Source organism: Phacochoerus africanus, chromosome 11 (genome assembly GCF_016906955.1).
Source record: "Phacochoerus africanus isolate WHEZ1 chromosome 11, ROS_Pafr_v1, whole genome shotgun sequence".
Taxonomy (NCBI): Eukaryota; Metazoa; Chordata; class Mammalia; order Artiodactyla; family Suidae; genus Phacochoerus; species Phacochoerus africanus.
The window spans coordinates 117,432,924-117,920,510 of record NC_062554.1 but is presented as its reverse complement, the minus strand read 5'-3'; the positions used below and the strand labels follow the sequence as shown (position 1 = coordinate 117,920,510).

At 40.2% G+C, this 487,587-nt stretch overlaps 1 protein-coding gene and 1 pseudogene across 2 annotated transcripts; one reads left to right on the top strand and one right to left on the bottom strand.

Annotated features, from left to right (window-relative positions):
• Nucleotides 1-3,524: 3,524 nt before the first annotated feature.
• Nucleotides 3,525-277,200, bottom strand: PAPPA2 (pappalysin 2). Of its 2 annotated transcripts, XM_047753714.1 has the most exons (23): nucleotides 276,975-277,200; nucleotides 273,521-275,341; nucleotides 235,339-236,410; nucleotides 175,486-175,631; nucleotides 159,909-160,202; nucleotides 158,104-158,296; nucleotides 154,127-154,248; nucleotides 150,592-151,081; nucleotides 147,457-147,585; nucleotides 143,466-143,557; nucleotides 139,506-139,699; nucleotides 137,241-137,387; nucleotides 111,063-111,198; nucleotides 110,646-110,862; nucleotides 91,176-91,347; nucleotides 87,618-87,795; nucleotides 85,935-86,148; nucleotides 64,332-64,500; nucleotides 62,269-62,404; nucleotides 60,212-60,321; nucleotides 46,673-46,744; nucleotides 8,948-9,046; nucleotides 3,525-6,787 (listed from the first exon to the last, which is right to left on the bottom strand). In XM_047753714.1, exons 2-23 carry the CDS (start codon nucleotides 274,434-274,436, stop codon nucleotides 6,713-6,715), a joined length of 5,373 nt encoding a protein of 1,790 aa, XP_047609670.1. In that variant the 5' UTR covers nucleotides 274,437-275,341; nucleotides 276,975-277,200; the 3' UTR covers nucleotides 3,525-6,712. The 2 variants fall into 2 exon arrangements, with proteins under 2 accessions (XP_047609670.1, XP_047609671.1); XM_047753715.1 differs by lacking the exon at nucleotides 276,975-277,200 and having other exon boundaries at nucleotides 273,521-275,423.
• A 181,128-nt stretch (nucleotides 277,201-458,328) lies between these two features.
• Nucleotides 458,329-459,215, top strand: LOC125112182 (40S ribosomal protein S4-like; annotated as a pseudogene).
• The last annotated feature ends 28,372 nt before the right edge of the window (nucleotides 459,216-487,587 follow it).

The following is a 487,587-nucleotide window of genomic DNA, read 5'->3' as shown; positions in this document are numbered from 1 at the left end:
TCTGAGCTGTATCTGTGACCTACGTCATAGCTTATGGCAATGCCAGATCCTTCACCCACTAAGCAAGGCCAGGGATTGAGCTCACATCCTCATGGAGACTATGTCGGGTTCTTAACCTGCTGAGCCACAACAGGAACCCCTACCTCAGTCTTTGGAGGCTAGTTCAAGCCTGAGAACCTACACAACAAAGTACTGTGCTTTCTGGATGTGGTTTCCCTGGAGAGGGAGAGGGAGTGTTCGATTAGAGCATGGAGCATCAATGCAAGACCCGAGAGCCAGACCCCCAGGCCCCAAATCCCAGCTCACCACTTACTAGCTGTGCCACCTCCTGGTACCTCTCTGAATACGTCTCATGTCTCATTTGTGTTGTTTTACTGTTCCTCAGTCACTGTCTGATTTCTCAGAGTTAAGGTCCCTGCAGCAGGCCACCTAGCAAAGTAGAGAAGCCAAGAGCAAGGTTGAGTTAATAAGCATTATTTCCCAGGCCATCTTAGGAAGCTGTAGGAACTCTCTTACAGGTCATTCTAAAGGGTATTGGGTCACTCCCAACAAACCTTGGAAATCACACAGGTCCTAACACAACTCGGCTTTCCTCTTCAGAAAGCACTCTGGACTGCTCACATGGAGGTGGAGGCGTGGTGTGGGAATGTTCCTGAAGCTCCATAGCCTTTTGGAAGATTTAAATACGTGACTTCTCTGCATCCAAACTTTTTTTTTTTTTTTTTAAAGCAGAGGTCTTCAGATGGCTGCTACCTCCTGGAGAGGAAAGGCATACTGACACAATGCGAAGGGTGGTCATTAAAAAGTCAGCACTCTCCCTGTATTTATTTACTTTTTGCATTTGAATAAGTGACTTTTATGTGGACAAAGACAGGGAAAAGGAAGCTTGTCTATATTAAATTATCCCAAGAAGAAAATTTGATTTGAAGAACATTAGCAAATTGTAGTTGCTCTGGATTATCTTTTCAAGGCTTAGGGATGTTTTTATTTTACTAATTTGGAAGGTTAAGCAGATTTGACGTGTAGATTCTTTAAGAATGGCCTCGGCCATTGGCACACCAGTCCTTACCAACAGGTGGCAGTGTAACCTGAGAATCTAGTGGCACGATAAAGGAGGAAAAAAAAACTAATGAAAAGAGGGCTCATCAGCAAATCACACTCTTGAAAATAACCATTATTCTCTAATGAATCTTACTTTGTTCCAGACCCAAATACCCAGGGCAAATATAGAAGGTTTTATGGGTATAGACATGTATTAGGAGCCCAACCATTGGGAAAAGTAAAATGTTAGGGGCCCAGAACCAGTGGTCTTAAAAAGAGATGACCCAAAGCCAGCTCCAGAGATACCCTGGCATTATGTATAAGTGCAAAACCTTATCACCCTCATCCCCATCCTGAGCCCCTCGTCATCTGGTTGGCCTGAATCTAAGAGCAGTGAGTCTCCCAGCTGACGGGTGACTCATCCTGTCATTTAAGTTTGTCAGTCAATGGAAACCAGAGCTCCAAAGTCTCTCTCCAGGACTCTCCCTGGGGAAGCTATTAGGGAGCAGGCAGCCTCGCCAGATGTCTCAGTCCAGCCGGCTCCCTGGCATGTGCAGGGGCATCTGCTTATGCTCAGGGCCTGGCATGAGCAGAGGGCCCTGGAAGGATGCTCCAGAAGGTTTGCTCTCAGTTTTCCACTCACCAGCTACTAAGAAAGCCACTGGGAAACCAATGAGCACCTTGAAATATAAACAAAGAGAAAGACATTTAACTTTCCCATTTCAACTGGGTCTGGGTTCACTCTGGGTCTAGTACACTGAGCTACAGGTAGCACAAACCACGTCATGTTTGGGGACAGAAAACCTGGATTCCCATCCCAACCTGCACTTAGTTATATGAACTTAAATTTTTCCATGGACTCTCCAAGACACAGTTTCTTCATTTGTAAAATGGAAGAAGAACAAAAAAAAAAAGTCGTTCTGCTTAACCCATGAGTTGCAATGAAGCACATGAAGGTACTTTACAAATCATAAAGAAAATGTCAGGTAATAATTTTATTCTCTAATGTTTATTTCTAGTCACATCTCTGTCTCTCAAATTCCAAGTTCACATTTTTTTTGTCTTTTTAGGGCCCCACCCGTGACATATGGAGGTTCCCAGGCTAGGGGGCAAATCACAGCTGTAGCCACTGGCCTACACCACAGCCACAGCAACGCCAGATCCAAGCCATGTCTGCAACCTATACCACAGCTCATGGCAATGCCAGATCCTTATCCCACTGAGCAAGGCCAGGGATTGATCCTGCGTCTTCATGGATACTAGTCATATTCATTTCTGCTGAGCCACGATGGGAACTCCCAGAGCTCACATTTCTATTAATTCCACAGGCCTTCCCAAACGGCTCACAGATGTACTGAGATGACCACCTAGACCAGCAGGTGGTACCTGGCCAGGCCGGAGACCAGTTGCAGAAGCCTCCTCCAGTGTGCTGAACACTGCTTTATATGAAACTTCCAACTAGTTATCTAGCTGGCTTTTAAATTGATCTTATCATAAAGCAAAGTGATGCTTTTTCTTCAACAATTTACTCCTCTTGGCTTCCCTTTTCTGTCGGTGATGATAAGTTTTGTGGGTGTAAAAATAGTGCAGAGGCATTGTCTTTGACATCTCTCTCTACCTCCACCCTTTCCCTGTTCCCATCCTATGAACCATCATTTTTCTTTTCCTTTTTATATCTTGGTGTCTGATGGGACCAGGCTTGAACCTAGTTTCAGGCCCATGACCTCAGAGGACTTTCTTTACACTTGGTGTCCACATCTGTGAAACGAGACTATGGAAGCTGTAGATCTGTTTTTGAGGATTAAATAAGACTGTCTATGCCAAACGTCGGGCATGTGTCAGCTGCCTTCTACTTTCCAGCCAAGTTGGGTGCTCCAGGGAGATTCACTCTCACCTGGCCCTTTTCCTATTCCTACCTCCATAATGTCAATCCCATTCTCCACTTTGCAGGGATGCTTCTCTCCCTCTTTCCCGTTTCTGCTTATTAAGCTCATAAGCAGCCTTCACGGACCATCTTTCAAATAATGCCTCCTTTTGGCATCCAGGAGTAATGTCTATTTCCTCTGAACTGTGATTCTTGCATTTTCTTTTCTTTTTTTCTTTTTCTTCTTCTTCTTTTTTTTTTGCCATATCCCGAGGCATGGGGAAATCAAACATGTGCCACAACACTGACCCAAGCCATAGCAGTGACAACACCAGATCCTTTACCATTAAGCCACCAGGGAACTCCTCTTGCATTTTACTTCTACGACTCATGAGACACTTGACATCATTCTGCTTTTGAATATGTCATCTCTTCCCATGAACTTTCACGTTTATCTTCTTTATGCGCACCATTTACTTAAAAGTTTTTAAGTGACTGAAAGGACTCACCAATCAATTAATCAATGATGGATGTCTGGACCGGGCACGAGCAAATGAAAAGCAACTTGGAAGTGATGGAATGATTTAAACGAAGAATAAGACACTGAAGACACTTCCCATTCTGTGTGCTGATTTTTTAATGAACATCTTATAATCTTACAAAATAACTGGCTGTAGCTGTTTTACGTTACAATACAGTAGATCCGCTCCTTTCACTACGTTCCTAATCAAACCATCCCCTTGGGGTGCAAACGGTCACACTCAATAGGGATCTCAGAGGAGAGGAAGTGCCAAATCCAATGCCTTGTAGTGGAGGGAAGGAAAGGAGAGAATCAAGAACAGCTCTTCACTTCAGGTGCAAGTTTGCCAGCTGATCCTTCTCCTCCCTCCAATCTAGTCTCTCTGGTCGGAGCTGTTATGCTAATCACCAGAGTCCTGCAGCCCCAGGCAATGTGGACACCAGAGCTCCTACTTACTAGGAAAAAGAGGAAGCAGAGAAGTGATTTTGGAACAAAGAACTGATGGTAGAGCCTCTGTGGCCTTGTCGGTGGGAAGAGCCGCAGAACACAGACCACCCCATGGAGCCAGTGGAGCTGATATCCACTGGGGATCTGTGACCATGGCATCTCAGACCTTCAACTTTAGCAGGGACCTGAGGAGCGCAAAGCACAGGCTCCAGGAACAAAGGTTGGGGGAACCTGCTGTCTCTGAATGGCCAGAGCCGACTCGGGCTGGGCAGCCTTCTGCCTGAAGGGCTTTCCACACACCACCACTCACTTTCCCAGGGCAGTGATGGAGTGCAGATGTCGCCCACAGATAATAAAATATTTTTAAATGGAGTACAAAAGAGAAATGTCCTGTGATTCCTATAGAGGGACAGGCCAGACTTGCACTGTGAAGCGCAGTCTCTGAGTTCCTGGGGGAGGGGCCGTGCTGGAGCCTCCCTGAGCCCCGCAGGGCCCAGGGTAACAGCTCTGCTGCCTCAGTCTCAGACAGCACAGGGTTCCCTGCACAGAGCTTGCCGGCTTCGAGAACTTTGGATAATGTTTTAAGATGGAGCATCTAAACTTTTCTATTGTCCCTTCCATGTTGTGACCTATCAGAATCCCCCAAATAAATATTCTCTTCTTGGGGGGCACTGAATGCCAACCCAGATAAGCACCAGCAGGCATCCAGGCAATACTTGCTGTTAGGGCTGTAAATACAGAGGACAGGTATATTTTCGATGGGCAGACGCTGCTCTTGCCTTTCCCCAGTGACTCTGCCACTCTCACTTCACATCCCCGCAGGTAAATATGTGCCTTCTCCTTTTAACTTCATTCCAGAATGTTGTTCTTTCCTACATAAAATCCGGTTCAAGATAGTGGGGGTGGGGGGTTGGTATTTCCCCTCTCTATTTGCACAGCCCTTGCTTCAGGGTGGATGGGAAGAGTAGAATACTGCAGTCAGAGCCAAAGTGCAGGAAGGAGATCCAGAGAGCCCAAGGCTGCTCTTGAACTTGTGCCTGTCCTTTCTTCCCTTCCACTGGAGAAGGGGCTTGGAGGGAGGCAAACCTCCCAGCCCTTCCTGAGATGATAAACTGGGGTGTTGAACAAGAAACTAGCTCCTTACCCTCCCTCTCCAAGGCCTCATCCATAAATCATTACCAAAAAACAACTGCAAGAGACCACATGCAGGGAGCATCAGCCTGGATGTAAACAGAGAGGCAGGTAACCCTGGTCATTTCATGTACAGTCCACCGATTGAGCAAGAAAGGGTAACGAGGACAAAATGGACCCCAAATCGTTGAAATGCTTCTCTCTCCCCACAGAGTGTCACCCTTGCTCCATGTATTTTTGCAGCTTGCTCCAAAGGAACTCTCTGGGACACAGATTTGACACATCGCACTTGAAGAGAATTTAACTCCCATTCTGCCTTGTGCAAAGGATCCCCTTTGGTCTGCTTGGGAGACTTGGAACAAGGTTGAGTTTCCTTGACTCATTTCATCCTCCCTGGCCCTGCGCTCTGATTAACCCTGACTTCTCCCCTGTCTACTGCCTCCCTTGGCTCCTCCATCCCTGCCTGTTCTTCCATCTCCTCCCACCTTTTCCCGATGTCATTTCCATGACAGTTTTTTTTTTTTTTCCCCAGAAAATCAACAATAGGTCATGTGGCTGTGAATGACGGCCAGGCTTGGGGACTTAGAAGGAGTGAGACCACAGGCCAAGAATGAGGAATGCGTGACTTCCTGTAATCCTGGTGATCAGAGAAAGAGCCCTCATACAAACTTGTTGACTGAGTGGCTGGCTGAGAGCCACACTTGGAACAGGCACACGTGGAAGTGTAGAAAATCCTGGGTCTCACCAAGTGCAGCTAGGAGTTCGGAGAAGTGAATAGAATATATTCTTTTTGAATGGATCCTAGTCTAGCTTCCCTGGACCCATCACCAATGCATACCCCCTACCCACTTTTCTGTGCCTCTTAGTATTATCATTCTGAGACCCCATCTTCTCCAACTGGGAGCTCCCAGCTCATAAAAAGATGATTAGCTGACATATTATCATCAAAAACTGCATCTGATTGCTCTCCTTCCTTCTCCAGTTCCCTCTCAACCTGCCAGTCCCTAGGACTAGAATGATGGTAGAATAACTTGTCTCTCGGTCCTCAAACCCTCAGCATTCATTTTGGATGTGAACTTCACAGCAGCATGTGTGGAACCATGAATAATTTTTAGCTTAGTAGACGGCAAAAAATATAATATATATAATATATTTATATAATTATGTTTAAATACTTATAAAGAATTAATCACTAACCTCGATATTCCTAAGGGAGACTACACAAAGAAAGGGAGAGAGCCAGTTTAGATTAGAAGAGCCCTGAAAGGTGGCAATCCATGTGAAACCAGTATTAACAGAGTGTCCCTGGCAGCTCCTCTTCTAGTATTTTGGTACTAGTTTACAAGTTGGGTAGGGCTGAATAGTTGACAGGGTGCAGAGTGGGAAGCAGGGCAAGAATTCACGATGGGGTTGGCGAGAATATAAATGGGAGGAGGGTCCTTGTATATCTATCGTATTTTTCTTTCCACTTTAAATCAACTGCCTCTTTGAAGAAACTTTTGCCTACGATTCTTCCTTACTTGGACTACTTGATGCAAGAGTTGGCACCTATAAACATCCTCTTGAGTTTCTTATAAGATTCTCCATGTTCTTCATCCGTCCCTCCCTTCATGACCTTTCTTCTTCATTCACCTTTTGTTTCCTTTTGTGGAGGGCTCTCTCTTTCTCACTGCCTCCAGGGCAGTGGAAGGAGGGGCTCATTCCCACAGTCACTGATTTTCTTCAGCCTTGGGGTCTCGGCAGGTGCATTCATCCAGATCACAGTCAGCAGCAAATGGAATGACCTTAGGGAAATCAAAGAGACGTTGAAATAACCCATCGTCACACCAAGTGTCACGCTTTCAACCAGCTTTTGCTTTTCTCACTTGGTCCCAGAGGGAGCGTGGGGTTATGTGTTCATATCACAGAACTGAAATTAACACTCAGCTCTTTCATTTACCTTGTCTCCTTAGGCAAGGTAAACCTTGCTTCACTTTCTTTATATACAAAGTTTGGAGAACAACCGCAGCGACTCCAGAGGGTGTTAGTGTGGTTTAAATAAGATGATGGGTATGAAACACACATTTCCAGGCACTTCTCACACCTGTTACTACTACTTCTAGTATTACTACTCATGTCTGAAACTACTGCTTTAATGTTTTTGTCGCTCTTCGCATATTCACAAAATCCATGCAGAGTAGGAAAGATGAATGTTAGTATCTTTTCTTACAGGGAAGGTCAAGAGAGGTAAGTGACTTAGGTCCAGGTCATCTTACACTGAATCTGGAAAACCAAGGCTCTATACCCCAGCTCTATGTCTCCTACTCTTTGGTGTCTGGGGGCCATAGGATCATCCCTGTCATTTTCATAAACTTGAGGGTTTTCCCTTCTTGAACCCAGGATATACTTTGGCTTGGTAAGACAATGCATCTCTCTACCCCTTGTTTATGGCTGGACTGCCTTCATGCTATGTAACTAGCCTTCCTCCAGGCCAGGGAGGGTCCGGCGAAAGTTGCTCTCTTCTTGCCTGCACAACTACCAACAGATAAACATACATTTTGAGTGTCCATACTTAGCTTCAGAGAGATCTGGGCATTCAGGAGACATGATGTAAAAGTGGCAAAGAGTCTACCCTTTGGGTCTGGATGAGCAAATGACACAAAAATACATTGGCATATCATTTAAGAGTCTAAGTACACTGAAGAGATGGGCTTGGTGATTGGGCAAGTAGGCTGGACAATGGGTGGTGATGTTTGAGGGAATTTTCTAGCATATGTTCACATATAAATTAAGTGTGATTGAGGAGTCAACAGTAGGGGGAATGAAATGTTTTCTCAATCCAGATGCATGTGTATGTTGGCCACAGGCACAGAAATCCATTAAGACAAATCCTAGATTTGCTGAGTGTGAGATGGTGATGGGGAGAGAATTGATTGCTTTCTTCCAAAGCAGTTATGACTTCCTGGGTAGAAATGGGATCCTTGACTAGTTACTTTCTACAAGATAAGACCAGGAACTAGTTGGCATGATTTCTGACTTGCAATCCAAGCTCTTGATCTCTCTCTCATAGTTTAGGATTTACTGGTTTTCGCAGCAAAAGAGAGCCAAACTGAACAATGATACAATGAGCCCCTGAGCTCTCCGCACTAAATAAGTGGGTTCATGTCAGTGGTGAGAAGAATGCCTGGCACAGAGTGAGCCATCAGTAAGTACGGGCCATCAGGAGCCAGAGTAGTCAGGTCTGTGTAGCGGTAATCACATAGGTATGACTTCACTGTGGAGATACATTCAAGGAGGGAACTCGTCTCTTGCATATTTCTGATTCACCAAATTGGCCAACTAGCATCAAATATCTTTGGACCCCTTGGATTTTCATCCACATTGTTCCAAACTTTCAGTCTATTCAATTTTATAGGCTGAGTGTATCTTCTGATATAAGAGATCCCAGAGCAACAGGATAAAAGGCAGAAGGAAAAGGACCACTATTCAGGATACAGGCCAGGGAGTGCTCTAGGTAGCTTGTGGTGGCTGCTCACCATACACGTGCAATACACTGGTAATACACTTGCTAGGATTATTTATTTAGCTATGAAGATTAATAATAACTGGATATCACTTCATGTAATCCTGCCTCCCCACGGGGTGGAAGCATCATTTCTTGCCTACCGAAACACTTCCTGGACAATGATAAGCAGAAGTGAGTCTGTGAGTAGCAGAAGCATGACTTTTCCGAAGCAGTTGCAGGACTGATGAGAGAACGGATGTTTTCTAACAGCCTGTCCTAAAATTACTATCCTCAATCCCGTCACCAGAGAAGCTTCAATGTGTGTTTATTATAATGACCTCCTCTTGACCGTTGAAGAAAAACCAGTGTTGCTGCCCCAGCAAGGAGAGCTAACCCAACTAGCCGCCTCGCTTCCTGGAGCTGATGCCCTGCCCTCCCACTCCCAGGTGCCCTCACTTACCTTCTTGGAGGAGAGTGTGGAAGAGCAGCAGTCTCCCCCATCGTAGTGGCAGTAGGCCCGGTTGTTGATGGTATCACACCAACCATCTGCTTGGAAAGGCTGCAAGGAGGTGGGAAGTCAGCGTCTAAGGGCACCTTCACTCTGTTCCACCCTCCACATAACCCACGGAGCTCAAGAGACAATATTATGGGAGAGCACCCCAGGCGCATGGTTAAAATTGGCCTAACACTCTCAAGAAGTTGACAAGTCTCAAGATGGGACTATTGGACCTAAGGAATTGTCAAAGTGCACCCAGAGCACCTGCTTCCGGCCTACAGTGGGGTCCAGAGAGGTTCAATCAATTCCTTGATCAACTATTTGACCTTCTTGTGCTAATAGGTCTTTATATCATGTGGGTTACAAGATACTTTCACACATGTTAACGTACTGATCATTGGGAAAAGCCAGTTTGACTTTCTCTTGTTTTATTTTTTATTTTTATTTTTATTTTTAGTCTTTTTAGGGCCACACCCGTGGCGTATGGAAGTTCTCAGGCTAGGGATTGATCTGGAGCCGCAGCTGCTGGCCTACACCACAGCCACAGCAACGTGGGATCCAAGCCAAGTCTGCAACCTACGCCACAGCTCCCAGCAATGCTGGATCTTCAATCCACTGAGCAAGGCCCAGGGATCTAACACGCATCCTCATGGATACAGCTGGGTTCTTTACTGGGCTGAGCCACAATGGGAACTCTAGGTTTGACTTTAAAAGTCCCATTTTATCAGTGAGGAAACAGAGATAAATAGAGATGACAAAAATTGCCCCCAGTCACACAGCTGGGGTCAGGCAGAGTTTGGGATTAGAAGTCATTTGGCTTGACTTTTTGCTGCTTCTCATGGATTAAGGACCATCATTTCTACCCTTTCTCCTGGAAACTGTACTTAGAAACCCAATAGTCATAGGTTGCAACAGAGCCTCAAATGATGTCTGCCCAGAGTGTCCCTAGGGTTTGGGACACCAGTGCAGGAGCACAAATCGTCCCCCATGTATAGCTATTTCACGCACAGCAGCTAGACACAGCGTTAGAGTAGAGAAAGCTAAACGGTTTCCATCTACTCCTGTTACAGCTGCAAGTTGACAGGAACCAAAATGGGAAAGGGGCCCAGGCCAAACCAGAGTTAATGGAGTGTTTCACCCCAAAAGGGACTGTGTGATAAGAACAGCAACAAGCGGTTAAAAAATAGCTCAGCAGCCCAATGCCTTGTTTCTCTAGAAGCACTCTCAGAGGGAAACAGTGTCCCACAGCATCCCGGAAGGCATGCCAGCCCAGCCAGCCCACCTACTCAGTCACATCAGCTGCCCCCATCCTGAGTGGATGCCCAATTGCAAAGCCTCAGGAAACATCTCGTGGTCAAACTCTTTGGCCACAAAGAGCAGACTCCTAAGTCCTGAGGCTACCTTCCAGTTCAGATGTGCAAATCACTTTCTCTCCCCCCACCCACCTTAAATGTCAACAAGAAAGACTGTTCCCTATTTCACTGTGCTTTGATGAGATAGATCCCTAAACTAAAAAAAAAAAAAAAAAAAGCCATTAAATAATTTTCAGCAATTGCGTTACATCAGAACGCGCTCATCCAAGTTATTGCTTCAACGTTTTGATTTATTCTGTGGGGTCCTGAGGTCATTTGAACATCATTCCAGATGTATACCAGTTTGCCAACCCCTGAGAAGCTGCTACTTGTGGGGTGGAACTCAACAGCTGTCGCACAGCTGCACAGCAATGTCAGTTGAGAGCAGGAAGTGAAAATGAATTCTGTTCTCAACGCAGGCCTCACTGGGATAAAAGACAAATATTTTGTGATGAGCATTTGTCTCTAACACTGGAGCCAGTTACTCTGGCTCTGAAGAACTTGGAGTAACTATATAATCAGGAATTGCATCTACAACCGCAGCCAAACAATAGGATCAAAGTACAAAACTAGCTGCATCCCTCACACCTATAGACGGTCTTGGGTCCTCCCGGGAGGACCAAATACATTTACTGAGATATCCCCCCGCCCCCAGAGTTTTCTTTTTCAAGTGTTTGGAGTATATTTTCCTCAGCTAACACTGCATCTGTTACTCTTCCTCCAACCCTTACTGACTCATTGGCAAAACTTAATTGCTTCCTTTTTTTTTTCTTTTTCATGTAAGTGTCTATAAAAATCCAAAGAGCACCCAAAATACTTCTCCTACATATACAAGTATGTTCTTCAGCATGGGGGATTAAAGGAGCACTAAAGCAAATTTTCCTTTTCATAAGAACAACTTAGATATTTGAAAGGATGAAAGAAAGATCCTGGGGAATCTTTCTTTCTAACATCTTCCCCAAGGGTGGCTTCTCATCTCAAGAGCATTAGGGAAGCTATGTTGAAAAGAGCAGAAATGGTCTAGGTGACCCTTTCTAGGTCCCAGTGGACTTCGGTCGCCTTGGACTTCGGTCGCTATAGCCTGGATATGATTTCTAGAAGCTGCTTCTTTTCTGCTCTTAAAGGGTCATCTGAGAAGAGATGAGAACTTACAAAAAGGAATAGAAATACAGAGAAAAGGTTGGAAAGACCCAAGCATTTAATTTACTATATACCTATTAGAATTAATTTGCTCCTCCCCTAACCTGCCAAAAACAACTACTCCACCCTAAACAAACAGAGTCTCCAATGGCAACATGTGCCTGGGAAGCTTGACAGCTTGAGTCCGAAGTTACAATGGAAAAAATAGGAAAAGAAAAATGACTAATTGATCCAAAGTTTTTATAAAGTATCTGAAGACTGGATGTGGACTGGGAGAAGCAAGTCTCAATAACTGAAAGGTGCCAGACTTGGGACATCCCTCCTCCCGACAGGAAAGTTCCCCAAGGGAAAGTCAAGGCTTGGTTTCTCTGCACAATGTGCCCATGGGTGAAGTCTTCACTACCCATCCATACGCGCCCCTCATCTTCCTATAACATCAGAAAACACAACGTCTTACATAAGTGACTTTTTCAAATACCTAAAGGTGATTTCTTTAATTTTATTTTATTTTTTGTCTTTTTAGGGCTACACTCTGCTGTATACAGAGGTTCCCAGGCTAGGAGTCCAATTGGAGCTGTAGCCGATGGCCTGCACCACAGCCACAGCAACATGGGATCCGAGCTGCATCTGTGACCTACACCACAGCTCATGGCAACGCTGGATCCTTAACCCACTGAGCAAGGCCAGGGATCGGACCCACGTCCTCATGGGTACTAGTCAGGTTCATTCACCACTGAGCCATGATCGGAACTCCTAAAGCTGATTAAAGAGCCACTTTTCTCATTTTCACTTAAACCATTTTGACAAAAGAAAAAGCCTTTATAAAATTTCTGTCTCCCTGCCTTTCCCTGACTTACGGACTACAAAGCCATTAACATGAATACTTTTCATTTTTGCTTGCAAGGAGGCTCTTTGCATTGGGCTATTTACCCCTTTACTAAATGAGCCTGCTTCAGCGCACGCGCATGCGCGCGAGCACACACACACACACACACACACACACACACACACACACACACACACACACACCCATGGGTCAAGCTTTGCAGAGTTATTTCTAAAATGAATACTTAAATCTGAGAGAGAAGCTGGGGTGTTCTTATGATGTATGAGTTTGATGATACTTATTTCAGATGTTATAGGAAGCCTTTTCTTGCCAGCTGGCTGTGTTCCAGGCAGATGAGGGGGCCATATAAACGGCTGTGCACAAGTGATGAAATACAAAGAGGAAAGGCTGTTGGTCTATCCTATCCATTCAACTTTGAACACGTCTCAGAAGCAAAGGTAATTCCTTCTTTGTGTTATAGTATCTGGTGATGTTTTCTGTTTAAGTTGTTCTGGGGAGCTGGGTATGGGGATGGTAGCCCTGTCTGTTGTCTTTGGATGTGGTCATTCATTCAATCGCTCAATCTATATTCCACACCTAAATGTGCCAGGTACTGTTGTGGGGATACAGAGAGAAATAAAACATGGCTCTGGTCCTCAAGAGAAGCCCCTGTAAGCAGTTAAAGCCTCTGATGATACATGCCAGCAAAGACATGAGGATGAGAGAGAAGTACCTGATTCAGATTTGGGGTGGGTTGGGCACTGCATAAGCTTTCAAGGGCTGGTTCTGCTACAGTCAACCACTGTGGAAAAAAATTTATCATTGGATGATTCAGAGGGGCAGAGGGGCTGGAGAAAACTCTGCAAAGTGGAGGAAGAGGGCCAAACAGAGAGGCAGGTGGTCCCAGACTGCTTATCACAGCGCCTACTGTCAAGAAGAGTTCTGTAAACTTTGATCGGCTGATGAAACCTCTATTATGCGGATTCGATTAAGAACATTTTTTCTTATACAGCTTGCAACAGAACCCACAACCACACTGAGGTTTTAGAAAGGTTAGTTTGAGCCTTCGGACCTTCTGCTCTGCTAATCTAAGACTGAGATCTCAGCCGAAAGTGATTATATCCCTCTAGGAGGCAAAGCATGGGACAGAATCCTGATTTGTCACCTGGAGGAGTGTTTTATACCAGAAGACACTAATCTCATTTTCGCATGATGCTAGCACTATTTTCTTTCTCCTGCTATCATTTCCCATCAAATCTTTTTAGTTATGTGAATGACAAATCAGACCCACACCCATTTCTTCGTATTGATTAGGCTGCATCAGGCCAAAAGAAGCCCTTTTCCAAGACAGCTGTGGTGCCACACCCAGTGAAGTCCTTGCAGAAGATGGAAGCTCTCTGGCTCTCCAGTGAATGGTGACCTCCAGCCTGATTCTTTTATCCCTTGGATCTGCCTACAATGTCCATAATTCCTGAGCTTCACTGCAAGCCTCTCTTAGACTCTCAGGGCAAAACTGGGAAGGCCTTTGAGGCCCCTCAGGGACTCTTGATGACCAGAATGCTACTTTAAAGCACCATAGATACATAAAATTATAAGGCTGGAAGGATCCTTGAAGACTATTTAGTATAAAACTTTCATTTTACAAGTGATGAAATGGCCCCTTGAAAAGGTGAATTATCTTATTTGCAAGGCTCGTTAATGGCGATCCTGGGAACAGAGCCTAGATTTCTTGATTCTTGATTTGATATTCTTTCTACTGTACCATGCTACCACTATCTGATAATTTCACTATCTTTTAATTTGGGGGGAGAGCAAGGTAACTTAAATTCCTTTGGCACCTCTATAAAAAGGGCACAGGTGCAGGAACATTAATAACGAAGTGAACCCAGCGATTCAATATAGAAACAAGGAAAGGATCATACATATAATCCCAAATCCCCAGGGCCCCCCAGAACTTCACTTCTGTTTTTCTCAGTGACAGATTAAAAGTTTACCCAAATAAGCTACCTGGTACTATAGCTCCTTCTGATTTGGGGGCCAGGTCGGGCCCAACTCCCGAGGGCTGATTTTGCCAGGAGGAAGCAGCACTGTGCTCCCATCCCGTCATCAGATGCCTACAACCCAGAAATATTTATTTCTGGGCCCTAGAATGCTAAAGCCAGGCATTTTTCTGCTCAGTGCAGTTATCTGAGGAAAAGAGGAAATGGAGTTGCTCCATTCCTCCCAGGCTCACCCCGTAGGGTAGGAGGGTGCCAATGAGCTCACATATGTGGGTTTGCAACAATCTTCTTGGAAAATGTAAAATTAAAATCGACAGATACCCTGAGATGGAGTGTTCGGGAAGAATTTCTTAGATGCAACTTCCTCAACTGGCTTCCTAGATCCAGAGAGGTCCCCCTATGTACTAGTGCATATTTTATCCATAGACGCATCGTAGGACTGAATATTCAGAACGCACTGTCAAGGGCTCAGAGTCTCCTCGTCTTTGTAGTCCCAGCTACTATTCAGTGCCTGAACTGAACTGTGTGTTCTCAACAAATGAACAAATATGACACTAGCAGCTATAACTACATTTTCTTAACAGACGTTCTGATCAGAACCCCCCCTTTTCCCCCCCATGATTCCTCTCTTATTACCAGGTGCAGAGTATTGGTGTATATTTTTCTCTGAGTGAGACAAGATAGTAGAATATACCATTTTAAAGTTCTCCCCCATAAACAATCTAAAAAGGTTGAATAAATGTATCCATATCATCTGAGCTCTATAAATTAGATAATAAGAGATGAATGGAAATTGCCAGGGGCCCCAAAAACAAAAAAGCTGAAAACCAGCCCAGAAAGAAGGGAGTGAAACCCTGGTTTTCCTAGAAATGTTTGCAAATACTATCTATGACCAAGTGGCTGGGTTTGAACAGCTAATCAGGAATAGGGGCCTAGGTTTCCGGCCTTTGCAAAGTGGGAGGTCGGTATTTTAGTAACTATTTGCGAGGTCTCGATGTGCAATGATATAGTCATAGGGCGATGCTTTACAGGTAGCTTGGCTCACTCAGATTTTCTCCTGCCTTCTAGCTCTGAAATCTCCATGATTCCATCCAGGCCTCGGCAAAGTCACTAGTCACTAAGATATTAAACACCTGTTAGGTTACCAGCGATTGAATTGAAACTGTGAAGAGCACCTACCTATCTACTTTCACCCCCCCCCCCTTTTTTTTTCCTGCACTCATGGCATTCAAAAGTTCCTGGGCCAGGGATCAAACCTGAGCCATAGCAGTGACAATGCTGAGTCCTTAACCAGGGAACTACAAGAGTACCTTCTTGAAGGCCAAGAGTCTATGCTTCAAACTGTAAGTAGGCAAAGACATAATTGAGAGGAAGGTGATGAAGATACACATCCTGTTAGATGGGCAGAGAGAAACATCCCCATTTGGTGGCCCCTAGAGAAAATCGGTACTCAGGTCTACTCTTGCAGTCTATTGTGCTTTGCTGGTTCACGTGAGGCCACACAGCTTTCATGTATGGACCCCAGATCCTCGAGAAAAAAAAAAAAAAAGAGAGAGAGAGAGAGCACGCAAGTGTGAACCTTTACAGGGTCAGAAAGAGAAGCCTGATTATCATCAGCTTATATCTATTTGAAACCAAAATCAAAGCACAGTCTTAGAGGAGGAATAACCAAGTAGTGTGAAAATGAATCTTTTCCGAGAGCAACAGAGATTTAAAGTAAAACAAAATCAGGTCAAATGAATTCTTTCACCTGTAATATTTTTATCTGCCGCAAGGTGCCTAGAGCTCAATAGCTCCTACCGAGGAAGTCACTCAAGGCCGTGTAGTGGGGTGATTCAGAGCTTGGGTTTGGCAAGAGATAAATCTATGGCTAAACCCCAGCTCTGCTCCTTACAACTGCTAGAGCTTGAACGAGTTACTGCCCTGTAAGCTGTAGGATCCTTGTTCACAAATGGAATCACACCTGCCTCACAGGGTCGCTGTCAGGAAAAAAAAAATGAGTGGATGGAGGTAGAAGACTTAGCACAGTACCTGGCCCCCTGCCAGGACTCACTGAGGTTTCACAAAGGTGACAGGATATACCACTGCTTTTGCCCGTGTGGGTTAGTGTCTGAGTTTCCTCCACAGGGACTCTGGTCAAAGAGATGTCCAGATTCTGCTCCCCACACTTGAGAGTCAAAGCTGCGGCCTCTCATTCCTGAGAGCCTCCTGCTCCCTTCACTTTCACCACAAATGCCCCCATCTGAGTCACACAGGAGAGTCAGGTGATGGGGAAAGTGGGTCCGGGGACTTAGACAAACAGAGTGGGAATGGTCTGCCTGGCTTCTGGAAACGAGGGCCTCCTCAAAACCTTGGTGGTGGTGACTGGGGTGTCTTAGCCTCTGAAAAACCTCAAACCATCACAGACACCTCTTCCCTGACGGGCACAGCAGGAAAACAGGAAGGTGAGAAGACTCTCTGTGACTTGCTTTTCGGCCAAACATAACCTCCTAGCAGCTCCTTCCATTTAGTTGCAAAGAAAGACCCAGACGGCCCACCTCACTTACAAACACACACAGCCAGCTCCCCCACGTGGCCTCTCCTCTTGGCCCAGCATGGCCCTGGTACTTCTTACCTCTCACTCACTGGGTGCGGGGAGGAGCAAGGGCCCGATGGTAAAGACCGGGCGGCAGCGTGTTCAGGGCATGTCTGTGCCAGCAAACTCTGGGTTTTGCTGAGCTAGCACTCCGCTTCTCATGAGAGAGACAGGAAAAGAGAACACCTCCCCCCACGGTCCTTGTCACACTCTCTCAGGGGTTTAACAAAGTGACAAAACCCTCCTGCAAATTTTCGGTCTGTCCGTCTGTTAAGAAACTTACAGTCACCACACGATCCACTGCTGCTGAGGGGACCCAGCTGTGGTGAGACCTCTGTGGGTCCTTATCTCCCCCATGTTTTATCAGATCTGCATGAGACTGTGACAGCACCCTGTTCTCCACTCCCTGACACCGCCCCCCCCCCCCCCCCCCCCACCGGGCAACTCCTTCCTCAAACCTCCGTAATTACTCACAAGGTCACTGCCTGGCCCTGACATCAAACCCCAACTCCATGTCTTTTTTTTTTTTGCCTTTTCTAGGGCTACTCCTGTGGCATATGGATGTTCCCAGGCTAGGGGTCAAATCGGAGCTGTAGCCACTGGCCTAAGCCAAAGCCACAGGATCCAAGCTGCGTCTGTGACCTACACCACAGCTCACGGCAACACTGAATCCTTAACCCACTGAGCAAGGCCAGGGATCGAACCCACAACCTCATGGTTCCTAGTCAGATTCGTTAACCACTGAGCCACAACGGGAACTCCATCAACTCGATGTCTTAACCTGCCCCCCAAAAACCATCTCTCTCCTCCTCCACAGGTCTCAATCCTGTCTCTTATTATGCTTTTCCTTTTCTCTGGAGCAGCTGATCCTGCAAGTTAGCTAGTCCAGGTCTGATGCTGGTGATTTCCAGACCTTTGCTGCTGGATTTCATAGCAGTGCCACTCCCCTCCTGCCCAAACCTGCAGCAGTGCTTCTCAAGATGATGTCAGATGAGGCGGCAGCAGTCCTCCAGGTGGCCTGGTGGCTGGACTCTGGAGTAGTATTGGTACTTGTGACATAGCAGAGTTTGGGCTGGGGCTCCCAGCAGGAGCTGATGACCACACATCATCAGCCCTCCTTACTGTCTCCATAGTGAGGCTGTGGACCCACTAAGACTCACTATTTTGTTCGTCTTGATTTCCTAGTAGGAGGGGCATGGTTATGCAGGTGGCCTGCAAGCTCTCCTGACAGTCTCACTATGAGGTATTTGGTTTTCTTCTTCTTTTTTTTTTTTTGTCTTTTTGCCTTTTCCAGGGCTGCTCCCTCGGCATATGGAGATTCCCAGGCTAGGGGTCCAGTCGGAGCCATAGCCACCGGCCTACACCAGAGCCATAGCAACGTAGGATCCGAGCCGCGTCTGCAACCTACACCACAGCTCACGGCAACGCCAGATCCCCAACCCACTGAGCAAGGGCAGGGATCGAACCCTCAACCTCATGGTCCCTAGTCAGATTGGTTAACCACTGTGCCATGACGGGTATTCCTTGTTTTCTTCTTTAAGAGAGGAAAAAATGAACAATTCTTCATTTGGGGGAATTTCCTGCCTGGGCTCCAGCTAATTGGAGCCAGCCTACTGTGGTTCAAGGTCAGAGGTAGAAATGTTGAACACAGGTCTGAACTCTGCAATGGCCATGGGGGCAGGGACACTTCCAGTTTGTCCCCCTTTTCCACCGCTGTTTCCTTCCATTAGTAATAAGATCCTGGGGTCAACACCATGCCTAACGCACCAGAGGAGATGCTTCATGAATATCTGCTGAGTGAGATGCAGGGAGAATCAACTTTATAAACTAAGAAGGCAGAGTATTTTTTGCTTTCTACTCCTCTAGTCTTTCCTCCAAGATAAGATACCTTCCCCCTATCTCATTTCCTAGCCTCCCCAGATATCTGCTCTTCCTATCAATTACTCCCTTTTAAAACATCCCTCTTAAAACATAGCTTGGCATGGCGTTCCAGGTAGAGGTTCACTCACAGTAGCTTCTGGTGGACCAAAACTGAAAGATTCAGAAGAATGACATTGAGAGCAGAATTTCAGGCCACGCAGGTGGGATCCTCTGCCTGGCCCCAGGCACGTCTGTAGGTGGAGCCTCATTCCCTTCCCCCTCCCCCAGACTATGCCAGCGACACTGCCAGCACCACACCCCAGAGAGATGGGGACGTCAAGCCATACAGGCTCTGTTCAAGGGCTCACAAAGCTCCGGAAGGCGAAGGAGGTGAAAGGATGAGGAAGCCGGCAGGAGTCAGAGGTAGAGGATCTGCCACTGGGACTCAGGGATGGGAAAGCCCAGGCACCCTGGAAGAAGGCCCAGGTGGATGGTTGGGGTCCTGCTCTGACCTGGAGCCTGCACCTCCCCCTGGTCCCTGGCTCCTCCAGCCTGCAGTTCATGGGAGGTTGAAGCAGGTCCGAGGTGCTGATGGAAGTGTTCTACCGCAGCCCCCGACACGCGTGCTCGCCCCCAGGCACCCCCGCCACACACACGCTCTCAGGCCAGGCAGCTTTCTTGGCTCCCCAGGCCTGCCCATGGACGACGACGGGGAATGCAGACTGTGGGAGGAAATGACAATATTCATTGTTTGGATTAAATATTTTTCTTGGCCCTCCTGTTGTTTGGTGAGTATCTTTTTTTTTTTTTTTCTATTTCCCATTCTCTCTCATTCCTTCCCTCCTCTCTCCCTCCTTCCCTCCACCTCTCCCTCTTTCACACTGAGAGAAATTTCAAGGAGAAAGCAGAGACTCCTAGGGTGGAAGAGCTGTGGAAGGAAATCAAAGGCTTTTGTCACACCCAGCTCTTCATGAGGATGTTCCACTCTAGGGTAAATCTAAATCTACTTTGCTTTGAATTTTCATTACGTCTTCATGGGGTCCAACAACAGCTCTTGTTTTATCTCTCATTCTCTCCTTCTTTCAAATACATGTAATATGTGTGTTTATATAGGTACACACATATATACATGTGTACACATAAATATTATGCATAAATGATATATATACTGTTCATATATAAACGTGGATCTAATTACTAATATATAATATTTGTAATACAGAGATGTAACATTAAAATATGCACTTATATTTTATATACAAACACGCAACATACATATACAATTTCCCTGGAAGCTCCAGGTATAAGCTGTGACTACGACCTATATTACAGAAACAAGATACTATTTTTATTTTAGATATGGCATTTTCAGTGTATCAGGTACGATTGTAAGTTGTACTCATAATCTTTTTTTTTTTTTTTGCTTTTTAGGGCCACACCTACAGCATATGGAGGTTCCCAGGCTAGGTTTCCAACCTACCTCTAATCAATGCTACAGCTGCTGGCCGATGTCAGAGACACAGCAATGCCAGATCCGAGCCGTGTCTGTGACCTACACCACGGCTCGGGGCAATGCCAGATCCTTAACCCACTGAGCGAGGGCAGGGATCAAACCTGCCACCTCATGGTTCCTGATTGGATTCTTTTCCGCTGCACCATGATGGGAATGCCTGTACTCATAATCTTATCGAACGCTCCCAACAACCCACTTTACAGATGAAAAAACCCAACGATCAGTGCTGTTAAGGAACCTGTCTCTAGAAAAGATGCAGAACCACTGTCTGATGCTCAGGCCTGTGCTATAACCACCCTGACATGCTCACACTGTCCCCAGCATTATTCATCATACGATAATGATGATTGCTCATCATATAACAATGATGCGCCTCACTTTGCTTCTCAGAACTGCACACCTGGTCCAATCTCTACCATAACGATGGGTGTGAAGTAGCCACTTTCTGTCTGATGGAAAGTCACTGTCACAGAAGTTCATGAGAAATAGCTCATCTGGGATGCTTAACTTCAAAACATATACCACAAACCAGGCATGGAGCTAGTTGCTGAAATCCTGGGATATCTATTCAATATGTGCTCCTACGTACAAGATTTGGTGGCATCAGCACTGAATAAGGCAGAACCTGAACAGCATCTGCAACAATAGGGAAGAAAATCACAGGCCAATGGAGGATTAAATTCCACAGTAACTAATGGGACCAATAAGAGGTATAGAAGTTCAGAATTGGAAAGGGGTTGGGGCATTTCAGAAAGGCTTAATGAGGCAAATGGGATTAGACTTAATTTTTGAGAATGGGTAGGTTTTGAGCAGAGAAATATGGAGAAAAACCCCAGCAGGAGGGCAAATATAAGCCAAGATTTCAAATGGCAAAAAGAAAGATATATCTGTAGTTTTCTTCCTCAACTATTAATGACCTAAGTTTGGAATTAAGTCAAAATCTCCATCTAGAGGGATATAGTCCCAACAGGGAGCAATGAAAGTTTGGGAATTTTTGTTTGTTTTTGAGCAGCAGAAGAACATGGTAAAAGTTGTGCTTCAAAGGTTAGATCTGGGGACAGTGTGGGGAGTGGTCAGGAGAGAACTGGAGGGATCAAGAGGAGGTAGAAGTTGACCTCAGCAGATACAAACCGAGAAGAACAGAAGTGGCTGGTCATAACGTGGAACAGTAAAGAGCAGAAGGGAGGGTTCTTCCAAATTGTCAGGACTTGCTTACAAATGGTCATATTTGAGAAGACCGATGGAGAAGAAGACTTGTTGCTGATGATTTATCTCCTCAAATCATGCTGAGCTTTTCTCAAAAATTATCACATTGATAAAACAGCTAGAAAGAATTCTCACAAAATCAAAGGACGGAGTCATGGGAAATACAACCTGTTCGATCGGAAAACCCTCGTCATACCTCACAGTGAGAAGCTCTACATATTTTCTTTTCTTCCTTCTAAACACAACCCTAGAGTTCGGTCCTGCTCGAGGTCTGCTAGGTCTTCCCCACAATTTAGACATGGCCATTTTTATCACCCCCAGTAATATCCAGGCCCAGCCAAGTTGAGGAATGGCAGGAGGGAAGTGGCATGCTTATTTGAGAATATTTTCTTGCCAGTAGTCTAGTTTCTTTTAGCCCTGGTCTCATGTTTAGTTCCTGTGTCTACCAGCAGCTCAGTTTGTGTAGCTGATTGCTGCAGTTCCCATCCTCAACCTGACATGCCATCCTGGGCCATCAGCTTGGCTGTTCTGTATTCCATTAATTGGTCCAGCCATCCAGCCTCACTTTCACCCATATGGAACCTATTCTCTGTGCAAGTGTCTTGTTTACATTTTCTTTATCTACGGGACGCTTGTCTGTGTATCTTATTCATTCATCTGCTGATCGGCTGCATCTGTTTCTCAAAATATCCAGTCTCACTTCCTTGGTCTCTGATCCTTCCTAAACAGGGTTTCTGGGCCGCCTCCTCTTCCTCCTCTTCCTGTGGATTAAAGCCTGCAAAGCCCAGGGAGGGGTCTTAACAAGCAGTCCCAACAAACTCTCCGCTGAGTTTTCTAACAGTCCTGTATTTCTACTTTGTGTGCTCTTTATTTGCGTGTTTGATCTTAAACTTCCTACCAGTTTAAGAACAGGATAAGGACTCTGGAATCAGCTGCCTGGGTTCATTTACTAGTTCATTGGCTAGCTCTGAGGTTTTGAAAAGGTAAATCATCCTTAGCCTCTCGGTTTTCTCATCAGTAAAACAGGAGTGATAATGTAATAAGTCCACATATTATGTACCTGTTATACAATAAACACCCAATAATGTTATTAAGCATACCATGGAACCAGGAGTTGTTTATTCTGTTTGCTTCCTTAGTGTAACAAGCCCAGGTACTGTGGGTATCGACGTTTCCTTGTTAACGTAGAAAGTAGTTCTCCCAGAGTTGGCTACCAGATAACCTGGTCAAATTTCTTCTCTTTTAACTATGACCAGTAATCCCAGGGAATCCTACCATTAACCCTGCCCAGCTATGGGGACAGAATGACTATACCTATATAACACAGCTTTAAGGCGGGCAAATGCATAAGCAAAGTTGCTGGAAATAGTAGTCATCTCTCTTAGGTCCTATTGCTGATAGTTGCGGGATAGCAGCAACACTGTGTCATCATTTGTCTTCGGTCCCCTGGTCTCCTATTTCCATCATCCTCATCTCTATCCTTGACTCTGCTCCCTCCAACAACTCCTATAACCAGTGTCTCCATCCCTACCGTAGTATCTGCACATTCTCCTAACCCTCTGGAAAGCAGATGACATACTAAGGGGTCAATGACAAATATGTATCTGTGACTAGATACAATATAAAATATTAAGGCAAAAGATGACTTTAATTGTGTGGGAAGATGGGGACTTTGGGAGCCACATGGCGAAGACAAGGATTTGGGGGAGAAATAGGAGCATACATAGAACCCCCCAATTATATAGTGGAGGTGGCCACCTATTAAACAAAAATTGGAAACCCACTTCTATGTATGAGGATATTTTCTGCTTGGCTGAAGTAAGCATGAGCAGAACACCTACTGTTATGATCTGAATATTGTTCCTTCAAAAAGCCTCCCAATATGATGGTGTTTGGAGGTGGGGCCTTTGGGAGATAATTAGGCTTAGATGATTTCATGAGGATATGGCCCTCAAAAGGGATTAATGCCCTAATAATAAGAGATATCAGAGCTTTTCCTTTCTCTCTGCCGTGTGAGGACACAGTGAGAAGGTGGCCATCTGCATACAAGGAAGAGAGCCCTCACCAGGAAACTGAATCAGCCAGCACCTAGATCTAAGACTTCCCAACCTCCAGAGCTGTAAAAAAAATAAATGTCTGTTGTTTAAACCATCCAGTCTACATATTTTGTAATAGTCTGAGTAGACTAACAATCAAGACGTACTGAGTGAATTTATTAATTTAGCTGTTTTTACTGATCTATTTTTATAGATTCCAAGATGCTTTGTCTGAAAAAAAAAAAAGAGAGAGAGAGAATGTAAGGGCGGTAAAGAGAGGACAGGCAGAAGCAGATCTTGGAGGGAGGGAGCCCAAAGAAGTAAAAAGATCATTGGCTTCTGCTATTCAGTAGCCATGCAGTTCCATATGCCCTTGGGCTGGGCACATAGCACATGAAACCAAGACAGGTGAGCACAGCCAACAACCTGGGAAGGCTGCAGGCACCCCAACTCAGTGACAGTGTCATCAGGGTCATAAGTGGTTCCAAGGTCAGAGACCATTCCGAGAAATCTAACGGCACTACAGACATGCACCACCAAGTTTAATATTTCTCGCATTAGAAAGACTTCAATTGAATCTAATCTCATTTTTAATTAGTCCTCACATCGCCTGGTGAGGCAGATTAATATGATTATCCATATTCCACTGATGGGGAAAATGAGACAAAGGGCCATGCCTCAAGGTCACTTGGGGAATGAGCAATAGAGGTGAAAATTAAACTTAAGCATTTTAAACTTCCAAGCTAGCACACAAGGGAGAGGACAGTGGGGAACTGATTTCATCTCCATGTGTTCCGGATCTTTCACATCTGGGTAATGCACATTCAATTTACTACTTCATTTCTCTAATTAAAAAATTAAGTACTCATTCTAGTTCTGAACCCCAATATTCTATCTTCAACACACAAGGAATTTATGAAGTGTTCTATGCCAGGAACAGCCAAAGAAGACAATAAAATGAGTATTACTTAGATGAAGTGAATATGTATTGACTGTTTATGGAATGTTCAATACTATATTGTTGGGGATGAATATAAACAGAAGAATTAAACATGCCTCCTGTCCTCTGGAACCTGATCTAACTGAACATTCAAAATAGGTACTCCAACACCAACACAAATAGCACATGTCTCCAATCACATAGGCAGGGACCAGGGCTTTTCTTTGTTCCCCAAAGTAGAAGTTTGAGCATTATGTGTTGAAACTGTTGGCTGAGCTTAGCTCAGATCAAACTGAGATACTAGTGTGAGAGGCAAGGTCACAGTATCATTATACCTCCCCTCCTTCCAATCCAGTTAATTTCATCTCCAACTTCTCTCTCATCATTCCTCAGACCCAAAACTGAAATAGTCACCATTCTATTGCAGAAATAGTCTTGTACCCAACCTATTTACTCTCTTCTCTTTCTACATCCTCAGTTCAATGATGTGGCTGCTACACTGAGGTGAGAGAGGATAAGATTCTGACTTCCATGGTTCAAAGTTGCCACCATGACTTTCTTCCTAAAATATAAATCCTGTTGACTTTTCTGTGTGTCAGAGATGTTTAATGCTCACCTCATATCTGTGGACTTCCCTGCATTTCCCTGACTCATTTGCAGTGGGCTTGAGGCCATGTGACCACCATTCTGGTAAATGGGAAGCAGATGTGATGTATTACTTCTCATCCAACGGACTCAAGAGGGGTTGGCCTCTTTCTATACCTCCTCTCGGACCTTTTGGAGGAAACCACGAAGACCACATTCGGGGAGGACAGAGAAGATGGAAGAGAAGAACAGTTGCTCTAGAGAGTTACATCAGACATCACGTGAGTGAGAAATAAATATTTTGTCATGTTAAATGCCTGAGATTTCAGGGTTAATTTGTGACCACAGCCTATCCTGATTAATTCATATTCTATTTATAGACTGTCAGCGGATCAACACTGTCTACAGGATAAAGTCCACACTCCTTAGCTTAGTACACAAAAGCCTGAGTGACTTACCATGAGCTTAGCTCTTTAACCCCAAATCATTCCACACTTCTTATTCCCAATATCAACTTCGCTGAGCAGACTAATAATATTTTCTGTGATATGCCACTGGTATTTTAAGGTTGTCTGTCATATGACACAATTGTAGCAACATTAAAATAATTCAGAGACTGGTATTAGAAGTGGGGTGCTGCCATAACAAAAATCTAAAATTTGCAGCTTTGGTTCAAGAATGGTGCATCAAGAAGCAAAGGAACTGTTGTAGGAAGCTGAAAAAAATAAAGTAGCTCATCATGTAAAAAATCATTAAATGTTTCCTATAGTTGTGAGGAAAGTTATAATGTTAATAGTTATAACTTGTAGGTCAGAAAATCTGCTTAATAGCTTATTGGCTTCTGGTAAAGAGGATTTAAAGAAGAATATTGCTAGTGTTCGTTAGCGGTTATTACCTTCATATGATAAGGTACTGCAAGAAGAGATGAGCTCAGAAAAGGTTGATGCTTTGTCTGCAGAACTGACAGGTAGTAAGAGAGTACTAAAAAATACCAAGACTTGTATTAATAAACAAAGCTTTTACTTATCTCCAACAAACAAAGGATAAAACTGAGTAATTCTGTGTGTTAAAAGACCATCAAAGACTGAAGTTAAGGCCTATCCTCAAGCACAGACCAAATCAAGGGATGGGCCTTGATTTGTTATGTCTTATACTATTTGTTAGGACTTTTAACTGGATGCAAGTGGTACCTAGCAGATCCTTACAGCTCAATAAAGCAACTCAGAAAAGAGACTAAGGACTTTATCCCAAAGAAGTCTCTTAAGCTCAGAACACCTGTAATCAAATCTATGTAGAGAGGTACACGTTGAAAAGACTTGTGAGAATAGCTCTTAAAATATGGATTTGACTGAAATTAAATATATGCAAAACCAAAAAAGTTTGTGACCATTCAATTTCCAAAAGTAACATCAGCTAACATCAACGTGTGTTACCGCTAGGGAACATAGATTTTTGGATCCCCTCTATTCTACCAGAAGAAAGCAGCTTAGAAAGCTACTTAGCTTCCAAAAGGAGGATGTCCTCCAACACTCTCTACTTGTGACCCAAGAGGAAAATAGAAAAGGAAGGACTTCCAAGAGAGCAGAGCCAAGAGCCATAAAGAAAAATGGACTTGGGAACTATATCCAGAGAGCAATCAAAAGTTATTAAACAAGAAGCACTCCGTATTCTTAGAGTACAGAATTTTTGCTACTGTTCTCAGAGGAATTTCAGAATTGTTGAGGACCAGTACTGGTTATGTGCCTTTCATTACTCTCTTTGAAAGGAGATGTTTATAGCAGTTGCCTTGTTTCTACTCTACTTTGCCCATCAGGTATGTGGAAGGCAGACAACTTGTGATTTTTGTACATCAGACTCCAGACTAAGACATGCCACATTATAACCTGATGTCTAAGAAATGATGGTTTAGATTTTACGCCTAATTCTATGACTGGATAAGACATTTAAGAGTGTCTTATAGTAAGGTGGAGCAAGTTTGAATATAACAAATGTTTGTGACTGACTGGCAGATATTATTATAAGTTCACAATTCCTTTTACTCTCTCTTCCCTTGCCAGGAGTTCACTACTGGCAGGGTAAAATTCTCCTTCCTCATTTTAATTGTATCCATGTGAATTGCCTTGGCTAATGGAACATAGGTGTATGTAACATATGCTACATATGACCAGAGGATGTGAAGGTCCTAGCATGACTTTGCTAGCTTTTTTGTAACTGTACTGTCCACCATGAGAAAACCATATGCCAGGTAGCTGCTGACCCTAAAACCCTTAAGCCTGGGCCCCTGAGTGAGAGGCAGGTGAAATATACCTTAACTCAACCCCAAATCTAAGGCAGAACCACTGTAGTCAACCTGCAGATGCATGAGGGAGAAACACATCTTTCTGTAAGATCTTTTCCACATGCTTGGGGCAAGTTATTTGCTTTCTTCTCTGTGCTCCCATGTGACTTTGTTCAGATCTTTGTATTATTACTCACTGGGTAGCCATTTGATCTTTTACCTCTGTTGCATACACTGTGTTGGAAATTCCTTATTTTTTTGTAATCTTGACACATTGTCAGCACTCAGACTATATTATTTTAAATGATGAAATGAATAAAGGGACCTGAAGGTGTGATCAAAGTTTAGTAAACCCTGGTTTAAGCTAGAAAAGAGGCTATGACATTTCTGCAGATGCTAGCCATTGGGGGGAGCAGCAAGCTTTTAGATTGAGAAATGTTATGAGGTTCATACCAAAAAAAAAAAAAGTTGGATGAATTTGTTTTTTCATGTGTTGGAATTTGGAGCCCTAGATTCTGTAGCTAAGCCTGGAGAGGTGGGAAGATGCTTCCCATGCATGAAGTATTGTACATTCCTGGGTTAGAACATGTTTTCTTTGGGGGTTGTTGTGGTTTCTTTCTTTTTCTCTTTTCTTTCCTTTTTATTTTTTTCCAGCTTTGGAAGCATCTAATGTTTGCAATAACAATAACAACAACAAAAATATGAGGCTGGCCCAGTATGAATCAGGAGACAATTTGTATATGCAGTGGGTGGAGGGGGTGGGAAAAGGGCGTAGGGGTGGAGGGAGGGGAGAAGAAAGGAAAAACACAGTTGCCAGGAGCTTAACAGAAGAAAAGGCCATGCACGACATGTGGCTGGCACAGGGGGTAGCAACATCTGTTCTCGATAAGGACCCCCAGTGTGTGCTGCTGTGTGTGCACGTGTGTGTGCATGTGCATGTGTAAGGAAACACCCAGGCTCTGTGCTTCAGGAAGGCTGCTCGTGGCTCTGGGCTCACAAGTCTGAAATGCTGCCCTCAGTGGCGGCCTCTCACTGTGAGTTAGATCTGTAGCCAACTTATTCTTGCAAAGTATGTTGCAGGCTAGAATGGGCTGTGGAAAACAAGCCCGAGAAAAGCCACAAGGGCCTCCTGACCCATTTGAATCTTTCTCCTGCCAAGTCCTCATTACTGATCTTAAATAGGAAGGAAAACAATGTATAAGCCTGAAGAAGCTATGAAGAATCTACTAGGGAGAGAAAGGCTTACTTAGGATCACGGAACAGGGGTATTAAGACAAGGAAGAGACAATGAGTCTGTTTTCAAAATAGGTGTATGGGGTTTTTTTTAATTTTTTTTTTGCCTTTTTGTTTGGTAGGCATTCAAAGGCTCATTTTCTCTCTTATTCTTGTTACTCTGCTCAATGAAACAGAGGAAAAATAAGGTGAAGTCTTTGTATTCTCCAAGGGCATCCTCTTAAGGGGAGAGTCGGAAGGAAGTTGACCCCAAGCTGCAGGGCTAGAGCTGGGAAGCTGCCAGCAAGACTCAGATCAGAGCTTTTGTTAACCCCTTAAACAATGTTCTGATGGCCAGCTTGGGTGCTTACTCTTGGAAAGGTATATCCAAAGAAACACGAAAACTAAAGCTGTAGGCTTGAAAGCAATCAGACCAAGCTGGAAGGAGGTAAACAGAGGCTTTGCTTCTTCTTCTTCTTGATTCCTGCTGCAGTTTTATGCATGCACTTCCTGGTAGACATTTGACTCCCTTGTCTGGGACCTCCAGTGGGCAGCATGTAGCTGTGTCACTGGGCATTGTTGCCATGCCTCAGCCTGGCATTGCTTCAGAAGATTTTCTCACACAGAGATGATAATGATGATGATAATCCTGTACACATGTGTAGCATTTTAGTGTCAATCAGTGCTTTCATAAACATTATCTCCTTTGAGAGCCAAAAGAACATTAGAAGTCAACCAAGGGAGACAGTATTTTCCCAGAGGAGTTAAATCACTTTGATTGAAGTCACACCACTAAGGAGAAGAAAGGCAACATGTGGAGCCAAGCTTTCTCTCCCCAGTGCACAAATAACTTCCAAAGAGCTGAAGGGAATCTAAACCTCACCACTCATCCCAAGTCCTAGGATAGGGCCATGCTAACTGTAGATGCCACTCAACAAAAAGAACATCCTGCAAAAAAGACTCTTAAAGGAGTAATAAAACTCAAGGTCTCTTGGCAACCTTTTCACCCTTCACAAATTGGCAAAATTTTCCCTTCCCCATGGTAATCAAGGGGCTTTTTTTTTTTTAACAAGGTTGAAAATGTCAATAAATACATATTTATCAACAGTCACCTTAAATGTCAATGGACTGAATGCTCCAAGCTGCGTTTTAAGATACTTGCCCTGCTGCCAATCTTCTTCCCATTCTGTGGCTGCCCTTAACGTGCTACCTCATTGCTTCACTCAGCACATAGTTATTGAAAAAATGGTACAAAAGAACTTATTCACAAAACGGAAACTGACTCAAAGATTTCAAAACAAAATTTATGGTTACCAAAGGGGAAACGTTGGGGGGAGGGATAAATTAGGTTAGGATTAACATATACACATTATGATATATAAAATAGATATGTAACAGGGATCTACTGCGCAGAACAGGGAAATCTGCTCAGTACTGTGTAATAACCTACATGGGAAAAGACGCTGAAAAATAATCCATATATCAATATGTATATGTATAACTGATTCACTTTGCTATACACCTGAAATTAACACAACACGGTAAAACAACAATACTCCAGTAAATTTTTCTTTAAAAAATATATTTACTGAACATTTACCATGAGCCAGTTACTGCACCACTGTACTAAGGGATTCAGGTTTATCAGTAAATACAATGAACAAAAAGTCCTACCCCGTAGAGCTTATAACTCATTGGGGGAAAACAGACATTAAGTATAACAAGTAAATAATTATTTAGTGAATTAGAAAGTAACGGTCCTATAAAAATAATAGGGCAATGTAAGGGAGTGCTATAGGTTGGGGGATGGGCAGAGAATGAGAGAGGCAGGCGGGTAGTAGTTTTCAATAAAATGGTCAGAGAAGGGACATTTGGATGGCTATGTAGCCACTGTAAGGGCTTTGGCCTTTAGTCTAAGTGAACTGAGGAATCCTTGCAGGGTTTTAGCAGAGGAGTGCTTGGATTTAGCTTACATTTTAGCAGGACCCTTTGGCTGCTGGGTTGAGAACGCAGATGAGGCAGGGGTAGGAATGAGACTAGCCCAGAGGCCATTGCAGGAATAGGCTGCATATGATGGCAGCTCAAGCCAGGGTGGTAGCAGTTGAGATGGAGGAGAATGATTGGACTGTCGATGGATTATCAAGGTAGAGCTAGAAGGATTACTTGATGAACTGGATGGAGGATGAGAGAGAGAAGAATTAAGATGACACCAAGGATCGTGTCCTAAGCCATGGGAAGGATGAAGTTGCCATCCACTGAGATAGGAAGGTCTGCACAGAGAAATGAGAAACCATTGCATATGAAATCCCGAAATTCTTGAGTTCTGTTTGATACTCTAATAACTTAGTCATTGTTACTGCCTTCCCATCTGACGCACAGCCAACGGTATCTGTAACCCCTTCTCCTCCCTCTTTACCTGGGATGTGCAGACTCTCAACCAGATGACTACCCACAGATAATAACTATAGTCAAGTCTTATTCATATCAAAGTCTTTCCATAAACACTGTTAGTTACTGTTCATTTTACTCTTTGTATTGGCTGACTTTTGGAAACAGTATATTTTTTTTATTTGCTGCATCCACTTTATTATCTATGTCTCAACCTGTTGCCCTCTGTCCAACTCCACTGTTACTACAGTGTCTGGGATTACAGGGAGTGCTTAAATTATAAACCCAGTTGTCTCTTGCCGATACTCAACTTGTCTATCCACCCTGTAGCATTTAACACTATTTACCATCTCTTTCCCCTTCAGCCTTTCCTCTTCCATGGTTTTCCTATGACCATTCTCTCCTGTATATCTTTCTACTTTTCTAATCATGCTCTCCGTCTCCTCGACAAGCTTCACTTCCTCTGTTCTTCCCTCATATCACCTCCCTCTTCCCAGTTCTTTTTTCTTCACTTCTCCCCATTCATATTCCTGGCAAGATCTTATCCCCTCACCTACTTTTTTATTTTTATTTTTTTTTTGTCTTTTTAGCCACACCCAAGGCATATGGAAGTTCCCAGGCCAGGGGTCGAATTGGAGCTACAGCTGCCGGCCTACACCCACAGTCACAACAATGCAGGATCTGAGCCACATCTGCGACCTCCATCACGGATCATGGCAATGCTGGATCCTTAACCCACTGAGCAAGGCCAGGGATCAAACCCCCAACCTCGTGGATGCTAGTTGGGTTTGTTAACTGCTGAGCCATGGTGGGAACGCCTCCCCTCACCTACTTTTAATCATCCCCATATTCCTCATTTCTCAATGTAAGCCACCAACTGAGACTGTGCTACTTAGCTCTAGACCTTTTAATTCCCATCCCAGTAAACTTACTCAATATAAAGCCAAGCCTATTATCTTCTATGAGCCTGCTTCTTTTTCTTTAAAGAGGTGAAAGGCATTCACTATTCATCCAAGCACCAGGGAATCAGATTTAGATCTTCATCTTCCCCTTTGGATGGGATTCTAGAATTGATTTTATATCTTAAAAGAAAAGCCTTCAGTGGTTACGTCTTTCCATCCATACCTGGTGGGGCCAAGTCTAGGCTCTCAGCATCTCTCTCCTGAGATGCAGACGCTATGTCCTAACCATTCTGCTTCTCATCTATTTCTTCTCCAAAGGCTTCATCTTCAACAATGTATCCCAGCTGATCTTGTAGCATACTGGTGATGCTTCCCAATGCCTTCAGAATAAAGTTTATAGTCCAAGTACAACCGCAGCCAAAATGCTTCCTCATCTAGGCTCTGCCTCTCTAGTCTCATCTGTAGTCTCCACACGGTTCTCCAAACATCCCCTGTGTTTCAAATCCCTGTACCTTGTGCTCATCCCATCCTCTTTGCTCAGAGGGCTTTCCTCTTTAATGCCAACTAGTGGAACCATCCTATCCTTCAAGGTCCCATAGCAGTGTCGCTTTGCTCTGAAATCTGCCCCAAACTGTGTATCCCACACCCAGCTCCCACCTGCTTTGTAAGCAAACACAATCACTTTCTTTTCTCTGCTTCCCCAGCACTTCGTACGTGCTCCTTTCCCAAGTCAGAGTGGATTCCCAGGAGGCAGGAGCTCTGTCTTGTTTCCCTTTGTAACCCTAGAGTCCTATCTATACATGGACAATGAATGTATGTTTTGTGAATAAGTGCTTCTTTATCTAAAACCCATACTTTCAGGAGGTAAGCACCTTGAAGAGATTTCTGTTTGGTTCTAGGTTAAAATTAGAAATTAGAAGACAATAGAGGGGGAAAAAATACCAAAATAAGAAACACCGTCTCTGTCATTTTATGCCTCTGTTTTCTTCCATATAGGCATAAACTCTTTTTTTTTTTTGTCTTTTCTAGGGCCACTCCATGGCATATGGAGGTTCCCAGGCTAGGGGTCTAATCAGAGCTGTAGCCGCCAGCCTACACCAGAGCCACAGCAATGTGGGATCTGAGCCTCATCTGCGACCCACACCACAGCTCAAGGCAATGCCAGACTCTTAACCCGCTGAGCAAGGCCAGAGATTGAACCCACACACCTCATGGTTCCTAGTCAGATTCGTTAACCACTGAGCCACGACAGGAACTCCCGACATAAACTCTCTTGAAGGGAGTAGTTAGTAGTGAAAGTATAATGATCACAGCACATCTACTACACCCCAGGCTTGGTGCTGGTAACACATGTGAATTGAATTTGTTTTATATCTGCTTTCTCTAGAAGGGAAAAGGGACAAAAGGAATAAAGAAGGTGTGAAATCAGAAGAGAAAAGAGAATGGGAAAGACAATATCAGCCACTGGAGAATTCAATAACATTTGGGAAAGTGGAAAATGCATGGATAAGTAGTAGCTGACTGAACAGATTTGAGAAAACAGCAAGGTAAATGCCTGAAATGCACAACATCCCCAAAAGACTCAAGAACTAGGACTGGCTACCTCTGCAGGCAGATCTGTCTGTGTGAGGCTGTGTCAGAGAGCTCAAACAGCACCTTCTCTATTAGGGAGTCAGTAAATCATGCCCTAAATGAAAAGAATCAAGATTGGCAGTAGAATTACTATTAAACAGATATGCTTACATAGATATATGCAGATATAGATATTTATTGGTATAATTTCCAAATGAAAGAAAAGATGTGAAAAGGAGAAGCAATAAAGAGGAAAGAATTATCTCTGCCAAGAGAGGCTGAGGTTAGCTAGAGAGGGGCAGGCACTGCCAATCTTCTAAATGAATTCAGAGGTGCTACCTGGGTTTTTAAACTAGGGACATGGATTACTTTTATAGAATTAAAATTAAATTTAAAATACTACATGAAAATATGGCTAATAAGGGCAGAGCTGAGATTTATACCCATTAATCAGTTATTGAAATGTGTATTCTTTCCACTATGTATGCGATGTGCTGAAGCTTGCAAATAATTACAATCAATTTGAGACTGCCATCCTTTTCTTAGTCACCATTTCACTTTAGGGTTAGTGAGAACACACAAATGCACCCACTCACATACACATAAACACATACATGCATATAGGTGTACAAATAGATTTCATATACTTTAAGAAATAAAGTGGAGTTCCTGTCGTGGCGCAGTGGTTAACGAATCCGACTAGGAACCATGAGGTTGCAGGTTCGGTCCCTGCCCTTGCTCAGTGGGTTAATGATCCGGCGTTGCCGTGAGCTGTGGTGTAGGTTGCAGACGCGGCTTGGATCCGGCGTTGCTGTGGCTCTGGCGTAGGCCAGTGGCTACAGCTCCAATTCGACCCCTAGCCTGGGAACCTCCATATGCCGCGGGAGTGGCCCAAGAAATAGCAAAAAAGACAAAAAAACAAAACAAAACAAAACAAAAAAAATAAAGTGTAAGAGACTTAGATTATCTTGCTGGCACTCAGGCACAATAATCAACAAGTATTTTATAAAATAATTTCACTTAAAGGACTATTTTATTTCAGTAGGATTAATTAGAAATGACTCAAATTCTATGAACTTTATAAAAAAGCCTGCCAATATGACTATTTAATAAAGGCAAAGGAAAATGGCCATGAAGATAAGAGGGAAACTGATCAGTGCTTTATAGAAATCTAAGAGCAGTTTCATTGATGGTATTTGAGTCAGGCTTAGACTGCACTTAAAACACATTTTAGGAGCTCAGAAACCTTCATGGAAAAAGGTCCTATGAGAAGAAAAGAGGGGTAGAGTTATTTATAGACACAATCTGGTTATATTTGCTCACTGCTAATTCTTATAATCTCAGCATAATCATTAGGAAGCACCTGGACAGGTTGAAAAACAGAATGTAGCAGTTTCCATAATGTCATCTTTACCGGCGAGTAATATTTCAATTGTCTGCCAGCCTGGGCCAGAAACAAGAATCAAAAGAACCTAACAATACAGAAAAGAACGGAGTACATCAGAAAAAGGGTGTGGTGGGAGGAGAAAAATGGAAAACCCAGGTCATAAAGAGAATTAGCAGAGTGAGAAAATGACCCACCCAGGGAGGCCCAAGAAGACAGAAAAAGCAAAATGCGGCCTGTTAGAAATCCCATCAGGATGTCCCACCATGGTTCCCAGGGAGCCTTAGACAAGCATAAATTTTCATGAATGTTGTTAATCTAGATGAGGTTTTACAATTTGCATGGTTTTGTTGTTTCACTTTTTTAAAAAGCTGGGGGAGAAAAAAAAACAAAACACAATGGTTTCAGCTTTCAAAATGAAAACCTAGTCCTAATTAACATTTGGAGTCTGATTTTCAGAGATTCCAGCTGGAGGATCTAAAGTAGAGGCCTGAACCGAATGGGACTCTGGACAAGCCTAAAGACTTGCCCAGATTTCCAGCCTGGTGCAGAGACTGCATAAAACTGGCGGTGAAACTCACAAACAAATCTCGAGGGGCTTGGAATTTGGCAGCCAGTAAGCCTGGAAGACAGCTCCAACGTAAGCTAATTTTCATTTTTTTCTCTGGATTTTAGCATGTCTAACACATATTTAGACTTAGATTTGTGAGGACCCACACTCTCCCTACCAGAAGTGGAGTAGCTGTCCTCATTATTGGCTGCTAGGCCATTATTATTTCCACCCTAATTAACTCCCTTTTCACCCATAGATACTAAAGATCTTGGCAAGAATGTCAAAGAAAAGTAAGCCCATATGATCTGTCCTCTGAGAAGCAAAGAAAGGAGTGATTATTATATCTGATGTGTAAACAGCTAAAATGTGGCAAAGAGAAGTTTAATTATTGGCTCTTCTATAAAGAACAAAATATAAATAAGAAGGAAATGAGAAGTTAAACAACTTCATAATCACACAGTGCCCAAAGTGATAGAGTTGGGACAGAACTTTTGGGTTTCTGTATATAGATATCATTAAAAAGATTCATTTTGCTCTTTTTAATAAGGAACATATAAAGACATGATCAGGTGAGAGGGTTTTTTTTTGTTTTGTTTTGTTTTAAGATCAAAGATCAGTAGTAGTTCCTTCTGGTCACACTTCAAAGTTCAAGTCTTGAACATTTATTAAAAGTAATTTGTGATTATCTAGTGATGAAAAAGGCATTTCTAAAGCATAGTAATCAAGATAAATCTTATAGATAGAAATGAGGAAAGTTTCAGAAAAGAATGACTGAAGAGGTTTCACCAGGAAGCTGAGTGAAATTATATATATTTATATGTGACATCTTGTCCTAAAAAACAGGGGATGAAACACTAACAAAAACAAAAGCCTTACTCCAAAAGGGACCCATATCACTTGGAGGCCCATAATAATCACCATTCCTCTTGTACCATCACATGCAGTCCAACCTGAGATGCTCTCCCACCCCCACCGCTGATCATCACATTCAGATCTGTGTGCAGGGATTCTTCATCCCAGCATAAAGCGCATCTCCGAGAACGGGACATTTTACTCTGACTCAAGCTCTTCTCCACCTCTTTTGGGCTCAAGTCTGGGCGAGAAGAAAAAGTGCAATAAAATCTCAATCTTTGAACCCACATCATCATGGATACTAGTCAGGTTCATTACCACTGAACCACTATGGGAACTCCCTTTTTTTCAACTGAAAAAATTTATTTGAAAAATATATGGCAGAAAAGCAATTAACTTTATTCTTCTCCTTCTTCTTCCTCTTCTCTTCCATCTTCTTTTCTTTTTATGGCTGCATCTTTGGTGTATTGAAGTTCCCAGGCTAAGGGTTGAATTGTAGCTGCACAGCCGCAGCAACACTGGATCTGAGCTGCATCTGTGACCTATGCCACAGCTTGCAGCAATGCTGGATCCTTAACCCATTAAGCAAGGCCAGGGATCAAACCCACATCCTCATGAACACTATGTTAAGTTCTTAACCTGCTGAGTCACAACAGGAACTCCATGATTAACCTTCTTAATATAAAATAACTATCCATTAATAAAAAGTCAAATTTTAAACATATTTCACAATGTCCAACCTTATTCATAATTAAAGAAACAGTTAAATTATATATTATTTTCACCCATCAGGTTGACAAAGTTAATAGCAGTAATAATTATAAAAAAATTATCAGAGTTCCCATCATGGCTAGTATCTAGCTAGTGTCCATGGGGACACAGGTTCAATCCCTGGCCTTGCTCAGTGGTTTGGGGATCCGGCATTGCTGTGAGCTGTGGTGTAGGTTGAAGATGCGGCTTAGATCCTGCATTGTTGTGACTGTAGTGTAGACCAGCAACTGTAGTTCCAATTTGACCCCTAGCCTTGGAAAGTTCATATGCCATGGGTGCGACACAAAGAAAAAAAATTGTCATGGAGGAGTTCCCATTGTGGTTCAGTGGGTTGGGAACCTTACTAGTATCCATGAGGATGTTGGCCCTACTCCGTGAGTTAAGGATCTGGCACTGTTAGCCGTGGCATAGATCACAGATGTGGCTTGGATCCCACATTGCTGTGACTGTGGTGAAGGTCAGGAGCTGCAGCTCTGATTTGACCCCTGGTCTGGGAACTTCCATATGCCACAGGTGTGGGCCTAAAAATAAAAATAAATCCTACTTTCTAGGTACTGTTATGGAGGAAAAATAACTTTCAATAGGGGAGGAATCCTTTTGTTATGTGGTTTGGCTTTGCTAGAGTAGTAGAGGTAGTACAAAGAGCTTGGGCTTTGGAATCGGACAGCCCTGTACAAACCCTAAACCTGAGTGTGCACCACATTTGATGCATTTGTGGACAAATCAGCTAACCTCTTTGAGTCTTAATTTCCTTATCTAGAAGGTTAGAGAATAATAGTAACTTTGTAAGGGTTCAGTGCCACTTTTGCATGAGGATTATTTTGAGTTAAAGGCAATTGAGACCCTGTTCAAGAGAAATTATTGCCTCTCCCTGAACTACCTAGAAGAATTTAAATTGGGGATTTTTCCCAGAAAAGAGTTATTACTGGAGATAAATTTTATAAAGGTGGACCCAACTATAGGCACAGCAAATATCTGATTACCAAACTTCAGACTCCTATCCCATTCCTTAGTTGAGATGGCATATATACCTCATTTTACTGTTCTATCTTGAACTTGTCATGTATTTGGGGTCTCTACTGTCATGTACATGGGTTTCCTGTACAAAATTAAATTTTATTTTCTTCCATTAAAAAAAAAAAAAATCTCAATCTTCACAGGACGTTCCCAATGTGGCACAGCGGTAATGAACCCAACTAGTATCCACGAGGACACGGATTGGATCTTGGCTTTGCTCAGTGGGTTAAAGGATCCCATGTTGCCGTGGCTGTGGTGCAGGCCTGTGGCTACAGCCCCCATCCGACCCCTTGCCTGGGAACCTTCATATGCAGAGGGTGTGGCTCTAGAAAGACAAAAACAAAAGCGAAGCAAAACAAAAACCTCGATTTTCATGCCATTGTTTCCATCTCATGAATTTCATTTCAGCCCCTGCATCCTAAAGGTACAGCACTGCACCCAGGCAGTGCCCACGAGTGATCAAGAAGCACAAGCCCCAGACACTGCCAACAGAGCTACCATCTGGAATATAAATAATAAGAGAAAAGCAGAAAAGAGTCATAGACGGCACAGAAGAAAGACTCCAAGGAATGGGGAAGCAGATGGAATGAATTAGTGATGGAAGCACTGTTGTTATCAACCACTAAATATGTGAGAACAATACACTGCCCACCTACATTTAAGTAAATGCAGTCACTCTGCTGAAACTAAGTTTGTCCCTAAGGCCTCCTCACCCCTGTCTTTCCACTTCCATTTCCCTCCTCTACCAATTCCTATCCAGTTAGAACTGCTATAGTAATGGCACTTAAGAGCAGCTCTGCTGGTTGCTTTAAGACAAGACACATACATTTACATTTAAATGCTGGATTTAGAGGGAAAGAGTATGGAACCTTCATCCGTGTCTGAAACATCAGAAGATATTTAACCAGGTCAGAAAGAGGATAATATATATCCCTTTAAAATGTTCCAAAGACTATGCCTTTAAAAAAGAACTTCCCTTATAATCTTGTATAAAATCTAACACTTTTGGAATATTCCCACACAGATTGACATTTAAATAGTTCATTTTTTTTATTTTTTTGTCTTTTTTTTTTTTTTTTTTTTTGCTGTTTCTTGGGCTGCTCCCACGGCATATGGAGGTTCCCAGGCTAGGGGGTCCAATCAGAGCTGCAGCCACCGGCCTACGCCAGAGCCACAGCAACACGGGATCTGAGCCGCGTCTACAACCTACACCACAGCTCACGGCAACACCAGATCCTTAACCCACTGACCGAACCCGCAACCTCATGGTTCCTAGTCAGATTCGTTAACCACTGCGCCACGACGGGAACTCCCTTAAATAGTTCATTTTTTTTAAAGCCCATTACCATTATTTTCTATTCCATTGTTTTCAGGGGATTGTGACTGGTAACTCTTCTCTACATAAAATGTTTACTACAGGAAAGTATTTACTACATTAACTTCTACCCTTCTCTTTTAGGCTTAAAAATCCCCAAAATGCTTTTTACTTTTCACCAAAGGTATTATTATCAAGGTGATTTTTTTTTTTTTTTTTTTTTTGGCCACACTTGAGGCATAAGGAAGTTCCAGGACCAGGGATCAAACCTGTGCTACAGCAGTGACAAAGCTGGATCCTTACCCTGCTGAGCCACCAAGGAACCCCTATTATCAAGCTTTTGATATTTTTGTTACCTTCAGCATGTTCTGTGTTTTCTACTGGCTGTGGAAGCTAGACCCAAAGAGAAACAGGGATCAAATCAATGGTGAGAATACCGATCAGCAAGGAAATACTTGGGCTTTGTCCGTTGGTCCCACTTACACTAGTTGGCAGGTAGCTTGTTGGTTTAAGAAGTCAGGCTACTGTTTACTCAGGATGAACCATCATTTTTAAAAAGTAACAATAATTTTAAAGCAATTCAGTCTTTTTGGCTTATAAGAATTTCAGTTTTACCATTGTCTGCCAGATATTTTTACTTCTAACCTTGATCTTTCCTAATGCTGTTCTATTTCAGGTGATTTCTTCATTTAAGAACTATTGGTAGATGGAAGCTTTTCTTCCAATATGTGACCTGGGTGCTGCTGTATACAGTTATCTGTGCATTAATTCATCCCTGCCCAGCATCTCTCAAAGTGCACTGGGGTATTTCTTAAAAAAGCAAATTCTTAGACTCCACACAAGACTTGGTGTGTAAAAACTGGGAAGGAGGGGGAGAACCTAAAAAATAAGCATCCTTGGTAATTTTTAAGCATGCTTTGGAAAACAAAAACAAAACCAAGAAACTACCAGCCAAGTCTCTTGCCCCTTGTAAAGACAAGGTGTGGCCAGAACAAGTCTGGAGTTTTCCACTGGGCAGGGCCACTCCAGTTCAGCATAATCTACAGCATAATCTGCCTTGTGTAGTGATCCAACACATGGGCAATTCCTTAGCTGCCTTCTTAAATTAGGAGGACCTCGTTAGGACTAGAATGAGGCATCTGCTAAATTTAAGAAGTGATTTGTCCTTTATCTATTTGACCAAACATTCTGTCACAAAACATGACATTAATAAAGGAAAGCATGTTCCTTACAAATACAGGACGTAGAGAAAATTGTCCCAGAACTCTTAAAAGTAGAAAAACCAAGCTTGCAGGTATATGGCTTTTATTTTTCAACCCCCTTTTCTTTTCAAATGGTATATACTACATGGCTTTTCTCCCAGTCTTCTGGAAGCTCCTTACTCTTTCAAGAACATCCAAATGATTAGATAAGGACAGCCTGCCACTGTCTTATGAGAACAAAGAGTGGGAAAAAGCATTAATTTTTCTTTGAGTAACAGAAGTCACTCAGTCCTACTGATAAATGAGGTTCAATTAATGATTATTGAACATTCATACAATGGGTACTTACACATTCTTATCATGTCCTGACCCTCATATCTAACTCATCTTAGTCTGAGTTCTCTCTTCTCAGCAAGAACCAGTAGCAAAACCAAAAGCAGAGCTGGCCTTGGACTGATGCCAAGGTAGGACAGTGCCAACAGATTCCAAAATACAACCCATCCAGTGAATGAGAAATCAAGGCAAACCAAGAAGGCCACAGACCTCAATAAGGGTTCTTTAAGAAAAGGACGTAGGGGTATAATCAAGATCAAAATCTATGTAGGAGGTAAAACCCCCCAGAAACAAAGGAGGTTTGCAGTTATTACTGAAAAAAATCAACATGACCCACATGTTCCTAAGGTATGACCTTTTCAAAGGTCCTACACTAGGCCTCCCTGATGCATCTCCCTAGTTTTCTGAACCTGGTATTTGACCAGCAAGTTTAAAAGATAAATTGTATCCAACTAATTTTAAAGCTGAGGAGACACATTCATAGAAGTTAAGTGACTTGCCCAAGGGAAGGAACTGAAGTTCAAGCCTCCCTCCAGACCCTGACAGCCTTCCTTCTGCTTCACCGGGCTGCCCTTGTTGCTTCTCTTGCAAGACTTCCTGATTCTGTGCATGACACTGTTGTCATTCTCTACTCCTCCTGCTACTCCTTCCCCACTTTTATGTCTGCTGTGCTACTCTTCAGAAGACTGACCCAATAGTTCTCAATTTAAGACTCTCAAAGGAGTTCCCGTCGTGGTGCAGTGGTTAGCGAATCCGATGAGGTTGCGGGTTCGGTCCCTGCCCTTGCTCAGTGGGTTAACGATCCGGCGTTGCCGTGAGCTGTGGTGTAGGTTGCAGACACGGCTCGGATCCCACGTTGCTGTGGCTCTGGCGTAGGCTGGTGGCTACAGTTCCGATTCGACCCCTAGCCTGGGAACCTCCATATGCCACGGGAGCGGCCCAAGAAATAGCAAATAAAGACAAAAAAAAAAAAAGACTCTCAAAGCCAAAGGTCTATCTACATCTCTCTTTCTCCCTTCCTTTAGAGAGGTATGTCACTGAAGAATTAGGCCTGTGTTTTGCAAAGGAATAAAACATGTAAGTGAGATTATAGGTATTTATAGGGATGTGTGTAAGAATTGATAGGAGAATGCCAGCATGTCCAGAGAGACTTGAAATTCCCCCCAAAATATTTAAGTTTTCTAAATTGTGTTAGAAGCCAAAAGATCATCAATTAACCATGTCAACCTGCAGGATACAATAAATACTCATAAAGATATTCACTGGGTATAAGCAGAGTGTTTCTTTCTTTTTTTTTTTTTTTTTGTCTTTTTAGGGCTGCACCTGTGGCATATGGAGGTTCCCAGTCTAGAGATCCAATAGGAGCTGTAGCTACTGGCCCATGCCACAGCCATAGCAATGAGGGATCCAAGCCACCTCTGTGACTTGCACCACAGCTCATGGCAACACCAGATCCTTAACCCACTGGGCGAGGCCAGGGATCGAACCCACATCCTCATGGATGCTAGTCAGGTTCATTAACTGCTGAGCCATGACGGGAACTCCCGACCATTTCTTGATTCTTAATACATACGTATTATTTCAATAAGACCCTGTCCTTATATGGTGATGTATATTGTTCCTTAAGCAATATCACTACAAATGTTACATTATTTTGCAATTTATATAACACCTTAACATCAGTTATTTTACTTGATTCTCATAGGAGTTTTGAGAGAAAGTCACCCAGTTACTATACATCATGAACAAGAGAAGACTCAGAATTTGAACCTAATTCTGACATTATTCTGTCATCCTCTGCAGTTCTTTCAAAAAAGAAAGAGTACCACTCTACAAGAACCTGCAAAAGGTTGAAGAGAGAACATCAGAAATTGTGATCCAAACTGGGGCAGCTGGGAAGCATGATGAACTTGCAAGAGATGCGTGCTCACAGAATAGGCAGAGCCAAAATATAGGTCAATGGGCACTCAGTTTTAATTATTGTGCAGGAAGGAAATTAGTCATTTCTACCCAGAACAAGGCTGGAAATGTGGTCTTTATTTCCAGCTGCATTACCTAGAGAACAAGATGTTCTTAGTTTAAGTGAAACCTAGGACTGCAGACTTTCTTAGAATTAATAAATATGTCTTTACAAAAGAGGAAGGAAGGAAGGGGCAGGGAGGGAGGGAGGAAAGAAGGAAGGAAAGAGGGAAGGAAGGGAAAAAAGAGAGATTAGCACATACGATCTGATAGTATCATGCTTTCATAGATGGAGTGAACACTCCAGTTATTACCTCACAAAATGAGGAAACCCCCTTTTCTCTCCATTTTTCTCTCTCCATACTGGAAAAAGAATGCTTTGATTGCACAAGCATTTGGCAGAATAAGTCTTTATTTTCTACACAGTTATCCTAGACTATTTGTGTGCTTATCTATAATTTTAACGGGCACAGGTCTGGAATTAGAGAGAACAATTGGGAAACAAATGCAGTAGACCAGGTGAGAGATGTTGAGGCCCAGGAGGGGGCAACAGTAGAAATGAGCAGAGCTCCTCATAAGGTGAGTGATCTGGGGACTGACTTAGTGACCAACTGGAATCAGCACCTGTTTCCAAGTGATTGGCAAGTTATGGATCTCAGTGAGTCTCCAGGGAATGGCCTGTTCCATTTTCTCCTAGTGTTCTTTCCCCTCGCCCATCTTCAGGGTTTGCATTTGACCATGTTGAGGCCCACAGCAGCTCTGTTCCTGCCTTCTGCTGCACTTATCCAGTAAGCAGTCACAAAGGGGCTAATAGTGTGTTAAGAGAGGCCACCACACTCTAAGCATCCAGTATAGACCATGGACCAGGCATGATGCTTAACTACTCTATGTCCACGATCACATTAATCCCTCATCACAACTCCTTAAAAGGACTGTGTTGTCCCACTTCTCCATACAGATTAAGATAGTAAGGCTCACAGCACTCAGCTGACCTAGGATTTGAATCTACATTTGTTTGACTTCAAAACTTTCCACCAATCAAATTACCACCAGGTCAAGAAGGCTAAACACAAGAAACACCTAGAAAGATAGAATTTAACACATAAACATGTCTGGATCATAGACAGTGGATATTCATGTGCCCTTGAGACAATAGGAACATGAGTGATTGTGGGAGGGTGGCATTATTTACAGAAGGTTTTTTAAGAGGAAACCTCCAGAGCTATCTCTTAAAGAAAGTGAGAGGCATAGACTAATGGAAAGGTGAAGGCTAAATCTCTGTGACCAAGGGAATAGGACACCATCAGAGGTGCAGAAGTGACACATGTGAGGGGATGGATTCATTGCCTTGGGAGTATTGAGAGAAATAAAGAATGAGTACTTCGCTCTCATGAGGCTGAATGTCCCAAGGGGATATCTTAGAATTAAATTTGGTACTGGAAAGCAAAATACAAAAATCCTTCTTAGACCCTGGGACACAAAAGATCTCATATGACTTCAGATTTCTATGCTGCATGTTTTAAAATTTCCTCTCACCCACCTAGCCCTCTTCAGTTGATCTTGCCTCGGGGTCTGTGTTTTCACTCTATCTGTCTCTGACACTCTTCAGTTTCCCCTAATATGTTTAGCTGACTTTTTCCAGTAAAGAATTAAGTGTCTGCCAAGCTGCCCCTAGAACATGCCAGCTTCAGCCTCTCTTGTCCTTTCTTTCCTGTTCTCACCCTCCCTCTATGCATTTCTTATTACTTATTCTTTCAGAATTGTTTCTCCTTCTCCTCATGTGCCCCCCCCAAACCAATCCCCTTCCTACATTATTGCCTCTTCTTTGCTCCTTCCTTCTACCCTTTAAGTGTTTTCCTCTCTTTCTAGCCTTTGCTGGGAAACCAGAAGCTAAATTGTGTCCTGTCAAATCTTGTCCTATCCAGAGAGCCTCAGGAAATATTATAGAATAATCAGAATGTGAATAATGTAAGCTACAATTATTCCTAGACAAAGAAAGCTTCAAATTAGAGATCCGTAGTCTAATGGATCTTCTTGTCTGCTCCCATAGTGGCCAGAGTGGTGGCTGGCAAACTTAAAGGGTCTTCAGATTCACCCGGGGCCCTTATTAAAACATAGATTGCTGGTCCCCACACCCAGAGTCTCTGATTCAGTAAGTCTGGGATGGGGCCTGAGAACATGATGCCAATTGCTCTGGTCCAGGGGCCACGTGTTGAGAACCCCCAAAGTGGGAGGATCAGCAGCTGTGTGGTCGTCAAGCCTCAGCCATGCATGATCACAGTTGGGCAAGGGGTCATAAGAGAGAATGCAGTTTTGTTCCTTGTCACATCAACATAGGGGTTGATAGAAGCCTAGGGAGCTCTGGATAAGGGATCCAGAGGATGTGCTGGGGTGCAGCATTGAGGGAAGACAAATGGGGAAAGCTCTGTGTTGTAACCTTCTGGGAAACACCAAAGCCGGCTCCAAGCCCTGTCATCTACCCTCCCTCCGGCGATCATGCGTGGAAGCAGCAGAAGGGAATTCTCAGGATCCCTTTGATCTCTTCCCAGTCCTCAAGTCCTCTGTCTGTTTATCTCCCTCCTTCCCTGGCCTCCTCCTCCCCTTGTTACCCCCTGCCCAGTGGATGAGTCACTCCCCTTCCGCCCCACCCTACTGCCATCTGTTTTTCTAATGATGGCAGAAGATGAGCTATTTTGTTGGCCCAACCATAACAAGGCACACTCCTTGCTAGCATTTTTCCTGATGCACTCTCAGAATGCTGTTTTATTGGTATCATTTCCCCACCCAGTTTTCCCTTTGTCTCAGATCCCACCCTTTCCCCCTCTTTGGCCTCGTGTAGATCGCAGTTTCCCAGAATTAGAGATGCAGAAGAATCCAGGAACTAAAGGCATGTGGGTTGGGCATGTGTGTATGTGGAGGGGGAAGGGCAGTTAAACAGCTCTCTCTAGTGCACAAGACACAGCCAGAATGATCGGAGCATTGTGACGAAGTGGCTCAATTACTTGAATGTGTGTGTGTGTGTGTGTGTGTGTGTGTCTGTGTGAGAGAGCCCCCATGACAGAGCCTCCCTCGGCAAAGCTCTCCCTCATTCTTGATTCTTTCTTACAAAAACTCCTGTTAATCTAGTTAAGGCATTCACAGCTCCCTAAGTCTCCCCTTGGTAGGGGAATCTCCTGTGTGAGGAAGTAAATAGGATGCCTTGAGATAGTAAAGCTCTAATTTGGGTTAATCAAGAGTGGACTACAGGTCCTCCTCAAAGGTCAAGATGCCTACATGACCCAGTAGGTGAGAAGCCATAGGGACTGGTGAGGATGGTGCTGAACTGGAGGGCGTCTGCTCTTCACTCAGATCCAGCTAATTGTTGCCGCAGTTGCCAGATTTTCTTGTTTTTCAAGAGAAAAATCTTTGCACAAAGAGTCGTCTATTTATTTTTATTTGGGGCATGTGTGTGTGGGGGGGGGGTGTAATGTTACATATAGGCATATGAATTCTATGTGAAAATCCCAATTTTTTAAAGCATTGGCAACTAAAACAAAATTGTTTTCAGACACCGCTCTGGCCAAACCCCTGTCTGTGGGCCATCCATATGCAAAACTCTGATCTAACTAAGCTCAAGAGAGGCCCAGTTAGAGAATCCTGAAACCATAAATAAATCTGACTTGCTTTTAACTTATTATTTTTTTTTTAAACAAGTCATTTAACATGGAACCCTGGAGATTTTTACTTTAAAAGAAAAGCAGGCAAAATCAGACATTCTAATATTGTAATTTAGGAATTATGGAACTAAATTTAAGAGATGAAACAAAGGGGGTAGGAGCAGGGAAGGAGTAAGCTCCTGAAGCAGAAGGACTCAGGTCTCTGTAAACTGAGCAGATCAGAGAACTCTGGTTTGGATTTGGGGAAGGGGAGAAGGCTTACCTCACAGGACTGGATGCAGTTGACCAGGAGGGGGTCTGGGTGCCACTGACGCCGCCCAGTGCACACGATGCTCTGAAGGACAAGATGAAAAGAAAACAAAAACAGAGTCGCCTGGTCAGTGAGAGAAGGGCCAAATCCTGAGCTTACCCCACCAGCCCAACCCTTTTCCTGCAGAGGGAGCCCCGCTGGGCCCCATGAAGAGGTCCAAGACTGGCCTCTGCTCTTTCCAGGGAGCTGCTAATCCTGCCAGATGGAGCCAAGGTAGGAACTCTTAGCAGAGGGAACTTTTCATCCTTTTCAAAATCTTCACCCTCCCCAGGGTATCAAACTTTACATAGTGTCTTTGTGGTTAAAAAAAAGCATCCTCAATACTATAATGAGTTTAATTTGGCTGGAGGAATAATATTGGTTCTGCGTGTTCTGAAACTTTAAATAAATATTACAGGAAACTGTGAGATGGCTATGTCGATCAGGAAGTACCATGGGGTTTTAGAGGATGAGAAAGAGAGCTCCCTAAGAAGAGTCTTGAATGGAAAATAGGTCTCAAGGACCCTAGATCACAAGATGTGAGGGCCCAAGCAAGGAGTGTGGGCCAAACTCTCTCCACAACTCTTGTTAGTACTATTTAACTTCTCCCTGTGGGAAGTCAAAGAGGGTCCATGCACTGGACAGACAGGGTTAGCATGAAACCCCCAGGACTCAGAATGGCACCGACATCAAGCTGGTGGGAGTATGAACAGGTGTTTGCGTTAAAACACTGGTAACTCTCTGATTTCCAGGATCCACTTCCCGATGTGCCTTTAAACAAATATTCTTTGTTGAAGAATAATTCATTTTCATGGAGGTTTTTTTTTTTATTTTAACTTTTCTATTTTAAGATTTCAAAAGATACACTCCAGGAAAAGAGAAAGTCCTATAAGAGGTTCCAAAGAGAAAAGGAGATTCTGTCCAGAACCTGCTACCAACACACCCATTTGTGGACTTTGATATCCACATTTTATATTCAGTACAATGGAAATTCAGGACAATCAGAAGAGTAATAACATATTGTGAATATGAGTTTTACATAAAATAGAACCTCTGGTAATTGAAAATTATATATTCTAGAATGCTAAGACTATGCAATAATCAGATTGGAGACACTTGCATATGCTAACATGTAGGTATAGGAATATACGCCTCATGGTCAGTTATGAAAATGGAAATCTGCAGTATTTCTAGAGTTGTGCTACTACAAACTAAAAGTCCTCCTTCACATCTTCCCTAAAGGAGAAATAAATACTTTAAACCTCCCAAATTTTGATATTCGAAATTTTATACTGTAATAATGTATGTGGTTTTGCTTTGCTTAAGACTTTGCTAAAGTTATTATTGCACTAAAAAAAGGGATTATCAAATATATACAGTCATCCCTTGGTATCCACAAGGGATTGGTTCCAGGATCCCACGGATGACAAAATCCAAGGATGCTCAAGTCCCTTATATAAAATGACATAATTTACATATAACCTTCAGGCACATCCTCCTGTATACTTTAAATCATCTCTATATTACTTGTAATACTAATGCAATTACTTATAATACTTGATGCAAAATAAGTACTATGCAAATAATTGTAAATACAATGTAAATGCTATATAAATAGTTGCCTGAAAGCAGCAAATTCAAGCTTTGCTTTTTGGAACTTTCTGGATTTTTTCCCAAATATTTTTGACCCACAGTTAGTTGAATCTGAGGCTGCAGAACCCACTGATATGAAGGCCAACTGTATAGGATTATACAAATATATAAGGTAGACACAGTGGGGTGTCCAGCCAACTGAAAAAGTGAGCTATTCTCCTGCACTCAGAGCCACTTAAGCAGAACTATTTGCACATGAATGATGGCTCAGCTACCTGGAAATGATTCTTGTTTATGTTCTAAACAGGTTCCACTAGAACTCTATTTACCAGTGGTCATGACTTTCATTATTAAAAAAATTCAATGTTTCATACTTTATTGCTGTCACCAGGTAATGATAATGTCAAAATGCAACAACTTGAACCCTTGAAATGCAAATACATGGCAAATGTATTCCTTCCCATGCACTGGATCCACTAAGAACTTCTAGTCCCTGCTCTAGTCAGTCACTCATTCAATTCAGACCAAACATGTCACTCACTATGGGCCGGATTCCCCAGAAGCAAGAGGGATCTGAAAAGCCACCAGTCTCATCACTGCCCTCAAGTTCTCCAAGTCTATTGGGGGGGGGGAGTGGAAAGTACATCATTTCCTACACATGAAGGGATCTTAGTCTCAGCACCCTCACATGAGGACCCCAACCAGAGCTTGCCAGAACACTCTGAACTGACTGTAACAGTTTCTCTTATGCCCTTCATCCCTTCCATCCTATCTACCGCCTCTATACATGCAGGAGTGTTGGTCTTCTAATAGTTGAGAAATTTTAAAAATACATTGCAAAAGGAAAAAAAAGTTAAGGAAAAGAGTCTGTCTTTACCTTCAATTCATTTTCTCCAATGCTCTTTCATTATTTCCAATTTATTTTTTTACACCTTTGTATTTTTATGTAATTTTACTATTATGTAATACACGTTCACAATATAAAATGTAAAAGGCATAAAAAGATACACAATCTACTTCCTATTCCTGTTCTCCAACTACCCAATTTCCTTCTATTTTTAGTTCTTTTTTTATATTGATAGCCTATGTATATATATACATATGTGAAATTGTTTATTTCCTCACACAAATTATAAAATACTATTTCATTTAGTGCTTTCATTTATTGTTCTTTGTTAGATGGTCATACTTTTTCACTTAATGTTTCTTGGTGTTTTATTCATTTTATGGTATGTGAGGCCCTGTAGTCTACTGATTGCATATTATTCCATTGCAAGGATATACCCTAATTTACTTAACCACACCCATATTAATGGATATTTAGGATATTTTCAGCCTTTTGCTCTAACAAACAAAGTTTATGTATAAATCATTTCATACACAAACTGTATCTGTAGGATAAATTCATGATAATGGAGTTGACAATGCCCATCTCAATGATTTTTTAATATTCTACAATTCAGTCTTAAGACTAATTCAGATTGGCGACCTCCTTAATCTCTGTAAAAACTGCAAAAGTTTCGGGTACCCGTGTCATACGTCTTCCTACATTGCAAAATGCTTGAGAATAGGGCCTCTCTCCCACTCATACATCTTATCTCAGTGACTTAGTGAGAGACAACCTTTAACAAGTATTTGTCAACCACTAAATAAGATGTTGTAGCTCTAGGACTCTCTTCCATCCTCTGGCCCATGAAAGTCACTCATCTCCTAGGAAAAAAGACTGCATATACAGAATTAATTGAATAAAAACTTATTGATCAAAATTGGAGGAAAATTTCAAATGTCTTTCAGGTCTTATATTTTGTTTTTTTACTTTTTATTTTTATTTTTTTGGTTTTTCGTCCTTTTACGGCCTCACCCGTGGCATATGGAGGATCCCATGGTAGGGGTCTAATCGGAGCTGTTGCTGCCGGCCTATGCCACAGCCAAAGCCATGCCAGATCCAAGCCATGTCTGTGACCTACACAACAGCTCATGGAAACACCAGATCCTCAACCCATGGAGTGAGGCCAGGGATCGACCACTCAACCTCATCGTTCCTAGTTGGATTCGTTTCTGCTGTGTCACAACAGGAACTCCAGGTCCTACATTTTATAAGCTCATGTGTGGTGGTGAGGTAACAGAGAGAAGTGAAATGGGAAGAAAACTAGTGAGAAGGAGGTATAGAAGGGCTTGGTCCTGCTGAGGTGTGCTGAATTGATTAAACAAGGAGGCCATTACACTGAGTGGCTTTAAAGCCATGGTGGCCTGTGGAAACAAACCAAAATCTAAGCCTGTCAATGCCATAAGCTTATAAATTGAAACCAAAGGACAACCAATCATGAACCACCAACTATGCTTTAAACTATAACTAATCAATAATTTCCTTATTTTGCTCCTACCTTTTCTCAGTAATAAAGTCCCTCCCCAGTTTCTGTTATGGAGCACTCTTAACCACTTCTGGTTTGGTGCTGCCCAATTCAAATCTATTTTTGCTCAAAAGAAAAAAAAAGTGCAAAAAACGCTTTTATAGGAGTTCCCATTGTGGCTCAGCGGGTTAAGGACCCAATGTTGTCTCTGTGAGGATGTGGCTTTAATCCCTGGCCTTGCTCAGTGGGTTAAGGATCTGGTGTTGCTGCAGGCTGTGGTGCAGGTCTCAGATAAGGCTCAAATCTGGCATTGCTGTAGCTGTGGTGTAGGCCTCAGCTGCAGCTCCAATCCAACCCCTGGCCCAGGAACTTCCAAATGCTGCAGGTGCAGTCATAAAATGGAAAAAATAAATAAATAAATAAAAATAAACCAAAAAAACAAGACCTCTTATGTGTTTCACTTATTGTTTAACAGTTTAATATGATTTTCTTATTTTCTGGAGTATTTTTGACACATTATAATCCTACATATTAATTTGAAAAGCTATAGCAAATAACCGAAAGAACAATCTTATAGCCTCTGTGCAGCTTGATCAAATCTTAACATCTTTCTGTATCTGTTTCCAGAGTTTAAGTCACTAGAGATTCAATTAATGTCCCTTCCATATGTCCTTCCAACAACATTCTCCTTCTTTCCTCCCTATTGGTAACAACTCTTTCTGAATTTTTAGATGATTATTTCTATAAGATTATAACTATCATTGTTATACTATTAGAAAGCCACTTCTCAGATGACTCAGCTGTGGACAATTAAATGCCAAGGAGTTGTTTTGAAGTTTTCAAAAGGAAAATTCATGAGAAAATTAGTTTAACGATCTCCTCTTGGTTGGGCCATTTTACACTAAAACAAACAAACAAACAAAAAGTAAGGGGAAAGGAGAAGAAAGAAAGGGAAAACAAGAGAGAGCCAAAGAAAAAGGAGAAGAGACGGCGAAGGAGAGGGAGGGAGGGAGGAAGAGAGGTAGAGAGAGATGGAGGAAGGGAAGGAAAACCAGTTAAGGGTTATTAGGATGGTTGTAGGGCTGTATGAAGGCTGTTGCCTGCTTAAATGACTTGTTTAAAGTCACAAGACCGATGCTTAGCCAACATTAAGGTCTAACACAATATTGCTCAACTGTTTTTTATCAGGAATAGTTACTTGACAGAATGGGCTACTAATCACATCAGATCACAAACTTATGCTGCTGCCCAGGTTTGTGACAATTTCCTTATTACTACCTATGTGTGCATTCCTAAATAAAATACAGAACTGTTTTGCATATTTATCTGGACCATAGCATATTACCCTGCAGTTTAGTTTTCAGCTCCACTTTCCCCCACCCTCCAAGACCCTCTTGCCTCCTCTTCCCTTGAGAAGATGAAATTGATGCCTGAGACTTATTCAAACAGAGAGGGAACAATTCCATGCTTAAAACTTATGAAAAAGAAGATCTTTTCATGACTCATGTCTGAGGAATTTGTTGTCCCACAATGTGTGGCAAGTGTTGCTGGAGCTGTTACACTCAATTGTACCCATCAAGAGGACACTCAAGGTGAGGGGAGGGCAAAGGTTAGGGGACAAGGAGATGGACAGGAGGGTGAGACCAGTTAATAAGAGACTAGGGCTCCTGGAAGACATTATCTTCTTTTTTTTTGCCCTGCTTTTCTTTTCTTCTTAAAACATTTTGGTTTTATTTAAGGAATTATTAATCCTTTGGGGACTGACTTAGGAAAACAAAGTCAGAAATTATAAGATTTGTTTTGACTGAGCAATTCTGTTGAGCTGGGGAGTTTGGAGAGGGATTCCACGCAGTGCTGAGAATCCTTGCAAACCTAACACGTGTGGCCACAGGAAAACTTCCTTAATTTGGGCCTCACTAATTCCTAATTATGATACACTAAAAAAGAAAAGTATTGTTATATCTAGGAAAATGAACTTAGGAAGCAAACTAATAGGGTATATTGAGGTCCCCAGGCTAGGGGTCAAATCAGAGCTACAGCTGCTCACCTACACTACAGCCACAGCAACGCGGGATCCAAGTTGCATCTGTGACCTACACAACAGCTCATGGCAGTGCCAGATGCTTGACTCACTGAGCAAGGTCAAGGATTGAACCTGGATCCTCATGGATACTAGTTGGATTCATTTCCACTGTACCACAATGGGAACTCCAGAAAGAAATATTTTCAAATACAATTTAGAAGAACTCATTTATGTGCAAACAATTGCCCTATTATGTGCAAAAAAAAAAAAAAATCTCTCCATGAAATCTGGTTCTCAAAGGTCCACTTCTTTATAATGAAAGCCAAAACATCGATTTTCCTATTTAAAATTTTTTTTCTTTTTCATTTTTCTTTTTAGGGCCACACCTGCAGCATATGGAAGTTTCTGGGCTAGGGTCAAATCAGAACTGCAGCTGTGGCCTATGCCACAACTATAGCAACACCAGATCTAAGCCTTATCTGTGACCTATGCCACAGCTTGTGGCAATGCTGGATCCTTAACCCACTGAGCAAGGTCAGGGATCGAACCCACATCCTCACAGATACTATGTCAGGTCCTTAACCTACTGAGCCACAACAAGAACTCCCAATTTTCACATTTTAAATAGGAAAGTCGCAAGATATGATAAAACATTCTCTAGACACAGTGGTTAAGGACAATAATAAAAAATCAACCTTAGGCTTTTTGGTTTGCCATGAGAAATGGCTCTGTGGAGGTGGGAACCATTATCTTCTTCAAGCCCTTTGGTTTCATGCAGCAACCTTGTTCTGGGCAAGGGGTGAAATGAGTCACACATGGAGGAGGTCTGGGGATGAAGGTGACACGTGCCTATCCTCAAGACCCTTATAGTTTGGTGCTAGAATCACAGAAAAGAAGAAGAAGAGGAGGAAAACAAAGAGGAAAGGAAGGGATGAGACAAGCCCAAAGTGCCCATTGTGGAACCCGCAGGGAATTCTTCCCACACTATAAGATTGGGTGCCCTAGAACACAGGGTACCCAGCTACTGCCCCAGAGGTGTAGGAGGACAGTCTGCCAGAAGCACCTGTTTCTGCATATGAGCAGTGGTACTGAATGGGCCGTTGGCTGACTCCTGCCAGTCCCAGCTGCCAGATGCCATTGCTTAGTCACCTTGAGTAGCTGGGATTTGTTTGACAGCCAAGAAGGCCTTTGTGTTTGGCGTCTCCTCTTCCTGTCAGGGTATTTCTCTGCTGATGCCATCCGCAGAGAAAGGTCTAAGTCCCTGGGTGCAGGAGGTGAAGAAGATGCCATTATTGCAACAAAGGCCCAGAAAGTCCACCTGGGAATTTCAAACCCTTACTGCATATTTCTCACAGCCAGCATACCCTTGAAATATTTAGAAAAAATAGGTTCATCCTTACTGTCTTCTCAGGCTCATAACCAAATATGTTGGAAACTGTTTCTGTAGTCAGCAGTGTTCCAATAGGAAACACTGAATGGCCATTAATTGTCTTTCCAGCCCCATTTGTAAAAGGGACAGAAAAAGACAAACAAATGACTTACACCTGCCTATCTACACACACACACACACACACACACACACACACACACACACATATTACAAAGTATAAAACTTATAGAACAGTATTTTTCTCTCTTATAGGTAGCGGTGCTATCTTTTCAGTTTCCAAACTTAAAATTTGTACTAGGTGAATTGGAACACTATAAGGCTTACCCCTTGGAGCCCCTGTCTGCTCACAAGCAATGGTGAGGGTAGTACTATCTCTCTTGAAGGGGTGCTTTAAAAACTCACAAGAACCCCTAGAGACAGGCAAATAAACTTCATAGGAACTTAAAAAGTATACTTGATTGTACTTTAAAAACAAACTCTTTTCACAATAAGGAAAAGGTGTCTTACAGGGAAATATTTCTCTAAATTATTTTTGCTAGACTTCACAAGAAGGGATCAGAAATGCGGGAATAAGGAGGTTCTCATGGTTGAGGGAAGTAACTTCTTTTCTATTTGAGGGGCACCCTAACCCAAACATACACCAGGAAACAAAACAAAAGACTACACTGAACAGGGAGATTCAGGGGAAATCACATTGAACTTGAAGTCAGAAGTTGGTTGCACTTCTCTCTTCATTTCTTGAAAGCTGTGCAACCTTGGACAGATCATCTGACAACATCTATTTTTGTCAGTAAAGTAAGAATAATATAATCCTCCCTTCCTAATTTTTTGGTTTATAAGATTCCAATGAAAACATAAATATAGAAAAAAATATATATCATACATATGCAACTTTGAAGGCAATAAAGTGTTATCCAAATATAAGATATCTTTTTTATTACAAAGGATGAAGTCATTGGAAGCAGACTAGAGAAAATGATGCAATTTAATCCACTGCTCTGTAGTCTTGCCAGACACAAAGGTATTTGAAGTATGGGAGATAGCAGGGATTTACATGAAATAGGACATCATCATTTACTAAACAAATGAGCCAGGCTCCAAATAGGTGTGCTTGGACTTAAAATAGTTACGTTGCCAATATTTTATTTTATAATTGCAGGGTTTCTCAAAGCACTACAGTGGAATTAATGGGGTGTTTGTTAAAAGAAAAATGCGGCAAGGCATTGCTAGGCTCTCCAAAGAGGGGAACCCTGTGTCCATTCCCTTTACAAACTGCCCAAGTGATTCTTAAGGACATCACACCTTAAGATTGAGGGCAATAGAGAATATCCTTCAAGATAAATCAATGTAAGTCACGAGGCTTTTACTCAAAGAAGACTTTCATGTCGTACAACTGCTTTGGTTTATAAGGCATTTCTCCTTCTTTATGAGGACAAGCTTACAATTTTCCCACCCTCCAGAGCCAATGAGTGCCACAAAGTGCCAGACATTATGGCATCACTTATGGCTGGTGCATAACCTCAACTCAGAACCTGGGAACACAAAGGCAATACCCTTGTCATCATTTTGCTTCCATTGACTTCTTTCCCTTGCTTCTCTCTTATGATGAAGTTCCTTTTTTTTTTTTTTTTGTCTTTTTGCCTTTTCTTAAGCCGCTTCTGCTGCATATGGAAGTTCCCAGGCTAGGGGTCGAATCGGAGCTGTAGCCACCGGCCTCTGCCAGAGCCACGGCAACATGGGATTCGAGCCACGTCTGTGACCCACACCACAGCTCACGGTAACACCAGATCGTTAACCCACTGAGCAAGGCCAGGGATCAAACCCGCAACCCCATGTTCCTAGTCGGATTGGTTAACCACTGCGCCGTGACGGGAACTCCTTATAATGAAGTTTCAATTCCCTAAAAGCAAAGCAGCCCCTGTAAGCTTTGTTTGTAAGCAATCCTTAATTTCATGACATCTACCAAAGAGTTGCAAGAACACAGATAATAGCATGTTTAGCAACTCTATAACGAATGTTAACTACTGGATTAACCCTTGGTTTTCTTTTGGTATTAAGAATATTGATTTGGGGGTGCAGGAACTATTACTTAAGTTTTCAGTTTTTTAATTTCTGACCTTTGGGCTTTTTTTTCAGGAAAAAATTCGTCTCATAAGGGAAGTTCATTTTGTGAGTTACCTCACTTCTTCCCCTATATTGCTAGAAGCAGCTAATTTAATTGCGTCACTTTCTTTTCACACAGAAATATGACACAAGTCTCAAGAATGCCACTAAAGTAATAGAACCCCTCACCATATTGCAAACGGGGACCCTCCACTACAAAATTTAGTTGTACCCCCCAATCATAAAGAGCATGGCATATTATTACAGATAAGAAGAGGAAGGCAGAGGTGAAGAGAGGCAACCTGTTTCCATCAGGAATGACAACTGATCAAGGTTACCACACATCAAGCACAAAGTTAAGTTCTATCCTTATGTTTCTCATCTGATAATCACACTAACCTTATGAGTTAAGTATTATTCCTACTTTACTTCCAAGGAAATTGAGGCACAGAAGAGTAAAACAACCTAAGTTTATGCAGCTTGTGAATAACAGAGATCATGAATAAAAACACAGGTTTTAAAAAAAATGCCTTCTTTATTCCAACATCTACAGTGTTTCTGAGACAGTATTATCCCAAAACTATGCCTGGATAACCTTCTTTCCAAAACCATGGATTTATTGACTACCATAGTAATGAAAAATGCAATGATACAGACGATAATGTTTGGTATTTTGCTTAAGAAGAAAATAAATTCTGTCTTTTCTGTCTTGGGAGGGCAACTTGAAATTGACAAGGATAGACTGATACACACTATTAAGAAGCCTTTGAAATGTGCCAGTTTGTAGAGAAAATACACATTGACTCCCCAAGTAGAAAATGATGCTACATCAATTTCTTTGCTTATTCAACTAATGTTCATTAAGATACCTACAAAGTGCCCAGCACTGAAAAAGGAACTAAGAATATAAACATGAACAAAATGCTATGGGAACGAGGTAAATAAATGATAATGACTCCTCCAAAGTACAGATGAGAAAGAGGAGGTTTTAATAAAATAGAGAACATTGTTTTCCAGTTTGGAAATAGTCAAGTCTCTGCAATTGGTAACCCTGCTGTCTTCATGAAGAAACGTGAACTGCTCTTCTCTGAATGTCCCAAGCCAAAAAGCAGAGGTGGGAGAACCCCAGTCACTGGAAGGTCTGCACTCTGGCCTCACAAACCTACCTCCATGACTGTACCCACTGGATGCCCTGCTGGGTAGATGGTGAAGAGAATGTAGAAGAGTTCCTGAACCAGTTAATTTCTCAAGTGGTGAAAATGGATTGTACACATCCTTTCCTCCTTTAGCGGCTTATAGAGAAGAAGCCTTTCATCATAGGAAGTTGTCTTTAAGGGACTGATGGAAGGGGTCTTGACCCTCTGGGTCTCCGAGAACACGGGGCAGAAGGTCTTCCTCCAGGGTACCATAATTCCAGCTATGCCTTCACAACGCACAATGGGAAGTGGGACAGAAAGTCTGGAAAGGCCAGGGGATGGGAGAACCAGACAAGGTGTTTTCCTGGCTTTCTTCTTCCCATTCCCACCCGGTCTTCAGGGCGCGCTCACACCTGTGGTGGGCCCCCTCCTGCATAGTGTTTTCATTGGGTTCAATGTCCTAAGAGGTGCTTGCCATGCCCTACAGGATCCTGCCTACCTGCCTCTCCCTTACCTCATCTGTCTAGCTCCCATCTCCCCTCTCCCTCACCTCCACACACACCCTGCGTTCAGCCACATAGAACTTCTTACCATTCTTTACCTTCTAGAATGTTCCTCCCAATCATAGTTTAAGGCCCAGAAGAAATGCTTCCTGGCCCATTGATCTTTCCCCAATTCCCCAAAGATTCCAAGCAGAAGAACTAGCTCCTTCTTCTCCAGTGTTCCCACAGCACTTCTACCATAACCAAGACATTTCCCGTGTTGCATTATTACAAATGTTCATTTTGTAGCCAGATTATAAATCTTGTAAACAGAGGGACTCTCACTTCTTTCATCTCCATTTTCCCAGCACTTAGCCCAGTTCTAGGCACATAGTAAGCCCCAATGAGTGTTGAGTGACTGACTGACTGAATCAATAGGGTCATGCTACTCCCCAGTGCTCACTGCTGAATCATACTTATTTTTTCCTTATTGTCCCACTGTTACACACATCCCTGCAGGTAATACAGAACAATCAGCTGTGAGTAAAAAAGGAGAAATCGGAGAATGATTCCTAACTGAAATGTGGTACATCTCTAGAGTCCATCTCTCTTTTTTTTTTGTCTTTTATTTTTTGCCATTTCTTGGGCTGCTCCCACGGCATATGGAGGTTCCCAGGCTAGGGGTCGAATCGGAGCTGTAGCACCGGCCTACGCCAGAGCCACAGCAACGCCGGATCCAAGCCACATCTGCAACCTACACCACAGCTCACGACAACGCCAGATCGTTAACCCACTGAGCAAGGGCAGGGACCGAACCTGCAACCTCATGGTTCCTAGTCGGATTTGTTAACCACTGCGCCACGACGGGAACTCCGAGTCCATCTCTTGATGACTCTGTGAGAACAGCCTTCCACAGTTTTGTTTATTAGACAGTCTAATAGAGCCACCAAACTCTAAGGCTTTATGACATCCCCACCTTCCTTATTCTAAGAAGAAATAACTTACCACAAGAGCGTCCCCATTTACATCTTGTATAGCCTTTTCTTTATCTTTTTTCATTTATTCATTCTACAAATATTTATTGAGCACTTACTACATACAGGGCAGTGTTCCAGGATCTGGGGATATGGTAGTGAACAAAAGAGACAATAGTCTCTCATTAATGTTCTTATTCTGGTGGCAGAAAGAGGTAATATATAAGATAAAAAAGTAAAATATATAATAGGCATCATCATGATAAGTCCTAAGGAGGGAAGGGAGACAAAATTTTAGGGGAATTAAACTTTGAGACAGAGTAGTCAAAGGAGGCCTCCCTGATGAGGGAAATTTTGATCGAAGCAGAGGAACAAGACCTGAAGATACTTGGGAGAAGAGTATTCTAGGTGAGGGAACCACAGGGCAAAGGCCCTAAGGTGGGAACAGGCCTGGCATGTTCAATAATCAGCCAAGGGCCCCTGTGGCAAAATTAGAGGGAGCCAAGCAGGGCATGTGGGAGAGGAAGTCAAGAAGGCAACGGTGACCATTGGAGAAAAGGAGGCCATGGAAATGAGACCCCAAGGAAGGACCAAACGCATGGATGCTGAACTCAGTAAGAGTAATGCCAGAGGAACTAGGTAAAGTGATTATAAGTCAGGAGCTACAGTGTTCAAGAAATTGGGGGAGGGAGTGATTGGAGGGTCAGAAGATGTCAACTGCATGGATGATGGTGAGTGGTTTATTCTGTTGGTATTAGATTCAAATGTTGGTGATTTCAGGGAGGAGGCAGGGAGAAGGGCTTGGATGTGGCACCAGGGTCAGGAGGGGTGTGAGAAAGTAGGGACCAGTGGGCCCTGCAGGGAGGCAGAGTCCTCAGGGTTTTAAGTGAGGATGGAAACAAATGGAAAGCCGAGAGAAGAGGTTGTAGATGTAATGGATCTGACTCAAGATTGACTTTGAATATTACAGGGCTCTGGGAGAGGCTTTCAGGGTTTAGACAGAGTGGGAAATGGAGGCAGGAAAGGTAACTTTTAAAACTTAACTTCCTTTAGTCATTCTCTCCCTGTTTTCACTTTTATTTGCAGCTTTTCTAATTTATCTTTCCCTCTCCAACCTTCTTTTATCTTTATTCATTTATTTGGCTTATCCTGTTTTCCTGCCCTACTTTTTTTTTTTATTTGTAGCAATTTTCTCTTTCAATTTTCTTCCTGTATCATCATTCTCTATGTCTCCAAATCTTCCTTCTGTATTATTGTTTAAACTTTCCTTTGGATATGCGTTATTTTTTTTTCTACAGCTTTTCTCTTTTTTCTTCTTGATTTTCAATCCTTCTCTCTAGAAACCAACCCTGTGGTTACTTGCTTGAAAGCCTCTGAAATTACCCCAAGGAACATGCTGTCGGTTGAGAATGGCTGAATAGTCTTACATCCTTAGCACATAAAAATGACCTGTTCCTCACCTGGACTTTGACAGGTTCCATCCAGTGCTCCAGAGCGTCAGCAGTGACATTCTCAGGAAGAATTACGGGATCACTGGGGGGGATTATACATGATGGGGAACACACAGCACCTGAAGGAACAGAAATTTACAACTTGAATGTCCCGCAACTTGGTCTTCATCCTGGAGTCATTAGCTTCGGTTTTTCACAATCAGTTTCTGCACGGGTCATCTCATTAACATGGTCCTCAGCAGGGCTGACACTCATCTACTGTGAATACCTGTAGGAATACTCCTACACTAATGAGTAAGAGCCACTGCCTCACGTTAACTCCTTGCACCAAGTGCCCTGCCTCTTTCTCTTCCAACATACGCTCTCCAACATAGAATCTCTGGATCTCTGTCTGACCCAGCAAAGAAAAGTTTAACTCCTAGTCTTGCAGGTCTCCAGGACCCCACTCCAGGATGCTGGCCAGCCAAAGCCTATCCCAATTGGTTGATGCCTTTTAAGTAATTTTTATATCATTTCTGTTTATATGATTCCTGAAAGCTTATAACTGCAGCATCTACTACCTATGAACTTTACTAGCTGGGGAAAAAAATGGCCCAAATCCGAGGACAGATTTATGCGGTCTGCTGCACTGAAGATCATGACACTGGTAGCCAAGAAACCTCTGTGATTAAAAAAGAAAGCAAGAAGGAGTTCCCGCTGTGTAACAACTGGATCCCTGGTGTCTCTGCAGCACCGGGACAGAGGTCACAACTGTGGCTCCGATCATCCCGATTATCCCTGGCCCGGGAACTCCACATACTGTGGGGCGGCCAAAAAAAGTCAAAAGGGGGAGTCAAAAGTGGAGATTTTGGTCACATGTTGGCCTTTTGAAGGAAAATCTTGCTTAATTTCCATGAATGTGGCATATCTGTGTCTTCTAAAATTCTATTCAAGAAGGCACACGCTCAGGGTTTCTTATTTCCTCATCTAAAGATTGGATGACTTGAAGTCTTTGTGTGGAATCTAAATAACATTAGGCCATGGCAAGATCTTCAAGGACAAGTATAACAAAGAAATTTAATTTAAAAAAAAAGATTTGATGATCTCCAAGTTTATTTCAGCTCTTACCATCTCTGTTCCTGTTTTCCAACAACTTGTATAATAACTCAAAGAGTTACATGATTCTTAAAGATCCCATATATGGGAGTGTATGATATATTAAGATAGAAATTAGAGGGTGGGGAAATAAGTATTTTCTCCATGAGACACCATGGAAGAGGCATAGTCTAAGCCTCCTGCTACTCCTTGCCCAACTACGAGATTCCTCAGTGCAAAGAGCAACTCAAAGACGGTAAAGAACATTCTCCAAAATGAACAAGCTTTTGCATTAACTCAAATTTTGCCTATTGGCATTTACAAGTTAGAATCACTTATGAAATTACTCCTTGCTGGTGATCAATTATGAATGTGTCATAAAACTTAGGGTTTATCTCACAAGGTTTTCCCACAAACAGCATCTAGCATTTCTCTTCTCTGTGATGCCTAAGTCTAGCCAGAGCAAATTTGAGTCAACTTCACTTTAAATCAGCTCCAGCCACAGAGACCATTTAACTTCAGTGACTTCATTAAGAAGCTGCCCCTGGGTTCTGCAGCCTGATTTCCCTGTACAGAAAGAATGGCAAGCAAATGCCACCTTGAATTGTTCTTTTCGGGAACTCTTTCCTCCCATGACAAGAGTAGGGAGCATGGAGGAGGTACCCAGCACATGGGTTGTGTGTGGTTACATGTTTCCACCTTTCCTTTTGGAACTACAACTCGTGCCACCAGTCAACCCACTTTCAGTCAGCAGCAAAATGGGTAGCACAACCAGACGCCAGACACGCAGCTCAGCAGCGGCACCACCACTACACACGTGTGGAGGAGACAAAAAATAAATTTGTCATAAACTTCATTTTGACTGAAGCAGCCTCAGCTGCTTGCATTTCCATCCACTCCTCGGGGAGAACAATGGATGTGATTCGAGATCCAGCCAAGCCTAGTAAAAGGATGACCTGGTAGCAGAATTCAGCGTCCCTTCTGAAACATACCAATCCCATATCCCTGTTCACACTTGTACTCCACGAAATTCAGCTCCGAGGTGGGTGGGGGGCATTCCCCTTGTAGGTTCTCACATAACTTGAACTCCTCAGTCCATAGTCCCTCCTTTGTGCAGAGGATGGGATGCTAGAATATCAAAAGTCAAAAACATGTACATTATAGTTTTGCAAACTACTTTTATTTTACTCTACTATTTTAGCATGGTTGATTTACAATGTTGTGTTAGTTTCAGGTGTAGAGCATAGTGATATATATGTGTGTGTGTATACATATATGAATATGAATATTTTTTCAGATTCTTCTCCCTTATAGGTTATTATAAGATATTGAGTATGGTTCCCTGTGCTATTCAGTATGTCCTTCCTGGTTATATACTTTATATGTAGTGTAGTGTGTTTATGTTAATCTCAAATTCCTACTTTATCCCTATCCTCCCTTTCCCCTTTGGTAACCACTAACTTCTCTTAAAGTGGGGTCAAAAGAACCTGAACTAAAAGACACTATTAAGATAATAAACCATATTGTTACTGACCGCCTCCCCCCTCCCAAGAAAAAGTCTAGACAAGCTTTTGTTGTTTCGATGCGAGGGAATCATGAACAATTTTTAAATTAATAAAATTCATTAATAATGTGTTTTCCAGAGTTCCCGTTGTGGCTCAGGGGTAACGAACCCAACTAGTCTTCATGAGGATGTGGGTTCAATTCCTGGCCCTGCTCAGTGGGTTAAGGATCTGACACTGCCATGAGCTGTGGTGTAGGTCACAGACCCGGCTCAGATCTGGTGTTGCTGTGGCTGTGGTGTAGGCTGGCAGCTATAGCTCTGATTCGACCCCTGGCCTGGGAACTTCCATATGCCACAGGAGCAACCCTAAAAAAAAAAAATAGTGCATTTTCCCTCTGACATAAAGATACAGTGAGCTATTAGCTGTGGCCCATGTATTCTGAGCTAGTTTCTGGAAATTCTTTCCTAGGTGGTGTTGTTTTGCATTGATCTAGTCATCCTATCCCACAAATGCTGCTTATGGCAAATACCAGCTTTTTGTTTGTTTTGTTTTGTTTTTTTCAAGATTATTTAGCCAGTGAAGCTAACTCCTAATTTTTTTGAAGCTGCCTTTCTCCTTTCAGCTTGAATGGATGCATCATGGTTGCTTTTGATCTCACCAAAGTCCTATTCCCTTTCTACACATGTGTGCTGGTTTGTGTAACTCTTGGCTTGTCATCTCCCGGAATCACAAAGTATACTATATGCAGAACACAGAGAATAGCATTAACTCACCAAACCCAAGAAAGTAAGATTTTAGAATGATAGCTAACTCTCCCTTCATCTAGCCAATTCCTTGAGTCCTTAAACGATCAGTGCAAACAGATGTGTTTGATTTCCCAGGGGTCTCATTTCAAGGAGTGTTATTTTCACATCTGTCCTGCTTATCTTGGAGTACTGGACACTGAGATAAAGGTATGTGCCAGGAGAGCAGTCAAGGCCATTGATCTTTGCCTAGGAAGTCTGCTTAACTTCCTGTCTCATGTATGTGTGTGGTACTTGAGAAGATTCTAAAATAAAATGGATTTTAGTCACATAACCATGATAAGACTGTGGTTGGTTTTTGAGATCTCTTGTGCCAAAATCCTAGGGAAAAAGGTAGTCCAACAGTGCTTTCAGCTTTGCCTTTGCTGAGGAATTCGTGTTCCTGATCAGGACTCTGCTCTATTAAAAAATATAATAAGCGTTTCTAGCCAAAGCAGGTCGGAGGAAATCACATTGCCAAATCAGAATCCTAGCATTTTTGTAATTTACCCAGGGACTCAACCCATAAGGTTGTTCTTCTTACCCAAGATCAAGGTCTGAAATAAGGAGAGATTATTCCAAAAAAAAAAAACAACATGGTATCTTCTGAATTCCCTATCAAATAATCTCAACACCCTTGGTTAGTATCCCGACTTAGTAAGGCCCTGCCTGTTGGGATTCATTTAGATCATTTCTGCTCAATGTTCTTGGATTGGTCCTCAAGAGCAGAGCACAACCTGATCTGAAATAAAGTTAAGTCATCCTTACCCTTTTACTTTCCTGGTTACAGTTGAGCACGCACTGGCTGTCGAGCTCAAAGCCATTGGTACATTCATACATGCCTTCAAAGACAGGAGAAGGGGGCTCACACACCACTGGGAGGCAGCTGCCTTGCTCCCAGATTCCACCCTCCAGGCACTGGATCTTCAGGAACTTGCTGAGGAGACGTAAAACAAAATAGCCCATCAGCATCCCTCAAGAAGGTTTTGGGGGAAAACTGGACCCTCAGTGGCATGGGAAGAGGATTAGCAAACAGAGGCAGTCGATTCTTGTTAACCAAAGGTCCTACTCCTCCAATCTAATCTCTGTCATGGAAGTGAAAATAGTACTGTGCACTCAATAGCAGTGATAGCCTTAGCTGTTGCAGACTAATATTTGATATATTACTCTCCAGAGAGCCTGATCACTATCAGTGTAGCATCTACATCTTTTCAGTTAGGCTTTCTTTAAGCTCTCCATCTTGGAGCAGTCTGACACTTAAGTGCACTAGGAAGTACGAGGTAGGATGGAGTACAGAAAAGATTATCACACACTCAAGGGGACTATCCAGAAGTCATCTGAGGATCATCAGTGTTAATATGGTCATGTAATTAATGAAGCTGCCAATATCAGTTAGTTCTCCAGAGAGGGGAGAAGATATAGCAGTATCAGCTTTCTTAAAACAGAGGCTCTTACTCTGAACTTCAGAAGGGCAAGGGGCTTGCTGGAAATTAATACATTGATTTTGTTTCCTTAAAAGGCCATTTTTTTTTCTTGGAAAGGTGTTCATAACTTGCTTTCATCAGATTCTCAAAGTAGACCTGACTCAATACTGTCCTGGAAGAAGTCCCCTCCCTTCTCATGCGCAGATATGGCCTCCAACCAGAGAGACTGCATTCGAGGTAGACGGTGGTCAACAGAATTAGGTCTTGCTACTACGAACTTTATTCCATTTCTCTTCTAACTTGCTGCCAAACTGAAGATGCTTTCCATTTTGCTCTTTTAATGCATCCACTTCTGATTCAGAATATTAATGGTTACAGATAAGCTTGTGATTCTAAAATAGAAATAATCCTTTGGCCATAGAGTCAACCATATGGTGGCCTTAAATTATTGTTTTCTAGTAGCATAATATCTTTTTTTTTCTTTTTTTGTTTGCCCCCACTGCATATGGAAGCTTCTGGGTCAAGGTTCGAATCCGACCTGGAGCTGTGACCTATGCCACAGCTGCAGCGACACAGGATTCTTAAACCACTGCACTGGGCCAGGGATCGAACTGGTACCTCCATTGAGACAAGCTGTATCATTAAACCACTGAGCCACAGAGGGAATGCCCAATGGTACCTTTTTTAAATTGAAACATACCCACCATCCACACACTTTTCATGGACTCCTGCACTTTCATACAATGCCTCCTGCATGCTTCCCTAGGATTCTAACATTACACTAGTAAAACGTTCATCACATTATTTTACAAATGTGTAGAAGTCTTCATTTTCCACTAGGTTGGAAGCTGCCTAAAGGCAAGGATCGTGTCTAATTCTTGTTTGTTTGTTTGTTTGTTTGGTCTTTTTAGGGCCTGCAGCATATGGAGGTTCCCAGGCTAGGGGTCGAATCAGAGCTGTTGCTGCTGGCCTACACCAGAGCCACAGCAATGCCATATCCAAGCCATGTCTGCAACCTACACCACAGCTCATAGCAATGCCGGATCCTTAACCCACTGAGCAAGGCCAGGGATTGAACCCGCAACCTCATGGTTCCTAGTTGGATTCGTTTCCGCTGAGCCACAATAGGAACTCCTAATTCTTGTTTTTAATTCCCAGTAACTAAAAAAAAAAAACTGTTTTATATTAGCCATTAATTGAATATATAGCAAATTAAACAAAATTCAGTGTGTTAGGCACACTGCAGAGCACTTTATATATTTTAACAAACTGAAACATCAGAATATCCCTAATGAAGTAGTATTATCATTCTTATTTTATAAAGAAACATGCAGAGATGTTAAGTAATTTGACCAAGATCCTACAGTGCAGAATGCAATTTATTTCAAATAATTTAAATAAATTTTAATAATTTAACATATTTTAACAACATCCACTCAGGTGTTCATGAAGGAGTCTTTACTTTAATATTAAATAGTTATTTAGAGTCATGCCCTTATTCCCAGTAATATTTTAGAAAAGAATTCTGATTTTATGACTGGAATTCTTTAACATCATAGTTTATGTGGTCATATATCTACTATCTGTTAATAATAAATGCTATTTTTGAGGTATATTTCAGGTGTTTGGCAAGACACCTACATACATTATTTCATTGAATCCCCCAAACAGCAGTTGAAGGTAAATATTATTATCCACATTTCAGAGAAGGAAACTGAGCCTGAGAGATTTAAAGCTAGCTCAAAGATCCACAGTAAAAGCTGCAGACAGGACTTGGTCCCAGATCAGTCTGCTGCCAAAGCCTGTGGTCTTTCCTGGGTCAAGTTCAACAATATGTTTCATACTTTGCAATCCACTTTGAATATCAGTAATATCTCTATTCTATTGAACAGCCCTTTATCCTAATGTCACATTTTAAAGTGTGGTTAAAAAAAAAAAAGATGATTCATTTGAAATGTTTGCATTGAGTAATAAATTTCACATAGAAATTGCACAAATCCTATTATACAGTTCAAGTGTACACCTGGATAATTATCATTCGGTAAAGATGCAGAGAATTTTCACCCCCCCCCACCAAATACCCCTTCCCACTAAACCCCCCCTCCCACACCCCTGCAATGCACACTATTCTGACTTTCATCAGCATATTCGTTTTGCCCATTCGCGAACTTTACATAAATGAAATCAAATCACACCCTATGTACTCTTTAGTATATGGCTTCTTTCCCCAAAGGAAGATGACATTTAAAATATCTTCCCAAATCCACTTTCAAGGAAGGGTTGCAGTTCTTTAACTATAATGAAGCTTCCTTTTGTCCTGCTCCTAGGCTGGATATTTTACTCCCTTTTCACACTACAGAGTTTATATCCTCCCAGGGACTCTCTCCTTTCTACCACCTCCCACGGATGAAATCCTTCCCCTACCTCTGCTGAACTGACATCCCCCAGCTGGAGAGAGCAGGCAATACCACTGACACCAGGGGAGAGGCAAGGCTGTAAACCTTGCATGTCAGCATGGTTATAAAGGAAAACCCTTGCTTGGCCAGGACGATAATATTTTGACTTCATGTGGTATTTTTCTCTGAACTGGTTGGAACATTTCAACCATGGAAGCAGTCTTCCTTTCCCTTGCCCAGAGTGGAGAACTATTCAAGAATGCCGATTTCATGTATTTCCTTGCCAGTTTAATAACCTTAGGAGTGAGGGTATACAGATCAAACTTGGCTAGGGAAGAGAGAGGTGGGTGTTGGGGGTGATACCCAAAGTTCAGGCTGGCCCTGTGCTGCACAGCACCAGTCACATCAGTGATAAGGGAGGGAGAAGGCTGTAAGGTAGCCAGGGAAGCAGCAGAGTTTACACTGGTTCCCCTGGGGCCCAGAGAAGACCCTCCAGGTAAGAGTGGGGAGGGGTTGAGAGAGAGTCCTGATTCCCTAGGAAATCCCATCTCCAATCCTGCAGGGGTTCTGATACCCTCTCAACCTCATGGATTCTCCCTTATACAGGGGCTGGCTTCTACATGTCACTTGAACAGATGACACACTTGGGGTCCCACCTTTGGACTTCTCACAAAGCACTTGATTGGTCAGTTCTTCATGACCCAATCACCAGGGCTGTCTCACTGGTTCCATGTCGATGCCAATCTACACCCATTTTTGGAATGAATCTTGGGATCTCACGGTGTCGAGCTTGGACCTTGAGTGCCATGGGCTGGTCTTGGCTATTTTGTTAAAAAAGGGACTGTGATTGCAGTAGGAATTCTGGGTGTCCTGTACTCCTTCCAGCTATAGGAAATTTGGTTTCCAGGTGGGACTCTTGAAGCAGACTGAAGCCTAGAGTAATGACAGGACTTCCACCTCTGGTGATACCAAAATGGCCACTATATTTCTTCTAGTTTGGTGATCTCAAGGAGTAACCTCTGATCCTTATAAAATTATTAATAAATAACTGGTTTATTCACAATGGTCCAAATCCTGTGCATGAAGTGTATAAATCAAAAAACTAAGAGACATTTTTTTAGGTCAAATAGTGAATATGTTTGTATTTCAAATAATGATGGTATTGGATATTGAGTGAAGCACCCAGGCAGGTCCTCACCAGGACAGAGATTCCAAGACCTTTTAGAGAATCCAGTACAAATACCTTTTACTTGAAATATTCTACTATCAGTTCCCTGTATGTTCTTCATCCCAATAGAGTAAGGGAGGCTAAAATGTCTCATATTACAGGCAGCAAACTGCACATTAATAACTATGAGATGACTTGCTCAATGCCACACAACAAGCAAGTCATTGGCGAAAGCAAGAATAGAATTCATAGTTTTGAAATTATAACACCCTGACTATTAGAACAATGATTTTTCTAATGACATTTCTAGACTAACCCAATCAGAATCATGTAAGAACTGTATTAAAAAAGCCCAAATAAACAGATTGCCTAAATTGCCACAAACTGGCCTCACACTCTATATTTTTAAATTTGTCAGCAGTCTTAATGTGTAGCCAGGTTGGCAAACTACTAAAATCTATGCTACTGTCCCATGCTAGTAAAAATAAGCCATAGGTGTAGAAATCAGAGAGCAAAACCACCCATCTACCAACATTGGCCAAAAGGCTAGATTCTTAGCAAAGACCAAACATGACAGCTGCAGCCAGACAACATACTCTGTAAACGGTGCCATGAAGGGCTGGGGGTAAGGGAAGGTTTGTATTTATTTTCCCTCTAACTACTCCAGACAAATCACCACAATTTCCAAGTTAGAAGATGCTTTTTCCAATTTCCAGAACTTGTGGTATCCACCTAGTGCCGAAAATCCAGCTGTGCTCTTTCTGCTTCTTACATCATTGCCAGAAATAAAGATCTTATAATCAAAACTTGGCTGAAAGTTTGATTGATGCTGCTTGAGGCACACATGAGCCTACCCCATCTTCTATCACCACTGCAGGATTTTCAAAAGTAATATTTATTTTCCATTGGAGAAAATAAAAGTATGATTGTCAAGTCCAAGGGAATTATCATGTCTTTACTGATCAAGGGCATCTGGTGTCTCCAAGGAGTAGTTCCTCATGAATAATAATAATAATAACAACAACAACAACAACAACAACAGAAAAACAAAATATTGAGCACTTAAGTGTGAGTCATTGTGCAGAAGCATATATAGCTACATCATTTTATCCTCAAACCCATCCTGTGTGATAAGGTCTATTGCTGAGTTCTTGATGCCCTTATCTCCACAATGCTCTTTTGTAGTCATCCCCAACAAATGATACCACCATCTATCCTGTTGCCCACATAAGAAACTTAGGAGATATCCTTGATCTACTTTATCTCAACCGTAACTTTTCTCCAAGCTCCCATCTGATCTTGCTCAATCCATCAGCAAGTCCTCTTAGTTTTACCTCCCAAATATCTCTGGAATCTGTTTCCATACCTCTTGCAATCTCCACTGCCAGGAGCACTTTCCCACGTTCTCATATCTCACCTCCTAACTAGAGACTTCACTTTTCCTCTGGACCCCTGCCTACTCAGTTGGCAAACACCAGTCAGAAGGGTAGTTTATAAAAACAAGTAAATAAATTAGAACATGTCATTTTTCTGCTGAGGATATTTTAATTGCCTCCTGGTACATGAAAAAATAAAATTCCAATCTTCTCACTTTTCACTCACAAGGTCCCCTGCATGATCTGGCCCCACTTTCTATGACTTCATCCTATGTCCCATTCACCTTATTTAACATGCTTTGCCCGCACTTAAGACTCCCAAGCACAACTCAAGCATTTTCCTACCAAACCAAGTTGGTACCATTCTTTCTGCTTGTGGTGCTTTTCTTTTTGTTCTTCTCCTGGCTGATTCTTCTTCCTATCTAAGAATAATTTTTGCCACCCAAGAGCATCCTTATTTTACACCGCTCATGTTTTTAGTTTTTAGTCAAAGCACCTGTAATTATTTTTGTTGCTTGTTTCCCTCCCTGGGATGTGAGCTTGATGAGGGTAAGATCTTATTTACTATCCTCAGTGCTCAGCATAACATCTGGTACAGAATAGGTGCCAGTGGACATGGGTTCAATGACTGTAGAAATGTTCTTTTATAGATGAAGTAGGTAGGTTTAGAAAGCAAAATAACTTGCCTGAAGTTATCTAACTAGTTAATGGCAGAGCAGGGATCAGTACAGGCAGACCTCTTTTCATCATGCTTTACTTTACTGCACTTCGCAGATACTGAAAATTTTTACAAATTGAAGGTTTGTGACAATCCTGTGTTGTCAGATGACAGTTAACATTTTTTTAGCAATAAAGAATATTCTTTTCTTCTTGGCTGCCCCTCAGCATAGGGAGTTCTCTGTCCAGGGATGGAACCTGCATCCTGGTGCTACAGAGATGCCACCAATCCCATTACGCCACAGCGGGAACTCCATAAAGAAATTTTAAGTTATGTTCACTGCTTTTTTTTTTTTTTAAAGACATATTGCTATTCCACACACTTAACAGACTATAATATAGTGTAAACATAAATTTATACACACTAGAAAACTAAAAAAACAAATCATGTGATGCTTTATTGTGATACTGCAGTGGTCGGGACAAGAACCCCCAATATTTCTGAGGTATGCCAGTACCATGCTCTATTAGATGCCAATCCCTATGTCAAAGCACTAGTGCTACTAGAAATGGAGCTGCAGATAAATTACCTCCGTTTACTTTGCACCTGTGTACTGAGTATCTCAAAGTCCTATCACATAGACTATCCTTAAAAAGAAAATATAAGGGCAAGAAGGAACTGCATTATTATTTTCATTATATAGGTTAGGAAACTGAAGCATTAATTGATTGTTTTGCATGATACATGGTCAGGTTTTGAATTGCGATTAGAAAGCCTCTTCACTAGAATATATTAGCCCCTTCCTGCTTACAGTGTGGTTCCCAGAGAAATCACTTGGGGGCTTGTTAGAAATGTAGATGTCTCAGGCTCCACCCAGACAGACTCAGTCTGAATCCGCATTTTAACAAGATCCCCAAGTGATTCCTACGCACGCATATGAAAGTTTGGGAAGTTGTATTCTAGACCATTTTAAAAGACACAGTCCTCTACCCCACCCCAGACAGAACCATCAGCACTTCCAAACTCCAGGCCAGCTTTCCTCTTAACAAACTGCAGACCTGGTTTCTCAAGCCAATATCCTAAATAGACAGCAGCAGACTCCAGGCATAGCTAGTCTCCCAGCGAGATTATAGTTATTCTGCATTTTCTAATGCCAGGCCTCCCAACGTGCTGCCCCAGTCCACTCTACTGGAAGAGAAATAGTTATCAGCAGGACCATCCCACCAGACATATCGACTTTGACTTTTCATTCTTCCCTGACTCAAAAAAAAAAAAAAAATCCTTGTCACTTACAAAGCTCCCCTTCCACGTAAAACAGAACCTCTCTGTCAGAAAGAACAACCTGCTAATCCCTAAAAGCAAGTGGTCAATTTCTCCTAAGCCCCACCCATCACGTTTATCTTTGGACTTCCTGCTGCTAACTCTTAGGTCTCCAAATTGAGACCTAAGATGCAATCATGCTCTACCCCTGGGTCTGAACACCTACCTCAAGTTTGGGCCCCTTCTTCATCTCTCATTGCCACCATCTTAATTGTCCAACCCTCAGCCTCCCTCACTTCAAGTTCAAGAGTCCTCACTTAACCTTTTTTTCTACGAGTCTCTTGGCCTCTCTCACACATTCTTTACACAGCTGACAGGGCTATCTTCCTATCTGCTCATACTACCCCCAGAGCTGAAAACACCCTGAGGTCTCTCCAATGCATGCAACTTAAACCCAAACATGTACAATAGCTATCAATAGAATTCTACTGAATTCTACATCTATTCCCTTCAGTGTGTGTTTGAGGAACTGGTGATTACCCTGAAGTGCAGGGGTGAAGTGGGTCTAATGCCTGGAAACATTAAATAGGAATCTCCTGCTTTTATCATCTTTCATCATTCAGTTATAGGCATATGTCAAAGAGACTGTGGATTTTACTTCCAGACCACTGCAATAAAGTGAGTATCATAATAAAGTGAGTCACACAGATTTGTTGGTTTCCCAGTGCATATAAAGTTATGTTTATAGTATACTGCAGTCTATTAAGTGTGCAATAGCTTTGTGTCTAAAAAAAGTACGAATCTTAATTTAAAAATACTTTACTGCTAAAAATGATAACCATCACCTAAGCCTTCAGTGAGTCATAATCTTTTGCTGGTGGAAGTTTAAAAATATTGCAAGAATTACCAAAATATGATACAGAGACATGAAATGAGCAAATACTGCTACGAAAATGGCGCCAATAAACCTGCTCAAGGCAGTGTTGGCACCAACCTTCAATTTGTAAAAAATGCAGTATCTGCAAAGCATAATAAAGCAAAGAGCAATAAAATGAGGTATGCCTGTATTTGTCCATTCACATGTGCAAATGTGCAACAATTATCCATTAAGCACTTAGTACGTGCCCATTTATTACACTAGGTCCTGCAGGGTAGAAACAAATATTGATACTATAATAAAGCCAGATGGCTGTCCTTCAGGAGCCCAAAGAGAGCCATGAAGGAAGGACATAAGGAAAGGAAGACTTTGTTGGGTTCATTGGGTGGAGAAGGAAAAGGGTCTGCCAGGATAAAGGAACAGTGCATGAAAGAACGGTATGAGGGAATGCTGGAATGCCCGCTGTGGCTCAGTGGGTTAAGGATGCTAAGTTGTCTCTGTGAGGAGGCAGGTTCAATCCCTGGCCTCACTCAGTGGGTTAAGGATCCAGCGTTGCCACAAGTTGCGATGTAGGTTGCTCCCGTCTGGTGTTGCACTGACTGGGGCATAGGCTGCAGCTGCAGCTCCAATTCAACCCCTGGCCCAGGGAACTTCCAAGTGCTGCAGGTGTGGTCATAAAAAGAAAGAAAGAAGAAAAGAAAGAAAGAAATGGCAGTGTGAAAAGCAGTGTGTGTTTGAAGTGTTGGTCTAAAATGGAAATGGAAAAAAATAGGCATCTAGGTGGCCTCAGTGGGGAAGAGGCCAGACAGGAGAGTAGCCTGGGTGAAACCAGCTGGGACAAAATTCTGGCAGACAAGGGCCACAAATTATATGAATTCCATGTTATAGGTGAGGTTCTCTCATTTGTGAGGAATCTGTTCTCCATAAAGTTACTTGTTGAAGGATTCTTCCAGGTATTATACCCCTGATTCTGGTCAGCCCAAGTCACTGACAGGCCTGATGGGAAGTGGTCACGGACGTCCCCACCCTCGCCTGGGAGTCAAGAATTCATCACTGCACATTATCGATGCTCTTCCAGAAAGCAAAGTGGCTCCTGGTCCAGAAGCCACAGCAGTGATAAGACCTGAATCCCCTAATGAGTATCAGAACTTCTGGCCAGCTGTGACCTACATAAGGACGTTGGAGTGTACTTGGGTGAACCCAGCACCTGCCTCATCCCTCTGATGTGGGCGGGGATGAAAAGCCTGACTAACCTTCTCCCTGACTGAAGAGGAAGAGTCAGAGGTCACTGTGGCCTTTGGCAGGCTTTTCATGGAGGCACCAGGGAATTCCCAGCCGGAAGATGGTGTGCAGAGTGTTGAAGGGCAGATGACTTGGAATCTGGAGACTAAAGCTCCAACTCCAGCTGTGGCTCTTCGCACATCTCTGACTTGTAATAAATTACCTAACCTTTCTTCTCTCAGTTTTCCCATCCGAAAAATGGGGAGAATAATAACTTCCTCACAGGGTCATTAGGAGATTTTTCAAGTTAGTGTATATAAAGCATGTTGTACAAGCGACTGGCAATAAGCAGCAGAAATTCTTTGTTCTGATAACCGAAGGATCTACCCAGCCACACTTCGCTCTCTCTCTTGCTTTCTTGCTTTCTGCCCCTGTGTGTGTGTGTGTGTGTGTGTGTGTGTGTGTGTGTGTGTGTGAGTCATGTGAGTGTGGAATGTTACCATACTACTCAGTTCTTCCACCCTACTTATTTCTTCAGATTTCTGCCCACCCAGAAGCCTTCAGGAGACAGTTCATAAATCAGCAGGGCCTGACCTGACCCTCTTACTAAAGAGTGAGGGCAAACTCACCATCAAAATATTCAACCACTGTGGAAAGAAGGTCTTAGCAGGAGACTGAGACAGAGGAATGGGGTAGGAAAGGGCTTCAGGGAGAGAAATTCTGGGTGGAAGAAAGTTCTATGGCTTATATATAAGAACCCAGCACTTATTCCTCCTAGATTTTAAAAATTATTTTAATAGAGAAATCAGTGGTCAATATAATATTGGAAGAGAAAGGACAGTTTTACAGTAAGATGCTCCCTAGCCTGGGATTGAAGGTCACAGGGAAATTTATAAGTTCAGCAAATGCTGTGTTCAAAGGGAAGGCTGCATGCCAGTTGCCAGAGGTCTGTGAGGCCTGCAGCAGTGAGCTGGCCTGTACCCAGGTGTGTATGTGAGTGTCCAGGCTTGGAGCAGAGGTTCAGTCACTTTCGTGCCAAAAGAGGCTGTAATAAATTAGCCTAAAGCTCACATTATCCTACAATGGCAAGAGAATTGAGGATTCCAAAGATAAACTTTGAATGTATTTCCTATAAACACTAATTATAAAGCCAGACAATGTCTTAATGGAAAGAAAACAAATTTCTGGTTCTCACAGATGCATGAATGTACATTAAGATTATAACATGTCCCTTAACTGGCAAGTCACAGATAGCTTGCGAGTCTCTGTATACATAGGTTAGCATCTAGTCATGTACGTATTTGCACAATGTTATCATACAGAGCTTAAAAATCAGTAGATTATTTTACTGGATTCTTAAAATGACAAATCAGGATACTTAAGGAGTTTTAGCATTTGCCTCGACTGCACATTTATTTCATTTCATCAGCTAAGTCTGTATTTTCCTTCCTACGGCAGGATAAAATAAGGTGGACCTCAGAGAATCAAGCTGTGGCTCAGAAAGACCAAAAGAGTCTAAAAATGTAGGTAATGTCTCCAGGCCATGACCTTCCCTTCTCCTCTGAGACCAGCCTGACTGTATTTGCACCCGCCCCCCCTACGCCAATTAAGTATCTCCAGCTCCATCTTGCTGACTATTTCATTTCCATTTCTCCCGTCCCCCACCCTTTTCCTTTCCATGGTCCATTTGAAGTCACTGTAGCATTTGGATAACTCACTGAGTTGACAGTGTGATGAGATGAAACATTCAAAGAGGGTTCTGATTGGCAGAAGGAATGGCTGATTATATTTTTTAAATTGAATGAACTGTCTGTTTTGATGTGTATGTTTTCTTTATCAGACTGGACTTGTACTTCCCACTTGAAATGCCAATTTTGGTCTTTCTGGTCTCTATGTTGTTTTTCTAGGGCATAGGCACCAACCACAGAATGGGAGACAATGACAACAGCCACTGATAAAAAAGTAGTTGAGTATATTCTTTGCTAAAGAAGATTACCTGTTAAACATACCAAAAACAACAGTCATTTTACCTAAAGTTTGTTTGTTTGTTTCTTTGGGCTGTTCCATAGCACATGGAGTTCCCAGGCCAGGGATCGGATCTGAGCTTCAGTTGTGACCTAAGCCACAGCTGTAGCAGTGCCAGATCCTTAATATTCTGTGCCCAGTTGGGAATTGAACCTGTGTCCCAGTACTCCCAAGACACCACTGATTCTGTTGTGCCACAGCGGGAACTCCAACCTGAAGCTTAATATGACTAAGAATTTTGCTCAGGAGTTCCTCTCATGGCTCAGCAGGTTAAGAACCTGACTAGTATCCATGAAGATATGGGTTTGATCCCTGGCCTCGCTCCATGGGTTAAAGGATCTGACATTGCTGTGGCTGTGGCATAGTGTGGCAGCTGCAGCTCCAATTCAACACCTAACCTGGGAACTTCCATAGGGTGTGGCCCTAAAAAGAAGAAAGAAAAAAGAAAAGAATTATGCTCAGTTCTTTACATCTATTGTTTCATTTAATCCTTACAAAAATCTGTAAGTACCCCTCTTTCTTATCATCTGTTTGGTAAATAAAAATAATTAGTGTCTTGCCCAGGGTCTAGGGGCTAATAGCAGCGCTGGGAATTCAAATTGAGATGTCACTAACCCCAGCACCTGCAAAATTAACCATGAAGCCAAGAGATAAATCTTGGACAAAGGAAACCTTCCTAGAAAACTGACTAAATTTTCTTCTTTAGAAGTTTGAGAGAAGTGCTTAATTTTTAAACTCGATTCTAGAAATCTTTAAAAATGTATCCAATATTCTGTCTTCAAGGAAAATCGTGATTTAATCTCCTTGGGTGTAAATGGAGAACAAGTCACCAAAACCCTATCAAGAGGAAGAAAAAAAAAAAACACAAAAAGCCTTGGCTATTCATTTAGATCAGAAGTTTTCCAAGTATTACCTTACATTGAGCCCACTAAGATCATGTCTGTGTTTATAATATATTGCTCCTTATTTTCCTGGTGGGAATACATTTTATGTATCACTTCTCTCGGTGGTGTTATACCAAAATGGAAACTCTCCTCATCAATTCCATTGAGAAAAAAAAATATATATATAGACTTTTAGAGCTAGAAGTCACTCAAGATTTTCCTTTACTTCGCAGAGGTGGAAAAAGAGGCACAGAGGAAGGTAGTAATTTCCTCAAGATTGGAAAGTCTTGTTAGCCAAGAGCATGGGCTTTGGAATTAGAATGATTTTAATACCATGTATCAGCTGCGTGATCATGGGAAAGCTACTTAAACACAATGCTCTGAATCTCGGTTTCCTCATCTATAAGAGGGGATCATAATATACTGAAACGTATTATGATTATTATATTATACCAAGTTATGTATTACTATATCATAATATATCACATAACATTATACTATTATCTTATTACATAATAAAATTTACTGGTGTCGTAAAAAATAAATGGGGGACTTATGCAAAGTACTTAATACAGTGTAACACATAGTGATGAATCGCTATCATCAGCAGCAGCAGCTCAACAGAGAGTCCAGACCTTAGGATTTTTAACGCTTCGCAACACTAAACAATCTTTCTATGTGTGCAGAGATGGGTCAAGTATACATGTCTAACTCCAAGGGCTTCCTTGCTCCCCAAATCAGATTAGATCAACCCCATGGAAGGTTTTACCAGACAAACATTTGTTAAACAATAAATAGTCACAATGTAAGGCCTATTTATTCAATCTGAACCTACATTTGCGTTTACAGAATTTAAATAGATTTGGGTTCACTGCAAAAGCTGAAGGATGACAGTTTACAATTACTCTTCAGAAGATCTGATAACTATAGCACCTTTTAGATGGCATCTTGATGAATGACTGACTTGCAGAGGGAGCGGCTAAGGAAAGTTAGAAGGTTGGAATAGTTTAGAAGTTAAATTAATTATGGGCCCTAATGAGGTTAACCTAACCTTCACACATAAAGATAACGCCTAATGAGAAAAAGGTAACTATGGGAGTGAAAGATGAGGGAGACTATAATATGGTCTTTTTAATAAAATAAAAGTCAAATACATTTATTTTAGCTTCCTGGGAAGTCAGGTTAATGAAACAATGGAATGATTAATGATGTGTATGTGGAGGTAGATTGCATGGGAGAAAAAAGACAAGCAGGGTATGTGTATATTTTAAAATGCAAATGTAGAAGAACTCTGAAACTATCTAAACCTTACAATTTCTTTGGAGTTACTATTGTCTGTATTTTTCTTTATTAACTCGAAAAATAAATAAACCTCAAAGAGACATGTAAAACTCTGGCATGCCAAAGTGGTGCTACAGTAATTTTGAGAAAAGTAAACGTTATTCTGGATATTTTTAGGAAAGTCAAAATCCCATGACTGATTGTTCTTACATGAAGAAAAAGGTTCATGCTTCTAAACTGCTTCTTGATTTTGGGTTGTACATTAGAGTGACCTGGGAGCTTTGCAAAGGACTAATGCCTGGTTCCCACTTCCAGACATTCTGGTGTAGTTGGTTTGGGGTGTGAGCTGGGCAGGAAGATACTTGAACTCTCCCCAGGTGATGCTAAGGTAGAGCCAGGTATGAGAACCATTGTTCTGGGGAGCTTCTTGAGAGGTCTCATCCTTTTTCTATTACCACCAACTTGTATAGAGTTTGCCCATCAAGTTTAAATGTCAGTTGAATAAATGAACTTAAAACTGTCTCTAGAGAATGATGATTACTTCTATGCTGCTGAGACAATTAGTAGAAGAAAAATGGACACACTATTTTAAACTTTTTTTTTTTTTTTTTTTTTGCTATTTCTTGGGCCGCTCCCGCGGCATATGGAGGTTCCCAGGCTAGGGGTCAAATCGGAGCCGTAGCCACCGGCCTACGCCAGAGCCACAGCAACGCGGGATCCGAGCCGCGTCTGCAACCTACACCACAGCTCACGGCAACGCCGGATCGTTAACCCACTGAGCAAGGGCAGGGACCAAACCCGCAACCTCATGGTTCCTAGTCGGATTCGTTAACCACTGCACCAGACGGGAACTCCTGGACACACTATTTTAAAAGTTTTCTTCCACTCTAAAGCACTTGAAATAGAACTTTGCACCCCCCCCCATTAAAAAAAAACCCCTTCTTTCCTTCACCATTTTTAGCATCAAATTTTCATCAAAACCCTACCATGATTTTTCTAAGAAATGTGGTCATTTTATCCACTCATAAAGTATTTATTGAGTACCTACTAATAAATGTAGATGCCACTGGGCACATGAGGCTAAACAAATATCCATGGTCTATTGGACAGGTCACTGCACCATTTCTATGCCATGAAATAAAGGATTTTGTCAGGGAAGTTTCCTGTGTGATGGGAAACCATGGGAGGGACCCTTCCAACAGATCGGGAAAATCTCAGAGATTTCAGAGATAAAAATCACACCTATTCTAAAAATAGGGAAGTAGGAGTTAGCCAAGCAAAAGGTCACTTTGGGGAGAGCTCTGAACAGAAGGAGGAGCGTGTTTGAAGGCCCAGAGGCACGGTACATAAAGTAAAAGAAATTCAGAGCACCAGAGCATGCACTGCAGAAGGTACTGTGTTTAACAGTGGGAGGGAAGTGATCTCTTAAGAAGATAATGAGCGATAAGATGGGGAGGTTAAGGCAGGCCCAGCTAGAGCACACAAGACCTTGAACACATTTTAAGTTGAAGCTTTTTAATTTTCTTAAATGACAATAGCAGGAAGGCTGCTCATTTGGTATTTTTTTCCTTTTCTTTTAAAGGCCGTACCTGCAGCATATACAAGTTCCTGGGCTAGAGATCAAATTGGAGCTTCGGCTGAAGACCCTGCCATAGCCTGTGACATGCCAGATCCTTAATCCACTGAGCAAGGCCAGGGATCGAACCCATATCCTCACAGAGACTACATCATCCTTAATCCTCTGAGCCACAATGGGAACTCTTGTCACTTAGTTTTATGTAGGGGGTAATATAACTGGATTTGAGTTTTGTGAAGATCATTTTTGCTGCAAAGTAGTGAATGTATTGAAGAGGGAAAGATTGAAGTCAGAAAAATCAGTTCAGAAGTGAAGACGCATAATGATCTGTCATGGAGAAGTAGCAGCAGGAACACAGATAAAGGGCCATATCTAAGAGTCAGTAAGATGATGACACTTGATGGAAGATAATGACTGATTTGACTGAGGGTGAAGGACACTGACCTGCTCAACCAAAGGGAACACAGAAGGATGTGCAGATTTGAAAAAGTTTACACTAAGCTGTTTTATATGGGATGAGTTTGAAATGCAAAATCGCATATCCAAGTGGTTGTCCTAATGGACCTTATGGCCCTTAAGGGAAGAGACTAGATTGCAGGTATCGTCTTGGGAATCATCAGCATGTGGGAGGTAGTCAAGGCTATGGGGTAAAGGAGCTTCAGCCCAGACAAATATGCAGAATAAAAAAGTGAGCTCAGAGAAACAACTTTGAAGAAATGAGCAGAGGAGAAAAGGCTATGCAAGGAAACTGAGAAGAGACAGAGAAAAGGGAGTGAGTTAGAGAAGAATCATCCAGGAAGAAGTCTCAAGGAGGGTCTAGCCAACTCCGCTGCACTCAAGCATCAGCCTCCATCTTTGATATTTGACTCTGACAGCTTTCAAGCCTTGCCCTCCATCTCCCATGTCTTAGCAAGACTGTAAGAAAGACTGGGTGCTTCTTCTTTTGGCCTCAGTAGAAAGTTCAAACCATGCCAGGTCCTGTTCACATGCACAAACCCTCACCCAAGCCCCACTCCCTGACCACTACAGAACTCCCAATCAGTCTATTTTCACAGATTGCTCAAGCCATTTGAAGACTAACTTGGGATTCTCCCCTTCTCTTCCCAAGAAGCTTCACTGAGTACTAAACCTTTTCATTCTCTCTTGGTCTATGTGTGGCATCATTACTTTCAACATTCAAACCAATTTTGGGTGCCAGGATCCATCCTATCTCAGTGCGACCACAATGTAAGCCAAATAGTCTCACATAACATAAGGTAAAGAAGAGTCCCTGCACTTGACAGCAGAGAGGTCCATGGCAGGCTCAGCTTTAGTGGAAAGACGGGAATGAAAAGCTGAGTGTCAAAGTGTGAAGGCGAAAGAAGACGGCAAGATGGAGACAGTGAATACAAATGACTCTTCGAACAAATTTCATTGGAAAAGGGAGGCAGAAGATGTGGTAGCTGGAGAAGGACACGGGGTCAAGAAAAGTTGACTAGTATCCATGAGGACACAAGTTCAACCCCTGGCCTTGCTCAGTGGGTTAAGGATCTGGTGTTGTGGTGAGTTGTGGTGTAGGTCTCAGATGAGACTTGGATCCTGTGTTGCTGTGGCTGTGGTGCCAGCAGCTACAGCTCTGATTCAACCCCTAGCCTGGGAATTTCCATATGCCATGAGTGAGGCCTAAACAAACAAACAAACAAACAAAAGAGAGACTTAAGACAATTAAAGAGTGAGAGGAAGAGAGCCTTCAGATGTAGGAAAGAGGAAGGATCATAGAGTGAGAGAAATTCCCAAGAAGGGCTATGGGATCAAGAGCAAAGATGGAAAAGTTCATAATGTATTTGAGACAGCAAGAAGCAGGGGGATATATCTGGAGGTGTTCAGTTAGCTTGCACATCTGCAGGCAGACCTTTGTACTTTAGGGAGCAAGGTGACCTGCTATAAGTTGGGGAAGATGTATTAGGATTGGGGGAGAAGAGGTCGAAATGGCCTTTGAGAGCAGAGACAGTGCTCATCTTCAAAACAGAAGTATCTGGCACAGGATGGAAGGGTCATGCACCTTTCTTACTACCTTCTTGGAGTGCTGATCTCTCCTTGGTTTGCCTATTTACAAAGTTCTGCCTAGTTTTCCTTTTATCATGCTCTGTGCCCACAAAATGGCTAAGATCTCCTATCTACAGCTCACTTTATTATTATTATTATTATTTTGCTTTTTAGGGCTGCACGTGTAGCATATGGCAGTTCCCAGGCTAGGGGTCAAATCAGAACTGCAGCTGCTGACCTATGTCACAGCCATAGCAACTCGCAGTCTGAGCCACCTCTGCGACCTATACCACAGCTCTCAGCAACACCGGATCCTTAACCCACTGAGCAAGGCCAGGGATTGAACCCACATCCTCATGGATACTAGTTAGGTTTGTAACACATTGAGTCACAATAGGAACGCCTCATTATTTTGTTTTTAAACTGTTTATCCACTTATATCATTATAAAGTCTAGAAAATTAAGCAAATATGAATTAGCAGAAAAAGAAAGTTCTCTTCCCTATAAACCTACTGCCTAGAGATTACATTGCTAATATCATAATCATAGCTAGCTATTGAAAAAGAATGGCAAAAATATGCCTTTAATATGGAAAATAGGGATTGTGTCATTTATAACAATATTTTCTTGCTTTTATCCACTTATATTGTGAATGTTTTCCCGTGTCATTAATATTCTTCCAAACACTTTTAATGATGACAGGATATTTCATGATATGGCTATATTTAACGAGTATTTATTTTATCTTACTGAGTTTCTGTCATCCACAATCTTCATGTACTTTCCTTTTCAATTTCCCTCTGGGAAATCCATAAGCTTTGGGTGATGTTGACTCTACCCATGACTTCAAGGTCAAAGTCCTTGACACAAGCCAAAGCAATTGCATTTCCCTGTCCTCAAAGACTAGATTCAGTGTAAGCAGTGCCTCCTTCAAATCCCAGGGAGAAAGGGCAAGGGATCCAGGGGCCAGGAAAAAACACCTGCCTGAAGTCCCTGGCTTCTTCTAAGCCCATCGCAAGGAGAAATAATGCACAGGAAAGAGGAGGCACAGAGGCTGTGTGCTCCAGGAGGCCAGAGCCGAGGTTTTATGCAACATGTGACTTTGCTCCTAACCCAGAGGCTGACATGGAGCTAGCAAGTGAGGAAGTGGCGGCTGCAGCTGTGCCTTCTCTGCCAGCCCCAAGTGGAATGCGACAAAGCTTCAACAGGTTAGCTGGAAGAGCAAAGTCAGATCCAGCACTTATCTTTTTTTTCTCTTGAAATAATATTCAACAGACTTGAGAAGAAGCAGGAAGGGAATGTACTTGGCTGATATTCTGGTGGTTGTTTCCTTCTTTTAAAAAGAAATGAACAAAAAGTAATATTGAGGGCATGAATTGAACTTCATAGTTTACAGAACACTTTCAGTACATTACCTACTTTGGGCCTCAAAACAAAACTGTTGGAGAGAAATCATTACTACCTCTGATGTTAAGGATGCAACAATTGAGACACGTGGATATTGAGTATATTGGTCAGGGTCATGCAAAGAACAAATGATGGATTTGACCAACCAGGGGGCTTTTTCCCTCCTTGGAGAGCTGCAGAAAATTAGCATGTGCCCACTCTGTCTGCGTTGATCTCCCTGCCAGGTTTTCTCAATTTCCTTTCCCCTTGCCTACATGTCCTAAAAAGAATTTTAGGGCCTCATTTGTACAACTCTGGGCTCTTTTACCCAAGCTAGAAACAAAGCTAACATAGTTCATTGGGTAAACACAAGCAGCAAAGTGACAGTGATTTACTCCTGACTTGCAAACTTCTGATTACCAATCCACTGCTGGCTATGTAAACAGGTGTAAACTAAGATTAAAACCAGTTTACACAGTGCAGTAAATAATTTAATCTCTCCTCAGCATGGTGCTTGCAAATGTAAATGTTTAAGCCCAAACCTATGCTGACGTTGTGATGCAAGCTTCCAGTTTCTCAACCAGAAAAGCCATGCCAGCGAGTGGCCCTTGTGTGCCCCTGCTGGGGTGGAGAAGCTGGCAGAGTCAGAGATGGGGATCCCACAGAAAGCCCATCATCGGGGGAGGGGGAAAAGCTTCTTTTTCCCATTGTTCCTAACGAAAAGCTCAGCCATGGACTGAGGGAGCTAGGAATAATCCCTCCACCCTGAATTCCTCCTGGTCCTGAGATTTTTCTCTCTCCCTCTATTATTAATTGCACTGTTTTGTAGACACCTAGGTTGGCAGCAGGTGTATGAAAAGGAAGGTGAGAAGAGAAGGAAAAAAAGCAAGAAAGCAGCAGCCTTCAGGCTGGGTATAATGCCATTCTCACTGGAAGATGATCCGGGCACTCGCTGCCTGTCAGGGCGTGCTAATGCAAATTGGTCTAGATCCTTTGACCACCACATACAGATGTGTTTTCGCTTGTCAAAAACTGTTGACTATACCTGCTAGAGTCACTGAACCAGAAAGCTGCATCCCATGAATTTTTCATCAGTGTTATTCATGTTCTAATTAGCCTGACTTCTGCCTCAGGCTGAGATGCTGAGGAGAGGACCTCCCTCTCCCCCTCCCAAATACGTTCTTGGGCTTTCTCTGGAGTGGAAGGCTCTGGGAGAAGCCAGACTCAATCCTGAGACGTCTGGACATTGACTAGAAAAGGGCAAATTTGAACCAGAGAGTAAGCTTCCCAATTTGCTTCTGCTCCCTTAGGGAATTCTAGCTTCTCCTGTAATCACCGGTAATGCCATGGCTGGGATTTTGTCAGCTCCAAATATATATAAAGACAAACTATGGTCAGATTTTTTTGAACTAACTCCTGAATAAGAAATGAACTTGATTTTCTTCTTTACTGACATAATCTATGGTAGGGAAATAATAGTTACTATTTACCAAGTACAAGGAGTTTCTTCTTCTGAAAGCTTTTTGCTTGTTTTATTTGCTCAGAAAAAGTTTCTCTTTCTGAAACCATTTACTGAGTGTTTAGCACAAGCCAGGCACTGCTCTGAATACGTATCACCTCAACTCAGCACTCTGGTGAGGACATTATCCCCAATGTACAAAGGAGACGCAACCCAAAAAGTTAAGGAACTTGCCTGAAGTTACTCAGCTAATAAAATGGGAGACAACTGAGATTTGAACCTTAGCATGACTTTCTTCAAAATTCTTCCTCTTAAATGGAAGCTTTTGTTCTTTCTGATCCACCATGATTTCAAAAGAAAAGCCCTCTTGGTTTGTGGGTCTAGGAGTGTATACACAAAGTCCAAGAAGGAGAAAGTAGAGAGACTATAATTACAACATTAATACCTAATATGTATTGAGTTTTATGTTTTAAAAATAAATTTACTGGCTGATATTTTATACATATTAATTTATATAGTTCCTACATTATTATTACTTCTACTATTATTATCATCTTCCTTTTACAGATAAGAAAGACTGAGGCAGAGAAAGAAAACTTCTCAGCATCATGTAGCTGGGAAGTACTTGCGTTGGGGACCATTCCAGGCAGTTTCTCCCACAGTCACAATCACAAGCCTTCAACTGTCCTAATGAGGATGCTCTAGCAGAGAGCTGGACTCAGGCAATGTGAATGCCACTTGGGAAACGTCTAACACTTACTTTCAAGGTAAAGTAATGATTTGGGCAGAGAGTCTCTTTAAAAGCACCTAGATGGAGTTCCCATCATGGCGCAGTGGCTAACGAATCCGACTAGGAACCGTGAGGTTGCGGGTTCAGTCCCTGACCTTGCTCAATGGGTTAACGATCCGGTGTTGCCGTGAGCTGTGGTATAGGTCACAGACACGGCTCGGATCCTGCGTTGCTGTGGCTCTGGCGTAGGCTGGTGGCTACAGCTCCGATTCGACCCCTAGCCTGGGAACCTCCATATGTCTCGGGAGCAGCCCAAGAAATAGCAAAAAGACAAAATAAATAAATAAATAAAATAAAAGCAACTAGATGAGACTCTAGAATCTCTTGTGGGAAAGAATATCTTTACAGAAAGCATATCTGGTCAACTGGCCTGTCATGATTGGGAATACACCTGTGCAGGTGAAGAGGGAATATACAGAAAAACACAACACCACAATAAGCCATGGACAGCCCAGAAGATCTTAATATTGTTTCCAAATCAGAGGTCAAGGATTTGCAAATGAGGGAAGAGGAGCAAGGTAGAAGGGTTCGGAGAAATGCAAAGACCAGGTACAATCCAACTTACTTCCTGACTTGATTGTCCGCACCTCCCACCACGTAGTAGCCTGGTTTGCATTCATATCTGCAGATGGAGCCCACATCGTGGTGGCCCTGGAGACAGTGAGGCAGGAGCAAGTTGGCATTCGGGATAACAGGGGGAGCATCACACTCCAACTTGCAGTAGGCTTCAGGGAGAGACCAGAGCCCATCTTCCAAACAGGTCAGCCACGGGCTCAGTCCTGACTCCAAGAAAAAGAAGCACAGGATGCTCAGAACAGAGAGTCCAGAAATAAAATACTAGCAGAAAGAAGAGAAATCTGTCAACATACCATCAGTCACATTATTCCTTGTTGAGAAGCTTCTCTGAAACCTCAGTTCAAATATTTATCTTTTATCTTTTTATCCCCAGAGCAACTACTGTGATATCTTATACAGCATAGAGGACAGAAAGCTATTTCTTGACATGGATGAAAGAAGGGCTACCAACCAAATCATTACCTCGCTTCCTAACTACAAGAAATAAAAATAGAGCAGTGACAGTATCATGGAAAGCTTTATAATAATAATATATGACACTTTTATAGTGCTTATTATATGCCAGGCTTTGCTCTAAGCATTTTACATATATTCACTGGTGTAAACTTCAAACCACAAACAACCCCATGAAATAGATACCATCATTATCCCCTGTTTTGCAGATGAGGAAATTGAGTTTCAGTAATTTGCTCCAACTAGTAAGGGCAGAGGCAGGGTTTGAACTCAGGCAGTTTGAATGCAAAGTTCTGTACTTAAACACCACACCATATGCCTCAGTGTCATTCATGGTTTCTCCAAGTGCCATCTGTGGGTCCCCAGAGTAGCATCACTAACCCGCCTCAGACATACTAAATCAGAATCTATCAGTATGAGGCTCAGAAAATCACATTTGTAACAAGACTCCTCCATCAGTGTTAGGCATACCTAAGTCCAAGAGGTAAAGAGCAAGATGTGGGTTTAGATAAAGTTCTACCCCATCGTCATCTCTTCCTAGTGGTACATCCAGGTACAGCTCAGATAACTGTGCTCTCAGCTCCCAGATAGAACCAAAAGCCAAAGATAGAACTTAAGTCATAGGATGGTTGTAAATACCAGATTTAAAAATGGTCATGATAGGAGTTCCTGCTGTGGCACAGTGGGTTACGAACCTGACTGCAGTGGCTTGGGTTGCTGTGGTGGCACGGGTTTGATCTCCAGCCCGACACAGTGGGTTAAGGATTTGACATTGCTGTAGCTGTGGCTTGGATTCAATCCCTAGCCCAGGAACTTCCATATGCCGTGAGTGTGGCCAAACATACATAAATACATACATACATACATACACACATAAATACATAAACAAAATAAAAATGGGCATGATAAATGGTGTCGATTATTAATATTATTAGAAAACAGTTAGTTGGCTTGACTCCAGAGGACATCAAACCCAATAAAAACAGGAAACAGAAACAGTTTCTTTCATTAATGAGAATTTAAGCCAGGGGATCCTTCCAGGTCACTGGGACAAAGAATGATGTTGCACTTTGGGATTTTGCTCGTGTTATCAGAAGACAGTGGAATGGCAGAGCCAAATGTGAAAGGCATCAGGGTGATGAAAAGACCCACAAAGCACACTTAAAGAGAGAGAACCTGAAGACAACTGGCATACAGCTCCTGCTTGGCCAAACAATACCTTGAAGCTTGGCTGGTGGGACACAGGAAATGGAGCAGCGTTTCAGAAAGTCTGTTCCCTCTGAGCAGGAGAAGTTTGCGTAGTTCACCAAAGATGGGTCAGGGATGCCACAGTCGAGGGGCATACAGCTCACAGCCTGGTCCCAGTGCCCAGAGGAACATGTGAGCAGAATTTCCTTCTAGAAACAGAGAATTTTCTGCTGTCAAAGTCACATAGAAAGACTAATCAAAATAGTTTCCAGGCTTTAGAAAAGTCCTGATGTTTACTTGCGCAAACATTCACAACAGCAAAATTATTTTTTTCTCTCTTTGTGCCTTATTGTCTGAACGTACAATCCCAAAATACCCAGGTACAATGCTGATGAAAGGTACCTCTTAGTATAAGAGAATCATTAAATGAAGACATTCCTCCAGCCAAAATCCTGGCTGTCCTCCATGTGCTTCTCCAATTCTCCCTCCATCCTGCTCTGTGCCCTGGGACACTGGCCCCTACAGACTTCACGCCTCTGACCTGTGCTTGGTTTAGCACCCAGGGTAACACTGGCAGGAGATTAGAAAGAGAGGCAAGGGAGGTCAGGGTGCTGATTCTTGCTCCTCCCTCCCTAGGGGTGGCTATAGGTTGGCTTCACTCTTGGCAGCACTCTCCACAAGGTTCCTGTGCTCTCTACCCATGGGTTCTGCTAACTTCTCCCTATAGTTGACTCTTCAGGCCTAGAGGTGACATCACCTCTTCACCCTGGGATTCTGTGTCAACGCCTTGTAATTTCCCTATATCCTTCTACCACCTTTATACATAGTCCTTTTTTGTAGTCTTTCAAATTGTCCACCTTGGAGCATGTTTTCTGCTTCCTGCTGGGACCCTTACTGAGAAGCTAAGGGATAAGGCTATTAAACATAATTACTTCCTCTGAGAATAGTGCCTGTTCTCTAAGAACAGCTGAGAATTAATGCTATGAGGCAACTAACTAAGGTTGCGGTTAAATTTGAGAGACTGTAGCTCCTTCCCTGGGCCTAATGGTTTCTGTAGGGGAGCCCTAGAGTTCATCACCACAAAACAAATGAGGAGGCATTTTTTGAGCACCTAGAAGGGCCAGGTTCTTGCCTGGATAAACAAGACCTAATGATCTATCAGAAGAGCAAGTCACAGGTTGAAACACTGGATCAGAAAACATCTAAAGAGGGGAAAAATGGAAAGAAGGATAAAGAGAGAGAGGAAGGGAGGAAAGGAAGTTAAGGAAAATGTAGGAGACACATCTTTGTTATATCCTACTCCCTTCTACAATGATTGGCAGAACATAATACAAACAATGCAAATGATAAAATGAAAGAAAGAGAAAACATGGATCCAGAAGAAAGAAAATATAAATGTGTAAAAAAATATAGCAATATCATGTATGCATGCTTGTTTTGTGGTGGTGAGGCAGCACTTACAAGGCTGGAGGAGGAATTGCCTCTTTTGGGGAAGGAGAGAGAGTGGGGAGGGTGGGTTCACAGAGTAGGTAACTCAGGAGCCGGCCTTTGAAAGATGAGCAGGACTTCTCAGCAGCAGAGGGGAAGCAGGGAGAAGAAAGTGTTCAGGGTGAGGGCAACAGGAAGAGCAGATATTGAGAGGCCTGGATGCTCATGGCTTGTTTAGGGAAAAAGCACAGCTGTCATTCTAGCCAATGGGTTAGCAAAGGTGGAAGGGAGAGAGGGGAGATTCTGCAGCTCAGCCAGCCAATCCACAAGGAGACCACAGTGGCACTAAAGTCAAAGGAAAAATGACTGGTGAAAGCACCTGTCACCTCTGACACCCACTCCTGGCTAGCTGCTCCTCCCTGCTTCCCAGTGTTTCACTGTTGCCTGCCAGAAGAACCCAAGTCAAAGCCAGACATGTTTTTTTTCTGTTTAGTTTCAGTTCTTAGGTCAACAAGAAGCAAATATCCCCCACTGCCTTGTTATCACGAGTGGGGATCATACAATTTCTTTCTTGGGGCCAGCCTCAGGTGACAGGAGTGGTCAGGTGGAGAGCTGAGTTTGCTGACTCTACCATATGGTTGGCAAAGGGTGAGCCCCACCTTCCTTCTCCTGACTCTGACCCTTGCACACTCAACACAGCCTGGAAGTCTGGCTCAGACCACAATGATCACTTAAAGAATGACTCTCAAACTGTGCGTATTTTGCCTGTTTTTTCTCCTGGCTTCATTAAGTATTGGCCATTTTGTCTTGAATTTGCTCCTAATTTTAATGCATAGCAAACACTGACTCTTCTGGCTCCTTCTTTACCTGTCACACAAATGTACTCAGTTCCTACATTTTTCTTGTCCTTTTTCATTCCTTCCATATCTTTTCTGGTGCAAATTAATCTGGGTTAAGGACAGGTGATAAGAGCTCTGCCTTTCCGACCAGATCATCATAGCAGAGAAGTTGGTGTTTTCAAGGTATGTTCAACCTGTCCCTCTGTGTAGAACCTAAACTATCTGAAACCAAAGATTGCATCTTTAAATTCTGACTATGTCTAAGCAAGTGAAATTCTTCCATAGATCCACAACCTGCTAAGCAGTCAACTGGTACAAAAACTGAAAATAACCCCAAACTTCCACACCATTGGTACCTGACTACCAGTTGTGCTTCCACTCTGCCCTCAGCATTTCTCATCTTCCTCGTCTTCTCAAACGCCATCACCTTTTGCCTAATGCATCCTGTCTCTATCTCACATTGAGCCCTTGTTTTCTAATGGTTGCTCTCAAGTTTCAAATTCCTCTGTAGAGTATTGAAAGCTCTCTAAAGGAAAGATAGGAAACACAATTCTCAGTCGGGAATACATTATCATGCTCATAGTAATGGCAACTTCACAGAGCTAGGTGCCTGTCATTGCGCTAGGAGCCTATAAATTGCTTCCGGTCAGTCATCAAAATAAACCAATGACCTAAATACTCTAATTGTTTTTAAAAGTGTGGAAACAAAATTAAGGAGGTTAGGTTCTTTCGTCGTTTGTTTTACCTAAAACAGTGGCGTTAAAACTGCATTCCAAGTCTGTCTCCCAAGCCATGCTCTTCACTAATACATTCTATTACCTCCAGATCACATTTAAATTCTGGAAGTGGGGCCATGGTAGCTTGCAGAAATTTGGAAATTTCAGTCAAACCAGAATCATGATAAAATCCCCCCCTCAGTAACAGAGAGAAGAAAATCAGACTTTTTCCTCTAGGATTCTTGTAAGGAGGGCTGAGGGGTCAGAAGAATAAGCTGACTGCAAACTATCTTGCCTGCAAATTGTAGACATGTCTAAATTGTAGCATTCTCGAAGGCACAAGTGGGGATCACAATGCCTAACAGGAAGACAAAAGCAAGGGAGAAGAACAGAATAAGTGTCCCTATCTACCGCCCACCCTAGTTAACGGAAATTGCACCTATTCCTATATACCTTGCATTTCCATAAAGCCATGCTTCTCTCTGTTCATTTTTCCTTTCCAAACATTTAAAAACACCTGCATTTCCCCCATGAGCCAGGGGGAGAACATGCATACGTGTCCCTTCCCAGGAACTTGGTGCTCGTGACTGTGGGTTTCTGACTCACCTGTATGGGCCTGAGGTAATGCCCACTTCTGGTCTGAAGGGCAAATCCCCTTTGACAGGTGATAGCACACTTCATGTGACCGGGGCCACCAGAGGTACAATTCACCACATCCGCGTGATCAAGCAGCAATGGCACACAGCTGCCCTGCTCCCCACAGGGCCGATGGACACAGCTGGGGGTGACAGAAACACAAGTATCTTAGACTGACTCAGAACTGACAGGCAGCAGTAAAGACTTTGCCTCTCCCTCTGTAAAGTACCTCTAAACCAAAGGGAACAACGTTTCTCCAAAACCTACACTAACTTCATCACTTCCTTCTATGTGACCTGGAACATCACAACATAAAATGAATAAAAACAATGTCAGCTACCAAGTGATAATGAACCGGCTTTCTGTGGATCTTCCAGGAAGACAAAATGATGATGGGACAGGTGGGGAGTGAGACCCAAGAGCTCTCAGTGGCACCAGAAATGAACAGATCAGAGGGTGATCCTCGAAATATTTTACAACCAATACTTCTGGGTCCCAAACAATCAGAACAGATGCAGGACAAAGGTCAGGAGTAAATCCTGGAGGCCCTGGCATTAGCCTTTCTATTGTTTGTTTATCAATTGGTTGCAGGGGGCTCTGTAGGAAGGGTCTGGTGCTTGAGATGGCAGATGCAGCAACATTTACTTACTGACTGGCATGGAAATATTTTTGATAACTGGTAATGCACCACTGAACATCAGCACTGGCTAATCGGAAACTGAGCCCATGACAGAAAGAGGAAACTCACACATATCACTTCCCTGCCACGTGCCTGACATTGTGCTAGATGCTGCCAGGACGGCACCCCAGCAGAAAACTGCTGCCAGATCTCTAGAGCTCGTCAACCAGGGACAGGAGCAATAATTAAACTCCCCAGCGTTCAGGGACACTCTGCTGGGAACGTGACAGCAGCACGGATGGGAGAGAACAAAAAGAGTGTTGCTCCCTTATCAAGGCTGAGCCACTGAGATGAAAATTTCAAGCATTGCCTCCATGTTGTGTGAATTTGAATTCTGGATTCGCCACTTAGTACCTGTGTGATTTGGTTGAGATATTCATTCCCCAGTGTTTCATCGCCTTCCCCAAGAGATGGGGATAATGATGGTACAGATCCCATAGGGCTGTTATCATTCGTGGGTTAATTCTCTCTACTGTTCTACTGCAAATGGCTCAAGTCCTACCTTCGTGCCATGTTTTCTATGAGCCACCCATATGTTTTGGTTTTCCCACTTCTGGGAAAGCTTTTTGAGTTTTCTAAAAAGCTTCCCTTCTTCAAAAAGCTCCTGCAGATATCTTCGTTTGAACCTCCCAGGGAAATTAAAAAAACAAAACCAAAAACTCTCTTAACACTTCTTTTACTCTGTCTTGTAGTATAGTCATGAATGCATTTCCCTGTTCTTTAGTTAATTAATTTATCCATTCTTTAAACCACAAGGTGATGGGCATTTGAGTGTCTCCTAAATGCTGCTGAATCTCCCAACTAGATTATGACCTTCTTGACAAAAAACACTGACTCTTACTCGCTTTTGGGTTCACCATACACCTCATTGTAGGAGATACAACAAATATTTGTTGGATTAAATTTGTAGATATCATACACATCAAGGTCAGTCAGTGGCTATCAAAATGGTAAATTTGTTCATTTTATAGTGACAGATGGGAATATGAAATACAAAAATATTATCAAACAATGATCCAATCATCTTGTTCTTTTCATTCATTCATTAACATTCACTGAGCACTCAGCATTGACAAGGAACTGGTTGCTATACCGGGGATGAAACAAGTACGCCCTTATGGGAGCCATCGTCTAGTGGGGGAAAAGAACAACACATTTTTGTGTAGCTTCATGCTCATGATGTTGTTGCCAGTGGTACAAAATATTAGTCCAAATGACTTCTGTGAGTCTTGCCATCATTAATTTGTTCTGTCTGCCATTAAACTGTGTTAGCAGCGAATGATTTTATCAAGGAGCTGGGCAATAGTATAAGAAAGTGGAAAATAAAATGCCACTGATTTTCACATACTGTCTTGAAATAAGGAGAATTTGTTTCAAAAGCATTAGTCCAAAAAGTGTGGATTTGATTTGGATATGCTAAAGTTGCTGCCCCTTTTCTTTCATCCAGGGGATTTAGGTTTTATGTCAGTGACATTCTCACTTCTTTCATCTAGGCTTATTAGGTATAGGAGGGAGGGACTGGAGTTGAGTGGCATGAAGGAGACATTTTTACTCCTTTGAGCCCTCATTATTCTCTGCGATGGTATAGTATCCTTCAGACTCACTCCACAGAGCCTGATGAAGGGAGGAATATATGAGTTGGGGGGAACATGTTAATTGTCAGCACGTAATATCCAAATCCAGTGCTGCTAATTATGTATGCAATCCAGGAAGTAAACCTTTGTCTCGGAGTCTTTATTAAGTCTAGCAGGATAAAGAATCTGAAACCTGACCATCCTTCATGGGATGAGATCAGAACACCTCATTAGTGATGTCAAAGAACTTTAAGTTCCATAGATGCTACATGCCCTTGATGTGCACAAAACATAGTATTTCTTCAGCATGTTAAGCAGAGATAACTGGAAAACAGAGAGTCATTAACAGTTCTGGTTCATGTCAGCTCACTGCCAAGAAATTAATGTGAAATAGCATGTACTATTTTCCAGTGACTCCATCCAATTCAGCCTTGACATCACTGAGGACAAGTATGTACAGAGGTAAGACACAAAACATATTCTGTGAATGAGCTTCCTTCCATCAAGAGGGTGTTCCATTAACTACTGTTGCTATGACTACTGGTGTGAGAAGTCCATCTAGCATTGGCAGCAAGGGAGGAAGAGTGAGACGGGGGATCATGGAAGAGGGGGAAAGTGGCATGAAAAAGACGAAGACGAAAGAAAAAAAGCGCATCAAACCCAGACCTGTTTATGAAGTGAGAAATGGTTTTAGGGCAGCTGCTGCAAATTCTTTCACTAGCTTATATTTCTATTTGCTTCCTTTTTAAGGAATTTGTTTTATTAGGATGGTGTTTGTCAGGTCGTTAGCTTCTGATGGCATCTGGTATCAATTGTAGACTCCTCTCTGTTGCACCCCAACCCAAACCCCCTTTTGTGCTTCTCTTCCACTACAAATACTGCTTCTTTGAGTGAAGTTGTTGTGTTCTCTTTTCCCATGCTCCTGGTACATTCTTCTTTCTGCCTACTGCTACATTAAGCCCCAGTATCATAATGATAATGCTGACAGTAAAAATAGTCTTAAAAGTTTTCAAAAGCTTTCTTCTTATGGTCTTTGGGGAAATGTTAATGAAAGTGGCAGTGGTGAAGCCTTACAATGCCCCAGAGAGATGGGAGGTTAGCTATTTATCTTGGTTTAACATACAAAGAAACTAAAGCTGTTTAGAGACCAGCTAGAGGCCACGTAGCGAGTTAGAAGAAAATCCTTGGGCTGGATCTTGGAGTCGTCACTCCTGGGGCCAGCCTAGACCACCAGACCATCTCCCTGGAGATGAGGCCACTCTCCTGTTGCTTTATTCTGAGTTCAAGAGCTGGCATCATTTGCCAGGATGAGCCAAGAACCTCCTCAGTAGGGTAGTCAGGGAGGAAAAGATAGAATATGAAAACAGTGGGTCTTGAGTTTTGAGCTGTTTTCTTTTAAAATGATAGTGAATCAAATTGGCAATGTTTGTCCAGCTGCCACTGTCTGTGAGATGCCCTTTTAAGTGTGCTTCTTCCCTGGGTAACCACTCTTCCCCATCCCACCTACTTTTGCCAGATCTTCTCCCACACCCTATTGCAATGTGTTCTCAGGTAAGGATATGATGGGCCCAGGCAGGTGTGATTTACAGGTATGTCCATTTTAACGGAAGACAAAGTTTGAAGACAAAGGAATGTTTTTCATGATGGAACTTTAAGTCAGTAGGGCCTTAGAAGTCACACTTTGTAGATGGCCACCACACCCATCATTCTAGCTTTAGTCTTTGTCTTTCTATTTCCCAATAAGCCTCTACTCTCTTCTAGTCCTCACTCATTATGTTTGAGGGTTTAAAAAAATGCTTTCAATGGAGAAATTCCTTTTCAAAATGTATGTTATCCCTGGGCTATCCTCTCGCATGTAACCTGCTCCTGGGTACCTAGGCACACACGTAGCATTGTCCTACTAAAATGTGTGTGTTTCCTTTTGGTTTGGGCCTCTCTGAATGATGTCTGGACTTGGGAAACCTCTTTTGGCAGAGTTCCATAAAAGAATGGCCCTCATGTGCCATGAGGTAGACTTTCTCAACCAAAGTTGTATATTTGACTCACATAGGCAGATTTTTAAAAATATAGATATCCAGGCTCTGCCCCCCTGGAGATTTTGACTCCGAAGGCTTGTAGTAGGATCCTCACAGCTGTGATACTAGTTTAAGTTTCAAAGTTTTTGATGCTCACCAGGAGTGAAACCCAGAACCATAAAGATCTGGGGATGCGTAACCTGAAAGCTATGTCAACAAATTCCATAGGCCAAGACTGTAGAATAACAAAGCTGATTCCAGAGGGAGAAACTGGTCCCACTGCTTGAGTATTACGCTTTAATGTTTTCAGCACAAATTATCACTTTGGAGCCATAAGACAGATCAAAAGTATAAAACATTTCCCCCATCCTAAAGAAGCTTTCAATACAGCTGAAGAGAGAAAATAATTAAATCATGTGTTACTGATTATAAATCCATGGCTAGTCCAGAAAAAGATTTATCATTGGATATGATTTGACCTCAATGAATTAATAGGATTTGGAAAGGCAAAAGAAATATGCCAGAAAGTTACATCCAATACTTTCCAGACAGAATACAGACCAAGGCAGCACTTTAAACCTAGACAAAAATCACCATTTCCTCTCTCAACACTAAAAAATGAAGAAAATTCAGTCCATATGGATCTCTTAAATTCTGACTTACCAACTTAAAAAACCTATGTGGAAAAGAGTCAACACCAATATCTGATGATGGATTTAGAGGCAAGTCCCCCAATTCTTCCCCTGCCTTTCAGTGGTAGGTGAAGAACAGGGTAAGGCTGACACCAGAAAGAAGACATCATTCTCATCAGAGAGAACAGACAGACTCACTAACAAACCAGCCATGAACTGTCCTCCAGGACATGCCAAATCAGGTATACTTGAAAATTTTCCATTGCTTGAGGCCACTAGAGGGAAGTTGGCCTCCATTCCAGCCAAGGCCCAGACTAGAGAAGCTGGGTAGCTCCTGAGGAATGGGTGAAGTGCTAGCTGTTCTATCCACAGCTTCCTCACATCTTTGATCTGGGCCACCCTGGAGGAATCTCAGGCGGCTACAACATTATTCTAGAGTCAATCAGAATCAAGAGTGAAACCTTATTTCTCCCATGTGAGGGCCGATGGAATATTATGCACTAAAGACACCACTGCTTGAAAGTGACTGCTGGAGGCTGAGGAGGACCTTTAAACATGGTCTTGGAGGAACCACAGCTTGTTAAAGTGAGAATGGACTTTAGAGATAATTTAACCCTAATTTAACCCTAATTCCTCATTTTAGAGATGAGGAAACTGAGCCCAAAGAAATGATGGGATATCCCAGAACTTCCTACCACATTAAAACTACAATATAATAACATATTTATAAAGAAACACTTAAGATTTGACTCAAACTCAAAATCAGGATGATATCAGCTTGTGAACTTTTCTAAAGTCAATGTCCCACCCTCCCTCAGGCATCCAACTCTAGGTTAGTTTAGGAGAAACTTTCTGGCATCCATACCACACTTTTTGAGAAATAACACGATATGATGGAGAAAGTAGTAGATCAAGGCCAATGTGACTTGGGTTCAGGTCTTAGTTTGTCCCTGCTTACCTCTAGGACATTGGCTAGGTCTCTTAACCACTCTGGCCTTTTGTCTGCACATTTGTAAAATGATGGAGTTGAACTAAGTTCTCTCCAAGATCCTGTCCAGCTTTAATATGGTATTTAATCTCCTAGATGAGGTGATGGTGGTATTAGGGTGGGAATACAGAAAACCCACGAATGAGCAGGATGTGGTAGGGAACCCAAGAATGAGTTTCTCACAGACCTTGCCTAGTATAAGTTTTTGCTTAATGTCTCAACCTTTAAGTTGTTTAAAGAAAATACTGCAATTCATTTATCAAGAAGTACCACTATTGACCAAACAGCAGTCCTAGTGGTTTCTGTAGAAACAGCTCTTTTAAGGTTAAGTAGTACAAGAGGATTGGATTTCTCTTCATCCCCCACTGTGTTTTATTGATTCTTATTGAAATAAGAGGGTACAGGCTAAGAAGGAATGTATGCTCTGGATTTGGCAGTAGAGGGAAGCAGTATGTACAGAATGTAGAGTGGATTGGAAGAGAAGCCTCCTTCGTCTTCCCACAACCAATAGCAAAACCAAATAATAATATCCATCCTTAGAGAGCTTTGCTGCTTCTCCAAACAAATGTGAAAAAATAAGGCCTCCACTCTGGCTCCTCATTTTGCCTCCTCCTGGATCCACCTTTGCTTTGGAGAAACCAGATTAAATATTAAGTACATTTCCATCAGCTTTCTTGGGCAGAACAAAGATGGTACATTGAGGGGCTTTACTGAAGGATCATATGACTGAGAAGGAAAAATTATTCAATTTCTCCTCTAAAGAGTCTCATCTGATAGAAACAGAGAAATCTCAGTAATAATTCTGATTCTTCCATCCCACGACAAAGAAATGAATTATTACACTAAGCAGACTTCTTCCTTCCCATATCCTAGGAAAGTGGGGATTTTCTCTGTCCCTCTATTGAAGTCTCTGTCCCAAAGTTAGCACCTCAAAACATCGCTGTCAAGAGATGCCCATTTCTTCCTAGAACGTGACCTATTCATAAGTTCAGGACTGGACTCTGGTGGCTCCAGTACTTGTAATTTGCTTCGCTCATTTCTATTTCTGGGCACAGTTTTGACCACACTTGACTGTAACACTAGACGTCCCATCCAAATGCCCCCTCTCCTTCTAAAGAAAAACAGATTTACATCACACAGCCAAAAGCACTCCCTTTCAAAAGTCCTGTCTCACCGAGTTTCAGAACCCATGATTTTAATGTAGATTATAAAATACGTGGAATACCAAAGAAAGAGTCAAAACAATTTCTGGCTAATCAGTGGAAAATGTGTGCCCCAGCACAACACCAGGGAAACATAACCGCTCATCAGAAACAGTAACAACAATAAAAAGAATAAATATTATATAAGCATATAATATATAACATATAAACTATAAAAATTTTTCCATTTTGCAAAGGCAGTAACTATCCCCATCTTTTTAGTGAGGAAGAATCACTGGATTCCCCAAATGACTGCACTGCTGACTCCCTTCTACCCCTCTATTCATCCCTGGGCACCAATTAAGCTATTCATTCAGGAGAGACACTTCTCCAGGCATATTCACAGGCTAAGCCTGGGGAAAGGTGAAACATGGAGTTACATGAGGGAACAACATAGTCTGTGAATGAAGTTTAACAGGCGTGAGCTTCCATCTGTGCCATTTCTAGAACAGTACCTACAAGGCAGGAAGAAAGGGTAGCATGGTATCTCCACGGCTATACACAAACTTATGTGTACACTGAAGTCTTGAGGATTTGCAAGCCAACACCCTGAATGAGTCCCAAGTTCACACATAGAAGTAGAACATAAAAGACATGTCAGGCCCTTTTGGGACTCACTCCCCCTTGGCTTTTTTTCCTATAAAGTTCTGGTCTCCCCATCAGAAGCTTCACATTGTTTCCATCATCTTGCAATTCCAGGATTTATCAGTCTTTGGTTTACTTCCAATCTGGAATATTACTCCCTTCTGTCCTTTTGCTCTTCCTAGCACTCCCAAGCCTGGCAACATCAACAGCTCATTTGCTTATGGAGAAATGAAGGCTCAGAGAAGGGAAGGGACTACCCTAAAATCATGTGGTGAGACTGGTGATACAGCCAAATGCAAGAGGCAGGGGTCTGGATGATGGGCTTGCTGTGATTCTAACCACCAGTCTTTCTCTGCCTCCATGATAACAACGACACAGAACCAGATGTGGCCTGAGAGTCATTCTGACCAGAACTTATGGTCAAATCCACCAACAGTGTCTGTCTACTCGGCAGGCTGGCAAAACGACAGAATCTTGGAAATATTGGTTTGTTTTTATTGTCTGTGCTTTCTCCAACAGCTGCCATTAATACAGACCATAAGCACAGGGCCAGCCCTGAGCAAAACTGAGAAGCAGGTGATACTTTAAACTCATTTCTCTTTTTGCTACCACCTGTTCTGATTTTCATACTCCCCAAAACTTCTAGACATCTATAGGAGGTTGCATTTCAGCAAGTTCCTGGTCTACTTTTGAACTGGCAAGGCTTATAAGAGAATATTTCTGGTGTAAACAGTTGATAGTAACCTAAAACATTTATCCTTTTATTAAAGAGTCATTGACTATTTTAAAGAGACCACTGGAGATTATTAAGATGTGACCAAATAATTCCTAATTGTGGGATTTCAGACACTGCAATAAGACATTAGGAGTTACTGTTTTCAAGTCAGTGTTTTGAAACAAGCCTTAGCATAGACTCCAACCCAAGTCTTCCTAAGCTGTCTATGCCTGTTCCTAGCACTGAAAGCTATAACCTGCAAGCTGTCACCCAATTGGTTCCAAGAATGTACCCCACTAGGAACCATCCCAGACAAGGTAATATTTTAATACAGGCCATTTCCAGAATAGTCTATCCATGTTCCAATAAACCCCTAAACAAGACCATGACCATGACCTTTCCATTTTCCCTCTATAACCCCTTGAGAATAAATAGTTGAAAAGACTAATAGCTCCCTGTGCTTCCCAGAGCAGATCTGTCATTTACCAGGCTATCCGTCACCAGCCAGGAGAACCAGAATCCTCACCAGCAGATTCTTCTCCTTCCCTCTTATTTTATGGACAAGTCATTCTGGGAAAAGGAAGTTGAGCAAGAAACTCAGGGAACAACTCAACAGCTATAATTCTCTTCTTGCTTAAGAAACAAAAACAGATTCAATGTTAATTTGCTACACTGCTCTGGGGAAGAAGATAATCAAATGAGTAGAAATGCAATACATATTTCATTTCTATAGTGCTTTTCCCAGCAGCCCAAGAGAACACTTCCCATCACCCTGGAACACGAAAAGGAAACCCTCTGCTAAACATAAACAATGGGGAGCCAACGGATAAATAGATGCTTTAACATGTAGCCCCTAGCAAAAAAAAAAAAGGAAGAAGCCCTTCACTTTATGAGGCTGAGGAAAGGGAGGTGGTTGGAATATTTTACATAGGACTGAGCAGGGAAAGGAGAGGACAGGCAGGGTACAGGGGCCCAATCCAGGCAGAGAAGGAAGGAGAAGGGTTATAAATCTGAGCTCCAAATAATTGAAGCACAATAGGAATTGGTAAAGCAGAAGCAGTGAGGGTTCCAGGGAATAACAAAGCATGAAGCAGAAGGATGGATAATAGAGACAGAATGATACTATTACCAAGACCAGGCTCACAAACTGATTAGAGCAAGGATGGAATGCCAAGGGGCTGAGCCGTGCCCTGGCTGCACGTCCCTGGACCCAGGCTCAGAGGTCTTATAATCTAGCCTCAGCTCTACTTGCAATCTATAGTATAACCAAGAAGAAACATTTCCACACCTGGGTCCCAACGTCTTCCAAATGGAAAATACAGCCATTTCCTCCCAGAAATTTTCTGGGATTATTAAAGTCAGAGAAGTGAATTCTGAGGACAAGGTGTGTTCCTTTCTACCACATCCCTCCACCACCAACCAACATCCCGTGTGCACACTGAATCCTCCATGGACCATAGAAGGTGACCCAGAAATCTCTCTACTTGACTTACTAATAACTGCTCCGTCTTTTCAGTCAGAAGATTCACCTTTTCAAGCTTAGCTTTCTAAGGCTAAAGACATCTTTTGTGTCACAGCACAGGGATGTCACTGAAAGGAGGATCTCAAGAGGTGAGGCTGCTTGGCGGAGTCAGCTTGTGATAGTATTAACCTTGCGTGCTACCAACTTTCATAAAAAGCAAACAGAAAATTATGGGTTATTTGGTGGTAGCTGGTTGTTGTTTTTTTCCTCCCTGGATTACACATTTTTTTTTTTCAGTTCTTGCTTTAAGAAACAGAACCTGAAGAACAGAGGCTCCATAGAGACAATGAAGGCGACTAAACTATTATACACGTACATAAATTTTCCAGTCTCTGTGCAACCCAAGGTACTCCAAACCAAACTAGCCATGCTTTAATCTTTGATTACTTATTTTTAAAATCACTTGATTCTTTTATTTTTATTTTTTTCATTTTTTCAAAAAAGTTTTGTGGAAGTATGGTTGATTTACAATGTTGTGATAATTTCTGCTGTACCACCAAGTGATTTAGTTATACATATACACACATCCGTTCCTTTTCAGATTCTTTCTTGACACAAGCATGGCAGTATGTTAATTATGTGTACGTGCATTTTTACGTTAAGTATTCAAGAGCTGGTGGCTGAATTCTAACTGATGTCCATAGTATTAGCCTAATACTAAATGTTTTTAATGCAAAAAATATTCTACCTAAGAATTGCCTGGAATACAGAATCCTACAAGAGCACAATCCTTCATTACTTTTTCTTAATTCAGACTCTATGTGTTCATGCTTATTTTGCTTTAAGTAAATAGGAAAATGCAGATTTAAACAGAAAAGAAAAAAGGAAAGAAAGCGAAGAGGAGAAAATCTGGGCATGATGCTACGCTTTATAAAAATATTTATTTTTTACTTAAAAATAATACCCTTTTGAACGGCACAATCATTTTAAAAGTTTAATCATTTTAAAATTTACTTATATAATTCAATGCACATTAACTTCTTCCAAAACATTGCCTTGTATAAACTGAAATATACACACACCCACACACACACATTTACACTTATATAACCATATTTTACTAGACCACACTTGCTAAAACAATTAACTCTCAATTGTCCAACATATAAAAAGAGTCAGAACCCATATCATTTAAACAGCAACCACAATCTTTAAAATATTACATACTGTTATATTTTTCTAGGTAATCAAACTGATATTACTGATTAAATTTTACTTCAATGGAGTTCCCATCATGGCTCAGTGGTTAATGAATCTGACTAGGAACCATGAGGTTGTGGGTTCGATCCCTGGCCTCGCTCAGTGGGTAAAGGATTCAGCGTTGCCGTGAGCTGTGGTGTAGGTTACAGATGTGGCTCAGATCTGGCATTGCTGTGGCTCTGGCGTAGGCCAGTGGCTACAGCTCCGATTCAACCCCTAGCCTGGGAATCTCCATATGCCGCGGGAGCAGACCAAGAAATGGCAAAAAAAAAAAAAAATTACTACAATGAATACTATAACAATTTTCAGTTTAGCCATGGAGAAGGTGGCTCTGAAGGTAACTCAGGTTTAGGAATAAGAGAAAATGAATTTGGGAATAAAATATGGATATGGATCATTCATAAAACAAATGTGGCATAATCTAGATAATGGAGAGTTGAGAGGTTATTCCTTGGTAGAAGGCAGTTTAGATAATCTGCCTACCAAGAAATGGAGAATTTCTGTAAGAAGAGCTTGCTCTTGGAATCAATGTTTTTCCCTCATGCTTTTTTCCTGCATGCAAACTCCTCATATGTCACTTGTAACCCAAGTGATCTAGTAAGTTGAAATTACATAAATACAGTGTGGGGCTCTCTCAGGACATGAGACACATGCAGTGAGGTCCTTATAACTCCACGGTCTATGCACACAGTCAGCTAGTCGAGGTTAATGTATTGTGGTGGACATGATTCCAGCTTCTTAGAATCTAGAACATTGTGTAATTCCCTCAAATTGAGCGCAGGTGGAACCAGTGACTTCTAACCAACCAAATATGGCAAAGATGACAATGTCACTTCTGACTATCTTAACGAAGATTAAAAGACACTCTTGCTGAAAGACTCTCTCTTTACTGGTTTTGCAAAAACAAGCTGCCAAGTGTGAACTGCCCAATAGAGAGGGCTATAGGGCAAGGAACTGAGGACAGCATCTATGCAACATTCAGCAGGAAAGTGAGGCCCTCAGTCTGGCAGCCTTTTGCAACCAAATACCAAAATTCATGTGAACTTGAAAATGGACTTTCCCCACTTGAGCCTTCAAATGACCAGACCCAGCTGACACCTCTTTATAGCCTTAAAGAAGAATCATTTAATCCTGGCCTAGAGTCTTGAATCTTAGAAAATGTGAGGCTGTAAATGTGTGTTGGTTTAAGCTGCTAAGTATGCAGTAGTATTGCTGTATGGTAATAGAAAACTACTATGCATATAAACCAGGTTTAAATCATAGTTCTCCTTTCTGGCTTACCTGCACATCAGATCTCCAAGAGAGTGGTTATTTTTTTCATTGATTTTTCTTTCCTCTCAAGAATAAGATTCTTTTTGTCTGGGTTAGGACCCCACAAGAGCTGAGACAAAATTTCTCTTTTTCTAATGACCTCAAATTCCCTGGATTCTGTCCATAAAATTGCCCAATCTAGATAATTCATTTCCTGAACTTGTTCCAAAGTATCTTTACAATTCCACCATTTATCACTTACTCTATTAAATATCACCAGCTTACCTGCATTACTTGAAGCCCACATTTACTTTTCTTGGCTTCACAGTTTCCTCAAAATAAACATGCTATTTGCATAAACATTATCTAAAATATAGGTGCACTTTAATTATTCTAGGGCCAGTTAAACTCTTGTTACCTTACTCCAAATACAGTGTGAGGGAGTGTGGCAGGATTTCTTAGATAGTAATAGGCAAGAAAATATTTCTCAAGCAATGTTTCATTCATTTAATGGAACCTTTTTTTTACTAAAAACAAATTACTGGGATTCTAGTCTTAGTTTTGCTAATTTAAAATGAGGTGAATTTGTACACACTGAGTATTAGTTTCCTAAACTGAAACATGATTCCTGGCATATTATAAGCACAGAATAGTTTTTGAATAATGAATAGTCTATCTCTTTCTGTATACACACACATACCACATAGAATAATTAATTTTACAAATCAGTCTATGTTATATTTTTCAGAAGGCTTTTTTTCTATGTGAAGTAAAATATAGCAATGGATATACAATGTGTACACATACTCCCCACATCTCCCTTAACATATTCACTGTTTTAGACCTAAACTATTATGTAACTCAACTCCTGATTACCCATAATGATAAAAAAAGGGATCAAAGCATGACTATAGTGAGTGAGAAAGAGTGAGAGTGAGAATAAGAGAGAGAGAAGAAATAACCCAGATTTCCACACGGACATTCATTTTAAAAGATTAATATCTTATTCAGTTTTATATTAGAATACTTGGCTTTGATAGGCTATAGTTTAAGGTAAACCTCAGAACCCACTACAATTTTATATTTATGAGTATCTATTGCTGTTTTCCATCTCAATCAGAATGTGTATTTATACTGAATAAAATGAAGAGGGATTTATACTTTAAGTTTGCCTTGGACTTAAAATAAGTTCAAAGCATTAAAAAGAGAAAATATGCATTTCTAGCTAGGTCATTCCACTTAGAAGCTGTATTAAAAATTGGTCTTAGTATTAAAGCCAGGAACATAAAGAAAATCTTAATTGGAAACATAAATGGCAGATAGAAAAGTGGTTGCTTCTTGGTTATTTGACATTTTCTGCCAATTATCAACTATTTCTTCTCAGTCCCAAATCCCCACCTTTCACTGCCCTACTTTGTGATACCAGAGATGGACCATGCAAAATATTGCTCTTTTGCCAGTTATAGTATGATGTCATGTTTTCTCAATAGACATAACTGCAGAGACATTGTAGGAGGAAGGGGTGTCTCTTCTGGATTCACATGTGCTCTTCTCTCCTTGCTTCTGCAGCACTGGAATGTCCAACACAGCTTCAGTCCAGTGGTGTTCACCCCCCGAGTGAGTTTCAGTGACACCCTGCAGGTCCCAGTCATTCTACTAGCACCCTAGCTGGCTTCCCAGTAAGCTTCAAAAGGACCTGAGTGAATGGCTCCCCTGAAAGTTTCATTGCTACCTCGGTGGGTGCCTTCTCATCAAGTTTCATCAGTGCCCAGCAGGCGACCTCCCAGAAAGTTTCAGCAGCACCCCAAAGGCAGTTTTACAGAAAGTCCCAAAAGCACCTCAACAGAGAGCTTCCTACTGAGCTTGAATCAGCACCCCAGTGAGGGGTTTCCTGATTGCCAGTCTCAGCCTGTGAAACCTCAGCAAACTTCTCTGTCAGCCTGATTACCACTGTGTCACCCTCTCCAATGAGATCGAGATCACAGCCTTTGGCTGGGGAGCCTCTTCCAAATTTCTTCCTTTGGACACTCTTCCCTCATCCCTAAAAGTAACAGTTGCTCCCTTTTCCCACCATTCTCCTGTTAGGGTTCTCTTTATCCTTAGTAGTTAATACTCTGTTACTAGTTACTTATATTTATCTTTCCCTATTCTAATTACTGTGTCCTGACTGAACCCTGACTGTCATTGGGGTGCTGCTGAAACTTTCTGGGAGGTTGCCTGCTGGGCACTGACTGACACAGAATGGAACTGGAAAGGGTAGCAGGAGAGAATCACAAAGACAGAATGTGGGGATCAGTTTGGTTGCACCTTTGGGCTTGAGTACAATGCTGAGCAACTTGTCAACAGGATGCTAACAATCAAGGACCTGCAGTGGGATCACAACTAACAAGCTATCACCTTTGGCTATTGCAGTGAAGAGCCAACTGAAAACAAGGTCTGAGGAACTTAATAAAATCCTGTTTTAATAATACAAATTAGGATGAGGAGGGTGGATTTAGAGATGAGAAGCAACAAGTTGATAGATAACTGTCACACCTTGTAAAAGGATAAAGATGGGAAACGGTGTGGAAACTGCCTTAGGCTGTGCTCCCACCTGGTGCTGGAATGCGCTACAAACTCCACATGTCTCATTCTCAGGTAATTTCACAGGATTACTCTGAGGTTATTTTTCCCTGCTTCCCACTTAAACATCAACAGTACAGAAAAATATGAAAGCCCTTATCAACACCAAAAACAAAGATGGATAGCTGGACTCTGTGAGGTTTCTCTCCTGATTTCAAAATATATTGGAGTTGAATTGAGAAACATCACTGGGAAGCCAAAGCATGCTTTTTTTTCAGTTTGTTTTCTGAAAATAAAGTAAATAAAGAATAGAGCCATATTTTGAAAGAGAGCGAAACGGTTCATTCTTTCTTCATTCCCTGGCCCCTATAAAGACCAGAAACTGGGCACCACTTTGCAGAGATCACAGATCTGTTCTCTGTCCATCAGTCCTCATCAGTACCCTTTCTTTACTCCTTTCAAGATTTCTGCACGGGAAATACAAGGGTTTCTCCTGGGGTAGGAGTGAGGAGGGATGATGGAGAACAGAAAAGTCTATTGAGTCCTGGGAGATAAATGTCCCAAAGGTAAAAAATGCTACAGAGTCCTAAAAAATACTAGGGGCTTAAGGACCATGAGATAACTTTTTAGAATAAAAGTCTGGAGTAGTTTTATGAAGTGATATCCTACTGTCTTTATAAACAGTGCAGTGAAGCAATGTGCCCTGGGCTTGTTGGCAGTGAAGATAGAGAAAGGTTAAAAATAAAAGAAAGGCAAATATTTATCAAACAAATACAAACAAAGGGAAAGGAAGGATGGGAATTTTAATTCCAGACAAAGCATAATACAAAGCCAAACGCATTTAAAGGGGCAAAAGGGTTGGCAAGAGGTATGATCCTAATAAAGATAAAATAGTCGCAAGCACTTAGATACCTAATTATGTAATATGAAATTATAAAAAGCCAGAGCCGTTGGAAATACAAGGAGAAATTGAAAGAAACACAATTGTTTGGAAGTTTACTCTGCATTCTCAACCTTTTATAGAGCAGGTAGATATAAAAATCAACAGGAAGCAGAGTATGAATGCTGAAAAGGAGTAAGTAATCACCAGAAGTTTCAACCATTGCCATCAGCCTATGCCTTGGAAAAGGAGACAATGTTCTTCATCTTCTGAAGATTCAGCATCTGATGGATATACAACCAGTCAGAGAAGTTGCACCCAATGTACCCAATGTTTCACTGTGTTCACGGGACGAAAAGAACAAAGAAAAACCACATGCCCATCAGCAACTCTTACCTAAGTTCTTCTAGACTTTACCTTATGAATTTCCAAAGTAGTTGAGTCCTGATTATATGCCAACGAATCTACTCATGAAAGCAAATTAACCTATTAGTGCCTGGATTATATATTGGGCACATTTAAAATCCCACTGTATTAATTAAAAAAAAAAAAAGGCTCCCACTTCGCAAAGCCATCAACATAATCCTGGATCTGCCTGATACTCCAACTCGGGCGACACTGTGACAGCTTATGCAGGACCTCCCCCCAAGGTGGCTAGAGCAGGAACTCGCCAGAGAGTAAGAATGAATTAAGCTCTTATTGGGCACTGGTGACCAACACCAGGAACTCCAAACTTAGTTTTCAATATTAAGGGGTTCATTATCAGTAGTCTAAGCCCAATGGGTCATAAGCTGGGTAGCCATCACAACAGAATGGAAAAGAAGATGAAGAGAGAGATCAAAGCCAAAGCGTCAAGGTAAGGATCATGGATGTCACCGGAGATCCAGACTTGGGTTCACTGGCCTTTGGCTGACATTCTGTGGGCCAGTCAGACTGATTCAAAGATGCAATGCTGTAGGAGAACAGGCCATTGGTCATTAACAGTTAAATACAAAATGGGTAACACATCCACTACTGCCAGGTGTCTGTCAGCTCTCCCTTGCCCATTTTAGTATTAATGGAATTCAGGTCATAAGGGGTAAGAGGAGGTAGCCAGAAATCCCTCTCACTATGCCCAGAATTTGAGGGCTTCATATTAGGGTCTATCTACATTTACAACTGAGATCAATACAAAGATATAAAAAGACTTGAGAATACATGTGAATTCACATTTTTAATCTGTTCACAAAGAAAATATATGGGCTCTATTCGGTTCTTTCATATCAAAATTTACTATACTGCACTGATTTGCTGGCTGAGAAGAAAAAGCCAATTTGCATGGCTCCTGTCAGTCACATGTGGTTTGGAAATTCTTAGGCATTCCAGATACACTTTGTGTAAACTGGAGAATCATATCCTATTTCTACTGGTTTGCATGCATGCATATAAAACTTGTTTTTCCCGCAATGCCAAGTGAAAAGAAGTGAAGAACTAGCAGCAGTGATCATAATTAATCAACTTCTTTGTCAAAACTTCACAGCTGTAATGGTGAGGGGAATTCTTATCCCTCAGGTCTAGAGAGTCTGTGACTTCTTTTTTGGTTTGTTTGTTCACTTCTGTCCCATGGAGGATTTAGAAATAAGTCTTTGTCATTTAATGCACAGTTTCTGACATCTCCTATGTGTCAAGGCCTCAGCGAGGTCCTGAGAGATACCAAATAGAATTCCTACTACAGGGAGCTCAGAGTGGTAAAGAACAAGAAGTACATAAATAGTTACCACCTAATGTGATAGTGTGAGTTGTGTACAATGTCCTATGGAAACAGAGAGGGAGTTTTCCAAAACTTCATAGAGGAAGGTGAATCTTGATGGTCAGGTTGAAGGGAAGACGTATTGGACAGAATTCAAGAAAGGAGGAACAGTATGTGCAAAGACATGGAGCTCATCAAGAACACATGTTTTGGGGACCTGAAAGAAGTTCTGTGTGGCTCAAGGCCAAAGGTAGAGCCAGTAGAGAAAATAATTGGAAAACACATGAGAAAGAGGCAATCATTCTAGTAAATAATGTTATTTTAATAGTCTACATTTTTGCATTAATATTTGAAGACGTCTGCTCCCTAAGGAGACTTAAGTCATAGATGAACTAGCTAACGTTGCAATGCCCAGTACCCTGACTCTAGCCCTTCTTAGCACTTCTAACAGTGCCTGGCACAGAGTTAGTAGTCAATTAACATAAACTACTATTACTGCAGGTGGTTGATGACCCCTAATAATTTGTGCCCTGATGCAAATGCCCTCCTTTTGAGTATGGGGTGGACTGACTCATTTCCAATAAATAGAATATGAAAGAAGTATAGCATATTGGTTGTCAATTCCAACATTACCGGCTTCCCTTTAGGGCAGATTCTCATGTTCATACAATCTCTGGCTCCCCTTCTTTCTTGGATTATTAGCTGCCATGTCATAAGGACACTCAGGCAGCTTATGGAGAAGCCATGTGGCAAGGAATTGAGCCCTGCCTGCTTGAGTGTGCTCACTGCCAGCACCTATGTGAGTTTGGAGGCAGATCTTCTCAGTCTTGCCAACAGCCACATGAGTGAGCTTGGAAGTGAGTTCTCCAGCTCTACTCAAGCCTTGAGGTTACTGCAGCCTTGGACAACCACTGATGGCAACCTCTTATGAGACTCTAAGCCAGCAGCACCCCGCTGAATTACACCTAAATTCCTCACCAACAGAGACTGTGACAAGCCATTAGATTTTGGTATAATCTAGCGGCTTTTCTACACAGCAAAAGGTAGCTAATATACTATATAAGTACATCTATCCCTATTCCCTACTCAAGGCCGGGTTTCTGGGGTACCTAAGTTCGGCATGGTGGTATCAGAGTCCCTTCTTGAGGACTGAGCACTGCCTGGAAACCCAGCTTTTGTAACTAGGCTACCAAATGCCTGACACCCCACTCCTTGAGGGAAAAAATCCTGTTTCTTATAGTCTCTTTCAATTGATTAGACCATTCGTAGAATGAGTCTAGCCCAAGTACATCACAGATGATTGCATCTGACTTGCTCCTTGCCCCGTCAGGGCCAAGCTTGGACACACCAACTCTGTGAAGTACGGTTCCTTACTAGCTGTGGCTGAGAATCCAGGAAAGCTCTATCTAGAAGATGACAATCGCAGATGTCCACAGAAAGGCATGTATAGCTAATGTAGTCCTGATTTCCATATGTGAGTCTAATTGATCATATGACATGCCTCAGAAACTAATTGTTAAACTTGCCATATACACTGTCCAGGTTAGAACAAGTGGAAAAATATACATAACTTAGGAAACATTGAGTTTTTGGCAGAGAATTTTTGGCAGTTTATATAACAATGTTGACTTGAAGGCAGTGTTTTTTAATATGTAAAAAAGATTTTAAGACCTTGCAAAGATAAATATTTACATAAAAATTATTCTCAGCTGGGAAAGAAGAGCAAAATATAAAATGCAAGTATGCCTTCTACAAATTGTTCTTTGCGTGCTTCTTATGTCTCTCTAGTAGTTCTTAGATCCATTTTTAGTTAGTGAACGAGCACCCACTACCTACCCAATGGCATGTATGAAAATGGTAGTTCAGTACAACAAAAAGAAAGTAGAAAAACAAGGGGACTTTGTACCTTTGTCCCTGATGATTTTGCCCCTCATGGTCTGGAATGCAGTTATTGGGAGCTGCAGGACTTCTGTGGGAGGATGTCCTTAGAGCCACTGCTGAGATGCCCACCAATGGGGATGAGAAATTCAGCAGCACTGAGGTGGCATGGTGGAAGAGGACATTCGAGTGATGGGTTACATTGATAACCAGTGGGTTATGCTGGCATGACAGTTCATAGGTTCCTGAAGAGAAACAAGGAGATGGATAATAATTTAAGCCATTCATGAGCTCCAAGTTTCCATATCTAGTGTTCATTTTAACTTCTCAATAGCTATATGATATAGGCAAGCTTCCAAACAATATCAGAGACAGGCATTCAGCTGATTCCTGGGTCTATCAGATGGTCTGCTAGTGGTCCTAAAAGGGTAACTGTCAGACTCACCAAGAGAGTGGTTGTTTCCACTGACATCGGTCAGGTGGAGGGTCACTGTTGGCCGCTGATGTTCCCCAGGTACCAGACCATCAGATGTCAAGAAAATGAAAACTGCTGTGGCCACTCCTGGTCTACTGAAACAAACCTAGGCATAAGCATATGTATGTATGAGTCATTAGTTCCACTGGGCTATCAAGGCATGTCTCATACTATTTTTATACTTGTCAAAGGGTTTGCCACTTATAAAGTAAGAGCTCCCTTCTCCTTTACAACTGGGAAAAATATGGAGTAATCTCAGAAAGATAGTCAAGGACATGTCAAATGTCAAAATTAGCTGGAAAGAAGAAAACTTTCAGCTACTGGGCTCCATATCCTTTTCTGAAACTTTTAACCTCTACCACTTTTTACTTGAATCTTTGTTTAAATTTCTCAAAAAGATAACTCAAAGAGATAGACCATCACTGGAGACAGTGAACCACTGTACATAGCCAACCAGTATCTCTCTAGCTCCGAAGTAAAAGAAGTGGTCAAGATGATCACCAAGCTAACACTTTATGCTGGACCAGCATAATTAATTATCTTTCTCTATCTCCATGTCTTCCCTCCTATTTTTTTTCTATCAGAACCTCTCACTTTGCATTTAAACTATGACATAGGAGAGAGGCTATTGCAGAGTCTATTGCTTCTGAGATTAGAAGCTGCCAAACTGTTTATTCTTATGCAATTCTTCTAGTGCCCCAAGTACATAGACCCTATCCATGGATGGAAAATAAGACAACAATGAGGTGCAGGAAAATTCAGTTCTAAGAAAGATTTCTAGATGGCTAGACTAATTAACAATGAAACCGTCACAGTAAACTATGGAAGTTTTGTTCTCGGAAATAATTTAATATAAAAGAAAGCATCTCAGAGATTGGGAGATGATCTGGAGAGCTTATTTCCCACATTGAAATGACTTGATATAGAATTCTACTTCTGTTTTAGTTCCAATAGCTCAACATCACTCTTAATTTATATTGAGAATTATCTCCAACTTTTTCAGTTGCTGCATAATTAGAATCTGGTGCTGGACCGTACAACATTCTGTATGTAATTTTTTTAGCTTTCTATTAGGTTCTGAAGGGCACAAATCCCCAAGAAAACTGTCCTCAGTGTCAGAATAGGTTACAACATCTAATGGCAGAGGGCATTTCTTAAAATGGGGAGCAAGAGAGTAAAACATGTTTTCCATTTTAATGAGAATTCTTCCTTGTCTGCAGACTGATTTTTCCTGAGTTTTGGTGGTGTGTTTATAGAGTGTCCATTTGCACTGCTGGATTAATTAGGGTGATTTTATGATTTTTCAGTGGTCAATGTAGCACAACTCTCCCTTCTTCCTCTTTTCCTTTGAGGGAAAGATCAGGCACACTTTTTTTCCCCAGTGTCTCCCCCCCCCTTTTCATTTCCCCTCTTTGAAGTAATAAATATTTCTTTATAACTTAAGAAACTTCCAGACCCATAGGTTATGGTTTGCAATATGAGGTCCTTTGTCCCTGGCTGGATAAGGACTAGACAAGAAATACACCATAAGGTAACCAGGAGCCTAACCCTCAACTCCAGCCCCAAATGACATCAAAGTCCCCTAGGAACTCCCACAGCCTCTTCCTTTTAATATACCACAAAAAAGACCTGGGTGCTGGAAGAAAGTCCTGGGTTCTTTCCTGAGCCAGGAACTGACAGAGTCCAAACAAGAATCTGGTGGCTTTACCCCAAAAGGCCTCAGACTGGAAGAGTCGGGGTGGCTTCAAGGAGGAACAGGAGAGCTCAGTTTTCCCACTTTCTGTTGGGTCCCAAAATAGACACCACCCACCTGAAATTAATTAGTAGGTCTTATGGTGTGGATTTCTCTGTCCTAAGGGTCCATGCCCAAAACCTCAAACTCCTTTTGCATCTCCTGGCTCTAAGGGTCTTTGAATCCCAAATCACTTTGAACCTTAAAGCCCGCTCCTGGTGGCAGTGTCTCTGTGCCTTGATTTGTGGGAAGTGGCTATGCCAGGATTTCCAGGCTGTGGCTTAAGTAGGAAAACCACAGGTGAGACAGGCAGAGGAACGTTGGGATATACAAAGCAAAGACAAGGGTTTGATCAAGGGACAGGATGCCACGTCTTGGTTATTTCCTCTCACAGTGACACAGGAGAGGCAGCTAAACTTCATTCTCATCCAAATACCAAATACGTCCCACAGCAGCAACTGGACATGAGGAAGGTATAAACTCTCATACAACTATTGGAAGCTCAAAAGCAGAGACCAGCTTGAAACGGTACATACACGCATAATGAATCTGAGCCGCAATAAAGAATCCAGTAAGTTCACCATTCTGGAGGGAGGGATGGCCAGTCAGAACCCTAGGTGTAATTCTTAGCTGTGTCTTTACTAGCTAGGTAAACCCAACAAGCCATCTCTTCTCTCTAGGATTCCTCTGTTCCACATCTGAGAAACAGACACACTACCTAGCTCATGTGGCTACTAAGAGGATGAAATGAAATCATGTGAAAGCACATGGACAGTGCTTATCATCTAGTAAGGATTCAATGAACAATAATTCTTATTTCCAAAAAGGGATTGTTTGTCATTCTGTTTAAACTTCAGGGAGACCAGGATAAAGAAGAAAAATTTTAAATGAAACATGTCCCACACATTTTGACATATAGAGAATTATGCTTTTCTGAAATTTATAGGCTACAAAATTTTATATATGCTATTTTTAAATGTCACTTGTACATGTGAATTGGTACTCCAGATTCTGCTTCCACAGAAACTGGCAATATTTGAGGCTCTTGGTATAGAAGGTGTCTCTATAAATGGGATCTATGAGAAATATGTTTTGTATATGTACCTCTTTTAATTGACTTTTCAAAAAATTCAGTACAATGTGCGCTTATTAAAAACCTACTTTTGCTGTGCATATAGACGAAGAAACTTCTAGAATTGGCAATTAGAATACTAAAAGTATATTCCTTATTTGAGCAAAGATGATATTTTTAAAAGCTGCTCTTTCTCCAGCCAAGTCACAGCTATTTTAATATATATAATGGTCTGGACTACTTTTACTTTATATGAAATAAATAAATGGATTTTATGTTCCTAGATGTGAAAAATAGGTAGCGGCTGGAGCAGAAAATTTGGCAACACAAAGCTCTGCTTATTCTATTCTCATGCCACCTTTGCCACTACAAGGACAAGACTCCTCTAATTTCCATACCAAATGCACTCTGTGGACAGCTGACTCCTTCAGGAAAAAGCGCAACAGATACACCTCCTCTAGGACTACTCAGATCTGAAATGAGCACCAAGAATGCTCTGAAACAAAAGGCCAAGATGCTAGAAGGTCAAGGGAAGTGATAGCTTTATCTGTAACATTTTATTATTTGTTTTAACAAGGAGATAGCATTCATGTATTAAAGGGCAATATAAAATTAATTTGAATATAGCTTTTATGAAGAGGACAAATTGTAGTTAAATATGAGAAAGGAGGCAAGATCTTTTGAAAAAGCAATTGATTATCAGGATTGAGGAGATTCTCAGGTCTAACGATAGAGTGACTGTTAGTGAAATTAGCTCAGTGAATCTATCAAAAAATACTTTGAAACAGAGAAAACAGATTAGATAGATAGGTAGATAGGCAGATAGGTAGACAGAGACTAAATGACAGAAGTGGAAAACCAGTCCCACACATTCATCTCCTTTCCATCCAAAGTCTGCATATTAATTGCCAGATCTAACTTCTGGCCACGGCTGAGGGGTAAGACTGAAAGAATGTTTCCCTGGTGCAGAACTGTCTGGGCTTAAGAACTCCCCTTTCAATTTGCCTGCTGGGTACAGACACACTTAACAGATTCGCAAACCAAGCATTTATGCTGTCCAGGTCATCCTTTGTGGTGGTCCCTGGATAGCAGACCCTGAAACTATACCACAAACTTGAAAAGAATCTTCTCTGAGGTTTTAAAATGCTTTTGGTTAGTTACTGAGACATTATTTTCTGGTGCCTTTCCATTTTCATTCACCTATGGCACTTCCTGATTCTAGAGAAAGAGGCAAGATTCCAGGGAATGTGGGCACACACTACTTTCTGTTTGTATAGCACTTTATAGTTTGCCAAATATGATCACACATTTTACAGGAGCCTCTATTAAGATCATTGGATTTTTGTTCCTATTTGAGATTTTTGTACTATGATATCCCCAGGATGCAAAGGTTATATTATAGAAGTGGAAAGTAGGATTCTGAGAGCTTAAGTGACTTCCTATAGCTGAATGCTAGACAGACAGGAATTTGGATTTTCTGACTTTAAGTTCTGCATTCTTTTGATTGGCCAGTGGTTCCTAGTTTGGAGTGAGCAGAAAATAAAATATTTCTTAGAAAATTTGTTGATGTGTGTGCCCTCTCTCCCCACAAAAAGGAAGTCACATAAATACTTAGGTATAAAAGTGTTATATACTATTTCAGGGAGTTAAGAGAAGCCTTTGAGAGCATTCATAATCCAGTTATGGTCAATAGCAATTAGATTAAGAATGCTTGCACTATTGATTGAACCATATTTTTTTGGTAGGTGAAAAAATATCAAATATTGGCAATTTTATATGGTTCGCCCTAATAAAACTGCTGTCTGTATAGACTTAAGAAATTTGACAAGGAGGAGATTAATTCTCAAAGTTTCAATAGATGAGGGAGAGTGTGAGACTACTAGCCTGTTGCCTCAGGTTGTCTTGGCGTCCTCTATACTTGAGGGTCTGAGTCAAAATTTGGAGGAAATTTTGAACCTGGTTTGGCTTCCTTCCCATGTCCAAGCCCCTGTTTCTCTTGGTATTTGTCAAAACCCAGCTGATTTCCTGTGTTGTTCCCTCAGAGTACAGGTAAAGTTATAAACACCATAAGCTTATGTGGTTCTTTTTTCAGAAAAGTGAGGTCAAGTTGTAATTTTATGAAATAAAGAGGAAACCTCCAATATGAGTCCAATCATTCAGGAGGATACACTTGACAACATATAATTTGACAAGTCAGTGGAAGGCCTTGGATCAGAATCAACTCATGGACACTATTCCTTCTAAGAGCACATCACTATCTGTGATTTTAGATGCTGGGGATAAGTCTGCAGAGACTTAGTGTTAGAAGAGCTGGTGAGACCCAGAGGGGGGATCAGAAAGGCAGAACCAAATGTGCAGTGAATACTGTGGTGTATGACCGAGATCCCCTTCTCCATGACTGCGCATTCAGCTCACATCAAGTCTCTTTCTGGAAACTGCCCTCAGAGAAAGAAAGCCTCCATGAGGTCATGCCACTTCCCTGGAGTAGTGGAAAAGGAACGAAATCCATGTCTAATGGCCTTTTGATAGGACTGAGTGGAAGGCAAAGTGGGACAACTCTGAAGGGCCATCTCAGCTCCCCATAGGGTGCTGACACGTTTGTGCAGCTGTTTCATACTTCTACTCCTCCCTGTGCCCACTTCTAGCTCTTCTAGCACCGTAATTGTTGATCCCAAGGAAAATTCTCAATAAACTTTCTGCATGCAAATCTTCACTTCAGTTCATAGCGATAAATGCCTACTTCAAGAAATAAGAAAAATCTCAAATGACTTCACACCTAAAGGAATTAGATATAAAAAAAAAGTCCAAAGAAAATAAAAGGAAGGAAAAAACAAAGATCAGAGAAGAAATAAATAGTACAGAGACTAGAAAGACAATAGAAAATATCAAAGAAAACTGATTCTTTGAAAAGATAAACAAAATTGACAAATCTTTAGGAGACCTACCAAGAAAAAAATAGAAAGGGTTCAAATAAATAAAATCAGAAGTGAAAGGGGAGATATTACAACTGACATCACAGAAATGCAAAGAATCATAATAGATTAAACAAATAATTATATACTGATAAATTAAACAACCTAGAAGAAATGAATAAATTCCTAGAAACATACAACCTTCCAAGAGCAAATAATGAGGAAATAGAAAATCTGAACGGAATGGAAAACTTACAATTACTAGTAAGGAGATTGAATCATTAATTTAAAAACTCTTTACAAACAAAATCCCAGGACAAGACAGCTGTACTGGTGAATTTTACCAAACACTCAAAGAATTAATGCCAATTCTTCTTGAACTCTTTAAAAAATAGAAAAGAAGGGAAAGTTTCCAAATTCATTTTAGGAAGCTAGCATTAGCCTGATACCAAAACCAGTCTAGGATACCACAAGAAAATGAAATTACAGGTTACTATCCCTGATGAATAAAGATGCAAACATTCTTAAAACATTAGCAAACCAAATTCAACATTGCAGTAAAAGAATCATACACTGTGATGAGTGGGACTTAGTCCAGAGCTGAAAGGATGGTTCAGCATCTGTAAATCAACTAACATGATACATCACATTAGCAAAATGAAAGATAAAAATCACATTATCATCTTAACAGATACAGAAAAAGCATTTGACCAAATTCAACATCCATTTATGGTAGAAGCTCTCAGCAAAGTGGGTATACCTCAACATAATAAAATCCATACATGACAAGCCCATAGCTAATATCATATCAACAGTGAAAAGCTGAAAAACTTTTCCTCCAAGATCAGGAATAAGACAAGGATGGCCACTTTTGCCACTCTTATTCAACATAGTATTGGATATTCCAGCCAGAGCATTAAGCAAGAAAAAAATAACAGGCATTGTAATTGATAAGGGAGAAGGAAAACTGTCACTATATATAGATGACATAATTATACACACACACACACACACACACACATATATATATATATAACCCTAAAGACTCCACCAAGAAACTATTAGAATTTACAAGTGAATTTAATGAAGTTGCAGGATACAAAATCAACATAAAGAATCTATTGCCTCTGTATTCATCAATGATATTGGGTGATAGTTTTCTTTTTTGGTGGGAGGGGGAGGGAGTGGGAGGGATGGGGAGCTTGGGCTTATCAGACACAACTTAGAGTAGATTTACAAGGAGATCCTGCTGAGTAGCATTGAGAACTTTGTCTAGATACTCATGTTGCAACAGAACAAAGGGTGGGGGAAAAATGTAATAGTAATGTATACATGTAAGGATAACTTGATCCCCTTGCTGTACAGTGGGAAAATTAAAAAAAAGAAATCCAAAAAAAAAAGAATCTATTGCATTTCTAAACACTAATGACAAACTAACAGAAAGAAAAAATTGAGGAAACAGTCTCATTTACAAATGCATAAAAAAATAATACCTAGAAACAAATTTAATCAAGGTGGTGAAAAACTTGTCCTCTGAAAACTTTAAGAAAAACATTATGAAATGATATAATGTGCTCACAGACTAGAAGAATTGATATTGCTAAAATGCCTACACTATCCAAAGCAATCTACACATTCAATGCATTCTCTATCAAAGTATCAATGGTGCTTTTCACAGAAATGGAGCACACAATTCTAAAATATATATGGAACCATAAAGGATCCTGAATAATTAAGCAATCTTGAGAAAGAAGAACAAAGCTGGTGATATCACAATCCCTGATTTCAAACCATGTAGAAAAGCTGTGATAATAAAAACAGTATAGTACTGACATAAGAACAAGCATACAGACCAATGGAACAGACCCGAGAGCCTAGAAATAAATCCATGCTATATGGTGATTAACTTATGACAAAAGAACCAAGAATATACAATGGGAAAAGAATAGTCTTTGGGAAAAAAAATGTGCTGGGAAAACTGGACAGCCACATTAAAAAATGAAAAAGGACTATGATTTTTACATCATAAAAATTGACTTAAAATAACTAAAGACAAATTTAAGATCTGAAACCATAAAATTCCCAGAAAAAAAACATGGGAAGCAAGCTCCTTGACATCAGTCTTGATTTTTTTTTTTTTGGATTTGACACCAAAAGCAAAAGGAACTGAAGCAAAAATAAACAAGTGGGACTGTATCAAACTAAAACGCTTCTACACAGGAAAAAAAAAACTATCATCAAAATGAAAAGACAACCTATTGAACTGGAGAAAATATTTGAAAATCATATATCTGGTAGGGGCTTAATATAAAAATATATAAAGAACTCATATAACTTAAGCAGGAAAAAAAAGGCCCAAACAATTTGAATAAAAAGTTGAGAGAAGATCTGAATAGACCTTTTTTTTTGGCCACACCTGTGGTGCATGGAAGTTCCTGGGCCAGGGATCAAACACAAGCCTAGCAGTGACAACACTAAATCCTTAGCCACTAGGCCACCAGGGAAAGCCCCCTGAATGGACAATTTTCTAAGAAGACATACAGGTACATGAAAAGATGCTCAAAATCACTAATCACCCAGGAGCTGCAAATCAAAACCGTAATGAGCTATCACCTCACACTTGTTAGAATGACTACTATCAAAAAGATAAGAAATACTTAGTACTGGAAAGGATATGGAGAAAGGGCAAACCTGTGCACTACTGGTGAACATGCACATTGGTGCAGCCAATAAGGAAAACAGTATGGAGGTTCCTCAAAAAATTTTAAAAAATAGAACCACCATATGATCCATCAATTCCGAGTATTTAGCTGAAGAAAATGAAAAAACTCAAAATATATATATACCTCCATGTTTACTGCAGCATTATTTACAATAGCCAATATATGGGAACAACCTAAGTGTCCACTGATGGATGAACATACAAAGAAAATGTGTCACACATATGTAACATCATATTATTCAGCCATAAAAAAGAATGAGATCTTGCCATTTGTGACAACATGGATGGACACTGAGGCTGTTTTGTTACGTGAAATAAGTCAGACAGAGGAAGACAAATACCATATGATATCACTTATATATGGAATCAAAAACATAGAAAACAAACAAAACAAAGCTAGTTGATAGAACAGATTAGTATTTGCCAGTGGCAGGCAGGGGTTAGAGAGTGGGTGAAATGGGTGAAGAGAGTCAAAAGGTACAAACTTTCAGTTATAAAATGTATGTCAAGAGGATGACTATAGTTAATAACTTATTGCATATTTGAAGTTGCAAAGAGAGTCAATCTTAAATGCTTTCATCACATGAAAAACAATTTGTAACTAAGTATGATGATGAGTGATAACTAGACTTACTATAGTGATTATTTCCTATATATACAAATGTTGAATCATGTTGTATACCTAAAACTAAAACAATGTATGTCAATTATACCTCAATAAAATAACTAAATAATTTTAAAATAAAGAGATAAAGAACAAAGAACACAAACTTACAAAGAAGAAAAGAGAAATGGAGGAAAAGATTTTGTAGATGTTTGTGTATATAAACAAAAATAGAAAAAAAATGGTAAAAATTGTAGATATTTTTGACCAGCTAATGGAAACTACACATTTCTAATATAGACTAGTCCTTAATTTCTGAATAAGGGCTCACTATTTAAGCAGTTCCTAATGAAATGTAGGGCCAAGAGGAGGAGGAGAAAAAAAAAGCTTTAATAATAACACAAGTGGCACAATAAAAACTTGTTATGCTCTGAAAAATCAGTTCTATAAAAAACAAAGTGGTATTAAAATCCCATGATTTAAAAAATAAATTGAGTTATTACAAAATATCTAGAGCTGACTGTTAATGAAAAACCTATATATTAACATTGATGGACTACAATTAAAGTAATAACTAGAGGGAAAAGTGATAGAACAGTGAAAACAAATTATTCAAGTATCCAATATAAGAAGCTAAAAAAGAATATCAGCGTAAATCCAGAGAACCAAGGGAGAAAATAATAAACATAGAAATCAGTGCATTGGAGAACAGCAACTAGAACAAAAACATAAATAAATAAAACTAAAATCTGTTCTTTGATAAAGTCCCAGGCATGAGTAATCAAGAAAAAAAGAAGTTTCAAAAAAATACGATGAAATCCATTCCAAATGCAATAGTCTGCATCTGTTAACCCCAATCCATCCCACTCCCTCCTCCTCCCCCTTGACAACCACAAGTCTATTCTCCAAGTCCCTGATTTTCTTTTCTGTGGAAAGGTTCATTTGTGCCGCATATTAGATTCCAGATATAAGTGATATCATATGGTATTTGTCTTTCTCTTTCTGACTTACTTCACTCACTTAGAAGTCAATTAAAAAAATATGATATAAGTAGAGATCAGACATAATAAATATGCATTATGAACAACTATCAGGACCAAATTTGAATATGTGGAAGAAACTAAAAAATGTTTGGAAATATATAGTAGTTCAAAATTGAAAAATAAAAATTGAATACATTAATAAAAAAATCAAATACATTTAAAAAACAATAATTTTTTCCTTGAAAAAGCCCCAGGCCCAACTGGTTTTATTGGTGGGTTCTGCCAAATTTTGATGGAACAGATAATCTTTATTTTATACAAGTGGTTTCAGGAAATAAAAACAGAGGAGAAACTGTGCAAACAATTTTATGAAGTTTGCATAATCTGAGTGTTCAAAAAAGAAATATAAACCAATTTTACATATAAATACGTAAGTAAAAATTGAAAATTAAAAATAAATAAAATCCAAGAGTATACTTAATATATAATATACAATAAACAAGTAAGTTCACAAAGGCAAACATGATTTGATGTCTAAAAAAATCTATAATGTGGTTCAACATAATGATGAATCAAAGAAAAAAATCACATGATCATAGCAATTGATGAAAATCAAGTGTTTAGAGTTCCCATTGTGGTTCAGTGGTAACAAACTTGACTACTATCCACGAGGACACAGGTTCGATCCCTGGCCCTGCTCAGTGTGTTAAGGATCCGGTGTTGCTGCGGCTGGCAGTTGCAGCTCCACTTTGACCCCTAGCCTGGGAATTTCTATGTGCTATAGGTGCATCCCTAAAAAAAGAAAAAGAAAAAGAAAATCAAGTGTTTAAGTTCAGCTGATATATACTAGTATATTTTTTAAGAAGTTAAAGAAATTACCTAAGGCTTATTCTAAAATTCATACAGAAAATAAGTGCTTATGGAGTTCCCATCGTGGCTCAGTGGTTAACGAATCCAACTAGGAACCATGAGGTTGCGCAATGGATCCCTGGCCTCACTCAGTGGGTTAAGGATGGCATTGCCATAAGCTGTGGTGTAGGTCGCAGACACAGCTCGGATCCCGCGTTGCTGTGGCTCTGGCGTAGGACGGCGGCTACAGCTCTGATTAGACCCCTAGCCTGGGAACCTCCGTATGTCATGCGTGTGGCCCTAGAAAAAGGCAAAAAAAGACAAAAAAAAAGAAAGAAAGAAAAATAAGTGCTGATGAATAATGAATAGCTAATTCAATCTGATAAAGATGTGCAAATTAAGTAGAAGGGGAGTGATATGCTCTACCAGAAATGTTTATATGGTAAAAGTCATAGTACTGAAAGAAGTGTAATGCTGATGTGAGAAGTATGAAAACAAATCAATGGAACACATAGGAGTGTTAAAAAACAGGTTCACATATACTCCAGAAACTAGTATATAATTAATGTAGCATTACAAATCATCAGGACAAGGAGGTTAGAAAAAATTGGCTTAACATATTTAGACAAAAAAGTAGGACCCTGACTTATTCCATATACAAAACCAAATATTATTTATTTATTTTTGTCTTTTTTGCTATTTCTTGGGCCGCTCCCGCAGCATATGGAGGTTCCCAGGCTAGGGGTCGAATCGGAGTCGTAGCCACCGGCCTACGCCAGAGCCACAGCAATGCGGGATCCGAGCCGCGTCTGCGAACTACACCACAGCTCACAGCAACGCCGAATTGTCAACCCACTGAGCAAGGGTCAGGGACCGAACCCGCAACCTCATGGTTCCCAGTCGGATTCGCCAACCACTGCGCCACGACGGGAACTTCCCAAAACCAAATTTTAAATAAGTTACATGCTAAAACTTAAATGGCAAAACTATAAAACTAATATAAGAAGATAAAAATATCTTTGCCGGAGTTCCCATTGTGGTGCAGCGGAAATGAATCCAACTAGGAACCATGAGGTTGCAGGTTTGATCCCTGGCCTCGCTTAGTGGGTTAAGGATCCAGCGTTGCTGTGAGCTGTGCTATAGGTCACAGATGTGGCTCAGACCCCGCGTTGCTATGGCTCTGGCATAGGCCGGCAGCAACAGTTCCGATTCCACCCCTAGCCTGGGAACCTCCATATGCCACGGGTGCGGCCCTAAAAAAAAAAAAAAACCTTTGCAATATTAGGACAAAATAATAAATTTATCTATATTACAATTAAAGAGAAAAGGTAATGTCTGGTAATTATTGTTGTAAGGGGATTCTCTGTCTCTGAAAATCAGAAAAAAATGCAAAATAAACAGCAATGGCATATCATTTTGTTTTCATCAGATTGATCAATTTTAAGTAATTGGATAATGTTAGGTTCAGGCAGGAATATGTGGAAATGGGTAACCTCAATGTCTTGAATTCACTGTCAAATTGTTTTATCATCGAAATGTAGCTGATGCACAATACTACTTGTTTTAGGTTTACAACATGGTGATTTGACATTTGCATATGTTATGAAAAGATCACCATAATAAGTCTAATAATTATATATCCCCATATGTTATTACAACTCTATTGGTCATATTTCTTATGCTGTATATTACATCCCTGTGGCTTATTTAACTGGAAGATTATACTTCTTAATATCCTATTTCACCCATCCTCTCTCCCCCGCCCCTCTGGCAACCACACTTTTGTTCTCTGCATCTAATAGTTTGTTTTCATTTTTTATTTGTTTTGGACACTCTTTGACATCAGTCTTAGCAGTATTCTTTTGTATGTATCTCCTCAGGTAAGGGAAACAATAGCAAAAATATGCAAATGAGACTACACCAAACTGAAAAGCTTCTGTACAGTGAAGGAAACTATCAACAAAACAAAAAGGCAGCTTACTGAATGGGAGAAGATTTTGCAAATATATATGATAAGGGGTTAATATCCAAAGTACACAAAGAACTCCTACGACTCAAAATCGAAAGAAGAAGCAGCCCAATTAAATTGTGGGCAGAGATTCAAGTGATCTAGAATGGAAATTCTGAAGATGATGATAAAGAAGGTCTGGCTCTATCAAGCATCAAAATAAATCATAAAATTATAGTGGTTAAGATATCAAGGTGTTGGTAGATGAATGGAATATGATAATCCGGAGAAAAGACTTGTGACTGCCAAGGGGTGGGGGAGAGGAAGGGGGATGGACTGGCAGTTTGAGGTTAACAGATGCAAACTATTACATTTCTAATGGACAGTCGATGGGGTCCTACTGAACAGTACAGGGAACCATATCAAATCCCCTGGGATAGAACATGATGGAAGATAATATGAGAAAAAGAATGTATATATATATATGTATGACTGGGTCACTTTTCTGTACAGCAGAAATTGGCACAACATTGTAAATCAACTATACTTTAATAAAAGTTAATTTATTAATTTCAAGTCAACTTTGTAATTCCTTTAAAAAAATCTTATTAGAATCTTTATTGGGATTATGTGAAGTTTAAGATTTAGGGAGAATCAGGAGTTCCCGCTGTGGCACAGCAGAAATGAAATCCGACTAGGAACCATGAGGGTGCGGGTTCGATCCCTGGCCTTGCTCAGTGGGTTAAGGATCCAGCATTGTCCATGAGCTGTGGTGTAGGTTGCAGATGCAGCTCAGATCTGGCATTGCTGTGGCTCTGGCGCAGGCCGGTGGCTACAGCTCCGATTTGGCCCCTAGCCTTGGAACCTCCGTATGCCATGGGTGCAGCCCTGAAAGAAAAGGACAAAAGAGAAAAAAAAAAAAGATTTAGGGAGTATGGGAGAATCAGCTTTCACATATATTAAATTTCTCTATATAGGATAGATTTGTGCCCCTTCATTTATTCAAGCTTCATTGCATATTCATATAGATCTTTCAAATTTCTATTTTATATTTATTCCTATATATTTTGCCAATTTATTGCGATTGTAAATGAAGTATTTTATTTAATCATATTTTCACGGTGATGCTTTTTCTAAAAATGCAGAGCATATTTATATTATCTTAATTTTGTACTAAATTATGATAACCAGGTAAAATAATTTTTAGGTTGTTTTATCTTTTCAGATGTTAACTTACGAGAAAATAACACAAATTTTACATATTCCTTTTATGTTTTATGTTTCACTTATTTTATATCTCATAACATATAAAATTGAAAGTCTAATAGTACTGGCTGATATTTTGAGAAAGTAAAATAACAATGATGATATGGGAGTTTTTTCTGCCTGCCTGGCTGCTGCTCTTCTCTGTTATTTCCTCTTTATTTTTACTTTGGTTTTAATTTGATATTTTTCTTTTTTCCTTATTAAGGCAGGCACCTGCAGAATTTGGCAGTTCCTAGGCTAGGGGTTGAAGTGGAGCTGCATCTGCTGGCCTACACCACAGCCACAGCATTGCCAGATTGGAGCTGCATCTGTGACCTACACCACACCTTGTGGCAACGTCAGATCCTTAACCCACTGAGCAAGGCCAGGGATCGAACCTGCAACCTCATGAGTACTAGTTGGATTTTTAACCCACTGAGCCACAATGGGAACTCTGAATTTGATCTTTTTCTAATTACTTAATGTTAAAACTGATTACTGATTTAATAATTTATAATGCCTTCCCCCCATATATAGACATTTTTAAAGCTATATATTTCCCTGTAAATATTGTTTCAGTTGCATCCCATAAAAGGTGACATATTATTTAATTAGCAGTAACCTCAAAATATTTTCTAATTTCCCTATAAAATCTTCTTTGACCTACAGATTATTTATAAATGTATTGCTTGACTACCCAAAATATTGGAGATTTCTTAGTTTCTTCTTTACTTCTATTTTAGTACTGTTGAAGTTAGAGAACATATTCTTTAAAATTTCTATTTGTTGCACATTTTTAAAGATTCGTTTGATAGTGGAGTATGTGGTCTTTCTTTCTTATTTGGCTGCCCCATGGCATAGGGAGTTTCAGGGTCAGGGACAGATCCAAGCCACACTTGTGACCTACAATAGAGCTGTGGCAAGGCCAGATCCCTTAACCCGTTGTGCCTGACTGGGGATTGAACCTGTGTCCTGGTGCTGCAGAGAGGCCTCAAGTCCTGTTGGGTCACAGCAGGGACTGCAGTCTTTCTTGGTGAATGAACCGTATGCATTCTGCAGTTGTTGACTGTTGTGTTTCAACAAATGTCAATTAGGTCAAGATATTTGATAATGATTTTCAAATATTATACACTTGTCCTGATTTGTCTACTTTCTATATCAATTAAAGACAGAGAATAAAAATCCCCAATTATGAGTATGGATTGGGTTGTTTTCTATTAGTTCTGTCAATTTTTAATTAATTTCTTTTGAAGTTCTGTTTTTAGGTGCTTCAATTTTATAAGATTAACATTACTCCCCAATTGTGAAAAATTGACTCATTTATCATTATGGAATGTCCCTCCTTATCTCAGGTTAATACTCTGTTTTGAGGTCTATTTTGTCAAATTATTAACATAGCACATCAATTCCTTATGCTTAGAATTTACATGGTACATATTTTCTACCCTTTTACTTCAGTCTGCAAATCATTATACTTAAAGTGTGTTTTAAAATAAACAGTATATTCACTTTTCATCTTCTGTAAACTGACAATCTTTGCCTTTATGTGACATTTTGAGACAATTTGCACTTAATGGAATTGAAAAATACAGATGGATTTAAGTCTATCATCTTAGTATGTGTTTTCTCTTTATTTTTTGTTTTTTACTTCCTCTTTTCCTGCCTCCTTTTGGGTGAATCAAGTTATTTTATTATTTCATAATCTTCTCTTTTGACTTTTTACCTATTGCTATTTGGGTATAAATATCTAGTTTTTCATGATTGCTCTGGAGATTATAATATGTATAAGTTATTACAATCCCCATTCAAATAAAGTCATCATATCCTGAACAGTATAAGGACCTTATAGCAGTATTATTCTACTTTGTGATCATATATAGTATTTCTTTATAGGAGGGGTCAGTCAGATCTGTCATTGAAATTGCTTAACTTCGTTTTTCACCTCCTTATGCTTTCCTTCTTTTACACAGATGTTGATACCTAGGACACTCCTTAATAAACATCCTGCATATTAATTCCATCTAAGAATCTTTGTCCTAGAGAATCCAACCTGCCACAACCAAAGAAAAATGACCAATTCTCCCCACCTTTGAAAAGTGCTTTTTGATGTGGTTTCCACTCAAACTAAAGTCTATCTTTTTATTTTTTATTTATTTATTTATTTATTTATTTTGGTCTTTTTGCTATTTCTTTGGGCCGCTTCAGCGGCATATGGAGGTTCCCAGGCTAGGGGTCGAATTGGAGCTGTAGCCACCGGCCTACGCCAGAGCCACAGCAACGCGGGATCCGAGCCGCGTCTGCAACCTACACCACAGCTCACGGCAATGCCGGATCGTTAACCCACTGAGCAAGGGCAGGGACCGAACCGGCAACCTCATGGTTCCTAGTCGGATTCGTTAACCACTGCTGCCACAACGGGAACTCCAAGTCTATCTTTTTAAAACTTCTGCAGGAAGAGGTGGTTTTCCCCTTTCTCTGGCCTTTGTCACCTCTTCTTTTCAGTCTGGCTAAGCACATAATCCTACTTATCCCTCGTCTGCTCTGGGTCATAAGCAGTATTATCGATATACTCCCAACTGCCAAGACTAAGACTGAACATTCCATCATTTATTCATGCAATCATCAAACACTAAACATCACAACAAGAAGGGTCTGTGCTCAGTGCTTGACATACAATCACAACTATATGGTCTCTGCCCACAAGATCCTTACAGTTAATGGGAGGGAAACAACAACAGAGGAATACATAGGAGCTATGACAGAGGTGTCTATTGAAGGAGGCGCACAGGAGGAAGAGATTAGTTATACATACTAAGTAGAGCTTGGAAGATAAGGTCAGGAAAGTCTAGCCCTTATAAAGGAAGTAATCCTTGAGCTAAATCTTAGATGATGAGTATGTGTTTCTTTGGGACAGTGAAATGGAGAAAGCACTTACCAAGAAGGAGAGACATAAATTCCTGACCTGGAAGGAATTGTTTCCAGCACCGAAAGCAATTTGTTATGACTAAAACTTCTAAATCCTAGAATGTGTGTGTGTACGTGTGTGAGGGGGTATAGAAGGATACGGAAGATGAAATAAAGAAATTCAGCCTAAGATAAGGCTTATCTCTATCTTCCTATGTCCAATCAGTCACCAGATCCTTTTGGGTCTATTTATACTTACATCTGTAACATATGATGTAACATTTTGTCTTCTATGAAAGTTGCATAAATTTGCCCACTGCAGTGTATGTACCTTAAGGGTGAATATGGTGATTGTTTATCATCGAGTATATCTACACCACCATAACATTTTGTTCATTTTAGGCAGTGTTGAATAAATTAAAGGTGAATGTATTATGGTGTGGAAATAAGGCAAATGTCCATAAATAGCTTCGGCATTAACTGGAAACTAGATATACAGCAGAGACCAACACACAACAGCCCATGGGCCAAATCTGACCCTCTGCTTGTTTTTGTATGGTCTATGAGCTGAGAATGACTTTTTTCATTTTCAAATGGTTGCAAAAAATGTAAAGAAAAATAACATGAATAATGTGAAAATTATATGAAATTGAAATTTCAGAATTCATACTATAATTTTACTAGAGCATAGTCATGTTCATTCACTTACATATTGTCTATAGCCGCTTTTATTCTCCAACAGCAGTGTTAAGTAGCTGTGACAGAGACCATATTGCCCACAGACTCTAAAAAATTTATTATCTGGCTCTTTACAGAAAATGTTTCCCAATCTCTGGTAAGAAGAAAACACACGGGCTTTGGAATAGCTGGATTTGAATTTGAATCCTATCTGTACCTCTACCAGCTATGTTATCTAAAATGCTTAGCACTTTTGAGTTTTCAAATCATTTTTAGAATCAGAAAAATCATCTCTCTGATAAAAATTTTTCTATGAAAATTAATAATAAGATAAATGGAACAGAGTAAATCTCAATAAATGTGTTTCTCTCTATCCCCTCTTCTTTAGTGCCTGGTTTTAGGGATTCTCATCTTTGAAATTCAATCAATTAAATATATACTGCATTTGCTGTTGACGATTCATATACAGTGCTTGGTTAGCTGAACCCAAGCAAAGAAAGGGAGGAAATTAGGGTTAACAGGCTTTAGGTTTTATGCAGTGAGGGTTTCCAGGCAGAGGTCCATAATTTATAACTAATGTGGAGGACCCTGACGTCTAGGATTCAATGACCATGTTGTAGTTTCTGTTAGGACTGCTAGCCAGTCTGGCCCGAGGGAGACCATTCCTTTTCTTTTGGGTCTTTTTGTCATTTTAGGGTCTCACCCGCGGCATATGGAGGTTCCCAAGCTAGGGATCAAATCGGAGCTGTAGCCACTGGCCTATACCACAGCCACAGCAACTCGGGATCTGAGCAGCATCTGCGACCTCCACCACAGCTCACGGCAATACCAGATCCCCAACCCACTGGGCGAGGCCAGGGATCAAAGCTGCGTCCTCATGGATGCTAGCCGAGTTCTCTAACCACTGAGCCACGATAGGAATGCCAGACCATTCTTAATTAGAGACATTTTAGAACACCCAAGAAAATAAACATGGACATATGATTTTGCATATGTTCGTGGGCTCCTTGTGACACCAAACAGCGAATCTTTTATTAAATGTCTGCTTCTCAGATTTCTTCACTTGTTGTCTATATTGCTTAGTACTTTCTGGGAAGGATTATGCCTTCTGTTTCTTTCTCTGTCCCTTAATGTCACCTAGAGTTTGCAATATGTGCTCAATAAATCCTATAAACAAGATCCACAGATATATTGTCTTTGAAGAATTCAGGAGAAATTCAACAAAAAAAGTTGGGAAAACTTTTAATCCAATTCCACGTATGTTTCAACTTGTTTTCTTGTTTATGTCATATTTTGCTGTTTATCCCCAGTGCTTATTTCTGGGTTTGGCATATTGCAGGTGCATAAAGAATGTTGATGGAATGAGGCAACATAGTGTAGAGGAATAAACGTGGGATTAGAGTCAAGAGGCATGAGTTTGAACTTCAGGTTTACCCTTTACTCTTGGGTGATATAGAAAAATCACTTTGTATCTTTGATTCTTATTTTCCTCATCTGTATAATAGGAAAATATCTGCTTTACCAAACTTAGAGGACTACTATGGGGATCAAATTTAAAAGTTTATGAGAATGCACATCGTAAACGATAAATGGCTTTAAATGGTTTCTTCTCAGAGTTCCCTTCGTGGTGCCGTGGAAACGAATCCAACTAGGAACCATGAGGTTGCAGGTTTGATCCCTGGCCTCGCTCAGTGGGTTAAGGATCCGGTGTTGCTGTGTGCTATGCTATAGGTTGCTCAGATCTGACTCGGCTCGGATCTGATGTGGCTGTGACTGTGGCTGTGGCATAGGCTAGCAGCTGTAGCTCTGATTGGACCTCTAGCCAGGAGCCTCCATATGCCGCAGGTGCAGCCCTAAAAAAATAAAATTAAACAAAAATAAAATAAAATGGCTAATTCTATATATTTCATGCTATTAAGAGAAAGTTCTCATAACTTCTTGGCACAAAATTTTTAAAAATAGTAAAAAGGAAAACCAAGAGAGAAAAGTTACCTTAGTAAATGTGGACTAAAATAACAGAAACGTTGTTGAACAAGGAGCATTTTAGTAAAGGAAAGATTTTGGAAAGATATTTTCAAGGCTAATATTTTCTAGTACAGTTGTTTCTCACTTGGGCAATCAATTTGTCTCTAATCCACTGCATACAAATCATATTTGTATATCAAATAAAGATTAAAGTAAAATAAAAGAAATAATAAAGTCTCATAACTACTTCAGTCCCCAGAAAACTTTGAAAAAACTTAGCTTATTTTTTAAATCATTTCCTGATTTTGGGATTTGTGGATATGTAAAAACTAAATTTTCTTAGCAGTCTTTATATATTAATTTTCAATGATATAAGTGATTTTTTTCTTATACAAGTACTATTATTCCTATATCACTTGTAATACGAACAAAAGCACAGGCTTAAAATACACATGGTAGCTAACTGACATGCATTAAAAAAGTTCTAGGAATTCCTGCTGTGGTGCAACAGGATCAGTGGCATCTTGGCACTGGGATGCAGATTCAACCCCTGGCCCGGCACGGTGGGTTAAAGATCTGGCATTGCCGCAGCTGTGGCTTAGGTCACAACTATGGCTCAGATCTGATCCCTGGCCTGGGACCTCCATATGCCACAGTTTGGCCAAGAAAGGAAAAAAGGAAATAAGGAAAATAGAAAAAGTTCCAGTTGGAGATTTCTGCTTCCAGTTATAATGAAGTAACTTAGAGCATATACTTCTAATAAGAATAATTGTAAACTATGAATAATAAAATATGAATAATTTTTTTAAAGTTTAACAGCATTTGAGGCAACCAAGGCACCAAAAAGATTAAAAAATAAACAAACAACATTGAAGGTAACATAATGTTCTGTGCCATGACTGTCACTGTGGTGTTTTTCAAATTCTTATCTATGTGGAATAAGAGTATTAAGAAGCTAGGCAGAAACTGGCAGATTAAAGGCCAAAAAGCTAAGCAGAATTTTTAGCAGATACATACAGCTGAGGAACTAGAAATTGTGCTTTAGAGGCTATCAAAGTGGAAGCCACAATCTAAGCTCTTAGTTGAGATCTCTGAAGGGCTGGGCCTTAGGAGAAAAGGAAATATGAAATGTATCAGGGCTCATTAATACAGAAACACAACTTGAGTCATTTTAAATACTGAGTATAATAAGGTGCTCTTTCCAAAATCTTATAACACATTTTTTTTAAAGTAAATCATCTTCAAAGGAAAATATCATTATCCAGATCCTGTATAATTTTTTCAGTGCCTGATATTCACTTAAGACACTCTTCAGTATGATAGTAGATATTTCTAAAAGAAGAAAATTAAGAAAAAAAAAGTCAACAGGAACAAAAATCAGGTCACCCAGATACAAGTATTATCAGACAGACTTTAAAATGATTGTGAGTAACACAATTTTAAATAGACTGTAGGATGGAGAATTTCAAAGAAAACAAGAACCTATAGGAAAAATTAAATAGGTGTTCTAGAATTTAAAATATAGTGACTGGAGTTCCTGTAATGGCACAGTGGAAATGAATCCGACTAGGAACCATGAGCTTGTGGGTTCAATCCATGGCCTCGCTCAGTGGGTTAAGGATCCGGTGTTGCCATGATCTGTGGTGTAGGTCGCAGACACGGCTCGGATTCTGCATTGCTGTGGCTGTGTTGTAGACCAGTGGCTACAGCTCTGATTTGACCCCTAGCCTGGGAACCTCCATATGCCGTGGGTACAGCCCTAAAAAGACAAAAGACAATAAATAAATAAATAAATAAACTATATTTCAATAAAAATTACTAAAAAAAAATATATATATATAGCGACTGAGGAATTCCCACTGTGGCTCAGTGGGTTAAAAACCCAACCCAGTATCCTTGAACATGTAGTTTGATCCCTGGCTTCACTCAGTGAGTTAAGAATCCGTTGTTGCCACAAGCTGTGGCATAGGTCATAGGTACAGCTTGGATCCAGTGTTGCCATGGTTTGGCATAAGCCTGCAGCTGCAGCTCTGATTCAGCCCCTAGCTCGGCAACTTCCATATGTCGTAAAAAGAAACAAAGAAAAAAGAAAAAACATAGCGACCATAATTAATAATTTAATAAACAGTTTAACAGCCAATTATATGGAGTAAAAGTTGGGATTAGTGAAAAAGAAGATATGCCTGCATAAAATAATCAAACTGCAACATGGATGAAAAAAGGAATGGAAAATAGAAGAAAAAAGGAACAAAAATGATAAACAGCAAAATGCTCTGATGTATGTAATTTGGTGTCCAAAAAAAGAAGAGCAAATAAAGATATTAAGCCACAGGTTCGAGAAGCTTGACCAACTCTTAGCCAGATATATGCAAAGAAAAACAGGTTTAGAAGCATAACAGTGAAACTGTTGAAGACAAAAGACAAGGAGATTACATTAGAAGCACCAGAAAATAAAAGACACTGCCTTCAAAGTAATACATATCAGATGTACAGCTAATTCTCCAAAAAAAGTAGGTTTCTTTGGCAATGGAATAACATCTTTAAACTGATGAAAACAACAACTTGCTACCTAGAGTTCTATATCAAGCAAAGATAGTTTTTAAAATAAATGTCAGGAGTTCCCGTCGTGGCGCAGTGGTTAATGACTCCGACTAGGAACCATGAGGTTGCGGGTTCAATCTCTGCCCCTGCTCAGTGGGTTACCGATCTGGCATTGCCGTGAGCTGTGGTGTAGGTTGCAGACGCAGCTCAGATCCCATGTTGCTGTGGCTCTGGCGTAGGCTGGCAGCTACGGCTCCGATTAGACCCCTAGTCTAGGAACCTCCATATGCCGCAGGAGCAGCCCAAGAAACGGCAAAAAGACAAAAAATTAAAAAAATAAAATAAATGTCAAATAAAGATATTTTCAACCACAACTGAATTAACTGCCGCAGATTCATCTTAGAAAAAATATGTAGAAAGGACTAAAGAGTATTTGAAATGATGAATATTAGGCAATTTTAAAATCATATTAACTTTAAAAAGACAGGAGACAGAAAATAAAGTATTATAAGGTACTCACTGATTATGAAATTGTGAAAGTGCTAATTCATAACAGATTCTAATAGTTAAGCAGACATGTTGCAATCTCTAGGGTAGCAAAGATAGAGTAGAAGTATAACTAACAAACTGATACAATGGAAAATCAAATAATAGAACTACTTACTTAATCCAAAAAAAGAGCCATAAGAAACAGAAAAAAAACTAAGACTGTGTGGAACAAGTGAATAACAAGTAGTATGTTGGTAGATTTAAAACTAAGTGTCATTAAGTACATTAATTGTAATGAGACTAAATACTACAATTAGTATATATATAATATATATAGGTCATATATATACATATTTATAAATATATGTTGATATCAAAGTATATTAAATATAATTGCATGGAAAGATTAAAAACAATAGGATGGAAGAAGAAACAATATGCAAACATAAACAGAAAGGAATAGCTATACTAATATCAAAGTTAACAATAGAGCAAGGAGTATTTTTAGAGATATAGATACATTTCTTAGTGTTAAAAGAGATAATCCACTAGGAAGATATTCCCTTCGTGGCTCAATGGAAATAAATCTGACTATCACCCATGAGGGGGCAGGTTCGATCCCTGGCCTTGCTCAATGGGTTACTGATCCGGCGTTGCCACCAGCTGTGGTGTAGGCTGCAGATGCAGCTCAGATCTGGTATTGCTGTAGCTGTGGTGTAGGCCAGTGGCTATAGCTCTGATTAGACCTCTAGCCTTGGAAGCCCCATAGCATGTGCAGTCCCAAAAAGAGAAAAAAGAAATTCTAAAATTATTTCCTGAGGGTACTCATTTTCCATAGTTTCCATATCCATAATTATTAGTTATCACAATTTAGTTACATAACACAAGAATCCCAACTATATAATTCAAATTTTAGTTAGCACAAAATATTAATTGTAACTGCAGAAAGTACAAACTTCACTCATAGCTCTTCCATGCACAAATCACCATGTAAATAACAAATGAGAGTCATGATCAGGGACCAATTGCATCACTTCTTTCCAAGTCTGTCATTGATTGCTCACTGTGTACCTGTTACTCAGTTTACAGAGAAAGAAAAGTGTGCAATTGTACTGCCTTCTCTCCCAGTGACATTTTGCCCACATGACATTTTGCAAACATGGATAATCAAAAGACGGGATCAGCCAGCAAGGATGAAAGTGCAAAGAAACAAAAAATCATAATGCTGGAGGTGAAGTTTGAATTAAAGGTAAAAAGAGTTTTAGATGAAATGGCTGAGAATGGGAATGTTGATACGGCTCCCATTTGAGAGACTCTGGATATGCAGCCAGAGGAACTTAGTGGAAATGAAATTATCAACATAAATGAGAAGAGTGGTTGTGACAAAAAGGATGACAATGTCCTGGAGGAAATAATGCCAAGAAAAAAATCACATTAAAAGAACTCTCATATTTTATAACATTGAAAATGCAAAGTACCATAAAATGTTGGGAGCTGATAAAACTTAGAAAGCAATATGACAATTCACAAAGGCATAGAAAAACTACTTGCTTTGTAATGTAAGTTATACAATACAAAAAAAAAAAAAAAGCAACCAAGCACTATTCAGGTTTTTTTTTTTCTAACAAAGAAATGAAACACTTTAATTCTCTATGTTTGTAGTGTTTTAAATTATAATGAAATAAGATTTACTATTTTTTTGTTTCCTTTCACATGTATTACTGGAAATAAGAGAGTTTTTAACGTTGCAACAAAACTTTTAATGGTCATATAACAATTGTAATTTTTCCCATTGATCATTTAGTTGGCTTTGCATAGTTTCAGGATAATGGTCATTTTGTAGTCCCACACTACAAAGTAAGAATTGCCTGCATATTTAATATTATACCTCAAAAATATATTAATTGAAAACTGACAAAAATAAAATAGAAACAGAAATCCAAGATTATGGTAAAATAACCTATAACATATCTCTGAGTAACTGATGGAAATAGTATACAAAATATCTTATTATATGATATAGAAATTTTAACATGATAGATGAACTTGATCTATGTTGAATATGTAGAATGCTGTATCCAACAATTTCAGACTATAAGTTTCTTTCAAAGCATGTGTAATATTTACCAGTATTAGCCATAAGCTGTCCCATAATTCAAGGATCAACCAATTACAAAGTCTTGAAATCATATGAAATATAAGGGTTAATAGAGGCAAACTATTGCACTTGGAGTGGATGAGCAATGAGATCCTGCTGTATAGCACAGAGGACTATATCCAGTCACTTGTAATGGAACATGATGGAGGATAATGTGAGAAAAAAAATTAGAGCTCTTTTCATCTAAAGATACTACTAGGAGCAAAAAAAAAGTAAGCCATAAACATTGGAAAATGTTAAATAACTGGAAAAAGATTTACATTCAGAAAATTGTAAAGAAATTACATAAATTAAGAAGAAAATCACAAATAATCCAATAAAAAATTGGGCAAAAGACTTGAATATGGCCTTAGAAAACAAGGGAAAAAAAGGATTATACCAATGGCCAATATACATATAAAAGTCTCCCAATCGCATCAGCTAACATGTAAATGCAGACTGAAACCACAGGAGGATACATTTACCTATGTGACAGAAGGGCTAAAATTAATACTTAAATACCAAGCACTGGTGAAAATGTGAAGCATCTGAAATACTTATAAGCCTCTCGGGGTGAGTATCAATTAGTACAACCAAGTGGAAAATCATTTGGGATTATCTATGAAAGCAAGTCATCCGCCTAACTATGATCTAGCCATTCCAAATGTACCCAACTATCTGTCTGTCTGTCTGTCTGTCTATATATATACAGCCTCCAAAAGAAATGTACAGAAATGTTTACAGCAGACCTATCTGTAATACACTCAACAGAGAAAAACTAGAAACAAAATGTTCATCAACAGGGGTAAATTGTAGCATATTCATGCACTGGAATTCTACACAGCAATGAAAATGAATATTACTGCTAAGTAAAGCAGAATGGATGAATCCCACAAATACAGCATTGAGTAAGAAAAAAATCAGACACACATGGTACATCTGTAAAGTTTTTCGCACCAAGTTCAAACAGACAAAACTAATTTATGGTGACAGAAGTAAAAAGATTAAATACCTCTGTAGTATAATAAAGGGGAGGGAATGAGAGAGCCTTTTGGGGTGACATTAATGTTCTATTTCTTGATCTGTGTGGTGGTGAGAGAGGATGTGTACCTTGTAAAAATTTATTGATCTGTGAATTTCTGATTTTTGCACTTTCCTGTGCATATACTACACTTTGATAAACTGATTATTTGTAAAGTCCAACATTCCAAAAGAGATGAAAATAAATGAAAAATATAAAATCTTTGAATGACAAAAGGAAATTTCCTGACAAGCCATTTCAATGCATCATTTATACACACACAGATGCACACGCACACACACAGTCTATCCACAGCCTTCACGAAAAAACCATTTGGGCCACTTACTTTGAGCCAAACCTCATTCTCTCTCTCCAGGGTACCTTTGGGCTGCTTATTCCCTTCATCCTGAGGTCTATTTCCACTAGTGACACAGGGAAACCAGCCAGTAAGGGGACGTTGCTCTGGTAAATCTGGATGGTATGATGTGCAAATCTGAAATGCAATTTCAACCAAAAATTAAATGTGGAGGGTGAGAGGTAAGTAAAGACAATGAAACTCGCCAGCTCAAAACAGTTCTTTTCTCTTTCTGAATGCCTAGTGGTCACATTACTAGCAGAAAACTTTTCTTGACGTAAATGAATGTCTCCATGCTATCTGTCAGCCTCAAGGTATAACTTAGCAGGGTAGAAGAACACATGCCAACACTCAGACTACTGTTGACCCAGGGATCTTGTTCAGCAAATAGTTCTGGCACATTTTAGTCAACTGCTCCTAGGATTAGTCAGGGCAGCCTGTCCAGGATGATGGTTTGATCCTTATCAGGCAGGATTCACTGGCCCCAGGAGTGAGGCTACTGAGTTAAGGAGGCACTAAGCTGGGTAAAGGAACCAAGAAAGAGAAACTCAAGGAAATTTCTCCCACTTCTCCGGGGGAAGACAGACAGGCCAGACTAAAACCCACCTTAGAGAGCTGACACTAGCTCACAAGTTTCCTGCTTCCTGTCACTGAGCCTCAGAACTCTTGAGAAAGATTACAGAATTAGCTAAAGGAGTGTGATGGGCATGGCTAGTTGTCTATCCATATCCATTCCTCTTTCTTTCTTATTACCAAACTCCAATTTTTGTTGAGTAGGACAGTGTATCCAGTTAGAAATACTCATCTCCGAGTTCCTGTTGTGGTGCAGTGGTTAACGAATCCGACTAGGAACCATGAGGTTGTGGGTTCGATCCCTGGCCTCATTCAGTGGGTTAAGGATCTGGCGTTGCCATGAGCTGTGGTGTAGGTTGCAGATGCGGCTTGGATTCCATGTTGCTGTAGCTGTGGTGTAGGCCGGCAGCTGCAGCTCCGATTAGACCCCTAGCCTGGGAACCTCCATATACTGTGGGAGCAGTCCTAGAAAAGGCAAAAAGACCAAAAAAAAAAAAAAAAGAAATGCTCATCTCCTCAGGGTCCCTTACAGCTAAGGATGCTGAAGTGGCCTGGATTTGACCAATGAGATGCTGCTGGAAGCCTGTAGTGTTGAATTTCCAGAAGAGCTGCCATTTTTCCAACAAAAAGAGACAGCATACATGCACCTATTTTCTTTTGAACTTCCCCCTTCTTCCCGTTTGAAATAATGACTTCACACCATCAGCCATTTTATCAGCTTGAGGAAGAAAGCTGCACACCAAGGATGGAAAGGAGCTGAAATCTAGAAGACACCAGGGTCCCTGATGAGTTCCTTGAACTGAAGCACCAACCACAGCTGGTTCCTCAGTCTCCTGGGGGTGTCTCCTCAAGGCTAAAATCCAATGATTTCATCCCTGGTCTAAATCTTACCTTGGTTGAAAGAGCTGTATTGCCCACGTTATAGTGAACAGAAAAGTCTGTTTGGCAATGGAAGCATCTACAATAGTATTCCAAATCCAAAGCCCTCATCTTCTTTTAACTATAATTCATAGAAGTCAGTCCTCAGAGTTCTCAGAGGATCTCCTATTTATTTAGGTAGATAGTCATGGAAAATTGTATGCCTATGGATTTGTATTTAGTACTGACTCCAGAATTTCTGTAATAATTCTTTACATCAAATTTTACTTTGATCCTTGTAAGACAATTTATAAGGCTTAAAAAAGATTAAAAATCCTTGTAATAAATGGAAAAGCTATTACCACACTCATTTTACATATGAGAAAAATTGGGGCCCAGAGAGGTTAAATGACTTGTCACATCTCACTTAGCAATAATATGGGTAGATCTAGTAGTGTCATTCAGGGATGCTGGCTCTTTATGCCTTCTCTTTTTTTCTTTTAAAATAAGTTCTTCCAAATACAAAGCCCAATTGTAATTTCTGTACTTGTAAGTTTAATTTTGAGCTATTTTGAGTACATTGAGGTCAGCTATTGATCAAGGGTTCCTAGATGAAAACTAGTGAAGGTTAAGTGGGGTGAAGGTAGGGGACAAGATTTAAATGCTTGTTTAGACATTTTCACTTAACATGATCTTATTCTGAGTTCATTAAGAAGTAAACTTGGTGTCAAAGTTAGGATAAAAATGTAAGCTCCTAGTAAGCATCGGGGCAAATCACTTCACAATTTTGTTTAGCTTTGACTCTATTCTTCTGGCTTAACTTACCATGGAATGAGGTTCTCCAGTTACCAAGGAAACGGGACACTTCTTCTTGTCTTCATGAGAAGAATAAGCTTGGGTAGCCCACTGATCCAGGTGTTCTTTGGGAGTATAGAGGCCACAGTCTGCGATGCTGGTTTCCTTCTCAAAAGGCTCACAGATCCCGTCCCCTTTATATACATAGCACAGGCTTGGCTCCCCTGCCAAGAAACATTGTGTGACATTTGAAAAGGTGTTTTTATATATGTCACATAAAAATAATTACATTTTTTCTCCAGCCTGCTAAAGAGAATTCTGTAATTACCAACCAGTCTAACGCCCACCCCAAATATATAGACAACACATACACACACACACACACACACACAAATACCCTTAAAGAAGAAGGATACTTTTTCATGGGGAGAGTGGTAAAATCCATTTATATAATAAAAAGTACACAAAAGGGTGGGATTGGGGGAGAAAGAACAGGGAGAAAAAAAGTAACTGTGGGCTATATATAGAAAGAAACCTTAAGGAATCATTGGGGGAAGCTGGCAATATAAGAAGGGTAAAAGAAGAAAGGAAATTTAAATAGATGGTATGATGTGCTGTGTACTTGGATCCTCTTCACAGTATTTGAAATACAAAAGAAAGTATCTGAGGGGTTTGTTTTCAATTACATTTAGCTGCTGAATTGTTTCTTCAGCTAACCATGCAACTTGCTCTGACATGGACAATGTGGGCCCCAGGTTTATAATGGCTTCACACTTATTATTTCTTTTAGTCTTAGAACAACCATGTGAGGTATGTATGTTTTGTTTGTTTCATAAATAGACAATCTGAGTCTCCATGATTCTAAGTAACTTGCTGGAGTTCCCTTGTTGCGGAGGCAATATCAGTTGGCTTTGAGCCAGGCTTAGAGAGGGCAGGTTCAGGGGCTTTCTCTTACTCTACACTCCTCAAGCTGAGGCAGAGGGACTCAGGAGCAAACGAGTGAGTAACAAATATATAAGAGGAACCACTAGGCTTGTAAAGAAAGCTACATCCTCTGTACAAGCTCCATACATGCTCATAGGATAACTTCTACTGAGTGAATAGCCTGTACTAACTATATGTACGCAAACTAGCTTTCTTCCAATGTAAAAAGCTGAGATGCACTTATGAAGACAGTTATTAAATACTATCATACTTTCTACCCATATTAGTAGTATGATTTTAATCCCCCATTTCTACCTAAAATAGTAGGACATGAAAATAAGATCAAGATTTAAAATAAACACACAGGTACACACACGGTAATATCATCACTAAAATTAACTGTTACTATATCATTCTTTTCATTAGAAATTCTTCATGGAAACACCACAAGGCTGTTCCAGTAATTTTTCAGTTGCTCATCAATATGTAGTTAATAATTATCAGTTTTCCTTAATAATTTCTTCAAGTCTAAGACCCTTCTGTGGTAAATCTATCTCTTGCCAGGAATAAGCCACTATTCTTAGGACTTAGTTCTTGAGACATATATATCATGACTTTTATTTTTTTTTTCATTATGGCTGGTTTACAGTGTTCTGTCAATTTTCCCCTATACAGCATGGTGACCCAGTTACACATTCATGTACAGATTCTTTTTTTCTCACATTATCATGCTCTGTCATAAGTGACTAGATATAGTTCCCAGTGCTACACAGCAGGACCTCATTGCTTATCCAGCCTATTTGGGGTTTTAAACTCTTGCTCAAAAGTTTAAAACCATCAAAACCATAGCCTTTCTAAATTAATCCCTCAAAGTCGATATATAGGTATTTAGAGTGATTTTTCCATGATGATTTCTCTTACACACACACACATACACATGTTTGCATAAATATGTATATTTTGTTTATGTCACTACATATTTTATATATATGTATATGGTTATATGAGTATATGTGTTTTTATTATACATGTTATGATACATATTCATAATATATGTATGTATATGATATGTTTTTCTATATAATTCAGTGATTGTTTCCTCTTGCTTTGTCTCTATTTTTTTTGTTAACCATGAACTTAACATTTTTACCTCTGTTTCTTCAAATCCATGTAAAAATAACAGACCATTTTTAAGACACATGTTACAATGGTTCCTTCGAATCTAATCTTTTGAGAAATAATGGATTAGAACTAAATGCTTAGCATTCTATGAGCATACTACTCCCTGAAACAAATGTCTAACTATGGAATAATCATTTTAACTTTTCCCTGTAAAGTTAAAATAATTTAGCTATAGTCTTCCTGGAGTTGGAGGGTAAAGAAATATGAGCCAAATTTAATGGAATTAAATGTGATAGAAACAAAGTAAAGTCTGCTTTTAAGTTAAATGAGACGTGAGCTTCACTGGGGAAGAGTGTGTGTGTGTGTGTGTGTGTCCCCATTATTGGCCCACTATGTGCTACCAAAAAGAAATTATGCAAACAGAGATGGCATTAACAAACACTTATGTACAGAGAGGCAAGGTAATCGGTTCAGTGTATTCAGTGCAGCCTGACCACATCTGGAGTATTGAATTCCTTTCTGGGCATTGACCACATGAAGCATGCCAGGTTAGGGTAAATAGGAAAGGGTCTGGAAACCTAATCACACGAGGGGATGTTTGGATTGGAAAGGAGAATAATGGGGAGGCATTTCAAATATCTGAATGGTAGTCAAATAAAACAGGAAAAAATTTTTATCCTCTGTAGTTTCATTGCAAGGAAAAAGCACTTGATTAAGAATTAGGAAAGCTGAGTTCCAGGCTGGCTCTGCAGAGACCTTGTTGTATGCCTGCGGATGAGTCACTAAATGCTCTGAGCCTCAGTTTCCAATCCAGAAAAGAGGAGAAGAATTTTATGACAGAGAATTCCATTTTTAAACAGAACAGTCTCTTTCAAGGTGCATTCCTGACTACTAGATGCATGTGAGCAAGAGCTAGACATCCATCTCTCAAGAACTGATGGAATGGATTTCTATAAGGGAAGGAAGCTGGACTCGTGACGGGATCAGGGCCTCTACTGGTCTTGTAGTGTATGATGGATCCTGGACATGTTTTATTAGATGGATGGATGTGAGACTACTAAGATTTTATAATTTTATTATTCTGCTCTGGAAGGCAGAGGCATTTGTGTGTTCTGTAGTGTATTTAATACCTTGATAAATTCTATGTAAGTATAGTCATAATCTATTTTATCTTGAGATTTAGAAACATTAGTGTATTTTTTACTGCACTGCTATTTAAAGTAAGTTTGATGGGTGGATATGTTCCACAGCATCACTGCACTGTATACATTTGGGCGTGGAAAAATAACCTTCAAGTAAGAAGCCTATTGATGGCTTTATTCTGAATTGGGAGAAGTGTTCTGGAAAGCCTTCCTGTGTGGCAGTACTGTAGAATCCCGGCCACCAAGTTATACTTTATTACCAGGGAGTCTCCAGGATTAAGAAATGTTATGATCTGCTGTCATTCTTCATGACCTTATCTATAAAACACAGATACCAAGAGATATCTTGTACTACCTTTGGCTTACAATGTATCCTACCCTAATTTTTATTGTAGAATCTGTGTGATTGTGCTCCTCAGCTGGCACTGATGTCAGACATGAGGATCCAAGACTAATCCTTGATCACATTAATCTAGGAGGCAGGGTAATCTAGTGATTTAACATGTAGATTCTAGAGCTTTGCTTCCTTGGTTCAAATCCCAACGTCATCACTTTTGGCTATATAAGAGAAAGCAAGTTATTTAAACTCTCCATGCCTCTGTCTAGTCTTCTCATATTTATTGCAGGGATTAAATGAGATCATACATGTGAAACAATTAGATAGTGCCAGCCACACAATAGACACATCAAATGTTATTATCAGTAAGCTATGCATTGCAGGATATCAAGAGCTCATACAAATAAGACACAGAGACACCTTCCCAAAAAAGGACATAACCTAGGCAGGTGCTCCTAAACTCACCTACACAGTTGAAACCTTCCTCTAGTTCACATGCCCTTGAGCAGCCATCTCCACTCAAAAGGTCTCCATCATCACACTCTTCTCCAAGGCTCCTAGAAGGTAAAAGTATACATTCTTATTTATATACATACATATATACACACATACATACATAAATACATACCAGGATTTTCCTAGTTTAGCTACCTCCATTTCAAGATCTTAAAACTCCTTAAATTAATTAAAAAGTGCAAGCTGGAAAGAAGTAGGAGCTAAGAGAATGCTTTTGTAGGAAAAGTAGCTCATGGATTAGAATCTTTAGGTGATCCACTAGGGTCCTGCCAGTGTTTCTGGAAGACGGCATTAGAGAAGATCTATCAGCCTTGTAATGACTGAAATCATTTTTTTTGTTTGTCTTTTTAGAGCAGCACCTGCAACATATGGAAGTTCCCAGGCTATGGGTCAAATCAGAGCTGCAGCTGCCAGCCTATGCCACAGCCACAGGGTGGCTGGGTCTGAGCCATGTCTGCAGTGTACACCACAGATCATGGCAACGACAGATCCTTAACCCTCTGAGAGAGGCGAGGAGTTGAACCTGTGTCCTCATGGATACTAGTCAGGTCTGTTATGGCTGTACCACCATGGAACTCCGTAATGAGTGAAATCTTTAAAAAGCTGATCTTGTGAGGAGGAAAACTGCTCGTCTATGTGCAGTTTTGTTTTCTATTTATGTCATCTGGTATTTCTTTATTTTGTCACTGTTTGGTTCTACCTAGATACAGTTTTTGTTAACATTAGGATTTTGTAGAGTTGAAATCTGTTTCAAGAGACTCTGCAGCCTGATTGCTGCCTTCTGTCAGTGCCGGGTAGCTCTAGGGTTTGGGTCCCTGTCCCTACTCTACTACCACCTAGTGGCAGTTAACACATATTGCAGGTAGAGTAACAAATACTGGGAGAAGTAAAATGTCATTTTTGTTCTGAAGCTCAAATGCTGATACAACTGTTAACTAAATTTGAATTGTTTAGAGTGAGGGGTCCTTGAACATAATATGGGAACAAGGCAGATAAACTAGGGTTGAGCCTCCTTGAAAAAAACCTAGATTTGTCTATTGTAAAATGGAGGGTTACCATTTTTTTGTCATTGACTTTTCACCATGTCTAAAATGGACACATAGATAATGGACTCAGTAGATGCAAGTTTTTCAGATCCAAGACATAAGAGCTCTAACCATTATTTAAAGTATGCCTCTTCACAGGGATGGGGTGAAAATTAAATAATTAGATATGAAAATGCTTTAAAAATGAATTAAAAGAATGCTATAAATGCAATCATGTAAAAATCACATTTCAAATTATTTTTAACTGAAGAAAGGATAAAAGAGATATGAAAAAACAACATAACTGAAGAAATTAGGGAAACTTAAAATTCATATTCATTTTGAAGTTTAGGCAATTAAAATAAGCATATTATGTATCATTTAATGCCATATATAATGAGAGTCATATATACAATTTTTAATTTCCTTGAGTCACATTAAGGAAGTAAAAATAAGCCATGAAAATAGGTTTAATTATATAGTTCATCTCACCTGATATATCTAAAATATTATCATTTTATATGTAGTATCAGAAGTTATTAATGAGGTATGTTACATTCTTTTCTGTGTACTGAGTCTTTGAAATCTGATGCATATTTTTCATTTACAGAGCATTGCAATCCAAACACCTGATTTGTATTTTGATTTTATAAATTTTCTAGTTGAAAAAGTTGTGTTCCAAGTTGTTCCAAATATACTTAAAGGTTTTCTAATAATTGAATCAAGTTTCAGTTTTTAAATTAAATTTAAATTACTCAATATTTAATAAAACTCAGTTTCTTAGCTGCACTTGCCACATTTGAAAGTCCTCAACAGTCACATGTTGCTCCCATGTTGAATGCAAAGACTCAGATGCTTAAGTTCTAAATTTTATTTTTGTCTTTTTAGGGCCACACCCATGGCATATGGAGGTTCCCAGGCTAGGGGTCAAATTGCACCTATGGCCTCTGGCCTACACCACAGCCACAGCAACATCAGCTCTGAGTCTGCAACTACACCCCACAGCTCACAGCAATGCCTGATCCTTAATTCGCTGAGCCAGGCCAGGGATCTAACCTGCGTCTTCATGGTTGCTAGTCAGATTCAGTTCCACTGAGCCATGACAGGAACTCCCGAGATACTCAACTACTAAGTGAATAATAAATACTACTCACAACTTCAGGGCCCTCTGTTGTGTTTGTTTTGATTGTATTATTGACAAGTGATATCCAAAGTGACACTTTAAGCTTTCAACAAAAATATATTAAACTGTGTCTGAGGATGACTTTTGGGGGATCTGTAATTCCCTTAAAATGAATCTACACATTTCAGAGTTTTAAACAGCAGATTAAATGATTTGTATACCTCCTTTTTGCTTTATGGGTAATGGAGGCACTCCACCTGAGACAAAACTGCAATGCAGAGATATGCTCCCGCTGGAGGGCACAACTTAGTATGACTCTTTCCGGAAAGGGAATGCAGGCAGTGTTTAAAGGAACATTTTGATAAGAAACCTAGTGAGGCCCAGTAGTCAAGCAAGTGTTGCTATAGGTGAAGCTGTTTCCAAACCCAGGCTAGAATGTGCCATATCAGGTTTGAAAGAGAGCCCTTCCCTTTCCCTGCCCCAGATCCCCAGGCAGATGTGGCCTCCTAGGACATCAGAGCTGCCATCAGAGGACTCCTGTAGCAGATGCTATTGCATGAGACCCAGTGTTTTGTTCAAGGAGGGCTCTGTCTGGGTAATCCAGTCCTGCAAACACCAAAACAAGTGGGCAGCAGACTTAAAATGAGGCAGCCAAAAAACAGAAAACATCAACAACAGCTAGATTTGTTCTGTGCATACACAAGGCATCCCCAGGGAGATATTTAATTGAGATGGAGGAGGAGAGGTGGCAAGCTGAAACTGGCTTAGGTAGAAGGTGGCAGCACACCAGCAAGGTGTGGATATTACAGTGACCTCAGTCACCTTATCTGGGACCATGTGGTGTTATACTTCTAGGAAAAGGCATAGACTTACACTAATGCTTAAGAATTTGAGAAGATTAAGAAGATAAATAATATTTACTGATTACTAAACAATGGGATAGAATCCCAAGAAAAGCTATAAATTGTTTCCTCTTAGGTCTTCAAGATATAAGGTACTTTCACTTGATCGGGGAAATTAAAAATAAGCTATCGTATTAGGATGCAGGCTCTGAGACAAATCACAGTGCCTGGCCTTCAAGCATCCTCCTCCCAGAAGCTTTATATAAGAAAGCTGTTAGGGTGGATGAGTGTTCAGAATGGGTTGATATAGGGTGATCACTTGGACATGGGAGTACTCAATGCTAAATCTGGGCAAGTCCCAGGCAACCCAGAATGAATTAGTTCTCTAGATGGATATCACTAAAGGGCAACAGAAAAAGGAATATGGCATGTTAAGAAATCAAAGGAGTGATTCCGTTTTTACCTGGGTGATTTTATAGAGTAGCTGGAAATTAGACTGCCATGAGGTCTTCCAGGGATCAAATGAGAACGTGAAGCTCAGACAACTATACAGATCCTCCTCCAGTCACACAGCTCATTAGTAGGATAGGACAGGCAACTCGTGTAGAAGACATCCTCACATTCTCTTAGCATCATTTGGCAAGTAAGCTTCTCCACCACGAATTCCTTCCCTGAATCACTGCCTAGGGGTTGTTCTCTGAATCAGCCCCAACACTTCAATAATCTGGGATGAACTCTAAATAAAAGTAGCCTATCCTTAACTATTCAGAGATGTGTGTGACCTCTCAAGATCACAGGTCCTAGATTTTGTTTAATACTAGAGTCATACAGTGCCTTGCCCCTTACATTTCCAAAAACCCATTGAACTGAAACTTGAGGCTGGGCCTCCGGGCCTAAGCAGGACAGGGAGCCCTCACTCACACACTCCCAGGCACCCAGCATGTCCTCACCTTGCAACCTTCCCATCTCCACAGTAAGGAGCTCCATGGATATGGCTCAGAGGAGGTGAAGCTTCTCCTAGTTCTGCTCCAGCTTCAGCTTGAACTTGGTACCGATACATCTGTCCAGGTATGACCTCCCTGCAGAAACCAAAGGGCTGTGAACACAACATGCAGGAGGTGGGGCACGTCCTGGGTCCTTTTCAGGTTTGGAAAAGTTTAAACTTAGTATTACAGGGAATATAAATTATAAATGTTAAATATATGCCACATGGTCTGAAACAAAGTTCAGGACATATAATCTTAGAGAGCAACAGAATGTTTGAAATTCTATTCATTTCTGTATTCCCATTATGTTTCACATAGTGAATGAACAAAACAATACTTGCTGAATTAACACTGAACTAACAGTTCTGCCCATTCTAGGGGGATGGTATTTCAGGTGAATCTTTACCATGTTTATCACACACTCACACACACATACACCCCCCAGCGACTGAAAAACTATTGATAGTCCTGTGTGTCACTGAGTTAATCAAAAATACTTAAGATGAAAGCTTCAGAGTTTGGGCTCAGCAAGGCCCTTCTTGGGTCTGTGGACCCCAGATTTTTCGTCTCTCAAGAGAATTCTTGTCTTGAGGATACCGAATGCTTAGGATGAAGAGCAATTCTCTCCTAGAAGGAGGTGAGAACAGCTGATGTCATGATTCTTGGGGTGCAAGAAATTCCACAGTTGGAAATGCATTAAATTACTCCCCACCTCCAAGCCTCCAAAATACATATAAACAAAGAATAGTTTTAACTGACACCAGAGATGGTAGGAGTTTACCAGACGCTATCCAGAGCCCAGCGCACTGATCAAGTGGAGAAATAAGAGACTGAATATTATCAAGTGGGAAGGGGCACAAGAAGGGGGCTGCTGGTTCCAAAGACAAATTCTACCCTCGACTGAATTTTTTGTCTAGGGCCTGCCCTAATTGGTAAAGTTATCGCTAAAGTCAAGCTAGGGTGCATGTCCCTTAGGGGAACAGGATCTCAAAGGGCTGTTGGAACCTCCATAAGTGGTGCCCACTGATCTCCTGCCAAGACCCTCTCTTCTTTAACACACTCAACTCAACCACAAGCCTCGACTCTTTCGCTTGACGCTGCAACCAGCAAACGGGAAATGTCGTGGGGTTTCAAAAACACCTTTAAATACCTCTGTGCTGGCTTTGAGTTATTTTAATAGGAAAGACACCTAAATATTAAAGACTTTTAAATTTCCAAATTAGCTTTCTGCAGGGAAGCAATCTTCTCAGGAGAGTGCCAGATATTTCAAAAGCAAAACCAGTTTTATATCCTAATCAATTCTGATGGCTTCCTTTTCACAGGGTGGTTTCTGTCTGACTTCTCACCCAGCCATGCATAAAAGTCTTACACTGCTCTGTGGCTGGGAAAGAACTGGAAGGAAGCCTCAGGGTGTGTTTACATCCTTGGGGAGAAAACTCAGCAGCAGGTAGCGCAACCTCCAAGGATCTGAGTTTGTAAAAGGTGATGTGTTACTAAGCAAAGGGAACGAAAATGAGACACAGTTGGAAAGTTGGATTTTAGTCCTTAGTTTGCCCTTTACTAGCTCTATTCAGCCAAATTAAAGTTATGCTTTAGTTCTTGCATCTATAAAATGGGATATTATTGACCTGCAAGTTTATGTGTATGTGTATCAAGTTACGTGTGTGTGTATGTGTAACAAATATTTTAACTGCCTGATTAAAGAAACTCAAAAAAGTTTTTTTTTTTTTTAAATTTCAGATTCATCCCATGATCTATCCTCCCACTTGCATGAGCGTTTTGACCATTTCACTGTCTTCCGGTTCTAATTCAGAGAGCAAATATGGGAAGAAAAATGTGGCAGAATTCAAGATGAACACTTTTCTCTAATCATCTGTAGTTGTGGCAGACTGAAAAATGGCCATAAATCCTTCCCACCCCAGATGCCTGCCCTGCTGGAATGTGATGTTACTGTTGCTCTCATCAAAATTTAGGATTGATTTTGCCTCCCTCAGAATCTGGGATTGACTGTGTGACCTGCTCTGGCTAGTGGAATGACAGCATGAGTAATGTAAGCAGAGGCTTGAAAAGCATGTGTGTGGGGGGACTTGCCCTCCCTGCTTCTGGAAAGCCTTCTACCACCATGAGAACAAGCCCAGGCAAAGCCTCCTAGCAAAGGAGAGATGATGGGGAAAGAGAACTTCATCCTTCCAGCCATGCCAGCGTCTTAGCTGAGCCTCCAACATGTGCATGAGGTCATCTGGGGCTACCCAGCCCTGGCCAAACCAGTCCAGATGAGCACATCCAGCCAACCCACAGAACCATGAGAAAATAGTGTTTGTTGTTTTAACCCACCATGTTTTGTGATTTCTAACACAGCAAAAACTAACCAAGATAGCACCTCTGGTAAAACTTCTGTTTTACCCTGAGTTCTGCCCTCTGGGAAGTCTCTGGGGGAAATGGTGAGGTGAAGAGAGTTCTTTTGGAGAGACCAGCCTCCTGCTCCACACATTGGACACGTGAAGCCAATGATCGTATCTTAGTCTATATCCCCCACCTCTGAGAACACAGGGCCGGGAGCACTTCACAAGTTAATAAATGTTGAAGGAACAGAAGAAAGAGAAAGAGGAGAGTTGGAAGAGAAAGAAAAAGAGAGGGATGGGGGAACAAGAAATGAAACTAAGTCTAGTGTCTGTAGGACCCTTGGCTTCTCTGCTTAGCCATGGAAGAGCTGACCATGGCCTTTGACTATTATAGGAGCTGTGGCAGATTATTTAAAAGTTACAGCAAGCATCAGAAAGTAGATTGTGTCACCCAAGAGGAGTATCTGATTCGGATCAACTTATTTATGGCAATTACTTTCAGCCCCACACAAAGCTCTTTTCTACATAACCATAATGATGGCATCATCAGTTGTAACACCTGCTTGCCCCTTTTTGGAAAATGCTTTTCATCTCAGGGATGCCCTTTCAGAATAAAACCCCCTCTGAGATTCTGAACACTTCCCCAAATAAAGACACATCAGAGTGTTTTTAAAAAAAATGAAGAAAAAGGAAGCAAAACCCACTCCCAAATCTTCCAGAAGCCCCTTGGGTTAGAAAGCCCTCCTGCCCAACTCACGTATCTGTGAACTTCCTGTGAGGATGTGTCACCACCACGGGCAAGCCACTGGCAAAAGGGGGCTCACGAAGAACCTGGTACCGCACAGGCCTGCAGCCAGAACACAAAGGACTGTGGGGCCGAGAAGTCAAGAGAGCCGCATCAATCTCCATCCGCTCATCAAAGGTGTAGACTTTCACCCCCAAGACCTTCCCATCAACGTGCAGTTTGATAGTGAGTGGGGTGTCACAGAAAGTGTCTAAGGGGCCTAGGTGCACGGACTCCTGGTGTTCCAGCAAGATTTCTGTGTCAAAGAGCGCCTGGGAGGAGTCCATGGAGAGGTAGGTGACCCATAGGGTGAGCGTGTCAGCTTGGACTGGGTGCTGGAAGAGCAGCTCCAGGCTACAGCCTTCTGCAGGGCAGGGGACCGTCATGTTCATATGGTACAGGTGGAGCTCGGGACTCCAGGCCTGCAAGCTTGGCTCACAGGGTTGATCCACGTCTGGAGGCCCTGCGGGAGATGAGCAGAGAGACAGAGGCATCAGGAATCTGAAAATGAATTAGGCTGTGATGACAGTTGTGAAGATGGTTGATAAATAGAATAAAATTCACTGAATCATTTTTAAAAATCTGAAAAGGAGTCACCCATATCAACAGCCTGAAAGAACGAGGAGGAAGAGCACTTTGAGTAGATTCTTATGGAAGCAGCACAGCTTAGTAATTTAGATCTTAAGTATCATTGGAGATAAAGGTGTAACAATCCAAATGTATATGCTTCAAATTATGTTTCCATGGTGCCTTTTAACAAGAGAAACCCAGCATGGCAATGGGAATGGAGTGACCCAGATCCCAGGTGGAACAGGAGGCTGATGCAGACAGATAGGGGAAGTCATGAGCTTAAAGGATCCCTGAGCAGAGGAGAATTATCTGTACTTAGTTTGTTAATACTTTATGATAAATTAATGCAGCCCTGTTTTATTTATTAATCAAGCCAATGTTTCAGTCTGTTGCAACACTGCCTAACTAGGCTCTTTACAAAACTTTGATTCCCTAAGATCACACCTTAGCAGTTCTTTCAATGGACTGTTAGCCAAACTGTAAAACCATACACTGAAACTTCCCTTTTAGTTCAAGTATAAGTAAGCCAGGAGATCACAACATGGAGGAAAATGCAGGCAGGAAATAAAAACACTTCTTGAGTGGAAAAAAATGGGGAGGGGGGATTCAGTAGCCAAGTAAAAAACACAATGGTGAAAAATCCAATACCACAAACACACGAAGGTCAGTTCTGGAGAAATAAGCTATACGAGGTGGTTTTATCTTCTATCACATGAGGGGCATTAAAAGAAGATTGCTAAATTGGGAAACAGTCATTAGGCTCTAACTGTTGCTGTGCATTAGCTATGTGACTGTGGCCAGTCTTCCCAAGCCTCGATTTCCTCATTTATAAAGTAAGTACTATTTAACTACTAAGTCAGGGTAGAAGATCTATACAATGTTCCATAGACATATCTGCAAACTACACTGGCAAAAATAGAATGATTTAGCCTTTCCAGATTTGGAAAATAAGGTTCCAAGACCCAGAGGAAAGAAGTTCAAATGTGTGTATTGTATAGTCCCTATTTTCCCTATATCATAAATCCATTCATTCACTAATTCAACAAAAATTGACTGTGCTTCTCTGTTATACCTAGCGCTAATTTTGGAGATAGAGGAGTGAACAAGAGAGATAGAGGAGTGAACAAGAGAGATAAAGGTCTTCCCTCATACATCTTACCACAGGGTGACAGGTGCAATAATAAACTGGTAAAGAGGTATCAGCAAAATTCCAAGTGGTGGATGCCACCTTAGAAGATAAATAAAGGAAGATGAGAGACTAGAGAATGATAGTGTGAGGTTGGGGACTATTTTAGACCATGGAACCAGGGACGTTCTCTCCAAGAAGATGATACTTTAGCAGGGGATATGTTTGGTTTGATTTTCAATTCCTCATAGCATTCAGAATGTAGCTGGTGGTCAATGTGTTTATTGTGTCATTAAATACATTTTGATCATATCTGCAAATAAATGTGTTTCTGCTTGCTCTGCCTGGGATTCAATTCCTTTCATTTAAAATATGACTTGGTTCTTCACCTGTTCAGAGCAAAGGAAGACCAGTATTTTCCAATATTCATCCCCAAAGACTAACAGAGTAAAAGCCTTGGAAATCAACTCAATAGAAGCACTCTCTGTCAGGAAGTTTTTAGTGTGATCTCATGTTTAAAGCACGAAGTGGAGGCCCTAATGGTTGATTTGGTTTGCCTGGAGACACAATACAGGAGTTAGAACCCAGCACTTGTAATTCCATTCACCTCTACCAGATAAGTTGGAATTTTTCCAAGACTTAAGAAGTAAAAAGAGCAGAACCAGAGAGTCGAATAGGCATTACAACACCAGCACAGGACAAACTGTTTGTCACAAAAATGGCCTTTTATGAAATGCCAGTCTCTAAATGAGTCCTCCACAGTGCCAATGTAAATTTTATAGTCACTTTCCATTCTTCCCTGAAAACCCATTTGAAAATAGTCCTATACGATCAATCAAGCCAAGTGTCTCTCTCTTCGGAGTCCTCCTTAAGGTTCCTGTCATTTGAGTAAATGGGAACCCAAGGAGGAGACTGTAGACTCAGACCTTTTTTTCTCTTGTCCGTCAAGACTGCAAACTAACTCAAATAGGACCATGTCCAACACATCTTACTGAGTAGTTTGGGGAATATTAATAAATATTAAAAAAAGATGATGACTAGGTAAACAGTTAAGATGGTGATGATGGAAGAAGTCAAGCCACTCATAAGAAGGTACTGAAGGAAACTCAAGTCAACAGCATTTTCTGGACTTCAATTGGGATGCCATTCACTCTCTCGCTGGTCTTAGAGGCTCTGATTGATGTATATGAGTGACTAGGTCACTGAGAAGTTGGGGGAGGGACAGGAGAAAGGATAGCTAAAAACACTTCCCCCCTCCTTGAGCCTACCTTAGATCACATCCAAAGCATGACCAGTACCGGTGATTAATAGACTCATAAAATTACACAGATGAGAACCATCAGTTTAGAACACCTCGTCCACCTCACCCCCGACCCAGACTGGCTCAGTTAGTGTCTGTGTGGGTGGGGGTGAGCTACGTGAGGCTAATGGAGAATTAGCCTCCTGATAGAGGGAGTGAGAGATCAGCTTACGCCATCATGTGGCAAGGCTGCTCCACGCACTAGGAAGCAATGCAACATGACATGCCTGAATTGTCCCATCTCTCACCCCGAAGTCACCCCCTGAGTCCTCCATCCCTCTATCCTCCATGCTGACCTCTGCTTCACCACAGCCACTGGGCCTCCACACAGAGCACACATGGGACACTCGGCACGTGTCAGCAGAGTCATACCCAGGCCCCTGGAGATATCCAGCAAACCACACATACACACGCTACCTTTTTTTTCACGCCATGCCACCACTCTACACTTGACCTCCGCCCCCATTCTCAATGGCCACCAAGGTGTAAATGAAAAAGCCATGGTCCTTTACCCACAGCCTCCTCTGGAGTCCAGTAACCTGAGGAGTCACACACGCGCCGGGAGGAAGCTGTGTGCACGTACTGACGGAATGTCCCATCTTCAGTGCAGGCACCACACACACTGCCTGGGACCCTGGAAAAACAAGGAGGGGTGAAGATGGGGAGAGTAGATCAGATGAATTTGGATCATGAAATTCGGGAGATCTTAAGGGCAGGGACATGGCCATAGGTGGTGAGGCCCTAGGGGGTTACTGGCAACACAACTATTTCTCAACTCATTTCCTTCTTGTATAGACCCCCTCTTTGCAAAATTCATAGTGACATGAAAATCTCAAGGTTATGAAGCAGAAGAATTTAACTAAGTCATAAAGGAGGCCTGTGGAGATGAAAGAGGGCTTCTATCCTAGGAACAGTCAACACAGAGTAATTACAATCTGAATCTTTCAACATGAAACAACTTCTACATGGACTCTCAATAAGTCATCCAAAGGCTCCTTGTGTTCTGCAGTAAACCTATTAGCTATATGTGGTCTTCTGTTTTAACTTTATACTTTTAATCACACCCACAAAATAAAAGTCATAAAACCACAAGGCACCGTGACTCACCACTGCCTATAGGGATACCTCTAAATTCCTTCCCATGATTCAAGGTCCTTCAGAAGACAGCTCCAGCTTTACCTGCTTCAAGGCCTTCATGAATTCTATTTTATGTCCTCATCACAAGAACCAATCGCCACTTCACAAATATACCACATCCTTCACACAGCTCCATGAAACATGCTGTTCTTTCTCCTGCCAAATAGCCTTTTCAAGCTTCTCTAACAAGCTCCTACTCATCCTTCAAGATCCATGCAAATTTAACTTTGGCAGTGGCAAGTAGCCTGACTCCTCTGAATGGTCAGCAACCTCTACCCCAGACACCCACTTCCCCTTCTGGCTCCAGGTTTAGGACACTGATTCATGGCATTGAGAACACCCATTCCCATTCCTTCTCCTTTGCCTGTGAGCAGGTTCAGGCTGGAGTCTATTTGTTCTAGGCCCAGCAGTTAGGACAAGGACTAGCCTCAGCAGTTCCTCTGTGAGAGCTCCTTCTATGGCATCCTTGAGGCTATTATGCATTTATGAAGAGCTCATCAAACATGATATCTTGAAGACGTAATGACAGCAATAGCCAAATAAAAACAGGAAATCACTTGATGAGGACTGTCGCTGATACTTAGATTTTTTTTTCATTTATTGAAGTATAATTGCTGTACAATATTATATGAGTTATATATGTATACAACATAGTGATTCAATTTTTTTTTTTTTTTAGGGCCTCACCTGCAGCATGTGGAAGTTTCCAGGGCTGGCCACAGCAACACCAAATCTGAGCCACATCTGTGACATACACTGCAGTCCAAGGCAACTCCAGATCCCCAACCCACTGAGCAAGCCCAGGGACCAAACCCATGTCCTCATGGATAGTAGTCAGGCTCATTACCACTGAACCACAATGGGAACTCCCAGTGATTCATTTTTAAAGGTTACACTCCATTTGCAGCTATCATATACTATTGGCTATATTCTCCGCATTGTACAATATATCTGTTACATTTTACACCTCAATAGTTCGTAGAAGCCCCATTGTGAATGATATATCTGCAAACAGAGGCATCAAATCAAAGTCTCTCGACAAGTAGAGAGAGAAAAGCAAAATCATGCAATATAAGAGGAAAAGGGTATTGTCAAACAGGGGTAATAATTACGCTGCCAGCTCCTATTTATTAAGCAGCCTATATAGCTGGCATTTTTTCCACGAGGTGCTTTTCATAATTTCTAATCCCTGTAAGAACCCTGTTTACAAATGAGGACACTCAGCCTCAGAGAGATTAAGTAAACTGCCTACGGTCACAACAAGTTTCTTAATTCCTCTGAGCTAGTTCCCAAACACCATCAAGTGTCCAGTACTTTGGCAAAGAAAAGGTGTCGTTAACTCCAACCCCTTGCCCCCAGTCAGCACTCACTTCAAGTGAGGACACAACTCCAAACCACATTTCCCTGATGTACTTGGCTCTTCCGGGGCTGCTGCTGACTGCGTGGTTGGGCTCCTCTCTGACATAAGGATTCCAAATACCTACTGGGGAGCAGTAAACACAACTCCGAGCATGACACAAATCGCCGGGTATGTGACGTGAGTTCTCCCCGACACACGTGTCGGGAGGCCTCAGCACTGTAGCCCACCTCACTGAGAAAGGGAAGCCAACTGCAGCCTTTTCTGCCAACAGACTCGCAGTAAGCCAGCCCTGATGTCTGCTTTATCGTAACGTTTGTACCAGAGAGAGAATTGAAAGATTAAATTGTTTACACGTGTTACATAAACGGATGTAAGATGTGGGGTTTGCACATGCCCACAGAGGAGCCGCTGTTCAGCCAGAGCAACCAAAGCTGCACAAGGTCACACTTGCAGGAAGAGGACTCTTATAGCCGTCACATAGAGGTATGCTGACTCACAAAGGGAGCCCATGAGAGCCTGGCTGCTGATGACAATCAAAACTGCTTTATAGGATTGTGGGGTCCAAATGATGTCACACACTAAGTGTATGTCAAGGTATCAAGGTCAGGGGCCAAGACCCCAGAAGGCTGGGAATGCCACTTTGACAAATGCCTCCTCCCATCCTTGTCTCTCCCTGTCCCCTCTCCCAGGCTTTCAGCAAAGCTGGAGTACATGGGGACATGCATCAGGGACATTCTACTCCTTCTCCTTAGCTGGGACCTGACACTCAGAAGGGAACTGTGACACAGAGAAGAGGAGCTATCTACCTGTGAAAGGGGAAAGCTCTAAATTCAAAGAAATAATCTAGTCCATGTTCCCCATTTCTGAAATGCCAGGGGATGCCCCCAATTTACCTCCACTTAACCATGGAGTCCTAGCTTAGCCACCCTGTGCTTCCCTACACCTCAGATGCCTCATTTATACAACAGGGACTGGGCTCAGGGAAAGAACTAAATAAGACAATGGCAGGCAAAAGACCCCTCACAATGCTTCATGCATAGAAGGACAAAAAGGACGAAAGCCCCCTCTTGTTATTTAGAATACACTGGCAGGTTCTGAAAGTGGAGGGTCTGCACAGGTCATGGGTGGGGTTCTGGTCCTTCTCAGTTAAACCACATTTACCCATTCTCCCACCAACTGTCAGATGTTATCCTTTTCCTAACTTCTCTCTTTTTCACAATACTGTTCCTGTATTTATGAAAACAATATGCAAAGGATGAATTATGCCCCATTTTAGGTATAATGATCCTCTTCAATAAACCTGTATTAGGTGTTTATGGTGGGAGGCCAAGAGACCATGACACAAGAAATAGTCCTGCCCCAAGGAACTGCCAGTTGAGTGGGGCAGACAGGAAGGTGAACAGAGGATGACAATTTCACAAGATGGTAGCTGTAAGCTGGGTGGCATGGGGCATAACAGGAGGCAGAGAAGGTATTAGAAATGCCCATAGGAGGAGGTAAGCCCCGATGCACAGCTTGTGGCAGTGAGTAGCTGGCCCCCCACCCCCAGAACTGCCTGGAGGAAACACACCTCACTTCCCTTCCTCCAGATGCCACGGTGCAAGTAGCAAAACCCTGTACCTCCTTTAGCCCAGGAGGGACAGCTGACCCACAACAGGTGGCAGATACCATCTCAGTTTTGTCAGCTCATCATGATCACATTTGTGAACCACTTCAGAGCTCCTAGAAGGCCACCAGATGTGACATAAAGAAATAGCCGTTATGCCCCTCACCAAGGTGTGGGCACGCATACTGCACCATTGGCTTACTCTGAGAGCCCCATGAGCTCTGCTAAGGAAATGAGCACTGAGCAGGATGGCGGAGACAGCCCTGAGCAGTGGTGCACATTTATAATTCCAAACTGGGGTTCTCCAAGCTTCACATTCTTCCCCTTTTTCATAAGAAATGCCACCGACAAAGGTACCAGCTCCCCCATGGCCAGCAACTCTTTACCTGTCATACACAACTCCACTAATTGGAGGCAGCCAGTGGATGGTGAGGGACTTATGGGTCTGCCCGATGACCACAGGTGGGATGGGAATGGGGGTGGGCTTTCGGCTTTGACTCCACTGCTGATATACAAGGTCCAAATAGCAGTGCATTCGGGCCACTTGGTTCGGGGTGAAGCTGTCAGTGCAGTCATCATCTGTGGAGACAAAAAAGGTTTTAACCTGCAAAGCGCACCAAGGTAGGGATAGATTTTTCTGGAGAGTATCTAGGCTGGAAGTGGGAAGAGAAGGCAGAGAAGAGCACCTGCTTATCTCCAAAGCAAGTTCACTTTGATGCTTTACCTTGATGTTGGGCTGGGCCAGAGTGAGATTCACACCTGCCCGGGGGTACCCAGTTGCTCTGAGCTGATATTGCTTATTCAGGGAACCACAAGATGGCAGTGTTTCAGCATATGGGCTTTTTAATTCATGAACATTTGTGGAGCTGCAGACACCTGCTTTATGCCCAGGGACTGTGGCCAAGGTTAGTTAGTATTTGGTGGAGATGCTCAAGGGGAGAGAGAGCCAAAAAGTCAAGGGGCAGCAGGACTGGGAATGGTGATCCCCAGCTTCTTTTTGGAGCTGGCAACATTTCCTATTAGGTATACTTGTCATAGAGTTAGAAAGGGAGTTATCTTAGATTCCAGGCCTTTTTCCATTGAAGTGCACCAAAAAGTCCCCCTACCCCTTAGATGTTTCCTCTGCCCACCTCAAAGGTGGAGCCTGAATAGCTCTGCCCTCTGAACATCATTGTGTGGTCTCTCTGCCCTGGCACCCTGGCAAGGGCCACTGTGCACTTGTTGGGGGAGGCAAGGATGCTGGTCTTTATGAATTTGATGCACCTGAATCATGCACCAAAATGAGACTTAGATAAGCATATATTGATAGGTCACAGACAGACCAGCTTACCACTCTTTTTTCCCTTCAAGGGCCAGGATATTGAAATGTATCCTTTCCTTTTTTTTTTTTTTTTTTGATAGTTCTAGAACTTTTCACGGAACAAGCCCCTGGACCTTATAGAAAAACTACCTCCTTCCTTCACCACAGGAATAAGTCATCACAGCAGACCAGTCCTTAATGTGAGGGATAAATTTAAGTTCATTATCAGGAGACAAGGACTAGTATTACTTTTTCACAGCAACAGAGAAGGTATGAAAAGAAAAAGAAGCATAATCCAAGACAACCAAAACAGACAAGAGTTGTTCCCAGGGCCAGGAAAATACCATTTTTTACAGTGAGAAGCTAAGAATCAGCCCTTGGCTAGTGTTGGAAGAAGATAATCTGATACTTTTTTAAAAATGACATAAATTAAAAAGGAACTCTGAGCTTAAAATTAACCTGGGCCATCTTTTTTGACCAACTTCAAAAATAGCACCAAGACCCAGAAACCTCTTTCCCTAACACACTTTTGGACCCTCTTTCAGAGTCAGTTCCTAAGAATGTGTGAAAGAAGAAAGATAACCAAGTTCTAGAAGTCAAAGGGCTCTCGAGACAGTTTTTGGCTTTGTCTCCCCTTTTAACTATTCAAGACAGAAGTGTTTTTTTCTTTTAATTTTTAGCAGAAGAGAATCTAGTCATTGAGGACCTTTATTTCTTTAAGTTTTTCAAAGACATGACATGAAAAAAAAAGAATATGTCATGACAAATACACTTCAACTCTCCAGCATGAAGGCCTGCTTGATAATCCTCTCTAATTTCCACATCTCCACCCTCCCAGCTCCCAAAGACTCCCATGTAATCTTAATAAACACATCAGCACTGTTGTTGTACCTGTATAACTCATGTAGTTGCTGAATGGAGCCGCTGGAAAGTGAGTGAAGCCACAGGTGTCATTGGTGGGCTCTGGGTCCTGGCACAGCTTACTCTTGGGAGTGGGAGCCGTGTCGGCACAGAGGTCTCCCGTATCCATGGATGGCACTGTCTCCCTGCAGGGGTCATCGCAGGATTCTCTTTCACTGACCCCTTTGAAGACATGGTAGAGTCCCAGAACATGACCCACCTCATGGATCATGATGTTGGTGTGGCCAGGCATGCCGTAATAGGCTGGATTGAGGACAACACCACCTGCAATGGAAGGTTTGCAAGATAACTCTAAGCCTGTAATGAATAGCCACCCTCTGTCTTCTGATAAACATTAGGTGTTCAATCCCAGCCTTGAAGGGGACACAATATAACCTCTAGTGGCATTCCATCCCCAATCTTTCCTCTGGCCTCAAAGACCTCCTTAACTAATCAATAAACACATCTTTAACCTATGTCATGGGTGAGATGCAGGACTAACCCTACAGACAAGGTGACACAATAGAGGGCCAGAATTCTCCACCCTGGATGCACATTAAAATCACCCAAGGGACTCAAAAAGTACAGACATCTGAACGCTGGACCCAATGACATGAACCCAAATATTTGAGGATGGGGTATATGCCACATTATTTTTTAAAACTTCTCAAGTTGAGAACCATTGGTCTGAGGGAAAGTACACACAGATTCTCTGAGGACTTGAACAGATATGCGACCTAGAAGCTCAGTGTCATTGTCTGTAAAGTGGAGAGGATAACACTTAAAACTTTTCTTTTTTAAAAGCATTTGGCACATTGCAGGAGTTAGTAAATGACAAATATACATGCTGCTTCTGATTTTGTGACACCTACTCTCAAGGAGCCAACAACCATTGAAACAAAAGACAAGCCCAGCTAACTACCATGAAATTCTGAATGTCACATGCACTAAAGAAATATGCTCCACCCTCAATCCCCCCAAATCTCCCAGAGGACACCAAGGGAGGTGTTTCAGAGAGGAGTTCATTGCATTTGATCTGTATTACTGTATATCACAGATTAAAAGGCTAAGGATCTCTGAGGGTCCCAACTTCTGTCAAATTTCCCATTCCCTGCTTTTCTCCTCTCCCCAGGAAAGACTTTCCTTCTTCACCCCTAAATATCATCAGGATCAGGCCCAGCTTCATCTCTTAGACCTGGAACAGGGATGTCCACAGCTCTCAACTAACTCTCTGGGGTCCAGAGTTGCTCCAGCTGTATGTCCAGGCTGGATCCAATCCCAGTTCCCAGGACGTGCTTCATCCTCCTACCTAAGCCCTCTCTGTATCAGTGGTCTGTTGAGCATGGCAGGCACTCTAGAGGAACAGCCTTGCCTTTCTTTTTCCAAGATCATATTCCATATGCCCCATTCCTGAACTCTATAGGATACGCTATAGACAACTACATACATGGCTTTATGGGCAAGACATAATCACCAGGGTATCCAGTGTTACCCCCTTGGTTTCTATAATGGACATCTCAATCTGCCTTTTTAGTGACTACCCTGCTGCAAAGGGCAGTTTCTCAAACCAAGTCCTAGATTCTTCCAGTCTACTCAGACATGCTGACCTTAACCAAGCCGTACTCAGATTTGTCCTAAGATATCTCTCTACTTTCACATCTAAAACAGAGCTAGACCTCATTACCCTTGTTTATCATTTTTATGACTTCCAGAAAAATTCAACATTATTCTTTTTTCCCTTTTATAAAAATATATTCTGATGCATACATGTGTGCATCATTATTGTGTCAACCTAAAGTTAAAAAGTAAATTTGAAAACAGATCCATTTCAATGACATCCTAGGTGCCCCATGTTTGAATAAACCTGGTGAAATGCAGTATTTCCACATTATAAGATGCTTACCCCTTCATGTTTACATATCCAGTGACAATAATAATCATGAACAAGGTTCACACCATTATGCTTTCAGTTTTCCGAGAACAATATCGACCTTCACATCAATGAAGATTCTAAGAGAACACTTGTCTCTTCCCTCCAAATTGCCTACACCAATTTGCCAGAAATCAAACTTTGAAAGGCTACAATTTGCCTATAAGGTTTAAGTATTTACATTGAGTAGATTTTCCCCAAATTGCATTAATAAACTCTGGTCCTGGGTGGTACTTGGCAAAAGAAAAGAGTAATATCAGTGGTTAACTATGCTTGAGAAAAATGCGGCATGCCATACCATCCTCCTGAAGACTCACATTGTACCTGAGAACGGTTATGTTAAAGGTCCAATGTTATTTAATCCTTTGCTCCCCAAACTTATTTGAACACAGAACTGTCTGGAGTAGAATTTGACATCTGGAATACTGAATTACTTAGGGGCACAATTCATGAAACACCACCAAAGACCAAAAAAGCTTCCCAATTAATAGTTATTTTCTATCCATATGTCTTGCCTCAGAGCAAGGCTCAAATAGCTCCTCATTCTATGGTCAGTCCAGCCCAAGTCCTTTTGGGATCTCCTCCATTAGTAGAGAAAGGAAATAGAGGCTAACAGAAATGACGCTCCAGGAAGAAGGACTGGCAGCAGTCGCAGGTGTCAGAGGCATCAGGCGGGCTGGGAGTGTGGCCTGGGGCTACTCAAGGTGGGTCTGAGCGTGGTTATGATCATCATGGGCTTCTCCCCAACCTCTGCAAGTCTCTGCCTCAACGCCAAGTGAGGTTTTTTTTCCGAATATAAACACACATACTATCTCCTTTGAATAAACCTGGTTGTTTATAAGTGGAGGGAGGAGCATGAAAATGCAAACACTCACCAGTGCCAGAAAATCTCCTCCACACCCAAGACAACTGGCCAAGGTTCTCCCCCACAGCACTCCTAATGCTCATTCCCAAAACAGGAGAATACGGATTTAACTAGACAGCGGGTAAATTTCAATGAGAAGGATAAGCCTTTGAACCCACTTACTGAGACTTATATTTTTGATTCCAGAGAGATGCTACTTTTAGCCCCACATTGTCTGTATGGAATACATAGGAAGGAGTTTAGTTACTACACATGCATTAAATAGAATAATGCAAATTGTCATTCAGGAGGAAATGCAGTGTACACCAATATATGTTAAGGAAAAAGGCCAAGGCCCTAGACCTCTTATAGTAATTCTGCCCACAAGACCCCAAAGTTATGGACTAGATTGTAAGGCAACTTGAAATGTGGTCCTGACCCTAACTAGCTGTATGACACCAGCCCTGTTCTTTCACCTTCTCCCTGGTCTCTTCATCTGTACAGTGAGGGCGCTATAAAGGCTTATTGAGTCCTCCGTATTCTTACCCAGTGCCTGTGAGAGCTAACACACAGGACTGAGTTAGGCAATCACAAATACCATGTGGAGAGGTTCATGTTATGGACTGTCACCACCTCGGCTTGGTAGGCTGTATTCCAAGACTCCCATCTCTCAGGAGCCTGAGGAAAAGGGAAGAGTCTGGGAGTGAGTAGCCACGGAAATCTACTCTCAGTTCTGCTACAGACGTTCAAGAGACCCAGACCCACTGCTGTCCAACCTCACACCCTTCCCTCCAGTGTGTGCTCTCCTACCTCTCTCCTGTGCAGGGGTCCCCTGCTGTTCTCCACCCTTCCCTACACCAGCGAAAACAAAGCTGGTTAAATTATTAGGGGAGAAACAAACTGGTTAAATTATTAGGGGAGAGGACTTTAATCACTCAGAGGTACATGCACTGATGCCCCCATATAGGTAAGAAAAATACTAATTTATTTCACGGTTTAGTTTATAAAGGTTCTTTCACATTTTGGTAAAACACACACACACACACACACACACACACACACACACACACACACACACACACACACACACGTATTCATGCCAAAGCCTGAGTGAAACAAAGATTCAAAGACAGACATTAACTGGACAAAGTTGCAAATAGACAAGTGCCCATTCTCTTCATAGACATCATATTGGTGTTCAACAATTATTTGTGTAGCCTGGATTATGTGAGGAAAGGAAATCTTGGGAGAGTAAATTTAATTTTTCATGGACCTTGCTGATAGGTCAGATTTATACAAAACATCTTTTTCTCTAGCGTCAAACTTTTTTTTATTTCCCACCTCTCTAGTTTTAGAGAATATAATTATCAAAACCACCGTTCACTTATGTTTCTCCTCATCTGGGAGGATAAAATTAAAATAAAGTTGAGGGACAAATAAGGTGGTAGAGTGGGAAGGATAGGTATCCTCTTCCGCAAGAGAATTCCTTCCTATTCTCTGCTCTTACCTGCCACAATGAAACAGGATGTAGACATGCCATCTTATGTTTCATCCATACCTTGGCTCCTCAATCTTCACTCTGAGACACTCTAAGTTTCTCTCTACTCCCATTCAGCTCCCCAACACCTGTCCTATAAAGCTTCCTAGGGACTGACGACCAGACCAGGAATACCTACTCTGGGGGAAATTTGAAGTAATAGTGTGAATGGAGGGGCAACATTTTGGACACACTAACATTTCACCCAAGTGGGTCCTTATCTCCTGCCCCCTTACCCTACTGCCAGACTCTCCTGCATTCATTCATCACCTTACTAGGAAGACAGAGTGAAAAACAAGGAAAGAAGTCCTTTTCTGGCTATATGATTTCCAAAGCCTATGCCATGGGCCCTGAGAAGACTTCATGGTTTATCCAGCATGATGGATAAATGGAAGAAGTAATCTTTGCCTCACACTACCAACACCACCCACCACATCTTAGCCTAGAAAAGATTATCCTAAGCTGGAAGAAGAGAAAAGAGATAAAAAAGGAAATAATGTGAATGTACATATGGCAGTGGGTCCAGACAGAATGAATTAGACTCTGTCTTTTGAGATCCCAGTAAAGAGATAAGGACTCAAATAGGTGCATGTGATCAGACAGCAGGGTGGGGTTGCCTCCTTCCAGAGATTGAGTCCTGAGTGAGTGGTTTAGTTCTGAAAAGTGGCTGACTGGTGAGGCTAAGAGGGATGGGTGACAGTGAGCCTTCTAGTGAATCCCTGACGGTGAAGAATGCTGTGATGGGAACAAGGGTCATCTCAAGTGACCAGTGTCACCTGATGACTTAAGGACAAAGTGGATATTTTCCTCTACGGCCTTGATACTTATAAGTCATCTCAACAGTTAGATACAGCCCCAAGAAAAAGAAACTCAATTGACTAAGGATAAATTTCTACTAACCAGTAAGATAGAGGCTCAAGATAGAAATTAAGTTCAATTACAGAAGAAGAAATAAGAGTTACATTTCTTGCATACCTGAGTGCATACTGGGACTTCAATGCAATACATGCCAGTTACATGTATTAATTTGTACACAGGACATAATTTGAAAATCCCTGGATTTAGCAACTGGTGGCCACGTGTGGCACAGCTGTTGCTTAATGGACTGGCAGGGAGCACAAATGCCTTTTTAGAAGATCTTTCAGCCTAGATTAAAAGAGACAAACCAAAACAGTAAGACAGGGTTGTTGTGTGGTCTAGGGGATGGTGCAGGAGAAGAAAAGAGAGAGAAGCTGCTGATTAAAAGATGAAACCTCAGTAGCAGAAAGCCAGCCTCCCAAAGTGATGTTGTATTCTCAAGTTCCAACTGGCTTCCCAGCTTTAGCACAAGACCGCCAGAGTGGCACGTGGCAAAGGGCGTGATTCCAAAAGTCACTTTTATTAAAAAAAAGAAAAAAAAAAGAAAAAAAACACTCAGAAAGCTTGAGGAAAAAACATGAGCTGAAATGACTTTAAAACCGTTCTGTAAAACTTTTAGGGCCGAATGTTATATGCCCATAAAACAAGGAAGTTGAGAGCTGGTCTGCAGGTGCCTCCATAATTACTTCCAGCTACTGGCTGAAACAAACTTCCCCAGACACACTCTCTGCAATGAAGGGACACAGCTATCAGAGTGGGGGGCACAGGGGGTCTGAGGAAGGAGCACTTTGGGTGAAGGCGAGAGAAGAAAGTGGCAGAGGTAAGCTGACAGACAAAGGGAGAGAAAGAAATGGCAAAAGTTTTTTTAAAAAGTCACGAGCACTTAGAAAATGAAGCAAATTTTTAACAGAACCAGCTCAGAAACAATTCATCTCCAAATCTTATATTGGCTTCTTTGTTTTACAGTCTGTGGTCACATTAGAAAGAAGTCCTTGTTCTGGGCAAAAGTGAACCAAGAGAAAAACGTGTAGAGGGTAAAGATTTTGCAAAGTTTGATGTCGTTTTTTGAGTCTCCTACCCATGTACTCTAGGCTTTCTAACCATTCCCATACCATGGCAGAAAAGTAATTTGATTAATGAAAACTAAAGACGTTATTACTAAGGCCTTGGAGACTTATGATGTAGTCTTTTCCTTGCTTCTGGATGCCAGCAGTGCTTCAAACATATGCACATAACCTCATGCAGCATTTTAGGCCCTACAGGGTATGACTGGGAAAGATATTTTCTATAATTCATTTATTAATTCAGCATTTATTAAGCATCTATTCATTGTCAGGTACTGTTCTGAGCACCAAAAATTCGATGATTACTAGAACGTGTTTTAAGAGAGGAGATCTTTCAAGTCATCACATATAAAGGTGATTATTTACTCCACCTACGTACAAGTGCACAAACCTATATTTGGGGAACAACAATTTCAGGGCATGTTGTTTATATTCCAAGATGAGTTTTATCCAAAAGTTTCAATGTCCTAGTATTCTCACTATGTCCAAAATCCTAAAGCATCTAAAATAACCCCATATGCTGAATGTCATCTTCTGACAATCAAATAATCTATCATTGCAGCCTGTGGGCGATTCCTGGAAATTCCCAGAAATGATCCTCATCCTGCCCGTGTCTTGTAGCCTGTCTCATTAGAGACTCAGCCAGTCCACAGATGCACATGGTGTGCTCTCATTTACATGTCTTGTTTATTTTTTTATCTCGGTGAAGAATCACTCCACATTGGCACGGTAAAGAGGAGACATAGTGGAGTTCCCGTCGTGGCCTCAGTGGCTGGAGAACCTGACTAGGAGCCACGAGGTTGCAGGTTTTATCCCTGGCCTCGCTCAGTGGATTAAGGATCCGGCGTTGCCGTGAGCTGTGGTGTAGGTCGAGGACACAGCTCGGATCCTGCATTGCTGTGGCTCTGATGGGGGCCAGTGGCTGCAGCTCCGATTGGACCCCTATCCTGGGAACCTCCATGTGCTGCGGGTGTGGCCCTGGAAAATACCAAAAAAAAAAAAAAAAGGAGACATAGTGGAGAGAGACGAAATCACTTTTCTCTAGCCCAACCGTTCAGCAAGTAGTTGCCACAGAGTGCTCTTTACCTCCAATAGACTCTGCTAGTTCTCCTGCTCCAGTTCCTGCACCCCACTCTACAGGAACAACTGGGCTGAGATTCCCAAAGACTTTCCACTTGCCAAATGAATGGCTATTTCTCACCTATATTGTACATCAGTGTGTCATAACTGATGTAATACCCTAACCTCAATGTCAACTCTTTGGTTAGGAGGAAGTCAAGCTTTGTCCAAAACTATAAAAGTTCCAGTGAGGGAAAGGTATCTTACCTCTGAACTCAGTTCTGCTGCCATTTACCTCCCTCCAACCCCCACCCATGCAACTATTGCTTTGCTTTCCTCCAGATATCCGTCGCCCCTGTGGTAGCTGTTCTCCTCCAGTTCACTGGGCCCCACGACACCCACAGACTTTGACCAGGCAGCTACCCATCTCCCCAAAAGGTCAACAATCATTTATTCTTTCCTTCTGTGACTTATAAGGAAACTCCTCTGCTTCTTATAAGCAAGCAACTGGACACTTTAAAACACATTTTTTTTTTTTCCTTTATAAAGGCGCTAACATCTTTCTTGGGTGCTAAAAATCTCTAGGTTGGAGATGAGGTATGAGGCTGAGGGCATGACCAGGAACAGCAGCCTCAGACACATGGTGGTATTTGGAGCTTCTATTGCTGCTGCTGCTGCTACTTAATATTTGTTGAAGCCCTACTATGTGTCGGGTTCTCTTTCTCATGCTATCCTCCTTTTATATATGAGGAAACGAAGGCCCAGAGAGGTGACTTGCTCAAGACACATTGGTTCCAATCTGTTGGATGCCCTAATCTCCTCTATCACTCAAAGACTTTTTTTTTTTTTCTACAAGGAGCACATTATCCAGACTCCTTTGAAGATCCTATATGTCCAAACCTCCATTACAAACTAAGTTCAAGTTCCTTCCCACATGGTTCTAGGATCTCATGCATGTTGCTTGTGATCTTATCAGGATCTCCGAATGTTCCTTGGCAGTACAGGTGTTCCCTGGAACAATTAGGAAGATCACTGGCCCGGGACACTCTGCAGTATCTAACTTCTGTGCCAGAGAGTGACTGACTGTCCTCTCTAACCTGGCCCGGACACCCTTGTACTGACTTCTTCTCTCTGAAGCGGTCGTATTTGTGGGCCTTAAGTGACTCTCACGACCCCTCTCTCCTTTGGTGTTGGTACACCCCTGAATCCTGGTCTTTCTGCTTTTGTGGAAATCCCTTTCATAGTCAAATTTGAGACCCCAAATTTGACACATCCAAAACTAAACTGCCTTACCTTTTGGTCCTCCTTTTTCTATATTTTCTACCTTTGTCCCATCCACTCAGTCAAACCAAACTCTTTCTTCCCCATTTACAAAGTTTCTTGGCACTTAGAACCATAAAAGAAAAAATAAAGCAATATAACTAATGCTAAGTCCTGTCTCATTATAGCAATAACTACGCTTCATTCACTGATACAAGAACTAATCTGGGAGAGAAAAGCCCTTCTCATCTCATTAAATAGGCATTTTCCACGTTGTTTACTAGAAATTAAACATTTTAAAATACCATTTGGATCAATTTGAGACCAGGAATCATTTTGAAAGAACTCAATTGAGAAGAGATTTTTAACATGTTATAACTTATGATCAATGTCACTTTTGATACCATGCTTATGATACTGCATTACAGTTTTTCAAGATGTGACCACTGGAGGAAAATGGGTAAAGGTGGACTTTGTACTATTTCTTACAACCTCATGTGACTGTACAATTATCTCAAAATAAAAAGTTTAATTAAAAAACATTCCCACAAAAGAGTTATTTTACTCAAAGTATGTTTTTAGCAGAGAAACAGGTGACTAAAGACTTTGAAAAAAATACATGTATATGTTACATTTGTATAAAGTTCTAAATGAGAAATGAAATGGAAACACAAATTCAAAGGGAATGAAGGAGCAATGAATAATTTCTCAATGTTAAAAAGAGTACATGGCCATGAATTTTTGGTAAATAAATGATGGTGATTATCAAATTGTTATGTTACTGAAGATATATTTAGAAGAGTAGGTTTTAAAATCTATTTTAAATGCCAATAATTTAAAATAGTATGCCAGAAATTATATTCCTTGACATTATTTACACTGATGATTAAATGTATAGATGTTACTTTTAACATCTTTGAAGGGGTAGAGAGTTTTGCAAAGGTTTTTTAGGAGGTACAAGAGAACAAAAATAAGTTTGAAGAGCTCTGTTCTAGCCATTCCAAGTACATTCCACTTCTAAGCAAATCTAGGTTTTTAACAGTCTAAACCTTAGCATCTGCCATTTCTTTCACTCCAAATGCCCTCTCATTGCCTGCCAAGCAAGCTCCTGCTTATCTTTCAACTTCCCTCCCATGCCTCAGACCCTCTGTGGACACTTTCCTTCTTCCCTGATGCTTTCAGCACAATCAGGCACTTTCTTGTCATGTTCCTACTTGACCCCAAGTGTGGCAGCATCACAGTGTTATAAGTGTGTATTGCATGTCTGTCTCCCAGTTGCTGTGCAAACCTTCACAGTGAACTCCTTTTAGTTATTCCTCTCTGATATTGCCACAAAACACATTCAACAGCTTTTTGTTTGAATGAATGAATAAATGATTATGAGTATGATACAACAGCTTGTAAAAGGGTTGGTTTACCACTAATTTAAGTCTGCTGCCTTTGAAGATAGGTTTTCAGTTTAAGTGTTGTACACTAACATTAAAGATATTCAATCACTGAGCTCAAGGGAATCTCATTTATTCATTTACTTAAAAAAATTCTGCATTGCATTCCCACTGCATTAAAAATACAAAATCATACTAAAGGTCAGAAATGGCACTGACGACAAGGCAGGACCTCAGATTACCTTGGTCTTTCCACATAGTGACTTAAGCCATTTGTAGTCAGAAATTGGATTCAATCTTCAAATTTTCAGACTAGTGTACTTATCTGCCAGGTCACTCAGCTGACCCTGAAAATACAGGGTCTTGAATGTTGACACAGATAATCTTATCTTATGCCTTGAAAAGACTCTATTTAGAAAATCCTAAATGTCTTCCTCTATCATGTTATGCCAGCTGTCCCTACTACTCTACACCTGATTTAAGTCAATACAGTTTCTTTGTTCAATCACAGTTATGACTGAACAAGAAAAAAATAAATAAGAACATGAGCAATTTCATATTGAGTCAGATATTTCAGCTGTGAAGTCTAGTGTTCTACTTCTTAAAAGCACATTAAGAAATACATTGTAGGGAACTAGTGATTCCTAAAAGGCTCAAGGACAAAATATAAATACCCATAGTTTCTTTTGCAATTCATTATGAGTTAGTGACTCATGAAATAAGTTAAACTTTTCTTGAAACCATTTAAAGGTACTGCCTTCACGCATCCATCCCTTCATTCAGTGAGCATTCAGAGCACATGCTGCATGTGAAGTGCTCTGCTCATGCATAGAGGCCACAGATCTTATTTAGATTTTACCAGTTTCTGCATGCAGGGTTGTGCATATGTGTGTATGTGCTTGTGTGTAATTCTATCCAATCTTACGACATATGTGTATATTTTTGTGTAATAGCTACCACAATCAAGATGCTAAATCATTCAATCACCATTAAGATCTCTCCCGTCCTATCTTTTATGTCACCCCACACACATATCCCTCTTCCCCCAACTCTCACCCTATTCCTAAACCTGGAGAAAAGATAGAGAGAGCTTGTTTTCTATCTCTATTTTTTTTTAAATTTTGAGAATACCACACAAAATTTTGAGACTATTACATAGATCATAAGTATGTACCTTATGAGATTTTTCTCACTCAGCATACCCTTAAGATCCATCTAAGCTGTGGCATGTATTAATATTTTATTCCTTTTTATTTCTGGGTGGTATTCTATCATGTGGACATATCACAGTTTGCTTACGCAGTCAGCACTGAAGAACACTTTTGTCATTTCCAGTTTGGAGCTATTACAAATAAAGCTGCTATGAAGATCAATATATAAGTTTTCCAGTGGGCATATGTTTTCATTTCTCTGGGATACATGTCTACCAGTACAATCACTGGGTCATATGGTAAGTGTATGTTTAAACTTATAAGAAACTGACAAAGTATACTCCAGAGTGGTTGTGCCATTTTACTTTCCCATTAGCAATGTATGCCATATCCAGTTTTTCTGCATCCTCACCAGGATTTAGTATTGCTACTATTTTAAAATTTTAGTTATTTTAATAAGTATTTTAGTTATTTTAATAATAATAAATTTTAATTGTGGGGTTTTTTTTTGGGGGGGGGGAGTGGCCATGATTTGCAGTTTGTAATTTATTTGTTATTTCCCCAACATAATTTTTTTTCTACTGTACAGCATGGTGAACATACATGTACACCATGTTCTATTTTCTCACATTATCATGCTCCATCATAAGTGACTAGAAATAGTTCCTAGTGTTACACAGCAGGATCTCACTGCTAATCCATTGCTAATCATTGTGGTTTTAATTTGCTTTTCCCAAATGATTAATGATATTGAATAAATTTTCATGTGCTTATTTTCCATCTGTGTAGCCTCGTTGGTAAAATTTCTGTGTTTCTGCCCTCATTTTCTAATGGCAATATTTCTTTGTTTTACTATTGAGTTTTGAGAGTTCTTTATATAATCTATATATAATCCTTTGTGAGATGTATGGTTTACAAATACTTCCTTCAGGACAAAACTTTCCTTAAAAAAGACACGTGCACCCGCATGTTTATTGCAGCACTATTCACAATAGCCAAGACATGGAAACAACCTAAATGTCCATCAACAGATGAATGGATTAAGAAGATGTGGTACATATACACAATGGAATATTACTCAGCCATAAAAAAGAAAATAATGCCATTTGCAGCAACATGGATGGATATGGAGATTATCATACTAAGTGAAGTAAGTCAGAAAGACAAATACCATATGATATCACTTATATCTGGAATATAACATATGGCACAAAGGAAACTTTCCACAGAAAAGAAAATCATGGACTTGGAGAATAGACTTGTGGTTGCCAAAGGGGAAGGGGAGAGAGTGGGAGGGACTGGGAGCTTGGGGTAAATAGATGCAGAATGTTGCCTTTAGTATGGATTAGCAATGGGATCCTGCTGTGTAGCACTGGGAACTCTGTCTAGTCACTTATGATGAAACATATAATGTGAGAAAAAAGAATGTATACATGTAAGTATAACTGGGTCACCATGCTGTACAGTAGAAAATATATATATATATAAAAATAAATGATAAAAAAGGAAGTATGTATTTTTTTTCCTCCGGGTACTTGAGGCTTTTCTTTGCCTTTGGTTTACAGCACGTTTGCTATACTGAACATAGTTGTGATTTTTCTATTTATTCTTCTTGGAGGTTGTAAAACATTTTGAATCTGTGGTTTGATATTCTTTGTCACTTTGCAAAATTCTCAGCTGCTGTCTCTGATATTGTTTCTGCACCAGTAACAAGTCTTCTTCTTCTAGAACACCAATTTACATTAGGAATTTTCCTCAGGTATCAAAAGTCTCAAGTTGTTTTCTAAATTTTTTCATCATATTTTTCTCTCTGAGCTTTAATATGTATGTTTTCTACATTTTCTAGTTCTTTACTCCCTTTTCCTGCTTATAAATCCATCCATTAACTTCTTCATTTCATTACTTTTTGTCCTAAAATTTCCATTTGACTCATTAACATAGATTCTAATTCTCTGAAGACATTCTCTACCTTTTTATAAATATTTGAATTATTAATAATAATCTTAAGCCAATAATCAATAACTCCAATATCCAGATAATCTGTGGGTCTGCATTTATTGAGTGATTATTTCTTTGTTTAGTTTAGTTTACCATCATTTGGTCCTGCCTCTTGGCATAACTGATAATTTTTTACTGATTTCTTAACATTGTATATCATCACTTGTAGCAGCTTTGATGATATTTTTCTTCCTCCAGAGCATACTTATTCTTTTGCTAGGCAGTGAAATATAAGCAGAGGACCTTCCTCCAAACAAGGATTTAGGAGCATTTCCGGCTGAATTTTAGGCTTTGTGTAAGATAGACTATTTATGTTTTCCCTCACACAGAGGGTGTCTCAAAGCCCCTCCTTGCTAGTACCTCAATTCCATTTTTTTGTCATCTCCACTATGAGACTCTTGAAATCACTGTTTAGCTTTTTAATATGTTAATGTTATTTTATACTTGTTTTCTTAGCCATTGGCTCTGAGAACGCATAGTTTAGTAAATAGGAAATATCTTAAAATTATAAGAATATCAGGCTCATTTTTTTCATGATTTCTATTTCTCTGAAAGCTTGGTTCCCTCAAGTCTGGATGCCTTGGAAGGCCTGACCTCTAAGTTTTGTCTTCCCGGTAGTGAGACTGAAGCAAGCTCTAGGCTGCTGCTTTCTGTTCTGCCTCTACTACTTTCACTAAGAATTGGGCAATTTCCCTATTGGGAAAAAAAAGAAAAAAACACTGAGTTATATGCAGATCTCACGTCAATGCATTTTTCTTCTCATTGGGATTGTGTCCCTCACGCCCTTGTTGTCTTCAAATAGCTCATTTGGGGGGTATTTTATCCATTTTTATAGTTAAATGAATTCTGTCAATGGCCTAGTTCCAATAAAGTTAGAAAACATTCATGGCTCTGCTCTTGACCCAAAAATTCTTATCAAGAGGCCAAGATCTGTCCTCATGATAGCCAAGCAGATCATTCTTTTAAGGCTTTTTGAACAAGTAGATTCAAATTTCAATGACAGACCTAGGACTCAAACCTTGCTGTCATATGTACCAGAAAAGTTATCCTTGGTGAGTCAGGCATGAACCCATTTGGAGATACTTTCTTCCAGTGTTACATACTCCTCTACTATCATTGTGTCTGATGAGGCTAATTCGAGATCCAAACTCACTACTAAGTGAACTATTAGAATATAACCTAGTCCACCTGTTGCTACCATGACGACTAAAATGGCTCACAGGAGCTCTTATCTGGAAAGCACCACTAAGCTCACAAATTTCTCACTTCTAACATGCTGAGAACTGAAAATACAAAACTTAAGACGAAAGAATTGCAGGGCTCTAAAACTGTATCAGATACTACAGTGCCAATGTAAGTAAACATACTAAGAAGCATTCAGTTTTGATCGCCACATGTCTAATTTTTATTGTCTCCTCCTTTGTTTGAAATATATACCCCTTCTGGATGTTTACCTATCCAAAACAGGGATTTTTATGTTCTGGTATCCTCTTGAACAGCAACAGTTTTCTTTCATCTATTGCTAACCTACTGCTCATCTTCTTCCTTCCCCAGTCCACGTTACTAGCTGTCCTTTGGACACTTGCTCCTATTTTCTTTGATTATCACTTCAATATTCTGGACTCCACTTCATAATGACCCCATTAAACATGGGTTTTACATATACAGTATTACATGTTCTTTATTCAGTTGATTTCTCTCTGCTTCATATTTGACTACTAAGAAGATAAGTCATAAGCTCTGTTAAATCATTCATAAAATGGTTTCTGGACTCCATAGGCATTCTCTTTCCAACATGAAAAATTTCTTCCAGTTATGGTAATTCAGTTTTAAAATCAGTTTGGATAGAATCCTACTCAAGACTCTCTGAAAGTATATACAAATTATATTGAATAATTACTCTTTACCCACATAAACTGATTTAATGACTCTTATTGATTGGTCAGTAAGATTTCCTCTATAATAATGATAAGATATTATAAAAGGAATTATCTTAAGTATGCAGTTGTTCCACTCAGTATTAAAATGTTACGCTTTTCCTAGGTAAGCAGGCAAGCCCTACCTGCTTAAATTTCCCAGGATCTCCTCAGGATCCCAGTCCATACAGGAAGCCCAGAAATCTTCTGGCCCAGTGATTATTGCAAATCAGATTTCGCGTCTAGCCTCCTTCTTGCTAATTTTCCCCTTGAGGTTACCCAAGGCATAAAATGGGTCTTATTCCATGTCAGCAATTTCTTTATATCTAGATTCTATATTTGGTCTAGAACATTCTGACTAGTTGCCACTGTATGTTCTTAATATATCTTATTTTCTGCACTGTGACATTTTGAGAGATTCTCCCAAAAGCAATTCGCAGCCCAAAGTAGCTAATGCCTTAAGCTTATTTATTTTTCTCTCCTTTTTTCCTCCCCAAAGTCACTTTTATAGACTCCCTTCCAACCTCCTCATTTTTCCTACTATAGTTGGTCTTCACTGTACTTACCCAGGTGGCTGATGGCTTCCTTGTCCCAAGGCCAGGTGGCAGCACCTGCAAGGTCTTCCCGCACAGAGCTGGCAAAGTAGACATTGAGGAAGTGAGTACTGTTGAGCTGCAGTGCCTCCTTCAGCTCCTTCACACTCATGTATGCCCTGGAGAACAGTAAGGAGGAAATGTCACACCAACAGATCAGTGCGCAGAGAAGAGCAGAACCAGACTGCATCAGGCTCTGACACTCCCAACTAGCAGTGCCTTTTGGAGGGGGCAAAGAGGCGGAGACCAGGTGTCATGAAGCTGTCAAAAAAGGCCCTAATACATATTTAGGATATTTATTCCAAGATAAATAACATCCTACCTTTTTAGCATCATAATATTTATATGACTATGCAAGTGTTTGACATCATATTCAGTTCCTCACTCTACACCCAGACGATTTCTTCAAGATAAATCCAACAATATTCCTAATTCTATGCCCTGAGTATTATCACCCAGAAGGCTTTCCAACTCTCAGTCCCTGGCTCTTTCCATCACACTGCATGATTATTATGATGATAAGGCCAGTTGAATCTCTATTTTAGCATATGCTTAATTTAGGCATTATTTTTTTAAAAGGCATATAGTCACCAGGAAACAGAAAGCAAAAGAGGAAAATAAGAGATGAGTTATAGATAGGAGAGAATATCATCATAAAGCTACTGCAAAGAGTGTTTGATATATGTAACATACATATCTTAACATATACATAATTTGTATATATGTATATAAGCTCTCCCTATATAACTTATACTATAGCATATACATCTTAACACACACACATATATATATATACGCCTTAATCCATGGAAATTCTACCCCTACTCTGACTACCTTATGATACTCACCAAGCATCTCTATTGGTGGCCTTCAAAGGATTAGGCAATATAATGTTTGCTTTTATTCACAGACTTAAAGGTTTATTGAAAACACATGCCTTTTGGCCCATAAAAAAAGGGAAACAAGCATTTGATCTCTTTTTAAGCTCATACGTAGTCAACGACATTCATCTTCCTGGCATCAATGAAAATTAAAACTTTCCCATGAGGAAACAGAGCCTTATCATTCTCAATGAAGAGCTGTTCGAAGAAAGAACAGCTAAACTAGAACTCAGTGGCCCCTTGGATTCACTGGACCCTTCCTACAGTGACCACGGGAAATGCCACTCAAAAGACAGAAATGATCCTATCACAGCCTCGACTGTGCAGGCAGCTCTCTCAACAGAGTTGAACATTTCCTTTATAGATTCATACTTTATTCTTGCTATTCCTTTTTTTTTTTTTTTTTTAGGGCTGCACCCATGGCATATGGAGCTCTAGCCGCTGGCCTATACCACAGCCACAGAAACGCCAGATCCAAGCTGCATCTGCGACCTACACTACAGCTCACAGCAATGCTGGATCCTTAACCCACTGAGTGAATGAGGCTAGGGAGGGAACCTGCATTTTCATGGATATTACTAGATTCATTTCCACTGAGCCATGACAGGAACTCCTATTCTTGCAGACAAGTTGCAAACACTGAAGTCTTTCAACCCAGAAGCTCATGCTGGGACAGCAGGATCCTTTTTCTCTTGCTTGCTCTGCCTCCCAACCACACTGTTGATGCCACCATCTATTTACTCCACATGTAGGATACACTATCAAGGAGTGCCCATGAAAGAGAGACCCCAAAGGAGACTGTATTCTTTGGCACAGAACCTAAAAGAGGAATAAAGTAAAGAAAGGTAAAGAGATTTTGCTTTAGAAACAAAAATGCTTGGGAGAGAGAGGATTTTAAAATACTCTTTCTTACTGACTTACAATATCTTGGAAAATAGTCCTCATCCCCAAGAAATCATCTGAATTCCATGAAGTGATGTCACATGTGATCAGAGGGATATTCCTTCTGCTGCTTTCTTGGCGACACAATGTTTTTTTAAACTGTCGCCTGGTTTTCCCTAGACATTCGTCACATTCCGTTTCCTTTTCTCCTTTACTAAAAATAATTATAATTTCCTGTATGAACAAATTGATGCTTTGGAGCTATGATGACATCAAGTAACTCTCAACATGGAGATGTTTTAATCAGCTAGAGGAAAGGAGCAGGGAGAGGGTGAATGGGAAGAAAGAGAAGACTAAAAGGAGAAGGAAAAAAGACATGAATAGAAAAGAAAAGAAAGAAACAAGGGCAGAGAGGATCAGAGACTGAGCCTAAGCACAGCTCAGGGCTCCAAGGAGGAAAAGTTCTGCCCTTTCTTCTTATTCCAGAGTTCCCATTAAAATTAGGAACAGGTTTTCTCTCTTTCCTCCTCGTTCACTTTGCCCAAATCTCCCTGTTCCTGGCATGGTTTACTTGGGCTATCTCTGTGTTACCGGCTTCTCTGCCTGTCATGTACCAGTCTTGGATGTCATCTTTCTGTCCTCCCTCAACTCAGCAGGTCCACTAGTTTTCCTTGAGCCACCCTCTAAGAGGCTTCTCCCTCCACACCAACTTATCAGCTGGTTCTATGCCTCTCCCTTTTCTTCCTTGCCCATCTCGCCAGTCATAACTCACCCTTGCAGATGAGAGTGATTAGGTCATGCTGGTGGCAAACTGGGTGCGGTTGCTCTGACTCCAAAACTCCACAGAGACAGAGATGGAAGTCCACAAGTGTAAGAGTGAGAATACAGTTTTAAAAGCTACATAGTGTTGGAAACAGTCACTCATTGAATCAACAGAGGCAAGCCTTATTTTGTTGGAAACAAAGATTTTTGTCCAGATTATTCCCTAAACCAAAAAGGGCAAAAGTGTAGATGTTGGGGTGCCCCCTTTCTGTGTAGAATGCCCTACCCACTATCGTACGTGTACACCATTTTAGAAATTTATCAGAGCTAATAAAGGCAAACATCCACTAACATGACCAAGGGTGGGTAAAAATGGACATGATTCTAAAATTCAGAGCTTCGCAGAAATGATTTATAAAGAGACAGACTCGTTACCCAACATGAACTGACCAGAACTATGTATGAAGACAAAGATGAACTGCATCAATATGCTTAATTTCTGGCAGGATCTCCCTTTTCTCATCTCTCCACACCCTAAATTTAGACACTCACCATGAACTTCTTGTCAAGGACCCACACAGACAAAAAGGAAGTTGCACTTTGATTGTTAAAAAAAAAAATTGTCTCAAAACGAGCTTTCTGTGAGGCTCACCTATCAAGTTGTTCTGCCTGCTGCTCGAGTCTTTTATTTCTGACATGCCTCTTGGAAGAATACACATCTGCCTCATCATTTTATCACTGTGAGCTACAGGTTTGGGATTAACCATTGCCCAGTGTCCAGCCCACCACATTCCTCTGTCCACCAGATGGAGTGCATTCATTCTGATTTCTGTTGTGCTCCCTGACCGATGACCCCTAGCCACACTCTAGTATCAAAATGTCTGTGCAGACCTCAACTCTTGCTTAGTTTCTACGTAAAAGTGAAAGGATATAATGTCCCTTTGTGCTCTAGTTTAATAATCAGTTGACTAACTCCTTTATAGACTAATAGAAATAATTCGAGTGAGAAGAAAAAGATCCTGGCCTGTCTGAAGGAAGTTGAGCCAGCACAAAAAGTTACCTGTTATAAAATAAGACATAAAATATGCATGTATGTGTGCCCTGAGACTGGGACCCAGGGCCCTGCTTCTCATGGTCAGAGCAAGCACCCCCCTGCTTGGAAAAGGAAGATCCTGACTGCACTCCAGGAAACTTCCACTAGAACCTAACCAGATGCCCCCGAGGAGCCTCAGCCAGCTCTGCTCAGGGGAACAACCTGTGCCACGGCTGGGATATTTATGTTTGATTAAATCTAAACCTCCTCGTCATCACTGTACACCATGGTTCTCTATCCACACAAGGGTTCCTTCAGTCACCCCATCTGCTGTCCACTTTGCCAACTCTGCTTATTCCTCCAGGTGACCATCGCCTTTGACCTGCTCCCCCATTCCATGGATTATGCTCACATCACGGGGCGTCTAGGTCCAGTGCTACCCCTCTAAAACTTCGTTTTCTCTCCTGTCAAAGTCCTCCTGCTACTGGGCACACAGCATTCTATTATGTCACCATATCCTTTCCCCTTTCTTTAATTTCTCCATCTTCCAGTTGCTCCATACACATCAGAGGCTTCCCAGTCTGGTCCACAGGCTTCCCCTTTACCCCAGGCTCCTATAGTCACCTTGTGAAATTTCAGTATTTATTTGACTCGTCCACTGAAAACACAGTCTTATTTTGTACTTCCTTCCCTCCAATGACCTTTGTACGCCATTCTCATTGTCACTCTTACTCAGATTAATTTTTCACTTTTAATCTCATGTGGATCTTTAGTTCCGTTTGTCTAAACTTGTATTTGTGTCTGGTCATCTCCTTTCCAGGAATTATTTGAAAGCTTCCTCATTCTTCTTTTGGACCTCCCCCGCCCCCCACCAAGCTTAATCTCTTCTGACTCTTAAATAATCATACCTCTTTCATTTGAGGATAAAATTGAGGCAATTTTTCATGGACTCTATCACTGGCTCCCTCTATCTCCCTCAAACACACACACACACAAGTTCATGCACATGCACACTTACTTCCTTAACCTATTTTTACTCCCTTCCCTCTAGTCTCACAGGATGAGATTTCTGAGTAAACATAGCTAGTTCCCTCTCTTTTTCATTCTTCCTTTCCAATTAAATTTCTTGAAAGGAAAATTTCCTCATCTTCCATTCATTTCTTTTCTTTACGTACCTCCTGATCCCACTGTCACATGGCATCAAAAACACTGCATCAAAACTGCTTTTGTTGACTTGTTAGTGACCTCCCTAATTGTTCCTACCCACAAAGATGAAAAAAAATTCAGTCACCTTCTATTGTAATCCTTTATTTCCTTTTTATATTTTTTAGTTACTTCCCGCATCTTAAAGTTCTCTGCTTCTCTGTTTTTATTGCAATGCTCTTTCTTGGTTTTCTTCTTGCTTTTGTGACCACTGAAGCAGGGGACCTAGTCTTCATTGTGGGTTTCTTTTCCCCTTTCTAATCCTTAAAAGCTACTCCCTAAGGGTCCTGTTTGTAGTCCATTCTTTCGTTACTGTCTTTGTTCACCATTGGAAAATTTTTCCACTCTTAAACTCTGAAGCACCATCAGTACTTGGAAAAACTCTAATATATATATATATATATATATATATATATATATATATATATATATATATTCAACTCTCAGATACCTGTATGTACATCTCTATCTGAATCACCCACAGACATCTTGAAATCAACATGTCGATGTTATGAGTGGCTCTACTTGAGAACAAACAAAATTCAGACACAGTGAGTTTTAATGCATCTGAAATAGCGGACATTTTCCCTATGGATCTATTTGCAAGAAGAGTTTGGTTTTTGGCTAAATACAGAGGCACTATGTACCAGTACCCAAAGAATGATAAAAAGACAAGAACAAGGGAAGAACTACAACACCATTTTATCCATTACCTAATTTCATAAATTGGATTTAGAGTTCCTTAGGAAGAAACAAACAAACAAACACTTTTCATAAGGAAATTGGTGCAACCCAGGATACATAAACAATGCTTTAAGGCCTAAAAACAAAATGAAGCACCAATTGAGGATAAGGGACACTCTCACCATTTCTGGAAAGAATTAAGGGATGTCAGCACCATTCTAACACTTGAGGGTTTTTACAGCCAAAAGTGGGTTGCATTAGAATCCAGCTCTTTAATAAGGCCAGCTTTTCTCTAGAGAAACAGTGAGAGTAGAGCATCAGCTGGAAATGCTGAGTGTCAGCAGACAAGGTAAATATGATTGCCAGTATTCAACAGCACACAGCAGGAGAATCACAGAAACCAGTGAGCATGAATGTTTAAGGCACACCCTTCCAAAGGATCCCAGACATACTAGACAAAGGGCAAAATGTATGAGGATAAAAATTTATAGTCATACAGGGAGCTAATGTGATTTAACTGTTAATGGTAGTGACATCATTCAGTCCCGGGGGTATGTGGACTGGAGGATATTCAGTTTATCTCTAACACTGAACTCATAGGTTTCTTCCCCACACCCACTTCTCCAGTGTCTTTCTCTGAACTGGTGCCACACCTATTAGCCTCTTGACGACACAAGAAGAAAAGCCAGGCTAGCTCTCTCAACACTCCTCCCCTTTCCTTCACTCCCCTCAATATACCCAGCCACCTGCCAGTGACCCCAGGAAGAAAAGACATCATGATAATGATGGTTTCTCTTCTGAAGGCCATGAGAGAGGCTAGATATTATCATCACTCAGACAGTAGCAACTGGGAATATCTTTCTTTCCCTTACAGTTCATATATGGAGAACCTGACAAGGCTTATTATACCCAAATACTAACTCATTTTGTCTAATGCATACTACTTCTAGAAATAAAATGAAATTATTCTCTAAAAGGTTTATGTGTTATAAGAACTTGAGGTTGAAATAAGAGAGTTAACTTGATATTTGAAGGATATGAAGTCTAATATCATATTATCTCCTGTGGCAGGCAGAATCATGCTTCCAAAGATGCCCGTGTCCTAATCGCTGGAACCTGGGACCAGGCTACTTCATGCAGCAAAAGAGACTTTGCAGAGGCGACTGAGAATACAGCCTTGAGATGGGGAGACTATCTGGGGTTATCTGAATTGACTCAGATGCCACAGAAGTAGGGGTGGCAATGGAAGCAGAGTCACAGGAAGGCTACAGTGCTGGTGTTAGAGGGCTGCAAGCCAAAGAATGTAGGCAGCCTTTGGAAAGATTTGCAGCGCTGACAACACTTTGATGTCCATTCAGTGAGACCCATGTCAAACTTCTGACCTACGAGACTGTAAGGTAATAAATATGCGCTGTTTTCAGCCATTATGCTTGTGGTCACTTGCTGCAGCAAGAATAGAAAATGAATACATTTTCTTCCACTTAAACATAATACCTTTGGAAAATAAAATAGCATACAGGGGATGAATATATGGCTTCAAAAGATGATGTCAATAGAACTTGTTTTGTGATTCCCTGAATGAATAAAGAGTAAATCCTACCTTTCCAGTTCTTGGCAGCAGTTTCCTTATCTTATCAAGGCAATCATACCTTGAAATTTATTTGGAAGGGGAGCATAAAAATACCCAGATAATTTGTTGGGTCCAGATAAGAAAAAAAGAAAAGCATAGTGCAAGAGGTACCCAGTAGAACTAGAAAGAAAAATGACCAAACCAAAGGTTAACCAGTGGGTCAGCAGGTTGTTCTCAAGCCAGAATGACTTGGTCTCATGTCCCACCTCGACCACTCACACTGGCCAGGTGGTGTTGGCAAGGCGCCTACTATCATTACACTTCAGTTTCCTTTGGAAAATGAGAGTAATCAAAGTATCATCTGCATATACTTATTGGGAAGAAAAATGAGATAACATTTATAGAATACACAAAAGCAGGGGCCCATAAACCTTATATTCTTAATAATAATACCTATGGCCTCAGATGTCTACATAACCAACAACAAAGTTCAAAAACCATAATTCAGGAAAGCAAGTATCATCTTAAAAACTTGAAAAGGAGCTAATCATAAGCAATGTCTGAGGACCGGGCATACCTTGCTTGAAAGGATAATAGTAAATTAAATGGAATTATTAACACAGTGCAAAAAGGAAGCAAAGACAGCTAAAAATCTAACACCTAAAAATATGGTGATGAGCCAGAACTTCAGATGAGAATGTCTCTGTCAGAAGGCTGGTGCTGTTAATACCAAAAGCAGCACTTCTGGTAAATATTTTTTCTGATTTCCTAACAATATCTCTTAGAAAGTTCAGGAAACAACAGAAAGTTACGATCATTTGTTTTAGTTCTTATTAATAAGAAAGGACTAGATGGTAACATAGACTGGAGGAGTTCCTTTAATGAAAAAAACTACATTTTAGTTTTTGCAATAGTTAAGTCTGGTAACATCAAAGACTAGAGTGCAAGTAAAATCGATTTACAAAAAAGGGAATAATGATTCCATGGTCTAGGCCTCTTCAGGGGAAAATGGCCCTCTGGAGGTGGAAAGGTATAAACCTTGAAAATCAATGCAATTCTAGGAGCTCCTGTCATGGCTCAGTGGTTGACGAATCCGACTAGGAACCATGAGGTTGCAGGTTCAATCCCTGGCCTTGCTCAGTGGGTTAAGGATCCGGCATTGCCGTGAGCTGTGGTGTAGGTTGCAGACAAGGCTCCAATCCCGCGTTGCTGTGGCTCTGGCATAGGCCGGTGACTATAGCTCCGATTAGGCCCCTAGCCTGGGAATCTCCATATGCTATGGGAGCGGCTCAAGAAATGGCAAAAAGACAAAAAGACAAAAAAAAAAGAAAAAAGAAAAGAAAATCAATGCAATTCTAGATTGTCCCAATAAAGCAGAAAGGAGAGAGAAAACATCAAAAGAACCAGGTTCTGTAAGGAAACTCCTTGCTAAGCTAAAATTTAAAAAGAACATATGTCGATTTTGGAAAGAGGAATAGCACAAAACTATTTAAAAATAGGGGCAAAAAAGATAAAGCCCAGAACCAACATAAACATTAGAAAATTCAAAGAATGACAAATTCTAAAATCTATGTTTTTTCAGTACAGTAAGCAAGATAGAGCATCATAATACAGAAGGGGAAAAAACTGAACTATTCAAAGTCTGCCTTGCTGCCAAGATAAATAATTATAAAGAAATCCATTGAATAAGTTATTAAGCTGGCAATACTTTTTTTTGCCCCAATAATAATAGTGATCACAATTAACTGAATCCCAAATATAGGAAGGTTCCTTCATATATGTTTCCTTATTATAGCCTACAATCCTATGAAGTTAGCATAATTATTTAATTTTACAGATAAGAAACTAAAGTTTACAGAGATAAAGTCATTTGCCCCCAACCACATAGCATGTAAGTTTTGGAGGCAAGTTTTAAACCCAAGTTCCTCTAACTTCAAAGCACATATTCTTTCCTCTGTTCTTCTATTTGTTCTTCTAGTCTCTGTGAGTCACTGTGTCAGGCCTTGGCAATAAGAGGCTTTCTAGAAGCTCAGTCTAGTGAGGAAGACAAAAGTGTAAATGAATGATTATAATGCAAGGTGATGGGTACTATGATAACAACATGCATGGAACTGTATGCGAGAAAGGAGGACAGAGGGAAAAACCAGCTTAGAGAAGCAGACATTAACAAGGTCTTTTGGAAGTTTGTGGTGGATATTGTCAATTGATTTATGTCCATCAATTCTACCCTCCTTCTACTATGTCTTCCTGTTTTGGAGGACCAAAAAGTCAAACTCTGCATGTGCCCAGTCTCCTTGCACCTAGCAATCTGGATGTGATTTAGAGTCTACCAATCAGTTGTGCTCTAGTTGGAAGGTAACAGTAAGATGAAGACCTTACTTTTGATTGCTTCTTTCTCTGCCTGCAAGCTTGGCAGGGAGATAGTGTTCCAGTGCCCAGCCACTGGCAGTGAGGGTGTGGAGAAGTAGGCTGTGGGCAAACACTTGTTGCTGGTGTAGATCTAACAGGCATGGCATGACTTGGTGATGGCGCCATGGGTTAGAGACTTTGTGAAAGAAGATTCCATAGAAGTTGATGACTAATTGGATCTTTAGCCTCAACTTCCACAGATTTTTTTTTCACATAGTGTCTAAAATACATTCCTATTTTTCTCTTGCCACTCTCATTATCTGGAATAGATCCTTCTTCCTTTGTCATGTACTAAAATACCTCCTTATTTTTGTTCCTCTATTACTATGCACTCCAGTCCATACCGTATGACATCAAAACTATTGTATTGGCTCCCAGTGGCCCATGCAATAGTCCTTTAGGTTTCTTTAAGTTGCCACCCAAAGTTGCCCTTAATATAATGCCCAGCATACCCTCCAGGATTGCCCTAGGTCCAGGACACCATCAATTGAGCTAAACTGACTTACTCATTGATGTCGAATATACCTCCATCTTTTTTGTTTTGTTTTGAGTCTCACTTTGGTTGGTTGGTATTTTTTCGCCTTTATCCTTCACTTATGCTATTCTTCTCTTACATATGCAATTATCAAAAATGTATCCAAGAGGAGTTCCAACTGTGGTGCAATGGGATTGACAGCATCTTGGGAGCACAGGGTCACAGGTTTGATCCCCAGCCCAGCACAGCAGGTTAAGGATCTGGCATTGCTACAGCTGTGGCTTACGTCTGGACTGCGGCTCGGATCTGATTCCTAGCCTGGGAACTCCATATGCCGTGGGGTGGCCAAATATGAAAAAAAAAAAAGCACCCAACATTCAAGGATCGTTTTCTTTCCTTTTTTTTTTCTTTTTTCAACCACACCTACATCATATGGAAGCTCCACTGCATTGGGCAGGGGATCAAACTGGCAAAACTACAGAGACAAGACACATCATTAACCTACTATACCACAGTGGGAATGCCACAAGGATCATTTTCTATCTTACTTTTTCCATGAAGTCCACACTGATCACTACCCTGAAAGAGCCCCTAAGTCTGAATTTCTAAGTCATTAAGTCTAATCTATAACATAATATATAATATGTAACTATGATATGTAAGCCTACTTTGGCAATATTTGCCAACAGTAGAAATCTACCTCTAGATACTTAAGAAGATATTTGTATGAGTTTCAAATACGCACCACCAACAAAGGAATAATAGCAAAAAAAAGAAGTATGACAATATGATAGTATAATACCATAGAATATTCTGCTAATAAAATAGCATAATAGCAAACAGGAGTATAATAGCAAAATATAATGTAAATTTCCATTAACATGAATCTGGCAACATACAAGTTAGTAATATTTATACCAGGAAGACATTAAAAATAATCTAGTTTTATATTAAAATGGAAAAATGTCCCTAACTTATTATTTTTTTTTTGTCTTTTTGCTATTTCTTTGGGCCGCTCCCACAGCATATGGAGGTTCCCAGGCTAGGGGTCGAATCGGAGCTCTAGCTGCCAGCCTACGCCAGAGCCACAGCAACGCGGGATCCGAGCCGCGTCTGCAACCTACACCACAGCTCACAGCAACGCCAGATCCTTAACCCACTGAGCAAGGGCAGGGACAGAACCCGCAACCTCACGGTTCCTAGTCGGATTCATTAACCACTGTGCCACGACGGGAACTCCGTCCCTAACTTATTATTGAGTGAAAAATCTGGCTGTACAACAGTAAGTATAATTCTATTTATTTGAAACCATATACATATGTCAGTCTAGTTATCTAGAAAGGGATGAAGCAGGTTGGGGGATTTGAAATAATCTCTTTTTGCTTGTATTCTTCTGTATTGGTCTTTACATATATAAGTATGTGTGTACCTATGCATACATATGTATGGATACATATATATAATAGACCCTTCTTTATTTCAGTATTATTAAGCATTCTTTATTTCATTAACTGGTCGAAGTTCCCAGAAATCAAGTATCACATCCTTCTTAGTGAGAACAATTTAGCATATCATCTTGCACATTGTTAGTGCTCATTTACTACTAGTTGAATATATCAATGGTGTAGACAGGCTCTAACGGAAGATGAGGCAGTGAATCCCCCATTCCTCCCCCTCCCAAGTTTACCAATACTGCTCTGCTGCAGAGTCTTCTGAAACCACAAGGGCCCAGTTATATCCAAAAGAGCCAAACTTCAAAGAATAGCATATAGGACCTGCTGCCCCTGGTAAGCAGCAAGAGACAAAAATACACCCAAATAAGTACCAAGCCCAAAGCCCCAAATATGTGCCCTTTGACGACTCTTTGTCGATGACTAAAAGATGGAACAGGTTCTTGGCAAAAACACTGAACAATGATAAACTCTCGGGGCCCGGGTAGAAATGGGCAGTGTAATTCCACAGGCATTACACTAGGTTTAAAAATAGTAGGGAGCTTTTCCCGGGAGAAGTGGTCCTTGTGGGTAACTGGAGCAGACGTGATATGTTTCAACTAATGGTAAAAAAAAAAAAACAAAAAAAAAAAACCATGAAGTCACCCTGTATTTTAGACATTTTTTTTCTTTCTTTCCTCCTATAGCTCCTTCTTTCAGTGCTTTAGAATATTTTTAATGGCTTTCCTCAAATCCCGTTTTCAAACAAATCATTCTTTCCATAGTATGTCAAACACATGCCACATGCATGCGCGCACACACACACACACACACCCTACACCACAGAAGCCAGTTCTTTTGAACAATACAGATGCACCAAACTGAACTCTCAACTTTCTACTGACGTGGGGAAGGTGAATGAATCCCATAAATGAATCACTGATGATTGAAAACCCTTTATACTTTGACTTTTTAAGGTGGGATAACATACTCATTAATTCAGAAAATATTTACTGCGCACCTACTAAACCTCAGGCTCTGTGCTGAACAACCAGTATATAATGCATAAGCCTGGGTAGCACTTCCTCCCTCATGGAGTTGGTGGCCTTATGGGGAGATAACGAGGAAGTGGGCGGTCATACTGTGACTCAGCAGGTACTCTGGTAGGGAAAGTAAAGGGTATGGTGAGAATCCATTGACTAGAGCACTTGACCAGGATTCAAGGGAAGTCTTCTCAGAATTGGCATCTATACCGAGGTCTGGCAGATGAAAAGGAGTTATGCTGGAGAGAAGATGGCATGAGAAGAGGAGACAACCATTGGTACAAAGGCTCAACTGGACAAGAGAGGGGAAATAGTTCATGAGAGTTGCAGAGATGTGGAAAGATTGATACTGAAAAGGGTAATAGCAGCCAGATCTTGAAAGGTCTTGCAAACCATGATAAGACGTTTAGAGTTCTTTAAAGTAAGAAAGAAACATGATTAGATTTGCTTTTTGGAAAGGCTATATGGAGAATAGATTTGAGGATTGCAAAACTAGAAGCAGAGAAGCCTGTTAGAAGGCTATAGCTGAATTTGAGAGATACTTAGGGAGAAAACCAATAGAATTTGGTGATTAATTGGATGAGATTAGGGTGAGGAAGAGCAAGAGTCCAAAATGATTTCCAGGTTTTAAAACGGAGTAACTGGTTAGCACAATTCACTGAAGTGGGAAACAGGTGGAGAAACAGATTCAGGTGACAGTTTGAAGTCATCTGTGATAATCAAATCAGAGATGCTTATTAGATAGGTGTATATGTGGTTCTTTCAATTTGAGCAGTATATACATTCAGAAAGCATTAACACACATGATGATAATGCAAACTATGGAATTAATTAGGTAGTGTACTACTGACTTTGTAATAAGTATACGCCACATGATGTGCTTAGGCAAACAACAGAGAGAGAGAGAGCACTAGTTAGTTCATTTTCAAAAATGTATCCAAAATTGTGCAATTTGAAAGACCAGAGAGAGATAATATTAATTTTGCTTTGTTTAAAAATACACATTTACTTTTGAATTACACATCATGGGACAGGGAAGGAATGACATTTTCTGAGGGTCTCAAAAGCCTCTGTCCAGCTAAGGGAGACGTATATAGAGTGAGATAAGAAGGCATCAGATCAAATCCTGAGGAATAGTAACATTAAGGAATAGGCAGAAGAAAAGAAACTGGCAAAGAGGTCTGAGAGGCAATGATGAAGAGGTAGGAAGAAATCCAGGAGAGTTGGCGCCTGGGAAGCCAAGGGAGAAGATCAATCCAAATGTTCCTGGCGATTGAAGTAAGAGAAGAACAGAAAAGTCTTCACAAGAACTAGAAACAAGAAGGTTGGTAACTTTGACAAAAGCAATTTCAGAAAAACAGCAGAGGCAGAAACCAGACTGAAATGAGTTGGAGAGTGAGTGGCTCATAAAAAAGAAAAGATAACATGCATAGACAAGAATCTTGGCAGTGAGGGAAGAGCATGAGGATGTAGAAGAAGATGGAAATTGCTTATGGTAGGAGGTTTAAGTTGCAAAATTAATTTAATAGGAAAACACCAGCAAGGCGAGATAATATAAAAAGAAAAGAGATCTAAGATAATTATATGCAGAACCCATCAGGAGAAATATGCCATACACATGGGTGAGGTGGTGCCCAGTTAAGCAAGAACCACCAACCCCGAGCTGCTATATGAGCTGCTAATAGCCCACTGCTGGCTCTTTTCTTTGGAGAATGCCCCTTCACCAAATAGGAGCTTCCTCAGGAGGTTATGCTTGCCTCCTCCCAGGGGCAGCTGGCAGACAATGATCAATGGACAGAAGAGTATACAAAAAGCCAGCTCTTTGCTCCAAGATAGGACCAAATCCATGGTGCAATTCATGGATTGCACCAGAGCTCTCTATAGGATTGGGCTGTGAGACCACATGCTTGCTTAGCCTCTTGCCCTGTCTTATCCTGTTTTCCTCATCCCCTTCTGCTAAAAGAAACTCTCAGGAAATTACAAAAATTCCTGGCTCAGGCACCACTTCTGGGAATCTCCTTGAATACCAAGAGAAACATGCTAATGAACTAGAAAGGGAGGAGGGAGAGGAGGAAGGAACACAGGTGGTTTTGAAGGTTGGTGGCAGGCATTACATTGAGGAAAGTCTACTCTAATTTAAGATGCTTTCCTAATAAAGGAAAAGGTTAGGGGATCCCCTAAGAGTGGGGAGTGAGGTGGTGGGTATAGAAATTTGAGAAGACTTAGAAGTGTGAAATACTGTGAGAGGAGACAGAACAGGAAACCACCACTTACTAGGAAGATGCAGAGGGATTAATGAGATGGAGTTCATGAACAAATACTTTGATGCCTACCTTCTCCCAATCAAGTTAGTTGCAACTCCTACTTAGAAGTAATCAAGGAGCAGGAAAAAGAGGAACTTCTGTTATTACCAATGATTTCAAAGTATATAATTTTTCCCTGGATTTTGAATTTATAGATATTATGTAATAAAAATTGTTAATTATAAACTGAACTCAAAGATGTCTTGTTTTTAACCTTCAACATTTTCAGGAAAATTGTCCTCTGCAAGGTCACCACTAATCTCTCAGTTTTTCTATCCAGTGGACACCTTCTGTCAAATAAACTTTCTGGGACATCTGACATTGTAAATCACTTTCTTCTTGAAATGTCCTCTTCACTTGGCTTCAGTAAGTCATCATGTTCCTAGTTTACCTCCTATTTCTGAGGACATTCCTTCACCTGCTCGCTCACAAACACATCTCTCCTTCTTTCTCTCTCCCATTTTATGCACTGCCTCCTCAGGGCCCAGCCTCCACTTTCTCACTTAGCCCTCTCTGTACACCCACAGAGTGAACTCATTCACTCCTGCAGCTGTTTTCTCTTTTTTGAAATGATGATTCTAAAATGTGTGTCTCTAGCTTAGTGTTGTCTCCTAAGCTCCAGGTAAATATATCTATCAAATGAATCATTGCCTAGGTAACACTCAGAGACCTCAAGCTCAACAGGTCTAAAATTCAACTCATCCCTCCCTTTTAATTTCCACTTTTTGTGTTTCCCTGTCATGGAGACAAACCTCACCATCACTCTGTATCGGATCTAGAACTCTAGAAGGGAGTTATCCTAAACTCCTTTGCTCTTTCTCAATTCTGCATCCAATCAATTACCAAGACTATTAAGTTCCATATTCTGAATATTTCTAAAATCTCTCCCTTCCACTGTTCACTCTACTATTGCTTTATGCCATCATACTTTCTTATGTTTATTGAGCAAAATCTTCACTGGCAAGCCTATCTCAGCCTTCCCTCATGTTCTCTCATCTTCCTTATGGAAATCTAAGGAAGCCATCCTTCTGTTTAAAACATATCAATGGTGTTGAGTATACCTGAAGCAAATTCAAATGCCTTCATACATTTTCAAGCTTTTCATGATCTGGCTCCTTGCTGTCTAACTTCATCTCTGTCCATTATTTCTCTGACATTGTTTTTCTAAATCCCCAAAGTACTTAAAGCTCTACACTTCTGTTATGCTCTTGGTTCCATGAAATTTCACAATTATTTCTTCAGCTTCAAATGCTCTTATCCTGTGTACTTTTCTGCTGATAACTACCCATTATCAAAATTGGTACAGGAGTTCCCGTCGTGGCGCAGTGGTTAATGAATCCGACTAGGAACCATGAGGTTGAGGGTTCGGTCCCTGCCCTTGCTCAGTGGGTTAAAGACCCGGGGTTGCTGTGAGCTGTGGTGTAGGTTGCAGACGTGGCTCGGATCCTGCGTTGCTGTGGCTCTGGCGTAGGTTGGCGGCTACAGCTCCGATTGGACCCCTAGCCTGGGAACCTCCATATGCCGTGGGAGCAGCCCAAGAAACAGCAGAAAGACAAAACAAACAACAAAAAAAAATTGGTACAGATGTCACCTCTTCCAGGAAAGTTTCTTGACATTCTTCTCAACCTCTAAGTCCAGATTTGGCTCCCATCCTAGGGACCACCTTTGCATAGTCCCTCCATCAGAGCACTTACTGCATTACGCCGGCAACTGGTGGAAAGCTGAAAGTGGAACTGAGAGGCTTCTGACTCTACAACACTTTCTCTAACTACAGTGCAGTATTGCCTCTATTGACAGACTAAAAATTTCTCAATATTGAGTCCCTGAAAGGAATTAAAATAAATTCCACTGTGGGACATAAACATCGAAATGCTGAAAACAGCCATTTCTGTCTACATTTGACTCTTTTTTGATGAAGCACTGAAGTGCATAGGAGAGCTAGATAATAACATGGGTGTTTAAAAAATACCCTGTCACTCGTAGACTCCAGGATAAATCTTACTGGTTCTAAGGAAACACAACATAGGAAGATCCAAACCCACCGAAACTCTCTGGGCCCTTCTGATGGTGCTCACAAAGTTCCTAGAACTCACATAAACATGCAGCCAAGCCACACTTGTCTTCATGTCTCAAGGGACAGAGGGCTTCTAAGTCCATCCTTTCACCTGATAAGTTCTCATCAGCCCACAGACTCCATATGGATATTCAGTCTACGTGTGTTCTCTTTTGATGGGAGAGTTTTTGTTTGCCTTTTTTATCATTTGTAGGTTTGGATTCCAGAAAAATGCCAGACCATTCTTGTCCATCTGAAAGTCACAAGTGTCTTTGTGCGAAGTCTGTACACATATGTGGAGGCCACCTCCTCACCTTCCCTTTTCCACTCCCACCTCCTAGCTTGTCCCTCACTCTCTCTTCTCCTCTGGGGGGGGGGGGGGACCCAGAAAGGCATATACTTGCAGCTACTCTGCTGCACTTGCCAGTGTTCTATCTAAGGAACACATTTCCCTTCCTCAATCTCTCTCCCTCTCCCGCTGCTGACATTAATGCTTTGAAGCCATCTGATGATCATTTGTTGGCGGAGTAATCGCATTCAGACTATGGCCTAGCAATGACTCACATGCTTGTGGTCTCCCTGTGTTTACCGTGGATATCCTATTCCAGCTGGATTTCCCTTTTCCCAGGAAATCTAGCCCTAAGCAATTTCTCCATTTTTCTCCTGCCCCAGCACTCTTCATATTACCCTTTCATCACCAATGTCCTCTAAAAGGTGTGTATGTGTGTACATGTGTTTGTGTGCCCATGTGTACTCTAGAACAGGGCTCTGCAACTATGGCCTATAGGCCAAATTCAGCCTGTGGCTAGTTTCTGTATGGTCTGTTTACATGTGTAAAGAGTTTTTTTTTTTTTGAAAAAAAAAAAAAAAAAAGAGGAATTCCTGTCGTGGCTCAGTGGTTAACGAATCTGACTAGGAACCATGAGGTTGTGGGTTCAGTCCCTGGCCTCGCTCAGTGGGTTAAGGATCTGGCGTTGCCGTGAGCTGTGGTGTAGGTCGTAGACGCGACTCAGATCCTGCGTTGCTGTGGCTCTGGCATAGGCCAGTGGCTACAGCTCCGATTCGACCCCTCGCCTGGGAATCTCCATATGCTGCGCGAGCTGCTCAAGAAAAGGCAAAAAGACCAAAAAATAATAATAAAAATAAAAATTTTTAAAAAAGAAGAAAAAAAGAAAAAGAAGAAAATGCAAAAGAGAACATACATGGCCTGAAAGCTTAAAAATATTTACGATCTGGCCAGTTACAGAGTAAGTTGGCCAACTGTTATTCTATAGTAGAGTATGGTTCTAAAGCATGAGTCTGAATCAGATAGACACAAATTTATGGTCAATCTCTGCCACTTACTAGCCTGGACACATTATGTACCTTTCTGAGCCTCAATTTTCTCACCTATAACATAAAGTAATAATTAAACTAATGATGGATGTGAAGGCAAAATGGCATGCTAAATAAAGTATTTAGCATAGTCTACTCATAAGAAGAGAAGAATAAACAGTAGTTATTTGAGGTTATTGTTACTTTTGGTTGGGGGGTGGTATTGTCTAATACACCTTGTATGCTCACATAGGAAAATAGGAAAAGGTGACACACAAGGAAGGAAATGCATTTTTAAACCAATAGGTGAACCAAATCTCTTAAACGTTCTGTGATTGGATCTCTTCACTCTCATAAAGAAGGACTGCCACAGCCAAGGTTCTATGAAGATTAGCGAAGAGTAAGACAAATATATGGCTCCAAAATGTCCCAATGGGAGAAGATCTCAGAGCAACAATTTCCGCTCCTTCTCTAGGCAGAAACCTGAAAGTCATACTTCCTCCTCTATATTTATTCTCAACCTTAACATTCACTCAGTCACAAAGCTTACCCAGTTGACCTATTGATTATTTTCAACTCTCTCTCCTTCACTCTAATGTCACTGTCATGGGCCCTCAGTATCTCTTCCAAACTGGTGGTCCTCTATCTTCTTGCTTATCGCCCACAAATTGTTATCACATAGCTGCTGGAGTAATCCACCTAAGTCACCAACCTCACCGCTCTGTGACCTTCCTTACAACCATCTCCTCTCTTGTCACTATCTGGCTCAGGCTTTACTTCCAATGACATCAAATTATGCACAGTTCCCCATCCACATCCACTGTTTAGGGCCTCTGTCCTTTCACTTGTGTTATTCCTTCCACCTAACCCCTTCTTTTTAATAATTAAAGTACTATATAGGTGTTATTATTTAAAACCCAAAAAGAATTAAAAGAAAACTATATAATATCCAAATTCTAATCCCTTGGAGATAACTACTATTAATACTTTGATGTATTTGTTTCTGTTTTTATGCATATGCACACAGAGTAATTTACGGAATGGGGGGCATACTTTGTCTTTGAATCTTAAGTTGCTAGTGTTTCCCTATTATTTTGTTTGGCCCACACAAATTTATTTTGCTCACCCAAATAGGCAATCAGGTATCTCTTGCAATTATTATCCTTTAAATTGTAATAAACCATAGAAAATTGACAATCGTGGTTTTCTCAGTCATTTACTCTTTTGGGCAAAAGACTTTCTCATCTCATTCAGAGGCATTTCTATAAAAGGAAGCATGCCTTGGGCACTGTCTAGAAAAGTGGAGCAATTATCTTCCACTGGGGCATGGAATGAAAAGGAAATTCTGGGAGCACCAAATCTTTCTTCTAGTTATAGAAACAAGTTGCAATTTGGTTAGAGTCAAATGACAATTCTGGGAGGAATATGGATATTTGAGCTGAATTTGCTGCAAAATTATACACACTAACAGACTGCCTTGACTTATCTCAGTGCTCATGCAAACCCTGGCATGTCTCAGTAACATCATCATCGCCAAGAAGCTCTTAAGACCAATGTGATGATCAGGCTGACTCAAACTAGATTCTGTCCTCTGAGAAACAACAGCTCCTTGCTCCTTAAACACTTTTCACAAGAGGAATTCCATAGTCAAAAAAAAAAAAAAAAAAAGGAGAGGAGTGGACTTCCGTCATTATTCTAAATTCAAATTATTAAATATTCTGAGACCTCCTGTACAGAATAAAATTAAAATCTGTTTAAATTCCTATGAGGTGGCATAAGTAAATAAAAACTGTAACTCCGATTAGGATGACCTAACACTAATCAAATTAGGGTTAATTTGAGCTTTGCCATTTTCTTGTATAATGATTCAAAACATTATATAATCTCACTAAATCTCACTTTCATGATTTAAAAAATGATTGTGATCATTTAAAAAATGAACATAAGAATAACTTTCAAAGTGAGGATAATAATAGCCTGAGGATAAAAATGAGCCTGCCTACTAAAACTGCTATGCAGGTTAAATGAAATAATGTATGTAAAGCACATGGAAAGACACAGAGGATGCAGAAAAGCAGCTGTTATTTAACTCAGCAGTCCTCACACATATTTGAAAGTGGCACACTTTTTATTGCTTTTCAAAGAACGCCTATTTAAAAACCAATGAAACATACTTTCACAAAATGATCTAAACTCAAAATCAGGCTAGTTTTCAAAAGTTGTGAAAAGATGGAAAGAAGCAGACAGGGAGAAGAGAACAAAGCAGACTTATAACTATTTCTTTACTGTTGGAAGATTGACAAGGAGAATGTATTATTCTAGAGGAGAAACTCAATTTTCCAAGAATAAAACGGGCAAATTAGGCCTTGGTTAGACTAGTCACTCTACACTATACCATCTTTTTATATGCTAAAATAAAAGCAGCTTCACAATTAAAAGGCCAGCACGCCTAGGCTCATGCTTCAAGCCCTCCAAAAGAAGATAGGACAGGGCAACACTTCCCTATCTAAGACCTTCCCTAGGCAGAGTTTGGGCTACTTAGTCTTAATTGTCTTTTTTTTTTAATAATGATTTTTATTTTTTCCATTATAGCTGATTTACAACGTTCTGTCAATTTTCTGCTGCACAGCAAGGTGACCCAGTCAATTGTTCTAACTGTACTCCAGTATTTGGAACCCAAGAAAGGGGTCAAACAACAACTAACAGAGAAAATAGAGATAAAAGAGAAGAAGCACCAAGTTCATCCTAGTTTTTTCCAGCTGGCATACATCCCAAAGTCACTCTTAACAAGCTGAAGAGAAGGATGGATAGGTCATCTGCTGAGCCTCATCCTTTATCTAAAAAGGAAAAAGTTAGCATTTTCAACTCCAGGATCTTTTAACAAAGCATTTTCTACATTCAACTTTCTCCATTTGTTTCTCTTACATACAGCACACACGTGCACACGCACTGGTGTGCCCACAGACATGCAATTTCTTAAAACCCAAGTTTATTTTTAGGCCAGAGAGATTGGGTGTTCCAGATCAAGGCCCTCTGCCCCTGAACAGACATTCTAAAAAGGGTTCTTTGCCAGATATAAAAAGGCCGCTGTATAATTTATTAGAGGAACTTTCACAAAGCTCTGATTACTTTTTAACCAGAAAGTGAAAAAAAAATCCAAGAATCCTGTTCAGATTCAGTATTGCACTTGGCACATGGGAATCTGTAGGGGCTAGGAATTCTCAGCAATCCCCAGTTCTACAGCCTGTTCGTCCACAGCGCACCACGAGGAAGGTTCGTATGAGCTGGCATTTAGTCTTCTCTCTTCCCTGCAAATGTGCAATTCCGTTTCCCTAAATAATAGGGGAGTTTGGGCCAAAGAAAACTCAAAACAATACATTCGTTTAATAGCTCTAATGGCTCTACTGAGGCCTGCCAATGAAAACGCTGGCTAAATTGTTCCAGAGAGCTTTCTACCAGAGCTAAACAAAAGCCGCCAAATTTCTACCCACCACCTCCTCCTTCCTGCCACTCAATTTTTTTTCTTTGCTTCTTTTATTTATTTATTTTTTTTCATTTTGGCCTCTTTCAAGAGGAGCATGTAAAATACCCAAAGAATGTTCTCTTTTCAGTATGTATTATGTTTGGGGTACAGATTAATGTTTACTTTTCATGGGTAGGGTGAACATATTTTCAAACCAAAAATTAAGATGTGGTTTTTATAGTATAAGGATACACTATAAAACAATAGAATGGAATAGTTGAAATCAAGCTCTCCTGGAAAGCCCAAGTAGGGTCAACCTTCATTATTAAAGACATAAACATGTCTGAGGTTGTATGTTGTCTCTTTTCTTTCAAAAATCATCTTTGGTAACTTAACATTTTCTAGCACTGTGCAAGGCTCTTGAGATGACACAGATAATCTAACTAAAAAGAAAAGGTCTCTACCCTAGACAATGGTTAGCAAATACCCCACCCCTCTCTTCCCAAGGAAAAGGGTCATGGTGACCCTTTGGGGCGGATGGAAAGAAGAGACTGGCAGTCAGGAGAAAAGAAAGAAAAATGAGAAGGAAAAAAGCTGGGATTAGAATATAAAATAAGACAAGAAGCAAAAGAGAAGGCAGAGAGAAGAGAAAATAAAGACATTTATAATAGGGCAAGGCCACCAACCACTAATTCAAGAGCCAATGCTGTACATCCAGACCACTCTTGTCCACCTTTGTAGAAGAAAAGCAACTAAAAGTAGACAGTTGGGATTAGATTTCATATTCTCTCACCTTCAAAGTATCAAGAGAAAGTCATCAAATTCTTTCAAAAGAGTTTAATGCTATCACTAGGATTTGGATCGTGTATTCAGATTTTCTCATTCAATAAAGTTCCTGTTAAAATCTCAAAAGTCCTCTATTTTTCTTTTTTCTTTTTTTTTGTTTTTTGTTTTTTTGCCATTTTCTTGGGCTGCTCTCGCGGCATATGGAGGTTCCCAGGCTAGGGGTCCAATCGGAGCTATAGCTACCAGCCTACGCCAGAGCCATAGCAACGCTGGATCTGAGCCTCATCTGCAACCTACACACAGCTCACAGCAACACCCGATCCTTAACCTACTGAGCGAGGCCAAGGATCGAACACGCAACCTCATGGTTCCTAGTCGGGTTCGTTAACCACTGCGCCACGACGGGAACTCCCAAGTCCTCTATTTTTATTGTAATCCATGTGACATATAAACAAATTATAGTACCACTTTCCAATGGTTCAGTTCCATCTTGGTCACAAGTACTCAGACCTGGAGGAATGTTATTGATTCAGTGATTCAAATAGTAGGGAAAGAGCATGTGAAAAATGTTGTTATGTACATTGTTACAGAGGGGAGACTGTGAGCAAGCAAGGGGGCAGTTTTGGCCTGAACCAACGTAGTGAGTCTTGCAACCCATCTGTTTAGATCCAGTTTGTCCTTCTACTAAGTCATCCTACCCCCTGCTACTCACATCATACCAGACTCTGCTCAAAACCCAACTGTGACTCTTCATTGTCTAATAACCAGTTTCAAAATCCTTACTTTTGTGTTGAATATCTTTTATGCTCTTGCTTTTGGGCCTTTTCTTTTCCTATCTTTCTATAAGTTCCCTGATCCAGTTGAATGACACTGACCTCTTCCCTGAATACTATCTCCATCACCTGAAATTCCAAACCTCCACCTACCACATCTTATCAATCCATCAATGTCCAGCTGAATTGTTATCTCCTTTAGGAGTATGGCCTAATTCCTACCTCCTCACTCTTGTTGTACCATATCTACAATGAAACCCCCATACCTCGTTTTAACCTGTAACTATATTTTACCTTGCTTCATGTTAATATTTGTATTTATCCCCATGAACCACATTGTGAGTTCATCAACTGTGTCTTACTTCTTTTTGTCTCCCATGAGGAACCGAGGTTCTCACTGAATATACCCGGCAATTATTTTTCTTATAACTGAATGAACCTAGGTCTTTATGTGTTCCCAGTGAGAATCTTCAAACTTTTCTATGCATTACAATCAACTCTAAGATTTGTTAAAAACATATTTGATTAGAGTCCAGGCATGAGAATTTTTAAAAAGCTGATAAGATATACAACAGAATGTGTGAAGCTATAGTTTACAAAATTTTAAGGATGAAAAAAAAATTGAGTTAGCAATCCCAAATATTTAAGTTCAACTTAGAAGATGAACTCAGCCCACCAATTCTACCAACTTTCCCATCTGCAATCTATGCTAACAAAATCACATTTGTTTGCACAAAACTCCCCCCTCTGACCTTTCACCTAATTGGTTATCTTTTAAGTGACAGGTAGAGCCAACCTTTCTGAGAAAGCCTTCGTTCAGAGAGATTTGCTAGCTATTTTAACTAAGAGCTATCTTCTAGTCTGGGCTGTCTAAATTAGTTGCTGGGCATTATTAGTTCAAGCCACTTATTGTCCTCCAGCTTCTGTCTCCCTGATCAAAATATGGAAACAAAGAAATAGGCAAAATCCATACTTATTAAAAATTCTATAATTATCTCTGAAAAATGAAGTAGCTCCAATAGAAATTCTTCATTAATTTATATGACTGTCCCTTACAATTGTGTTTGTTGTCAGCATCCCTTTCATATTCTCAGCAGCAGGGTGCATCAATAAGAAACCATTGTATATGGGTACACAGAGGAAGGAAAGAGCATTGAGGCAAAGCTGTTTAATGTTATTTACTCTGATTCCCTGGTTTCAGAATTGATGACAAACTTTACTTGGCATTCCTGGATCTGCAAATTCTAGGTCTCCAAGATTCATTCCTGGTAATGTCAGGTTAACTCAGGGCATTTGGCAGCACTGTATGAGGTGCTGTGAGTAACATCAGTTTTGCAACCTCATTTGTCATATAATTAAATTATTATATAATGAAAACTATGCACCACACAATAAAATGTTCATTCTCCTACTGTGGTGCAGTATATACTTAAGCGTAAAACAGCCACAAGGGAAGATTGGAAATGACATGGAAAGGTCAGCCTTAAAATTATTTTAATTCATTTAGAAAAAAAAAACAATAAAAAGAAGAACAAACCCAGGAAGAATTAATTTCCAAACCAAAGGGACCAAGGAAAGTTGAATGGAAAACAGGAAATTAAAGGAGGGGAAAACACATACTGGGACAGGGAAACAGAAAGAGAGAGGGCCTTGGAGATGGGGCTATTGTCACATTTCCCCATGATAAATTATAGAAGGTGGTCATTGAGGGTCATTAATAGTTGCTCTTATTCCAAGACGACTAGCCAAACTTGAGAACTCACAGCATCAGCATGTCATCGTGGCACCCTGAATGTTTGAGGGTAGCTATAGGGCAATGTTTTCAAACAATGGGTTGTGGACTATTATTAAGTTATGAAACAAATTTAGTGGGTTGCTAACCAACCAGTATTTAAAAAAAAAAAAAAGAAGAGAAAGGAAAATATCAGCACTGTTAACAGTAAACACTGTGTTTGGAAACTTTGGGTTTACACATATACATAAATATACACCCATGCGCAGACTGGGTTGCCTTGCAAAATGTTTTTCTAACTGGAAGTTGGTTTAAAAAAAATGAAAGATTTTGCTTCAGGAGTTGATTGTTCTACTTCTTAAATCATTTTCTGTCTGCTCAGAGAGCTCCTTTTCTGCCTTCTCTTTTCTGACACATGAGCATTCCTCCAAAGTTTAGTTCTCGGTTCTTTGCTCTGCTATTTATGTATGTGCTACTCCTTGGAAATCATTCTAACTGTATCTATCAGTTCTAAGAAGATCTATATGAAAGTCCTGTCTCCCAAATGTATCTCTTTCTAGAGTACAAATATCTAGCCTCAGCTACCCACTGGATATTGCCTCATTATCAATCCCAAAATCAATATGTTTAAAAGTAAAATCACCTAGGTTCAAATCCTGATACCATCATCTATTGACTGTGCCACTTTGGGCAAATTAATCTCTGAAAGCTTCTATTTTTTCATCTGTCAAATGTGAATAATATCAAATATCAATATATATTACGTATAATGGCTCTTGGGATATATTAAGTGTTTCATAATAATATTTCCTGCCCCCCAAACCAAACTCATCAGGTTTACAAATTTTTACAAAATGCAACATTTCTTCAAGACTTAAAATATTGGAATAATTCTTGACCCCTCATCTCCCTTCACCCCCAAATCACTTACTAAGACCTGCTGATCTTAGATCTAATTTGATTCCAAACCTCTGCATCCCTCAACCTCTCCAGAGCTGGGGTCACTGGATTCCCAGACTGAGTCTAATCTAGGGGCCAAGGCAGGAGAGTTTACCAGCAAATCACTCATCTCAGAAACAAACATTAAGTCACTGTCATGAAGTGCTCCAGCGGCTGCTCCCCATACTAAACAAGCACCCCTCAGCAAGTGATCTAACTCCCTACAGTACAATGTCATCATCTGTAAAAAGAGATATAATAGGTTTTCTTCACTATTTAGTTATTGTGAAGATTAGCTATAAAGCACTTAGACCAGCACCTGGTGAAAAATAAATGGTCAGTAAGTGTTTTGTTCTTCTTCCTCTTCTTTTTCTGTTCTTCCTTTTCCTTCTTCTCTTCCTCCTCCCTCTTCTCCTTCATCTTCATCTTGTTAGTGGTTATTGTTATTGTTAATATTATGATTCTCCTGTATCTTGTTTACTCTAAGCCACTTCGTTGAGTCCTCCACTGAAGACCAATGGTCTTCAAACTATTCTAAGAACTCTAGAACCCCACTCTACTCAAGGATTGATGAGGAAAGAGAGTATGCTGACAGGTGTGCCTCCAGCTCACTAACAAGGAAGCTCTATTTCTTCTTTGGGGGGGCTGTTTATTAAATTGATTTCATTAAGCAAAATAGCTCCACTGCTAAAATAAGTCTTGAACCTTCTCCCAAACCACTAGACCATTGTCAGCACTGGCCGACTTCAATTTCTTTCTCCCCGCCCCACCTATCATGTTAGTCATTCATCTTGAAATTTGATCCTCTGCTTCTCTTTATATGCCATAGCCTGCAAAATTTCAAAGTGGCATCAATCCCAGCATTTGTCCTTCTGTCCAGGTTACTGAGAGCTGATTAAAATAAAATATACACAAGACATTGGTGTCACTACTAATTCTGGTCTACAACCTCAGTTGAATGGTCATTGCTGCCTAGAATCCAAACATGTCTCTAGTAAGTTCCTTCTTCCATTTCCTATACTGTTGAAAATCCTCACTTCCACCTTAAACCACCTTCCAAGCTAAATCCCACTCAACCTTAAAAGATGGGCTTCCCAACATAGTGAGAAGACAGAAGCTACCTGGCAATACTTGATTGAATTTATTCCTTCCCAGCTACAAACATCTCCATCATTATCTACCCTTTCCCCTTGTTCTTGTGTCCCCCCTCCTCTCTTCTACCTGTGCAATGGATCCTATCACTTTCTACCTATTCATAATTTCCTTGGCCAGCCACTCCTCTTCACTCCTTATCTTAAAACTTTCATAATCTCCTGGCTCTCCTGCATTTCTAGAGAAGTACTGTCTTTACTCTTAGCATTTAGCTCTCTTTTTCCCTTCTCTGCCAAGGTTCTTCAAAGAGTTCATCACTTTACCTCCTTTTTACTCTTCAACCACTGTCATCTACATTTTTTTTTTCTTTTCATGGCTGCACCTGCAGCATATGGAAGTTCCCCAGCAGGGGTCAAATCAGAGCTGTGCATGGCAACACCAGATCCAGTTCAAATTCAGTTGAGTTTTTCCATCCTGATTTCATTAGACTTCTATACTTCACTTGATGATTTTACTCGATACTCTTTCTTTTAAACATCTTTATTGAGATAGAATTCATATAATATACAATTCATTCAGCTGAAGGGACAATTCAATATTTTTAGTATATTCACAAGATATGTGCAATTTTAGAATACTTTCATTACCACAGTAGAAACCCTGTATTCCTTAACTATTATCTCCTATCCCTCACCCATCTTCCCCAGCTCTAAGCAACTACTAATCTCTGTCTCTGTAGGTTTGCCTATTCTGGACCTTTTACATAGATGGAATCATATAAGATGCGAGCTTTTGTGACCGGCTTCCTTCATGTAATACTGTGTTTCAAGTTTCATCCATGTTGTGGCATATACCAATACTTAATTTGGGCTAAATACTATTCCATTATATGGACATATATTTTGCTGATCAACCTGTACTCCTTTAAGAAATTGTCTTCTCCTAAATTTCTGTGAAAACATAATCGCCTGGACTCCTTCATCTCTTTTTCTTTTTCCCCAGTGTCACCAAAGGTTTCTCTTCCAACGTCTCTTCACTTAACTGCCTAGTGTTTACATTCTGTAGTCTCTCCCTGTACTAATTCACCAAAATTTATGGCACCAATGGTCACCAATTTGCTGATAACTGTTGAAACAGTACCCATGACTGGCCCTCATACATGCACCATGTTCTCTCAACTTTTACTGTCCCCGCCTTCTTTTAGTTTAAGCATTTTTTCATTTCTTCTGAGAACTACAAAAATAACCTTTACAATGTCTGCCTCCAACACATTCTATGTATTTTATCAAAATGCTAGTCTTGCCACATAATCTATATAAATAATCTTCAATGGTTCCCCAAAGCTTAGCACACAAGGTTCTTCACTTCCTACTCCTTACCTAATTCTCTGGCATCAACAGCTTTTCCCCAACACAGTTTTTTGCTCCAGCTTTACACTCCTTGCTTGCCATTTCACATCCATGTACTTTTGACAAGCTTATTCTACCCAAAATATATTTATTTATAAAAACAAACATTTATTTTCCATAAATACATGAAAATATGTTTAGTTTGGTAAAGATATACATAAATATATTAATACATGTGTTTATAACCTTTATCTAAATAACGCTTATCAATCAGAGTTCACCACTTACGGAAGCTTTCTCTAACCTTCATGTCTAATGCAGGTAACTCTCACTAGTGCTAATTAAGTAATGGTCACCTCATACTGTAAGCTTTTGAAGGCAGGGCCGACTTCCATTTAACTTTGTGTCTCTTGGGTGCTTACTATACTGGTTGGCAACATGTTCGACCTTCAATAATATTTTAGGAATTTTCCATCTTACATTTCCCATGAAGCATTCTTTCTCTTTCTCCTCACAATCCAGCCAAGTACTTCTAGAATATAACTGACACACTCTGTCATAATACCTATCATAATGCATCATAATTACTGCATTTGTCTTCCTACCCCAGTGTCCTTACCAATGCCTGGCATGGAGTAGATGCTCAATAAACATTTGCTTAATTAAAGAATACATGGATGAAAATGAATATAGGAAAGTCTTCATCATAAGACCAGTCTCTGCTATTCCCAATCATTGAATTTGTACCTGTCATTGCTCTTAGGTTCATTTCCTTATTACTTGCTGAGTACATTAAGCTCACTCAGAATTGGACCCCAGCCTAATTCATACCCAGACCTCTTTAAGGGTCTGAAATTCTAAATTCCATCTTGATATATGAGGTCCTGACAGTCTCATTTGGTACCTGTTGCCCATCTGCCTACTTGCATGTCTGGACTTCCAAAGAGTAGACAGAGAGATAGATAGATAGATGGATACATAGATACAGATATATATCCTGAAATTCTTCATCATGCCTGTAAAATCCCACATGAACATCCCATTATTTAGCACTTTGATCTATCATTAAATGACAAATAAGACTGCATTTTCTTTCAACAAGGGACAAATTCTTATTTGGCTGAAACCCTGAAAATATTGCTCTATTTATGGAATTTCAAACATTATCAGCTGGTGTGAGAAACCACTTTCTAATGGACCAAGGTCCTGCTAAAGACTGAATTCATCCCACTTGGGTGTCCATCTATGTTCACCTACTGAAGAGGAGGCTCTGATACTGTGTATCATCTTCTGTTAACATCAGAGGGAGTTATGGGAGTAAATGTCTCTCTCTGGGAAAATACTACAAACCACAACAGATGGGGGTCAGGTTGATCTGTTTACACCATTTCTTGATTGCTTTTCCACTGCTAGTGAAGGTCTTAAGTTTTATGGGTAGCATAAATTGCAACTGCAGCCTAGGATTCCACATGCAACTCTTAATATTAAAGACCTCTCAAATGTAATACATCTTGTGATGAACAGAACCAGATAGAAAAATTGAATTTTATCTGTAAGCAAGTTCTTTAAAGATAGGAGACTAAGAATCTTCATTCAATAATGAGAGATCGTTTCCATTCCAGATGATACGGCAAATGAAAAGGCAAATACAAGAGTGTATTTTTAAAAGAAACTTTAAAAACCAGCCTACACAAGCTCATCATATTGACTTCTATGTTGCTTACATTTGTCAACCAGAGATCAGTCTGTGCTTATATACATCCAAGAGCTAGCACTGATTCAGAGAAAATATCCAGCATTAAGCGATGACATTATAAAACATACAAACACTCATAAAAGGCTTCTGTTTTCTGTTTTATTATATTTTTTACATCATGTTCTATATTTAAATTAGATTATGGAGTGGAAATTATGGCATATCTCTTTATGCTGCCCCTGCAGCACTTAGTATGGGAATACAAACATATGGTTAACAGTGATTTCATTAATTGAAAGTCATACATTCAACAAATATGCAGCAGAAGCCTGCTATGTCCCAGTCTGAAGATGGTTCTGAATTTGGCAAATGTTTCCATAGAAAACAAAGATTTCTGAGACACAGACATCATCATCATTTTTCACTGTTAGACTGGTCCCTTGTGTATTCTTCTCAACTCCTTTGCCTTGACTTTCTCTTATTTCATTGTACTCCCTTGGCAAAACCCCAAACCTAGTGAAATCAACCTTCATGCAGAAACTGTTTGCATCCATGTAACTTAAGGTCACCAGAGAAAAATAGGTAAATGTGCTTCCGGACTCAATTTAAATGCATGGCCTTTAACTTTACCTGGGCCCTTATGCTCTCTAGATCCTACTACATTTCCCTGGTCCATTCACTCTACTGTCCACCTAGCAATTATTTCACAGCTTATTTTTTCTCCTCAAACCTCCCATGCCTTCCTCCTCAAATTGTCACTCTCAGTTGATCACCTTACTGCCCCCTTTACAAGGACATAAACTGAGAAGAACATTCAGACCAGCTCCTGCCATCTAACCCACCAATCTTGCTGGACCCTATGCTCTGTTTCCTCTGTTTTCCCCAATTTCCTGGAATTGGGCAGGCTCTGACCTAAAACCAGTCCTCCTGTTGTGCCCTAGATTTTATTCCCTCCCACCTTCTCTGGAATATCTCTCAGCAGTTCTCCCCAAGACAGATTAAATTTTAAAGTGATCATTATATAACTACGGATGTGATAAATTCATTTGAGTAATAATAATAAAAAAACTCAAAAAAATACTGTTTTTTCCAAAGTTAAAATAAAATAAAATAAAATGACATGATCCACTCCCTCCCCCTCGGCAACCATATCACCATGCTGTACAGTAGAAAAAAATTAATAATGTATTGAGGAAATAAAAAAAAGAAATTAAAATGACATCATTTAGCTTCCAAGAGTATCTTACATTTAAGTATAAGGAAGGATAAATTACATTATTAAAATGGATATTTAAAATAACAAATCTATGTCTAGATTCTGTTTAGAACAGTAACATCAAAATAAAAGGTAGTTTACACACACCAACCAAATTAAATAAAAACCTGGAGGTAGGGGAAAGAACTTTGGACCAGGAAGCAAGAAGTCTGCATTTAGTCCCTGTCATTTGGGGAATTGACTAAACTTCTCTCAGTTTCAAGGATTAGACTTAAAGATATTTGTAGTCCTAACAAACTCTAAGATTCTTATCTAGCACTTGCATTCTTTCAGACCATCAGCTTTTTTTTTAAAGCAATCCATGAGTAACAAGCTGTTGACCTAATCTAAGTAATAGTAATCCAAACAACTGGTTACTTGATAATAATTTGGGTTTGATGCCAAACCAGTGGACACATAATAGACATAATCTTATATCAAATCCATACAGCTAAACTTAGTTGAGTAACTAACAGGAAAATACATCTTCCTTGTAGCTGAATCCCTCAGAGAAGTGTCAACCCTTCTCTTGGTACCCTATCACTTAGAGCTGGATGTACAGGCCTGAATCATTAAAGAAACAGAAAGAAATAAAGGGAGCTCCTCAGACATAAGAGGAAAAATGGGCTACCACACAGCCAATCTTATTGCAAAAAAAAAAAAAAAAGTATTTCCTTCTTTGAGGAAGAGCAACATACACACCTTCCCAGAACTGGGCAGTGAGATTTCTCATCACCCTCTACTATCCGGACATGAAGCCTCCAGACATCTCCCCAATCCTCATCATAATTACACACTCTCTCTCCTCTCTCCATCCCTCAAATGCACTCCCTTTTGTTCCCCATGTGAAATCAATTCAGGTACAACTCGTTGATAGAAATTTCCAAAACACTACCGAAGTTTTAATTTTTTAATCCAATCATACTTTAAATGGCTGTTCTGATAAATTCTTTTGGATAATAACTACTCCCCACACCTGTCAATTTGGCTTTTCTGAAAGAGGGACATGGGTGCACATTATAGCTCATTCTGATAGTTCCACCCACTGGAGAAGGCAGGCATATTCTCTAGTCATCGGAGCAACAGAAATATAAGAAAATCTCAAAGTAAACAAAATTTTATATATATAATATTTAGAAGGAGAAGCAAGACACAACTGCGTGGAGGATGAGTCTATTTAAATAAAGTTCAAAACCAGGCAAACTAAATATATATTTTAGGAATGCATGCCTAGATGATAAAACTATAAAAAGTAAATTGTTAACACAAACATTTCCAATATCAGGGAATGGGTGGATGAAAGCAGAGACAGAAGGGTGAACACAGAACCCTTCTATGGCACTAGTGCTCAACATCTCAACGTGAGTGGTGGATGCTAATTTTGTAATTATTTTAAAAATCATATGTGTATTTTTATATACCCATATTTATGTATAATATATTTATAATGAAGAATAAATTAACACCAACACCATTTTTGAAATAAATTTGACTCCTTATACTTTTTAGTTTGGGAAAATGGTGGGATGAGAACATGGGAAGGTCACCCATATGCAAACAGTTACGGATTGTATCACTCATCTATTGGCTTAGTATTCTCATACAACTGACAGCAGATTGTGTGAATGTGTGTGCATGTTATAGCAGCTGGAGTCTATTCATTTATCTGTTAATTCATTGCTTTAATCAATATCTTCTGAAAACCTATTAAATGTCAGGCACAGTATTAGGCAGGAGAAATACAAAAGAATAAGATGTGAGCTCTATTCTCAAGAGTGTATGGTCTAGTATTAGAAAACTAGTGCCTTTCCGATTTTCCAAAATGACAGTCCTTTCCTGCCTCCCCACTCTTCCTAGCTAGAGGTTCTGATGCTCTTTTTGCTGTGGCACTCTCTAGTTTCCATGCCAACTGGACAAGAGTCCTATTGGTGGCCTCAGCACCCCTCACTTGGAGAAGCATGGAATTGACCATGTTGTCAGATTCAGTGTCCATTAGAGCAGAGTGAGTCCTGGGCTTCTTACCTCTGTGATATTAAGTCCTCTGTCTAGCTTTCCTAGAGGAGGCCTTGAACTCCTCCTGCCTGCTGAGTTGCTCACTAACCACATCCCTACTTTGACTTGCATGACCTATCAGCATGTGGACTCCAAATGCCTTCCCTGTATAGCACCCTTAAAGACTCAGTGTCCTCAGCTGCAGTGTTCCTCACTGACCAGGCTGCCTGTTGCTGATACATACCCACTGGTGTCCACCAAAGCACCCTTCTGCCTGCCTTCATGGGGGTCCACTATGCAACCCAGTTAAGTCTTCCAATCCTAGAGTTGCCAAGTTCTCACTCTCTTTGCCTTTCTCCTGAGCTGTCGCAGTAGGGGTTGCTCCCAACCCCCTAAATTTATGATGAAAACATAATAAATAGAGGTACCTACATAGGGATACAAAAGCTCTGGGGAAGGACTGGGGATGGAGATAGGAGTGGAGGAAACCACTAAGCTGAGTCATAAGAAGAGGTGTAGCAGACAGAGGAGCAAAGGAGTATTCCAGCACAAAAGGAACAACTTCTTCAAAGGCATAAATATGAGAAGAAGTCTGACATGTTCGGAAGATGATGAGATATGAAAATAGAACTGTAGATAAGAGGAATATGAAGAAAGATCTTAAATGCCTTGCTAATAAAAAAATGCGCCCTACTTGGCATGAGTTTAATATATTCTTGTCACAATAATGGTGAAGTAACCAACCTGAACCAAAGTCATGCATCCTGTCACTTGGAGATTAGTGTGGGTTTACTGTCATAATTTACAGGGACACTCAGGGAACTCTGAGACCTTTTAGTACAATTACAATCATCCATACCCTTTCCCTGGATAGGTGATAAGAGTAGGTACAGCACCTGCTCCGAGGCACAGTGGTTTAATGGGCTTACTTAAGGTCACACAGTTAAGGAAGAGGCACAGGAGGTGCTCAGCAAACTATTGATGGATATATTTAAATTCAATCAAACAAAAACCTGATACTTTGGGAAATCTCCCCAGAGTTCAGTACACTCAATTCTATTTCGTTGAGTACCAGGACAGCTCTGTTTCTTCTGTCCCCTGTAGAAAATGCAGCTGTTCAGGGAGGGAGGTCTTCAACTGGGAGAGTCCCAGGTGAAATGAGGACTGGCTGTTTTCTGGGCCCAACAAAATGAAGGTTGGCTCTAACTCTTCCTGGCACCGCTGGAGTTTACACTATTCATTTCAAACTGCCAGAACTTCTTCACTGCCCGGTGATCTACTCAGCCAATAGTGAATCATCAGAGACACACACAGACCTGTTCACCTCTCTGAATTAGAGACACACTGACTCAACCAGCTGGAGGACTTTGTTCAGAAAAGAATGAGAAAGAGAAAAAACATTAGACCAGAGAATAGGAATCAAAATGAAAGTTCTTGAGACAGATGTAAAATGGCTAGAATAAAAATAAAGGGTATGTTTCTGTATTATAGATAGGTGCATCTGTGCCATATTTTAGATTCCACGTATAAATGATATCATACAGTATTTGTCTTTCTCCTTCTGATTTAATTCACTTAGTATGAGACTCTCTAGCTGCATCCATGTTGCTGCAAATGGCATGGATGTATTCTTTATTATGGCTGAATAATATTTTGTTGTATTATGTACTACTTCTAGGGGGAGGGAGTGGGATGGACTAGGAGTTGAGGGTTAGTAGATGCAAACTACTGTATTTAGAATGAATTAGCAATGAGGTTCTACTGTGTGGCACAGGGAACTATATCCAATATCTTGGGAGAGACCATGATGGAAGATAATATAAGAAAAAGAATGCATATATATGTATGACTAGGTCACTTTGCTGTACAGCAGAAATTGGCACAACATTGTGAACCAACTGTACTTTAATAATTTTTTTATAAAAGAATAAAGAGAATCAAATACCACAAGTTATTAATTTGGTCAATGACTTTTCCTTATCATTGCACCCCATTTTTATTTCTCTCAGACTTAGGTGGGCATAAGTGGAGTCGATGAGAGCAGGTGACTTGGAAGTTCCATCATATCAGACAGAGCACACCATCATGGTTTCCCAACTCTCTGTACCTTGGCTGTGCTCAAAGTCAAAACCCTACCATCAGAGGGAACTTTGCATACTAATGGTTTACTTGCTGTCATTAAGTTTGTTAATAATAAGTACTTTGACAGGTCGTTATCGAACAAAAGGAAAAATTGTAAGCAACATCTGGGGATAGTCCTGGGCCTAAGATTATCATTCTAGGGTTCATTTAATCTTTAGAGACGGCCCTTAGCCTCCTTAGATCATAGTTTGTATGTTTAAACCTTCAACAAATTTATTTAACACAAAGTTATTAATGAATTATAATGAATATTAAATTAGCAAATTAATTTTTCATGTCCTCTGTGCAAGATTATACAAGGCAAACTGTGAGAGATTCTGATTGGTTCATTTATCAAGTAAGGGTTATACTCATCTCTCAGAATGGTAATTACATGATACTAGAAATATAAAATACCTCAGTGCCTGACACAACATCAAGGCTTAATAGTCATTTCTTTTAATTCTGACAGTACAAAGATAGACTGGTATATTTCTCTTCCTTCAGGGAACTCACAGTACAGATCATGCTTGAAATAAACCCAGCACCCTGGACGTACTATGAATTGGAGATGAGCTACAGCTACCAGGTCCTTCACGGGTTCTGCGAGGAGCCATGCCTGTTCAGGTTCAAACTTAAAGCTCAGCCTTCTGAGCTGAGAACCCCATGAAGCTTTCTCCGGCACCATTCTATATCCTAACTCTACCACCTATCTAGGTGTTAAATTAAAAGAAAACTGTGGAATATTTTAAAATTTAAGTATAATTGATTAATGAGGACACCACAAGAGTGCTGTCAAGTGGCAATGGACATAAATAATAGCTCTGGCCCAAGACACTTCATAATTTGTTGAAAGTGTTCATAACTACTATTTTTAAAAGGGAGAAGGGCAAAGAGAGTAATGTTTCCTGGCACGAGGTGGTGTTATGTCCACTAGAAGCAGTTACTACAACAGACGGGCCATTGATCCCAGTATTGAGTCCTCACTGACAGAGCAGGTGCCTCGTGGGAGTCACTTGTGCCAGAGAAAAATCACTGCCATCAACTTGTCCTTCCTGGAGTTTTCAGTGGAATTTTAATCTTTACTACTCAGAAGTTGGCTTTGTCAAAAATAACTTCCATTGCTTTTTTCTCTTTTTTAATCTTTTATTTTTTAAATGTAAGATCTCATGTGATAAATTACTTAGAAAAGCAAAGTCTGCTTAGGAAATACGGATAAAGACTAATCAGGGTGTTGGTCACTCCAGACATTGGGTCAGGGAGCCAAGGTGCCAGGGTGACAACTGTGAGAAGAGCAACTCTGACCACCAGGTAGGATGTCCCCCTACTTTGTCCATTACTGCACCCTGGCCTCATTTGTGCTTCTATGTGAACCTATTATATTCTTCCTAGTGTTAGGCTTGTCATCATGTACTGCAATGAATGCTTGTTGAGTTTAAAAAGGAAAACAATCTGGGGACATCCCAAAAGACCCCAAGTAGCTTTCAGATCAATGACTTACCAGATGTCCTCAACCTCTGAAGAACAGATTGAGTTATTAGAATATTCATGAAGCAACAATTTCCCCTCTTATAAATATATTAATGATGCCTTCTAGTCTTTCAACAATTCCTTTTGGCTTGGGGTTTTCTGTTGCTATTGTCTTCTCTCATTTAGGAGACACTTTGTTGCCTCACCCTCTTTCCTCCCTCTCAATCCCCCATGTGGACTCTTTTGCCTCTTTGCTTGTATCCCTATAATTGAAGACAGAGTGTGCCTTCACTGTAGAGTGCATAAGGATATTATTATGCTTTTATTAGTAAACAAAGGAAAAAGATAAATTAAGTCATGACTATTTTGAAACAATGTACATGAATTTTAAATGCAAATTGAAGTTTATTTTTTGTACTCAATCCCTTCTGAGAGTATTTGCTTCTAGAATAAATTTCTATAAATTGAGTCTCACTTGCAATGTTTTCCCCTTTCTTCCATTATCTAAAGAAATTTGACTGTGTCAGGCAGTAACCTGTCATCTTGAGAATTAATTGGGTAAATATGTTCCCAAGAGCCACTTCTTTACCAAAAGACATATTAACAGAAACAAGGCAATAAACATCTTCCAGAACATATGTTTAGCATGTGCCTTTGCAATGGCTGTCAGGAAGCATATTCATTGAGTGCACTGGCCTTCTACATATCGCCATATATGAACGGCCCCTTTCTGGGAATGGTAATGAAGTCTTAAATGCCTACTAGTTTTAATCTCTCTTTTCTGAGAAAGCAACTTCACACCATTTTTTTATGCTTTGCAAAGCCATCTGCTTAGACTGAATTAACTTTATTTTATTGGCCATAACTGATTAGATCAGATTAGTATGTGAATTGAAAGCTACCGAGTAAGAATGTTCTATATTGGATGGTGACTCATTGATCCAGTCTGATCTTCTCTGCTTGGGGAAGGTGACGGATGGGGAGGAGGATAAAGCAGAGCATGAAACAGACTTTCTGGAGCCACCTCCAGCAGTAGTGGAACAGTAATAACGTTACACTAATCCTCATTACTTGAGGTCACAGGATTCGCGAGAGAGCTAAACTCAAATAGCTCTTACGATCAATTTATTTTTCATAAAGTTCTAAAAATAATTGCCTAATGAGAATCATCCTAATGTAGTGTGGCAGACATCATCAATGATGGTCCGCAGTGGCCCTTGCCTCCTGGTATGCACGCCCTTGTATAATCCCCTCCCCTTGGGTGTGTACTGGGTTTCATGGCTGGCTTCTAAAGAATAGAATAGAGGCAGGATGGGGTGTGCCTCCAAGATTAGGACATAAAAAGGCTGCAGATTCCATCTTGGGATTTTTTTTTTTTCCTCACATGCTCTGAAGAAAGCCATGTGGTAGAGTAACCTCATGGAGAGGCCCATGTGATAAACTAACAGCTACATGAGTGAGCTTAGAAACTGACTCAGTCAAGGGTCGGATGACTACAACCCAGCCTGACATCTTGACTGCAGTCTCCTGAGAGACCAAGAGCCAGAACCACCCAGCTAAGCCACTCCCAGATTCCCAACCCTAAGAAACTGTGAGACAATAAAGCTTTGTCATTTTAGGGAGTTCCCATTGTGGCTCAGTGGTTAACAAACCTGACTAGTATCCATGAGGATGCAGGTTCAATCCCTGGTCTCACTCAGTAGGTTAAGGATATCCCGTGGCTGTGAGCTGTGGTGTAGGTCACATACATGGCTCGGATATTGCATTCCTGTGGCTGTGGTATAGGCCAGCGGCTGCAGCTCTGATGGGATCCCTGGCCTGGGAACCTCCATATGCTGTGGGTACGGCCCTAAAAAGACAAAAAATAAAAGTTTGTCATTTTAAGCTACTATGTTTTGGAGTAACATGTTATTCAGCAATAGGTATTATCTGGAAGGCTAGACTAGTACAGGATTGGGCAAACGAGAGCCCATGGGCCAGCGCCTATTTTTATAAATAAATTTTGACTGGAACACAGCTATACACACTCATTTACATATTGGCAAGAACCACATCCACACTAACAGCATGGAGTAGTGAGGCAAAGACCACAGGATCCACAAAGCCTCAACTACTGACTCTGTCCTTTATAGATAAAGTTTGCTAACGCCTAGACTTGTAGAAAAATTTGATTTGAAATGACCAAATAATACTGATTCAGACGTGGAATTCCAAGTAGTGATCAAGGTTTTTGTTTTTTCTAAGATTAAATAACTATGACTAGAAAAGGTAGGTGTCTTGTCTAGCATCATATAACTAATAGCAGAGCCAGACAAGAAATCCAAGTTTCCTCACTCCCAACTCAGTGGTCTCTTCAATGTACCTTCCCTAAGATTAGCCACCAAAATAAAGCTTTATCGTGAGTTTGTTTAATTGCTTTAAATAAGTCACTGCAAGTCTCTGCATAACAACACCCTTTAACAGTATAGAGTATTTACTAATGTGTTTCAAAGTCTTAGCAGATGACCTTATTACTTGATATATGTAAGCTAATTCAAAGTTATATGAAAAAGGTAAATGATGGATTATAGAAAGACCCTCATAGAAAAGGTCACTTAGCACTAAGACTATCTATTCAGTTTAACTTTATTATTTTCACTCTTGTTGAAGGACTGTTTGATGGAAAGTGGTAACCTGAATGACGTATACTTATTTTCAAAATTAGCTGCTTAATTTATTTCTAAGTCCTTTTATGAGAGAAAGCAAATGAGCACCACCAGAGTGACTTCCTGTGTCTATAGCAGACGCTGCTTATCAAATACAGCATCCTTTCCCACTGGACCATAATGTGGTCTCAGAATTTTTCTTCTTATCATACTTTAAGAACCTACCGTTGTTCAGTTGAAGTTGACACTTGGGTTGAAACATTCACATTCTCTGACATAGATAACAACACTGTAGTCTCCATGCAAAAATGTTCGTATAAGTTAGTCTCAGGTCTCTTTTTAAGACTGACTGGCTACTGAGAGAACTTAAATTTCATCTATTTAACTCCAAAAAAGCACACAAAACTTGTGTGCCTTACACATGTAAAGGAAAGAGCTAATGGTACAATGTTTTTGAAATCACAAATGTTATTGTGATTGAAAGTTATATCAGGATCCAGTTTAAATGCAGCTCTGTCAATTAACCTTTCCTGGGTGTGTAACCCTATGTCCTGGTTTACCTGGGCAGTCCCAGTTTGTTTCTCTTTCCTGCAATAATTATTAACCATATCTCCTTTCTCTTTCAATGGTGTCCCAATCTGTATAAGAAATTATATGGTCATCTTATTGATGACCCAATTTAGAAGAGGTCTCTCTCCTTCCTCTAACACCTCTAGAGTAATTAATAGCTTGCATATAACAAATTAATTTAAATAATTATTTTTAGTTATAATTTATGCTCCCACAATCCATTTCCCAGTCTAGATTGTGAAATCTTTGAGGGCAGCTGTGTTTCATTATACATAGTTACTAAAATAGACATGAAGTAGATAAAGTTCCAATTTAATCTATAATCCCTAATACCTCAGGCACACTAGATATAAAGAAGGCATTTGTTGAATTAACAAATACTTTAGCATTCTAATAGCTAAAACTATCCTTAGAGTAAACCTCACAGAGAAATAGTACTTTGGACATCATATATGTTTCACAATGTTGCTTGTGTAAATTAATAAGCAAATGAATGAATGCTCACAGTAAAGTTTCTTGACCTCTTTATTTCATCCTCTTTGTTATGTTTTTCATAACACTATAGAAGAGTGTACTGACAAATGTTCATTAATTGAGATATTAACATGTACCAATCAAAAAGTAGCATGTTGCCATAGAGCAGAATTCTCTTTTATTTCCTGGTACATTTGAGTGGTTGATGGAAATATGGCAAAATCTCCTACTCAGGGTATTTTGATATGACTAATAATAAATATCAGCCCATCTCTGAAGATAGGACATGATCTGATGATCTCTGAAGGTCCAAGGGATCCACTTGGAAAAGCCATTTTGACAAGACAGGTCTCAGAATACGAACTATGAACAGAAGCCACCAACTTAGTCAATAGAGGCCAAGGAGTTCAAGGTTTAGCTTGATACTAAAATATCTCAAATTTCCAAACGGAGGAACTAAAGCTAAGAGACTACATAAATCAGTATTTACTGGTATCGGAAACATGCTGGGGATGGTCTCTCATGACACAACTTAGCCACATTTCTTAAATTCTAGCTTGTGTTTCAAATATCACTCTCACAGTTCCTAAACCATTACTTACATGTCTTAACCTTCTATAAGAGGAAGAACTATGAAAGCACTTTTTAGATCAGTTCAGATTTTCAGACCAATCATTATAACCAATAAGATATGCTGATTCCCTAAGAAGTAGAGCGTCTTTAATCTCCTATGGAGTTTACTTTGACTGGGGGCCTCTCCACACACCAGTTTACTCAGAAGTGGAACTAATCATTGCCCTAAAACCCTTCTTAGTCACAATGTGAAGGTTCTAGATGCCTGAGGAGGCCCTTGCATGAACTTGACAGGGAATAAATTAAGAATGAAATATAATCTCAATGGATTTGTTTCTGGCCAACCTTTCTAGTTTTCAATTATAATAAAAGAGGTCATTCAACAGGCTTCAGGTAAGCTTGACCTAACACGAGATCCTGCTACAGTATAGTACATGGCTCAGTTAATGGACTTTCCATATCTCTAGGGAAATGGCTAAGGTAGAGCCTTCATCTGGCAATGAATGGGCTAGCTAATCTCCATTTGGCTCTTATTAAAGCCTGGTAAATTAAGAAGCAAGTTACAAGGATATATTGTACAGCACAGGGAATATAGCAAATAATTTATAAGAAGTATAAATGTAGTATAACCTTTAAAAATACTAAGAATCAAGTTCACAATTAAAGGGAAAAAAAAGCAATCTGTCTCTATATTCCAGTTTCTTCCTCCACTAATCTCCCCCCCACCCCTGCTTTCCTTTCACTATCTAACCTCTTTATTTCCCTTGCCCTCCCTCCCTGAACTCCACCATGGCTCGGGTTAATGATTTACTCATTCTTCAAGGCAGAAGAAGACTGCCTGCTCTGGAAAAATGATATGGCTTTTTCAGCCTGCACATCATTGGAATTTTTACTTATTTCCCAACCTCTCCTGTGGCAACTGAAAAGAGGCATGGGCACACGGCTCTTTGTTCTTTTTAAATTGGGACTTGCATGCTGCTCTCCATGCCAACTGCAAAGAGAGAAGATGCTTGGTCACCAGGCCAGCAGCCTGCCAGGGCTTCCAGCCATGGCACCACAGAGTCAGCTTATTCTAACTTCCTGGGAGTCACATTACCTATAATCATGGGCATTTCTGGGCTTTATTCTTATTCAGAATTTTACTTCACATCTTCTTTTGCTCGAACTCGTTATTGTTCTCCTTCTCTATCATCATTTACTCAAATAATTGTATTATATGAAACTAGTGGACCAGATAACTACATGGCCACATAGGTAAGGGAGTCTAATAGGGAATCTGAAACTTCAAACCTCTCCTTTTTTGAGCCCCCCAAAGAGAGTTTTGAGACCATGGAGTGAAGTAGAGCATGGAATGAAAGAAATATACTGAGTCAGAATCTCATCCCCCCCACTATCTAGCAACTTGAGTAGTTAGGTGCAGTTAGGAAAACAACCAAGAAGCAGATGACCTTTCCCTGGGTTATCCAATCAGACAATGACCTGTCTTTGTGATTTAAGACAAGCTTCCTCATCCAAAAAGTAAAATAAAAATAGAAATAAAATAAAATAAAATAATTCCCTGGTTAGCCTAGTGGTTAGTATGCAGTGCTTTCACCTCTGTGGCTCAGGTTCAATCCCTGGTCTGGGAACTGAGATCCCACATCAAAGCCACTGAATTCCACAGCCAATAAATAAAATAAAATAAAATTAAAATAAAATAAAATAAAATAAAATGGTTGGACTTCATAATCCCCAAGATCCAGTGATGATATTCCATGACCCTGAATCTAAGTAGGTTCATATGTCTCTCAGAATTTACCTTGGTTCCACCTCCTTAAAGATTTACAGCAGCTATTTTCAGAATTGCTTTCTTTCATAAGAGCTCATGAAAGAAGGAAATGGGGCTATAATCATAACTTTCCTTCATGTTTCAGCACATGAAGATAGACTAAAAAGATGCTACTATGGACAACCTCCACCTTTCTCAAGCCCCTAAATTATCTTCCTCTTAAGAGACAACTACTACTTTCTTCACCAAGAAGATCAAGGTTACCAGGAAAAACCTTTTCAAATCCCAGTTGTGTGCCAGCAACTCATATTCACCCCTGCTGACTTTCCTCCAGTCTCAGAGAAAGATGTATCCTTTCTTTAATTCATGACTGCAACTGATGCCTAGATTCTGAATCCCTTCCTCTCCCACCTCCTCAGAAGGGATACTCTTTTGATTATTCTTCTTCTTTAAAATTGTTCCAATATAAAATTAGGGAGTTCACCTTGTGGCACAATGGAAACGAATCTGACTAGAATTCATGAAGCTGCAGGTTTGATCCCCGGCTTCGCTCAGTGGATTGGGGATCCAGTGTTGCCATGAACTATGGTGTAGGTTGCAGATGCAGCTTAGATCCTGCATTGCTGTGGCTGTGGTGTAGGTGGGCGGCTGTAGCTCTGATTTGACCCCTAGCCTGAGAACTTCCATATGCCACAGGTGCGGCCCTAAAAAGCAAAAAATAAAAGAATAAAATAAAATTATCCCAACCATTCTCTAAAAGGTGGAAATTGAGAAGATAAAATGACTTTTGTTTGTGCTTAGGAGGAGACCCAAGGGTGATTCTTTAAGAGAATATTAGGTTTTTTGCATAGGGTGTTGTTGAGAATGTTGTTTATTTCACTACACAGTTTTCATTATATGTGGTCCCGCAGGAGAAATTTTGGTCCAATATGATTATCTATGGCAGTTATTCTCTTAGTAAGCTGTTTGTTTTCATCTTATAAATAGAGTAAGCCATGTAGCTTAGCTTGCCTCCCTCTTTGTATTGATTCTGAGAAGTTCAGAGCTAAATATGCAGTCTAACCCTAGGCATGCATTCATCTTGCATACTGAATTCACCACTGACGATCTTTTCTTACCTGTCCTTATTCTCCCTTTTTTCTCCCCTATTTTATTCATACATTTCTTATTTTAAATTGCACTATTACATTAAAATACAAGTTACACCTTCAGTTCTGTCTGCAGTAAGGTGTGGTATAATCAACCTAAACAAGTGAAAAACATTTCTTCCAGAGACCTCTTATTTAGAAATAAAGATACAAAAGGCATAAGGATTTCTCTTGCCATAAAAGTCGAGTCCAAATATATAAAGAAGTAAAACTAAGAAAAGCATTAAATAATAAGCTTTATAAAAGGATTCCTTATATTTGAGTTTTAGTATTGGCCACAATAAATTCTTGAAATAAGGTGATCCACTGAAATTCACTGCATAAAGATGCTGTGGCAGCTCCCCAAGAACTTAAAAGACAGGACAGACTACCACTGCATAGGCCATTTTCACTATGTGTCCTTTCCAACACATAGTGATGGACTAGGCTACTAAGAAAAGGAAAAGTGTGATTGTATCTATTTGGTGACAAAGGATCTTTAATAATGCAGGAAAGTCCCAGAATGACAGAATTAGAGATCATGATTTTTTTCATCATTATATTAAAACCCATGGGGGAAAAAAAGGTAGACCAAACTATTGAACAGAGGAGTTAGACATAATTACAAAATATATTTAACTGAAAGTATTATGTTCCATATGGAGTAAGTATGAATAACTGACCTTCTAATATTAGACTGTGAATGCCCAGTGATAATGCCCCATTTTCACAGTTAATGGTTAGGTCATTGAATAAATGGCAACTATTATTACAGTTACTATCTAAATTTTCTTATACTACATGATAGGTGCCAATTCTCTGTTGACCTTGATCCCCTGCTTAATATACCCTCCCTGCTGGTCTCTATTACCCAAATGAGTGCTTCCAATTGGGAAGAGCTGAACATATAAATGACTCAGAATAATTATTCTGATGCAATGTACAGAGCTAATTTTCAACTTAGGGTAGAGAAGGACTAAAAGGAGAAAAAAGAGAGGTTAGTTCATTACTGTAGAAATTCAGCTTTAGGAAGCCAAAGATAATTAGAGATAACACTTGGCTATATTCCACTCATTATTGCAATTATGTTCATGTATGTCTGTCTCCCCTGCCTGAACTCTTTGAAGACAGTCATATCCCTAGAGCCTGCTACTAAACATAGTAGGCGTTCAATAAGTGTTTGTTAGAAATAACAAATTAATGAAGAAGTGGATGAACCAACAGAATGAATATGATTCTGAGGCCATTGTGACTTAAAAACAAACAAACAATCCTTTATGCTCATTCCTCAATCAGGCAGACAGAAGTTAAAAATCCATACTCGAAGGGGAAAAGGGCCATTTTACTATCTTGCTCATCACCACTCTCCTCCCCCAACTTTGGATGTCCTCCCAGTTACTGATGTTCCTCATAAAATCTGCTGCCCAGACTGAGCACAGGCTCCAGACAAAGACTGCTCAGGACTGTGTCTAGAGAAGCAACTCTTCCAGTCATCTGAACACTTTATCCCTTTTTAACAGAGCCCAAAGTTGTTGGCATACTTTTAATGGGCACAGCACACTCTTGCTTCATTTGAAGCTTATGCTCATGATGATTTTCACATTGATGGCTGCAAACACAAGCATCCATCAGTTTGCTGTACACAATTTTTAGATCCTAAAGTCTAAGTTCATCCCTGTACATTTTCATGGTGTTGTGCTGAGACCAGCATTCAATTCTTTAAATTTTTACTCAAGATAGTTTTGAGTCCTTATCTCTGTCATTGCCCTAAGTGCTGTGACCCACCCCCAACTTTGTGGTATCGGTTCAGTAGGCAATCATGACCTATGAGTACTGAGCACAGATGATAGACATAGCCCTCCCTGACTGAACAATAAATCTTTTTGAAAGCATACTAGTGAGGAAATACTCACTGCAGCTTTGCATTCTATACTCACATATGAAAGAGGCTTAAGAGAAGAGACAGCATCCAGATTCCCTATGTGTCAGGGTAAATAATATCTCAGGCTTTCTGCTTCATGATGACTTTTTGCTACCATATAAGGCATGACCTTGCCCCTGTAAATTCCACAATGAGATGAATACCTCTTTCACATATCTTTTACAGTCATATGTCCAACATCTCCCTGAGAATGTATCTCTTCAAACTCATTGCTGAACCCAATGCCATGTCTCACCAAACACTTTCTCTTTTTTTTTTTTGCCTTTTCTAGGGCCGCTCCCGTGGCATATGGAGGTTCCCAGGCTAGGTGTCTAATCAGAGCTGTAGCTGCTGGCCTATGCCAGAGCCACAGCAATGCAGCATCCAAGCCATGTCTGCGACCTACACCACAGCTCACAGCAACGTCGGATGCTTAACCCACTGAGCAAGGCCAGGGATCAAACCCGCAACCTCATGGTTCCTAGTCAGATTCATTAACCAGTGAGCCAACAATGGGAACTCCACACCAAACACTTTCAGTTATGAAGTATTTTCAACTTACAAAGCATATTTACCCTACCAATGTAAAAAATATGTTTGGGGGAGTTCCAGTCGTGGAGCAGTGGTTAACGAATCCGACTAGGAACCATGAGGTTGCGGGTTCGATCCCTGCCCTTGCTCAGTGGGTTAACGATCCGGCGTTGCCATGAGTTGTGGTGTAGGTCAGAGACGCGGCTCGGATCCCGCGTTGCTGTGGCTCTGGTGTAGGCTGTCAGCTACAGCTCCCATTAGACCCCTAGCCTGGGAACCTCCATATGCCGTGGGAGCAGCCCAAGAAATGGCAAAAAGACAAAAAATAAAAATAAATAAATGTTTGTACATATTCCAATCTATGTTACCTATCAATATTTTTAATACCTAATTTTATATAAATTTACATTTAGAGCTACTGGCAAGGTTTTTATCATATACACATATTTTAGAATTGGATATAAACCTTAGTGAATTTCCTGTTCAGGTAGATTACCTAATTTCTCATTGATTCATTTGTATTTTTCTCAATTTGTAAGAGTACTTTGAATATTAATATTACTAATATTCTAATGTTGTCATATATTTACCCCAAAAAAGCATTTGCAACAAATATCATCTCATTTGAACATCACAATATTCCTTTGAGGTAGTCAGAGCACTTCTCTGCATCTTCTCCACAAATATCATGCTACTGATTAAGTCCCTCTACTACTCAGACGTAACTGCAACTTCCCAACTCATCAAAACTAAAAGCTAAAATCCACACAATAGCCTGACAGGCTGTGTGTGACCTGTTCCCACCAACTAGTCTCTGTTCAGCACATTCTACTCCAGCTCCTTGCAGCTCCCTCTGCTGTGGATTCCATGTGGCTCCTTCCTACATCTGCTCAAAAATCATTTTTTTCAGTAAGACCTTTCCTGGATACCCTTCATCTTGCTCCCAGAGCTAGCTCCGTCCACCTCCCTCCATTCTTCTGAAATTCTTTCCACAGCACTTATCACCAACTGACATACCATATATCGTGTATTCATTTGTTATTTGTTGGTTGCCTGTCTCCTCCCACTAGATTATAAGATCCATGAGGGAAGAAATTTTTTCTTTACCACCAGCAGCTTCTGAAAGAGTGTCTGGCCTAGAGTAGGTGCTCAAATAACATTTGTTGAATATCATTGAATATGAATATGAATGAACAAATGATTAAGTTATGTGACTAGGCTGGAGCTAGGAATAGAATTTCACTTTTATTTCCTAGTTCTTTTCCACTATGCCACAATAATTCCCCTAATCATCTTCAATCTGTTACCATTTCCTACCTAAACTACTGTAGAAGATTACAAAGCTGTCTTCCTTCCTCTACCCTCCCTGGTTCATAACACTGATTCTGTACACTGTCTCCAGATTAGAAAAATTATTTCCATTTTGGGTATAAAGAGTTTAGAAGCCCTGATCATCCCTTCACTGAAAAAAAACTATAACTTCCTGATAAAATGCAAAAATACATTTTAAATAGTTACAACGCCAAAAGGAAATTAAAGGATACCACCAGAGCTCACATACAAAGTAAAAATAGAAATCCAGAGAAGTAATTATTATCTGAGGTAACTGGCTTCCCTCAGGACTCTGCCCATTCCTGGAGCCCTTGACCTTCAGTTTGATGACCTGGTGAAAATCTTAGATAGGAAAAAAATAGAGAGAGCTTAGCCAAGGTGGGGATTTTTATGGAAGAGCTCCACATAAAACCAGGACTCTGAAGAACTATACCATCGATAAAACAGAAAACCAAAAAAAAAAAATTTTAAAGCTCACTTCATCAAAAGGGAGAGTTAAGTAAACTTATATTCCCCAATCTTGAACCAGTAAGTAAGTTGAATATCTCCCCTTGGAAATAACCATGAGTCATCTCTCAAAAGTTCGCACTCAAAACTGATTTTGCCCTATGGTCTAAAAAACCTTATGCTAATTATGTATGTTTAAAGTGGTTTCATGTTCGTGGTGCCCTTAGCATATGTAGAAGTGCATATCTTCAATCCAGTTCTGAAAGATGTTTGATAGGTAAAATTTCAAGGAACATAAAGAACACATGAGGAAATAAGGCACCACGAGCAAGAACCAGAAAAAGTAACAATAGAATCAGATTAGCTGATATAAAGTAGAAAAGAAGCATGCTTACTGTTTTTAATTAAACTTTTTATGCTGATTCACAAAGAAGAAATATTACAGAGTAATATGAATATCCTTTCTGCTATTTCCTTCAGTGATAACACCATGTAAAACTATAGTGCAGTATCACAAGAGACTGACATTGATAGTCTACCAATCTTGTTCAATTTCCTATTTTACTCAAACGAATTTCTGTTTTTAGTTCTATACAATTTTATCAAATGCATAAATTCATGCACCTATCACCTTAACTTCTTTTTAAAAATAAAAGAGAATATCCAAAGTATGAATAAGCAACAAAAATACATTTTTTTAAAACGACTAGACAAATACAAAAAAGAACTAAATAGAACTTGTGGAGGTGCAAAGTATACTAGTAAACACTAAAAACTTATTGGTGGGTTCTAAGAGCAAGCTAGCCAAACCTAAAGAAAGAGTCAACTTAATAAATCCAAAAATAGTTACTCAAAAGCAGCACAGGAAGGCAAAGGTTTAAAAAATTGAAGAGATATTAGGACATGAAGTACAGAGTGGGCAGAGTAATATATACTCAATAGGAAATTTTGAAGGAGATAATAGAAAAATTAGAGAAAAGATACATTTGAAGAGATATGACTGATAATTTCCCATAATTGTTGATGGCTTCAGTTCTCAGATTCAGGAATGAAAATAAATCATAAGTACAGTAACAAAGACATGTACATCAAAAGGCAGAGTAAATACAAATGAATGACAATTAGATAGCTAACGTTTCAGTGATATTAATGTAAACCAGGAGACTGTGGTATAATATCTTGATAAGAGAAACAAACAATCTAACATTGTCTACCTGGAAAAGTGATTTTTTTAAGAAGCTTGGTAAAATATAAAGACATTTTCACAGAAATTAAAAGTAAGAAAGCATATGACTAGCAATAAATTCTTTCAGGGATAACCAAAATGATTCAGAAGGAGGATCTAAAATTCAAAATAGGTGGTAGATATTAAAACAGGTATATATTTAAAAATATATCTATCTATGTATCAATCTCAATCAATCAATAGATATCTCTATACATATCCCATGGCTCCCAATTGCTTAGTGTTCAAATCCCTCAGCCCAACATCTAAGACCTTCCCAATATAACTTTCCCAATTTTCTCTCTTTCTTACTTTTCTCTCGGAAATTTCCATTCCTTTCAAATTGTTGTACTTTTAGAGGCCTGAATATGTTGGCACATGGCTATTTGTACTTTGGTCATTTCTTTGTCCCTGGCTAATACACTCTTTCTCCTGCTCTTGACTATTCATGTCTTAATGAATCCACCTTTTACATAACATCCCTCCCAAGCACTATGCCCACAGTGATTTCCATTTTCTTTCCCTCATCTCTTCAACTATATAACCTCTTAAACAATCATTACTGTAATCATTATATAATTAAAATAAACAAGTACTTATCATGCACCCACTATGAACCAAGTACTTTCCTAGGCACATAAGACTTATTATACCTGACACACAACATAGAACAGCAGTTAGTAATACAGGCCCTGGAGTCCTGCCACTGCATAATGGTAATTAACTACCCCAATCTCAGTTTTCTCACATGTAAAATGGAGATAAATCAAAATGTCTGCTTTTTAGAGTTGTAAACATGAGCATTAAATAAAATAATCTATGCAAAGTACTTTGTTTTAGTAAAATATATTGATAATAGATAGATGGGAGACAGACAGATATCAGCGTACTATATGTATATACACGTATCTTACCAGGTAGTTAACCGGGACTATCATGACATATTTGAGATTTGAATTCTAAATCATAAAATCCTAGGAATAAAATTGGCACTAAAATTCTGTGGTGATTACATACATTACCAGGAATGCCAAGGTCTAAGGTCTAAGAAGTTACACCTGTCAGGAGTTTCATCTCCAGAAGTAAAGACGAAAGAGCAGCTTGCTCTACCCGGAGTGTTGGTACCAGGTGAGAGAAGATGCTGCCTTGGAACACTGAGGAGCCCTCCCTGACATCCCACTCTTTTGGCCACAGTTGCTTAAAGTCAAGACTGGCCAGAAACCTATGACTTCTAGCCTGACATGGAGAGATGAGTTGGGCCAATTCACACTGATTGCCTCCAGATTTTGAACCAAGATTCTGCAAGAGACTGAGGCAATTAGCAATGGGATGTGAATCTGAAGAATCAGTGGCATAAAGCAGGAGCTTTAGTTTTACTTTTAATCTAAAGCTATAAGAGAATGGGAACTATGAATAATCTAGCAAACTGGTAATAAGATATGAGTGGGGCAGATGTACTAATACACAGAGAGCCCTGCAGCCTTTGAGAGAAATGAAGAGCAAAACCTGCCTTAGACCCTCGCGGCCTTCTAGTTCCACTTCCAGCCCATATGTAATTGTACAATAAATATATATATTTTTAATTTGAGTGAATTTCTGTTCTTTACAACCATAAAAGCCTAACTGAAATGTTTGGTAAAAATCTTGGCTAATCTGTGACATCACCTCAAAGAGGCTATATCTCGTCGAAGGGCCCAGGATCCCTTTTAAGGGGTCTGATCTTTCAATCAGTCCCCCCAGCTAATGAGGATTCATCTTACCTCCTAAATATTGTAGTTGACTATTTCTCTGTCTCTCTGATTATCAAAATTTACTCCATGTTTCACACTTTTTTTCTTTTTTGCTCTTTAGGACCACACCAGTATCATGTGGAGTTTCCCAGGCTGGGGGTCTAATCAAAGCTACAGCTGCCAGCCTACTTACACCGCAGCCACAGCAACACCAGATCTGAGCCACATCTGCGACCTACACTACAGCTCACGGCAACTCCAGATCCTTAACCCACTGAGCGAGGTCAGGGATTGAACCCACAATTTCATGGTTTCTAGTCAGATTCGCTTCCACTGCACCACAATGGGAACTCCCCACGTTTCAGAATTTCAGAGCCATCTGGGAGCTTAGCCACTCAAATAATGAGTATTAAGTAAAACACCTTACAGCATTTCATCCATCAGATGACATATTCACACTTTCATGAGTATCTTTCTTTTTTTTTTTGTCTTTTTGCCTTTTCTAGGACTGCTCCCACGGCATATAGGGGTTCCCAGGCCAGGGGTCGAATCGGAGCTCTAGCCACCGGCCTACGCCAGAGCCACAGCAACATGGGATCGGAGCCGCATCTGCAACTTACACCACAGCTCATGGCAACACCGGATCCTTAACCCACTGAGCAAGGCCAGGGATCAAACCCGCATCCTCATGGTTCCTAGTCGGATTCGTTAACCACTGAGCCACAACGGGAACTCCTACTCTTTATTTTTGAATATGGCAATCTTACCACAGTAAGAGGGCCCATAGGAAGGATTGCTAGAGTATCCATTCTGAATACTCTTCTTCCTTTGATACAGAATATCAGAGTGTACCCTTCCCAAACCATTGCCCAACACTGTCATTTCCCCCATCTCATTGACTTTCCATTCATACACACGTCAATTCATTTAAAAAATAGCAATTGAGCACTTCCTAAGTTACAAGAACTGTGAACAAAGGACCTAAAATTCTCACCCAAGAGGCAGATAACTATGAGTAGTTACAACATCATATGGCAAATATGTACTAAGGCAGGAGTTGGCAAACTTTTTCTGGAAAAGGCCAAATAATAAATATTTTAAGTTTTGTGGGCCACACAATCTCTCTTACAACTACACAACTCCACCACATGAAAGCAGCCATAGACAATATATAAAAAGTGCATGTGACTGCATTCTAACAAAATTTTATTTACAAAAACAGGTGGTAGGGTAAATTTGGTCCATGGGCCATAGTTTGCCAACCACCATACTGGGTAAGAACATTCCTTTATTCAACAACTGTTTGTTGAAAACTCTTAGTCTTTTGTTGTTATAAGTGCCACAGTGAAATAGTAACCTAAACATATAAAAACCCCCTCTCTAGTGGATGTACATTCTAGGGGAAAATACAGGCATTAAGACAAATTAAAAAGATACAGTGTGTCAGTAACAAATTCCAAAAAGAGAAATAAAACTGAGAAGAAACTGTGAAGAGTCAGAGGAGTTGGGATTTTAGGTTAGGACACCAGGGAGGGTTTGAAAAAAGACTGGAAGGAAGTAAGAAAGCCATCCATGTAGCAATCTGGAGGATGAATAAACATCCCAGCAGAGTGAAAAGTTTATGCAGTGGGAGTGTGTCTGTCAAATCAAGGGACAATGTGAAGGCCAATGTGAAGGCCAATGTGAAGGTATGAGTAGATAATCCCTATTTGAGGACAGCGGGATGTTCCCAGGAAAGAGGAAGTGACATTCTAACTAGACTTGAGGTAGGAATCAGCAAAGCATCAAGCGAGAGCAATCAGGTCCACAGCCACAGACAGAGCTTCCGGTGAGAAGTGAGAGATGGAGTGGGGTTCAGAAAATTAATGGGCCAGCAGCTTTCTCCAGGGGTGACCCTCTGATGAAATAAATCTTCAGAAAAGCCTGTGATGCCAAGACTAATACACACATTCTGCCCACTCCCCAACCAACTTCTCTGTGACTTTCATTCAGTCACTAAAATAACATGCAAACAGGGTTCCTGGGGGGAGGGAGGAGGGAAAACGTGTAAATGTGCAGCTGTCCTTCAGATTCCTAGGCTTAAATTCTAGGAAAAGATCCCTAAGTGAAATCCTCTGAGAACAGACTGGCATCTGGCCAGGGAACAAGGGCCAGCACCCCAGCTCCTAGGAAAATATTGAACTATCTTAAACAACTGAATGTGTTTGGGGACCAGGGTCTTTCCTAAAAATTTTCTAAGAGAAAATATTTTTAACCCAGACATACCACTTGGCTCTCTCAAAAGTCTGCCTGTTTGGCTAGAAAACAGCCAGGAAAAGGAGAAAAACAACCTCTCCCCAGTCACCTGGGGAGAAAAGTTCGCTGAGCCTGGTGAACAGAAAAATTGTGGATTTCATTTGTTCTATAAAATGCCACCTTATTGAAACTATAGAGAAATTGGCCTGAATAAAACAACAAAGAGACATTTCTCTTTGTAGGTAAACTTTCTGAGCTTACCTATAAGGTGTTCTCTTATTTCTTCCCTTCTATTCTCTTTGCCAGGTCAAATGAAGAGAAGAGGGTGAGACTTGCTTCTTTAGAATTTGTACTGCCTGTGCATTTTGAAGTGAAGGGATTCAGAAATTTTCTTGCTGTTCAATTTTAGTTTTTCCTCCATTTCTTTTCTCTCTGCCCTCTCCTACCCTTTAACGCTTATTTTCCCCATGCACGTTTTTTTTGGCTGCAAGGAACTTTGAATCCCAACTTCAAAAGAAACCTAAATGAAGCCTGGCTGATGTTTAACAGATCCACCACTGCAGGGGCCCAGCCCAACCACTCCTTTGGCTCAACAGCCACAGAGGGTGAGCAGAGCAAAGCAAGGCTAATCCAGAGCATTCAGGTCTGTGGCACCAATTTCTCCACCTGTTCCCTTGGATGTCACATGTGTGGGCCCTCCTGTCTCCATATATACATTCTGTAGCATACAACTACAGACACCACTCTCTGCCTTACCCCTGCAAGGCACCTCCTGGCCCACCATCCTAAGGACCCTTTTAGAAGAAAGTGGGCCATGTTCTAGCCTTGCTATGTACAACAGTCCTTCAGCCCTCAAACTCCCCACCATCAAAACTAAGGGAACGAGGCAGAAAAGAGACAGTGAGGCACCAATACACAGAGACCTCAGCCCACAACAGGGGGCTGAAAACAAATGCATGGCATCTCATTGCATGCTTCACATCAGGGGGACACTAGGTCATTGATGGCTCACTTAAACGGTCCTCAGCCATTTGCTTTTATCTAGTAATTTTTCTCCACATGATAACAGCATTATGAAATCTGACATATACATCGAAGAAAAGAGGTTAGCAAAGTGTTCCAGATTTGATTGGACACTAAGCTCAACTCTGATGTGAAAAGGGGAGAAAGAGTAAGGCATGGAAAACAGGTTCAGCAGCAAAGAACTCTTCCTCTCGTAGATGTTATTTTAGAGAGAAAAACAACAGAAATAAGTCATGACCAAAAAAGAAGCTGAAGCCTGCAAAGGTCAGGGAAGCTGAGTTTCCCAGAGAGCACAGAGATTCCCTTGGCTTGGCTTCCTAGGATGCATCAGAGGGAGTAGCCAGTGACATCTGTGATTTAGCCGAAGTGGACTCTCAATGCCTTCTTTCCCAAGGCAATCGGAGACCCTCTTTTAGGGCAGCTATTATGCAGAAATAGACATTTGGCCTATGTAGCCTACCCTTCCCACAAGCCAAGTTTCTTTATCTTGGTAATTCTGTTCAAATGGCTGGATGATGTATCTATAATTCATATCTCCTTCTGCCCAGACCCAAGTCTGATAAACATTCTCCCTTTGATAAGCCCATCTGGGTTACAGATGTTCAGTGGTGGATTCCTCAGGCTCTCTACCTCTCTCAGAGCCTTTGGGAGAGGAACTCCTTTGGGCTACATTTCTGGTTTCTTACTGAGGGTGGAAGAAGAGGGAACACTGAGTAGGCATGAGAAGTGAGTACATACACCAAGCACAGTACTTACAGGCTAGAAATCTGTCTGTAGGTATTCTCCCCCTGCCCCAACTTCCTAACCACCCCTTCTCAACTAAATAGGGAACTCCTGAGTAGAGAGACTGTGGGCCTGGCACACTCTGTTCCTCAACACATGTCTGGAAAAAACATTTGTTGAAGTTGGATCCCTTCAGAGTCACAGAATAAAGGAATTGTGAGCTTAAGCACAGTGATTTAATTATAACAATAAGGATGCTCCATATGAGTAATTTAGTTCAGAGACAACCACCAATTCTACAAGCCACAGGCCCTTGTACAAATCCAGAGTTATCTCTCTATAAATCCAAAGTTCTTTCAAATAATCCAAGCCATGGCACAGAAAAGCAGTCTATACTCCATGTTCTGCTTTTGGTGCCTCAGACTGGATTTAAACCCAGGAATTTAGATAAAAATTACTAACCCCCTCTACTAGGCTATTAGCTCTTAACTCTATGTATTCTTCATATCTGCCCCTTTGTTTGAGTTACTGTGTCTGGCACATCATAGGAATGTGATAAATAGTTGTTTTTCAATATATGGTTCTTGCCAATAAGAGTTATGATGTGATGATCATTGTACAAGTATTAATGTAATAAAATTTACTGAGTAAAAAAAAGAGTCAGGAAAAAAACTCAGTATTTATGCATTAATCACCTCCTGCTTCTATTCTCATAAATGTTTGTCTTTTTAGAGGTGAATTTTTTTCCTATTAAAAATTGTTTCAAATCTTAGTCTTATTACTTCAGATATTTTGTCCTCATTTTAGGGTTGGCCTTTTATTCCTTTGTTGATAGTCAGTGGTTTTCAATTTGGACACATGCCCCTTACCTCTGGCAAATATTCCAAAATTATTACTTTGATATTTCTTAATTCTCAAATTTCTTTTTTCCCCCCAAAACTCCTGAGGATGGATCTCCTGAATTTATTCCCTTTCTTCTATCTTTCATATTTTCTGTTATTTTTTTATTTTTATTTTTTTAAGATTTCCTTGAATTTATCTTTTGGCTCTTCTATTGACACTTTTTTTAATTTTAGAAATCATATATTTAAGACATTAACCTTTGACTTTCTAATCTATTTTTATTTATCTTCATTTTAAGGGCACAATCCTTTTTTTGAGGCTAAAAATAAGATAAATTCTGAATTGGTTTTCCTGTGCACTATATGATTCATCTGGAGTCAACTTTTATTTTTCCTTTTTTTTCCCCTCTTAATTCCTATCTGTCTTTCATGCTGGTGAATTTTTTCACATGTCTAGTGCTTGTTCACAATAGGAAACACATTTTAGATTTCTACTTAATATGATTTAAAAAGAACATCTATGAATTTTATTTTTTAGAGAAAGAAATCTGAAGGCAGACCACAGTGGAAAGGATAGTTTTCTTCTTCCTTAATTCTCTTATATTTATTTCATGTATAGAACATTTATTCTTGATCCATCCTCTCTGCCTTTATTGTGCTGTGCTGAATAAATGTCCTTTATTAGAAAGTTACTTAAGGATGTTTTCCAGTAAAATAAGCTAGTAAATTAAGATATACTCATGCCATTCAGGATGCAGCAGCTCCAGTCCCTCCATCCCAAAAACCAGGGAAGAGAAGTTCCAGGATGATGATTGTGCAGCAGACCTAAAGATAAGAGTCAAGTTGGAAAAGGAGAGGAAAATGGAATGAACCAGAAGGGGAAGATAGAGAGAAGCATGAAAAAGAAAAAGAAATTCTATGCATTAGCGGATAAGACAAACCATTTGAAAATGATTGAAGATATCAAAAAGGAAGGAAGGAAGAAAATAGAAGAGAAGGAAGGAAGAAATAGAAATGTCAGGGACAGGGTGTATATGTACTGGGGTGGAGGGCCAGGCCAGAAAGGAAACAGAATAATGGGATAAAACTTTGTCCCGCCACCAAAAGAAAAATATTTTATAGTCACAATGTTGTAAACATAACCGATTACACTGAAAATAGTAAAATAACTATAGTGCAAAGATGGAGAGGAGAAGGAGGCAATGTAAGCATTAAAGACTCATCTTTAGGAGTTCCCATCATGGCTCAGTGGTTAACAAACCTGACTAGGAACCATGAGGTTGCAGGTTCGATCCCTGGCCTTGCGCAGTGGGTTAAGGATCTAGCGTTGCCATGAGCTGTGATGTAGGTTGCAGATGTGGCTCAGATCCTGTGTTGCTGTGGCCCTGGCATAGGTTGGCGGCTACAGCTCCAATTAGGCCCATAGACTGGGAACCTCCATACACTGCAGGAGCGGCCCTAGAAAAGGCAAAAAGACCAAAAAAAAAAAAAAAGGCTCATCGTTATAATACCAGCAAGTCAATGCATAATGTTTACAATTGATGAATCAAGTAATATAAATATAACATTTGGACACAGGCAGGTTATTACCAGAAAAGGCAAGTAAAACAGATAAATATGGGAGCAAGGCTGGAGAGGGGAAAAGGATGGGGAGGAGTTAGAGGATTGCCATTCTTCCTTTTGGTAGAATTTGCTATATTTGTCTTTTGGCACAATTTGATATTTTAAGTAGGAGCATTTATTTTTTTACTTAAACATTGTTAACCACCAAAAAAAGTAGAAATAGGTCCTTTCATTCCACAAAGCAAGTTTTGCAATGTGAGGGAGAGAAAGTTTGAAATGTATCTGGGTCTACAGATAGAAAGGGATCGGTTACCATGGCAACTCTGAGGCAGTAAGGGTACTAAGTTATAAACACAGGGATAAGGGCTATGGCAATAAGGATTTAAAGAGATGAGGGGCCACTGTAAGGAGAATGATGCTTGGGCATCCTGAAAGACAGCTCTCTCAGTCAAAGCAGTGGTCTGTTGTAATGTGCTAGCAGACAAATGAGAACAAGCCAGATTTCCCTGGAGAGCTCTCTGGAGATCCTAAGAGTTGGCAAAGACTGTCATTAGTGAGGTTTAGCTTCTGCTTAAGGTTATCAAAATCTAAAAACCAAACCCAAACAGGATCTTTCTTAGGCAAATATTTCTGGTAATATGATCAGTTCCCTCGGTATTATTATGTAAACAAAGGCTTCCCATCTGTCAGTTCTAATAATGATAACAGTAACTAATGTTAGTTTAGAGCTATTTTTGTACTTTGAAAACTCTAGCATTACCAAGCACTTTTCTGCACCTTATTTCATGTGATTCACAAAATAACCCAAGGATAGAGGTAATGCAAAGTATTAACTGCAATCACCCTCGTTTGACAGACAAGACATCTGGGTTTCCAAAAGTGACTTGCAAAATTTACATAGCTGGTTAAGTAGCAAAGACTCTGGAATTCAACTCTGTTCCCTGAATCCAAATCTTACACTCAACCCTGGACATCACATGTCTGAGTTATAGGCCAACCTATTAATGGGTGCTAACTGCTCACACACGGGGGTACCAGGAGGACTGCCCACACAAGAAGACCATAAGTTAACACACAAATCATGGCCAAAACCCACAAAGGCAGCCATTCCTGGATACTGTGTGGGAGCTGAGCTCCAGTCCTCCTACCTCCCACCCATACTACACTCTAGCTCAGGTGTAAGCCTTTTTACAATTTTTATAAAGGTACCTGTGATAAATGGGGAACACTTGCTCACATACACAAGTTAACAAGTTTACCACCCATCTCTCTTCTTTTTTACCTCCCTCTAAGACTCCCCAACCACCTGCATCCACCATCAAATGGAAATCCTCTTATTGGTTTCTGTCCCACAACAGATGACACATCAGATCCATTTATTTATTAAAATAAACATGAAATAAACAACTATGTCTCAGCTGCCTTTCCAGTCACTGGGAATGTCGCACAGGCCCTGGTCACAGAGAGCTGATATTCCACATCAAGGAAAGACAAACAAATGCATAAGAAAAACATCCAAAGTTGGCAGGTGTTGTAATTTGTTGATAGAGACTGATTAGCCAATTTCAACTGGGAGATCATGAAAATCCTCTCCAGGAGGTGACATTTAAGTAGATTTTGGAATTACAAGAGAAAACCCACCAAAAGAAGATCTAGGAAAAGAGAATTCCAGGAAGATGAAACAGCTAGTGCAAAGCCCTTGGGCAGGAACATGCTTGATTTGTTCAGTGAAACAGAATAGTCAGTGAGGCTGGGCAGTATGGGTGGGGAGAGAGCAGGAAGGAAGCTGGAGAGGTGGGCAGGGGTCAGGTTGCAGCAAAGCCTGTGATCCAGCCGCCTAAAGGAGACCTATGGTCAGATGCAGAATCTCTTATCTTCATAAAGCTACTATTCTGCTCAAACTGCATCAGGGACTAAGCACACACGGGGGTGCGTCATGAATTTGTGTTACTTTGCTGGAAACTTAAGACTATAAGAAGACTGCTCATGTATAGTTGGTGCTGACTGGTTTCTGTCAATATATACCTTGTTTGCTCTCTATGAAGATGCCTTGGCTTCCTCCCATAAAGGAAGCTTCCTCCCTTTCCTGTGTCTCAAGCACCTGGTACATGCGCACCTCACACCACATATACAGTTGTCTGCTCCACAGAAAATGAGTTTTGTGAGGGCTGTCTCTCGTCTTAGTCATCTCTGTGTCCCTGATTACCCAACACAACATTTAGCACTTCGCGAAAGATCAATAATATCTGGTGAAGGACATGCATGTTTTACTTGGGGGTGGGGGTGGGGGTGGGGGTGAATACTCTTTTTTCTCCAGAAGCCAGAAGGCTGAAACAATGTTAGAACAGCACGCTACAAGCAGGACACCCCAAGCGCCAGTCCCTTACCTTCCGGGTGAGTCAGGGTCGAAGCAGGTCTTACGCACGTCCGCCGCCTCGGGGTCACAGCAGTCGCCATCATCAAAGTCGTTCAGCATGTTGTTACACTCCGTGTGACAGAGCCCATCCCTGCGGTTCCAGGAGTAGCAGCGGCCCTGCAGGCGGCAGTCGCCCCCATCGTAGCCAGTGAGTGGGTGCTCGCACTCAGGGTCACAGTGGTCATTGCCAATCTTGCTGGGCTCACAGTTCACAAGCACAACGCGGTGGCGCAGGGTGGAGTTGTGGACCTGGTGGACGCTAAGCTGCCAGCTGATGTTGTAGCGGCTGAAGGCTTCATTGAGCACCTCATGCTGCCGACGGATCTGCTCCTCACTCACCGTGGGGTTCAGGCCCTCATCATCACAGATGTTCACCACCTGGTAGCGTATCACCTTCTCTCCCCGGAGGGGCCAGTGCCCGTTGTACTGGGAGATCAGTTCCACATTGTCACAAGCCGTTTGCCCACAGAGTGGAGGCTGCAAAGGTGACAGAATCTCAGGCTCTGGCTCAAAGCCCTGGAGAACCTCAAGCCGTGGGTACTTCCCATCTCCAAAGAGGGCCCACTGTTCTTCCAGGGGCTCAAAACTGGCTGTTAAAAGCAGGGTGGTCAAATCCTCCACCTCACTTGGCTGCTGAGGTCTGTGCTGCAGATGGCTTTGTGGGCGGGCCGTCGACCAGAAGACCAGTGTGCCCAGGTGTCCACGGAAACAGTGCCCGTCCTCAGAATTATCCCCCCCCAGGAGCAAAGAGCGACAAGATGCCATGAAGGGGCTGTTGAGGGGACCAGACTGGTCTGGACTACTAGCCACCCGAGTGCCATCCACATACAAGGCCATGCGCTGTCCGTCGTAAGTGACTGCCACGTGTGTCCACTTGCCTGGTTGGTAGCGACTGTGGCCCATCACAACTGTGGCTTTCTTCACGCGGTCGGTGCGAAGAGAGAAGAAGAAGCGGGCATCTCGCCTTCCCACGTCCTTCCCTGAGCGGATCCCCAGGGCCCAGCCCTTGTCACTGATTGTGTGGGAGCAATTATCAAACACACCTGGGAAAGAAGGACGAGTCGAGGGGAGAAATACCAGAATAAAGGGAATGGAGAGAGGGAAAAGAAAACCCATATAAATAGCAAGAATGTAGGTTTTTAATGGGAAAAAATGAGGGATACAGATTTCCCCACCTGTGATGGCTGGCTAGTAACCCCTATCAGGTTATTGTGGCAACACCTTTCTGCTAGAGGAATACAATTTGAGGTTCCATCCAATTCAATCCTTTCTGGTGTTTTTAAAGAACCAAAATGGAAGCTGGAAGGGGATGTCTAATGGAAATGACAGCCATCCTCACCACTTTGTCACAAACGTTCCTCTGGCTGATTCTGTGTCCATGCCTTCCCTCCCTTTCTACCTCCCTTCATGGTTCTTTTAAAAGACAGTAATCTCCTACCCCCTCAAAAGATCATTTTTCTCTATTGACTCCTGAAATGATGATTCTCATGGGGAAAATAAGGTGAGGACTCTAACATTCCAGACATGACTCCCAGCCCACTAGTCCCTCTAGTGCCTAAGGGCATGGACACCCATCCATAGCGAACAGTTGTTCCCCAGAGTAAGCAATTCCCCATGGTCCTAGACTAAAATAGTAGTCAAGTTTTAAGAAAAATTGTTCTACAATCAAAACACCCACCACAGTACAGAGGTGAAACTTTCCCAGATAAATGAAGCTCCTTACCACTTACAATTTTGCCACCTTGCTCAAGGCAGGCCCAGGACTACTAGGTCCCATTAAGAAAGGAAGGAACACCTGTAGATAACTAGATCACTAATATGTCAGGAGCAGGAAGGAATAATCAGTTATAACAGGACCACAGATGAAAGAGGAATCCTGATGGCAGTTTGGAGGCTCCCAGCAACCCGTCGCCAGCTACAAACCCACCATCTCCTCCTGGCACCTCTTCTAGCACAGGCAGTCTCAAGAGAAGATTTCCTTTGTAATCTACATAGGGACAGCACATTCCACTTTGGAACGGCTTAATAAATACTGCTTTAACTAATGAATTAATAAAAGAAAGGTAGGCAGGCCTTTAGAGCAAACACCTGAGGCTAACACCAACAGGTGTTCTTCCCCAGCCTCCCCCCGCTAAGAATTTTACTTATTCCCCTGAGCTCCTACGTAATCCACCCAAACAGTACTTCTCTATGGAGAGTCTGGATTCTAAAGCCATAAGTTCTCCCATTCTAATTGTGGGCAAGTGTCTTAAAAGTAGCTACATTTTCATAAATGATAGAATATCTTCTGTCTCTAGCATAAATCAATAATTGGTGATTTAAAAATCAAACATTCTTTTTAACAAAAGCAACTCCTTCTTAATTTACTAATTCTAACAGACCTCCAAGCACTGGAGATGATGAGATATAAAGCACTGGTGATGTGCTAGTTTTGTTTGGGGATTTTTTTGTTTGTTTGCTTGTTGGAAGAATTACTACTTTACAGACTCTTGTACTGGGTGGATTTTCAAAAGAGCAGACATACCTAGTGAGATCAATAGTAAGTTCCCTGCTTCATAGTTTCTCCTTGTGCATTTATTTTCACAAGTACATTTAGTCTGAATTGTGTCCATCTGCTAACCTATGAACAAAGATGCCCAATATTTAACATCAGACCATGGCGTTATTAACCTCTCAAACAGTATATATCTGCTGGTTTTTAGGAGGAATAATCAAGGAAGACGCTATTTTGTATTTGTTGCATATACACAGGTGTATATGAGTTGGGGTATAAATTATTAGGCTTGACATATAAATTACTAGATAATTGGCTTGTTATTGCAATTTTGAACACTTTCACTTACTGTCCTTAGAACTTCCATTCTAGTATCAACAAAAGAATTGCTTCCACTTATTTATCTCACAGGAAGCTATAAAATTATAGATAATGTGTCTAAAATGTTATTTTTAACTTCTTGAGACATTTATACAGACAATGGAATTTTCTTATCATACTCAGCTAGTTCTGATTAATCTAAGGTTAGTAGTTATATTAGAAAGGAGCTATTGGCCTAAAGCATTAAAATAGTCAATTTTAGTTGGGAGTTGTAACAAGTACACAGAAGTATTACTTTTTGAATGATCAGCAAAGTAAAGATTCTTTACTCTCTAATTTAGTAAGATGTATAAGCATCATTATGTGAAACCTCATTAGGTACCTAAATAACTGCGTTTTATTTGCTGCATTACCATTGTTCATACTTAATCTACAGGAAAAGAGTAAATAGTTGCTAAAGCACTGTCCTGCACTCGTTCCAGAAAAAAAAAGCATACTTAAAAATAGAATTTTCTAAGCCAATTACCATGGACCAAACAATTGCGTCCTCCCAAAATTAACTTGTAGAAAACCTACTCCCTACTGTGATGACATTTGGAGATAGGGCCTTTAGGGGATGATTAGGTCATGAGAGTGGAGCCCTCATAGTGGGATTAGTGCAGAAGAGAGTTAGCTTCTCTCTCTGCTCTCCACCGTATGAGAATACAAGAAGACAGTGAGCCATCTCCCAACGAAAAAGAGGGTCCTCGCCAGAAGCCAGATCTGCTGGGGCCTTTGTCCTGGATTTCCCAGCCTCTAGAACAGCAAGAAATAAATTTCTTTGTTTAAGCCACCCAGTCTATGATATATTTGTTACAGTAGCCCAAACTAAGACATCAATGTCATCAACACTATCTATGGATTGGAATCACAGGTGGAACTTTCACAAATGCAGACTCTCATGAAACCATGTTGAAAGCTCATGAATTTTTTTTTTTTTTTGTCTTTTTAGGGCCATACCTGTGGCACATGATGTTTCCAGGCTAGGGATCGAACCAGAGCCACAGCTCCTGGCCTATGCCACAGCCACACCAACATGGGATCCAAGCCATGTTTGTGACCTGCACTACACCTCACAGCCATGCCAGTTCCTTAACCCACTGAGCAAGGCCAGGGATTGAACCTTGTCCTCATGGATACTAGTCAGGTTTGTTACCACTTAGCCGCAGTGGGAACTCCAAGAGCATCTGATATTCTATATTTACAAAATAAATTAAGCTTCTTACCCCTTGCTCAGAGGATGGAAATGCAGGAGACAGAAGCTGAGAGTCCTAGTTTTTCCAACCAGTGAAAAAGAATGAGAAAGATGTTATCAATAAGTTAAATTAAACATGGAGTGGAGATCTCAACCGATATTGTTTTAAACGCTTCATTTAAAGAATCACATCAGGTTAAGCACTTTGAGTTTTTCTGAGGTCTCTATGCACCCATAGTACATAGTTGCTCATTAGTTCAGAAAACTAATGGAACAAGAGATGGTTAAAAGAAATAGGAGCCTGTTACGAATAAGTGCACAGATAGGATGCTGTTAGGGAATATGGCTAATTGACTGTCTAGGACTGATAATTAATTGGAGCTTTTTATTATCTGTAATACAACTCATATTTCAGACTACTGAAATGGAAATAAACTTCCCTTGCTCCCAATAAAAGCCCTATTATTCCAAGAGAGGAACCTGTAGCACTGAATCATAGAATGCTTACATCTCTCTAGGAATCACTGCCAGCAGCCCCAACCTCTTTCATAAGATCATGAGTGTGCCCTTGCGAGGATTTTTTAAATTTCCAAGGATAGACAAAATAAATGTTTCTATCCCCTGCATCTTCTATAGTCTTATAGTTTGTACTGGTAAAAATCCATTCCTTCAGTCTGGAGGATATGAATGAATTATCCCATTCTCTTCTCCTTTGAGACAGAATAGACCAGTCTGCAGTTAGGCTGAAATTGCAGCCTGTGATCAGATCAACACAGATTTAGCCCCAACACTGAACCCATAACCTAGAAGCTCTCTATTTCACCCCTAGCTGGTGGGAAGAGGATCATCCTTGGCCACTTGAAGGGCTGTCACCCTACTAATCTTCAAAGGGTATATGCATTTCATCTCACTGTCTTACCCTTCCTGGAAAAAGAAATTCCACTTGGAATTAATCATTTTGGTTCCTCACACATTTACTGGATATTTCATTCTTGCCAGACATACACACTCTTTTCAGCTTTGGAAGTAAATGTAATCTTTGCCCTGGAGTAGCTACAGTTTTATGGGAGATTGAGAAATATAGCAGATAATTTTAATATAACATCAGAACTAAGATTAAGAAATACCCATAGTTCAGAGAGGATTTCCTGAGGGGACTGAGACCCAAATCTACTCTTGAAGAATGTACAATAATTATCTGGGCAAAAGAATTACAGAATCATTCCACACCGTGAAGATAGCAGGATGGAGGGCACCAGAGGTAAAACATGTCCAGGTAGGTCTTGTATAACACAGCAAGCAGCTTGGACTCTCTATGTCAGAGAATGCCTGAAGGTCTTCCTACTGCTGCCAAATGCCTCTAATATCCTATGAACACACAGATGAATTCTAGGTTGCAGCACCTCAAGGTTGACCTTGTCTTGGCCACTAGGTCCAACTGTAATTACGAAAATTTCCAAAGCTTGCAGATGGACAACCGTGGCACAAGAAAGACATGACGACCACAAGAATTCCATGTAGTTAGTTCACCCATGCATTTGGTCGATAGATATTTATGAAGAAATACTAGCTGCTACTTTCAATACTTGGTGCTTGGAATTTTTATAGTGCTCAAATGGTTATTTGATATCATAGGGGGTTCAGTACGGTGAGGAAGATAAATATTAAATAAATAACTACAATGAGATATTGGTAGGAAGTGTAAGTAATTATGTAAACAACAAAAAGACCCCTTTGTTAAAACATGGATGTAATACAGCAGAAATTCTCCCTACAATTACTGAATATCAGCTTTCCAGCACTGGCCTATCTTGTTAACAACTTAATTCCAATCAAATGTTCCCATGAAACTAGGGTTACCCTGATTACCAGTCAGGCTGTCTGGGAAGGTTAGGAAGACCCAAGGCTAAAGAATTCCAAAAGGGGGGAGTTCCCATCGTGGCTCAGTGGTTATTGAATCCGACTAGGAACCATGAGGTTTCAGGTTCAATCCCTGGTCTTGTTCAGCAGGTTAAGGATCCGGCGTTGCTGTGGGCTGTGGTGTAGGTCGCAGACATGGCTTGGATCTCACATTGCTGTGGCTGTGGCATAGTCTGGTGCTACAGCTCCAATTAGACCCCTAGCCTGGGAACCTCCATATGCTGCAGAAGCAGCCCTAGAAATGGGAAAAAAAAAAATAATAATTCCAAAAGGTAAGTTCAGGCATTCCCAGATCAAAGATCCTGTTGGTTTACCCAGAAACATTCACTGTAAAATTTCATAGACCCTTCATTTATACCAAATACTTTAGCTTGATCTTCTAAACTTTGATACGGTGTTCTTTCAGTGAATATGTTTTCCTTCACTTCTTATCACGTAATGATATCCCCTATTTATATAGCACTTGAGCATTCCAAAGAAATCCTTTATAACTATCATTTAAATGATAGAGCCATCTTGTGAGGTAGACAGGGTTTTTATCATAACCACCCTTATAATATAGATGGGGACAATGAGGTTCTGAGAGGTCAGATGTCACACTAGTGCAGAGAATACACTAGAACCAAGGTATCATGATTCTAACCCCAAAACAGTTTTCTCTGCTGAGAAAGACCATAGTGCATGGTGGTTACAAGCAGGAATCAACCAGAAGCTTCAGTCTCCAGTTTACCACTTAACATGCTATGTGACTTCAGAAAACGTATCTCATCTCAGTTTACTCATTTGAGAATTGTACATGTAAAATAAAAATCTGTCCAGCAGTGGTCTTCTTTTCAGCATCCTCCAACCACAAGCTGCAATCACAGGTCTACCTCATGACATTGTTTTGAGAATTAAATAAGCAATATATGTGAAAGATCTTAGTACAATGCCTAACTCACACAGAGTGATTAATAAACATTGCCTATGATGACTAGAAAAAGTTTGACGACCAACTATCAAATTAGATATAAAATCAATGTTATGCTGATAAATGTTTAGCAACTGGTTCTCTGAAGGAAACAAACCTTGATTTGTAGCATTTGCTAATTTCTGTGGCATGAATATTCCCACCATGGCCAATTTTAATCTACTGATGTCACTAAACATGGAGTTGGGAGGAGATGTGTATAACTGGCTTTGGTAAGCTAGTCAGAGCCAGTTCTACCAATAGAAAGTCTCAAAAGGAAAGTGGATGCAAGCTACCATGTGTCTCCATCACTCTCTGACTATTAAAGCAGATGTGGCTGCTTTGCTGGTGATAAGATTTTTTTCATTAAAAGGAGGTAAGTGTGACTTAGGGACTTATTATAAAACTACAGTAATCAAGACATTGTGGTATTGGAGTTCCTGTCGTGGCTCAGTGGTTAACAAATCCGACTAGGAACCATGAGGTTTCGGGTTCAATCCCTGGCCTTGCTCAGTGGGTTAAGGATCCAGTGTTGCCATGAGCTGTGGTGTAGGTCATAGATGAGGCTCGGATCCCCCGTTGCTGTGGCTCTGGCGTAGGCCGGTGGCTACAGCTCCGATTCGACCTCTAGCCTGGGAACCTCCATATGCCATGGGAGTGGCCCAAGGAAATGGCAAAAAGACCAAAAAAAAAAAAGACATCATGGTATTGGGGAAAGAGAAGACAAATAGATCAACGGAACAAAGTAGAGAGCCCATAAATATAGTCAATTTATCTTTGACCAAGAGCAAAAGCAGTGCAATGGAGCAAAGAAGTCTCTTCAAAAACAAATGAATAAACAAACAAAAAATGGTGCTGGAAGAGCTAGATAGCTCCATACAAAGAAAAAAAAAATGAATCTAGACACAGACCTGTGTCTTCACCAAAATTAACTCAAAATGGAGACCTCAATGTAAAATGCAAAACTACAAAACTCATAGTAGGGAAAAAAAAACCATACATGACCTTCAGCATGGTGATGCCTTTTTAGATACAACACCAAGACATGATCCATGAAAGATATAATTTATAAGCTGAACTTCATCCAGATTAAAAACTAATTTTATTCTAAATCAACATCAAAAGAACTAGAAGATAATGCCACTACACAGGAAGAAAACACTTGCAAAAGACACATCTAACAAAAGATTGCTATTCAAAATACACAAAGAACCATTAAAACTCAACAATAAAAAAGAAAGTTTAAAAATGAGTCCAAAACCATAGGAGATACTTTACCAAATAAAATATACACATAGCAAAAAGGCATATGAAAAAATGCTCTACATCATACGTCATCAGGGAAATCCAAAGTAAAACCATGAGACACCACTACACAGCTTTAGAATGGTCAAAACCCAGAACACTGGCAACATCGAATACTTTTGAAGATGTGGAGCAACAGGAACTCTGATACCTTCCTTGTGGGAATGCAAAATGATACAGCCACTTTGGAAAACTGTTTGGCAGTTTCTTAAGAGTATGTTTAATACTCTTACCATAGGATTCAGCAATTATGCTCTTTGGCATTTGCAAAAAAAAAAAAATTGAAACTCTGCCCAAACAAAAACCTGCACATTGATATCTGTAGCAGCTTTATTCATAATTGCCAAGTCTTACAAGCAACCAAGACAACCTTCAGTACTTGAATGTATACATTAACTGTGGTCCACCCAGACAACAGAATATTATTCAGTTCTGAAAATAAATGAGCTACCAAGCCATAACAGACACGAAAGAAATATAAATGCATATTACTAAGGGAAAGGAGCCAATACAAAAAAGCTAAATATTGTATGATTCCAACTTCTGGAAAGGGCAAAACTATGAAGACAATTAAGAGATCAGTGACTGCTGGGGTGAGGGTAGAGACATGAATAGGTAGAGCACAGAGGATCTCTAGGGCAGGGGAAAAAAATCTGTAAGATATTATAATTATGGATATGTGTCCTTTTATTTTTATCCAAATCCATAGAATGTACAGCACCAAGATTAAACCGTAAAGTAAACTACGTTCTTTGGGTGATTATGATGTTCCAATGTAGATTCATCCTTGAGGAAAAAAAAAGATCATTCTGGTGATTAATGTTGATAAAGGGGGAGGCTATGCATATGAATGGGCAAGGGACATATGGGAAATCCCTATATCTTTCTTTCAATTTTATTGTATATTTAAAATTATCATAAAATAGTAAGTCTTTTTAAAAGAAGGGGAAGGTAAATGTTGCTCCCACTCTGCATTTTGAGCCTTAAAATTACCAGAGCACCCAGTGACCAACTGTGCCTGTAAAATAAAATCTGTCCATACCAGATCTGCTCTTTCTATCCTTCAACCACAAACTGGGATCACAGAAAGACACGCACAGCTCATTCACATGCCCTCAGGAGTTACTCCAGCCCTGCTTCCTTCACTCCATCAAGTAGAATCAAGAAGGACTTTGATACAAAAGAAAAATTACCAAATCTCCACACTTAGAAGATTTCTCTTTCTTCTCAGTCTAGCAGAGGAGACTACATAGAAGGCTGACAAAGCCAACACAGTCTAAGCCAACACAATATAAACTCTGAGCTTGTGCAACATTGATATTTTTTAACTTTGGATGTACATGTGATAGAAGCAAAAACGTTATAACTGTTGCTTATTCATCAAAACCACATTCTTGGTAGGAAGAGAAGGACCAGATCATCAACATAATTCATGAAATCACTCAACACTAAACTGAACTATGAGAACCCCTGGGTTAGAAAAATCAGATCAAGTGAGGTAACTTGATGGTGATACTGAAGCCAAACATTTGGGTCATGTCTTAAAACTTTAAGACTTATTCTTTCACAGAGTGGTTGAATGGATAAAATAAGAAGGCTCATCTACACGCTGCCTAAAAAAGTACTCATTTCAGATGTAAGGACACATGTAGCCTAAAAGTGAAAGAATTAAAAATATGTTCTGTGCAAATGGAAACCAAAGGAAAGCTGGGGTAGAAATACTTTTATCGATCAAAATAGATTTTAAAACTAACACTGTAATAAAAGACAAACAAATACTGTAATAAAAGACAAAGGAATTACATAATACTAAAGAAATTATTCCAACAAGAGGATATAATATTTGCAAATATTTATGCACTTAACATAGGAGGAACACTTAAATATATAAAGCAAATAATAACAAGCCTAAAACAAGAAATAGATAGCAATACAATAATAAGCAGAAGACTTCAGTACCCCATTTACATCAATGGATAGATCACCACAACAGAAAATCAATAAAAAAAACATTAGCCTTAAATGACACATTAGAGCAGATGGTTTAATAGTTACATATAGAACATTCTGTTCAAAAGCAGCAGAATATACATTCTTCTTAATTGTGCATGAAACATTCTTCAGAATGAATCATATGTTAGGCCACAAAATAAGTTTCAATAAATTTAAAAATACTGAAATCATACCAAACATCTTTTCTGATCAAAATGATATGAAGCTAGAAATCAATTACAAGAAGAAAAAAACAAACAAACAAAAAAACATGTGGAGATTGAACAAGATGCTATTGAATAGGTAAATATATCAAAGGGGAAATTTAAAAAATTACCTTTAGACAAATGAAAATGGAAATGTACAACACACCAAAATCTAAAACATGAAGCAAAGCAGTATTTATTGCAATAAATGCCTACCTCAAGAAACAGGAAAAATCTGAAATGAACAACCTAACACTGCACCTAAAGGAATTTTTTAAAAGGATAAAAGAAACACAAGGTTTACAGAAAGAAGAAAATAACAAAGATCAGAGTGGAAGTAAATGAAACAGAGACTAAAAAGAATAGAAAACATCAATGAAACTAAGAGCCAATTCTTTAAAAAGTTAAATATGACAAACATTTATCCACACTCAACAAGGGAAAAAGAGGACTCAATTAAAATTAGAAATGAAAAATGAGGAGTTCCCATTGTGGCTCAGCAGTAATGAACCCAGCTAGTATCCACGAAGACAAGGGTTTGATCCTTGTGGGTTAAGGATCCAGCATTGCCGTAAAGTGCAGTGTAGGTCACAGATACAGCTTGGATCTGGCGTTGCTGTGGCTGTGCTGTAGGCCAGCAGCTACAGCTCCGATTCAACTCCTAGCCAGGAACTTCCTTATGCCATGAGTGTAACCCTAAAAAAAAAATGAAAAATGAGAAGTTACAACTGGTATCACAGAAATATAAAGAGACTACTATGAACAATTATCTACCAACAAATTGGACAGCCTAGAAAAAATGGATAAACTCCCAGAAATATATGATCATCCAAACAGAAGAAATTTCATGAAGAAATAGAAAATTTGAAGAGACCAATTGCTAGTAAGGATACTGACTCCATAATCAAAAACCTCCCAACAAACAAAAGCCTAGGACAAGACAGCTTCACTGGTGAATTCTACCACACATTCAAAAACGATTTAATAGCTAGTTTCTCAAACTCTTCCCAAAAATTGAAAAGGAGAGACTGCTGCCAAACTTATTTAATAAGGCCAAGATTTCCCTGATACCAAAACCAGACAAAAACACCACAAAAAAGAAAATTAGGCTAATATACCTGATATATATAGATGCAAAATTTCTCAAAACATATTAGCAAATATTTAAAAAGACATTTAAATTTAACAGAACATTTAAAAAAAATCATACACAATGACCAACTGGGATTTACTCTAGAGATGCAATAATGGTTCAACAACTGCAAATCAATCAACATGATATACCACATTAACAAAATAGAGGATGAAAATCATATGATCATCTCAAAAGATGCAGAAAAAGCATTTGACAAAATTTAACCTCCGTTTATGATAAAAACATCCAACCAAGTTGGTAGAGAGGGAATATATCTCAACATGATAAAGATCATATATGACAAGTCCATAGATAGTCATACTCAAGGGTAAAAAGCTAACATCTTTTCCTCTAATTTGAGAAACAAGACAAGAATGGTCCTGTATGTTTATTTGACATAGTATTAGAAGTCTTAGCGAGAGCGATTAGGCAAAAAAAAAAAAAAAAAAGAAATAAAAGGCATACAAATTGGAAAGGAAGAAGTAAAACTGTCACTGTTTGTGAGTGACATGATTTTATAAATAAAAAATCATGAGGATCCTAAATCAAAAAATTGTTAGAACTAATAAATTCAGTAAAGTTGTAGGATACGGTATGAATATACAAAAATATTTTGTGTTTATACACACTAACAACAAACTATCAGAGAAAGAAATTAAGACAATAATTTATAATTGCACCAAGAAAAATAAAATACTTGGAATAAATTTAGTCAATGAGGTAAACTGAAAATTATAATACATTGATGAAAGAAATCAAAAATGACACATATAAATGGAAAGATATCTCATGCTCATAGGCTGGAAGAATTAATACTGTTAAAATGTGCACATCAGCCAAATGCACAGATTCAATGCAATCCTTATCAATATTAGAGTGGCATTTTTCACGGAAATAGAACAAATAGTTCTAAAATTTTTATGGAATCACCATAGACCTGAATAGTCAAAGAAATTTTGAGAAAAAAACAAAACTGGAGCCCTGATTTTAAACTATACTACAAAGCTTTCATAATCAAAAGAGCATAGTATTGGCATAAAAACAGACACACAGATCAGTGGTACAGAATAAAGAACCCAAAAATAAACTTACAGCAAGGAGCCAAGAACACAATGTGAAAAGGACTATCCCTTCAAAAAATGCTGTTGGGAAAACTGAATAGCCACTTGGAAAAGAATGAGACTAAACAACTATATTATTCATACACATATACCCCCCCCACACACACACACACGCAAATGGGAGTTTCTGCTGTGACTCAGCAGGTTAAGAACCCAACATGGCATCCACAGGGATGTGGATTAAATCCCTAACCTCACTCAGTGGGTTAAGGACCTGGCATTGCCACAAGCTGTGGTGTATGTGGCAGATGCGGCTCAGATCTGGCATTGCTGGGGCTGTGGCATAGGCCAGCAGCTGCAGCGTTTATACAACCCCTAGCCTGGAAACTTCCATATGCCACAGGTATGGCTCTAAAAAAAAAGGAAAAAAATTCAAAATGGATTAAAGCCTTGAATATAAGATTCAGAACCATAAAACTCCTAAGAGAAAAATAGAATGTAAGCTCCTCAACACCAATCTTGGCAATGATTTTTTTGGATCTGACTTCAAAAGCAAAGACAATAAAAGCAAAAACAAACAAGTACAACTATATCAAACAAAATATTTCTGTACAGCAAAATGAAAGGTCAACCTACCAAATGATGAAAATATTTGCAAATCTTATACCTGATAAGGGGTCAATATCCAGAATATATAAATAACTTGAACAATTCAATAGCAAAAACAAACAAAAATAAACAAAAAAATCTGATTTTAAAAAAAAGGGCAGAAGAGCTGAATACACATATTTCCAATGATGATTTCCAGATGGCCAACAGTTACTTTAAAAGATGTTCTACATCATTAATCCTCAGGGAAATGCAAATCTAAACAACGAGATATCACCTACCACTGGTCAGAATGGATATTATCAAAAATACAATAAAATACAAGTGTTGGTGAGGACATAGAGAAAAGGGAAGCCTCGTGCATTGCAGGTGGGAGTGTAAATTGGTAGAGCCACTATGGAAAACAGTATGGAATTTCCTCCAATAATTAAAAATAGAACTACTGTATGATCTAGCAATTCTACTTCTGGGTATTTATCTGAAGAAAATGAAAACAGTAATTGGAAAAGATATGTGTGCCTTTATGTTCACTGCAGCATTATTTACTATAGCAGAGATAGGCAAACAACCTCAGTGTCCATCAATGGATGAGTGGATAAAAAGATGTAGTAGATACATTCAATAGAATACTACTCACCATCCATAAAAAGGAATGAAATCTTGCCATTTATAAAACCATGGATGGATCTTGAGGTTTTTACGCTAACTAAAATAAGTTGATCTTATAACAAACCATAATGGAAAAGAATGTGAAAAAGTATATACATAGGAATCATTTTGTTGTACACAAGAAACTAACACAACATTTTAAAACCAACTATATTTCAAGGAGAAAAATTTTTTTAAATAAATTTTAAAAAGAGAAAAATAAATACTGTATTGTTTCATTTACGTATGGACTCTAAAAAACTCACAGACAAAGAGAACAGGATGGTAGTCAGCAGAAAGGTAGGTGTGGGAAGGGAAGTGTGATGGGTGAAGGGGTTCAAGAGGTACAAACTTCCCGTTATAAAATAAGTAAGTCTCAGATATGTAACGTACAGCATGGTGACCATAGTCAATAATATTGCAGTTCAGGAGTTCCCATCATGGCTCAGTGGTTAATGAACCCAACCAGTATCCATGAGGACTCCTGTGCCATCCCTGGCCTTGCTCGGTGGGTTAAGGATCCAGCACTGCCGTGAGCTGTGATGTAGGTCCAGACGCAGCTCGGATCCCACGTTGCTGTGGCTGTGGTGTAGGCTGGCAGCTACAACTCCGATTTGACCCTAGCCCGGGAACCTCCATTGCCTCAGGTGCGGCCCTAAAAAGACAAAAGACAAATAATAATAATAATAATAATATTGTAGTTCATACTTGAAAGTTGCCAAGAGTAAATCTTAAAAGTTCTCATTACAAAAAATACATTATGGGAATTCCCGTCATGGCTCAGTGGTTAGCGAATCCAACTAGGAACCATGAGGTCGTGGGTTCGATCCCTGGCCTTGCTCAGTGGGTTAAGGATCCGGTGTTGCCATGAGCTGTGGTGTAGGTCACAGACATGGCTCGAATCCTGCATTGCTGTGGCTCTGGCGTAGGCCAGCGGCTACAGCTCCAATTAGACCCCTAGCCTGGGAACCTCCATATGCTGCGGGAGCGGCCCAAGAAATGGCAAAAAGACAAAATACATATATATATATATATATATATATATATATATATATACACACACACACACACATATATATATATATATTGTAACTTTGTATGATGACAGATAACTAGACATTATGATGATCATTTTGCAGTATATACAAATATTGAATCATTATGCTATATACTTGAAATTAACGTTATGTTGATTACACCTCAAAAAAAATTTTTAGAAGAATGTTTCTTTAAGCTCTTGCTTGGAACTAGATGCCATTATGTATCAATGTTTATTAAATTTAAAATTGATCCAATGCTTTATCTTATGTTTAATCACTGTGCTGAGAGAAAGGGAAGTAAATTGGCGGAGCATATCTTTTACTTTAATCCTGCTCTCAACTTCAAAACTCCATGTTATATATACTCTGAATATATAACAGAGCTGTATATTCATGTGGGTCTTCAGGAAAAGTCATTTGCATCCAGTTATTTACTATCATTAATTTCCAAAATTTGGAATTAATAGAATCAATTCTTCTCCCTGGGTGAAGAAAAACTCTAATAGTAGTGAATATCCAGGCTAGAGAGTTAGAAATAACAATTTAATGTGGAATTTTTAAATGCGGCCCCTGCAGAGGAGTAATCCTGCTTCTTTCCATTCGGGGTTCTTTGCACTCAGGAGATCTGCTCATATCAAGAAGAAATAAAGGAACTTAAACTATCTTTTATTAAAGATCTACTATGCTCCAGACACTGGGCATTTGCCAGTCCGTTTAAACCCTACTAACAAATGTATGAACTGAATTTTACTATTCTCACTTAGAGAACAAAAAATTGAGGATTATAGAAGTTAAGCAAGGTTTTCAGTCTTACATATAGGAAGAACCAGAGACAGGGATCAAAACTAAGTCTCTTTGACCAAAAAGTCCATGTTCTTTCCATTGCACTGAAACATTTCAAATATTAAAAAAAAAAAAAATAGGCGCTGTATTGTTCTTTTTGGAGCAAGAAGAGAAAAAAGATGATGAGTATGGCACTCACAAGTTTTCAGACCACTTCTTGAAAGTGACTGAGATCTGACTCTCGAAAAAAAATGTACAGGCTGACATTCACACCTGGAAATACTTTGGAGGAGAGAACAGACTGGCTCATATAGCAGTTAATACCTCCATGCTGGTCAATGCCTAAATTAACAGGCTGACTTACTGGCATGTAGTAATGTCTACATGGCCCTCCAGGGTTTTCTGTGACACTTGATACTTGGCAATCAACTCTAGAGGAACTGAGGCAAAGGCAGAGCTTTGTATCCCAAAGCCAGGACAGTGACTAAAGGCTGGAGAAGATGGGAGGGAAGCTAATGTGAACACTCAGCTGAAGACTCTCCTTCAAGCGAGGGGCTTGCATCTCCATTTCCTCCTTTTTCTTGGTTTTCACACTAAGCACGTAACTGGTAGAGGAGGACTCTGTATTAGAAGCGAGTGTGACAGAGAAGGAAAGTGAAATGTCCCAGGTAGGAAATGCTCCCACTTCTCAATCAATCCAATCAGACTGCTATGACTGCTCACCTCCTTCTCCACCAGAAATCTCCCTACTCCCCTGCTGCAATCTGCTGTCAGTTGGCTTTGACAGAATGGGGGTCCCCTGAACACAAAACAAGATAGGAGTTATGCTTCAACAGTGCTCTTGGCATCCTATTGAGGAGGAAAGTATCTACCTACGAGTATGAAGTGAAAGAAAAAAGAATCTTCTGAGAACTGTCAGGGATCAAGCTGTCCTTGGCAGTCTCGTTTTACGGTCATGACAAATGGGACAAAAGAGTAAGACATATTCTTTTCTTCCTCAAAGCAGAAGAGTATCCGTGTTTCAAGAACATTATGAGAATTTTGATTTCAGAGTGTTGAAATAAACGGAAAAGCCAAAAAGTCACCCCGTCTGAGAGGCTACATAGGCCCAATGCTGAGAAAGGTAGATGCCCTGGGACTTCATTCTCACACCCTTCCCCAGTTAAAATCATGCTCTGCAGTCAGCATGTCACTCTCCTGACACCAACATTCCAAATACAGTCTCAGCCCCATAAATAATGCTATAGAACTCCCTTTGTCTGAAGTGTCTCCCATCTACAAGTATGTCCTCCAAAAATTAGCCTAAGTTTCACCTTCTCTGTGAAGCTTTGCTTAATCACCCTAGCCAAAGCAGTTTCCTCTTGCAGCTTGCTGACCCTCATGGTACTGCTGCTACTTCCTTTATTTGCCCAAGTAAATTGAATGTTCCTTGAGGATAAGAGCCTATCTTAGACATATGTGAATTACCCACTGGGTCAAGGGAGAAACAAATTTTAGTTCCTACGTTGCACCTGCTCTTTTCTGCAAGTCAAACTGAGTCATGAGAAACCTGACCCAAAGAAAGAAAATGCCCCATTAGTCTCAGGCAAGGAAGAGGGATGCCCAATGGCTCTACCATTGCATCTGATGTGGAAGAATGACACAAGAAGGACAAAGCATTCAATCCACTGTGAAATTATGTTTTCAGACTTTCCCGTATTAGATGTGCTTTCCTCAGCCATCACATAATAAGCTGCTTCCTTTTGGGTCCCACCACTTGGATTACATCACACATGGTAAAACCTATGGAGAGCTTTTCTTAAGCAAAGCTCTATCCTGGAGGGAATATCTACCCAGGACAGAGTCTCACAGAGAAGATCATTTAACTATAGGCCAAGGTAGAAGAAGGTAAAGATAAGATCCAGGCAAAAATGCTATTCTTGGCACAGAGATGGCTGTGGAACCTTGCTTCCAGGAAAGCCCCATAGCAGAGTTCTCTGTATTTTTGGGAGGGCTGAGGTCAAGAGTGAGAGTTCTGCTTCTCCAGGAAGATGTGTTGGCTTCCAGGAAGGTGAGGTTCAACAAAGAGAGGAGTCATGTTTCGTGTTATCAGCTCTGGTAACTGAAAAAACATGCTGTGTGGTGCAAGTGTGTTTTTAGGAGGAAAAAGAGCAAAAAACAGGGCCAGGGTAGGTCATGATCATAAATCAACCTGATACAAGACAAGGTTCTTAGGATGTTATGCCTATGGCTTCTCCACACATCTATCTGCTGTCTTCTGCAGAACTACTTACCAAACACCCCAGCCTCCAGTGAGAGCATGAGGGGAACAAAAAGGGCCAAGAGGGAGGGGGATATAGGCCATCCATCAAAGGCCATGCAGGCTGGCAGAGAGCAGGGCTGTTGTCAGCAGGAAAGTGGTAGAAAGTGAAAAAAAAAGAAGGCCAGGGAGGTGTTTTTCAGCTGTTCTAGATGACTTTCCTTCAAGACAGGATTAGGCTCAGTTTCTTAACTATGAGTCCAAGTTTTTACAAATTATAGTACAGAGTGGTAAAAAACCTCCTGAGACTATTTCACTAGCATATTCCCAGAAAAATTTTAAACCCCCTTTTATAGTCCACTCTTCATTTTAGTCATGTTCTTATCATGCACAAAGATGACAGAAACCAAGATGAGAATTTCTGAAGCTTTCTGTAAGCCACCCAGGAATAAGGCAAAAGTCAACGAGGCAGACTGGCAGGAGAGGAGAGGGCTTTCTTTGAGATTTCCTGAGAAAGCAGGGAAACACAAAATGGCAAGATGGGGGATAAGAATCCAAAGGCGTGTACCACCTCAGAAGAAGTGTCCCATACACAAAAACCATGGAAAGTAGTTAGCAAGGTTCCTGACACAAAGTGTCAATAAATGTTAGCTACTCTTTGAGTTATTATTGCTACTGATGAAGGGCAGAGGGGACATAGGGCATTAAATGAAAAGGACCACCACCTTCTACCTTTAATTGGTAGTGCCTGCCTGGACCAGACTGAAAGCACACAGGCCTTCTAAAGGCCAACTCTAGACCAAAGCTGCTTAGATCTTATTGTGTATATGAGTAATGTCCAAAGTTAATATTAATAGCAAAGTTAATATTAAGAAGTGAACAGGAAATAACAAGTTTTCCAGACAAGCAAAAACTAAAGAAATTCATCACCACTAAACCAGTCTTACAGGAAAGGTTAAAAGGACTTCTTTAAGCTTAGAAGAAATGGCACTAACTAATAAACAGATAAGAAAGGATAAATCTCACTAGGAAGATAAATATATAGAAAAGGTAGTGGATTAATCACTTACACAGCTAGTATGAAGGTTAAAAGACAAAAGTAGTAAAAATATCTGATAAGAATAATTAGTTAAGGGAAAACAAGATAAAAATGTAAAATGTGACATCAAAAATATAAAATACTGAGGGGGAGAGTAATAATGTCAAGCTTTACAATGGGATGAAACTTTCAGTGTTATCAACTTAGAATAGACTCTTTTAGATATATATAAGCCTTACAGTAACTACAAAGCAAAAACCTATAGTAAATACACAAAAGATAATGAAAAGTTACATAAGAATAACACTAAAGAAAGTCATCAAACCACAAAAGAAGAGAGCAAAAGAGGCTACAAGAACAGCCAATAACTACATATCAATAATTATTTTATATGTAAATAAACTCAATTCTCTAATAAAAATACATAGAGTAGCTAAATGGCTATTTATATTTTTTTAAAAGACCCATCCATATGCCGCCTACAAAAGAGTCACTTTAGATGTCATGACACACACATGCTGAAAGTAAAGGGATGGAAAAATATATTCCATGCAAATGGAAACTAAAAGCTGGGGTGGCTATACTTATATTAAAGAAAATAGACTTTAAAATAAAGATTGCAACAAGATACAAAGAAAGGTGTTACATAATGACAAAGGGTCAATCCAATAAGAAGATATAACATTTGTAAATATTTATACAAGCAATATAGGAGCACCAAAGTGTACAAAAGCAAGTAATAACATACCTAAAGGGAGAAATAGATAGCAATACAATTATAGTAGGGTACTTTAATACCCCACTCACATTTAGACAGAAAATCAATAAGGAAAAATTGGCTTTAAATGACACATTAGGATGCTAGCGACTTAATACAGATATATACAGAAAACACTTCATCCAAAAGCAATAGAATACACATTTTTCTCAAGGGCACATGGGACGTTTTCCAAGATAGATCATATGTTACACTATAAAACAAGTCTTAAAAAATTTAAGAAGGTTGAAATGATATCAAGCATCTTTTTTGGACATAATGGTATAAAACTATAAATCAATTACAAGAAGAAATATGGAAATTTTAAAAATATGTGGAAACTAAATAACATGCTACTGCATACCAATGGGTAAATGAAGATTTAAAAGAGAAATTAAAAATATCTTGAGACAAACAAAAATGGAAATATGCTATATCAAAATATATCAGATACAGATAAAGCAGCTCCAAGAGGGAAATTCCTAGCAATAAATGCCTACCTGAAGAAACCACAACAACAACAACAACAAAATCTCAAATAAACAATCTAACTTTACACCTAAAGGAACTAGGGAAAAAAAGAACAAAGAAAACCAAAATTTAGCAAAAAGGAGGAAATATCAAAGATCAGAACAGATATAATGAAATAGAAACTAAAAAGACAATAGAAAAGATCAATGAAATCGAGAGCTAGTTCTCTGAAAAGAACAACAAAATTGACAAACCTTGAGCTAGATTCACCAAGAAAAAAAGAGAGAGAAGACTCAAATAAATGAAGTCAGAAATGAAAGAGATGTTATAACCAATTACACAGAAATATAAATGATTATAAGAGTTTACTGCATGTTATATACCAACAAATTAGACAACCTAAAAAAAAAAATGGGTACATACAGTAGAAACATAGAACTTTCCAACTCCGAATCATGAAGACACAGAAAATAGAAATAGAAAATCTGAACAGACCAATTCCTAGTAAGGAGACTGAATCAGTAATCAAAAATCCTCAAACAAAAGTCCAAAGCCAGACAGCTTCACTACTAATTCTATCAAACACTCAAAGAAAAATTAATCCCCAATCCTTCTAAAAATCTTCCAAAAAATAGAAGAGAAGGCTTCTAACTCATTACATGAGGCCAGCATTAACCTGATATCAAAACACAAAAAAATACCACAAGACAAGGATACCACAAGAAAAGAAAATTACTGGCCAATATTCCTGATGAACACACATGTACAAATCTTCATGAAAATATTAGCAAACTGAATTCAACAATATATTAAAAGGATCATACACCATGATCATGTGAGATTCATTCAAGGGATGTGAGCATGGTTTTAACATTCACAAATCAGTCAATGTAATACACCACACTGACAAAATGAAAGACAAAATTCATATGATCTCCTTGATAGGTGCTAAAAAAGCATCTGAAAAAATTCAATTGCCTTTTATGATAAAAACTCTTGGAGTTCCCATCACGGTGCTGTGGTTAGTGAATCCATGAGGTCGCAGGTTCGATCCCTGGCATTGCTCAGTGGGTTAAGGATCTGGCATTGCCGTGAGCTGTGGTGTAGGTTGCAGATGCAGCTCAGATCCCGCATTGCTGTGGCTCTGGCGTAGGCTGGTGGCTACAGCTCTGATTAGACTCCTAGCCTGGGAATCTCCATATGCCACAGAAGCAGACAAAACAAACAAACAAACAAACAAAAAACTCTCAACAAAATGAGTAAAGGGAATGTATTGCAATGTAATAGAATATGACAAGCCCACACTAACATTGTATGCAATGGTGAAAAGTTGAAAACTTTTTCTCTAACATAAGGAACAAGACAAGAATGCACTCACTCACAAATTTTATTCAATTTTGTATTGGAAGTTCTAGCCAGAGTAATCAGGAAAGAAAAAGACATCAAAGGATCTAAATTGGAGAGGAAGAAGCAAAATTGTCCCTATTTGCAGATGGCATGATTTTAAATATAGAAAGCCCTAAAGATCCCATACAAAAAAATTGTTAGAACTAACACATGAATTCAGTAAAGGTGCAGGATACACAAAAATCTGTTGTGCTGCTATGCCCGAATAATAAACTATCAGAAAGAGAAATTAAGTAAACAATCCCATTTACAACTGCATGAAAAAGAATAAAATACCCAGGAATAAATTTAATCAAAGAGGTGAAAAACTTATACACTGAAAATTATGACGCACTGGTGAAAGAAATTGAAGAGGACACAGATAAATGGCCCTCGTTCCACGCTCATTTGTTGGAATAATTTAAATTGTTAAAATGTGCATATTATTCAAATAAATCTACAAATTCAATGCAATCCCTATGAAAATTCCAATGACATTTTTCTCAGAAATAGAATCAAAAATCCTAAAATTTGGAGTTCCCATCGTGGCGCAGTGGTTAACGAATCCGACTAGGAACCACGAAGTTGCGGGTTCAATCCCTGCCCTTGCTCAGTGGGTTAATGATCCGGCGTTGCCGTGAGCTGTGGTGTGGGTTGCAGACACAGCTCAGATCCCGCGTTGCTGTGGCTCTGGTGTAGGTCGGTGGCTACAGCTCCGATTCGACCCCTAGCCTGGGAACCTCCATATGCTGCTGGAGCAGCCCAAGAAATAGCAAAAAGACAAAAAAAAATCCTAAAATTTATATGGAACAACAAAAGACCCCCAATAACTGTAGCAATCTTGAGAAAAAAGAACAAAATAGAAGGCATGATTCCAAACTACATTACAAAGTCATAGCGATCAAAACCATATGGTATTGGTATAACAGCAGACACACAGATCAATGGAACAGAATAGAGAGCCCAGAAATAAATCCGCACAGATATGTTCAATTTATTTATGACAAAGGAGCCAAGAATATACAATAGGGCAAAACTGTCTCTTCAGAATATGCTGTTGGGAAAACTGGATAGCCATTTTTGAAAGAATGAAATTGGACTACTATCTTAAAAAGATATTAAATAAACAATTTCATTTATACTAAAGCCTCGAATGTAAAACATGAAAGTATAAAACTCCTAGAAGAAAACATAGGCTATAAGCTCCTTGACATAGGTCTTGGCAAAGATTTTTTTTTTTAGTCTGAAACCAAAAGCAAAAGCAACAAGAGTAAAAATAAGTCAAGCTACATAAATAAAAAAGCTTTTGTGTAGCAAAGGAAACCATCAACAAAATGAAAAGGTCACCTACCAAGTGGTGAAAATTTTATATCTAATAAGAATTTAATATCAAAATCTTATATCTAATAAGAATTTAATATCAAAAACATGTAAGGAATTCATACAATTAATGGCAAAAAAATAATATGATTAAAAAATGAACGGAGGATCTGAATTGACATTTTTCCAAAGAAAATATACAAATCTCCAACCGGTACTTAAAAAGATACTCTATATCATTAATTATCAGGGAAAGGCAAATCAAAATTACAGTAAGATATAATATCACACTTGTCAGATGACTTATATCAAAAAGACAACACCATAAGTGTTGATGAGGATATGGAAAAAAAAGGTAGCCCTCATGCTCTGTTGGTCGGAAAATAAATTGGTACAGCCACTATGGAAAGCAGTATGGAGGGTCCTCAAAAAATTAAAAACAGAAGAACTATATGATCAAATAATTCTACTTCTGGGGGTTTATTTGAAGAAAATGAAAACACTAATTTGAATATGCACTCCTATGTTTACTGCAGGATTACTTACAACAGCCAAGATATGCAAATACCATGTGTCCATCGATAGAGGAATAGATAAAGAAGTTGTAGTATATACAATGAAACACTACACAGCCAAGAAAAAGAATGAAATCTTGCCATTTGCAACCACTTAGATAGACTGTGATGGGTAACATGTTAAGTGAAATCAGTCAAACAGAAAATGAAGAATGTCTATGATTTCTCTCATACATGGAATTGAAAAGTATATACAGGAAAAAAAGAGAAACAAATGAAAAAAGCTCTTACAGAGATCAGATTGATGGTTGTTAGAGGTGGGTACTAGGGACAGCAGAAATGGATAAACTGTTTTTGGTTTTGTTTTTAAAACTGAATTCCCATCATGGCGCAGTAGTTAATGAATCCAACTAGGAACCATGAGGTTGCGGGTTAGGTCCCTGCCCTTGCTCAGTGGGTTAAGGATCCAGTGTTGCCGTGAGCTGTGGTGTAGGTTGCAGACACGGCTCGGATCCTGTGTTGCTGTGGCTCTGGCGTAGGCTGGCGGCTATGGCTCCAATTGGACCCCTAGCCTGGGAACCTCCATATGCTGCGGGAGCGGCCCAAGAAATGGCAAAAAGCCAAAAAAAAATGAATTCAAAAAACAAAAATTTTTAAATTTTGTTCTTTTTATGGTAATATCTGTGACAGATGGAAGTTCCCACACCAGGGGTCAAATTGGAGCTGCAGCTGAGGCCTATGCCACAGCCCTGGCTACACTGGATCAGAGCTGCATCTGCGACTTAACGCACAGATTGCAGCAATGCCAAATCCTTAACCCAGTGAGCGAAGTCAGAGATCAAACCTGTGTCCTCACAGAGACTGTGTGGTGTCCTTAACCCACTGAGTCACAGTTGGAACTCCTAAAATTTTTAAAATAAATACAAATCAAATTTTAGAAGAATATTTAGGGACACACAAATGCATTTACAGCTTATTTATTTTAAAAACTAAATTCTAAAACTATATATATATACTTTGATCTATGTTTTATAAAATAATAAATATGAGCTTATTTTTGTAAGTGCAGATTTATATGAAAAGGGTTTCTTAATCTTTACCTTTAATATAGTTTCTACAACAAACAACCTCTCTGAGTCTGTTTACTTATCTGTAAAATGGAATTAATGATAGTGCCTACCTCATTTGATGATCAAATGTATTAACAGAAGAGAAGCCTAATTATAATAAACACTCAGAAATGTAAGCTATTATTAATTATGGGTTTTTTTTTATCTTGTTTTGTGCTGTATCTCCAGTGCCTAGAATGGAGCCCAGCACACATCGGACACTAAATAAGTATCTTTTGAATAAACAAATTGATTAAGAATACTTCATGTAAGACTATATACTTCATGTAGGACATTGATAAAATTAAAATCAGCTATGTTTGTTGGAATAGATCTTAAAGCACATTAAATAAGAGGGAACCAGTTTGGACTTACACTCTGGACGACAGATCAGGAGCCAGTGAGGGTTTTAAGCAGCAAAAGATAAGACGTGACAGAAAGTAAGCTACTTAGATCTGTTTGTTAGAAAATTGTAATGATGTTAGAAAATAAAAATGATAATGTAAGGACAAAAATGGGTTACCTCATAAAAAGATCATTTCCATCTCTACATGGCCTTGAGGCTATTTAAAGGAAGTTTTCCCTGCTTGTAAAAAATCTAGAAAGCAGAGTGTTTGAGCCACTGTGACACCCAGAACTGTAAAGAGACAGGCCCAGCACTGCCATTGACCTGAAGTCCATCTGGGACAAGAGCCTCCTGCCTCAGGAAGTTTTCTTGATCACTGCAGCAAAAATGAACATGCACTTTAGGCACTCATTACCTACTGCCCGGATGGTTAGCTATTTTCTTACTGAAAAAGTAATCCACAAAGGCCAGGGGAAAGAAAAAAAAAAAAAAAACCTGGATTTCCAAGCTGCAGTTCTACTGTGCCTTTCAGAGAGCAGCCAAAGCCTTTAGGGTCCTCATGTGTATCTCCCAGGACAACCCTGCCTTATTTCCAACTTCCCCAGACTCCAGGGCCTGGATCCAGACCCACAAATGGCTAAGATTAACTTTCTCTAGGTACACTCTCTCCTCGCTGCCTGCAAGGAATGATGTGGACAGACAGATACGCAAAACAAAATTCTAGAGGGACGATAAGAAAGAGACAATGCTAGAAACCAGAAGAAGCAAATAAATAGACAATTTCTAACAGTCTAAAAATAATCATAGTTAAACCAAGTTGCATAGTTAAACCAAGTTGTCCAATTATTCTAGGACACTAGTTCCTAGTCAATATTTATCTAGTATAGATAGATTTGGAGGGCTGAGGAAAGGAAAGATGAGGTGGAAGTTAAGGGTAACCATTCCTTTCAGTTATTATTGAGTAAATTTCAAACATCTATGCCATCTTCCAAATCAATAGGATTTAAAGATGATTACGTCAGAATTAACATACGACTCAGCAATCCCACTCTTGGGCATATATCCAGACAAAACTTTCCTTGAAAAAGACACATGCACCTGCATGTTCACTGCAGTGCTATTCACAATAGCCAAGACATGGAAACAATCTAAATGTCCATCAACAGATGAATGGATTAAGAAGATGTGGTACACATACACAATGGAATATTACTCAGCCATAAAAAAGAAGAAAATAATGCCATTTGCAGCAACATGGATGGATATGGAGATTATCATACTAAGTCAAGTAAGTCAGAAAGAGAAAGACAAATACCATATGATATCACTTATATCTGGAATATAATATATGGCACAAATGAATCTTTCCACAGAAAGGAAAATCATGGACATAGAGAACAGACTTGTGGTTGCCAAGGGGGAGGGGGAGAGAGGGGGATGGATTGGGAATTTGGGGTTAATAGATGCAAACTATTGCCTTTGGAATGGTTAAGTAGTGAGATCCTGCTGTATAGCACTGGTAACTATATCTAGTCACTTATGATGGAGCATGATAATGTGAGAAAAAAAGAATGTATATATGTACGTGTAACTGGGTCACCTTACTGTACAGTAGAAAATTGACAGACCACTAAACCAGCTATAATGGAAAAAATAAAAACCATTATTAAAAAATAAAATAAAAAATAAAGATGACTATGTCTTCCTGAGCCTATACCAAATCGAAAAATTCACTTCACAGTTTGTAAGACAAAAGTTTACCCTTTGTTCATTCATTCATTGATCATCTTATCAAATACTTATAGGATGAGGTTTATTTGCTCTCATTGCACTAGGTGCTATGGCAACAGCAATGAACCAAGTAAAGCCCCTGATTTCAAGTGGCCCAGTGAGGGAGCCAGCCCAGAAAAGAAACCATGAGCCACCAGGGCCGCATGTGTACAACATTAGCCCCCAGAACAGGGGGCTGTGGCCTGGCACACAGGAGCTGGAAGAGCATCTACTGAATGAATACAAAGTAAGTTGGGAATTACCGTAAGTTGACCTAAGTGTCTTGAGAAGGCTGAGTACAGGGTATCATAAAAATTCATTGGACAACAAACCTACATGAGACGAAGGAAGACTTTTTGGAAAAGATGTCACATTAACTAAAAACCCAAGTTCAGTGAAAGTGGGTTTGGAGAGGGATTTCTTGTTAGGTGAAAAAGTGCAAAGGGCATAGGTCAGAGGCCAGAGGCTGGGAAAAGAGTGATATATCTGCTCACTGCTAGTAGTTTCATGTTGCAGGAACTTAATTAAGAGTGTGTAGGTGTACGTGTGTGTGGTTTGGAATGTGCGTGAGTGTGTGAGAAGTGACTGTGCATGTGTCAGTATACACGTACACAGGTGCACACATGCACACACGTGTACGAATGGGTGTGTGAGTGTGCATCCACCCTAGAGGGCAGTGATGAGCCTGAGGTAGGATAGCATGTGGCGTGCTAATGAAGTCGACCTTCATGCTGAGCGCACATAGGGCTCATCCAAGGTTGCAAGTGGGAAAATTACCTGAGCCACTTGGTGTATGAGAAAGTTCCTTTGGTTCAGTCAACCAGAGAATGAACTGGTCTCTCAGTCAAGACGAAGGGGATGTGGGATGAGTAGGACAGGTTCACACCATACATCTGAGGTAATCAGACAAGATTTGGTGACTGATTCCTGGTATCACATGTGATGCTGAGGGAGGCAGGGGTGAGGGGATCCACGTGGACAAGAACCTCCAGGGTTCTGGCCTGTGTGGACAGAGCCCTTGGCTGAGATCAAGGAAACAGGAGAACAGAGACTGAGGTAGAAGGGTTCAGTCGAGACAGGTTAGGGCCCTTTGCTTCTTGCTGCTTCTGCTGTAAGTATTAGGGACAGCTTCAAATAGTGGTTAAGAGCATATTCTCAAGGGGCAGAGTGCTCAGGTTCAAATCCTGATGCGGCATGAGCGGCTACATGACGTTGGGCAACAGTCTATTCCTCTCTGTGCTCCAGCTTCTGCGTCCACTGCCTCACGTTGTTCTGAGGAGTATGTGGGGTAACATTTTCAAAGTAACCACAGTCAATGCCTGGCACAGAGTAAGTACTACATAAGTATTTGTCAAATAAAAATTCCTTCAATAACTTCTTGAAACAATTGAACTTGTATGTACATGATTTTCATTTCTGCTACTTCACCTTGCATTATCTCCCTGTGTGTTTATGCCACTTCCTGCTTTAGATTACTAGTGCTTTATTACAAGACCTTGAGACTTGGATCTTTCTTACCTTAAAAAAAGTCTCTCAGAATCTGTGTTCACTTGTGACTTCTGTCTCTTCCCCTCAGAGCTGCTTTCTGTGCAGAGAACACTAGACCCTGCTCCTGGTCTTCACTGTCTCACATCTCATGCCCACCTCTACCTCCACTCGTTGTAATGTGGAGTACCCTCCCCGCCCCAACTCCAGAGTGAAGTCAGTCTTTCTAAAGGAGTTCCCTAATGGCTCAGCAGGCTAAGGATCCGGCATTATCACTGCTGTGGCTCAGTCACTGCCGTGGCACAGGTTTAATCCCTGGCTCAGGAACGTCCGTATGCCACAGATGTAGCCAAAAGAAAAGAAAAAAAAAAAAAACCACCCTGGTGATTTTCTAACTGCTGCATCCGATGAGCCCACTTCAGATCTGCTGGCTTATTGGGGCTCCCGTGTCACTGACATTTTGATAACTACATTCTTTTCTCTTTTCCCCACCTCTCCTTCTATAGCCTCAAGGAATTCTTAGGCTCATTGAGGCAGGACTGGCCCTCCCAGAGGCTGAGCTGTAAAGATCTAGTTATCAGCTCTCGCTAATACCCTCCAGGTACTGCCTCTGCCTTACTCATTCTTGATTCCCTAACATGTGACTAAACCTAATACTTCACCTAATAGAAATTCAATAAACGTTGGATAAATGAACGGATGAATGAGCAAACAGAACCAAAGAAAAAATGAATTTCTCTTCTAACCTGCCCAAAATGTACTGCAATTATTTGTTTGAAAATTAGCAAATGCTGAGTCACCGCTTGAACGATGACTCACTAATTGATTAACTTTTAAGATCTGTGACTTCCCCTCTGTAACTTTTAAGCAACTGGAATTCTAATCCAGAAATGAGCCATAATTACTGGTCTCAATATCCCAATTGGTGGCCATGGCAATGATTCAATTTCAAAACACTCTGAAATTTTGGGTTCCAGTGACCAGATTGTATATTTGGGCAGAAGTACTCTTCTCCATCACTCACTTCTGACTCATCAAGAGAATTGGGATGTTTTTGTTTGCCCACTGGGCTTTATTTCCTGGATGTTCTCTTTATAAAAATCCAAAGAGTAGGATTATTTTAAGGCAGGTAATGACATGAGCAGAGGATGCTGATATTTATCTAATTTTCAGACACAAACAACATAGACATATGATTTCTAGAAGGTGCTGGGGTCATGGGGTGTATGATGTGAGCAGGAAGGTATGAGATGAGCCCCAGAGAAACTTAATTCCATGTACTAGAGCACAGAAGCATGGAATTTATGCACTTGTTTATGGCAGCAGGAACTGAAGCTAAGGGATATTTAGGGTACACAGGCTCAGAATCCAAATTAACGTGCTGTCTTCCTCTCCTGTTTATGTGGCTGCCTCAAGGCATAGACTAGGACAGGAACAAGAAGAGCCAAGCCTCCTGGCACCCACATCCTGAATGACTCAGATGGACAGCCCCGGAGAGACAATAAAATAGAGCACAAAGGAAGGAGCAGAAGGTGAGGAAGGACGAAGTGTTTCTGGTGACAGGCAAATGCGTGAATTTCTATGGACAGCCAAAGGTGATTCCTACTTTCCAGCTCAGCCCTGTCACTCCTGAATATTTCCAACCTGACAACCTGTGCTCTAGCCAAGAACTACACCCAGCATGCTGGTGGGTTTCTCATCCCTGAAGACTGAGAGAGAACACAGGGCTGATGGAGGATGAGGCAGCAGCAGTCAATGGTGGCACCTGGACCAGTCGAGACCCCTCCCCACTGCACTATCTCCCTGAGATGGTGGAGACCAAGAAGAGAGACAGTAACTGAAGGTGAGGATGAAGACAGGAAAGGCACTGAAGCTGCAATATGACAAGGACTATGATCACACCTCTCTGTGCCAACACCTGGAAGTGATTCTCCTTTCCCATCCTGCACCCCAGACACCTGGATGACTCCAGAATCCAAGAGCTCACCCTTGTGAGTCAGACACCAGGCCCTGAACAGAGTGGGCCACAGGGAGATGGCCATGCCTGAGCACCCTGAGCTGGAATCTAGGGGAAAGTTCATGGCATTATAGGGGAGCTATATGGGCTTTATTTTCCCTTCTCTCCTCTGTTTCTCTTCTTCGTTTCTTTCTGAAGATGCTGCTATATCAGAATCCAATGCACTGTCATGTCTGAGGGCCTAAGTGCTCCCCACATGCATGTCATTTTGGACTCATGCAGGTGGAAAGTCATAAAAGTGATGCAGTTCAGGCCAGAGGAAAACTCACACCAGAGTCAGGTTCAGGGAAGAGCAACGGGCCATCTTAGGATGCCCTTGAGTAGCTGGAGGAAGGAACTTGATGATAGCTAGACCTCAACCAATAAGGGCTCCCTGTGATTGAGGGCCCTTAGCACAAGAGGCCATGTGTCTCTACCCATCATACAAAACAATGGCACATTTCTCAAAGACCACCCAGGTGCCACCAGATGCAAGCAGTGGCCAAGCCCTAGTCTTCAGTGAAGCCACAGACACCCTTCTCATTTTAGTGGGACAAAAGACATAAAAAACCAAACCCTCATGCATTGCTGGGCATGGCAAGATGGTGCAGCTATGTTGGAAAACAGTCTGGCAGTGCCTCAAAATATTCAACATAGAGTTACCATATGCAATTCCACTCTTAGGCACCTCCTCAGGAGAAATAAAAATATAAATCCACTTGTGCACAGTATTCATAGCAGCACTACTCATATAACCAAAAAGTAGAATCCACCAAAATGTCCATCAACTGATGCACAGATAAAGAAAATGTGACATGTCTATGAAGTGTCACTCCGCAACAAAAAGGAATGAAGCTCTGATACATGCTGAAAAATGATGAACCTCAAGTGATAGAAACCAGATTCAAATGACCACATATTATATGAAATATCCAGAGTAGCCAAATCTACAGATACAGAAAATAGATTGATTAGTGGTTTTCTCTGGTTACTGTGGACATGGGAAGACGGGGAGGGAAATGGAGAGTAATAGTAATGGGTAAGGTGTTTCTTTGAGGCAGAATGAAAATGTTCTAAAATTAGACGTAACAATGGCACAACTTTGTAAATATTCTAAAAAAAATCAACTGTAGAGTTTAAACTGGTAAATCTTATGATACGAAGTTTTATCTCAATAGGCTAGTTTCAAAAATAAGATAAATACAGTTGACTCTTGAACAACGCAAGGGTTAGGGGCACTGACCCTCCATACAGTCAAAAATCTATGCGTAACTTACAGTAAGGCCTCTTCATTCCAAGTTCCTCCACATCCTCAGATTCAATCAACTACAGACAGGTAGCACTGCAGCATTTACTACTGAAGAAAATCCACATATAGTGGATACGCCTAGTTCAAACTCAGGTTTTTCAAAGGTCAAGTGTAAATAAATATAAACTCCATCTGGAACGCTCATACCAAGAAACCAGCAGGACTCATTTTTTACAGAAATTTCTGGGAAGTTTGTTTTTACTTGAATAAAATCTGTTTCCCTACCACTGATACTGTCAGCCTCACTGTAGGTATTATCCTGGATGGTGCAGAATTAGGAAGCAAAGCAAAAGAGGATGACGGGAAAAGCATGGCATGCAGGAAGAGTCCTGGATACCAGGGGTTGGCAAACTATGGGCCACAGGCAAAATATGGCCTGCCACTTGTTTTTGTAAATAAAGATTTATTGAAAAATGGCCTTATTAATTTACATATTGTCTATGGCTCCTTGCACACTCCAGTGACAGAATAGTTGCAACAGTGACAGTGCTGTCTGCAGAACCTGAATTATTTATTGTTGTGCCTTTACAGAAAAAGTTTGCTGACCCTGCTCTAGACTCATGGGTCTGCTTAAGTCTTGCTACCTTAATCATAGCCCATGTACTAACAGCAGCAGCAGTAGCTAGGATCCTGTTAGAAATGCAGGATCTCAGGCTCCCCCAGACCTATTAAAATAGCATTTGTGTTAGTTGTGGTAGTGCAAGAAGCAGATGTTAGGAGGGGGTTAAATATACAAGGATCCTGTTAGGGGAGACAACTAGGAGAGAAAAGCAGGAGGGAGCCTGAAAAGGCTGGGAATGCCATCAGTCTACAGCGCAGGTCTGACCTCAAAGGAAAGAAAGAGAGAAGCTTATGCTTTTCTCTTCCCTAAAGGACAACAGCACCTAAATTTCTGCTTTATCTGTTCTACAAACATAGCTGAGGTTCTAGCACTGTGCTAGATATCTTGGGATGACAAAAGTGAATCAAATACACAGTTAGCTCCCAGGGGACTTTCAGTAGATGAGAACGAGCCATGTACAGAACTGCCTAGGGAGGAGCAATGTGCACCCCAGGACCACGTGTGAAAGGCTATGGGGGCAAGGAAGTAGAGGAGTTCAGGCTCACACTGGAAATCGGGACAGATCCATGGACAAGGGACTGTGAGCTGCGAAAAGAGGGGGCAGAGTGCGAACCTGTTTCATTTTTAACCAGATGTTGCCTCTCTGCTGGTGGGCCACAGAGTCACAGGATAAAAACTCTTTTATGTGCAGACGCTAACTTACAACCATCAGGGCATATGCCTGCTCCACATAAGCAGACTCCTGGATCCCATTTCCATCATGGTGGGCAAACCCACCCCCAGAAACCAATGACTTCACATCCACGGTTCTCCATGCCAAGGGCAGGTTGTACAACTTCCCTGCAAGTCCAGGTCATGACCAGGGAGCTGGAGTGTGCAATAAAGTGGCCAGTCCCTCAGGGTCCCACGAGGGCCAACATTCAGACCTGACCATCGCTGCAAAACAGGAAGAGATGGCTGAGGATGAGGGTCATCTTCAGAGGAGCCCTGGAAAAGGTGTGGACGTGGCTCTTTACCTGTAATTGAATCCTGCTGGTTGGGGGCAGGGAGGTAGCACACTTAACCTTCCTTTCAAATTCTCTTTACATCTATGTGGTTGCGTGTGTGTGTGTGTGTGTGAATCTGCCTTCCATGACTTCCATACTTCACATCAGCAAAACGCCTCAGCCCAAGGACATCGCTCCCTTACCAGGAGAAGGGGATGTTGCCGCATCCTGTGAAATCTCACTTCTCAGGTACAGAGAGCTATGTTCAGTGTCTTCTGAGAAACCATAATGGAAAAGAATGTTTTTTTAAAAAGATGTATACATACAACTGAACCACTTTGCTGTACAGAAGAAATTAACACAACATTGTAAATCAACAATATTTCAGTTTAAAAAGTAAATAAATAAATAAAAAGAAAACAAAACAAAACAAAGCAAAAGCTATCAATTTGCCTTCAACGAAGTCAGCAGGTGCTGGCCACCAGGAAATCCAGAGAGCGCAGAAAGTCATCTGAACTATATGACATGGACATTTTTCTGGAAAGTGAGCATACCTTCCATCATACTCTCAAAAGGGTGTGTGACACCCCCCAAAAGCCTTAGTACCATTGGCCATTTATCAACTAGCACTGCCCAGGATAAAAAGAATAAATGTTTTTTTTTTAAAGTATAGTCTTTCAAGCCACTGATTCTACAGTGTTATCACCTTGACACCATCTTGTGAAAACCACCTTTCCTGTGCTACAGATTAGCAAACTAAATTCCTAAGAAATTAAAGTGAATATCTTACCAAAGGGAAGAAAGATTACAGCTTGGTGGGTTAGCACCAAAATGAATAAGTTAACACACTGCACTTAGCAATGATCACCTCCAGCTATAAAGACCACTTCATAAATACATTCCACATGGGAGTTCCCATTGTGGCTCAGCAGTAAGGGACCCGACTAGTATCCATGAGGACTCAGGTTTGATCCCTGGGCTCGCTCAGTGGGTTAAGGACCTGGCGTTGCTGCAAGCTGCGGTGTGGGTCACAGACATGGCTCGGATCTGGCGTTGCTGTGGCTGTGGCTGTGGCTGCAGCTCCGATTGGACCCCTAGCCTAGGAATGTCCATATGCCGAGATTGCAGCCCTAAAATAAATAAATAAATACATTCCATGGTCAAGCCTGCGTTGGGCACTTTACATATGTGACTTATTTAAGCATTGTAACAACTCTGCAAGACATCGTCTCATTTCTCAATAGAAGGAAACCAAAGCTCAGAAAAATTTAATGGATTGTCACAGATGGCAGCCCTGATCAGGGTCAGATGGGATCTGTCTGGCTCCCAAGTTCTGCCCTGGGATCTGCTCTGAAACTTGGATCCTCAGAGGAGGAAAATGCATCTTCAAGTCAGGGACAGTTTCTTAGACATCTTTGTATTCCCTACAGAGCACTGCCTTGCTTTGCATGGCAAGGCACTCAGTAAATACTTGCTGAATGGAGAAACACGGGCTCAGGCTCCAATTCTGCCGTGGACTTACTGACTCCGTCTCCTGCACCTTGGAGCTGCAGGTTGGCTACTCAGCTGGGCAGCTTCAGGGAACATGTGAAATCAATTATGGGTGAGGAGGAACCTATTAAAAATTCTCTTCTGTGAATGCTGGGGTTGAAGGAGAGGAAAGGAAGTTGAGAAGGAGGGAAACAGGATGGTTTCAGGGTTGGGTGCTGGAGCTTACAGATTTCACACTGGGATGGGACTGAATCTGGCTTACGTCCACTGCCAAGTTCCAATAGCCCATCCAAATGGGCTCCTGACCTTAGGTTACTCCTTGGTGACCACAAATCCCTGAATTGCCAGGCCCCCGAGTAGTTACCTTCATGGAGCAGCTACTCACACAGTCCTTCCCTAGGCCTCAGTTGCCCCGCTTCAGAGCTCCAGGAGATTGGCAACTTCAGAAGGTCTAAACTGTTGGGGGTGCAGCACCATCATTCCGCTTCTAGGGCCAGAGAGAATCTTAGCAACTAAAATCTGTGAGACCTGCACTGTCCTCGGCCCTAAAGGAAAGACGTCCAGCAACCCATCCAGAGTCCAGCTTCCTATTTTGGAGGAACGTGGGAGTTAGCGATGAGAGGAGGGAGGTAACTCTCATTGATTTTGTTTTTTTTTTACCAGTTGCTACAAAGACCAGCTGGTCACAACCCCCCAAAATGCCATGTTATACCTTTCACATAGGCCCTGCAAAAAGATGTATATGGACCTGACCCCAAGGGATGCCTACCAACAACACTCTAGAAACAACACTCTAGAAGGGTATGATTAAATACCTCCCAGAGGCCCAGGCAGGGACAGCCCTCCAAGAAACCAGACACATTCCCCACTACGTGGCTTTTAAGGCGCCACCTACCCTCCTGTGCATGAAGCAACACTGCCACCTAGTGCCCTGTGTGGGAAGTATTCCCTGAGGCCTCCCATGGCCAGGCGAGGAGGGGGTGGGGGGTGGTGTCCTCTCCAGAAGGGCTGGTGCAGCTGGATGGCTTGATATCTCTGCTGAGAAAATGTCCCAAGTTTGGTAGATGAAGAACTTGGAAAGTGGGTCTATGTTAAGTAGGTAGAATCTAAGGTTTGAGAGGTGTTGGAAAAGAGTGTGGGAGCCAAGTCTTGTAGGACCTTGGATTAGCCTCAGTGGAGCAGCAGAACTTCCACCTAGTTCTCAGGAAACAATTCAGTTGGTGTCATTCTGCACAGCTGAAAGCCAGCATCCCAGGAAGAGGCAATGACCGGCTAAAAGGAGCAGGGCTAGGGTCAGAGACGGAAGACGGGCTAATCTGCTGGTAGGAGTGAGTAAATTAGCGAATTGGAGATCTTTATTCCAGGGGGACTACCCTTGGCCACCTCATGGTTCTCAGGCCAGGGGCCACCAGGGAAGTGTATGGAGCTCGACACAGTGAGTAGACCAGGGTGCCCACTTGCTAGAATCCTGAAGAACAAAGGCCTTGTTCCCAGCTCTCATCTCTCCCAGGCTTTTACCCAAAACCTTCCCTGAACATTTTCTGATGTGCACAAGTCTAAAGAAAGATGCAGGGTGGGAGGTGGAGAGGAGACAGACCTGGGTATTCCCTGCTCGCCACCTTCCTGGTGTGGGCCTGCAGGGGAAATACTAGCGCACCTCCGGGAACGCTTTGATTCAGAAGCTAGACTGTCTGCAAAAGATTTCCTCCCCAATTTTACATGCTTATGATGGAGGTTACGAGAGTTCAGATGCGCACTTTGGAGAAGGATCTGAGTGTGTGTTCTGTGGCAAGGTAGGGGGCAGTGGTGGACAGGTGGACACGAGAGAGAGATGTATGGGGGGGCGGGGGGGCCTCAAAGAAGGCGGTAACTGGAACCAAATCATGACTCTCTCCTCCCCTCTGCAGAGTATGAGACGGAAGGACACCGAAGGGACAGGAACAAGGGTCAGGTATCCACTGTCCAGAATTGGTTCCCTTGGGTTTGGGTTTTAACAACTCAAAGCAATATTTTCTCAGAATATCCCTCCTATATTCAGGTTGGATCCTTCTCTGAGTCTTCAGAGCCAGGAAACTGATCCCAGGTCCCTAAGTTGCTACTGAAAGAGGAGGGGTAAGCAGAGCCATGGGTCCCGGTCTAGACTGCAAGCACACAGTTTCCCTGGCAGATGGGTACTAGGAAGCGAGATTAGGCAGCAAGAAGATGTCATCTGGGAAAAACTGTGAAGCTGCCAACTCTGATCAGATAATCATCTCATTATTTCTTCCATTTGGCTCCAGGATAAGGATTTCCTTCTACTCTTTCTCTGCCCCCCACCTATCTTACAGCCCAGCCCCTTCTCTCTCCCCCTCCCTTCATCCCCTCTCCCACCCGAAAATAAAATAAAGCAAAACCATAAGCCTTTAGAGTGCTCAGTGTCTGGGAATCCCAGCTTCCAAAAGAGAAATCATAGCCAAAGAGGGGGAGACAGCATGTCCAGAAGGGATGTTCCAGCAGCACCCCACTTCAAGAGGCTCCCTCCTTCCAGCCTTCTTTCTCTGGTCTGAAACTTATATCCAGCAACCTGAGAAGTTTTTAATATGGGAAGCTGTCAAGCCCTTGAGGGGTTCTGGAGTTCTGTCCCCAGTCTGCCTCTGGCATACCTCACAGTACTTCATGGGACTGGCTAACATCAAAGGGTGTGGTGGATAATCCAAATTAACCAGATTAACATGGTTCTACTAGGTGCCCAGCCTTGTGCAAAGTTCTGCTATGGTGGGGGTCCCAAGGGGTAATGAGACACCGAATGATAAAGTTATCACTTCTAACCCCTCCCACCCCTTGCCTGAAGCCAATCCTTCCCCCAAGTAAGGCAAAGGCAACAGTTATTCCTAACCCCACTCTTTTCTTTGTCCTTCTGGGTAACTTTCCATGAAAGCCAAGATCTAAGCACAGTGAAAAATAAATGTGGGTAGTGTTCCCAGACATTACCTCTGATCAAAACTATTGAGTTATACACCTCGTATAGCTTTCATAACAGCCAGGGCTAGAAACCAGGGTCCCGGTTTGCAAGTGCCCACATTTTCCAGTAGACCTGCTACTCCTAGGTTAGACACATGATTGTTAGGACAAAGCAAAGGGGACCCCAGGACCTGGGCAAGGCAGTCACTTTCTGCTACACTCAAGGGCTACTCAAAGAAAAGGAAGCCAACCGGGATCCATTCGCTGTGTACCTGGCAGCCTTGTTCTCTCCAGGCCTGGCCCAGCCCAGGCACAGCTCACTGCCCAGGTCTTTACACATTCTTGTAGTTTCAAAGTTGCCTGGGTATCTCACATTGGGCTGTGAGAAATGGAGTGTGACACCGCTTCCCCATTGACAAAGAACCAGAGATCTTCCCCTTTAAAAAGGGATAAACAAGTGAGCTAGAGATCTCCTAAGTGCCAGCACGATGTATGGAACCACATGAGATCAATACAAGGGACAAATGCTCTTGTGGTTATAGAGTCATTAACGTAGATGGTGTCTGGAATCCTGCTGCGCAGATGAATAAAGGCCCTTCCCCCTCTCTGCCTGGCCAGCCCTCCCAGGCTCTCCTGCTCTGCCCCTTCCCCTCCTTGCCCCCTATGTCTAACCTCAGCATAACCTCAGCCAGCCATACCCCACGGACCAGGGAAAGCCTAGGAGTGGGTCATTACCTGCAATGATGGCTGGGCTGTTCTGTCCTCCCTCCGGTTTCACCCAGGCTTCCACTGTGAACGCCTCCCGGGGAATGTCAGCCAGCACTTCTGGACGCAGCAGCAGCCGCTCCCGCCTCCCAGAGAAGTACAACACAGGCAATCCTCCTTCGGGGCTAACGGTCTCTGCTTCCCAGTAGGGGTCCCCTCCACCATTCTGGATGCTGCCCTCCAATGGGCTAGTTCTGACCCCGTGCTTAAGGGGATGCTTAGACCAAGGTCGGAAATGCCAGGAAGCATCACTGGGGTCTCCCCGCACGCCCCTTGCCTGCCCCTTCACCACCTGGCGACGACTCCTGCTCTTGGTCCGGCCCTTCCTTACGGCCTTGGGTCCGGGTTCCTTCGGGCGTGGGAAGGTGGGGACAATGGTGGCAGCAGTGGCTGAGCATTCCTGGGTCCCAGCCTCACCTAAAGGCTTCTTGGATCCTCGATCACCAAGATAAGTGTCATCATTTCCCAGCAGCTCCGATTGCCCAATAGGACCATCCCCTACCAACAGGGCAGCTGGCCACTCAGCCTCCCTCCTCACTCCTGCACTGCCAGCCGGGTCTGGGGAAACGGAGCTCGCAGCCATTCCCTCAGCATCCAGCTTACTGAGTCCTGCATGGCGTGAGCCTTGATCCCCCTCAGGGTAGGGCCTCAGGTAGTTCCCAGGCCTGCTGGGGTAGACCCCAAAGAGGTGATGCTGAGGAGCAGCTCTGGGTCTTCGAACCTTGGCCCCCAGCCAACAGCGTTCTCCTTCCGGCGGCACCAGATTCAGGTGTCCTCTTTGAGCCAAGGATCTCTTGTGTGTCCAGCCCAGGTCCGAGCTGACGGTACTGAGCGCCCACCCGGTCAGAATTACCAGGCTTATTCTCAGAATCTTTAAGCACATCATACCTCCCCCAGCTCTTTATACAGAACCAGAAGTCAACTTCTGGGTACCACACTGGGAAGATGGGGAGAAGACGGCTAGCAGTGGATTTGCAGTCACCAGGCAAGCAGTTTTGTTCAGGGGCCAAACTTTTTCACAGCCCCAAGAGAGAATCTCTTGGGACCCCCAGCGCTGGGGTCAGGGCCCGCGTGGCCTCTGTACCCCACCCACTTAGGTGCTGCCCTCACCCTTCTCCCTTGACCTCCTCTTGCTCTAGTTTAGTTCTTGCAGAATGAAGTTCATTTCTCTGGGTTCCTTTGAATTTCTTCCAGAGAGCTCAGGTTTCTTTCTTGTTCTTTTTCTTTTCCTTCTTCAGTAGCCCCTCCCCTCACTGATACTAGAATAGGGACGCATGGTCAAATCCTCTCAAATACACACCCACTCACAACCACACACCACTCGATACCTGAAGTTGTTACAAAGAATCTTAGCCTCTAAGGTTCTTTTCTTTCTCCTTCTTCCTTCCCTAGGAGTTACCTTCTCTTTGTAGTCTTTAACCTAAAATACACTCCTTGCCTTCCAGTAAATTGCTAGAAACACTGGTATACAGAGACATGGAATTTGATGCCTATTATCTAAAAAGGCAAAAAGAATCTGGGGGGCACAGAAATCGCAGCTGGTACTTAACCTTCACTCTCCAGATGTCCTCAGCCAGCTCCCCATTCAGCCTCCAGTCTGCCTGTGCAGGTCAGAATGTCTCCCTCAGCTCCGTGCCTGGGGTTGGTGAGTGCTGAAGGTTTTATTTATCCCCTTCCAACTTGGTGGTGTGTTGCAAGTCTCCGTAAAGCTCTCCTTTGGGGTGCCCGTCTGGTGTCCTAATAACCTTAGGTGAAGCCCTTGACTTCACCTTCTGGGAGTCTTGTGGGTCCCTGGGAAGACGGAAAAAAGAGCGAGAAGAAGAGCATATCCTTCGGGGGACCTGTTCTCTCCGGTCCTTCCTGCTCCCCTTCGTTCCCTTTCTCTCTGCCTGTAATTATCTTCTTGTTTGTTTCATTTAAAGACAATGATGTCAAAGCTAATAAGTTCGGTGCATCTCTCCACCTACTCCCTGTCCCCTCCTTCCTCCTGAAAACCTCCCCATCTCACCGAGGCACAGGGGACAGACGCTACTCTTGGTTTCCCCAGTAAACATCTCCCGCTTTCTCTTTCAGCAGCCGCAGCCTACACAATCAATAGCCAACAATCAATACTGTTTTGGAGCACTCTTTTCTGTGTGTATTCCCTCTCTTTCTTTCTCTCTCTCTCCTACACACATACACACACACACACACACACACACACACACACACACACAGGCTCACACTGTGTTGTGAACAGACCTGCCTATTGCCTAATAAATCCACACCACTCTTGTAGGGTCCGCTTATATCTCTTTCTTTTGTTTTGCCACACATCTCTATTTTTTTTTTAATTTCAATCAGTTTGGGATTTAAAGAACAATACCCCCAATTTACTGTATATTAGACATTGGGAAAAAGGAGAAATCAATTATCCTGCTGTAAGAAGCATTCAGTGGAAATGCCATGGATTTGTACTGTGTAGGTTTTCTTATTCTCGCTGAAGTTTCTCACTCTCAAGTTACTAAAAGTCACCATATGCTGAGTGAGCAAATAAACAAAGGAGATGCTCAAAATAAGTAAATTACAAAAATAAACAGCTAGACCCAAACAACTATTTTTAATTGCTTGGAAATGAATGGATAGAGTGGGGAAGTAAATAATGTGATTTTTAACCTCTATAATAATGTTTGCTTAGATGTAATCTATCTCAAAGAGTCCCACCCCCTAAACACATGAGCATGTACACACACACATACACACAGAGCATGTTTTTGAATTCTCAACACAGGTAAGGATGTTTGACGACAGGTGAGTACAAAACAAGTACAGAAATATAGAGGTTCCTTCATTCAATCACAAGAAAAATCACTTACAGTTCTAAAATCACTGCTTGTGCTGCCCACGTATAAAACATGCAGCCCACATACTTTGGAGTAAGATCACACTGCCTCTTTTGCCTTGGGTCTCATCGTCTTCTGAACTTCTCTACCCTAGATAGTAACTGACTTCTCTGCTTTAAGAATGCTGCAACCTTAACACCCCCATCCCTGGCATGCCCTGTTTCCCTCTGCAGCATCCACTGAAGCCTCAAGGCAAGTCCCCAAGAAGATATCAATTCAGGCACGTGGCTATTACTAAACAGAAATCTCTAAGTCCTAGACTGTCCTTTTTCCTCTCATCATCCCCCTGCCTCCCTTCACTTTTCTGACTCAGTCCTTTACCCCCCACCCCCACCCCCACCCCCAAGCAGCTCCGAAGAGATAGGGGCTTTGAAAGGGGGTAGGGGGTGACTGTAAAGAAAGAGAGACAAACAGAGGAGAGAGAGACAGAGACAGAGAGAAACCAAGAAAGAAAGGAGGGAAGACAGCCAGGTAAGACAAGGAGGAGGACGCTTCCCCCTCCCTCATGCCACCCCCACGACCCCCAGCAAAAGGTTTCATACCATTCATTTCAGGAAGGAGGGCTAACACAGCAAGGAGGAAGAATCCCGCCGTGCTTTTCTCCCCCTTTTAGTGTGTGAATGATCTTGCATCCCCTATAGGTCTCTCCTGGCTCTCAGCTGCTAGTAATCCATTCATAAGGTTTCAAGAAGCTACACAAAACTCAAGCTTCCAGTTTAGTTTCTCTCTCTCTCCCCTTCATTCCTTTGCTCACCACTCTCCTTCAGCTCTTGGCAGTCCAAAGTTTAAAAAAAAAAAATGTTGAACCATTTCTGTGTTTTCCTCCTGTTGTAACTTTTGCTGTGACATCATAACCCTGCCCACCAACACCCCACCTCTCTCTCTCCTTTCCATCCCACCCCTCATCAGCCCCGTGCCCCCAAAACACCCCCCACAGAGGAGCAGGGCTCTTGTCAGTCCCAACCTGTGAAAATACAAAGCTACTGGAAGGGGCCCCTCTCCCCTCGGTCCCCCTCCTCTCCTCCCCTCCCTGCCTTACCCACCGCGGCTTTAACAAGGATCCCATCTGTTTGACATGTGCGGAAAGGTGGGCTGGATTCAAATAATCTGTCAAGTGAATCAGATCAAAAACACAGCGACCCCCTCCTCAATTCCATCACACACGTTCACACACCAGACCCCGGCCAAAGGGTGAGAGAAGTCAGACTCGCACAGCACCCACCCTGGATGCCAGGGAGAGAGACACCAAACACGCCAGAGGAAACGCACATTTATATATATGTATAAATTCTGTGGCTTATTTGTTTATGACAAACACCCGCACCCCAAGTCCCCTATGCCTCTTCCCCAAGCCTTGCCACTCCACAAGTGCACAGATTTGAAAGCTGGTAGAATCTGTTTTGAAATCTCCAACGAGAGGGTTTTCCCCCCTTTTTTCACTCCAAAGCACTATCTGTGGCGATCAGACTCGAGCAGGGTTGCCAGCAAATGCAGGAGGCCCCTTCTAGGGTACAGGCTTTCAAACCAGCGAAGCTAGAGGGAATGGATTTAAGGACACACAGCAGGAGCTGGCTGAATTTATTTTATTTTGACGGGGGTAGTTGGGGGAGGAATATCATTTCTGAAATGCACAAGAAATGAAGGGAGAGGATATGGATTGCTTAAACAGTTTTTGCAAGAGGAGCGGTGTCTTGTTCTGCAGGTAAATCTATAAGGCAAGAAATTGGAGCTTACAGATAAACAAGGACGGAGAGGGAGAGGGAGGGAAAGAGGAAGGAGGGAAGAGAGGGGAGAGGGAGAGGGTATGGGGAGATGGGGCCGTGGAGAGAGGAGTGAAGGGGAGAAGGGCAGAAGGGGGCGAGGGGAGGAGAGGAGAAAGGGAAGAGGGAGGAGGGAGGAAAGAAGGAAAAGAGGAAGGGAGGGAGGGGGAAGGGAAGGATGGAAGAGGAAAGGGAGAAATGGAAGGGGGAGGGGAGGGGGACGAAGGGAAAGACAAGAGTCTGGGAGGAGGAAGGACTCAAAAAGAAAAGCAGGGAAGAGAGGAGGGAAGACTGAGACAGAGAGGAAGATAAAAAGAGAAAGAGGTGGTGAGGAACATAAAATATGGAGACCAGGAAGGCAGTTAGATCCCTAATGGTTAAGCATAAAGGAACCAGGGAGGCAGGTGAAGGGAGACACTATAAAATGGGGCAGTGGTGCAGTTTTATGCACAGAACACAAAGGACACATAGTGAAGGGATTCACTCTTAGTGATCGGTCACGTTAAAAAGTGAGATTGCCAGGGTTCAACTTTGTTTCCTTAAGTAAACCCCTATGCCTTCCTCTTTCCCTGCCTCTATCTCTTCCTTCAATCCCCACCTCCACCTTCTGTCATTCACCTTTTTGTTCCCAGCATTATCTTCCCCTGGAGAATTCACCAGTAAAATTCAGACCCACTTATCTTTCCCCCCCCCCGCCAAAAAAACCCCCACCCTTAATAGCTCCCTTCTTTTCTTCTACACTCAGAGAGTCCTGGGTTCTCTTATCTAAAGACTGAGCTCTTTGTGACAATCTGCACTTCATTTCAATCCAAATTATACTATGTTTCCTTACGCCCAGGACTGTCAGGGCTGTTTTGCTTGTATTTGCTGCCATAGTGGAGCTGGTCAGTTTCCATCAGCATTGTCATCATGATTATTAAGAGTCTTTGCAAGCAAAGGGAGGAGCCAGTCCATGCTGGCGTCCACCTGCCTGGGTGCACAGTGGGGAGAGGGAGAGGGAGGGACAGAGACCCCTTAATGTGGTCACTGATCCCTTCTGATTTTCTGATTCCAAAATCTGATCCCTTGAGGGAAAAGCTCAGCTGGGAGCCAGCCAGGGAGTGTAGTAATAAAAGCCTCCCAGAACACAACCAAATGCAGTATCTATATATAGGAGCCGGATCTGTTTTAGCTACTTGAAGTCTAAAATGACACCCGGAAACAAACATTTCAGCAATATGTTTATCGGAATCTTATTCAGCTAGTGCTGGAAAGAACGAGCTTCTCTGAGCATTTCACTCAAAGGCTCAGGGTTGTTGCTTTCTTCCCCCCCAAGGCTTCAGCGCTCAGAGCTGGGGGTGACTGGCTGTATCACTCATGGGGATCACTTGAGATTCTTTTGGGGTGACTTATCAGAGCCCCCTTTTTCATGGGTGGGAAAACAAGGATGGAGCCACACACTTAATGGCAGGGCCAGAGAGGGCATCAGGGCTCCTGAATCCCAGTGCAGGTTTTCCCTCCTCTGGACACACCTGTCTCACTGTCTGCCACCCATGCACCAAAACTGGGCGGGAGGACAATCTTGAAGGCTGGCCTCTCCTGTTCCACATTCAGGCAAAAATGCCCAGGGAGTATGTGTTGGCCTTATATGCTCTGTGACTCAGAATTACATACAGGAGGAAATGCAAAGCTGGATTTCATGCTCCCCCTGTGCATTTTTAAGCCAAGAGAGGCCATATATTTTTGTCAAACTGTTCAGTGCACCGCATGCTAAATAATCATATTTTTTTCAACAACACTATTACTATTATAAATTATTATCAGTGATTGGCAGTGTTTTGCAAAGTGCCTTCATTCAAACAGATCAGGGTATTTCATCCACAGGTTAGGCTTCTCAGTCCCTCTGGAGCTGCATGATGGAGGCAGTAAGCCAGATATCTATTTCCCCTGGTGAGAGCCCCTGATGGGTAAGTATTTCCCGCAACATTTCAATCCTTGGAGCCAACTTGTGGAGCCCTTTGACTGGGGAAGAGTTTAACAGTGAGGCTAGACCCTGCCCTGCTCATCAGCAGAACAAAGGTTCTATGGGGTTTATGCTTCAATTAGGATTGCCTTTGCACCTAGAGTCTTTTCAAAAGGGAACCTCATAACAAGAATAACAAGTACACTTGCATACTTGCTTTTCCTTTGACCTACTGCACATTTGTGTGCATCCTTTCTTCCTAACCACAAAGATATGCATGCAGGGGAAGTGTTATGCCCATTTTACAGAAGAGGACACTGAGGCTGAAAGCTGAGTAATTCACTCAAGGACCTGCAGACACCAAGAATGCATCTGGGACAAATCTCAAATGCATTGTGTCAAATGGGAAAAGCCAGACCCAAAAGGCCACATCTGGTATGATTCCATTTATATGAAATTCTAGAAAAGGCAAAACTATAGAGACAGAACAGATCGGTGGTTGCCAGAAGGTGGGGGTCGGGAGAGGGAAGCCAAATACAAAAAGGATAAAAGGACTCTGGGGTTTCTCTATCTTGATTGTTATGACGATGCATGACTGTACGCAGTTTTGAAAACTCAAAGAACTGTGAACGAAAAAAGGTTACTGTCACATAAATCATATCTCAATAAACCTAGGGCAGAAAAATGGAGCCAGAGGTAAGGCCAGGGTCTTTAGATTCTGAATATAGTATTCTTCTGTCTACATCTTACAGGTACCCAAAGACCAAAGGAGAGCATGACTTTGCTTGGTTGTGGACTGGGGCCACTCTGTGCCAAAACTGTCTACTTTCCTACTCCCTTAGGGGACCCTAGGGAATCAAACTGAATGAAGCAGAGCTGGCTTCTGGTCCCAGCTCCATCCACCCAGAGGATTCTAGTAAATCAAATAAGCAATCCCCAAGTGAGTACTGGCCAACAATTAGGCCCCTGCTCTGCCTTTCAATACACACCTGAGCTTGGGCAAGTTGTTCCACCAGTAACATGAAGTAGAAGAAGTCTCTAATTTCTCTCTGGGTCACGATTGACATTCTCTAATTTTTCAACCCCACACTTTTATCAGATTCTGTTTGCTCAGTTATTAAAAAAAAAAAAAAAAAGCCAGTGCCCTCTTCCCATAAACATCCCAGAGACTCAAGTGTGCATTAGCAATGGACTCTCATGACATTTATTTTAGCCCTTAAAGAAAGCCATATATTCAAATGTAACTCCACCGTGACACTGATAGGAAGAAACAGGGGTAATGTGTGGAGAGTTCTCGAGTTCTTTAATGTATAGATGTCCTATACATGTGAGCCATTGCCGTGTATCTAGCAAATCACGTATCAGAACACGTGGTAGTACTATGAAGATACTTAAATGGGAATGACTTTTAAATTTGATATTGTGCTAGAATCTTAAAATTTGTTAATTCTCCCATGGTGGTAATAACAATAATAATAATTATAGTAATAACTAATTTTTATTACTTACAATATGGCAGGCACACAATTCATATATATATATATATATTAGCTGATTCAGTCTTCACAACAGTTCTGTGAGTGGGTACTTCTATTATCCCCATTTTTGAATGAAGAATAGAAATGGCTACCTAATGGTAGGTCCGTTGAGTACCTACTATGTGTTCAATGTGGCATGTACTAGCCAATGTAAAGCTACTAAGCAATGGGCATAAATTACCCCCATGTAATCCAACAGCTAACCTCTGAGATAGCTCCACTGCGATCCCCATTTTTAGGTGAGAAAACTAAGCATAGAGAGTTCGAGCAACTTATCTGAGCTTATCCATCTTGAAAAGAACTCCCCGTCTCCAGAGCCCTTGCCCTTAATCGCTATATTATAGCACTGCCTTTTCACAGAGGACCTAAATACATACATTTGATGATCTGACCCCTGGCATACCAAAACCAGGCTTTTCCTGGTGAGGACACCCCAGTGGTTTCTCTGGAGGAAAGGAGAGATTTTTCTTAGGTCTCTTTCTGAAGTCTCTCCTCGTTGATGGTCCAAAGCCTCCAAGAAATCTGGCCCCAGCTGAAAGTGCTAAGGTACCATCCACACCCCCCAAGGACTTCTCAGTGTTCTTGCCCCCCGATCCATCACGTTTCCACTGAAATCTAAGGGACTTTTAACCAACAGCTATAAATGGAAAACCAGTCACTTCCCCAACTCATTAACTCCATCTGGGAGGAATCATACAAGATGGATAAATGTTGAGTTGTCTATTTATCATAACTAATACAAACTTTTAATACTAATAACAGCTATTCGTTGATGGTCTATTAACCATCATAAAATATATACTTCCTGTGTTAAGGTCAGCTCTGATATAGAACTCCAGGTTTTAGCCCATATTCTAAATACGGAAAGGTATTCATGTCATTTAATTGCTGAAATGTGGTCCATGTGTAAATACTTCAAAATGGATATGCCCCCCAGATGTCTTCAAGAAAGGGAGCGGGCCTATGGGAAAGGAAATTTACCCTTTTTAAACCCCAGCCCAGCCCAGCCCAGCTTTTCCATAGATCATAGCCACAGCTGGAGGCAGGAGCACAAACCAAGCAGTCTGAGCCCCTACGCTTGTCCGACATCCTTCAACTCACTCAACAGAGACTCTTTCCTGTAGGTGCCAAGAAAAATTCAAATTTCTTTTCGGCAGACTAAACTCTATCTAATGTGGTGTAGTTAAGAGGGTAGGCCCTGTGCATGACAAACATGGATTCTAATCTGGGCTCTGCCCCCCATGGCCTGGGTGGTCTGTGACAGGTTTCAGGACCACCATTGAGGCTAAGAGTATGCCTGTGCCATTGGTGAGGGGCCAAAACAAGGAGAATATCTCAGAAATGTATCCGACACACAGTGAGTACTAAATAAACATTAGTATTATTGAAAAAGTCAGATCCTTCATGTTCTACCCTACAATTTTCTTATTTTAAACTTTCTATCACTCCCAATGATTGATTTTGATGACACTTCTCAAGAAAATCCTTTCCTATGTCCCAATTGCTCTTTTCTGTTTAAATCTGTCATCCCGAATGATGTCAGACCCACAAAACCCATTTTTACAGTGAATATTTTGTACTGAAAATTCAAATGTAGTATAACCTAACTTACACAATTTTTTAAAAGGGTAATAATACCTTATCTATAATATTAAAAAATAAAATAATTTACATTGAAATCAAATGAACTTCAATATATAAATATTTCTGACGCAGCTACATCACAAAAGTTAAGTAAAATGAAGCAAGCAAATGCTTGAACCTACTTCTCATGAATAAGTTTGGATTTAAAATTAATAAGAAAATATTCAATAAACATTACAGGTATTTTCCTAGATTCTGAAATCAAGGCTATCAAAGCAAAGTAGTATATATTCATAGAGTCAGCATGACTGCAATAGCTCCAAGTGCAGACCAATAGAGGTGAATATATGGGTGACTCAAACACTATAAGCAGCATTGCCATCAATGGCATGACTTTCCAAAAATGGTAAACCACTCTTGGTAAAATTTACAAACAAATAAAAAGGTTATCTTTCTTCAAAAACATGCTAGTTGCAGTCCTGGGGTATATATTTGAAGTATATGAAAAATACTTTTGCAAGAAAAGGGATCCTCCCTTCTGTTGGTGGGAATGTAAACTGGTACAGCCACTATGGTGAACGGCCTGGTGGTTCCTTAAAAAACTAAATAGAGAACTACCACATGATCCAGCAATCCCACTCTTTGGCATATATTGGAGAAACCCATACTTCAAAAAGATACCTGTACCCCAATGTTCATTGTAGCACTATTTACAACAGCCAAGACATAGAAGAAACCTAAATGTCCATTAACAGAGGAATGGATAAAGAAGATGTGGTGTATATATATCCAATGGAATACCACTCAGCCATAAAAAAGAACAAAATAATGCCATTTGCAGCAACATGGATGGACCTGAAGATTATCATACTAAGTGAATAAGTTAGACAAAGACAAATATCATATGATATCACTTACATATGAAATCTAATAAGAAAACCATACAGATGAACTTACTTCACAAGATAGAAACAGACTCACCGATCACAAAATCAGACTTATGACTATCAAAGGGGAAAGGTAGGGGAATGGGATAAATTAGGAGTTTGGGATTAACACATACACACTGCTATATAAGAAATAGGTAACTAACAAATATCCACTACATTGCAGGGAACACTATTCAAAATTCTGTAATAACTTATATGGGAAAGGAATCTGAAAAAGAATGGAGATATATATATATCCATATATATATCCATTAATTTGCTGTACATCTGAAACTAACACAATATTGTAAATCAACAATATACCAATAAAATTTAATTTAAAATTTTTAATAAAAAAACCCTGTGATTCAGCATTTATATTTAAAATAGAATTAGCTTCTAGACTCAGATTATTACAAGTGAATTTTTCATCTACATGCATTTTTTGGCCAGGCATTCAAGAGTAAAGAAGGATGCACAAGGATTCATTTCGTGGGATATCCATGCACTACAGAGAGGTCTAAAGTCCCTGACGCCAACCCACTGAATGCCAGCAGTAACTTCCAATCCTTGTGATACCAAAACCCCCCTCACCTTTTCCCAAAATGTCCCTAGGGGGCAGCACTTCCCCCATAGAGCACTTATTTAAACCAAGGCCAAAATATTATGCAGACAAATCTAATTGAATCTAGTATATGTATTTGCTCTTGACATATTGCCCAGATCAACAAGGGAGGAAGTCATGTGAAGGCTTCTAACTGCAATTTCTATGGTATTTGGTGATAAAGCGGAAATACATAGTCTTCTAGAGTAGCTTGAACTGTGTGTATCTTATATATACACAAAGATGTATAGAACACTTTCTATCAAATAGTCATCTTTCTAAATATGTTCTGGTGAGCTTCTCCCTTGCTCAAATAGGCAGTTTACTCAGTTCCATTAAGTTCCCTCTACTAAAAATAAATAAATAAAGACCTTGAGGGTCTCTTGAGGGTACCCTAAGGATAGTTTGCTAAGTGAAGTAAGTCAGACTAAAAAGATACCATATGATTTCACTCACATGTGTAATATTAAAAGACAACAGACAAACAAACACAAACAAGATTAAACAACAAACCAAACCAAACAAAAATAAACACAGAGGTACAGAGAACAGAGCAGTGGTTACTAGAGGAGAAGGGGCTAGGAGGAGGGTGAAATGAGCAAAGGAGATCAACTGTGTGGTGATGGATGGAAAACACATTTGGGTGGTAAGTATGTTGTAGGTAGGGTACACGGAAGTAAGAATATGATGTTGGAAATACGAAACTTAAATTACGTAATAATGTCACCTCAGTTTTGAAAAAGAATGAAACATAAAACTAAAAGGTATTAACAAAGGACAGAACTCAATTGGATTAGAATGTCAGTGTTTAAATACATAACAATCAGAAACAGGATAAATAAATAAATGGATAACAAATAAATAGAAAGCAATATCCAGGATTATGGGTCTCAAAACTCAAATAATAGATTCTGGAACTTGGCTACCAATGCCACATAATATGCCTCAAATTATGGAAAGTGTTCATTACAGAGGTCATGGCCATCATCATCTGTGAGCAGTTCTTGGACTAAAGCTGAAGATCTCAGAAGCCATATCAAGATGCTGGTTATCACTGGAAAAGCGTTTTCCATATAATGCCACATATATACTCTGTTGGAAGGCTGAGTTCTTATGTCCTTGGCCTGAATTGAGTAGGTTAATTTACTTGGCCAAATGGTTAAGAGCCTCATTTTAACTCAATATTTTGGCCTTCTCTTGCCAAAATACTGGCAATAGGTCTCCAGCAAAGATGCAACTAAGTCATGAAGGCCTTACCTAATCTTCCAGGAAACATAAGGTAAGCACCTTCTAGGTGCCACCTATCACACTACATTCTGGGTTTACACTGACAGTAAGATACAAGCACTGCCCTAGATTGCTTCACAGATTTGTTAGAGGAAAAGACCCAAACATGAATACATTGTACGACATGGCTATAACTGCTATCTTGGAAATCTGAATAAAATGTTACTAGACCCCAAGGATAAAGCAACCAACTCTTTATGCAGTAATCAATTACTGAGGGAGTAATTTTTGAGCAGGGTCTTAAATGAAGACTAGTTTTCAAAGTGAAGGGCATTTCAAAAGAAAGTGACATGCACAAAATGCCCTGGTAGCACTTTTTTCTTTCTTTCTTTCTTTCTTTCTTTCTTTCTTTCTTTCTTTCTTTCTTTCTTTCTTTCTTTCTTTCTTTCTTTTCTTTCTTTTTTTTTTTTTTTGCTATTTCTTGGGCCGCTTCCATGGCATATGGAGATTCCCAGGCTAGGGGTCAAAACGGAGCCGTAGCCACCAGCCTACCCCAGAGCCACAGCAACGCGGGATCCGAGCCGTGTCTGCAACCTACACCACAGCTCACGGCAACACCGGATCGTTAACCCACTGAGCAAGGGCAGGGACTGAACCCGCAACCTCATGGTTCCTAGTCGGATTCGTTAACCACTGCGCCACGTTGGGAACTCCAGGTAGTACTTTTTTCAAGCCTCTGAGGTAGCATGTATTTATTGCTAAGTCCCATGGTTTACCAATATATGTTTATGACCCTGAAAGGCAATAGGATGGTGCTCCAGATGTCTGAAGGGAAAAAAAAATGCTCAACTGAGGAACCATGAGAAATTTTGATCACTAGGGATAAAAATTGCTAGAAAGAAGCAAATGGTCCCTCCCTTTCTTTACCTTCCTATTAGAGAGACTGGTGCCCTTCCCAGCAGACTAAGACCAGAAAGGGCATATAGATATAATTATGCGAATAAAGCAAGGCTATTGCTCCTTCTTCTCCTTCCAGCATTAGATTAGGCTCAGCCAAGTCCAGAGCTAAAAGAAAAGCATAGCCACATAGAGGAAAGGAAACAATCAATAAAAGGAAGACCATCTAGAGAATGGGAGAAAATATCTGCAAATGATATATCTGATAAGGGGCTAATATCCAAAATACACTAGGAATTCATTCAACTCAATAAATGCACAAAATAAAACCTCTCAAATATTTAGTAAAGGGTCTGAAAAGACACTTTTCCAAAGAAGTAGACAAATGGCCAAAAAGCACACGAAAAAGTGTCAACATCACTAATTATCTGGCAAATGCAGATCAAAACCACAATGAGATATACCTCATACCTGTCAGGATGGCTTTTATCAAAAAGACAAGAAATAAGTGCACTTTGTACACTTTTAAAAGGAATGTAAATCAGTACAGCCATTATGGAAAAAATTATGAAGATTCCTCAAAAAATTAAAAATAGAAGTATCATATGATCTAGCAATCCCACTTCTGGATATAAAGCCAAAGGAAATGAAATGAGTATCTCAAAGAGGTTCCTGCACTCCCATGTTGACTGCAGTATTAGTCACAATAGCCAAGATATGGAAACAACCTGAGTCAAATCATGGATGAATGGGTAAAAGAAAATGTGAGATAGATAGGTAGATAGGTAGATAGATAGATAGATAGATAGATAGATAGATAGATATAGATAGATGAGTATGTGTATATATAATTCAGCCACGAGAAAGAAGGAAGCCCTGCCATTCAAAACAACATGGATGGATGAACCAGGAAGACATTATGCTAAGTGAAAGAGGTCAAACAGAGAAAGATAAATACTGTGTGATCGCAATGTACATATGGACTCTAAAAAGTCTAATTTCATAGAACCACAGAGTAAAACAGTGGTTGCAAAGGGCTATGGATAGGGAAAATTGGAATATACTGGTCAAAGGGTGCCAAAACAAAGATGAATAATTTCCAGAGGTCTAATGTACATCGTATTGACTATAATTAATAATGCTGTATTATAGACTCAAGGTTATTAGGAGAGTACATGATAAGTGTTCTCATCCCCCACCTCAAAAAAGAATGATAGATGTGAAGTAGTGGATGTGATAACTTTGTTAAATCACTTTGCAGTGTATATTAAATTATCACATTGTGCACCCTAAATATACACAAATTTTAATCTGTTTATTATACTTTAATAAAGCTGAAAAAAAATTAAAGCATGGCCAAAACCAGAATGTTCTCTGACTTCCTGCCAGACATGAGTTCTCTTGAGAATGGCACAAGACCTACGTGGAGTCACAGTGGAATGAAGGTTAGAAGGTCAGGTGTCTAGAGAAAGAGCACTTTACTGGAGCAGCCCTCACTTCCAAGTGCACAAATCTCCTATCCACCTGTTCAACACACACTGTGGCCTGCGAAGAAAAACCCACACACACTCAGCTAGAGTCATAACCAGCAGCCCAGACATTCTTTCTCTTGCTATGTCTTCCCTCTGCCCCAGGCTATGAGTTGCTTAAGTTCACAGACGTTTTCTTATTCAGCCCTGTAATTCCCTACAACCTAGGACAGAGCCTGGACAACAAAGTAAGAGCCACAGTAAATGTCTGCAGAACTGAGCAGAAATAGAGGCCATGTGCAAGGGATCTGCTCCACTGAGGGTTGCATGTCTGTGGCTCCCACAGTCAGGCCATTGTGACCTGAGCCATACTCCCCTCAGATGGCCTTCCACCTGACCCTGGCCACCTCCCTGGCTGGGCCCTGTGTGGTCCAGCCAAGCCCAGCTCATACCCTGTATTCCATACCAACCCGGGCAGCCAGATGAGGAAATTGGCCCAACTCTTGAGCCCTCTCGTTCTGCTGTCAGAATGGCTCAGGCCTGGTCAGACCAGCACACGGGCATTTGAACTGAAAAGGCTGGATGAGGGGCTTATCCAGCAGGGAAGTGAAAGGCCTTTATTTAGCACCTATTAAACTCAAATCCCGATTTCATTCATCACCACGTGAGCCTCAGGACCTGCCAAACCATTAAGATGTAGGTGAATGAAAAAGGATTCAGAGATGACTGAAGTCTCTTCAAGAATCTGAGGGATAATCCATAAAGGTTATGTAAACAGCCATAACTTTAACCAAAAATCTCCAAACCTGTGAGGCCAAGCAAAAACAGACTGTAAGACTTTCAGAACCAGAATCTCAGCTGGCCTCTTTTATCAGTCTGCCTTTCAAAGAACGATGAATGAAGAGCTGGCAGCAGGATTTATTAATGGCTTGAATTTGTGACATATTGTCTGGCGATAAGCTAAAGGGACCTTGAAAAGAGATTGCATGAGTGTGAATTCTGCTTAGAGTACTTGGACAAGCATGGACTGGGGAAGGGGCCAGGGGAGGGAAGAGACTGAAGAAAAGCAAGACTGATCCAAAAAGGAGTGGAGAACAGCTTGGTTTGGCTTCAGGAAGAAATCTGGAAGAGAACAGAGTGGATCAAGGCACAGGCTCTGGAGTTAATCAGATGTGGTTCTGAAGCCTGGCGTCATCATTCACTACCAGTGTGACCTTAGATAAATGTCCTCACTTCCCTGTCCTGATTTCCACTGTTATACGGTGGAAAAAGAATAGTACTTGCCATATAGGTTGTTGTGGGGATTAAATAAAAGGGTGACTGCAAAGTGCTTGGTTCATTCCAACATCTAACACATGTTGTAGATAAGGGAAGAGTAATCACCCTAGGGTTTGCCCTAGCTCTATGGGAGATGAGTGGCAAAGGAAGAAGGAGGGATTTGGAAGATATAACCCTATCCCTTGCGGGGGAGGCGGGTGGTGAGTAAAGTATTAGGATGGTAGGAAGTGAAACAATGAGATCAAAACAAGGCTATAGCACTTGGAGTCACTGTGTTGAGATGCATAATAAGCAAAGCTGAGGCAAGGGCCATCCTCAAAGAAAAGAAAGAAGTACAGCAGACCTGGGCTGAATGGTTGGATTTAGGATGTGGAACTCAAGAAGGAACCTATGAAATATGAGGATGGGTAGAGGTAAAAGAATCAGCAGAGGTCCAGGTAGCTAAGAAGTGAAAAGGTATGAACATCGAGGTCATAGTACAGGTCTAGGCAGCAGGGCCAGGGTCCCAGAGATCATGGCATTAGCAACCTAAAATGACCTTGTCCTGGTCCTAGGACAAGGCTGCTTATTCTGTTTGTGTTGGCCAGGCTCTCTGATACATAAGGTGGACAACACCAAGGAGAGAACTTACCGAGGCATTCACAGGGAATTGGAGAGTTGTCCCTCCCACACTTGCAGAAGTGCCATACTTAAATCTTTCCCAATTTTATTCATTGATTATCTACGTAAAGGAAAAGAACCTGAATGTATCTCTCTCTCTCTCTCTCTCTCTCTCTCTCTCTCTCACACACACACACACACACACAGACACACACACACACACACACACACACACACACACACCCCAAACATCCTCTGCCTTTAAATGACCTTCCTTTTTTCAGAAAAAAAAAGTGGCTCCTTAAGTACTGATTAAAGAAGGAGAATAAATAAGATGACACAGAACTTGGTGCATAGACAAGGTACAAGGAGTTTTCTCATCCTATATGCCAATATCTGATACACTAGGCAGATAGGTAGAAATTTAAAATAAGTCAGAGTATGGAATTAAGCACCTCCTGTATTTGGAGACCCACTTGAAGTACAAGCTAGATGAAATGGCATGAGAGTAACTCAGGTCCCAAGAGAACAATTACAAAGCGGTAGACCCAGAGGTATATGATTGTACAGCATGGATGACAGTATTCAGATATCTTCACTTTCTAACACCTGAGTCTTGTCCACTGCCTTGGATGGAGGGGACAGTAGGTACCCACTGAATCACCACCAAGAAACAGAATTGAATCTGTACCAAGCGTATGCAAAGGAGCTATCAGAATACAAAATTATTTTTACAACATACTTTCCCCTCATTATCAACCAGGTCCAGAAGAATTTATAAAGGAAGGCTAGGGGACAAGAACTAGGAAACAGAGATAAGAGATCCCAGTCATCCTGGCTGAGGCCATTCTAGATCAGCCAGTACTAGCCAACCCTGCACAGGTAAGCAAACCTCACCTAGATGAGCAAAGCACTCAGTCAACCAGCAGCTAACCTCAGAAGCATGAACTAGTCTAGCAGAGATCAACCAAGTCAGATTGACTGAATCCCACAAACTCCTGGGATACATAAAACTACCATTATGTGCCACTGAGGGTATTTTTTGTTATGATATTGTTTGTCATGTAGCAATAGATAAGAGATACACTACTATTTTTTTGTGGCAATAGATAAGAGATACACTACTATTATTGTTTATTGTTGTTATTATTATAAAAATTACTTCTTTTTAGAGAAGTACAGCAGGCCTTATGTAGCTGTCACAGGCAAAATAGCTTTCTCACAACCTGCTATTCTTTCCAGAGAAAGAAAAGAAAGTATTAGACAAAATGAGCGTGCGGCTGCTGCCTCAGAACTTTTTGCCTTGTTTTCCTGACAGGTTGTTGCTAATGATGCTATTATTTTTCCTGTGAGTGGAGATGCCCGTGACAGTATAACCCCATAGGCTGTGATGATGAATTGGTAATTAGTTTAATTAGTGACGATCCCTTCTTCCATCAGCTTAGAGTCTAACCTTATATATTCCCACTGGGACTTGATGGAAGGAGGTCCTAAGAAAGCACTTGTTAGGAGACCTTCAAAATCAAAAGCACTAGAGGAAATGTGTCCTTGGGGCATCCTGCCCTTCTCTTTCAAATAACAACAGGCAGCACTTTCTCTGTGCCAGGCACTATGTAAGCATTTGGGATTTTCTCATTGGTTCCATACTGATACCTCACAAAAATCCAAAAAGCAAGAATGATTCTTATCCTCAATGTACATATGAGAAAACTGAGACTCAGAGAAGTAACATCAAGTTTCCAAAGTCACAGGGTGAATAACTGACACAGCTGGGACTAAAATCCAGGGATGTCTCATCCCATTCTCATGACTGATACAGATGCTATTCCTCTGGCCCTAATTACACCCTTTCCCCCTGGCCTGGTGCTCTTCTGCTCCCTCTGTGAGGAAGAGCAATTCCTGGAGAATAGTAGATTAAGCCAGATGGAGCTCCTATGAAAATGAAATCTGGAGGTCAGCAAAATAGCATAGCACGGGTTTCCCAGTCATCAAGAATCAGGTTCCTTCTCCCTTGTTGCTGTACAATATCAACATGCTTTCTTCTGCCTCATAGTCAAACATGGCTACTTGAGCTCCAGGCATTACATCTACATTCTGGCCAGCAATGTAGACGAAAGGGGAAGAAGGCATGCTCCTTTCTTCTAACATTTTTTTTCTCTTTTTCCCTTTATTCTCCCTGTTTTTCTCCACCCTGTGGCAAGCTGGTCCAACCATTAACGCTCCACTTTTTATCACAAACTTCTGTAATCTCCCTTTGATCTTGAGAATGGAAATAGGAGTATGAGGAACATGGTAAAGAGCAATTTTGGAAACTTTTGCACCCAAACAAGCAAGACTTTTAGCAATTTGTAAAAGATATAATTTTAATTTCAAGCAGGATTCCTAGAGCAAATCATTTCCATTCCAACTTTTTGCTAACCCTCCCTCTGTTCAACTTTATCTTTCCAAATCCCCTCAAAGCCACATCTCTATGTGTCTGCAGTTGAATCAAATGCAACAAAGCTTCAGGAGTCTCATTTTGGGATGGTTACCCAGGAAAGCAGCTCTGAAATTGGGACCACTTGCCACTCCCAGAGATTAGCTAGTCCACTGTGTGGGCTGCTTCTCTCAGGCACACACCTGTTATAAACTCAGATTCAGCTAAGCTACAGCACGTACTGAAAGAGCCTTTCCTGCAGTTAACAATTCTAAGTAAAAAAAAAATCTCCTTCAAAATGTTGATTTATTCTGTCTGTTGAAGTCATCAAATATCTTCAAATGTGTTTGTTATTTTATTATTTTTCTCTTATCTAAAAGCAACCTGATACTCAACAATACATTCTTTCCCCGTTCTCAGCAGCTAGAATGGTTCTTCCAATCTGGGCAGGGTTTTGGGAAGTTTTGGAAATCTTGCTCAAGTTTTGGGAATCTCTTAAACCATGGAGATTGGGAGGAAAGTCAGGACTGAAAGAGAAGTGAGTGATTAGGCTTAGCCCAGAGAACACCCAGAAACCAGAAATCAACCTAGACCCTAATATTAAAAGCCACACAAAATATTAATGGCAATTAAATCTGCTGGTACAGCAGGGATGAAATGCACGGAGGTGCCAGAGCTCAAATTGGCAATTCATTTCTCCTCTGCTGCACAGTCCTCTAGACCAGTGCAGTCCCACAGAAGTGCAACACAAGGTGTAATTTAAAATTTTCTAGCAGCCACATTTCTTTTTACAGAAGAAAAAGGTGAAATAAACTGTAATAATATGTTTTATGTAATCAAACAGATTCAAAATGTTATCGTTTCAAAATGTAAATCAATACCATTTTAAAAAATGATCCATGAGACTTTTTAATCTTTTTTACATACTAAGTCTTCAACATCTGGTGTGTATTTTACTCTTCTGGCAAGTCTCTTTCTGGATCAGCCACATTTCAAAAGCTCAGGAGTCACGTGCGGTCAGTGACTGTTGTGTTGGATAGAAGGTGTGGATCTGCTCTGCGCAGAGTGAGGTCCAGGAACCACCACCGTCAGCATCGCCTGGGAGTTTGTGAGAACTGCTCAATCTTGGACAGTTCTACTGAATCAGAGCTTGAATTTTAACCAGCACTTCCAGTGATAGGCACGTTTGACTCTGAGCAATGCTGCCACAGGCAAAAGCGGAAGTCCTTCCGAAGAAGATGTTCTGTGACCAACACTTGGCAAAGTATTAGCCTTGCTACAGAAAGGCCAGGGAGGGGGTACAAAATGTCCTCACTCCTCAGGCTGTTGCTCATAGAAAAATAACTAAGCAAACTACCACTACAGTTGAATAACAACTAGCTCCAAATGGAATGGTTTGAAGAAACAAAAGACTGATCTCATTATGTCTTCAGTAGCTAAGGGCCTCTTAGTGACCCAGCACCCTGGGCTCAGCCTTACTAAAATGGCTTAAGATGAGTGACAAGGCGTTCCCTGGTGGCTCAGCAGGTTAAGGATCTGGCATTGTCACTGCTTGGCATTGTCACCGCTGTGGTGCCGGTTCAATCCCTGGCTAGGGAACTTTCACATGCCATGCGAATGGCTACAAAATAAAAATGAAAAGATGATGGGGACAATGACCTAGCCCTTTGCCAAGGCAGAACCTATGGATGGAGTCACAGGGGATATTCCAAACAGAATCACCACCTCCCCCAAAGCCTGTCAACAGAGTGGCTAAAATCTTTACCATTGACTTACACCTTTGGATTGAGGTGTTACTTTCAGAAAGCTCTAGGCAACATAAAGTGCAGAGCTTTTCCCTAGAAAGGGGCACCCCATACAGTTTTACATATGTCACAGTGAGAATCTGTTTGTAGCCTACATGTTGGAGGAAAGAAGCAGAAAGCCAGTGCTTTGACAGGAATAAGCAAAGGTCTGAGGTATGAAGTGAGTAATGAGTGACCCCAAGGGAAGATGGGGGGCACTTAAAGGAATGGGAAGTCTAACACAAATCTCAAACCTGAGTTTCCTCACTGTCAATCACCAGCATGACCTGCGTGAACAAATCTGTGTTCATCCCACAAGTGCAGAGGACACTGGGTGAGCAGGGAATCTTCTAGTCTGTCAGAGGTAGCCCCCAGAAGGGGTGGGGGTAGGGGGTTCAATACATGTGTGCGTGGAATTGAATGATTATACTGGTGCTGGACACAAGAGATGGAGACCAAAACAGAGGCTGAGATGGATCTAGGGGGCATAGAGCAGAGAGAGTAAGGCAAGGCCATGAAGAGGACATGACGTGACTGTCTGAATCACCTGCATGCGTAGGGGAGCCAGAATTACACTCCTGCTGCGTCCAGAGTGAGAGCCTGATGCTGTGTTGACCCATGGCCAGGTGGGCACAGGAAACTGGGTTGCCCTTTGGGCTCTTGGCCATCATTAAAGGTGAGTCCCAGGAAGGGTCTGAACGTAAGACTTCCCCTAGCACACATTTGTCATCAGCAGCCAGGAGGAGAATCAAACAAACACCACCGCGAGTCAATCAGTCACTGTTTGAGCAGGTGCCCTTTTCCGAATGAAATTGCGTGTGTTATTTTTAATATCTCTTGTCCATCTGCTCTGGTTGTTTCCTCTGGCCCAAATTGGAAGGCTCCATCGCATTACCTGGACAGAGATTTGACCATGCAGTCACCTTCGCCGAGCTGCAGGGACATGCTTGGCTTCTCTGATACACAAACCCCAGGAAGTATAAATAGAAATGTTGCTTTTATTTGTAGACTTAATGCTTATGGGGAAGCTGGCTCAAAGGCATAAAAGCTTACCTCTTCCAATTCACTGAACTTTGGGCCCATAATTCTTGCAGTTCAGAAAATTAAATAGAGGTCAGCAATTTATGCCTAAGGTACCGGAGGTGGAGAGCTGGAGCAGGGCTATTAAACCCGGCAAATGTGCTTATGTGTTTTCAATTTTCTCATGTTGTTTCTGCCGGGGTCTTCCACTACCAAATTGCTGCTGCTTTATGGACTGAAAAACCTCAGAGTGAGAGACAGCTTCTCTTTAGCACCTCTGCCAAAATGTCAGGGCCAGTCCTGAGCCCAGGCAGCCCTTATCCAGAAAGTCTCAAGGGAGCCCAGTTCCCAAGAGATAGATTGCTACCTTTAGTATCAACTTCAATCCATGTGCAAATGCACCAGAGGGCCAGCTTGTGCTCATTATACATCCTATAAAATACTAAAGACTATTTACTTGATTTTCTATTTGAAGATTTTTGTTTTTCTTTTTTTAACTTACTGTGTACTTCCCACACTTTGGTTGGATAGAAGGTACTGGAAATTAGTGTAAAGAAAACATGGACACCTAGAACTGCTGATCAAAATCAGGTATCAGTGGTTTGTTGAACAGTGACCTTAGCAAATCCTTGTAAGGAGCTCCCGGAAATGCTATAAAGGAAAGCTGCTCAGTTACTCTCCTTTATGAAAGTAGAACTGTAACCAGTGTGCTTAAGAAAATTAACTGAAAATATAGACTCTTTGAGAAAACTTGAACAGGGCAAAAACCACTTCAAGAAACATCATCAGTACTATATCCCCTGCACTTAAAATAGGTTCCCAATAAATACTTATTGACTCTCTGATCATAATTCCAGGCTTAGAGCCATCTCTATACCATGCTCACACACATTCTAATACCCACACATAGCCTTTTTCTGATTTCCTACTTTTTCAGAAAGCCAGGCACCTGGCAGCCCTGGCCTTTGACACAATACACTGACAACTAATGATGGTGAACCTTGAACAGCCCACAAGGTCAAGCTGGACTAATTTACATCAACAGTAATGCAGAGCTACTGGAAGCATCCAGGATCCAAGTTGGATCTGGTCTGCCTGCCTGCTGCTAGGAACCGTGTTGGTGTGAATTCTCCTGTTTACATCAAAAGAACTTCATATTTGCTTGGCAAATAATTCAATACAAATTAGAACACTCAGTTCCAGTTTGGCTTGGTAGCCTCATGTCGACAGAGCTAAAATGCTGGTTGTCTTTTATGAACTACCAAAGTAGCCTAAGATACTGGGCCTAAGGAGACTTTTATGTGGTCATAGAATTGATTCTCCCAGTTGGAAACAAGAAGGAAACATGCAAGAAAGTGGAGAGAAAAAGAAAATTAAAAAAATATACAAACTTCCTTAGCCCTATAAAATTTTGGATTCCAGTTCTTAGGACCTGTTTTTCATACCAATCCAACCCCAATATCTGAGACAATGCCATGAAATATAGACCCTACTATAGAATCATGCTCTTACAGTTTATGGATAAAGGAATTAGGACTTAAGTGACTTGTCCAAGACCACAGAGCTATTTGGTGCAAGTCCCATAGCACAGTCTCACCCTCTTTCTACAACCAATGACAATGGAAAGAAGAAAGGAGAATCTCGGCAGATCTCTTGAGAGGCAAATGAGTCTTAAGCTTCACAGATTTCATAGCTCCTGACTTTAGACAGAGTTCAACACCTGGGGAAAGAGTGAGGTTTTATTTCTCTTCCTTGGAATTTTGAGTCCTAGGCCTGGCCATCTCAAATCACTGGGGGCATCTTGACTCCCAGGACTGAGGACAGAGCAGGGACCACTGATTTACATTCTAAGAGCAGGTAGCTCACAGGCCTCTGTTAGGGCTGAATTGTGAGCCTTACCTTCTTCCTGCAGCCCATGTTACATGCCCACTTGCATACATGAAAGAATGAAATTTCCAGAATGTGTGTGTAGTGATGTTGTTGAGATTTTTAGCCAGTTCTGTGCATCAAGCACTGGAATCTCTCCAGCCCACTGGTATTACTTCTCCTGGCACCAAAGAAGGGATTAGGGAAGAAAAACGCTAAAGAAATATGGCACAGATGGCAAAAATTGGGGGGTGGGGGAAGAAAACTTGGCCTTGAGAGAAAGTAAGTAGCAACATGGATGCACACATGCCGATAAAAAAGGCAAGTGGCCATCTTGCAGGGTTAAAAAAAAAAAGCCTGGTGATGGATCACCATGCCGGCAAATGTACCACAGTATTGAAAACAGATCTAGCCACAAAACCATTTTTTCTCCAGGTTTTTTGTTTGGGTTGGAGAATGCACCATCAAGGGTCCATTTGGAGGAGATGTGTGTGGTGAGGGAAGGACTAGAGCACTAGCTCTTGCAGCAACTCTCTTGGGCTGATAGCTGCTCTCCTTCCCTCTTCCTCCACCATTACCCTCCCCTCAGCCCAGGAGAGAAGAAAATGCTGTACGAGTTTATGTAACTGACATCCCCAGCACTTTGAAGTACAGACCTCAGCGAATTCAGCAGCCAGGAGATCAGGTCCAGAGCGTTCTCCGATTGACTGCTTGCCCTGATCAACTGCAGGCTGGAAGCAGAGCCTCGGAGCGGGCTTTCACCCACAGGGAAGTGTGTCCTGACCCTTGGAAGAAAGTCAGAGAAATCAGTCTCTGGCTACTTCCAAGACTTTCAGGGACACTCTTAGAATGAAATGGGTGCTGGCCTCACTCACTCACTTCTGTGTCTATTATCAGTTTTTCCACCTGATTTTCCTCAAACACACTCCATCAAATCAGCATCTGTCCCAATTCCAAGTCACTCTCTAGGGAAAATCTAGGTTTCCTTTCTCTTTTAATCTTCTGGGCTGCATTTCAGCAAGTATTGATGGAGTGTCTACAATGTGCAGATTGCTGTGGTAGGTTGCCCTGCCCTCAAGGAACCCTCCGGTAAGCAGAATGAATTATCAGGCACTAGACGAATGTAGGGCATATTTAACTCAGGATATCAGACAGGAAAGATCACGGAAGTCCTCATGGGAATTTGAAGGATGGTAGGGTCTTGATAAGGGGAGCTGGAGAGAAGAGCATTCTATGGAGTAGGCACAGCAGACACTAAGAGATTGGCCGAACCATATGGTACATGGAAGATGTCAGGGGCTTCATTCTCAAAAAGGCAGGTTAGAGCTAAAGCCAGCAGTCCTGAATGTCAGATGGAGAAATATGGACTGGAAGGAAGGGAAACTGGTGCTGTAGGCTAATCAACCCAATGAAACAAAGAAAAAGCTGGATGTGAATGACAGCATTTTTGAAAGTCTACTTGAATGGAAAAATTGTTGTTTTCCTTCTGATTCCGTGTTTGGGACCACAGTGCCTCCACTGTGAATGAAAAGAAAACCAACATTTGGGCCAGACAGAGCCCTTGCAAGTAGTAATTCTACCACTATTTAGCTCTGGGCCTTTGGGAAATTCTTTTGGAACTGTCAGGAATTTGCTCACCTCCTTAGATATAAGAAACATCATATATGCCCCCTTTCCCCAGGTAAAACTAAATTGCCTCTAGATCTTTGCTAACAAGCAAGAAATGTATTTTCTGTCATGTTTGAGAGGGGATGAAAGTCAGGGGATGAGCTGTGCCTCCACAGGGATGTTCACGAATCTAAGACTGGTGCACCCAGAAAATAGGGAGAAAGGCCTCTGATCTTTAGTCCATCTCAGCAAACTGAGTTCTCAAGACCTGAGCCCTCATGATCCATTTGAATGTGGGAGGTTTTGTTTTCCTTACATCATGCTTGGCATGACAATCTCCCACTGAAGATCCTTAGTCATGGTAGTAGTGACCAACTGTCCTGGTTTACCCAGGACTGAAGGGGTTTCCAGGATGCAAGGCTTTCAGTTTTAAAACCAGGAATGTTCAGGGCAAACTAGGATGAACTGGCCATCCTGCCTGGCACTCTATGTTCAAACCAGTTACCACCATTTCCTCCCCCCATCAGAGGCTCTGGTCTACCCAGACCTCTATCAGGGAACAGGATGGGTCACCAACCCTCACAGAACTTGCTACTACTCTCCCATCTATCTCTTGAAGCCAGTTCTACTTCTTTAAATCAAGGGACTAAACTGGGTGAGGGATTTCTTCTGAATATCTGGCAACAACTTCTCCCCCTCCCCCTCCCTCTCCTTTTTTGACAATAAACCAAAAAGCTATCAAACAAGTCCAGGGGTAAAGTTGTTCAGAAGTGTGAACATACAGGCTTGACTTTTTACCTGCAGGTGAGAGGAGGAAGACAGGAGGACAAAAATAAAGGAATAGATTATCCTTTTATTTCTCTGAGATTAGCTAGCCATTCAGGCAAAAACAATGTATCCTGGAGTTCCCGTCGTGGCGCAGTGGTTAACGAATCCGACTAGGAACCATGAGGTTGCGGGTTCGATCCCTGCCCTTGCTCAGTGGGTTAACGATCCGGCGTTGCCATGAGCTGTGGTGTAGGTCAGAGACGCGGCTCGGATCCCGCGTTGCTGTGGCTCTGGCGTAGGCTGGTGGCTACAGCTCCGATTCGACCCCTAGCCTGGGAACCTCCATATGCCGTGGGAGCGGCCCAAGAAATAGCAATAACAGCAACAAAAAGACAAAAAAGACAAAAAAAAAACCAATGTATCCTGTTCAAATACAGCATATACAGTACATCTGGCACAATGGTAGGCAGTCTGTATACAGTGGAGGAAAAGACAGCAGCCTTTCCCCTCATCAAACTTACAGTCTCTCATTATCCTGAAATAAGAAAGAATCAGGAAAAACATCTCAAAAAATTATTCAGCTGCATACTTGACCTAGACGAGCCTCCCAGAGCCATCAAAGGCTCATATGTGTAATAATGCCTGCAGAGCACTCAATGTGGAGCCACTATGCAGGGTGCTGCCCAATAGAGATGTGGGGGTACCTCTGACTCTCTGGACTTGCTCTTTGAAGCTACAAACTGTTCTTCTCTAATTCTTCCTTCAGTTCCTGCCAAAGTCTTGCTACATTTCTGAAGAATCTTTAGATTTATTGGACACCATTACCAGATTCTTTTATATATGTCATCTCATGTCATTCCCATTTTGTACGGGAAGAATCTCTGGCTAAATAAGCAATTAGTTTAGATCACACGATTAGACTGAGAGTGAAAACTTGAACCCATTTCTTCCAGCTCCAAGACTGTGCTTCTCTCTAATGTGACACTGCCCTACTGGTCGCTCCTCTAAAAGACCTCTTTCCTTTGCCCACTTCTCCTGGGATCTCTGCAGAGGCAGAGGCTGTGGATCAAATGCAGGGCAGCTGTATTTGTCAGAGGAAGCTCTCAGCTCTTTAAAAAAAAAAAAAGTGCACCCAAAAACCTACTGTCTTAACACAGTGAGAGTTATGTCTCCCCACAGGACTGTCTGACAAGGATCCACACAGTCATTCAGGACTTTTTCTGAATCTTCTAGGGCTTTTTCATCTGCTGCATTCAAACTGCAGATGAGAAAAGGGAAGGGCCCAAAGGATCATACTGGAGCTTCTTCATGGGCTAAGTTTGAAAGTGAGGATAATCAGTTTTGCCCATATTGTATTCGTCAGAACTCAGTAACATCGTCACATCTAACTACAAGGGATGGAGGGAAATGTGGTGTAGCTGTATGTCCTTGAGGAAAAGGCAACAGAATTTAGTGACCATGGAGCAGTCTTTGCCAGGGTGGGCAACAACATTTGAATGCAGCAATGTCCCAAAGATGATCAATTTTTAAAACAGTCCATCCACAAAACAGTGGACTCCAGAGGCTGTTTTCTTTGCAAGGTTGTTGCAAGAACTAAAGAAATGCATACAGAGCTCCAGAAACAATGTAAGCCTTAGTCAACAGTCACAGAGGAGAGGCAGAGGGAATAGTGAAATAAACAGGGCCTTGAGTTCCCCTCACCAGCTTTAGGTCATTGGGCAGGTTTATAATCTTTGTGAGCATGGAACTCCATCTCAACTCCATCTCCTAGTAGCTCATCTATACTCGTGAGAATAAGATGGAAGATTATTTGAAATAAGAACTGTCTCAAAACCCCAAGATAAATGGGTACCAATTTGCACTCAGAGAAAGAGATCATGAATACACAATAAATACATTGTTGGTGGAAGACCAGAGAAGCACTATGTGGATGCCTGCATTTAAGTATAACTTTCAGAGAGATCAGTTCTTCCCTCCCAAAAGCTACCCAGGTAGACCATCAATGGGTCTCTACTACATGATCCACTTCTGGAAAACTGCCAATAGCTAGCATTTTTTTTAAGTTTTAATCTTATTTTAAAGAATAAGGCAGCAGTTCTTAAACCTAGCTGTGTATCAAAATCATCTGAGAAAATTTTCAAAAATACAGAAGTAAGGCCCAGAAATCTGAACCATTTTAAGTTTCCCAGATAATTCTGAGGTAGCCAGATTGGCACTGTTACATTAACCTCATTAAGAACCACTATCCTAACTAATTAAAAGAAACCCTAAATGTCCTTTTGATATACTCATTTATCCACCTCATAATTTGTTAGGGAAAGCAGAATGCCACTCTAAGGTATTACACCTGCAGATTGTTGAACAACACAAACAAATGCACCATGTGAGTACAGACGCTTTACACTTGACAGATAAATGCTTGAATGAAGACATAGGGCTGATCAGAAAGCAGAAGAGTGTTACTAGATTGAGTTATTAATTAATTCACTCATTCAACCAATCAGCTGACAAATTCTTATTGAAATATTTGCCAGGTACTATGCCAGGCTCTAAGAATATAAAAATGAATACGAAATTGTCCCTATAAGACAAAGAAAGAAAAGCTACAAAGAAGCTTGCTTCCTGAAAGTACCCACCACAATGCTTCTGAAATGTTGTCTGGAAATTTTTACTAAGCTATGATGAGATATCACCTCATACCAGTCAGAATTGCCATCATCGAAAAACCTACAAACAATAAATGCTGGAGAGGGTGCAGAGAAAAGGGAACCCTCCTACATTGTTGGTGGGAATGTAAATTGGTACAACCGCTAAGGAAAACAGCATGGAGGTACCTCAGAAAACTAAAAATAGAACTACCATATGATCCAGCAATCCCACTCCTGGGCATATATCTGGAGAAAAGCATAACTGGAAAAGATACATGTACCACAATGTTCATTGCAGCACTATGTACAATGCCAAGACATGGAAGCAACCTAAATGTCCATTGACAGAGGAATGGATAGAGAAGATGTGGTGCATACAATGGAATATTACTCAGCCATTAAAAAGAATGAAATAATGCTATCTGCAGGAATATGGTTGGACCTAGAGATTATCATATTAAGTGAAGCTAGACATTGAAAAACAAATATATGATATCACATATGTGGAATCTACAAAAAGGACACAAATGAACTTATTTGCAGAATAGAAACAGACTCATAGACTTTGAAAACAAACCTATGGTTACCAAGTGGGACAGGGCAGGGGAAGAGATGGACAGGGGGTTTGGAATTGGCACATGCACACTGTGGTATACAGAATCATTGGCCAACAGGGACCTGCTTTATAGCACAGGGAACTATACCCAATATTCTATCACAATGTATATGGGGAAAGAATCTGAAAAAGAAGGGATGTGTGTATAACTGATTCACTCTATTGTATAGCGAAAATTACCAAAACATTGTAAATATATTGTACTTCAATAAACCTTTAAAAAGATTTTTTAAAAAGATCTAATGCAGCTCTAAGAAGAGACCATATTCCTGCCCTCTTAATCATATTTTCCTGGAGGTAAACTGTTTACTGCATGGTAAATAGCCTGATACCTCCTCCAGGAAGCTATTCCTAAAAAATAATAGTTTTATATAATATGTGCTTGATACATTTCAGGTCACTACCCTCCTTGAGTATTGAACATTATCTCCCCTCCTTTATAATGCTATTATAAATATTTGTTGTAATGCTATTTTAAATATTTTCAGGAAGATATTCTGTTAAATTGTACCAGTCACATAGTTCTTTCTCCCATGACCTGAGTGCCAGCTTGTGAGAGAGTGGCAGCCTGATGCCTGCACCCTGGGCCACTGAGTGTTATTGCACCATATTGCAAATTCTCCTCACTAGAAAGGGTACTTCCAAAGCTATCTTGTGCTGAGTGTGTTCTGCAATGGGTATGGCTTATCCACCACATCCTCTCTCTCTCTGCTGTTTGTTTGATGTTTATATGCCAACAGTTTTGACCCCTGATAACTGAGAAAATGTTTACAAATGACAGTACTCAAAAGAAAACCATGAAGAGTAACATAATGGATGTCAAAAGGTAAGTTTTGTAGGAGCTTGAAAATTCCTCAGAAAAAAATGGTCATGGATAAGAAAAGAGAGGGAGAAAGTCAGCAGGCAAGAGACTGGTGGGAGTCCTTTGACACATGAGGAGCCTAAACTAACATTGTCGCCTGAGAGGACCTCCAGACAACTGTATGAATGGGGCTGAAGGAACATGACAGGTCACGACTTCGGAGAATGCAGAGAGGAGTGAAGAGCCATTTGCCAAAGTGCAAAAGAGGGAATGTGATTCCACAGGATCTGTGCCATAAATAACCCTTATGGCTCTTATTCAATTAGAGCTCCCTTTTCCAAGAGGACAGTCAATGCTGCCAACCTGGGTAGGTATGATTATTTTATTTCTCCTATTAAATGGTAAGCTCTTTTAACAAGAGATTCTATGTCTCAATTACATTTGACTTCCTTAGGAGTCTACCACAGAGTCACGCCAAAAACTTTTTAAATGAATGAATGAATGGATTTCTGAATGAAACAGACTAGTCACCATCTCTGACATGTCACTGTCATGTGTAATAAGGGTCTCTAGTGGACTAGTAACAAAAATCCCACATAGGTTGGGGTTCTCTGATTTATGCCTTCTCATCACTGCAGAATATCTAGATCTCACTTTCAGTCCAATCAAAAGTCTCCTACAAACTGAATATGGTGCCCACCAAAAAGGAGATTCAGAAATTATTCCTTCCTCACCTAGGCAATATAGATGAGTTTATACAAAGAAAGTGATACCTTCAAGGGAGCCTAATGGAGCATTACCTCCACCCTCTAAAAGGACAGAAGGAGAGGCAAGGCAGTGTGTTGGGTCTGGCCCAGGTTTATCAGGTTTGATTTTCCTTTCACTCAACACTCAGAGAGAGAGAGAGACCAACACTGGGCACCTTTGCAGGAAACTGCAGTGATTTTAGTAGAGTAGAAAGTGGGAGAGTGAAATGTTATTACTATAACAACTGACACCATAATTGCTCCTCAGAGAACAACTGTCTTTGCTGAGTAAATACCTTGATAAGCAGCTTACTTTGGAGGGTGAGTCATGAGAATAACAAAGAGATAGATAGCTATCCTATATGAGAAAGCAAGAGAAATGTGTTTTGTTACTGAAAGGTGAAAAAGAGAAAGGATCTAAGACCTAAGGTGGAAAGGAGAGAGGAACTAGGATGTAGGATGAAGCTCTGGAGTAATACCACTTGTGAAAGTTCTCCAGTGGTGGGGCAAAGACATTTTTAAGAATGAGGACAGTCTCAGGTTCAACTTGCTCTTGATATGGCTATACTTTAAAATCCTCTTGTTATACCTCAAAGTTTCTTATTAAAATCTACTAATCACAAAAGAAAATTGCTTTTAGGCATAGAAACTGTGAAAAAAAAGAGAAGATTTAATGTTTAGGTTGCTATTTTGTGTCTTAAATTTTGTTTAGGTTGATATTATGAGAAACAAAAATAGCATAAAAGGGACAATGAAACTACCCATAAAGGAAGCAAGAGTTTAGAACCAATGCTAATGAAGAGAAAATAATTTCCCTAGAAATTCCCTAGTAATCCTGGGGAGTTTTTTTGATCTCTCACAGATGTGGAATTGGAGCTTTGAGTCCATCTTATCCAGATCTCAAGAGAAAGAAGGGCCCAACTAACATCAAGGTTATGGGCGAATAACAAAAATCTGTGTACATTGGCATTCTCTGGTTCATGCCCACTTATTTTCGTAGAATCGAAGGATCTCACATTCACTCCCAAAAAAGTCTCGCTAAATCTTTCTAGATGTTCCTCAGACACATTCCCCATGTATGCCAGAATAAGGCTATCTGCCACTACTTGGTGACCGTCACTTTTCCTCTTTCCGTGCTTGCCTCATGGAAGTGACTTCTCACTGCCAGCACTACCTCTTACCACAGGTGTTGCTTCCAATGGCTGTCCCCTTCTCCCCTGACCAAAGTCACATCCCAATTAAGTCATTCTTTCTAAAGTGTGGAGATTCCACATGTTTTAATTATCCGAGGCTGTGTAAAAAACCACCCCAAAACTTAGTAGCTTAAAACAACAACAACTTATTATTTCTCATGATCCTGTGGGTTGACTGAGCATTTTTTCCTGCTTCATGTAGTGTCAGAGGCTAGGATGCTAGAAGATCAAAAATGGCCTCGTTGACAATGGCTGGCACTTTGTGCTGGCTGGAGGCTAGGAACTCAGTTAGGGCTGGAGGCTGGAGGCTTTGGTTTTCCTCCAGTGGGTCTTACCCTGTGGTTTCTTGGGCTTCCTCACAACATGGTGGCCGAGTTCCAAGAAAAGTGAAAGGGGAAGCTGTAGATCTCTTAAGGCCGGGCATTAGAAGTTACATAACATCACCTCTGTAATATTCTATTGGTAAAATATAAAGGAGGGAAAAATACAGTCCATTTCTTTATGGGAAAAAAGAAAAGAAAGAAAGAAAGAAAAATTGCAGTCATCCTTAACTTACTACACCATCCTACTCTGCGTGCACACACACACACACACACTCCAGTGCTGTACTCTCTCACACTGAATCTCTAAGCACCCCTCTACTTCCAACCTCTTGCAGAGAGTCTATATGAGAACCACAAGTCTATTTCTATTGGCAGCACCCTAAGGCTTAGAAAACAGAAGAGGAGAGTCTAGTAGCAGCACAAGTCTGCTGAATTGATCCCTCCCTGCCAAGCAGTCTCCTGCCTAAACTCCCTTGCTTTTCAGCCCACATTTCCTCCTTTGACCAGCCCGTTTATCACAGGGTTTCTGCTGCACTGGCTTACTCAAAAGAGCATGAGTTCACCTTAATCAGAAAGATATGCATGTGCCATCTTTGATAAGGGGCTAACTATGAAATGTCTCTGCTATGTATCCACTATTGGCACAGAGGTGACAGACTCTTCAAAGTGTTCATGATGGTCACAGATTACTGAAACTCCCTGAATCTAACTCAGCACAGCAATTCGGCTCTCTGGAAGTATGCCTCAACTACCTCAACCTGAACTACTTTAGAAGGACTCCCAGTGGGTCAAGGTCCTGAACTGGTGCAATTCCAAAATTTCCTGGTGCGTCTGGGAAGCTAAGAAGGTGAAAAATCACGTACCTGCACTTACCCCCCAAAACAAATTCCCAGCATGATACAGTCCCTGATCAGCCTGTGTCTAGATCCAAGACTAGCAAAAAATCCTAGGGGGTAAAAAAAAGGTAGAAGATAGAACTGAAGAAGAGGAGTGTAGCATTTCTAATTCCCACCTTGTCCTCAGCATAGAAGAAGTTTAAAACTGCTAACACTGCAAAAGGATGACTTTCCTCCTGTTTCCTGTCCAGACAACCAAGATTCTGACCTGACCAACTGCTAAAACCATACCCCAAGGACAGTTACCAATTAAGCAAATTAAGCCAGAGATAAGGTACAGTCTTTCCCCAGTCCACACTTCAGGATTCAAACTGCTCCTCTCCACCCTCAACCTTCAGAAGAAACACAGTCAAGGAGAAGAGCACTTGATGACAACCAAAGGGACAATGAGTTTCTTCCCATGGTAGCTTCCCACCAACTCCTGACTCTGAGCTTCACTGTTTTGTTATGAATATTAAAAAGGAAAAGGTGCTATCAGCAAGAGCAGGGTGTTTGTGATAAATTACTGTCTTGGCTTCTATTGATTAATTGCAATTCATTATTCAGACAGGTGATGGGCAATTCATGTTACTCCCACTTCCTGGAGATGATCAGCAGCCAGATCTTCCAAACAGCTAGGTGAAAAAACAGGAACAACTCAGGACAGTGAATGGTGTGTTGCTGAATGCCCTGTTTCATTAGTTCTCCCTATCATCATCTCATGGAGAAGCAAATTTCCAATTCAGATAAATCTGTATCATCATCTGAAAGCAGGAACAGCAAAATACATTTTTCCTTAATGAGAAAAAGTAGTGCAAATCTGAAGAAGCACAGTGTCCCAACTGCACACCTTTGCTGCTGCTCTCAGGTCTGAAGGTCATGTCCTTTCCCCTCCCTGTCTCCCTCGACCCTTCTCTTTATTCATCCAACTCATTCTCAGACTTCTCTCCAAAAGCCACTCTAACTCCACAAGTGAGGCCAGCACTTTTCTTCTGCACCCCTCTATCCCCCGTTCGCACCTCCACTGCTGCACTTACCCCGATGTAAAGTTACTCAGTCATGGTCATGTGTCTCTCCAGAACAGGAGGCCGATAAAGATTAGCACTGTGTCTTTCTCTGCTTGCATCACTAGATCCTGATCCCCTCTCTGGCACATACGAAGTATTGAATCCACATTGAACTGAGCTGAACAGACATCTAACATACTGTTGAGTGACTTTTAGCATCCTCTGCCTTCTCCTTGATGGTAGCAAATCAGTTATATTATTATGTTTCATAGTCATGAGGTTAAATTAAATGCATCTCAAAGAAGTTTTGAGCCTGCCTGATCTCTGCTCTCTAGAATAATGTGGATGAACATTATAGCAGCAATACTTTTCTATTACTTTCTTGACTCAGTCTTTGAGTCACTTTTCCAATAAGAAGTATCCTTTGTTAAGGTATCCACAGTCTCTCCTGAGTTCTTATTGCACTAAAGCCAGATGTTTGCAAGTTATATGGCCATTCTGAGAATGCTGTCCCACAGATTGACAGGATAAACTTACAACTTGCCCTCACCAACACTTTACATACATGCTCCCACACACATGTATATGTGTACAAGAGTGTGCCCATTTGCAGATAGTTTCTGAATTTATCCTTGAAAAGCCCCCATAAAGCTTCTCAGAATTATAAGGACTCTCAATTGCATTTCAAATACACCGAATTTTTTTTATTTTAATTTTTTTAAGACCACACCTGTAGCACATTGAAGTTCCTGGGGCTAGGGGTTGAACTGGAGCTGCAGCTGCCAGCCTACACCACAGCAACAGCAATACTAGATTTGAGCAGCATCTGTGACCTATGCAGCAGCTAGTGGCAACACCAGATCCTTAACACAATGAGCAAGGTCAGGGATAGAACCCAAGTCCTCATGGACACTATGTTGGGTTCTTAACCAGCTGAGCCACAACAGGAACTCCCGAATTTTTTTTTTATTGTGCTCAAAAGAATTATTTTCTGCTTACCTTCCTTTCAAAGTCACTGATGCTAAACTTCAAGGCCTGGGTGTTCCCAGGTATCTTCTGGTGAATTTCTTTTTTTACCTGTCAACTTTTCCAAAGTCAAGGGTAACTCAAGGAGTTCCCATTGTGGCTCAGCAATAACAAACCCAGCTAGTATCCATGAGGGCTCTATCCCTGGCCTCACTCAGTGGGTTAAGGATCTAGCTTTGCTGTGAGCTCCGGTGTAGGTTGTAGATGCTGCTCAGATCTAGAGTTGCTGTGGCTATGGTATAAGCCTGCAGCTCCAACTCCGATTCGACCCCTAGCCTGGGAACTTGCACATGCTGCAGATGTGGCCCTAAAAAGACAAAAAAAAAGTGTGTGGGGGGTAACTCCACAAAGGCACTGCACCCTTCTTCTGGCATTCCAGTAGATTGGGATGGATCACATAGATTCTCTGCCTCTGGGTTGGACGATTATGGCTCTGCAGGTAGATACCCTCAGATGATGTAAGGTGTACATAGTATGTGGTACCCTTACTTTCCTCCAAGGTGTTCTTATTTAAAGGAAGGGAGGCAGCAAGAAGTCTCAGAAGATACTCCAGACTGGGAGTCAGGAGAACTGTCTCAAATATTTTACAGAAGGAAGTGGTACATGAATACGTAAATAGGTAAGTAGGTAGATAAGTAAATAAACAGAATTTCTCTACTAACCAGCACTCTGAGATTAGGCAAGTCATCCCTCCCCTCTGGGCCTTAGTTTCTGGTTCTCTAAAATGAGGGGGAAGGCGTTGGACTGGGTGGTCACCAAGCTGTGTTCAAGGCTTCTAGTCTATGATGTCATCTGTGAATAGCTTTCCTTCCTCCCGCTTTCCCATTCTCACTGCCGGTATGGCTCCTCATTCCCCACCATCCTCTCCCATGGATTTTTCTCCTCAAGGTGACTTTAGATCTGCTGAGATCTGCTTCCTTACATTTCATTCGTTTATGGCCCTGGAATTCTATCACTCCTCAGTCCATGGCCCTTCTCCATGGTGGCCGTTCGCCCTTCAATCTTTAAATGCTTTCTTCATGTTAACAAGAAGCAAAGAAAAGCCCCTGACTCCCTTATTTCCTGTAGCGAACGGTTCTGAAGTGACCTGAAAAGTTAATGTAACTTCCTCAAATGCCTCACGCATGGACCTACAGAGAAGTGAAGCCGCTGGCTCACCCTGGCTCTCAGTCATCTGTTTTTAATTGCATCTGTCCCCGTATTAGCCATGGGCTTCAGTTTCACAGCCTGGGATGAGCCATTCAGGGAAACCACCTTCCCCGTCTTCCCCAAACACCTCCAGCCTGAAAGGAGCCGTCATGGATAGCATCTCACGTTGATAGTTTTCCTTTTAATATTTATAAACAGGAAAGTATTTTTCTCTCCCCCACTTGAAATGTATATATTCACTCATTAAAAGGCATTGACGTGGCTGAGGTAATGGCCTGTCGACAGATTTACAGCAGGAACCATCTCACTGCCTGCAGGCCTGTGCGTTTTAATATAATTAAAAGGCTTCTGTTTGGAATCTTAGCTAATTAATATTCATGCTTTCCTCCTTCCACCTGCCATTCCCAATTTGCTGTCTTTTTAGGAGATTGATCATGGCCCAATTAATCCTACCACCAGTCAAAGCAAGGCAGGCAGGGGAAGAAAGGGGGAAATGCCATTGCAGTGCTGGCTTCCTAATGAGAAAAGAGCATGAAAGAATGGAAATCACCTGGTTTATGAGGAAAGAATCTCTATGAATATGGGAACTGGTAAGAGTGGAACCACTGACCAGGAATTGTGGATTAACTGCTCTCACTGAAGTGAGCTCAACTTATTAATCTTCGAGAATCTTCACAAGTTTCATTCATGCTACAAATCAGAACAGGAAACTGGAGAAGCAGGTAATATATATTTTTTTAATTTTTAAAAAGAGAATAAAAGTGAAAATGGCAGCAACAGGTATTTCTCACTACTTAGTAACTGAGAAAACCATCCACCAATCGAAGTGTGGTCACGTATTTTTCTTTGTCTCTGCCATTCTTTAACACCCAGGCTTATGAATGGAAATTGTTTTGCTGGAAAAAAACGAAAACAAAAAACAAAAAAAAATATCCTGGTACGTGGTGAGCATAAGAGTCTTTGCAACTTAACCATTCTCAGAACTGTAAAAGCCTGTCACGACGGAGAAACTTTTAAGCTTTTTCTACTTGACTTGAAAGGAGAGAAATGGAAATCTTGGCAGTAGTTGTGATAAGACATCCAATGGTCATGGACCTGAGCTTGAGGAAGCTATAACGTAAGAGGAAGATGAAACAGTCTCTGCCTTCCCGACACAGTCACCCTTCCCAATCCCAGGCGTCTCAAGAACATGTTGTCTGGGAATGAGAACAAGAGCCATAAAAGAAAGTCAGTGAGCAGAGCACTTCACACTCAGGCTAGCTGACAGTGGCTGGGTTAACTCATCACTTTGAGTCCCATCCACAAAATGGGAAAACAACACCTCCACCAGAGAATTTGTGAGAACTAAAGGAGAAAAAGCCTTTAAAGTGCCAGAAAAATAGACAGTAAGTATTAAATCCAGCTGAATATCCACACTATGGTGGTGTAGAAGTAACAGCAATTCCATGCCATAGAGATGAATATTTTTCCAGAAAGAGTAAAGGAAGATGGGGTGGAGAGGAAGTCACTCTCTTGGCCACAAAATGTATAGCAAGTACAAAAACCCAAAAAGGAGTTTATCACATCTTTAAGCCTGTCTCGCCTAGTGCACTGGATATTAATAGTGGAACAAAAAGGGGTTACAGAAGCAAGATAAAAATAAAACCAAGAGCCCTGGGTTTACGCAACAGGTACATGTAGTTTGTTGATGAGTCACTGGTCTGAGAAATCTGTTTAGGTTCAGCAGGAAGTCCATGAACAGGCTGCAGCTTAATTGTCCTTCCACCCTGTCTGCTCCCATTGTGAGCTTGGGGCTCTTTCTTTTTTAAAAGTCTGAGCAATCACATCCTCCTGGATGAGATCATGTAGGGAATGCATTGCTGATCCATCCAACTGGAACGCCCTCTTACAGTTTCCAGCTATCAAATTCCCAGTCGTATTTAAGGACAGCACAAGTATCCCCTTCTCTGGGAACCCAGCCCCACTCACCTGGAAAGAACTAATCATTCTTTACTTTGGACCTTCCAAGGATACTTTTTCTCTATTCACATTTTTAAGTCCCTCTCCCTCAATGATAATGGAGATGATATTTGCTAACAATTATGGAAGACATTCCAAGTACCAAGCACTGTGCTCCATGTTTTATGGACACTATCCCAGTTAATACTAGGAGGTATATATTTTCATTCCCCCCATTTGGTTGATGATGAAACTGAAGTTTAGTGACTGTCATGAACATCTTGCCCAGGGTCACAGAGCTGGCAAAACAAGATTAGGACAAAAGCAGTCAAAGTCCAAAGTACTCCCTGCCATTCCGATTCATCACTGTCTCTTCAACAACGCCTAGTACACATTCAAGAATGATTTGCACACTAAGGATCCTTTGGGTGGTTTGAGGAGTACACCTGACCAGTGGGGCCAGTCTGGAATAGGCAAACCTATTGCACTGGAGGAAAAGGCTCTCCACAGTTCATCATCCTCGTCACATTTCCATTGAGCCTCTTTTTGGTCCCAGCCATGCCCAAGAGTTGATGCAAAGCCCCAAATTTCCTTGAAGCAGATTTGACCAATGAAAAAGACTGTGGAGAAACAAATTCACACCTCTTTGTTTCAGTTTTATGTTTTGTCAAAATGTTATTATTGGTGATGGGTCTAAGCTTCAGCAAAGCAGAGGTTGAGTCCAAATCACTAAACCTGAAGGGATTTCTCTACGGGGATTTAGATTGGGTATGACAAACCCATACATGAAAGGGAAAGACACCAGAGGCTGATTTGGGTTAAGGTCTGGGCAACCAAGGCATATCCTATAGTCTAAGACAGCCATCCATAAAACTGTGGTGATAAACTTTCCCCACCCACTATGTTGAGGGCATGTGTGTGAGAGTCTTAATGTGAATATGCCTGCTTTTCAGAAAAAGTTGTTATGGTCCTGTTTTCCCCATGGTGATTTAGCTTTAAACCAAGCCCTGGGAAGATGCTTGAAATGCATTCTCTTTCTCCTCCTGACCTTCCAGCAAGAGAAAGTGAACTGCTAACAGAGGATGCAATTTGTAAGGGAGAAGAAAGTCATTATGAGCCTTTCCTAGTCTTTCAGGGAAGAACTGTGAGAGGCAGGAGAGATCACAGAATTCAACTCTCTCATTTTACAGATGAGAAAGTTGAGGTCAAAGTCAGGGAGTTTGTGGAATGAGAGATGGGCCAACTGGATGGAAATAACATGGCTGGTTCACAGAAGAAATAAGATGGGAACACAGACATTCCAACCTCTGTTGGTATTTTGTTGTTGTTCCTCTTATCAGAGATTAAAGTTGAATTTTCCACTTTGATAAATGTTTCATTAAGTGAGAGTGGAGAGGAAGAATGAGTAGGAAGAAGAGAGAATAGATCGTCCCTTCAAAACAACTGAAGAAAGAACAAGGAAAGTGTTTTGTGGCTGGTAGTTGAAGGAAAGAAAAAGAAAGGAAGAGAGAGAGAAAGAAAGAAAGTCGTATTTAAGGACAGCACATAAATACTAATCAAATGAAAGCTGGAATCGTATATTAATATCAGAGAACCTAGATTTTAGAACAAAATATGTTATCAGAGAATACAGAAAAAGCAATGGAAAAAAATGCAACCCCAATTCATGATCAAAACTCTCAGCAAACCAGGAATAGAAATAAATTGTCTTAACCGGACTTACAGGGCATCTCTAAAAAACTACAGTGAACATCATACCTAATGGGGAACAATTGAATACTTTCCATATAAGATTGTGAATAAGTCAAGGATATTTATTCTCTCTACTTCTATTCAGCAGTTTACTGGTGGTTCTAGCGGGCACAATAGGAGAGGAAAAATAAATAAAAGGCATATAGTTGGAGAAGAGGAAGAAAAATGTTTTTATTTGTGGACAACCTGATGATTGTTATGGGCTGAATTATGTCCCTCCAAATTCATATGATGAAGCTCTCAACCCCACCACCTCAGAATATTAATGTATTTGGAGATAGCCCTTTAAAGGATGATTAAGTTAAAACAAAACTGTTAATGTAAGCCCCAAGCCAATCTGACCAATGTCCGTATAAGCAGAGGAAATTTGGATATAGACATCAGGGGCATGCCCAGAGGAACAACCACATAAGGAGAGAGCAAGGAGGTGCCATCTGCAAGCCAAGGAAAGAGTCCTTAGAAGAAAACAAATTTGCTGACACTTTGATCTTGGACATTCAGACCCAGAACTGTGAGACATAAATTTCTAAGTCACCCCTTCTTTGGAATTTTCTTATGGCAGCCCTAACAAACTGATATAATGGTATTATAGAAAGCCCTAAGGAATCTTTAAAAAAGTATTAGAACTAATAAGTAAATTTAGCAAGATCACAGGATACAAGATCAATATACAAAAATCAACTATGAAATAAAAATGCAATACCACTAGCACAGCAACAAAAAACATGAAATTATAAAGTATTGAGGGATAGTTTAGCAAAATATTTTCAGTACTTGTGCAATAAAAACTACAAAGCATTATGTGGAGAAATTAAATAATACGTAAATAAATGGAGCAGTAGATCATGCTCATGAATCAAAAGACTCAGCATTGTAAATCAAATGTCTAAGTTCATCTTGAGATTCAGTGCAACCCCAACTGTAAATTCCAGGGGCTTTTCTGTAGAAATTAATATGATTACTCTAAAATTTACATGGCAATATAGAAGGCCTAGAATAGCTAAAATTTTTTTTGAAAAATTAAAACAAAGTACAAATATTTACACTGTGTGATTTAAAGTATTTCCACGGAGCTACAGTATTCAGAACAGTGTGGTATTCATGTAAGGACAGTTCATGAAACAAAATAAGAGTCCAGATTTAGATCCTCATATACATGGCCAAATGACTTAGACAAAGGAATCAGGAAAATTCAGTGGGAAAAGATAATCTTTTAAACAAATGGTCCTGGAAATAATGAATAGTCATATAGAAAGAAAATCAGCCTTTACTCTTTATTTCATAAAAATTAATTTACTTGAAATGGGTCATAGAACTTAAAGGCTTCAACTATAAAATTTCTAGAGAAAAACATGAGAGAAAGATCTTTGCAACCTTGAAATAAAGATTTTTTTGACATATAAAGCATAAAAAATTATGAATTAGACATTATCAAAATTAAAATCGTTTCTTTAAACAGTTAAGGAAATTAGAATTTGAGCCACAAATTTGGAGAAAAAACATCTGTATCAGACAAAGGACTAGTATCAATAAATATAAAAAAACAGGGGGTGCCCCACTCCCGCGGAATAGCTGCTCAGCACCACCAGCCCCCTAGAAGAGCCCCTGCAGCCCAGAAAAGCTGCAACAAGCTTGGCCAGACTGTGAAAAGATCTGCCTACATTCTCAGGCCGTCCTTCTGAGTTGGGCTGCCCTAGGGAAGAGCCTCTTAGGTTCTCAGTGACCCAGATAGCTGCTCCAGCCCCCACGGGGTGCTGCACTCCTGAGGAACAGCTTCCCAACACTGCCAACCCCCTGCAAGAACCCCACAGCCTAAAAACACCAGAGCAAGCTCTGCATGACCAAGTGAAATCTGCTACCATCCTGGTGTGGACCTCCCAGTCCTGTCTGCCCTCAGGAAGTCCTCCTTTGCTTCAAAGAAACACTGTTAGCTCCATCAACACTCCATAAAAGCCACACTGCCTCAAAAAAGATTGACCAACAACGCCAGCCCTCAGGAAATATTCCACGGCAGTGACAAGGCAAACACTGCCCGATAACGGAGAGTACAACTCCCTCAGGAGAAAGAAAACAACAAGCAAGATGAAGAAGCTGAGAAACCACCCCTAGTCAAACCAACAGGAGAACTCACCTAAAACAGTCAACAATGAAACAGATCTCGGCAGTCTGACAGACCTGGAGTTCAAAAGAGAAATAGGGAAAATACTGAAGGAATTAAGAGAAGATATGAACAGTAATGCAGATACCCTCAGAAAGGAACTAGAAAATATAAGGAGGAGCCAAGAAAAACTAGAACATTCATTTGCAGAGATGCAAACTGAACTGAGGGCAGTAAAAACCAGAATGAATAATGCAGAAGAACGAATCAGTGATATGGAAGATAGAATAATGGAAATCACTCAATCCGGTCAACAGACAGAAAACCGAATCAAAAAACTGGAAAGCAATATAAGAGACCTATGGGATAATATAAAGCGGGCCAATCTACGCATAATAGGAATTCCAGAAGGAGTAGAAAAATATAAGGGGATGGAAAATATATTTGAAGAAATTATCGCTGGAAACTTCCCAAATCTAAAGGATACTGGGTTCAAGATACAAGAAGCACAGAGGGCCGCAAACAAACTGAAAGCAAATAGACCCACACCAAGACACATCATAATAAAAATGGCTAAAGTTAGTGATAAAGAGAGGATCCTAAAGGCAGCAAGAGAAAAACAGAATGTTACCTACAAGGGAACCCCCATAAGAATATCAGCTGACTTCTCTACAGAAACACTACAGGCCAGGAGGGAATGGCAAGAGACATTTAAAGTGCTCAAAGGAAAAAATATGCAACCTAGAATACTCTATCCAGCAAGAATATCATTTAAAATAGAAGGGGAAATAAAAATTTTTTCCAACAAACAAAAACTTAAAGAATACTGCAACACAAAACCCAGGTTAAAGGAAATATTGAAAGGGCTTCTCTAAACCAAAAAGAAAGGAAGGAAAGGGAAGTAAAAAGAAAAGAAAAAAAAAAGAAGAAGAGGAAGAACTAGGACTGAGGAAACCGCAATCAGAGAGCAGTCACTCAAATAAGCCAGCATACAGATTTAATCATGAACAGGCCTCAAACAAAGTAAAATTAAAAAGAAAAAAATAAAAAAGAGTCATCAAAACCATAAAATGTGGGCAAGGGATGTTAGGAAGTAAATAACCCTTTTTGTTTGTATGTTTCTCTTCTTAATTTTAATATAGTAATGAAGTGTTTGAACTTACAGGACCATCAGGCTAAAACACACAATTATGGGAAGGGGTTAGCATACTTAAAAAACAGGGCAACCACAAGCCAAAACCAAATATTGCATTTGCAAAAAATGAAAAAAAAAAATAATACACTCAAGCAGATAATAACAGGAGACCATCCAACCAAAAAAAAAAAAAGAAAAGAAAGGAAGAATGGAGAACCATAGAATCAACTGGAACACGAGGTTCAAATGGCAATAAATAATCATCTATCAATTATCACCTTAAATGTCAATGGACTGAACGCCCCATTCAAAAAACACAGAGTGGCTGAGTGGATAAAAAGGCATAAACCTTCAATATGCTGCCTACAAGAAACTCACCTTAGGACAAAAGATACATATAGATTGAAAGTGAAAGGGTGGGGAAAAATATTTCAAGCCAATACACATGACAGAAAAGCAGGAGTTGCAACGCTCATACCAGACAAAATAGACTTTAAAACAAAAGACATAAAGAAAGACAAAGAAGGAAACTACTTAATGATTAAGGGATCCATCCAAGGAGAGGATGTTACTATCGTCAACATATATGCCCCAAATACAGGAGTACCCAGATACATACAACCAATATTAACAGACATAAAGGGAGATATTGATGAGAATACAATCATCGTAGGAGACCTTAATACCCCCCTCACATCAATGGACAGATCCTCTAGACAGAAAACCAATAAAGCAACAGAGATCCTAAAGGAAACAATAGAAAAGTTAGACTTCATTGATATCTTCAGGACACTACATCCAAAAAAAGCAGAATACACATTCTTCTCAAATACTCATGGAACATTCTCAAGAATCGACCACATCTTGGGACACAAAGCTAATCTCAATAAATTTAGGAGCATAGAAATTATCTCAAGTATCTTCTCTGACCACAATGCCATGAAATTAGAAATCAACCATGGGAAAAGGAAAGAGAAAAAACCTACTGCATGGAGACTAAACAACATGCTACTAAAAAACCAATGGGTCAATGAGGAAATCAAGAAGGAAATTAAAAACTACCTTGAAACAAATGATAATGAAGACACAACCGCTCAAAATCTATGGGATGCTGCGAAAGCAGTGCTCAGAGGGAAATTTATTGCAATACAGGCCTTTCTCAAAAAAGAAGAAAGATCCCCAATTGACAACTTAACCCTCCACCTAAAGGAATTAGGAAAAGAAAAACAAAAAAATCCTGAAGTCAGCAGAAGGAAGGAAATTATAAAGATCAAAGAAGAAATCAATAAAATAGAGACTCAAAAAACAATAGAGAAAATTAATAAAACCAAGAGCTGGTTCTTTGAAAAGGTAAACAAAATTGACAAACCCCTGGCCAGACTCACTAAAAAGAGGAGAGAAAGAACCCAAATAACCAAAATTATAAATGAAAAAGGAGAAATCACAACAGATACAGCAGAAATACAAAAAACCATAAGAGAATACTATGAACAACTATACTGCAACAAGTTTGACAATCTGGAAGAAATGGACAATTTTCTAGAATCTTACAGCCTGCCAAAACTGAATCAAGTAGAAACAGACCAACTGAACAGACCGATCACTAGAAATGAAATTGAAGAGGTCATAAAATCACTCCCTACAAATAAAAGTCCAGGACCAGATGGCTTCACAGGTGAATTTTATCAAACATATAAAGAGAAATTGGTGCCCATCCTCCTTAAACTCTTTCAAAAGGTTGAAGAAGAAGGAATACTCCCAAAGACATTCTATGATGCCACCATCACCCTCATTCCAAAACCAGACAGAGATACCACCAAAAAAGAAAACTATCGCCCAATATCATTGATGAATATAGATGCAAAAATTCTCAACAAATTCTTAGCCAACCAAATCCAACAACATACCAAAAAAATTATACACCATGACCAGGTTGGGTTCACAAGGATGGTTCAACATACGCAAATCAATCAGCATCATACACCACTGAAAAAGCATTTGACAAAGTCCAACATCCATTCATGATCAAGACCCTCGCCAAAGTGGGTATAGAGGGAACATTCCTGAATATAATCAAAGCCATTTATGAGAAACCCACAGCAAATATAATACTCAATGGGGAAAAACTGAAAGCCTTCTCACTCAAATCTGGAACAAGACAGGGATGCCCACTCTCACCACTGCTTTTCAGCATAGTTTTGGAAGTCCTAGCCACAGCAATTAGACAAACAAAAGAAATAAAAGGCATCCATATAGGAAGAGAAGAGATCAAACTGTCACTGTATGCAGATGACATGATACTATACAGAGAAAACCCTAAGGACTCAACCCCAAAACTACTTGAACTGATTCATAAATTCAGCAAAGTAGCAGGATATAAGATTAACATTCAGAAGTCAGTTGCGTTTCTGTATACCAGCAATGCACTATTACAAAAGGAATACAAAAATACAATACCTTTTAAAATTGCACCTCACAAAATCAAATACCTCGGAATACATCTGACCAAGGAGGTAAAGGACCTATATGCCGAGAACTGTAAAACTTTAATCAAAGAAATCAAAGAAGATGTAAAGAAATGGAAAGATAGTCCATGTTCCTGGATTGGGAAAATCAATACTGTCAAAATGGCCATACTACCCAAAGCAATCTACAGAGTCAATGCAATCCCTATCACATTACCCAGGACATTTTTCACAGAACTAGAACAAACAATCCAAACATTTATATGGAACAACAAAAGACCCAGAATCTCCAATGCAATCCTGAGAAACAAAAACCAAGCAGGAGGCATCACTCTCCCAGACTTCAAGAAATACTACAAAGCCACAGTCATCAAAACAGTGTGGTACTGGTATCAAAACAGACAGACAGACCAATGGAACAGAATAGAGAACCCGGAAATAAACCCTGACACCTATGGTCAATTAATCTTTGACAAGGGAGGCAAGAACATCAAATGGGAAAAAGAAAGTCTATTCAGCAAGCATTGCTGGCAAACCTGGACAGCTGCATGCAAAGCAATGAAACTAGAACACACCCTCACACCATGCACAAAAATAAACTCCAAATGGCTGAAAGACTTAAATAGACGACAGGACACCATCAAACTCCTAGAAGAAAACATAGGCAAAACACTCTCTGACATCAACATCAGGAATATTTTCTCAGGTCAGTCTCCCAAAGCAATCGAAATTAGAGCAAAAATAAACCCATGGGACCTCATCAAACTGAAAAGCTTTTGCACAGCAAAGGAAACCAAAAAGAAAACAAAAAGACAACTTACAGAATGGGAGAAAATAGTTTCAAATGATGCAACCAACAAGGGCTTAATCTCTAGAATATATAAACAACTTATACAACCCAACAGCAAAAAAGCCAATCAATCAATGGAAAAATGGGCAAAAGACCTGAATAGACATTTCTCCAAAGAAGATATACAGATGGCCAACAAACACATGAAAAAATGCTCAACATCGCTGGTTATAAGAGAAAAGCAAATCAAAACTACCATGAGATATCACCTCACACCAGTCAGAATGGCCATCATTAAGAAATCCACAAATAACAAGTGCTGGAGGGGCTGTGGAGAAAAGGGAACCCTCCTGCACTCTTGGTGGGAATGGAAACTGGTACAGCCACTATGGAGAACAGTTTGGAGATACCTTAGAAATCTATACATAGAACTTCCATATGACCCCGCAATCCCACTCTTGGGCATCTATCCGGACAAAACTCGACTTAAAAGAGACACGTGCACCCGCATGTTCATTGCAGCACTATTCACAATAGCCAAGACATGGAAACAACCCAAATGTCCATCGACAGATGATTGGATTCGGAAGAGGTGGTGTATATATACACAATGGAATACTACTCAGCCATAAAAAAGAATGGCATAATGCCATTTGCAGCAACATGGATGGAACTAGAGAATCTCATACTGAGTGAAATGAGCCAGAAAGACAAAGACAAATACCATATGATATCACTTATAACTGGAATCTAATATCCAGCACAAATGAACATTTCCTTAGAAAAGAAAATAATGGACTTGGAGAAGAGACTTGTGGCTGCCTGATGGGAGGGGGAGGGAGTGGGAGGGATCGGGAGTTTGGGCTTATCAGGCACAACTTAGAATAGATTTACAAGGAGATCCTGCTGAATAGCATTGAGAACTTTGTCTAGATACTCATGTTGCAACAGAAGAAAGGCTGGGGGAAAAATGTAATTGTAATGTATACATGTAAGGATAACCTGACCCCCTTGCTGTACAGTGGGAAAATTAAAAAAAAATAATAAATAAATAAATAAATAAATATAAAAAAACAGGTACAACTTGATAATAAGAATAAAAAGCAAAATATTTTATTATAACTGCAAAAAAGAAAGTATATGAATGGCCAATAAGCACTTTAAAATATTTTAAATTAATTAAAATTACAGCGAGATAACACAATATCTCGAGGATAACGTTTAAAAAAAATGACCACATTAAGTTTTGATGAGAATGTGAAGCAACTGAGCTTTCCAAGTTGTTGGTGGGAATATCAAAAATATACAACCAACTTTGAAAATAGTTTGGCAGTTTCTTGTAAAGTTTAACATACGCTTGTCATAAGACTCAATAATCCCATTTCAAGAGAAATGAAAACTTGTCCACTTGAGAACTCATACATGAATATGTTCCAATTCATAGCAACATAAATCATAGCAGTCCACAACTGGGGATAGCCCAAATAACCAACATTGTGCGGCAAATCTTGATATGTCCATTCTGTGGAGCACTAAACTCAACAATAAAAAATAATGAAGTACTATTAATACATGCAACAACATGGATGAATCTCAAAAGAATTATGCTAAATAAAGGAAGCCAGCCATAAGAGTACATGTGCTGTCATTCCATTTGTAAGAAGTTCAAGAACAGATAAAGCTAATCTAAAGGAATATAAAGTAGGTCATTGGTTGTATGGAACAAAGAGTGAAGGAACTGACTACAAAGGAGCATGATGGAGCTTTTTAGGGCAAGGGATATATTCTATATTTTTACTATAGCATATGTATAAATTGTACTATGTACTAAAATGGGCATTTTAGTTTATGGAATTATTCTTCAATAAACTTGATCAAAATAATTTTTAAACTTTAATAAAACATAATGGACTCTAGATATTCAGCCTCTTTCAAATGAGCAAAACAACGTAAGAAGTGCAGCACTGGGTCACAAGTGCTTCTGGGTATCAGCTTGAGCACCAGTCTCACCATGTGTTTTGCAGTATGCTGATTAATTGTGACAATTTCAAAATTTAGGGATGAGCTGGTTTTTCTAAAAATCGTGAATGATTATGACTTATTTCTCTCACTCATTCTATAGCTTGTTGGATAAACTCATTATTTTTTGTTTTTCTAAATTTTCAAATGAAGTTTTCATTATTTTTTCATTTTTTTCTTCCTTCCATCCCTCCCTCCCTTCCTCCTTCTTTCCACCTGCCATCCTTCCTTCCTCCCCCCTCCTTTCTTTTCCTTTCTATTTGTGACTTTAATGTAGACTTTTTTAGACAGCATGCAGTAATAAAAATAATTGTTTTTTTAATCCATTCTGACCATGTCAGCGCTTTAGCTGAAGTATTTAGTGTTTATCCTTAATATTGCTGATATGCTTAGGCTTAAATTGATTATCTTCATAGTTTTTTCTATTTGTCCCATAGATTCTTTCTTTCTCCCATCTTGTACTACCTTCTTTTGGATTAAATTTAAAATCTTTTAGGATTGGATTTTATCTCTACTATTGGCTTATTACCTCTGCCCCTATATTTTTAGTTTTTAGGGTGTGTGTGTGTGTGTGTGTGTGTGTGTGTACGCGCGTGTGCGCGCGCACGCACGCATGTGCTCTAGGGTTTAAAATACGCATTTTTAACTTATCAAAGTCTACCTTAAAATGTTATTATATCACTTACTTTAGCATGCTCCCATCTCCTTCTTCCCAACTTTGTGTTACTATGTATTTTATTTCTTCAAATATTATAAACTATAAAATGTATTCCTAATTTTCCTTCAAACAGTTGATTATCTTTTGAAGAAGTTTTACAAAAAAAATTGTTTTACATTTACCCACATATTTGCAATTTGTAGAGCTTTTTATTTCTTTACATAGCTCTCAATTTCTTCTTCAAGAATGTCTTTTTAGCATTTCTTGTAGTTTTCATCTCCCTAATACAACTTCTTTCAGCTTTTGTTTATCTGAAAAGTCATCATTTCACCTCCATTGTTTGAAAGAAATATTCACCTAATACAGAATTGTAGTTTAAGAGGATACTTTGTTGTTGTTTTTTTCTTGTTTTACTTTTGTTTTTGTTTTCAGTTTCAGCACTTTAAAAATACTGTTTTACTGTCTTCTGGTTTGCATTGTTTCAAATGAGAAAACTACGGTAATTATCTTCATTCCTCTGTCCATAACATGTGATTTTTCCTCCCTCTGGCTGCTTTGTAAGATTTTTTTTTTAATCACAGGTTTTTACCAATTAGTTTATGATGATTTGTCTTATTGTAGTTTCCTTTGTGTTTATCCTGCTTGAAATTCCTTGAACTTTTCAGATCTGTGGGGCTCACAGTTTTCATCAAATTTAGGATATTTCAGCCATTATTTCTTTAAATATTTTTCTGTCCTCCCCATCCTTCTGGACATCAGTTACATATAGGCTAGAGTACTGGAAATTTCTCCCAAAGTTTCTGAGGCTCTGTTCATTTATTTGTCTCAGTCTTTTTTTTCTAAATGCTTTATTTTGGACGGTTTTTATTGTTACATTTTTAAGATCACTGATTTTTTTTTCTTCAGTGTCTAATCTGCTATGAACTCTACCCAGTGCTTTTTCTTTTCTTTTCTTTTCTTTTGTCTTTTTATCTTTTTAGGGCTGCACCTGTGGCACATGGAGGTCCCCAGGCCAGGGGTCCAATCAGAGCTGTAGCCACCAGCCTGTATCAGAGCCACAGCCACGCGGGATCCAAGCCATGTCTGTGACCTACACCACAGCTCATGGCAACGCCAGATCCTTAACCCACTAAGCAAGACCTATGGATGATAGTCAGGTTCTGTAACCACTGAGCCACAATGGGAACTCCCACCCAGTGCTTTTTCATTTTGGATATTTTGCTTTTTAAAATTACAGTTTCTGTTTTCCTCTACATATTATTTCATTTGTCTCCTCTTTATGTTCGTATTTTCTTTATGCATATTTATAATAGCTGTTTAAAAATTCTTGTTTGTAATTCCATCATCTCTGTCACTTCTGACAGGTTTCTTTTGCTTATTTTTCTACTAAAGATGGATCATATTTTCCTGTTTTCACATGATGAATAGCTTTTGATTGAATGCTAAACTTGGTTAATTTTATGTTGTCGAATGCTGGATTCTGTGGTCTTCCTTTAAAGAGTGTTGCACTTTGTTTTGACAGTTACATTACTTAAAGATCAGCTTGATCATATTTAAGATTATTTTTAAACTTTAGAAAGTATATCTTAAGTGGCCTTTACTCTATGGCTAGTTTAGCCCCACTATTACAGCATGACCTCTCTCAAGTCTCCACCAAAGCTCCCAGTTTTCAACAAGGATTCTGGCTACTCAGAACTCGAATATCTCCAGCCTTGTGTGAAATACAGTTCCTTCATCATTCTTGGTGCAACCCTGGGGTCTTTTTCGCAGTTGGTTATTCAACAACAGACCCGAGGGAATCCCTATGAAATTTCTGAACATTTTTTTCCCATGCAATTCCCTTCTATCCAATACTCTGTCCTAATAATTCCAATCACCTCAGCCATCCTGACCTCCACTATCTATGTTGGCAACTCAGAGATCCTGCAGTGCTCTGCTGGGGATCCCCTTCTTTGAACAAGAGTGAGGAAAGTGCCTCCAGGAATAAATTCGGGCAATCTTAGGCTTCCATCACTTGTTTCTCTACTTTCAGGAATCATAGTCCTGGGTTGCCTGTTTTCCAACATCCAAAACAGTTGCCTCATTTATTTTGTCCAGTTTTCTGCTTGTTTTTGGTGGGAAGGGAAGTTCTGGACCGTTACTCTATCATGTTCAGAAGCAGACATTTGCCCCAAGTATGTTTTTGTTTGTTTTTAAAGCACAAAAACATTGATTACTTTGATCTGTGGACAAAATATCCTAAGAAGGGTTGAAATAGAATGAAAATAAAACAAAACGAATAAATAAAATGAAAATGTGGAGTTCCCATCGTGGCTCAGCGGAAACGAATCCAACTAGGAACCATGAGGTTGTGGGTTCAATCTCTGGCCTCACTCAGTGGGTTAAGGATCCGGTGTTGCCATGAGCTGTGGTGTAGGTTGCAGATGAAGCTTGGATCTGGCATTGCTGTGGCTCTGGCGTAGGCCGGCAGCAACAGCTCCAATTAGACCCCTAGCCTGGGAACCTCCATATGCCACAGGTGTGGCCCTAGAAAAGACAAAAAAAAAAAAAGACTAAACAAATAAATGAAACAGAAATGTTACATGTGTCAATGAATATTGTATTACTTATTAGTGGGCTTTTTGTCACTTGATTTAATGAATTGAGGAGAAAGGAATTAGGGGAAAAGGGTCACTGGAAAGCCATTTCAAAATAGGAAGAACTATTTTTTTATTAAAATTTTTCGTACTGATTGTGCCTTAGGTTGCTCCCTGTATCAGGCAGGATATCCTAGATCATTCTGTGATTCCAAATAATATCCTGAAAACAGTTCCTTAAGATAATGAAGTTTTATTTCTCACTCAGGCTACCCATCCATTATGGGTGGATTATAGGTAGTAGCTTTGTTCCATATCATTTTCATTCTATAACCCAGCAGAAGGAGCGATATCTATCTGGGACATAAACAGTTGTTATGGCAGAGAGAAAAGATACATGGCAAACTATAAGATGGCTCTTATAACCTCTGCCTTGAAGATGACACATTTTCAGCATTACCTTGGCCAAAGCAAGTCACATGGCCACACATTACTTCTACAAGCCAAGGATATAAAATCCTTCCACAGGGACAAAATTAAAATATTTTGTGAACATTAATACAACCTGCTATACTTCTATATCTGGCATCTTCTCCTCTGTCTTGGATTAGCTCCTGACATAAAGCTATACAGCATCAAGAAATGTAGCTAAGTATTTGAATGTGGCTTCCATCCTGGAACTGCATATAGTCTTTGTTTAAATGACTACTATGAGTCATCAAAAGGATAAAGGGATTCTACATCTGCTGATATGTAGAGACCACCAACACATATTGTTAAGTAAACAAAAGAAAGATACAGACTAGTGTTGATGATATACTTTCACTTGTGTAAAGAGAAGAATATATTTATACATACATGTATATGCATATAAATGCTCTAAAATAACATGTAAGAAATAGACGCTTATGAAATAATATCCAGGAAATGTTTCCTTGGAGCAGAATACAGGGGTCTAAATTGGGAAAGATGTTCTTTCTTTCTTTCTGTTATGTCTTTTTGTACTATTTAAATTTTTTCAAACGGTTTATTATTTCCTTTATGCCTTCTTTAAAATTTCCTTTTTAGTATACACTGAAGAGTTTGATATCAGTCAACCAATTTCCCCAGAAATGTTCCAGAGTCATAAAAAGTAAAGATAGGGTACCACACAGCAGAATGATGAAAACAGAAATCAGAGAATCAATTGACAATGAATTTTCAGGCCTACTTCAGAAAGTCCTTCACAAATTCTGGAGACCAACTTAAAGAAAAAAGAAAATAATGAAATGAGACTTTCAAATTACCTTTCTAGGTCCTGACATTGATGCTATGGTTTTTCATCTCACGCAGAGTTTAATGCTTAGTTATGAAATTCCTTCCCTCAAATCTGCCATTGATCAGCTACTCCAGCTCCTCATCTGAAGAGAAATTCTGCAGGATCTGCCTCCTAGGCATGGGAACATGACAATAACTTTCCAGAATGCTTGTGCCTACACCTTACAACAGACAGACATGCCTTTGCCAAAAACATCTCACTTCACAAGATTGGAGCGGTGGCCCCTTTACTCAAGAATGAGGTCAACTTCATGCTGGAATAATGAACGTACCAACTTTTAAGAAACTCCTGTTCTTATTGTGAGAAGAAATTTCATAGTTTCCTCTATGGTCTTGTTTTGAAAATTTTAATGTTTAGACACTAAGTAGTTTAGATTCTAAGCCTCTCTTGAAATTCTTCTCTCTATATTTATGTGGAAGACAGAAGACTGACCACCCAAAGATGCCTATGTCCTAGTCCTTGGATGTGTAAATATGGTACGTTCCATGAAAAACCATGGAAACAAACTTTGTTACATTATAGTAAAGTCATCAGCTGACCTTCAAATAAGGAAGTTATTCTGGATTAACCAGGCGGGCCCAGTGTAATCAAAGAGTTCTAAAAAGTGGAGGTGGGAGGCAGAGGCAGAGTCAGTGTTGGAGTGATGCAGTGTGAGAAAGACCCAACCTCCTTAATAAGAGACTATCAAGAATGATATACACAAGCTTATTTAGCATAACTCAGCAAAAAATTTTCCCGGAAAAAAAAAACTGATTAACATGTGATCATATAAATTGCATGAACGATTTCAGAGAAATAGTAAGTACATAAGCATGGCTAAGAATACAATGCAATCCATCTCTAGCCTCATAGCTACAGAACAGTCACTTGTACCACATCAACTGTCAGACATGGATTTTCACTAGTAGCATTTAAATAGAAAGAAACATAGGCCAGAACCTTGACTAGCATCACCACTTTGTTCTAATGCTCTCAAACAAATGGTTAAACTCCTGAACGGGTAGTGCAGACAATTACCATGTTTGGAGGAAAACAGATAATAAAGCTTGCCCAGTTGTTATTGCTTAATAGGTCAACCCTATGTTCAACAGTAAGTATTAGTCCTGCTTACTTTTTAAAACATCTACATCCAGATGTAACAGAAAACTTACACCAGAAGTTATTCTCTATGGCAATCTATGTGCATCACTTTTTCATTCATTTATTCCACAAAAGATTGTCTTTTATTAGCAACTGTGAAGCCAGACCACAGTGCATTCATTTCATAAATGAGATCTTGGTGTCACTATCACAAAAGATTCAGAGAGAGGCTAGAGAATGTGGCATCACATGGTGACATACTGCGATGGTGAGCATCCCAGGGGTAATGGACCACAGAAAAACCATTAGAAAGCTCTCCTCCAGGGATGTATTGTTTTTTACTCAACCACTTAAGGAATGATCAGGGCCACAAAGTCAAGGAAGCAATCACTCTTCTGTGACTATTACAAAGAATGAAATGGGGTCTCTGGGCTCTTCCACAACCATTTGTACAGACCTAACCTCCAGAAAGGCTTCCCCATCTCTGACTGGAAAATTGTATTACCAAAAGAGAAAAGATTTTACGAATGCCAAGGGGTACAGAAGTTCATTATTAGCTCATTTGTCCCATTTGCACCATTTTAAATTTCTGTAGTCTTGTGTTTCATCTGTTTGAACAGAGATTAGGATGTCACTTGGTGGGGGGGGGGGTTGGAGAAGTGTGGCCTGAGGGATGGAAATGGGTTTAAAATGAGACTGGGCAGTTTCACAGATAAGAATTTTGCAGAAATAATAGGTTTCCTTACAAAAACCTGTCATTCCTTGTTTATTTGTAATTACCATTCGAAATAATAGAAATAGATTGTTAAAGGGATAACTAAAAAAAAAACTACAAAGGTATTTATTTGAGGCCACATTAAAACTAACATTTTAGGGATAATAAAACTGGAAAAAAAGACTTTTCCATCAACTGTGGGAATTTGTTTTGCTGCTACTATTTCTACGCTTTTAACTTTTGAATTCAGCTTTATAAGTGGATGTCTATTTCTTATATATCTTATATTTGCATGCATATATATGTTATAAAATGTGACATTTTATGGTTATCATTTGGAAATGAGTAAGGCTGACAATGGCCAGTTAGTGCTAATCTAGCTTTCCAAGTACTAATATACTATAAAGGAAAACCAATTTATTCAGACAGTTAGCAAAGTAAAGCACATATTAGTCAATATTTGAAATGAGCTGCCTCAGGATGATTTCTCAAGGACATGTTAGGCATTAGCCAATTAAAATTGCTGACGTCAATGGTAACCATAGTTTAGATTTATGCTATTGCATACATAGGCTAGGGAAAATTGGTATTGAGTCATTACCAAAGGTTAATTCCAGTAAGAACCAGTTATATTTGATTTATTGCATGACTCCAGAATGTGCCTCTAATTTTAGCCAGAAATTTTACAAATTCATGCTGCTGGTCAAAGAGATTTGAAATAAATAGGCATAAATTGCAATTACTATTGTAAGACTTATAAAGCTCATAAATCAGATGTGAATTAAGTCAATTGGTTATGTGTGTATATATATATATACATATATATATAGTAACATATTTAGAGGTTAAATTTTCTTTAAAAAATTAACTTAGGGCAAAAGTTTTTTGAAAATAAAATATATCACAAAATTGAATTTTTTTTCTTTCAGTGTCCTTTCAGACCTGAAGTCACATGTTTCTTTTGTTTGGGAATATACAAATACATTATGTTTAACTTGATTTATGATGAAAAGTCGTTATTTTTCATATATTTGAAATATATTTGAAATGTATATACCTGGAAAAGAAAAAACACATAGGAAAAATTTCCAACTTGCGGGGGAAGAGTTGGAGGAAGAATAAAATACCTGGAAAATTACTCTGTTTTTTATTAAGTTAACAAAATCTCACGACTTTCTACAGATATATACATACCTCTAAATGAAAATTTTCAAAAGTGTCACCTTTCTTTTGACTTGAGTACACTTATCCATGTGCATCTAAACACACACACTTATTTATCATAAGATTCTTCTTTCTAGTTAAATTGCAAAGGGGTATAAACATTGCAAACCTAGAGCAAGGTGTTCTCATTTATTATTGAAAGAACATGGTGATCTCCAAATCCATCCATACATACACACAGAGACCCAGGGAGATGATGCAGCATGTGTTCAGCTACCATGAGCCAGGAGAGAGACGGTAACCTACTCACAGACTACAAAAGTTATGAGCCACAAAATAAATTAAAGCACAAGTTGGCCAATTATCCAGAAGGGATTGACTGTGAGAAGGCCAACATCAGGCAAGTTTCCCTTTATGCAGTGGGTGTGCTCAGCCTCAGAACCCCTTTCTGTGAACTGGTGAGGGGAGCAACATGGAAGAGAGTTGATGGAGGGAGCTGTCCACCACCATCTCCCCTCCCCAGCTGCAAGCCACATCTGGGCTAGAAGTCAAATTTGAGGGAACCACAAATGTCCCACAGAAGCAGAGACCAGAGCAATCAAAACAAGCCCAGCCTTTTCTAACGAAGACCTGTTTAATTGTAAATCTCCTGGCCCAGGGACAAATTCAAAACCACTTTCTCAAAATGGGTGTGATAAACTGCCTTGCAGAGTGTGGTAGTCTTTAGAATAAATATGAGACAGAATTCTGAACACATAAAGGTTACATTATTATTCTGGGACCATGGCAGGACTAGCCACGTATTCTGAAATTCTAATCAGTTAAATTGAACCATTATATATTATTAATTTACTATTCCCTGGATACAGGATTAACAAGACATGGTTTAGTACATAATCATCCTCCGAAGTATGTGGCCCTGAAATGATTACTATGGACGAGAAATCACGGGTAATTCACGGTCCATCCTAGTGAGAAACCAGTTTCTCATGTGGCCAGGGAGTTTTTTGTTCTTTCACGCAGTCACATCACCTGTGAGACACCCATTTGCTAGGTTAAGATTTTCTTACTTGGTTTCTAGCTAGAAAAAAGCAATTTAAATTAGCATCTCAGAGGCAGAAGCAACACAGAGGAGATAGATGTGATCTGAGCGCATGGCCACCGCCATGGAGAGCCTCCTCAGGAAGCCCCTGAGTGAGGAGTGAGCCAGCCAGGAGGAGCTGCAGAAGCAGAGGAGGATTCAAGACGGGTCCATCCTCAGTGCTCACGGAGTCAGTCAAGAACAATGACCAAGTGTTCATTGACAGTCACAACAGGAAGCTCCTGGGCTGTGGGCATAGGAAACTCCAGAATAGTGTGTGGCTCTGGAGAACGTGAAGGTGATGTGGGCCAACATCCCTCAAAGCAGCGAGGGTAGGAGTCCAAGCCAGTCAACAGGTACTGCTACACCTCCTAGGGGTTCCTGCGACAGGACGTGGTCATCACACCACGGTCCTGTGGACCCCACTCACTGCTGGCCAGTAGGGGTCTCCTCCCTGCCCTCAGAAATCACTCCCCCGTCCTGTGAAAACCTATCCTTCATGATGGCAGTGATAAACTCCTGTGTATTTTAAAATAAATAAATAAAATAATTTCTTTAAAATTCTAAAGAAAGGAAAGAATGAATGAAGAAAAGATGGAAGGAGGGGAAGAAAGGTGGAAGGGAGAGATGGTAATAAGGAAAAAAGATACACTGGCTTAAAAAACCAAAATGTGCAAAGGACAGCCTGAGGGATATCTGGTGCCAGAGATTTCAGTGATATTACCCGGTATGTTTTTCTTGTGATTCTTCCGTGTGGTGGTTTCTTTCTGACCAGCATTTCCAACGGCATGGATGCTGGTCACCTGTAGCTTCAGACTTTTATCCTTACTCACAGGAATCAAGATTTCAAGCTCTGATTAGAAAAAAATTCTGGGAGAGGTTTCTCTTTGTCCTGGTTTGTGACAGGTGCCCACTCTGGGGTGAATCTCTGTGGCTGAGGTCTCATCAGCATTTAGCAAATTCTAGAGCAGAGCATGGCAAGGAGCAGGTCCAAAGAAGAGGACAGGCTATGACCAGAAAGAAAGAAGATGCTATGCAAACAAAACAGAACTCACTCAACATGTGAGATTTACCAGATTCTCAAGATGTTCTCAAGATGCCTATAATTTAAGAATTGGAAAGGATATAGAAGTCCACGGCTCCAGCTTTTCCACCACTGTGTTCAGTCTGGATACCACGTTTTAAACAGGGCTGAGACAAATTAGAGGAATGTCCAGAGGAGGGGTGGCATTAGAAGCTATATTACACAAGGTATGGTTAAAGGAACTAAAACATAATACCTTACAAAAAGGAGGACTAAAGACATGTAGAGAAAAAAAAGACATCTCTTTCATGTACATGAGGGAACATATTTGCTCTGTGGTGCTTAATTCTGAGGGTCACAAATATGCCTACAGGATTCAGAAAGGTAATAAAAGGGAACAGAGCTAGGCAGATGTTATAGAAACAATAGTACATGCCTGGTGATTAAAGGCAAGTGACAGCCACAACATATGGAAATCTACAGGGAGCAGAGGTCTCTGGAGACTTGGAGAACTTATGCCCACCTAAAAGAGGCAGTTCCCACTCAGGTTCAGAGACTTGTTGCCCTGTATAATGTGGGTGCAATATTGCAAGATCTTTCTTTTTTAAGAAAAGTCAGAAAACTTTATTTTTATGTGAAATCTCTCAATTTCTTCAGTGTTGGCTTATTACTTTAAAATAATCATCAAGCAAGCCAAACAAAATTACTGTTTTTAAAGGGGTCCCCCATGGGGTCCCAGTTTGAAATCTCTGGTCTAGAAAGTAAAACCAGAACTTGTTCCTCAGAGTTCTTAAGTCAGGGTTTTTAGTCTTGGTAATTTATATACAGTTAAATAACTAGAACTCTTCATTCGTAAAATAGTAGATGTTTTGTTAAGTCCCTGGATGTAGGTAAGTAGAAGCTGGTGATCATTATTAAAGAATATTGTGGAAATGAATCCTGCATTAGGTGGTCTGACGGACGCATAATAAAGGTCTACAGATTTATTTTGAAATTTTGGAAATGAGATAAGAAAATGTTCTCCTGAGAGAGAGTGTGAAGGAACAGAAAACAACATTTGAGAACTATATAATCCACTTGAAGTTAAATACATTAGTGAAAAAGATGGAGACAGCCAACCTGGCATTAAAGGCAAGACTATATATACATATATTTCATATGTCCCGGCAACAGGATAAGATTTTAATGTACATGAACCCAAATCTCTTTAGGTTTAGTTACCAAAAACGGCTTTCCAGCCCTATGCCATGTTTTAGCATGTTTGGAATGAGGGGAGTGTGGTTTTGGGGGGTTAAGTGCTCTGGATTCTTGTCCTTGGTCAGTTACTCATGAGTCATGTGACCATGGACAAGTCATATTCCTCACTATCCAAACAACTTGGACAATCTACCATCATTTCAAATTCAAGACGCTGAAACAGTACTCCCCCACTTTCTTCTCATGAAAAGAACATGTTCCTTTCTTGATTTCCTCATGTCAGAGAAAGCAGCCAAATGTGACTTTTCCTAGTCTCCAGTGGCAGATCCTTTGATCGCTATCATGAGGGAAGATCTCTAAGGTGATATTATGAGCAATAAGCTCATAAAAAGGAATCCGGGCTCCTGGTGTAGGAGGACAACATAAGGAATTTCCACTGGAAACTAAAGACAGTGAGATGCTCAGAATAAGAAAGTAGGTCTATTGCTGAGCCACAGGGCAATACAAAAGCCAAACCAAAGCTCATAAATTACCTCTACAAGGGCCTGATAAATTTTTAGCCAGGGTCATCTGCTTTCCATTTTTTCCAGCAGAATTTGGGATAAGGGAAAAGTTTCCATCTTCTGGTTGCAGCTGTGTCCCTCAAACTTCCATGTAAAGTGCATATGTATATGTCAAATCACATGTATCTATCAAACTCAATTATAACTTCAGATATGCTCCCACGAGGGAAGAGATGACCCAATTAAAAAGCAGTTAGGAGAACCTTAACATTGCCAGTGCATAGCCTGGATACATTTAATTTTTTTAAGTGACTGCAAAAAAATTATTTGAAGGAGATAATGGGCAATATAACCTTAAAATTGTTTAAAATTTGTCTTCAAAATTCAGCGCAAAATTAATTTCCATTTCTGCTGAGAAGTATCAAAGACGCTGTGAGACTAAACTGTTTAGTTAGTCTGGGAGGGTATACTATTGCTTCTAGTATTTAAAAAACCTATCTGGTTGAAAAAGAAAAACTCAAACAATTAGGATCACACAAATAGTTCTTGACAAGTTCTTGGTAGTAAAATGTTTCTGTCTTTCTCAGTAGAATTACCCAGCTATCAATAAATATTATCAGCTAATAACTAATTAATAATAAACAATTCCTGCATTTTAACTGAGAGGCACTTTAGCAGAGTGAACCAGACTGCCTGGATTGAAATCCCAGCTCCACCGCTTTTGAGCTGTTACGTTTCTTAACTTCTACAGTTTTCTCATTTAAAAAATAGTAAACTTACATGATAGGGTGTGGCAAGGATTAAATAATTTAATATATGCAAGACAGTGCCAGACACATAGCACTATGGCTGTAAGCTATTATTACGATCTTTTGTGTTATAAAATACTTTTGTCCCATAGTTATTGACTAGGCTGTGTCCTCTGGCCCAGGCGGTGCCCCAGGCACAGGAGTGCCTATAGCATTTCTTAAACCAGCAGCAAGAGTCTGATTTGTGTAGGCAGGGTATTCTCAAGTACAAAAGCTAAATAGTAAGGTGGAAGTAGGTACAAGCCTCCTTCTTCTAACTAATTAAATGCATACATTAGAAACTACACTGTGCTTCAAGGGGAGGTCAGCCTTGGACTGCTGGTGAAATTTGCAGTTACATAGTTACCCACTCAGGTAACTACACATCTACATTAAATTTGCATCTGGCTTAGATTTCCGTATTAGATGATGCTTCTAATTTGTGTTCTGGGTTAAGGCCCAGCTCCCAATGCGTGCAGAGAGAGAGTTACAAAGGAGGAGGCCGCGTTATCAGAAGGCCGGGTGGGACGGAGTTTTGATGTGAGTGTGTTGTGCCAGTTCTCATATGTCTTCAGCTCAGGCCAAAATCTGCCCTCAGTTATGCATGCACAGCTTTCATTGACGTCAGTAAGAACAGTGCTCATGTAACAGAAGGCAGGAATTTGGCTCTTTGATTTTAATAGAATTAAATGCCAAAAGTTTTGCTGATGCAGGTTGCAAATTTAAACCCCAGAGGGTCAGGAAAATGCAACAGAATACTGTTCTGTTGGCAATCTCCTCTTTTGCACAGGCCATGTAATTAAGCGAGTCCCAAATTTCTCAAGCCTAACTTGGAAGTCCCTGATTCTATTGTGCCTATGAGTTGCGTGTGGCTGCCCATTGCAGTGAGACCTTGAAGTACAATTCCAAGATTTTGTCTGCGGCTTCACATAAAACTCTAACACATAGCCCTAATTCGCTGTCAGCTGCAGGATTCCATCCCTGGTCTGGGCTTTAACAACAATGCCAAAATCAGATGGCGGTGCCAAACAGACTCCACTCCCCACCTTAAATGATTGGGGAATTATGTAATGAAATTTAGAGGCTTAGCATTCTTGGAGTATGCAGACTAAGTTTCAGCTTAATTTATGGGCAGGCATGTCCATAGCTTTGTCTTAGTATTTGTGTGGTTTTGTAAAAATTTAATTTGACTTTATGCAATGATGTTAACAATTGGATCTCCCTGACCTGAGCATCTGGTAGTAAGTTTCTAAATGGTAAAACACAATTCAACAGAAACATTAAGCCAGGCCAATGGACCAAAAAAAAACAAAAAAATCCCTTAACTAAAAGTGGAGATGTTTGTGATTCCTTTAACTAGCTATTCAAAGTCTGTTTCCTGCTTTGGGTCCAGAGAAGCAGGCTTTCTCTTGAACTGTTATTTAGAATTTGGATGTATGCCTAAGTGTGTCTCTTGTGCTGTGAGTTTCCTTGTGGGTGATGTGAGGCTCTTGCCTCATTTCTTGTCTCACAACTCCTCTCCCTAATCTCCTCTCTCCACTCTCAAAAGGGGCCTCAGACATATGAAAAAAATATTCAACATTACTAATATTAGAGAATCAAAACTACAGTGAGGTACCACTTCACATCAGTCAGAATGGACATGATTAGTAAGTCTACAAATAACAAATGCTGGAGAGGGTGTGGAGAAAAGGAACACTCCTATTCTGTCGGTGGGAATGTAAATTGGTACAAACACTATGGAAGACAGTATGGAGGTACCTTAGAAAACTAAACATAGAACTACCATATGACCCCAGCAATCCCACTCCTGGGCATCTATCTGGACAAAACTTTCATTGAAAAAGATATATGCACCTCTATGTTCATTGTAGCACTGTTCACAATAGCCAAGACATGGAAACAACCAAAATGCCCATCAACAGATGAATAAATTCAGAAGATATGGTACATATACACGATGGAATACTACTCAGCCATAAAAAAGAACAAAATAATGCCATTTGCAGCAACATGGATGGACCTGGAGATTATCATACTAAGTTGAGTAAGTCAGAAAGAGAAAGACAAATTCCATATGATATCACTTATATCTGGAATCTAATTTGTGGCACAAATGAACCTATCTACAGAAAAGAAAGAAAATCATGGACATAGAGAACACACTTGTGGTTGCCAAGGTGGAGGGAGTGGGGTGGACTGAGAGTTTGGGGTTCATAGATGCCAACTATTATACTTGGAGTGGATAAGCAATGAGATCCTGCTGTATAGCACAGGGAACTATATCTAGTCACTTGTGATGGAACATGATGGAGGATGATATGAAAAAAAGAAAGTACATATGTATGACTGGGTCACTTTGCTGTACAGCAGAAATTGACAGAATGTTGCAAATCAAGTATAATAGAAAAAATAAGTATTTTTTAAAAAGAGAAAAGGAAGCAAAAATCAAGGAGAAAAAACATCTTGAAAGTGGTTGCCCTTGAAAATCATATTGCAGGGGAGGGGTGATGCCAAGCAGGGCAAGAGGCTGCTCTTCTCACTTTCCTTCAAGCTTCAATCTCGTTTTGACACTCGGTAAACAGCTCATGATTTGACACTTACTATATCGTGGATCTATAACACATCAGAGAGGGAGAGACTTTAATAGATCTTATCCCCCAGTGTTTCTCAAGTTGAGAGCCTCAATTGATGAGCATGTCATAAAATCAATTTATCAGACTGTCACCAACATTTTGAAATGAAATAAATAGAATAGATGCGAGGGCATTATAACATGGATCATAATATAAAATATATCCTTTATTATGGGTCATGATCTTAAAATGTTTAAAATCTGTGCAATTTTTCCAACTTCCTACTTAACCTTCAACTAGTTTCTTTAACTGTATACCCACTTTATCTACCAAGAGAAGTGGTTCTAAATGAGAGGACGCATATGAAAATGCTTTGGAAACCATAAAGCTCAAACCACATTTAAGGTATTGTTTCTCATGTGACCTTTCCTTAATGATGATGATGAAGATGAAGACAATGATGATGATGCTGCTGATGCTGTTGATGGAAGGAAGGTGTAACCTTCAATTTGGTACAGCTCTTCAGTGTGAAGGCCATCAGAGCCAGCCCCACCCTACACCTACACTCTTCTAAGGAGCTGCCAACACTCCATAGGGTGTGGGCCAGAGCCCAGATCAGTCAAGCTGATCTGGCAGCACACTTAGGCTGCAGAAAAGAGTGACAGCTAGGGCAGACCTTGGAATTACAAAGACTGGGATCCAAGTTTAGCTCTGTTGCTGACCAACTATACAACTTGAGTTAAATTATTTAACTTCCCTGAGTCTCAAATATCACCATCAATGTCACCACCATCATCAAATCAACTATTTTTGATTTATATTCTAGAAAGATAGAGGAAAACTGTGGATCTCTCTCACTGGAGAAGCTGCAGTGCCACTGAAGAGACAGAGATGCTGCCTGGGCTGAAGGACAAAGATCTCTGCAGCCATCTCCCTGACGTGTGCAGGACACACATGAGACCTGCTGTTGGGCTCTGTATCACCCAGGCCCTGTGAGCATCATGGACTCAACCCTCTAGTTTTAGAGACATGTTTCATTCCCAAGTCTCACAACCTGCTGTTTCTAATCTCACACAGCTGACCGGCTGGTATTTTGACTCAGAGTTCTATGTTCAGTGTTCAAAGCATCCTGTATGCACCCAACAACACTTTAGCCCGGAACAGAAGAGTCTGGGGTCAGCTACGTTGGAAGTGTTGGACTTAAGAATGGGAAACCTTGGCTCATGTTTCAGTTCTGCCACTTTCTCATGTGACCTTTCCTAAATCCTTTACCTCTCTGGTCTTACTTCCTTCCTCCAATAAAATCAGATGAAACCAAGCAGAAAATCAAGAATCAAAATACAGTGAGAACAACTGGAGAATATTTGCATTTCCCAAAACAGAATGATGTTAATGGGAGCAAAACAAATAACCACAACATATTTTATTTCAGAAATGCTTTTAAGTAAATAAAAATGATAATAATAAATACTGATCTTGTAGATCTTTACTCCTTATATGAAAAGCAACAATCTTGATTTTTCTCAAGTATACTTCCTATCAATTCAAATACCTTTCTTTGACGTTCATCATTTGTTACAATCTGGTTCTAGCTACATTTTTTACTTCATTTTCCATTATTCCCCCAACTCTCCTCACTCTGTCCTACACCCACACTCAACTTTGGCATTTTCCAAATGTCTCAGCCAGGTTCATAAGTCCAGGATATTTTTGTTTATGCAGATGACTTCTTCCCCACTCAACTCCACATTTACATTCAAGCCCAGCCCAGACATCCAGCAGCTCTCATCTCCTCCCAAAGAAAAAGTAGTTTTCCCCACTTCAAGACTTCCATAGTAGAGTTCCTTCCCATTGTGGTTCTGTGGGTTACGAACCTGACTAGTATCCATGAGGATGTGGGTTCCTTCCCTGGCCTCGCTCAGTGGGTTAAAGGATCAGAGCTGTGGTGTAAGGCGTGCATGCAACTCTGATCCTGCACTGCTGTGGCTATGGTGCAGGCTGGCAGCTGCAGCTCCAATTTGATTCCTACATCCCTAGCCTGGGAACTTCCATATGCTGCACCTGCAGCCTTAAAAAGAAAAGAAAAAAAAAAAAGATTCCTATAACATCGAAGCCACACAGATAGTGTAGAACATACCACAAGATACGATCATAGTTCTAGTTTTCCCCACTAGACCATCAGCCTCCTGAAGGCAGGGATTATCCCTCCATGTGTGAATTCCCAACCTTCCCATGGTGCCTGGCACTTAGCCAGCACACAGTCAATGTCTGATCAAAGAACAAAGTTATCTTGACTTCTCAACATGTATATAGCCTTTGACAAGATTACGAAAGAGATTCTCATTTTTCTCCTTCAGGCAACAAAGCCAGTTAGGGGCCCAGCCCTTGTGATTCACAGGCAGAGCCAGCACTTATGATCAACTTATAAATCAATTTTGAGACTAAGGATACCAGCATATGGCCACCAGACATTCTGCAATCAGTAGGATGTTTTCTAGATTGGACTAAGATAGATGGTAATTAAAAAAAAAAAATAAAACACTCAGGAGTTCCCAATGTGGCTCAGCGGTAACAAACCCAACAAGTATCCATGAGGATACCGGTTTGATCCCTGGCCTCGATCAGTGGGTTAAGGATCCAGCATTGCCAGCAGCTGAGGTGTAGGTTACAAACGAGGCTCGGATCCTGTGCTGCTGTGGCTGTGGTATAGACCAGCAGCTCAGCTCCAATTTGACCCTTAGCCTGGGGGTCCATATACTGTGGGTGTGGCCCTAAAAAGCAATAAATAAATAATTTTTTTAATTTAAAAACTCTATTTAGAGGATTTGGGGAAACCTGGGGTCCAGGTAGGCCATGTGGCTCCTACCATAGCTATGGAGTGACAGTAAGAAGGGACAATCGAGTGGCCGGGGTCCTCTGAACTTTTCCACCTTCCATCACAGTGCACGGCCCTCACCAAGGAGTACTGAGCCATGATGAAACAGCTGATTCCTGATGCTATACAGGCTGCACTGAACTCTGCTCACTTCAGACAAACATGAACCCAGAGCAATCTGCATGGACTGATGGAGTTTTTCCTCATACCAGGAACACACATGAAAGATTTGAATACAAATGCATATAGGTCTCCTGGCTTATGATTCTACATCTGTATCACACAAATATAATCTGGGATGGTTTTACTGGCTAGTGGAGAAGATAACCACTTTTGTGGTGGAGTTTCATCACAATGGGAAGACCATTCCCACTCCCTCCAGCCCTGCCCTCAGAAACCTCCTTCACCAGGCTACCTGATAACTGAAGATCTCATATTAAAAGCCTACTGTTCCTTTGAACACACACTTTTTGTTTTATTCAATGCCTATGGAAGCGATTTGGATAATGTGCCAAATCCTTTGAGATCTAGAAAATGGAATAGAGGGGCCCCGGGATCTCAGCAGAAGAAAAGCCTGTCATCAGTAGAAGAAGAGAACCAGAGGAAAAGGACAGGACACCTAAAGAAACTCTGCCCAACTGCCCCATGACTTACCCTGATGTAATGCAGCCCAAGCAGCACTTGTTCTAACGATGGGGACCCTCTTTTTCTGGTGTCAGGCTCGCTGACAGGGAATAAGGTCAAGAAGAAGGTACCCTTGTCTGAAATTGTTTCACAAATCTAAGTAAGCCACCTGGTCAAATAGTTTTTGAAGAGCTACTATACGCTTATCTATATGATAAGATCTGGAGATAAATAGCTGAATAAAAATTAGTCCCCGCTTTTAAGAAATTCATACTTTAGTGGGAAGTCAAACACATTAACTAGTAAGTATCATTTAGTGCCATAGATGCTATGATAATTGTAAAGTTCAAATTACAGAATGGTGGGGTACCATTGAACCTAAGGTTTGGCAAAATTTTCAAACTTTTCATTTCTTGGCATTAAAAATATATGTCATTGAAAGGAGACCTAGACTAGTAAGCAAGTAAGTCTGGCATGATCCTGGTCTTCTGTAAGGAAAGTAGACACAAAGGATTATGAATTCAAGGAGATCATCCCAAGTCTGCGGGAGCTGCCATAGGCTCCCAAAAGACGTACAACCACCATGGATTACAAGCATCTACCTGCCAACTCTGATGTGTCACCCGCCTCTCTAGAGAGCTAAGGGGAACATTATGGAAATGTCTTCAAGAATGTTACTTCTGGATGAAAGTTATTTCCTACAAAGTACTCAGAAAGGATATCTGACTCAAGGCCCTGGAGCCTGAAAGCCTGGGGAATCACAGATAGTACAAGGAAGGGGGTACTAAGACCAGTCTTATTCAAACTCTGATCTCAATTTATTGCAAGTCTTGAAATCAATTAGCTTGACATGCAGGTTTTTTAATGATATAGAACAGAACAGAATAGAAAACATCAGAGTGTATCACATGTACTAACGGTAATTTTTGTTCTGTAAAATTTACATTTCAGTTATAATTATGAGTATGGAGGTTTATGTGTACACACACATGGGTATGTACTACGTCACTACATAAAATGTGAGTGGTGATTCATAGTTTGAGAAACACTGCCTTAGACAACTGCAGCCCAGCCTCATTGTCAAGATATTCTCTGAGATCCAGAGAAGCTAAAATACTTGCGTAGAGTTTTACAGTTTGTTAGTGACATTGTGAAAACTAGAACGTAGTGTCCTGACTCCCACCTCCATGCTTCCTCACAACTTACCACAATGCACGTGGGATCTTGATGGGGAAGTCAGGGAGGTAGGTGAGAGAGGAACAGGGAGGGAGGATGAGGTTGGAAAAGCTGAACCTTTGTGTCTCCATTTACCTACTAGACACAAGCTTCACTGGGATTCTGTCACATCCTGTTTGAACAACTTGTCCCACCCTCAAAAGAGTAGAAATAATTGGCAATATCTACCAAGTGCTTACTATAAGTCTTTCACCACACTAAGTACTTTACATCTCAACCATTTATCAAGTATATAGTATTATTACTCAGTTATTCAGGTGAAGAAACTGAACCCCAGAGAATTAGATACTGGCCCCAGTTCACACAGCTACTTAGTACAGAGCCAAGACTCATAACCCAAATCTAACTTCAAAGTCACACCCTGAAATTCTCTAAGCCATAACCTTGTTTCCAGATATGTTAACCCTACTTCCATATCTTAACAAATATATGTCTGTGTGTATGTATCTAAATCTATGCATATCTACAAAATATCTCTGTTCTACCCACATATACATGTGTGTAGATATAAAGATATAGAATCTACAACCCTCATTATACTCCACATTTTGATTAATATAAGATAAAACTAAAGCATCCCTAAGAAGTAGTAGCCTATGACCCGACCCACTCTTCTGTTCATTCTCTTATTTTAAATAACATACAGGATGCCAATAAAAGTTTAGTTACTCTGGGAATTGAGGATGACCTGAGTCTATTCTCTATCCACACAGGACATCTAGAGAAATAACAGTACCATACAGAGAGAAAAGAACAGAATAGTAACGAGAAGGCTTAATATCTCTGAAAATACTTTTGTGCTCACCCTTAAAACAGTATTTAAAAGCAGCCCTCTCCAATTTTCCTGTTCACCTGCCTAAAATCCAGATAGGATTCCCACATCAACCTCATTTATTGAATTGACTTTGAAAGTGACCTTAACATCAGTATTTTGGTTTGGAACCTGGAGCCTGAATACCTACTTCTTGACTCCCAATCCCCCGCCACCCCCTTTATTGTCTCTCTTAGATTATCTATGTACATAACTGACCCTACATGACTCAGAACCTCTTTGGGAGCAAAAACTACACCAGGTCCCAGCAGAGGCCCTTGTACATACTCAAACTTGGTAATGTTTATTAAGCGTCAAAACAATGACTCCTGGGGAACCACCCCAGCCTAACCAGCCTGTCAGTATGTGGAACTGGTCATATTTTTTCTGTGAATACAGACCTCAGTCCTGGCCACCACTTGGCTTGCTCACTCCTTTATGTCTTAGTGTGCTTTTGCCCAAATCCAAGGTCATAAGAACTTGAAAAAAATAATTAAAATTTTAAAATAATAAAAGCTTCCAGGCTATTTATTCTCTCCAGGAGTTCTTATAACTAGATGGCTAATCATGGTTTAGACACTTTTCTTTGATAATGCACCAACATGCTCCCCAGTTAGATTCTGACTACCTGGCCTTGGTAGCCAAGGTGGATGTAAACACCAACAGAGAATGGTAGCCTGGTTATCAGCTCTTCTGGAGAGAAGACCCCACAGAAATGTGGCAGCCTTGGGAACAGATGTGGAGATTTGGCACTGCAGGCTTTCTGAACAGTGCTGGAGTTGGAACCTGTTTTAGATCATGGCTAGGGGGTGGCCTTTGGTCAAGATGGCCTTGACCAGAAACCCAACCACTGTTAACACTGAGGGACATGTTTTCACATCTGCTTATTTTGCTGATTCTTAATACTTTCTGAAGCATATATTTAAATGGTGGACACCAGATTATCTTGGGGGAGGCAAGACAGGGTATAATTTGTCAGATTCCAACCCCCCTTAGGATCTGTGGAGACCCATTTGGCCATTTCCTCCTGGTCTTTGATCTCATCCCTGCTTACCTTCTCTAAACTTGGTTCCACTTCAAGAATTTCTTACTTATTTAACCGACTCTCCCTCACCCATATTATCCCCTTTCCCTCTACCCATAAACACGATCGTGTTGTCCAGAGTCTCTTTCTTCAAAAACCCTCATTGGCTCTGAAAGGCCTCCTAAACTCTGAGTCCACTTTTCCTTATCTGACATGCAAAGCCAACTATAATCTAGTCCTAATATGCCTTTCCACTCTGGTCTCCCCCTGATGCCATGCCTACCCACAGAGATACCCAAAATGGATGGTTTACCAGTTTCAAAACATACTCTGTGTGACTCTGAAAACACATGGTTACCAAAGGGGACAGGTGGGGGGGTAGGGACGGATTAGGGGGTTGGGACTGGCATATGCATCCTGTGGTATATAGAATGGTTGGCCAATAGGGACCTGCTGTATAGCATAGGAAACTCTACCTAATATTCTGTGATAATCTATATGGGAAAAGAATCTGAAAAAAAAAATGGGAGTGTACACATGTATAACTGAATCACTTTGTTGTACAGCAAAAAGTATCACAACCTTGTAAATCAACTAGACTTCAATACAACGTTTAAAAACAGAAGATTAAAACGAAAACATACTCTGTGCTTTCCTAGTTCTAAGGCCTTTGCTTGTGATGGCCATCTCTTTGAAGGTCTTCCATTTGCTCTCCACCTATAGGGCAATTAAGATACTGCTCAGACACCAGCTTCTTCATGAAGTCTTTCCTGATTCTTTAAATTCAGTATGATCTAAGTTCCAAATCCTACAGCACTTGATACAAGAACTCTCTTGTAGTATATACCAATATTCTATCTTGCACAATAGATATGTCTGTACATCTGAATGTTCCTACTAGATTACACATTCCTCGAGTGCAAGGACTATATGTTATTACATCTCTGTGACATTACAAGCCCCATCACAGACCCTCACACATATGACCAGAGTACACATGCATTCTCTCATCTTATTTTTTATTTTCTTCTAAGAAATATCTAATTTTATTAAAATGTCTTGCTTTAGGGCATTCTCTCATTTTAAAAAAGCATTTCTTGAGATTTCCCACTGTGGCACAATGGGATTGGTGGCATCTTGGGAGAACTGGGACTCAGACATAACACAGAGAGTTAAGGATTTGGCGTTGCTGCAGCTGCAACTTAGGTCACAACTGTGGCATAGAACTAAATCCCTAGCTCAGGAATGCCATATGCTGCGGTCAGCAAAAAAAAAAAAAGGAAAAAACAAAACAAAACATTTCTTAAACACCAACTATATATCAGGCCTTATGATCATATCAATGAGCAAACAAGACAAAAATTTCTGCTCTTACGGAGCTTATGTATTACAGTGGGGAAAGATAGGCAATAGACAATATATATTTAGATATCAGTAGAGAAAGTTCTACAAAGAAAAATAAAGTCTTGTAAAAAAAATCTTTAAAAATAGTTCAAGTAGAATGATAAGAAAATACTTGCTTGAGAAGGTGACATATAAGCAAAGAACTGAAGGAGGTAGGAAACTGAACCATGTGGCTTCCAGACACAGGGACGAGCAAGGCAAGGGTCTGAAAAATATATGCCTGGAGAGTTTGAGAAATAGCAGGGAGGTCAGCATGGCTGGAATGGACTGAGCCAGAAGGAAACATATGACAGAAGGAAAGGGACGAGGTCCAAGAGGTAATAGGGAGACATATCAATTAGGGCCCCGTAAACCCCTATAAGGACTTTGGGCTTTTACTCTGAGTATTATGGAAACCATTGACGGGTTTTGAGCAGAAGACTGATATATCTTAATTTTTTGCAAAGTCATTCTAGCTTCTCTGTTGAACTGAAATATGATAGCTGAGAAAAGGCCAGAGCAAGGAATCCAGTTAGGAGGTTGTATTAAAGAGGTGAGCAAGAACTTTGCTGTGGACCAGAGATGTAGCAGTGGAGATGGTCCACTTCTGGATACCTTCTGTACATAGACCCAACAGGATTTGCTGAGAAGTTAAATATGGAGTATGATCAAAAAGTGGGCAGAAGATATAAATAGACAATTCTCCAAAGAAGACATATGGATGGCCAAAAAACACATGAAAAGATGTTCAACATCACTAATCATTAGAGAAATGCAAATCAAAACCACTATGAGGTACCACCTTACACCAGCCAGAATGGCCATCATCAAAAAGTCTACAAACAATAAGTGCTAGAGAGGGTGTGGAGAAAAAGGAACCCTATTACACTGTTGGTGGGAATGTAAATTGGTGCAACCACTGTAGCAAACAGTATGGAGATTCCACAGAAAACTAAAAATAGAATTACCATTTGATCCAGCAATCCTACTCCTGGGCATCTATCCAGAGAAAACCATGACTTGAAAAGACACATGTACTCCAATGTTCATTTCAGCACTTTATACACTTTAGCCAAGCCATGGAAACAACCTAAATGTCCATTGACAGAGGAGTGGATAAAGAAGATGTGGTACATATATACAATGGAATATTACTCAGCCATTAAAAGGAAAGAAATAATGGCATTTGCAGCAACATGGATGGACCTAGAAATTACCACGCTAAGTGAAGTCAGTCAAATGATGAGACACCAACATCAAATGCTATCACTGACATGTGGAACCTAAAAAAAGGACACAATTGAACTTCTTTGCAGAACAGATACTGAGGCACAGACTTTGAAAAACTTATGGTTTCCAAATGAGACAGGTTGTGGGGTGGAGGGATGCACTGAGATTTTGGGATGGAAATGCTATAAAATTTGGTTGTGACAATTATTGTACAACTATAAATGTAATAAAATGCATTGAGTAATAAAATATGGAGTATGAAAGAAAGATAAGTTGACTCCAGTGTTTTACCCTGAGCAACTACAAGTTGGAGCTGTCATTTGCAAAGAGGTAGGTTTGGATTTTGTGCCATTTGCTGAGTGAGAACTGGGTTCAGAGGTCTGGAAGCCCTCCTCTTAAGAGCCCTCATGGCCCAGCTGCAGTCCACATCCTCTGGCTTCTGCTCATGGCCTCTGGCAAATTTCCTCACCATTGCCAGGCTTTGTGTTCCTGGAGTGGCCACACCCCCCACAAAGAGCTCTGAGTCTCAGCTGAGGGTGGATTTCTGCATTTTCTATTTCTCTATCCCTTAGAGTCCTCTTTTAATCCTCTTAGCTACTTTTTCTAGTGTGTTAAACAATACAGTAGTGTAAAACAATTCTTTGTATTTTTTTTTCTGTACAAATCATTAGTGTGATTTCTCATTAGGTTCTGACTGATACAGTCAAGGAGAAGAAAAGACCCAGCAAAGAAGCAGTCAGTAAAGAACACAAATAGGTGGAGGTGGGCAAGACCTGAAATCCAAGGGGAAAAGAAAAAAAAAATTTCATTGTGTCACATGGTGCTGATTATCATGTAAGAGAAGGAGGGAGAACTGACGAGTGGATCCAGCAATGTGGAGGACATTTGGTAACCTTGAAAAGAGCATGTATCAGTTTTACCTTCCTAGCGCGTCCCCCTTAATTCACGGTATCATGTCCTGATTTTCAATGGGAAGACTTTCATCATCTTCCTTCATTACATATGGTTTGAGTAGCCTTGACTCCAGAGCTAGGCGTGTGATCTAAGCTTGGCCAGAGGGCTGCACCCGTATGTTACAATGATTGGTTCAGAGACGAGCACATAACCCAATTGCTTCAATGAAATTACACCCAAGACACACCAAGATGAGAGCACCCAAGAAATAGGAACATTTCTCCCACTGAACATGAAGCTGGGGAGATAGACTGTAAGCCCAGAGATGCTGGCAATCATCTTGCCACCCAAAGAGTAGAGCCTGCCTGAAAATGGAGCCAACATAGAAAAAGCAGAGCCAAGAAAAATCAAATTCCAATGACATTTTTGTGAGTCCTTGGATCTAGTTACCCTGAAGCCATCCCTGGGTTTTTTAGTTATATAGTTACTTTTCTGTGTTTATGACAATTGGGTTTTAGTTTTCTTCACAGATAACCAAAAGAGTCATGAGCAAAATATTGATGTTTAATTAGTGACTGCAGAATGGTCAACAATTGATTGAGGGAAATAACTTGCCCAAAGTCTCTGTGTCCAAGCTCATTCTATACACACCAGGTTTTCTATCTCTATGAGTTCTTTCCACCTTACCAAACTCTTTGTTATGGAAAGCAGCAGCATTTATAACTGCCATTAATCAGCTTAGGGAAGAAAAGGACTTGGACTAATAGACTTTAGCCTAGTTACTTCCTCTAGCTGTTGAATAATATTCTATTTTATCCATTCATTGTTTAGGTATAGATTACTGCCTATATTTTCATGTTTTGCATGATTGGTATATGTATTTTTATGCAATAAAATCACTGAAAGTCAAAAAAGAAAAAGACAGTTTTGTCTGGATTGTGTTGAATGGCTGCTCTCTTTTCCCCCATGGCGTGAGAATTTGCAATAGTGAAGAAAAAAAGAATGTCGAAGTATCAAAGTGGTGTGGCAATGCTACCAAAGGAACTGGTAAAAACTATTTTGAAATTAATTGGAAATATGTAGAGATCTATCCTTTTAAGAACATCCGTTCTTGTCCAGGGTCAGAGCAATATATACATCACAGCTCAATTTCTCCTTCACTCCCAAATGCTATAATTTAAACTGATTTCCCCCCTTCATTAACTTAGCTGCAGACAAGAAGCTAAGTTGACAACTGGTCCCTCTCAGAAATGGGTAGCTGGGGAAATCGGCTTTCTTGGTGAGTCACAAATGTGTGTTAAAGACTGTTTGCCTTCTGGAAACTTTGCCCTGGCCACACCAGGAGATGTCCTTGGTTAGATATAAATTTAGATCCTTGTGAGGTGGACGGACAGCTCTGTCTCAAAGCTGCCACATGGCATCACCCCAGCGCTGTGTCTGAGCCCCAGGCACAGAAGGAGGGCATGATGGCCCTGTTGCTGAAAAGGTGCTTTGTCTGTGTCTGTGTCTGTGTGTTTTAAAAAATCTCAGAGCTTAAATCAACCAATGAAATATTCATGGGGATCTAAAGTAGTGGGCAAGCTAACGGCCTTCTTATGGGAATATCAATATTCTTGGAGCCAGTCTTAATCCAATATTCAGAAAGCTTCTCTTCCCCCTTCATCACTTTGGGTTCAGAATTATTTTCAGAAACCCTCCACCCTTTCATGATCCTGCTGCATTAATGGATGGGTAGTGGTGGGTGGGCCAAGGGCAGAGCAAGATGACGAGAAGAAGGCTTAGTGGGGATGGACGAGGGTTGGGAATGAGGGGAGGGCACTCTCCCACACACAGCCACAGGTACGTCCAGGAGAGACATTTAGTGTGGACACTCTGGAAGCTGGAGAATGTGTGCACAGTCGGGTGACTGGCTGTAGTGTTTTCGTCTGGTCTATAATTCCAGGTGTTTTCGTAGGATTTTCCTTCCTGGCAAGAGCCAGAGGGAGGGGTGGAGAGAGGGAGAGAAGGAGGTCCTAACCAGTGTCATGGAAGGAAATAACTACTGAAGAAAGAAAATATTTTCCTTCACCCATTCTCTGTCGCATTTGGGTGCCTCTCATGAGTGCAGAAAGAGGTTCAGGATGAGCAGTCTACAAAGACAGACTTGGCCCAGCAGACACCTTGTGTGCTATACAGTGACCCCTGTAGGTAGGTGTGGACAGCAGGACTGTACGGGGAGAAGGCTGCTCTCCACACACACCCCCTCTTCCACCAGCTGGCTTCTCTCCAGCCTGTCCCCATCCTCACTTGGTCCATGACCCGCCCATTTTCACTCCCCACCAACCACATGCCTGCCCTTAAGGTGGGGTGGAATTCTACATTCTCCTTTTCCCCTCTCAGCCTCTCAGTTCAGGCTGCCAAAAAAGGGGCCAGTTAGGATGGTGGTTTCCTGATGTGGGTACCTGTCCCTCAGGACTGGAATAAAGCCTGCCAACTCACTTCAGGTCTGCCTGCCCCTCCACCCCCCGAGCCATGGAGAGGCCTTCTCCCCAGGGCTGTTCTGTGTTTCCGAGACTTATCCAGTATTGCCCTTTCGGGCGCCCCAGGAGCTGGGGAGGCAGAGAGACTTCTTGGAGACCGGTGCTCTGAGCAGCACTGCCAAGCCAAGCTGGGAACTGAGGAAGCCCAGTTACAGGCATGGTCGAGGGAGGTAGGTGTGGACAGCAGGACTGTACGGGGAGAAGGCTGCTCTCCACACACACCCCCTCTTCCACCAGCTGGCTTCTCTCCAGCAAGAGCTAGTGAGCAGCAGTGTTCAGTACAAGGCCTCAAAGGTTGTCAGTCAGCTGGAAAGCCTACCCTGTGGCCAGAAGGAGGTAGAGAGGGGCCCCTAGCCACGGGCACTTCCCTGTGCATCTCTCTTCCAAAGGCTAAATCTTCAAATCTAGGCTTGAGAAAATCATTTTTTTAACTTTCTGTGCTTTAAGGCTGATGTGCTATAAATTTGAGGAATAAAGTGATGACGGTCAATTTTACAAATCAACTTATTGTATTTTATCTTGCATACTAAGGCTTCTTGACACAGAACTTGGACAGAGGAAACCTCTAGAGTCAAGGCAAGGTATTTGCATTTTCTCTAGAGACGCTTTACCTTTGCCTTACCAGGTACTAAATAACACCCGTTGACCAACAATAAAAAGTGCAAGGAACGAAGAGGTCGTGAGAGGACACTCCCTTATTTATAACATTTCTTGGAGTCAGCCCACTCTACAATTACTCAGCAAACACCTACACGAATTTTCACGGGTCCTTATAGCCCTAAGTGTTCTTAGGGACACTGGCTTCTTAGTCTGGTGTGTTTAGAGTCTATTTAGTTTTACTATTACTCGCTATTGCAAAGGCCAAAGAATCATCACTTCCTATTTTTGTATGACTCTGATGAATACTTAAGAGGTGTTACTCCCCCCCTCATCACCCACCACAACTTTCACAAGAAAAAGCAGAAAGCCAAATCCAGCTGGGTCCAAATGTCAATGCCTTATTCTCTCACAGAATCTGGCTCTGTGCTTCAGTGTACTTGCTGTGTGACCTTGGGAAAATTACTTCACCTCTCTGTGCCTTAGTTTCCTTATCTTCAAATTGGAGTTAATAATAGCACCTATCCCGAGGGTTGCTGCGATAAATGAGATAATGTATGTAAAGATTTCTAGAATACATAGTAAGAGATGTAGATGTGTTAGCTAATATGATTACTATAATAATTATCATATAACTTAGATCATAATTATCATATAACTTAGATCTCATCTCAATATAGCTCAATTCAGCTCCACCAAAGGGAGAACAAAATTTAACTCCTGTGATATAAATAAGTGACTATGATATAAATAGGTCTTGGATGAGGACCTGGCTGGAGAGGCTTCACCAGGAACTCAGCAAATTACATCCTATCTTTAAGTCCAGGATTAAGAGACTGAGCATGGAGAAGCCTGACCAGTCTTGCTGGCCATTCTCTGCTCTGCCTAACCAGTTGCTCAAGAATACTGTGGCTCGATACTGATAGTTTAGATAAAATCCCCGTCCATACATTCTCAAGCTGGAGTCCACACATTCTGAGGTAAAAAACAAATTCACAGTCTGAACATACGCCTGGCATTTGATGTGACTCAAATAATCACTGTCAGGCTATGATTGTTGTTCTGTAATACACCCTGCCTAACACTTTATGTTCCTTCATTTGATCCTCATACTACTTTTCTCCCCATTTTACTGAAACTCAGAGAGGTTAAGTAACTTACCCAAGGGCACACAGCTAATAAGTTGCAGAGCTAGGAACCAAGTCAGGGTTTATCTGACTTCTGAACCTGTGATCTTAACCATTAGCCTTTCTCTAGCTACAAACTGTTTGTAAAAGGAATCTACCATAAAAGAATATAGTCCACTGAAATGGCTTTTGAAATCAATATAGACTCTTAAAAAAAGATTCCTCAGCCTTTTGTTGAAAATTAAGTGGCTTTGTAGTTCCCATTGTAGCTTAGCGGGTTAAGGACCCAACGTTGTCTCTGTGAGGATATGAGTTCAATCCCTGGCCTCAATCAGTGGGTTAAGGATCCAGCATTGCTTCAAGCAGCAGCATAGGTCATAGATGTGACTTGGATCCAGTGTTGCCACGACTGTGGCATAGGCTACAACTGCAGCTCCAGTTCGACCCCTGGCCCATGAACTTCCATATACTGCAAGTGTGATTATTAAAAGAAAAAAAAAAAAGTGCCTTTGATGGCTCATACCCCATAGTCTAGAATGTTCTTCTTCCTTTACACTCTTTTCAATAGCAGAACCCAGTCAGAGTACTCAACTATACATCCTAGCCAAAGCTATCATGCCAAAAGTTTCCAGATATGTTGCATCAAGTATTACCTATAAACTGTTAAGAATACATATTGAAGCAGCATGATTGACCCATGTCTTTAAGATCAAATAACTAGGCTGACAATCTGTTAATAGCTTGAATTCTCTTGTTTATTCTCCTCATACCCATATTGAAGATAGGTCAGTTTGGGAATCCTTATAGCAGCGTTTTTCAAAATAAGGTTGAACCTTCTCAGTGGATCATAAAAATAATTTTGTAGATTTAAGCCAGTCTACTTTTTAAAATTCAACAGAATAGTATAGATTAGAGAATGGAGTACATCACATGTAGAAAGCATTTGTAGTGTTGCCTATAACTTTAAGTACGTATATTTTAGGTACGAATCACAATACAACATGCATTTTACATCGTGAAAGGCATGGTTTTAAAATTTGAAACTCCCATTCCTCATCTCTTGGCCCATCAAGGATCCTGACACACACCTTTACATACAGAATTATAACCTCCAAAGAAGAATCCAGGAATCTGTAATTGATTCATGATCACAGGAAAGAAGTATAACAGGGTCAAGATCCTGAGAAGAAGGGCAGGGTGGAGAGGGGAGATTTTGATGGGAGGAATAAAGGAATCAAAAATCATGTCTTTCTCATGCAAAATTGATTTCTCTTCTTGAGACCAGTTAGTTGGGATTGAGAGTGTGTCTCCTTGGGGCTGCTCTTCAAAAGCTAAACAGGAAGAGGACAGGGGCACAAAGAAACACTGAGATCACTTAAAGATGACTCTGACCCATTACAAGTTTCTGTCAAATCATTTGGAAGATTTTGAAGTTTCCAGTGCCTCACCAACATGGCAACAGGCCTGAGAGTACCTGACTCCTGCTTGCCTCAGGCAAATACCCATGAGCCAAAGGAGGGGCAATAGACCATTGGTTCCAGACTGGTTTCACATCAGAATCTTCTTTCAAGATATGCATTCCAGGGCTTCCACCTTTACATACAGAATTATAACCTCCAAAGAAGAATCCAGGAATCTGTAATTTTCAAAATTTTCCCAGATGATGCCGATACAGTCATCCCAGCCACCATTCCCAAAATGACATTTGGGTCAACAAATCAACTGAAATAAAAAGTGCCCTTGAAGGGAGAGTTCAAGAGCCTTGCTGGCTTTGCAGCATACCCATGAGAACAAATCTTGAGGAATCATAGTGGTGGGAGGGAGTTCTTGAGTTGAAGCACAAGTGAAAGACAGGTTGACCTTCATGTGGGAGGATGCCTAGAGCCCCATGCTAGGGCCGCGCATATGGGAATGCTAGCTCCCTGGCTCTAGGCGCCTAAGATAGCACCTTGCCTATGAATCTGTTTCCAGGTGGTCTGAAGGTACTCGAAGCTCCAGGCATCTGTTTTGAACCTCTCCAAAGTCCCTGAATCCCGCATGTTAGTTTTGGCAAGCTTTAAAGATGCTCTGGTTCCAGGATTTCTTTGTCCCAGGCACCATATTTTGTCCAACAAGAGTTACTGGAAGAAATCAGTGCAAGAACTGGACCAAAGATTAAGGCTTTATGGCAGGAGAAGACTTTCTTATCTTTCTTGTAAACAAGATCTCTAAAGATCCTTGTTACCAAAGTCAAGAAGAGTAGGGTGAACTCCTCCCAAAGGCTAGTGTTCAGATAACTCTGAAAGGCCTGAATCTCAGGTGTGGATAAGGAATAGAATTTCCTAGTAGGAGTCTATTCTCCCCAAGGGAGAAGAGTGTCTCTTCCCCATGCCTTAACTTCTATATGCCTGCAAAGACTGCAAAGCCTGCAAAGCCTGAAAATGGAAAGGACAGGAGGACTATCCTATCTTAAATAGTAACACAGATGCTCATTCTGGCTAGCCTGGGCACCAGAAGCCACATGGTTCCAGTAAATTGGCGCCTCCACACTGGCATCCAGAACACAGAGGGCTATTCCATTAAAAACAACCATTGAAATTCATCTGAACCACCAAAGTTGTTGTCTTCCATACCTAACTTGATTCTCTGGTTTCTAACTTGCTGTTGCCAGTGGAATGAGAATTCTGATGGCAGGGAAGTCTTATAGCCATAGCTATAATTACCATCCTGATACCCACCCCAAATGCCACTTTGGGGATCTCCTCAGACAAAGCAAATGGCCTCCATACTTTCTTGCTACTGACCTGGCCCACCCAGACTCCAAATCTGTCATGTCACCTTAACCCCATCTGTTTTCCTTATTATGCTGAGAACTTGAGTTTCACCTCTTAGATTCTCAGAACGATGGGTATGGCAGAGAACAAATGATATTCAGTCAACAAATAAACATTGAGAATCCTCTGGATGCTAGCTCTGTTCTCAGTGTTGGGACACAGGAAATAAAATGGGTAAGTTCCTTTCTCTCAAGGAACATATGTTATAGACATGAGACCCCAATGTTTTCTGATATTTTTTGAACCACATTTCGCATCATTAAGGGATTCAGATGTTGGCAAGACTGAGATGGAAGCCTTCTTGAGAATATGGTTTCAATATTCTCCCTTTTCTAACTCTTTTAAAAGGATGCTGGCCTGGTCATCAGAAAAGATATTAGGGGAGATGAGAAATGACCGAAACTTTATGAAACAATCTTTGCTCTGAAGCTTACAAAACCTTTTAAAGTCACAGTACCAAATAACTACAGTAACTCAGAAAATCCAATACCCTACTAATATTGGAAAATTGCACCTCCTTCAAGCCCAACAATTACTCTTGATTTCTGTTTCTCAATTCCAGTGTAGGTACCAGTTAGATGTCTCAAGATAGATAATTGAACTGCTTCTCTTTTAACATTTTACCACCCCAGTATTTCAGACTTTCCAAATTAAGTAGACAGATGCCATGACTCTTTCCCTCCTCCTCAAACCACTTCCCTCTCCCATATTCCAAAAAAACAAAGTAAAAGAACACACTAAAATTGCTAATCTCTATTCACAGGAATATAAGATGTGGAGTTATTTTCTTGGCCCAGCCAAGATATTGCCAGATGACCTTTTTCAATCATTTAACTTGTCTGGTGAGATTTTTAGAAAGTAAATTTGTCTGGCGATTTTTTTCCTAGCCCCATCCTGGAAGGTCCAAAACGACAGGAACTTCTCTAGCCTGGGCTATTTCTGGGCATCAGGAGGACAAAGTGACAGCCCACAGGGTTATTGCTGCTGACGAAAAGAGGTAACCATCTATCTCCCTAGTGTAGACCTTTCTCCTGTAAGGATGCACTGTGGCCAGTAACAACTGATATTGGGCCAAGAGCAGAGAATCTTGGCTTTTCATTTTCAGTGACACTCTATTAAAAACTCCTCACCTATACTAGGCTTTTGGTTATTTGCAAACCAAGTAATACACACACACACACACACACACACACACATAATTATTCAGTCAACAAATATTTATTGACCACCTACTCTGTGCCAGCCCAGAATTAATTACAGTGTGGCTTTCTCACCATGGCAAGTCTATTTCACATGTTTTAAATGAGCCACATGCCCTGGAAATAGTTTTATAGCATAGAATATATGTACTTTATTTACTATGTAAATTCATTCTTTCAGGTTTTCAATATAGAAAATGTGGAAAATACACAACAATAAAGGAAAAAGAAATTTTTCCTAAGACCACCAACCAAAAATGACTACCACTTTACATTTAGTTTATTTCTTTCCATTTTTTCTGTATTGAGCTCCTATTGTAGTTCTGTAATGTAGATGTATTCATATTTCACATATAATTTTCTATCATGTCTGTTTTACCCTCTTATTGATATGACATATGATTTTTTTTCCAAGTACAAAATCCTGTGGCTTGGAAAAAGATTCTAAGAAGATGGTGGAGTAGGAAGCACCAGGAATCTGTCTCCTGACCTAGACAATAATTGCACTGACAGAATCTGTCTGATGTAACTATTTTGGAACTTTGGAGTCTATTGAAAGCTTGCAACTTCCAGTGGAAGCCTTGGATGGTAAACTGTGGTTAATTTTGTCAATTTCAGCTTTTCAAACAGCTGTCCATCCCCTACTCCTAGCCCCATGGCAGGCAACTATACATGTGTTCCTCTGGACACAGCTTGCACAAGTCAGGGTGGGCAATAAGGACCCTCTCCCCAGACATCAGGGATCTGTGCCCTGATCTCTGCTTGCTGCTTCTAATCACTAAGATGAAGACAAAGAAATGAGGAGCCATTGTTATTACCCTTCCTCTCTCTGTGACAAGCCCCTCTGGCTGAAGTGACTTCCAGGATATTTAAAGGGATGGTGTTCTTTTATTTCTCCTCTTTATTTTTTTCTTTTTCCCCTTTTTGGAGCCAGATATTAAATTCTAGGATATTCAAAAGCAACTGCATATATAGAAAAATTGGAAAATGACCATTACACCCAGGGAAATGTGTAGGCTCAGAAAAAAATCTGAGATGAACCTAAGTTTACACCTCAGGATTATCCTTGGCACAAAGACAAATGTACAACAATTTAAAAATCAACAACAATAAATAAAATCAATAGCAAGAGCCAGCAAACCCTAGAGGAGAACCTGATCTCCAGAGTTATCACAATATTAGATTTAAATGTTCAGTTTTCAACAAAAAAAAATCACAAAGCTTATAAAAAATTGGAAAACATGGCCCATTCAAATGGAAATTCAATAAATTAACAGAAACTGTCCCCAAAAAAGACCTGCTGTCAGATCTACTAGACAAAGACTTGAAAACAGTTGTCTTAAATTAGATCAGAGAACTAAAAGGAGATGTAGAGGAAGTCCAGAAATGGTGTATAAACAAAATAAAAATACCAATAAATAGAGAGAAAAACCTAAAAATGAACCAAAAAGCAATTCTGGAGCTAAAAAGTACAACTAAAATGAAAAATTCACTAGAAGGATTCAAAAACATATTTGAGCGTGTGGAAGAAAGAACCCGTGAACTTAAAGATTGGACAATGGAAATTATTGAGTCTCAGGAACAGAAAGAAAAATGATTTAAAAAATGAACAGAACCTAAGACATTTGTGGAACACTGTCAAGTGAACAACATATGCACTGTGGGAAGCCCACAAGGCGAAGAGAGAGAACAGGGGGCAGAGAGGATATCTGAAGAAATAATGGCTGAAAATTTCCAATATTTGATGAGAGACATAAATATAAACATCAAAGATGCTCAAAAATCTCCAAGGAAGATGATCTCTTAAAAGATCCACACTGAAACACTTTAGAATAAAACTTTCAAAAGAAAAGGAGTCTTGAAATCAGCAAGAGAGAAGTGACACATCCTATGCAAGGGATCCTCAATAAGATTATCAACAGATTTCTCTCCGAAATTTTGTTATTTTACAAGAGAGTTAGTTTATTATAAAAGTGTAACTCAAATTTCCCATTCTCTTTTATTTTCTAGTAAAAGAAATAGTTGTTTTTAATCTAAAATAAGCTGTATTGCCCTGCATAGACTTAAGGAGCATTAATGCAAAATATATTCAGGTTTCCAAGATATATGTTTTATCAGGCACTTAGACATTTGACACTTACTTTTTTTTTCAATTGTATAAGCATTTTTTAAATCATTTTTATTTTTTCCATTACAGTTGGTTTACAGTGTTCTGTCAATTTTCTACTGTACAGCAAAGTGACCCAGTCACACAAACACACACACACACACACATATTCTTTTTCTCACATTATCCTCCACCATGCTCCATCACAAGTGACTAGACACAGTTCCTAGTGCTATACAGCAGGATCTCATTGCTTATCTCTCAGAAATTTTGAAAGCCAGAAGCCTTTAAAAGAAGGGGGTGGGGGGGAAAGCTGTCAATTAAATATCCTATGTCCAGAAGACTTTCCTGTAAAAATAAAGGAGAAATTAAGCCATCACCACATAAACAAAGCTGAAGGGGTTTGTGACTTTCCCCGAAAAAATATGCTCAAGGCATTACTGCAAGGGAAAATGAAATGACACTATACAATAGCTCAAATCCAAATAAAATATTAAAGATCTTAATAAAGATAAATGCATGGAAAATTATAAAAGTAAATCATGTAACAATCATTTGTAACTCCACTTTTTTTGTTCTAAATATGATTTAAGATACTAATACATTTTTTAAAAATACAACAATTAGTCTAAAAACTAGTGTGATTATAAACATTATAGCTACACATTTTGTTTTTTACATAATTTAAGAGACTAATGCACTTAAAAGAAATATTGCTTTATATTGTACAGCAACCTGCAAAGATGCAATTTTGTATTGCACCTCACAAAATCAAATACCTCGGAATACACCTGACCAAAGAGGTAAAGGACCTATATGCCGAGAACTGTAAAACTTTAATCAAAGAAATCAAAGAAGATGTAAAGAAATGGAAAGATATTCCATGTTCCTGGATTGGGAAAATCAATACTGTCAAAATGGCCATACTACCCAAAGCAATCTACAGAGTCAATGCAATCCCTATCACATTACCCAGGACATTTTTCACAGAACTAGAACAAACAATCCAAACATTTATATGGAACAACAAAAGACCCAGAATCGCCAATGCAATCCTGAGAAACAAAAACCAAGCAGGAGGCATCACTCTCCCAGACTTCAAGAAATACTACAAAGCCACAGTCATCAAAACAGTGTGGTACTGGTATCAAAACAGACAGACAGACCAATGGAACAGAATAGAGAACCCGGAAATAAACCCTGACACCTATGGTCAATTAATCTTTGACAAGGGAGGCAAGAACATCAAATGGGAAAAAGAAAGTCTATTCAGCAAGCATTGCTGGCAAACCTGGACAGCTGCATGCAAAGCAATGAAACTAGAACACACCCTCACACCATGCACAAAAATAAACTCCAAATGGCTGAAAGACTTAAATAGACGACAGGACACCATCAAACTCCTAGAAGAAAACATAGGCAAAACACTCTCTGACATCAACATCAGGAATATTTTCTCAGGTCAGTCTCCCAAAGCAATCGAAATTAGAGCAAAAATAAACCCATGGGACCTCATCAAACTGAAAAGCTTTTGCACAGCAAAGGAAACCCAAAAGAAAACAAAAAGACAACTTACAGAATGGGAGAAAATAGTTTCAAATGATGCAACCAACAAGGGCTTAATCTCTAGAATATATAAACAACTTACACAACCCAACAGCAAAAAAGCCAATCAATCAATGGAAAAATGGGCAAAAGACCTGAATAGACATTTCTCCAAAGAAGATACACAGGTGACCAGCAAACACATGAAAAAATGCTCAACATCGCTGGTTATAAGAGAAATGCAAATCAAAACTACCATGAGATACCACCTCACACCAGTCAGAATGGCCATCATTAATAAATCCACAAATAACAAGTGCTAGAGGGGCTGTGGAGAAAAGGGAACCCTCCTACACTGTTGGTGGGAATGTAAACTGGTACAGCCACTATGGAGAACAGTTTGGAGATACCTTAGAAATCTATACATAGAACTTCCATATGACCCCGCAATCCCACTCTTGGGCATCTATCCGGACAAAACTCGACTTAAAAGAGACACGTGCACCCGCATGTTCATTGCAGCACTATTCACAATAGCCAAGACATGGAAACAACCCAAATGTCCATCGACAGATGATTGGATTCGGAAGAGGTGGTATATATACACAATGGAATACTCCTCAGCCATAAAAAAGAATGACATAATGTCATTTGCAGCAACATGGATGGAGCTAGAGAATCTCATCCTGAGTGAAATGAGCCAGAAAGACAAAGACAAATACCATATGATATCACTTATAACTGGAATCTAATATCCAGCACAAATGAACATCTCCTCAGAAAAGAAAATAATGGACTTGGAGAAAAGTCTTGTGGATGCCTGATGGGAGAGGGAGGGAGTGGGAGGGATGGGAGTTTGGGCTTATCAGGCACAACTTAGAATAGATTTACAAGGAGATCCTGCTGAGTAGCATTGAGAACTTTGTCTAGATACTCATGTTGCAATAGAACAAAGGATGGGGGAAAAATGTAACTGTAATGTATACATGTAAGGATAACTTGATCCCCTTGCTGTACAGTGGGAAAATAAAATAAAATAAAAAGATGCAATTTTGTGACATCATTAACTGAAAGAATTGAAGACAGAGACGTTAAAGGAGTAGAGATTCTGAATGTTATTTTGGGGTTTTTTGTTTTGCTTTTTTAAAGAATATTTATTTTATTTTTTAGGGACACCCCAGCTACATATGGAAGTTCTCAGGCCAGGGACTGAATTGGAGCTGCAGCTGCCAGCCTACACCATAGCCAAAGCAACGTGAGATGGGAGCCACATCTGTGACCTATACCACAGCTCATGGCAACACTGGATTCTTTAACCCACTGAGCAAATCCACATCCTCATGGATACTAGTCAGGTTTTTAATCCCACTGAGCCACAGCAGGAACTCCTTGAATGTTATTTTTAAGCCAAGCTATATAAATTCAGATTAGAGTTGTTATAATTTTAGGATGTTAAATGTTATCCCCATGATAATCACAAAGAAAATAGCTACATAATGTACACAAAAGGAAAGGAGGAAGAAACTTAAATGTCTCATTATAAAAAAAATCAACAAACACAAAGAAGACAGTAATGCAGGAAATGAGGGACAAAAAAGCTATAATGCATATACAAAACAAATACCAAAATGACAGAAATCAGTCCCTCCTTATCAGTAATTACTTAAAAGTAAATAGATTAAACTCTAACCAAAAGACAGAGATCAGCATAACAGATTTAAAAACATGATCCAACAATATTCTGTCTATAGGAGACTCACATTAGATCCAAAGACACAAAGAGATTAAAAGTGAAAGGATGGAAGAAGATATTCCACACAAATAATAACCAAAAGAGAACAGAGATGGATATACTAATAACAGACAAAATAGACATCAATTGTTTTAAAGTTACAAGAGACAAAATAGAGCATTATATACTAATAAAAGATTCAACAAAGAAAGAAGATGTAACAATCATAAACATGCACGCATCTAATGACAGATGATAAAAATATAGGAAGCAAAACTGATAGAATTGAAGGGGGAAATAGTTTTATGATAATAGTTGGAGATACCCAATCCTCAATACAAAAACTAGACAGAAAATAAGGAAATAGAGGACTTAAACATCACAATAAACCAATTAGATCTGATAGATAAATACAGAACCTTCAATTCAAAACAACAACATATACATTCTTCTCAAGTGCACATGGGGCACTTACCAGGATATGTTAGACCAAAAACTAAGTCTCAATAGATTTAAAAATAGATATCAAACAAAGTGTCTTCTCTGACCACAAAGGATGAAGTTTAAAATATTAACAAGTAAGCTAGAAAATTCATAAACTTTGGGAAATTAAATAACACTCTCCTAACCAATGAAACAAAAAATCACAAGGAACGTAGGAAATCTTACAGATGAATGAAAATGAAAATGCAACACACCAAAACTTATGCAACACAGCAAAAGCAATATTAAGGGGTAATTTATAGTTACAAATGTTTACTTCAAAAAACAAGAAAGGGAGTTCCTGTTGTGGCTCCACAGGTTACAAACCTAACAAATATCCATGAGGATGGGGGTTCAATCCCTGGCCTCACTCAGTGTGTTAAAGGATCCAGCATTGCTGTGGTGGTGGCACAATGTTGGCTGCAGCTCCAATTCAACCCCTAGCCTAGGAACTTCCATATGCTACAGGTATGGCTCTAAAAAGCAAAACAAAAACAAAAACAAAAAGCTCCCAATAAAGAAAAGCCCTAGACTTAATGTCTTCACTGATGATTTCAACCAAACATTTAAAGAACAACAATCTCTCCCAAAACTCTTCCAAAAAGTTTAAGATTAGTGAACAGTTTTTAACTCATTCTATGAGGCCCTCATTACCCTGATACCAAAGCCAGATAGACACTACAAGAAAAGAAAACTACAGAACAATATCTCTTACCAACATTGATGCAAAAATCCTCCACAAAATACTGGCAACAAAATTCAGCAGCCTATTAAAAGGATTATACACCATGACCAAGTGGGATTTATTCCTGGAATGCAAGATGATTCAACATACAAAAATTGGTATAATATACCACATCAACAGAAAGCAGGGGAGAAAAAAAATCACACAATTATCTCAAATGATGTAGCAAAAGCGTTTGACAAAATTTATCACCTTTTCATGATAAAAACCCTCAAGAAATAGGAATACACAAAAACTACTTCATCATAATAAAAGCCACATATGGAAAATCCCACAGTAATCACATTCAGCAGTAAAACACTGAAAGCATTTCCTCCAAGATGAAGAACAAGGCAAAGATGCATACTTTCACCACTTCTATTCAACATAATACTGAAAGTTCTAGCCAAAATAATTAGACATGAAAAAGAAATAAAAGGCATCCAAACCAGAAAGGAAGAAGTAAAATCATCTCTGTAGACAAAATGACCTCATATGTAGAAAGCTCTAAAGATTTCAAAAACACCACATGCACACAAAAAAAATTTGCCTAAACCAAGGAGGTAAAAGAATTGTACAATGAAAACTACAAAACACTGCTGAAATAATTTTAAAAGACATTAATAAATGGAAACATACATCTATCCTAGATAGATGTACTATTATTCAAATATTAATACTACTCAAAGCAGCTACAGATTCATTTCAATCCCTGTCAAAATGCCAATGGCATTTTTTGCAAATGGAGAAAAACTGATCCTAAAATTCATATGGAATCTCAAGGGACCCTGAATATCCCAAACAATCTTGAAAAGGAAGAACAAAACTTGGAGATTCAAAACTTCCTGATTTTAAAATTTACAGCAAAGCAACAGTAATCAAAACAATGTGGTACTGGCATTAAAAAAAATAGACATATACACCAATGGATAGAAGAGAGCACAGAAATAAACTCTTACATATATGGCCAAATGATCTTTGACAAGGCAACCAACATCATTCAATGAGAAAAGGAGAGTCTTTTCAACAAATAGTTCTGGGAAAACTAGATATCCACATGCAAAAAAAAAAAAAAGAAAAAAGAAAGAAAGAAAGAAAGGAAGAAAGAAAAAGAGAAATTAGACCTTTACCTAACACCATATTCAAAAATTAACTCAAATGGATCAAAGACATACTATAAGAGCTAAAACTATAAAAATCTTAGGGGAAAAACAGGGCAAAGACTTCATTACATTGGGTTTGACGATGATTTCTTGAATGTGACCTGAAAGGCACAAGCAATAAAGGAAAAAAAATAGACAAATCGGACTTCATAAAATTTAAAAATTTTTGTGCATCAGTAGACAATATCAACAGAGTAAAAAGGCAACCTACAGAATGGAAAAAATATATAAATCATATATATTTTTGATTTATATATCAAAATATAAATCAAAGGGATTAATATCCAGAATATATAGAAAACTTCTAAAATCAATAACATGAAAACAAACAACCTGATTTTAAAATGAGCAAAGGATTTGAATAGGCATTTCATTAGAGAAAATAAATGAATGATAAGCACACAAAAAAATGTTCAACATCACTAATGTTTAGGGAAATGCAAATCAAAATTAAAACGAAATACCATCTCATACCCATTAGGATAGCTACTATGAAAAATTAAATAAAAACAGAAAAGACATGTTGGCAAGGGTATGGAGAAATTAGAACTCTTGTGTATTGTCAGTAAGAATAGAAAATGGAAAATAGTATAGCATTTCCTCAAAAAATTAAAAATATAATTACCATATGATCCAGTAATTCCTTTTCTGTGTATATGCCCGAGTATTGAAAGCAGAGTATCAAAGAGATATATGTTTACTCATGTTCATAGCAGCATTATTCGCAATAGTTAAAATGTAAAAGCAACTCAAGTATCCATTGAGAGACAAATGGGTAAACAAAATGTGGTGTAAACATACAATGTTCAGCCTTAAGAGAAAAGGAAAACCTATATAATCCACATCATGGATGAATCTTGAGGACATGATACTAAGTAAAATAAGCTAGCAATAAAAAGAAGACAAATATTTTATTATTCCATATATAGAAGATACTTAGTGTAGTCAAAATCAGAGCCATTAGGAAATAGAATGTGGTTGCCAGGGACTTGGAGTGGGAGAGAAATGGGAATGTATTGTGCAATGGGTATGGGGTTTCAGTTTTACAAGATGAAAGACTTACGGAGTTAGATGGAGGTTACGCTTGCACAACGTTATGAATGTATGTAACACCACTTAACTATACACCTAAAAATAGTTAAGATGATAAATTTTAATTATGTGTATTTTAGCACAGTTTTTAAAATGGAAAAAAATTCCTGGGGCTGGAAAGCACACAAGTACTTTCAGAACCATGGGGAGTTACCAAGTAGCTCCTATTCCTATGGCTTCTCTCACAGCTCAGGTTTGAAAACTATCACCTTTTCTGGTAGCAGCTTCCTCTCATTTTTATGCTATGCAAATTTAAAGGATTGGTAATTTTAGGTTTTAGGTGAGACAATATAACAATTATGGAGCTTATAATAAGTGTGTGAGCCTTGACTAAGTACGCCACCATTTCCTGCTGGACTCTGTAGTCTCCAAGTGGGCATTTCTCTCATCCCCACTGAGTACACAATGGCTGACAGAGTATGGCAAAAACTGGAATTCACCAAACAGTCCAGCTGATTTCTCATATTTTCCAGCCTTCTTGAAGGTAGGCAGCTATATGACTAGTGCTGGTTAACGGACTATGAATAGAAATCTTGCTGTACAGTAGAAAATTGACAGAACACTATAAACCAGCTATAATGGAAAAAATAAAAATCATTATAAAAAAAGAAAGGATGTGTGTTACCTCCAGGCCTGGATGTAGAGAAGCCAATATGGAATCCTCCATGAGTCTCTCCTTCTAATCAAGAAGGTCACATGCTCCAGACAGTACAAACTTAAAATGACAGAGACTTTATCCATCTGGGTTCCTAATGACTGAAGTAATGAAGCCCCCACCAACCTGCACTAAACATGTAGAATGAGAAATAAATTAACTATTGTGCTATGAAGCCACTAGGATTCCACACTTGATTTTTACTACTTCATTACCTGGACTATTCTTACCACTGGACATAGCGTTTAGTGAAATCACTCTTTTGGTTTTATCTATAGCCAACCATATCTACAGTAATCAGACACGAGGTAAAGAGGAGGAACATACATTTCGCCGTCTTCAGAAGTGCCCCTGCTGGATTCACCCCAGGAAATAACACATGCACATAGCCTTTTACCTCTTTGTTCTACCAATTCATCAAACATCAGAAGTCCGTAGTGGATACATCTTAAGCTCACATTGAATGACACGCCTGCCTGTCAACCTAATTCTAAGCATGGCACAGCCAAAAGTGGGTAAAATAAAATGAGGTTTAAAAATGGGCCAAAGACCTGAACAGACACCTAACTGAAGGAAGATATGCAAATAGCATATAAGCATATGAAAAGGCACTCAACATCTATGTCATTAAGGAACTGGAAATTAAAACAACAATGAGATAGCATATCTGTTAGAATGGCCAAAATCCAAAGACACTGACAACATCAAATGCTAACAAGGATATGGAGCAAAAGAAACTCTCATTCCTTGCTGATAGGAATGGAAAATGGTGTGGCCATTTTGGAAAACACTTTAGCAGTTCCTTACAAAACTAACCATACTCTTACCATGTGATCCAGCAGTCATGATTCTTGGTTTTTACATCTTCCCCCAAACAGGTATACAGATGTTTATAGCAGTTCTATTCATAATCAAAAAAACCTGAAGTAATTAAGATGTCCTTCAGTGAGAGAATGGATAAACTGTGGTATATCTAGACAATGGAGCATTATTCAGTGCTAAAAAGAAATGAGCTACCAAGCCATGAAAAGACAAGGAGGAAACTTAATTGTACACTTCTGTTAAAGACGCCAATCTGAAAAGGCTATATAGTCTATTATTGCAACCACATAAGTTCTGGAAAAAGCAAAACTATGGAGGCAGTATAAAGATCAGGGGTTGGGGGAGGGAAGGATGAATATGCAGAATGCAAAGGATTTTTAGAGCAATGAAACTATTCAGTATAATACTACGGGGAATACATGACATTATGTATTTGTCCACATCCATCCAACGTATGTCAACAAGAATAAACTCTAATGTAAACTGCGCACTTCAAGTGATAATGATATGTCAAGGTACATTCACCAGTTGCAACAGCTGTACCACTCTGGTAGAGAAAGCTGGTAGTGGGAAAGTCTGTGTATAAGTGAGGACAGGGGGTTAATGAGAAATCTCTGTACCTTCTGCTATGAATTTTTTGCTATGAATTTAGAACTATTTTGCTATGAATCTAAAATTATTTTTTGCTATGAATCTAAAACTTCTCTAGAAAATAAGATCTATTAAGAAATTAAAAAATAAAACACACATACATATAAAAATGGAGACAAATGCAGACAAAAAAAATGTACCTCTTAGTAGTCATACTGGTGGCATTAGTACTAGTATTGTTGTTCTGAGACTGCTGTATTTGTAAAAAGATCTGGAGCACCAAATTTGAGCTAGAAGTACCAAAATAAACTCAGGAGGTATTTTATCTTTAAAAATATATTGATATTTCCTAGGTCCATCTGCTGAAAGGGCCTAGAAACAATAACCAACACAGCAGTAAAAAACATCTTTTGTGCCTGGATTGTGGTTTTGAAATACCATTGCCTACTAAAAGAAACCAGGGATTCTTGAAGAAATGGCAGATTCCAGGACTGGGACAGGAAATGTACAAGATGACCTTATAATGTATTGTTATATCAGATGGCAAGGAAGCCATCGGGAACTACTAGGACCATATCAAAGGATTTTATTGCCAATGGAAGAGGCTCTCATTGGCCAAAGATGAGTTTAACTGAAATATAATTGTTACAATTGCTTGGAACCCATCTAATATGTTAAATATATGTATGGATACATGGATACATCGGTCCATGATAATTAAAATGAAAAGACATCTTTGGAGGATGATAGGAAACACTCATTATTTTTGACACCTGGTAAATAAAAGAATGAAGCATTTACTAAATTTTGCTTTTTCTATCTGAATTATACCACTGATAATAGACTTACACTATTCTTAAGTTCACAATAAATTGCTGCATCTAGGTATTGAGCATGAATATCTGCTAAAGGAACAGAGACAAGTCACTCCTGATGGATCATCCATCATGTTGCCTAAGGGACTGAGTTTGAGTTTCAAGCCTCCAAATCCAGCTGCCATTTTGAAGGAAATACAGAGGAAAGAGAAGCCTGTTGAACTGCATTAGGAGAATGCAATCAAAACAATCAGCCTGCAAGCAATAGTGAAGGTCAAATGACTGGGTTCTTCAATAGCTAAACTGTATGGAAGAGCAAAGTCTGGAGGGGAGAACAGGAGGTTTAAAGAGATTTAAAAGACATTTCAAAGTTTTTTAAAACAGATAAAAGTGAACTACAGTGTTCAGAGATGCCACTTGGTATTAACCACCACCCCACCCCCCCACAAAAAAAGAAAGTGATTCCTATAGAAGTCAGCATAGTGGTTACTTTCAGGGGCAAGGAGGCAGCTATGATCAGGACAGGGCCCTTGGAGGGCTTCTGACTTGGCTAAGTTCTGTTTCTCTATCTAGGTGATGATTAAATGAGTACTTGCATTAATAATTCACTAAGCCCTGCATTTGTTTAGTTTGGTTTTCTGTATTTGCATTTTATTTTATAATTTTAAGAAGGCTTTAAGTTAAAACATACACACACATACACACAATGAGCGGGGGTATCTGGAGAAGGTTTTCCAAAGGGAGGGTATATTTTTTTTTAAATCAATGAATTTTATCATATTTGCAGTTACATATTAAAATTACACACAGTTATCACATTACAACATCATCACAACCCAATTTTACAACAAGGGAGGGTATCTTGAATTGGGTCTTCAAAGACAGGGCAAATAAAATTCAGGAATAAAAATCAAATTGGTTCAGAGGGAAATAAGTCTTCCAGAACTTTGCTTGATCTCCTCATCCCTTTGGGGGGAGCACCTCAAATCCCTCAGGCCCAAACTGAGCAAGTGCAGAACCATCCATAATCCTCCTCTCCTAAGGGTTCTTATTGTGCCATGTAACAAACACTTCCCTTCCCATGTTCTCTTTGGCTTAGGTATAAATTCCACCTAAAAAGGTACATTCACCAGCTACTGCCATCTATAAAAGCTAAAGAAGAAAAACCCGGGGTTCTAGAATCAATAGCTCCCTCACATTCTGAGGGACTGCTGTTTGACCTGAGAAGCCACTGGAGACTTGGAGCTAAACAAAGGAACCAGTTCTTACTCTCTTTCAACCCAAAACTAAAAAAAAAAAAAAGAGAGAAAAGAAAAGAAAAAGAAGAGGAAAAAAAAAACTAAAAAAAGAAAAAAAAATTTTTTTAATTCACTGACCCAAAGCAGTGGTCTCCAGATTAGAAACCAGATCCAGCCAAGATTAGAGGAGACGCCACATGAGGAAGGCTGGCGCGAAGCTGATAAGCACAAAGTATTCTTGGAATTGTTGTGCTGTTTTAAAAATGATTGTGTTTTCATTTCACATTTTTTGTTGCTTCTGGGCCATTTTCATTAGGGGTTGAATACTTCTCTGGATTTTCTGTTTTGTTGCCATCGGGGACATTGTCTTCCTTTAGGAAAGCATTCTTCCTTCAATTCGTTTCTATTTTCCTTCTCTCCGAGTGTACCACTTAGCCTAGAGGCTCTTATTTCTCTTGACTGATTCCACCCTGATCATTCCTTCCTGCCCTGGATCTAGAACGCCTCTCTCTGGTTTGTCTTTCCTGCTTTCAGGTCTAGAAAAGGCAGGTGAAAAGCAAGGATGGCTGTTAAGACATTTCCATTAGGAAACTAAAGAACGGGGACTGTTTAATACAGTTGTCCGTGGAAGGGAGGATAGAAGTGAGTATTCTAATCCCTTATTCATTGTGGCCACTGGTAGGCAGAGGAAATAGATGGAAACAGATGTCCACGTGGGGCAAAATGAGACATCAGCACAAGTTAATTCTCGGTGTGGTGGGTCTCTCCCTTCCTGCTGTGGTGGTGTAAGTGAGCCCCACCCAGCACTCTCCCTCACCTCCAGGTCTTCTGAAATCCGCGATCTTCTGGTTCTCAATGACGTTAGTGTGAATTTCAGTTGGCACCTGCATTTGGGAATTTAACTAAACTGAAAGGTGTGCTTCTTGTCAGAGAAATTTCATCATGTTTTCTGGACAGCATTTTGAAGGGCAAAGTCCTCACTTCGAGCATATAAAAATCTATCGAGGAGTCAGGGGCTTTCCTTGCAAAAGTATGTAAAGAGCTTGAATGCGGACCGGGACTAATTTCAGAGAACAGCAGGGAGCGCCGGGAGCGCGTTTTCGGAGCTGGAATGTATACTGCAGGCACGCATCCCGGGATTACAGGCGCTGGGGGACATCTGGAGGATGCGGGAAGTGTCTCAGGGCCCTCCCGCTCCTGGGAGGTGAGAGCAGTCTCGCAGTAAAACGGTCCAGGACCTTTGGCCTAATGGATGTTCTCACACACGGGCCAGTTCCCAAGAAATACCATAGTCAGCTTTTCTTTTCCTTTTCTAGTGGGAGCTGTTGTCCCGGCCTGGGCGGGAAGTACGCAACTGCTAACGTAATCCTTAAAGACAGCACTCCCCAAGGTGCCACTCACAGGAAGAGCCCAGCCAAAAAGCTGCTGTACCCACTTCTCCCTCTAGGCAATTAATCATAGACCATCCATCCTCCACTTATCATCACAGATGTGTCCATCAGAGCACTAGAAGGATGTGTGCGTTAGAGCCTGTCCTTGGACACCACAGGGGCTTAAATGCTTACTCGCAGACAAATAAAGGAGAAAAGAAGAGGGAAGGAGAAGAGAAGGAGGGACTAGTACTTTTGATGGATGCCAGAGGAAAGTCACAAACTACTTTTTTTCTGAGAAAATAATTTTTCAATAGGTAGGCTTTTAAAAAGCCTCAAGGAGTTGAGGAGAGAGAAGTTTTCTGGACAGAAAGATCTAGACTTATCAAGGAAATTAAAGCAGAAAGAAACATTTGCCTTTGAGACCAACAATGCTCCTTCCAGGGTGTGCTTCCCAGCAAGGTATTGCATGCATCTAATCTTTGAAAATATTTGGAGATGGGACGGTATAATGGTTAGAAAAGAGTTAAAGGTTAAAAACCTTGGACGGGAATCTGGATTGTTCCATCTACCAGCTACTATGAGTTATTCATTTCTCTAGACCTCATTTTACTCACCCCTCAAGCGGAATAATAATTATTCCTACCTTATGGGACTGGTATGTTTAATGAGCTAATACATTTAAATGGCCAAGCAGAGTACCTAGCAGGTGGTATATGTTCTAAAAATACAGCATTATTATTATTATCATTATTATTTAAAGTAAAGCTTTTTAAGGAATATATATCCCCATGAGAGAAGCATTAGCAGAGGATCAACATTCTTCATACATCCTGCCATCAGGAAAACTTGCTCTTGAGAAAGGTCATACCTGGAAGCAGCAGAGAAAACAGGCACATAAGTGGTCAGCTCAACCCTTGTGATCGATGGGTAACAGATTTTAAAATCAGTTTGCCTTTTCATGTGAGAGATGAAGGATGGGAAGTAAGAGTTAAGGGTCCCATGCAGAAGAGGTTGCTGCTGGAACTCCTAATTCTTTCCAATCCCACTTTACCCACAAGAGAGCTAGAGCTGGACTAGGTGAGTGAAACTCCTTGACCACACCCCTCAGTGCTTAGCCAGAAGGAAGGAAGAAGAGATGGACTCATACACCTGGAAGGGTGCCCACAAAGAAGATGCAATGAGAATTTGCTTAGCTGATTGAATACGCTCCCTTCCAAAACTGACCTCTCAATAGCTACAGGGACTAATAAGTAGATTTGCTTTTCCTAGTGCTCGTGAAACACCCAAATGTTCTTCCTGCATCAACAGAGCCCCTGAGCACAATGGAAAACTCAGCCTCAAGCTCTCCAGAATGATTATTTTGAGGGAGGAATGTAGTGGCCCAGTGACATTCAGGGTGGGAGAATCTCAGAGGCTTATGTTAAACATCACCTTCCTTTCTTATTCAGATATTCCAAAGGTAATGTCAGAAAAACTAATTTGGAAGCTATCTGAATCCACACACCATGAGATAAATGGACTTTAGGAGTAGTGTAACCTTTCTGATTGTGCCTATCTATCGCATTTTGTCCACTTTATAATGGCTAGCCTTGATCTCGCACCCCTTGCTGCCACTTACCCTTCCCAGCCAGCCCTTCTTGTATAATGCTGTCTTTCACATTTTTATCATATCCATTGGACAGAGAGCACCTTAATCAAGTGTGCATTTTCAGCTCCCAGCACAGTTCCTGGTACCTTGCAGTGGCTCCGTCAATGTGCATCAGATGGATTCATGGAGCACCAACTATGTGAGACACAATTGAGAAGGTAGTTTGTACTGAGGCACCTACACCTCTCCCTCCAAACTGGTGACTTTGCAAATGGACAGATCAGATTGGGGTGCATGAGTTAGGACCATTTGCGGAGCAGACTAAAGTCAAATGGCTAAAGTAAGAACTGAATCCAAGACCCTGCTCTGTTAACTTCGTTAATAAGGTACATGCTGTACCTGACTCAACAGGCAGCACAGATACCAAGGCTCCCTCCTTTGCAACAGAACTCATCTTTGTGACAAGAAGTTAGTTTTCCAACTGTGAAAGCAGATTCTCAAAGTTCAGATGGAGAAGATGAAGCTCACCTCCTGCAAGGCAACTGCTACTCTCTGTTCGCAACTAACCATACTCGCCAATACTTTTAACAATGCAAATAGAAGATCAGGAGAAAACAACTGGGAAAGAAAAGGAAAAGAAGAACCCTCAGCTCTCTTGGATTTATTCCAGAATGACTACACCTCCAACAAGGTCTCAAAACTACAAGATTTAATCTAGAATTTCTATGCAAAACAGATGAGCTTAACACCAGAATTTTATTATAGAATCCCCAACTGGAGTTACCCTTAGCTCTGGAAACAATCTTCTCATTTTATGTTGCAAGGAATTTTTGGCTTCCCAAGATGACCCTTTTGCCCTGATGTGACTAGTGACAAATATTCAGGCACACTCCTAGGCCACGTTCATAACCCTCAAGTCACATTGTTGTTTTATGCACCTGGAAAGCTTTCACAGCCCTCACTATTGCATAAACTGATTCATTCAAGGCTCCCCCTCCCACCCTGCCACCTCAATTTCTACAGTCCTTGTAAGATTCCTTCTTTTTGATGCCCTGTAATACTGAAGGGTGGTCCTCTTGATCATACCATTGGAAATAATCTCATTTTATCTCAGATAGTATACTGTTATCTAATGGGATAACTTACTTGACCCAGCAAGGCCTGAATGTACCTGGAGGTAACTACTCATAGATTAGAATTGGAAGAGCCCTAGCCAGACAGGCAATAACACTTGAAAATTAGAGAAAGAAAAGTGATTGAACATCACCCAGTCAGTCCAACCTCTCACCTAGTGCAAGAATTTCCTCCATATCACTTTTTTTTTCTTTTTTTTTTTTTGAGGCCACATGCACAGCATATGGAAGTTGCGAGGCTAGGGGTCGAATTGGAACTTTGGCTGCAGGCCACAGCCACAGCCACAGCAACTCGGAGTCCGAGCCACATCTGCGACCTACACCACAGCCACAGCAACATCAGATCTGAGCCACGTCTGTGACCAAGACCACAGCTCACGGCAACACCGGACCTTAACCTACTGAGCAAGGTCAGAGATTGAACCCAAGTCCTCATGGATACTGGTCAGGTTCATTACCGCTGAGCCACAGCGGGAACTCCCTCCTCCATATCACTCTTGGTGGATAATCATTCAGCCTTTGCAAGAATTCTTACACTTATAGGAATTTCATTTCCTTTTGCAGTAAATTATTCCCATATTGAATATTGCTAAAGTTTTTATAGAGAAAATAATTCTCCAAGTTCAAAGAATTATTAAAGGTAATCTTCATCAGAAATAACATGTTAAATATGCCTTTGTTATCAGCCACTCACATCTAATTCTGCATGTTCCCTAATACATTTTTCAAAAACAAAGATAGTTAAAAGATAGCCAACTTACAGATACCAAAAAGAAATGGAGCACACTGATAGGAAAATGAGTAAAGATATGATTAGGTAATTTATAAAAGAGACATGTATGTGTCCAATAAATATATGAAAAATATATCCAACCTTATAACTAAAAAAATGATGTCACCTGAAAACTTGGACAACTGCTTTAGAAAATAAAAAGAGCCAGTACTGAAAGATTCGCTACATAAGTCCTCTCACTCACTTGTTGCCTAGAGTAAAAACTGCCAACAATTTGCACAGGTGTTATGATTCTCCATAACCTTTAACCAGTAATTCTGCTTTTTGAAATTTATCCCAAGAAAATAATCAAAGAAACAAAGATTTATGCACAAGGATGTTCATCCAAGTGCATTCAGCTCAGCGAAAAACTGGAAACAACCTCCATGTCCCCACAAAGGAAGAAAGTTTACCATGTGACATCCATGTAACATGACATAAAACACCATGTTTTTGGAAATTATTTAATGACATGGGACCTAACGAAAATGAAATTTTAGGTTAAAAGGCAGGACTATAAAATTATAAGCACAGTAGGATCCTGCTTTTATTTAAAAATAGAAATAGGAATAATTAAAATTGAAACTATCTAATATCCCACCACCCAGAGGTGATCACTGCATCTGGGTCATAGACTCATGGATGAGTTTATGTTTTCTTCCTAATATTTTTCTGAATAGTTCAAATTTTGTACAGTGACTTCAGCCTTTTATAACAAGAAAATCATTTAGGTAATTCGTAATGTTTTATAGTGAATTAGTTAAAAAGGAACTTTTCAAACACCCAGTTAGCTGAGACAGTGTTTAGCAGATGACTGTGGAGAGCTACGTCCAGCACCTGGATTTTGCCAAGGCAGGGAGCTGGTGACAGCCAGGAAGGAATTTTTGGAAAAGCCTCTATCTTTTCATCTTTGTATCTCCAATGCTTAATGTGATACCCTACAGGAACACTGCAAAATGAAAATTTGGGACCATTTGTTCAAGAAATATTACAGATTTCAAGACAACAGCAGTAGTGCATTAAACCAAGCACAAAGCCTTCCTAAGCAGAGGCCCTGTGCAACTAACCCGATCCCAAACCCATGAAACTGGCCCTGCCCCACACACTGTAGGTCCTCGATAAATATTTATTTGCTGAAAGTAAAAACAGAGGGAGAGACGGGAGGATTCCCAACACGAACTTTCCAGCTGGGCCTCAGAATGAAACTACACTCAACAAGATTTGAAATTATAAGGGGGTATGAGGTCATAGACAGGAGCACTGTTCCAATTTTCTCCAGACAGTCTATATTTGAACGGCACTGTCCACTTGTCATAAACATACCTGTGTGATCATAGTCCACAGTCACAATTTTTGATCTGGACAACATAATCACTCTATCTACAAAAGAAATGAATATTCTCCCGTATGTCTATTCAAATAAAATATCTGGCTCTGGTGATCATATCCACCGTCTCTGCTTCCCCCTCAACCCACTTTTCCTCTTATAACCCTTTAAGCTTAGCAACAGAACCCTCCCTACCCATCCTTTCCTTCCTGCGCCCCCTCCACACTCATCCTCAGCGCTCCCTCTGCCTTTAATGCCAGCCAGGCAGACACTGAACATGAGAAGGTGTCTGCAGAGGATATGGATAACCCTCATCCTAATCTCCTCCGCTATCTTCCCACCCAGGCCTGGCCCAAGCCCAGGAGAACTGGGGTTGCCAGCTCGTGGAAACTGTTGCAGCCTAAAAGGAGATGAGGCAGCCAGGGGTGGTCACTTATCAAGAGAAAATGAGACAATTTGTTATAATGTATTACATTAGGGAAACTGAGCCTCTAAGTGAGAACCTGGCCCTTGGACCAGGAGCGTGCTAAAGGAGGATGCTTGTCCTCATTTGCCAGGGCCACATCCCAGCCCTCGAATGCTAACCAAGCATGAGTAGTCTAACATTCCCTTGCTCACATCAGAAGCCCAGCCAGGTTAGCAAAATGTCGAGCTTCCTCCTCATCAGCAGACACGCTACAGTAACAGCACTGACATCCCCTACTGTGTCCTAAGTGTTTTGCTCCTTCTTGATCTCTGCCACAGGTTGTAGCCCATTTCAATCCTCAGAGGGACCCCCGTACAAGGTAGGACAGGTATTATGTTTGCATTTATACCTTAGAAAACTGAGATACCAGGAGATTAAGTGACCTACCCAAGGTCAGAGGTTTAGCTCATGGTGGGTCCAGGACACAAACTCAGTTTTCCTGAGTTGCTCTCTGGTTCCTTCTGCACTGTTCTGATAGAAGTACTTTGTAATTGAGACCAGTCTAATGGAGGCAGGGGAAGGATACAGGAAAGATGAGGCTGGGAGGGTTTGGGGGGGGAGGATGTAGCAGACTCTCATAGGAATTTCTGGACACTTACATTAATAAATAAGATAAATAATTTGCTATGTGTCTTGCAACGTAGCAGCTACTCAGCTGTTCATTAACCACATAAAAGGAGGAAGCCTGACCAAAAGTGGAAGGAGCAATTTCTATTTTAGTTTAGAGTGAAAGAGGAGTTTTTTTGTTTGTTTGTTTGTTTGTTTTGCTGAATATGAATATAGGATTTCCAATAGCCTGGGACCCTTTTTAAAACCAAAGAGTGAAGCCAGACCTTGAAGAGCTAGCTCCATTCAACACAACAAGCATTATGGAGCACATTCTCTGCATGCTGCCACCAGGAGGGGGCCCTCGCCTTGTGTCCAAGCCCAGCTCTGTCTCGTGCTTCCCTGACTTCCTCAGGCAGACTCAGGGCTTCTTCCAAGATCTCACTTTGCACACACAGGCTTTGTCATGGCAGTTACTAGATTCAAAGGTGTTTCTGTGGCTCTTTCCTCATTTACACTTTGAGCCCTGGAAGGCAAGGCCATTCTCCAGTCATCTTTATATATCAAAAGACTAGGAGATGATCTAGGACATTGCAGGCCCTCAACAACTCTATCTGATAGATGAGCAAATGAATGCATTAACCAGTTCACCTGAAACAGGTCACACACGATCTCTTTGAAGGTTCAGGTCTCCCATTTGCAAAATGGGTATAGGCACACCTGTCCTGCTGGGGTCATGGGGTTGTAAAATGACTAAATGTTTATTGTCAGGCCCCCTCATACCTGTCCCAAATACACATTAAAATGTAGAAAACCTGAAGACAGGAGCCCTGTCACTCTTGTTCCTGGTATGTCCCCAATATCTATAGTAGTACCTTAGTGAGGAAGGGCTTGATTAATGTTGGTGGAAGGGAGAGAGGTGGGACAGAAGGGTTGAGAGTACTTTATAAACACATGGCCTCTGTTGGAAAAGTTGCGATTGTCCCCCGAAGTGTAATAAGTTCTGATCATCAGAGAGCACACTGTGTTGCTGAGACTGTCTCATTTTCAGTTCTGCCCCCTCCATCGACCAGCCCCCTCTGTCACCCACAACAATGGGGAGGGTCACACTCCCCATCTTCATTTTCAGACAGAGATAATTTTGTCTTTTTCAGACTTTCGATGTAGGATGGTGGTGAAGTCAGGACTGAGTCATACCATAAAGCCAGGATCTAAGAAGGATGTCTGCCATTTGTCCCCAAACTTATCCAGAGCCCAGGCCATTGCGGGGGGCGGGCAGGAGCTTAGGCTTGGAGGGACAAGGAGGTACAGATAAAGAGTGGAGTGTGGTCTGAGAGCTGGCCACCAGCTTGGAGCTGAAGTGGGCAGGAGGTGCCTCTGTGGCCAGCCCGAGCCAAGTAACCACCTCAGCCCAGGCACTTCCTGGGGATTAATGAGGCACAGAAAGGAATAACACCTCAAACCATTAACTCCAACCAGCCATAAATTCTCAGGAATTGCACGGCAGAGTGGCTGCTCCTGCTATATTAAGGTGAAAATGCATTTTTAAAAAGCCTATGGATTTTTTTTTTAATGGTCAACAACATCATTAGTACCCAGTGGGCCTTTCTATAGATTGAATACCTCAGCCTGGGGGCCTGGCCCTTTGTTCAGTGAGCTATGTTCCTTCTCCCTCATCCTGGCTTTTCTTGTGTCCTTTACTCAGAAGATTAGAAAACGTCAAATAAACTGAAAACACTAGAATGAGAAAGAGAGACACCCAACCAGCTTGCAGGAGCCACAGTCTGAGAGCAGGTGCCAGTGCTTCAGGTGGGTTCAGTGGGCAGCCGGAAGGGAGAAAATCAAGAGTGAAGACTGCCAAAGTGCAGGAATGTGCCATTGACTTCTTTGACATTGAAATCCCCAATGAAAATGTAAATGTTATCTGGTGGAGGAAGCCTCTGAGCCATTTTAAGGCCATTAACAGCTTTGCTACAAATAAATTGTCTGAAATAGCCAATCACCTATTAGAGCCCTGGGCAATGGCACACAACTCAGGTGTTAATGGCGGAAGTAGAGGAGGCCAGGAATGATGGGGGCAGAGGGTGGAAGACATGGAGGAAGATGAGAGACCTAACTGGACTTGGGGGGTGGGGGACAGGGACACCAGGTCCTTGGACAAAAGATGTGAAGGGCGTTGAGTGGAAAGTAAATACTGAACCATCAATGACTTTACCAGACTGATAACTTTCCAAGACTAGGCCCAGCTAGGGGATGACTAAAGATAAACAGAAGTCAGAAGAGAAGGCAAAGCAGACAGAGAAGAAACGAAGGCCAATGGGCTAGAAGCATTACTTCCGGCAGTCATGGGATGCTAAAGTTGCTGGGGGCTCCACCAACTATTAGGTTGCTCTTTGGCAAAAGACATACCTGCTCCATGACTCAATTTCCCTGTTAAAACCTTCTCTTTCAAGTAACATCCCTGAGAACGTCACTCTGGGGGGTAAAGAGTTAATATTTGAAAATCTCAAATTGGAGATGTGGAGAACAAGTTTCTATTCTAAGTGTAAGGGATTCCTATTCTAAGAAATTCTGTAGATTGACAAAACAAATGGCCTCTACATCGTAGAATCATAATCCTACACACTGAACAAAAGTCCAGAAATAAAGACCAGATGTCTTCAAACTGCTGACGTTGGTTGAGCTGGTTCCACTTGCTCACAGTGATTGCTAAACCAAGCTTTCCCTGGACGCACAGCTGAGGGTTTCCATCCTTGTATTATTGGCTTTTCTGCCACAATTTTCCTGTTCACATATATGGGCACCCTTCTGGCCTTCTCAGCTCTGGAATGGAGTTTTCCACTCCTTAGAGGATGCGTCTGCAGAAACTCAGTTGAAACCTGTTAAGTACTTGTGCCTCCTCAGCAGCCTCTTCTGGCATCAAAGAGCCAGTTTCTCATTAGCAGCTGGTTAGAATAGCGAGGCCTCCAACCAGCAATTTGCCCAAATTCTGATTCCCCAAGAAAAACTCTGTGAAGATGCTGTCCCAGGCCAGCTCTCCCAATCACCTCCTCCACCCTAGACTGTGGTGGGAGGCCCATGCTTTATATAGGCCAGCTGGAGGGGTGGTTCTCCCATTTCCTAGCCATCCACTTACTCTCTTTCTCATAAATTTCCAAACAGTGTTATGTAGTGCTAAAACACTTCCTGTTCTTATTCTCATGTGTTTCTCGTATGTATTTGCCTTGTTAGAGCTTAAGTTTCTCAGCCATGAGAAATATATTCTGTAATTCCTCTTTATTGCCCCCCTCAACTCTCACAGATGTCAGTACATCAAGAGGTTTTAGTGAAGAGTTTGTCGACTGGATAATTTTTTAAATAGGAGAAACAAAAGAAAAAATGGATTTGTGACAATGAGTTGCAGACCAAAGACAAACAGATGTGTGCTTACATCTGGGTGTGTGTGTGAGTGAGAAAGAGAGAGAGAGTTCATATGTATATTCACTCATTCCATAAATATTTGTTGAGTACTTACTATGTTCTGGTTGTTACAATAGGGATGGGGATATAGCAAAGAACAAGAAAAATAAAATCCTTGAGCTCCCAGAACAACAATTCCTTGGGACTTCTTTTGATACCGTTTGCTAGGTACTTGAGTCTCATGCTGTTTGTATGTTTGTAAAGTTTATTTCATAGCTGAAAAGGGAAGGTATGTTTGGATATGTCTTATGTAAGAAAAGATATACATGTCCTATGAGAATGTATTTCATTTAGGTTTAGGGAACAAAAACCAGAAAGGAATGTTGGATATAATTTAGAATGTAATAGTTTTCTTCATGATGTGTGACTCTTTTATTTCCAACCTGGAGGAAAAGAGTACAATTTACATATGCTGATGAGATAGCCAAAACTTGCACACCACTAACTATTTTAGGAGTAACCTGCAGGTTACTCCTAAATCAGAAGCACTGATTTCAGGCCAAAGATTTTACACAATAAGCATACTGATTTCTAAAACGTTGTTTCCTTCTTAAAAAAAATAGAGATTGCTTCCTGTCTAATCTTAATAGCAAAAACCCAAATTTCACATAGTGCTACTTTTTAAAGCACCGGAAATGATGTATAGATGGGATCTGATTTTATTCTTCCTCCACAGAGAGGTAGTTGGAAGAATACAATACCTATTTCATAAGGACAGTTAGGGTCACATGCTACTCCCAGGTAGGATAAGACTGGAGCTCATGTGAAATATGCCTGACCCTCTCTCCACCTAAGGCATTTTAAAATTTTTAATTTCAACTAAAACTTTAGTTTGAAGCTGATGTACTATAGAGCACTAAGTCGGTTATACACTCCAGTTCACAGCACCGGAGAACCGGTACATGGAGAGCTTCTCTAGTATTTTAGGGTTTTTTTTTTCCCCTTTTACGCCACATTCCAGTTACATTTCCCTTTCTTCTTCTTCCTCTTTCTTTTTGTCCCCTCCCCCCACCGGCACCCACATTAATGTGTTTGATATAGATAGGCAGATAGAGCTACACGTGTATGCATGTACATGCATTTCTGCGTGTGTGTGTGTATATATGTAAATATATATATATATATAAGTATATATATATATATATACTATGTATGTATATATGTGTGGAGGGTTTTCTTTGAAAAAATACACAGTGTGAGGTATGTGTGTGTTTTAAATTGACTTAGATGGCATTATGCTGGAAATTTCATTGTGTTTCTTACTTTCATTCTCCTCTTTCATGCTTCCAGCTCTCTGCCTCCACAAAACAAAACTCTAATAAACATCCCTGTACATTCCCCCTTGTGATAATGTGTGAGAATTCCTCTGGGGTGAATACTCAGGCCTGAGGTTCCTGAGTCATAAGGTGTACCCACAAACAACACTTTAGCCAGGCACTGCCAGGTTATTCTCCATAATGACTGCACCCATGTACATTTTATCAGCAGTGCATACAAATTCTAATGCCCCCAGGTCCTCCCCAATATTTCTAATTTTTGCCATGCTGTTGAGTATAAAATAATGTTATTTTTAATGATTTTTATTTTTTCCATTGTAGTTGGTTTACAGTGCTCTGTCAGTTTTCTGCTGTACAGCAAAGTGATCCAGTCACACATACATATATACACATTCTTTTTCTCACATTATCCTCCATCATATTCCATCACAAGTGACTAGATATAGTTCCCTGTGCTATACAGCAGGATCTCATTGCTTATCCACTCCAAGTGCAATAGTTTGCATCTATTAACCCCATATTATTGCAATTTGTAGAGCTATGATTTCTGAGTTTGAGCAAATTTTCATTTGTTAACTATTCAGATCTTCCCACCCTCTGTGTGAATTGCCTATTTCTGTTTTCTGAACATTTTCCATTGAGTTTTCCAATCTGTCTTATTGAATTATAACAATTCCTGCTCTAATCTAGATATCGATCCCTTATTGTTATTTTGGCTAATGCAAATATCTCCTCCCAGTCTATTACCAGTCTGTTAACTTGATCTATGGTGCTTTCATTGAGAAGAACCCCTCTAATTTGTTGTAGTCAAATACAACTATTTGACTTGTGAATTGTGCTTTGGTAGTCGTATTTAAAAAGGCCTCATTCACCCCGAACTCACAAAGACATTATTTTCCATCAGCTTTCTAATTCCATTTACATTTAGGTCTTTAATCCTTCTGAAAGATTAATTTTTAGTGTCATATAGGAATATGCCTTAATTTTTTTCCATATAGTGACTTTATTTCCTTAATACCATATATTAAACAATCCAATGACATACACATTTGTGGTGCTACATCTATCATACGCCAGGTTTCCAAATAAACATTTAATTCTTTGTTCCATTACATGGATTTATTTTCCTATTCTTTTCCTCACACTACATTGCTTTTACCACTACAGCTTAACATGTTTTCATGTCTAGTATAATGAATCTGCTTTATTGTTGTTCTTTCCAAATTTGACTTAGCAGTTCACAAGCATTTGTTAATTTATACGAATTGTAGAATAAGCTCAAAGTCATTTCTGTTACCTTGAAAGACCACATGATCTTTTACAACCCTCCACTCTAGCCCTTCATGTCATGTCTCTTTATATGAAAATGAATAAAGACCCAGCTGAAAGCAATTTAAGTCAATAATAATAATAATGCAGCAAGTGTTCAAACAACATCATCAGGACTTGTCCTCCACCTTTTGACTCTACTTTCCTCTGAGTTGGCTTCCAGCAACAGACAAAATGTCTCTGGGGATAGGTCTTCTGCTGCATCTTATTTTTCTGGCAACCCAAGCAGAAAGAAGATGCTTCCTCTCGGAGAGTGTCATCAGAGTTCTGAATGGGGCTCTCGTGCCCCATCCTACCCTATACTGAAACATGAATCATCCTCAAACACATGATGTGACCAGACTTCAGAAGGCTCTGCTTGGCCAAGCGTGTGTTTTTTGCTTGCCCACCACTGGATCTGCCCCACTGGACACACGTGGACTAATATGGAAAGAGCATTTCCATAAAGAAAAACTGAAATGCTACCACCAGGGCAGGCAAAACCCACAAAGGTTAACTATCCAGTGTGACAATCCATTGTGCTTATTTATTTTTACCCGATTTCTCCTACTATAAAAGAAGCTCCTTGAGGGCAGGCCTTGTCATCTTTGGCACCCCAGTACTTAGTCAAATGACATTATATACTGGGCACTCAACAAGCACCTATTGAATTTGAGAAAGTAAGTGAATGGTTGAATGAATGAATGCCAGGAGTAGCAGTTAGGGCAAGGTTGCAACTGAGAGAGAAGAAGAAACAAGAGTGATTGCATCAGAACCTTTAAATTGGAATTTGACAAGCCAAGACACCAACTTCAGAAATAGGGTCATGGCTTTGTCACATAGAAAAGAAACCTACAAGCTAATTCTACCAACTTTCTCAATGACCTGATAACTTCCTATAAGAAGAAGGCTAAGGTAGTGGTTCAAAGTTTTAGAGTCTGACAGACCTGATTGCCATCCTAACTCTACCACTTATTATAAAAACTTGGCTCATTTAATCCATTTGGGGCCACAATTTCTTTCTCTGAACAATGGGGACTAATATGTTCTTTATAGAGTTGTTATATTATTTTAAAAGATAATTATGTAAAGGGCTCAACCTAATGTGTGGCACTGGGCTATAAGAAAATCTCTGCTTCTTGCTTTGCAACCTTGGAAGTTCCCTGGACAAAATTCAAAACTGGCTCCCATACATTGAGGACAAGGAGAGACCAGAGAAAGAGGCAGATCAGTCCAGATTGGTATGGGGCAGTTTTAATAAACAAGGGAACTTATATATGAGGCATTTCATGGGTGGCTGCAAGATGAGTATATCTTGGACCCCACCTGCAGAATCTTAAAAATTCTCAAAGTTTCTTAAAATCTCACAGTGCCTTACTCTATCAAGGCTAGTGTGGGAAGAGTAAGTGGGGCACACATTCTAAGGACAGGGGAGATGGGTGAGGAACCTCTGGTTGCCCAGGTCCAGCTTACAGGTCAACCAGAGATGACCTCCTCTCAATGCCCTCCTCCAATACTGTTGCTTCAGATTCTTCCATTATCTAATATGTGTCAGGCAAGATGCTCAACTTGAAAGGAATCAAACTAAGCAAACTAGGCATGGTCTCTCCTCTCAAACTGTTCAGAATCTTAGAGGGAATAAAGATAATTTGAAAAGCTAAAGTATGGTAAGAGAAGTACAGGGTCCCCAGGAGGTAACAAACTGGAACACTGACTCTAATCATTATAGTTTGGGAAGGCTTCTTAGAGGTTGTGATATTTTTGATGAAACTGGAAGGATGGGTAAGAATTAACAAAATTAAGGGTGGGAATATTCAAAGAGGAGACTATTCTAGAAAGAGAATTTAAAGAGAGCATGGAAAATTCATAAAGCAAAGAAATTCTTAATGGTTCTCAGTAAGTATTAGTTAATATTTGTATAAATATCACAATTATAATGACACATTATTAATATCTATCAAGTCCCATCATGCTCTATAGGGTAGCCCTTTTGCCTCTCTTAAGAAAGTCTTCGAGTTCCCATCGTGGCTCAGTGGTTAACGAATCCGACTAGGAACCATGAGGTTCCTTGCTCAGTGGGTTAACGATCCAGCGTTGCCGTTAGCTGTGGTGTAGGTTGCAGACGTGGCTCGGATCCTGCATTGCTGTGGCTCTGGCGTAGGCCGGTGGCTATGGCTCCGCTTCAACCCCTAGCCTGGGAACCTCCATATGCCGCAGGGGCAGCCCAAGAAATAGCAAAAAAAAAAGAAAGAAAGAAAGTCTTTATTGGTACTCGGTACTCACACCAACATATATTCCTTGGTTTCCAAACTGTCAGTGTGTTTTATGTAGTTGTAGAGGATTCATCAAGGACCTGACATAGTCAAAGAATGCTAAGGTCTAGATCTGGGGAGGATTGGGAAGAAACAGCTGTTGTTAATCATAGATTTGGATCAAAGGACATTAGAAGAAACAAAGAGATCTAGGATTGGGTATGACCTTGTAGAGTGTGATGAGGAAACTTGCACAGTCAACTTCAGGGGAGCTTCCAACCAAAGGATGACCTTCCTTTAAAGAAGAAGGTAGCAAGGAAGGAGGAAGATATAGGAATAACAGGAGTTAACTTTTTTTATTTTGTTTGTTCATCTGGAAGAAAAAACTAAAGCATAAAAAATTAAATAACGCTTTCCACATTCACCAACGTATCACCTAAAAATCACATTGAGTCTTTTTATTTGGTAAGTATGATACAGATAAACTCCAATCTCCAATGGTTCTTCAGTTTAAAGACAAGGGCCTGGACTGGGATAGAGTGAACTTCACTCTTGGTGAAGTCATCACAATATAAGTGCCATTTCTCTTCTGGGGGCTGTTCAAACATGACTGCAGCATCACATGAAGAGGTTCTAACATCGTGGAGATGCCTAGATTCCAACCCTACTGAATCAGACCTGTCAATCAAAGTCTCAACAGATGAGGTCCCCCTGCAACTCAGTTACTTCTCAGACTTCCTTTCCTACTGCTCCTCCCCTAGATCACTTCACTCCAACAAAACTGACCTCTTTGCTGTTTGTATTAGTTATCCGTTGCTCTGTAAAAAAATTATTCCCAAATGTAGTATCTTAAAAACATTATTTATTATCTCATAGTTTCTGTGAATCAGGTACTGAGGCACAGCTTAGTTTGTAGTATCTGGCACATGATAGAAGCTCAACAAGCATTTGTTGAATGGGACAATTGTGGCACTATAAGAACAGTTTTTGGTAAAATCTTGAGCTCATTTGGGAATTACTTTACAGAAAAACATGCAGCCATTCCTAAATATATATACTGCTTCACTTAATGGCTATATCTGTTCCCATGCCAAGTTCAACTACTGCACAGGAAACTTTATATATGGCAGTAAGAACCATCTTAGGTCAGGCTCTCAGAGCAGACCCTGAAATGAGGATTTACATGCAAATAACTTATTAAGGAATTTTTTTCCAGGAGAAACTGATGAGAAAGTAGAATAAATTACTTACAAGAATTGAGAATCAGTAGTAGTTAAGCAGATGTGTGACCCCCGGGGAGATCAGGCACATAAATTAAAACCTCAGATTTTGTCCCTTCTCCAGACTGGGTAATCTGGGGTTCCCTGGTTGCTCAGCATTGTCAGGATCTGGCATTGTCACTGCTGTGGTTAGAGTCACTACTATGGCATGGGAGTTCCATCCCTGGCCCTGGAACTTACACATGGCAAATAAATAAATAAATAAATAAATAAATAAATAAATAAATAAATCTAAAAGTAGAGTTGCCGTATGATCCAGCAATCCCACCCCTGGACATACATCCAGAGAAAACCATAATTCCAAAAGACACATGATCTTACACCAGCCAGAATGGCCATCATCAAGAAGCCTACAAACAATAAGTGCTAGAGAGGGTGTGGAGAAAAAGGAACCCTATTACACTGTTGGTGGGATTGTAAATTGGTGCAACCACTGTGGAAAACAGTATGGAGATTCCTCAGAAAACTAAACATAGAACTACCATTTGATCTAGCAATCCTACTTCTGGGCATCTATCCAGAGAAAACCATGACTTGAAATGACACATGTACTCCAGTGTTCATTACAGCACTATTTGCAATAGCCAAGATGTGGAAACAACCTAAATGTCCATCAACAGAGGAGTGGATCTAGAAGATGTGGCACATATATACAATGGAATATTAGCCATTAAAAGGAACAAAATACCAGCATTTTTAGCAAGATGGATGGACCTAGGAATTATCATGCTAAGTGAAGTCAGTCAGATGATGAGACACCAACATCAAATGCTATCACTGACATGTGGAATCTGAAAAAAGGACACATGTGGAATCTGAAAAAAGGACACAGACTTTGAAAAACTTATGGTTTCCAAAGGAGACAGTTTGGGGGGTGGGAGGGATGCACTGGGCGTATGGGATGGAAATCCTATAAAAGTGGATTGCACAACTATAAGTGTAATAAATTCATTGAGTAATTTAAAAAAAAAGACACATGCACCTGAATGTTACTCAGCACTGTTTTCAATAGTCAAGACATGGAAACAGCATAAATGTCCATTGACAGATGAATGGATTAAGAAGATGTGGTATATATATACATATAAAATTAAATACCGTTTTTGACATTCATATATATATATGAATATATGTATGACTACTACTCAGTCAAAAAAAGAATGAAATAATGTCATTTGCAGCAACATGGATGAACCTAGAGATTATCATTCTAAATGAGGTCAATCATAAAAAGACAAATACTACATGATACCACTTATATATGGAATATAAAACATAACACAAATGAACTTATCTACAATACAGAAGCAGACTCACAGACATAGAGAACAGATTTATGGTTGCCAAGAGGGAGGAGGGTTGGGGCGGGATGGATTGGGAGTTTGGACTAGCAGATGCAAATTCTTATATATCGAACAGATAAACAACAAGGTCCTACTGTAGTGCACAGGGAACTAGATTCAATATCCTGTAATAAAGCACAGTGGGAAAGAATATGAAAAAGAACATATCTGTATAACTGACTCACTTTGTTGTACGCCAGAAACGAATACAACATTTTAAATCAACTACATTTCAATAAAATAATTTTTTTAAAAAAGACCAGAAATCTGGGCTTTCATACTCCAAAAGTCAGCCATTGGCCAACTGGTTTGTAGGCTAAGCAGCTCTAGAAAGACAAAGACAGACCCCTGAAGGAGGTGGAGGTGTGAGTTATTAGAAGCAAAGCACACAGGCCACAAAGAAGCAGTAGGAGGAACCTGAGATCTGGAAGGAATTCTGCCTGTTTTCACTGCAACTGCAGTAAGAAACAAGCCTCTGGCTCCTTCAAATCCAGCCATGTCTCTAATTTAGGACAAGATGAAATTGTCCTTAGATCACATTTAATCCTTACCAAAAAACCTGTGAGGTAGCTGCAGCTATTATTCCTATCTTAACCAAAGCTTAAAGAAATTAAGGGACTTGCCCAGGATCATAGAGCTATTAAGTGTCTGAGCCAGGATTCAAACTCCCCTGGTTTATTCTTCTCAGAGTCCATGTTTCTGGTTGCTATTCTGTAATTTAAAATGTATTTATTCTTTTAATTTTACTAACATGACGGAGAAGACGCAAGGTTAAACGGATATCCACTGATAGAAAGGAGATGGGTTGCCTAAGCGTACTCACCCCTTTGCTGCCTCTAGCACCACTCAGTAAATATCCATTTAATAAGGAAAGAAGTAACGACAATATAGAGGCCTTTTCCATACAGCACTCTTCAGATATTTATATATTGGATGCAAACAAAGCTAGGTCCCACCCCAAGATTTTGAAAACAGAGGAATAATACTTATGTCTACCCTGGAGTGGTCCAATAAGATGCTTGCCATGTTGGAAGATTTATTCATTGTTCAATACAGGTGTGAAAAAAAAAAAAAAAAACCCAAACCAAAAGCTCTTAGTCTTATTTCTCCTTTCAGGAGAACTCAAGTGAATCTGCAGAGACGGTTCCAGGGAAAAATATTTTGAGTTTCAAGAGAAAATGAGGGTTTGATTTTATCAGAGATGACAATGGAAATGATGTCCGGAGATTACCAAATTCAGTCAAAAAAATCTCTTGCTGCAAAGCACAGCTGCCCTCATCGGGACACATGAGACACTTGCAATGCCATGTTGCACAAACCCCACAAATGGTCTTTCTCTTGGGTCATCAGGTCATTGGAGCACACCTGGAGCCCTCCAATTACACGTAGGCAAAAGGACTGGAGACCAGATGGGTAGCGTGAGATGATACCAATTAATAGGGATTTTAAAACTTGCAGTTTCAGTTTTGGGTTTGTTGGTTTGTTCCTCTTAAATTGTGCTGATAGGTCTAGTGCACAATTCCATTCTTTCCTGCAACCAATGGCAATACCTTCCCTAGGTGACTTTTAAAGTTGGAGTTTAACCAAGTGATCACATAACAGAGTGAAACTAAACAGCCCCATGAATTCTTTTACTTATATCAAATTATAATAAATATGCAAAAAAATGTACAAATCATAAGTGTACAGCCAATGAACTTCCACAAACTGAACATGTTTAATCACTACCCCAGGAGCCCCCATATGTTCTCTTCTAGTCACTGTATACCCCTAAATAGAGGAAAAACTCTCATGAGTTCCCACTGTGGTGCAGTGCGTTAAGAATCTGACTGCAGCAGCTTGGGTTGCTGCAGAGGCACAGGTTCAATCCCCAGCCTAGCCTGGGCACAGTGGGTTAAATGATCTGGTGTTGCTGCAGCTTAAGTAGCAGCTGCTCCTCAGAATCAATCCTTGGCCCAGGAATCTTCACATGCCATGGGTAGGACCATTAAAAAAAAAAAAAAAAAAGGAGTAAAACCTCTCCAGACTTCTAACATCATTGCTTAGTTTAGCTTGTTTTTGTACTTTACATAACTGGAATCCTACAGTGTGTATTCTTTTGTGCTCGGCTTCTTTTACTCAACATTATTTTTGGGGATTCATCCATATTACTGCATTCAGTTGTAGATCATTTATTCTAATTGCTGTATATTATCCCATTATGTAAAAAGGCCATAATTTATTTATCCTTTCTACCATCAATGGGAATCTGTGTAGTTTCCAGGACTTGTCTATTATGAATAATGCTGCTGTGAACATTCTCAAGTCTGTTGGAGTGTTTCTGCTGGGCACACACCTAAAAAATGCAGCTGCTGGGTCACAGTGTGGGCATGTATTCAGCTTCCAGAGATACCACCAAACACTTCTCCTGGAGGGGATTTCACTTGTGATTTTCTCCTCTGTATTTTGTGCCTGTGATCGTCACCTTCCAACACTGGCCTCATTAACACCGAACTTGACTAGAACTAGCTAGATAGGGACCGTGCAACTACAGCCCTTCCCTTCCTGAGGACACACGTCTCTGAAGGGCATATATTCTCTGGCATTTTCAAAAGTTACCTTAACCCCTGTAGGGCTCTGAAAACATCATCTTCCCCCAGGGAGGGGAAAAGGCAATACGGGAGTAATTCCATGCTGATGGTGATGCAGATTCCTGTGATAGAAGAGCTTCAGCACTTGAAATCAGCTTTCTTGCTTTTTGTTTTTTGTTTTGCTTTGGGGGCAGGCGGGAGTTGTGGGGAGAGTTTCAAAAAGTCCCAAGCAATTACCAAGAAGCTTTTGTAAAAGAGATGGGGGTTGGATCAGAGCACTTCCACTTTCCACACACGCCACAGTAAAAGTCCCAAGACGTCCCAAGAGATTGACTGGAACCCTTTACAATCACAATAAGAAGCCTCCCTAACTGTCTCCAAAGTGGAGTGTAAATCACAGCTGTGTGGAGCTTTGAAGATCTATCTTTCATTGCTAATCTCTTGGTTCTAAAAGGGTGGGTGGGGCATATTTGAAGGCATGCAACACTGCAAATCGACAGAAAAGCCCCAGACAATTGTTCCTGTCCTTGCCAAAGTTGTGATTCAGTTTTTTAATAAACTCATTGGGATTTATTCTTGTTACTGTCCTTTACTCATTAGCTAGTTGAAGTTACTACTGGGTACCTCGCCAGGGAGGCCCCAAACCTCAGCGTTCTTCTAAGGGGCTTCCCCCCACAGGAGGGAGGAATGGGGTGGTGGGGAGCAGCTTCTCCTGGCCTCAGCAAGGTGCCACCTGCCTGGATCTCCTTCTCAGGAAGGAGAAGCAGGGCACTCAGGTGGCACCACATTCACAGACAGGACTTAACATGTAAGGCTTTTCAGGAATCTTCGACCAGAATCCCTTAACACACAGAGTTCTAGTCCAGCAGGAACTGGAAGCTGACATCATGCCCCTCCCAAACATACTTCATTTTAGCTTTGGTTTGTTTTCCTGCAGACATGGAGTAGAAGAGCATTGAAAAAAATACTCGTCGACTGATCAAAGTTGCAGTTATAAAGATATCATTTCCTTTGACATTATATGATTTAAAAAAAAAAACTTACTATAGGACTTACAGTCTGGTCCCATGTTTCCAGTTTTTCTAAGTGCCATCATGGTGGTGTATTTGTGAGTTTGGCTCTTCGCAGAGGTTTATTCGAAGAGAGGGGGAAGAACAGAAATAACAAGTTCTGTAGAAAACAATGACACCAAATTCAAGCTTTATAAGACTATGTTACACTTAACACTTGCTGCTTCCCACCCTTTACCATAGGGACATTCCATTATGCTTATTATACTCTTATTATATTATGCTAATTGAATCAGCTCGTTCCCTGGCTCCTGGGTGCCTTTCGGAAACAATTGAAACTACTTGCCCTCCCTGTTAACGCCCTACACCACTCAATTTCTGGCTGCATTTCCTTTCTTGTCCCAACTTCCTCTCCTGTATAATTCCTTCACTTGAACTAAGTATATGTTTGTTCTCCCTTTTCTGCGTTATGCTACCATCCTGGCCTGTAGGAAGAGCAAACTGTCTTTTCCCTAAATTCCATCTCCCTGTGTCCATGTACATTCTGTCAGTCCTTATGACTTTGATATTCCAGAATATCTATCCTATATACCTTCCTGATCCCTAGAAGACAAGGAACAAATTCACTGCCCCTCAACATGGAAAGAAAACAGAAAGGCTTCCTTAAATGTTGCAGAAGCCTATGTTGTGTACGCCAAAAGGAACCTGGAAAGACTGGTCATGATCCTGTAACACAGCCTTCCTCAAAGCCTTTTCCAACTTGTTTTCCCATTTGTCCACACACTGCGCATGAAAGTTATGGAGACCATTTATTGTTAACCATGTATATGGACAGAGCGATGAACAGTTTAAATAACATGACCAGATGGCGAACAGGGAAATTAGAAATCATGTTATCGATACTTCTGAATTAAACTTTTTATTCCTTAAGGTAAACTGACACATTCTAATTCATGGTTACACTTAGATAACCATAAGGTAGGATACCTTGCATTGTAATATACAGAAAATGAAATACTTTGAGAAAAACCTCAGCACTTGACCCTCGCAACCACGCTGTGATGAAATGAAATGGAATATTAATAGGTTTATTTTATGAAGGAAGAGACGGAGACAGAAAGTGACACAGGTTGTCCTGCGTTTCTAGATTCTAGTTGATGTTTTTTTCCACTACATAATATTCTCGTAAAATTTGAGGAGCATGAAAAGGCCCTCTGACACAAGGACATTTCTTTAATAAGCCTACAATAACACCTGAAATTAGGCTACTGTAAAATCATTCATTTCTTTAAATTTAAGTATTATGTCCCCAGATATAAAGCATAAAGCCATAATTATGAGAAATAGTCCTAGCATAACTGAATGTCAACTTTGATAGTTGCGAACAAGGAAACTAAAGAATTCAGATATGAATCATCTAAGGTCCCAAACTAGATGTTTGTTGAAACGCTAGTGGAATAAAAAAGCCCTTGAGGAACAAGGTGTGTGTCCTGTCTTTATGACTTGCTACTTTGTGATCTGGGGCAAATTACCTTTGAACATCAGTTTCACCCTCAGTACAAGAGGGACAGTAATATTATCAAAATGAAATAAAGTACTAACACTGTACACTGGCACACTCTGAAAACGGCAAGTCACTACAAAAAGTTAGTTCCTACCAGCATAGTTAATTAAACCACCATGATCTCCTTGAAATACTGAGTCTTTATAATCTAAGATGACCTCTGGGATTTGAAAAGTCACCCTTGGAAATAAAATTTAGAGAAGTTACAGAAGATCAATCATTGTAGAAAACCTCATCTTTGCTATCACATTAAGTCCCTAAACCACAGAACTTTTCACTATCCCATGATCAGACCTCTGTACTCAGAGTATGTTCCAAAGACTCAGGTCAGAATGGGAAGCTCAAAGCTGCCCTATGAGATCAGTTCTAGAATAAAGCTGAGCAGAGCAGGGCAAATTTCAGATCTTCCAAGGGTCTCTAAGCTACTCTAGGGAAATGGCAAAGCAAATATGTCCAAAGGCACAACCAAGATAATTTTCAAAATAATCATTCATTATTCATTTGCACATTTAAAAAATATTCATTAAAAGTCAGATCTGAGTTGGGTACTCAGTAATCTTGGGGACTTCATAGGTGAGCTTTACTCAGGGTTCTTCCCTCAGGGAGCTTGACTGTGTGGGAAATACCTACCCCAATCACATTGTTCCTAGAGTACTTCTTTGAGGCTTCTCCAAACTTTGTCCTGACACCTTAAAACAATGAAAAATGCTCATTGAAATCTTCCAATCATGATCCCATTTCCATTCTACCAATTGTCCTTGTCCTGTCCACTATTCATTAATTCCCTTGACCTTGCCTTTGGGTATAAGATTTCTTTCTTGCCACTGAGAACAATTTCCTAGTCCATGAGAACTCCCCTCCCATCTTGAAAAAAAAAAAGATACTGCCCATCATTTTACTTATGTCTTGTCTGTGTCCCAGCTAAATTGGACTTTTTCTCAAATGCATCACTTTCATTCTTGCCTCAAGTTATATGCAACTCTAAACCTGGTGCTTAAAAATTCCTCTCCAGAATTACTCTCCTGTACTAACACACACACACACACACACACACACACACACACAGACACACACACACACACAGAGGCATGTAAGCACATGCACCTGTGCAATGTCTTCAAATCTTGGCCGAATCTTACTCACTCTTCAGGCCCCAGTTTAAATGTCACTTCCAAAAACGTGCCAATCCAACAGTGGAGGTTAGCTCTTCCTGTTCTATGCTTGTGTATATCCCATATGCTCCCTGTATATTATGTATTTTATGACCCTCTTCACACTCACAGACACTTGTTCAATATTTTTCTTAAGCTCCTTAAGGGAAAGAGTTTATACTCCAGCACCTAGCATAGTATTAACAAAGGTAGATAGTTAATAAATATTGTTTGCATTATTAAATGAATCTTAACTACACCTTGCAATAAGGTTGAATTTTACATATGCCTGCTCACTCTTCTGAGTTTACTTCAAACTTTTCTCTTTGCCTGAAAGAGTTCCTTCTGTCACACTAGTCTGCTGAGAGCACCACCTTTTTTCTTTTTCCTCCTAGTATGATTTCTCTGCCATGTACATTCATGGCACTGTATAAACATTAAAAGTATGATCAAATGTTCTGCAGTCAGAGTATGATGAGTGAATGACTCAGTGAGAAGTGTTGTTCTATTGTGTGATTAAACAAGACAGAATATTACATGTTGTCAGAATAGGACGAAGTCAACATAATCTAGATTAATGTGGATGTTACTGGCTTGTCTGTGTCAAGAATGGATGGGGAACCTGGCAATGCCCCTAGCCAAAGGGAAAAAAAGTGAGACAAGTTCTGATACTAATGTTTTTTGGTCTTTCCATACCCCAGGCAGCATTTCTTCGCTACCGTGGACTAGGAAAAAGGTAGGGTTATTCAGAACACATGGAGCACTTGGAGAAAGAAAACACAAAACACTTAAAACTCAACTCTGATAAACATACAACTTGTGTTCTGCCAACTTCAAATGCAGTTTTTCCAAGATACAAATTTCATGGATAAGTGCAGGGAACCAAAGGGACATTTGATCAGTTGGCAACTGAGCTGGAGCTGGTTCTGGATCCAAATTCTTTCCTCAAATCTTCACATCAGCCCCTCCCCCAACTCCATTTGGGTATCCCATGGTGTCAAATTTAGCCTTCGGATTCTTTCACACAGGCTGAGTTTAGAGACCTTAGTGTGGCGAGAAACAAATGGCAGAAACCAAGAAACGCATGATCTCTTCTTTCACCTCTTCACCACTTCAGTGGATCCAGTGTCCCTCCTCTTTACCAAATTTGGGTCCAAACGGTGTGTGCAGGCAAAAGGAGGCATGAGGGCAGCAGAGGGGGTGCTAGGGGAACAGTTCAGGTCATGGGGACAATGAGTTCTTTCAAAAAGAGAAAGAGATTCTTAAAAAAAAGAAAAAGCCAATTTTGAGAGTCTAGAAAATGACATTCAACTGAAGTCCATTTCTTTAAACATAAACAGATGTATAATGTCCACAACTCTTCCAATGGAATAATGCCTAAGTACCTAAAGGCACAATGTGGCTGGATATCCAGCAAGAAGTTATGATTTAACACATTGAATTGTCTAAAGAGCTATAGTTAAGAGACTCAGATCCATTCTTTCATTCAACTAAAAGGGATTGAATATGTACTCTGTGCCAGAGACTGTGCTAAGTGCCAGGATATTCACACAAGTAAGAGGTCTGCACCCTGGAAGAGCTTATATTTTAGTGGAGGAGACAGGATAAAGAGTTATAACAACACTGTGAGGATGGAAGGAAGGAGGGGAGGAAGGATGATAAAGATATGTAAGGAGATGATTGTATGGAAGAGAAATTGCCTATATCTATCTGGGGAATTCTGAAATGACTTCAGTGGATAACACTAATATGAATAATTAATAGTGGCATTAGCAATAATCATTATTGTTACTTTTACTGTTGTACCCTGGTGAATCTAGGGTGACACATAATGGCATGAATAATATGGGCCAAGTACATTAAAATTGTCCCTTTTAGGTTATAAAGTTTACTGCGTTATGTAAAACACCTAAAACAGGCAATGAAGAATTGTCAAAAATGACTTCTAGTGGTGAACAGGATGGTCACTGGACAACAGAATCCCTAACAAAATCACAAGAAAAGCAAATTTCATTGATAATTTTATGAGTGTACTATCTTATAAGTGATTCTTTTTTGAGTAATACTTTTTTCTTACACTTTTTTATTACTCAATGAATTTATTACATTTATAGTTGTACAATGATCATCACAATACAATTTTATAGGATTGCTATCCCATACCCCCAGCACATCTCCCTCACCCCCCAAACTGTCTCCTTTGTAAAACGTAAGTTTTTTTCAAAGACTGTGAGTCAGCATCTGTTCTGCAAAGAAGTTCACTGTGTCCTTTTTCCAGATTCCACATGTCAGTGATAGAATTTGATGTTGGTGTCTCATTGTATGGCTGACTTCACTTAACATGATAATTTCTAGGTCCATCCTAGAAATGCCGGTATTTCATTCATTTTAATGGCTGAATAATATTCCATTGTGTATATGTACCACATCTTCTGGATCCACTCCTCTGTCAATGGACATTTAGGTTGTTTCCATGTCTTGGCTATTGAAAATAATGCTGCAATGAACACTGGAGTACATGTGTCTTTGCGAGGCATGGCTTTCTCTGGATAGATGCCCAGGAGTAAGATTGCTGGATCAAATGGTAATTCTATTTTTAGTTTTCTGAGGAATCTCCATACTGTTTTCCACAGTGGTTGCACCAATTTACAATCCCACCAACAGTGTAATAAGGTTCCTTTTTCTCCACACCCTCTCTAGCACTTATTGTTTGTAGACGTTTTGATGATGGCCATTCTGGCTGGTGTAAGGTGGTACCTCGTAGTGGTTTTGATTTGCATTTCTCTAATCATGAGTGATGTTGAACACCTTTTCATGTGTTTTTTGGCCATCCATATGTCTTCTTTGGAGAATTGTCTGTTTAGATCTTCTGCCCATTTTTTGATGGGGTTGTTTGTTGTTTTGGTATTGAGCAGTAGGAGGGGTTTATAAATTTTGCAGAGTAATCCCTTTTCAGTCGATTCATTTGCAAATATTTTCTCCCATTGTGTGGGCTGTCTTTTCATTTTGTTTAGGGTTTCTTTTGCTGTGCAGAAACTTTTCAGTTTAATTAAGTCCCGTTTGCTTATTTTTGTTTTTACTGTCATTACTCTAAGAGGTGGATCTGAGAAGAGATTGCAGTCGTTTATGTTGGAGAGTGTTTGGCCTATGTTTTCCTCTAAGAGTTTTATAGTATCCGGTCTTCTATTTAGGTCTTTAATCCATTTTGAGTTTATTTTTGTGTTTGGTGTTAGGGAGTGTTCTAATTTCATTCTTTTACATGTGGCTGTCCAGTTTTCCCAGCACCACTTATTGAAAAGGCCATCTTTTCTCCATTGTATATTCTTGCCTCCTTTGTCATAGATTAGTGGGCTGTAGGTGTGCAGGTTTGATTCTGGGCTTTCTATCCTGTTCCACTGGTCTATAGTTCTGTCTTTGTGCCAGTACCATATAGTTTTGATGGATGTTGCTTTGTAGTCTAGTCTGAAGTCTGGGAGCCTGATGCCTCCAGCTCCGTTTTTCTTTTTTAGGGTGTCTTTGGCTATTCTGGGCCTTTCACGCTTCCAAACAAACTTTAAAATGGGAAGGTCATTGGAAGCAAAGCTCTTGGGAATATTCATCAGCATGCCTTTCTCTGGAGGTGGCCATTTGGGGAAAAATCTGGCCCCACCTGACATCGCTGAGAAGCCCCAGGACAAACAACAATCCAGGTGGGATCACAGCCGGGCCCCTCAGGAAACAGGCTGCCTAAAGACCCCCGAGGCACACAGCCACCTCTAATCTCACCCAGAGACAAAGCCCCACACACCAGAGGGATTAGAATCAGCTGCACATACCGGTGGGCAGGCATCAGTCCCTCCCATCAGGAAGCCTACAACAAGTCCCCCCCCCTCCTCCGTACCAACTTCAGCCACAAGGGAGACAGACACCAGAAGTAAGAGATGCTACAACTCTATTATCTGTAAAAAGGTCACCATACCAAAAACCTATAAAAATGAAAAGACAGAGAACTATAACTCAGATGAGGGAGAAAGAAAAAAACCCAAAAGAACAGCTAAGTGATCAGGAGATCCTCAGCCTTCAGGAAAAAGACTTTAGACTGTTGATGCTGAAGATGATGCAAGACATTGGAAATAAACTGGCAGCAAAGATGGACAATTTACAGGAAACACTGAGCAAGGAGATACAAGATATAAAACTTAAACAAGAAGAGATGCAAAATATAATAACTGAAATAAAAAATTCACTAGAAGCAGTTAACAGCAGAATACAGGAGACAGAAGAACACATAAGCAAGGTGGAGGACAGATTAGTGGAAATCACAGATGTGGAACAGAAAAGAGAAAAAAGATTGAAAACAAATGAAGAGAGTCTCAGAGACCTCTGGGACAATGTTAAACGCACCAACATCCGTATTATAGTGCCAGAAGGAGAAGAGAGAGAGAAGGGGACAGAAAAATATTCGAAGAGATAACAGCCGGAAACTTGCCTAACATGGGAAAGGAACCACTCGCTCAAATCCAGGAAGCACAACCAGTGCCATATAAAATAAACCCAAGGAGGAATACACCGAGACACATATAAGTGATGTTTAAAATAATAAAATATTAGAATTGGAAGCTAGATAGACATCTAGCTTAATTATTAGTGTTTCTTTATTACACATATCTGTCTACCCTTCTGTCTGCCCTATTGGTCTATAAGCTCTTTGAGGGTAGGGCCTGTGTTTTATTTATTTTGTATTATAGTACTAAGAAAGAAACAAAAGCTCAATAACATTTTCTGGAAGAAGAAACTAAGAGGCTATTTATTCAACCCTTTTAAAATATAAAGGCATGGAAACTGAGCCTCAGAGCTATGAAAGAATAAAGGTCAGAGCAAAATATGTTAATGGTAAAGACAGGCCTACAACCCAGATCTCTTGATCCCATGCCAGGTTATTATATGTCATATCATGGTACCCATCTACAATCAATCCCTAATCAATAGAACACACAGAGAAGGATGCTTTAGTCATTTAGCTTCTAAAGTTCTGTCATCTACTGGTGGCTCAACCCTACATACTTTCACCTCTTTCATGCAGGTACCCGAAAAAACAGAGAATGGAAATTTGAATCCCCTTTTTGAAAATGTTGCTGGTCATTGAAACACTAAGTCTCACCTCTACAGACTCCACAGATCCTTAGGACAATTAGAAGTCCCACAGAATATGTGAAACTAGCTCAGTTTCCCTGTTTTTTTTTTTTTTGTTGTTGTTGTTGTTGTTGTTGTTTCACTTCCTACTGTAGGTTATTAGCAGGATTCTATTTTAGTACAGAAATGCTTTTCACTACACTTCAAACCATACCAAAGTAGGTAGTTTTCTACTGAATCAAGGCTGTGACGCACAAAGCACTGCTCGGCTTATTTGTCCTTTCAAGCGGTAAAGGGCCTTCCTCTTGGGCTGATGCTGTTTTTATCCCTGTATACGTGTATACCCTGTATATCAACTATGATGTTGATGGTGGTAGTGATGGTGATGGTGATTTTTATTTTCTATTTGTCTTTGGTTACCATTGATTGAATTTTACCTTAAGGATCGCAGGTTAAAAATTAAGGCAGTGGGGGAACTAACTTTCTGAGAGTTTTCACTTATAAAGGAATAAAGCAAAAAGTTAGATAATGGTAATAGTGCTGTCAAACTATCTCGACACACAGTCCTTCAGCTAACCCACCCAGGGCAAGAGGTTTTTATTCTTATTTTACAAGTAAGAATACTGAGTGTCTTGGTGACTACCCACACTCACATAGCAAATGAATGGTGGAACTAAGCCTCCAATGCAACACTTTGGACTCCAAATCCAGTTGGAGTAACCAGCAAAACCCAGCACATGAAAATTAAATTTCCTTTCTGAGGAAACTAAAGAACTAGAATCAAATAGATTAAATTAAACCATTTTTGTGTCAAGTTCCTAAAATTAAAACTGAATTCTTAATCTCAAACTCACTCTCAGTAGGGCCACCATATTGACCTTGGAAAACTGTAGAGTTGGATCATTTTCATTGCATAGCGAGGAGAAAAAATAGCTAAAAGCAATTAGGAAGGCCAAGCAAGTAGAAGGATGTTTTGACTTCAGTTGGTGTAGAAATAGAGTCAGGGAAAAAAAAAAAAAAACAGAAGATGTGAGCCATCCCATGTGAGGCTCCAGTATTCATCTGTCAAGGTGAAATTTGATACTGTATCATAAGTGCATATTACATAAGATTCTGAAAACTCAGTGTTTCCAATATGGCTGTACCTTCTAAAATATCCTTTGGCTGCAGAAGTGTACAATCCTGAAGGCAGAAAGATATTTTATCAAGAAAGTAGAAACTTACTCACCATATTGAATTCTTGAGTTTTACAAAGTTTCCAACATGTGATGTTTCTTTAATTCTGAGACACTGAGATATATTTGAATCTTAAGCTTATTCCACTGATGTCAAATGTTGATTCATTTATGAACAAACAATCTGATATTCTCACTCAATAAGGAGGCACTCTGACAGGGGTCTTGTCTCGAAAAAACTTGCTCTTTTTTTTGATTCATTAGAGATCCCAATACATCTCCTAAAAGCACTACTTATTTTCCAGGGTCACACAGACCTTAAATATTCAATTACCCAGAAAAAAAAAATCAGTGACTGGCATTAAAAACAACTGAATCTACAGATGGCTTAAATGAACATTCTGGGAATCACTAGAGCCACTCAATATTCTCTAGGGAGCATCAACAACATAATTCCTAACTGCTGTAATTTAATTCATTACATACTACTGAGCACCAGATATATGCAAAGCACTAAACTAAATGTTACAGAGAGAATACCATGGTCCCCACTCTCAAGGAGTCACTGTGTAACAAGAAACAGTAGATAAGCTTACAAGAGACTACAAAGCAAGGAAAATACCATGAGAAATGTCACAGGACTCCAATGGTCAATTTCTGCACCTATCTACTACCCTGTGATTGCCTCCAGTACAGCTGGTGTTAATTTCTGTTAATAATAAGGGCATCAAGGATCTTCTGAGTGGGTCAGATTCTACCTCAGAGTCAATGTTCCATTCTCCCCGCCGCCTTGATCTTCCTGCTTGTCCTTGACCATTTCCCAGCTCCACCTCTCTAACTGCCAAGACTTTAGGCTATCTGTCCTGCCATGCTCTGCATAAGGCGTTCTATGCTCTCTTGGATTCAGTTCCTCTGCACAGGTTTATTCCACTGCCAGGTGCTCACATGTGACATATCCGTGACACTGCCAGACAGCTCATCTGGATTCTGATTCCTAAACCCTGATCCTTAGATCTGGCATACTCTTGGAACTAGCTCTGCTGGGTCTTTTCAGCCCAGACCTAATCCCTATTCCCTATTAAGATCTTTGACACTGCAGATACATTGATAGGCTCTGAGATACAGACTAAAATCACTGAGCAATAAATCAAATCAAATCATTTGAACAGAGATGATGAAACTAAGAGTTTGTTAGTTAAATGCCTGAATTAGAAGAACCTTTTGAAAAGAGGACTCATTCTCTGAACTGAGCCACATGAAAGATCGAAATCGCCAAATTTAATATCCCAACAGGAAAAATGTGTGTTATGTAGAAGCAGCTAATTTCTGAAAAATTAACCTCGAGATCCCAATGTAGCATAAAATCTTATAGCTAAGAGCTAGGAAGAATTTTAGATGTTGTCTAGTTAAACCTTGGACTCAATTTTAAAAAATCTTCCGTAGATTACTCTTGTTAGGAAGCTCTTCAATCTCATTCATTCAACCCACACTTAACTAATCATCCAATCTGGGCCAGTTTTAGTCCTACAGCAGGAGATATAAAAATTAAACAAAGATCTAGGCCTCAAGAAGCTTCCAACCAAAAGAGGGATAGACCAAAACAAATAATTATAATGCTATGTGATAAATATTCTGATAGAAACAAATACAGGCTTCTGTGGGAACTCACAGGAGCAAAGAACAAAACCTCGATGAGGTCAGCGTAATTAAGAGTAGGAAGGGAGACTAGAAATGGCTTTCCAGTCCAAGGAAGTCTTGGGATGTTCCGGAAAGAGCCAAGTCACTGGAGGTGAACAGGTATACAAGGCTGAGATGACAACATCCACCAGGGCATGAAGGCATTAAAGAAGGAAAAGCAGGAGAGGTACACAAGGGCTTGATAGTAAAAGGCTTTGTCTCTTCCAACAAGAAGATGGGCTTGTACCCTGAGGGCAGTGGGTAGTCACTGCAGCATACTGAGTGAGCGAGTTCAGGAAAACATTTGCATTTTAGAAAAAAAAATGATTTCAGCAATAATGTAAAGGATGGACTAAAGGACTGTGGGACTGAAGCAGTAGAAAAACTAAGCTAATGCATCTGACGTAGCGAAGTATGGCAGGACTGCACACACTCAATCCCAGGGCAGAGGCAAAATCCTGAAAAATAGATAGGAAGAGGAAGCAGCAGCACCAGGCTTGTGTAGGAGCATACAGGATGGGTCACAATCTCTGATCAGAACCCAGTTAATGTCACACCATCCTTTAAGTCCATAGAAGTGCCCAGGAATACAGAAACTACATCATGCATGGTACCAAGGTATTTTTCTTCAAGTCTTTGGTACAGACATCATGCTCAACATTATATAAATTTTCCCCTCCTTCTCCAATTCCCTTACATGTGCCTGCCAGACCATTGTTAGTCAATCTTACCTGCCATTCTTGCAAGAAAATGAAAAATTTTATAGTGGTTGGAGGACCTGGAAATATCAGTCTTGCACTGGGTCCCATTTTTCTACTGGCATCATGAAATTGGAGTTTCCTGAATGAAAAGACAATTACGAGAAATCAGATATGAAATGATGAGGGCCTAAAGTAAAGCAGATTAAGTGTGACAAAAACAGTGAATGGATTAGACTGGCATCTTAAAGAAAGAATTGACAAGACCTAAGGATAACAGAGAACAGAGAAGAAAGCTGACTTTTTTAGATGTCTCTGTGTTAGTTATCTGCCCAGTATCTCCTATGAATGAAATAGTGGGGAGAAGAAGGCTTTCCAAATATTGAATTACTATGAAGATGAAGAGCAAGTGCTTCTTTCTGACAATTATAGATTCTCTGTTGGTTTTTGAATAGGTGTAATACTGATCATCTTCCATTAAAGATGGATTAATCGAGGCTCATTTACCCTTAAGAAAGGGAAACATAGATTCTTCACACAGTTCTTTCCAGCCTTGTGATTCTCTCTTTGTGCTTTATACCCTATGTTAAAACATTCACATTATGTACTGAGAGCCTTTGATCCTACAGAAGTGGTTTACAGACATTCTAATCATTGGATTTCTTGTTATAGGAGTGCATAATCCACTCATTATTTCTTCTTGCTTTTTGTTGTATGCTGAATTCAGGGATTTAATATCAGGGTAGTAAATGCATTTTTTAAAATCTCCAAACAACTGATTTCCTTCCAACTTTTTTTTTCTTTTGATCTTTTTAGGGCTGCACTTGCAGTAGCATATGGAAGTTCCCAGGCTAGGGGTCGAATCAGAGCCTGCAGCTGCCGGCCTATGCCACAGCCACAGCTACACCAGATCCAACCTGCATCTGTGACCTACACCACAGCTCACGGCAACACCGGATCCTTAACCCACTGAACAAGGCCAGGGATTGGACTCAAGTCCTCGTGGATACTAGTTGGGTTCATTACTACTGAGCCACGATGGGAATGCCTCCTTCTAGCCTTTAATATTATCTGGGCACAAGGTGAACCTAATGAGTTCTACCCAAAAATCTGTTACAAAGGAGCTATCCTGGATGGGTCCCTCCTGAAGCATTTGATTAATCCCAGGCAGACTGTGATGGAAAATTCTGTGCTGGGTTTCAGAGGTCATACAAAGAAATGCATATGTGTCAACCCTGGAAAAGCATCATCTGCATTCCAGCAGCAAACTGTTTTGGAAATGTCGTCCCTCAGAGGAGTTCATGCCAGAGCCAATTAAAGTCATGGTAATAAAGAGTGGAAGATGACACAAATGGCTAGGAAAAAATCATCAAGTGTTAGAATTGAAAGAATTATAAGACATGATCTAGTCTAACTCCTTCCTTTACAAGTGTGGCAACTGAGATTCAAGAGCTGAAAAGCAATGGGTCAGTGGCACTAACAAGACTCCAAATCTCCTGGCTCCAGGGTCAGTTCTTTTCCTATCATGCACTGTCACTTCATGGGATCCCGGAGTTGTAGATAGCAATGCATTCTGGCTGAGATTCAGATATGCTAGCATGTGGAACTAGGCGCCCTCCTGTCCAGAGGTCATCTATGTGCACCAGGCTATTAAGGGTAACTATCATGGAATGTTTGTGGACACTGAGATAAGGATCTAGCTGCATCCTTTTACTGGTATGGGCCCAGGACCCCCATGGGAAAGAACTTGAACTGTGTCTAGACAAAAACAGACATTTCTGATAGATTGGGGAGGTCTCAAGGGAAGACATGCTCCAAACAGCGACAACCAAGCCACTGAAGGAAAAGTTACCATAAGTGGGGAGGAGTCTCAGGAGGGACAGACTTAGGATCAGGGCCTGAGTGTAGAAAAGAGAGCTGTTATTCTGGGTACAACATGAGGCTATCTTTAAAACACTCTCCATCTAGCCCCCCTGGGATGTCTATATATCCAAGGCAGAAGAGAACTACAGGAACACAAATATACAAAGGAAATCAATCATTCAAAGGCATCCGCATGTCTGACAAGAAAATGACCTCCATGGAGGGCTGGATGATGAAAATAAAAGACTTTACCACCTAGGAAAGACCCCTATCCAGGTACAAGACACAAGAATGGGCACAAGTTTCCTCACCAGCAGAAGACTCAGAGAATAAACAGGGGCAGAGATGGTGAGGAGCTTCAATCAGACAGCAGCAGTAAGAACACACATATCCAGGAAAGTGAAGGTTGAGAACAGGTTATCAACTGTGCCAAGGCATCCAGAGTCTAGAATAGCTATAACATGGAAGAACCAAGCCAACAGCATCAACCACAGGCAATGATGAGATACACCCAAAAGTACAGGACTTAAGAGAGGTACAGCAACAGCATCCTGTGAATATCAGCGGCAAGGCTAACCTGTGAAGGCAGCAATATGTTTTAACCAAGTCATAGCATAGATCAAGGAAGGACAGTAGCTGGAAGAGATAAACTATAGAATTGTAGGCTCTTTTCTTGCTGCTATATTCCATACCCTTAGCACTTGCTTGATACCTCAAACAAGACAGCAAGTAATAATGTTGCAGGTTGGGTTCCCTGGGAGGAAGAAGACTTCTGAGACAGCAAGTTGTATGTGGGACCTTTGCTGTGGAGTCCTGTTGGCATTATACCTACGGGAACAGATGAAGGGCATGCTGAACAAAGGGAGAAATTGGTTTGCGTTAAGTCACAACAAAGTCCTTAGCTAATCCCATGAGGCACTTTGGACCTGGGATGGTTGTTCAGAGTTATCCCAAATTGGGGCAAGGGGTGGGACTTTAGACCCCTTTATCAAACATGTGGGTTCCCTCCAGGAAGGAAGGGTCACCTTGTATGAGGTGACATTCAGCAGAGGACAGTCACTGGCAAGGGACTCCATTACAAGCCTCAGTTTTCAGCTCCCTACAGCTTGAGGAAGGAGTGTTTCTGTCCTCAAGGAGGGTTTGGGACAGTATACACTACTGTACCACAATTTGTTACATAAGTGAAGAGCAGAGCCTAAGTTATATGAGGCCACGTCATCTTTTTGAGGATTCCTAAAAACATAGGAAATAAGATGTGTTTGAGGTCCAATGATCTGACAGATGGGTATTATTGATCACCGGATTTAAGGACAAATTGTTCAAGTAATATCAGCCAGAGTCCATAAGCAAATGGGGGCTTGAAGCATCCAGGCTCCATTAAGACTCTGAAAGGTTAACAGAGTCATTTCCAACCTCCCACCTCTAGAGACTAGAGGTCTGAGTGCCAAGAGAGCCCAACTGCTTGTTTCCTTACATCACTCAATGAAAAAGAAATATGTATGGATTCATGGGCCTATGGCTCACCTGCTCTTCACCTCAGAATTCTGCTTGATAATGGAACTTTTAACCAGAGATCCAAATATCAGCTTCTATTAAGAAAACATTCGATGATCCTCAAAGCAGGGGTCCTGATAACTGTGCTGGAGAATAGAGCTTATACCTGATGCTAATTGGGGCCGCTATTTTCCATCTTCAGTATATAGCTTGGAAGCTACTCACTCAGGTGTGCCATGGGGTCCTACAGACCAGATCCTGGAGACCCACACCCATCTGGATAAAGAGCCTGCATGACTCACTCATATAGTAATCATCAGACTCTTTTTAAAAAAAAAGCTTTATATGATGACCTACCCCCAATAATGCATGGCCTCAAGAATACCCCAGACTCAAACAGACTAGTCTCTCCTATGAGTAGAAGTAAGCAGGTGGAGAGAAAGGAGATCGAAGTATCAGCAGAAATGTCTGTCTCTGTGCTAACCCGGGTCATAGGATGGGAGGCATGAACATTCTTCCCCCAACCCCAGGATAGTTGCTTGTCAGGCCTCTTTTCGATCATCTCCAGGATGAGAGGTGCACTGTTCAGGAGGAAACCTGTTCTGCTACTGAAACCCCTTGTTGGTGTTGGGGGGTTTGGAAGGCTTTCTGCCTTTTTTTTAAAGTTTTATCAAATTATAGTTGATCTACAATGTTGTGATAATTTCTGCTGTGCAAAAAAATGATTCATTTTTTTTCAGGTTCTTTTCCCACATAGGTTACTACCGAATATTGGATAGAGTTCCCCGTGCTATTCAGCAGGTGACTGTTGACCATTCGTTTCGTATACAATAGTATGAATATGCCAATCCCAAACCCTTAATCTATCCTTCCCCGCCACTTGTCCTGTTTGGTAACTGCAAGTTTGTTTGAAGTTTATGGGTCTTGAAACCCCCTTATTTTTAAAAAATTCTTCATTGGTCTGAAACGAGAACTGGTCCCATTTGATTTCTACTCCTCTCTTCTTCTAATTCTGCCCTCTAGAATATCCAGGACTATTTGTGTTCCCTATGATACATGGACTCTGACCCTCCTTCGCATATGCTTCCTGAGCACATTAGACAAATCTTCATGACAGTATTTGTCCAACGATGTTGCTAATATGTGTAGTCCTAAAAATGTAGTTTTCTTTTTTAAAAAATTTATTTTATTGAAGTATAGTTGATTTACAATGTTGTATTAATTTCTAGTATATAGAAAGTGATTCCACTGTACATAATATATATGTGTGTGTGTGTGTGTGTGTGTGTGTGTGTATATATATATATAATAGTTGGTGTCTGCTAATCCCAAATTACCAATCCATCCCTTCCCTATCCCCCACCCCACCCACCAACGGCAACAAGTCTGTTTTCTATGCCTATGAGTCTAAAAATGTAGTTTTCTAGACCTTACTCCTTGGGCTAATTCAATAGATCTGATGTGAAGCCTAGAATGCTGTACTGTTTGACAGATACCTAGGTCATCCAAAGATCCTACCTTTGGAAACACAGCATTACACTATAGGGTTCTCAAGAGCAGAGATCTGTCTACTTTACTTAGTAGAGGGTTCTGAATAAACCTTTACTGAATGAATGAAAAATTGAACAGAAAAAAAAAAGAATGAAGACTTTTAAGGATAGCTATCATTCACAAATTTTAAGACTCTTCCTTTTCAGAATAAATGTATCTAGTTTTCTTCACAGCAGATCCTTCATAATCCTGACACTTTCCCCTAAAGCATTAGAGTTGTCAATACCTTTGTTAAAATGTGGTATCTAAAGTCCAGTTCATCACCCACATGTGGTCAGTGCAGGGTACAACTACCTCCTTGATCAGAACACAAGGATTCTCCTAAGACAGTGTGAGATTACAGTACTTTCTTTTCATAGCCAAATGACACCATTGGCCTACATTACACTTGTATCAACTAAAACTTCTACAAAACACCCTGTCTAGAATAGAAGTGGTTGATTTTTTTAATTAATTGTAGTACCTTTCTCCTAACCCTATTAAACGTCATCTTGTTGCTTTCAGCTCATTGTCTTAGTCTATCAAAAGCCTAGGGAATCTCAATTCTATCATCTAATGTTCTAGCTCTTCCTCCCTGCTTTGTGTCACTGGAAAATTTAGTAAGAGGTTTTCCATGTCTTCATCTCCAATTCAATAATTAAAATACTAAAAATGACAATGACAGAGCCAGAGCCAGAAACCTGAAGTATACCAAGGTAGATCTCTCCTCAAATGATACAAAACTTGTGAACATTTTTGGAGTGAGGTTATTGCACCAACTATAAATCCACCTAACTGTGCTTCTTTCAGTCCTTACTTCTTCTTGTCAACCAAAATATCATGTGAAGAACTTGATGTTCTAGGAATAATTCAGACTAGGAAACTTGAGTTTATTCCAAAGTCTATCTGCCATAAGCTTACTGTGTGACATTAGGCAATACAGTCAATCTTTCTGGTCTTCCTTTTTCACTTACAAATGAGGAATTCGAAATAAGTGATCCCTAAGATCCCTGTTAGCTCTACAATTTCACAATTCCTGGTATCTTGGTGGAACATGGTACTTCCAATGCTAGTACACTCTCAGTAAAAGAAGTTGCTTTGACATGACTTGCTGCTAATGAATCTCTACTGTTTTTTAGTGAAAATAGCATACTTTTCTAAGTTCCTAGAGCAATTTGCTTAATAATATATTCTCATATGTTGTAGTCCTATCTCCTCTCACAAGCAAATGGAAATCAAGAGATTCTGATATTGGACTGAAGTTCCAGAATTCTGAGAGCTGGCATGGGGTTAGGGTACTGCTTACCTGCTAAGCCTTGAACATGGGGATGGACAGATCAAGACTGGGCAGTTGTGTGAATCAACATCAAATCTCCCATTTGTAATTTCTGAAACCTGTATTTTCCAGTATAAGCATTAAAATGTTTGCCTCCATTTGGCAATGCTCTTCTTTGCCACTTTTTTCCTCAAAGATCATTAGAAGCAGTTACATGTACATATTTCCAAGTCCATGACTTATGTCTTCTTGGTCTAAAGATTTGAATACATTTAAAGGAGCTAGATGCCCTTTTGCTTTTACTCATTTATCTCAGTCTTTAATGCCTTACTCTTATCTTTCAATTTGCTAACTGTTTTCTTTAAAGGAGAAGAATGAGGAGAATAAGAGTTAGATAGGTCTGGGAGTTCCCATTGTGGCGCAGCGGAAACAAATCCGAATAATATCCATGAGGAGACATGTTCGATCCATGGCCTTGTTCAGTGGGTTACGGTCTAGCATGGCCATGAGCTATGGTGTAGGTCATAGGTGCAGTTCAGATCCCTTTTTACTGTGGCTGTGGTATAGGCCAGAATCTGTAGCTCCAATTCAGTCCTTAGCCTGGGAACTTCCATGTGCCGTGGGTACGGCCCTAAAAAAGCAAAATTTAAAAAAAAAGAGTTAGGTCTGTATTATCTTCAGCAATGGTTAACACTGCCTCACTAACTTTTAAATAACAGAACAATGTTTTAATATATTTCTTCCTCCAAAATTCCATTTTTCAATCTTCATTTTACCCTTTCCTTCACTCCTTTGTAGTACAATGATCTTTTGCTTGGTGACTTGAAAATGTGCGTGAGAAAAAGACTATTGTAGATGCCAAGTTGAACAGCAGAGGAGTCATTAGGCAGAAAGGAGGAACTCTGAGTTACAGCATTTGGACGAAGCAGCTGTTTGAGAAGGCCATTTCCGAATCCTCAGAGAACCACACAGAGGCTCTGAGCTTCAGAGGGCAGACCAATAAAAAATGTGGCTACCAGAAATTAAATCCACTTAGTGCTCATAGAATAATAGGCATTTAAAAAGCAATTTAGTCTCTTCTGAAAAACAACCAGATTCATGTTTCGTTTCATCTTTGCTCTGAGGTTTTTTTTTATTTTATAAGGACAAATAAAATCAACTTATGTGTTGTTTATCCAACAAAGATATCAATGTAAAATAAAAACCAGAGAATGGTACAATCTAGTGTTTATCCCTAACTCTATATCACTCACATCTAAAGAAAGTCTACAGAGAATCTAGTCTACTTTCAATAATCTATCGTAACTATGCAAAAAAATAAAAGCATAATTTCCAAGAGATATTCATTTTCTAAAAAGTTAGACAGCTCCTTTGAAGTTATTTTATTCACAAACTGTCACCAAAAAAAGTTAGCTATGTACAGTGTAGGATTTGAATTTGGTAACCAAAAGATTAGATAGCAATGAAATTAAAAGAAGATACCAAAACTTAGAAAGATTCGGTGTTGTTGTTGTTGTTGTTGTTGTTGTTGTTGTTGTTGTTATTATTATTACTATCTTCTTCTTCTTGAAGCATCATGACCACATTCACCTAAGGGAAATTCTACCCATTCTGATTCCAAATACCAGAGACTAAAGTTTCAGTCTGATGCTAGATTCTTTAACTTTTAAATGGCTCCAAATAATTTTTCTGGAGCACATAGCTATACAGAAAGTAGAGAACTAAAATATTTTATTCAGGAGTTCCCATCGTGGCTCAGTGGTAACAAACCCAACTAGTATCTGTGAGGATGCAGGTTCGATCCCTGGCCTTGCTCAGTGGGTTAAGGATCCAGCATTGCTGTGAGCTGTGGTGTAGGTCACAGATGTGGCTTGGATCCCACATTGCTGTGGCGGTGGCATAGGCCGGCAGCTGCAGCTTCTATTTTACCCTTAGTCTTGGAGCTTCCATATGCAGCAGGTGCAGCCCTAAAAAGACAAAATATATATATTTTTTTCTAAGACCTCCAGATTTCACATCTTTTCTCCCAACCCAAGAGGAACAGTATTAAGGTATTAAGGACTGCTTGAGAAATGCCTCAAGGACTAGCTAGTTTATATCAATTTTCTCACATTGATCTCAAAGTACGGAAATGACTTTGTTAATTAAATAAAAAAACATATGTGTTATATAAGTAGCCTATATATGCAGTTATACAAATAAGGGCCCAAGTTCATCATCTTTAGCGATAACCATAAAAAAGAACTAGACTTCAAATAACTGATGTTCTTACAGAATAGAATTACTGTCCAACAAAAGAATTCTCCTTCTTCCAAACAACTATTTTAGACAGTTGTATTTGGTTTTCGTGCCCCCCCACCACTAAAGATACATCATTAACCTAGGAATAGAGGGGAACTTCCTTAACTTGATAAAGAATATCTACAAAACTCTTACAGCTAACCATCGTTAGTATTATCATATTTAATAGTAAGAAACTTGAAGTTTTCCCACTAAGATCAAAAACAAGGAAGCAAGAGATGTCCCCTCTCACCAGTGCTTTTTAACATCATACTGGAATCCTGGCTAATGTAATAAGACAAAAAAAATAAATAAAAGAAATACATATGAAGAATGAAGAAAGAAAACTATCTTTGTTTACAGATAATATAAACATCTATGTAAAAAAATACAAAGAGGAGTTCCTGTTGTGGCTCAGAGGGTTATAAGCCATGAGGATGTGGCTTTGATCCCTGGCCTTGCTCAGTGGTTTAAGGATCCAGAATTGCAGCAAGCTGCAACATAGGTCACAGATGCAGCTCGGATCTGGCATTTCTGTGGCTGTGGCTGTGGTATAGGCTGGCAGCTGCAGCTATCCCTAGCTTGGGAACTTCCATATGCCACAGGTATGGCCCTAAGAAGACCAAAAAAAAAAAAAAAACCAAAAGAATCAACCAAAAAACAAGACAAAAAAAACAACCTCCTAGAACTAATGGATTATTATAACAAGAGCGCATTAAATTATAAGGAGGACGTAAAGCAACAAGAACTCTCATTCATTGCTCGTAGGGATGCTAAATGGTACAGCCACTTTGGAAGACAGTTTGGTCGCTTGATAACTTCTTATAAAATTGAACATACTCTTACCATACAATCCAGCAGTCACACTCATTGGTATTTACCCAAGAAACTTAAAACTCACATCCACATGAAAACCTGTATATAGATGTTTATAGCACTTTATTCATAACTGCCAAAACTTGGAGGCAAACAAGATGTCCTATGGTAGATGAATGGATAAATAATCTGTGGTACATCCACACAATGAGAGGTTATTTCGTGCTATAAAAGAAACGAGCTATCAAGCCATGAGAAAACATGGAAGAACTATAAATGCATAATACTAAGTGAAAGAAACCAATCTGAAAAAGCTACATACTATATGACTCTAACCTTAAAATATTCTGGAAAAGGCAAAATTATGGAGACTATGAAAAGATCAGTGGTGGCTGGGAGCTGGGGGAAGAGAGGGATGAATAAATGGAGCACAGAGGATTTTTAGGGCAATGAAACTATTCTGAATCAATATAATGGGTCTAAACCATATAATGTTTAACACCAAGAATGAACCCTATTGGAAACCACGGACGTTGGATAATAAATACGTGTCAATATAGGTCCATCAATTGTAACAAATGTGTCACTCTGGTGGGGGATGTTGATAATAAGGGAGGCTATGTGTACACAGGGGGCAGCGGAGGGGTATATGGGAAATATCTGTAACGGCCCGATTTTGCTGTGAACCCAAAACCACGCTTAAAAATTGAAGGCTATTTTAAAAATAAATAAATAAAATTATATCCATATTCTAAACTATGGAACTTGTGAATGTACATTTATTTTTATAATTTACAATGAACTGTATTTGCAAAGGGGTCTTTTCAGATGTAATTAATTATACCAAGTGGAGATATCCTGAATTATCTGGGTGGGCCCTAAATCCAATGACAGGTGTCCCTGTAAGAGACAGAAGAGAAGACACAGGCACAGAGGAGAAGGCGAGGGGAAGACAGAGGCAGAGACTGGAGTCATGCAGCCACAAACCAAGGAATGTTTGGAGTCATGAGAAACTGGAAGAGGCTAGAAAGGATCCTTCCCTAGAGCTTCAGAAGGAGTACAACCCTCCTAACATCTGGATTTCAGACATCTAGCCAGCTGAAACATAAGACTAAGTTAGTGATCTTTTTTTTTTTTTTTTGGCAGTAACCACATGAAGCTATTAAACCAGTTTAGTAGAATAATTTGGATTAAGAAAGTTTCAAAGACTCAAGTCTACCTTCCCTTTCTACCCAGGACAGACCACCACTCCATCTTTAAAGCCAGCAGTCAAGTCTTTCTTACAATACATTGCTCTAAAACTCTGCTTCCATCATTTCCTTCTCTGGCTGTTCTCCCTCCCTCTTCTACATGTAAGTGCCTGTATGATGACACTGGCCCACCCAGATTTTTAAAAAGTATAACCTCCCTGTCTCAAGTCCTTAATTGCATTACATCGGCAAAGCACCTTTTACCCTATGAGGTAACAGATTCACAGGTTCCATGGATTAGGATGGAGATACCTTGGAGGGGGGATATTATGCTGCTTACTGCACATCACTAAAAACATGCTTATGGGAGTTCCCATCGTGGCGCAGTTGTTAACGAATCCAATAAGGAACCATGAGGTTGTGGGTGCGGTCCCTGCCCTTGCTCAGTGGGTCAAGGTTCCGGCGTTGCTGTGAGCTGTGGTGTAGATTGTAGACGCGGCTCGGATCCCGCGTTGCTGTGGCTCTGGCGTAGGCCAGTGGCTACAGTTCCGATTCGACCCCTAGCCTGGGAACCTCCATATGCTGCGGGAGCGGCCCAAGAAATAGCAAAAAGCCAAAAAAACAACAACAACAACAACAACATGCTTATGGACAAACCTACCACAAGACTAGATGACAGGACTTACTGCGAACCACAAAATAAAAAAAAAAAAAGACAGACAGAGAGAGAGAAATAACAACATGTACAAAGCCTGCATGGCATTAGCATCTAAACAGAGGAAGCAAAGGAAAATAGGAGAGTGTCTGATGCATTTGAGAATAGGAGAACACCAAAATCCCCAATAGATACTCACTGGAAAGTCAATGGGTTATTTAAGATCAGTGGCTGAACTGAGAGAGGTTCAGTGTTCAGGGTGAGTGCAGGGAGTACACAACAAAGTATAAAGAAGCTGGGTCAACCCAGACTACATGAAACCTTAAAATTAACAAGCTAAAATACTCCTCCAGGATAAATCACAACAGTAAGGAGAAGTCCCTAAGAGTCTATTCAAATAGAGCCTGACAGAGAAACAGGAACAAAAGGGGAAGGAGGGTAGGAGGAGACAATCTCAGAAAGTATGAGTCTATTTATTGGTCACTTTGTTTTGGGTTTTGTTTTTTTCTGTTTTTTAGGGCTGCCCTTGAGAGATATGGAAATTCCCAGGCTAGGGGTCAAACTGGAGCTGCAGCTTCTGAACTACACCACAGCCAGAGCAGCTCGGGATCTGAGCTGCGTCTGCAACCTGTATCACAGCTCACAGCAATGCCGGATCCTTAACCCACTGATCAGAGCCAGGGATCAAACCCACATCCTCATAGATACTAGTCAGGTTTGTTACCGCCTGAGCCACAATGGGAACTCCCTATCAGTCACTTTGTGAAACAACAGAAGAGGAAGCTCTTGAGTCATGACATTTGAAAAGTTATCCTGGCCTATCCCTGAAAACACATAAAAATTCATTTCACTTAAATTGAGACACAAACAAGGATCATGATCAAAGCTCATAAAAAGTTATAATTTTTTAAAAAAGAAATCAGAAACAGAATAAGAACCTTTTAGGCAGCAAATGCACCCCAAAAGCTCATGTGTACAAAACAAATAAAAACTGTAATCTAATATTTCAAACTGAAGTAAAAATCAATTAAGAAAATGATGGAAATGTTGAAAGACCACATAGATCGTAACTAGAATCCTTAGAAAAAGGAAAATAGAACTCAGAACAGAATATAAATAAAAGAATATATAATCTCAGTAATTACAACTAAATTAGAAAGAGCAAATGAGTAGATAAACTTGATAATGCGTTATGATAAACAGAAAATGAAAAGAATGAAAATTTTGAACTAAAAAATAAAAAGCTTAGAAACTTCAATGCCAGCCTACATGGAGTAATAACAGAGGCCAAATTTACCATCTCACGTCATCAAGTAAAAAAGAAAAGAAAAGAAAGATGAAAGACAAAATATATGAGATGATGGTTATCAAGACATTAGATGTCTGGCAATAAAGGGCACTGATCTCTGAAAAGGAGGAAGCAAAAAGAATGAGCCCTGCTATTGTCCTGGTGTACTAACCAAAAACAGTATCCAGGCTACAGGACAGGGGAGGAGGACTCAAGAGGATCTCAGCGTTCTCACGGATAGATACAGCTGGAAATGTAGGGAGGTCAGGACAGTCAGAGTTCACAGGGCAGAATGCTAGACAGGAGAGAGAGAGGGAGAGATCTGCAAAAGGTTATCCTTGAGTTTTCATCTGAATACTGACCAATTCATTCATGTAAGAAAACTACCAAGCAGGGAAAGAGACACCTAAAAGGATTAGAGGTAACGGTTCTTGGGGCTCTTGGGGAATAGCTTCTAGCCCCATCGGTCAGAGTATAGAATTTAACACAGGGCACAGTGTCAGGGAAAAATGAACACTATGCTAAATGCTGCTCAGTCCCATCAAAAACAAAACCAAAAACTTATAATCAGGACCATAAAGGATGAAACTATTTCCAAGAAATTAAATGGTATCACAGAATAAGAAGCAATATTTTATAATGGTACAAAAATATCCAGCAGTCAACAAGGTAAAATTTGCAATGTCTGCCATCCAATCAAAAGTACCAGCCATCAAAAGAAGGAAAAAAATATGATCCATAGTGAGGGGAAAAATATCAAGCAAACTGACCCAGCAATGACACAAACAGAATTAATAAAGATATTAAGAGGGTTATTATCCAGTGTGTACTAAAGTCAGATCTTACTGGCTCAGGAGAGTCGGCTTTTCAGTTCTTCTCAATTATTGGGAATTTTACAAGACAGCTGTTTAATATGACCATCATTTAAAATTAAATTATATAGACTTACCAGTAAATAATTTATAAAGAAATGGTAACAAATACTAAACCTCATCACTTGCTAATTATTTTATTGCATTTTAGTATGATCCATGCTTCTGAAGTTAAGGTTATTAGATTTGTATACTGAATATACTATGAAACAGTGCCCTCCTATTGTGCATCTCTTCCCAACTCTACATTTAGTGATGACATGCTGCTGGCTTGAAACTAGCCACACTGGGATGGTTTAAAGCACAGAAATTTGCATATGTGACAAATCAAGTCTGTGTTATTTTGGGGGGCCAAAAAGCCAATTGTTAAACATTTGCCAGCGCAATGTCAATTATAACTGTATTCCTTAGGCTCAAGAAGCTAGAATAAATATGGACCACCTTAAGTAAAGACACATAAGTTGATAGATAGATAGATAGATAGATAGATAGATAGATAGATAGATAGAGTATTCTAGACATGAAAGGTATGCTTGATAAATATAAAGGTAGATTAGACTTTGAAGAAGAAAAGATTAGTGATATGGAAAACAAAGTGAGAAACTATCCAATATAGAACACACAGAGAAAAAAGATTTTTAAAAAATAAATTTTATTGGAATATAGTTGACTGACGAAGATGTGTCAGTTTCATGTACAGAGCAAAGTAAGTCAGTTATACATATACATATCTCCATTCCTTTTCAGATTATTTTTCCACATAGGTTATTACAAAGTATTGAGTAGATGATCCCTAATGTAAATAAATACATCTTTGGTGAGCTCTAAGACAATTTCAAGTGACCTAATATACATATAATTCATGTACCAAAGTGATATCAATGGAGGAAAAAAATTTTTTTGAAGAAATAGTCGGTAAAAAATGTTTACATTTGACTGAAACTCACAGGTCAGAGAATCTCAGAGAACCCCAAGTACATGAAACATTAAGAAAACTACAGCAAAGACATCATGATCAACTACTTAAATCTAGTGATAATGATAAAATCTTAAAAATGGTCAAAGGAAAATGGCACATTATATACAGGGGAAGAGAGGCTCAGGAATAATGCAAGTCAGATGACAATGGAGCAAAAATAACTGAGGAAAGGTATCTTTCAACCTAGTATTCCATGCATGTAAAAATATCTTTCAAAGGACTAGGTGAGGGATCTTGGAAGTGATATCAGTAAAAAAAGTGGCATGGGAATTTCTAGCTCTCCTTCCCAAAAGAAAATATCAATTTGAACAAACTATCCATATATGAAAATACCTTCACCAGAGCTAAGGGTTCTAGGTGCAGAATTACAGCACCTGGATGAAGCACAGAAATTAAAAAAAAGATGCATTGAGGAGAGTACGAAAGACAGGGAGTTGTATTATTCCCATCACCCCTTTCCCAAGCCCAGACAACCCAGTGCAGAGAGAGGCACCATCCCCAAGGGAGAAAGAAAGTGAACACCCAACTTCACCATGGATGCCAGAACAAGCCTACCCTAGTACCAGGATGACTCCTATAGTCCTAGGTGGCTTCCAGTGGATTCCCATGAACATAAGCCTCCAGAATACCCCAGTGCCTGGCTGGCCCCTGACTCCAGAAAGGGTTCCACAGACCCTAATTCCCAGCCCAACAAAGCAGACTAGCCCCAAGAGACCCAAGCTCCAGGCCAATACCCACTACCCCCAAACCCCAATGATATAGGCTACTCCAAGAGTCCAAACTCCTGGCTTGTCCTAGTGCCAGGCCAGCCTCCACAGCACCAGCCTTCAAGTCAGCTCCAGTGAAACCAGGTTCCCAGCATGTGCTAGTACCAGACCAACTCCCATGAACCAAGACACTGACACCTACTCTAGCGGTCCCCAGCCCTGGTTGGCCACTATGTACCCAGGATCCAGCTGTACACACATAGACACAGGTTCCAGGCCCATCCCCTCAGACTCAAGCACCAGTCCCACTTCAGTGAACCCTAGGTCTAGGCCTGTACCTGAAGGCCTAAGCACAAGGCTGGTACCCATGGACCCAGGCACCAAGCCAGCTCCCATATGAACCCAAGCACTAGACCTGCCAACCCAGTAGGCATGGACTCCAGTAGCCCACAAATCCATCAGACAGCCTATTCAGAATCTCTGGAGCAGTTGACTGGACTTTGCCTACCAAAGCTAGTCTCTAAAGCCTGGGAGAGGTACCTGCTTCTTCACACAGACACAAATGCAAGACTGTAAGGGTCACTGAAAAATAAGGAAACGTGAACCACTAAAGGAAACTAATGAAATGCCAAAGACTGACGCTAAAGAATGGAGATCTGTGTAAGGTTCTCATAGTATACTTGAAGTGCATAAAATCACTCAAAGGTGAACAGTTAAGATTTTAAAATGTGTACTAAAAACTAAATCAATCTCAAAAAAAAAAGAATTATGACCAAAAAACCAGCAAAAAAATTAAATATAATTATAAAAAATAATCAGTCTAATAGCAGAAAAAGGGGACAAAAATAAGATAAATAAAAAATAAATAGCAAGATGGTAGTATAAGCCAAGTCACCTCAATTATCAAAATAGTGGAAATGGTATAAATACCCCAATATCAACCTGAATAAAAAAATAAGATCTAAATATTTACTACCTATAAGAAATCCATTTTACACATAAATACATCAACATGTTAAAAGTAAAAGAATAGGAGGAAAAAACAATATACCATTCAAATATTAATTTTAAAAAAAGCTGGAAAGGCTATATTAAATTAGACAAAGTTGATTTCAGATCAATGACTATTACCAGGGATAAAGAAAATCATTTCATAATGACTGAGAGATTAATTTACCAAGAAAATATGACATTAAATTCTTTTGCCTAATAGTAGAATTTCAGAATAAGCATAGTGAAACCAATAGACCTATAAGAAAAAAAAAGTTAAATCCATAAATCTCTCTCAATAATTAATACTTGGACAAGTAGACAGAAAATCAACAAGCATACTGAAAAATTTGTAACTTTTATACCAACCTAACCTATTGGCATTTAGAAAATGCTCCAACCAACAAAAGAATACACATGCTATTGTGCACATGGAAAATTCACATGTATAAATCATATTCTGAGCCATTAAACTAGTCTCAATAAATTTAAAAGTACTCAAAGTATCTCCTCAAACAACAAGAGAGCTACATTAGAAATAAAACGCAGAAACTATAGAACAGAAGCTATCTGAATAACCCTTGGGTAAAAGAAGAAATCAAAAGGGAAGTTAAGAAGTATTTTACCTATATGACAATGCAAAAAAAAAATCTCAAAATTTGTAAGTTGCAGCCAAGTAGGGACCTGAGGGGAGTTGATAGTAATAAATGCCTTTATCAGAAAGTAATAATGTTTTCAGTTAAATTACAGCCTCCACCTTAAGAAACTAAAAAGAGAGAAGTAGGAGTTCCCGTCACGGCACAGTGGAAACGAATCCAACTAGAAACCATGAGGTTGCAGGGTTCGATCCCTGGCTTTGCTCAGTGGGTTGGGGATCCAGCATTGCATGAGCTGTGGTATAGGTCACAGATGCAGCTCGGATCCTGTGTTGCTGTTGCTGTTGCTGTGGCTCTGGTGTAGGCCAGCAGCTACAGCTCCGATTAGACCCCTAGCCTGGGAACCTCCATGTGCCACCAGTGCAGCCCTAAAAAGACAAAAAATAAAATTAATTTAAAAAAAGAGAGATAGAGAAGTAAATTTAACCCACTGTATACAAAAGAAAATAAATAATAGAGATTAAAGTGAAAACCAATGAAATAGGAGAAAAACAATACAGAAAACCAATTAAATGAAGAGCAGTTTCTTTGAGAAAAATGATATGACAACCTTCTAACCAGCTTTATTTTTAAAAAAGGCAGAGAGAGAGAGGAAAATTGTCACTATCAGGAATGAGAGAGGTGATATTACTACAAAGTCAATAGAAATTAAAATGATAATAAAGCAGATGATTGGATTAGGAAGATGTGGTATATATACACAATGGAATACTACAGCCATAAAAAAGAACAAAATAATACCATTTGCAGCAACATGGATGGAACTAGAGACTCTCATACTGAGTGAAGTAAGTCAAAAAGAGAAAGACAAATATCATGTGATATCACATATCTGGAATCTAATATACTGCACGAATGAACCTTTCCACAGAAAAGAAAATCATGGACTTGGAGAATAGACTTGTGGTTGCCAAGGGGGAGAGGGAGGGAGTGGGATGGATTGGGAGCTTGGGGTTAATAGATGCAAACTATTGCCTTTAAAATGGATTAGCAATGAGATCCTGCTGTGTAGCACTGGAAACTATGTCTAGTCACTTATGATGGAGCCAGATAATGTTAGAAAAAAGAATGTATACATGTATGTGTAACTGGGTCACCATGCTGTACAGCAGAAAATTGACAGAACACTGTAAACCAGCTATAATGGAAAAAAATCATTATATTAAAAAATAATAAATAAAATAAAAATGATAATAAGGAAAAATTACAAACAATTTTATGTCAATAAGTTTGACGAATGAGATGAAATGGGCTAATTTCATGAAAATCACTAATTCAGTGTTCACTAAGGAAGACGTCGACAAACTGAAGCCCCCTACAGCAAATTTTAAAATTGATTTTATAGTTCAAAACCTTTCCACGAAGAAAACTCCAGCCCATATGACTTCACTGGTTAATACTATCAAGTGTTTAAAAAATAATAATAATACCAATTTTACTCAAACTCTTGTAGAAAACTGAAGAGGAGAGAATACTTCCCAATTTATTCTATAAGGTCAAGATTACCCTGATTTTATATGTCCAGAGACATTACAAGAAAAGTAAATTGTAAAAAAAAAATCTGTTATGAACATAGATGTACAAATACTAAACAAAATTTTAGCAAACTGAATTTTACAACACATAAAAATGATATTACATCATAACAGAATGTAATGTTTTTTAACATTTTAAAATCAATCAATACAATGTGGCCGCCTGGGGAGAGAGAGAGGGGGTGGGAGGGATCAGGAGCTTGGGGTTATCATTAACATTTTAAAATTAAAAATTTATGTTAGGGCATAACATAAATGCCCTATGTTATCTCAAGAGAAGCAGGAAAAGTACTTAACAAACACCAAAAGCCATTCCTGATTTGAAAACAAACCAAAAACTCTCACAAACTGGGAACAGAAGGAAATTTCCTCAACCAGATAAAGGGCAACCATGAAAAAAACCAACATAATATGTATTAGTGAAGAACTAAATGAGTTCTCCCTAAGATTGGGAAAAAGAAAATAATATACATTCCCACTCTTATTCAACATTGTGCTGGCCACCACAATTAGACAAGAAAAAAAATTCTGTATTAGAAAAGAAAATGTGAAATGCACTTATTCACAATAACAATTAAATGCAAACATTTCTAAATACCAAATATATATGTATACTGTAGGAATAATAAAGAGAGATTGAAAAGACCACGTAGTGAAAGATTATTTATATACAAGATGTGTACAGCAAACATAAAATAGATAAGTGATAATTTTTTAAAATAATTACCTGTAAATAAAGAATACTATGGAATGGACAGAGAAATTCGGGACTGCTCTGAGTATATTTTGTTTTATAAATTTAACTTTGGACTTATGAACATATTTTACATGGCTGTAAAAAATTAAATTTAAAAATTCATTCCAAAAACAAATTAAAGTAAAATGAAACTAAAGAACCTAAATGTGTATCCAGCTGGTCACATAACCACATAGAAAGACCAAAGGAACTTTAAAAATAGACTTCAAATCATATCGTTGGTGAAAGGGCTGGTATTATTATTCTGAGACTGTTGTGTGTGTATTGTGGGATAAAGTAAATGAGTAACTATGTGATATTCTATCATTCCTGTTGCAAACCAAGCATTCTCAGAATACTTAGAGAGAGAATTGGACTTCCTACAGCCACATAACTCAGGGTATCCAATTATTGTGATTCAATGTCAAAGAAATCCAAAGATTGGAGAGTCTAGAAAATTTAGGAACATTAAGTTACATTTGGCTTCTAGGTAAATATGAGTTTACTATCCTTGGAAATTTTCTAAAAGTAGAATAATAGTAGAAATGAGATAATGACATGAAATGTTCATAGAAAAGTTAAGCTCCATCTCTCTTGGCTGTATCAAGTTGTTCAACAATAGGAGACTCGATCAAGTTAAAAATAGCCTAGTAAAAGGAAAGAGTCAGGAACCCTGGGTTTCAAGCCCTGGATTAGTTAAGGCTGACTTTGAACTGAGGGTTATGAACTGGACAACCGCTATGGTCTCCTGAAGTTTTCAAACTGTGCATGGTCCCTGTAAGCATATATATGAAATGCCATCAATGGCCTACTGTTGCAGTAGTTTCATTAGTAAATAAGCTGACTCATCACTAAATGTCCAATCTCACTAGAAAGATGTATAATGCATATATAATATATATATACATGTATAATATATATAAAATTAATGATATCCCAAACCTCAACAATCAGACCACAGCAGAACATTGGCACCAATATGTTTATCTGGAAACAAAGTAACAGAGAATATATCATTAGAGAGGATAAGTACAATAAAAATCTCAGGATTGGAAAGCCTGAACAATACCAATTTACCACAAGAGTCCACAAATTGAAGGCCACATTTGCCAGACATGGAATTCCTAAAAGGATTATCTCTAACGATGAGCCACAGTCGTCCTCAAAGGAATGTCCACATTTTGCCAAAACATGAGATTTTAAATGCTTCATAGTCAGTCCACATTACCACAGAGCCAAGCCCTTTGCAAAGGGTTAGTGGTAAAAAGCTGAAAGAATGAAACTCTAAAATATATTGGACCAAGCTAAGACTAACGATAAAGGCCCCTGCCTCAGACTATTTGGGGCAAGGAATGCATTGTGGGCAACTTTCAATTCCCCTTTCCCATTTATTATCATCTTAGCATCTCCCCTCAGCACTATTGTCTATGCATGGAATGCAGGAGCCTATGGCAGTCTCTTCCTCACAGAGATACTGTAAAACTGAATAAAACCAGCTATGATAAACAACTTGCACCACCAAGCCCTGGTCTAACCCCTTGGTCTGTGTGAAATTCTACCCCTTAAAAGTTATGGTTGACATGCAACACTGAAATAGGAGATATTCTTGCTGGTGATGGTTTATGTTTAAAATGGCATCAGAGTCCCGCAAGGAACATTCTAAAAAAGATCAACATTTTGTTTAATTAGCACAGCAAGTGTGGTTTGAAACTCTAATGTGGACCTGCGCTGATGAAGTACAACCCTGCCTTAGGCAAAGCTTCTCAGTGCCTAGTAACAGAAGTCACTCAAGCTATCCTAAGTGTGGAGTTCCCTGGTGATGCAGCGGTTGGGATCCGGCATTGTCATCACTGTGGTGCAGGTTTGATCCCTTGTCCAGGAACTTTTGCATGATGTGGGCATAGCCAAAAAAAAAAAAAAAAAACCTATATTAAGGGAAAAAAATGAGAATTTATTGCATAGATTATATAGAAGTGTATCATGGAAGCCAAGAAAAGTAATACAGTTGGTCCTCATGAGGGCTATAACTAGGAACTGGAAAGATTTTAGAATCAAGGCAGAATGTAGTCTTTATCTTTACCTTTCTTGCATGTTTTGTTTCTTCTCTTTCCCTGCGTATAGCATAAGATGTTTGCCTGTGGAAGGAAGCCTCCAAAATGACCCTCAGGGCTCTCACATCTTCATATTTAACCCTTGTGTAGTCCCTCACGCTTGATATGGACTGGACGCTGTAACTCACTTCTAATACAGAATACAACAAAAATAATTGCATGTCACTTCCGAGATTAGGTTAAAGAGATCTATCCTGCACACTTTCACTCTTTGTTTATGCTGATTGACACTAGCCACTATTTAATGATCTGATCCAGGAAGAGATCCACATCGAAGGGACTGAGGGAGGCCTCCAGGTAACAGCCAATAAAAAAATAAGACCCTCTGTCCAACAGCTCATGAGGAACTGAATCCTTTCAACAACATGAGTGACAGTGGCTGGAAATGGATTCTACCTCAGGTGAACTTTCAGGTTAGATTGCAGCCCCAGCCAAAACTCTGAAGGAAACCTTGAGAGATCTTAAGGCAGAGGCATCTAGACAACTCACACGGAGGTTCCCGACCCCAAAACAAGATAATACATGCTTACTGTTAAAACCCATTAAATTTGGGGGGAAATGTTTACACAAAATAAGTAACACAGATTTTGCTACTGTAACAAATACCTAATAATATGGGAGTGGTTTTAGAACCAGAAGGTGGGTAGAATCCCAAAGAGCTTTAAGGAGAGTGTTTAAAGAAAGTCTAAATTGCCTTGAGCATATTTTAGTAGAAATGTGAACAGAGGGGATGCCGCTGCGAGGGCTCAAAGAAAAATTTAGGGGCATGTTATCGAAAACTGGAAAAATGGGGATCTTTATTATGTGAGGGCAGAAAGCTTAGCACTGTCATTTGTAGTTATGTGGAAAGCAGAAAATGTTCCTAATAAATTGTATAATCTGGTTAAGTAGATTTCCAAATATGATGCTGAAGGTGCCACCTGGTTTCTTCTTACAAATGTGAAAGAGACAGAAAAACTGTTAAATAAAAAGAGACCAGAAATTCATGGTTTTTTAAATTCACAGCCACTTCCGATGGCAAACAATTCTTTTTTTAATGATTTTTTATTTTTTCTAAAATTAAAAAATGGGTCTGGAGTTCCCACTCAGTGGGGTGCAGTGGGTTAAGAATCCAACTGCAGTGGCCTGGGTCCCTGCAGAGGTGCAGGTTTGTTCCCCAGCCTGGTATGGTGGGATAAAGGATCTGGCATTGCCAAAGCTCCAGCTTGGATTCAATCCCTGGCACAGAAACTTCCATACACTGTGGGTTCAGCCATTTAAAAAAAAAATGGTTTGAGGCAAGGAGCAAATAAAGAGCACTGCAGGCATAACTGTAAAACTTTTTGCTCAAACCTCAGGAAAAAAAAAAAAAGTAAGTAATGTGTAATAGTGTTATTCAGTCATACAAAAGTCCCTTTGCAGGCATTAAAGAATCTCTCAAATAAAAAGTCTTCTAAGAAGCTTCCATGCATTGTCCCTCATTCATTTCAGCAGAGATTTAATGTGAAGAAAGGCTTTTCTCAAAGACATTTATGAGTATGGACTTTATCTAACAGCAGTTCTAACTCTAATGACATTCATAGGAAGCCCATAGTATTTCTGAGAGAATTATATCAACAGAAATATTATCATCTTAGACTAAAAGGGACAGAGGCAATACAAAATGAAAAGAGGCAGTTTTACTCCCAAAATTTAACAGGCAGGAAGCAGGCTGAGAAAACTACTCAGTTGAGACATGTTACCTTGTATATAAAAAGAAGGATTACTCACAGGTTACATCTAAGATACAGAGAGTAGTGCCAAGAGACATGGAGTATTATTCTCAGGCCTTGAGGCATAGCCAAGGAATTTCTAACACTTGCTTATTCACATTTCAGTACTGCTATAAACTAGTGATACCTTTGTGGCTTCCATCCCCCCATGCCTTTTAGAACAGGAATGGACCAGTTAACCTATGTCTTTCCCATAACTCTGTATTATGTGTACTGAGGGAAGGTCATTTGTCTCTTTAGCCTTACATGTCTACAGATTGAAAGGAATCATTCTCAAGGGGCTGTACCTAAGGAACTATTCTTAAGGTTCCTTATCCAAACCTGGAGCTGATTTAGATAATGAGGTTTTATACTTTGAATTGATGATATAATGCTATACTTATGGGTAGGGGTAAATGTATTTTGCAGGTAGGAAAGACAAGAATCATTGGGGGTCATGGGGTAGATTGTGGTAGGCAGTCTCTAAGATGACCTGCAATATCTGCCTCCTGAGAGCTACATTCTAGTGTAATCACCTACCCTTGAGTGTAGAACGGACCTAGTCACTTCCTCCTAAGGGATAGAATATGGCAAAGTTATGAAGTATCACTTCCAGATTAGGTTACAAAGAGCTTCCATTTCATGCCTTCTTTCTCTGTTACTCTCTTGTTCTCTGATGGAAGCCAGCATCCCTATGGAGAGCCCCATAAAGCAAGGAACTCAGGGGAAGATCCTGACAAATAACCAGCAAGGAACTGGGACCTCCCATCCAACAGCCCATGAGGAACCGAATCCTACCAACAACTGCGTAAGAATGGAAATAGATCCTACCTCAGCCAGCCCTTCAGGTAAGACCACAGCCCTGATCAATTAAAGTATATAAAACTTGGATCACAGCCTTGTGAGAGATAATAAGGTAGAAGTACATAATTAAGCCATTCCTAGATTTATGACCCATAGATACTATGAGACAATAATGTTTCTTGTTTAAAACTATTAACTTTTAGGTGATTTGTTTATGCAGCAATAAATAATGAATATATCGGCCCAGTTCTGCAGCCCTGTCCCTCATACTCTGGCATAACCAACTAATAAGTATCCCAGTATCAGATTTCCAAATTCCCAAGAAAAAGATTCCGATTGGCTCAGACTGGCTAGAGTGTCTACCACTGGTACAAACAGCTATGGCCATGGAGAAAACAAAGCTGTTTGGTAGAATGATAGCCACAGGGTCTCAGTCCTGTGAGTAGGCATCAGTTCTTAGAGAAAGAGAAGGAAGCTAGGAAAAGTTTTCTCTGAAAAGGAAATCCACATCTATTGGGGAAGATGAAATACTTGAAGTAAACAAAGAATACCTAGGGCAACAAAAGATTAGCTACAGGCCCAATGTCCCTATTACCTCAAGCACAAGGTCTAGGGCTGTGCCTAGTGTGACTCTAAGACAACCAGGAAGTTATGTTACTAGAATTACTTCGTTTGCTAGTTTTTTTTTTTAATCCATTAAGCTAGTTGTTGAGCAGAATGCTGAGAAAACAATCAATCAATTGAATCCATTTGTTGACACAATAAAAAAAGGAGGAAAGCAGGTGTCATACTAGCAAATAAATGCTCCTCTTTGATGGAAAGAAAATCTCTAAAATGTCAGGCCAATGAGTCCTCTTAAAAATAGGTGTATTTTTATGACCGAACAACAACAATTAAAAAAAAAAAAAGTCGTTGGAAGTAAGATTAAGGGCTACAGATCTCTCTGAGACCAGGAACATCATGGTTGGATAATGTCCGTAAAAGAGCTTCTCATTTCTATCCCTGATAGTGTAAGTTTCCTGAGTGATAAAAGAGTATATATTACCCAAAGAGTATGAAAATTAGAAGGGAACTAGCAATGGTGACAATGGACAGTACAAAGAGGTGGGAGAAGAAAACCTAGAAATAGATCAAAAATGGGCTTTGAGTCTAGCAATAGAGAATATAATCTGATGAGCTACAGCACTAATTTATACCTAGGATTTTGAAAGTGAAATTTAAAAATTGAAGACATTAAGTTCAGAGTAGTGTTTCCAATCTCTCACCAAGGTAAACTGGTACAGAGAAAAGCTATAATCATTAGCTGCATAATCCCACACTATCCCTCTACCACTACGCAATTTTTTTCTCCAAGTCTTTGTTGAAACTCTGTTCTATCACATTACTGGGCAACTCACAGTAAAAATACCACCATTACTAATAATAACAGCAACAGCTACTATTTATTGAGTCCTGGCCAAGTCTTAAACAATAAAGTAAACACCTTTGGTACACAATATCAATTCATTCTCATAACAACCCCTAATGTGGGTACTTTTAAGTTCTCCATTCAGTAGATGAAGAAACTCATCTAAGGAGGAGAGAGATTTACAAAAGTTGCCCAAACATGCATAGCTGGAAAATGAAAAAGCTGGAATTTGAACCAACTTCAAAGTCCATGACCACTATAGATAGCCTCCTACAATATTTCATTTGCTAAGCACTCATATGCTGTCCTAAGTGCTACAAGCCACGTGCTACAAGCTTTGCTTATATTATCTCCATTAGAGTATCACAATAGCCTATAAGGTTTGAGTATACTATTTTACAAAACAAGAATTTAAGTAAATGTCCTGATCACCAGGCTATTGTTTACTGACCCTCCAGCTAAAACCAACCCCTATTTAAGTAACTTGCATGTGCAATGTGACTACTTAATAAGAACAAGCTTTGTAGACAATGTGTTTTATGATGACCATAATTAGTGAACAATGCGCTAAATCATTCAGGGAACCCCTAGTTTCATACAATACCAAACTCATGATAAATGATTTCTCTTTGTCTTGGAGATCAAAGAAGAATCCTTTCTGCTGTGTACCCATTTAAATAGCCCACACACAGAAGTCAATGGGTGTTTCCGGTACAAGAAAGACAGATATAGCTGCTGGGGTGGGATGGAAAATGATAACCAGCATGCAGACTGGTTATGCTTCTGTTGTTCTGTGTTGACATCTGATATGGCTATTCTTGTCTGTGTTTACATGTCCCATTCATCTGGTTCAACTAGACAGGGTTTTATTAATATTATTGATGGTTGCTATAACGACAAGCATGTGAATATACTTTAGCTATGAAACTGTGACAAGTATTTGGTTGATCACAGTCCGTAAATTTCATCATAGGGATGAGCTCCAGGGGTGAAGGGAGATGGAAGAGGACATCCCCGGATGGACACTTGCTTTGATCTCACTGAGGAAACTTACAACATAGTGATTTCTCCTGGAAAACTTCCTTCCCAGGGGCTTCCTCTGGAAATTTGGAGCTGCCTGACCCTTAGAGAAAAGATTCTTCCTAGACCATAAATAGCATTCTGAGTTTGAATCCTCTGTCATCATTACTCTTCCTCTCCTGAACTTCTCAGTCCCTCCAGCATTCAGGATGTTAATGGAATAAAATCAAATACTAGAAATTAGGTGATCTTCCTTTGCTAGTTTTAGCTTTGGCTTCCTAGGTGACATTCTTTTGGACTGCAGATACTTGCTGAAATGTATACCGGATATTGTGATGAGAGAATAAGGGAAAACATGATGGACATGGAAGACAGGTAAAACAAATCTCTGCTACTGAGGAATTTGCAGTCTTGTTTAAGGGGTAGGATGACTGAAGGGATTTAAGTTTAGGTCTAAGACTTTGAGTTTTATAGCCAGGAAAATTCAGGGCAAACCAAGATAAATTAGCTATTCTTTGAAGTTAGTCTGGGAAATTCCCTTTATCTACATAGAATTCAAATCTCCCAACTCTAAAAATAAATTTAAAATGTTAACTTCTTTGCCTTAATTCACATTAACCTATATTTAATAGGAGGGAAAAAAATGCATGAAATCTTTAAAAAGTTCCTTTGTGGCATGAAATCTTTAAAAAGTCCACTGAGTGGGTTGGGGACCTGATGTTTTCACTGCTGTAGCTCAGGTCGCTGCTATAGCATGGGTTTGATCCCTGGCTCAGGAAATTTCACATGTTTTAGATGTAGCCAAAAATTAAATTAAATTAAATTTTAAAAAATAAAAATGAATACAGAGATGCAAGGCATGTTATATCCTAAAGCACTGGCTCCAGAAAGGCATGAAATTGGGTTCCCTTAGTGAAACACTTCAAGGTCCATGATCTCAAAAGCTTAGTCTCAAAAACAACTCAATTAAAAAATGGGCAGAAAACCTGAATAGACATTTCTCCAAAGAAGACACATGCATGGCTAACAGGCACATGAAAAAATGCTCAAAATCACTAATTATTAGAGAAATGCAAATCAAAACTACAATGAGGTACCACTCCACACCAGGCAGAATGGACATGATTAGTAAGTCTACAAATAACAAATGTTGGAGAAGGTGTAGATAAAAGGGAACCCTCCTACACTGTTGGTGGGAATGTAAATTGGTACAACCACTATGGAAAACAGTATGGAGGTACCTCAGAAAACTAAATATAGAACTACCATATAACCCAGCAATCCCATTCCTGGGCATATATCCAGACAAAACTTTCATCTAAAAAGACACATGCACCCCTATGTTCAAAGCAGCACTATCCACAATAGCCAATACATGGATACAACCTAAATGCCCATCAACAGATGAATGAAATAGGAATATGTGGTACATATATACAATGGAATACTTCTCAGGCATTAAAAAAAACCAAGATAATATCATTTCCAGCAATATGGATGGAACTAGAGACTCTCATACTGAGTGAAGTAAGTCAGAAAAAGACAGGAACCATATGAAATCACTTATATTTGGAGTCTTAAACATGGCACAAATGATCTACCTACAAAACAGAAAATATCATGGACATGTAGGACAGACTTGTGTTTGCCAGGTGGGAGGGGGAGGAAATGGGATGAATTTGGAGTCCAAGGTTAGTGGGTGAAAACTTGCATTTGGAGTGGATGGGCAAGGGGATCCTGCTGTATAGCACAGGGAACTATATATCTAATCACTTGTGATGAAACACGATGTGGGATAATGTGAGAAAAAGAATGTATGTATGTGTATGACTAGGTCGCTTTGCTGTATAGCAGAAATTGGCAGCATATTTCAATCATAATAAAATTTTTTAAAGGATGTGGTATATATACACAATGGAATACTACTCAACCATAAAAAAATGCCATTTGAAGCAATATGGATGGAACTAGAGACTCTCATACTAAGTGAAGTGAGAAAGATAAAAACCATATGATATCACTTATATCTAGAACCTAATATATGGTACGAATAAACCTATCTATGGAAAGAAAAACAAACAAACAAACTCAGGGACATGGAGAACAGACCTGCCAAGGGGGAGAGGGAGGGAATGGGATGGACTGGGAGTTTAGGATTAATAGATGCAAACTATTGAATCTGGAGTGAATAAGCAATGAGGTACTACTGTATAGCACAGGGAACTATATCTAGCCACTTGTGATTGAATATGATGGAGGATAATGTAAGAAAATGAATGTATGTGTGTGTGTGTATATATATGTGTATATATATATATATGTATGTATATATGGATGGGTCACTTTGCTGTACAATAGAAACTGACACATCATTGTAAATCAACTATAATAAAAAAATTTAAAAAACAACTTTAGTTTCTCCCTGTGGTTCACCTGGTCTCTGTGAAGAAAAGGTGTACCATTCAACAAACTGACTCTGTGAAGGCATCTGGTGATTCCCAGGATGTAGCTTATACACTGAAAGAACATGGTTCAACCAATATTAAACAACAAATTTTTTTTACAGTACATCTTTCATATTTACTTTTCCTTTTTTATTTTTTATTCAAGTATAGTTGATTTACAATGCTGTGCCAATTTCTGCTGTACAGCAAAATGATCCAGTCATACATATATACACATCCTTTTTCTCATACTATCTTCCATCATGTTCTATCCCGAGAAACTGGCTATTGTTCCCTGTGCTGTATGGTAGGACTTCATTCTTATCTAAATGTAATAGTTTGCATTTACCAAGCCCAAACTCCATCTCACTCCCTTCCTCCTCCTTCTTGGCAACCGAAAGTCTTGAACAACCAGTATTAAAACTCTCAACACACAGCTGCACATTTAGGATGAATGAGACATGATCGGTAAAGTATTTTGATTTTGAGGGATTACAACTTAAATACAGCAAAGAAGATAAATGATTGAGGAGTTCCATTCAATGTACTGGCCAAGAAGGGGGTGAGACAGGGTAAGGTGAAGAGACAGTTAAATCATCCCATGTTATTTCATATCATTATCCCTCTCTGAGTGAGGGAATAGCAGTCACTGAGCTTAGGATCATCCATTATTCATTTTCTCTTTTAAAAAAAAAAGGAATGCTACAAGAATTAAAGGTTGATGCAGGAGAGGGGTGCACTCAAAGCCCCGTCCAATTTAAAACATAATTGGGAGAAGATAGGAGCAGAATCTTCTCCTCCAGAATAGTAGCAAAGGCAATACTATCCACCAACCTTGACTCAGTTCAGTCAACAAAGAAAAAAAATACTCTACCCAAAGCAGTGTCAAAGTTTATGTGCTGTGTGTGAATGAGGCTGAGATGACAGCTATGAAACTACAGGCTAAACATATTATCCATCACTATCCTTTCTGTGGCCAGGAAGGCTTGGGTCATGTGATGGGTTAAACTGTGCCCCCCCCCAAAAAAAAAGATATGTTGATGTTCAAACTCATGGTACCTGTGAATGTGACCTTATCTGGAAATAAGTTCTTTTTGGACATAATCACGTTGAGGTCTTACGGAATTAGAATGGGCCCTAATCTAATGGCTGGTGTCCTTATAAGAAGAGGAAATTTGGACACAGAGACACACAAGAACAACATGTGATGACAAAAACAGAGATCAGAGGGAGACATCTGCAAGCCAAGGAATGCCAAGAATTACTGGCAACCACCAGAAGCTAGGAGAAAGGCATGGAACAGACTCTCCCTCAGACAGAACCTTTCCGACACCTCGGTTTTGGAATTTTGACCTCCAAACTGTGAGAGAATAAATTTCTGTTGAATTAAGCCTCCCAGTTTGTGGCATTTTTTTATGGCAAGCTTAAGACACTAATGCAGAGGTGTATTAATACACAGAGGGCCTGTCTTTGGCAAAATAGTGAAGTAGATACCTCTGGGAGCTGATATTCTTGCCTGATTGATTGTATTCCCCTCATCCCATATTGCTCACTTTCCCTCCACCCTCCACATCTATGCTAGAGACATAATACTAAAATTCAAGTCCTTCAGTTGCTCTCCACAGTCTGCACCCAGTGGAAGAAGACTGACGAAACACTCCCAGACATGGACATCTGTCTTTAGGGCCCTATATTGCCTCACACATTGTACCTGAAGTCCCTTAAAACTATACTTCATTTTTTATTCCTTGGTAATTTCACGCAGATGTGTTCTTTGCCAATATAAAGTCTCATCTCAAATATCACCTCCTAGGAAAACTTCCTTCACCTCTGTAGGTGAAGAATTTGTCTGATGTCTGTTCTCTGGCATAGAGCTTCAAAAACTCTTGGAATTTCCTGAGTGGTAGAAGTATCTTTGTTGGGCTAATGATGTGACTCTTGGTAGGTGCCTAGATGGGAGGCAGGTCACCAGAAGAAGGCTGGGACTTTCAGTCACCAGACCTTCAGGGAATGAAGCTGGACTACAGACTGAGTTCAGTCACATGGCCAGTGACTTAGTAAGTTGTGCCTGTGTATCAAAACCCCAATAAAAACTCTGGATACCAAGCTTACGGGGCTCCCTGGTGGGTGAACACACTGATGGGCTGGGAGGATGGTATACCTCCTCCTATACAAGACAGGGTGTGGAGGCTCTGTGCTCCCTCCCAGAACTCATCCTGTGGGTGTCTTTTATAATAAAACCATAATCATTAGTATAGCACTTTTGGGAGTTCTGTGAGTTGTTCTAGCAAATTATCTGGGGATCACAGAAACCCTTGAATGTATAGCCAATCAGTCAGAAGAACAGGTGACCTGGGGCCCCTCAAAATTAGTTAGCATGTGAAATAAAGGCACTCTTGTAGGGACTGACCATTTAATTTGTAGAGCCTGACACTAGCACCAAGTGGTCAGTGGCAGAATTGAGTTGTAGTACACCCAGTTGTGTTTTGAAACAGAACAACCTCCAGTTGTGTTTTGAAACAGAACAACAGTTCCCCTCTCTACCTCTTCTCCAGCTGGTGTTAGTGTCTCTGTTGTTTTTTCCATGTCCACAAAAAATTCTCCTCTGCAATCAATCCATATTGTTTGAGTGGGGCCAATCCTATTTTTTCAGCTCCAGAATAAGCATTTGGTCCAGACCTGGTCAGTAAGAGTATTCTATTTTCCCTGGTTGCTTTAGGATAGGCATGTGATCCAAGTCAACTCAGTGATATCAGTTGGACAGAAAAACACCCTCTTTCCATTAGGATTGCTAAGCAGATAACAAGCAAGACCACAGCTGCCTAATCCATCCTTGGCACCATGTGCTGAGAATTTGCCTGAGAATGATGTAAACACACACAAAAAAAGAAGAGCTAAGAGACAACTGTCCTAGTAGAGTTTTTGAGACCCGGAATATAGCTGTGTTTGAAACCATAAATAGCTCCTGGACGTCCTAGTTATGTTAATCAGTAAATTCTCTCTTTTTATCCAAGCTGTTTTGAGCTAAGTTTTCTGCCACTGGCAGCCAAAAGAATCTTGACAATAGATTCTTCCATCCTTCCAAAGCCCACCCATGGCTCCATTTCTACCATCATGCTCATTACAATTGTCCATTTGTTTGCCTAGCTGAAGAAAAGAGTGGTTATGCCTTCTTTGGCTTTAAAGTCTGCCAAACCTACTACAACACCTACAATGGTAGTGTCCAGTACACACTTTTTGAATGAATGTTGGGCAACTAACCACCTCTTTCACAAGTGCTCATTTCCTCCCTCCTGGCATCCTTTTCTCCCTCTCACCTTCACCCCAGCATAGTCTCATTCACAGAATAACAGAGGGGAAAAAAGGTACCAGTCTAGAAGTGGAAAGAATTGAATTGTAGCCCTTGTTCTGTTTTGTTTTGTTTTGTTTTGTTTTCAGGATAGGTGACCTTAGCTGATTCTCTTTTCTCTAACATCAGTAAAGTGAGCAATATCTAAAAATCCTCTAAGGGAAAATCTTGCATGACTGAAAACCTGCTAAACTATAATTTAAGAACTAAGGAAATATCTATTAAGTTATGAGTTTTCCTTGGAATTGCTGCATTTTAGTATACAGCTCTTGAAGCCTGGGAAAACTCAGAGTATTAAAGAGGTGAAACTTCTCAGGTGAAATGATAAGCTATGGATAAAACCATCTGATAGGTGTGCCCAGCTTAATAGCCCCATACATCACATCTTCATTGGGTTTTGCAATTGAAACCACTCCTGGAAAGATACAGGACAGGACTAACTGAAAAGGATAGAACCTGGTCAAGTCTCTTCAATATGTGCATTACCCCACTCCCAGCCCAAATCATCAGAACTAGACCAACAACTAGAACTTGCCCAAAACCCAGTGCAACCCTTGGTTGCATAACTGGCTCATTCCATGATATTGACACTGTGTCCCTAAGCTCATAAGGAAAACACCTGCTACAAGAAAAAGATAGAAGGACTCAATGAAGAAAACAGGCTAACTTATGTCTCTCAACTCTCACCAAGCAGGAATAAGACCTACTGTCCTCTTGAGAAATTGTTATAGGCCTTTAGGTTCTTACAGACAATAATGTCTTGTTCTCCTATGGGTATGAACTTAAACGTCTTTATGTTAGGTCAAGTTCCCCCCAAGGGTAAAGCTAGAAGAATTTCAAGAAAAACCACTGAAAAAGACATATGCAATGAATCTGGTGTTCCCCACCCCCACCTGCCCACCTGCACTGAGTCTTGACAGGGCATCAAGAAAGTGAGCTTTGACTGGATGGAGTCCACTTTTGTTCCAACCAAACCCAGAGGCAAGGCCTAGAAAAGGAGCAGCAAATGGAGGCAGAGGAGCATCTCAGCTATTAAGGCCCTGGATTACTCCTGCTACCCTCCTCGGGGTTGAGAGAGGATAGCTACTGAAAAGCAGAGGCAAAAATAGAGAGAAAAGGAGATACTTTCAAATTATCCGACCAGATTATTACACAATTTTTACTTTCCTCCTAAATAGACAGCAAATGACACTACTAGGAGATTCCCAGGATAACTAAAATGTACGAGTCCACTACCAGGACTGCTCATGAAAAAAAATTACTTTCTAAAACTCCAGGGAGAAACTAATGCCCACCTCTACCACACACACAGAAAAAAAAAAAAACCTTCCCCACCAGGTCCACTGGCTGCTATTCCATGTATGTTTAAACCTTACAATGCATTAAGAATCTGACTGCAGGAGCTCTGGTCACTGCAGAAGCATAAGTTCGATCCCCAGCCCAGCAGAGTGGGTTAAAGGACCCAGCGTTGTCACACCTGTGGCATGGGTCACAGCTTCAGCTTGGATTCAATCCCTGGCCTCCTCAGAACTTCCATATGCCACATGTGTGGTCATTAAAACAAACAAACAAAAACATTCAATTCCCTGGATTAAGAACCCCAATTTCTTTATTTTTATTTATTTATGTATTTATTGCTTTTTAGGGCTGAACGTGCAGCATATGGGAGTTCCTGGGCTAGGAGTTGAATTGGAGCTGCAGCTGCCAGCCTACACCACAGCCATAGCAATGCTGGAACCGATCCTCATCTGCAACCTACCCTACCACAGCTTATGGAAACGTCGGATCCTTAACCCACTGAGCAGGGCCAGGGATCGAACCTGCATCCTCATGAGTAATAATTGGGTTCGTTACCACTGAGCCACAATGAGAACACCCAAAGAACCTTGATTTCTGTTAATACACATGTATTCCCAGGAAGGTAACATTTTAAGTTAGCATCAGTTCCTTTAACTTTATGGTGAATGAGATTCTGTTCCTTAGGGAGTAACTCTGATGAGTGAGGGAAGCCAGAAAGAGAAAGGAAGGGTCAGATTGAGCGAGAAAGTGAGTGACCAGGAATGAACCTGGGCACAGAGGAGAAAGGGGAGGCTGAGACCACCGCTTCTTAACTGCAAAGAAGTTGTCCTAGTGATTCGAAATCAAAATTTTTCAACATGGCCCTTTCAAAGTACTTATGATAAGCACTGAGGAATCGACTAAGAATCATCCCCCGGGGGGAACCCTAGCAACTGTGGAAATAAATCCTGCATTAGAATAGCAGTAAGTACTCTTTCTATCTTCAGTCACCATACAGCTTTATGTCTGAATGGTCTACTCCTCCCTTCCACACAGGCATAACCTGGATTTATTTCAGAGAGATTTAAGCATCTTCCTACCAATCTCGTTTCTCTGATACAAGCTGTGGAAGTCTACAGATCATTGCTCCACACTTTGCAGCTCTTGGGCTACCACTGTCAGGTTCGTCATGCTGCAGTGTCTAAAGAAAGAACCCCAGAAAAGAAACATCAGCAAGAGATCTTAAACTGTGGGAAGAACTGCCAATTTTCTCTTGGGGAAGAGCACCCTCTGGTGGCGAATATCTGTATTGTGGCCTAGCAGCTCCATCTCTAGGAGGTAGGCTGTCTGGTAACTGGGCTCCACCATAAATCCTTCCAGATGGAATGTATTCCAAGATCTCTCTTGGTAGCATAACAATCCCCTGAAATCGAAGTTAGAGATCTTGGTTCAGGACCTTGCTCTGTTATTCCTAGTCTGTGACTGTGGCTAGTCACATCTCTTAGCCTCACTTCCACTACTAAAAGTAGGAAAACAGGAGTTCCCGCTGTGGCAACACAGGATTGGCGGTGTCTTGGGAGGGCTGGGACACATGTTTGATCCCCAGCCTGGCACACTGGGTTAAGGATCCCGCGTTGCCACACTGTGGCTTAGGTCGCAACTGCAGTTCAGATCCGATCCCTGGCCTGGGAACTCTATGCTGCTGGGCAGCCAAAAAAGGAAAAAGAAAAAGCAGGAAAGCAATGTCAACATGAAGATCAAACAAAAATGCTTTACTACTTACTAAAGTACTGTATACATTAAAATAAGAGATGTATTTATGGTTTACAGATATACATTGGGCTCAGATCCAAATAGAAATTCTTAATACTGTATTTCTTACCCTATAGCCCTGTCATGCATTGTGTATGTTACCCTTACAAATCTCTTCCTTCCAGAGGTCTGCCTTCCCCTTTATCCAGTCCTGTGTTATTTCATACCCATTTGCTACCACAGGCTGGTCCTCCTGCCTCCAGTTTCTCCTCCAAACCATCTTGCCAACTGCTGCCCTGTTAACCCTAACAGCTATGTTTGAGTCACTTCCCAGCTTTGGAACTCAGGACAACTTCCCACAGCCTTGAGCAGGGATCTGTAAGAGCCAGAGGTGACACAAACAATCAGATCTTCCACAGCATGGCCAGAGTCAGCCTGCTGCTCCCCCTGACAACCCAGATGTGATTGGCTTTGCAGCCTTTATAAGCAAAGTCAGATGAGGTAGGAGAGGTCGCCAGGGGCCAGATGGTGAAAGCTCTGTGTCCCTTACTAGGGACCACCTGGTAGCCTAGGGAAAAGAAGGATAGGATGTACACTGGAGAACATCAGTGTGAATTCATGAGGTCCTGTTTCATTTAGGAGGTCAGAATGGCCCTTTCAAAGTACCACAGTTTATTTCACTGTTTAACTTGTTCTAGATTTGGCCTGTGGGTCTTCAAGCTGGTTTCTGCATCACTGCCATACCTCCATGATTCTTTGAGCATTATTTTTCTTTGTAACACAACAAGGCATCCTAGACTCATCCTATATATTGCCCCAGACCTAGAATCCACCATTTCTTTAAGCAGAGAGTGGGTTTGGAAACCAAGATCTGGAAACTAGATGTGCTTAGTACCAGGGAGCTGCTGCTGTCCCTAGACCCTTTCAGTGGACAGATGAGAAAATTATGCGCATGCAGACATACATATATGCACATACACAAACATATATCTATATATATATGTACATGCATATATGCACACATGTATATAAACACACTCACATTTACACTTTTATTTTATTTTATTTTATTTTATTTTATTTTATTTTATTTAGACTTTTTAGGGCCGCACCCACGGCACATGGAGGTTCCCAGGCTAGGGCTCTAATTGGAACTGTAGCTGCCAGCCTTCCCCCCCCCCAAGCCACAGCAATGCAGGATCCAAGCCACGTCTGTGACCTACACCACAGCTCACGGCAATGCCAGATCCAATGCCAGGGTTCGAGGCTAGGGATCGAACCCACGTCCTCATGGATACTAGTTGGGTTTGTTAACCACTGAGTCATGATAAGTGTAACTCGCTACACTTATGGATATATATATCCATAAGTTCAATGCCTTCAACTCTAATTCAGTACAATATGATCCATTTCATTCTAGCTTTGCCCCTTTCCATAGCTGCTTCTTCCTTCCTTGACAATGAGAAATGCATATTCTCAAACTTTCATTTTGTAGTTAATCTCCTGACCCTGCCAGGCTGCTCCCCTCTAACCAGTACCCTGACCCCTAGCTGTGTCCACCTGCCAGCCCAATTTTTTGTGCTGTACTCAAATACATCATCATATTTTAATTCTCTGAAAAGTGTTTATTTTCAGCCTATCCTTGCTAGAGTATAAGTATATCCTCACACAGCATATGGTGTGTCCCCTTTAAATACTTACTGAGTGAATGAATGAACTCCTGCAGGCACACTGCCTATGACAGATCCTAAAAGAAATGGGAGGATGTGGTATATATATACAATGGAATACTACTCAGCCATAAAAAAGAACAAAATGATACCATTTGCAGCAACATGGATGGAACTAGAGACTCTCATCCTGAGTGAAGTAAGTCAGAAAGACAAAGACAAATGCCATATGATATCACTCATATCTGGACTCTAATATACAGCACAAATGAACCCTGCCACAGAAAAGAAAGTCATGGACTTGGAGAATAGACTTGCGGTTGCCAAGGGGGAGGGGGAGAGAGTGGGGTGGACTGGGAGCTTGGAGTTAATGGACGTGAACTATTGCCTTTGGAATGGATTAGCAATGAGATCCTGCTGTGTAGCACTGAGAACTAGGTCTAGTCACTTATAATGGAGCATGATAATGTGAGAAAATAGAACATGTACATGTATGTGTAACTGGGTCGCCATGCTGTACAGTAGGAAAAAAATTGTATTGGGGAAATAATTAAAAGAATAAAATTAAATTTAAAAAATATTAACTGGGGAATCACAGGTGGTAGATGAAGGAGGATGTGGCAAATCGTTAATAAGTAGCACTGAAGCAGGTCCTGAAGTCTAAATTCGAGGAAGGTGAGCATGTGCTATGCTTTCATGGGTTCGTCTTTACGGAAAGATAATCACAGAGGAAAGCAAGGGAAATCCTTAAATATTAGAGTATTTAAAATAAAAAGGGTTAAATGGTGTGTTCCAGAAATCAAGGTTCTTGAAAACATCTTCATGGAGTTCCCATCATGGCACAGCGGAAACTACTCTGACTAGGAACGATGAGATTGCGAGTTCGATCCCTGGCCTCGCTCAGTGAGTTAAGGGATCTGGCATTGCCATGAGCTGTGGTGTATGTAGGTCACAGACATGGCTCGGATCTCGCGTTGCTGTGGCTGTGGAGCAGGCTGGCAGCTACAACTCCAATTTTATCCCTAGCCTGGGAACATCCACATGCCATGGGTGAGGCCCCCCCCCCCCCGCAAAAAAAAAAATCTTCAGAAAGAGAAAAAACTTCTAAAGTCAGTCAAGAACAACATGCAGAGGGCATGATGTGAGGGGACTTGACCTTTGGAAAAAAGAGTGAAAATAAAAAAGAACAAGCAGAAAGCTCTTGAAGATGGAGCTGGTGGTCAAGCCTGTGAGACCTCTCAGCCACCTGGGAAGACAAGGGCCCAAATGGATACCATCAAACAAACAAAAAAATTCATGAACAGAGGTGAAGTTAAAATTTCCTGAATAACCAAACCCATGACTTATCGATGACAGTAACTTGGTTACCAGACAAAGTGGCTTTCATCAAGTTACCAGAAGGAATGTGGAGTCATTCTTGAGGACTACACAAGTTAAAAGAAATCTCAAGGAAATACAGACCATAAGGAGTCCGTTGTTAATGAAATTATGAGACACATAGATGCGCACACAGTATCAAGTTGGGCACTCGGCCACTCCACAACTCTGTGACCGCAGTATTCTGGAATCCTTGCAGATCATTCTGACATGCCCAGAGTGTAGGTTTATGGAACACCACATCTAATGAGATGATCTGTGTGCATCCAAGCAACGCTGGACCGTGTACCTCTGGATGTAATCACTGGATGAGAAGAGATTTGCTTTAACATTATATGATCTGCATGTTCTCAAAGTACCTGGCAGAGATTCTTTGACGCGCGCCAGCACTTATGAGGTACCACCAGAGAGTTGTGATCTGTCAACACTCACTTATGGCTGGATCTCAGTGGTGCACTGGAAGATGTTTAACAACCTGCAGTTTGAGGGTGGGGAGTGTGGATCTGTAGCATTTGCCAATTTATGAGGTGTCAAAACTCCCACCATGATGAATTTCACTGAAGGAGAAGTTGGCTGTCCTGAGTGGGTGCAAGCCAACCCCAGTCACCTCCAGCCTACCATTGTGTGTAAACACATTTTTGTTTTTGATCCTTTTGTACAAATGGTGCACTTCAAAATTATAAGTGTATATTGTTGGTGGGAATGTAAATTGGTACAACCACTTTGGGAAACAATACGGAAGTGCTTTTTAAAACTAAATATAGAACTATGATATGACCCAGCAATCCTATTTCTGGGCATATAACCAGAGAAAACCATAATTTGAAAAGATACATGCACCCCAATGTTCACTGCAGCACTATGTACAACAGCCAAGACATGGAAGCAACTTAAATGTTCATCAACAGAGGAATGGAAAAAGAAGATAGGGTACCTATATACAATGAAATATTACTTAGCCATAAAAAATAATAAAATAATGCCATTTGCAGCAACATGGATAAAACTAGAGATTATCACACTACATGAAGTCAGACAAAGACAAATATCATGTAATATCACTTATATGTAGGATCTAATAAAAATGATACAAATGAACTTATTTATAAAACAGAAATAAACTCACAGATTTCAAAATCAAATTTAGGGTTACCAAAGGGGAAACCATAGCAGGGAGGGATAAATTGAGAGGATGGGATTAACAGATACACACTACTATATGTAAAACGGAAAACTAACAAGCTTCTACGGTATAGCACAGAGAGATCTACTCAGTGTTTTGTAAAATCCTATATGGGAAAAGAGAGTAAATAATATATATGTATAAGAGATTCACTTCACTGTATACCTGAAACCAACAATGTTGTGAACCAACTACATGCCAATAAAAAAAATTTTACATTGAAATTAAAATTTTAAAAACTAACAGTGTATAACAGGAGTGATGTTTAAGCTTGTTTTCTGTTTCATTTTAAATAGAAAATTAGGAGTTTCCATAGTGGCTCTGTGGTTAACGAATCCGACTAGGAACCATGAGGTTGTGGGTTCAATCCCTGGCCTTACTCAGTGGGTTAAGGATCCAGCATTGCCAGGAGCTGTGGTATAGGTTGCAGACGTGACTTGGATCCCACGTTGCTGTGTCTGTGGTGTAGGCCGGCGGCTATAGCTCTGATTAGACCCCTAGCTTGGGAACCTCCATGTGCTGCAGGTGTGGCCCTAGAAAAGACAAAAATAAAAAATAAAAAAAATAGAAAATTAAAATGATACAGCTCCTTTTCTGATTTCATGATTGTTACCCATGTATGAAATGATGGACAGAGAAGGCTTTACTGGAAAGAAGGAAACTCCTTATTCATTCCAATCCTGGCTGTGGCAAAACAGGTACAATTATATTTGGGGAGAGAAGCCAAATATGTCTATTTATTTACTAAATAGGCATCATCTAAATTAGTCTAAAGCAGCAGGCAGCCTGACCTCATCACACACTAGAAGAGTGACCTCACTAGACTGTGTACATGGTTGGTTGGCACAGCAAAAAAGAAAAAGGCCAGAAAACGTTTTGGAATTGACACAGACTTCTAGAATAGGACCAGATTATGGTATAAGTAATGAGATTTCACATTTAACTCAATGGAGCTCAAATTTCCATACCAATCTCCAAGGCAAATTGTGGCAGAAGTAGAAGATAAAACAATAGAAAAAGAAATTCTATGACTTGATTATAAACTGCAAAGGCAGTTAAGAACTGGTATCTAGAATTCCCTGAAGCTGGAGCTATGGCTCATAAAGACCTCTGTGATTTTTCTGGAGCTAGGTCTACTGTGCAGTGTTACAACCAACCAATGCAATTCCTCATATGCCCCTGAAAGAAATGCCTCATTTGAATGAAACTCTTCGAACAAGCAATCATAGGGAATCTGTTATGTGCAGAGGGATTCAGCAAAATACAGTGATTTCCCTTGCCTTCAATGAAAATACCATCTTGTTTTTTTATTTTTACTTATTTGTTTATGGCCTCACCCATGGCATATCGAAGTTCCCAGCCCAGGGATTGAATCCAAGCAGCAGCTATGACCTATGTGCAGGTGCAGCAACACCAGATCCTTTAACCCACCTTGCTGGGTCAGGGATGGAACTTGAACCTCCGAATTGACTGGAGCCGCTGCAGTTGGATTCTTAACCCACTACACCACAAGATGGGAACGCTACCATGTTGCCGAGGAGAGAAAGCAACTGCACATTTAAAACTAACCTAAATATGATATTAAAAGTTTAAGGAATGCAGGGTGATGTCAGAGAGACTGTTCAAAAAAAAAGCTCCATGGAGAAGAAGGGACTTGATCTGGGTCTTGTAGGGCAACTAGACGTAGATGGATAAAGAAAAGGCAAGGAAGGACTTCGAGTCAAACTGGACCAAATGTGCAAAGGTGGAGCAGGCAGTGAGCACATGGGGAACAGGAAGTAAACCACAGAGAAGATACTGAGGCCGATTTTTCGATGAATGGTGAAAATATAAAGAACAGATGGCTTTTAAGCAGTGCCTCTTCCTCTGCCTGCTACATCATGAAACTCTGAAGGCTGGGTGTACTCAAAGGCCCTAAACTTACAGCATCCTCCTTCCTTCATAGAACTGCGGACAATGGCTAAGACAACAGAAACAGCAAACAAACTACAGCACACATTAAAAATTTTCTTAATTCTTTCTAATAAACAGTACAAAAGGGAGAAAATATTGTAACTGCATCCCATTCTTCAGCCCACTTGTGGAGAAAAATGAGCAATGGTGGCACCAAGGACCATGTGATGGGGATGCGGGGGACACCCAGAATTTATTGAGTGTTTATGATATCTCAGGATTTGTGTTTTCCCTACATTATTTCATTTTATCCTCACAGAAGCTTCATGGCAATTTTTTTATGAACAAATAACATAAAACTGATTCAAAATAGCTTAGCATTAGAGAGAATTAACTGCCTGGCATAACTATAAAGTCCAAGGGTAGATAATCCTAGCTTGAGAAATGGCTGAATCCAGGGGACCAGATGATGTTATCAGGATACTGTCACTGTTTCTGTTTCTCAACTCTGTTTTACTCTGACTTCATTTTCAGCCATGGTATACCTGGGGAGAATGACTGCTTGGAGCCCCAAACCTCCAGGAGCCTCCTTAGAGGTCAAAAGGAACAGACCTTTCTCTCTTGTTCACCTCCCTCCTCTCTTGCTCTCCCTGCCTGCTCCCCCTCCTTCTCTCCATCATGGAAGGATGGCCCTGCTGAGTCCTGTGCATAACACTCAGACCAAAGCTCTAAGGGCCTTGAGTCCCGCAGTCATCCCTTTCCACCAGAGATAGGCATGTAATGGGACTGGCAGACCCCCCCTGGCACCATCTGCCTTGGGAAGGGCCACTCCCAGTGGAAAGCAAGCTGCCCAGCAACTGTTCACCACAGGCAAACACTAACATTATCCCAAACTAGTGATGAGAAAAGTGAGGGCTTGGGTGGTTGAGGTCAAAACCAAACTGCCCATTGTGAAACCAATGACTATTAAGCTGAGAAGCCTTTGAACAGGTCTGGGCCCGAGCCCCACTCAGATAACTAACCCAGAATCTAGGTGGTACAAACTATGGAACACATTTTTTAATTTTCTCAGGTGGTACCACTATGAGAAATATGAGGAAGCAGCCGGTATGGAAAACCTCCATCCAAAACACTAGACCCCTTTAATAATAAATCCCACGCTGCAGAGGGTGCCCCCGTCAGCCACCTTGATCATCCAGCTCGTAGGAAATACCTGATGCTTTATCTGCCTGCCTCACTCAATCACCTTTCTATCATCCTGTCTTTACAGCTGCGGTCACTGGTACCTAGCTTGACATAGCAGACATTCCATAAATATTTGCTAAACTGAACTGATGGAGTTCCCTGGATTTTCATGCAGACATTCCTGCTGGAATGAAGGTTCAGAGGGGAGAACAGTAAAACTATCTTCATGTCCTAGTGGTGATGACAATGACAGGAAGGTGGAAAAGCAAGGGGGAAGAAAACAGTCCATTGTCCACATTTTCTGAGTCAAAAAGAAATAAAAAAAATAAAGAGCTTAGTAAGTAAGATTATCGTGTGGCATAAATTACTTTTCAAGTTAACCCTTCAAGCCAGCATTTCAGCTCTCATTCTGCCAGCTTCCTTAATTATGATATCCTTATTCCCCAATTAAAGCCTCATTAAGCTTGTCAGCACCTTTCTAGATTACCTATTTTATTCTCTAAAAAGCTAGGCTTTATTAAATTGAAATCCTTTATGGAAAAGCATATTCTAATGACTTCTTGCTCTCTCATTTCATTTGACGACACGATGAGAAACAATAGCTCTAATCTGATCAAAAGTTAATTTTTCTGCCGTCAAGCAACTCCATTTTGGTTAAAAGCTTCTGTTAAAACTCCTCTAACATAATGCAGTTTCCCTGGTGGTCTAGTGGTTAGGACTCTGCACTTTCACCTCTGAGGCCTGAGTTTAATCCCTGGTCTGAGAACTAAGATCCAACATCAAGCCGCTGTACGCCGCAGCCAAAAAACAAACGAAAACCAAACAAACAAAAAACTGCCCTAACATAATAGCTCTTGGTTTTGCGTTCCTTTTTGTAATTTATTGTTTTTTCACACACACACATACACACACAAATAACTTAACTTGCTGCTCTCAGACTTATATTTTGCCCTGTAGAAACCTGAGCCCATCTGTTTCATCTCTATCTGGGTGTTCGGGTGGGTACAATATAACTACTTTAATCTTCCCTACTTGGCTCTCTTTCCTAGAATCTCTCCATTTTTAGCTGCCCTGGGGTTTCCCTTTATACTGCACCTGCGCTTACTCTGGGCTCCACCCAGCGTTGGCCAACCTTGTGAATGTTTTATGAGACTGTCTGCAGCACACCCTTGGCGCCAAGCAAGAACACCTGTTGTTTCCTTGCCCTTTTCCAGACCTTCACTGCCCAGCCCTTGCTGGGTTCAGGCATTCCTTCCATCCAAAGGGTTTCTGGGGTTGGCATCTCTGCATAATCATCTCATCATCAGTCTGCTGGTGAATTTATTTCCAGAAAAATGACTGGGCACTAAAGCGTGTTTCAGGCAACTCAGCTAGGCCTTTAGGCTTAAAGAAGTATTTGCTTAAAAGGACCCTTTATGTGAAATCCAAAGGCTTGTTGGCAATTGTGCCCCCTTTGATGATGTTTCTCCCCAAGTTCTTGTTCTTCCCTTTTTACTGTCAGTAACCACTAAAGAAAAGGCAAGGTCTAATTAGAGTCCAGGGGGAAAACGGCTATTTCTTTAGAGGAAGAATCTAGGATTTCCTGTAGGAAGCTGATATTCAGGTACTCACTGCTCCTGTCCCCATGACTGTCACTGCCGTCACAGCAAGGTTTTAGACTTGGTAATTTAGGAATCTCTGTCTCTTCACTTAATTCTTCCTGGACTCAGGTATTCCTCTCTCAGTTTTATGTATAAGTAGCACTTGAGTTCAATAGGCTTTGAAGGGCCAACATGGGAACCTCATCACTACTTGCAGTACAGCAACTATGGAAAAATGTGTTACACATACACAAAAATAAATGTACAGCAACAGAAACCTGTCTCCTTACCTTATCTCCACGCTCATTTCCTGCCCCTAACCCTATTGAAGGCACTGGACATCCAGCAGTAGTAAGAGGAAACATAGAACTCATTTGCTCACCACTCCTTCTTTCACTTTTTAGTACAATTTTCTTTCTCTGGGATTACATCTTTCAGTAGTTCCTTCCACAGGGTTCTTTTGTGCTAAGTTCTTTTAGTCTTATTTTGTCTGAAAATGCTGTTTTTGGAGGAGAGAAGATTTTATTCCTAAAGGGCAATTTGCTGTAGAATTTAGGTTAATATTTACTTTCCCTTAGCATTTTGGGGATATTTTTCCACTGTCCTTTTGACTTCTATCATTGCATGGTGAGAAATCTCCAGCTAGTTAAACTGTCATTCCTTTGCTGCTAACTTGTCCTTTTTTCTAAAGCTGCTTTTATTACATTCTTTTTGTCTTTGATATTCTGTAGTTTCATTAATATGAGTTATATGTGGATTTATTTACTTATTTTGCCAAGAATTTTTTGTGCTTCTGAGTCTGAGGATTTTTGTTTTTAATTAATCCTGAAAAAATTCTTAGCTGCTCTATCTTTGAATATTACCTCTCTGCCAGTCTCTTTATTCTTTCTTACTGAAACCCCTAATAGATCTATGTTTTGTCTCCTTGTATCTTCAAGAGCTCTTGATGACTCGTACTTTCCAACATTTTCTTTTTTCAGGGCTTTCCTGGTAATTTCTTCAGATTTATCTTCTAGTATACTAATTTTCTTTTTAGCCTTATCCAGCATTTTTACCCTATTCACTAATTTCGATGTCTACATGTTTCCATTTCTAAGTTTTATTTAATTATTTTTAAATATGCCTATTCTTTTTCAGAATCTTATGCTTTATGTCAACTTAAGCATACATATTTGATGGTCTCCACTTGATGATGCGCTTCTGTGATGCACTGTCATTCGGAAAGAATTGTTTCTCTGCTGTTTTACCATTTTGAAGTGTGAATTTATCTTCATTGTGGCTTTATCTATGGAAATCTTGTGCACCCTAGGTTGAAGAAGTGTACCTCCAGAGAGGTTCTGCATTTTCTTCTGGCAGCTGTGAAGCCCTAAATCATTTATATACTCTTCTTTCAATTTAGGAGTTCCTAACCAGCCATTCATTTTCAGAAGGTTTTTGTGTGCCCAGTGTTCAAAAGTAAGTAACAGCTACACTTGCTTTGAAAACATTTCAATGAAGAAGAAAAGTCCTTCAGCTAAAAGAGTCTCTGTAAAGAGGCCCATTTTAGCCCCTTGGTATAAGGAGAAATTTTACCTAAGGCACTGAACGCCACTGGAAATCTTCTAGTATATTGAAATAAAACCAGACTTTTACTTTATTCAAATAGCCAAAATTAGGGCCTGATGTTTCTAATCCTCCCATCTCTGTGACTGGTCATCGGGATAAGTTATACAGTTTAAACCCATCATAACTCTGAGAAATACTTAAACTCCTGTCGTCATGGATATTTTTCAGGGGGAGGATCTAATGTCAATATTTAACCCATAGCATCCGTTCAGGCTGACTGACTCTGCATGTGTTAAGTGCTGCCATGGTCTCCCTAGTATACCTGGAGACTCCAACTTTCCTTTCCAAGATCTCCTGCATCACAGGTGTCACTTCTCTACCACCACCACCCCCTATTAACCAACCTAGAACCTCCCACTTTTTATCTGCTGTCTTTAGTACTTTCCTTTTTTAGCTAGTCCCCTCAATTTGAAAAATGAATTTGAGCCTGGTTTTCAATTTCCATTTCTCTTCCTATTGAGATCTATCTATCTCTTACAACTCTGTCTTCTCCATTAGTATTAAGCATAAAAGTCTACAGCAGACGTCCTCAAAATTTTGGGTCTCAGAGTCATTTTTGAGTCCTTTACTCAAAAACAAACAAACAAACAAACAATTGAGGATCCTAAGGTAATTATCAATTTAACTATTGATAATTTCCATGTTAGAAATTATAAGAGAATTTCAAAACATTTATTTGTAAATGACAGTATTAACATACATATTTTGACCAAAAACATTTTTTTCAAAACTTACATCTTCCAAAGCATTAAAAATAGTGAAAAGAATAGCATCATTTTATGTATTTGCAAATTCTTAAATGTCCAGCTTAGCAAAGGACGGATAGATCTTTGTATATCTGCTTCCACTGTGAATCTTTTGAACATTTTATGAAGTAATGAAAAGCTCCACTATCCACTCACAAAATATTGAGAATGAAAAAAAAAAGAAAACATTAATATTATTATGAGAATAGTTTTGAACACATGAAGATCCTTAAAGAGACACAAGGACCCGCTGAGTTTCATGAACTACACTTGGGTACCTTTGACACAGGGTAAGTCCCACCCAGGACAGCTGAGGCCTGGAGATACTACACACTAATCTGTCCCAGCAAGGTCACCTTGAGATAGGAGTCTGAACAGTATTCACAGAGAATCAGAATGGGGGAACAGGCCACTGCAGTGACTACACCAGATCCTTAACATGCTGCACCACAACAGAATTCCAAAAGGTTTTCTTCTTTATGCTTTTTTTTCTGGCTCCACTCCTGGCATGCAGAAGTTTTCAGGCCAGGGATGGAACCCACACCACAGTAGCAACCTGAGCCCCTACAGTGACAACACTAGATCCTTAACCCACTGTGCCACAAGGGAACTCTTCTTCTTTACATTTTAATCACTGAGCTTCTTCTCTTCTACTGTCCCTTTGCCATTGATTGAATTTACTTGAAGAGAAGTAAAAAAGTAGAATTAATCCTAAATTAAAGGATTGACCAACACTGAGTATAATAGGAAAATTACTATAATTCTGGCTATAATACAGCTTACTCTGTTTAAAATGTTCAAGTATAATACTTTCTTTTACAATAAACAATTGTAGACTCATATTTGGCTAATAGTACACCATGACCCTCAGGTCTTTCTAGGTCTACACAAGCCATTCCCCTTGCCATCGTTTTCTCGCCACTATATATGTCTTTCTGGGGATCTGGGGTAGGGGCTCTACATTATGTTCTACACAAAATAAAGGACTTCTTTCAGAGAGTTGCTTCAGATGCCTATAAAACAAAACATCAAAAAGAAATCTTTCAAGGAGAAGGTTTCAACGGCTCGGTATCATAATATTTTCTTTGCAATTACATATAATTCTCAGCAGTGATGCAGGGACTGTTACAGAATTATGTGAGCATATTACATGTCAGTTAAAAAAGGTATTGATAAAATATTCACACCTTAGATGAGTGAAAAAACATATAAATCATCTGAGTGTTTCAAAGACTTTGTGTTCTTTAGGTATTTTGCAATGATTTCTTTGAGCAATTCCCCAGGATAATTTTATTAACTTCATCTTTGTAAATAACGCTGCATAGGACAATAGAGAGATCCCTAGCCTGGGAATTAGATGCAGTGGGTTCCAGCCTGCTCCCTGCTGATTTTCTGTGCAGCCTCCGGCAATTTATGTATTCTTTCTGAACCTCAGTTTCCTCATTGTCCTCACTGACTTTTGTAGCTCTGATATTCTCAGCAGGGCTGATTTTGCCAACCTCAGCTGCATCCTGGGATTTGAAAATCTCTTCATGGCACTGTGCTCACATCACATCCATACCAGTGAGGTACTGGGGGTGCCCTCTGAGCACTCACACAAGCTCCTGCCATTGGGAGACTACATCTGAGCTCTGTCTGTGTGATACACTTTTGATCCACTGCTGTGCCATCTGCTTTTATGAGTCAAAAGAACAGTTTCCAGTGTCTTTTGTAGACATGCTTCAGCTAAGTGGAGATGCAACAGTTGTAATTTCTGTTAATACCTGAAAATATCTCAGTACTTTTAATGATGAAATGGTGTAGAGTCCCAGAGAGCATTAGGAAACCCTCCCCTACACTCATCCCTCATTTTTCATTTAAGAAAACATCACTGCTGCAGGTTGGATAAGGAGAAGGACTGGAACTCATATCACTCCTCTCAGGGACAGGGGAATTTTCAGTGAAGCATGCTACTGCTTCCAAATATACCACAGCATCAATATCAGGGACTAGGCACTGATATAAATAGAAAAGGTAAAAATATGTTCACAAGGCTTTACTTTTGACAGGCAACTTATCTTTATTATTTCAACTGGGCCTCACTGCAAAGAAAGCCAACACTTGAAAGGGTTAAGCAACTTGCCCAATGTTGCTTATCCAGGTAAAAGAGCCAGCCTTGGAGGCCAACTCTTATATGTTTCCCAGACTTAGCCCTGCCTTCCATCAAACAGGCTGATTACCAAGGAATGGAATAGATCTTTCCACTGCCTCTGGCTGCTGAGGGATCAACCTGAAAAGGGTTGGTCCAGTTGGCAAAACACTCCACACTATTCACATGCTCTAATCTACCAAGATCAACACTATAATTAAGTTTACTTTTAGAAAACTTCAGAACAGGGAACCAACCAGAAGCCAGATGGTCCAGCTGATTCTTTTTTTTTTTTCTTTTTGATCCTCCAAAATGGCTCATTTCTACACATTTAATCATATGAATATGCCATTACGGTAAAGGGGGTTCACACAGACAAAATCACGAGATAAGCTATTTTTGATCCAAGTTTTTTCATCGGGTGACAGTAACAATTTCGTGCCTTTACACTAAGGAGCTACAGCACAGGAGTCAAGCAGAATGGCTCTAGTGATGACATCAGTGTTCAAACCATGGCTCTATAGCCTTGCCACAGTCCTCATCTGTGTAATGGAGGCAAAACTGTGGCACAGACATCATAAATTTGGTTAGAGAATTAAACGTGGTAATACCTATAAAGGGCTTAAAATTATACCAAGCACAAAGTAAGCACATAATAAATGCTAGGTATTATTACTATTATTATTAATATAATGGGTTGTCATGTTATTCTCATTTTATAAATAAGAAAATTGATATTCAGAGAGGTTAGTGATTTTCCTGATGTCACAAAGTTTTAAGTGGCTTTATGGGAATTTATTTGCTAAAGCCTTAAAATACTCTAAGTCAGGAGTTCCCGTCGTGGCGCAGTGGTTAACGAATCCGACTAGGAACCATGAGGTTGCGGGTTCGGTCCCTGCCCTTGCTCAGTGGGTTAACGATCCGGCGTTGCCGTGAGCTGTGGTGTAGGTTGCAGACACGGCTCGGATCCCGCGTTGCTGTGGCTCTGGGGTAGGCTGGCGGTTACAGCTCCGATTCGACCCCTAGCCTGGGAACCTCCATATGCCGTGGGAGCGGCCCAAAGAAATAGCAAAAAGACAGGAAAAAAAAAAAGTCAAAAAGATACATGCACTCCAACGTTCAAAGCAGCACGACTTACAATAGACAAGATGCCTATCAACAGATGAATGTATAAAGAATGTGGGATGGATGGATAGATAAATAGATAGATAGACAGAAAGAAAGACAGACAATGGAATATTAGCTTTAAAAAAAGAATGAAATTCTGCCATTTGTAGCAACATGGACAGACCAAGAGAATATCATCCTTAGTGAAATAAGTCAGATAGAGAAAGACACATACTGTATGATATCACTTACATACAGAATCTAAAAAATGCAAAAACTAGTGAATAAAACAAAAAAGAAGCAGACTCAGAGAGTCGACAGGAACAAACTAGTAGTTATGGGGAAGGGCAGGTTGCAGACTACAGGAGCAGGGGAGTGGGAGGTACAAACTATTGGATTAAGATAGGTTCAAGGCTGTATTACATAACATGGGGAATATAGTCAACATTTTGTAATAAGTGTAAATGGAAAGTAGCCTTTAAAATCGTATATAAAAATTTTAAATTATAAAACTAAAAAATAAATAAATGAGACATACAAATGAATATATGTGCAAAACAGATAAGACTACAGGCAAAGAAAACAAACTAGTGGCTACAAAGGATGAGGGAAGAAGCAAATAAGGGGTATGGGATTAAGAGCTACAAGCTACTATGTATAAAATACATAAGTAACAAGGATATATAGCAATAGCACAGGATATTACAGTCATTATCTTATAACTTTAAAGGGAATATAATCTGTAAAAATACTGAATCACTGTACCTGAAATTAATGTAATACTGTAAATCAACTATACTTCAACAAAAAATAAAAATTTTGAAAAACGAAGATTATGTGGTGTCAGGCTAAGGGCAAAAACAAGAATAGAGGAGAGGAGGAGAAGAATGACAGCCTGTCTGGTGGGGGATGAGGCAGGACCCTGGAAGGACCACATGATCGAGCCCTGAGATGAATGTTGCCAACTTCACATTTGCTATACTTAATAAGAGACCAGTCTATGCCACCTCAAGTGGTTTGGTTTTCTCTCAAAGTGTGACAACCGCAGAAGAATCAGACTCAAGAGAAAGACACATTTTAGGTCACTTATTAAGATAGCCTCTAAGCTGTTGTTTCTAGGTCTCCACCAAGTGACATAAATCTTTAAATTCGAGAACGTATCAGTCATGTGAGCACAAACTTCTTTTATTCTTAAAGGTCTTTAGGTTAGGAATACTCTTTGCTCACAGTAAGAAAAAAGTCAAATGAATTATCAACTAAATTATCTATGGCATTGTTGTCGATTTAATTTCCAATCCATCTTGGGCTGGTCAGTACCTTGCTCAACAAGCCTAGTATCACTGGTTTAATGTCAATGTCAAACAATGTACTATCAAAGTATCTAAAGCCTTCTTCTCAATTTCTGTTCTTATTTCTTTACAGAACAGTAATAAACAGTTTGGAGTGGCACATATTTTGCACATTTTAAGGAGTGTTGGCATAAATAAAAGGACGTTTATTGTTAAGTTCATGAGAAATTCAGAAGAGGTCCCAGGGTTAATTTGGAGGCTCCATGTCTTTGAAAAAGACCAGGCTTCTTTTTATTATGACATTTTGCCAGGCACAACATACTGGTTTCTGTCCTCAGGCTTGTAATCTAATGGCAACAAACTTCCTGAGCCCCAGATATCATTTTCTCACTCAACTTTATCCAAAGCAGAAAGGGAAGAATGAGAGCAAAGGGGCTTTCTCCTTGTGTGGTTCTGTATTTACTCAAAGAGGAATATCTTGTCTAGAAGCACTCCCAAAGATCCCCCAACTCATCCAAAACGGCCCCCTACAGCACACAGGCAGAGAAGAATGAAATCACTGTGGTTAAATGAGGCCAATGTGGGTATCCAATCCCTTAGGGATCCACAACACATTGCCATCTGAACAAAATCAGGGGCTTTGGCAAGGAAGAACCAGGAATGGCCCTTAGGTGAGAAGAGAAGCATCTGCCACAGAAGTCTTGGTTCTGCCCAGACCACATGAGGCTTAAAGACGTCTGCCCTCAGGGGAAATGCAGCATTCTGCAAAAATAAAAGATGCATTGAAATTTTTAACATGATATAAACTTCTTATCCACTAGAAACTTCTGGTGTTCAGAAAATAACAGAAGGCAGATCTCCCATCCACTATCTCCTCAGTAATTTTTTTTTTAACTTCATAAGTTTCCTTTTCCTAGTTTTTTTAAAGGGAGCTTATAATAGGACTTTCCTCAGGGACATGTTATGAAGATTTTACGAGTTAATAGAAAGCACTTAGAAACGGTCTTGGCATGTGGCAAGCCTCAAATAAACCTTACCTTACTGTTACTGCTAAGAGGTTATGGAGACGGATTTTGAGTTTCTACATAACCCAGGATCACGGTTAGAAAATCACGAGGGCTTGAGAGTTTGGAGATACCTCAGGCAGTTCCTAGAGCGCATTTCACATAAAAACACAGTAAGGAAAGATGGAGCAAGAGAGAGAAATTTTATGGGCAACCCGTGACTTCTTAAAGAAGACAAAGCTAGCAGTGTGAAATTACAGGCTCTTACAGAGGCTTGCTTCCTCTAAATCACTTTTGGGGGGCTTACTGGAAGAAGTTCCACAAAAAGCTGTGGAGTACTAGAGCTATGATCTGCCCATAGAGGTGGCGCTGAGGTTGTGACACTGTGCTGTCTGCTTGCCAAGGAGCTATGTCAGGAAGCCAGAAATTCTGGAATGACCCAGAATACCTTTCAAAAGCTGTTGACGAGCAACTGGGAGTTACTGCAGCCAGCAGAAAATGCCGCTGGGAGTCACTGCATGCCACAGTATAGGAAGGAATGGTCACCAGGAGCTGGGGCCAGGGGCATCTATCACTGAGGGCCATGAGCCACGAAAGTTGCTGCCATCAATAGCAATTTATAAAAGACAGTGCTGGAAACTGCCAAGGGAGCTGATCTTTATGATTCAAAGCAGCAGACTCTAGGGCGGAACTGGGGTATCTTATTGCTCAGAATTTCTGGCCCTTCTCATCATCGGTTCAGGAGATCAAAGTGCTGGTAACTGAATAATAGCAAACTGGAGAGGGAACAGCATGAGCTCAGAGTCAAAAGACCTGGACTTGAGTTCTGGATTTTCTATTCTGTGACCTTGGGTAAGTCCCTAAAAACTCTAAGCTTCAGAATACTTAATGGGTTAATATATGTGTAAATGCTTTATAACATATAATGTACCAGGAAAGTCAAAAACATTGTAATCATTATTTTTAAATATATTCTTCAATAAAGAGCAAAATTAAATAATTTTGCACTAGAGAAACTGAAGGGAATAGAACCCTAGAAAATCTAAGTCGGGGCCCAAGCCTGTTTTAGAGTCCTTTCACAGGAACCTAGCTGAAAGTTCAGATGAGGTCTGGAGAATGAAAGTCTCACTAATGACTAGGATCAGAGTCAAATTTGGGGTTGCAAGCCCTTGGGTTCCTGCATAGATGTGGTACCAGTTTTCAGTTGCTTAATGGGCTTGAAATCCCATTTTGTGTCAAATGCAAAAAACACCTGAAAGTTTCTTGAAGAGGTTTTTTAGAGAAAAGAAAATTAAGCATAACGTATCTGTGGTTGACCTTCTGTCAGTATAGTTCCTTCCCAAGTTCCTTGGGAAAAGCAGAAGGCAGCAATATTTCAGCAGCTGGGAAAGAAGGACACATCACAAGATGCGAGCCCAGCTGCTGTGCTGAGTCAGAATGCCCTTTCAAGACCTGCGGACTGGTGCTCAGGGAGACAGCCTAGCTCTCGGCCCTTAGCACCAGCCTCCAGGGTTTCCTGCACACATCTGAGGAGGGACACTACCCACTTGCCTTCCCTTGCCTGGGGCACCGCCTTCTGTTTTGGCAATTAGTGGTGCTTCTGAAAGACTCCATCTGCCTGTCCACTTTGAGTTTCTGCTGCACTGACATCTGGGATTCAAAACTATTTAATCTACTGTCAACAGAGCCTTTCTTTAAAAAAAAAAAAAAAGAGAGAGAGAGAGAGAGAAGAAAAGGAAAGGAAAGGAAAAAACACTCAAGAAGTGAAAGAATCCAAACATTATTAAAATGAACCAGAGAAACAGCATTCTTTTTGTCTTGTTTTTTAAATAGAGCTTTCCACACCCCACATGTTTATTCTATAATTAGAAAGTGTGTTGTAGAAAGGGTGTTATGATCACCCTCTAAAAATCTTGTTTTTGTAACACTGAATTTACCATATGATTTTAATTTGGAGAAAGAAAAAAAAAACAAGAAAGCAGCCACAGCACAAAGAGTTCTGTGATGCAGTACTATGGAGTATCAGAGGCAAAAGAAACAGCTAAAATTAATAATAGTAATAATGACTATTAATGTTTTCAGGCATGAAAATGATGAAATTAAGTCCACATTGACTCTTCTCTAGACTACTGAACTAGGCTGAATTCATTAGCCCAATTTTTCCCTTCTCTAATGCCATCTCCAGAAGTCACTGTCCTGAACCCCAAGTCTATCCGTACCCTTGCTCTGGCCAGAACCGTTTGAGGAGACCTTCTTCACCTACAGAACTAAGAATGGTCCCCACACTTGAAATCCAAGTCACCTTCAGTCATTTTCTGCAGAGGTGACACTGCCTCCCCCAGGGTGTGTTTGAAATTGTCTGGGGATTCTTTTTAGTGGTCAAAATGCCATGGAGCACTACTGGCTTTTAGAAGGCTGGGACCAGGCATACGCACCCCCTAAAACAAAGAACCATCCACTCCCCAAAACCAGTGGCCAACCCATTGAGAAACACTGAGCCTAACTTTTCAATTTTTCCTAACTTGATTTTCTACTCTTTCTTCTGTTATATGCAACTCCCCAGCCATCTCTCCCCTCAGCTGGTGCACTCTCGGTGATCTCGACTCTGAAACGTCCTTCCCAGTGCACTGATCCCTGCCACTTTCCATCCTTCAAAACCCAGAGTAAACCAGTCCCATCCTCCGGTTCACATTACCTTCTCCATTCCTGGGGTCCCCATCATGTTGCTGATACCTCTGCTTTAACTCTTATTGTATTCTGCCTTAGGCTATTGTCATTTTTATTACTCTTATCTTTAGCTCCACTACCAAATAATACATTTCTAGGACAGCTGCCTTATTCAGCTTTATATATACCTCAAACACTGAACACGCACTTAGTGCCTGGTACTTGGTAGAGTTGTTGAAATGTAATTGAATTACACTCATTATTTGTAATTTTTTTTTCCTTTTTTCTTTTTACCACCACACCTGCGACATATGGAAGTTCCCAGGCTAGGGGTCAAATCGGAGCTACAGCTGCAGGCCTACGCCGCAGCCATGGCAATGCCAGAACTTTAACCCAGTGAGTGAGGCCAGGATCTAACCTGCATCCTCACAGACACTATGTCGGGTTCTTAACCCACTGAGCCACAATGGGAACGCTTGTAAATTTTTTTTCTATCAAATGTATGTGGGGACATTCTAAATTTTTTTAACTACTAGTGGACTTAATATGTAAAATCTTATTTTATTAGTTCTTCTAAGGCAAAAACTGTTTGAGTAAATTGAAAAAAAAAAAAAAAGGTTGGTTTCCTGCCCTTGTAACTGAGACAGGGTTAAATCATTTCGAAAGAAAGAGCCAAAAGGAGTTAGTCTTCCAGAAGTCACAAGGAAAGGAAAATGAAATTTTTTTGTGTGACCCAGTGAGATCTTTGTGTACACATGGTTCCACAAATGACTTAAATTTACAAATTTCACTTGACTTTAATTCAGCTTTCCAAAAATATATATATATATATATATATACTTTTTTTTTAACTCACCATTGGACTGAGATGAAACGTGAAAATTTTCAACTCAAAATCAGATTTTTTTTTTCTAGGAAGCTGTGAGCAAATAAAAACAAGTTTTGGTGGGAGCATTTTACCACCTCTACCATAGGATGGATCGCTGCCAGTACCATACTTGTTGATGAGACATCTGGCTAAAGGCCTCCTGCAGAGATACCGTCTGTGACTTTATTTTTCTGGAGATTTCATCCGTGAAGATTTTCTTTTCCAGTTACAAAGTTCTCCCAAGGGGGACACAGATGCTTTTTGGAAACCTATGAAGTGTTGGCAAATCTTGCCCTGTTTACCATGGAAACTTGCAACTTGGATAGAATTTCAGTGTCTGACCTGGTACAAGCATAGACGGATGTCTGATGCCTACTATTTTTTTCTTCATGTTGATTTTAAAATTATAAATCATAGAACCAGATCAAATAACTTTGATTTGTCCAGTCCATTCGTTCATTGTGGCATAGTCATACCTATATACACTTGAAAATAGATTGGCAGGTGACAGAACATATGTTGCCATTAAAATTTATGGGTTTGATTCTAATTATCTGCATAGGACTGCCTGAAAAGGGAATAGACTATGTGTAAGCAAGGATGATTTAGTATCTGCTTTTCTATTGTTTTTTCTTAGGAAGGTCTAAAATATCATATGGCTCAAATTGCTCAAAAAATTTTTTTAATGAGAAAGAAAAAAATGAACAAGCCCTGCCTATAAACAGATATGACCTGCTTTCCTCTAAATAACTGTTTAAAGCCTCTAGGCCAGGATTGTGTAAGAAATTTGTTTTTATGTCTTTGGGAACTAGTTAACAATCTGGTTCAGGACCTCATCACTTCTTGCCTGGATTACAGTAATGGTTTCTAACTTGATCCCAGACTATGTTTCTTGCACCGCAACCTCAATCTATTTGCCACGCTCCCACTACTGGCACTGTCATTCAAAATACAGATCTGATCACCCCAATTCAATGGTTAAAACCCTTTAAAGGTTTGAGGAGTGCTTTCAGGAGACTGCCAAATTAGTGTGGCATGCAAAGTTCTATCCTAGCCTTCCCCCTTGCTTCACAGAACTCTTATTCCACTGTACACGTGTCACTCTCTAAGTTTTCACTCAGTTCTGCCAGCTGTTCCCAAGCATATAATGTCACCTCTGGAACTCCCTGCTCTTTCTATGGTTTGCTCCTATTCATCTTACAGCTCATGTGCCACTTCCTCCAGAAACCACCCAAATTTTCTCATCTAGGAAGGGTGACCCCCACAAGGGTTCCAGGTAACTCTCGTGCGTGTCTCCAGGATGGCAGCTGTCACACAGCATTGCTTTTGAATGGCACAGAAGTTCCAAGAGACCACATTTTATCCAAAGCCTGACAAACATCCTAGTCTATAGACAGTACTCAACAAAACAAAAATTGATCAAATTATGAACAAAAGGATGAATGAAGCAATAAAATTTGAGGGATTACATTACACTTGTTTTTCTGGTTGTACTTTGAGACATTGAGAGTCTCTTTTTTTCTGTTTTTTTATTTTAGAGCCACACCCAAGGCATATGGAAGTTCCCAGGCTAGGGGTCAAATTGGAGCTGCAGCTGCTGGACTACAGCATTGCTACAGCAATGCTTAATCCTTAACCCACTGAGCAAGGCCACGAATCCAACACACATCCTCATGGAGAGCAGTCAGGTTCATTACCACTGAGCCACCAAAGGAACATCCAAGACACTGATAGCCTTGAATTTGCCATTTTGAAAGGATCTTGATGATCAGAAATTATTTTTTTCTCTTTTTACCACTTTAAGAAAACAAAGGAGATTTAAGAAGGAAGCTGACCTCAAAGAAAGTTTAAGCAAGCTAAAGAGAACGGAAGAAGGCCCTTTTCCTGTCTAGCACAGCCATGGCTCATCATCCCAAGAAGCATCTGAAGCATGTCACAGCTCCAAAGCATTGGATGCTGATAAAATGACCAATATGTTTGCTCCTCATCTGTCTACCTGTACCCACAAGCCTGAGAGAATGTCTCCCCCTCATCATTTTCTTTCTTTTTTCTTTTTAACTTTTTTGGCACACAGAAGTTCCTGGGCCAGGGATTGAACTCACCACAGCAGCAACCCGGGCCATTGCAGTGACAACATCAGATCCTTAACCCACTGCACCATAAGGGAGCTCTACCTCATCATTTTCTAAAAACAGACTTAAGTATGCTCGAACAGGAGATAAAGTAAAGAAGACCCGCATGCAAGAGTTCATTAAGGTTGATGGCAAGATCCCAACAGGTATGACTTACCCTGCTGGTTTTAATAGAGGTCATCAGCCTTGACAAGACCAGAGAGAACTTCCATCTCTTCCTCGACACAAAGGGTCACTATGTTTGCTGTATTACACATGAGCAAAATAAGTACAAGCTGTACAAAGTGAAAAAGATCTTCATGGGCACAAAGGACTGCCGCATCTGGTCATCCTTGATGCTCCCACCAACTAGTACCCTGATCCCCTCATCAAGGTGGATGACACCATTTGCACTGATGTGCAGACTAGCAGGATGACCCATTTCATCAAGTTTAACACTGGTAACGTCTACATGGTGACCAGAGGTGGTAACCTGGGGAAAATTGGTGTGATCACCAACAGAGAGAGAACGCCTGGTTCTTTAGATATGGTTTGTATGAAAGATGCCAAAGGCAACAGCTTTTTCACCTGGCTCTCCAAAAAATTATTGGCAAAAGCAACAAACCACAGACAACTCTTCCCCCTGAAAAAGGGGATCCACGACACCACTGTTGATATAAGAGATCGGCAGCCAAAGAGAGCAGTGAGTGAAATGATCTCTCTCTAGGCTACATGATTGGAAGGGTCCTTGTATTTAATTGAACATAATATTGCATCATTAAAAAGCAAAAATAAGGACAGCACAAACCATTTAATAAGTAAATATTTAATAACAAAATCATTCAAATGATTTTGTGACCTTTGCACTGTGTACATTATATTGACCAACCCCAAGCATCTAAAATAAAGACTCCAATTTTAGTTTGTGACCAATAAAACAAATAAAACAGATAGTGGTAATTTTCAGGATAAAATCATTTTAAATTCATTTAAATACAAAATAACGAACATAAGTGATCTTCTTTAGCAGATCACTTTAGCACTTGGTAAAAAAAGTATTTTAGCTCTTTAGCATGCTGGTAAAAAGCATTTCATTAACATGAAATAGCAATAGGGTTTACAAATTCCCCTCAGGTTCAAAACAATCTGCTTGCAGGATTTGTAATTTTCCACTTGTTTTCCTTAATTCCTGCATATGCATTGACAGTTCAAAGAGCCTAATCTCTCATTTGAGGGGAAATAAATTCAACTCAAGTCCAGAACGTGTACTTCCTGATATCTTCCACCCAGCCTCCAAGGGATAAAAGCAGTGTTTGAAATCAGCCTTCGACATAGGAAAAAACAAACTACAGTGTGATACGAAGTGCAGCAGAATTTCTAGCCCCCAAAATACATCTCTCCCCAGCCCTTTTCCTTACCAGTCAATGTATGAAACTACTTTAACAAACAGAAATACACATTAAGAAAGAATAATCTTTGATATCAAGGAGATTATCCACTGACTTAAATTCACACTACCTGTTATGTTGTGAGATATGTTTTTATAATATTTTCTTAGCCTCTTTGCTGAAAACTCCATCTTGTCCTTCCTTACTTTGTCTGTCTTCCTGCTTGAGAAACAGTCCCAGTGATGGTAAACGACTTAAGCTTAAGAACAAAGACCTAAAGTCAGGGGTTATTCGCGGGGTCAGCTGAATGAGGACGTAATACATTGGTCTAGGCAGCCAGACCTGTGCAGATTGGCATGCCATTTGCACAAGCATGATATGTCCCCTAAAGAATAAGAGAAAGAGGAACCTCATGGCCAAGTGGTTTATGAGTGGTCATTAGCAGAATATACATTAGCAAAGAGAACCAAGGTGCAAACCTAGGCACACAGGGTTGCCCCAAATAGGCATGCCATTTGTGGGAGCACAGAGAGGATTCTCTGAAATGCTATGCATAGATAGCTAACTCAAATGCTAATGATTCTTAAATGCCTAAAGTTTAGAGTAAAAGTTTAACCATCTACCAGCTAAGTGACTTTTAAAATAATAATTTAAAAAACCCTATATCCTGCACCTACAACCCCCTTTTCACTTGTCGTAATCCTCAAGAGCACAATAAAAGCAGTGTGGTTTCTTGAGGCAGGGCTCTTGGTCCCTAAGACCTTAAGTCCCCCGGTTCCCACCTTTACTTAACATAAATGTCTCTGTGTCTGTTTTATGTTAACTTTTTTTCCTTAAGTTCCACAGCACCCGTTCTTCAGCCCATCCTGGTGGGCTGGTCTCGGCACTGTTATGTTTCCTTTTTTGCCTTGTTTGCCAAGAACCCAAAGCTTAATTTATTGTTCAGTTGGAGCAAAACTTTTCTACTTCCTACTTCAGTTAGAAGCCTCATCCTTTGACAGAACATTGTAAATCAACTATAATAAAAAAATTTAAAGAAAAAAGAAGTCTCAACCCTCTTTCTATATTTTATGGACTCACCATTTGTGCCCCAGCCAAGAAAATACCGTATTTTGAAGCCCTAGCCCTGCAGCATGGCTACATTTGAACAGGGGGACCTTTAAGCAAGTAATTAAGGTTAAATGCAATCATAAGGGTGGGGCCCTGATCCTAAAGGATTAGTGTCCTTACAAGAAGAAACACTAGAGAACTGGCTACTCTCCTTCTTCCCCCCTCCTTCCCTCTCTCCCCCATTGCACACACACATCAAGAAAATGCCATGGGAGGCCTCTGTAAGAAGGCAGCCAGGAAGAGAGCTCTCACCAGAAACCAGGAGCTAGAACCTTGACCTTGGACTTCTAGCCTCCAGAATTATGAGAATATTAATTTCTGTTGGTTAAACCACTCGGTCTATTCCAATCTGACTATTACATACGTGATTCCTTTCTTTTCTTTTGATCTGACTCTTTACTGCTTACCTCGAACCCAATCTCTAAGTCCTGGTCACCATAAACTCTGCTGCACTGCATCTCTCACCATCCAACTACCAGTGACAAAAACTTTAAAAAAAATATTTCATGGAAGTTCCCATCATGGCACAGCAGAAACGAATCCGACCAGGAACCATGAAGTTGCAGGTTTGATCCCTGGCCTCACTCAGTGGGTTAAGGACCCAGCATTGCCGCGAGCTGTGGTATAGATCACAGGCACGGCTAGGAGCTGGCATTGCTGTGGCTGTGACATAGGTCGGCAGCTGTAGCTCCAATTAGACCCCCTAGCCTGAGAAACTCCATATGCTGTGGGTGCAGCCCTAAAAAGCAAAAAACAAAAAATTAATGAACTGAATGAAATTGAAAAGGGTAATAACTCAGCACAATAATATGGGGTCTACTCTCAAGCTATACTTGCAGCCCTAAAATTAACCTTACCTATTGCTTTTCTAAGAGTGTCCTCTATAATTTTATAAAAAGAAATGACTTTTTTCTTCCTATACTTTAGTGTCCAGTTTTATAAGTGAAATTTCTGTAAACTGGCTAAAATTAATAAGTATGATATAGTGGCTTGATTTCATGGGATGGTGTGTCCTTATTGAACATGGAAACAACCTAACTCCAACCTCATCTTTTTTCATGTTTTTCTCTTTTTTCTAATTTTTAATATGATCCACAACCCCCCCACACACACACATGCCTCCATTCTCAAGCTTTTCCCTCTTAACACATTGTCACGAAATGATCTCATGATTGCCTGTTTGATATCATTCAGCATGATTTGTGAACACTGTTTTCTTCTCATAAGACATACTCCAGACAGCTAGCTTGTAAGCCTTATTAACTACAAATCTTCTAATGGAGGTATGGCTGTTTAGAGCTATAACAAGGCTAACAGTGTGCAATTAATAGTTTTCATGTCAAGAAAAAAAAATCATTAAGATAACAAGTTTCCACTACAGCTCATATGCTTAGAACTTTCTTTAAAAATTCTTGTAGGAGTTCCTGTTATGGCTTAACAGGTTAAGGACCCAAAGTTGTCTCTGTGAGGATGCAGGTTCCATCCCTGGCCTCACTCAATGGGTTAAGGATCTGGAGTTGCTGCAAGCTGTGGCACAAGTTACAGATGCAGCTCAGATCTGGTGTTGCATTGTGGCTGTGGTGTAGGCCGAAGCTGCAGCTCCATTCTGACCCTTGGCCTGGAAACTTCCATGTGCCACAAGTGTGGCCATTAAAGGAAAAAAAAAAAAAAAAAGTCTTGTAAGTTAAAATAACCTGTGTTTGCATTGAATTAAAAATTGCATTCCTGGAATATTTTAGAAAAAAACATTTAGACACTTTTTCCTTAGGTGTGGAAGTGAAGAAATGACATTTCTTTTTTTCAAAATTGTATCTGGTTATTTTTTAAAAAACAACTAAAAAGTAGTTGAATTTTGTTGATTCCTGTGTGGATAGACTTCAATGCAAGGTAACTTTAGTGAAACACAGGAAAAATAATAAACTGAAGTTAAAAGTCATTTAAGGAGTTCTCTTGTGGTGCAGGAGCATTGTCACTGCTGTGGCACAAGTTTGATCCCTGGCCCGGGAACTTCCGTATCCTGTGGCCATGGCCAAAAAATAAAAATAAATATTTTTTTTAAAAAGTGATTTGAAAATATGAGCAACTAAGAAAAATTCTTAAGGCTCTCTTGGATAAGCCTATCAAGAGTAGCTTCTAGGGCATTTAGAAGTTGAATAAAGTTAAAAGACTCAGCATGTAAGAGTACCCAAATTGAGAATGACCATTTCCACTTGTATCCACTGTCAAGCATGGATACAAGTGTTCCTCTACACAGGGTACTGAACAAGACCACTGGTCAGAAGAGTGAGTACCAGATCCCACCTCTTTGAGAATTAAAGTTCTTAGTGTTTTCTAGAAATGTCCCAAAAGATATAACCAGATCTGAACATCATGATGTCCCATGGACCACCCCCCATACAAATCTTTCCAGTTTCCTATTGCACAGTCCTATCACTGGAGCTACTCTCCAGTAAAACTAAATCCCTACTTGCCCACACTATCTAATGTCTTCCACTCAACTTATGCCCTCTATTACCCTACTGTTTTCTTCATGATAATTATCACAGTCTGAAATTATCAAATGTATTTGTTTACTGTCTATCCATTGACCCTCACAACAAAAATCTCAGGAGAACGAAGATTTTTTTCCTTATTTAATGCTGAATATCCAGGGTCTAGGACAGTGTTTGGCACATAGTAGGTACCCTACAAATGTTTATGGAATGAATGAATGAATGAAATATTTCCCATAAACATCTGAACTTCATTGCCTCTGTATCTTGGCATATAAACTTTCCTTCATCTAAAACATCTGTACTCTCCTTCCACTAGACATCTTCATGGTCCAACTGAAACTTTATAGCATCTAGGCCTGTGTCTGTGTTGACAATGTGCGACCTTCAGTTCTCTTCAAAAAGTGGAGCATATTTAAAGGATCAGCCTTTGACATTTTCTTTTCACACACAGACGCACAAGTCCAAATGCTCACACACATAAACATATACTAGCACAGTATAACTCAGTAAGCATTTATTACATTAATTAATGAGACTAATGTACTATTCAAGTTCTAAATGTGATTTCACTTAGCTAGAAATTTAACAAGAAGAGTGGACCCATCATTTGGTTAGTGCTGGGAATGGCAAGAAAAACATCAATTACACGTGTTTGATCCACACAGAAACAGCTAGGTGGCAAAATTCTGATACAAATTCAGATCATGGTTAATAAACCTTTGATCAGTTGTCCCCTGCCTGACTCCTACGACATAGCTAGGATGTTCCATGGAAAGTTTGGAAAAAGACAAGGAAGGAAGAAAAAAAAAACAGTCTCCCCAAATCTACATAAATCTTCAGGGGCCTTCTGTGCATGAGTTTATGTCAGACTGACCTCTGTTTTGCCCAAGTTGGAGAATCCAGCTTGAATGGGTCAGTTGTGATTTATGAAGGCAGAAATGCATTTGTTCATCTCTTGCACTGAAGTGCCAGGTCAGGCATACCAGTCCCACTCACTCTTCCAACCACCAAATTCTCTTTCTTTGTCCTTCTTCTTCCATGCACTGAGTGTCCAACAGCCTATTCAGTAATGAGTTCTTTGAACTACACTCTAAGAATTCTCATGACTTGTAGTGACAATGAGTCCTCTGACTCCAAAAAGTCAATGTTTAATCTCATCTTTTTCTCCATGTTACTTCTATGCTCATTCTTTGCCCTATAACACAGAAGTATGTCCTTTTTATTTCAGGTTGCTCTGTAAGATCTCTGGCTGGGTCAAGGGGCGAATGTCATCTGTGGATGATAGCATACTTGGAGAACTTTTTGAAGATTTCTAACAAATATGAATGGTGAGTTACAAACTGGGCAATGATTCCCAAGGTTCATTTTGAGAAACCCTAAAGGGTGTTCATAAAATTCTTAAAACTAATTAATTTGAATTTACGTTTAAATTTCTGGGAAAAAAATATGGAACAATAGCATTCCTTGACACAAAATATAACAAACATTGGATCTCCAAACAGATTAGAAACTATCTTTCTTTGGCTGCACCCACAGCATGTGGAAGTTCCTAGACTAGGGATCAAACCCACACCACAGCTGCAACCTGAGCCACTGCAGTGACAACACCTGATCCTTACCTGGCTGCACTACAAGGGAACTCCCTAAAAACTAATCCCAGTCCCATTCCAGGTATATTGCTCAGTTACTCACAAAGTTTAGATGTTTATTGATGACAATAATTGAAGTCATTTTGCTGCATTCAAAGTCTTTGTATTTTAAAATATGCACTCTTCTTTAAGCCCTTGGAGTTAGAAACCTGATGTGCTTGAGAAGGTTACACAGACAACTATTAGAAGTTGTACCAAGAGTTACCTCCAGGCTTCAGGTTAGCTTGCTAACAATAAAAGACAGAACAAGAGTTACCTTGTGGTCAAGATGGAGAGACGCATATACACTGACACTAATCCATTCTACTTATGCTGGTGAGGGTGAGACATGATTATGGCTTACTCATAAGCCTGCCTTTAAACATGGTTTAAAATATACTATACAAATCGGAACATGAATCAGAAACAAGCAGAGGAGATAGAAAGAGGTTATTTGCGCAGCCTCAGTCCAAACTGCACATGCACAGAGTTGGAAAGTATTTTGCTTGGTACCAGTGAACTCAACACAAATAACATTTAGTACTTATTAATGATATTTAGAACTCATTACTTAGTATTTATTTAGTACTTCCTAAGTGCCAGGAATTGTTCGAAGTCTTTAACATATTAATCTTTTAAACCTCCCAGCAAGTGGTTTACACACAAAAAATAACCAACATACCCCAAATCACACAGTCATTAAGTGGTAGAACTTGAGTTCAAAACCAGGGACTTATGGCTACAGAATCACACTATAAGTCACTATGATACCTAAGGGGTAAAAGGCATGTCTATAAAACTAGAGAAAGATATCTTAAAGTTACAGAATAGTCAAGAAGCATTGCACAAGATTGATGCCAATCCAAGGGGCTGCATTGCTGCAAACAACCTCAAAGAGGCAGCAGACCAATCTAGATCAGAACGGACTAATGTTAGCAAGAAGAGTACAATACCTGTATCACCACTAGAGGAAGACATTCTACAATGCCCCAAATTGGAAGCCATCGAAAACCATGCAGAAGAAAATCGTGTATTTGCTATGGATGAATCGAAGTATAACAAACATGGTAAATACTATAATGATGGATTTTCCTCATTTATATTTAAGGGGGAGTTAGATATACTTTTCTTAGCATGGCAGCTACAAACAGGTATGCAAAAAAGGAAATGAACAGATACCAAGGATCACCATGAGGCATCACTGAACAAATGTCACAATGATCATGAAGGCACTGAAGGTGTTTTGAAGAATCTTCGTTTCTCCTTCAAAGTCACCCACCTCTTAAGAATAGTGGACCATATCCAAATCTGGCACAAAACCTCCTTCAGAAAATGTGAGGAGCTACAGCCACATAGCTACAGCTATATCAGTGAAGATCAGATTAGCGCTCTGTCACTAGTTAATTTCCTGCTTTGTTTCTGTATTTGCATCAAGTGTAAATGAAAGAAAACACCTGCCTTATGAGACACAGGTTTGATATTATGGTCAATGAAATGATCACATGAAAGACACCATTTCTAATCTTCTCAATAAGTCGGCAATTACTTGGACAACTCTATAGCCTGAACTAAAAATCTTATTTGGTACATAAGAACCACAAATATTTCCTTTTATTAAGCCTTTCTTATTTTTAATAAGTTCATAGGCTTAAAGCTTCAGCAACTGTTTTAGTATTTACTAACTTGCTCATACCAATCATTATATAAACTAATAAAATTATAAAAACAAGTATTTTATTATTAAAATACGCTAAGAAAACTATTACATTTAGAATGGATAAGCAATGAGGTACTGTTATATAGCACAGGGAACTATATCCAATCACTTGTGAGAGAACATGATAGAAGATAATATAAGAAAAAGAATACATATCCGTTTAACTGAGTCACTTTGTTGTACAGAAGAAATTGATAGAATATTGTAAATCAACTATAACAAAACAAAGAAATAAAAATTATAAATGGTGAATAAAAAGTCCACTAAGATAATATACCATTAGGCAGATCTAAACAGACCTTTCTCAGAGTTCCTATTGTGGCTCAGTGGGTTAAGAACCTAACTAATATCCATGGGGATGCAGGTTCCATCCTTGGCCTCACTCAGTGGGTTAGGATCCAGTGTTGCCACAAGTTGCGGCATAAGGTGCAGATGCATCTCAGATCTGGTATTGCTGTGACTATGGTATGGGCTGGCAGCTGCAGCTCTGATTCAACCCCTAGCCCAAGAACTTCCATATGGCACAGGTGCAGCCCTAAAAGGATAGATAGATAGATAGATAGACAGACAGACAGACAGACAGACAGACAGACAGACATTTCTCCAAAGAAGACATACAGATGGCCAAAAAGCACATGAAAAGATCTTCGACATCACTAATTACTAGAGAAATGCAAATCAAAACTACAATAAGGTATCCCCACAAACCTGTCAGAATGGCCATCATCAAAGTCTAAAAATGATAAATGCTGGAGAAGTTGAGGAGAAAAAGGAACCCTCTTACACTGCTTGTGTGTGTGCTTAAAAAACTAAAAATAGAACTACCATATGATCCTGCAATCCCATTCCTGTGCATCTATCCAGAGAAAACCATAATTCAAAAAGATACATGCACCCCAAAGTTCATCACAGCACTATTTACATAGCCAAGTAAATGCCCCTTGACAGAAGAATGGACAAAGAAGATGTGGTACATATGTACAATGGAATATTACTCAGCAATAAAAAAGAATGAACATAACACCATCTGCAGCAACATGGATGGACCTAGATATTGTCATACTAAGTGAAATAAGTCAGAAAGAGAAAGACAAACATTATATAATATCACTTATATGTGGGATCTAAAAAAAAAAATGATACAAATGAACTTACGTATAAAACAGAAATAGAACCACAGACATAGAAAACAAACATATGGTTACCAAAGAGGAAAGGCAGGGGGAGGGATAAATTAGGAGTTTGGTATTAACAAACATGTACTACTATATATAAAATAACTAAAAAGGACCTATTGTATAGCAGAGAATTATACTTAATATTTTATAATAACCTACAAGGAAAAAGAATCTAAAAAAAGATATATACATATGTATAACTGAATCACTTTGTATAAATCAACCATATTTAATTTTTTAATTTAAAAAAGAAGAAGAAAAAGCATTCCTGGATCTCCTGAGTCTTTGAGACCCATTATCATAGTCTCATTTCTTGGAGATATTTCCTATACTTTTTCTGGTCCAGGCCTTTTACGATGAAAATAACCTTAAAATCACTAAAACATCAATTTGAAATAATTTGTTAATCACTTTGCTCAAGCAAAATAGTAGAAAGAAAATAGTAAATATCATTTTAAAAGTACAAAATTAGGAAGAGAATCTAGAAAAGAGATGTCAAATGGAAGAAGAGTTGCAAGTAGAAGAGAAACAAACTTCTTTTTATCATGAGAGGGTGGAGACTTTATGGATGCTTTCTTTGTATCAACTGAAGTGATGTGTTTTTTCCTCCTTCGTTCTATTGCTATGGTTTATTACATTGATTTTTTTATATGTTTGAAAGTTCTTTGCCAAAGGCTAAAGCACTTTGTGACACGTGCACCTCTGCTTTTCTTCTATGAACCAATTTTTCAAGTTATTGCCTAGGATGACTCATTTCTAGATTGTTCTAATGTGCCATAGGGATTTGAAAATTAAAAATTTTCAAAGTTGCAAACTCAACACTAAGAGTTAGTTCTTGGTCATAATCAGTTGGTTTCATTCAAACTAGCACCTTACTTCACAGAAATAACAAGATCAAGATTGGCAGAGAAGAATTATCTGTAATGAGCAATGGGGCAAATTATGCAAAAAGAGGAATACTGGTGCCCAGGAGTTCACCAGAAGAGACTTCACGAAGGTGTGGAGGTCTAGGGAGGTGCTGTGGGCAGAGGAATGTTGGATCCCAACCCATTACTAGCCCCTGAATAGTATTTCAGCACATGCTTGATCCTGCCAGCTTTAGTATCCTCAGAAGCAAACAAGGAGAGCTTCTGTTTCTGCATGACCACCGACATCCACATGTTTAAATTTTTTTCTTTTTAGGGCAACATCCATGACACATGGAAGTTCCCAAGCTAGGGGTCAAATCAGAACTGCAGCTGCCAGCCTATGCCACAGCCACAGGAACGCTGGATCCAAGTCACGTCTGGGACCTATACCGCAGCTCACAGCAATGCAGGATCCTTAACTCACTGAGCAAGGCCAGGAATCGAACCTGTATCCTCATGGATACTAGTTAGATTCGTCACTGCTGAGCCACAAGGGGAACTCCCTGCATATTTTTTAAAAAGAGTCATTTCTCAAAAACAAAAGCTATTTCAAGAAATTGATTAATAGCTTTGTCTGAGTAATATGATTTCAGTTCACTATTTCTGCATTTCAGAAAAAATTTTCCTTTCCTTTAAACTAAAAAAATAAAATCCCATAAAGAACTTTTAAAAACATAATATTACATTATTCTGATATATACCTTTTCTTTTCTTTTTTTTAGGGCCGCACATGCAGCATATGGAAGTTCCCAGGCTAGGGGTTGAGTTAGAGCTGCAGCTGTAGGCCTACATCACAGCCACAGCCACAGAGGATCCAAGCCACATCTGTGACCTACACCACAGCTCACAGCGATGCCAGATACTTAACTCACTGAGCAAGGCCAGGGATCAAACCCACATCCTCATGGATACTAGTTGGGTTCATTACCACTGAGCCACAATGGGAACTCCCTGACATATATTTCTTTATAAAAATAATTAAAAAGTAGTAATAATGCTGGGTTATATGATACTATAATTAGGACACTGCATCCAGATTAAACTCCCTGAAGGAAAAATGTTATGTTACAAAATCTTTCTGAGGAAATAAATGCATTTCACTCATTCATTCACTCAACAAATATTTATTACCTATAAAACAGTAAAATATATGCTATATTACCAACTGTTGATGCATATTAACATATCAATTTATTGTATTTTTTATTCATCTGTTCTACTATAAGTATGATAAACATTGTTCTTCTTAGATATATTTAATAAATTCAATGATGAAACTCTTGAAAAAAATCCATATAGTTTTCTCAAAATGTCACTGGGATCAACTTTTCTTTGTAGAAAATACACATTAAAAAAATTGGTGTGGGAGTTCCTGTCGTGGCTCAGTGGTTAATGAATCTGACTAGGAACCATGAGGTTGCGGGTTCGATCCCTGGCCTCGCTCAGTGGGTGAAGGATCTGGCGTTGCCATGAGCTGTGGTGTAGGTCGCAGACGTGGCTCAGATCTGGCGTTACTGTGGCTGTGGCATAGGCTGGCAGTCGTAGCTCCAATTTGACCCCTAGCCTGGGAACCTCCATATGCCTCGGGTGCAGCCCTAAAAAGGCAAAAGACAAAAAAAAAAAAAAAATTGGTGTGGGAGTTTCCTGGTGGCCTAGCAAGTTATGGATCTGGCACTGGCACTGTTATGGCTTGGGTTACTGCTATGGCATGGGTTCCATCTCTGGCCTGGAAATTATGCATGCTGTGAAAAAAAATGGGGGGCAATTGCCCACATCAACAACTTTATTACTCTCAAAGGTTTCAAAGAAAAAAGTTATTGTACTATATTTGAAACTTTTCTCTGTGAGATTTTTTTCAAAATAGACTTTTTTTTTTAATGTTGAAAAAGGATAAAAAGACAGGCTAGAAATTGTATCATTTGGAAATTTTGAGTAATTCCACTACAGAATTAAGCCTTCAGGCTCTAAGTCTTCTTGCTCTGCCTTCCACTTGATAAATTCTTTTTCACTTTGGGGCCTTTGCACTTGCATTCTCTCTGCCAGAAATGCTTTCCGCTGTTTTTGCCCATGACTTTGTTCCTCGCTGTACCCAGTCCTTGCTCAAATAGCATCTTCTCTGGCAGCACCCTCCTCCATCACTCTCCATCCTTTCCCCTGCTGCAACAGACTATCATCTGAATTTGTTCTATATCAGTGTGCTTGAAATAACAAAAAGAAACTCATGTGTAATAGATTCCATGTTAAGATGGCTATATCAAATGGATCCTGAAACAAATTGTAGCATTATTCATCCTTATACCTCAATAAAGTTTCTATTTCCAAATATAACGACATTTACTGATTTGAAAACTATTTTCACCCCTAATAATAAGGAATACTACTTTTATTAGAAATCTCTTGGAGGTCCGGTGACATTTGCTGCCTGAATTCGGAAGTCAAGTACAATGAGATATTCCCTCTCAGGCACCATGAACATCTTTTTTTTTTTAAGTTAGGCAGACCTGGCTTTAAACCTCAGCTCTGCAGCTAACTAGCCAGGTGAGCATACCCTTAAACACTCTCATTAAAAGCACCAAAAACCTTCTTTTGATTTAATCTAATATCAACATTCCAATTCTTATGTTACTGGACCATTCTGAATCATCTTATGCAGGTGACAACTTTTTTTCCAGAAATTTTGTTTTCTTTCTACATTTTTAGCTGCTCCTTAACAGTCACCTTTGCAGACTCTTCTTTTCTTTCAATTACTGATGTTCCTCAGGGATCTGAAGGAGGCCCTCTTTTCTTCTTACTCTCCATTCTTCCTCGATACCACCATGCTCAGAATTCCATGTGTTAACTTGGCTTACAGCTCTCCCTCAGGGGCAGATCCAGGTATACGCCTGTCTACACAGCACCATCAGGTACACTTCCCAGAGACACTTCCAATGGATTGTGTCCAAACCAGAACTTGACGTTTCCTTCACACTTACCCAATATGCTCTTGTTCCCAGTACTATCAAAGGCAGGCTGACCCATTCCGTCACCCACTTCATCAACCAGGAGTATCTTCTATGCCACTCTCACCTTCACCCTTCCATTCTCTGATGTGTTCTTTTTTTTTTTTTGATGTGTTCTTTGATGTGATCAAATTATGTCCCTCTCAAATCTGTCCATGTCCCTTCACTTGTACTGTCACTGACCTAGTTCAAGGGGAAAAAAATCATCTCCATTCTGGATCTCCTCTAGAGAATAGAGGGTTAAATCTCTATGAGAAATTGTTAATGAGCAACATCAAGTGTTTGGAGTAAATTAATGTTTTTGTCTAGAGCTTTCTGACTCTCAGGGAAGGTAAAGGTCAAACCCTGAAAGGCCACTCTTGGGAGTCAGAAACTAGGGAGCTTTGATAAGATTTTTCTTAATTAATGCTAAAGCAGAAAATAAAGGCATTTACCACGCCAGGACATGGACTCAATACAAGTCCAGAAAAAAAACCTAACCAACATAATTCTCTTATTCCAGTTGGTTTAAACTGAAAATGTTAGCAGTTAAGATTTAATAAGAGATTTAGAGCTAAACATATTTATAATAAAATGCTAATACTATTAATGATGGTGCTTTATATTAATTAAAATACAAGTCTATGCCTCTTGCGACTAACCTGAAATAGCTGCCATTTAAGTAACTAGTTACCACTCTTACAACTTGATAATAAAATGACAACTCAATTTTTAAAAAAGTTATAAGATCTAAATAGACATTGTTCCAAAGAAGATATTTAAATGGGCAAAAAATCCATGAGAATATGTTTAACAACATAAGTTATTAGAGAAATCCAAAAAAACCAAAATGAGATACCTACTTCATAACCACTAGAGTAGATATCATCAAAAAAAAAAAAAAAAAAAGGGAGACCCTACCAGGTGTTGGTGAGGATATGGAGAAATCGGAACCATTACATATTGCTGGGGAAAATATTAAATATTGCAGCTGCTTTGGAAAATAGTTTGGCAGTTCCTCAAAATATTATCATATGACCTAGCAACTTCACTTCTGGGTATACACACAAGAGAAAGAAAACACGTCTACACAAAAACTGTGCACAAGTGTTCATAGCAGAATTATCCATAATAGCCAAAAAGTGGAAATCACCCAAATGTCTGATAAATAGAGAAATAAAATGTGGTAAGTCCATTCAGTAGAACATTATTCAAACATAAAACCAAATGGATTACTAACACATGCTAAGACACCTATGAACCTTGAAAACATTATGAAATGGATTTTTTTTCATTGCTGAGTGAAAGAAGTCAATCACAAAAGGCCACATATTGTATGATTCCATTCATAGGAAATGAACAGGATATGCACATCTACAGAAACAGCAAGTACATTAGTGGTTTCCTAGGGCTGGGGAGTGCTTAGGGAAGGAGGAGACAGGCAACGGCTGTGAATGATCAAGGGTTTTTCAGGGGAGGAAACAAAAAGGGCCTAAAATGAGACTGTGGTGATGATTGCACCACCCTGAGAATACATTTAAAAACACGATGAACTGTACCCTTTAAATGGATGGATTGTATAGTATGTTAATATCTCAATAAATCTCAATTTCTTCAAATTAAAAAAAAAGACAGTACATAAAACCTGTTTGTTGATAGTGTTGACTAGAAATGCATTTGACAAGTGCCAAAATTCAACAGATAGCAACTGAAGCCAAAAGGACTTACTTTCCTCACAGAATGAGAAGTCCAGAGGTAGACAATGACTCTTGGCTCTCTGCTGCTCTACAATGTCCTCATGGTTCCAGGCTTTTCGATCCATGGGTCCTGCTGTTTGACATCTGATGATGACAAGATGAATGCGCACCTCCAAACATCCAATTAAAACAGAAACAGGAGGAGTTCCCTTCATGGCTCAGCAGTTTACAAACCGACTAGTATCCATGAGGACTCGTGTTCCATCCATGGCCTTGCTCAGTGGGTTAAGGATCTGGTGTTGCCATGAGCTACAGTGTAGGTTGCAGATGTAGCTCAGATTCTGCATTACTGTGGCTGTGGTGTAGGCCAGCAGCTGTAGCTCTGAGTTGACCCCTAGTCTGGGAACCTCCATAGAAAGAAAGAAAGAGAGAAAGAGGGAAAGAGGGAAAGAGAGAAAGACGAAACGAGAGAAACAAGACGAACTAGCATAAAGAAATGAAATAACATACAGAAAGGAAAGAAACGAAAGAACTAACGAAAGAAGAAAGAAAGAGAAAGAGAGAAGAGAGCGAGAGAGAGAGAAAGACAGAAAGAAAGCAAGAAAGCCAAGAAAGTACCAACTAAAGAAAAGAAAGAAAGAAAGAAAGCACAAGACAGAGAGAGAGAGAGGGATACATTGAAATAAAAAGGAAAGAAGGAAGAACAAACGAACGAGCAAGCAAGCAGGAACAGGAAAGGGGCAGTAACAGTCACTTCTGTGTCTTTACCAAGAAAGCAAAACTTTGAGAGACACAACTGGCTGACTCCCACTTACACCTCATTGGTCAAAACTGTGCCACATGGCTTCTAAAAAAGGACATGATTTTCCCATGACAGCACCATTCAAAGTAGAGTTCCGTAGGCAATGAAAAAGGCAAGAAGAAAACCATCAGTGTCTTCCACAACATCTCTCTCCATGGATGTACCTTGAAAACTCTACCGACACAGAATTATATTAACAATCTCAATTTTTAAAAAACACAAAGTTTACATTAATGCCATGGTTGGTACATGAAGTAAGCAAATCTCCCCTCCTTTCACCTTTCCTCATCCCTTTCCTGGTCACTGGGATGGCTTTCTTGTCACTGAGGCCACCTTCTAGAAGCTTTACTTTCTAGTCTCTGGAAAGCCCTAGACAGTTTGATTGTGTGTTGACTAAAGAAAAAACAAACCAACCAGCCTCCCCACCCATAATCAGACCACATAACAAAATTCTCTCATTTCCTAAAAAGAAAAAAGAACTTTATTTCTCTTCCCATAATCTGTTTGCCTCATACCCTCCCAATCTCTCCCCCTTAAACACACACACACACACCTCTCCTTTTTCTTTTCTCTCTAGAGAGTCACTTTTAGTCTCTCTTAGGGCTGCTCTCTTAACCTGCTCCTCTGGTGGTTTTCTCACAGGTACATTCCTATATTTTAGCCATGTTAACATAATTCTAACCTCACAGGAAAAAGCAAAACGGGGTGGGATTGTGGGCTATTATCACTTACACAGGCAGCAAGGTCTTTCAGAAACTATTCTGTTTCAGATCACATGGACCTGATAGCTCCCACAATCCTCTTTGGCAGTTTACCTCTTTCTGAGGAAATACCATGTCCAAGACACTATGATAAACCTTTAGGATATATTAACACCATTGCTCACATTACCTTTTAAGATTAATATGCTGGATTTAAAGTAATTGAGTTAAATTTCCCAAACTCAAACAACTACTTTGTTGCAGAGCTGAGATTTAAAGTCAATTTTACAATATATGGTGCCTGAGAGGGACTATCTCATTCTACTTAATTTTCAAATTCAATCAGCAAATGTCATCAGACCTCCGAGAGATTTTTAATGAAAGTAATATTCTTTAATATTAAACTGAAAATAGTCTCCAAACCAGTAAATGTCATTATGTATGAAAATAAAATCCTTATTGATGTATAAGGAAGAGTAATTCTACAATTTATTTCAGGATCCATGTCACAGAGTCATCTTAATGCTAAGTCTATTACACGTGAATTTCTTTTTGTTACTTCAAACACAAAGGTCCAAAGCAGACTCATATAAAATCTTCTTCCCTAAAAACGAAATATTAAATGTATTTATAGCATAATGTAAAATAAAAATTATGCATTCAGATCATTTGAATAATTGTGTAACAATTTCCCAGATTGATCAATTTTTTAAAACCTACTCTATGTCAAAATATAAGTTCACTGAATTTATATGAAAGGTTATTTCCATAAATTTTAAGTTATGAAGGGATTTCAAGAAGTTTTTGAAGGTTAATTAAACAGAATGCCTTGGTAGATTCTGCTTCAATTATTCAAAGGCTAGAGATTTAGCTACGTAATATATTCCATAAACTCATGAAGGATGATGCTACTGACTTTATTTACCATGATAGACAAGGGTATCTTAGAACAAAGCCTATCTTTGACATCTCGTATTATGTCATGTTTCATTATACTGGAGGAAACAATTTCTAAGAGAAAAATACACAATTTCCAGACTTGCCAATAACCTTTAAAAAAAAGCCATGGCTAGGTCAGTATTTTGGAACTTGAGATGCCCTTTTACATGAGAATGTGACCCATAACAGGATAAGCCAGGTCAGCCCACAAATACTATCTGGGAAATATATAACATTCCTGAAGCCAAGACCAAATGCTTCTAGTAAATCTAGTTGCTTTACTATAATGTTTTTAAGGTAAAATACATTCTTCGTGATCATGTAGTATGTCAAGGGCATATATTTCCCCATTGTACATCTGAAATAAGATCAGAGTCACTCTTAATGTACTTATTTTAAGGAATATTTCTCAATCATCTGCTCACCTACCCTTTCTTTCTTCACCTCCCACCTAATAAGCAAAGAGAGAAAGAAGTCCCTTAACACCAAACCACAGCTTAAAATTTCACAATGAAGGTTGAAAGCTCAAGAGTGCAGTCTCTTGAGAATGTACTAGTCAAGTTTCTTTTCATTACAAATGTCAGACACCCAACTCAAATTAACTTACATTAAAAAAAAAAAAAACTTAAGTATCTACTAACTTATGTATCTGAAAAATCTTAGAACTAGTTTTAGGGCCAAGTGATGTGATTAGACTTCTCTCCCTTCCATCTTTTTATTCTGCTTCCTTCCACAAACTGATCTCTTCTCACCACAGATGGTCTTCTCTCTGTGCCTGAGGAAAATGGCCACTGGCAGCCCTAAACTCAGAGTATCTTAGCACCATTACACTAAAAGAAAGAGATAGTCCGCTCCCACTTTTTCCAGCAGAAAAGTCCCAATTTGCTATATCAGCTTTGCTAACATACTGTCAACCTCCAAGGAGGCTGAGGTATAAAATAAGATTACCGACAGTTTTTACATGACCCCACAGAATAAGAAAGCATGGCTCCCTCAAAAGAAAAAAGGCTGGGTAAAAAAATAAGATCAAGGCAGAGCAGAGAGTAAGGAGTGGAGGCAGAACTCTGTTAAAGAAATTAAATGTGTAATTGAAAATCATCCCACAAAAAAAAAAAAAATCTGACCCAGATTCAGATGGCTACACTGTCTTGAATTCTACTAATTATTCAAGGAAGAGGGAATATCACTCTTACATAAACTTCTTCATGAGAGGAAGAAAAAACAGTTTATGAGGCCAGCATAACTCTGACACCAAAACCTGAAAACATACTTAAAGAAAAAGAAAATCACACAGGCCAATATTTTCCACAAACACAGATTCAAAAATCCTCAAAAAGCACTGGCTAATGAAATCCAACAACATAGAACAAGGATAATATAACCTTGACCAAAGGCGATTTGCCTTAAAAATGCAAAGTTGGATCAACATGAGAAAATCAATCAATGTAATTTACATTTACAGAATAAGAAGGGAAAAAAAGCATGATTATCTCAATAAAAAGCATAAAAGCACTTGACAAAATTCTATACTCATTCTTGCTGAAAAAAAAATCACAGAAGCTAGGAATCAAAAATAATTGTCTCAGTCTGAAAAAGAACACAGCTAAAATCCAATAGGGATATATTAAGTGCTTTCCTCATAAGATCAGAAATAAGATAAAAACATCTGCTCTTATCACTTCTATTCAACACTGCATTGGAAGTCCTAGACAGTGCAATGAAATGTCTTTGATAAATTTTAAGAGTTTAGGGGTTTGCATAATGTTCCCCCATTATTTTAATGTTACGCAGTCTTGAATCTTTCAACTCCTCCATCTTACCCATAAAGTTATGGATTAAGGAAGCTAGTCCACCAAAACAATTTTCAATAAGGTGAGATGGGATTTGGATTATTTTGGAAGTACATATGATCCTGTATGTTTATCTCACAGGAGTAGAAAAAAAATAATGTCACTAAAAAATAATGCATCAGCATAGTGTGCTGCAATAGCCCCTTTGTCACCAAGCACATTCACAGCATCACCTCCTGTGACCAGGGACAAATAATGATTTCTACTCTTTCCATTTCTCCTTCTCAGTCTTTTTCAAGCTTCAAAAATCCCTACTTGAAAAGTAAAAGTTCATTATCAAAAACTGCCTCACTTTTTACTATAAAATGTGTGCATATTATAACCAATTTATTGATGTGTTATTTGTAGTGACTATAAAGTTTATGGTACAGTATGTAAACTAAATGTTACTTTATTCAAAGCAACTGTTTTTTTAAAAGTAACATTAGTCATTTGGTAATCAGGTAGATATTTTAAGCATTTTAAATCATAATATGATAGTGTGTGCCTGAACAATGACGCAAAATAAGATACATACATAGACAGATGGAGAGAGAGAGATAAAGATATAGACAGACACATATAGAAACAGAGGTAGAGGGAGATGGGATTAAGATGGCGGAATAGAAGGACTGGAGCTCAACTTCTCTCCTAAAAACAACAAAATTCACAACTAAAGGCTGAGCAATCATCAATCAAATGGACTGGGAACCTTAAAAAAGATATCCTACTCCAGAAGACAAAGAGGAGGCCACATCAAGAGGTAGGAGGGGTGATTTCATGATATAAACAACCCCATACCTCCCAGGTGGGAAGCTCCACAGACTGGAAATGAACTGGTTCACAGAGACTCACCTACAGGAGTGAGAGGTCTGAGCCCCACATCAAACTCCCACATGCAGGGATCTGGCACTGGGAGAAAGAGCCCCTGGAGCATCTGGCATTGAAGGCCAGTGGGGCTTGTGCGCAGGAGCTCCATGAGACTGGGGGAAATGGAGACCCCATTCTTAAAAGGCACACACTGACTTTCATGTGCACTAGGTGCCAGGGCAAAGCAAAGTCTCCATAGGAATCTGGATCAAACCTGACTGCAGTTCTTGGAGGACATCCTGGAAAAACAGGAGTGAATGTGGCTTGTTGTGAGGGAAGGTCACTGGAAGCAAAGATCTCGAGAATATTCAGCAGCTGCCTTTCTCTGGAGGTGGCCATTTTGGGAAAATCTGGCCCCACACATCAGTGCTGAGAAGCCCCAGGCCAAACAACAATCCAGGTGGGATCACAGCCGGGCCCCTCAGGAAACAGGCTGCCTAAAGACCCCCCTGGAGGCACACAGCTGCCTCTAATCCCATCTGGAGACAAAGCCCCACCCACCAGAGGGATTAGAATCAGCTGCACCTACCAGTGGGCAGGTATAAGCCCCTCCCATCAGAAAGCCTACAGCAAGCCCCTGCACCAACTTCAGCCACAAGGGAGGCAGACACCAGAAGTAAGAGAGGCTACAACTCTATTATCGGTAAAAAGGTCACCACACCAAAAACCTATAAAAATGAAAAGGCAGAGAACTATAACTCAGATGAGGGAGAAAGAAAAAAACCCCAGAAAAACAGCTAAGTGATCAGGAGATTCTCAGCCTCCAGGAAAAAGACTTTAGACTGTTGATGCTAAAGATGATGCAAGACATTGGAAATAAACTGGAGGCAAAGATGGATAACTTACAGGAAACACTGAGCAAAGAGATACAAGATATAAAACTTAAATAAGAAGAGATGCAAAATACAATAACAGAAATAAAAAAATTCACTAGAAGCAGCTAACAACAGAAGAAAGGAGGCAGAAGAATGAAAGGAAAAAACCTCCAACCAAGATTACTTTACCCAGCAAGGCTCTCATTCAGATTTGAAGGAGAAATCAAAACCTTCACAGATAAGCAAAAGCTGAGATAATTCAGCAACACTAAACCAGCCTTACAACAAATACTAAAGGAACTTCTCTAGGCAGAAAAGAAAAAAAGCAACAGGAAACAAAAATACCACAAATGACAAGGCTCACCAGTAAAGGTATATATATATATATACACATATATATATATACATATATATATATACATATATATATATGTATATATATATACACACATATATATATACACACAAAAAAGATACGAAATAATCCATGCACAATTATGCCACCAAAATCAGAAATCATGAGAAGAGGTGGGTACAAATGCAGGACACTGGAGATGAACTTACAATTAAGAGAAAACAACTTAAAACAATCTCATATACATACAGACTCATATCAAAACTTCAAAATAACTGCAAACCAAAAATCTATAATTGATACAAACACAAATAAGAAAAATCAACTCAAATACAACACTAAAGATAGTCATCAAACCAGAAAGGAGAGAACAAGAAAAGAAGGGAAGAAAAAAGAACAACAAAAACAAATCCAAAGCAATTAATAAAATGGCAATAAGAAAATACATATCAATAATTACCTTAAATGTTAATGGACTAAACGCCCCAGCCAAAAGGCACAGACTGGATGAATGGATACAAAAACAAGATCCATATATATGCTGTCTTCAAGAGACCCACTTCACTTCCAGGGACACATACAAATGGAAGTGAGAGGATGGAAGAAAATATTCCATGCAAACAGGGATCAAAAGAAAGCTGGAGTAGCAATATTCATATCAGACAAAATAAACCTTAAAATGAAGAATATTTTAAGGGACAAGGAAGGTCAGTACCCAATGATCAAAGGATCAATCCAAGAAGAAGATATAACAATTTTAAATATCTATGCACCCAACATAGGTTCACCACAATATATAAGGCAACTGCTTACAACCTCAAAAGGACAAATCCACAATAACACAATAATAGTGGGGGACTTTAACACCCCACTTACAGCAATGGACAGATCATCCAGACAGAAAATCAATAAGGAAACACAGGCCCTGAATTATGCATTAAACCAGATGGACTTAAGAGATATTTACAGGACATACCATACAAAAGCAACAGAATACACATTCTTCTCAAGTGCACATGGAACATTCTCTAAGATTGATCACATCCTGGGCTACAAATCCAACCTTGGTAACTTTAAGAAAATTGAAATCATATCAAGCATCTTTTCCAACCACAATGCTATACGATTGGAAATCAACAGTAAGAAAAAATCTGCAAAAAACACAAACACGTGGAGACTAAACAACATGCTACTAAACAACCAATGGATCACTGAAGAAATCAAAGAGGAAATTTAAAAATACTTAGAAGCAAATGACAACAAAGATAGGACACTCCAAAACCTATGGGATGCAGCAAAAGCCGTTCTAAGAGGAAAGTTTATAGCAATACAAGCCCACCTCAGGAAACAAGAAAAAGCTCAAATCAACAAGCTAACTTTACATCTAAAGCAGCTCAAGAGAGAAGAACAGACAAGACCTAAAGTTCGTAGAAGGAAAGAAATCATAAAGATCAGAGCAGAAATCAATGAAATAGAAACAAAGAAAACCATAGAAAAGATTAATGAAACAAAAAGCTGGTTCTTTGAAAAGATCAACAAAATTGATAAACCCTTAGCCACACTTCAATAAAATTAGAAATGAAAAAGGAGAAGTAACAACGGACATCACAGAAATACAAAGGATCATGAGAGACTACTATATGCAGCTATACGCCAATTAAACGGAAAACCTAGAAGAAATGGACAAATTCTTAGAAAAATACGATCTTCCAAGACTAAACCAAGGTGAAATAGAAAAGATGAATGGACCAATCACAAGAATTGAAACTGAAACTGTGATTAAAAAACTTCCAACAAACAAAAGTCCAGGACGAGATGGCTTCACAGGTGAATTCTTTTTTTTTTTTTTTTTGGTCTTTTTGCCTTTTCTAAGGTTGCTCCCGCGGCATATGGAGGTTCCCAGGCTAGGGGTCGAATCGGAGCTGTAGCCACCGGCCTACACCACAGCCACAGCAACGCGGGATCCGAGCCGCGTCTGCAACCTACACCACAGCTCACGGCAACGCCGGATCGTTAACCCACTGAGCAAGGGCAGGGATCGAACCCGCAACCTCATGGTTCCTAGTTGGATTCGTTAACCACTGCGCCACAACAGGAACTCCACAGGTGAATTCTAAAAACATTTAGAGAATAGCTAACACCTCTCCTTCTGAAACTATTTCAAAAAATTGCAGAGGAAGAGATACTCCCAAACTCATTCTATGAGGCCACCATCACACTGATACCAAAACCAGACAAAGATACCACAAAAAAAGAAAACTACAGGCCAATTTCACTGATGAACGTTGACGCAAAAATCCTCAACAAAATACTAGCAAACCACATCCAACAATACATTAAAAGGATTGTACATCATGATCAAGTGGGATTGATCCCAGGGATGCAAGGGTTCTTCAATATCCACAAATCCATCAGTGTGATACACCACATGAACAAACTGAAGAATAAAAACCACATGATCCTCGCAATAGACACAGAAAAAGCCTTTGACAAAATCCAACACCCACCCTTCAGAAAGTGGGCATAGAGGGAACCTACCTCAACATAATAAAGGCCATATATGACAAACCCACAGTGAACATCATTCTCAATGGTGAAAAGCTGAAAGAATTCCCATTGAGATCAGGAACAAGACAAGGATGTCCGCTCTCGCCACTACTCTTCAACATAGTTTTGGAAGTCCTAGCCACAGCAATCAGAGAAGTAAAAGAAAAAAATCGACAGAGGATTGGATTCGGAAGATGTGGTATATATACACAATGGAATACTACTCAGCCATAAAAAAGAATGACATAATGCCATTTGCAGCAACATGGATGGAGCTAGAGAACCTCATACTGAGTGAAATGAGCCAGAAAGACAAAGACAAATACCATATGATATCACTTATAACTGGAATCTAATATCCAGCACAAATGAACATCTCCTCAGAAAAGAAAATCATGGACTTGGAGAAGAGACTTGTGGCTGCCTGATGGGAGGGGGAGGGAGTGGGAGGGATCGGGAGTTTGGGCTTATCAGACACAACTTAGAATAGATTTACAAAGAGATCCTGCTGAATAGCATTGAGAACTATGTCTAGATACTCATGTTGCAACAGAAGAAAGGCTGGGGGAAAAATGTAATTGTAATGTATACATGTAAGGATAACCTGACCCCCTTGCTGTACAGTGGGAAAAAAAAATAATAATAAATAATTTAAAAAAAAGAAATAAAAGGAATCCAAATTGGAAAGGAAGAAGTAAAACCATCCCTATTTGCAGTGACATGATACTATACCTAGACAATCCTAAAGAATCTACCAGAAAACTGTTAGAGTTCATCCATGAATTTGGCAAAGTCGCATGATACAAAATTAATACACAGAAATCAACAGCATTTCTATATACTAACAATGAAAGAGCAGAAAGAGAAATTAGGGAAGCAATCCCGTTTACCATCAGATCCAAAAGAATAAAATACCTAGGAGTAAACCTACCTAAAGAGACAAAAGACCTGTACTCTGAAAACTATAGGACACTGATGAAAGAAATCAAAGAGGACACAAATAGATGGAAAGACATACCATGCTCTTGGATTAGAAGAGTTAATATTACCAAAATGACTATACTACCTAAGGCAATCTACAGATTCAATGCAATCCCTATCAAATTACCAAGGATATTTTTTACAGAACTTGAACAAAATATTTTAAAGTTTGTTTGGAAGCACTAAAGACCCAGAATAGCCAAAGATATCCTGAAAAAGAAAAACGGAGCTGGAGGCATCAGGCTCCTGGACTTCAGACTATACTACAAAGCAACATCCATCAAAACTATATGGTACTGGCACAAAGATAGAAATATAGATCAGTGGAACAGGATAGAAAGCCCAGAATTAAACCCACGCACCTACAGCCAACTCAACTATGACAAAGAAGGCAAGAATACACAATGGAGAAAAGACAGCCTGTTTAATAAGTGGTGCTGGGAAAACTGGACAGCCACATGAAAAAGAATGAAATTAGAACACTCCCTAACACCATACACAAAAAATAAACTCAAAATGGATTAAAGACCTAGATATAAGACCAGATACTCTATAAAACTCTTAGAGGAAAACACAGGCCAAACACTCTCTGACATAAACAATAGCAACCTCTTCTCAGATCCACCTCTTAAGAGTAATGATGGTAAAAACAAAAATAAACAAATGGGACCAAATCAAACTTCAAAGTTTCTGCACAGCAAAGGAAACCCTAAACAACACAAAAAGACAACCCACACAATGGGAGAAAATATTTGCCAATGAATCAACTGACAAGAGATTCATCTCCAAAATTTATAAACACCTTCTGCAGCTCCATACCAAAACAACAAACAACCCCATCAAAAAATGGGCAGAAGATCTAAATAAACAGTTCTCCAAAGAAGACATACAGATGGCCAAGAAACACATGAAAAGATGTTCAACATCACTCATTATTAGAGAAATGCAAATCAAAACCACTATGAGGTACCACCTTACACCAGCCAGAATGGCCATCATCAAAACGTCTACAAACAATAAGTGCTAGAGAGGGTGTGGAGAAAAAGGAACCCTATTACACTGTTGGTGGGATTGTAAATTGGTGCAACTACTGTGGAAAACAGTATGGAGATTCCTCAGAAAACTAAAAATAGAACCACCATTTGATCCAGCAATCCTACTCCTGGGCATCTATCCAGAGGAAACCATGACTTGAAAAGACACATGTACTCCAGTGTTCATTGCAGCACTATTTTCAATAGCCAAGACATGGAAACAACCTAAATATCCATTGACAGAGGAGTGGATCAAGAAGATGTGGTACATATACACAATGGAACATTATCAGCCATTAAAAGGAACAAAATACCAGCATTTTTATCAACATGGATGGACCTAGAAATTATCATGTTAAGTGAAGTCAGCCATACAATGAGACACCAGCATCAAATGCTTTCACTGACATGTGGGATCTGAAAAAAGGACACAATGAACTTCTTTGCAGAACAGATACTGACTCACAGACTTTGAAAAACTTTATGGTCTCCAGAGGAGACAGTTTGGGGGGTGGAGGGATGTGCTTGGGTTGTGGGATGGAAATCCTGTGAAATTGGATTGTGATGATCATTACACAACTACAGATGTGATACATTCATTGAGTAACTACAAAAAAAGAGACAGAGATAGAGATCGAGACAGAGATATCCTGGCAAGACGGTGGGTGCTACTGCTGGACTTGCAAGTCAGTGAACCTTGAGCAAACCAGCAGATATCCAGCGCTCCCAGTGTGAAGGGGAATTCGGAGAGCCTCTCTGCACCAAAGTCTTGCACATCCGAAAAGGAACTCTCCATTTTGTTGAGACTATACTGTGCCTGGCAATTCTCATCTGCTTCAGTGCCTTGGTATCCAGGGCACTTCTCCATGTTGGTGGCTGAGAAGGTCCTTGCTGCTTCTAAGACGCATTCATCTAGAGCTCCCTGGTGGCCTGGCAGTTAAGGATCCAGCGTTTTCACTGCTGTGGCTTGGCTTCCATCCCTGACCTGGGAATTTCCACATGCAGGCATGGCCAATATAACAATAATAATGATAATAAAATGCAGTTCATCAACTAGCCCTGGAGTGCCTTTCTTCTGACTCCTGATAGCCATGAACCGCTACCTGATCATTTCCATTGTTGCCCTGGTTAAAAAAGGAAACCTACAGAGTTCCCATCATGGCTCAGTGAAAACAAATCTGACTAGCATCCACGAGGATGCTGTGAGCTGTGGTGTAGGTCACAGACACAGCTCAGATCTGGCACTGCTGTGGCATAGGCCAGCAGCTATAGCTCTGATTCAACCCCTAGCCAGGGAACCTCCATATGCCGTGGGTGCAGCCCTAAAAAGACAAAAAAAGGAAACCTGTCCAAAATTGTCACCTGGGTGCCTAATCACCACGGCCTCCCTGGCCATAATGACCACTTCACCTTTCCTTTGGGACAGCAAAGACATACAGTAGCCTATACTGTCTCTGCAGACAGCAAGTGGGCTAATATCCCTGATTTCTTTGAAACCTGCAAATAACTCCTCCATCTGCAATAACTCCACCCCTCTCCAACAACACTCCCTGCCCCACTGCCAGATCCATGTTGAGGTGAAAGTGCCTTGATAGAGATGATTTGTCTCTCTGCCCTACCCTCCTAGGTGTGGCCACTTTTAGGACCCAAGGAAATACAAATTCTAGCTGGGTCCTGCTCCATCTAAGCCACAAAATGAACTGAAGGTGCCATGGATTTTCAATTACAAATTCTAGGCTCTGACTCCATTCCCAATAACCTCTTCTGTGTAAGTTAGGGAAGGATAAATGAACAATAAACGAATGTTTCTGGTTAGGAAACTGGATAGTGAACAAATTAATCATTTGCTATAAAAAGAAAAAGAAAAGAGGAGTTCAACCAGAAGAAAATTTAACCAGAAAGGCATTCATTAGGGTATACCTGTTCTGCTTACACTTTTGGGAAAATTAAGAAGCAGAAAAAAGCTAGAATACATGATCTAAATCACTAACAATTCTGACTGGCTCTTTGTTTCACATGCCTCCATAAAAAAAGGCATCCATGGGAAAAGTCTTCACCTACAAAAAAACTGGCTCAAAATATATTCTATTTTTTAGGAACTGAATTCAATCAAATGCCAGTTTTTTCCCTCCTTCCTGTGTCCAAATTTCTCACGCTGAAAAAGACAGCTATGTCACCATGTAACCACATATACAAAAGTACAAATATTTCTCCCTTCTGTCATCACTAAAATTTATTTTCAAGATTTCTAACAATGGATCAATGTTTGCAGTCCAAAGGCTAATCCCTATGGCAGTCCTGGAAATAACTTCCAATTGGCTGAGATAAAGACACTGAAAAAGTAGAGTTTACCTCTTTCCTCCTTTCCTCACTAGCACTCTCACCCCACCTTCCAGTCTTTTATCTGGAGAATTTTCTCCTCCGGGGAAGCACACCAAAATTGAGCTTATTCTACAAGTCTAAGGGAAACAGGATAGCGAGGAAAAGTCTGATCTTACACTCCAAAGCCTATTTCTGGCCTTCATATCACAAATGCATCTTTAATCAAGTAGAACATGAACCATAAAAACTTGGTTACAACTACAAAGGTATAAGTGGGTCACTAAGATAATTTATGGTATGCTTTCTTTGGAGAGTGGCTATTCCGGAAAATCTTGGCAAGATGGCTTTTCCCAACAGGACACCAGACTTCCTAAGGTGATCAGTACTATTAAGAGTAATTTGTTCTTGGAAGTTCCCATTGTGGCTCAGCAGTAATGAGCCCAACTGGTATCCATGAGGACGCAGGGTCAATCCCTGGCCTTGTTCAGGGGGTTAAGGATCCCACGTTGCCATGAACTGTGGTATAGGTCACAGACGCAGCTCAGATCCCACGTTGCTGTGGCTGTGGCTCTGGCCAGCAACTGTAGCCCCTATTCGACCCCTAGCCTGGAACTTCCATATGCCTTAGGTGTGACCCTAAAAAGCAAAAACAAAAGAAAACAAAAGTTATTTGTTGTTATTTCCATTTTAAAAAATAAAATAAAATAGCACACATGCAGGGGGAAAAAACTTCAAACAGAACAAAAGGGAGTT

Bases quoted from the DNA above. Each gene is read 5' to 3' on its own strand.
- PAPPA2 (XM_047753714.1), bottom strand. From the start codon at position 274,436: ATGATGTGCTTAAAGATTCTGAGAATAAGCCTGGTAATTCTGACCGGG. The intron at 236,411-273,520 runs GTAATGACCCAC...CTTCTTTCCCAG, and splicing joins CAGCCCAGCCATCATTGCAG to GTGTGTTTGATAATTGCTCC. The intron at 151,082-154,126 runs GTAAAGGACCAT...CATCTCCCGCAG, and splicing joins GACTCCAGAGGAGGCTGTGG to GGCCTCCAGACGTGGATCAA.